Below are 574,458 nucleotides of genomic sequence, written 5' to 3'. Positions count from 1 at the left end.
TGGTATATATATAAGTATTGAATTGCATCAAAAAGTAATTGAATTGTAACAAAAATTGCAACATAGAGTATTGAACAGTAATGAGTACAGTCTGTCACTGAGGCTGTTCCTCAGTGCTGTCAGGTCACTCTGCAGGGTGGTGCTCATTGTCCAGCATGGATGACAGTTTAGACAGGACTCTGCTGTCAGCCACCTCCCTCATTGAGTCCAGAGAGCAGCCCAGGACAGAGCTGGGCTTCCTGATGACTTTCTCCGGCTTCTTCCACTCCCTGTCTGTGATGCTGCTGTTCCAGTAGACCAGGCTGTACAGATGAGGCATAGAAGGTCTTCGGGAGTGACCCTTTCACTCCAAAAGACCAGTCTCCTCAGAAAGTAGGACCCCAGTCACTCAGTTCAGCACTGGACAGCTCCTCTGAACCCCTCTCTATTGTCAGGTTTACCCAAGGTGGGGTAACTTGGCAAATACCAACTCAGATAGACTGAACTCAAAAGATTCCTGTTCCACCTGTCTTAAGGTTAACATCTGTAAAAAGCGCTCTAGTACCCCCTGGCTTCACTCTAGCAGATTCTTAGCTGATCATGCATCCTTTCCAAATGTATTAGATCCAGCATGAGTGGATGAGATCCGATAACATTGCAACAGATAACAACACACTGTTTTTTCACTGGTTTCTTTCTACAACATGTGAGATGTGATTCTGTTTCTGATCAGCTGACTCACAGTGTCACTGACAGCATTAGATCTGGAATGAGCTGTTAAGTCTTTTGACTGGATTATAGTTGATGACCTGAATTATGACGTGCTGATCCTCGTTACTCCTCTTACTTAACACACCGACTGGTCTGGAAGTGTCTGGCAGCAGAGAGAACAAGTCAGTTGGTGGGTTTTCATCCAAATGCAAATGTTAACTGAATTTTTTGATGATCAGCCAAACGAAACTGTGACTGAATGCTTGTGTTCATACAGGAAGAATAAGTTGCCTTCCTGCTACTTATTTTAGGACTCAATAATTCTCATCATAAGGATATTGTTATTTGTGTGGCACCTTTCAACCAAATAACCGACTAAACAAATAAGCAAGACATTTTGTTGAAAACAAACTCCATCATCACATAATGGCCACATAAACAAGCAGATTGGCCAGGGAGATCTTTGCCTGAGCTTAATGGACATTTATCAGGAACAGGTGCAAACAGGTCTTATCAGTCTTATCTCCCTAAACATTATAAATAAAACTGTTTGGGCAAGAAACCATCCAGGTGTTTGGACTGTACTTGAAATTCAAGGAACAAAACTCAGAAGAACAGATGAGAACACTTGTCTATATACACTGTAAAAAACTGAGACCGAATGTTATGACTGCGGGTCATAATCTTTTTTTTTTTTTTCATAAATGTACTGACGGCTCACCCTCTCCTCCTCTCCTTTGCAGGTAATCAGGTGTTTGTGTGAGAGTCAGCCGACGTCCTCTTACTCCCAACTGACAACCTTGTGTGTGTGTGTGTGCGCGCTCATTTCACTAAACTAGATTCTGTTCTTTGATTAAGCTCGAGTTTAAACTGTGCCTTTGACTTATAGTAAGCTTTGATCATTGTAAATAGTTGTATAGATTCCTCCAAGTTGTAGGAGACTTAAGTAGTAGGGAGAAGCCTTTTTGAGTTTTTTTTTTTTTTTTTTTCTCCTGATAATTTCACTTAGGAGTTAGGTCAGTTTGTCTTTTGTTTTCATATTTATTTTTGGCAACCGGTAAGATAGGGATCCTCATTTAGCTGTTACAGAAATCAACTTCAATTCATATCCTTGTCATTGGGTTTAGACCAGGGGTGTGCAACTAAATATTAAAAAGGCCCAGTTGAAGAAAATCTCCTGAAGTAAAGGTCTAGAAGATTATAATATCTAACTATTTAGTGTGATATATGTATTCAAGTAACTAAGCAGTTGTGTTATGACCCATCATTATGGTTAGGGGATGATGGGAGGTAACAATAAAGATAAACCCAGGTGACTCAAGACTGGAAGACTATAAATCTGAGCTACAAGACAGAAAACAAAAAATCAGGAATGAGCAAAAGAAATACAAACTATCCAAAGGAATGGAGACTTTTATTGATAATTTATCAACAAATGACAAACAAAAAAGAGACTTTTTCCTCAAATGGATGAAGCTAAAACTTGATTCTCATTCAAGAAAAGAACTGTCTGATCTGTGAAACAAATTCAAAGAGCAATGCAAAAAGAAAGAGGTGAAACTCATAGCAGAGTTAGATCAAGCTTTGGTGGAGAGCTCTTTAGGTGTAGAACATTACATGAGAGAGATGGGACTGATCTATGAGTTTTTGCCAGAACCTCATCATGAAAGATATCATCTCCCTTCTCTGGCTGCTGAACTGCTGTTGGATGGATATCCTTTAGAGCTCTTGGATGGAGATGCTTCCAACATCCCAGAGAGATGGGTGACAGATGTGCTGATGGAGCTTCACAAGAAGGTTGGAGAGAAGAGCAGACTGTTGGTACTGACTGTATTAGGAGTTAAAAGTTCAGGGAAGTCAACACTCCTCAACACCATGTTTGGTGTACAGTTTCCTGTCAGCAGTGGCAGATGTACTAGAGGAGCTTATATGCTGTTCCTCAAAGTTGGAGAGGATTTGAAAAGTGACTTAAACTCTGACTTCATAGTTCTCATTGACACAGAGGGTCTAAAATCTCCTGATCTGGCACAACTAGAGGAGAGTTATGAGCATGACAACCAGCTGGCAACCTTTGTAATCGGCCTCAGTGATGTCACCATCGTCAACATCTCAATGGAGAACACAACTGAAATGAAAGATGTTCTGCAAATCACAGCCCATGCATTCTTGAGAATGAAGGAGACTGGTAAAAAAAACCCATTTGTCATTTTGTACATCAGAATGTTGCAGCAGTTTCAGCGGATTTCAAGTGTCTGAGAGAAAGAAAACATCTGTTGGATCAACTCAATGAAATGACACAAATTGCTGCTGATATGGAAAAACAACCTTCCATCAAAGCCTTCACTGATGTACTGGACTATGACATAGAAAACAACAACTGGAACATCCCAGGACTCTGGCATGGAACACCTCCAATGGCTCCAGTGAACACAGGTTACAGTGAAGCTGTAGCTGATTTCAAGAAATATCTTCTGGAGACAATGAAAGATGAAAGAAGATCTGAACCCTCACAGATCCCTGAGTTTCTAGAATGGATGAGAAGTCTCTGGAAAGCAGTCAAATACGAGAACTTCATCTTCAGTTTCAGAAACACTCTTGTGGCTCATGCCTATGACAACCTTTGTAAAGAGTTCAATGATTGGGAATGGGAGTTCAGGAAAGAGATTCTCTCCTGGCAGACAGAAGCAGAGGTAGAAATTGTCAATGCTGACAATGAATCTGAACCTCAACATTTAACTGAACTGGTTGAATCAAGAAAACAGCAAGTTTCAGAAAAAATAGAAGTCCAGCAACAATTAATGAAGCAGAAGGTTGTGGACTACTACAAAAGAAAAAACGTACATGCAAATCTCATAGAAAAATACAAAACTGACTTCATCAACAGCGTCAGTTGTCTTACTAAAGAAATCAAACGTTCAGTTCACAGTAAGCTGGACTATGTCCTTGAGTTAAGAAAAAGCTCAAAAGAAATACAGGACATTCAGAGGAAACACAGAGAAATGATTGAAGAGCACGTAAGGAAATTTGTGACTGGAGAGAAGGAGAAGAAGAAGAAAAAGAAGGAGAAGACGCCGTCCGTTGAACAACTCAAATGTGAGTTTGAGAAGATGTGGACTAAAGCCACAGAAAAGGTGTCAGGTCTACCTGAACAAAATATATCTGAACAAATGCTTAACCAGTTGAAAAAACATTTTGGCAACCGTAATGTCAATGAGTATTTTCACAACATTACAGATCTAACAGAGATTGGAATTAATCCATTCAAGGCCAGAACTGAGCATATAAAAAATAAAATTTTTAGCATGTTCATTAGGTAAGATAGAAAGAAAGAATTGCAGACAACAGCTGACAACATCACTGAGTCTTGCAAACAATTTGTGTTTGAAATCACACAGAAAAAGACAGATTATGTTGAGTCTTATACAAAGGATCTTTTGGACAAAATAGATGAAAGCCTAAAACCAACACTCAAGCACTGCAAATCCAAGTTTGAGTTTGATCTGAAACTTCATATTTGTGGCTTTGCCTCAAGAAAATTTTTCGATATGCACAGAAAATTCTTGTCAGATATAAATCCTAAAATTCAGCTGGAGAAATACAAGGACCAGTACTTGTCAGACTTTCTTGATTTATACAAACAGATAGATCATACTCAGTGAGCAGCAAAAAGCAGATTATTTTGTCAATCTGTGTCTGAAACCTGCTGTTGAAGACTACATCAACAGATCTCTGGGAATAGACATCATGGATGAAATTTTGACGAGCTCCCATTCAGCAGAGTTCAGCTCCCGCTCTTATTTCCAGTACAACATTCAGAGAGAGTTGCTGGAAAAGGAAGACTTTCAGAGCTTTGTCAAGTACATTTCTAGCTATGAAATATTTGTCAAAAACTGGATATTTCAACACATCATTCAGAAAATATCTGAGCAGAAGACTCTGTGCAAACTGAAAAAGAAAAATCTTGAGGTTATAGTTAAAAAACTAGAAGCAGCAACAGAACAGGCCTCAAAAGGAGAGGATGGTGTTCTTCTGCCAAATAACACAGAAAGCATCACCAAGTTCATCAGTAACATGAGAAAATGTCTGAATAAAGACATCTCAATCTCAGTGGAGGCTGAAAAAACAACACTGTTTCAAATCCAAAGCACATGTCGTCCATTTATCCAGAGTCTGAAGATCTCAATAGAAGAGATGAAAGCTCAGCTTCAGAAGGAATTCTCCAAATCTGAAAACATCACTGAGACTCTGAACTTCCAATCAAACCACAGGATGAGCTTTTCAAGAGAGTGTTTGGTTGTGGAGAAAAATGTCCATTCTGTAAAGTTCCCTGTGAGGCTGGAGGCAAAGAACACCAACAACATCATGCAGCTGTACATCGACCACAAGGTCTTGGTACGTACAGAAATATAGAAAATCAGAAGCTGGCAGAAACACTGTGTACAACTGATGTGTACAGTGATCGTAAGTTCAGAAACACAGACACTAAATGGGAGTGGCATCCTTACAAAAAGTACCACACATACTATCCAGACTGGAACATTCCTCCAGACCCCACCATAGAGGCACCTGACTACTGGAAGTACATCCTGGTAAGGTTCAATGAAAGATTTGCTGAAGAATATAAGGCCAAACCAGCTGATGTTCCAAAGGCCTGGAAGAGAATCACAAAGGAACAAGCTCTGAAAGGTTTAAAAGATGCCTTCAACATAAATGAATCATGGCCTGACAAACATCTGGAAACATCTGCATAGATCTTTTGGTTGGAAGAACCAAAGGACCCAAAGGAGACATGATGTGAAAAGATGAATCCACTTGTTGATTCTAGACACTAGAGTCTTTAATGTAGGTCAGTGGAATGAAAGTAGTTTTAATATTTTAGAGACTGGGGGTGATGTTTAGCTCAGTGAGAAGAACATCTGCCCCATGTGTTGAGGCTACAGTCCTTGCTGCAGGTGCCCCAGTTTGAATCCAGCACACTGTATTTCTTTTGTGTCATTCACCCCCTCTCTGCAGTTGTATTTCTTTTTTTGCTTCTGTATTTTTCATTTGTATTCTGTACGTTTTTCTTTTGTTTTCTTTTTTTTTTATATATATATATTTTTGTTTTTTAGGTTTTTAGTTTGTTCTTTAGTAACCAGTTACATGATGTTAACATTGAGAATTTACTTCCGACATCATGATATCTGTCTTACGGTTACTAACTTGATTTTGATTTAATATTATTATTATTATTGTTGTTGTTGTTTTATTTTATGAACTATTATTAACAAATGTTGATAAAATTAGTCTTGAATTTATTTTTTTTTGTTTGGTTTTAACAGAGACTACATTGAAAATTTCACAAACAAGTTGTAACAGACCTTTAAATATTTTTATCTTTCATGATTTTTTTTGTTTTATTCATTCAAGGCATTAAGTTTATACAACTATGCATGATTATATGAACAAATATGTTGGTATCATTGGTAGGGCTTTGTGACAATGTTGTGTTTTCAAGAGAACAATAAGTGACAAGAAGATAATAGAAAAAAGAAAACAGAAATTTAATTTCTCAGATTTTTATTTTTTTAATATCTTTAATATATCTTTATCTTTAATATCTTTTACTTTTCAATTTTCATATAATTATGCATTTACTATTTGTATTACAGATATATTTACAGATATATTTCTAATGATGATGAGGATAATGGAAATTTACTGAAGACTCTGAGGGTCTTCAATAATGAAAATTTTATATGATTATATGATCTTCTTTTTGTTTGTCTAATCTGTAAATGACAGAGTATCCGATGTTTTGGAAAAGATGCGTTCGTCACATGATTATATTTTATTTTTTTGTTCCATAAATGTTATGCTAAGATTTTAGTTTTCTCAGGACAGTTAGTACATGATAATCACACTGTATACAATGACAAGTAATAAATTTGATGATGATGCTGAAGATCATATTATCTTTGTGAATAACAAATGAATATGTTGGTGTTCAGGCAGTTTTAATTTGTTCTCAACTAGACAAAGTTGAAAATCTGGTAAATGTGTTTTTAATGTAATGATGGTATATATTCAATCATGTGGGGGGAAAAATCAATAATAAACAGAATATATTAGATATCAATGCTTGTGTTAATGTAACTGATATTTTCATAACATATCAAATCACAATATCAAAGGTTCCTGATGAGAATTTAGGAGATAATGTGAAAAATGAAATCTGTTAAAGATCCAAAATAGAGCTAAAACACTGTTTGAAACGCTAATACTGCATCAGGTGGATGCACCTGTTTACTAAAAAAAATTGTCTTGCCCACTTAAATGTGATCATAAGTAATTGCCAAGAGTTTGTTTCTGCTGCCCCCAACTGATCAAATGAGATATAGTAGGAATATTGAAAAGCCAGTAAAGAGAAAGTAGTTAATTTATTTCCACTGCTCTCTGAATTATGAACTCAGAGTACCTATCACAAATTTCAAACAGTCAGACCAACACTCTTTACAACTATGCCACTGACAAATACAGGTCAGTTGTTTTTTTAAAGGAAATTACACTATGTGGGTTTTTGGATATTCTAAAGAGTCCACTCAGTTTTCATTGAACCAGTTTTCTCTGCATAGTCACATGTTAAAAAAGCTGAAAAGCTTTTCATTCTGGGTAAGAAACTGACAAACTGAACCAGCAAAGGTTTTAGATAGATAGACAGTTTATTCATCTCAATGAGAAATTCACATCTCCAGCAGCTTGACAAGAGTGGGACACAAGGGGCATGCAGATTTGGAGACAACAAAAGTACCAAAGGTACAAAGGTGTGTGTATGTGTGATAAGGTGTGTATGATGAAGTATTTGCTACACCCAACAATACAGTGTCTGTGTATGATATATTCATTTTATCGCTTCCTCCGAGAGGTGTAAAACAGTCGCATGATGTTGGGGAGGAACAGTCTCCTCAGTCTGTCTGTGCAGCAGGACATTGACCGCAGTCTGTCACTGAAGCTGCTCCTGTGCCTGTCAGTGTCACTGTGCAGTGGATGGTCCATAATATAAATATAAAAGTTTATAATATTTTATAATTTTATAATATAAAATAATCATGCATCACTGCTTCTCTGCAAATACATGGAAAGAAGAAGCACATTGATCAAGTTATATACCTAGGTTCATTCATAGTCACAACTCTTTTGGAGGCACAAAGGAGATCTACACAATATTACGAAGATAGTCATAATGTTATGCAGTTCAGTCTTCTACCACTTGAGGCAGCCATTGTATAACTCTGCATTGTGTCTGATCACACAAAGAAAGACTTGTGTTTGTCCTTTTTCAGCCTTCTACATTATAAATAATATCACATGTCTGACCAATGTCAAAATTCTCTGTCAAATATCAGTCAAATACTTCTATCACTATTTATTTATATGCCCTTACTTGTCTTTCAGACATAGAGACATCTCCATGAGGCCATCACCACCATGTTTGTGTATCTTCTTTTGTTTGTTTCCTGCTGTCATTAATCAGGACTGAGGAAAACCAGTTAAACACAGAAACACACATGCAGACAAACTTACATTTATATCTTTCTGAGGAAAATTTACTGTATAAATGTATCTCTACTTTTCCACATTTTTTATAGGTTCATTTGTTTTTTCCTACTCTTACTGTCCTATGTGACTTCTTCACTGAGAGTTTAGAATGGCATCTGTCAATCATCTTGATGTCAATCATCCTGTTTCTATATTCTCAAATAACTAACTAAAACTAAAATGTACATTTTAATACAAATTAGCATTATATAAAATACCGAAATGGCAGGAACCAATGAAAAGTAATTATTTGATGTGTACTTGTGTTGTGTTTTGCCCAGAGCTTATGACTTATACTGCAGCCGGCCACCAGGGGGAGCTTCACATGTTTTGTTTTTGGCTTTTTCTAAATCTGAACTGCCTAACCCTAACCATTACTAACTATTGTAACATTTACCCTAAAACTAGGTCTTAACAGGTTTTAATCTTCAAAATGTTGTAGGGACCAGTTACAATTAAATGACCTCATAGTGTTGGTGTTTCATGAACAATATGCCCCCACAACGTAATAAAAACAAGACTGCATACACAGATAAAGATGAGGGTGGCGGCACGAGTCTGTCCGACACTCCTCTTGGTTTCTGTGTCATACAGTGGGAGGAGCCCAGACTCAGGTAGGAGTAAAAGAAGAAGAATTGAATGTATAGGTCCCACAGAGGGAAGTGGGAGAGTCTCTTGTGTCTCACGTGTCAAAACTTTAGTAAAAGTGTTTGGCAAGAGAACATCAGTAGCAAAAAAAAAAAAAAAAAAAAAAATTTGGGGTAAAATTCAGGTTTTGGTTTGGTTTTTATTAATGAATTGAAGTACATCAATAAAGTACACGTTCTAGTGGTCGTGGCTGTGATTGTCTAGTGGTCAGTATTCTGTGTTGTGGCCGTGGTAACTAAAGGTCACAGCACGTCAAGCTTAATCTTTAAAGAAAGTTATTGCTTTCAACCCTTCGGTGTGGCTATTTGTTTCTTTACTTTGTGTAATACTGAGGCAGTCATCTCGTTATATTAACTGCAAGTGAAGTCATTAATGTTCTTATATCAACATTCAGAATATGGAGTCACATGCAAACACTAGTGCAGATAGTAATATAAACATTAACATAGTGCATAAAATATGTCTCTTCAGTGAGTATTGGTTCAGAAGTTGTAAAAGAAGTTGTCTATATTTGTGAGTTGGTGAACTTTAGGTGCAAAGCTTGCTTAGAATTCTATTGTACAGCAAGCAAAACACAGACAAAAAACATCTGGTAACTTAAAGTTATATTAAGATAAAATGAAATAAAATAGATCATGTTCACAAGTGATTGCGCTGGTTTTTCTATAGCAGCATTTTGTAGAATCAAACACGCTCTGGTTATTATAGACTCAAAAGTTTGACATTTTTCTCAACATTATATTTCAACTTTAGTTTATTATTGATATTGAGTGTTTTAATGGATGAGACAGGTATCGAAGAAGTCGTAGATCGGAGGGAGAGAGGGATCGATTATCTTCTCAGCTGCTCTCACTCTGAACTGAAACACACGTGTCAAACATATGACAGCGGCACCTCAGAGGTTTAAATCTGCCCCACAGCATGAATTTACAAAGTGCAAATTTGTAAAATTACATAGATGACGTCAATCTTTCAATGAAAATAACTTCTATCCCTAATTTATCCACCATTTTTCTCAAGAAATTAAAAATTTTAAGGAATGGTATGTTACAGTTTTTTTCAGTTGCTGGCAAGCATTTGTCCAATCAGTTGTCACATTTTCAAAACTCTAAACACAATTAGCACAGCATCGATATTTTGTGGCCATACCATTCACACATTTCATGTCGTTTCCACACAATATGCAGTTAAACACATTTCCTTAACAGACAAACTGTACCTCCCAACAAAATCTTGGACTGTTTTTGTGTTATTTACGAATGTTAACACACAACATCCCACAATAGCAAAAACAATATTCCAAACCTTAGATACAGTATAAAAAGCTTTGCTTCTGCCATGATATCCTTTCAAAAACAACATATCTCAGCTGATAATAAACAAACAATTGAATAACTGACACACAGCTGATTTATGTTGGGTAAATTCGACCAACCACAGCTGATTTTAGTCTGGCTTAGACGCAGTGGCAGGGGTTATAAAAGGAGGACTTTGAGGAGTGATGTTTTTGGAAACAGAAAAAGACAAACACTGTAATGTCTGGACGAGGAAGAGTAAGAGCAAGGGGCCCAGGGAGAAGAGCAGGCCCAAGGAGAGGGCAAGGTAGAGGTGTAAGAATGCGTGGTGGTGGCATTCCAAGGGCTGCCACTATCATTGACCATGTAATCAACCATGGTCTTTCACTAAGAGAGGCTGGTGAAAGAGGCGGTCAAAGGTTTCCTCCATTATACGCATCTTTCAACAAACCAACAAGTAAGTATTGCATTTTACATGGATTGTTTCTATTCTCACTTGACATGTCAATAAGGCCGTACAGTAATGCATATGTTGATTTTTTTTTTTTTTTTTTTGTCCCTCTAAAGAATGCAACATATTTCTCTCTCTGGGGAAGAGGAAAGCTCCTCCATGATCAAGAGCTTGCAATTGTAGAAATGGTTGTTGCAAATAATGCAATAAAACTGCATGAAATTCAAACTAGAATTGCGGAGGACCATGACATATTTGACAGTATCCATAGCATCACCCTCACAACCATTACCCGGACATTGTCCAAACACAGAGTGCAGATAATGGAGCTCTGCACTGTTTCCTTTGTTAGGAACAGTGAGAGTCAAGGAGCTTCGATGACACTATATCCAGGTATAGTACTGTATATTTAATTCAATGTCCTGTTTTATAAGCTTTGCACTTTGCAAGTAGGTAACCTACACAGTAGTAGGTTACAGTACAGTATGGTATACAGTAATGAGATTTACATAACTTTGTTTCAGAGAGTTATGGAATTGGAGAATTGGTGGAATTTGCTGTTTGTTCAGAATGCCCTTGTGTGTTTCATGGATATTTTGTTCACTGTGAGCAACACTACAACTTTTTCTGTTCTACCATATTGTAAACAGTATTTCTACTGTACCTCCTGTAGTAAACAGTAAAGGAAAAAAAATATTTGCTTTTTACTGGAATGCTTTTGAATGTGAACATTACAATGTGGACAGTTCCCAACCAAGACATTTAGTGTTATAACAGTGGATTGCATGTTTTGCATGCAAATACCTGTAAAACTGAAATATACAAGTCTAAGCAGTCTATGCAGTTTTTGTAATGTCAACAATAGCCAGTATTTTGAAACCTGGTGTACTTTGACTGCATGTACCCTGTGAAGTGAAAACAAGTCTTATTCTTTGACAGAATCATTTCATTTTGAGTCAGATTTCCAGTGTTTTGGTAAAGTTAGTGTGTATGTGTGGAGAAAGATGTGTTCTATTTTGAAATGAAGAGTTAGTATATATTTAACAAAATGTGTTTTTGAGAAGAAAATTATCTTTGTAGGTAGTAGTCTGTTAAGAGTTTGTGTTAAGAGTTTAGAAAAAGTCTCTGAAGTATGGGTAAGCGCTTGTTAGCGCATGAAAAAAACTGTAAATGCTGACATTCTCCTAATTTACTTATTTGCACTAAAATGAACGTGAAACATCTGGAATTATTTATGATACACTTTTGTTACTGGTCTGGCCCACTTGACCTGAAACTGGGCTGAGTGTGGCCCCCAAACTAAGATGAATTTGAAACTCCTGCACTACAGCCAACCACATATGTAAGATAAAATAAATTAAGATAAGATGGTACTTTATTGATTCCCCATTGGGGAAATTCAAATGTTACAGCAGCACAAGAGAAGAAACAGTGACGTGAAAGAAATGAAATTCCTGAACATGACATTAAATAGGACCAACAAAACAGAAATACAATACACAAAGTGTACTGTAAGCAGCTGTGCATAAAGTGACTATGTAAGTAGGCTACATATGGAGTGAGGTCAGAGCTGTGTGCTGTTGTACAGTCTGATATCAGTGGCCACAAAGTTCTGCTCCGGGGTGGGATGATCCTCTGAATGAATGAGCTGAACATCAGCCACAGCTCGTCGTGCAGAGGGTGAGAGGGACTGTCCAGTATTACACAGATTTTGTCCTTCAACCTCCTCTCAGCCCGTTTCCAACCAGTCCAAACTCAATCCCAGCACCGAGCAGCTTTCCTCACCAGTTTATTGAGTCTATTGACCTCACCAGTCTTGGCCCCGCCCCCCCAGCACACCACAGCAAAGAAGAGCATACATGTAGACGTACTGTCCCCCAATAACCCAGCTGATTTCAACTGGAGACCAAATTTAATTGAGGCCACTTGGAGTTAATCTACTGCAAGCCCAAGTGACCCCAACCTAAACACTGCGGCACAGACAGTGACACCTGCAGACCAAACATGGGTCTAATCCAGGTTTTACATTTTACCCATATAGAGGACTTTGTTGTTTTTTTAAAGTGCTATATAAATAAAGCAGAGTTGAGTTGAGTAATCCAGAGGGTCTAATCTGATTGTGCACAATCTACATCCTCAGTAAAACTGGTGTGGCATATCAGGGTGTTCGGTCTGTATTTGGTCTGATATTTACTTTGATGAGGAACAGAACTCACAAGAACTGACGAGAACAATTGTAAATAAACGCGGCAAAAACCAGTAGCTCAGTCTAGCAGCACTGGCCCCAATAACTGACACAACACTATCATCCTTCATTATCAAAGATACTCATGTTATGTCCCAGTGAATCCATGTCAGCACACAGATGGAACCCAAACATCCAGCTGAACCAGTAAGTGCTTCTCTTTTTACTTCAGTATAACTGTCTTTTAGTTTTAGTTCTCTTTCTGGCATATTTCACATGAATACTGGTTGCTTTCATTTCCATTTGCTGTGTCAGCAGAGCATGTTCTATACGCAAAGGTACAGTTTTCTCTTTAATCTCTTCAATGTTTTATTTTATTTGGCAACTAGAAGATGTAATGTGTTGCTTGAATTTTAAAAATACAGTTTGTAACCGTCCAGTATTTGACTGTTTTGTTTCTACTCAGCTACATTTCAGAGGGTGGGGTATTATTCTTTGTATCCAGTTTACCGTAGCTAAAAGGGCAGACATTTCTTTGGGATTTGGGTTAAAGTAAAATTGAAGTAAAAGGTGAATATCTTTCATTTGGCAGATTGTCTGACACAACTCCCAAGAAATAGAAATGTTGTCTCATGTGTGCCACCAGTGTATTTACTCTCTCGGTTTTCTAAGGTTCTTATGAATTATTACACATACAACTGTTATTGGATATTGATTGATGAACTGGTTTGAGTGGGGCTGTTGTTAAAGAGACCTGCTGATACTTTGAATCCCAGAGTTTTGTAAATGCTGCAGACACGAAATAAAAACAAATTCACAGCCCAGTTAATACAGTATGAGTTACACGGAGCAGTAGTCACATACAGCACTCATACTGTGGAGGCATTTGGTGAACTTCAGCACTGTAACTGAGCTGGGAACGTTTAGTTTCACTTGTGAATGCATGTCCAGCATCAATGAGGAAGTGAAATTTAACTATAAGCATTTATTATTATTTATTTGGTTGGTTGGAGTCTTTGTGGTTGTTATAATGAGCTATTTCGCTTCACTTTGTGTCAGTGGTGAGAACAAGTAAGTGGCATTTTATAAATGAGAGTGACTTTGGGATTGTTGGAAAATTAAATTACATTTTCATTTCAGTTTTTATTAACATAGCATCAGTAACTAACTGTCTCAAGACACCTTACAGAACCTCATACATACATATGATTAAAATGAACGTGCTAAACATCCACACATGATACAAATAAGAGTACATGATCCTGGTTGATACATCTTGATAATGGATGTAACTGATCAGTTGAGGCCTATAGAGGGAGATGCTTGGGAGGTTCATATAGCCCCCACATCTGCACAATGCGTACATTTTAGTGTATGTATTTTTTTTTAATTTTTGGATTACATAAATTGAATGAATGAATCCTGTAGCTTGTAAAGATTCTTTTTTGTTCCTACAGGTGACTACAGACAGGACAGACAGACTGAGAAGGTGATTATGAATGTCAGTATTGTTGCTGTAGCGAATCACTGTAGTTCTAATATGATTGTGTCGTGTTTGTGTACAGCTGTTGTATCTGCAATGAATCGGTGTGGGAAGATGATGGAGGGAAACACTCCTCCTCCTGAAATCCTCCACTCTGGGAAACCTGGCAGCAAGATAAGTGCTCAAAGGTGAGAGGAGAGTCTTTATCTGCTCATGAGCCACATTCATCCCATGGCTGTTATTCACTCTGTAAACTCTGTAAACTCTGTTTATGTTGAAGCCCAGAGCAGCAGCAGGAGCAGCAGAGACCAGACTCTCCTGCACCCAGCTGTGTGTCCATGAAGAGTGACTGGTCAATGCCAAAAGATGTGAACTTTAAATCTGAACAAATGGAAGCTGAAATTAAAAGGTTATTGCTTCGTTTCTTTCAAACTAACTTCTAATTTAGCAGTTAGAGAAACATCCAGATCCGTCTATGTCTTGCTTGTGGACACATCAGCATGTTAAAGTCACGCAAGCAGCAACTATCGATCTTTAGAGATTAGAATGATAATAATTACTCACTCTAGAAATGAAGCCAGTGGTTATGTAATACTGTACAAATTCTGTCATGCATTAGATGAAATACATTATAATTTTTCCACAAGTCTTTTCATTTGACAAATGTCCAATGAGGTAAAACAAAAACAAACAAAAAAAGCTCCAAAAATTCTCCAGAGATTAAGTTGTTTAAATTCAAAGCAGTAATATTAGAACTATTACTTTATATATGCTTTATAGAAGGAAGTTCAATAGGTATTTAAAAAATTTAACACAACTTTGAATTGTGTTGAAGCCCAGAGCAGCAGCAGAGACCAGACTCTCCCGATTGTGTTTCCATGAAGAGTGACCACTCGATGGGTCGCATTGAGGAATTTAAAGCTGAAAACTCAGATGGAGGAAAACCAGAAATGAAAAGGTTGTCATTTAATGTACATTTTCTAAACTTTAATTTAGGATCTGTCTTCCTCAGACACACATCAACATGTTGAAGGATTAAAACTGTCAGTCTCAATAAATTATAATCATGGATTACTCACCACGTAACTGGTTAAAGTTTGAAATTAAAAATGTTTACATTTGTGTATTTCTATTAAATTAGAGCATATTACATTGGCATAAGAATCAGAATTGTCAGAATTGTCAAATGACGACTGAAATCCTTTAGAAAACACTCAGCCTTCAGATGCTGTGACCACAGCTGCAGAAAAGTTGACTCTAAAAAGGTGACTCTTTAGTTCGTCCAAGATTAGAAACAGCTGATCCACTGGGACAGACTGGGAGCCAGTCTGCAATAACCATGAACATGTGGCTGTGAATATTGATTACTGTGCTGACTGTTAGAACAACTGTGGAAACATAAATGATATTTATCCAGGTGAAGCAAACATGGTTCACAGACATCTAGAAGTCAGTGGAACATTTCAGAAATCACAGAATTTCTCAAAATTGTCAATGTATACTAAGTAACTGTGTTGGAAAATAATCCATCCATGTGTTACTTCCACAGACATGTGCAGGAGATCTCAGAGGTGTCACATGATTCATCTGCACCACAGTGTCAACCGGACCTGAGCTCGATATTTATGGTGTGCATTTTTAATTTAAGTAAATGTGTCTGGCCCTGAGACCACCAGAATGTTCTGTTTAAACGGAAAACCATATGTTCTATTATTATATTGTTATCTCTTCCAGAGGTTAGAAGAAAATATTATCTCCTTTGTGAAAAATGAGCTGAAGAGTTGTCAGAGAGTAATGAGAGCAGATTACCCAGAATGCTTAGAAAAGAAGTTTGAGGATGAGGAGGTGATGGATAGTGAGACGGAAGAGCAGATGAAGGATAGCAGAGAGGCATTCATGAAGATCGTGCGGCACTTCCTGAGGACAATGAAGGAGGATGACATAGCTGATTGTCTGCAGACCCGTAAGTGTCTTTTAACAGTGTTAGAGGTGTAGACCCTTTAAAATCAATATTAAAAAGTATTATTAGATTTCATGCTGTACATGCTTTACATGACAAGGTACTTGTTATCCCACATGTGAATGGTGTTTGTCTTAGGAGCTCAAGGAGCAGTGTGTCGACGTCAACTCAAGTCTAATCTGAAGAAGAGGTTCCAGTGTGTGTTTGAGGGGATTGCTAAAGCTGGAAATCCAGCGCTTCTGAATCAGATCTACACAGAGCTCTACATCACAGAGGGAGAGACTGCAGAGGTCAATAATGAACATGAAGTCAGGCACATAGAAGTGGCGTCAAGGAAGTCAAACAGACCAGAAACAAGCATCAGACAAGAAGACCTCTTTAAAGCCTCACCTGAAAGACATGGACCAATCAGGAGAGTGATGACAAAGGGAGTGGCTGGCATTGGGAAAACAGTCTTAACACAGAAGTTCACTCTGGACTGGGCTGAAGACAAAGCTAACCAGGACATCCTCTTCATATTTCCATTGACTTTCAGAGAGCTGAATGTGGTGAAAGAGAGAAAGTTCAGCTTGGTGGAACTTGTTCATCACTTCTTCACTGAAACCAAAGAAGCAGGAATCTGCAGCTTTGAAGACTTCCAGGTTGTGTTCATCTTTGACGGTCTGGATGAGTGTCGACTTCCTCTGGACTTCCACAACACTGAGATCCTGACTGATGTTACAGAGTCCACCTCAGTGGATGTGCTGCTGACAAACCTCATCAGGGGGAAACTGCTTCCCTCTGCTCGCCTCTGGATAACCACACGACGTGCAGCAGCCAATCAGATCCCTCCTGAGTGTGTTGACATGGTGACAGAGGTCAGAGGGTTCACTGACCCCCAGAAAGAGGTGTACTTCAGGAAGAGGTTCAGAGATGAGGAGCAGGCCAGCAGGATCATCTCCCACATCAAGACATCACGAAGCCTCCACATCATGTGTCACATCCCAGTCTTCTGCTGGATCACTGCTACAGTTCTGGAGGATGTGTTGGAAACCAGAGAGGGAGGAAAGCTGCCCAAGACCCTGACTGAGATGTACATCCACTTCCTGGTGGTTCAGGCCAAAGTCAAGAAGGTCAGGTATGATGGAGGAGCTGAGACAGATCCACACTGGAGTCCAGAGAACAGGAATATGATTAAGTCTCTGGGAAAACTGGCTTTTGATCAACTGCTGAAAGGAAACCTGATCTTCTATGAATCAGACTTGACTGAGTGTGGCATCGATATCAGAGCAGCCTCGATGTGCTCAGGAGTGTTCACACAGATCTTTAAAGAGGAGAGAGGCCTGTACCAGGACAAGGTGTTCTGCTTCGTCCATCTGAGTGTTCAGGAGTTTCTGGCTGCTCTTTATGTTCATCTGACCTTCATCAACGCTGGTGTCAATCCGCTGTCAGATCAGAAATCTTTTCAGAAGGAATGTACACTGACAGACCTTCATAAATGTGCTGTAGACCAGGCCTTGCAGAGTCCAAATGGACACCTGGACTTATTCGTCCGCTTCCTCCTGGGTCTTTCCCTGCCGACAAATCAGACTCTTCTACGAGGCCTACTGACACAGACAGGAAGTAGGGAAGAACAGAAAAAAACTGCCGACTACATCAAGAAGGTGATAAGGGAGAATTCCAGTCCAGAGAAAAGCATCAATTTGTTCCACTGCTTGAGCGAGCTGAGGAACTCGTCTATAGTAGCAGAGATACAACAACACTTGAGATCAGGAAGTCTCTTCTCAAACAGACTCTCTCCTGATCAGTGGTCGGCTCTGGTCTACATCATACAGTCTTCAGAAGATGATTTGAATGTGTTTGACCTGAAGAAATACTGTGCTTCAGAGAAAGCACTTCTGGGGCTGCTGCCATTGCTCAAAGCCTCCGCTAAAGCACTGTAAGTAGAAACAAACCCACTCAAATGAAAAATCATATTTATTTACATGCAGTCTGTTCTACAAAAACTACATAAATACATTTCTGTTTGCTGATAAGGTTGAATGGCTGTAATCTTTCACCGAGAAGCTGTGACACTCTAGCTTTAGTTCTCAAGTCCCAGGCTGCAAATGTGAAAGAGTTGGACCTGAGTAACAATGACCTGCAGGATTCAGGCGTGGACCATCTCTGTGCTGCGCTGAAAAGTCCACATTGTAAACTGGAGAAACTCAGGTTGGATGCAACTGATTATCTTGCATGGTATTAAATATTCATTTTATTTATTAATTTACTTTTAAGATTGACTGATCCCATCTCTCCTCAGGCTGACATGTTGTAACCTGTCAGAGAGAAGCTGTGAACATTTGGCTTCAGTTCTGAGCTCCCAATCCTCATGTTTGAAAGAGTTGGACCTGAGTAACAATGACCTGCAGGATTCAGGAGTGAAGCTTCTCTGTGGTGGACTGGGGAGTCTGTGCTGTACTCTGGAAACACTCAGGTTAGGATTCACATGTGTGGAGGGCATCAGTAAGTTGACAATGAGGCTGTGAAATTATTTTAATGTAGCTGTTGCAGCTGTATTGTTCTGAAGGGATCAGCTGGGGATTAGCTCCAGGATCCAGGATTAGCATAATTATAGAGTCGTCAATATATTGAGGTTACTGCATTAAGGGCGCCAATCAGGTATAACTACTATATACTATTCACTGATTCAATAGATTGTGACTGATATTGAATTTCAGAGTTAGTCTGCATTGGGAGTTGCCTTTATAGCCTCGTATAGCGCCAAGAACTGGTAGAATCAAAGCATCAGATTTCGACAAATAATAATCTAATTAATGAGTCAAAGCTGACAATATTATTCAAATGAATAAAGACTGCTCCACCTCAACTAAATATTATTTTGTCAAAAATCCAGCCACATTAACCTTGATGTTTGCAGAATGTCTGGCTGTCTGATCACAAAGGATGGCTGTGCTTCTTTGGCCTCAGCCCTCAGTTCCAACCCTGTCCATCTGCGAGAGTTGGACTTGAGCTTCAACCATCCAGAAGACTCAGGAAAGGAGCAGCTTTCTGCTGGACTGAAAGATCAACAGTGGAAACTGGACAAACTCAGGTATAGGACTACCTCAATCTTACAGATCTCTTTGTTAAAAATGTTTATTTAACCAGAGCATGAACAAAAAATAAAGATCTGTCCCTGACAAACAACTAAGAGGACATTAACATGACATTGTGGTCAGTTCATACTCATAGCCTCTCAGCTAAAGTCTCTGGGTTTCAGATTGTCTTAGTTGGGTATTCTCTCTTATTTCTCTCATCAACTGTCCAATGAACTATATTAATGTCTATTCATTTACCAATTGAATATCCTTGTAAACATCCAACCCCAGATTGGTCTACAAGATTGCCACGTCTGCACTACTGTAGATTCCAGTGGTGGTGCTTTCTACCACTGTATCCCATGCTTTGCATTGCACTTGGTGATGTATGGCTTGGATGCAGCTGCTGGGCCATGGAAACCCATTCCATGAAGCTCTCTACACTGTGGAGTCATTGACTCTGCAGAAAGTTGGCAACCTCTGAGCACAAAACACCTTTTGACTGTGCAAAATTTAGTCACAAGAATATTTCACCACTGGACTTATTATTATTGGAATTCACTGAGCTCCTGAGAGCCATCCATTCTTTCATGTTTGTGTAATGAGTTAGGTGGGGACTCAAGGCAGAGAACGTGACAAAGGCAGGTTAAGGTGATTTATTATATTATTAGTCAAAGGTTGAAATATGGGAACCAGGATGGGGAATGGCTGAGTGGAGTGATGGGGAATGGTTGAGTGGAGTGGGTGGCTCGACTTGGGTAACAAGTGGGTGAAGTGCTTCACAAATAAAATGCCGACTGGATGCGGAATTGGTGGTGTGGGCTGGGATCAGGCTGGGTATGTGAAAAATCAGTAAATAAGTATCAAGGCAAAAGATACAAGGCAGAATAAGTAGCGGCTTGAAGGAAACTGACAGTATGAACTGAGTCAGGTGTGGAGGTTTGAAGCTGGTGCTTATACCGGGCAGAATAGCAGGGGACAAACTAGACAGGCTGGAGACCCAACCCCAGCACACCAGGCACCAATCCTGCAATCAAACAGAGTGTGAGAGGAACAGACAGACAATGGGGCAGAGGGCATGACAGGGGCTAGATTTTATACACGTGTGAGTCCAAGAGAAATAAAGTTTCCTAAATCGAGTAGAAAAAGGTGGAGATCAGGAGGAGAAGAGCTGCAGGACCGGTTCATAATGCAAACGAATCAATCTTTAGACTTGAGTATGCGACAGTGTTTGAGAGTAGAGCTGGGTGGTATGACCAAAAATTTGTATCATGGTTTTTTTTTCAAAATTCTGACGGTATCACAGTTTTTTTTTTTCTTCATGCATAATCGGGTTCACAACATATCCTATTGGCTGAGAGAGGAATTGATGCAATAGACTGACATTTGAACACATCATGGCAAAGTAATTGACCCTTGCCTGATGATCATAATATCCAAGTAGAACTTGAATGCGTCATCATTTAATTCATTCTCTGCTCTGCTGCTCCTACTCCTGGCCTTCCTCTCAAGTCTTGTCTAGTGTCCAGATTTGTGTTTTTTAGGGGTCATAATCTTAACTGATCTTCATCTCTGCCTGCAGAAGTTCACTCGCTTGCGCTCACTTAATTCACAGGAGCAAGAACAAACCGTGGACCAAACCATTTTTAAGAAGGGGCCAAAGAGCTTATTGAAGTTATTAAAATATTGCGTGACTGTGTGGCTTTGTTTTAGCTCAGATTCTTTAGTATGAATATATATGAGTTATAGGTTAATGTATAATAATTTAGTCATAGATGCTACTGGGGCTTTGTGTGGGCTCTAATTGGGCTGTGGGCACTTATTTTGTCATCATTTCCCACCCTATAAGATGGCGCTGCATCTGGTTGCCCTAAAAAACAAACAACGGACACAACATCTTTTTTTTGTCTTCTACTTGTTCCACTTCATTTTTTTTGGATCTTTCCATTTTCACCACACCCTGCAGTTATACGATGCATGTTTAAAAGCGCTACATTGAAAACGGTCTGGTCTGAAATAGTGTCTTGCAGGTCAGCGTTCTGATCGCTGTTTAATCAAATACACCGGTATGCTTTCATAGAAAAAAGAAAAAAATTCCGCATGAACCGGTAAACCACCCAGACCTATGTGAAAGTAGAAGAGATGAGGAAATTGAGAAGCAGGAATAGCCTCCATTCACTGAGGAAGGAAAAGAGAACATGAAAATCATAGAATGTGTGGTGTAATGTTTGAAGGGGCATATTAACAGGACTGAGGGATACTGTTTCTAGTGTACAGTGGAGGACTCTTTGACTTTGACTTTCACTGTTTTATTCCAGGATGGACAACTGTGGAGTGCAGAGACTAATACCTGGCATCAGGAAGTGTGAGTATGTTTAAGGTTTACTTCATGAGAACTCCATCCCTCGTGTCTAACTGTCTATAACTCCTTGCAGCACATGGATGACAGAACAATGTTTTTTTCCCCACTCACTTATTGTAATTTTATTTAATAGTGAAAAGTGAGTGGGCAAAAACTATTGTTTAAACGAACCATAACCAAATTACCACAGACTGTTGCTGTATTGCATCTTCTCTACATCAGATGCCTGTGAAGTCTCACTGGACCCAAACACAGCACACAGAAACCTCTATCTGACTGAAGACAACAGGAGGGTGATAAGTAGAGAGCTGCAGCCACATCCTGATCACCCAGAGAGGTTTGACTTTTGGCCTCAGGTGCTGTGTACAGAAGCTTTGAGTGATCGCTCCTACTGGGAAGTGGAGTGTAGAGGTGATGTTCATGTTGCAGTGACTTACAGAGGAATCAGGAGGAAAGGAGATGGGAATGAGTGCAAGCTTGGAGGGAATGATCAGTCCTGGAGTCTGCACTGCTTCGATCGTTTTTACTCCTTTCATCATGATAATGAAAAAATCAATGCTCCACTCTGCTCCTACTCGGTGTCTCACAGAATAGCAGTGTATCTGGACTGTCCTGCTGGCATGCTGTCCTTCTACAAAGTCACCCATGATGACCTCGTCCCCCTCCACACCTTTTACTGCACATTCTCTGAACCTCTCCATCCTGCATTCAGTCTTGGCTTTAGTTGTTCGTCTACGTCTGGGCCTGGTCTGACGTCTCGAACCTTTATCTCTCTGTGCTCTCTGTAGGAGAGAAAATACTGTTAAAAGCAGGGGCAGATCTAGGATTATGAGAGATCCGAGGCTTAGCCCAGAGGGAGGAAAGATGTATGCCCAAAGTTCTGTTTTTTTTTTTTTTTGTTTGTTTGTTTTTCTTTTTTTATTGCTGATACAGAAAATACATAGCAACTTTATCTAGACAAAGGTGTTGTCCTGAAAAAGGTGTGAAAAAAGAAAATGTGAAACAAAAAAGGTGTTAAAACTGATCATAAGCATTATATTCAAATAAAAATGATCTTGCAGTGCATGTAATCCTGAATGACATCTCATAAACTTCAGAACTGAAAAACAACCAAACAAGAAGTTCATTTTATTATCTGACATTCGATGCTGGCTGACACCTCTGCTGTCTTTACTGCTCTGTTCTTCACTCCCCTCTTCTAAACTCCTTTTTATCTCTTGTGTTCAGAAGTAATTTTTGCTTCACTGTCCACTCCTTTCCTTTCCAGCATAAGTTTGATATCTTCAGTACAAGACTCTGAAATGACTCTGAGATGAAAACTCAGTTTCATCTCTTGAAGAGAAACTGAGAACACATAACACAAGAGATAAATGCAGAGATAAACAACGCAGTCAGTAATGTGGTTATATTTATCAATTTTACCTTCACTTCAGATTTTTATCATGTAGCGTTAATGTTATTATTCACTTTCATTGCGTATGCTAACTGTTATTACAACTCACGCTAGAATGAAGCTTTGGCGTCCTCTGGTGGAGTAAAGACAAGCAGCTGTTGCACATGAACTTTAACTCTCTTTGACTTTGAGTGTTTTATTCATGAGGTGTTTCTAAAGTTGAACATGTATGACAGCAGCAGCAGTCAATGAGCTTTTTATTAGAAGTCGGTCGCACTGAGGAGAATGAACGTTACATGGTTGGTTAGTCACTGTTTCACAGCAAGTAAGAGAGAACGAGAAGCCTCCACGGCCAGAATGTCCCTAATTCAATTGCTTAACCAAGGTTAGTAAATTTAGTATAGTTAGTGCTATAAAAATCACAAACCCTCCTTTATTCCTGGTGGACCCCAATTTATGAGCAATGTTGTGTTTCTGACCACTTCTAACAAATTTTATCATGACTATTGTTTTTGTTTTATTTAATTTTACTCTCACTGTCCTATATGACTTATTCCTGGAGAGGTTGGAATGGCAAATGATAAACATGTTGATGTCCTCCTCTTTCTATATTCTCAAACTAACTAAAACTAAACTGAACATTTGGACATAAATTATAATTATATAAACTACCAAAAATGACAGAAAGCACTGAAAAGCAGTTATTTGGTGTGTACTTTAGTGTTTTGTTTTGCCCAGAGCTTTTGACTTATACTGCAGCCGGCCACCAGGGGGAGCTTCACGTGTTTTGTTTTTGGCTTTTTCTAAATCTGAACTGCCTAACCCTAACCATTACTAACTATTGTAACATTTACCCTAAAACTAGGTCTTAACAGGTTTTAATCTTGAAAATGTTGTGGTGATCAGTAACAATTAAATGACCTCATAGTGTTGGTGTTTCATGAACAATATGCCCCCACAACGTAATAAACACAAGACCGCACACACAGATATAGAGAAAGATGAGGTTGGCTGCACGAGTCTCGGTTTCTGTGTCATACAGTGGGAGGAGCCCAGACTCAGACAGGGACAAAACAAAAAGAACTGAATGTATAAGTACCACAGAGTGAAGTGGTTAAATGCATGGGAGAGTTTCTTGTGTCTCACGTGTCAAAACTTTAGTAAAACTGTTTGGCAAGTTTTAGAAGAGAGAATATCAAATCAAAACGACTAATGAAGAAAGGGGTAAAATTCAGTTTTTGTTTTTATTAGTGAATTCTGTTCACTGTTCAGTTCTAGTGGTCGTGGCTGTGATTGTCTAGTGGTCGGTACTCTGCGTTGTGATGGCAGTAACTCTGGGTCTCAGCACGCCCAGTTTACGTTTTAAAGAAAGTCATTGCTTTCAAAGTACAATCAATATCAAAGAAGAATGCAAAGGAGTAAACATTAAATAACTAGAGATGAATGTGGAGGGAAATGCATGTCCCTTAATTGTATTTTAGTGAATGAGGTTAATTACCTCCCAGGGTGACATCATGCAGTATTTCCTGCAGAACAACCAGAAGATCTGCATTCCACAGCTTCACTCCTCCTCCTCCTCCTCCTCCTCCTCCTCCTCCTCCCTGGCTGTAGGTGAGTGTTTAGGTCACAGACACTGAGCCGTCCACTGGCCTGGACTCACAACAGAGAGAATTACAAGGAAGCATCAATGAAACCGAGAGAAGCTTGAACTACGAGGTGAGTGTGTTTAAATTCCCATCAGAGCTCTAACCACCCTTCAGCGTGGTTATTTGTATCATTACTTTTCCTAATACAGAGGCGGCCATCGTATTATATTAACTGTAAGCGAAGTCATTAATGTGAAGTGGTTATGATTCTTTTCTCAACAGTCAGATATAGTGTCACATGCAAACACCGGTGTAGATATTAACAAGCAAAAACAAATTAATTTAAAAATAAACATCAACATTTTGCTTAAAATCCATCTCATCAGTCCCAAAATGAAATGAATGCAAAACTAAACACTGATATTGTGCATAAAATCCATCTCAACAGTGAGTATTGAAGTTTCAGAAGTTGTAAAAGAAATGAGCTCTATATTTGTGAGTACAGAGTTTAGAATATTATTCTATTGTACAGAAAGCAATACATAGACAAAAAAAATCTGGTAGTTTAAGCTTATATTAAGAGAAAATTAAATAAAATAGAGTATGTTCACAGGTCTCTGATCGTATGTATCAGAATCAGAAAAAAACTCTATTTATCCCTGAAGGACAATTAGGAGGGCAAAGACCAGTACATAAAATAAGAGCAGGAGAATAAAATAATAACACATACAGTGGCAGGCCTGCTGCCAGTAACAGGAGAGAGATGAATTGTGTAAAATAATATCACAACCAATATGTAAAAAAACTGTAAAACAGCAGATAAAGTATGACAAATAAATAAATAAAGTGAGGCGTGGTTAAAAATTAAAATTAAAAGTGACATTGCAGTTAAAGTGACATAGTAGTATTACACAACAAAGTAATGAGCATGAGAATGTATGAACTGCAGACGGTATCCATATGAGGAAGTCCTTTCAGTCGCGGTCGTCTCTCAGGCTTTGGGGACTGAAAAGCTTAATTATTTATTTCCTCACTGATGCAGATACTGAAACTGATGTAGAACAGTGGAATCCAGTAAACAGAGAGTGGAGGTATGTGTGGGCGGAGCCTGTGTCTTGCAGGAATGTCAGCGTGTTGTGCCACATTCCTGCCTGAGCAAACCTGAGTGTCTACTCCAGCAAACACACGAAAACACTTCACATGCTTCACACTCAAACACCTGCTATGCTAAGCTAATCTTTGAACGTCCCACAGTCCTGAAAATGCTCAGGTCGAATAGACTGAATATGTGTTTTTGTTTTTGTTTCAAATTTAAAAAAAAAAAAAAAAAACTGCTGGACCGAAGCTACTCTCTATATTAGACGTGACAGCTGACAGCATGTTATGAGTTTATCAAACTGTATTTAGAGGGATAAATCTAAGGTGCACAGGTACAGTGGAGTCCATGAGAACCCATAAGAGCTGAGGATGAGAGGATGTTTTAACTTTTAATGTGTTAACTAGAAGAAATGCAGACCATGGATGGATGGCTGAATGAGTTGGTGAATGGATGGAATAACTGGCCGATAAAGAAAATATTTCCTTGACATTAACTATCATATGTGATTTTTATACAGTACTAGTACTACCACTAAAAATATGTCCAACACTACGTCAGACATCAGTATTCAGGTGATCAACTGCAGAACTATTATCATGCCACGCTCCCAGGCACTGTAAACTATTTTAAGACAGATTACATTTCAGATGAGCCATTTGCTGGGAAGTGTGTAAAACTAACCATGCCTGCAGCTTTGAGGAAACTCAATATCCACTAATCTGAAGGACAGAAAAATAACCTGTTTCTGTATTATTTCACTGAAACTTAAAGATGAACCATCTAGGTGAATTATTAGTTTTACTGAAACAAATCTTTTATTTATTGTGAATAGTCAGAGATCCAGGTCATGATATTTGCAAGAAAAGTTGGAACAAATTGGACTTTTTGGAAGACGTTTCATCCAAGTGATTTTCTCAGTCCTAATGGACACGTGGGAAGTTCAGGTTTTTATTAGGAACATTTGTGGTGGTGCTCACTTGAAACTCACATCACTGGGGTTAATGACCACATACTCACCTACAATTAGAAGGAGATGAGATTCACACCCCAGCTGGGCAGTCTTGAATATTTTTTTTTAATTATTCTTAATATTTATTTGCTTGTTCTGCCAAGGTAGGGTCTCACAAACTTTGCTATAGTCCGTCTTCTCATGCCGAGTAGTGTCTGGAACAGTTGTTTGTAGCTGCCTTTTCCTCCCAGTAAATAACCTCCATCTTCCTTCCAGAGGACTGCGTGATGTCTTTAAATGAATTCATAGGAGCTGTATGTAAGTCTGTTAGTTAGCTATGGTTCAGCTGCATTGTTTCATATGCCAGATTACACTCAAGCAACAAATCTGGATGGTTTTCAGCATTAAACAAAACATCAATGTTATATTTCTGGGTAGTTCTCTGAGCATTTTAGCACAGATTCTGGTCTGGAAATCATCCGCTGTATCTGGCAGCATTGCTCGTATAACTGATGACATGTCTTCAAGAAAACTCAGACAAATCCATCTGCCTTTGTTTAAGGTTTGTTTTCCTTCCACATTTATGATTAGCCAGTAATCATGATCTATAGCCTGGAGGAGGTTTTGAAAATGAAACCGCTCATTCCAAATGTCTAGTCAATGAACTCGGGTACTTCCCGCGTTTTTTCTTTAGGCATCAACACAGTTTCAGGTGAGAACTGGTCTCTCCAGATCACTTCTCTTGCTTCCAAATGTAAATGAGAGGAGGAGGGACAAACACTGAAAGCAAAGACGTGTGAGAGATGTCTCTTCTTGCGTCCCCTCAATTTCAGCCTAGATGACGGATTCTTGTTTGCTGTTGCAAAACCTCCAGAGTATGTGAGGAAGTTCTTCAGTGTGACTGTCGGGTGTTGGTTCATCCATCTAGAAGTGGAAATGTGAGACGAGTTTCCACACGTGTTTCTTTAGCTTTCATGCTTCATCGAAGAGATAGATTAGAGATCAACATTCAGGGTGAGAACGTTAATGTCTTCCAATGAGACAAATAACTTTATATCTAATGTGACCAGATCTGTTTTCTCTAAAGTATAACGTGCGGTGTTTTATTGTTAGATCACCCACAATGTGTCCTACAAATGCTTTTTTATTTAACCAAACATACACCCTCAAAGCCAACGAAGGAATAGCTGTATTACTGGCAGTAAAGTGAATGAGGAATAAATGAGACTCAGTCATAGTAAACAGGTAAGAATTGTCAAGCGATCTATCTGAGTGACATGGAGCCAGTTCATTTTGATAGGACAAGTCTGACTCTGGTCACATGATTCTCAGATTACAACACCTGATATGTTTTTGAAACAGCGACTGAAGCACAGAGGTGACAAAGTTAGAACATGCACACATTGTTTAGAGCATTTCTCTTCTTAAAACCTGTGATTCCAGGCAGTCATGAGTTACGGTGCACTGAGGTAAAGGCAGCCTGGCTACATTCCTCCACTTACTGAAATCAAGTCTCATGAAACGTTATCATTCTAAATCCTCGTGCTGCAAGCCTTTAGTGCACGTGTTCCATTTACATGTGTTTGAAGCTGTAGCTGCTACTCAAATATATCTTCCTTTCACTCAGTTCTGTACATACGGTACTGTTTCTGAAACTGGTGCAATAATTAACCAGTTACATTTGTGCTGACGTATAAAATAACACCTTGAATGGGTTCTTTCCATCATGAATCCCTTGATATTTGAGATTTCAACAACATTTTGCTGATTACATCATGAATGCAGGACTTATTATAACCTCATGTCATTTGTCCAGGATCCACCACATCAACGTATATCACACATGCTACCACATGTTTCCCTATTGGTGAGAAATGAGTGCAGTCTACTGACATGTCCGTCCTCCTCCCTGCAGGTGGGGCAGAGCCGGGCCATGGAGCTGAAGGTGTGGGTGGAGGGCGTGGTCAGAGTGGTGTGCGGCCTGTCACTGAACACGCCCTGTCAGGATGTGGTCATAGCTCTTGCACAATCAATCGGTACGTCTGTTATCCTTCATGTCCATGTGTTTTATTCAGTAATAAACATTTCTGTTATTCTTACTTCATTTTTGAGACACTGGCTTCAACAATTGATAATTTGATAGTCTGAGCTGAATAGAGTTCTTCTTTTATAGCAATGTGTGCATTTTAATTATGATAAGAAGCTGTCAGATACACATGAAGAAAGTATATTTTATAACGGTAATTTTCAGGGTCAGATTAATCCACATTCTGGGCCACCATTTGCTAAATGTAAATGTCAAACAGTTTTTCGTGCACCCCTGTAGAAATGAAAATAACAGTGACTTGTCTCAGCGCTCCCCTGAAGGCCCGTCCTGCTGTTTCCTGTTTCCTGTAAAATATTAATGCGTGTCTATGTCGTGCAGGTCAGACAGGTCGATACATTCTCATCTCCAAGCTTCGAGGGAACGAGAGACACTTGGTTGCAGATGACTGTCCCCTGCAGCATCTGGCTCAGCTGGGACAGCTGGCGGCTGAGGTCCAGTTCATTCTGAGGAGGACAGGCCCCAGCCTCAGTGAGGGACAAGACACACCGAGCAGTAAGAGACGTCTTCCCCTGCTAATACCGTCAGAACCAGAGCCCATCAAGCACAAGTTGCCACAAAAGGCTCTGACCTTCAATCTGGGTCCTTCAACAATAGCCAGGAGGACTAAACCAAACGGGGCCTGGTCTCCTTCACCCAGAGCTTCACCCGAACCACAGACGTCTCCGGTCTCTTTCCTTGAGCTTCCTCCTAGTTCTGTGAAGGCTCTTTCCTCGCACTCCTACAAAGAGGATGTGTTTAATCAGATTCTGCAGCAACAAAGGAGACTAGAGGACCTGGAGATTCAGCTCCAAGCTTTGGAGAGAGAGTCGGACTCATGGGAGCAGAAGATTTCATCTGCTGTGGTTCCAAGTCAGAGTCTAAACCTCCCAGAACTACTGGAAGAACTGGAGCAGCAGCTGAGGCAGAACGAGGAGGAGCTGAGGCTCGGAGAGAGGTTGGAAGAACAGTTCCAGGCTGAGATGGAAAGAGAACGAGGTACGTGAACAAATACATTTACTTTTTCTATCTTTTTGGGTGTTTTAATAATATGGTGTCTCTAAAACAAGAACTCTCAACACTGTCATCAACAGACGTGCACAGACGTCTGCAACAGATACACTCGTCCATGGAGGAGCAAAGTTATGAGATGAGGGAAATCCAAACCCATTCTGCACATCTGGAAAAGGACCTGCAGCTCAGAGCCCACAGACAGAGTCCTCAACTAGGGACTCCGCTACCAGAGGAAGCACTGAGGTCCCTGAACCAGGAGCTTCACAACCGCCTGCAGCTGGGAGAGGAACTGGATGCAACGTTGTCAAAGACAGAGAGGGCGCTACAGTCTGCAGAGAAAAGGGTAAAGGTATAACTCCATTATCCTGTATTCCTTCAAAGGGCTTGGTCACACCAGAATGTAAACCTAACCCTAACCCTAACCCTAACCCTAACCCTAAGCCCTAGCCCCAACCCCAACCCGAACAGACACATTTCAGACTGTGACTTTGCTTAAAGAACAATTCAGCTTCAACAAGTTTATCTCTAAAACTTAGTCTACTACAGACTCTAAAATTCATTTTTTTTCCTGGAAGTATTTTTTATTTACTAATTGAAACTTGTAAAAAAAAAATCCCAGAGAAGCCTTGTTTTTTGGAAATCAAAGTATACATACATTTCATGTCCATATTCACATATAGTTGGTGTATGGTGACAAATGAATTTTAGCATTTAAAACAAATAATCCTCACATTATAATGGTTAAAATGACCAAATAACATTTATTTTAATTATTTGAATCAGATTTTTACCTCAGATCATGACCTGCACAATGTGGCAGACATGATTTCATGGTATCTGATGTCATCAAATATTTGTTTTTTTACAGTAAAAGACTCATCTTATGATTTAATATTTCTATGCCTTGTATTAAAATTGAGATAGAAGAAAGTAAATGATCTAATTTTCTTACAAAACACATTGTTTCCTGTTGAATTTTAGTAATTCTATATACGAACAGAATCTTAACAATCTTAACGATCTAATAATGTAAATAATCTCTGTAAAGTAAAGTCGGTCTCTGAGTAATGTTCAGTCTCCTCAGTGCATCCAACCTCTAATCTCCAGCCTGTACATGTTTAACTTTAGAAACACCTCGTAAATAAAAACATGGTTTGATTATTTGGGTGGGAACTGTATTTTTTCTAGTTGTGTCTGTTTAGGTTTTTCTTGTGAACATATCTCTTGAATTTGAGTCAAACACATCAGGGTTTCCTGGTTGAATTTCAAAGCTCTAAACAAATCATAAGAAGATCTGTAATCAGGACAAACTTTCTCACAGATGTCTAGTAGGATCATTTTTGTAATATAATGACCTAAGAGGTCAAAGGTCAGCCTTACTGTGACATTATAATATTCAGAGTTGTCACTACATACATTATATGAGTGGGTGTAAACTGCAACTTGAGGATACTCTATGTCTAAAGGACATATTACATCTGTTGGCGACTACTTTCAGAGTTTTCAAGTTTTTAGGCAACATTAGAAGAGTAAGAGGTATAAGTCTGGATATAGAGACTGGATATAAAAGACTTTCTGGAATCTGACGTCCTCTGTGTCTTCCAGGACAGACGGGAGACCCTCGAGGATCTGAACAAGGAGCTGAGACAGTGTAACCTGCAGCAGTTCATCCAGCAGACTGGATCTGGAGCTCCATACACAGACCAGATGAACTCTCTGACCATCGGTGAAGTTTACCTCAGCAACGCTGGTATCATGGAGTAATCAGTCGAGATGCTGTTCCTGCACGTGATCCTCCGCTGCAGCGTCCATTTATAAAAGTCAAACATGAAATATGAAGAAGATTTAACTGTCAATGAAAGAAAGTTTCATCCTCACGGATCATATGAAGAAATAAATGCAGCAGAACAGACTGAAACTGTATTTAATGTGAACTTAAAGTAAGAGAGACAATATCCACTTTTGAAGAAGTTCAGATAAAAATAAAATGCAGGAGCACTGTGACTGCAGGACATGGACTAGAAGAATAACATGATGAATAAGTCAGAAACCTTTAACACCGTCCATACTCTGCTGTATATGTGTGTGATGAGCCAGTGAAAACTAAATTAATCTTTAACGTTGTCTACCTGTCACTTTAATTCTGTATTGGAGTTCAATGCAATTCGTATTATATATTTGTTATTTTTTGTATCTAAACACAATGCATGTATTAGTTTTAACACAATTAAAGCTCATGTGAAGCAGCTGCTTGTCTTTGCTCCACCAGAGGACGCCAAAGCTTCATTCTACCCTGTGTGTTTCTTGTAAATAAAGAAATCAGAACTCTGGTCTTTATATGTGATTTATCCAACATCTTCTGATGGGTTCACAGCACAGATGAAGCACCAAACATTTAAAGTCTAGAATGAGTAACAAATACACAGTGTAGATCTGATTCCTACTTGTTATCTATGAGGGGGTCACTGGGGTTCCCTCAATAATACTACAGAACATATGACATTTACCTAAATAGATCATTGTAGTTTAAAGCAGCATCTAAACCATGTGACTCATGTGAACAGTTTCCATGACACTAGAGACTCTTATCATCCCTTGTTTACTGTCCATTTAAACAATTGCCCATCAATAAATATTAGTGTGTATTTAGTAGTTTTCATGGCTAAATACTAAATACAAAGATCAGGCTCAACACTATGACCACTTTTCTAATATTGTGTAGGTGATTCATCACAGAATGGACAAGGGTCTGGTACCATGGCTGAGCCATCAAGGAGTGTGATTGCTATGGGGTGGTGATGTCTGGTCTTATGTATAAATAACATCCACATGAATGAATGCCAGGTCCAAAAGATTGAATTGTCATAGGATGGTGTAAACCATGCAAAGTAAGAGTGCTTTCAAAAATATAAATAATGATAATGTGTGGCTAATTTTTATCAATTCAAAAAAAAAAAAAAAAAAAAAAAAAAAAAGCAAAATGAGCAAACAAAAGAAAAATCAAAGTCACATTAATATCTGGTGTTACTACCCTTTGCCTTCAAACCAGCATCAATCCTTATAGGTAGGTACACTTAGGTATTTAGTAGGATCGTAGACGCAGTGATCGACCAAGGAAATTTAGTGCAACAGGTGAAAAACACATCAACATTATTTGAAATTTGAGGATTTCAAAGGGAAGTGGATCCACAAGTGGTCTTCATGGAAAAATTGCAACCAAAAATCCATCCGTCTGACATGGAAACCAGGCCAAGAGACTCAACTATGCAAAGTATGGAAGGTCTGTTCATGCTGCATTTTATTAACTGATGAAAACAAACTATTAACATTTCCATATTAACACAGCATTTTGTTACACCTGCCTAAAACATTTGCACTGTACCATATATAAGATATATATTAAATAAATATCTTCTACATTTTCACTTGGACATGTTTTATCCATCTACATTTGAGACACTGATGTAAAACATTAACTAACAGCAGCTCGAGTGTTGATTTCTATTACATTCTATTCATTAGACACAATGTTTGAGCAGATCTCATCATCACTAGTCATTGCTCACATTAATGTGCTATATGTAAACATAAATCTTGAAAAACAGTCAAACAGTCAAAAGAACTTTACTGTTTATTTTACAGATTGTTTATTTCATTTACAAAAAGAGACTGATTTTAAAATAACATGAAATCACTGTAACTGTGAAAACACGTGTGAAAACACAATATTTCTATTCTTTTACCAAAAAAATTAGAAATACAGATATTTATTGTTAAAATATGTTCACAAATGTATCATAATTATACAAATATTTGTCTGTTATTTAATGGAATAAACTGTACAATTCAACTTTAAAATTCTAAAAAAAAAAGTTTAAATAATCATTTGAAATTACTGAGAAATTAATAGTAAAATAACTATTGAACACTGTAGGCTACTGTATATATATACACAATCCAATGTAAATCACAACGTCTAAGACTTATTATTATTATTGAAAAGCGCGGGTCCCGTTTGGGTTGGTTGACAGAAATGGTTGAAGAAGTTGCCTTCTGCAAAATACAGCTCTTCACCAACAACAGTACACAAGGCAGCATTATAACACTAAAAGTCTTTAAAATAATCCAAATTATTACACATTTTATAAAAACTGAACTCTAACCTCAGTCTACATCTGGTGTTACAGCACCACACTGAAACTGCCTCCTGACCTGCTTTATCCTCCACTTTATTCCGTCTGGACACAAAAATCGCCAACTTGGCTTCACCGGAAATAAAATTTAGGAGCTGACACTTTTTCTGGTTTGTTCTCTTGTAACGTGCACCATAAATAAAAGTTGTTTTACTTAAAGTTTGACCAAAAAAACTAAAAACAGTCGTTAAAAGAGTGAAGAGCACTGACAGCCTCTTACACTCACTAAAAACATGATAAACTGTCTCATGCCATAGAAGGGACACTGATCAGACACAGCTGGGTTGAAGACAGAAATAAAAGCGTTTGAGGCGATGGCACCGTGCAGAATCCTCCACTGGAGGTCGGCTGTTCTCTTCCTGAGGGGAGGCTTGTAGATCACTCTTCACTGCGGACCCGCTCCATCTTCCTCCAGCCTGCGAGTCCACGCCGTGGGCGCCCTGTTGCACAGTCCCTTCTTGTTGATGACTTTTACACAGTTCTGGTACATGATTTTCCTGTTGACTGTGTACAGATTGAGTACCTGAGGGTCCTGGAGGAGAGGTCCGTCCAGCTCTCCAAACTGAGGACTTATATGAAGCTCTGGAAATGTATCAGTGTTGTCAGGTTCAGTTCCCTGATTGTAGGCCATGAGGCGGCTTCTCTCCTGTCCAGAGAGCCTCTGCCTCCAGAGCTCCAGGACCTTCTGAGCCACCCTGGTGGAGTGGATGCCCAGTAAACGGGCCACAGCCTGGGAATCAGCCAACGCCGGCCCCACAGCGTCTACCAGCTGCTGTGGTCCGGCACAGCGCTGCCATCAGCTCAGGTGTGGCTCCGCCTGGGCTCCAACGGCTCTTTCAGCAACCAGAAAAGAGAGGTAGAGCTTTTCCCTGAATTGCACCCAAACAAGGCCCATGACTTAAAAACACCCTGATAAACGGAGGTAACCCATGTAACCTTAAAAATTTGGAATCAATTAAAAACAGAGCAGCATCCAGTCCCAAGTTACTCACACGCCTGAAAATGCAGCTGGCCACATCTCTCTACACCAAATCTGCCTGCCGTGTCAAAAATCTCTGGATGAACTGTAATCTGAAGGTGGCAGTTCTGCTGGCCAAATGGATGAGGCCCTGCATCCCCCCCCCCCCCCCCCTCCTCTCCGGGTAAAAACAACAGCCCCTGTGGCACCCAATGCATACCATCCCAAAACAAATTAACAAGTTTTGTTTGCAGTTGGAGGATCCATACAGGCCAGACGGTACCAGATTATTGAGGCCACAAGATTATTCAGCACAAGAACTCTACCTCTATACAACATCTGAGGGAGCAGCCACTTCCATTTTTTAGGTTTACCTTCTTTTTTTTCTATAACGCCCTCCCAGTTCCTTCCGGTCACCACCTCACTGCGAGGAAGACACCAAAATACTTGAACTCGTCTGTCCTCCATGACAGATTCTGCGGAAGAACTGGAAGACCATCATGCCATCTGCCAACAGCAAAACAACATCATCCACATAGGCAGATAGAATGACATTTTCTCTAGAACCAGGTAAAACCAGGCCATCAATGCTTGTGCGAATTTTACAGAGGAGGGGTTCCAGGGAGAGTGCATAGAGCATCCCAGACAGAGCACAGCCCTGCTGAATGCCTCTATGCACTCTAAAAGGAGAACACAGACTGCCATTGAACTTCAGTTTACTCTCAATGTCACTATATAACCCCCGGATCCTGGCAATGAAACCAGCGCTGAACCCGAACTTCTCCCTAACTTCTTTAGGGTTTTCCAGAGGAAGTTGTGCTCAACACGGTCAAATGCCTTTTCCTGATCTAACGAAATGAGAGCAGTATTTATACCCAATGAGCTGGAGACCTCCAAAACATCCCGAATTAGGTAGACATTGTCTACCATGGACCTGCCAGGTACGCAGTAGGTTTGATCCCGGTAGATGACTTGTTCCATAGCTTCTCTCAGCCTGTTAGCTAAAGCCTGTGACAGAACTTTATAATCCGTACATAGAAGTGACACAGGGCGCAAGGCAGAAGAGTTACGACAGCCCTTCGGCAGGACAACGGCAGAGAACCACAGGTCAGGCTCTCATTAAGAACATCTAAAAAGTCAGGTGATAAAATCTGCCAGAAGGCTTTATAAAATTCTACAGTCAGGCCATCAATACCAGGAGCCTTCTGTCCCTGCAAACTCTGCAGGGCGGCATGCAGCTCCTCCATCTGCAGTGGCCGGTCCAGCTGTGCATTTGTCTCCTCTGAGACCTGAAGTAGCTCACCACAGAACCCCTCGTACAGTGACTCGTGCACCTCATCATACTCACTGGTATAGAGCGATGAGTAAAAATCCACAGCACGCCTTCGTATCTGACCTGGCTCAATGAGTTCCTGCCCTGTGTCAGAGAGCAAAGAGTGGATCATCTTTGTCTGTCCATGCTTTTTTTCCAGGCCAAAAAAAAAGAAGCTAGAAGGAACATACATCGCACTAATGTTTTGGACCCGGGAACGGACCAGTGCAACCTGTACCTTCATATCCAACAGGTTGGCTAAGGCCATTTTTTTAGACCTGAGGATTTCAATATATCCCTGATTTTCCGTGGAAGCACTCATTGTTTATAGTGCCACAATCTCAGTCTCCAGGTATTTAATAGATCAACAGGTGTCACGTGAGACATTGAGGCTATACTGCTGACACAAGAGCTTTATCTCAGTTTTGCCATGGTCCCACCAATGTCTAAGACATGTGAAATCAGCTTTCCTGTTTCTAAATGCGGTCCAAAAACAACTTAAAACCTCACTAAAACCTCTATCAAAAATTAAAACTGAATTAAAATGGCAGTATGTACTCTTAGGTCGAATATTCTTTATAGTAAGTTGAAATAAAACTAAAGAGTGATTACAAAACTTAAAAACATTAAAATGGTGCTTAAAACAATAAAAACGATCAAGTCTAGCTAAAGAGATCCTGTCCTCTCTTAGATGGGACCATGTGTATTGTCTGCAGTCTGAGTTCATCCTTCTCCACACATCCACAAGGCCATGAGAATAAACCAGCTGCTTCAGAGCGTGTTGGGAGGCTGGACGAGGCTCTGCATGGTTGCGATCTAAAAACTCGCACTCAGTACAATTAATTTATAAAAATTTATAAAAACCAGAGTGTGATGCTCAAATTGTACTTTTGCTAAAAGACACCTCCCCTTTACAACGGGCTCGACCTCCAGAGATAATGGAGTAAAAGCTCTGGAGAACAGGAAGCCCACCCCACCACTGAGGGAGGAGTTATGGCTCAAAGCTACCTGTTCTTCCCACTCTCTGTTCCAGTCCGCCTCTTTGCTTTCATCACTATGCGTTTCCTGTAAAAACAAAACATCAATATTTTTCAACCTTGCTGTGTCAAAAACCAGTGCCCTTTTTTTTCCTTCTCTGGCACCGTTTACATTTAACGTCCCCACTCTAAAGGAAAAGTTAAAAATAAAAACATGACAGTAAAAAAATAAAAATAAATCATTAAAACCTGAGTTGCTTTCTCACTTTCGTCATTATTTTTTTTTAGTCTATGTATTTCCTGGTCAGTGAGATCTGATGAAGCTCTTTTCTTAATCACATGTCTGGCTGAGTTGTAAAATGCTGCTCTACATTCAGGCGTTTTATGCCTTTAGTCATCTGTAGGAACATTTTAAACATTTGACTAGAATACAACTTGTGGTCCTGACTAGCAGCTACCTGTGAAAGAGACAGGTCACTACAGTCAGACAGACAGCCTTCACTGTCTCTGCTGTCTGCAGCGCTCGGCTTCGTCTCTAGTCGACCAGCTTCTGCGCCGACAGCAGCATTCACCACATTCTTACGTTTACGGCACCGCTTCACCACATCGCCAGTCCCAGCAGCTGCACCAACCTCACACAACTCACCTGTCTCCCCACCTGTCCCCTCACCCATCTCCTGAACACTCACATCAACTGCCTTCTGACCAATCACATCACCCAGCTCACCTGTCCCCTCACCCATCTCCTCACCCAATTCACCTGCTTCACACAGTTTAGCTTCTACAACCTCACCCATCACCTCAGTTACCATATCCTCACCTGCTCCACTCTCCCTCACCTAAGCACAATCACCATCCCGGCTTTGTTCTTTGTCTTCTCCCTGCTCAACAACCGCACCGACTGACCCGAGCCGTCTACAGCCCCATCCACCCCCGCAGCACCTTGGCTGCATCGCCGCACCACAGGAACTGGCTGCACAGTGGGCCGGGCCGGCCCGGTAAGGACAGGCCTTAATAATATGTCCTTCTTCACCACAGTCGAAACATCTCATTAGAGAAGATGTAGCAAACAGCGTGTAATCAAATCCACTTGCATGGTAAAGCTGTAATTAAAGTCTTCCAACTTGTTGTTCAATATCATGTAAAGCTGCCGGCGGTGAGACACAACATGTTTAAGCAGCGGTGACTTACAACCCAACAAAACTTTTGTAATCAGGAACATTACCTTCCCACGGCGAGACAGCTCTCTGATCAGAAACTCATCACTGATGAATGGAGGCACGTTAGATAGTGTATTCCTCAACGTGGGCTGTGTCAAGGGTAACACCGGCTCAAACAGCCCATTTCCAGTGATCCCTTTCTCCACCACCACATTCACCTGCTCCACCTTCTCCAAAAACAAAACCACTGCCTTGTTCATACGAGCAGCAGACTTCACAGAACTGTGCCCAATGATCTCCCCCACTGCCAACGCCACCTCCTCCACGCTGCACGGAGAGCCGGCACCAACTTTGATGTCATGCTTCCGTGACAGCTTGGTGAAGCTACTAGAGGCCATGCTGGCCAAGACAAAGCCTGGCCAGCAGAAACACACAAAACAACTATAAACTTAAAGTAAACCAACAAAACACTTAACACATAAAACAACCGCAACTAACAATAAATCAAAAAACAAAGGATAGAAAAAGCAAAGAAAGAAAGAAAAATCTCTCAAACTCTCAGCTCCTCCACTCTCACTCCTCCCACACAGAAGAAGAAGAAGAAGAAGAAGGACAAGAACAAGAATAAGAAGAAGACATGCCATTGGTTGTTGGGACACTGAACATCCGTCTTTGACGTTACGCTTAACAAGGTCAACAACCACCACGCGGCTGTTCCCGTTTGGTCACAGAAACTTGGAGCAAACAGCAGCTAATGTCGAGGCTGGAGGAAGGACGAAGGCAGAAGGCAAGTATCAAACTGAAGCTTAGTAGTATTAGCTTTATTTACCACCATGCCTCTGATTTTACTCAGTCGACATAACCAATCCGCTAGCATGTCGTCAATTGAAATGTTAGCTAACTATGATGACAAAAGTATGGCCGATGGCGGCGGCGTCTTCACGTGGCGTCTGCCAGTGTTAGTCATAGATATATATTGCATCAGCATTTGCGTGGCGAGCTCCAGCCCTGTACTCCACCTGAAACACATACGGAGCCAGTCCTTCCAGCCAGCGTGGAATCTGCCCTTCCGGCTCTTTGAAGGACATTAACCACTGTAGGGCAGAGTGGACAGTTCGTCACCACTTTCTTCCCCTCAGCACCGACTCAGCACCGCCCCCATCCCAACATCACTGGCGTCTGTGTCTAAGACGAATGGCAGGTCAGGGTCTGGGGGGGTGAGGATCAGAGACTCTGTCAAGGCCTTCTTCAAAGAGCTAGAGGCCTGCTCGCACTCAGGAGTCCAAGAAAAATCACTGTCTTTCTGCTGCAGGCACAACAGGGGTGCAGCTATGCAAGAGAAGCTGCGCACAAACGGCCTGTAGTAAGATGCCAGTCCAATGAAGCTCTTCAGCTCACGCAAGTTAGTGGGGACCGGCCAGTCTCTCACTGCTTGCACCTTCTCCTGTAATGTGCTAATGCCCTCTACCCCAACCCTGTGCCCCAGAAACTCCAACTCTCTCCTCATGAAGCAGCACTTGTCTGGGTGAAGCTTTAGGCCAGCCGCAAAAATCCTCTGTAGAACCCATCGCAGGGTCGTCAAGGCTGCATGGAAAGAGTCCCCGTGGACCAGTATGTCGTCCAAGTAGACCAGACACTCAGCACCTTCTCCATCAGCCGTTCAAACGTGGCAGGGGTATTGCACAGGCCAAAGCAGAGGACTCAGAACTGCCACAACCCTCTGCCGGTACAGAAAGCAGTCTTTGGTCTGGCTGAGGGGCACCTGCCAATATCCACTGCGAAGGTCTAAGGAGGAAAACCAAGATGAGCTGGACACCAAGTCCAGAGATTCGTCGATGCGGGGCAGCGGGTACGAGTCTTTCTTGGTCACACTGTTTAGGGGCCTGTAGTCGACACAGAACCTCTTTGGACTCTTCTTCTTATTGACCATCACAACCCCCGAGGCCCATGGGCTGTCAGATGGCTCGATGATGCCAGTCTTCAGCATCTCGTCAATAGCACTGTCTGCAGCAGCTTGGTGCCTTATGGGAAGGCGGCGGGGGCGTGTTTTGATGGGCCGCGCATTGCTGGTATCAATTTCGTGCTGCACCAAGTGTGTCAGGCCCACCTCCTCTTCTGTTAGAGCAAAAATGTCCCTAAAGCCCAGCAATAACTGCCACAACTCCTGCTGCTGCCCTGGGCTCCACGTTATCACAGCTGCACCTCCATATCTCTCGTACTGCTGCCAGTCTGTCCTCCTCACCTGCTGTGGGCTGCTGGTCAGGGGCGGGAGACTGCTCAACAGCTGGGGTACAGGATGTGGGGGAAAGGGGCGTAGGGGAAAAAGCTTGGGGCTGAGGGTCCGGCCCCTGACGTTCCTCTGCTGCTCGTGAGGTTGGTGGGTGTGGCCCAGGGGCCTTGTGGGGGGGGCACAACTGCACTGCTGCAACCCACACTTTAAAGTTCACTGAGAGCCCTCCCACTTGTATAGCGACCACCCCTCTTCCAAGCATAGGGGCTAGCTCACCAGTCACTGAACGCAGCTTCACCACAGTAGGTTCCAGCTGTATCCCCGCTGGAACAAGGTTGGGTCTCATCAGTGTTGCCGTGGAGCCGGTGTCGACGAGAGCTATACATGGGGCCCCCGCCAGGGTGATGGGGACATGGCAGAAATCCCCCATGTGGGTCCAGCCCACCACTCTCGCAGCCTCGGTGATGTCATCTGCTTCTGGGGGAAGTGGAGCCCCACTCCCCCGTCTGTACAGTTGGGCTCCGTCCCGAGGCAACCAAGCATGGTGGGACACAGGGACAGGGGTCTGTGTCGTCCCGTCTACACAGACCCCGGAGTGTTTCCCTGGACACCAGCCTGCTTGGGCACCTCACGCTGATATGGCCGGACTGACCACACACCCAACACACAGGAGGGCCTCGACGAGGATGGTTGTTGCTGCGCGGCGATTGCGGTGATGCAGCACGGATCAATTCAGTCAGCTCATCTGCCCATGCCGGCTTCGCTTGGTCTGGGCCCTCCTGCACCGCAGTTCTCACCACAGGGTCGCCACCGATGCCATTACTTGTGGTGTCTCCGATGAACTCTCTTTCCAAGGCCAGCTCCAGTGCCTCTTGCAGAGGGGGCGCGCTAGTTGTGTCTGTAAGCGCAGCTCCCTGGGAGTTATGGCCCTGATGAACTGGTCCCTGGCCAGTTCACTCTTCACTTCAGGGGACATGTTTGCATACGCTCTGCTTGTCAGGGTTTCAATGTCATTAGCCAATGCCCGGAGCAGCTCCCCGGCCTGCCTCTTCCTGTTTCACAGTTCTGAGAGCAGAGCACCAGGCTGGTTGCATTGTCCAAAACGGTGCTGCAGAGTTCCCACTAAAGCTCCATAGTCCTCTCTTTCAGCTGGGCAAAGCAGCAACAACCATGACAAAGCTTCATCTGTAAGGCACAGGGCCAGCTGGAGCGCATTGATGTCCTCTGACCAGCCTGCAGTCCTTGCTAAGAGTTCAAATTGGGCGTGGAAGCTCTCCCAGTCCGCCTACCGGTGTATTTCGGCATCTTCACTTGAACCTGGTTATAGCGGGCGCCGCCATCTTTGTTTACATTCAGCTCTGCGGCACTCGCCGTGCGCGTTCTCCCGCCGGCGCGCTCTTCCGCGCTTTCCGAGCCGAGACCAGCCTCTCTAGCCAGCCTCCTAGCTGACTGCTTTATGTGAACAATATGCTCTGAAGCACGGTGAAACTCCACCTCATGCCCTGACATACCGGCATTAGCCTTGTCCATCGGCTCCTCTTTGATTTTCGGGCGAGCTCCGGTCATTTTCCGCTGTTCTGCCATGAATTTGCCAGGTCCGGGGTAGCCGCTCTAGCGGAGGTTAGCCAGTCAAACTTCGGCGGTTTTACTTTACCAATGTAGCTTTCGTGACAAAAATGAGGCGTTATTAAACAAACTTGCCTTTATTGCAGAACATCTTGGTTACTGTCGGCCGTAACCACGCCAAAACAACAACACGAACAAGCACAATCTCAAACTTCAACTTCACTCTTCAGTCGGGCTCCATTCACTCACACTCAGGCACTCCCCCTCTCCTTCGCTCCCATGCCCCCTCCCTCTCACACTCATTACAACACGTTCACAGACTGTGGGAAAACAAAGAACTCTAATATGAACATTAAAACATTGGGAACCTTACTGTAAGATCGCTACAATATCTATGAGTGTTAGTAGTCAGCCAGACCACACACTTTTTATTTTATTTACACTAACGTTAGCTTAGCACTTACCAGTGAGTCATTACGTTTACTTTTGTGAACTGACTGACACAGGCGGAGAAAAAGAGGAACAACATTTGTTTAGAGCTGCAACAATGAACAATAATCGATTGTTAACCCTCTTCTACATTTTCACTACTTTTTTGGCCATAACCTTTACTGTGTCACTTGAAATGGCATGATTTCTGGCTAGGATAGGAAGCTGGATTTTATGAAACATGTTAAAATGTCAAAGTCTTCTTTCCACGCAGACTGCTCCTACTCCTCCACATGCAAGTGTCGCTACTGAGACATTTTAAGTGGATTTTCTTCCAAACAAGAGATAACATTTTTTTTATAAATGATACTGAGATTTGGTAAGGGTTTATTTCAACCAGTTACTCTTTCTTAAAACTAATATTTTCATCTTCCTCTTGCCTATAACAAATATAGGAGGAGCGACCTACTCTGCCTTTTTCAAGGTTTTTTCAAAGTAGAATTTTGGTGCAACACTAGTCAGTGGTCAACATGAAATTCAAAACAATACTGAAAAAATGTAAAGGATAAGCTAATCATCTTCTAGTTTATTGAGGGGAGATCTGCTAACACAGTTTAGGTCGACTATTTCACAACCAATAGCATTTATTTTGATTTTGCCAAATTTCATCATTGTTTTTTCTTTCTCCCTACAGATAAGTGGCGAGAGTTGATTTCATGGCATAAACTGGTGGTTAAGAGCTCCCCTCCTTTCCATGCTGAACTGTACAGTGAAGCTGTGTGCTCCGCAGTAGGAGAAACCTTAGTCAAAGAACCCAATGTTGAGCAGCTACCGAGGTGCAGTGGAAAGGCACTCAGTACAAAAAGGGTCTTTCTGTGTTTAAACCAAGGTGAGGCACTTGAATTCAGACAGATTCAGCTCATGCTTGTGATGCAGGACCAGCATGTATACTTTATTGTTACACCTCATGATGTGTCCTATGTGCCAGCATTTGCATTGTATGAAGTGAAACAAGCATGAAATGTTGGAAGCCTAAGCAGAAACTAGATTATTACCATTTGCATGTGTACAAGCTTTGTGGGACAAGAGTAATTTCACTTAAGCATAGCATTGTTGAGTCATCTGGAGTTTGAAACATTAAAATCTGACAGTAACAGTATTTTTCATCCCTTCTAGTCCTCCTAGTCATGGATGCAGAGAGCCCGCTTCTGTCTTTCATCAAATCAGTACCTAAACCGAGAGACCCTGAGCCTTTGCTGGAGCATCTGTAATGTTTAGGAGTTGAGGACCTGAGCTACCTGCAGGAGAGTGACCTCCTTTCTGTCCTCAGACAAGTTGAAGCCAGGAAACGTCTGTCACTGCTCAAAAAGTCAGGTATGTGTTTCAATTTGTACAGAATAAACTTTCACATTAAAAAATCTACGTCAAAATCTACTTATTAGGTCCACCTGTACTAATCAATGTAGTCCAATACAGCAGTTCTACTATCAATTATACTTCAAAGAATCTTCTCTACATTTTTGTTGATGTTTTGAAAAAGTTGATGACTATACACCACACCTTGTTCATCACTGATTTCATAGTGGGTCTTAGTGGTGGTGTACTGCATTATATTGAGAAAGGAACAGTTTAAAACATATCAATGGCTACTGAGTATAGAATTATGTTAGGTAATAATATACCCAGATTGAGCTATGTGATGTCTGTGTTTAAATATTACTACTATCTGTCCTTTAATAAGGCCAACAACATGTCTTGGACAGTCCTCCAAGCAGCCAGAGCAACCAGTTGAGCAGAGCCAGTACCAGTACAAGTCCAGTAACACAGTCTGACCAGATGCCCCTCTCTGGTGAGTACATGCATCTGTTGCACACAATTACTCTTTTGGGTTAGATGGGCTGAAAAATAACATAATCTACCTGTAACTTAGTGTAATATAGTACAATCAGCAGCAGTGAATTGACAGTGTGCTTATAAATCATTATCATCAGTTGGGTCTGTCTTCTCTAGATTCTGATTCGGTAGCAAATGACACACAACTAATGATGGGATGAACACAGGATATTTTATTACAATGTACAGAAAAAATGACTTTTGTATCCAGCAGTAGCAATAGTTCCCCCAACAACAATATGTTGTTCATTTAGTTCCCATGTATAGTCAGCCTGGTGTGTCTTTTGTAGTGTGTTATGTTGAGATCTCACAAGCTTGTCTGTCCCAAAGCAACGGTGTTGTCTATAGTGGGACTCGTGTGACTGCTGTGGTGTTGGAAAAGGCTGGATCTTCTTGCACCATTATCCTGGTCCTGCCTCTTAAACTGTTATTAGAAGTTATTATTTATAATTTAATATATATATATATAACAGGTAATGTTTTCTGTGTTCTCTTCAGGTGGTTACAGCTCAGAAACTGCAACTTCACTACGATCAACAAGTAGTTCAAGTATGGATACCACACCTCGTCAACTGTCTGGATAGAGTATGGATTCATTTCCAGTGAGGTTTGACCAAGTTTCTAATCAGTGTTGTGGATGTATGGTGAGTTGACCAGGTTATGGATGCCTTGTATGTAAATTGGTAACTCAACTATATTTTTCTTTCTTTCTTTCTTTTTTACTTTTTTCTTTCATTACCAGTTCAGTTGAATTTTTTATTTTTTTTCCATTTTAATTAAATTGATTTTTGAATATTTCTGTTGTAAGGGCCAATAAGGGTCAGTTAAAATACACAAGTCATGTGTGTAAGGTTAAAAATGTTTCTATACTCTAAATTCTATGATGTGATGTCACTGCATAGTGGTAACTATGGTAACTGACTGTTTACGTTACGTTTCGAGTCAGAACATGGAAGCGACACAGTCTTTTGACCGTGCGTCAGACGTTGTAATTTACCTTTTGTTTTAAGTGAACATCTTAAAAGACAAAAGAAGTTGTCATGTCTCGTCGCTCGCGTGGAAAAGAGTGTTTTTTCGACTGACTCCAGAAGTGGTAAAGTAAACAAAGAAGAGCGAACGGAGTGCCACTACAGCTGTAATGATGGTTACCTGCTGCAGTTTGGTCTCATTGAAACACAACAATTAATTTCCCACTGGCCAAAAGACTGTTTAAACTATTAAAATTTAAAATAATTCTGGTGTTATTAGGTGAGTATAGTTTTTGTTGAAAGTCCTTTAAATATTCAGGAGATCAATGTAAAAGAAATCAAAAAAGCTACAATAAACAGTAAATTATTGCAGTTGTTCACCCAATATGTAGTTACCTTTTTCTGACGTGTTCTGAAAGATCAAATTATTGTTGTATACTGTTATATTACATCTAATATAGTCATATACAGCCTTTTTAAATAAAATGATGCCATTAAAACCAACTAATAAGAGCACATTTCTGTAACTTTTAGCATTATTATTCATATTACAATGTTCATTTTCCATCTTTATGGGTAATTTCATTATTTTAAAATGTAAAATGTTTGTAATTAAACATTAAAAACAACGTAAAACAATTAAGTATCCATTTGATGTTTTCTAAAATTAACAGTAAATTCTTGCAATCTAACCAAATATCTAGTTTTGCAACAGTGTTTTGACGTGTTTTGAAAGATGAATCTTATTTTGCGTCATAAACTGTTATATTACATCAAATATAAAGTAATATACAATCTCTTCCCATAAAATAATGTCATTAAAACCAACTAATAACAGCACACTTCTGTAAATCTAAGCATTATTATTCATAATACAACATTTATTTACCATATTTCTAGGTAATTTAATTGTTTTAAAAGGTGAAAATGTTTCTATTTAAGTGTTAAAACAACCTGAAAATAAGGCAAAATCTTGTTGAAATTACAAGTACAAACTGTATTTTAATTATGGCAATAGCTGTATTTTTATGAGAAAGTAAGTTTCTGTTATTTCACGTATTTTTTTGGCGCCCCAGCTGACAGAAATTTACTGTTTGTTTAGGATTTTTTTTTAACAGTGTATCTAACATGGCGCCCATGAAACACGTGACCAGCTCAGAACCAATCAGCATAAAGGGATAGCTCAGATGGTGGTTAAACAGACTCTCTATAATATAGAGCTCTGATGTGGGTTGATGACTCCCTCAAGAGGTAGAAGACTGAACTGCATATAATTTTATCACTATCACTAAGCCACAACATTATGACCACTGATAAGTGATTATCTGGTTCTCGTGGCTCCTGTCAGAGGGTGAGATATATGAGGCAGCAGGCTGAACATTTCATTTTGTCTTAGAGTTGATGTAAGTTGAAGTTGAAATAAGAAAGGAGAAGGACTGATTGAGTTTGATGAAGATCAGACTCACTGATGTCTAGTTGACTGGGTCACAGCTTCTCCAGAACTACAGCTCTTGTTCCTGGTCTGCAGTGGTCAGTACTACAGTCTCTCTGACATATACCAACTATCTAAGCATTGTTACAGACCCTGTACACTCTTTAATAGAAACAATATTCCCTGAAGGCAGTGGCCTTTTTCTGTAGGATGATGTGTCCAGACACAAAGAAATGATGGTTCAGAGCAGGTTTTAAACCTTCATGGAAAATTAAAAGAACATTTGCTGGTGTTCAGTTTGCTAAATGAGTTAAAACATTTAACTCATTTAAAATAAACATTTCAGAAAGTATTGGTGGATGTTTTCATCTTGCTAAGATTATGTGAAATGTGGCCATGCTGTCATGATTCTCTGTCATTGAACCATGAACGTATTTTGAGTTCCCTGTTTTATTTTTTAAAGTCCTTTGGTTTCCTGCTTTGTGTTACTTCCTGTTTCCCTCCGTTACTGTCTTGATTGGTTTCACCTGTGTCTCGTCTTCCTTCTGCCAATGTGTGTATATATAGTCCTGCCTTTCCCTTCATTCTCTGTTGTGTTGTTTTTTTGTTTAGGAGATCATGCTATGTTCTTGTTTTCCTGTTTTTCTTGTTATTAAATACATTGTAGATAGCTGTGGTTTCATTGGCCCAGGTTTTTATTTCTTTTTGGCATATTTAATTTATTCTATATAAATCTTCGTGTGTGAGCCAGAAACCAAGAGTTTTTATTTAAACTATGAGAGTGAGTTCTGTAGAATACCTACAGTCTGAGGTCAGTTCTTTTTGATTTCCTAGTTCAGTGTGTGTCATTGTTCTAATAATTAAAGCAACAACAATATTTCAGTTCATTCATTTGGTTTTATTACTATCGGGCCTAGTGTTATATTCCAAGACTAATAAAGACTACTAATCAAAGCGCTGTCAGAGGTTTGATTAATATGTGTATCACTGCAGTTAATTATATATATATATTCCTTTCCTAAACTGTGCTGAATTTAGATTTTTTGCCAATAAATGCTCTTGTGTCTTTTTTTTCTGTGTATGTGCATTTTGTCTAGCATTGGTAGCACACTGTGTAGTCATATTCAAAAATTCCACCTCCAATCCATTGTATACCCCACATTCATGATTAAAAAAAAAAGAAATGAAAAGACAAAAAAAGACACAATTGTTTTCTAGTTCCAATTTTATTTTACATGCACGGTTTCTCAGCTTTGAGTCTGGAGTAGAGGGAGCAAACGTCACACAGATTAACACACAAATACAGTATTAGCACTGGAATACTCACCTCACATTCCAACTTCTGGATTCTCTAGGTCCAGTTCCAGATATCTTTTTTCTCTGAATTTTCAGTTCTGCCAGTTCTCTCTGTTTCTTCATACCGAACTCTTTTGGTTTGCAAATTTCGTAGAAGAAATGTCAATTAGCAGCAGTATTTGTGCATCACATAGATTCAGGTTCACTCCTCCTGCCACATTCATGAATCAACAGAACTCATACTGACATTTGAAAAGACATGGCAAGGACATGTCATTTCAATAAACTGGATCGTCTGCTGGTGGCTCCAAAAGTGCAACTGTTTCTGTTACATTTTCTCTTTCTTCTGCAATTTTAGGAGGGAAAAATCAACACCATCTCTTCTTTTGTTCTTTTATTCACATCCCTTCATCAGCCACAGTCAAGAACTCACATGGCATAAAGGGGGTTTATGATAACAACAAAAAACGTACTCATAACATTTCATTGGCTTAAGAGGGTCACACGACCTCCACTGAACATAGAGCTTCAAAATAAAAGCACAGGATAATAAAAATACATGAGAACACACAACCTAAAAGTTTCTCCAGACACTGTAAGCTAATTCTCAGTCAGAATAATATACACAGTATATCCTTTAGTGTCCAAGTCTGTCCATAAGCAGCATAGTGGAATGGTGTTTAGCTCTGATGTCTGACACCAAGCAGGTCTTGGTTCAATCCTTCCTGTGTGGAGTCCAGCTTCCTCCCACCATCTGAAGACATGCTCGTTAGGTTCATTGCTGATTCTAAATTGTCCGTATGTGAGTGTGAATGGTTGTCTGTCTCTCTGTGTTAGTCCTGTGATAGACTAGAGACATGTTCAGGGTGGACCCACCTCTCGCCCAGTGATTAGAAGTCTAATAATGTTACCTAAGATACAGAAGCTACTTTGATAATTCTTGTTTCATTTTAGTAATGCAGAGTCCCAACTAGAGATTAAAATAGTGAGACAACTCCTTTCCTCTTCTTGATTTGTATTTACTACAGGAGGAAATATTTGGTTTAAAATGTTTTTAGTAATTTTTCAAATATTTTACCTTTTAATTTAACTTTTTTTAAGTGCAGACTATTCACTGTTTTAATCTTTATATCATTGACTGATGCATGAATACATCAATAGGCTGTTTGTCCTGATCATGAAACATAAACAACATCTTATCTGCTTTTTAGTAACAAAACATTTATTATTAATGTAATTCCATTATTCAATTATAAGTTTCATCAGTGTAATTTCAGTTCATTCATAGTTCATCCTATCCTAGTTACCAGTAGCTTCTACATGATCTAGCCCAAGCTGAACAGTTGTTTCTCCTGTGTTGTCTGAAGCCAAGTGATCTCACTGACAAAATGCAGGCAGGTGCCTTCAGTCAGCTCATCACCTGGTGTTAGCTTTGGGTATTTTCCACTCCTCAGCAGGAAAGAGTACACTGCTCATCTCTTCCTACAGGTGTCAGGGTTTCTTTGGCTTTGACCGACTGAAGTTTGACTTTTGACTCAACATTTAACTTGTACTGTAATAACTAAATCTACTCTACAGCTGTGATGATGCACTGAGAAAATATTTGCACCAAAATGTCTGGAGTCTGCTCTGGTCTGACTAATTATCTGCTACATTCTCATCTGGACCTGTTTCATCCATCTTCATTTGAGACACTGATGTAAAACATTAACTACAGCCACTCGAGTGTTGATTTCTATTATATTCTATTTATTAGACACAATGTTGGAACAGATCTTATCATTATTAGTCATTACTCACATTACTGTGCTTTATGAAAACATGAATCTTGAAAAAAAAAGTCAAAGTAGAAACAATATGGCAAGCCTTGTCTAAAAAGAGTTTCAGCGTCACCTGCTGTTGTCTTATTGGGACATTAAAACATGAGGTTATTTCTTCACAATATGAAAATTCTTTACATGTTACAAATAAAACTGTAAAATATGAAAGAACAGAGATGTAGTAGAAAGCATCTGTGTCAAATGGCCTGTCCTCATCATCATGATTACTACATTATTCACTAGTTAATATGTGTAGTGATATTTTTAGCTACTTATCACAAGAAAATAATAATAATGAAAAAAATCTTCTTGACATTTAAATATTCCATTTCGCAAAAGAATAAAATATACTTAAAACTGTAAAAACATTTTATATATTTCAAACATTCATTGTCCTGCATGTGTAGTTCTATAAACATATTATGAATGAAACAAAGTGAAAAATATAGAAAGAATTTAAAAGTATCTCAACTTTTTCTGAGTCCTTTAAGTCTTTGTTTACATGGTGTCTGCTGTGCATTCCCATCATCTTCATCATGTCACTGGTTACTAGAAATCCAAAAATATAAAAAAGTATTAATAACTAAAAAGAAAATGTCTATTTCTATCTTTCATATTTCCTTAGATGATAAGTTCAGTATAATCATTGTATTATAATTAAACATTTTAGTTTGTAGATGTTCATCAGGTTTGAACATTATTCACTTTATGTTGAAGGCATCTTTTAAACCTTTCAGAGCTTGTTCCTCTGTGATTCTCTTCCAGGTCTTTGGAACATCAGCCGGTTTGGCCTTATATTCTTTAGCAAATCTGTCATTGTACTTCACCAGGATGTACTTCCAGTAGTCAGATGCCTCTATGGTGGGGTCTGGAGGAATGTTCCAGTCTGGATAGTATGTGTGATACTCTTTGTAAGGATGCCACTCCCATTTAGTGTCTGTGTTTTTGAATTTACGATCACTGTACACATCAGTTGCACACAGTGTTTCTGCCAGCTTCTTAGAGTCTGTATTTCTGTATTTACCAAGACCTTGTGGCCGATGTACAGCTGCATGATGTTGCTGGTGTTCTTTGCCTCCAGCCTCACAGGGAACTTTACAAAATGGACATTGTTTTCCACAACCAAACACTCTCTTGAAAAGCTCATCCTGTGGTTTGATTGGAAGTTTGTTCAGAGTCTCAGTGATGTTTTCAGATTTGGAGAATTCCTCCTGAAGCTGAGCTTTCATCTCTTCTATTAAGATCTTCAGACTCTGGATAAATGGATGACATGTGCTTTGGATTAGGAACAGTGTTGTTTCTTCAGCCTCCACTGAGATTGAGATGTCTTTAATCAGATATTTTCTCATGTTCCTGATGAACTTGGTGATGCTTTCTGTGTCATCTGGCAGAAGAACACCATCCTCTCCTTTTGAGGCCTGTTCTGTTGCTGCTTCTAGTTTTTGGACTATGACCTCAAGATTTTTGTTCTTCAGTTTGCCCATAGTCTTCTCAGACATCTTTTGCTTAATGTGCTGAAATATCCATTCTTTGACAAATATTTCATATCTAGAAATGTACTTGACAAAGCTCTGAAAGTCTTCCTTCTGCAGCAACTCTCTCTGAATGTTGTACTGGAAATAAGAGCGGGAGCTGAACTCTGTTGAATGGAAGCTTGTCAAAATTTCATCCACGATGTCTATTCCCAGAGATCTGTTGATGTAGTCTTCAACAGCAGGTTTGAGGCAAAACTTGACAAAATAATTTGCTTTTTTCTGAGTTTGATCTCTCTGATTGTATAAATCAACAAAGTCTGAAAAGTACTGATCCTTGTATTTCTCCAGCTGAATTTTAGGATTTACACCTGACAAGAATTTTTGGTGCATTTTAAGAAATTCTCTTGAAGCAAAACCACAAATGTGCAGTTTCAGATCAACCTCAAACTTAAGTTTGCAGTCCTTGGGTATTTGTTCTAGGCTTTCATCTATTTTGTCCAAAAGATCCTTTGTATAAGACTCAACATAATCTGTGTTTGTCTGTGTGATTTCAACCACAAATTGATTACAAGACTCAATGATAGTATCAGCTGTTGTCTGCAACTCTCTTGTAATGTCTTTTTTGATGAACACATTCACAATGTTCTTTATTCCAGTTTTGATGTGCTCAGTTGTGACCTTAAACGGACTCATTCCAATCTGCTGTAGATCTCCAATGTTCTGAAAATACTCACTGACATTACGGTTGCCAAAGTGCTTTTTCAACTGGTCGAGCATTTTTTCAGGTATATTTTGTTCAGGTAGACCTGACACCTTTTCTGTGGCTTTCATCCACATCTTCTCAAACTCACATGTCAGTTGTTCATCGGACTCTGTCCTCTTCTTGGAGTCACTCAAGAATTTTTTTACTTGTTCTTCAATCATTTCTCTGTGTTTCCTCCAAATATCATGAACTTCTTTTGAACTTTTTCTTGATTCCAAGACACAGTCCAGCTTATTGATTGTTGAATATCTGATTTCATTTGCAAGACTACTGACGGTGCTGATAAAGTCAGTTTTGTATTTTTCTATTAGATTTGCATGGACGTTTTGTCTTTTATAGTAGTCATCAAGCTTCTGCTTCATTAATTGTTGCTGGACTTCTATTTTTTCTGAAACTTCCTGTTTTCTTGATTCAACCAGTTCAGTTAAATGTTGGAGTTCAGATTCATTTCCTGTATCGAGGATTTCTACCTCTGCTTCTGTCTGCCAGGAGAGAATCTCTTTCTTAAACTCCCACTCCCAGTCATTAAACTCTTTACAAAGGTTGTCATAGGCATGAGCCACAAGACTGTTTCTGAAACTGAAGATGAAGTTCTCGTATTTGACTGCTTTCCAGAGACTTCTCGTCCATTCTAGAAACTCAGGGATCTGTGAGGGTTCAGATCTTCTGTCTCCTTTCATTGTCTCCAGAAGATGTTTCTTAAAATTAGCTACAGCTTCACTGTAACCTGTGTTCACTGGAGCCATTGGAGGTGTTCCATGCCAGAGTCCTGGGATGTTCCAGTTGTTTTTTTCTATGTCATAGTCCAGTACATCAGTGAAGGCTTTGATAGAAGGCCGCTTTTCCATTTCAGCTGCAATTTGTGTCATTTCATTGAGTTGATCCAACAGATGTTTTCTTTCTGTCAGACACTTGGAATGAGCTGAAACTCCTGCAACGTTCTGATGAACAAAATAACAAATGGGTTTTTTACCAATTAACTTCATTCTCAGGAATGCATGGGCTGTGATTTGCAGGACATCTTTCATTTCAGTTGTGTTCTCCATTGCAATGTTGACGATGGTGACATCACTGAGGCCGATTACAAAGGTTGCCAGCTGGTTGTCATGCTCATAACTCTCCTCTAGTTGTGCCATATCAGGAGATTTTAGACCCTCTGTGTCAATGAGAACTATGAAGTCAGATTTTAAGTCACTTTTCAAATCCTCTCCAACTTTGAGGAACAGCATATAAGCTCCTCTGGTACATCTGCCACTGCTGACAGGAAACTGTACACCAAACATGGTGTTGAGGAGTGTTGACTTCCCTGAACTTTGAACTCCTAATACAGTCAGTACCAACAGTCTGCTCTTCTCTCCAACCTTCTTGTGAAGCTCCATCAGCACATCTGTCACCCATCTCTGTGGGATGTTGGAAGCATCTCCATCCAAGAGCTCTAAAGGAAATCCGTCCAACAGCAGTTCAGCAGCCAGAGAAGGGAGATGATATCTTTCATGATGAGGTTCTGGCAAAAACTCATAGATCAGTCCCATCTCTCTCATGTAATGTTCTACACCTAAAGAGCTCTCCACCAAAGCTTGATCCAACTCTGCTATTTGTTTCACATCTTTCTTCTTACATTGTTCTTTGAATTTGTTTCGCAGATCAGACAGATTCTTCCTTGAATGGGAATCGAGTTTTAGTTTCATCCACTTGAGGAAAAAGTCTCTTTTTACTTTGTCATTCGTTGATAAGTTATTAATAAAAGTCTCCATTCCTTTGGATAGTTTGTATTTCTTTTGCTCCTTCCTAATTTTTTGTTGTTTTTCTTGAAGAGAAGATTTATATTCTTCCAGACCTATGCTACCAGATGTCTTTAGTCTACACTCCTCCTTTTCTAAATTTGATAACTTTTTCCAATTATCTCCTTGTAGAGGAAGTTGCTGACTCTTGTATTGTGGAATCGATCTGACCCCAATGACATCCATGATCTCTTTGGCTGCTTTGTTTTGTTGGTCAGTTTTGTTTTCGTCCACAGACAGACCAAATTCAACAGCTTTGTCAAACATATTTACAATGCTGGTTGTAGCTTTGACATGTGAGAGACATGTCTTGATGGCTTCAGAAAGTTTCTTTGAAAAAAATGCTGCATTATCACCTGTTTTTTTTACTATTACACTGTCCTTTGGAAAATCCAGTGTCTCCAGTGTTTTCTTGACTGACATCATGTCTTCTTTAACATTCATTTCTTTTTGATTAACTACCAGGAAGAGTTTAGATTTCACATCTTTAACAGAAGTCAGAACCTTCAACTCATTTTCTTCAACTTTGTCCAGGAACACAAAGGTGATACTTGATACTTTAAGAAGAAACTGGAACTGTTCAAGTGACTCACAAATGTCTCCTCTCATATTTGCAAAAGTAACAGGATTTGGAAATATGTCTAGATTTTCTTTCCCATATGGAAGATACCAGCAGACCTCCACCAGTCCATTGGATATTTCTCTTTTAACTCCTCCTCCTTCCATATCTCTGTGTATGAAGATATTATGATTCTGTTGGTCCCGACTAAGAATCCGGTCCAGAAGGTGAGACTTTGATAAACTGCAGTTTTTCAGCCTGACAAAGGAATAGAACGGTAGATCTGCTTGGACAATGTTGTCTTCAACAAAACCTCTTGATTCAGACAGATCATGTGGACGCCACTCTTTGACGATGTCTCTCAGAGCCCAAAGCATCAGGCTACACTGACTCTTATTGCCATGAGGCAACAGCAGTGGGACAGAAAACTGGCACATGGACATTTTGAGAGACATTTCCTGTTGCAAGAAACTGTCAGCACAAAGGAAGAGAGCTACTATGAGGTCAAGAGGGTTAATCTTATTGTCAGAATCATCTGTAGTGTAAAGAAGCTGGTCCCAGATATCAGTGTTTTCTTCCTGATTGCTTGTTATTTGTGTACAGCTCCTGCAGATGGCACTGATTTTAAAAAGTTTTCTGAGAAAGAACCATGGTATGTCCTGTAGTGATGAAACAGGTTTTTCATTTAAGCTGTTTGTGTTGATCTCCAAGATAGACTGAAGTGAAAGTCTGTTGGGATAATATTTCTCCAGTCCAAGTTTGGAGAGAAAGCTCATCAGGGCTGTCAAAGAAAAAGAGAAATGAAATTAAACTTATGTATCCATATTGTGTATGAATGTGTTTGATATACCAATATATTTGCTGTAACTCCTTGGTGAATAACAACTCTTACACTATAACTGCCTGGTGTATCTAACCAGACGGAATAGCTACATGATCCTGGTTTCACTACCATCTATGCCAACTCACCTCAATAAACTCTTTTGGGAGACAATCATCTCCATACCATTCATCATCCCTTTCCCTCGAACCACTCATTCCATTCCATCTCCTACCTTTCCCTCCCCTTTAACTTGGTCAAATAAAGCTCTTTATACAATGGAGGCGTGGTCTTGTTAGTGATCGGATCTAAATGTTTGTGGTAATTACTGATCAGTCAGAGGAATTTGATCCCATTCCTCAGAACAGAACCAGTTCTGAGATGTTGGTGGTTTCCTCTCATCAACTGATGCTACAACATTTCTATTGGATTAAAGTCAGGACTTTGACTTGTTCCTAAACATTTATCTTGTTCTTCTTTGTTACTCCAATGGATTACCATGACCTGGATGACTGAAAAGCTTCAGACATAATGCATGCTACATACTCAGCAAGAAGCGAGAAATTTGTTCGTGTTTCAGAGGTTGACAAAAAAAAGAACAAAGTTTGTTTTATGCAGGTCATTTATGTGCAATTTATACTTCTGCACTAAAGTGTCATAGAGGATCCTGCATTAAAGCAGACCACTTTGAAAGAAATTGAAAAAGCTCTGGGCTCATCACAAGCAAACAAAGCACCAGGAGAAGATGGGTTCCCTCCAAAATTTTACAGGGAATTTAAGGATTTACTCCTCCCATTTCTCATGGATGTCATCAACTTGGCGTCTAAGACTCGAACACTTCCTCAGTCATTCTCTAAAGCCATAAGTACTGTAATTCACAAAAAATAGAGATCCTCTAAGATGCTCTTTATATTGGCCAATTTCATTGTTAAATACAGATTATATATACATTTCCAAAGCCCTGGCTAATAGACTTGGTCAATACCTGCCACAACTAATAAATCCAGACCAGTGTGGCTTTATTTCAAAATGTTCCTTAGCTAATAATCTATGTAGGCTTTTTAACATTATTTGTTTAACAAAATCTGAAATGGAACCCAGTATAGCTATGGCTTTAGATGCTGAGAAGGCCTTTGATAGGCTAGAGTGATACATTCTATTTTTATCCACTACTTGTGGCATTCTTTGAACAGATTTAATTTAATAGTAAATCAATCTGAAAGGTTATAAAAATTGAAACTTCCCCTAAAGTTTCAGTCGCCATTGTTGAAAGTGAAGCAGGATGTAGAAATAAAAAATAACCCGATGGTGAAAAAACACAGCACCATCTAGAGTTTGGGTGGAGTTGTTAGAGCGAGTCAGACTGACGAGCTTACAAGTGTAAACGTCTCACACCAGTGGAGGATCCGTGTGCAAGGTCCATGTGTAGCCATGTGCAGTAACTTTGTGTGTTTTATTTTGTTTGGGTTTATAGTATTATTTTTATGAAATGATATTTTTATCATTCAGTATTTGTAGGGGGTGCTTGTTTTCTCATTGTAAGGAACAGTCATGACTTTTCCATCACTATGTCCACCCAGGAGAAATTAGCAGTCACACTATGAATATTGACATCTGGGAGCTCACAGAGTGGCTGCTGCTATTTCCACTTGTCCACATTAACTACAGGGTTAACACTGGGGGGAGCTTTCACCAGAATCTTGTGAAGACACAGTTCTCCTTTTAACTGAATGTGTTTGTTTCTGTGATTTTTGGTCTGACTAAACTTTTTATAAACTTTGCACAACACAGCGGTTTGTTGCAGCATAACATTGCTCACACTGAAAACTGCTGGCGATAACAAGTCTAGTCTAACAACTGAGCATAAAGTGTGGAAAGTGCTATACAAATGTTGATAAAGCACACATTTATTTTACCACTACAAGAACTATTTCTAAACATTCTAAAAATTTCATTGGCTCTTTTTTGAATTGATTCATATTTCTCCAATTTTGGAATCTTTCAATACGTCTATTATAAAAATCTATTCTGCCGTTTCTAATATTATATTAATGAAATGTATTCATACCTGGAGCAGCTTGTCCTTCTGTGTCCATTGTTGTTGTGAACTGGTTTTTCCTTCTGTTCTTTAAAGCCTAGAGGAAACAATAAATATAAATGTCTCAGTAAACAGCAGACTGTTTCAAACATGTTACATTCTTGATGATTTATTGCTAAATTGTTACTTATTATTTTCTTAATCTTTATTGCAACTATTTCAGGCATCCTAATCAAAACACATTATATACAATACTGTTGTCAGCAACTGAAAACAGTTATGTATAATTGCACTGTAAATTGCTTAAATTAGTTACTCTGAAGAGAACAAGAACTTCGTGCTTATTTTAACATTTTTTGTCAAGCAAAAAAAGCTTAACCCATTGGCAGGTTTGTTTTCTTGATACAAGATGATTTGATTGAATATAAGAATATTTTGCTTCTTTCTAGTAATGCTGTTTTTGCAATGTAGACCTTTTTCACAGTTTGAACTTTTCTGACTGGACTCTCACAGAAATGTATTCTGTGAAGTCTTACAACCAGTGAAAATAATGTCATTACAAACTTTTTTCTGAATGAGAAGGAAAAAAAAAGATTTCTGTTTGTGTAATCACCAGAATCTTGTCCAGCAGGCTTACACACCCATCTGCCTCTATGTACACTTCCTTAAAGCTGACAGAGACCCTTTCATGGAGAATGATTTCATTGAGATTCACCCTTTCCATGACTTCAGATCAGTTTGGGAAAAGGAATATTCTACCCCTGTGAAACCCAATGAAATTTCATTCAGTTTAAGCCTGTTTATTCTGATTGAGGTGTTTATATAGAGCATTTTCATTCAATTTGGACTTCTAAACCGACTATAATTGGAATATTGGGCCCCATGTAAACCCAGCTAATGAGTATGTCTGTGACCATTCTTAGTCATGATAATCAACTTCCCACTAGTCTCTCAGAACTGAAGAAGCGACTCGGATGAGTGGCGAAATGTCTTTAAAACTTACCTATCTTTAAACTCCTTTTGGATCGGCTAATGAGTACAAAGAACAGGTAAAATTTTCAAGTGTGAAAGAAAAGGAAAATAAAGAACCTTTCCATTCCAGTTCCATTGAAACTTACCTGACACCAGGTTTCAGGAGACTCTGGAGCTGTTTCTGTCAGCGCTGGTATTTATATCTGGTGTGTATGAAATGGAAAACAAAAGCATTTAAAACATTGGAATAACTGGTTTCTCTACTACTGACCTTTGTACCAGAACAAACAAGTCAGTGTAATGTTTGTTATATAACCTGTCAGGATGTGTATTTTGTTATTAAACATCAATATGCATCTGAACACAGAAGTCTGTCCCAAACCTGTAAAAATAGAGACTGGTTATAGAAAGGTTGTATAATAGTGAAATTATCTTGCATTGTAACAGGAATCATCAATGGATCAATCAATGGATTGAAATACGAATTATGCATTAGATCAAACAGTGCTCAAAGTGAAACCTAAAGACCACCTTTAAGCTGACAGTAACAAACCTGGGGCCAATTTCAGAAAGCCGGTTTTGTTGAAAACTCAGACTCTGAGTTAACCCTGAAATGAGGTTGTAACACTTATGAAAGATTTCACAATACCAGGATTTGTGGATTAGTAGATCAGATAGGTTCCACTACTGAAGCACTGTGGAATGTGAGAATGAGACTCAGGAGGCAAAAGTTTAAATATAAAAGTAATGCCGGCTTTAGTTAGAAAAAAAAATGAATTGAATAGAATAGAAAATAAACAAATAGATAGATAAATACATTAAAACAAAACAAACAAAATTCTCTGACAAAACAAAACAATTAAATAGATATTATATACAATAACATCAGATGATCTAATTTAACTAAATGTTCTACTTTGGGTTCACCCTAATAACCTGAATTCTTTGTTTCCATTTCAAATTTTAGTTTCAAATTTAGTTTTTAGTTTCAAATTTTTTAGTTTTAGTTTAAAATGCATCGCAAACATCATTCACTTTAGGAAAATTATCCTACACAACAGATATGTGATTCCACAAGAAATTCAATGACCAAGAAACAGTCAAAAGGTGAGTGCAAGTCCAGTGTTTCAGGGATGTAAGTCTGGGGAATTGAGGGTAGGGGGAAGTGTGTGACAGGACTGAGTGTGAGGGTGTTCCAGATGTTGGGCCAACCTCACCAGAGAGTGTAGCAGGACCTGTCCAGTAACCACGGGTTATGTAGGGTTCACTTCACTCTAGATCAAGTGGGTAGCTCGCCATCACTTCACTTCACTGGAACAGGCAAAACACAATCCAAAAAAACAAAAAGAAACAACAACAACAACAAAAACTGACCGATCTCTGTGTTCGGCGGGGCACAGGCACAAAACGGCTCTGGTACCCGGTACCACAGCAGGGGTTCTTGCAGCTGAAAGCAGTTACAGATGAGGAGGAATTTGCTTACACACAGAAACACCGACGATAGTTGGGAGCAACAACTAAGTTCTAGCAGACGAGCTAACGGTAGTTAAGAGCCAACAGTAGTAACGGCCACGAACGTTAGCCAGCGAGTTAACGGTAGTTAACGGCAGTTAATTGCTAAAAACAACAGCCTTTATCACATCTACCGTATCATTTACTTTTTTTTTTTTTAGATAACACTCAGTGACAGTTCGTTTTCCTTCAGTAGACTCCGTTTCACTGATTTTATCTTGTTTTTCTTCCTTTCTTTTGGGAAATTGAGGTTTAAATAGGAATAAACTCTGTGGGTAACACCCACCCGAAACTTGCTTGACCAGAAACTGGGGTCACTAATTTCCATAATGGCTGGTGCTTACCTCACCTTGAAAGTCCTCTCTGGCCAGCACTTTGACGTTGGTGTCCTCAAAGGAGTGTCCTTTGTCCTTCAGATGGAGGTGGACTGCTGAGTCGTTTCCTGATGAGCTGGCTCTCCTGTGTTGGGCCATGCGCTTGTGGATGGGTTGTTTTGTTTCCCCAATATACAAGTCTGTACATTCCTCACTACACTGAACCGTGTACACTACATTACTCTGTTTCTGTCTAGGTGTTTTGTCTTTGGGGTGGACCAGTTTCTGTCTTAGTGTGTTTCCAGGTTTGAAATAAACTGGGATGCGGTGTTTACCAAAAACCAGACATATTGATACTGGACTAAACCAAATACAGTTTTCCTATTACATGAAACAATTAATAAAACATTAATTTCCTTTACTTTCCTGTTTCCCGTTCATGATGGGGCGGTGTTATTTTATCATGAATTAAATATACATCAGCAGATCACTATTAGCTACGATTTAGATAATTTCTTCATTTCTAGATGCATTCATCTATCATTTACATCACAACCTCATCTGTGTCACTATCACCAATGTCAGCAACCGTGACCATGCTCTCACATCCCAAAACATACTATACATTGCACCTCGGTTCTTTGCCAATGGTAGTTTTCTATATAATACCTCAACAAGACAAATGTCTGTGAAGAAGGTGGGCCTGGCTTTAAAATATCTCTTTGGCATCTGTATGTCTTTCCCTGGACACAATCCAGTGAGAGTCATTAAGGAGGAGTTCTACAGGATTGTAGGTAAATGATGAATAATTATACTCTTATTGCACTGCGCTGTGTCCTCAGACTAGAATTAATCATCTGATTTTATTGTAGGATTCCTTAATGTGATAGGGTGCATATAGGACTCACATTCCCATCGCTGCTCCATCACAACATGAGGGGATTATGTGAACAGCAGGTCCATTCACAGCATTAATCTGTAGGTACACTGACTCAGACTGTTGAATAATGCATTACAGTAGTTCACCTAACACCTCTGCATTGTCAAGATCATATGTGATGCTGTGTACATCATCATGAATGTGGAGGCCAAGAGGCCGGGATCTATTCACGACTCACAGATATTTCATGAGTGTGACATCAGCTACAGGCCCCCAACAGAACTTTAACAGGGCTCGTTGCAAGTCAAGGGCTCGGGTGGAGATGACCACAGGCCTGCTGAAAGCCCGTTTCCAGTGCCGCGTCACCTAAGGGTTACCCCTGACTGAGCCTGTGACATTATTGTGGCATGTGCTGTTCTTCAGAATACTGGCACTATTAGAGAAGAGCAAAACTCTGCCCCACATATTGAGGAGACAAATGATGACCCCATCCATCCTGCAGGTGGTCCAGATGTCAAAATGGTCATGGACATCATCTGCAACACTAACTTTGCGGTTTAATGTATCACCGTCACCATCCCCCACAATAAGGACAATGTATTCACATTTCATTCAGTCTTCTTTATTTCCAACAGTTACAAAATAGTTATTTACTTTTACATTCAATAAAATACATAATTCATTTGTGACCATACACATTTTTCAGTCCTGCATTTGTGATCTAGCACTCCAAGAACACTGTTACCAAGCTTCTGTATTTTTTGATGAAATGGATTTCATATACTGTAGCTCCTTAACTGGTAACTGGGAATATATGAGGATGATATTGATGACCCAATTACACAATGAAGGATTCATGTTTAACATGTATAACATGAACGAGTCTTCTGACTGAACTATATCTTTATATTTCATCTTGATCTGCCGCCAGGTGCGTTTCATGCCGATGGGATTGCACCTAAATGAAATGCACTTCGGGTTTCATTATTTTTCATCTGTAATATTAGCATTCATATCACATAGGACCACAATTTAACTTACACATTGACCTGAGCAGAGATGTTTTCCCAGGCCTGTTGTCTCTCTCTTGCAGCTGAAGCAGTAGTGTTTGTTTTTTTTCTTCTTAAAATGGGCTCCCGCTCACTGTATGTGGTAGATGAGAGATCAGAGACAGAGTTAAAACATACAAATATTTCATGTGGAAGGAAAAACGCTCATAAAGAACTCACTTTGGTCACACTAAACGTAAATTTAACTCCTGTTTTACAAGGTACGGGTAATAACAGGGTACTTCATGACCTTTTACATCCATCAGTCGGAACATGAAGACCATGACTTTCTGTTTGTGTTATCACCAGAATCCTTTCCTGTTGGTGTTATCACAAGAATCCTGTCCTTTCAAGAGTATCATACTACAAAATCTCTGTAAGCAGGTTTGTCTGGTTCTGTGTGTAGGTTTTGATGTGTGTAAGAATCACCAGGGGCATTTCTAGCTCTTTGGGGACCCAAGGAAAATGTTGTTTGTCAAACTACAATGAAGAGATTCCTAACTCGTAGATAGTCCACTAAGATGCCACGACCTATTACACTGCAACAGGCTACAGTAAAAAATAGAACATCTTAAGTTGATAAGGAAAACAGAAACCCTCTATACATCAATAAAACAGATATTGAATATTTAATAAAAAAGTTTACTTTAAATGCGAAATATTCCCACACACTAGGACTGTGGCATTTGGCTTTGTTTTTGGCTTTAATTTCTGCAAACTTTCGACTAATTGTCCTGCAATGTTTGTTCATTTAATCGGCCTCAATCCGTTTGCCAGCTAGCTCGCTAACTATGGCTTGCCTGCTACGACGAGCATATAGTCACGATATGTTCCGACAGTTTTTTCAAAAGATTAATTAATTTCTGAACCATTTGTGATACAGAGGAGAGGTAAAGTTTAGGTTACGTTAAGACCTCTCTGAGAGAATTAGAATACTCTCTACAATTACATTACTTACAAACTTTAGTAGAAGGGCCCTGTTGTTGAACCGGCACCGTGCACTGTGGAAAAGGGGGTGGGCCGAGTTATCAGCCCACATATCATCTATTTGTCTATTTAACGTTTTGATACTGTCATCGTGAAAATTCCTCAGGGTTGGCTTTCAGAAAGAGGAGAAAAGAGGAGACGCGTAAGAGGTCCCAGTGTTGAGGTATGTCATCTTTTCCTAAACTCATATATGCTAATGCTACTTTAGACACAGAAGCTACTATGAAGCTTTATGAACACATTAAGCTGCAGCTACACAATTAGCTTGTACTGTAATAACTAAATCTACTCTACAGTTGTCATGATGCACTGAGAAAATATTTGCACTACAATGTCTGGAGTCTGCTCTCGTCTGACTTATTATCTGCTACATTCTCACCTGGACCAGGTTCATTCATCTTCATTTGAGACACTGATGTAAAACATTAACTACAGCCACCTGAGTGTTGATTTCCATTACATTTTATTTATTAGAATACATTTTCACCCAATTTTTGAACAGATCCCATCATTGCTAGTCATTTTTCACATTGCAGAGCTATATGTAAGAATTAGAATTGTGATGTGACTGAAGGTGGGTGTGGGTCGCTGAGGCTCAGCGGACTGGGAACAGGTTTGTGTGATTACAGGAGGGAGAGACTTAGGGATTTGGGATGGAAGGGTCACTCTCTCTGTTGCGGCTGGTTGGAACCCACGTCTGGCGGCTTGGCACTCTCGGGAGGGAGCGGGGTGTCGTTCGTGGCTGTTAAGGGCCACCAGCGATGAAGACAGCTAGAGCAGGGGGGGTAACTGTTCCTGCGCCAGAGTTGAGTGATTACTCGTTTAATTAAGTTATATTTGTTACTATATTTTAATGTGTTGGGCTGTGTGGACGGGAGCGTAGTGGGGATACCTTACCTGTGCAGGAACGAAGGAGGGGCTTCCACCTCTTGTCACATGAGTGCACTGCTAAGCAGGTGTGTAGTGCAGTGCCTCCAGTAGAGGGTGATAGCGCGCCATGTGTGTGGTGTGCCATAAGTTTGCTGTGATATCTAGTTGGTAATAGTGGGAGTTTTCCAGACCCCTGCAGTGAAGAATCCCCGTTGGCTGTCGCCGCTCATCAACCCCCTGTTTAATGAACTGTCTTTTGTACCAAAATAAAGATAATTGCATTTTGTATATTCATACTCTATGGGTGATTTTTGAGGCTCTGACCTGGTGACCTTCACCATTCATTTTGGACCCCAATATTTATTACAATAATGACTCAAATGGAATCAAATGGTATCCTTTGTCTAAAAACAATTATGCCTCAATGTCACCTGCTGTTGTCTTGTTCAGATTATTATTAAAACATGAACAAGTCTGAACACCAATTTCTTTATTTTTTACTGACTTCTTCATCATATTCATTACAATATGAGAATTTTTTTTACATGTTACAAATAAAACTGTAAAATATGAAAGAACAGAGATAGAAAACATCATGAAAACACAAAGCCTGTGCACATCATCATGCTTATTGCATTATTCTCTAGTAAATATGTATAGTGATTTTGTTTTTACCTACTAATCATGAGAAAAGAAAAACAACTATTCAGACGAAATTGAAGAAAAAAAAAATATTTCCAAGACACCAATATCTAACAATAAAACTCATAGTATGTTAAGGATCAATTCTTTCAAGAACAGCAGTAACTGCTTGACATTTAAATATTCCATTCAGCCAAAGAATAAAAAACAAAATAAATGCATTGCATATTTCAAGTGGTCATTGTCCTTTATGTGTAGTTTCATGAGCATATTAAGAATGAAACAAAGAAAATATTGTTAGCAATAAATATTTAAGATGTCTCCGAGTTCTTTAAGACTCTGAGCTAATAGCGATATTATTAGATTTGTTTCAGACTGAACAATATATATAAATGAAGAATAAAACCTATAATTTTTTGAGTAACCCTTACAGGCTACTATGGAAATGAATAAATACATAATAAAACACTTCTTTTTCACATGTCTGCTGTACATTCTAATCATCATGTCACTGGTTACTAGAAATCCAGCCATGAGAAAAATATTAAAATAAAAAACATTAAAACATGTATTAATAACGAAAAACAACAGCTATTTCCATGCTTCATATTTTCTTGTATGATTAGGACAGTATGATTGTCAGTACTTAAGATATTCATTCAGGAAAGAGACAGTACTAATTTTACTTTTGTCTGATCTTAAACTTTGTTTAGTTTGTAGATGTTCATCAGGTTTGAACATTATTCACTTTATGTTGAAAGCATCTTTTAAACCTTTCAGAGCTTGTTCCTTTGTGATTCTCTTCCAGGCCTCTGGAATATCAGCTGGTTTGGCCTCATATTCTTCAGCAAATCTGTCATTGTACTTTACCAGGATGTACTTCCAGTAGTCAGATGCCTCTATGGTGGGGTCTGGAGGAATGTTCCAGTCTGGATAGTATGTGTGATACTCTTTGTAAGGATGCAGCTCCCATTTAGTGTCTGTGTTTTTGAATTTACGATCACTGTACACATCAGTTGTACACAGTCTTTCTACCAGCTTATTAGAGTCTTCATATTTGCCTCCACCAAGACCTCTTGGCGGATGTACGGCTGCATGATGTTTCTGGTGTTCTTTGCCTCCAGCCTCACATGGAACTTTACAAAATGGACATTGTTTTCCACAACCAAACACTCTCTTGAAAAGCTCATCCTGTGGTTTGATTGGAAGTTTGTTCAGAGTCTCAGTGATGTTTTCAGATTTGGAGAATTCCTCCTGAAGCTGAGCTTTCATCTCTTCTATTGAGATCTTCAGACTCTGGATAAATGGATGACATGTGCTTTGGATTAGGAACAGTGTTGTTTCTTCAGCCTCCACTGAGATTGAGATGTCTTTAATCAGATATTTTCTCACGTTACTGATGAACTTGGTGATGCTTTCTGTGTTATCTGGTAGAAGAACACCATCCTCTCCTTTTGAGGCCTGTTCTGTTGCTGCTTCTAGTTTTTGAACTATGACCTCAAGATTTTTGTTCTTCAGTTTGCCCATAGTCTTCTCAGACATCTTTTGCTTAATGTGCTGAAATATCCATTCTTTGACAAATATTTCATATCTAGAAATGTACTTGACAAAGCTCTGAAAGTCTTCCTTCTGCAGCAACTCTCTCTGAATGTTGTACTGGAAATAAGAGCGGGAGCTGAACTCCGCTGAATGGGAGCTTGTCAAAATTTCATCCACGATGTCTATTCCCAGAGATCTGTTAATGTAGTCTTTAACAGCAGGTTCGAGGCAAAACTTGACAAAATAATTTGCTTTTTTCTGAGTTTGATCTCCCTGTTTGTATAAATCAACAAAGTCTGAAAAGTACTGACCCCTGAACTTCTCCAGCTGAATTTTAGGATTTACGTCCAACAAGAATTTGTTGTGCATTTTTAGAAATTCTCTTGAAGCAAAACCACAAATATGAAGTTTCAGATCAACCTCAAACTTAAATTTGCAGTCCTTGTGTATTTGTTCTAGGCTTTCATCTATTTTTTCCAGAAGATCCTTTGTATAAGACTCAACATAATCTGTCTTTGTCTGTGTGATTTCATACACAAATTGTTTGCAAGACTCAATGATATTATCAGCTTCTCTCTGCAATTCTCTTTTTAAGTCCGTCTGTGGTTTAATGCAGGCAGTGAAACAGCATATAGGTCTCTGTTTTATACGCTTACTTCTGACCTTAAATGGACTCAATCCAATCTGCTGTAGATCTCCAATGTTCTGAAAATACTCACTGACATTACGGTTGCCAAAATGCTTTATCAGCTGGTCCAGCATTTTTTCAGGTACATTTTGTTCAGGTAGACCTGACACCTTTTCTGTGGCTTTAGCCCACATCTTCTCAAACTCACATGTCAGTTGTTCATCGGACTTTGTCCTCTTCTTGGAGTCACTCAAGAATTTTTTTACTTGTTCTTCAATCATTTCTCTGTGTTTCCTCCAAATATCATGAACTTCTTTTGAACTTTTTCTTGATTCCAAGACACAGTCCAGCTTATTGATTGTTGAATATCTGATTTCTTCTGCAAGATTACTGACACTCAGAAAAAAGTCAGTTTTGTATTTTTGTATTAGATTTACGTGGACATTTTGTCTTTCATAGTACTCATCAAGCTTCTGCTTCATTAATTGTTGCTGGACTTCTATTTTTTCTGAAACTTCCTGTTTTCTTGATTCAACCAGTTCAAGTAAATGTTGGAGTTCAGATTCATTTCCTGCATTGAGGATTTCTACCTCTGCTTCTGTCTGCCACGAGAAGATCTCTTTCTTAAACTCCCATTCCCAGTCATTAAACTCTTTACAAAGGTTGTCATAGGCATGAGCCACAAGAGTGTTTCTGAAACTGAAGATGAAGTTCTCATATTTGACTGCTTTCCAGAGACTTCTCATCCATTCTAGAAACTCAGGGATCTGTGAGGGTTCAGATCTTCTGTCTCCTTTCATTGTCTCCAGAAGATGTTTCTTGAAATCAGCTACAGCTTCACTGTAACCTGTGTTCACTGGAGCCATTGGAGGTGTTCCATGCCAGAGTCCTGGGATGTTCCAGTTGTTGTTTTCTATGTCATAGTCCAGTACATCAGTGAAGGCTTTGATAGAAGGTTGTTTTTCCATTACAGCTGCAATTTGTGTCATTTCATTGAGTTGATCCAACAGATGTTTTCTTTCTGTCAGACACTTTGAATCAGCTGAAACTCCTGCAACATTCTGATGAACAACATAACAAATGGGTTTTTTACCAATCTCCTTCATTCTCAAGAATGCATGGGCCGTGATTTGCAGAACATCTTTCATTTCAGTTGTGTTCTCCATTGCAATGTTGACGATAGTGATATCACTGAGGCCGATTACAAAGGTTGCCAGCTGGTTGTCATGCTCATAACTCTCCTCTAGTTGTGCCAGATCAGGAGATTTTAGACCCTCTGTGTCAATGAGAACTATGAAGTCAGAATTTAAGTCACTTTTCAAATCATCTCCAACTTTGAGGAACAGCATATAAGCTCCTCTGGTACATCTGCCACTGCTGACAGGGAACTGTACACCAAACATGGTGTTGAGGAGTGTTGACTTCCCCGAACTTTGAACTCCTAATACAGTCAGTACCAACAGTCTGCTCTTCTCTCCAACCTTCTTGTGAAGCTCCATCAGCACATCTGTCACCCATCTCTCGGGGATGTTGGAAGCATCTCCATCCAAGAGCTCTAAAGGATATCCATCCAACAGCAGTTCAGCAGCCAGAGAAGGAGATGATATCTTTCATGATGAGGTTCTGGCAAAAACTCATAGATCAGTCCCATCTCTCTCATGTAATGTTCTACACCTAAAGAGCTCTCCACCAAAGCTTGATCCAACTCTGCTATTTGTTTCACATCTTTCTTCTTGCATTGCTCTTTGAATTTGTTTTGCAGATCAGACAGATTCTTCCTTGAACGGGAATCGAGTTTTAGCTTCATCCACTTGAGGAAAAAGTCCCTTTTTTCTTTGTCATTTGTTGATAAGTTAGAAATAAAAGTCTCCATTCCTTTGGATAGTTTGTATTTCTTTTGGTCCTTCCTAATTTTTTGTTGTTTTTCTTGAAGAGAAGATTTATATTCTTCCAGACCTATGTTACCAGATGTCTTTAGTCTACACTCCTCCTTTTCTAAATTTGATAACTTTTTCCAATTATCTCCTTGTAGAGGAAGTTGCTGACTCTTGTATTGTGGAATCGATCTGACCCCAATGACATCAACAATCTCTTTGGCTGCTTTGTGTTGTTGGTCAGTTTTGCTTTTGTCCACAAACAGACCAAGTTCAACAGCTTTGTCAGTCATATTTACAATGCTGGTTGTAGCTTTGACATGTGAGAGACATGTCTTGATCACTTCACAAAGCTTCTTTGAAAACTCTGTGGCATTATCACTTGTCTTCTTAACGATTAAAGCGTTCTTTGGTGAATCCAGTTTCTCCAGCGTTTTCTTGACTGACATCATGTCTTCTCTAAAATTCCCCTCTTTTTGATTAACTACCAGGAAGAGTTTAGTTTTCATATCTTTTAGGGAAGTCAAAATCTCCAGCTCCCTTTCTTCAACTTTGTCCAGAAACACAAAGGTGGCATTTGACACTTGAAAAAGAAACTTGAACTGTTCAAGTGACTCACAGATGTCTCCTCTCATATTTGCAAAAGTAACAGGATCTGGAAATATGTCTAGATTTTTTGTACCACATGGCAGATACCAGCAGACCTCCACCAGTCCATTGGATATTTCTCTTTTAACTCCTCCTCCTTCCATATCTCTGTGTATGAAGATATTGTGATTCTGTTGACCACGACTAAGAACCTGGTTCAGAATGTGAGACTTTGATAAACTGCAGTTTTTCAGTCTCACAAAGGAATAGGACGGTAGATCTGCTTGGACAATGTTGTCTTCAACAAAACCTCTTGATTCAGACAGATCATGTGGACACCACTCTTTGACGATGTCTCTCAGAGCCCAAAGCATCAGGCTACACTGACTCTTATTGCCACGAGGCAACAGCAGTGGGACAGAAAACTGGCACATGGACATTTTGAGAGACATTTCCTGTTGCAAAGAGCTGTCAGCACAAAGGAAGAGAGCTACTATGAGGTCAAGAGGGTTAATCTTATTGTCAGAGTCATCTGCAGTGTAAAAGCCCAGGTCCCAGATATCATTATTTTCCTTTTGATTACTTGTCAACTGTGTACAGCTCCTGCAGTTGGCACTGATTTTAAAAAGTTTTCTGAGAAAGAACCATGGTATGTCCTCTAGTGATGAAACAGGTTTTTCATTTAAGCTGTTTGTGTTGATCTCCAAGAGAGACTGAAGTGAAAGTCTGTTGGGATAATATTTCTCCAGTCCAAGTTTGGAGAGAAAGCTCAACATGGCTGTCAAAGACAAAACAGAAAATAATTTTTAGGAATAAAATTAAATTAAGGCGTCTGTATTGTGTATGGACTTGTTCGATTTACAAATATATTTGCTATAATCCAGTGAATAACAACTCTCACACTTGAACTCCCTCTAATACTGTCATGCAGTATAACATGTCCATGATTCCTTTAAATGTTCTGTATGCACATACAGTGTCACTTGAAAGTTTATGCATTCATTAGAATTTTCTATGTTTATGAATAAAAAATAGTCAAAACAGCCTGAAAGTAAATTATATTTGCACATTTATTTACAGAAGAAAAGTAATCCTGGTTTCACAACCATCTTTGCCAGATCAGGGATACCCCATGAATCTTACTCCAGCCACTCTGCTGCTCTGCTTCCTGTCAGTGAGCTATTTGAATTTGTGCTCCAATGCTTGCCGTTCTTTGATTATGTTCTGGACTACTGATTATCAATTTTGGATCAAGGACATTAAATCAGGAGTTGATCAATGGGCTAGACAGCTGATTAACAGCTGATGTCCGCCAATATGGGTCTGAAGAAGACAAAAGAGTAAATGATCGCACAGAATTGGGATGTAGTATACAATAACAATAATATAAATGGTGCATATGATGAATTCATGTCAATATTCAAAACATTATATAATAAAACGAGTCACGGGTCAAGGCGGCAGCCTTGCACTGATTTTCCGCAACACCTGGAATGTTTTTCCTCTGTTACTGTTCCGGTCCCCAGTTTATTCGAATGCTCTGCAGGTTTAATAAACAGCCCATACCTCCTTATCATTGCCATAGTCTACCGTCCTCCTAAACCTAATAGTGACTTTATTCTACGTTCTACTTGATTTCAATATACACATGGACAACGCCTCGGCTTCAGTCCCACTTGCCCCACAATAAACTCTACAAAGAATTTCAGTCTAGTTTCTGCACCAACCACAGCACCGAAACAGCTCTACTTAAAATTATCAGTGACCTCCTGCTGATTCCGGTTTCCTGTCCATCCTCATCCTCCTCGACCTAAGCACGGCATGTGATACAATTTTCCACCCCATCCTCATCAACAGACTCTCAGCCATTGGCATCACTGACACACCTCTCCTCTGGTTCAAGTCATACCTCTCCGGCCGCATCCACGACATCAAGGTCAACTCCCACTGCTCCCAACCCTTCCCCGTCACATCCGGCATTCCCCTAGACTCTGTCCTAGGACCCCTCCTTTTCCTTATTTAAATCCTTCCCCTTGCCACATCCTCAGAAAATACACCGGGGTCCACTCCTGTCACCTAAGAACAGGACACTAAGACTATAGTTCACACAGTCTCACCAACACTTGAAAAACGTTGCCTGGTTTGACGAGTCTCGATTTCAACTGCAACATTCAGATGGCAGGGGCAGAATTTGATGTAAACAACATGAAAGCATGGATCCATCCTGCCTTGTATCAACAGTTCAGCATCATCCTGCTGGACGTAGCCGTCAGAAGATGGTTCACTGTGGACATGGTCAGCAACAATACTCAGGTAGACTGTGGCATTTAAACCATGCTCAGTTTGTACTAAGGGGCCCAAAGTGTGCCAAGAAAATATCCCCCACACCATTACACCACCAGCAGCAGGCACCATGTCACAAAACTCATATCATCTCAACCTGGTTTCTGGAACATGACAATGAGTTCACTGTACTCCAATGGCCTCCACAGTCACCAGATCTCAATCCAACAGAGCATCTTTGGGATGTGGCGGAACAGGAGTTCTCATCATAGATGTGATCAGATACCAACAGTGTGATGCTATCATGTCCATATGGACCAAAATCTCTGTGGAATGTTTCCAACAACTTGTTAAAGTACGACACCAAGAATTAAAGCAATTCTGAAGGCAAAAGAGGGTCCAACCTTTTATTAGCATGGTGTACATAATAGGGATGTATGTCGTTATGATTTTATTGATACCAATACCGATACTGATATTTGTCGATACTCTTATTAATACGACAATGTAATTTAGAGCAAACAATAATAGATTCAATAGATTCAGACAAGAAGCTGTAGGCACTGGCACGGTGCTGCAGTCAATAGCGTTTAGCGGACGAACTTTTGCAAACTTTAGCAAAGACAGCGACTCCTTCAGTTTTATATCATAAGTACGCTGCAAGTGCTTCATGATGTTGCTGGTGTTACCTCCCTTGGACGAAACTTGTCTCAGACAAATGTTGCATCGAGATGAATCTGTGTCAACCTTGATAAAGTGGGCCCACACTTTGGATCGCTTAGAACAGGGGTATTCAATTAAAATTCAAAGAGGTCCAGTTACTAAAATTTCCTCCCAGCAAAGGTCCGAATCTAATGTCACTCAAAATAGTGTACCCTGATGTAAATAAAATCAACAACATACGTACATTTTTATATCATTTATTGTCGAATTTCAAGTGTTCAAAGTAATAATCTAGACTTTTAACATAGCAATAAGTCTGAACTACATTGATTTGATTGGCTTGGCCACTGACATTAGCGGCGATGCCCAAATTATTTATCTTTCTATTAACCATTTAAAGCCTGAAGGATCCGTCGAAGCACGTGGACTGAACACTGGGAAGTTGTGGTTTTGTCTGGAAGACCTTCATGATATCTCAACGGTAGAATTAACTTGGTTTTTACCAACAAATTCCTCCAAACAACTCTCTCTCTTCCTGCAGCTCCATGATTGCACGTCCCTTCTCAACCTGGAGCTGACAGAAAGCTTTCCAGAAAGCACAACTTCCCATTGTTCAACCACACTTTGAATGCCATCGATGAGTTATGGTAATTAAAATACTGCAACCTAATTTTTGTGTGCACACGGATGTTCAGGTCTTAAAGGGTTAATATTAGAATTTTAATGGGTCCAGGCAGAATCGCCATTGGATCCGCCATTTGGTGATGCCTGGTTTAGACCTTTCTGTGAACAGGATCAGTGACTAGGTGCTGCGTCATCACCTATTGACAGTGGTAGGTAGACAGTCAGACGTTCAAAAAGTACCAATAACAGTATCGTTTGTTGGTACCAAACAATACCAGTACTTGGTATAGATCCCTAGTACCTAATAAAGTGGCCGGTGTATATACAATCCAAAGTACCAAGAAGCAGAGCAGCATACCAAACCGGTCCTGAATTACAAATCACTCTGCTTTCTCTAATGTTCAATAATTCTTCCATAAATTAGTTACTGTAAAGAGGTTTGGGGCAACGACTAAATCAGTACAATAAAACCACTAATCATTCTGCAAAAGAAAGCAGTAAGAATTATTCATAAGGCAGGTTAGAAGGATCACACAAACACGTTATTTTCACAATCAAAGCTGCTAACACTCAGAGGCATCATAGAATTACAGACTACAACAATCATATTCAAAGCCAAAAACAATATACTACCAAGAAATAGACAGAAATTATTCACTGAGAGAAGAGTGGGTTATGATTTGAGGGATAGATTTAATTTCAGTATTCAGGTGGTGCACACTACTAGGAGACGTTTTTGTATATTGCTGTGTGTTATCAAATTATGGAATAGGTTGAGAGAAGAGCTCAAGGAATGTCCAAAGTATACCACTTCAAAAACACATCCAAAAATGGTTTCTCACAAGATATAGGGATGAGGGTTATTTATTTTCACCGGGTATTAATTGTTGTTTACATATTTTTTCTCTCTTTAGCTAATTATTAATTACTTGTGTGTATTTAAATACTCTCATAAATTTGAATATGTATATATGAAGATATATATATGTATATGAATGCATATTTATATATGTATATGTATATGTGGCGGGGGCTCATGCGCAGTGACAGAGTAGATGTGTTTTTCGAGTGCTCCGTGCCATCTCCTTCATTTAATTTGCATAACATTGCACCTTAACATTTTTTTTTACACTGGGTTGTGCTTAAAACTGTGCTGAAGCCTGTTGGAAGTGGTTTTGTGTCAACATGCTGTTGCGTTTTTAGGGGTTAATAAGGCCTTCAGCCTGTGTATAACCTTGGGAAGAATGTTACTTACGCTATCTCACCATATAAGACCATCTCGTCCGGGATACCAGGAAAGGAATGTAGTTACACTGGAAGAGCATCTCTTACAGTCTTACGCAACTAAGTGAAAGGTGAGCAGAAAACCTCTTAACCAAATTTCTGCATGTCTTATGAGACATTTCATGGCTGTGAGAGTATGATTCAACAGTAGTACTGTTTGTAAGAATAAAACAAAGAGAATACGTATGGATTAGTCGTATAAAAGACCAGATAAGGGTTTAGAAGGTCCCCCATCCAGATAGTCAGCCCGGATATTGCCTGATTGCCTGGATGTGAAAGCTGCCCTCTGAATTTAAGGGAAAAGAAGAGATAAGAAGACAAGATGAGAAAAAGGGCCGACTAGCACAGTTTAAAGGCTGGAGGGGTCTGATCAGCCCCCAAAAAGGACCGCAGTCTAGGAGTTTAGGGTTTAGAAGGTCCCCTATGTCTAAATATTTAGGCTTGTAGATCGCCTATGTATTCAGAGAATAGAAGCTGCCACTCCAAACGCCCTGCAGATCAGACTAGGAGTTGGGGTTTAAAACGTCTCCCTTTGTCCGAATATTTAGGCTTGTAGATCGCCTGGGTATTCAGACAATAAAAGCTACCACTCTGAGTGTCTTGAGTAGATGAGTCTAGGAGTTAGGGCAGGGGTCGGCAACCCGCGGCTCCGGAGCCACATGCGGCTCTTTCGTTCCTCTGTTGCAGCTGTCTGTGGCGAGCGGTGCGGAGCAAGGACACTGATCAAAGCCGTTCACTTTTTCACGCTAACTAACTGCCTCAGAATAGCGGCAACTAGTCACTCATCAGTGAACGAGCGACAGCTACACAACAACTGAATGACACTGAATGCCACACCACACTCACGGTTGTAACATCAAACAACCAAAAAACACTGAACTCCCACAGTGCATTGCAGCACATTTACTAGTTGCTATCGAGTATTTAATTAAAATGTATTTTTATTTTAGTGCGTTAGTTTTTGAAATGTAATTCTAATTTTGAATTGATGGTGATCTTTTAACATTAAAATAAAATGTATTTAATTGTTTGTCATTCAAAATATACGTCACAACTGCCGACTTGCGACACCCGCCGGCAGGCCCAGCCCGCTATTTATTGAACTTTTCGACCCCAGGTAAGCCAATCATGGATAAGTCCCTACTATGTTACATAAATGCAGTTTCGTTTTCTCTGTAGCAGTTGTTTCATTCCATAAATGCAACACACTATAGGCCTAGCATAGAGGTGAAAACGATATATGCAGTGTTATCTTCATTTTAGATGTCAAAGGGGTTTTGTGGCTCCCAGTGTTTTCTTTTCTGTAGGAAACGGAGGAAAATGGCTCTTTGAGTGTTGAAGGTTGCCGACCCCTGAGTTAGGGTTTAAAAGGCCCCTTTGTCTGAATATTTAGGCACGTGGATCCCCTGGGTATTCAGAGAATAAAAGCTACCACTCCGAATGTCTGAGTAGATAGATAGATAGATAGATAGATAGATAGATAGATAGATAGATAGATAGATAGATAGATAGATAGATAGATAGATAGATAGATAGATAGATAGATAGATAGATAGATAGATAGATTGATTGATTGATTGATTGATTGATTGATTGATTGATCAATCCCCGAAGGGAAATGAGGTAAGGGAGTAGGAGAAGTACAGGAGAAGAATTTAGAGGTCTCTCATTCAGACAATTCAGGCCCGATTGCCTGATTGTCTGAGTGTAAAAGACACCCTCTGAGGTAATAAAATAAAAATAAGAAATCATTATAAAATAGCAGAAATAAAGAGAGATAAAAAGAGGCTATGAGGTTTATGTAGGTATTAATGAGGCGTTAATAAGGCGTGCCTTATACTCCTGACGAGAACCAATGACCCTGACCTCTTTTCCGGCTGGAAGGCAGAGGAACTGCAACAAGCAGTTAAAATAATTAAATTGTTTAGAGGTATTTTTTATTACAGTGTTTATTATGTTCCATATGCCTTTAATGTTATTCTTGTGTCATCTAATATTTTGTTATAATATTCTTTCCCGGCTACTCTTATAATATTTAACTTGTTTTTATATTTTTTAAGTAGTAGCAGCGGATCCGTGTCCATTGGATCATGCTGGTCATTCAGTATGCAGCCACACAATATGATTTCTACCAGTTGATTGGTATGAAAGGATATTTTTTATCATTCAGTATTTGTAGGGGGTGCTTGTTGAAGGTCGAAGTGTTCCCAGAAAGCTGACCTGGGACGCTTTCTACCAACATCCATTTTGTCACATCGCAGTGTGGTCATGTCTTATTTTGGTGTGCTTGTCTTGTCATTTCCTGCCTTATTTTGGAAAGTAACTCTCCTCTCGTTTTAGGTCACTTGCCCTTCCTCATGTGTCACCAGTCTGATTGTCTTCCCTGATTCCTGATTGTGTCCACCTGGTGCTCTCTTCCCTCCATGTGTTTAAATAGTCTGTGTCTCGCTTGTCTTCCGCCAGTGTGTTTGTCATTTTTGTTGTTTGTACCCGTGCTTGTGATCCAAGCCACAGTCTGCCTTGCTTTGCTGCCTTGAGTTTCCTCGAAAGAGTGATTTTTCTTTGTAACTTCCTAGCTTAGTTCTAGTGATTCAGTTTCTGTTCAAATTTTGCTGTTTTTGTTTCCTCCTTCTGGAGTGATTTTGTGTTTAGGCCTTCTTTACTTTTCCTCCCTTTTTTTGGAGTGATTCTTTGTTTTCCTAGTTTTCCTTACCAGGTTTTGCTTCCTCCCTTTTGGAGCGCCTTTTATTTGTCAGGGTTTTATTTTTCCCCTCCCGTTAGGTCAGGTTAGTTTGGTAGGTAATGTAGTTAGCCTTGTGAGTTCCTTTCTTTCTGAGCGCCCTTTGTTTTTTAACCTTCATAGCTGTGCGTATCTTTGTTTGTTAACCTTCATAGCTGTGCTTATCTTTGTTTTCCTCCTCTGGAGTGATTTTACTATGATAAGATTTCATAGCCACGTCAGGAGCTTGTTTCATAGCACTTTTATTTTACACTCAAGTAGCCTCACCCCTGTTGATTCTGTGAAATAAAGGCACCTTTACTGCCACCCCTCTGCATCTGAGTCCTGCTTTGAGCCCGGCCTGATACATTTCAAGTTAGTCTCAATCCAAAAGCTCACTCAGAGGCAAGACGTTGCAGACAAACTGCACATTACAAGGGCTTTTAAATGTTTTTGGCATATGGGTGACAAATCAGCAGCCAATGAAGGAAAGACACGGGGAATGATTATTTTACATACAAACTTTACATAAGTTACATGTATTAATAGACATATTCTCATTGGTAGTATTTTAATTAGTGTTCCATTTTAGAAACCTGATAACAAAATCATCACTGACTGAAACAAAAACAACTCATGTTTGAAAACTGCTTTTGGCGTAATGAAATGCAACATGGAACAGTCATGTGACACTGCTGTTCTGATACAGACATTGGAACAGCGTTTCGTCTAAATTTCGGGAAAATTCCACAACACTGTTTTTTTACATTACTATCACTATTTAATATTCTATTAATAATAGAAATGTATTCATACCTGGAGCAGCTTGTCCTGTGTCCATTGTTGGTGTGAACTGTTTTTTCCTTCTGTTCTTTAAAGCGTAGAGGAAACAATAAATATAAATGTCTCAGTGAACAGACTGTTTCAAATATGTTACATTCTTGATGATTTATTGCTAAATTATTATTTATTACTTTCTTAATCATTATTGTATTGCAACTATTTCAGGTTCTCTAATCAAAACACAGTATTAATATACAATATTGTTGTCAGCAACTGAAAACAGTTATGTATAATTTTACTTTGAATTGGTTACTCAGGCAAAAAGTCAAACCAGTTACAACAGACAAAAAGTCTATCTGCATGTAAAGTGACATTTGATCGGTGACATGTAATGCTGCATAAAAACTATCTGATCAGTATGTATGTATCAGTACGTGAATGTAAATAAAATAAAAACACAGTGCTTCAATAACTGCCTTGGGACATGATTTTTCAGAAATTATAGTAGCCACTATTCCGAGGTACAGATGATACATCATACTTTATGTTTCTGCTTTATACATTTATTTATATATTGAAAATCATTAGGTGGATGTGTTCCCAGTCTCTTAACTTCCAACTTTTCCACCAAATACATTGAGGAAAATGGATTGAATGTAAAAAACCCTAACCTCCGGAGTATGTGAGTGAATCTTCTTCTATAAGAAAATAAGTTCCACTGAAACTTACCTGACATCAGGTGTCTGGAGACTCTGAGGCTTTGTCTGTCAGCGTTTGGTATTTATATCTGGTGTGTACGACATAGAAAGTAAAACCATTCAAAAACTGGAATTACTGGTTTCTCCTTGACCTCCTGAGTACTGGCCTTTTTACAAGAACTAACAAGTCAGTGTAATGTTTTTGTATAACCTGTCTGGATTTTTAAGTTTAAAAATAAATGAACAACATGCCATTTTTGAAACACACCTTATTTTCCTTTTTCTTTTTTTTGTCAGAGGAGAAGGATAATGGAGGACAGATGTTTGTCCCAAACCAGTACCAAATAGACACTGGTTATAGAAAGGTTGTATAATAGTGAAATTATCTTGCATTGTAACAGGAATTAATTGATTCAAATATGGATAATGCCGCAGTTACCCTGGAACATATTACTTTTGCGGTTTACTGGTTACTCCTTTAAAAAAAAAAAAACTTAGGCAGCAGCATTTCCTCTACATACTGCCCGACCAACTTCAACCTCTACTTCCTGGTTTTGCACCAAAGTCCAGCTTTTGTTGTTTGGGATCTCCTGTGTTAGGTGCAGCTCTCTGCTTCACACCACCTGGTGGGACCTGCTCAGTCTCTTTTTCTCCTCCTGGAGAGTGCGAGTATAGTTTCAGTGGAGTATACATACTTTGATCTGCATGTTTTAATGCACTTCTCTACCTTCTGTACGTGCGCACGGATCGTTTTGGAATTTGATTGTTATTTTTTGTTTAGTGTGGTGCTGCCCGCAGCCTCTTTTCCCATGAGGGAAACAGGATTCCCTCTCCCCGGTGCTTTCCCTGGGCCAGCGAGATGCGCCGGAGGTGCTGGCGGTGCACCTGGAAGGGAAAGCATTCCGGGCAGAGTGCCCTGTGGGTGGCTTGTGCATGCTCAGTGTCCACTGGGAACGCGTGACATGGCCACGCCACCTTCTCAGGGCTGGGAGAAAGATCCTGATGTTCTTTCTGTCACAGCCTCTGACAATTTCGATTTTGAGGATCTGCCTGACCTCCAGTCCAAGGAGGAGTCTCTGTCTGGAGTGGGGGATACCTCTTCACAGAGCTTCCTGTTTTATTTTGTTTAGTTTCTTAGTTTCCACGTCTCGTGTTTTTGCAATTTTGAGTTTTGGATTTACCTGCCTTGTTTGCAGTGCCTTTTGTTGTATTTTTGGTTGTTTTTAAAAGAAAAGACCTTTTCCCTCATTTACCTGCCTCATTGTTTTTTCGTCCTGCATGTGGGTCCTCACCTCTACACTTCCTGACATATGTGGCATCACTACCCAAGACAATGTGAATATTTTTTAGTAAAGAAGATAGTAAAAATATAGTATTTTTAGTATAGTATTATATATTTTGTGTGTATGTATATTTTTATATAGTATTTTTACTCAGGAAAATGGGGTAAATAGTAACGCACAGTGACTTGGATAAATAACTTTAATCCGATTACTGGTTTAGGAATAGTAACTGAGGCATCACAATCTTGGTGCCTCAGTCTGGAGACAACCTTGATCGTGTCACACAGTTGACGGCTCGCTCAAGTGGAAGAAGGCGGAACTGCATATAATTTCAGCACTTCTATTTTCTCCACAGACACTTATGATATAATGACTACTGACAGGTAAACACAGATTATTTGTCTCCTGTCAGTGGGTGGGATATATCAGGTGGCAAATTCAACATTTTTCTTAGCTAAGACTTAAGCTAAGTTAACTTAAACTTAATGGCATTTACTTAATTGAAATTTTTCTGGGGGAAGACCCCCCTACCCCCTGCGGATTTATTCCCTTCATACATCAATGTCGCTGTGTGTTCTTCACAGTCTTACATTGTAATACACACAGTTCTCGTAGATGCTGATCCTAACAGCAAACTAACCTGAGTAGTCTGTCTAGTTAGTATATTTTAAGGCTATATAACGTGCCGTTTGTATAATATATAAAACGTGTCTAAAGTGCCCTCTACAGTGATGAGGACGTGCTATATGTGCCCTTTTTTTCTTTCTAAATGTTCGTGCACGCCACTGAGTTTGATAAAGATCAAAGTTAATGATGGCTGAATTTTAGAGCAATCAGTGGCCCTCACACTGGATTCTATCATAACTGGGGATGAACGCATGTGATACGTCCTTTGCAGTCGTTTCAGTGAGAATTTATGGTTTGTGGAGTATAATGGGGGTGTGGGCATCAAGAGTAAAATCTACAACACAATAAAGTGCGAAGGGTCTGAATACTGTCAAAAGTAACTATTTACTCAATCATATGTTTGTCCACGTGAGACTTTGATCAAGTCATCTAATAATAATTTTAAAAAATCAGACCTTTTGCTGGTGTACTCTATATATGTTCTAAATGGGAATGACCTGGGACATGAAATAATTCTTCTCATAACTTTCCTAATAGGCCTTTTTCACAGCTGACATTTTAACTTGTCTGACTGGACTCTTACAGAAATGTATTCTGTGAAATCTTAGAGCCAGTGAGAATAAGGTCATCGTAAACTACTTTATGAGTAAAGACAAAAATTGAGAAAAATCTGATTCTGTAGTCACCAGAATCCCGTCCAGCAGGTCTACACACCCACCTACCTCCATGTGTTCTTCCTTAAAGCTGACAGGAATCCTTCCAAGATTATTATCATCATATCACAAAATCTCTGTACTTTTAAAGCAGGTTTGTCTGGCTCTCTGTGTGTCTGAGTTCAGATGAGCATGTCTGTTTTCATTTGAGCCATTTCCCATGCTTCCCTTCGTGGTGTGTTCTTCAGTTGTGTTGCTGTGCTTTGCCTGTGATTTGTTTCCTAGTGTATTTGAACCCTGTCTCATTCCCCTTGTCTTTGCCACATCGTCTTTGTCAGCTAGTATTGAAGCGCTCTTGTGTATGATCTGTTCTGCTGTTTTGAATAATAATTATTATTGTGAATAATAATCTGAGTTTGCCTGTGGGATGAATTTGCAAAAAATGACACTAAGTTATCAGCTGAAAATATTTGGAAAAAAAAAAGAAATAAAAATAAGAAATTACACTTGCACTTTCTAAGAAATTTGTTACTTTTAAGAAATATTAAGAATACTGAACAGCCAGACTTATAACTGGGTAGTTTTATGTCCTTGTACTGAATTGTGTGAGAACAATGTTGAATGATGTGAACCCTTTTATCTGCATAGTTTAAGACAATTTAAAGAAGAACAAAACCCAAAAGCTTTCCTGATTGTGGCTGGATGGAGATGTGTTTGACATTTGACACTGCTGTTCTGCAGTGGAACCACTAGATGGCAGCATCTTACTGCTTATACATGTTCAACGCCTTGTGCTGTTCTTCATGTTTTTTTGGGTTGTTCCTAAAGTGTTTTGTGTGTGTCTGTGTCAGGCTGCATCCTGCTGCCGTCAGTGAGTGTCATCACTCTGAGCTCTAAATGGCCTGAGTTTCACTGTGCAGAAATGTACAGATTCAGCAGCTGCAAAGAAAAGGTCCTTCATGCAACCAAGTGCAAACATACACAGAGGAAATAAACTTATGCATAAATTCTGTACAATGATTACATGTTTTTTTTTTAAATTTATTTATTTATTTTTTTAACTTCAAATTAAAATTAAAATTGTAGTTTGCAGGGAGTTGATCTAGACTTAATAAAAACAGATCCAGAAGTTTTCATGACTATTAAATTGGAACCTGGTGTCGGTGCTTCTATTTTCTATGAGTAACAAACTAATCAATGTCACACATGCAGCTCTGGCTCTTTAAATATCTCCCACATCTGATGAACGAGGAGCAGAACAGGCCCGGTCTGACGGATAAACAGGAGAACTAGCTGGAGTGTGAGGCTGCGTATTGTTGAGTGGTTTTAGTAATTACAGTCTTTTGCCAATTTAATTGCAGCGCTGTAATCTAAATGGGTTTACAGAGCAACACTCTAAATTAGCAGTTTTATAATTACCTCTGAAATGCGTTGATATCACTGCATCCACACTTAATTACCAACAATTTGTCTCTGGAAAAGCTATTGTTAAGCAGCAGCCTAGCAAGAAGTAATTAGAACAACAGACTTTGTTTCCCGTTCATTACGGTTGTTCTCGCTGGGAACTCGACTAGAAACACAGAGAGACACATAAAGAGTCGAGACTCCACATTTATTCAGCACAGTCGTGAGGTAACGGATGAATATATGAGGGCACAAAGGGTTTGTGAGGATTTATGATGTTTTCCTCATTCTGCATTTAGATTTTACTGTTATTCCCACAGGTTCTTTTCACCGTTGCACTTTATAGCAGCCTGATTGTCATCCTTTATTCTGCAGTTTCTTTTTGCATCTCTTATATTTTGCGTATTTATATACTGTAGTGAAATTAAATTAGTGGTAAATACGATTTCAAACAAGATGCAATTAGCTGAAAAAGGCCCGTTATCGTTTAATTCATCAGAAACACCTCCGCTCTCAGTCTTTGCCGCTGATGATCGTTTGGGCTGAAATATTGAGCCTCATCAGTTTCCTGCTGATGGAAAATTTATTCATATCACCTGAGAGGCCTCTGTGCACTTCTCTGATTAATGTGCTCGTCCAAGACACGGTGACGTCTCCGATAAGAGGGACGCATCTTTGAAAAGTTTAGGACGAATCTTCTGTCCTGGTCTCGGCTCAGTGATTCACTCTTTATCAGTCTGCTGTCAGAGGACTCGCTCTCTCATTCGACATCTTTGAAATATGTGAGTGAAGCGTAGGACTGTGTGTGTGTAGATGTGTGTGCATTATCCTGCTCTGTTAGCAAGGCGGCCACAATAGAGCTGACTAATGCAGAAATAGACTGCAGGCTAAGCTTCTTTTGCCAGAAATGACTCGAAAAGAAATGCAGGGTGCATTCTTTGGCCCGTTGCTACAATATTTCTATATCTCCGTCATCCTGGTGCAGTAGAAACGTGCGTCACTGGTGTGGATTGAACACAAAAACACACCAAGTTCCCACAGCAAGATGCCTAAATCATAAAAACATTCAATGTGAAGGTTTAAGTGCATGTGTGTGTGTTTGCATGTGTGGATGTTTTGTTTTAGATGCAGCGTTTGTCTCTGACATTAATGGATAAATTGGATACTAGACACAGGAGAAGAAGAACTGACCCCATCAGACCTCATCATCACCAGTCACTTTAATGGAATTCCTGTGATCGTTAGATTCCAAAGGTCTGATAAATTTGGAGATGTTCAATACAGAAAAACCAAACAGACTTTGGTTTTCATCCATCTGCAAGACCCAAAAAGAACACGTCACGTAGTTATATAAGAATTCATTCTGTCCCCATGTTGCTGGTGGAGTTGGTTTCGTCACCTGATGCACCTAATGCACCATGTTCTCTTTAACTTTTTACAACATCCCTTTAAGCAGGAAACACTGGCTCAAGCTGCTGGACCACGGACGAGTGGACGAGAGTAGGAGGGGATTTAACCGGAAATGTAAAAACACTGCAGTCAAACCCCCAAAGACATCTGACAAGAATCGAGCATCAGAGGCTTTATTGTCATTATGAGAACATGAAGAAATTTTGCAGAGTCCCCGGCTTAAAGGCACAACATTAATACACAGACATAGAAAAAAACACCCAAAAATATGTACAAGAAAATGTAAACATTGAAACAATGAGCATGAAGTGCAGCTCAGTGCAGGTTCAGTCTAGGAAATATTGTGAGTGTGTGATTGTCCTGAGGACTGATGGTCTGTTTGACTGTCAGCAGGTGTGTGTGTGTGTGTGTGTGTGTGTGTGTGTGTGTGTGTGTGTGTGTGTGTGTGTGTGTGTTAAAATGTCCACAAACTCTAAAACTGATCTGCTGACAATAAGCTGATTGATTAGAGCGTTTGTTCCCTCTGCTCCTCCGCTGACCTTACAGTGCAGGAGCAGAAGTTTTTGTCTTGTGCTTAAGATCTGAATAAAGGGCGTTGTTGAAGAGTATCACCATCAACTGTTACTAACTGTTAGCATGCTAACACACTGGTGAACATTGTGTTGCAACATTAGCACGTTAACTTTGTAACTGTGAGCGTGTTTGTATGATGAGCCGAGTACAACAGACTTTAAATAATCACAACTTCAGATTATTTTCTTATTTCTACACGTACATTCATTATAAAGGATGTGTGACTTTAAGGTTTTTTAAAGTCTAGACATCTAAAGTACTAGAAAGTTGTGCTTTGCAACAATGACTATTGACTATTCTTAACCTGACTACATAAGGTGAGAACAAGGAGCTAATGTGCTACATAGTGTAGAAAACAGTAGAAAACAGGCTGCACCTCAGCACCATCAGTAGCATTTCCTAGTCCTCCACAGCCTGTTGGTAGATGGGACAGTGTAGCAGCTATTTCTCAGACCTTCTCTGTATATAACAGCTAAAGGTCTAATAACTTCATCAAATAGTTAAAAAAACGAGCATACTTATTATTTAGTTTTGATTTTTTTTTTTAATTTTATTTTTTATTTCTAACATTCGAAAGAAAAGTGATGCATCAAATGACTATACAATTGAAAAAGAAACAAAATACAGAAAAATAAAAGCGCTTCCAATAAGCAACATAAATAACCGGGGATGTTCACTTGGCCCCGCCCCCTGCCACTGTGTGTCATCAAGTGTGTTATTTCCACACACTTGATGAACTGCTGCTGATTTGCTGCATCGAGCCACTGGACTCCTCACCTGTCTCCTAGGAGGCGTCCATGTTGTCAGATGATCACTGACTAGTCCACATGATGCTTAAAGCCTCAAAGCCAGAGGGGTCGACTGTGTGAGCTCTAGTACATCATGAAAACGTTACCTGATCTTTTACAAAACATTTTTATGAACTTGACTTGAATTTCAGTACATTGCTGCCATCTGCTGTTCAGTTCTGGGTCTCAGTGTTACGTTACTGACTGTTTGACATTGTTGCTCTAAACTTTGGCATCATACGTTTGACTCCACGTGTCCAAGTGTCCAAGTGTCCAAGTAAAACGTGTCCAAAACAAAGTTAACACACAACTAGAGATGTGCGTAGATGTTTTTCTTACACACAGGCTGAAGAGCAAAGTTTCTTAATAATAGACGCACACGTTCCGAGTGCAGGATGCTTATCATAAAGAGGCAGGGGACGTTTGACAGGAAGATCTCATCAGAGCGACTGTCACTTTTATCTCAGTGAGCATCCAGCCTCGTCTCGTCTGCGCCGTAATAAACGGTAATAAAAGAGACATTTTGACACTGACATTAGTCTCTCTCCTCAGAGGCCCGGCTGATTACGGCAGATTATTTCACACGGAGGTGATTAGGACGGTGCAGCTTTACGTCTGCAGCTGTCAAACAGCGTTACAGCCACTGGGGGATCAGACGGCAGAGATCAGGCCAGAGACGAGAGGACTCGGGATTGATCCGCAGACTGAGGTCCCGGCCTCCTCCCCGGGCCGCTGATGGATGGAGGGTGGGAGCGGGTGGAGGTTTTACATTAATTAACAGGAAGTCATTTGAGGGAAAGCTGTCCCGTGGCGACGAGGTTCGAACGTGGTAAAATGGAGAACCCCCCCTCCCTCCTCTTTCTTTGTTAGGGACATGGATTTGTGTGTGCTGGGGGAGGTTAGAGGGAGGCAGAAGGAGGAAAGGGGAGGAGGTGGGGGGGCGGCGGAGGGACCCATCTGCCACCGAGCGTGCTGGGTCAAAAGGCTTTTGTTGTGAAGGAGTGATGAGACAGATAGATGCTCGTTGTCACCAACCGCTGGTTTAATCAAGTGAGAGTGTCCCAGCATGCAACATGTTCACCCCCCCCCCCCCAACCTCCCCCCCTCCCACACACACACACACGCACACACACACACACACACACACACACACACACACTACTTTGGAATTATTGCTCTGAAATATACATAAACTGTCTTTTAATATTTTTGTTGAAGTTTTTGTTCTTTAGTAAAATTAAAACTGATTAATGTGCGATGACCTTTTCAAATAAAGAAATGACATTTCTCCTCATATTTGTGTTATTTATAGACAACATTAATACAAAAATTAAAAAACTGAAGGAAGTTCTGAACCGTGCCAGTTTTTCATCTCCCACCGTCACCTCGACCTCAACTCCATCAATAAAGCCTTGCCATGCCAAACGTGTGCGCATGCGTCTTCCATGATTGGAGCAGCTGCGTCAAGTCAGGCTGGTGGAGGAAGTAGTGACGGCCGGCCTTCAAAATTAAAGCCAAGGATTCAGTTAAGAAATGATACTGAAATTTAGTGAGACAAAATGGTCTAAGTGGTGAGAATTCAGAAGCAAAGCTTTGCAAAGCTTTCTCCAATTAAGGACAGACTCAAGCACCAGTTACCAGTGCTGCTAAAAAGTCATTTTCAGTGTGAGCTGAAGTTCCTTTCTGAAATCTTTCCTTCATATTTAGAAATGTGCTGGAGATCTTGTCATGGATTTGAAGTCCAGAACTTGACGTCTTCTCACGTTTAATTTCTTTGTCTTTGGATGAGTATTGTTATAAAGATCAGTTTTGGTCTGAACAAATAAATATGAAGTTTATATGCTAATCTGGTCAAATTTAAAAGGAAGTACAAAATATAAAAGGATATAGCAGCACTGACAGTCAGTATATATGATGTGGGCTGGTATTTTATTTTATTATTTAAAACAATGAAATATAATATAATTGCTGGATAGTGAATGTGGACAGTGAGGTAAGTTGTGTAAGATAGGCAGCGCAAGAAAAGTAGATTATTGTGCAAATAAATCTGTTAAAAGGACAAAAACAGGTCAAAAGACAGTTTCTAATTTCTTCTAATCTGCAATCACGAGTCGATAGATAGATAGATAGATAGATAGATAGATAGATAGATAGATAGATAGATAGATAGATAGATAGATAGATAGATAGATAGATAGATAGATAGATAGATAGACAGGTTGATTTATTCCTAAATGTATTTATTTCTTCAACCAACTAGTTTCTGAGTTGAGGAGCGCAGCTTTATTTTGAAGGGCAGCCCCCGGAGGTTCCCTTCTCCTGGAGCGTGCGCTGACGCAGGCTGCTGGAGCGGCACTAGATGCTGTCCTGTCCCATCCTCAGATCACACCCAACGGGGCTGCAGCGCACCGCTCCTCCGGCACCAACACCATGACACCCAGATTCAAAGCCGCAATCTGAGCCGCACCGAGGACCGGACCGGACCGGCGGAGGACCGTGGAGCACGGACCCGGACACGGACACGGACACATCCGCGCACACACACATATACACACAAACACGCGCGCGCACACACACTGGTTTACACGAATATTGCAGCGATCAGCAGCCACACACACACACACACACACACATACACGGAGACGGGAACGCCATCCGAGGCGAACTCCACTGCGCCGCGGAATTGCGCTTTTCGCTCCAGTGACGCGTCCCGTTCGGACACCAGCAAGAGAAATTACTCTTACCGCGTGTCGCCTCACGCCAAAAAAAAAAAAACAAGACGAACATGTCATCATCGGGCAAGGACGCCAACAGCGGGCATTACGCCAACTATGTGGGACCGTACCGCCTGGAGAAGACGCTGGGCAAAGGACAGACAGGTTAGTGGAAGCCTCCAGATGCGGCGCGGTGCTGGACCGCACCTGCCTCGCTGACATCACGCTGGGTTTGCGTGTTCTGAATGTGCAGATGGGAGGGAATGCAGAAATGATGGTTGTGGAGAATGCGGCTGTGCTGAGAGCAGGGTGGGGGGGTGGGAGACGGCTGCTGCTGCTGCAGCTGCTGGTGGTGATGATGATGATGATGATGATGATGTGGTGGTTGTGGTGCTAGTGCGCCTTTAATCCTTGTTGTCAGGCAGAGAGGCCGCTCATAATGGGCCCTTGTGATTTTTCTTGTCTTTGATTCTGGCATCTGTCACATGGGCCCCGCTCTGAGGCTGCTGCTCTCTGCAGAAGAGGCAGTGATGCTGCACTGTCCGGTCCCTGCACACACACACACACACACACACACACACACACACACACACACACACACACATACTGTACTGCAGCTGTAACCTCTCTCAGTTTTGACTGTGCTGGTGCAGCGTGTTGTCTCTTTCTTTGGTGGTTTATATGTTGTAATCCTGTGCTGCATGTGTGTTACTGTGTGTGTGTGTGTGTGTGTGTGTGTTAATGTCTACAGCTGCATCGTCAAGGTCTTCATGAGTCATTCCGGGGACTGTTTCAGAGCTCTTGCCTATAGGTGTCGGTGTGCGATTCTTGTGCGTTGCTATGTCTTGTCCTCAGTCCGGCTGCAGGTCAGAACGCTGAAATCTACCAGCGTTAGTTTTGTTCGGGGTCAAAATGCAGCCAAAGAATCTCGGGGCCCTCTGTGAACCTCCAGCCTTGTGCCAGTCGTCTGTCTGTAGTCAGTGCAGCTTTACTGTAACGCCAGCTCAGGTCTCAGACGCCCCCCTCCCACCATCTGCGATCATCTGGGTTTCTCCCTCCGGTTCCAGCAGGTAGACTGAATCCCTCGGCAGGTGAATAATTCATAACCAGCAAATTAGCTGGATGCAGGATTAGTAACATTGCAGTTAATCACACGGTTCTTCTACTTCAGCGGATTCAGTGGAGCTGCAGCAGTGTGCATGCAGGTCACTACTCTGATCTGATCTGATCTGACCTGCAGAGACGTTTAAGAGAATTAAACATTGATTTCTAAACTAGTCCCATCGGTGGCATCACTTCTCTTTTCTCTCCTATAAACACCTGCTATCTGGATCATTTCAGTTCAGGCCTTCAGCAGCTCTGATTGTTCCCCTACAGGCCTGAGATACGTGGAAAGAGCTTGTGTGCAGCTCTCAAACTTCTCACTGAATTCTGGCATTTAATTGTCTATATCTCTTCTAAACTGGAGGCTGCAGTAAAGGTTTCAGTCACGGTGGATCTGACTCTTTTCAGGAAAAGCATAAACTATTTCTGCTGTAGTTCACGTTGAGTTTTTTTTCTTAAATGTTGAATCGTATTTGAAATGGGAAACGTGGGCTGTGATCTGTGCATTTATAGCAACTATAAACTAAATATAATATCTAAGAAGTGACATGTTTGAAGTAGGTCTCACTTTTCTGCATTTGAACTCGGCATGGTGTTGGGACTGAGGTTAAGAACATCCGCTGTTGACCCTGTTGACTGGTTTTCAGTGGAGGCAGCTGCACAAATTGTCACGTATCAGTTTGACAACGACAGCTTCTCATTTAAATCTCTCGTCTCCAGCTCTGAGTCGGACACATGCTTGAACTTCCTGTTATCTGACTGGAAGGACGCTGGTTTGCTTCTGCCCGACTGTGCGGGTGTTTGAGGATCTGGAGAAGGTTGCTGAGTGCACATGTTAGAGATGTAGCAGTCGTGTGCGGAGATGAGAGTGTGTTGGTGTGGTGAGGGGTGATAGTCTGTCTGTGATCTAAACGCTCCGGTGCTGAGCTGGCAGACGGGGAAGTCTGTACATCGTTTATCGTCCTACACCAGGGCAGGACAAGCCCACGCTGCTACGTACTTTCAGTGTGTGTGTTCGGTTTGTGTTCGTGGGAAACACAGACGTCTCTGAGGGAGTTCACTGATAGTGTACTTCAAATACCTGACTATGAACTGATCCGTGATTTGATTTTGAAAGCGCAAAGTCCAATAAATAGCCAGGACTCGTTTTAAAGATTTAATTAACCACAAGACTCTAATTTCTTCTTAATCTACTACATTGTTTTCCTATAATTAAGAAACATCATTAGGTCTTTGAGTTGTGAGGGTCCTGACGTTCCACCAGAATTGGCCACGTGCCATCATAGTATTTACAGATCGATTCATTTCTAGTCTGATGAATAACGTTTAAATGGCTGCACCAAGTTTTACCGTCATTTTTATGAGTGTACGATGAACGTACATGTTTCAGTGCCAATACTAAAACAGAGTTTTTTTTCTGGACCTCTCAGTAGAATCAACCTTTTGTAGAAAAGAAACCAAAGTCAAACTGGAAAATATCTGGATTTAGATCAGGATCTGTGAATAAAACAAACTGGATCTGAGATTCAGTTTCGGTTTTTAATACCAGGCAGCCTGATGGTGAACACTGAGGCCTCGCAGCCTAAACAGCTTGATTGTCCCAGCAGATCTTTGTGGTCTGGGGAAGTGGCTCTGGTCTCCAGGCTGGATGGAATTTGCAAAATACCAGAAAGCAATTTTATTCAGCAATAGTTATTTATTGGAAATAATAATAGTTAAATGGATATTTTCTCTCCCATGAAGATCTTTGGATTTTAATGTTCAACAAGAACCGTTTCCTTTTCCAGGAAACTTTACACGTTTCTTTGTTTTACAGATAAAAACAGTCATTCATTAAATAAGTTGTTAACATACAAAATAATGATGTGAGTAGCTTCGTTCGGCGTGTCTTTGTAAAGCAGCTGGAAGTGTGAAAGTGCCGGTTAAACGCTTCGCTGCAGTCAGCTTTTCATCACCAATGTTTTCACACTGATGTTCTACTTGTTCCTGGCGTTTATCTTTATCTCGTGTGAAGCCAAACTCCTTTAAAACTCCCACCCTGATGAATGCTTGTTCTTCTGTGGCCGGTGAAGAGCCTGCAGCTGGAACAATGTGCTCATGGTGTGTGTCTGGTGGTCCGGGCTGAATGGCGAGAGGCTGCGCTGACTCGGAACAATTAGCCGGTCTGTTTTCATGGATGTATGTATGTGTGTGTGTCTGTGAAGTGCTCCTCTTTATAAACTGCTTTCCCAGGCTCCACGTCGCGCTCGTTTTCTAAGTGTTGGCCAACAGTTGGGACGGTTGCCATGGTTTCATCTGTCCTCCTGCGACAATGGCGGCTATTTTCCTTGTTGGTGTTCTCTGCAAGACTTGGGAGACGCCAATCTTTTCCCTCTCTCTGACTTCACTGTAGCCTCACTCACGTTGTTTTTCCACCAGCTTCCTGAAGCTTGATTGTCAACAAGTAGCTGAGAGTCTCTCAATAAAAACACGTGTTAGACTCAATCCACATGAAGATGGACGTCTTCGTCTATATAATGGTAGTTTTGAAACATCTCCCATCTGATTCAAAAATAGATGGAGCTTGGAGGTGGGTGAAGCTGAGGCAGACACTTTGCCACCTGTGAGGACCTCTCATTCAAAATAGTCATAGCCTTAATTCTGCAAGAGCGAGAAGAGGAAGAAGATGTTTTGATGCTACTATGATGTGGTTGTGATTTCCAGATATTTTGAGAATGGTTGGATCGGTACCGATACAGAGCAGCTTGGATGAACGTTCAACTCATATTATAAATCGCTAAAGGGAACATGGTGCGTGCAGTAGCTTGCACAATTACCCCAGCAATGTTCATTACACAAAGAAAAAGATGAAGGCGTCAGAATCCAGAAAAATCCACGAGCGTTCGTGACTCTGAGGGAATCTAACTACACCAGGTAGACGGTGGCAGTGTTCATTTTTAATCGTCTATAACCTGGAACAGGTCTGTGAGCTCGTGTCCCAGTTGTGCTCTAATGAAAGTGTCATGTTATTGACGTGGAACATCCTAAAGACCGTGGTCCCTCGGCCCCAGTAGAAATGCCTGTGTGTGCGTGATTGTGGTGGGGGTTGTGTAGGCAGCCGGCAGAGCCCCGGCACAGATGGCCGCCTTTAGGTGGCTGAAATACAGCTTCATTATCAGCAGGTTGCAGGTGGTAACGCTCCCATCACTCTCGCTGCCTATGTATGCATATGTGTGTGTGTGTGTGTGTGTGTGTGTGTGTGGATGTATCCTGAGGATTTACAGGGTGTGTTTTTTTCCAGGCTTGTCGCTGTGTTTTATTGCTTCATTATGTTGCATTAAATGTAAAACAACGCACAAAAAATTTATGCTGCTTCATTTGCATACAGAAGAAACACCTTTACAGTCTTGTACTGAAATGTCCTGCAGTGTTAAGTTTTAGATTAAAAAAAAAATAAGAATTAGATTTTCTTTTTATTTTCTGTTTGCAGATGATGTGATGATATATATATATATGTATATATTTCAAAGGAGTTTTTATAATTTGCAGCTTTCCCATTGATGTGACATCATCATCACAGTAGTGACAATAAATACACACCAATACACACAAATCAGCCATAACATTCAGACCACCTTCCTAATATTGTGCCTTGTGGTGACTCATCACAAAATGGACATGGTCCTGTGGTGCTTGATGTGAGTTTGGGGAGGGTCTTGGGGATCATCCAGATACTGATCGTTGGACTAGGAATTAAGCCAGGTCAACACTTGTGTGTTTTCATATTTTTGAGTTGTTCCTAAAGCGTTTTTTGTGGCTGCATCCTGATGGGGATGGCTGCTGCCATCAAGGAGTGTCATTACTATGGAGTGGGGGTGTCTGCTCTGGACTAGGTGGGTGCTACATGTCTAAGTAACATCCACATGAATGAATACCAGGTCCAAAAGTTTCCCAGCAGAACATTTAATTGTCAAAAGATGGTTTAAATGTTATTCACTTCTCCTGTCAGTGGTCATAATGTTATGGCTGATCCGTGGATATACCATAACAGATTATTTTTTTCATATCATCCACCTCATGCTGCAGTTTTTTCTCTTAGTTTCTTCTACAAATCCTTGAGCAGATTTGAGCCTCGTCTTATTAAATTCAATCTTAAACACTGAGTAGTCGCTTCGAAGCTGAATGGAGGGTGGGGGTGGTGGGGGTGGTGGGGGCGCTTTAGACAAACAGTCTGCTGGGAGGTGTTCTCTGGAGGGAGGGGAGGGGATAATCAAAATTATAGCTCGTGTCAAACAGCCCCCTCCTCCTTTTCCTCTCCCCCCCTTCTTCCATACAGTACATCCCTTTGGCTCCCGCTCGCCTTCCCAGCTGAGAGCTTGGTTACCGTGGTAACCAGAGGAATGCTCTCCTCTGTTGCTGGTTGGAGGTATCCTCGCTCTACATCTCCGCGGCCCCTCTGCTCAGGCCCTGGAGGCGGGTGGGCGAGTGGGGGGTGGCGGCGTTTCGCCCGAGCCATTAAACAATGACTGAGAACCCCCCCCCCCCCATCTCCCTCCCTCTCTCTACATCTCTGCATCTATATCTGTGTTAGGTTTCCCTTACATCGGCCACCCCTCCCCTCCCCTCTTCCCTCCCCCGCTCCCCCTCCCTCCTCTCGGCTGCTGCCTCTCTCTGAGGTTGTCAGGCTAAAGCTCAGGACTATCTCTGAATTCATGCCGCTTGAATGATTCATTATTGTGAGGCAGCGCGATTTTCATCTTCGCGAGCTCGGCTAATGCCTCTCTGTCGGCCAGATTATCCACAGCTTCTTCTCACAGGACACAGATATGCACCCCCTCCCCATTCAGACAGATGCTGCCATATTCAAAACAGAGACAGGAAAGCTGTAAACAGAGCAGTGTCTAAATGTTGATTTTTTAAAAAAAAAAATTTATTTTCACGTGGTCTCAGAAGTAAAACTGTGATGTGCCTTTAATTTGGATTTCTCTACTTTAGTGTCTGGTGGAAGGTAAAGCTGGTTTCCATGATGCAGCGCAGGGAGAGACGCAGCAGACACGGAGAGGATAAGAGCGGATTTGCATGGACGCTGCTGCTAGAAGTGCTGAGAGAGTTAATGATGCAAGAAAAGAAAGAGGAAACTATTTCTGCAGATCAGATAAAGTCGGATCTTTGATAACGTGGGAAACAGGAAGAACAAAGTCTGTTTGTCGTGTCTGGGGCTCGACGGAGAGATGCTGTTGGTGTGATTCAATTAGCTGGAGTCATGCTCATCACACACAGACACATGCATATTGGGATACAGTCCTCATTTGATCCTAGGCCTTCAGCTTGCAGACTCCTGGTCTGGCCTTATTTTAGATCACCACCATCCCGACTGTTGGCTGTCGGTCATTAACAGGTCGCCCTGTGCAGCTCGGGAAGATGCTGCTGCAGAAATGCTCTGGTGGCTGAAGCTACCAGTGCAGGGATTTGTGTTTGTTTGTTTGTCTTCATAGCGTGACTTGTGTCCTGGTTTTGTGATTAAGTGAAGTCCACCAGATGTTGCAGTGTTGGCTCTATTTCGTGCACGACCCTGAAGATCTTCCAGTGTTTTCCCATCAACACCGTTTATTTTAGGGTGCAGCAGAAACATGAGGTGGTGTGAATTTAACTGCAGACGTTATTGCCTTTAGTGTGTGAGGCCTGCAGCAACATGAAAAGTCATTTGGCGACACCAGTCTGTATTTACTGTGTTTATTATTTAATGCAACTAAACATTACATCTGAACAAAAAGAATTACAATTTGTTTGTGTGACTGATGAAAATATTTGCCCTGCGTTGCTGGAAATGCTGAAAATTGTCAGTGAATTGTCGAAATCTGTCAAAAAGACCAAAATGAGTGGCATTGCTTTACTGAAGATCCTGCCAGAGTGTAAAAGTGTCAGATTTGTAACCTGATCCAGGAATATACTGAAATCTGAAAAGGTTCACTGAAAGGAAAATAATCTGAATGAATTTCTAACACACATTAGTTTAGGGAGTAGTGCACAGTTACAAAAGCAGGAAGAGAAATTAAACTGGGAATAAATTAAAATGTTGAGTAAAAATTCAAGAGCCAAAATAAACTGACCTAAAATGACCCTATTTAAAATGAAGTAGTTGCAGTTATTAAACTCATTAACCTTTCTCCACACAGCCTGTATCTGGTATATGAGCAGTTAGTCGGAATAATAGAATAAGAGATATTAGATTTCCTACAACTTTAATGGAAACCACAAGAAACTGTCACTGAAACACTAATTTCAGCTGCATAAATCTGCAGGTTATTGTCTCAAAAAATCATGATTTCCCAGAAAAAGCACCGTCTTTTAATGCCTTTTGTGTTTGCAGGTTGGCTGCACTGATCTGATTCACTATGTCTGTTTTAAATGAACGGAGATCTGGTCCACGGCGGCTTCACTCAGTCTCCCTGCATCTCGGACCTTGAAGCAAATGTAAATGTTTGTTGGTAGTTTTCGGTCACGAGCGGCTCAGAGCTGCGTCACTGGGACAGATAGATGCAGAATACAGAGTCACCCCCAGTGTCATTCATTAAAGTCACGCTGACAGTCATGACTGAAGTGTTGCTGGATGTCGAGAAAACATGATGCGTTGAGGGAGAAATCTGATCTATGAACACATCAGCTCAGATCACATAACCCGGAATATTTTCATTCATCTGCTGTTTTATCTGTTTTCTCAGTTAGAAAACTTTGGTGAATATGGATAAAATACTGAGACCACACGCTACTGGTTTTTAGTCCTTTATTTAGTGTTGGACTCTGCAGCCTGGTGTAAACATGTCCTGTCTTCCTGCTGTTGGTCTTTATGTCTGTACATAGAGATAGAGGAATGATTCCTCTGGTCTCTGGGGACTCCTCTGCTCCATTACGTCTCCTCCACGTTCATGCTCGTGTCCTGAATTTGTCTCCAGTCAATTATGTTTATTATGCACTAGGTGGAGTTTTAATCAAGTCCTGCAGCGAACGTGTTCAACTAGATAATTGTCATGTAAGTACTGCTGGTTGTTTGGTGGTTAGCCGTAAACATGTAGCGTGTTTGTGCGTCAGCGGCGTCGATATTCGATCGTGCACATGTTGAACGGCGGCGCCGCCCGCTGTTAAAGCTCCTACCTGCCTTCGGTGGCTGACTATCGAGCAGGTGCGATGCGGTTTCTGTGACGTCTGTTTGGATCAGCTGGAGGGAAATGAGGTCTGGGGGATCCTGCTGGGCTGCAGCAGCGCTACCAGGCTATATCAGTCCCAATCATCAACACTTCAGCGTGATTGCAACACCTGTTAAGATGTAGGCGCTGAGGGCACTTAGCCTGCAGCAAGGAGAGAGGGTATGTTAGCACTACGTCGACATCATCAGCACAGGCGTGCACCTAAGGAAGACGCTGTGATTAGTCTTCAGTCATAGAGGGATTCAGGTTGTTTACTTCCACCAGGAGTGATTTCTTAATTGTTTTTTTGTTGAATGACTTTGCTTTGCTTTTAGTTCATTGTCAGGTCAAACCCACCACTTAGATACGCAGCATTAGCTTTAATTAGAGGCTGGTTATGGGGGAAGAATCTACAGATGTCTCTATTTAAAACCCAACTCCCCACCAGGTTTTAATAGCCGAGGAAGACACTTGGATGAGACATAAGAAACTCTGTGATTCCAGTTGTCCTTCTGAAAGACTTTTGAACATGAACATGAACATCTGCCTGTCAGAAACTTGCATAACTAGAGTCTGTTAATGATCAGATCATTCTCAAAGACATTTCACCACTCGTCTTAGTCCAGTTGCCGTTGTTCAGCATGTTTTTTGGAAGTTTTGCCTCTGAATAGTTTAAATGGGACCATATTTGTAACTTTCAAATTGTCTTTGTTTCAGTTTGTTTGGGTGTTTTTTGTACCCAGATGATCCAGAATCTTCCCAAACATCAATATGGGAAATGGAAAAGTGGGAAGGTGAGAATAACTTTGTGAATGAAAGCAGTCGTCCTGCAGTGAAGAGAAGCTGAGAGCAGCAGAGTGGTGAGCGTAGCACGGCTGTTGTGCTACTAATAGACTAAGTGCTGTGAAATGTAAATTATGCTGAATTTACCACTTAAGTTGTCAAAGCAGGAGTCGGCTATAAAAGCCGCTAAGGATATCTGCTTGTTTCAGCGTTGCTAATAAAAAATAATGAGGAGACGTAAAAGTTAATATACCTGGGTCTTTTCCCAACTGGAAACCGCACCCAAAACGGAACAAAACCGTCGGGAGATGATCGAGGTGATCGAGGCCAACGCTCCCTGCACCTTCATGCAGACTGACGGCCACCGAGATCCTGCTTACTATCTCTCTTTAGTCCTGTCCCGCTTCCTGTCGTGTCTGATAGCCCGACTTCACATGCTGCCATATTCAACAGAGACCAATTTAAAGCTTCAATCAATAGCAGGTATTCAAACAGGAATGGCCACGGCTCCAGATAAGCCCCTTCAGGTCCCGCTGTCCTCGTCCCTCAGCCAAAAACTTAATGAAATTGAGCATAAATCCCCCTTCTCTCTCTCTCTAAAACTCTCTTTCATCCTTTTCCAAAAAGCAATCTGGACTTTCCCCCTGAGTCAGCACTTCCATCGTCCAGGAGTGGAGCTGGGGAAATTACCATTTGAAGAGCTTCTTTACCTCCCTCGCCCTCTCTCTCTGATACAGCCTCGTGCCCACGTTAGACCCTCGCTTCATTTCGTGGCAATATGGAGTTTCCAGTATCTCGTATTAGATAAATAAACCCCTGACTAGTGCATGATGGGAGGACCTCTGCTACCGAGTGATTTCACGGCAAAGAGGACACGGTCATGGATGGAAGGTCCAGTTAGCCACAAGAACTTAATGAGGTTTTTGCAATTTGCTCATTAGCATAATTGAGGAACACCAGAGATGGACTGCAGCATGACACTCTTTGCTGGTTGGCTGGTGTGTGTCCTTCCCCCCCCCCCATCTGCTTTCAAGGTGGGCCACGCAGATGGTCCGGTTTTCTGAAAGAACCGCTTCCCAGCCTCGGGAACGCCGTCCAGTCCTTCCTGATGTGTGCAGATGAGTCGCCTGCAGTCGCAGAGAAACATCCAATCATGTGGCATAATCAGATTAAAGGGCGGGAGGACGAGGCGTGAGAAACGCTGTAATACTCACTTTACTGGTAACGCTGCCAGGTATCACTGCTCCCCGGCCTGTGTGAGACGCTCGGGTCATAGAGGACACGGTGCATGTGTACATCAAGAACACTAACACATTAACCACGTCCACATGGTTCAACAGTGCATGAACTTACACTGGGCCCGTGTGTTGTGTTGCAGTCTTTCCTCTCGGCCTCTGAAACCTGCAGAGCGCTGTGAGGCTGTAGTGCTGCATTAGAGCAGAGACTGGCTGCAGCCTCTCTGCAGTAAAAACACACACACACCTATATGTTGCTGGTGTCACCCGTTTTTTTCAGAGGATGCAATGAGGGATTTAGGATTATTTGTGAAACTAATTCTGCTTTACACAGTGTTGCTTTGTTTACCGGTGTACGGGAATGTGTGTGAAGACGGATAATGCAGGTATGAATCATAGACGGTGGAAAAAATGGACGACATGTCTCCACTTCCTCCTCGCTGGTCTGACGCTAGTATCCCAGGGATACGAGCCGTCGCATCGTGGTTAGAACGAGGGTCAGTGACCCCCCCCCCCCCACCGTTCCTCTAGACTCACTGGTGATTGGTGAAGAGAAATGTTGGATTACACACTGCACTACTTTGTTTTTTCCTACTCTCATGCTCCTACATCTTGTTTTAATTGCGTCTTTAATTTTTAATTTAATTAAATTATAAAATCTAAACTTAAGGGACACTTGTACATACATCAGTATTAAATTAACCATTGACTAACAGTATTAGTATGGAGGGGGCAGAGCTTATGGCCTATGCTGCAGCCAACCACCAACCAGGGGGAGCCCCACACGCTTTAGCTCCGCTTTAGAGGAGTGTCCACTTTAATAGAGTCTGTAACACCGTAACCTGACGTTTACCTCCCCTAAAAATTGAACTGTGTGTTGCGCCAAAACCGGCCACGAGGCCGGACAAACACTACATCACGTTTACAGTGACAGTGAACAGCTGATCCACGTTTATTAGCTCCGCCTCCAACGCGAGTCGCTCGGTTCCAGTCGCCATCGCGTGAAGAACAGAGCGAACCTCAACACAGCTGACGAGCGTTTTCAGTGGCATAATTACAGAACAATGCTGACACATCACTGCACAGGTAGAAATGCTTTCACCGGCCTTATCGCCCCCCTCGGGCGTGGGGGGGGGTTTAAAGCAAAGATTTAGATGCACTGATTAATGACTTCATGCTAAATAGTTTTAAAACGATAAGCATTATTTTTAGTTGAGGTCAAAGTGGAACATACGCTGACCTTGTTCTAAGTCAAACTCAATAAAGAGTTTTGTAGAACACAGCGTAGAAAGTTGTGTTGATCCTAAACGTGCGTTTAGTCCAAAATCTCAAGATGAACATTTGCAGCTGATAAAATGTAGATACGCTCAGATTAAATGTTCCAGTTAGAAGCGGTGGAGCTCGGTCTTGTACGTACAGACAAACAGAGTCTGGGTGGTGGGTGGTCGGTGGTGGGTGATGGTCGGGCCCCGGAACCATCACCCACTGTGGAAGTGGCCTTAATCTGCTGCTAATCCATGCGTCCAGTGTAAAGAGAAGAGACGCTGATTTACACCAAACAACACGCGACGCAGAGAGACCTGCTCACGGTGGAGATGAGACCTTTAAGACACAAAGAGTTAACACGATGACACCCTCTTTAATTCTGTCCCTGTTCCAAGTGTTGTCATCTGGAACTCCACTGGAGCAACAACGGACATTTTTATTATTTCTTTGGTTTGTCAGAACTAAACAATAACAGGTCGCTGCCGCTGTGAAAGTGTTACCCTGGTAATGGAGGAGGAGGGGGGGTGACAGGAGGTCATGACCCTCATTACGCCACCTGCCAGATGGCCCAACACAACACTGTGTGTGTGTGTGTGTGTGTGTGTGTGTGTGTGTCTATGAAGGCATTAACATGAGGACAAACTAGGTGATGACACAGTGGAGACTCAGAGAAAGGGAAAGCTCTCAGGAAACTCCAGGGCCGTTCATCGTCATTCATTCGTTCATTTTCATCGATACTAAACATTGATCGCTCAGCGAATATACTTTGGTCCATTTTCATTTATTTGCATTTATTTATTCTCTTGCAATTTTTCATATAAATCAGTTCTTTCCTTTTTCTTTTTTTAATTCTAAAAGAAAAGAAAATGGAAAAAATAGTTATTTTGTTCTGTTTATATATCATGGTTTTAACTTGTTGCCTTTAGCTTGTAGCTCTGAGATCCCTGAATGAAAAGTGCCTCATAAATAAAACGTGTTATTATTATAATTATTATGTAGTCGGTATGTAAAACTGAGAAGAAGAAGTAAATATCAGACTTAATTTACTAATGTCTCCATGGTGAACACTGGTCCATCCTGTCCTCAGGCGACAGAGTCGGGGGGGGTAAGTCGGGGGGTAAACCGAGTCCCCTTACGTGACCTCGCTGATTCAGCCGTCGTCCTATCGAACTGAAAAAAAAACGCCTCCTCAGAGCTGCTGGTGATGCATGTGAACAGGACTCCATAAAATAATGAGAGAAGACAGAAACCAGTGTCTGTCATGTGCCGGTGGTTTCAGATCGGTCGGCAGGAAAAGGAAATCATTTGGAAGCTTAGACTTATTTAAAGACACAGTAAAATGACAGTTAAAGCGTCTTTAGCTTCTGTAATGGGACGTTGCAGAACTGTTGTACCTCTCTGACGTTTTTTAATCTCAATTCGTTTGACGCCCAGATATAAAGTCTGGATGGATGTGGAGAAGAGCTGCAACAAAGCGTGACACCATGTTTCACATATAAAGGAGTCAGGCTTGTTTCAACAGGAAGAAACTGGATGGAATCGTATCCCGGTCGTGTCTGTAGTTGGATGAATGGCTGTGCTGGAGGTGGAGAGGGAGGGAGGGCGGGGGAGGGTTTGCTGGGGAGGTGAGAAGGAGCACATCAGCTCCTGTGGACTCTCTGAGGAGGAAGCTGGAGACGAGGTGAGAGCCTGAGCACCAGCTAAAAATACGAGGCAGCATCTCAGAGTCGTACAGTCTTCATCAGCTCTGGACACAAGCCAGGAGACACACACACACACACACACACACACACACACACACACACACACACACACACACACACACACACACACACACACACGGGACAAAGACAAAGACGAGCCTTCAAGCAAAACTGGAACTAGAGAGGCAGGTGGGCGGGGCAGAGAAGAGGACGTATTGAAAGAGAGAGTCGGGGGGGGGTTATGCAGGGGGGAGGATGAATACGAGCTGTGGGGGAGGGGAGCTGTAAGGGGGGGATGAATATGCTCAGCTTGCAGATGAAATAAGAGTTATGAAGGAATAAAGAGAAGAACGTGAAGGAAGCAGACGTGAATGAGCTGATAATTAACAGAACATATGAACAGGCTGGAAGCAGAGAAGAAGAAAACACCGTGTGGTGATGAGCTGTGATGACACCTCGGCAGCCGTCCAAGCCTGAAAGGCAATCCAGCCCATGATGTAATCATTTGTAATTGGTCCCAACGGCTCATTAGAGCTTGATTGGCACTGTGGCGCAGCCAATTAGACACCGGGATGTGACAAAGTCACGGAGCTGGATGACGTAGGTGGACATAGAAGCTCCCTGTCGATGGAACCTGTTTTTTTTTTTTCCACAGCTGGACATGGAGATCACACACATGTCACATGACCCTGTTTCCCAGCATGCACTTCATGCAGGAGGTGCGACATGAATCCAACATTATGGGAAAAGCAGTTCAGACAAAAAGCAGAATTTTGAGTTTTGTTTTCCTTGATGAATTGTGTGTTTGTGTTGTGTTGAGATTAAATGTGATGCATCTCTGCTGGGAACATTTAGTTCTGTGCATTTTTGCTTCAGCACAAAAATGTGTCATTTGTGTTGCCACATTTTACACGATTATTAAAATTTACCTAGTGCCCCCTAAGCCCCTTTAGATTTAATGGACAAACATTCACAGACACAGATTGGTAGCAGTGTGACGAGCAGAGACAATGAAATCCACAGAGTTATAGCGATGTTAGAGGAAAAAAAAAACATTTGGAGATATGGACAAAGTAGAATTAATCTCAACTTTGAGTTAACAACCAATAGATCCGACTGATCCGGTTGTTACAACACAGATCTGCTAGAAGAGAAGAACCACATTAAACCAGATGTTAATGGTTCTAGTGAAGGTGACCCAGTGCAACACCGGAGCCAATCACAGGCGGCTAACTGCAGAAGGGGGTGTGGCAAAGCTGATTAGTACTAGAGTGATAGCACATGAACATCTGCATATACACCAATCAGCCACAACATTATGACCACTGACAGGAGGCGAAAATAAACCTTGTGACAGTTCAGTGTTCTGCTGGGAAACGTTTGTACCTGGAGTTCATTCATGTGGATGTTACTCAGACATGTAGCACCCACCTAGACTGTGACACGCTTGATCGCAAACTGATGAAGTATCTGTGGGATGATCCACAGAGGCCCCTCCCCTCAAAGGCCCCCACTAACAACATTCAGTACCATTCAATATGTGTAATGCTCGATCAGTGTAGAACACCTGATACAGAGGTTTACCTGAAGGACACACTGTCCACAACATTGGTTCCTATCACCAAAACACATCTAAATCATCTCTTGTTTGCTGCTTGTTTCCCTCGCAAACATTTGGGGTGCAGAGTATATATGGGGGTTACCAAGGCAACCAGGGCCTGCATCATCCACTGTCAGCTAGAAAGAGATGGACAACAACGAGACGACGTCCTCATATTTGGACAGATGAGCGTGCAGACGTAGATGATTCTCACAGTCACTGTTTGGATCACGGTTCTGTACTAAACAGCTCAGGATGAATAAATGTCCCGTTGGCCTGAAGTTCCACATGCCCCGCTGCCCTAGGACCTCCACACCTACAGTTCCCTCTGTTAATGTTCACTGTTGGTTTTTAACTATGAAGCTAATCGTGCTTCGTGACTAATCGCAGCATTTAGTTTAATAGACTTCAGTTGTGCCGCTGTGCAGCGACTGTTTATTGGAGTGGCTGCTGCCCATCTGTCTTCACACTTTCTCTGTCTGTGCCAGCTGCTGCCTGCATTCAGTCCGGCCAGAAGAGGCGGCTTCCTGCTGCCCATTGATGCTCCTCGACGCGAGGTCAGGCCTAATTGGCCGGAGTCCTATCTGTCCCACAATGAGGGCCTTTGAATGTGAAAGCTGCGATTAAGTTGTGGCTGTTTAGCTTTAATCTGCACAAAGGGGGGGACTCTCCAAAGCTCTCAGCGGCTTCGAGTGGCCTTAATGCTTCTTTGTTTACTCTGACGGTCTCCGCTCCAGTTTGACTCGGCACCGGCCATCTGAACAGGGGATGATGTTTCTGTCATCTGTTCGGACAGAAAAAAAACACAATGTCCAAAATAGACGTTCCAGTCAAGTTCCTTTGCCCCCGATGCTTTAATATGTACAGTATCAGCTGATCTAGGTCCCGATCTGATCTTAAAAGTCCTTGAGTTGGTCTCCTTTGGATTCCTAAAGTCTTCCCTTGTCTTCTCCTAGAGTGGATTCGGTCCAGTAATGTTTCAGTCAGAGTTAATGTGGAGAGGGGAGCTCGTACCTTGTGTTCTGAACGTCATATACTCATATTGAAGCACATACGTAGCAGTAAAAAAAAGAAAGGAAAGTCTGTTTGGATCTCAATGGGCAGCGATGCTGTGCAACTTTGTGCCGGAGATGCAGCAGAGGAGATGGATGGAAGCGAGGGAGATTGATAAAGAGAGACAGCGGGTTAAAGATGGGCCAGTGTCTCTGCACTCATATATTTGTCAGGGCAGGATCGAGGCGAGAGCGCGATGGATGCGAGGATGAACCGGCGGCCGCGTGTGAGGGATGAGAGCTGCTGGCCTCGTCGACGGTCCGCCTCGGCCCTCGCTGTCAGGCGTGATGAAACATTCAGTCCAGCTCAGCCTCCAGCAGACTGAAGAGCGCCCTCCCGCAAATACAGACTGTCACAGCCCATAGATTTGTCACTATGTGGGAAACATTAAGTACAGAGGGACATTTGGGAAGTAACTAACCTGCACTTCCTCAGCTGAGGGGCCCCGCGGCTCTTTAAAATAGGATTAGATGTGGAAGGCTGCTTGTTGGAGCTGATTTCCCCGGTTTGATCATTTGTCACAGCTCTCATATCGCCCTCGTCCTCTAATATTTCAGGAAATTGGAAACTTGCAGGCATCATAACAAGAAATGGCTTCTAGGATTCTGCTGCGTTTCTGCATTTCGCTCCGCGGTGTCCGCTCCTGATGAATGGCTTCGTCTGCTGCCATCAGTCAGCTGGAGTCACGGCGACGCTCAGCGCAAAACAAACTGAGAAATGAATGGAACTAACTCAGAGGGGAAACACAACTGTTTGAAATAGTGACCTACCTGGGAAGCACAGGCAGTTATGATGTTCTGTGACTGAACAGTCAAACAGTGACCGTGAATCTGCCGCTGTAAGAGCCTCTCGATGTTGTGTTACTGTGTGACGGCTTTTAGAACTGGAGACCAACCTCATTCGTTGGTGTTTGATGAGTGGTTGATTATTGGTGATGGCTGACGGCCCCGTGGTTAGTGATCTGAGCAGTTTCTATCAGGTTAATATCATTTTGATGTGTTTGGAACACGTGTCCAGTAACAAAGAGCGCCTCTCTTATCTGTCACCAGTTTTGCCTCCGGTTCCAGTTTGAAATATGCGCAACAGGATGTCTTTATTTCAGCAGTTTAATAAGGACGGATCGTTAGGACGTTTTGTTTATTGAAAGAGTTTGGACTCCTGGGTCTGGTGGCACCAGCTCCATGTACATGTCAGACATGTTTAGAGTTCTACATAGAGTTAATACCTTTAGCACCACACAGATACAGTGTCTGAGCATCAGGAGCAAGTGTAAAGTGAAAAGGAAGCTAAGATAAGATAAGAAATCTGCAGAACTTAGCTAAGCTTTGCCTAGTCATCCTTTTAGATGCGGCAACCGGTATAAATGTTTACCACTAGGCTGGATGTAACTACGCCGGTGTGCAGTACGGATTACACCAAACTATTTTACGTCCAGCTGGTGTCTAGATGCTGGCGAATCAGGTCATAATCAGTTTCTAACGGAGAGACTCCAGACAAACTTTCAGCATCAAAACCTTTGCAGTCGAGCTGGCTACCAGAAAAACTCTCTGCATCTACAACATGAAAATCAAGACAGTTGTTTTAGTGTTTGTCTGCAGATTTTCTCTTGTATTTTGTGCAGTTTACCGTGAAGCAGGCAGCAGGAAACTCTTCTTTCTTAGTGGAATATGTTTTAGTTGCTCACAGACGGCTGTTTGTTGGAAATGAAAACTGATTCTGCAATTTTTAAATTTACACCACATCTGATCTGAGTTGGTGGAGAAGTCGGTCGAGCTAAACCCAGGATGAGTCTCTCTCCTGGTCTCGTAGTTGCAGCTTGTTGGGGACGAGATGAATGTAAAGTGTTTTTCCTCGACAGGGTTTTATTTCCTCTCTGACAGATTCTAGTGTTCATGTTGCTGTGGAGTCTGTGTTCATATTGGAACATGACCTGGGAGTCAGTGCAGACAGATATGAGTTTCCCTATGTGATTATGATGTTATGGTGGCTAACACACACACACACACACACACACACACACACACACACACACACACACACACACACACAAACAGCATAATAGGATTTCTATGTCTCTTTCAGCTGTGCTCAGGCCTCCCGCCGTCTGCCACTCACTCTCTGTTGCAGTAAGCGGATATGGGTTTAGCCGCCTGCTTGACACACGAGATGAAAATATGTCGGCTTGTTTACAGTTGCATCGTTTTTTGTGTTTGTTTTTGATATTTTTTAGTGTAACAGATTCATAATCCAGCTCTACAGACAGGGCAGTTTGCAGCTGTCGCATCAGACGGACACAGAGAGATTTCTGAGCGTTGAGCCGACGTGAGCTGCATTTACATTAGATGTTTGACAGTCTAATGACTTCTCGTCCTCAGTGGATTCATATGAAGTGACAACGACGAGCCCAGATGCCAAACCAACATGTCTTCCATATGTTAACTGGTCATTTCTATCGTGTCACTTTGTGCATCGCAGCTTGAAGTTGGAGGAATTCCAGCTCCACTGGTTTTTATTTCTAATAATAGTTGTTTACGGTGAATTTATTTAGTCCCAGGTAAAAAAGCAAAGGTCTAATACGGATCCCTTTTTTACTTGTCATTCCACCTTAAAGGTTTTCACAGCGGCCAGAAGAGATGATTTCTGCTTTGCTGCACAATGAAAACCAGGTCGATATCTGAGCGTCCAGTGTTTCCTGCTGGGAGCTGCCGTCTTAATGAATTTATTTAAGCGTCTAAATGCAATTTGGCCCCAAAATGAAATGCATTAGTGTCAGCAGCAACTGAAAACTAAATCTGCAATTTGTTCTTCCGGGTGACTAATTATCCCCCTTGAATTTTCAAGTTTGTTTCAAGATGCAAAATCCATTTCATCTTTTTGGGACTGTAGATGAGACTCAGAGTTTTACCTGGTGCCGTGCAGAGAACATGGAGTCGTAGTGTTCTTCAACATTCAACATGTTTACGGTCACACGCAGTAAAACCAGCAGCTGAGGTCATGTGACGAATTTCTAACTTTGCAGAGCTCCTTTGCTCACAACAATAAATAAACATGGAAATATAAATTGTGCAAAGAACATAATGCAAAAAACATGGTGCAAGAAGCAAATACGTCAGGTCACAGGTAAACCTGCAAAGTTGTAGTTTTATCTGAATGAAACTTCGTCCCCTAAAATATTTGTTAGTTAAAGCACCGACGTTACAAGTGAGTTTCACATGACTGCATCAAACTCTGTTGCTTTAAAAGATGCAGCATTAATATGGAACGATACTCCCACAGCCAGTGTGTGTGTGTAATGTGTGTGTGTGTGCATGCTGCATGTTGTGTGTGTGGGAACCCTGTCGTCCCCTGTGGCTCCTGCCTCCCCAGCGGCAGTGATTTAGGAGCAGCCATTAGGGGCAAAGCGCCGTTAATCCGTCTGCCAGACCGGAGTGATAAAAGTTTCATTAAACCATCGATCAGCCGCCTCCGTGGCCCGTTAGGCCGAACTGGAAACACCTGCGAAAGCCTTAATATCATCATTTTTACCGAGGCAGCGGGCGAGGAAGGGAACAAAAGAAGCCGTTGCAGGTTCGCAGCCAGGACTCTTTGGAGACGGTGAATTCAGTCGTGTTCTCTTGAAAGAACATCTCAGCGTCTCAGATTGAGATGGTACAAAGTACAAAGCATCTCAGGCTGCACCGTTCTGGAAAAATGTGAATCACGATTTTTTTTTACAAAATGTTTATTCCACTGATGAACTTTAACAGAACAAAACAAAAAACATTCAAATATTCATCCAAGTAGAGAACCAAACATTGAGTTTTCCTTAGAATGTGGAGCATATCTCTTTGGGCACGAGTTTGGTTCAGGTCTGTGTGTGACTCTCGCCACGACCACCAGCGGTTTCTTCTCCATCCATTTAACTCTTTTTACCGCTGACTTCTCTTTGCTTCTCTCCCTCACTGTTTCCACACACTCAGCTGCAGACGCTTCCTCCACTGATGGAATCACGTGTTGTAATGACGCTTCACCACAGGAGGAGGGAGGAGTCAGTAGTGCTGCCTTTAGGGGCGCTTAAAAAAATCCGGGAAGAAGACGCATTTGTTTGTGATGCCGCTCGTAAAATAAAATACTTAAGAATCGTTGTGTTTCGAAATGAGATCACGTGTATGTGTGAATTTAGACTTTTCTTTAATGATTTATCATGTTGCTCTAGTACAAAGATTCATCCTTACTGAATGTTATTATTGGTGCAACTGTTTAATCATGTAACGCGAGAACGTCCTCACTAGCCCACACGTGTGTTGGGTTGATCAGTGGTTTTAGATTTGTCTTGGGTTCTTTGTCTCTATGTTAACCCTGTGATAGACTGGATAGACTCTGTTCTCTCTGAGGGAAGAACGTCTGTAGCTCATGATGTGAGTCTTCATGAAGATGAATAAATTCTCTTCATTGTCGCAAAGTAATTAAACGTTATGTTGCTACATTATATTAGTGTCTAAACAGGACTTATCCCGTACTAATGCAGGAAGTATAATGTCTGTGCAGGAGCACTTCCTGGACTCAAGTCTTTTACTTTTTTGGATGTCCTCTTTAATAGAACAAAATAATAAGTTGAATTTTTTTAGTCGGCTGCATGCCTTCATCAGGGAGACAAACTGTTTTTAAGAACAAAACGACCTCCTTATCCCTTATTCCCACGTTGCCAATCAGGAGCAACCACTTGGCAGAGGCGAAGGTTCTGGTTAAAACCCATCACCTGGTGTCCTTCTTTTTACTGCACGGGAAATATGAAACAACACGTCAAAACAGACATAAACACAAATGTGAAGGCGATGGGTTGAGAGCCAAACAGTAAGAAAACACTAAAATCAAGTTGTTCGTTGAGTCCTGGGTGTTCGGTGGCCTGAAGCTTTCTCTCTGGTTTAACTTTCTTTAAACCATCCGGTCCCACAGGTCTGTGAGGAGGTCACTGTTGTGATGTTCCGTTGCCATTGGATAGCTCATTTTTACTTTAAGGATAAATGAAAGTAAGTTAGTTATTAAATTATCAATCATTAAATGACGAACCTAACGCTGCTTCTGGGGTAAATCCACATGCTCAGAACGTTTTGTTAATCTAAAGCACTGAATACTTGTTGTCTGGTTGTTATCATGGATCTCCTCTCTGTAAACCAGAGCTGTACAGTCTGTGGATATAAAACGGCAAATGTGTGATACTGAAGGTCGGCAGTGTTAGAATCAGCAGGATATTGCTGACGGAGCGAGAAGATGCAGGAGGAACCTAATAGGCAGTTATCTGCCTGTGGGTGTCTGGTGAGATGAGTTTGGCTCCCCGGTGAGTTTCTTCATCTCCTCACAGCTGGACCCTCTCAGGGCAGATACGTCGATAGATGCTGTAAAGCGGCCGGACCGCGTTTCTACGCGCAGCCCGTTGGGTTGTTGGTTACGTGCAGGTGCAGCCGTGCTCCTGAAAAGCTGGTTGGAGGAGTATGAAAGGTCCTGTTGTTGCCTCCGTAAACGTTTGTCTCTACAGAAGCGTTCGTCCAGATTTGTCTCAGCAGTTTGTGTTTGTCCCTCACGTGTTTCAGTTGTGGAAGAGGCTGACTGGCCTGCAGAGAACCGCCTGAGGGTGAACAGGAGTCAGACCTTATCACACAACATCAGTCATGGACCAGTGAGTGAGTGGGAGCAGATTCCTGCAGACGGTTAAACATCTGGAGCGAAGCCGAGTGTGGAAGACGTGTTCAGCTCGTCTCAAGATATCGCAGACCGCTGGACTCGTTTCAGTTTTCCATTTTACGTTTCACTACTCATCCAGGTTTAAATGAGCCGTCGCATAGAGTTTAGTTATTAGAATTTTTATTTTGAAATATTGAATAGTACTTTAAACATATCGCCATCTCTCGCCTCCCACTGATCCCACCCTCACAGCTCAGAGACACATTAACACATTAACACCCACACAAATGAAATAAAGACGTAGCCCTGCCGTTTAGAAGGGGAAACCTCGAAGACCAGACCTGACAGACCAGCATCATAACACTGATGTTCTGGTGTCTATATTCTTTTGGCTTTATTCATGGTTATTTTATGTCTACGTCTATTTCTTGTTGTGCTTTCAGACGCTCTTTTCCTAGTGTTTCATTTTAAAATCCTGTGATCTCATTTCCTTCCACGTCTTATTCTCAGCCCTCATCATTATCACCGTCGCCCTCTGGGCCAAGCAGCCCGTCCTGCAGTCACACATCTGTAATGAATAAATGATAACATATTCTCAGTGAGACCAGTTCCCCCTGGAGCTGCTGCTGCTGCTGCTGCTGCATGTTCTCCACATTCAAAGCTCACGTGCTGGTAATGAAACCGGTTTCTATGGCCGTCCTCTTTACTGTTGTTTTAATCTTTAATCCGCCCACAACACAATTATATGAATTTAACTCCTGGCCCGGATATCTGCAGAGATACTCGTCATGAACCGGTCGCCTCTGGTCTCGTTGGCTGATTTCGGGGCTCGCCGAGGACTCGAGTGCTTCAGGCGGCAATAAAAGAGATTTTCCGCCTGAGATGTTGAATGAAATGATATCATAGCTCTGTGTTAAATGAGAACAATGAAATGAGCCTTTCATTCTGGGTAGAGTGGACCGTGAGTGTGGTTACCGAACGGGGATAAATGTTATTTTAATGATTGTAAAATATGTGGAGACGTCCTGCCTCCCCCCAGGCAGCCCTCAAATCTGTCTGTGGTTTACTTAAATTAAAAAAACCTAATGGGGGACGGTATTTGGAGTGCAAATAATCCTACTTTTATAATCATACTTTATTCACCCAAACCCTATTTGACCCCATGTTAGCCTGCACCACAGCCCCCAGACTCTGTTTTATCCAGTTGTGTTGACGGCTGCCGTTTATTCTTTCGGTGGAAAGCCGAGCTTTACTGCACATCGTAATCTTTTTGCATGAGCACCACCTTGTTTTTATTTTACTCTGATGCACTGAGCACGGTAATTTAAAGCTCAGCTTGTCAGGCAGGATGAGACTTTAACTACAGCAATTTAGAAACAACAAGGATCATCTCTGCAGCGTAATTTCTTGTAGAACAGCTTTTATTGTTGAATGAACATCGAGCTCAGTGGTTTTAAATGTGATGTCTTTCACCTGGAAGTAACCGTTGTCCATCTTTTCCTTAACTTTCTGCCCGTGGTCCCGACTCTTAACAAAGATGAAACGCCGTGAAGTCACAGCCTTGCAGCGTGTCACTGGATGTTTGAGGTGCAGTTGCAGCTCGATAAATGGAGCCGATGGAAGCGCGTGCAGACGTGTGATGTTGGCTTTTGTCTCCAGTTTAAGTCATTTCATTCTGAACACGCTTTATTGATCGCTCTGCTTTTCACGGTCATTTTCTTCATCTTTTTTTCCACCTGCGTCGGGGTCCTCCAGGTGAACGTAGTGGATGAACACGAAGGCTGCATCAAAAACACATCTCGCGTCCATTAACTCTCACTCTAACGCTTTACATGGACAATACTTATTCAGCCTGATCAGATGTTCCAGCTGAACCTTTCAGAGATGTTGTGTTTACATCAAAACATCAATCGCTGAAGGTTCGGCTGCTGTGGAGCATAAAATCTGATGAAAGTAAATGTTTCCCAACTTCATTCAAGGATATTTTGCACCAAATGTTTCTCTGAAGGTTCTAGGAAACGTATAAAAGAAACTCTACCAGTTGCCTTTCGTTAGGCCTTTTGTTGCAGCAGTGTTTCCAGCAGCAGGACAGTGTGTGTGAGTCAAAATCTGCCCCAACTTGCTCCCCCATGTGCCAATACAAGCGGCTGCCCTCTGCTCCGAGTGCACAAAGTGTGTGAACGAATGAATAGACGGGTCAGATGCAGACATTGATCCATGTTTCTGTTCCTCCTGGAAACTCGTCTCCTGGTGTTTTTACCCCACATGGAGCAGACACGCTCAGAGAGAATGGATTTACTCCAACCAGACAGGAACCAGCACATCAGGAGTTTCCATGGTTATTAAAGGTCTACAAAAATTACGGCCCCTCTGCATCTGATCTGACCCGTCTGTTCTGGTTCGGGGGCTTAAATGAGACATTTTTGTTTTGTTCATGCAAACACAGCGACTGAGGCATCATCATCTCCCCAAGTCTCTGCAAAAATGTTTCCCAATGCAAATTAGGCCATGTTTGAGGAGACTGTTCATGGAGTGAAACGTTTGACTCGTTCCCCCTCTGCTGTTTGGCTACACCCCCCCTCACCCCCCTCCCTGTGGGGGTGTGCGTCAGTTGGAGTGCGGTTGCAGGCTGTTGGCTTTCGCGGCAGGAGGGGGACTGCAGCAGTCTGCTGCTGGGTGTGTGGAGGAGGCCTTGTAGCTTGCAGCTAGCGCTCACCCCTTGATCCTCCCCCCCTGGTGAGTTAAAAGGGAGCAAAACAGGAACACCAGCGCTGCTGTATTTTTCCACCTCATACTCCACTTACATCTCTTTCCTCTTTCTGTATTTTTGTCTCGCTGGTGTTGTGCTCTGACGTCAGCGGTGGCTTTTCCTGCATCCTGACGTGGGGAGACGAGTGAGCCAAGACTCTGGAGCATCAGCAGCAGATGAACTCGTTAAAGCTCATCTGATACGACCCAAGAAAGAGCCAGAGCGAATCAGCTACTTTTTCATTTTTAACACAGACTCACACCCTTGTATTATCGTATTAAAATAAGAAGCGTACGAGTCTGACTTAATGGAGACGTATTCTAATCTATCGTGCCTTTGATTCTGTGTGGTGCTGTGTTTTGATGTGTTTGCAACAGTCAGATATCTCATATCAAAATGTTTTGATGCTTTCACTGGTTGATCATTCTAGTTACATCTGCTAACAGTCGTCCCAGAGTTTAATGACTCAGTGACGGTCGTCGTCTGTGTTTGTTCAGGATCACTGACGTGTCACTACAGCTGGATATCGCCTCTGAGCTCTTGAATTATCTTCGATTCAGAAGTTTCAATCCTTTTGGTCGTATTCCACTGCTCTGTCATCTTACTTTTTAAATCCAATCAGCTTTGAGGTGTGACGGTTCTGTGGGAGTTGGAGCTTCTGTCACCAATGTGAGGTTTCTATGGAAAAACCGTCAGAAAATGGTGTGTATTTAAGAAGAGCATCAGTAGATTAGTTCATTCAAATCAAGATAATTTTGAATTGGAACATTGATTTTTTTTTTACACTATATTGCAATTAGAGGACTAACACCCTCAGAGAGAGTGTCACAGTCTATGGTTTGTCTTCTGCAAGATTGCGATGAAATGCACAAAACAAATGGCCAACAACTTATGCCGTGGGCAAAGATGCGAGCTGTTAAAGATTAAGACTGAGCTGTAGACTTTCCTGAATGGGTCTGAAATCTTTGTCTTGGAGTCTACGTTTCTTCACGTTCTGCGTTGGAAGAGAAGCTTCCTTTCCTTTCTCTGTGACACCTGAAGACACAGCACGAGACAGAGCCAGAGTCATTTCTCCTCAGACGGCTTTCCTGGGATTACCGAGTGCAGGATCCCACTCTGAGGGGGTGGGGGGTTGTATTGTGAGGGGGAAGCTGTAGCCGTGTACAGTACAGTATGTGGTGGCGGCGGCCGGGGGGAGCAAACACTGAGGCCAGGGTGGAGGATCTTTTGTTTATGTGTGGATTTGATTTGCTTTCCGCCCGTGCACAGGAAGGATCAGAGCGGGATCACCTTTATTCTCCCCCCACATCCTTCCACTCGTTATTCCAGGGGTGGTGCGATGTAGAGCAATGACAGCTTAACCCCCAAACACACCCACCACTCACACACACACACACACACACGTCTACAGCAGCTCCAAAAACCCCTAAACCCCCTTTCTCATAAACCCCTCCATCAGTCTGCGGATGAACTCGTGCTCCACTTTTCCATCAATTCGCTCGTAGACTTCAGGGAATCCCTTTGTCTGCGGAGAAAATGTGGTTTATTGAAACATGGAGGGGAAAGAAGAGAGATTCATCTTCCAGGACGGGACAAATCTGATGAAGAGACAAAAATAAAAGTGTGTTTTGGAGGCTTGCGGGCAATTTCATTCCCTAAAGGCAAAGCTAAAAGGCTTTTTTCATGAACTTTATTGATGGTAATGGAAGGCACCACTTTTAGCATATGAACATAATGGGGATTAGCAGCGGAAGGGGCTGTGTCCCAGTTTTTTTTTTTACCACTGAACATCCTGCTTGTCAGTAGAAACCCAGTTGTGTCAGTGGAAGGACGGACTGACTGACTGGTGAAATACCTTAAGTGACGCCCAGCTGCATCGGTGCTGGTGTCGTCTGTTTCTGTGTGCGTTGTGTAGCTGGCAGCAGCGTTTCTGGGGGAGGGCTGCAGTCGACGGGCTCCTCGCTGTCAGTCAGCAGCGGCGTGCCGAGGCCTTTGATTGCAGCTCGGAGCCGTGTGGAGGTCTGGCCCCCGCCCACAGAGACTCACAGCTCGGCTCTTCAGCTCGCTCAGCAGCAGCGGCGCATATTACACACCGAGACACAGCGACGGCTCGGATGGATGAACCTCACTTTATAGAGCGTTTAGAAAGATGAGGAAAGAAGAGCTGGGACACCAGAGAGACTTCGCTCTGATTTATTTGTTGACATCCAGCTTTGACTCAACGGATGATCGGCCTCCATTAACTCCACCAGGAGGCTCATATCTGTGGCTTTGATGGAATTAACTGTAGCGACTGATTCTTTTTTAAATCAATAAATTATTGTCTGAGTAGTCAATTAATCCTTTAGTTAATCTACCACAACTTTTACCATCACGCTTTTATTAAAGCGCTGTCCTTGTTTCACTGTTTTATCTCTGAATGAAGAAATCATTTCCAACTTTTACCAAATGAAACTATTGATCCCGAAGATGAAATGTGTTCAGGGTAATTAGGAAAGATGTTGTTGTGCGAGATGCAGCTGGATCATTCATCAGCTTCCACCCACTTAGAGTGTAACGTTAATAGAAATCTATGCTCTGCTGAGATGCTCGTGCATGACTGCTGCTGTAGTCGGTCGTTTCATTTTAACAAAGCTTCTATTTATCATGTCTCTGTTTAAAGAAATGCTTTCAACCATCAGGTTTACATAAAGTCTCATGTCCAGCAGAGCTTGTAACGGGAGCCTCCATAGTTGCAGCTCCATCGTATTTTACACAAACTGACGCATGCATGAACTTAAAATGACTAATGTCTGACTTCTCCTCAGCATCATCCATGTGGAGTGGTTTCAGAAGAGCTTTAGAGGAGTTGCAGCCTTGTCATTGTGAGCATAGAGCACATCCACGTACCACTTAGTCTGACTGTTCATCTGATGTTGAGAAAAGACGTGTTTGTGTTCTGCAGATTTCCTAAAAATATTACAGGACGTGCAGCAAACTTTGAGGTCTGGACCACAAAAAAAAGAATAAACAGAACTGTTTCAAACAGGTGTGATGGTGGAACTTCTTGTTCTTCCCACATCACTTTATCTGAGGAAATAAATAAATAAATAAATAAATAAATAAACAAATAATTTTCTACTTGCCAGCATATCAGTATGACTCTAGTTTCCTTATAACATCGACCATCTTGTGACAATTCACCACAAGGGAGACTTACATAATATTAGAAACATGGTCATAATGTTATGCCAGTTATTTGCAGACTAATTATATTAGCAGCAGCAGCAGTAGAAGTAGTGTAATGAGTTCTACTACGTGTACAGTTCAGTTCAGTTTTATTGAAGGGAATTAATTTTGCATCAGGCATCAGAGACACAGTGGATATGGACGACACCAGATGACGTCGATAAAATCACTATAACCAAAATAAAATACTACTACTAATGAAAGTACTAATAATAAAACATGCACATTAAAGTGCAAGTTAAAAATGCAAACAATGCATAAAGTGCATAGTACTAAGAAATGAGAAGTAAAAACAACGTATTAAATAAGTACGAATAAGTGCAGACGAGCCTAGCCCGTAAAGTTGAGCCTTTAAAGTATTAGTGTAGTATTAGTACGAGCAGTAGTCGGGTAATCAGTACTACTGTGTGTAGTATTAGTACGAGCAGTAGTCGTGTAATCAGTACTACTATGTGTAGTATTAGTGGTATAATACTACGCATAGTACTAATAAGCAGCTTGTTGAGTGGCTGCAGTGCGGCTGGAACTGTCCGTGGTGCTGAACCAGCACACACTGCAGTGAGCACATTCCCTCCTCATCTAACCTTCAGCTCCTGGAAGACAAATGAGCCCCGGGGAGCGGCCGCTTCGTTTCAAAAGGCCGGCAGTGATTGGTGTCAGCGCGCTCTGCGTCTAAATGACGACCCGCAGAACCTTCTGCACGTGAACTGAGCCGGGATTTCTTTGATCTCCTCAGGAACGCAGGACTCCAAATCAGCCTGTCTGCAAGCAAGAAACATACAAACACAAACATGCACATACTCTACTTTAGCCTCCAGGCTGTAATTTGTCTCCTGCCGTCCTGCTCCTTGGAGATTGGGGAGTATTTATGTAGATTATAGCTGGAAAGTAGGTTAAGATGAATGTTGTGGAGCTGCGGCAACACAAGCACCATTAGCTGCCTCCGAGTTGAGTGAACACTTTGAAAGCCAATCAGTGCCGGGATAACACGAGAATAACACCGAACCTGTGTGTGTGTGTGTGGGTCGACTGCTGGTTTTTGGGGTTTTAATTTTTCCCAGTATCCCATCTGGCTTTTTAATACTCTACCTCCTAGTCTAAGCTGTAACTGGCTCTGGATTTGGAACGAGCTGCAAAACAAACTGAAACTTCATCTCCCACATTCCCCATGCACATTTAAATCCCTTGTTTTTTGAGCCAGTATTCGCGCTCACCGGGCCGTCGTGCAGAGCCATTCCTCATGTTACCGACTCGTGTCCAATAAACCGTCCCGAACTCACAGAGGAGCCTCGCACCGTTTAACGTTATTTGTGGTCCTACACGGGCTTTAAATGTCAGCCTCTCTGCACCATCTTGAGATTACATTTGATTGAGACATTTAGCAAGAATGAAAAATAGCTCCCTGACCTTTTAAAAGTCCCCCTCCCCCCTCCTACAGCAATGTTTTTTAGTAGACAAACACACACGTTATATAAAACATATCTTTGGCCAGTCTGTTAATATCATTCCTCTAAATGTCATTTTCAGTGGTAAACTGCAAGTACGCTCATCCATCGTTCTTTTTTTTATTGATGTCAGAGAGAAGACATCAGCTATCACTGCTATCAACATATTTTGAAACGGCACGAGCCGTCCAGGGCGGCACAGAGGTGTGGTGGTTACAATGATGCCTCACAACAACAAGGTTCTGGGCCTTTCTGTGTGGAATCTACATGTTCTCCCTGTGTCTGTGTAGGTTCTCCATCTTCCTCTCCCTGTCCAAAGACATGCTCGTTAGGTTCATTGGTGATTCTAAATTGGCCGTAGATGTGAGTGTGAGGGATTGTTTGTCTCTGCGTTAGCCCTGAAATAGACTAGAGACCAGACCAGGGTGGATCCCACCTCTCACCCAGAGACATCCATTCAGGTTAATTCGACATAAACAAAGAAAAGATTCGTTCTGCTGTTGTTTGCTCGTCTTCCTTTCAGCCTTTACAGAATATTCCCCTTATTTTCCTTCATTTTCCTGCGTGATTTTCCCTGTGAGCTTTGAGTCATGGTCCATCTGCACCGTGATGCTTCATTTGGCTGAATCTGGATTCTCCGGCTGCTCTGTCTTCTGCCACGTCCTCAGTAAACACAAGTGACCCAGTGGTTTTCATGACTGGAAGAACAAAGTTGAATTCTCGTATTGTTTTGACTCCACTATAGCGCAGTGTTCACAATGTGGTGAAGTGTGTTGTAGCCTGTTCATCCTGTCAGCTCAAAAAGTGACGTGAAGTCATTTCAGCTTCTCCTTAAAAAAGGACGAAGCAAAAAGAATATGCTGGAGCTTTGGCAAACAGATCTCTGCTGAGATTTCATCATCTGCCTCCGTACGCTGACTCTCCTGAAAGTAACAGTAATTGAATTCCCCACAGATGTACTTAGCGTTTAATTGCGGTTATTTTATTCCACAAAATCGGCCTGATTCTATGCCGTGAAAGCATCTCTTCTAATTTCCTGTGACAAACACGGCGTGGCGGCGTGGTAGCAGACAATGAAAGCCAGCAGCCAGACCAGAATGTGATCGTTTGTTCCTCTTCAAAGCGGTGAGCCTCCTGTCAGGCTGAATGGCGGCACGCAGCGTCCTGAACGCTGTTAATGGGCATATTTGTCGGGTGGAAGGGGGGGGGGGGGGGCTTCTTTTTTAGGCCTAGCTAATAAAAGTGGAGGCGGGGGAGGAGGTGGGTGGAGGGGGTGAGGAGGGTGGGATGAGCTCATAGCTGCTGCAGACGTCAGGCCGGATGCTTTGTTCCTGCGCTGGTGGCACAGTTGTCACTTTAAAGGAGAAGACTGACGTCAGTTAAAGCTCATGGTTTATACTCTCTTCATGCCGCTGTGCAGTCACCCAGGTTCTGATATTCAGTCTAGTCTATTAATCTGCTGTTTGGACCAAAGCCTCCAGGTATGCAGAAAACTCTAAATGTTGAGCCAAGAGATTCTTCTGATCTTAGATCATTTCATGTGGAAGTGTAATGTCTGACCTGAGAGTTTGTATTTTAGCGAAATGTTGATATTAATACTAACAGCAAATCTCACAGAGTCACTAATACAGCTCTGTGTTTGAAATGTATTTGTGTCTGGCCCAATGCTCCTGGTGGTGGCTTAAAAAGTCTCCGTGATCTCATAAAACAGCTGCTCGCTGTAGTTTTGCCTCTCACACAGGAGGGACGAGGACTAGCATGGGGCTATTTTTAGCCGTGTTAGTCCACATTTGGTCGTTTTTAGGATTATTTTCAAGCAGCAGGACGATGTCTGTGAATGAACATATAAGATGAGGTGCATGAAATCTACAGCTGCAAATAACTGACACATCCCCAGCTTTATACACTGCATGTTGAGAGCAGAAGATGAACCGAGACGTCTCCACGTCTCTATTGTTTCTGTCCACATGGATTCCAGCTCGGTTTGTCTTTTCAAACACTTCTTGTTTCGACAACTGGTTGTTTTTCTACAACCAGAGACTTACTGATCCTGAGCCTTGACACGTGAAACATGCAGGACTGTGCCATTCTGTTTAAATCTCCACAGTTTCAGATCCCTGCATCTTTATAATAATAATCCCTAATATAATAATCTATTACGAAACCCTCCTCTTCACGTCTCTGCTGTCGCCACCGTTTTTGTGTCGGTATCTGTTCGGTCTAGACGGGATGATCCTGTGACTCATCAGGATTTATTTCTACCAACACTTGTAAGCGATTAAGTAAAGAAGAAGACTATCCTCCTCCTCCTCCTCGTCTTTCTTTCAGATTTTATCCCTTTCTATTCTCGCTCTCGTCTTATCCCCCTCTCCTCCTCCGCTGGGAGGAAATGCGAAGGGTGAGGTAATTAAATTTCATTGAGGGGTGAGGGAGAATGAAGTGTGGGGGAGGCTGAGGATACTGAGGAACTTCCCTTTCTTCCCTTCTCTTTTGTCGCCCTGTGTGTGTTTTGTGTGTTTGTCGTGTTTGGCGGAGGCGCGTCTCCTCTCCATCCCGCCACTTTCTCCCCGCAGACAAATGTTTGAATTGATGTTCTGACACCGGCTCATGAGACAAGAGCAACAACAAAAAAAGATTATTCCATAAAATGTGTTTTTCTGTCACAACGATACAAAGAAACAAGTGGAATAAATGAATCTACATCTACAGATCCACAGCATCACATTCACCACACAAACACAACAAAGATATCGCACTTCCTGTTGACATTTCCCAAAGCATTATGGGAAGTGTCAAATGTGTACACACACTGAATCTCGATGAGGAGAAACCGAAAGTCCATCACGTTCACCACTTTTAGACACTTTTAGTTGCACATAAAAGTAACACTCTTAAAAACCACAAGTAAAAAGATAAAGACAAAATAATATCTGGTTAAAGTAAAAAAAAAAAAAAAAAATAAAAAAAAAAAAACATATTATCCAGCAAAATAAATGGTGTAATCAATAAATTTGCAGAATTAGCATTGAACTAATTGCTACTGGTGACTTCTGTGATATAACTTTTTAATTGGGATTTTCTGGATGTTCGATCATTTTCTAAACCAAAGGATAAAGCAGTTGGTTGAGAATGTGATCGGCAGACGGATCAGTCATGATGATATCACCTGCAGCCACAGTGCCTCTAATGTGGCGCTGACACTCTCCTCTATCTGTTCATATTTGTTGTGTGAAGATGATGAAAACGGGACGAGCCGATGAAGGCCTCCAGCTGAAATACGTCGCTCTAATAAAGTGCTGCTCGAGGTTTGACCTTTCTATAATTAGTTTTCCTCCTCCGTGCACCTCGGGAGCAGGTGAAGTCCAGAAAACACAGTTATTTCTAAGAAAACCTGAAGCAGAAGAGTTTTAAACTGCAGACACGTCCTTAACTCCTCTTCTGGAGCCTGTGATGATTCATTTAAAGCTTTGGTTGTATGATCGTTCATACAACCAAAGCTTTAAATGAGTCATTAGTGCTGATTATGGGCCGTATACGTCTCAGTGACTTTGTACATGATCAGACTTTGTTCTCAGGCTGTTTATAGGACAAACTTCCAGTCTGTCCCTCTGGGTCTAATGTTTATGTCGAGGTGCAGTGATAGAATATTAATCATCTCCCAGTTGATCTGATTAGATTTAACTCAGTAAACTAAGTGACATTCATTGTTCTTTTCTACATAAAAATCTGTTCAATTTCAACTGGTTATATTTTCTTTTTTCTTTCCCCGTTTATATCTTTGTTCTTTGGTTCATTTGCCTTTCCTCCTCCTCTTCTTATTTAATCACTTCCTCATCTATTATACACACCTTTTCTTTTCCTTTCCGTTTTATTTATTCCTTCTCTCACTTTTCTTTCTATTCCTGCTCGTCTTTCATTCCATTCATCTGCATCTTTCCACATCAGTCCTCCTACGTATCTCCTCTCCTCTCCTCTGTTCTTTGGACTCATTCTATCAGTCTAGCAGCCCGGCATGACTCATATCTCTGGAGCTCCTCCTCCTCCTCCTCCCCCTCCTCCTCAGTAACCTCCTGTTTTTTATGACTTCTCCAATCAGGCGCACAAATAAACTCACTCACGTGTCCCAGCAGCACCGTCTCTCCTCTAAAGCCTCGGAGTCGGTGCTGCATCTCTGCTTCTCTGTCTCCGTTACGTCGGGTTATTCAGTTAAAGTGACAGAGCCTCTTTCCTCTCCTCTTTCTCCGCTGTGGCGAAGGCTTCGTCGATCAGATTACCATCGATCGGACATTCCCTCAGATGAGCCAGTGAGAAAAGGTCCTCATCTCGACTGTCCTCGTCCTCTCCCCTCGCACATTCGTTCTCTTTGGTCCCTTCTTCCCTCACTAAGTGGAAGTCATATCATACCAGTCATTTCCTGCCTCGTCTTGGCTCTGCCTGCTCGGTTACGTAAAGCTGACCAATTAAGAACATGGCTTCCTGCCCTCTGGTCAGCCGAGCCCGCAGAGTCATAATTAGCAGATCAGACATCCTCTCCACTCAGATTTACAGCGTGTGCATGTGATGAGTGTTCAGGTCTGCAGACGGGGATGTTATTACCTGCTCCCGTGGTGCAGAGAGAGTAAATCTGCTGCTGTGTTTTTAGCTGCTCATTATGAATTTAATGACTTTTCCTCCGTATTTAACTGATATTTAACTTTGGTTCACATCAGACTCTGACCGTTGGATTATACAGTGCACCTATTTTATTTTTTCCCTACTCCGACATTCCTACAGGACTTCAGGGAGCGGTCGGCAATGGCAACTGTCAATCATAATGATGTCACATCCTGTTTTTATAGCGTCAAATACCTAAAACAGAACGTCTCTGACACTGAGACAAACGTCGGAATAATATCAATGACCTTAAATAACGTGAAAAAGAAATTGACGTCTACTTTAGCGTTTTAGTCCCACCCACTAGCATGGAGGGGGCGGGGCTTTTAACCCTCAGCTGCACATGGGGGGAGCTGCACATGCTTTGATGGCATCAGATCAGAAAAAGATGAATTCCTGCTGGGCTTCGACCAATCGCAGCCAGCCGTCTCAACAGAGAATGTAAAAGGAAATGGCAAGAGCTTGTTGAATAAGGTGAGACTGGGGGGGGGCTTTTCTCCTGGAAGTGTCCACTCCAGTTCACTTCTTCATACCAGATTTAAATAGAAGTAGTGCGTGGACTGTTGGTCGGAGGCTCTGGTCGGCTCAAACCATGCTGAGAACAATTTGCTGTTCAGTCTGTGTCCTGCTGACAGTGGTGTCATTGTCAGAGCTGCAGTTTTATCAGGGGCGGCGGTGGCGATGGTGACGCCTACGCGCTCGGTCAAACAGAGCATTCCTCACAACACCAGAGAGAAACCATGGAGACAACAACTACTCAACAAACACTTTTTTTTTTTGTTTCCTCGCAAATTGAAATCTGCCGACCTTGGATGCAGTTCAGTCACTTAGAGCTTCTCTCATTAGTCAGAACTTTCCTTGGATGAGACGAGAAATTCCTCCCGGCTACATCTCTGGCCTCTTAGCTCAGATACTTTGCTGATAATGTCTTGCACACTTCAGAATGTGTTTTTGTCAGAAAGTCAAACCCAAGCAGGAACAAAACAACAGAGTACATCACGTGTATCACCGACTATAGGTATCTATGTGTAGATAAAACTCAAACATGCAGTACAACTCCATCTCTCTGCATGTAAAGATATCAGAGAGGTTCAGAGCGTCGGTGGATCATTTTCAGCCACTGCTGAACCACGATCAGATTGATGGACGTGTTCAGTGAAACCCGAAACTGCAGCTGCATTGGAAATCAAGACCTCGAAGCTTGAGTTGGCCGTCATTCATTTTGAGGGATTCTTGGGATTCTTGTGATTAATAAACAGCTCTGATTGGTCCCATTGCACTAATGTGGGCGGAGCTAACAATCCCTTCTGAGAAAACACACAGAAGGTCAAACCAATGGAAAGACACAGGCGCAAGAATCTTTTCAAAGTAATTCCTATTTACATTCCTTCTTACAAAACCTACATTCAGCACTCGTCACCAAAGATGACCTTGACAATTTTGCTTTAACAGAACGCTCCTGTCTCATTGAACAAATGATGACTGAACTCAAAAAGGCTGCAAAGTCTTGCCTCACAACAGCAAAGAAAGCAAAAGAGGTGGAGAGGAATGTGGTGATGCAGAGGGTATGTATAAAAGCACTGGGCGTTTGAGAGGGTGATCCGTCAAGAGGACGGGGAGTGCGTATGAAAGAGGGAGCTAAAAATAGCCGAGTGTCTCTGAAGACATCATGGAGGGAGTAGAGGAATCACCTCTGCAGCCTCCGGCAGACGTACCGACAGTGAAACAGGAAGATATGTGTGTGTGTGTGCACTGCTGAATGGGAAATAGTGTGCTGCCAAATCAAGCGTATTGTGTGCTTTTACATACAGCCCAGCACTGTGTGTATGAATGTGCAATTAATTCCTTCATGCATTGAGAAATCTGAAAGACTGAGGGAATCTGTTCCGGTGCCTTTTCTCCCCTTGAATTTAAATATTTTCTGCTTGTTTCAGATAAAAATGTCAAGTGTTTCATTCTGGATAAAGCTTTCAAACGTGACACATGCATTTGTCATAGAGCAGTTATTCTTCCACCTGTCAATCAAAAGTCACATCCATGTATCTGCTGTTGGGTGTCGCAGTGTTATCTCTAGTTTTCTCTGTTCCTTCGAAGGTCGGTGTTCAAGTCAGAAAGTCAGAAATTAGATTCTTATATGACTGAAACCATGGTGCTCTGTGGGAACAGGGTGCAAGTTCTTCCTGCCCTAAGCAAAGCAGTTTGCAGTTCAAGCATGTTGTGTCGTTCATGAGTGATGGTAAAATGAAGCAGGTGAAGAACAGGAGTTGGTTCATCGTGTTGGACCGTGATGGCGATATAAAGCAAAGCTTTCTAATCTAATGTTCCAACGTGATGCTCTCAAAATTTTTGGTGGTGACTGAAATCCTCTTCTGTTAGAGAGGTTCCTCTCCCTAGGGGCAGGGATTATGGGTAGACCCGGAAATTACTGGAGGGGTTCTAAATCTGCCATTGGATCCCACTGGACCATAGCTTGTTGCCACCAGGAGGTGGACGGACTGGATGGAGGACGGACTGGATGGAGGGTGCTTTAACCTTGCTGTGTCTTAGTCGCTGTGGAAAGTTTCCGTATTAAAGCAGAGATGATCAATTTTGTCATTGAACATTTTACTTATAACCCCAAACATTTTGACCCCCTGCTCATTTATTTGGTCTTCTGTGCTCAGTCAAACCGGCTCTGGCTCTTCAGGAGCTGGTCACCAGGTCCTGTGGTATCTGGCACCAAGATGTCAAACTGACTTTGTCCATTGTTAGAGTACGTTCAAACATGTCATAGTATGTCCTAAGCCAGGAGTTGTGTCCCATTTGGTGCCACGTTTGATTGGGAAGCTGTGGTGTAGTGGGTAGAGAAGCGGTTTTGGGGCCAAAGGAACGCTGGTCCATGCCTGATGTTCCTTGACCTGACTGGTGGCAGCTTTCCAGTCCAGTTGTACACACTAGTATGTGATCCAGTGGATGCAGAGAAGGAATTTCCCCCTCAAGGGATCAATAAGGGAAATAAAACAACCTGATTAACAACCTGACAGCAACACGATCTGTCTTACATTTCATTCAGAAATGACTTGAGGGTGCAAACCTAATATATAAGCGTCATGGTTGGTTCAACTTTACAAGTGAGTCCTCTGACCTTGGCTGTTCCACTGAAGTGAGAAGAGACCTCAGGGTTCATGCTGATAGTGGTGAAATCACATAAATAAGGAGTGAGTTGACTCTGGGTCAAGTAGTGAGATGCTTCGTGTCTCAGCTTCTTCAGAGCAGGAATGATCCCCTCAGCCGGTGCTGAGCCGAGTCTCAGACTCTGAGTCTCAGAGATCTGACTCCTTTGTGCGTGTGTTTGTGTGTGTGTGTACATGCTTGCTTGAGTGAGTCCTGTTTCATATCGATTGCCTTTGTAAGCTCTGCGGCTCGGATGTTGTTTGGGTTTCGACGGAAATGCTGTCACGCTGCGCTGAGTGTGTGTTTCAGAGAGAGCGAGGACCTCGGTGCTGACGGTCGGTTCATTGTGACCGACACCATGTTGGATGTGGCGACACTCGCACACAAACACACAGAAACACACACACAAACACACACAAACACACACACAGAGGCTGAATGCTGGACTCTGAGCAGCTGTCGGACTCAGCGGGTCTGTGGCCTTGGGGAAGCTGTGGAGTGTCAACACACGGTCCACGTGCAGCGTCGGCCTCTGAGGTGTGTTGCTGTGATGTCGTGCTGTGCAGTCAGAAAGCTCAGCAGCCCTGTAGTCCCTGTAGTGATGTGGACCAGAGCGGTTCAGCCTGACGCTGGTATATCATTTTAGAAACATCTTGCCCTCCATAAATACCCGACGCTGCACATTCCAGCATATGTGGAGGGCAGAATTACCTCAGCATGAACATGTTTCTGGCAACTGGAACATGATCATGAATACAAAATGAGGGCAACTGGATTTTTAGGGTTTCTTGAAGATGTTTTTTTCCACTCTTGCAAGTAGCATCTTCAGTTCTTCAAAGGTCTTCAAAGAAGCCTTTATTTTTAGCTTGTTTTTTTGGATATACCGTGACCTGGAGGGTTATTCTCTTTCCATGCGTCACTTGAACTGACGCCAAAATTTAATTTAAAAAGCTCTTCACAAATTTATCTTCCAGTCACAATCTCAGACTACAAGATACAGCTCTGCTTTCATGCTTTCTGGTGCCACTGCTAGGGACAGCGTGCAAAGGGAAACAATGCACATTGTACCTGGTACATGCGAGGGATTTGGAGGTGGAAATGTGGATCAATTATCATTTTATTTTATTCACAATCAAGGATTTTTGGATGATAGTTTTTTTTCTACATTTCTGCATTTCCATTCGGACAGCCACATTTTCAATCCATCTTTCATGCATGTCTGAGACTCTGAGACAAATGCATAACACAGACACACAGTCATGTGGTCTGCAGGCTGGATCACCTGTTTGAAACCCCGATGTATCTGAAATAAAGTGTGAAAGACTTGGCTGCTTTTATTTAGATTCCAGTCCCAGCAGAGAAGCCTGTATGAGTCTATTGTGTGACACTTTTAAATGGTGTCTGTTCATTATTTCTTTGGACGTCATACGTGTTGGTTATCCCGAATATGAAGCGTCCAGTTGTCGACAGGCTTCATCTGAGCTTGAGGCGGTTTACCAGGAAAAGTGGAACGGGTTTCCGAAGCTTATTGTTGAAGACAGGGATTTGTCTTGTAGGAGCTGCTCCTATTTTTCAAGTTTAATACTTTTGCCTTCTCATGGATTTAGGTCCAGGCAGACATTTTCAAGGCATTTTGTTAATACAGACCAGCAAAATGTAAAAGTATCTCTTAAAAGCTCAGAAATCTCTGTATTTCTCTCTGTTCCTGCTTCCTTGTCTGGTGCATTGAGGGATTATGTGGGAAAACCTGATGTTACACTGTTGCGCTTGTAAAGGTATGTTGAATGTTTTCTGTTCAGCAAACGGTTTCAGATATTTCGGCACTAATGTTCTTTAGGATGGAAGTGAGAGTCCCTCCATCCATCCCCTCCTCCACCTTCTCACTGCTCTCATCTCCCAGCCAATCAGAGAGCAGCAGCTGGCAGACAGGCAGTAGGCCTGTATTTGGGTCACAACAGCAGGATGCCAACTCAGCGAAGTGAGCCGCAGAGCTGCTAGCTGAGATTCTGGCATGAGTCTGCTCATTGAACTCATCCAAACACTGGGAGCAAACTGGGAAGTTGATAGAAAATGTGCAACGATGACGTCTGGTTCATTTGGAATGAAAAATTAGTGCGTGGGAGACACAAGTTGATTTGCTGTTTGATTTTTGTTTATTTTGCATTTTGTTGTCAACAATTTAGAGATCTTTCCAGAGCAAATGTCAAAAATGTAGAAATGAAAATGAAAACAACGGTTTCTAAATATCAGTGAAAGTTCTCAGTCATCCAGGTCTTAGTTTATCCAAAAACAAGATGGATCAAGGACAAGGGACTTGTAGTTTCTTGAAGATATTTCATCCAAGGAGCTTCTGTGGGTGTTGTCTTAAACTCTTATCACACCCAGATACTGGTTAGAGGAAACTGTTCCGGCCTTGTTGTTCTTAGATAAACCATGACCTGGACGACTGAGAATCATCAGAAAATCAGAAAATCATTACTGTCCAAAACATCGGTTACAAGAAGCAGAAGAAGAATTAGAAGAGAAGAAGCTGGATGAGTAAAAACAAAACAAAACGTCCCCTTGTTCATGCTTCAGCTTGTTTTCTGGATGTTCTTCCTCAGACCCGCTCACTTACTTAACAGATTGAGTTCTTGAGTCAAATTTGCCTGTTTCTGTCATTATTCTCTGTGACAAAAACAAGTAGTGGAATAGTGGAGATCAGGCAACAAGTTAATATTCAGCTTTTTGCAAACCTCGACACGAGAGGATCCCTGAAAGTCATATTCTGACATCTGAGAAAACCAAACATGGCTGCCAACTGTCTGAAACACACTCACAATCTATAATGCTTTACTCATGAAATATGAATGACTTAAAGCAAAGTATTTGGGAAACATGATCAGAATTTCTTACATGAAGGGAACATATTAGTGCACAGCCAGATTCTTGTGATCAAAACAAAACAGGCCGAGATGAAAGTGATGATGAAAGTGTTTTCCTGCATATTGCATGTTGTGCGTGGACGTCTCCCTTCAGCCTCCAGCAGGGCCTGAAGCAAAGCTCCCGTCGACTTCAGTGGACCCTCCTGGAGCTGCAGTGTTCAGCGTCATCGTCTTGCTTTTACGCTGCTCAGGGAGGCAGAGGTCGCTCGTGTGCTGCAGCTATATTAGTGATTCCCGTGCTTTTCTGAGAAAGACGTCAGGGCTCATTAACAGCGGCGGCCTGACAGGCGAGTCGAGTCAGGCCGGAGTCGGTTGGAAATTAATTTGCACAGGAAACGTTGAGTTATCAGTGTGTGATAGAGAGAGCCAGAGATAGACGGTGTGAGAGAGGAGACCCAGAGCTGAGGAGGGAGCAGGGCTCTATGAAGAAGGTGACAACACAGTCAGAGACTAATTACAAAGCTCTGACTGGAGACGCAGAGTTTCGCTGCAGGGCTGAATATTTGACTAAACCTCAGTTTATGGGCTCATGTTTAATCACGTCAAATATTCAGGTATCACTTTCCCTGATTAACATTGTCACGAAATGAACATTTCTGCACCTTTGATTCAGCTGATTCCGAGTCTCTTCCCTCCTGCCTGCAGTAGATCGATTCAGCAGCTTCTCAACACGTTGCTGTGACGTTTTGCGGACGGATCGACGCTGGGTCAAAGTACAACTGATTCGATTTTGCCGTTGATATGGAGCTGATCCTTCTTTGGTGTTTTTCGGCCTCTGCAGTGACACTATCAAGAAATACTTGATACTAAATCCTAAGGCGATGTTTGCAGGGTCAAGAACTCAATTTAGTTTGGAATTGAAATGACAGGAGCTGTGTGTTTGGGTGTTTCTGGCATTTGAAGTTGCCCTTATGACTTTTCTTTCTTTCTTTTTTTTTTTAACCATCCTGTATTTTTTTATACATCAGTTGTTGAAACAAGTGTTTGAAAATATGGGTTAAGCTGGAATTTGTGTGAACAGCAACGTTCGAGATGTAGAAACCTTTTTGATCTTCTGCCTTTGAATTTGGTTTAATGGAGAGATGTGGACTAGTGGTTAGAGAAGTGGACTTGGGGCAGTAGAGTCTACGTCCACGGCTGAAGTGCCTCCAAAAGTGCAAATAATTCCTTAACATGTGCTTTGCATGGCTACACTTTGTTGCAAGTTGATGGGAGAATTGAGGCTCTGATTCAGTGAACAACACTGCTCCTGGTTCTGAAATATCAGTAGTGATCCATTAGAGACAGACGCTGTTTAAAATATTCTACTGTTGCCCAAAGGATGTTGGTGTTTATGATCATCTCCTTTGTTTTTGAGGTGTTCAGAATCATCACTTCATTGCAACACTCGGCCAGATGATCCACCTCCATCCTCTGGGGACCTTGATGGTTGTTAGCAATCAAAGCGATTGTGGTGTTGTCACAACTGTGAGATATTTTAAAACCCAAGTTTAACCACCAGAAAGGTTTTTCTCTCACTCGTGATGGACGAAGGCAGAAATGAATTCCATTGTTACAGTGAATGTGGCAGAGGATTAGCATCAAAGATGAATGGAAGTAATTATCTGTCAGAGTCGTGGAGCTGTGGCTGGAAATAAATACAGGACAGACGATGATTCAAATGGAGGCAGATATGAGAATAAGAATACTAATATATGGGGAAAAACAGCTGGAACCTCATCTGCAAATGAACTCCACCAAGGGGAGGCAAGAAAGATTTAAATTGAAAATCTCAGACTTATTAGTCTTGTTGAATTCAAAGTGGCAGCACGCTGAGCAAGTAGGAGGAAACACATCCTCCTACCTGGTTGTGGGAAGGAGGTTTCCTCCCGGGATTAAAACAAGCATGTTTCTCCCCTGTGGGACTTCTTCTTTTTCTTCTTCTTCTTCGTCTTTTAAATAGTCTTGTTTTAGCAGCAGGCTGGTTCTGTTCACCTCAACACTCTGTAGCCTGCAGCTGGGTGGTGGCGGTTCACCAGACTAACTCCTGCCTAGACTGGAGCCCTGGTGGATAACACAGCAGGTTGTGAGAAATAATAATAATGAATTTTTGAATGGATACGAGGATGCCTGATTTTACACCTGGAGTTTAAGCCTTGAACTTCCTTTTAAGTGCCTCACCTGGTCAAAGGTGGTAATTTACTTTTCCACTCATGCTTCTCTGATACATTCAACAGTAAGTATTACACTAGTTACTATAATTCAGTTAACGTCTCGTCACAGTGAGCCAACAGTTGGAGTTTTGCCATTGGTGAGAGTCTGTCAGACCCCATGATGGTAGTTTTTCAGGCGGCTGAATTGACTGTTGAGATTCAGAAACCTTTATTTAAGGCACAAGTGAGCAGCATGTACCAGTACAGGGCATTTTTAAGGAAGAAAAACAAAAAAAGGAAAAGTACACAGTAAATTCAGAAAAATGCCTTAAATGTGTTAACGCTCCAAAATGTCGTAAAGGGATGTAAACATGACTGTAAGAGGAAAGTGTAAATGTAAACAGGCGTTATAGGGATTATGTATTTATATATTTATTGCACAGGCAGCATGAGTGATGAATATAATAAAGAATAAAAAATAAAATATGAGAAAATCAGGGGGTTGTGGGTCAGATGTTGTTTGCAGAATAAGTTGGTCAGAGAAATCTGAGCTTTAAACATTTATTGTCTGGAATAAATAAACTCCAGACCATTTGATCAGCATAATTCACGAGAAACAGCTTGTAGCTCTTCCTAGGGTTAGGGTTCCTTCCTCCTCCCTAGGGTTAGGGTTTCTTTGTTCTCCCTAGGGTCAGGGTTCCTTCCTTCTCCCTAGGGTCAGGGTTCCTTTCTTCTTCCTAGGGTCAGGGTTCCTTTCTTCTTCCTAGGATTAGGGTTCCTTTCTTCTTCCTGGGGTTCCTTTGTTCTCCCTAGGGTTAGAGCTAGGGTTCCTTTGTTCTCCCTAGGGTTCCTTTGTTCTCCCTAGGATTAGAGTTCCTTCCTTCTCCCTAGGGTCAGGGTTAGAGTATTAATACCAAGTACACAAACTTCTCTCAGAACGCCAAAACAAGGAGTGATAGACTGTAAGCAGTGTAAGTGCATTGTTCTTATTTTTTAAATTTGTTTTATTGCTAAAAGTTGGACTCTGGAAATTACCATTAATGTGCTTAGTATTTTATTTTGTACTTGTTTCAAATACAAGCAAGAAAAATTAGCTGAACTGAGAATCTGACTTCTTTTCCACCACTTTTATAAAATCTGTTTCATTTGAATGATTTAAAAGGAGTGTGAAGGAGTGTGTTCAGGGTATTCTACCATTTTAGATTCTTCAGAGCAGCCGGTGGTTTTCTTTCATTCCACAGCTCTTCATTAGAGATGTCGAAATGTCGCAGTGACATGATCTGAATCAATCTCTGCGGCTTCCTCCAGCAGCGAATCAGAGTTTGGCTGTGAGATCGTCAGACCTGATTGCCATCAGCCAAACGCTGGATTGGTTGCAGGTTCAAATCAAACACTCTTTGTCAGCTGTTAAGACTCTGAGGCTCTCGCCCTCTTTTCTTTCTCTTTCTTCGTCCATTTTAACTTTCGGTTGATGAAAGTGTTTCACAGTTTTACAGACTAACTCTTCAGAGTGTCTCTGTGAGATGGAAGTCGACTCGTCCTCAGAGTAAAAGCACAAAAGACGAGTAGGTTTTTCTCTAATCAGTTTGGCGGGCGTTGCGTCATCGGATTGGGAGTTTGGTTGTACCTCTTGGCATCAACACCACTTTTCTGTATTGTCAGAAGTGTCTCTCCTCCTCCTCTCCTTTCTTCTCCTTTCATCATAGGGCTGAATGAGGATGTGAAGCCCCCGTTTTCATCGCTTTTTCTTCCTCTTCTTCTTCTCATCCTACTCAGATGTGGATCCGTCCCTTCCTCTCTCTCTCTTTCTCTCCCTCTCTCTTTCTCTCTCTCTCTCCAGTGGGTTAATTACTGTATGCTGCTGCTTCCCCCTCAATCCTGTGAGTTATATAAAACCAAACTCATTAAAGTGAAGCTGTCTGGAAGTTTTGCCTTTCTCTTGTCAGGACCAGACTTCCTTGTGATAGGGCGCTGGCAGCGAGGCAGACTCGTGGCCATTAAACTGGCCTGAGGTCTGTCAGAGACACTTTATGGAGCTGGACGTCGCTGCAGCGTCCTCTGCTAAGGACTCTGAGTGGAGTTCATCAGGACAAACACACAAACCGATCTGCGTCACCAAAGGGAACTTTTATATTTCTGCGTTGTCAGCAATTAGTCAGATTTAATCGATCAGGAAACCTTCAGTTAATTTGCGGTCTCAGGGGCTGTATCCGACTAAAAGGTTGTCAGATAAATGGAAGGGCTCCGGAGACGAATAACAGGAGAGAAATAAAGAGAGGACGCCTCACACAGACTGAGCTCAGCTCGTAAAGTTTCTTCATTTCAAGCTCAAGAATCAGGAAAGAAAAGAAAGAGCAAAACTAGTTTCACTGAAAAGGTTTTAAAATGCTGCTGTTATAGGTTTTTTTTCTGAACAGAAACTTGTACTTCAACAGTTTCAGTACATGTTCTGGTCGTTGTAGTCCTACTTCAGAATGAAGGACTTTTTCCGTTTGAGGACGGTTTTAAATTCTGTTCTGTCAGATTTGTGATGATTAGTTGGTTTTGTTTGGTGCTAAGTAGGGCAATCTTGATTTGCTCTTTATGTGAAAGAAACGATGTTCGTTCACAAAATCCTCTGATGGATTTATTTAATTATGCATCTTCTCGTTAGAAATCCGGAGATTAGTTGACACGTGAAGGACATCCAGAACATGACAGCAGCTCCGGCTCTGAGAGCAGCATCGGGCCCGAAAGATAATTGGATTTAAAACGTCTGATGACAGAGAGGAGCTGGACTAAAGCAAAGACACATGAAAGATGAGAAACTAGAAGGAGAAAATTGTGGAGATCTGACAAATATCTAGAGCTATAAACTGATATATATCTGCAGATGCACTGAACCAAATCAGATCAGGACGTTGTGAATCAGAATCTAATCTTTCAGGAAATCAAGATAAAATCTGATAAAATAATAAAATCAGGACCGTAAACCCTCCAAGTCAGGTGATGGTTCTCTGTGCAGAACAAACCAAACCATTGTGACATTGTGGCTTCTTTAAGTAAAGAATTGATATCTTCTTTCACCAGTCAATGGGACGCTCCGCTCTAAAAGCAGCATCCGTGCGTCATCACTCGTTTCTCTGCTAATGGACGTGGGCTGCTTCACACCGACAGCAGGTGTCTGCACGGCGTCCCACACAAGAGGCTCACCTGCAGCTTAACCCCGGCCTTCCTGGACACCATACCATTTTATGGAAGCGACTGAGTGGGTTTTGATGACAGGTTACATTACAATCACAGGAGGAAGTGAGGGGACTAATAGATAATAAAGCTAGAAGTCGGAGCTGGGGAGTCTGGAGGAAGCTGACATGGAAGACGCTGCACAATATCTGCAAAATAACTCAAGTGGAAAAGCAGAAAATTAAAACAATATCTTCAATTATTTCAACAAAAAAAGGGCACAAAGCTCATAATCTTCTACTAGAAGAGAGGAACAATAGACAGAAGCTGCTCTTTGTTTCACGCTCTGACGTTTGACTGGAGCTCTTTAGCTTTAGCTGATAATGGCTGCATTCCCACAGGCTCTGGATGTCTGCTAATAATAATCAGAATAAATCAGCCTCATGAAGCCACCTCAGTCAGATCAGACTGGATAGATTGGAAGGAGTTCGTAATCAGATTGAGACAGGTAATGTACGCCTTCGCCCCATGTGCGGTAAATATGCAATGATGCGTCATAACATGTAGGCAGCTGTCAGTGAGGTGATTTGTTTTATTCCATACTTAAATTCCAGCTCACGCTTCCAACACTAAACCGGTGTCTGTGTTTCTGTGTGTTTGGGTTGACCTATACTTGCTAATAGCCCTCTCTGCAGGGAGCTAACTCATCCACAGCAGGCTGCTCAAGCCTCCCACACTGCACTCTGTGATTTCCTCAGCCACTACAGCCCCTGCAGTAAAAATTAAAGCCGGTGGTTTGTGGTCGGCCGATAACGGCGCGGAAGCAGCAGCTCCAGAGTCCAGAGCCGACGGAGCTCAACATGTGATGCTGCATCTAGGTCCCGTAATATCTGGTCACTCTCATTTGAGATTACGTTTTAACAAAGAAGTTCTACTGGTGTGGATCATCAAATCTACTGGAAACTGAACAGAAGAAGAATAAAACTCCCAACTTTATTGACAACCCTGAGTTAATAGAGTATTAGAAGATGAACTGAGACGTCTCCACATCTCTAACATTCCTGTCCACATGGATTCCAGCTTGGTTCATCTTTTCGAACACTTGGTTCAACAGCTGGATGTTTTTCTACCTTCATGTCCCTGCTCCTCCTGGAAACTCCTCAAGATTTATCCAAGTACTTGGATTGAAGTTTGTGCTGGAGAGAAGTGGTTTAAGTCCCTACTCTTGGTTCACACCCAAAAACACTCCATTTCCCATAATGCAATGTGATTAAAACTCCCATTACCTCCTCCCTGCCTGGTTAATTCCACGCGTGACCTCAGAGGACACGATGGAACTGTTTTAGGTCAAAGAATAAACTGATCCAGATGTGTGAATTCAGTCGGAGCGATCAGCAAAAAATTAGTCGGTCTAAAGGTGGAGGTTCTGTGCTTTTCTTTGTCGTAGTCTGACAGTAAACAGAATATTTTGGTTGCAGACATTTTAGGATGTCTCGTCGGGATGTGGGGGAGGTTTGAATGGCTCTGGACGTTGTTTATTGTAACATATTGATCTTTACCTGCTGCAGCTCGTGTTCATCGCTGACTTCTTCCTTCATTGCAGCTCGAATGCTGCACAAAACCTTTTACTCACTCCCACTCTCCCTCTCGAGGCTTGACCTGCTTTCATGGCCTTGCTCGCCTCCCTTTCCTCCCCCCACTTTTCTCTCTTTCCGGGAGGAAACGGAGGGGAGAAAAGGAGGAGCTGGTTTTATTAATTACCTCATTAATGGAGAAAGGGGAGCTGCTTTTGTCAGAGGAGGGGGAGAGGGGAAATCATATTCAGTGGGATTCACACCATCGGGGAGCAGAAAGAGGACGAGTGAAATCATGGAGGAGGGGAGGCTAACCTTGACACAGTTATCCCCCCATTTACTGGATGCACAATGTGTGTTTGTGTGGAGCAGAACAACACTTATTCAAATGCAGACACAGACTGAATTTATTGTAGTTAAAGCAGAAACAGCCCGGACCTGATTGGGTGTCACAGCCGAGCGTCTCCATCATCTGTTGTCTGGTAGATTTCTGCACCGTGTGCTAACTGTTGGTGTCTTTCTCTGCTCTCTCCTCATGCTCTCTGCTGATTGGACGACTGCTTCCTGCTCCCAAAATGCTGATTTGAAAACAGGTAAGCACTTCTCGTGTCACCTCTGTGTGTGTGCATGTGTGTGACTTTTACAGGAAAAGCTGCATCAGTAATTAGCAGGGTTTTCTCCTGAAAGCTGAGGCTTTTTATAATGAGATATCCGACTTAAATGACACTTCTTTAACTCTTTAAATTGGACGAGAGCTATAGTATCTTTAAAAAGTCTTCATGAAGTGGTTCTCTGGCTCCATCATATCTTCACCACCATTTTAATTACCACCACAGAAGCACTTTGCTTGTGGTGTTTTCATGGAGAATGAATTACAAATTAATTATTAATGTGGACAAAGAGCACCTGATGGAACACATCAATCAAACCAAAGAAGAATAGTTTGGTTTAAATGTTTGGGCATCATCATGTTTGGAGATGAACCAACACTGCATTCCAGCATCAGAACCTCATCCCTCCATGAAACATGGGGGCGCTAATGTCCTGGTTTGGGCCTGTTCTGCTGCATCTGCTCATCATTGATGGACCAATGAACTGTGAATTCTACCAGTGAACTTAAAAGAAAATGTCAGGACATGATTCCATGAGCTGAATGTGAAGAGAAACTGGGTCACGGAGGAAGACAAGGAGCCCAAGAACACCAGTGGTTCTCCAGAAGAACCAGATGAATGTTTAGGAACAAGTCAAAGTCCTGACCTTCATCCAGTAGAAACGTTGTAGGAAACCACCAACATCTCAGGACTGAAGTGGTTCTGTTCTGAGGAATGGGATCAAACTCCTCCAACTGATCAGATGTTACCACAAACATTTAGTTAGAAGGAGCTCACAACAGACACTGGAAAAAAGACTTCACTGACTTTTACACATCACAGATGTGAACAAATCACTCATTTTCTTTAATAAATAAATGCACAAATATAACATATACTATTCCTGTTTTGTTGGGGTTTGCTGCAGAAAGTTTCTCCCTCAGTTTGACCAGTGGAAAGGACACTGCAGCAACTTTAATGTAAAACAAGGTGACGAGACTGATTTCCACTCCCTCGTGATGACTCTTTTTGCACTTATGCCAAACATAAGTGATTGCTGTAATAGTGGAGGGACAGTCAGCATTTGGCTGGAGCAACCTAATATCACTAAGAGACTGTCAGGGGTCAGCTGTCTCTTATATATCCTGCTCTACTAATAGACGAGATTGTCGCAGACATTTTTAAGTTTGGGATGGACCCAAAAAACACGAGGGAAGGTCCGATCGCTTGATTTATACTTATCACATGTAGCAGAACCAGAGAGAAAGATCCTGTTCATTTCATTCTTAGTGCAAACGATGGGTCAATTTAAATTGAGTGAGTTGGAGTCTGACATGAATAGAGAATGGTTTGATCTCCTGCTCTGCATCTTTGTTCCAACAACATAATCATACTACGCCAGGTTGGGTCTGTTTAAGGTCCAGAGAAGACTTTTGTCTTAAAAACTGACTAAACTAAAGGGATGAAAGTTTAATTAGCAAAATCAGAATCGTGATCCACATTTCAACATTTTTGACATTTGGCATTTTTTTATTTTGGGGGCTTGACTCTTCTTTCTTCTTTTTTTTAAAACTACACACGGATCTTTCTGCAAATATCCACTAAAGTAACCATGAAGATGTATTTCACAAACCACAGCCATCCAGCCAAAGCTTGATCTGTTCAAATTCAATATTTCTTTACTGATCTGGAACCACAAACTGGACAGCTGAGCAGCGTGCCGTGCGTAATTCATGCTATGAAATCGATGTTCAGGCCCGTTGCTGTATATACGATCTCATTAGCCTCAGCCGACAGCCCACGACAGTGAGGCCGTCTCTCTCTGTTTCTCCGAGGCCTCGGAGCTCGGACGGCCGCTCGCCTCTCAGCCTCGCCGGCAAACCAGAAGCAGCGTTTAATCAATGTTACAGAGCAGCGGGAGCCCCCGATTCAGATGATTGGTCGGAACAAAGGTGGATCATATCAAATGGCTGACAGCTAGGTGGACAATTATAGAGCTGATGTGAGGAGAAATCGATACCTTCTATGTTGATATGAAGGCAGGAGAATGGAGATGTATTGACTGGTGTGCATTCAGGTGTGATCTTTGAAGGGACAAGAAATTCCTGCAAAATAAATATCTGAACAGGCCAAAACGCTCGGTTCTGATTCAACTCGGCCCCGTTGGGCAGATACAGACGACTCAAGAAATCAGGTGCAGATGAGCTCCTCAGATACAGGATGACGTTCTTCTCTTTGCTCTTTGTTTCCTTTCATGGTCAGTTTACATTTAAAACACTTCTCTGTGGCTTCTTTTACATGGACAATATGTCCACGACCTGATCTGTCACAGGAATTCTTTAAACCAGCACGAAATAAAATGATCAGATCAGATATACACCAGTCAGCCACAACATTATGACCACGGACAGGAGAAGTAAATAATATTAACCATATTGTGATAATTTAATGTTCTGCTGGGAAACGTCTGGACCTGGAATTCATTCATGTGGATGTTACTTAGACATGTAGCCCCCACCTAGACCAGACCAGACAATGGTTTGTTGTCTGGCTCATGGTCACATGATTGCTGCTGTGGAGTTTCAAATCTGCAGGAAATACAACAGAAGAAGAAGTTCTTGTCACACTGAATTCATTCAGTAGAAGATGGAGCCATATTTTCTGCATTGCTCAGAAAGAACTGATTCATTGTTTACATGGTTATGTGGAGGTAACTCACCAGTTCTGAGCTTTTTCTGAGTATTAGTGCAACACAGAAACAGAAGAGTCCCTGATTTAGATTCTGGAGGTCTATATCGTTGCCATCAGTCAGAGAAGAGAACATCTGGACGCACTATGTTCCGCTCTCATTGATATCTTCTGTTATGTGAGTTTCTGTGTGTTTATTCAGAATATTTTATTGTAATATGTCCCACAGCTATTGTGCTTTTTCATTCTGTGTGGTCGTCTGTTCCTCTCTGGATTTGAGACGTTGTAGAGGAAGTTGGAGTCGATGCAGACGGTAACAGATGCGTGATTCAGTAGCATTTAAAGCGCTGAAGTCTCCAGTGTGTTTCATCTGGTGTCACCTGGTCGAGAGTCTTCATATCTTAATGGCAGAATAGTTTATTTCTCAATGCTTTTTAAAATGGCTGCCTCACAGATCATAGTCTTTTAGTTGAGCTTTGATTCAGATTACATTTTATTACAACTCTGGTCAGGAATGATTGTTAATAGTGACTCTGTTGGTGGGAGATAAATTGAGGAAGTGTTAAAGAAGGTGTTCGATAGAGGCTCAATCAAAGATGCTTTATGTTGCAACTGTGAATAAAATATCACCTCATAGGAGTTGGATTTCCTCACGCCACAGAGCCAGTTTCTTCTGGAAAGGTCCGTGATGGCAGCGAGCCACCCTGCTGCCTGCTTAAAAAGCGTTGCAACCTCTGAATGCAGAGGAGTCAGTCAAGGTGGTTCAGGAACATGATCATGACTCCCCCCTTGGTGCTTCACTTGGAGGTTCACTGGGCTCCAGAGACTGGAACGAAACCCTGAGTTCAGCCCAGGGCCCTGGGAAGAGATGGTATCTACCCACTGGTCTAGGAGCAGCTTAGGGGCTTCTCTTGTTACTGAAAGATGGATGGACAGGTACGAGAGGTGATGTCCATCGTTGTTTTATGTCCCTGAGCTCCTGATTTAATCAGAGACGTACATTTTCTGACAGAAACAAGAAGTTTAATGTCCATCCTGAACTTTGACCATCTTGGGACATTTCAAGGTTCTACTAGGAAACTTTTTTTTTTTGGCATTCATTCATGTGGATGTTACTCAGACATGTAGCACCCATCTTGACACGACTGCCTAAAGTGGTTCAGAGGACTGAAGTGGTTCAGAGGACCGGCCTGTTGACTCTTGACTTTACTTCTCACCATAGCAGCTGTGTGGGTGGCCGGCTGTGGCCTGAAGGCACAGGAGCCGCGAGCATCGAACCATTGAAAAGATTCTTCTGAGAAAAAAACACTAAACAAGCAAAGAAAAGATCTCCCAGCATTCACTGACTCACAAACTGGTGAAGCTTTGACTCTGCTCAATCTACTCTGAGTACTGAGTTTTATTTCTCCTACAGCAGCTTGGATTTTTGCTCTCGATGCTTTTCTTGCTCTGATGTCTGGATTAAAACCTTGACAATAGTTCTTCTGCCCGATCAGTCTGATTGGAGCATCTAACAGTTTAACTGTTTCCACGGACGCTAAATAAAGTGATCGGATATTTGCATTTACATCAAGACATAAATCCCTCTAAAGCTATGTTGAGGAAGTGGTTCTACTGCTGTGAAGCAAATATTTGACATTTATTACAATTTCTCCTTGGGAATTGATTCACTGATGATCTATCCTCAACATTCTTTAATCATGATCCCACTTATTAATCTGCTAAATGTTTCAGCTCAGTTTAAAAGTAAGAAAAATACAAATGCAATAAATTTAGGTCGAGTGTCAACACGTTTATTTGCTAATGAATGGTGGGAGATCTCACATGTGACAATAAGACATTTTACCATTTTAATTTCATCTCTGAGTGATAAATACTTGCGGATCTGATCTGTTAACACTGATCATGGTCCTCTGTGTTCGTTGTGACAGGAATAGCTCCGATCTGTTCAATGTTTTCTGTCTTTATTTATTGGGTCCTAGTTGGTGTTATTTCTGCATCCACACACTCGAGGAAGAGTCGTCAGCTCTCCTGCTCTGACAGAAAACACTTCCACACACTGACAGTCTGTGTTTTGGGGATTTTCTTGACACATTTCTTGCATCTCTCCAGACACTTGTCACTTCACAGCAGAAAGTTTCTGCCCTTTTTTGGGGGGGTCGCTTTCCTGGAAACTTCCAGCTTGATATTTCCCTCTGCATCGTTGTGTGTGAAAGTAAACAGTGCAAATATGTCATTTCTACGGGAAGCTGGAGGACAGAGAAGTAAAGTAGCTCCAAAATAACGTCACTTATTTTAACTCCTCATGGGCCCAACCAGATCCACCACGTGGAGCCGAAATGGATCCACGAAGAACAAAACGATCAGCAGACACTGGACGTCACATCCTGCCGAGCTGGATGTGTAAACCCAACGAGCCTGTCAGCCGAGCAGAGCCTGCCACCGAATCTGCCTTCAGAGAGACGAGTCTCTGACTGGATTCGGCTGCTTAACTTTTAAAGTCTATTTCTGTGTGAAGCATCTACCTTCACAAGTCTGCGTGGGTTTCCTGCGGCTGCTCCACTTTCCTCCCGCCTTCACAGACATGTAGATTAGCTGAAACAGAAACTCTAAATTAAGCTTGACTTTCCATTTTTGCATATTTGATCCGTGTAACAAAGAAACAGATTCATTCTTTTCCACCGCAAGAATTTAACCTGTAACCTTTTACATAAAATACTTGTAAATGCACATGTATCATTCATCTGTTAAAGGCTGCTGACACCAAACAAGCATTTAGTCTTAGACGTCTGTATGTGCAGACATAAACTGCTGGAAAGCAGAGCTGCCATGCTATGCTAGCCATTAGCACCTGCTCCAGAGAGTCTTTGTTGAGTTCTCGTCAATAGATGAGGAAACAAAAGCTCCCAAGCACTGGCCACCAAGCAACGATCAGATTAATCTCACTGGAATAGTCTAATTGTTGTTGTCTGAAAGCATTAAAATACCAGGACCTGCCTGTTGAGATGCTGGCAGATAAAATCTGCACCGCCGTGTTAAGGCAGAAAAAAAGGCAAAAAAAAAAAAAAAATCACTTCCCACACTTCTGACAAATCAGCTATGAGCTCCTTCTGGTCTCATTTCCAGCACGGTTAATAACAACACTCTTCAAATCGTGCCATTGATTTTGTTGATGCATCACTGCACTCCTATTATTTAGGCATTTATGGTTCGATTCAGAAATATGAGTCCCTTGTTGATCTGGAAGTTTTTTCTTCTTGGCGTAATCCAAAGATGAAGACATCTGTCTTTGCTACAACTCGAGTTTCATAAAACTAACACAGGATCTCGGGTGACGCAGGGTGAGGTGGTTAGCGCTTTGGGTTTGAGTCCATTGGCCGACTCGGACGGATGCTCGTTAGGTTCATCGCTGATTCTAAATTGACTCTAGGTGTGAGTGTTTGTCTATGTCTCTGTGTTAACCCTGTGATAGGCTGGACCCTTGTCCAGTGTGGACCCGCCTCTCACCCAATCACAGCTGAGATCCAGCCCCTGTGACCCTCCAGAGAACAAGCAGTTACAGAAAATGAACCGGATCTCTGTTAGCGTCTCGTAGAAATTACCAACAGTTCTCTAAGTGTTTATTCTCTGAGCCATTTCAGCATTAATTTCATCCAGTGTTTATTTTGCCCTTAATGGTGCCATCCAGCTGCCTCTGCTAATTCATTCAGTCTGCTCAGGGAACTATTGGTCAGTGCTGCAACATAATTATCAGCTGGTGTGTTGGATCCAATTACACTACAAGAGAACCAAACAAGAAAGTCAAATGAGGTCAAGGCAAACCTCTTAAAGATGTTTAGTTGACCTATTTATACACAGAAATCATTCAACAGAGACAGAAGTGAGGCTCCTGAGGACTGTTTACAGCCATAGATTGTTTGAAATTAAACTTTCCACTGGTGAAAACCTCTAAATGCTGCAGTACCCATGAGCCTCTTTGGGTGTTGCTATGGAGACGACTCCATCCCAATCGATGAAGCTGTTTATTATTCAGAATATCTCAATAAATCAGAAACAAAGAAAGCACCAGGGCAGCTTAATTTATTTTGAAACAGCAAAGCCTTATGGGATTTGTAGTTGTCTACACATATGTTCATGTTCAAATTACTTTCATTAAATATTTTCTGAGTTATTCGGACATTCATCCTCAAAGTCCAGAGAAGAGACATGCGAGGTCTGAAGGAGTTTAGAGGCAGAGGCTCCAGAGTCCTGGAGATTATTGATCCGGTGAAACTGGGCTGTTGCATCAGTTGTGGCTTTCACCACCTGCACATTGATGTTTCATTCTTGTCGTATTTTTGCAGCTGCTGTGAGTTCACCTGTCAGTCAAACAGGGCGGCCATTGTTGTTTTGCAGGTCAACGAATGTCTGTCAGAACATTTGAAGGCGTTCATAGAAACACATTTAAATATCCTGACGTTAGTTGTTAATGCTCCACTGATCACGTCCCTCCACTTAATTATATTTGCTTTAATGTAATCAGTGGAAAAGTGCTCTTATTCCTGTTTTATTTTTGTCACAATTTGAAGGCAATGCTCACAATTTATGTGCCAGTTACTTGTCATCATTACTACTGCAATAAATAGACATGCTGCCTCTGTATAAGTCTTCAGTTTATCAGCAAATGTTAGAGCTTTCATGGACCTATCTGTGCTGAATTATATAGTAATGAGACGGAGAGTAGCAAAGTGGATGTTTCTTGATGTGAAAATGTCACATTATTACTGTAGGGCCCAGTTTGGAGCCTGGTAATGATTGTAATAACTGAGAAGCACAATGAAAAATGTCACGCATAAAGTGCTTTTATGGTTTTCAGACCAAAATATATGTCTGTCTTCTGAGACGGATGTAGGTGTCAGAGGAGTAATTATGAGGGAAAGAACAACTGCGCAGAAGATTATGAGCACACAGTGTTTTTTTTAGTGGAGATAAGTCTTTCCCATAGCTCTCACTGGGCCCATGTAGCTGAAACATACACTTTAAATAGCTTTTCTTACATGGGTTTGCGGGAATAGGGCAGCATTATAATGTGTAAATGAGGAACCTTGGTTTCTCCTGGAGATTTATCCACTGTGCGTACAGGTAACCAGCCGCTTTGTGCAGGTGCACACGTCCAACGACAAATTTGAATTCCAGCCAAATGGAAACAAAGAGGCAGACAACGATTCTAGAGCATGCACGCACAAATAAGGAGATTTATTTTTAAGTCTGACAGGTTCCTCTCAGTAATTATGTTAATTAACTGCATGCGATGAGAGAACAAACCCTGCAGCATGTCACTGCGCACTCCTCTACTCCTATGACATTTCCTGTTTCTGCACGAACGAGGAAAACACATTAACTGAAACGTCTCAGTTAAAGGAAATGCTGTGAATGCACCAATCCTATAAAAAAAGAGAGAGAAATTACTGAGTAACGGTAGCTTTTCAGGACACCAAAAACACAAGTGCATCTGCAAAAGAATGATGATGAAGATGAAGACCGAAATCCAAAAGAAATGTTGTAGCATCAGTTCATGAGAAGAAACCACCAACATCTCAGAACTGAACTGGTTCTGTTCTGAGATGTTGGGATCAGATTCCTCCAACTGATCAACTGTTACCACAGACATTTAGTTACAAGGCGCCCACAGCAGATACTGGAAACAAGGCTGTACAAATAATTTTCATGGATGAATAAATGCACAAGCATAAACCTACATTTTTGATTTGTTTGATTTGTCTACATTCAGGAGAAAATCCACTGATGTTTTTAATCGCATTTAAAAGTGAAATGTAGAAATTTGTCAATGTGTAAAACATCGACAAATTGTTTCACTGTAGCTGAAACTATTCAAACTGTCTCTTGTTATTTAGTCTGTATGCAGCTCTGTGAGTAAACTCCTCTCACATGCAGCACAAAGACGACTTTCACATGACGTAGAGAGAAACCGCTGATTCTCTGAAAGTTGAGCTTATTGTTGTATTTATTGTTCATGCTCAGAATATCACTCATTTAATTCTCAATCTCAGAATCATCGTCTATGCTCTACCTTTTGTTTCATGTTCATGGTTGAATGTGGCCGTATAAAGCAGCTTTTTTAAGGCTTTAGTAGTTGAAGCAATTCTCCAGCTTCTCTGACAACACGATCAATAACACGTGGCCAATGTCGCCCCGGATGTTATTTCATTTGTAACAGCTGACATAAAAGAGCCCCCAGACTGTCATATTGATCCAAACGCCCCCCCGCTGCTCACGCCTCCTATGTTTGTGTTCTGGTGAGCCCCCGCAGGGAAATCACCTTTAAAATAGTGGAACACTCATCTCCTGTGAAATATATGTGCAGCGTGAGGTAATGAGGAGGTGCATATGCGCCGTGGCATTTCCACCGCTGTCTGCAGACCTTCAGTACAAAGTGAAATACGCTCCCCAGTGTCACGGCTTTGATAGAGATGAATGGAGCCGTCGTGGCTGTAATAAGATAAAGATATTGCGTGTTGACATTTCTGTTACGATGCGAGAGTCACATCATGCTTGTGCTCGGAAGTACACAATGAAGCAGAGACTCGGGAGTTACATTTTTATCCGTCCATCAACGCGGCTTAGAGTTGACAGTGATGGATGGTGAAACCAGTCGTATACAGTATAGTTTATTCTGCTTCCTCTAACGTCTTCAGGACTAATGTAAAGTCATGTCTAAAAGATATATTTATCACGTCTTCATATATGTGCAGACTTAGACTTCAGTATCATACCGGAAACAGGGCCAGTGTTAATGTCCTGGTTTGGGCCTGTTCTGCTGCATCTGTTCATCATTGATGGACCAATGAACTGTGAATTCTACCAGTGAACTCTGAAAGAAAATGTCAGGACATGAGTCCATGAGCTGAATGTGAAGAGGAACTGGGTCATGGAGGAAGATAATGAGCCCAAGAACACAAAAGAGGAAGTCAAAGTCCTGACCTTAATCCAGTAGAAATGTTGTGGAAGGACCTGAAGCATCAGTTCATGTGAGGAAACCACCGACGTCTCATAACTGAAGTGGTTCTGTTGTGGTCACACCAAGGTAACTCCGCGTATGTTGTATCTTCAGGAGTGTACATGAGAACAGAGCGACTCCTTTCAAACATCCATGGTAACTAGTGGTCACATGGTTCCATTAAGATGTGACTTATTCATCACAAATCTGTGAACATGAGCTCTAACATAATATTTAGTATAGTCTGTCCCCGAGTGTGAGTTCATCTTTCATTGGTGATAAAGTCAGATGCAACTGAAATGACAAAATAAAGTCAAAATATCTTTTAAGAGTTTCCAAGGTCAGGAAAGAACTTTGTGTTCAAATGATCCGTCATTTATCTGGAGCCAGAGGGACTTTCCAGCTTAATTCATGTCGCCTGTTTTACCTTGAAAAGCCTGAATTTGTTTTATCTTCAGTCGTCTGCTCGGTGCGGTCTGTGGGCTGTGTTTAAGTTCTCCAGAGGTGACTGGGTTCTCAGAGGACGGTGACTAGCCTTGAATGTGATTCCATTAATTCAGGTCCTTGGCTCGTCTTTTCTTTCCTCCCTCCTGTCATGATTACTTTGTCTAATTCAGACGTTTTTTTGTGCACGTCAGATAATTTGGATGGGTTTTGACACAGAGAGACTTTGAAGGAGTGACTTGATGTGGATGTTTTCTGACGTTTCTGTTTCAGGTCTTGTGAAGCTGGGGGTCCACTGTGTCACGTGTCAGAAAGTTGCCATAAAGATCGTCAACAGAGAAAAGCTCAGCGAGTCTGTTCTCATGAAGGTAAGACACTTCTTCTCATGATATTTATTGTTCTGCTTTAAAAAAAAAAAGAAAAAAAAGAAAGAGTTTTTATTTTTCAGAATTCAAGGATAAATCCTCTGGAGGTAAATCATTTTATTTTCAAATAAGTTGTTGTTAGACAGAAGTGAAAATGAATCCCATGAAAAGAGCAAACTCAACAGCATGACCTCCACATGCAGTCAGGGACCTTTGTCTGAAATGAAGCTCTCTTCAAATGGAAGGGAACTCCTGAGCTCAAGGTTGGAAGTCTACACACAACGTTTTCTGTAAGTGGTGAGACGCCGCTGCTAGGCAACCACTGGAGTCTAGAAGCCACAGACGCTAATAAGAGCTTAGCAACGAGCAGGTAACTTAATCAGGTAACTTAACGTGAAGGGAAAGGCAACATGACAAGATGAAGCTGTTGATCTGACCAGCCTTTACCTCACACACGTCATAAAATTAAAATTACAGTATATTAACTCACCTCCACCTCAGTCAGTTCTGTAAAAGTCTGCAAACGTGTCACAACTTGTTAACTGAGCTCAGAGAAAACGGGAACTTACAAGGTCACGATCTCACCTGGAGGCAGAATTAGTGTTTGTTTTTTTTAACATGTAATACAAATGATTAAAAAAAGAAACGCACATAAACAGGGACTATTTTCAGCAGCGGATTAATCCACGTTTGTCGCTCTAGTGAGTATTTGGAGCAGCAGGAGGTGAATGTTGGTTTGAACCTAAATAAACTGCAGTGACTGGTTGTAGTTCACCAGCTAGTTTGTTGTTTTGGTCTTTTTAATGGGATTTAATGAGGATAAGATAAAATTTCAGTTTCTGTCCTTGCTCAGAAAAAGATGAACCTAAAGACCAGTTTACGCACCGTACTTCTCTGAATTCACTGAAGTATATTCAGTTGTGTTAGAGAAATGTGAGGTTGACAAAAGGCATAACTACAAAATCCCACCTAAATCTTTCAAATTCAACTAATAGAAAATAAATTAAACTAAACTGTGCAGAAAAAGGAAGACAATTACCATTGTGAAAATAATGCAGACTTTGGTCACTTACAGTCGGTTCCTTACACCTGATCTTTTTTATCTGTTTTTAGTTTCAGTAACATGAAAATGTTTCTGAGTTCATCTCTTGAATGTGAATTGCATAAGAAACGTTTCCATTTGTCGCTGAGCTTCGTGCTCCACTCTCACAAGGAAACAGCCCAGAATGTGGCGCAGGTGCAAGTTTAAAGCTGTAACTGTTTCACCCACGCACATGAAACCCAGTAACTGAAGAGGTGTTTGCTCAGTGGACGGGCTGCTGGTCTTTGTCGCTTTTATTATTACTGTCATCGCTCTACTCTCCTCCTACGCCTTCAGCAAACAGGTGGATGCAGCTAAATCAGGCTGCATGAGTCACACGTACAGTATGATGGAGGTGGAGTGTGGAAGGTTCTGCCTTCCTTTCTTTTTATTTCTAACTTTGAAACCAAATTGCAACATGAGAGCCTTTGTGCAGCCCAAATAAACGTCTGATTTTATTTGTTTGACTTACATTTAAGTTGCAGTGATCAGAGCTCTAAATATTATTGAAGATTTAAATTGCCTGCAGGATAAATACTTAGCAGTCAGAGAGGGAGGCAGAGACGGCTTTGGTTCTGCTGCTGGAGAGAGAAGAGAGAGAGAAACTACAGCGTTAAACTGTGGTTATTAAATAAAAACAATGAGCTGAAAGAGGATCGAGTGTTCAGTCAAACAAGCGTTTGATTCATTGTTAATATAAAAACTATCGATTTGTGCAGCTTTAAACACATGAGTGTTGAAGTTGATTCTTTTATTGCAGACGAGCTCTGAACAGAAACGTCATTTCATAAAGAATCCGACTTCACAGCAAAGCAACACTTGTATTGTGTGGTTTAAGTGATAAGACTCAGATTTTTTTATTTATCCTTTAAGCGCTAATATGACTGATTCCAATTTATTATTCATTGATTATATTTTCACTCTTCCTCACACGCACAAGCTAATGTCTTTGTCTTTATCCACCCCCTCCCTTAACCCTAATGAGCACAACTAAAGCTTAACTCTTCCTCTATTAGGACAAAGGTTGCTAATTGTAACCTTTGTTTGAATTTCTTGTTTTGTCATTATTTTTTTTATAAAGCCAACTCTTAACAGGTTTGAACCCTCAGGAAGTTGTGGCGTCCAGACAGGACAGTGTGACCTCAGGGTGTAAGTGCTGTGCGAGGGTTTAGTCCCCACAACGTAATAAAAAGTAGAACACACACAGCTCGCCATTTTGCGTGGCTGTTAATCAGTTTGTCTTGTCGAGAAAAAACTTTTGATGATAGTAATCCAGTCTAAAACACTGTTAATTACACACACTTAAAGGTCGTGACACTGTGTAACGTCAGTGTGTGTTTGTGTGTGAGAATCCAGGTAGATTTAATCATCGGCAGAAGCTAATTTTCTGATGTGTGCGTCACACCTCTTTGCTGCTTCTTCTCCCACCCAGACTACTTAGCAGTGACAACGTGTGTGTGTGTGTGTGTGTGTGTGTGTGTGTGTGTGTGTGTGTGTGTGTTTTCGTGTGTGTAGGCGGAGGTCATGTGACCAGGCCATTTGCTGCTGCGCTCTTTGCTTTCTGCTGATAATTGTCCTTCTTCCCTAATGAGCAGAGCGAGGGAGGAACACCTCTCTCTTCGGATAATTGGCCGTTAACGCTGATGTTATTTTCTGAGTGCAGTAAAATCAAAATCAAAGAAGTTGGCTTCAAGGCTGGGAAGTTTCACCAGCACGCACAGGTCGGAGTAGGGAGTTTGTTGTTGACTCGCTGCTGCAGTGATTCCTCATATTGTTGGGAGGGTGAATCTGCATCACTGTCGTCTCCGCCTGCATCTGCACTGTGTGATTAGGAAGTCTATGAAGTCAAACTTTCATTTAAGCCATATATCTCTGTTAGTCTCCGTTGTTACAGTTCCTCTTTATTCCCTCCTGGTACCTATTAACCTGTCACATCCAATCATCCAGTATTTCCCACAATAGTGTCCACGAGTGCCAATAACAAAGTGAAAAAGATATATGACGGGAAAATGATGCCGTCACAGGTTGAAAACAAACCAACAAGGTGAACAGTCTGTCTTTGCTGAGCATTTCTTTGCTGTGGTTTTAAATAATAAAAGGTTGTTTTCCATCTTGCCCTGTGAGGAATCGTACATCCCCAAGCTTACGGGAATAAGCCAGATTAATGTCTTTGTGCAACTTTCTGATGTGACTGAGCCTTTTTTAATCACTGTGTGTTTTAAACGTCCGTAGTTTGGGATGGCAGGAAGGTTTATTGAAACAGATATGCATGGATGAATAGAAATAACTAGTAGTTGCAGACTCAGCTTAGCTTGGACAAACAGCAGGAAGGTAAAGGATGAAATACTGTGGACTCAACAGCTGTTATACACCATTTACTTTGGAGAAGAAACATTTGTGGTTGACAAAGGTTAAGTTTCTCTAGACCTGGTTGTAGAGTGACATGTAACATGAGGATATGCCAAAGTAAGCTCTGTAGCTCAGCTGGTGAACGACTATGCATGACACTAATTCTGGTAATTGGAAGGCAATGGAAAAAAAAACATTTTGGTTTTGTTAAAGCTGCAGTTAATACACACATCTGATAAAAAGGAATAATTAAAGATTATGCAACTGTAGAACATTGTGCTGCAGCAAACAGTGGTTCACCTTCTTCTCTGTGACTATATGGGGCTGAGAAATGTTGTGAATATACACATTGACACATGTCGCTGTCAATGGAATTAATTACTTAACAGCTTCAGTTTAAGATGTTATTTAAATAAGTAGCTGCAACATTTTGAAATGTACAGATTGTGACTGTTTTTACCATCTCTGTGATTGGAGTCATGGGTCAAATAATGTGTTTGGTTCCTAATTCTTGGGTCTAAATTTCAACCATTTCTTAAACATGTGTCTGGACTGAGCTCTAGAATAAACCCCTGAGAAAGGCTCTGTGCCAAAATGTGTAACCATGTTTTGTTGGAGTAATTATTGAACCAATGAAACATTACAACCTTCCTAATATTGTGGCTGCTGCCATGGAGGAGTGCTTTGCTATGGGGTGGGGGGGTCTGGTCTAGTCCGGTCTAGGTGGGTAAGTAACATCCACATGAATGAATGTCAGGTCCAAACGTTTCTCAGGAGAACCCTGAATTGTCACAAGATGGTTTAAATGTCATTCACTTCTGCTGTCAGTGGTCATAATGTTACGACTGATCGGTGTGCGTCCACTCTGCTTGTCAAATGAAACTTGTGCAATCACACCATTTAAGAACCAGATGTGTCTGCAGGATCTATTTTTAACTGCAGATGTGGAGGCAGCTAAGACCCAAGTGTGTTTAACAGAGGTACTTTAATGTGGCCACTTGTGATCAGATCGTTACTATCAGATTGTTAATACCAGGTCTGATCAGAGCTCCATGTTATATATTTTTGTGATAAAACCTTCTGAAGAGTGTGAAATGCATATTCCAGACGTCTCCTCCTCTTCCTCCCGGTCTCGTCTTATGTAACCGTAGTGACCAGTGTCCTTTTTGTTGCTCCTCGAGCCTGCATGTCATTTCTTCGCCTCAGTGTTTGTGGTGTTGTGTTGTGGTGTGGTGCGACGATGACCAGCGGGCTCGTCGTGCGTCCAGTTCGATGTGAACGCATCAGACGCTTGAGTTTCCTCCTCCTCTGCTCTTTTTCACTCGTATTCTGAGCCTGTGTTCCCTGCTTCTGTCTGTCTGGGGGTTGCCCCGGCAGCTTTGTCTAATCTTTCCCGCCTCGGTCTTATTTTAGAAGAAGCTGGGGCTCTGTTGTCATGGCAACAGGCAGCTATTGGCTGGAGTTATGCCTGTTGTGTTCTCACACAATGAAGTCTGCCCGGCCGCCCATAAATATATATATAAATTAAAAAAGAAAAAGACGTGAAGGTTTTTGAAGGGGTTTCGCGTTGGAGCCGTCGATGCCACTCCTCCTGCTGCAGCTGGCATTTTGAAGAGACCCCATTTTGTCCCATTTAGTTTGACATTTTCCAGATGAGCTGCTGGTTCGCGTCTTCACATTTCTTTCTCTTTCTTTCGCTGCTTTTATCCCAAAGTTTGTGAAGCGTTGGATGCGTTCTGTTTCCGTTTAGCATATGAATGTCTGTTTTGTTCACAATACAAGACATTTTCCTCGTTCGCTGTCACACGCTGAACCTCTTAAATGAAACCCTCAGATTGTTTCCACATACATTGTTTTTCTGTCACAGACAGTTTACATCCAGTTCTTGAAGATTCTCTTTGTTAAACACTCAGTGTCTGGTTAGAGTTATAACATCGGTGTGATTACAGACCAGGCGATCTGGTTTCAGCTTTAACTACCTGTGTTCACACCTGGCATCTTAAAATGTGTCTCCACATGCGTCCTCAGCCAGCACTGAGATCTGATGGTCTGATTGGTTCATCTTCTCAAACACTTCCACACACCTCCATGTTTCTTTTCCTGAATGGATTTATTCCAATAAACAAAGAGAAACCAGCACATGAACACTTTGAGTAGGAGCTGCTGTAACGAAAAGTGATTCTGATTCTTTGTGATCAGATGTACGGTGTGAGATCAACCTGCTTGTGACGCAACAACAATAAATCAGAGGATATTAGGTCTTTAGGATCTTCCTCTGGGCACCAGGAATATCAGTGCACCGGTGGCAACACTGAGGTAACCAAACTAAACCATGAAGCTGCTGCCGTCTAACGATCATCTGCTCTCACACGTGTTATCAGCTTCTTCCTGTCTCCACCTCCCTGTCCCTGTCATGTGCTAACCTGCACATCGTTATGCAAACACGTTATTGTGCGTCCGGCCTTGAATATCTTCCTACGAGCGTCCTGCAGCGTCTGTGATGCGTGTGTGTTGATGAGATGTGCAGGCTGACATTTATAGCACTTCTTCAGAGATCAGCACCTTACAAGAGCCACGGCGTCACCCTGCCCGGCACCCACATGTCAAAGCCTGGCATTTACAGCCGAGCCTCTCTGCTGCTAATGGAGCATCTCGTTAGAGGAACCACAGCTGGAGGAGCTGCTAGCGCCAGCGGCTAACGGGCGGAGGAGCGAAGCAGCTCGGCCCAGGACTCATTATGACGAGTGAAGCAACTGTAGTTCACATCGATCTCATACAGTGACTCACGCCGACTTTCAGCGTATGTACAGTTGGACTGTTTGCTGTTGCCGTGCAGGTTTAGTTCACCTCACATCTCCTGTGTCGGGATTAAAAAGAAAATTCACTTGAACGGCCAGCTGGTCCTCTCATATGTCGACCAGAAGGGGGAGCTAGTCTGGACTCATCGCTCAGAAAGGAGAAACAGGAAGAGATCCTATAAGAGATCCTATTAGCTGAGAGGTGAGGAAACAAGTAGAGCTCCAAACGTCTCCTGAATCCTGCTGATCACTCGTTCTACGGTTTATTAATTTGAGACGATCACGTTGACTTTGTTGCTTTGTTCACTTCCTGTTTCTCTTCTCAGCTGATTAGCCAATCAGAGCCACCTCTCACCAACTTATACTGAATGAAAAGCTGCACCGTGCAGAATAAAACCAGCTCAGTTTAGAAATAAGAAATAAAACAGATTCACCAGGAAACGTGACTATAGTTCATCTAGAAGTGCTCTTATTGTGAAAAACCTCAACAGGAAGACTTGTCTTTTTCTCTTTATGCACCTAATTTAGTGTTTGTATTTATCATGGGTCCATGTAAAGCCTCTGTGATCTCTGTTTATGCATACAGCAGTCTCATATCACTGTAAAATATTTCCAACAACTCAAAAAGAAAAAAAAACTGCCCAAGATGGCTGCGCCCATTTCAGCCGTAGTTCGGCTTCATGTTTGTTTTTATGCCTGTTAAAATAAGACAAACCAAATAAAAATGAAAAGTGTTCATTTCAGAGCTGATAAGTCTGTGTAGCCTCATGTAATCATCTTTAAAGGTGAGTCTTGACACAGCTTGGCTGAAAAAACATGAATGATGGAAAAGCGAGTATCACCAGGTTCCTGGGATAAAACATAGAAATTAAGATTCTGTTGTGTTTCTGTGAATTGAACTTGTGTGTCGGCTTCTTGTGCTGAATTTAATCCTGAGGGAGCCCTTGTGTGCTAAGCATGAAAATACAGGAGCAGTGTGATTGTGTGTGATTGTGTGTGATTGTGTGTGTGATTAAATCTCCTTGTGTGTTGAAGTGCAGCGGATTGTGTGTCTGAGCTCTTCAGAGGTTGAGCTCGGCCTCCTCATGCTCGACCGCACTCATTTCATCTCCTCAGCGTCTGGCTGCTCGCGTTAATGGTGTCAGTTGTGACTTAATGTGTGTTCATTCTGCTCTTTGCACTCGGACGTGCCAGGTGTCATCTTGTTTTTATGTTGTGAGGTTGAGGGCAGCGGTTTTTAATGGAACAGTAACGTTGTGGGGTCTTGTCGTCCTTGTTGGGCGTCCTTGTTAGGACTTGGTTTTAGGCTAAAAATTACTCTTTTTCTTTGTTCTATGTTTAAATGACAAACTGTAATGACATTTTAAACCCATTATTTTGACTTTTAAATAGTAAATTATAAATAGTTCCTGCTTAAACATTTAACCCAGAGGTTTTACTCTAAGGCAGCGCACTAATAAGATTTCTAATAAATAACTATTAACAGAGCTGCTGATTTCCTCAATCAAAAGGAAATTTTAGTTCTTTTTTGTCACTGATTCCAGAGGTTTGTGGCTTCTCTCTAATCTTTTCCCTCTAGTTTCTTTCTGAATTGGTTTTGTATCTTTCAAATCCAGATTGGATGGAGGGATTTGGAAATCCCTTCTTTGTGCCATGTGCTGTTTTCATGTGTGGTGATAAAAGGTCAGTGAAGGTGACGGGTGCACGACCACGAAGAGCTTTAAAAGTAATCAGTGAGATCTTAACGTGGTTTTTTAGCAGCTACTCGTGGACCTTCAGCGTCTCCTCTGGACGGACGCTGGACTCGTGATTCACTGCTGGCGTTAATCCGCTCACCTTCAGCCGGTCGGCCCCGTGTGTGACTGCTGTGAATGTGTTCGGTCTGAAGTGGGACTGTGAGGTCACCAGACGTCTGGTAGAAAGACTTCACTCTTTTAAACTCACGTATTTTGTTTCCTTCTTTTCATTCCTCTCTCCCCTATCGCATCCTTTCTGTTCCTCTTCCCTTCTGTTTTTCCCTTCTCTCATTTCATTTCATCTCCATTCATTCCTTCCACTTGTGTCAGACAACAGAGCAAACAAACTGGATTTGTGTTTCCTCGTGAAACACCTGGATGTCGCGCCTCCTCTGTCGTCTCCTCTGCCTGTGGGGTGATTGTGATATTCCAGCGGGTCGGTCTCTCAGGCGCCATAGCAACAGATGGCGGGTTGATTACCGAGTGGATGTTCCAATTTATCGGTCCTCGTGCCCCTCAGCCCCGTATCGTGTTTCAATTAAACAGAGATTTGGAAGCGGCGGCGCGGCCCGAGCCGGTCCTTATAATTCATTAAGAGGAGCTATCAGGCATGGAGGCCCCGACTGGAGGAGGCGGCTGGAAGGAGTGGAGAGCTCTGAGCCACTCGATGGAGGGAGGAACACCTTTTCTATCTGCGTCACCTGCTGGAATCAGACCTGAGTAGAAAATAAATAAGCACCACTTCACAGACGTTAATCAACAGAAGCATAATCAGTTCCCAACGGAGAGACGCCAGGACAAATTAGTCTGACTGTAATTTGTTTAGTAGTAATTAGTCTGATAGAAAACTAAATTCATACAAAGAGTTGGTCTGGTTTTGTAGGAGAATAATTCCTGGAGCTGGAACCAAGTATCAGTTTCCATATAAAGTGCACATACTTCGTGTGCCGAGTCTCACATAAAGAAAACTCTGCCACTAAGGCCCCGTCCAGACTTTGGACCTTGATCCGATCTCAAGTGACCAGCTTTAAGTACCGCTCTCAGTTTTCTTGATCTACCTGCAAAGAAGCGCAACATCATCTGGGGTACAGTTCAGTATTTTAACTGTAATGAATCTCTACCGCTGGTTCATGTGACGCACGTTGAGTTATTATTTATTGATCTGCACCCTGACGTTAGTTAAACCTGCGCAACAATTAGATTTATTTCTTATTTAGTTAATTAACAGCTACACGACAGACTTTTAAAAACCTCTCAATACTAATGAACAAACATCACTTCTGGTGTTTTTTCCATTACAGGAGATCTTTTATCATAGTGGCTGTGTGTTTTTTTCTGAACGAATGAGACGAACCTCCGCTCTGTTGAGTAGGAGGTTTTTAATGCAACTCAGGACTCATTGTGTGTTCACACTTCCAAAATAATATGGACAAATGCGACTCAGACCGCCTCTAAATGTGGTCGAGATCCGATCTCTCAAATGCAGCCTCAGTTCGTCCTGGGGCTGTTTGCACCCATCTTTTACTCTGGCCACCTACGCTCTAATTGCCCAGATTGGATCTTAATACGAGGCCTGAAAAGCTCAGAGCCGTTGTGTGTTGCATGTTTTGGCCGGATGCTCCATTAGTGTATGTACTGTAGTGTGAGGCTGTACGTGCAGAAGTGGAGGAGTGCTGCAGATCTGACTCATTGGAAATCATTGGTTGCGGCTTGGTCTGAGTCAGCGTCCATATGGCAGGTCTTAGGTCACCATCAACCCTCCAGCTGTCTGTCTTCACTCTCCACATTCACCGCCGACACGTCACAAACTCTAGAGTGATGGGACTAGAAATCTGGATTCATCGAACCTTTTCATCTGTCTGTCACGTGGTTGATTCCAAGTTCGGCTGTAACTGTTAAAAACATGCAGACGATCAGTTTTCTGTGCACTCCCACGCCCACTGATGTTGTTTGATTATTTTTACACTAACGCTGTGAAACCAGGAGCCAGGACGCATCCAATAGTATCACACTCTCTGTCAGCGTCACATTTCATCTTCTGTCTCCAGCGTCGGTCGGAGGCGTCTCAGTGACGGAGAAAACGAATTCATTCAGATGTCGTCCTCATTTATTCCAGTTTAGTTTAGCTCCAGACTATTGTGGAGATAACGACAAAGCTCGACTCCAGATCAAACTGGGGTCCCGGCGGATTCTTAACACACGGCTTTCGGGTGGAGTTTAACATTTTTTTCTCATTATTTTGCATCAGTAACAAAGTGCAAACCGCCTTGAAAGCTCTGACCTTTCAGGGGATGGATATTTTGGGTTCATACAGTGAAAAGGAAGTGGTGACACATTAATAATGTGAAATAAATGTTAAATACAGACACAGCAGCTCTGACTTTATTTGTCTCAGGTAGAACTGTAACAGTTCAAAGTCAAATCATCAAACCAGTTTAATGTTCTTTAAATGGACATATTATGATATATTTAACATTTCTGTGCTTTTGACTGATGTTCAGACACAACCATAGATTTTTTTAAGACTGCTTTAGAAAGCTTTGAGCATTTTAACAGTTTCCTGATGTTTTATGGACAAGTAGCTGGACTATTAATTAATAAATAACTAATTTGGGTTAAGTGTTAGAGGAAAATAAGGAGCTCACAGTCTGTAGGTCAGTACATGTAGAGGAAATGGATAAAATATATTCGATTAACTGCACCACAAGAAAAGATGCGACTTAGTTTTCAGTCCAGAGAAGGAGAAAGATTGTGGATGGTTTATATTTCTACATCATTGTGTTAACGTTTATACATTTTGTCTTCACGTCGCTGAAACACAAGTCGGTCTCTCTGTGTGTTTGAAACAACGACTAGAACGTGTTTGAAGTTGGAACTAATAAGTGCTGAACAGTTTCCTTTACGTCCTGACACTGAGACCAGATGAGACGTGGTTCAGATGATGTGACTGTAACCTCAGGTGAAAGTGGACTCATCAGTCTCTGCGCTGCAGCTCGTTAGAGAGTCACGTTAACAAACTCAAACTCTTTCTCCTCTGATGAAGTTGTTGGGTGTGTGGGTGGTCTGTTTGGTGGGTGGGGGGGAGAAGAGGTGTAATGAGATTGTTGTAGATGAAAGACTTCCTCTTGGAGCTTCGGTGGAAGAGCTGAACAAAAGTTTAATCGACTCATTTACACCTCTGAGACCCTGATTAACTCACCACAGGAGCCGGACTTTAAAAAACTCCTGCACAGACGATCAGTCTGGGTTCGTTCTGAGTGGTGGAACGAGTCCACAGGATGGGAACACTGACAAGTCTGTTAAATTCTCAGCTTTTACCTCCATTTGCCTTAACAGGACGTTAATCATGGCTGGATTCCATCGTTGACTGCTCAGTAGAGCTCCTGAGTTTGTACGAGCTGGTTCATTGCTGGAGCTGTGGTGCCCTGGGCTAATATTGGCAAAATGAAGCATATCTATCATTGTCTGCGCTCACATGGACACTAGTCGTCCTCTAATCATCAGAATAAAACTGCCTCATTCAGAACACAAGGAGGTTTCAGTCAGATGTTGACGTCTGGTGGCTCTTTTCTAACTGCTGGAATAAATCCGTTCTCTCTGAGCGTGTTTGATCCACGTGAGTTTCCAGGAGGAACAGAAACATGGAGGTAGAAAAACCCACGTGGACAACAACACTGGAGACTCTACTCTGGACATTCAGGACTGGAGATAAAGTTGGAGAAAAATCTTTGATTGATCAGGATCATTGAATCATCGTCATCATCATCACTTTAAACCTCTGTCACACCAATATAAAGTATTTATCACGACGTTGGATTAACACGTGAATATATTCTTTAAACAATAATTGCTTCATGTTAATCAAGAGTCTGCAGGATAATTGAATTTAATGCTCACACCCCTGTCTGCAGCTTATACGTTAATGCCTTTTTAATGACGACGAACAAAGCTGGAAACATTCCCACTAATTCTCCTGAACGTGGAGGATGAGCTGGAGATAATTGAGGTGAGCGGGGGACGGTGCTTCAGACGCGTCTCAGACGAGATCTCAGTAACCCAGACGACAGAATTAAAGAGTGCTTCACCTGTGTTACCAACCCCCCCATCTTCCCTGCATGCCCACGCACTTTATTACAACACATTAAAAAGCCATACGGGTCATGATGGAGCTTAATAAACGTCAGCGTCACAGTCGGTGCAGGGAGGCCCGTGCTCCGTGTCTGTTTACCTTGGACACGAGTTTAATTAGCCTCTGCCGTGCTGCACCGTGTGAGCGCGACTGTGTGAGGAGACAGCGACAAGGGTAATTGGATCTGATAGCAGGTTCACGGGCTGGTGTGTTGCACCTGCATCCATCACAGACACAAGAGTGTGCTCTCCTGAAGGTGGGAAATCCAAATATCTGAAGATGGGATGAGATGAGAGCTCACAGGAAATTATGCTAAAATATCCAAGAGGTGTTTTGCTGCCATCTTGTGCTGTTGACATTCAATTATATATTTACATGTGCAGCGACAGCACAACAGGTATGTGAAGTTCAAGGGCTGTACGTTTAGGACCAGAACAAGATGGCAGCTCCTGTTCTGGAGATATTTTCAGGAGGCGACCTCCAGGTCTGAGCGATCAAGCTCATACCAAAGTGCAGAAAACTACAGTTCATCAAGTGGCCACTAGAGGCTCCAAAAGGGAACAGATCCCCATAGACTTTTGGGTGACTTTGGATTTTGGTCTCAATAGTTTATGTCACTGTTTATTTTTTCCAACTCATCTATTTATTTATTTTTAATTAAAATTCTGTATAATTAAGGGTGGAAGTACCCTGAGCTAACGGGTAGCATGTGCATGTCCATATTTGGAATATCCAAGTGTGGGCGGAGTAAAGCTCATCCAACATGGCAACCGTGAGTTCTGCCCACTATGGGATTCATGTTCAGGGTTCACAATCCACTGGTTGACGTCATGATGTCCATAATATATCCAGTCAATGGATATTTTGCCATCACGTTCAGGATGAGAGGATGTGATGACACATCTTCTGTTTTGCAGAATCCCACTCAGTGTTTACATGCAGAGGTTAGTCGAGTTATGCTCAAAATTCTTCTTTCTCACTATATACATATATATATATATGTATATATATATATATATATATGTATATATATATATATGTATATATATATATATATATGTATAATATATATATATATTATATATATATATATATATATATATATATATATATATATTATATATATATACAGTCCTTGTCCCAGTTTACATGCAGCGCAAGAAAATCTAGTAACTGTTCTCCTCCACCACACTAGGTGGCGATACGTGTCTTTTCAGCGGGACAATACCACGTTAATACGGCCCGATTTCCGGATGTTACTTGATATAATACACAAGAGTCGTTCATGCGGCGGACCGGCATTTAAACAACAACCAGACGGATAATAGTACATTTTTTAATCTCGTACGTAATGTTTACGCTACTTCTGGTGCAGGTAAGATCCGCGCTGTCCTTCAGATGGTTCTTCTAGCGGCTCCGTTTCTCTTCTTTTTCTTCTTCTTCTTCTTCTTCTTCTTTTGCAACTGGCTTTCTTGGACGTGTTTGTTCCGGGGTCACATGCCAGCGCAGCGGTGGTGGAGCATGCGCACACGCATCATCTCATCCGATTCAATCGCATTATCTTGGTGTCTCAATCTGAAAATGAGAACTCTGATTTTAAAAGGAGTAACGTGTTTACATGCACTTAAGTTCTCCTGTTATAGTCCGATTAAGGCAATAATTCGTTTTTTTTTCTGATGACTGATTTTCCCAAGATTTCATTTTAAGACTTCTATTTGTGTGTGTTTTTGGGGCCACTATTTCAGTGATTATTTGTTGAGTTTGATGGATTTAATCTTGGTTCTGCCTCTCTCATTGTCATTAGTGTCCTGAGTAAAATTTCATAGCTTGTTCTAAAATATATGTGACTTCTGTAAGTCATGTGGTCCATGGTTCTGATAAAGTGTAGAGACCTATGAGAGACAGCAGCTGTCTCTGTATGCTAAGTGGTGTTAGTATTCATTTACATACAGAGCACTAATCTGAGATCTGATCTCAAGTGCTGGCCAGGGACGCATATGAAGATGTGTCTAAATGCCAGGTGTGAACACAGGTACTTGTAATTGAATTCCCCAGGACAGATGTTAATACAAGGTCTGAAAAAGGGCTTCAGTCACTTTAAGTTGTTTCCTCTGTGACGTGATCTTTGCTTTCTGGCTCTTGGTCGTCTAAGACTCATCAACTCCAACTAGCGTCACCGTGCACGACTCGCGCTGTGTTTTTCCCACCTGTTGTTGCAGCTACACACTTCTTGAAGAAATCAACTTGACGGCAACATGTCGGTTCTTGTGATGTCCCTGCTCTCATGTTGTCTCAAGAGCTGCTGCAAATGTAAATGTTCTTTAAAACCATCATCTTGCAGAGATTTCTAAAGTAAATTTACCGCAGTGCGCCGACCACTTTGTCTTCTAAAAAGGACTCATTCGCAGAAGCGAGGACATTTAGAAAGAGACTGGATTATGTTTGCCATCCATATTTAAGTAATGGCTTGTATTATCATAGTGAAGCCACTGAATTGTCGGTATTCTGTGAAATGTTTTTTTTATTCATTCTTTTAGTTCATCCAGTGAGGCTTGAAAAATCTTTTGTAAGCTGCTTCTTTCTTCCTCCTGAGCTCTGGGAGAAGAGTTTGGGGATGAGAAGCTGGTGTGACAGCCTGGTCTGGGAAACGACCGGTCCGGAGATTAAAAGGAATTCTTTTATTATCTATCAGCTGCCAGCCGCAGCCACCGCTCACCGTGACACACCTTTGAAGAGCACCAGCTTTGATGGGAGTGAAATTTAATTTTCAGGTGTCTCGTGTCGACCCGTCACATCAGGGGCCCAGACTCAGAGGGTGACTCAGATTTCGTGTTGGTCAGTTGACGCAGGGGCAGGAGACGTGTCATGAGGGCAAAATAAACGATGATTGACAGGTGAGTGATGGCGTTTCATTATCTCGCTTAAAGCGCAGCAGTGATGAGAATCAGAAATCGATGCCTTCGGTATAGTTTCCCCCTGATGCTCCTTTCTTCACTGGTTCAACACGGAAAACCTGATGTGATATTTTCGTTGAGTTCATTTTTATAAATCGACTGCTGGGGTGGAATCATCAGAGGCTGTGCAGCCTCTCGCTGATTGACTTCATATCTTCCAGCTGATGGCAGGATGTCTACGGACATTTAATTGCTCTGTAGCTGCTTTGCTTTCTGGTCCAATTTTGGTCAGTCCTATAACCGAGAAGACCCAACAGAGCATGTTCTTCCTGCAGCAGCTGGAACGGTTGACAGTGACAATGATGGTTCACGTCCACACCTGAATCGTACATCACCACCTGAGACAGGGACAGACTGCAGCGTTTCACTCCCTCTGGTAGAGACGGTGATTGGCTGGAATCTGTCGTCTCTCCAGGACAATGAGTTGGACATAAACTCACCTCAGACACAAACAAACTCTCTGGTTCTCCATCAGAACCACAAGCTCACGCCACAAGAACAATTTATTCCCATCTGCAACTGGACTCATGAATTATCGCCCCCTAACAAACACACTCATGCACAGATATTCATCCACCCTCATAAGTCAGGATCCTGTTAGAGGACTTCAACTCGCCCTTTGACACCATCATCTCAGCCTCGCTGCCGGACCAGTTCCCCCAGTCAGTCAGTCAGTCAGTCAGTCAGTCTGTCAAGCTCCTGAAAGTTGCAGCAGACACCATCTCCATAGAACACTGTACATCTAAATCTGTGAGGCCAGCAGAGATGCTCCTAGACCCACCCACCCCCTTCGTCCTGGGTGACACTGTGGAACCATCCGAACACAGGAAGTGGGAGCTATTAAATCACAACCTGCCTCAACGTGTTCATGCATGTTCTCTGCAGTTCCTTTTCCTTTTAAAACTGTTCTTCCTTTATTTAAAACCAGATCTTTTTAGATCTTCATTCTATATTTATATATATTGTTATTTTCTTTTGCTTAGAGTTAAAGATTGGAGGATTTAAACTCTCAACTTTGTTGAACAAGCACTGTTTTTTCTTCTATGTTTTAAAATGCTTTATAAAAGATCGTCAAACAGAAAGAACTCAGAGAGGCTTAGTAGCCGAACCCGTCCGACTGGTGGAACCTCGTTGTTTCCTGAAGTGGGTCGACCCTCCGGCCTGCTGAGGTGAAATCTCATCCGTAGCAGGTCTGCTTAGTGGTGAAACAGCTCTGGACACATTTGTAAAGATTCTCCATTGGTTCCTGACACACGCCTAAAGATCTCTTATCACATCGGTCTGTTATTTTATAGATTTATCCCTTTAAAAGAACCAAATAATGTCTCGCTGGGTTGTATGACTTCTCATTGGTTTATATAGTCTGCAAATATTGTGGCTATAATCTGCTTGTGCTCCTGTGTGTGTACTCATATCACGCAGTTATTTATTGTGTTTGTTTTATCCGTGTCGACTTGATGCTCATGTGCTGCGAGTGGATTTCACTCTCCTAACATGTTGATGTGTGAACACAAACCGTTTCCATGTGCTGTCACTGAGTGTGGCAGACTTTGTTCTTTGTGATTATCCAGGCGTGATGCGCCGCTCGCTCCAACACATTTGCGTTAAACTAAAAGTGTTTTCCTCAAACGCAGCCGCCTCCCGCTAACAAACCAGCCGAGCTTTACAAGTGAACCGGATCCAGAGGTTAAATGCTTGATTTATTTTTTTATTTTATTTTGTTTCGGCAAGCACCAAAACAACGCGAGTGTGAAAACACTCCGGGGCCACTTGGAGTGATTAATGTGACATAACAAATACATGTGTGTGTTTCCATTAGCCGCCCAGGCTGCGCCAGCCTCATTATCTTCAGCTTAGACCGCTTGCTTTCACATTTCCTGATGGATTGTGTGTTCTTCTTGTGTTTCCCTGCAGGTGGAGCGGGAGATAGCCATTCTGAAGCTCATAGAGCACCCCCACGTTTTAAAGCTGCACGACGTCTACGAAAACAAGAAATACCTGTAAGTGCATTTTTCTGCTGCTTCCATGCTGCCTTTCCAGCACGTGTTTTTTATTCCATTATATTTTAAGGTTCAAGATGCAGCTTTTTGTCTTCTCCGGCTAAAATGTGGACGTTGTCCTTCCGGTGTAGATGCTTCTCCTCTGTGTTTGTGAATGAGTTGTTTAGTTTGACCTGGATGACTTTAAAACTTTCACTGTGTCTTTTTGAAACATATACTGTAATAGTTTGTTGTTCTTCAAACAGAATGTGTGGAGAATTCATTCTGCTGCAGGTCTTTGAAGGCTGACTCACAGCTCAGATAGGATGTGAGGATGAACACCAGAGTGTGCGTCAGCACGAGCCTGAACATGAGCTTCAGTCTGAGCTCAGGGATTCTATCAAAGCAGCTTTGGTGTATGTCCGCGTTTTATTGTATACATTAATCTAACACATGTGGCGGCTGTGCTCCAGTGGCACGGCTTAATGCGCTGTTCAATAATTGATAAAGGCGCCGCCGTCAAATGGAGCAGGAATTTGTTTTCTTAATGTTGCGAGGACAGGGAAGGATGGTCATCAGTGGATGCAAACAGTTTGCCACGGCAGCGCTCGCACTCACAAATCACGGCCGAATGTGTTTCTAATTTAAACGGCTCTGACAGGTGAACGCTCGAGCAGATCCCTTAATCTGTTAATAAATCAGGCCGCGAGGAGGACGGCCTGCCGGAGGAGCCGGCTTCTCCACGCAGAGCGGGATCAGCCACATCTCCCAGACGAATGAAAGGACGAGAGACGGAGATAAAGCATTTGAAACCCCACACAGACCTGCACGGGCTGCGGCTTTCTCAGGGATTTAGATCGTATGTATGTGGTGTGGTGACTTCAGCCAAACGCTCTTTAGTTTATGACTTGGTTGTTTCATTCATGCCTCGGTCATTTTGAGGAAAAAGGAAACGGACGCTTTTCTTTGGTAAATCAGTTTAATTGAAAAGGAATCAAAGATGCAAAGAGCTGTTTTTAACCAAATACTAAATGAGGGCTTTTTTTGTCTCGATGTCCTGGCTCGAGGGCCATAAAGTGTAGACATGACAGCAGAGTTACAAGGATAAAGGGAAATATTTGAGACAGACTATGCCTTTATGGCCCCAACACTTAGTTTATGACGATAATTAATCCCATGAATCATCCAAAGACACTTCCTCTGCAGCTGGAAGGCCACAACAAGAGTTTATCCAAATCTTATGCTGCAGTAGATGTATTTGTTTAGAACTCGCCTGGTGTAGAAAGGTGTTGGTGTTGGTATGTCCATCAACACTTTTTTGTTTTTGTGCGATAACCCCAGGGTGGCCCCTGGCAATCCTGGGAAAACAGACGAGTAGAGGTCTAGCCAGACGGATAATCTCATACTCTGCCGACTGACTCAAGGTTTTGTATTTACTGAGAAACCAAAGAAAATATCACCTTACTGTGGGTATGAATGGTCAAACTATCCCATAACATGACTTATAAACCTACAACAGAGTCAACAAGTCAAACATCTGTCACAGTTTCCTATAAACCTGGAAAAAAAATGAGATATCCTGCTTCTAGACCATCAATCAAACTGAGATCAGATTAGAATTATTGATCAAGCTCAAATTTCCTAGAGTGGCCTTCTTCCGTTAAAGCGGCGTTCGGATGACACTCAGGAGGATTGAACTCATCAGAGCCTTGTTGAAGTAAATCAACCTGCAGCCGCTGATCGCCTGTTAGAAATATGGCCGTGCCTCTGCAGAACAGTCCTGACTCAGCAGTGTTGGGATAGTAGGAAGAGTCAGATGTCAGTCAATGTTACTATGAGCAAAGAGGAACTTTCTCAGCACCAGATCATGGAGACTGGAGGTTTCTAACGGGGCAGAGCATGGAGCTCTAAAACACTTTGTGTTTCCATCAGAATTTCAATGCATCAAACTCTGGTTTCTGTCAGAAACGTCCAGAATAAAGAACAGGAGACGTCCTGACAAATGACGACTGTCTAGGAGAGGCCCAGAGGATGAGTAGTGTCTCTAAAACTCTTCTCAGTAGAGAAAGTGGAACAACCTATTGGACCGGACTAAGACAGAGCAGCATCACAGTGGATGATGGAGACATTTAATCCCAGGAAGAGATCAGTGGTTTGGAGTCGGGAGTTGGAACTGACTCGGTCTGACCACCCTGGTGATTAGAGACATTCTTCATCCTCTGGTTTCATCTGTGTGGAGAATGAGCCTAAACACACACAAGAAGAAGAACTTAAAGACTAAAGAAGACTGAAGAAAGTTTCATCCACAACCAGCCGAGCATCGATGAAGACTTGAAGACAAACAGTCCTCACATGGAGAAGCTCTTTGGTCATGACTGGATCCCATGCAGCATCACTGATGCTGTCATTAAATAAAGTCGTGGACATGTTTCACTCATGTATCTTTTCTTGTCACTGACCTTGCTCCTTGTGTCTTCCTCTTTCAGGTACCTGGTGCTAGAGCATGTATCCGGTGGGGAGCTTTTTGACTACCTGGTGAAGAAGGGCCGGTTAACACCTAAAGAGGCCAGAAAGTTCTTCAGACAGATCATCTCAGCTCTGGACTTCTGCCACAGCCACTCCATATGGTTTGTCTCTCACAATCACAGAAATCTTGTATCATTTTAATAAATCAATTTTCAAATATGCATCATCCATCATCTAGAGCGGTTTATCCACCAGATGATCGAGAGGGGCACAGGGCACATCACAGAGAATGTTCAATGACTCTTTCTTCTGATTTGCTCAGAAAACACATAGATCTCCAATAACGATCTCACGGCTTCCTTCAAGAACCCAACAGTCGAGGTTTTGTGCAGACAAAATAAAAACTAGAAGCTGAAAGTTGCAGGTTCAGTACAGTATTTCTGTTAAGAGCTGCAAAATGTGAGAGAGGGGAAGTAGATTTACACGAGTGGCCGCTGCGCCTGATTTATCGCTGCTGACTGACCTCTGCAGCAAAAGAACCTGCCTCTGCAGCACCACAGTTTAATCAGGCTCAAAGGGAGAAGCTTCACCAGAGAGATGGGAAGAGGAGTATGAAGGACAGTGAACGAACTCCAGCAGCAGCAGCAAAATGTAGAATGTTCTTATAAAGTCAATATGTTTTTCTGCTGTTACCGTGCTGCCGTCGTATTTTCCTGTCTGTCTTGTTCTGTTCCAGCTCTTCCTCGTCTTCACCGCTCTCCCTGTCCTCCTCGTCCTCCATATTTGACAAACATTCCTTAAAACTGTTGATGTTTTGGTCTGAACATGAGCAGAGATTAACTGACAGCCTCCGACAGTTCAGGCTTAGTAAATATCTCCCACGCTGCGCTGATAAAAAGTATTTCATATTCTAGGAATTTTAAATGACGTTTTCATCATCCCTAAAAGCACTGAAGGGTTTGGTTTTCCTTGGACAGATGAACAACAGGTCTCCTCCGGCTCCTCAGCCTCTCCCGTCATCGGCTGTAGCCCGAGGCGACTTTAGAGGCCTCAGCTCCTCTTGATCTCTTTTCATCTCGGAGAGCGCCTTCGCTTCCTCCACTCATCGCTGCAACACCGAGTATCTAAGAGCAATTCCACATCAAAGATGTTCTGCTTCTGGCTCTCAGCAGTAGACCTCAAGTGTTTGGCTTTGAAGGACTGGATTTATTTTACACAACTGGAGTTGAGCTCTTTATTTCCTGGGTTCGTTTCCTTCACTATAAAGTGCTTTTGACTTGGAGCTCCTTCAAACCTGCAGTGTTTCCATTCCTGATGACTGCAATCAAAATCCCACCTGAAACTTTGCTCTGGAGGTTTCAGGCTGGATTTTGTAAAGAGACAATTTGTGTGGTTATTGACGCTATATAAATAAAATTGAAATAAATTGAAGTTGCCTTTACCGTAGGAAAATTACTGCCTTTAGGTTGTTTCCCATTTAGCTCCAACCAGCTGCAGAGGATGAGGCGTAACTTCTCCCAAATGTCAGTAGCTACGGTAGCCAAGGACCATTTTACATGAAACAGCAATGAAATCACGTTTGAACTGATGTAGTGGTGGTTTTACAGGATGAGAGTGGAACCCGGGTGTGTTTGTCATCTAGAAAATAGCTGGGATGTGAAATAGCACAGTCTTAGCTTAGCAAAGCCAGACTCAGTTCTTATCAGAGTCAGAGACTAGTAACAGTTCAGTGGGCGTGTTTTAACCAATATGGAGAAAAAAATAATATGTGTTGGATAAACGTCCAACCGGTCGGAGCTGCTTCCGGACCAACTTTCCACCACAAAACGAAAACTGTGGGCGAGTAAAGAAGATTTTAGATAAACTTCCAGATGACTCACGTAGCTCCTCAGGGTGATTCTGCAGAAATAAAATATATGCAGCAGGTGTTGCTTCAAGAAAACACAAAACCTGAACCTAAGTCAAAAAGAGAAGGTCCCAACAACTTAGACTTTATTGATCCACAAGGGAAAATGTTTGGTCAAAGCAGCTCAGTTGCAAATAAGAAACGCTCCTGAGAAAGTAAAAATAATTACAAAAAATAAATAAATGTAAAATACAAGTAAAATAAAATAAAATTGTAGCAAAACAAATGTATAAAATTTGCTTGTGAACATACAAGAAATAGAGACAGATATATATATATATGAAGGATGAGGAGAGAACCAGAGGTTAAAAATTGAGCTAAAAGCAGATGATAGAGATGGATCAGTCCTCCACCCAAAGATTTCACTGTTGTATCTCACTCTGTCCCCAATCTGTCCTCTCTCTGTCCTTTCCTCTCGTCCTCTCTCCGTCCTCTCCCTGTCCTCACTCTGTCCCCTCTCTGTCCTCTCCTCTCGTCCCTCAGCCACAGAGATTTGAAGCCTGAGAACTTGTTGTTAGACGAGAAGAACAACATCAGGATAGCAGACTTCGGCATGGCGTCTCTGCAGGTCGGGGACAGTCTGCTGGAGACCAGCTGCGGGTGAGTTGGACATGTCCTGAATGGTTTTATTTCTTTATGTGAGTGTTAATTATTTGTAGATGATTTATTCTGATTGTGTCCTTTTTCTTTAAACATCTTCATTTTCTCCTTTTTAAACGATAACCTGCTCCAAACATTTGTGATGAGCTTCCAAAGCTCTGCAGAATCTGTTGAATGTAGGACAATATGTTTTACATATTTTTTAATAGAAGAGCATTTGCTGGATTGAAAACTTGTTGAAAATATACAAGTACCGATACGATAATCCCCTCATTCATCCAACTCTGTCCTAGTCCATGTTCTCTTTCTACCTTTTTCAATCCAGGTCAATGTTATGGAAATTTTCTTCTTCTTCTGTTGTTTCTCATTTGCTCTAAATAGTTGTAAGTCATGGGTTAGAGCCTGGAGTTACACTTATGCAAGAAGAATTTTAGTTTTAGTGACATTACGAATCTCCAGGAGAGGGTCCGTAGGTGAAGTCACTGGTCCAGTCCAGATATGTTTAACACCTGACTCCAAACTGTTCCACGTCTCAGAGACGAGGGAAGGAAATAAGTTAATGAGAAAATGAATGTATGCAGCAGGGTAAATCTTAGAAGTGGACCGTACCAGTACTGATAGTTTGAGAAGTTTCAGTAATAATAATTCATTCATTCATGTGTCACAGGTTTGAGACTTTGCTGCGTGTCTTACCTGAACCGTCCTGCAGAGGCACAAGAGCTGAAACCTTAGACTAAAACTTAATTTAATAAACATTTTAATGAAGGAAAAATGGAAATCAGCAGATTACAGAGCAGTGTGTGTATATATATATACAGTACATACATGTCTTTAGTGTAATATATGTACACAGATAGATGTGTATTTATTAAAATGAACCGTGTCAAAGACCTGTAAACTTATAGATGACTGGAGGACGTTTGGTGGAGCAGTGAAAGGTGAGCGTCTGTGGGACTCGTCATGTTTGTTTGGTCAGTGACACATCGTCTCAGGTTCCTCCTCCACACGGATCCACTGATGGATCCTTTAAATATCTCTGATGAGTAACAAGTCGGACGGTTCTTTCGCTTCGTGTGTGACGTTAATGGAATTCATTAAAGCAACACGTCGCCCCCAGCAGGCTGGCTGGCTGAGGATTCGCTGCCGTGTAATTAGATTGCAGTTAGTGTATTTTGACACGGTTGTGTTTGAGCAGTTCAAATTTTGTGTGTGTGTTTTTTTAACATGCATTAGCATAATTAAGTGTGTCATCGGCGAAGATGGAGTGTGTGTTTGCTCTGAGGTTGCGTGAAGCCGTGGGATGAGAGTGGCGCGCTCTGCTTCATTTGTCGTGATGGATCCACACAGAGGAAGAGACGCAGGGTTAGTTCTGCTGCATGAGAGCGATGACTCCATTATTCAGCAGACGTGTGCAAACATTTTTAATCTGCGCTGCTCTTCTTTCTGTCAGAAACCTACTGCTGTTACACTGGAGTCAGTACACACAGCGCAGGATTATTTAGGTTTTGCCTCTCGATCCAATGATCTGATCTTAAATGATCTCAAAAGTCTTTCCTTGACTTTTCTCAGAGTCGACTGGGTTCAGTCCAATAAATATGGGGAGGTTCAGTGTGGAGAGGGAAGCTCATCCCTAGAAATGTTCTGGTCCTCCAGCGCTGCCATAAACTCTCTAACCCTCTCTGGAAGTGTTTGTTGTTGTTTGGCTGCAGCCTTTGACCTGAGTGGATTCTGTTCATTCTGTTCCACATTCAACCAGCTACTAATTAACATCTGACTCACTTCAGTATCCAGAGTAAAGTTCTTCCATCACAGCAGTCATGTTTGGTCGTGTGATTTTGGGTCTTCTTTGTTTGTTTGACTAAAACAAGAGAGGAGGAAGTTGTTATTACGCTACAGAGACTTGGTTTTTAGTTTATGACTCACCTAAAATACATAATTACAAGAGACTGAGCTTGGCTGAAGCCCAACACCGATACTCCCAATATCAAACTCCCGATACTGGGGATATTGGGATGTTGGTAAGTAACATCTGAGTTTGCAACTCCTCCAGTTCCAGCAGAAAGTGTGAATAAAGCCTAGAAGCCTGCCCAAACTTCCCACACCTATATAATATCTTTACTGGTAGAAAGTCGGTCTGAGATCTCTGGTAACGATCTGACCGGACAATCAAATCATTTGGTCAGTTACAGTCGTCATATAAATTATCCGGTTGCCTTGGGGGTGAATGTGGCTGTAGGATTATCCTGTTGATGCAGTGGTATTTATTTCTCTGTATAGGTGGAAACCAACATAATAATGAAATCCCAATAACAGCTCCTACAGGTTCTTATCCCGACGTGTTACCAGACTTCATTCGTATCAGATCTAATCCTGGTAACGCGCCAGGATAAGATGGTGTTAATGTCTGATCAGATTTCATAAGTGCAGCAGCTTCTGCAGAGAACAGCTTGAAACAACCAACACATTTCAGCTCCAGATCAATAAAGCGACCGGTTCAGTTTACACAGACTTGGCCTGCAGTCTGCTCCGGGAGTAATAGCGTATAAATTTTGTCCAGTCGATGAAACGTCCTCAGTCTCTGGGGGACGATGTGGACGGTGACTACAGCTGCTGGTTCTGTTTGATGATCGTGTTGTAGAATCAACGTCTTTCTGTAAAATATCCTTATTTACATTCATTCTGCTGGCGAGAGCTGTTGGATCAAAGCTACAGTATGAACTGATGCTGGACTCCATCATCACAAGCAGCTATAGCTCGTCTTCAATAAGGCCGACCAATCATATTGTTCCAGTTCTAACACTATTACAGAACTGTGCCACTCACTACTAATCAGATGGGACATCTAGGATGAGACGTTCTCAGATATTTCTTGATTTAGTATTTATATCATGATTTTCTTCCTTCTTGTGAAGCAAGTTGTATTTTCCTGTGTGAAAGCACGACACAATTAGGTGTTGTTTCCTGCAAATCAAAGCTATAACTGTGAATTTATTGCCTCTGTTTCAAGGTAAATTATATCAGCAGCCTTTTGGAGCATCATCTAAAATCTAAGAGACTAAAAACATCAGCAGATTTTCACACAAATCCTTAACCCAGTGTTTATCAATTTCGGTCCTCGGGATATTAGATGTTTCGGGAAACATCGAAACCATGCAGGGCAGTGGGTCCTGAGGACCAGAACTGAGAAACGCTGCCTTAAAGTGAACAATAAAACAATAACACACAACACAGAAATATCATACTTTTGTATTTGTTCATTTGTGGAAACGAGCCAATATTACATATCAGTGAGGTGCTCCTCTAGGATTAGAACTTGATTTCAAGGTCAATGTGATGAGACTCAGTTCCTGGTTTAGTTTCTGTAAATCAGGGATTCGTCTCATGTTTGTGTTGAAGTGTGCGATGACACTGGAGCTTCGTGAGGAGCTCAGATAAAGAGCTGCTGTTGCTAAACCATGGCTGGAAAAGGTTCCACAACACTCATTTCATACAGAAAATAGAAGGAATGGGCTAAAATCCCTCCGAGCTGCTGTGGACACTGATCAGCAGTTACCAGAAACATTTAGCTACGAGGAGCTCACAGCAGATACTGGAAACTTCCATATTCTCAGATAAATGAGAGGAGTTTTATTTTTGTGACTTGTGTGAGGATCCACTTATGTTTTGAGTCATTTTTATGCAGAAACGTCGTAAATTCTGAAGGTCACACAAACATTTATGCGTGCTGTATTTCTTCGTATTGTGCAGACTTGTCAAATGGAACCAATACGTTGAACTGTATAAATAAATAAGCACCCACAATGCAACAGTGACAACAGCGCGTGCAGACTGCAAATATCCAGGGCTCTGCTTAATTCTAACTTACACAACCTGTGGGTTTCTGTGCAAACAATGGCAGCGAGTTTCTCTACCTCGATGTGCAAAAGAATAAAAATAAAACCGACACACGTTCTTAGAAATGTACATAATGTGCAGCAAACAGTGCTCAAACAGCGACAGATGCTGTTCCAGTGCAGGAACATGTGATAAGTAAATGTTAGAGGTAAATATATATATATTTTCTTTCATTTGAAGTGCGTCACGTGCTGCTGTCATCTCATTCAACAGGATGTTCAGTTTGCACCGAGGCCATTTCATGTTATGTAAGAGTCACTTAGCCAGCAAAGAATAATCCATCAGGCAAGAAAAGCTTTCTGTCATTATTTCTCTTCGGGGGCAGAGTGTTTCATGTTTCTTCACAGAGCACATTAATGTCAGGAGGTGGCTTCACCTGTTCCTCAGCCTCTTTTCTCTTTTTTAGAATAACTTTCCCTCTTTCCCTCTGTGACAGATCCCCACACTACGCCTGCCCAGAGGTTATCAGGGTAAGTGCTCGTCTTTTCTTTCTTTCATACAGTAATAACAGCTCAGACCTGAAAGGCTCTTACATCACTGCTCCCTATTCTCCGTCCTCCCCCCTCCTCCCCCGTCCTCCCCCTCCTCCCCCGTCACTGGGCTGGAACACACGTTATTCTCTCAACGCTTGACGTCGTCTTCCAGTTCTTGTTCTGTTTTGTTGCTGCTCTTATACCTGAAGACAAACGGTCGAACCCAACATGCTTTTCTTCTCTCTGACTAATGCACACAACACAGATAAAGGCGATTTTTTTGTTAAGCTAACGCCGTGGGTTTGGTTTTAGTTTACTTCATTTCACGTGTCCTGTAACGTGCATCATTTCTCCACCCGTAGCTACTGAATGAAGCTCTATATAAATTATAAATGAATGAAGAAGTCTGTCCCTTTGCATGTTCTTACTTCTGAAACTAATTCCAGCCAAAACTATAGACTTTTACATATAATCCTGAAATTTAACAGTTTTAAAATTCATATTTTAGTGAGTTTGCAGAAAAATACACAACATAAATTAGTTTATACAGAAAAAAAGTTGGGCAACATATTTCATAATGATAAATAAATGAGGTGATTTCTTCTTCTGTTTCATGGTATAAATGTCTCTTTGAAAGTTACAGGTAAATACAAAGTCTAATTGGAATTTATAGGTAAATTATACCTAAAAGAAATGGATGTAATAGCATATTAATTATAAGGAAAGTTAAAAAAGTATATCCCCTCGTCTAGTTTCTTACTTGTGAAACTAATTCTGACTTCATCACTAAAACAACCTGCATGAAATGTTTCGTACTTTTACATATAAATCTGATATTTAAGTGTCTTAAGTTTAAGTTCAGATGGAAGTTACTTATTCAATGATCCACATTTTCAGATAAAGTGATTAATGGTTCTGTTTAATGGTATAAATGTTTCTTGGAAGTAAATTACACGTAAATAGTCAGTTTAAGGGAAATGTTTCACCAGATATTTCCTGGAAAAATGTATAAAATAAAGAATGAACTAACTGGTGTTTGTGTATAAATTATACCTAAAACAAACCCAGAAAAAGAATGAAGTGTATAGTATTTCTTCATATTTATTAAAATATCTTCCCACCCCTTTTATTTTGCCTGAATAATGAGCGCATCAGTTCATTAGTAGTTCTACACAAACCTGACATTTAATAGCTAGAACAGAATTATTGCAAATAAAATGAGGTATTCAGACCCTGATTTCAACAAAAACAAGTTAGTGAAGTGATTTATGTTTCTGTTTTAATGTTTCCTTCAATCTGAGCCATTAACCACGGTTCTGTGACGTCTTCATGAAACATGCGTTAAACACAGGCAAGTTCAGGTCTAATAAAAATGGAAAACTGAAACTGAAATGATGGCACACGTGATTTTCATGGAAGTATTCACGTAAACACAAGTAATATCCAGGGGACTTTGGGGAAAGTTTGCTGGAAATATGCACAAAATAAAGCATTGTTTTTATTTCTTTAACATTTAACATTTACTGCACATTTATTCAACACATTCCTCATATAGATACAGAGATGATGTTTTATGGATGCACCTGAGGTTTGTGTAGCCTACAGTCTGAGAATTCAGACGCCGTCATAAATAGCTGATAGCTGAGTTATAAAGAAGTTGTTGTGGCTGATTTTTAGTTTTTTGGGGGAAGCTGAGAGTCTCATCTCTGTTTCTCTGGCTGTTTGCTGCAGGGGGAGAAGTACGACGGGAGGAAAGCCGACGCGTGGAGCTGTGGAGTCATCCTGTTTGCACTTTTAGTGGTGAGTGACGGCTGCTGCGGCCGAGCGGCACCGAATGAACTGAATTTGTATCTTGAAGCGGAAAAACAAACTTTCGTAAATGATGTTTGCACAGGAAGTCGAGATCTCCTCCGAGTCTGAGCCAGAAGAATTAAATTTACAGTAAATCCAGACACGTCCTGTCCTCCAGCTGCAAACACGTCAGGAAAAGACACTGATGTTTCAAATGGGACGAGATATTATCAGTTTAAAAGTCTCTGCTCTCACAGGCTGGAATAAATTAAAGATGAAGATGCTGGAAACACACTATGTACCAATAAAACGTTAAAGCCAAACTATAAATCTAACGAGAGAACACGCAGGACTCTGAGACAGTTTCCTAAACAGAGATGAGTGCAGTCGATGCACAAACTGTTCACACTTCACCGGTAAAGATTTGTAAAAGTGGTGGATGTAGGAAGGAGGATCTAAACTAACCCACAGCCACTGGGACCCAGCGTCACATCCACACTAGTGTGTAAAGGTGCACTAGTGCCACATAAGCTCCGGTTCTTGTGATCATATTTATATGAACCATTTGCAGGTATAATTATAGCAGCAGGTGCCATCGATGCTCCTGTCAGAACAAGATCCCAGCGTTCCACCGATTAAAACTGATCACATCCACACAGACCAACGCTGCATCATTTCAAATGTTCCTCTAGACAAGAACCAACGCACATCTGGATATTATCTAGATTATTGCTGTGAGCTGATGACCCCCCCCCAGGTCGACCTCCTCCAGGAGGGTTTGAAGCCCATGTTTTATTGATGGCTGATGTGGTGGAATCCATCTCAGAACTATCAGATTTTTTGCCTCAGTGATCTTGAACCTGAACTCGTCATCTAACAGAAGATGTGCAGGTTCCAGTCGGAGCTTCTTCTCCACCAGCTCAGAAAACCTTGTCCACAACTTTAACCCAGAACCTTTGTACATCTGGACACGAGACATGGATGAGTTTACCCATAACACCCTCACTACAGGATGTAGGACTCATAAACCTGTCAAATGTCTTTTGCATGGTCGGTCGAGAACTGTGACAAATGTTCCAGTCCTTCAACCCTGAAGAAGCTTCTCTGATGATCAGAAACCTCTACATGTCTACATCCATATAATGACCTGGATGACTGAGAACCAGACAAACAGATCAATAAACCAAATGAAGGTGGATCTCTGAACATTAAAACTCAGAGCCTGTGATGCATCGTATCAGAACATCACATGACCCCACGATGTTCAGATATCTCACTGTCAAATTCTGCTCTTATTCTTTATTATATATATAAGTTCTCTTAATCTTTATCAAGAACTGCTATAAAAACTTAACTGATTAATATTTTTTTTCAGTTTTTTTCTACATAAATCTCTTAAACCACTTCAGCACTTTACAAAACTACCAAAGATTCAATCATTTTGAGGAATTTTAACCCCTTAAATGCCAGTTTGATATCTTGAAGTCACTGTTGTTTTTACAAAAACAAGATTATCTAAAATACTGACTTGATTGCATTATTAGTTTTTGTGGAGCATCAGATTTAAAATTTACAAAAATGTCCCATTGACTTCCATTAAAACTACATTTATTAATCTCTCAGCCACGACAACATAAATCCTTTCAAACTGAAATATTAGGGTTTCGCTTATGAGAAAACTGGTCAAATTTGTGTTGTGTTCAACACTAAAATCAGCCATTTCACCGTTATAGGGCCTATGTATGAAATGTTTATGTCATTCCTTGTTTGTGCTTGTGTTACTGAGCTTAGCATCATTTAGCTGCCATAGTTTTGGAAAGTGCTGAAGTGGTTTAAGAGATTTATGCAGAAACAAAAATAAAAATCAGAAACAAACATTTTAATCAGTTAAGTTTTTATAGCAGTTTTTGGACATGAACGTTTTTGTACATTTTTTTTCTGTTGACCTGTTAGAATTATTATTTATTTACCTTCAACTTTTTTTAGGGATAAACTGTGCCATGTGCAGTAACAGCCAAAACGAAGAGTAGAGTTTTGTCCAATTGGACATAAATGTCCCTGTGTTTTTGTCCTGAGGGTTAACGTGGCTGAGCTGTGCTCGTGCTCGTGCTCGTGCTCGTCACCTCCTGAGGCTCCTCCTCTCTCAGCAGCAGCTCCTCGTCTCTAATGTGACAGAGACGAGTGAGGAGTCAGAGCGGCGTGGAAGTGTTTGTCCGTGTGAACGCATGCGTGTTCTCCTCCTGATTAAGACGGAGCACAGGACACAGTCATCATGTGAAGATAAATCTCTCCACTTGTGTCGTTTTCATTACCGCCGTCATGTCAGCGGCCGTCTGCCTGCGTCCAGCTCTTCTTCTTCTTTTTTATTAATGAGGAGGAAACGGTATCAGTCATCACGTCGCTGAGCGCGCTCACAGCCAACTGGAGAGCAGCGTCGGCTCTGATGCTCTGATGCTCTGATGTCTCTCAGAGAGACGCCTCCCGTCCTCCTCCCGTCCTCCCCGGCCTCAGAGTCCAGATTATCTCTGGGTGAACACCTGACGGGATATTTACATGACAACGGGAGGACGTCAGCGCCGGGTCCGCTGAAAGGGCAGCTTCACTGCAGCTAATAAACGTCTTCATCTCCCAGGCTTATTGATTTTTCCTCTGTTTATTTAATGGCAGTAAAAGTGATTCAAACAATAAGACTCCAGAGATCTGCTGCAACATGTTCTACTGTTAATATGTGTCACTGTTATTTATTTATTGACTTTATAAACTCTGGAGAAACAACAGCTCAACGTCAGTTTATCAGAGAAGAGACAGAAATCACTGCAACATGAACTTTCCTCCAGCTTCTAATCAACATATGTAATTCTAACTGTAGATGTAATATCCACATATATGCCACAACATTATGACCACTGACAGGAGAAATGAATAACCTCAACCATGTGAGAATTCAGTGTTTTCTGCAGTGAAACTTTTGGACCTGGTGTTCATTCATGTGGATGTTACTGAGACATGTAGAACCCACCTGGACCAGACCAGACCAGCAGTGGTTCCAAACTCTGTACAGGAAACATTAGGGACCTTCAGTTTCACCAACCACAGTTCTGTTGTGACCTGTAGCTGTCAGTGTGATGACAGTGAAGGCTAACGCCTCTTATCTAAATGCCTGAATGCTAGAAAAAAGCAGAGAACCAGGCTGGATGTTTCTACATGTGAAGGAATTTGTTGCATGATACTGATGATACAAGTATTTGATGTATCACAAGGTTCATGAAAGAAAAACTAAACTAAACTTAGTGCTGAGGCCCAGTCACAGCGTGGCAGAAAAACAAGAGGATAAATAATACATCTAAAAAAAAATGAAATAAAACAACAGCAGCTTCACTGCTCTCTGCAGGTTCTTCCTCTGCATCTCTACTGGAAACAGAAACACAGCCGCGATGAGGAGTAAATTAAGAGCAAACATGCTTTTCTTGAAGTTGATTTGATTTGTTTTTTTTACACATTGAAGCAAAATGTGCAAATATAAAGTAAAATTAAACCGATAATCTAGAAAGAAAAGAAGGAAGTTATGAGAGTAAATAAATAAATAAACTTTATTCGGAGTTGAAAACAGTTTATCCTCAGTCTCAGTGAATCAAATGAAAGTTGTGCATGTAGAAGAAAAGACATATTTAAAGTAAAGCCTCTGCAGTGGACTCTGATTCTGACCCGTGTGTGTGTCTCAGGGCGCTTTGCCGTTCGATGACGACAACCTGAGGAACCTTCTGGAGAAGGTGAAGCTGGGAGTTTTCCACATGCCTCACTTCATCCCTCCGGACTGTCAGAACCTTCTGCGCGGTATGATCGAGGTGGACGCCGGCAAGAGGCTGACGGTAAGCTGGCGCGCACCCCCCCCCCCCTCTCCTCACCCCTCCTCACCCCTCCTCACCCCCCCCCCCCCCCCCCCCCCACCCCCCCCTCACCTCCGCGGACCTGCCCTGCAGCAGAGGGCTGAACCTCCTGCGGTCTGGCCGGTTGCCGTAGGGACCGATGGGGCTAAATTTAGCTCCTCTGCACCGTGACTGGTCTCCAGCTACTGGGCTCTGCAGACTTTTCATCTCAAGCCAAAGACTTGATTCAGCTCAGAATAGAAACAAAAGCAAAAATAACAAAGGTTGTAATTTTACTATTTTCAAAGTGGACCTCGTGTTTCTGAGGCAACATCCCCACAGAGAAACGGCTGTTTTCTTGAACGATGAGATCATTTTAACAGTGTTATATATATATCACAGATGCCTAAAAATAAAGTGAATTAAAAGTGAAACCGTCACGTTTAATCCTCAGACTGTTTCAGTACGTCACAAAAAAAGATTCTGTGGATTCTAGATGCTAAAGTCAAATGTTTCAGGTCGAAGTTCGGTTCATTTTCGGTTCAGTATCGAAACCAAAGCAAAAAAAACATTGCTTGTTGTTTATTTGCACAAAGCAGCTCAGTACGAACGCATGTATCGTTACACAACTATTAATCACAATCAGTTTGTAAATGTCTGATAAAAAACTTTAAAAGTCTGTAAGAAAATCTAGTTTCTTTAAAAGCCTTTTTTCATAATCCAAGCAAACATGTATCTGAAGCTGCTGGTTTTTAGTCTGAGGGAACGAACCCAGCAGGAGGTTTGAGGTTTGAGCCAATGAGCTACTGTTCTGCCAACATCAGCAAGAGCCAACGCACCTACGGCCAATTTAGAACCAACAGTTAACACTCATTAGTCGACCTGGAGAGAAAACACACACAGAGATGACATGTAAACTCAACACAAACGGGTTCCAACCCAGAACCCTGTGGCTGTGAGGCAGCAGTGCTAACCGCTGCTCCACCGCAAACACTAAATAACAAGGAGGAGCTGGAAGCGCTGAGGACGTCCTGCTGCTGCTTTTAGATTCAGATCAGGGAACAGAAAACATGATTATTATGTTCTTCAGGTGATAAAGCTCCGTGAACAGATACAAGCAGCTTCATGTTCTCTCTGCTTGGATTTAATGTGTGAAACAGGATGAAAGTCACTAATGTTGGTTTCCTGCTCTGATCTCTGTTACAGTTAGAGCAGATCCAGAAGCATACGTGGTACCTGTAAGTACACTCACCTCTCTGCTCTTTGTCTTTTCATATTTGAGAGTTGATAACAAGGAAACATGTAGCAGCTAATACGAGAAGTCTCCAAGAAGAAGCTCAGACATCAAGACTTTCCTTTGGTCCTAGTGGCATCTGGTCTGTAGTAGATTAACTTTTCAGTCTGAAATCTGCTGCTGATCAGAAATTACACCATTACCTCAGATATGTTCTTCAGTTAGCAGTGTCGCTGTTAAACGCTGTTTCTCTAAACGTCCCCGTACGTGGTCTTAGTTCGGTGAAATGTTCCGTGTCTTGTGCTGCAGAGCTGGAAAGAACGAGCCGGAGCCGGAGCAGCCGGTCCCCAGGAAAGTGGCCATCAGGATGTTGGCTCTGGCCGAGGAGATCGACCCCGACGTCCTGGAGAGCATGCACTCCCTGGGCTGCTTCAGAGACAAGGACAAGCTGACCAAAGACCTGCTGTCTGAAGAGTGAGTGACGGGGACGCACGGGGGGGAGGGACAGGGGGGATGGAGAGGGGGGAGGAGGGAGGGAGGGGGGAAGACAGAAATTGTCACTTTGATGAATTCTTCTATTAAATGATGAAGCGTCTTTCTGTCCTCGCTCACTGCGTCTGTCTGTCCTCTCTGTCTCCGCAGGGACAACCAGGAGAAGATGATCTACTTCCTGCTGCTGGACCGGAAGGAGAGATACCCCAGCCAGGAGGACCAGAACCTTCCACCACGCAATGAAATCGGTAGGTTCCCCCCAGAAGACCAAGGTCCTGGACACGATGTCGGCTCCACACATTCATGTCAAAGGGGATTTAATTAGATCCATCTTCATCAAACAACACGAACCTCCAGGAGGAAAAAGTGTCCAGTGGTTTGTCCAGGGAGGACTTTAGTTTTTTTATTTCATTCATTGATTAAAACAGAACAATTCAATATATCAATATATAATTTATCATATAAATAAATATATATAAAATAAAATGAAATAGAATAGGTATCAGCTGTTTTCATTTTAGTTCCCAAGAAACAATTTCATCACAAACAAAACAGAAAAAAAGAATGTTTGTCGACCTTTCATGACACAACAATGACACAACAATCAAACTAACATGTGTCATTGTGTTTCCTGAACAAATTGGCTTTTTGATTTGGATTCTTTGGTTTCTTTGTTCACATTCTTCCAGAAGAAGATCTGTGTTCCTTTTAAGTTATTCTTGTTTTCTCTTTTTTCAAATCTTTTCTGAATCTTTTCTCACACACACACACACACACACACACACACACCCGTGTGTTGGCCCGGGCTCTTGGCTCATATTGAGTCCATCTTCACCTCCTCAGTTAGTTCAGCTTGTCCTCTTCCTCTTGTCTGATTTGTCCAATTTGTCTAATTAGTCTCTGTTCTTGTAACGCGTCCTTTTGTGTCTGGAAAGGTTTATTATTATTTATTAGTGTGATAAAGTATCGACTGCACCTTTTAAAGCAAAGTACATGTGGCTCAGCAGCCGGAGAGGGTTTGATCCTGTCGATCACGTCGCTGCTGATGAATGTGTGTAGAACCAGAACCAGAACCAGGCGAGTTCTGTTGAGTCTCGGTGGTCTTGTCTCCTGACTGCTCTCCCTCCCTCGTTGCATGTGACCTGGGACCTGGGATCACCGTGGCCCCGCTCAGTAGACCCCCCCAGGAAGCGCGTGGATTCGCCCATGCTGAGCCGCCACGGGAAGCGGAGGCCGGAGAGGAAGTCCATGGAGGTGCTGAGCGTGACGGAGGGAGGGTCGCCGGTGCCGGTGCGACGGGCCATCGACATGGCCACACACGGACAGAGGTAAGAGGAGGAGGCGGAGGGATGCACGTGTGTTCAGGTGCATGGACCAACGCGCTCCTCTGCGTCCACAGAGGACATTCACTGTCGTCCACTGTGTATTCGATGATTATCGTCTGATTATCAGTTTGATAACTAATGCATTTAATCACAGTTCAGCAGTAAAGACTCAGAGGCTTCAGCTGCACAAACTACAGCCTGATTCTGTGAAATTCATTTCACCGTTTGCCCTCCGTTGACTTCCTCTCCTCTCTGAGCCTTGTAAAGTTCTCTGGGAAGTCGCGTCGCAGCTGTAAGTCTCTCCCCGCTTCATTGAACTGCGGTTAAATACATGACACGTTGCTCTTTGTGTGTCGGCTCAGGACGAACAGTAACACATCACACGCAGCCTGACGTAAACTCCTGTATCAGACTGTGGCCAGAGACTGACTGTGCTCCGTCACCGTGCATGAACAAGGCTCCCAGGCCTGTGTCTGTGTCAAGTGTGCATGGAGCATGTGGTCAAAGAGGACGAGGAGCATCCGCTGGAAGAGGCTGCACGCTTTAAACATATGCATTTATATTTTATCACGTCACGGAGCAGAAAGATTCAAGATCACTTTATCCATCCCTGCAGGGAAATCGTTTTGTCCAAGAGTCTCAACATAAATGTGACCAGACACAGACATAAGGATACGAGTCAAAGATAAGAACAAGATAAAAATAAAAATATCAGTGTAAGAATGAGGTAGAAGTTACAAAAAATATTCTGAAAATATACAAAACCAAGAAGAGGAAAGTTTTAAAGTGACACAGGACTTGTACATTTTGGTGTTTCAAGTTTGGTTTTAGAAAATAAAGAAACAAGTAAATTTATATTTCATCCTTTAATGTATTAAAAAAGAAAGAAAACTAAACAAGGAAACAGTCGTTACCTGATTCATATGGAAGAAGACGTTTCTGTAAGTGAAGAAGTAGAAGAAGAAGAACTCAGTATTTAATATTCAACAATATTCAGATGTGATTTTAGACTTTCTGACACAAGGAATCTGGTCTCGTCTGTTTAAAAGAATCTGGAGAAGAACCAGGTTTATTTAGACCTGGACCAGATAAAATATTTTTATTTTTTCATACTTGGCTCTAAAATATAAATCAGATATTTTTCCAGTTTCTGTTTCTGGTTTTAAAAGCAAACTTGAAATGAAAATATGCACCATAAAAACTAAATGATAAAAGATAAAATGAGGCTAAAAGGTTTAAACAAAGAAATATGAAAATGTTGAATCACGTCACACAAACGTCAATAAAAGGTCAAACAGGAACGATGCTGTATGTATGAAAACTGAAGATCTGGCCAGTAGATCTTTTTTATTTTTTATTTTTTACATTCCATCTCCATCAGGAGCTGCTCTCATCTGCTAAACAGTGACGGATGAAGTTGAGTTTAAAGCCGAGGTTTGTCCTTTAATGTAAATAACGACGCCTGCGTCTGACACTGAACGTACGGATCCAGTCGTGTACAGATCAGCAGCCTGGAAGCAGAGCTGTTCATTCAGTCTGAGGCTCAGATCACAGACGCCAGTTTCCAGCAGTTTGATTGGAGATAAATAATCAGCGTGTGGTGTGTTGTAGTTGGGGAACCCGCTGTTAGACGGGCGGCTCGGTGCAGATAAAGAGCGCTGACTGAAGCCTTGGAGATGAGCTGATTAACACTAATAACACGGAGCTTTTACTTGTTAAACGTCCAAACAGACTCACGATGCTCAGACTCTGGTTACGGGTGGAGGGAAAGAAAACACCTTGTCCCACACTCTGTCTTTTAAATGGACACACAGTTCATACATTTACAGAGTTTTCTAAATTACTGCATAAAGTGTTTGTAGTAAGCAGCATCGACGCACAGCAGAGCAGAGGTTTGATGCTTCAGGTCCTTCCACCACGTCCCATTAGATCCAGCTCAGAGCTGCGTGGATTCACTTTAAGTCATTAACTGTGTTTTAAAATGTTGTGCAGTTAATTATTTGAAGACCACACGTTGTTTTAGTGTTTATCCTGAGAACCAAGTGTGTTTGCGTCATGTTTTTGATGTCGCTGTGTTGAACCTGCAGCAGGAACCTATGAATGTATGAGGGTGGAACAGACGTTTATTCCTGAGCCTGTGGAAAGTCCCTCTGACTCGAGCATGACCCATGAACGTGTTTCTCCTCTTATTCTTTTGTTTCCTTTCATGCATGAGGTTTTTGCATTGCTCTTTGTTTCATGATGATTTATTTTTATTTCTTATTATTTTTCATGTTCTAGTGATGTTTCTTTGGATCGTTTGTTCGTGCTGCATGTTGGACTTTAGGTTTATCCTTATGTGACGACCTTTTCTGTCTGTCTCTTGGTTTTCTGTCTGCCCCCTTTTAGCAAATCTGTTTTCAGTAAAAGCTTGGATATCACAAACGCTAACTGCAGCAAGGAGGAAAGGTATTGGTCTGCTCCGTCACTCTCAGTTCACGTGTCACGTCTCTTCTCATCCTTTCTTCCCATGAGTTGATTCTTTTCCTTTTTAGTTCCTACATATTTTTGTCTTCACCTTTAAATGTTGCACGTCATTCGACCTAAATCATCCGTGTCTTTAACATCGTGAACAACTTTCTGACCAAAAACATGAAAACCTTACGAGACACAATAATATTCACACAGATCCTGTTATGCTACAGTGCAATAGTATGTGTGAGGATATTACACTGTAAAAAATGTCTTTTCCTTTTTTACCACTTCCCAATGTTAATCAGAGCAACCACATTTGCAGGTGCTGTGTTATCTCCAATGTAGGTGTGACCAGGAAAATTAGGGCCACCCATGAGAAAAAAAAAAAAAGTTAGAGAAGGTAGATTTTTTTTCATCATGCACTTTAAGAAAACAATTTTAAATTTTGAGGAAAAAAAGTCAAAATTTTGAGAAAAAAAGTCAAACTTTTAGGAAAAAAATTGTCAGAATTTTGAGAAAAAAAGCCAAAGTACATTTTCAAAGAAAAAAAAAGTCGTAATTTCGAGAAAAACGGTCAAAATTTTAAGAAAAAAGTTGAAATACAATTTTGAGAAAAAAGTCAATTTTGGGAAAAAAAAGTAGAAATTTTGAGAAAAAAGTCGCCAGTTTGAAGGTCGACAATATGACAATTATTTTTCAACTTTTTTCTTGAAGTGCATGATGACAAGAAAAAAGAAATCTACCTCTTCTATTTTTTTTCTTACTGGTCGCCCTAATGCTCTTCTGTAGAATCGTTCAGACGATTATATATATATTTTTTTCTTCAGTTGAAACCTGCCCTGTAAATGTAGACACCACCAGGCTGAACGTGTCTCACACTGTTGACACTAGTGTGAGGAATCGTTCTGATTGGCTGTTCAGTAACAAACTAAACCACCATGTTGAAACACTAAAGCCCCTTTGTCTCACTGTAGTTCGGTTTGACAGTTTGTAGCTCCTCCTACCTTCCAGCTCCTCCTATTTCCTCTTGTGACGATGAACACAGACTACTGCCCCCTGCTGGTATGAAGTGCATTGTCTCGGTCTGGATATTAAGACATGTTACCGCCTCGTGAATGTATATTATACGTGTGAAGTTCATGATTCTGAGGGTAGAGGAGGTAAAACAGACACTGACAACAAACTCCAGCATCAGTGTGTTAACTGAGAGCAGCAGCAGAATATTCTGTGTGAAATCAAAAGAATAGCACATTTTCCTCTATGACGTTACTCCCCCAACCCTCAGGAGGCGAATTTTTAGGTCAGCTTCTCTTCTCCCCCTCCCTCCCCCCCTCCCTCCATCCTTCCTTCCTTCATTCCATCTTCAGTCCTCATCATTTCTGTGGATGTTTACTGTAAATGCATGCAGGTGGTGGGAGGGGGACGTGTTGTATTTGTTTGTGCTCTGCCAGTCTGGGGGGGTAACCAGCATCACTGCTGCAGCCTTCCTGTATGGACGACCTTATGGGGAATTTGTGTATGGATTTGCAGCATGGATGGAGATTAGCATAAATTAATTGCCAGGAATGCAAATGGAGCACAAACAGGAGATGGAAATGAGGCTTCCAGCTCCTCTGAGTAGCCCTTTATCTCGCTTATCATCTAATTGGGGAGATCCTTTAAAACGGGGCTTGTTGCGTTTTTCCTCTCCAACACACATCAAAACCACGAATTCATTTTTTTTTTCTCCAGATTTCAAAGACTGGATGGGTGTCACGTTTAATGAGTTGCATGTTAATGGAAGCTCCTCTGGTGAAGTGTCTGACTGTGTGGAGTCTGGCTGCGTTCGCTGGCAGCTGTTCAGACACGGTGACTCTGATCGGGACCACACATCATGTTCTTATCATTAAGTGAAGCAGTGGTGGTGATGAGGCTCCGCTCAGCTGGTTACTCACTGGAAAAAAAAAACAAAACATTTTATTTTAAACTCATTTATTAAGACTGAAACACTTAAATGAGAAGACCTGAATCGATCTTCAGGCTCCACAATATGCAATAACCCTCATGATAAGGACATTATTTTTTTGTTTGTTTGTTTTTTAATAAATTATGATATTTCAAACTCAGATCCCATAATGTTCCACTGTTACACTGTGTGAACTAAATCGTTACGTTGTTGCCATTAATAGACAAACGTGTCGTCTTAAAAAACGCCCTAAAAGTAACATGTTAACATTTTTTTTCTACTTTGTTTTTACATAAATCTTTTATTCCCCTTCAGATCTAATCACAAACCCCAAAGGTTTGATTCATTTCTGACTTTTAACCCTTTATATGCCAGTATTTCTGATAGCATCAGTTATTAGAGCCTTGGACCTGATTAAAGATTAGTTGCAAGAGTTCGTGAGTTTGATGGGTTTTGATTTTTTTTTTTTTTTTAGTGCCCCATTTACAAAAATTGTTACGTTCTTACCATTAATGCCCTAAAATTAACATATGTTCATATTTTTTTCTAATTCTTGACATGTCCATGAAATATTAGCTTAGCATGAACACTCACAGGGAACAGCTAGCATCTTTCTCATTTATTTATTTGATTTGGATTTAATTTTCAGTCCTTCACCCGATTAAAAATGGTTAAATGATGATAAATATAATAATAAATCTGCGTTATTTTAAATTACCTCCTAAATGCATCTTTTGTTAACTGTAGTTAAGACTCGCTGCAAACAGCTGCCGTGTCTCCAAAGGTCGCCAACGTTTACATGCGTCCCATTTGTGTCGCTCATTTATTTATTTGATTTTTCCTTTTTCCTTTTTTCTTCTTTATTAATTAGTAATGAAGCGGGACGAGCTCAGGAGCAGCTGATGTTTAAACTTCTTGGTTTTGCTACAGTAAAAAGTACAGTGTGTATTTATTATTGAGGCAGCAAGAGATCAAGGACCTGAAAGTAACTGAAGACGCTCGTCTCACTGTGAAGCCGATGAATAATCAGAGCAAGAGACGGATGTAGAAATACTTTTCATGTTTTCTCAGTTTTTACATTCATTTGTATCTTAATGATGCAGAGATCAGACTTTACAACACACATCAGCTAAAAGATGACAGCGATGGAGGAAATAAGATTAGAGCCGTGGTTTTATATGATGACAACGAAACAGGGGAAACTAAAACTAACATTAGTCCAGTGTGTTTGTGTGTGTGTGTGTGTGTGTGTGTGTGTGTGTGTGTGTGTGTGTGTGTGTGTGTGTGTGTGTGTGAGGACATTTGTGCAAAGTGAGGAGGTTCTGGCTGGTTCTCACTTCTTTACGAGGCTGTTTGAGACTCGGTTTTAGGCTAAAAGTTACAATTAGCTTATGGTTAGCGTAAAGTGCTAGTGAATGCATGATGACAATGAATGTCCTCATAAAGATAGCCATACAAACGTGTGTGTGTGTGTGTGTGTCTTCATGCACATTTAATTATGATTTACCGTTTTCATTTTTCACTTCCAAATTGTCTGTGGGCAATTAAATCCCAAAGTCTTGAAAGACATCAGCAGATTTTTGGTGAAACCGTGTGTGTTTGTGCGTGTGCGTTTTGTGTGTGTGTGTGTGTGTGTGTGTTTGAGAGCGTGTACGTGTGACGACATTTGGGCTAAAGCGAGAAGGAGAAGGAGGGAAATATGAAAAGTTAATGACACGTAGATGAAAAATGGAAAAGCTCGTGAAGAGAAGAAAAGAGGAACGGTGCTAATGAATTTTGCAGCGGATGTATGGCTGTGTGTGTGTGTGTGTGTGTGTGTGTGTGTGTGTGTGTGTGTGTGATGCTGACATTTCTGAACTATTTATAGATGTTGACTCTAACGCAGGCTGCTGTTCATATTTGAGCGTTACCCTGAATCACTCATGTTGTCGGCAGATGTTGCAGATTTTTCAAAGTTAGCTCTGACTTTATTAGCCAGGGGTGTTAGCAGCAGACGAGCTAACATCCGCCGTCATTTTAATGAGGAGACATGAAGTGGAGGAGAATCTGTTTACTGCTAAATGGCTCAGACTGACTCCATGTAAGTCCATTTATTAAGAGGTGTAGAAACGGTGCTGGATAATGTCCCGTCAGAATAAAAGAGTCCAACTTCCTGTCTTAGTAGCATTAGTGTTACCATTATAGCATTAGCATGCTAGCCATAATAACTTAGTACTGAGGTAAAGTTATGTATCAGTTAAATGTGTCTGTCTACATGGACATAAATTACATGAACACATGGTTTCACAGTATATTTGACGCTAGCTGCTATTTTTCTAAGCCTTTAGTCCAGATGACTAGCTAGCATAAGGCTAGCACAAGGCTAGGCTAACTTCAAACTTCATTCATTTATAAAGTGGTGTTGGGTCTTTTTGAGATCAATGTTCACATTAATGATGGTGTGACTTTATTTTTCTATATAAAATCTTAACAAACGTCAAACAGAGACATTGACATTTACCTCATCACATAATAGAGAGAAATCAGCTGACATCCAGTTCTTCCTTTTAAATTTCTTCTCCCATAACTTTTTGTTCACTGGGGAAACGGTGGAGTTTCCTCCGTGTTTTCCTGATCCTGTGCTGTAGCCGTAGGCTGAGCACTGTGGCATATTTTACCTTTTAATCCAACTTTATTCTCTGTTATTGCCACTTCTCTATGTGTGAATATTGGTTAGATGTATCTAACATGGCGCCCATGAAACATGTGACCAGCTCAGAACCAATCAGCATAGAGGGACAGAGAGTGTCTGTCAATAAAACCTGTGTAATTTGTGTATTGTTGTGTTTTCCTGCTCACTGTTAACTTTCTGAATATTGATCTTACTCTGTGTGTGTGTGTGTGTGTGTGTGTGTGTGTGTGTTTGTGTGTGTTAGGTCGCGGTCGATCAGCGGAGCGTCCTCTGGTCTGTCCACCAGTCCTCTCAGCAGTCCCAGGGTAAGTCTTCTGTCCTTCCTCTGCTGGTTTCCCACAATGCACCTGGCTGGCTGGCTCTGCTGGCATGCTGTTACACACACACACACACACACACACACACAAAGCACAGATATCCATTCACCTCCGCGTCTCATCAGCCCGTGGACTTCATCAGAAGACGGTTTGACGTACGGGAGAGTCTGAGGTTAATGAGAGTACGTTACTACACACATGTGAGATGACCTGATAGACTTCCCCGTACGTCACACTGAGCTTTAGATGAAGTGAGACCGGATCCATCGGAGGGAAAACTACTAAACTCCAGATGAGATCAGGTGATCAGCGTCCATACAGAACAGATTCTACTGCAGCTGCAGATTAGAGGAGCAATCGATCTGAATGAAACGGCCTGAAAGCTGCTGCTGCACAATCAAATGAGAGGTTAATGTGTAACTCAGCCTCGCTGCTTTCTGTGAAGCTGTGCATTTATTTTAAAAGGTAACGCTCAGCAAGGACGCAGGCGGCATGTCATCAAACGTTTTCTCTCGCAAAGACTTTATAATGGATGTCATTGTTTTACTCTTCAGTGCAGCGCATTAGATGGTGCTTATCGGAGCGGAAACTGAAGAGGAGGCAGATTTTTGTCTGTAGTGTTTCCTGTTCCTATATGAAGCGTGTAAAAGGTGCATGCGAGAACAATTGGCAATTTAAACGAGGTGAAATGTGAAATCAGAAAATGGGAAAAAGCTCCTAGAGTTTGAATGTCTGTAACCCCATCAGCTCATGCTTCTATGTCATAGACGTGTTGCATCGTTATGTGCATCCTGTATGTGCATCGCTGTGCATCTGCTGCATCGCTGTGCGTCGCTGCATCGTGTGACGCTGGCATGCTGTGCATCTACCATGCTTGATGTGCGTCGTCATGTGTTCACGCTTCTCAGCCCACACAAGCACGTGCGCCAGCGCCGACGCATGCACGCCGACTGCCTTCCCCAGGCGGAGGCCGAGCTAAAAGCTCTTAGCTCTCGAGCTGCGTCACTCGTTGGTAATTAGGGATGCACCGAAGTATCAGGCAGTTCGCTGTGAATGCAGCGTGTCGCTCCGCTGGTCGGTTCATGCAACAACAGCAACAGTAAAGAAGCATTGGTAAATTGGCAAAGAATGAAATGAATGTAGTTCACTGCAAAAACTAGAATGTCTTAAATCAAGGAGCTTAAAAGTCTGAGTCTGCTTTTTTATCAGTTCTGCCGTTTGTGCAGCACAAACCCAGGATTATATGAAGAAATCAGGACATTTTAATATAAAAACTAAGGCACATAACAAAATGAAGGGAGTCCAGTGACTGGTGCAAAATAAAATATAAAAGAAATCAATAAAAACAATAACACGTAAAAAATGTCACATGTTGAAATGAGCTGCTGCTGGTTAACGGTTAAAATAAGAACGAACCTCAGTTATAAAGATTTGAGATGAATCGTTACTGTGAATATTTGAATTGAATTAATCAGTTAAATTAATTGAGATGGAATTATACGTGTCACTAACTCTAAACGTTTAAACTTTATTAACTCAAAATAATGGAGGAAATAATTTGGCACAGTTTTTTTTGAGTACTGCTAGTTTATTTGTGAGCATTTATTAGAAATATTTCACTTTAATTTTTGTGTAATTAACCTCATATCTGGAGTTTTACCAAAGCATCAGATGTTATTTAGATTTAAGTGTAGCCGTACTGGTTTAAAGATATTGAACTTTATTAGAAGATGACTTTCTAAACATATACTGCACATTTTCCTACATTATTAGTTAATAATTCTCTCATATCAGTACAAATTGGTTTTAGTAGTAAAGACTGTGGGTACTTTGAGGATAGACAGATTTATTATTTGCGAGTCATATTTGCATATTTACTGACAGATGATTTTGTCTCATTTTTGTAGTAAATAGTTTTTAAACAAATAGATCTTGAAGCTGAATTCGGGGATTGTAACTTATGAATGATCATAGAACTAAACCGTGATACGTGATCTCGTATATTTAAGTTTTGCACAAAAAATATTGGTAAATAAAAGGAAAATCTGCAGAAGTCCCAGTTAAAATGTGGCCTAGTCGGTGCTCGTTGGTTCAGAAATGATTTGTGGAAGCGTGTGGTCTGGATCAGCTGTGGTCAGCGCTCTGATCTCGGTGCATCCCTTCTGTTAATGCGTCATGAATGCTCCACTGCTGCCTCCTGATTGGCTGATCACTGTGCTAATCGCATGTCTTTGTTTTTCTTTCTTTCTTGCACTCTCACCACTTCCTGCCTGCTCCACTTCTCAACCCATCCGCCACGCTCCTTCTTTTTATTTCCTGGTGTGTTTTTTTTCTACTTCTTTTTTTTTTTTTTTTAAATGGGAATGAACCTTTATTGGGCCGTGGTGCTGCTCCCTCCTCTGGCTTTCTCATTGGCTCAACCCGCTGTCATGTGAAACGGTGCATGACCAATCACAGCCCAACCGGCGGTTCTTCATCCCGCCCCAGTCCCCCGACCTGTGTCAGTCCCCCAACTGCAGCCCCACCCGCTCCCCCGAGGTCCGCCTCAACGGGGTGGGGCCGCGCACGCCCAACTCCTACCAGCCAAAGATGGGGTCCCCCCTCATGCACCCCCGCACGCAGACCCTCCCCGCCAAGCCCAAAGTGTCTGACAAGCCCCTGCAGACGACCAGGTCCAACCCGCTCCCCAACATGGCCCAGACCCCCTCCACGCCCAAGTCCGAGCCGTCCACGCCCAGCCAGCCCCTGGCTCCCTGCCTCCCAAACAGCCCGCGGGTGAGGCGCCACCCTCCCCTCACCGTGCCCCCCAAGCTGTCCATCCCCCTGTCCCCGGTGCCCCCTATGACGCCCCTCCGCCGTCACCGCCTGCACCCTGACCACAACGGCAAATCTGTCCCCATCACACAGGTGACCCCTCACCCCTCCCCCAGAGGGAGCCCCCTCCCCACCCCCAAAGGCACCCCGGTGCACACGCCCAAGGACAGCCCGGCCGGCACGCCCAGCCCGACGCCGCCGCCCAGCCCGTCCATCGGCGGCATGCCCTGGAGGACGCGCCTCAACTCCATCAAGAACAGCTTCCTGGGCTCGCCGCGCTTCCACCGCAGGAAAATGCAAGGTGGTTAAATTAAGATTCCTCGTTTAAATCAGGTCACATTTTATTTGATCTCATTCTTTATCCGGGCGACGATCCGTCCAGCAGAGTGTGTTTGTGCGCCGAGCCGGCTTCCTGTAGCTCAGGGGAATAAGCAGAAATCCTCTCTGGCTCTTAATGACTGTGTTTAGCTCCGGTTCACCTGCTGCCAACCTTATCAGGAGGATCTGCCGCCTCTGGCCATGTCATAATGAAGATAACTACCTCATTACAGACAGCGGAAAATTGGCCATTTTCCCCTTTTAGTTTGTGTCGTTTTGCTCACAGCGGCTTTGATAGCGCCTGACTCCCTCCAGATAGACTTAGCCGAGACACCAGGAGTTTCATTTACAGCGAGGATTTATTTTATTTATTTTTTTGTTGAATGTGAAGAAGCTTAGACTCAAATATTTTTATAACCGTCGTTTCCTCTGTTTGCGTCCACAGTTCCCACCCAGGAGGACATGTCCAGCCTCACCCCAGACTCCTCTCCAGAGTGAGTAACGTCTCTTCTTTTCTACCATGAAGGAACACACATGGAGTTATGTTGTAAACAACGAAAGTGTTTGAAAGTGAAAGATTAAATAACAGCTTTGCACAGTCTTGGTTCAGCCACATGCAAAAGTTTTCCAACAGTCTTGAATAAATCTCTCCAGGAAGAATCAGACTGAACCCAGATTTCCACTGGTCTAACGTCCCAAGCCGTCCCCTCCTTCTTCCCCTTCTTCCCCTTCTTCCCCTTCTTCTTCTTCTTCTTCTTCTTCTTCTTCTTCTTCTTCCTCCCCAGTTGTCGCGTCTTTGCAGAGGTTGATGTTGACACGTGTCTACTACCTGAACTCGTTTATACCGTTTATGTGGCTCCACTTTGAGTTGATGTTAATCTTCTGTTTCTAAACTTTAACTCTTGAGCTTCTTCTTTTTGTCACGGAAACAAGTTGATGTTTTTTTTTTCACGGCTGCACTTGAGGAAACATTCAACAAGTTCTTGAAATGTTCCAGACTCACTGAGCTTCATGCCTTTAAGTAACGATGGACTAATGTTTCTCTTTAGACTCCACAAGGCAAATTGATTGGATACAGCAGCTCAGTTGCACTCACTAGAAAAAAAAGAAAAATAGGTGTAAGATAGTTGAAAAAAATAAAAAATAAAAAAATAAAATAAGATTTTAAAAGTAAAAAAATATATAATTGGAAATAATATGATCATATATATTATAATATTAAAATAAAAAAATATATTAAAAAATAATAAAATTGTATAATAATAAAGTACAATAGTTTAAGCAAACATATATATACTATATTTATATATATACAAATTTACTATTTTTACTTCATCTTTACATGCTGAGTAATTCTTGACCTAATATTATTATTAAATTATAAGAGCCGTCTATTAGTGAACTGTGAACCAACCGTTCTACTGCACAACACAACTCAACTCAAACTTGTTCAATATTTGATGGAGACAACGACAGGAGTGTGCAAAGCTTCCATCAGAACTAATGGTGGTGACTTTAAAATCAGGTTTTTGTGTTCATTCATAGTTTAGATGTCAGATGTCTTCAGTTTAAATCTAAAGATAGAAAATAATAAAAATAAAGAAAAAAACACTGGATGAGGTTACTATGTCGAAACTACTGATAATAAATAGTGCATAAATATTCTTAGAATCAATAAGCACATATTTTATTTATTTGTAGCTGATTATAAGTAAATAAATTTGACGTATTTGTGAGTAAACCCGGGTCTTATCTCCGTCGTATTCTCTCCTCTGCAGACTGGCTAAGAAGTCGTGGTTCGGGAACTTCATCAACCTGGAGAAGGAGGAGCAGATCTTCATCGTGATCAGAGACAAACCTCTGAGCTCCATCAAGGCCGACATCGTCCACGCCTTCCTCTCAGTACGTGTCCAGATCCACGGCGCTCATCACACTTACAGATGTCTAAATGTCTGAATCCCAAATTAAAAGCAGACTCTCATCTTCACCTTCACTGATGGACGGAACAAATCTGCAAAACCTTCACTGTGGCCACGACTGTCCTGCAACAAAAGAAAGATGAAGCCCTAAACTTATTGAAATGTGCTGGATAATCTACCAGGGGTCTGAGGCAACATCACAGAAAACATATTGTCCAGTTTATCTTATTTTGTGTCTTTAGTGACGCATAAAACTCACAAAATGTTTTTAAAACTCTACAAATATCTGAGACCATGTGTACCTCAGTGGAGCTCCGCTGGCTCCGTTAACTAATGTTAAAGAAGAAAGAACAAACGAGGTAATGTGATGCTAATGAGACCTGTTTTATTCACTCAGTATCTGCTCCACTGTCTCACTTTCTTCTCTCCTCCGCTGTCAAACCTTAGGGAGGAACCTGTAAACTCCATCACGGTTTAAAGTTTGTGGTGTGAGGTAGAGGCCTCATCACTGACGTCTCCTACTGTCACTTAAACGTTAGCACATGGACGCTGCTGTAGTCACTCAGTCTACAGACATGTGGGAGGTTTATAAAAGGCTTTGGAGGCTGTTATACTCCCATAAAAGTTTAAGAATCCTACAAATCTAAATGGAAAAGTAGAAAATCTGTTAGAAAACTATGACTGGCTTCTACATTAATTAACACAAGTTGTTACTAACATGTCAGAGCATTAAACATTTTTTTTCTTTAAATATAATAAACAACATTAAGAAGATGGATGGATGAATGGAGGATATGCATGTTTAAATTTTATGAATTTATTTTAATAAAGTTACAAAACATAATAGTAATAATGTACATGTGTAACATCAAGACACATTTGGATCAAACCATATAAATCACATTCTTCATCTTTATAATTTGTTGAGTCTCATGTTAATGTGAACTCACTTCATATCAGAGACCAGTCGTGAGTCTGGTTGTAGGTTGATGTTCCTGATGTTCGGTCGGTGCACGGAGCAGCAGACGTCTCGTCTCTTCACGTCTCTTCACGTCTCGTCTCTTCACGTCTCGTCTCTTCATGTCTCTGCGTCTCTGCTCAGACGCTGACGCTGCAGGATGCCACCAACATGTCCAGACACAACACGTCCAACACCCCGTCTCCTTCTGCTCCCGTCTCGTCCTCTTACATCCAGGCCGCCGTCCATGCTGACGCTGAAGGTTTTTTTTTTTTTTTATTCCACTCAGAGAACTAACTCCGTCCTCCCTGCTCTCAGATTCCCAGCCTGAGCCACAGCGTCATCTCTCAGACCAGTTTCCGGGCGGAGTACAAGTCCACGGCCGGCCCCACGGTTTTCCAGAAGCCCGTCAAGTTCCAGGTGGACATCACCTACACCGAGAGCACCAGCGCCACCAAGGAGAACGGCATCTACTCCGTCACCTTCACCCTGCTCTCAGGTGAACTCACACCACCACAGCGATGAAAATGATCATCAGTCACAGTTTAATCATCGTTATCTTTGATAGTTTTAGTCTAGTTTCATGCAGTCTATGATTAATTAATTAGTAGCTCATTAGTTAATTATTAATAACTAGCAGCCTTCATTTTAGCTGTTATTGTTACCGCTATTTTTCATGAAGTTACAAAATTGTCCACTCACATGATTAATTACAAATTTCTCCTGGTATAAAATAAATATCCACACATTTTACCAGTAATATTAATTCTTAGATGTTACTTGGTGCCACCGTTCAGTGGTGCCCTGCTATGAAAGTATTTCCAGAAAATTCCAGAGGTTTCTGTCTCTGTGTCGGCCATCTTGATTTTGAATTAAATTGCACTTCCACTGACGGGTGTATGGAGTGATGCATAAGCGTCCACTGTGTTGGTTGATAAGCACTATGCATGAAAAGGTTAAAGGAATTAAGTTTGTGGAAATAAATACATGTGTATATATATAAATAATGTCTGATCAACCAAAGATTGCAGTACCTGCACGTCACCACTAGGGGTCACGGAGCCCCTCTTAAAGACCTGAGCTTTAGGTGAAGCTCTGTCCTCTTCAGATAAATAAACTACATCTGCATCACGTCGTCAGGTCCCAGTCGGCGTTTTAAACGTGTGGTGGAGACCATCCAGGCCCAGCTGCTCAGCTCCAACGACCAGCCCGGCATCCAGCCGCAGATCTCTGGTGAGTGCAGTCCCCCCGCCACCCGTCCCTCACGCCTACACCCCCAAACCCCCCTCCTCCCCACCCTCCTCCTCCTCCTCCTCCTCCTCCTCCTCCTCCACGTCCTCACAGCCTCCCTCCTGGCATCACAGCACAGCCACACCTCGGCCCGGGCCCCGCTCAGCTCAGCACAGCTCAGCACAGCTCAGCACAGCTCAGCTCAGCACTCTGCTTTAAGCACACAGCATCTCCACGTGCATGTCCCTGCCACATACCATGGCGTGCACTCCGATGCACACGCACACACACACACACACACACACACACACACACACGGTGAGGTTGTTTAATGAGCTCTAGATTACGGCCACTGAGGAGCTGCACACCAAACATATCCTCCACGGAGAGAGGAGAGCAGCCTGCACACATGCAGAGAGAATCCTTTTTTTTTTTTTTTATTTTTTTTAGTGGAACAATTCCCACAAGTCTTTGAACTCGTCTTTGACATGATTGGATGCTTTGGGGCTGCCTATGTGTCGATGGATGAATTTAAAGAAAACACGGAAGAAAAGAAACTGTGACTGTTCTCCCGTTGTCCTCGTCAGGTTTTTTTTTTAGTTCTTGTTTGCTAGTGTGACATCGTGTTTGTCTGTGGTTATTTACTTGATAATGGTCCCCTCTGGTGGCGAAGCAGAGTAACTACAACCCAGTCACACGCGCACACACACACACAAACACACACGGATCCACTAGACCAGACCTTAGACCAGGACTCCTCAAACAGACAGATTTTAGTTTTCCTCACCTCCCAGACAAACATTTACTCTTTTTCTTTTATCATTTATATTTATTCAGTCAGTCACACCAGTCTGCCCAGTCACTGCCACAGATGGGAACTTTTATCAGGCACTGTATGCACCACCTCCGCCCACCAACCTCCACCCGTCGGCTGCGTAGATGTGCCAATAACCCACATCTCTGTCTGTCTGCTCTGTCTCTCTGCCTCTGGTTCCGCCCCTCCATGCCACCCTGCTTCTCTCATCCACAGCTTCTACTCTAGTGCCTCTTGGATGAACTGAATGGCTGCATGCTGAATGAGAAAAGCCCAGAACCATGCACACACACACACACACAGACACACACACACACACACACACACACACACTTTGTCAGGGATCTGTGCTGATGGTTCTGGGTGAGCTGCCATTCACACACACAGTGACGAGCGACAGCATGTTTTAAACTGTCTGCAGCCAAACAAACGGTGTGAAGGTGTTTGTTGATGCATGTCGTTGGATAAAATGTTCTACCTGCCTTTTTGTGTGTTTCTGTGTGTGTGTGCGTGTGTGTGTGTGTGTGCTTTGCGTATGAGGTCGTACATGTGTAAACGTGGAAGATGGATTTTAAAGAGAAATATGAAGTGAATGTTCAGCCTGTTTCTCAGAGTTAAATTATTTTACGACAGTAGAACAGAAACATGAACTCGTCTTGTTAATCTACTGTCGTTAAGTAGCTGCTGCTTAGTTGGAATTAATTTGTGCTGCAGCAGATTTAGTTGCAGTTGAGAACTTTTAAAAGAGAATATTTATTCGGTTTGATCAATGGTTCAGATCAGAGATTCAAACTGAACAGTTTCCACAGAAGCTAAATTAATTATATGTGTTAACAAGCCCCTAAAACATCAACCACCGTGAAACTTTATTAACAAGCATCAATGGATCTGTCAGATATTTTTCCTCAACGTTATTACACATTGAGTCAATAGAACTAGTTTGAACATAAACTTTTTTTGAGGCAGAAAAAGTCTCAGCGTCAGAAACATCTGGGACTCGTTACTTTAAGGCTGATATTTACTCTCTGAGAGACATACAGAGACTTTATTGACTGTGCAGAGACTCAGAGCACAGCAGCAAAACTAAACACAAACATATACAGGCATACGAATAGAAATTTAAAAACTACAGGACACAGGATAAATATTTTGCAACATTTATTTTGATTAGTTGTGTCTGATTAACCCGGTGATTCTCATCCGTAGAGCTCAGTGTTGATCTTTTGAAGTCATTCCACAAGCAAACAACAAATCCTGAGTTTTTTTCATATATATATATTATTCATATGCTTCGCCTTTGTTATGTACGGAAGCCTCAAGATTCAAGATTCAAGATCACTTTATTGAGTCCCAAGATAAGAAAGAACGCATATGAACCAGACATAGACATAAGAATAAAAATAAAATAAAATAAGAATAAGGTAAAAAATTACAAAAAATGTACAGTCAAATCTACAGTCCAATTGTCTCTCTATACATGTTTGTTTATCTCATGTAAACTCGACTTTATCTCAGGAAAACAAAGTTTTGATTTCTCCACATCTTGATATATTTAATTCATGCTGAGTAATGGATGCCTTTAACACTATAATGTAGTAAAATAATAAGCTAATATCAGGTGAGACGTTTGCTCTGTGATTTAATGTTTGATAGATAATAATTAATTTTCTGTAGATCTCGAGGAAACAGAGGAAATAAATATGTATGAATGTAATTATGAGCGTATTTATTAATGCTCTAAAATAAAACTTGGCTGCTGGTCAATAATACATTTAGAAGCAGAGGAACCAAAGAGCCGCTGTAATGAATCCTCTCTGTTAACTTAGTGGATTCACCTTAGACAGTTTGATCCACACCTATGAATAGAGCCACTGCTGTAGCACCTAAAGGAAAGAAAGGAACAAAACCTCCAACTAGAATCCATCTCAGAAAGAATCTGTCAAACGGGCTGAACACTCGTCCTCATGTCTGGAGTCACTGGAGTTTTTCCTGCTGATGTTTGGTGTCAGCTGACGTGTTGATGAAGCGCTGGGTTTCTGACACTGTCCTCTGCTCTCAGATGGTTCTCAGCGCTCAGCTCCTTTGCCCAGTAAATCCTCCAAGCGTGGTAAGACCCAGAGCGGCCCAGGAGCTCCCAGCTGTGAAATAAAAAAATAAGAATAATAAAATAAAATAAATGAAACACTTTAACTCTGGCTTTTAACACTCACACAGCCAACGTCCTGGAGGCCTGTCACCAACACACCCGTCTGCACTAACACGAGTGAGAGTGTGAGCAGCAAATAAAATATGAATTCATCTCAGCAAGTCATTTAAATGTGAGGGTAAGACACCGATTTCAGTGCTGAATAGAAGTTATTCCAGTTCCAGTGGGTTCTGTCCACGCTACAGCACTGACAGCACAACATGCAGAAAAAAGAGAAAGAGAAAACTGAGCAGCATTTTTTGATATTCTTGGTGGAGCAGTTGATGCAAGGCCCGATGAATTCTTACCTTATCATTTTATAATGAAGTAGGGTATCCTCGGTTGGCCTTGTTATGCTTGAACAAAGCTAGTACGTACGCAGTCAAACCATAAATCCATTCAAAGACGTTGTTTCCGTATGTTGATGCTTTACCTAAACTCTACTTCATGAACAAAAAGCCAAATCACAGACACTGTTTCAAGATTGATTATTTCTGAGGGACGTCTCATTTGCTGAAAGTTGACTCAAATCAGGTCCAAACGTCAACGATAAAGGCCCCTTAGAAGTATACGTCATCTGACCACTGGACGTTATTCACTGTAAATGGCTGCGATCAGAGAATCACGCTACAGTCCTGTGGTTATAATGGTGAGTTCCATTTCTACTCAGAAGTCAGAATTTCTAAGTTCTGAGTTGGAATTTCAAACTGGAACAGCAGCTAAAAACATTAACCTGGTAAAACCAAAACAGGAAAATTAACAGTGAAGACTTTTATCTACATTTAAATTAAACAATTAAAACTTTTGGATATTTTTATACATTTCTGCCTCGTGTGGTCTTATAGATTCATCACTGTAAATAATTCTAGTGAAAAACTCATGAGTTGGTTCAAATTATCTGTTCAGTTACAATTTGTGTAGCTTTAATAGCGTAAATTTAGTTTAACATTAAAGCAACAATATATATTTTTGAAAAAAAAAACAAAACAACAACACACTTCAATATCACTCCGCTTTCAAAAACATGTAAATATGGAACACACCAAGTTTCCACCAAGTTCTATTCAGACTAGTCTAGAGCTTTCATGGACATGGCCGACTTGTTTTCACACTTCTGTAATATATATATACCTACAGCATTTGTTGAAAGCCTTGATCACATTCATTTGTGTGACTGGTTGTAGCACTAACCAGTGCAGAGACTGACTGTCTCGTGTTCCATAAGTATCTGAGACCAGGCATCATTACATTAGTTAATACTGTTAATACGTAGATGCTGCTGCTTTCAGGGATTCAGCAGAAACATTAAGTCAAACTCGTGAACCTGGAGGAGTTGATCGTCCTCAGCTGAAGGTTTTTAATCGGTAGATTTGTTGCAGAGACTAAATGACTTGATGAGATGGATGTTTGAGTGCGTGGCTCTTGACTGACCTCAGTAACCCCTCTGCATGATGATGCTTGATAAGAGGTTGTTCACCCTCCTCCTCCTCCAAAACTTAACATATTTAAAATCACTGGAACAAAATATCAGACTAACATGTTGCAGGAGAGGAATGATAGTAAGTGATCACGACGAAGCACATTTATTCCTGTTCATCACCAAAACCAAGATGTTTCCCACTGAAGGGTTGCACCGTGTGAAGACTAACCCCGGCAATGATCAGTGTATTAACGTGTGTTCTGTGCTGTATTGTTGCATGATTTCATGACTGTTTTGAAAGTACTGACCAAAAGAACCTTTGTCTTACTGGACGGATGTTGTTGTGATGGATGTTGACAGGATGGCGAGCTAACCGGAGCTTTGGGAGACGTTCGTACCGAGAGAATGTGCAGAATTCACTTTAAAAAGATGCTAATAGATGCATCAACTTATGTTGACAGACTATCAGCGCCTTCAGATGAACAATAAAAACCAAGACAGAATCCAAAATGCCATGGAAATGCTAATGGAGCAAATGCTAATGGTTAAAATGCTAATGAACATTTTGACCAAGCTAAATAATCATTTTACTTTTACAAAAACAACAAAAAAGCAATTATTTCTAGTGTTGCATTGATTACAGTAGCTAGTAACACAGATATCTAACCACATGACCTGTTATCAATCCCAGTTGCATCCCAGCTCTTTATTTGAGCTTAAATTGCTTCTATGCTAATCCCATGCACCCCATGCACACAGCACTACTGGCATTGGTAGTTAAAATTTAAAATAAAAGTGCAATGAAATAAAGTTCCTCCTGCCTGCTCTAGGTAGTGACGCCTTATTGTTTTACTGGTTACATTCATTCAGTGGCCTGGAAGTCAGACTAACTTTCCACCTGCATTTTGGTTTAGTTTTTTTGTGGCTGGAAGTTGGTTTGAAGTCTCTCCATTGGAAACTGATGCTGCTCCTGCAGAGATCTTCCAGACCAATGAGATTATTTACGGTGGAGTTTTATGTGGTGATAAATTAAAGGGTTATTTTTAGAAGATTCTCTCATCCAGTTGGTTGGAGGATTATCCAGTAGCTATTTGTTTTGTTACCGTTTTTCCTTCAGTGATTTCTTTAACTAACAGGAACATGTTACTCATGTTACTCTGTGACGTGATCTTATCAGCTGAGGTTTGTCTGTATTGACAGGAACACGCCCCATAATGTAATCCAGATGGTGTGTTACCAGAACCATATGCCGATGAGAACTGAATCTGGCTCCACTAGGCCAGACTTTCATTTTAAATTGCTGAAAACCTGCGACAGATTTCCCCAGAAGCTATTTTTAAACCCAGGTTTCCTATATTATGCATCATCTTTCGGTACTGACTAATACCTGAAATGTCTTCCAGTGCTCCTGCTGGTGCTCCATCTTGCAGGAGAAACCGAGACTCTGAAGCCGCCACTGATTTTATAGTTATAACACACGCTGATGATAATAATAATAATAATAATTATAATCTTTTTTGGTCTGAACAAACCTAAACCTTCGCGTCCCACAGAGTCTCCTTTTCTCCAGCTCCACTCCACCTCTCATCACTCCATCACCTCCTCCTCCACTCCTCATGTTAACCCCATTGCTCATCGGTTGTTTGTTCTCTCTCTTTCTCTTTCTCCTTCTCTTCTCTTCTCTCTCTTTGTTTTTTTCTTTTCTTCCCGTCTGTGTAGGCAGCCCATTGAGTAACTTCTTTGACGTAATTAAACAGCTTTTTTCAGACGAGAAGAACATCCAAGCGTCCCACTCCCCCGGCGCCCCCGCCACGCCTAGCTCCCCCACCAAGCATGCTCCCAGCAGCAAGCCCAACCAGCCCCCGCCCAATGACTCTAAATGCCCCCCCGGCAAAGACAAAACAAAGATGGCCGCCAGCAACAGGACACAGGATCAACCTTAAGGAGGCGGTAGCTGTGCATGACTAGACGTGACGAGAGCAGTAATCAGGTCATTAAAGACGAGAGACGGCTGCTAACTTTAGTGACCTTTAGTTAGGAGTGAGAATCAAATCTACTTTTTGCCTATACATTTTGTACTGTATAACGGGAATGGCTATTTCAGTTTAAAAGTCGATCAGTATTTTACAATAAGTAGCAAATGTAGCTTTGTCGTCCCTCCCCCTGTGTCCCCTTCTCTGTGTCCTTGGGGGTCTTTCGGTGGGTGTGTGTCCTCCTCACATGTGTGATGGCTTGACTTGTCTCTGCCACCAGGGATCATCCATAATAACTATTAACCTCGTGGGGTGGGGGCCCCTGCGAGACCGGCCGACAGCGGCCCCGCTCACGGCCCCGACCGACAGAGTCCGAATCTGAAGAAAAGACAGAGGAACCCTTCCCCAAACTCACCCACAAACAAATCAGCCCCCCGACCCCCCCAACCCCGAACCACGACTCCCCTCCTCCTCCTCCTCCTCTTCGAGTCCTTCCTCCCGGCCGCATCAGTAGAGTCCAGCTCGCCCCATCCAGACCAAACGCAGCGTCATCTCAGAAGAGTTGTACAAAAAGAAATAAAAAAGAAAAAGAGAAAAGCCTTAAGACAGTGATGTTTGTCGATCTACACACACATCCCCTCTCCTCCCACCTCTTTCTTCCACTTCTGCCACATGTACATAAAAAAAACAAAAAAAAAAAGAGACACTCATGACTTCTTTGTGGGATGTAAATGACTGGAAACAGCATCAGGATGAAGGAGCTGTGGAAGAGACGGACAGAAGGACGGACGCTGGCTGGATTGTAATTCCTTTTAACGTCGTGTTTCTTTGTGAACGGCAGATTTTTTTCGAGCTCGCTCTGTGGCGTTTCTGTAAATGGTTTCTTGCAGTTAAAGGTCGCCCATAAAAGTATGATAAATGGGGGGGAAGGGGTGGGGGGGGTAATATTGGTAATATTATATAAATGAATGATCTATTCTGTTGTACAGGCTAAATAATGTTGCGTTTGTACAAAAAAGAAAAAAAGAAGAAAAAAAAAAGAAACAGTCGTAGTTGTGACATTATGTTCTAGAGTTGTTGTTGCCATGTTTTAGTTTTGTGTTCCTGTGAAGGCGCGGTCACACCAGCACGTCTAACGGCTCATTTTAAAACCAACAGATTTACGTCGACTTAGAGCTCAAGAATCCAAAGTAGAGGATGCTATCGTAGCTTGTTAGCCGTCCGTCGTTTTGTATTTAAGCTCCAAATAAGCCTGAATGAATTCAACTTGGCCATTAGCAACCGAGCTAACGGGACCATTAGTAAACTAGCTAGCTTCGTATTTTTCCACTTCTATAACGCATCGTGTAATTTAAATATGTGCGACCAAATACCCGAGGAAGTGGAGAGCCTAGTACGGGGAAAAAGTAGGAAGAAGCTCAAAAAGCTAGCTTGGATTTTGTGTTAGCATGTTCTTGCTAGTTAGCATGGTAGCCGTTAACAGTGCGGATGAATTTGGCTGTGCCACTTTCTGGTGTGACCAGGCCTCCGATGATGACATGTTTTCATTTTGCACTTTTAAAAGATCTGGGTTTACTTACAAAATGTTGTTTTTTCATTTTAAATCTTTTTTTTTGTTGTCGTTGTCGTCGTCGCCGTCGTTCAGGTTCCTTTCGAATTTTCTGCAGGTTTCAGACGATATTGAACTGCTGTGTATATTTTTGTACTGTCATTTGTTATGTCGTTAATTTATTATCTGTTATTTATATGAAAGATGTAGAGAATGTTTCTTAATGTCAAATTATTTAAGGATATTTTTGTCATGTTTTAAGTTATTCGATCACTGAGAAATGAAAACGTTTTGTGAGCGTTTGTTCCTTTTTATTTTTCCCGCCTTTTTTGACGAGAGAAACCTTGTAATATACGTTTTGGGGGGAGGGGGGGACAAAAAAAATGATTTACCGTAATTTAAGAATGTAGACTTAGCCTCTTTGAGATGAACAAAACCTTTGTTTTTAAATGTCGGCTCCTTCTCCCCAGCCCCCGCCGCCCCTGTACGTATGGAGACTGAGAACTCAGCAAACACTCATCCTGTAAATAAGCCGAGTTTTACCGACAAGCTTATTTAAAAAACCAAGGGGATTCCTACTCTTAGCTTTGACCTCGTACGGTTGTTTGCATGTTCAGCATTCGTCTTTTCTTTGCATGTTGTCGTTGGAATTGTTCTCTTGTTCCCTTTTACTCTCCACACTTATTTATGTAGTTCTGTTCTTTATGTGCATTTTGCTTTAATTTGCCTTTTTTTTTTATTATTTTACCAACTTCTCCATCCTCTTTTTCCCTCTTCCTCCTTTTTTTATTTTATTTTATTTTTGGATTACTGTAGGCACACAGTAACCGTGCAATGTATCCTCCTTATTCATTCTCTCAAAGAGGGACCTCGCTGGCGATCGGGTCGCTCACTCAGACCAGCTGGGTGCGGCGTTGGGTTATTATCAGAGAGAAAAATTAAAGCAATACCTTTCATTGTTCGCTTTCCTCTTTTTCTACTGTGGGAATCCAGAGCACACAAAATGGACTCGGAGCACGGAGCGCTACTACTGAGCAGGATAACCACTGGCAATGTATTCCCTCGTGATGTTACTGTGAACAACTTCAGTGCTAAAGGAAATAAATCTGTTGACTTTGGAGCCGTTTTGTTTTGATGCACAGTTTGTCTCATTTAAAGGTTTATTCACAAAAAATATGTACATACATATATTACACAGTCAGAGTGGATTATGTGTATTAAGTCTTTACATCACAAATGTCTTTCAGTCTACAAAACTGTACATTACATTAAAAAAAAAACAGTAGCCAAATAAAATGTAGCAAAAAATATATGTAAGATTATTTATTTTCCCTTTTAGTGTCAGATTCAGCAAACAAACAGTTTAAAACCTCCTAACTGTCTAATCACAGCAGGTTTTTCAGATGTTTTGTTGCTGCACGTTGACACAAAAACATATTCAGCAATTTTCAAAATCCCAAAATTGAGCAGCAATAAAACAGAATAAAAGCTAACACATGACGCTAAACACCTCACTATGAAGAGTAGGAACCTACGATTACCTTCAAGGGTTAGCATCGGATTAATTCAATCCCAAATTAGCATATAGCATAGCATATTTCACTAGCAATTCTGAGAGAATGTTGTTCCAGAGTCTCTCTGTTGGGAACTCGTTATTTTCTCTCATCTGATGGTAACTGAGCGCGCTAGGCTTCTGAAAACCTCAGGATTCTGGATTTCATTAAAAGCTAACATATGAAGCTAATTAGCTCACCACTGTACCTGGTCACCGAGTATTACTTGCAAAACTGAGCGTTAGCATAGCACTCACTAAATATTATTCTGGGCCTAAGTTATGTTAGGGAAAAAAAAATTAAACCGTTAGGCACAATGATGTGAGAAGAAATTTAAATTCTTCTTTTTTAAGAAAATGTGTAGCATGATGCTAGCTAGGCTAACTAGCTGTTTACTTCACAGCACCAGAGCAAACCAGCTTTGTTTCCATGTCGTCTAAATGGTTTTTTGATCGGATGGGGACGATGATTTTTAACCATGCAACTATTTTAAGTTTCATTTTACAATAAATTACATACTGTATATATAAATTAGCCAATAAAATCTGCAAGCTGACGTTTTTATTTTAGGTGGAGTGTTTTAAAAGTATTGTGAATCTGACCGTTTCTTTAAGTGCAAACTGGTGTTTCAGTCTAAATACAGTTTAACAACTTTAAATATATTTTTTAAACAAGTGCTCTGAGGTAACGTCAGTTTCTTTTTATTCTTTGTAGTTTGTTCGTTGCAGCTTATTAGAAATAAAGGTTAAGTTACTGGTAAAAAAAATCCCAAAGTCTCAGTCATGGGAAAACTGCAACCACATTTAAATATTACTTTAACAATAATTCATTTTTGGCATCATCTCAGATCGTCTCGTCCTCGTCTTCACTTGTTAATAAATAGGATGAACTATGTGTGTCTGCAGTCTACACTAACCTGTTACACAGTATGGCTACTACTCCCAAACTCTGCAGCGTTTCTACTCTCGACACACGGCGTGGAGGCTGTAAAGTCTCTGGATCAGAGCCGCCTCCAGGTCCCTCAGGAGGACCTGTGGGTCCGGGTCTCTGGGTCCTGGCCCGGACCGGGTGCTGGTCCCCGGACAGAGCAGGTCCTGACTGACGCCTCCCAGCAGCAGGCGGTGGAAGTCCTCCCGGTCCAGGAGCTGGTCCATGTTCTGCAGGAAGAACCCTTCACAGAACCTGCAGAGCTCCGCTGCTCCGTGGTGCTACAGAGAAAATAAAATGATAATCTGCTCATTTACGTTATATAAATATATGAAGAGACCTTTTACAGTCAAAACTCATATTAGTTTAGTGCAAAGTAGAACATTATGAAAGTGTTTGCATTAACTGTGCTTCACCTACAAACAAAACGTTGTGCAATTTCTGTTTAGTTCTAGGTCTCAGTTTTGTGTTATGTCCACAACTTTTACTAAAACTGTGTGAAAACTAAGAAAAGCAGCTCCCTTTATTGGATTCTTTTTCTTTTATACTTGTAAACTCATCCCACCACAGACCAGGTTAGAGCCTCCGGCCTCCTCACACCTGTGTTGTACAGTTTCAAGTAAAACTCCAGACGCCGACACCTCAGCACAAAAAAGCTCTTCTCTCGTGTTCATGTACCTTTGCAGCCTGGTAGATGCTGACCACGTTGTCCAGGGTCAGACTCTGAGACAATGTCCTCTCGCAGCATCTCTGGAGACATCGCAGCTGGAAGAAAGACGCCACTGGCAGCAGCTGGAAGACAGTCACCAAACAGGACAACATTTGTTTGTGTTGTTTTTTTTGGTTTATGGACAATGCAAAACAACATCCAACACAGACCCACAGGACGTACAGAGACTATGACACCACACTGCACAAAAACACACAAACACTACACACAAAACACAATCTAAAACGTGCTCCTAATGTGATGAGAGGCCTAGTAATTTCAGATTACTAGAGCAGTAAATCAGTGGCAAATATTAGCTTTGGTCATTTATATTAACAAAGCTGCTGTTGTTTAGGAGTAAATATCCATTATGACCATTTATAAAAAAGAAAAACGTGACAGCAGCAGCGTATTTAATCAGTGCCGACAGGTTCAATTATTTGTTTTACATCATTTTTGCAGGTTCTTCCAGTCTTTCACTGCCTTCTATGAGAACACTGACTGTGTTCCTGAGTACTACGCTGCCTCCTTGAGGTACGTCCAGGTAGTTTTAAGGTGGAGCTGCTTTTTACCTTCACGGCCTCAGAGTGGGAGACGTTTGGCCCCTCGGTTCCTCCACAGTAGAGAGATTTCATCATCACCTGCAGGAAAACAAACACACACCATCACTTCATGATCACACACTGACACACATTTATTTCAGAGAGCTGAGGGTGGGAGGGCGGTGTCCCACCTGGAAGGTGCTGTAGGTCATGTGGCTGATGTGGATGACGTTGTTGGGGGAGTCGAGGAGCATTCGCCGAAACCTGTCCAGAGGAAAAAGGAGACGAGGTTTATTTAAAGGTTCACTTTAAGCAAGTTGACATGACTGCACAAGTTTATTTAGGATGTTTTAGAATTAAAACAATGTAAATGTTGGATAGAAGTTGGGACGGTCTGGGTTTGTGAAAGTGTGAAAGTCAATACAACACTGAGACCCAGAACTAACCAGCAGGTGGCAGCGATGCATCAATATTACACTTATTTCGGGTTGTTCATAAAATGTTTTGTAAAAGTTTAGTTTATCAAATGTAAACATTTTAATGATGTATCTGTTCTTCTCTGCTCTAAAATAAGTTGCTTTTATTTATAAGTTATTATGTTGTTATCTTACTTATCTGGAACGCTTGAGATAGCATTTCTTTTTTCCTTTATTTTCTTGTTCTATTTTAATTAGTTTTATTTATATGTTTTATTATTAGTTTTATTTATTTTTACATATTTATTACCCATACTACAGAGTCATTTATAAATACGTAAATGAATAAATAAATCACTTAATACCTAAATATATGCCATGAATGCTATTTATTTATTTATTTTTAATTATGGCAGAGTTGTTCCTCCACAGAACCTCTGCAATAACATGTAAGACATTATTAGCACTGACTTTTTTATCAGAATATGAGTCTGAGGCAGGTATTAACCAATACAGAGTGAAATAAATAAATAATAATAAATAAATACTTTTGCATGGAATTGGATCGTCACTAGAACCAATCAGAGTTCAACTCCACCACATAAATCCCATCAAAATGATCTCAGCTGATATTTGGTCGTAAACAGACTCTAGTCACAGATTGTTTTACTAATAAAAACCTAAACTCCTCCCCAGTGGTTTAGAACTGAAGCTACAACAAATGCAGCATCTGTTAAATGAAACAAGAATATTGGACAGAAATAAGGAAAACTTTGACCTGTCGGACGCCGACATCAGCAGGACCCGATGGGCGAAGAAGGGACGTCCGTCCACCACGAACGTCACATCCGACATCTCCTTGTTGTTCAGGAAATGGATATCTGAGGACAGAGAAGAGCGCGTCAACCTTCTGGCTTCAGAAACTCAAAAAGGCGACGCTGGACAGGAGCGATAGTTACCCAGCTGTGTGGACAGAGACGTGTCCATGGGCGGGACGGGAGGAACCGGACAGCAGCCGTAGCAGTGGGAGAAGACGGAGGACAGACGCTTCATCACCACATAGTCCTACAGGGGAAACAGAGACATGGGAGATCGTTACAACATCAACTTCAGCTACAACACAACACACAACACAGCACTGTCCTAAATGTGTCTTCTCATATTTAAAAATGTATAAAAACTCAGCAGCAAAACATCTGTATAGACTGAACTTATACAAAATATGATCCAGAAATGAACTGATGTTTATACAGTTTAAAATCACTCTGTTTTTTTTATACTACTTTTTTTTTATTTCTGTGCAAGTTTGCTTTTAAAAACATACAAACTGAAAGAGCAGCACCCGTCGTTAAAGACTCTGGGACTCGGCCAGCCATAAACGAGCCTTGAAGGAGGTGGTTTCAGATCTTATGTCCCAGTTGAAGCACTTTAAGAGGCTGTAGCTGAATCTGAACTATGTGCAGAAGAAAAGGAAGCCTCAACTTTCTGATTTATGAACTGACATTTCTGGATGATGTGCAGTGTAAGGCTGCAACTGTCTGTAAAACTAGATGATTGGGTAGTTACATTTCTGCTGTTTCATACTTTTGTACATATTTATAAAAGAAGGGGTTTTGCTTATAGACAAAAATAACTAAAAGAGTTACGGAAAGAGGCTTGGCAGTTTTAAAAAGCTGCAGAAAAAAGTTGCTGTGGTGGAAAAGGATGCAATTTTTTGTGCAAAAGAATAATTATTGGCTGAAATATGCAACTTCACCACTAGATGCCACTAAATCCTACACATGGGTCCTTTAATCTGTTTCTCTTTCTGTAGAACATTAATTTGTTTTTGAGCTCAGTAATAAACAGCGGTTGGTTATGAATTAGGCTGTTTTCTGCAGAATTAACTTATTAAAAATCCTAAATATGTTCATGCATTTAAAGTGGCAGTGGGGATATTTCAGCAGTCTAAATTTTTAACTTTTAACCCTCACATGAGCTAACAGAAGTTAGAAAAAACACCAGGGGGCGGCGGTTGGGTCGTACCTTGCTGCTCTCCAACATGCTGAACATGAGCGGTATCCCTGCAGAGAGCAGCTCGGGGCTGTAGTCCTCCCTCCGGATGGAGGGGAACTCTGCCAGGAGAGAGACGATCACTTCGTCCCGGCTCAGCTGCAGGGCTCTGTGGAGAGACTCCAGCCAGATGTGGAGCCTCCAGGGAACACCTGGAACAGAGCAGCATCTACTGCATCAGCCTTTAACTTGTTAAACCCTAGTCCATATACATGACCCTGGTCTCTGTGGACCTGGTCTCTGTGGACCCTGGTCTCTGTGGACCCTGGTCTCTGTGACCCTGGTCTCTGTGAACCCTGGTCTCTGTGAACCCTGGTCTCTGTGGAGAGGTTTAGTCTAACATTGTGTCTGTTCCTATGTCTCATTAATTAGTGTGAAACTAGAATGTTTACTTGATTAGAGAGTAGAAAGCATCCTGATATCAATAATATCATTCTCAACCCCTTGACTAGAACTGGACCAAGAGTTTCTAGAAATACCACAAAGGTTCTAGTAAAATAGAACCAGGCCCACTCTTTATTTGGACCAAAGAACCCAAAGTGTTTCTCCATGTTGGGTTTTTACCTCTTGAAAATACATATAGGTAGTACAAAAATACTACTGATTCCAGGTACAGGAGGCAACGTACACACGATTCAACCTTTGAAGATTTTATTTAGCCTGAACGTCATCAAATGTCATCATTGCGCACATTATAGAATCCATAAGAATATTTAAATGGCGTTCACAAGGCTAAAAAAATGAGTCACAAAGTTGCACTTTGCTGTGATGGTCTCAATGAAAACTAATGACCTGACGGTTTATTATCTGTAGTACCAACATATTCCCACTAGATGGAGGCAACGAACCAGGCCTCAGATTCTGTCGGGCAAGTCACCGTGTGATGCAGAGTTGAGCTACTTGATGCTTGGTATCAATGGATAGAGTAGTTCTGTAGTTTATAAATGACAGAGAGGATTGTGGGTATTGTTAAGTTTCATTTTGACTGTCTCATATTTTGTAAGGGTCTCTTACTTGTAGTAAAAAATAAAATATTGGTCTGTTATCAGGATCATTTCTGATGTATCATTGTGAAGACAGAGCTTCAAATTAAAACTCTTTTCTCTGTGGTGTGTTTATGGTATGTCTATTGTGTGCTTAGATCTTATCATAAAGAACTAGGAGTGAATGTGTGTTTTCTCAGCCTGGATCAGGACTCACCCATGTCTCTGAGCTCCATGGTTACGTCCAGGTGTCCGTGCTCGGCGCTGTAGTAGGCCGCCTGCTGCAGGGCTTTCATCCGGGCCTTACACAGCCTGGGAACGACGCCCGAGGAATCAGCCGCCGGAGACTTCCCCATCTTCTCTCCCTCCTCCACTCCTTCGGCCAGGATCTCCTCCAGAGACAGGATGTCCTCCTTCCTGTGCTGCGGCTGAAGCAGGAGCCTCCTGAGGACGTTTCTGAGGACGGACGAGTGTCGGTGGTCGAGCAGAAACTAGAAAGTGGTGAAACTTCTACGAGGCGGAGTCTCACCTGTGTCCATGTGCTGCTGCGTAACTGAAGCAGTTCATGTCTTCATACAGCGGCGACGTCAGGGAATTCCCAGGATGCACTCTGAGCAGAGAGTCGGCTCCGTGGGCGAGCAGCAGGCTGACCATCTCATAGTAACCTGAGACAGATCAGAGAGGAGACATTTACTCAAGTACAGCATCACAGGAGTCTGTTAAATACTCTACATTTATCTGATTCAGGTAAATAATAAACTAAATGAAATGGTGGAGAAGTTTCTATCGTCAAACATTGTCCAGCAGCAGATACCTGCAGCAGCCGCCAGCTGCAGCGGCGTCTCAGCTGAACTCTCCTGACCGTCCAGCAGCGCTCCACCTTCTACGTCTGCTCCGGCCTCCAGCAGCAGCTGCCATCACCCAGATAAAACCCAGTTAGAAGATCTCACATTCATCTGCTTCGCTTTGCATGGAATTTAGTATTGGTTAGCCCTACAACCAGTCAGATGACGTGTATGACCAAAAAATGTATAAAAAATGATCAACCAAATATTTTGCACCTCGCCTGCAGTACCTCTGCAGACCTCTAGAGGTTTCTGTTAATCTCACTCTAATTCATTCTTTATTTAACTGATTTTCTGTAACTTTAAATCACCTGAGCCACTGACAGGTGACCGTGCAGCACCGCGAACGTCAGCGCCACCCAACGCCGGCTGCCGGGGTGAACAGACGGATGTCTGGCTGAGCAGCCGGGGACCTGAACAAAAAAAAAAAAAAAACTCTCACAGATTTCAGCTCGGTGATAAAAGCAGCTGGATTAAACATCAGACCAGTCTGCTGCTGAGCTCTTTACCTGCAGGTCCAGCTGAGCTCCGGCTTCCACCAGCATCTGCACCAGAGCTTCGTCTCCGGCCGCTGACGCGTACATGAGAGGAGTCATCCCCTGCAGGAACACACGGGAAACAAATACAGTAAGAGGACATTCAGGAGTTCTGGGTTTAAATCATCAGTCTGTGGAAATCTGACTTAATATAAAGATCATCACCACATCCTCCAACTATACAAAACCTAAAGCAACTGTCATCTTTCCCCTGGTTCCCCTGATCAAAGTCCTTCCTCCCGTTGACGTAACTGAGCTGCAGTCGTCTGGACTCTTGCTCTTCACTGTCTGAGAGTATGAAGTTTGATCCAACTCTTCATTAGATCCATATGATCAAGAAATGAAGGAAATACTTTCTCAACAGATTTATGTTTGTCCATTTGAGCCCGACACTCAGTCAGTTTCAGGTTCTCTGTGTGAGTGAGCTTCAGATATTTCACCAGTATTTAGACACATTTGAAAACTTTTGGATTTAAACAAGAACTTTAAGCTACTCTGTTTTCTTTTTTAGTTTGATCGGTGCTGTGATTAATGATGTCTTTAACCAAAAAAATAAATAGAAGGATGAAATCAGGACTTGTTTTAAATAGGGGAAAATAAAGCTCGACAAGACAGAAACCTGACATATTCCAAACCATTCCTAAAGACAGTAGCTGATAATCAGGCCGGCTCACCTGGTCGTCCATGGTGTTCACTCCCTCCGCTCCCAGCAGACGTGCGGCCTGATGGACCAGATCTGCTCGGCCACACGAGAGCATCCTGAAGCCCAAGTCCAGCTGGAACTTGGCCGAAGCAGCTTCCGCGTTCAGGCATTTAAACGACAGGAAGCAGCAGTCGGACCTGCAGAGGAACGGACGGAGAGAAAGAGTCACGACAACCGCTTCTATACGGGCCAGAGTCCAGGAGGCTGCAGCAAACAGAAGCAACGCTGGGCTGAGCCAACAGAATATATCCTCTCAACCTGGGAAATAAAAGGTTCATGCTGCTCTACTGGGATTTTCAGCTCCCAAGTTTGTTATGACAAAGAGATGATGATGTTAGGTTCATGAGGACGAGCTGGTTCATAGTGATCTCTGCATTGACCTGGGTGTGTGTTTGCATGTGTGTGTGTGTAACTGTGTGTGTATCTTTTATCCTGTTACTTGAAAGACAAAGAGAATGAGTCTGAATGTGAAACAAACAAAAATGCAGCAGCAGTTTCAATGGATTTAAACGGGTTTTAATTGGAGCACTACAAAATATAAATAAATAAAAAATAATCAAAACCAGTGTTGCTACTAATTATTGACATGTCCAAGGATCTAATAATCTCCTCAAGAAAAATCCATTTTACATTTAGATTATTGAAACTATTTCAATAGTTTTGTTTTGAAAAAATTGTGATGTCATGACAAACACTGGCATCTAAAGGGTTAAAAGTCAGAAAATAATCAAACTTTTGGTATTTGTGATTAGTATTGAAGTGCATTAAAAGATTTATGTAGAAAAAGTAGAAAAAATATTAACATTTGCTATTTTTAAGGCATTTTTAGGACACTTTAATGGTAACAACGTAAGAATTTTATAATCAGGTTTGAGGGTTAAACTGACATGCTTTGAGTTAAACCTCTGCAGATGTTAACTAGAGGATTTTATGTTGTTTAAGGGAAAAGAAAATATGAGCAGGCAATAAATATCATCCAGACTTTGACGCCTCTTTGGTTTTTGTGGAAGAGATTTCTAATTATTTAAAGTCCTGCAGAAACACTGAGGACTAGACTTACCTCAGCTGCCTGGGTTCACAGTCGAGTCCTGGGAGGAGCAGCCGGGCCGTCTGTCTGACATCATCGCTGTCCACCAATAGGCTGCGGCGATGTTCGGCGTGCACCACGGCGACCCGGATCCACTCCATGAGAGGAGGGAGGAGCAGGAACGGCCTGGACGCGCGTTAAGGATGCGGATGAGGATTTAAAAGGTGACCGGGACACTTCAGAGACACCGGGTCAGAACTCACCTCTCTCTGCTCAGCGTCACGGCCGGAGGCTCCAGGTTGGGGTTCTCCAGCGACTCCATCTGCGGGCTGGACAGGAAGTAGTAGAGGGTGCGCAGAGCGTCCGGGGCCCAGGAGGCCGGCGGCTGATTGGCTGAGGTGGCGGGGTGGATGGAGGGGCTGGAGCTGTGCAGGCGCTGCATGTGGCGCATCGCTCGAGACACCAGGTCGCCTGCAGGAGAACGGGAAGCACCGTTAGCTAGGAGGCTAGGCTAGGACGTTCCATTAAAGATGATTCATTAAGACAAAGCAGCAGCTATAAACATATCTGACATGTCTGATTTAATAGTGAAATATGGTGAATAAACATGTCGTCAGAAGGTTAATAAACTGACGTGAACAAAGACATTTTTCTTTTCTTTCAGCGGTGGGCGGGGGCCGGGGTGCGGGGGGGTCGGAGGACCAGGGTGTGAAGGTGGCCTTGTTTTCTGGACACAAGCCACAGGTTGTAATGTAACCGAGGACTAACGACGTGTCCCAGGAGCTCGACGTCGGTCACAGTTTAAACAAACACACAAAAAAAACACACGGGGTCGAGTGTTTGACGGCAGAAACACACACACACACTCAAACACAAACGTACTGAGCTCCGCGATGCTGCCCACGCAGGTGGCGAGCAGAGCCTGCTCCAGAGTCCTCAGCTCCAGCTGGACGTAAGCGTCCTCCCTGCTCTCCGCCGGGTCCCTGGGAGCCTTGGCGTACGGGCTGACGTGGGCCGGCAGCGACAGCTCACCTACAAACACACACATACAGCTCTGAGTGTTAAATCACTGTTAAATCAGACGTTCATTCATCGCTTTGATCCATGACGGAAGAATCTGAAGAAAACATTCAGTGTGGAGGGAAAAGGAGGACGGAAACACGATACGGTGCACGAGAAGGAAACCAAATTACTTTTGACTTCACCCCTAGATTGTGATGTCTATGTTTTAATACTCAGAGACGTTCATGTTCCTCTGAGGATCAACTGAAACTGCTTTTCTTCTTCTTCTTCTTCTTCTTTTTCTTCTTCTACCGTCATGACCTCCTTCACTACATCCATAGACCTCCTCTTTGCTCTTCCTCTAGACCTCTAGAACTGTTAATTTGCATTTTTCATCATGCTAATCTTAAAGAACACGGCAAAATACGTCTATGTGTTTGCATTGTCAATGTTAGCACGGTGACGTTAGCATTCAGCTCAAAGCATCATGCTCGCTTTATATCTGAATCGTCCTCCTGCTTCAGGCATCTTTCCTCAACTAGTCCCACACTTCTATATTCAGACCTGGTTACACAAGTGATCCCATCGGTTCAGCTTAAAGTTCAGGTGAGAGAATGTTCCAGAGATATGGAAGGATCTGAGAGTACAGGAGAGTTCGTACAGTTCAGAGAGATGATGATGATGATGGAGTTTGGTTGTGAAGGTGAGTAGCAGAGTCTTGTATTAAATACGGGATTTTATTAGAGGCCAGTGGAGCTGCTGCAGAACTTGGGGGATGTGGTCCATGTTCAGGTGATGATACGAGCTGCAGTGTTTTGTGGAGACACTTGAACTCGATCGGATCACGTCAAACATCTGACCGAGACGGAAAGAGATAATAACACGTGACCAGATTCCTGCAGAAAATATTTAGTTTGACTAGAGAGAGAGAGAGATCACAAAACAAGACAAATACTCTGCAGACTGAGTGAGGCTTCCATCATGTGTAGCTTCTTAATCCTTCACACTTAGAGGAGAACTATCCATTTCCCATGTGGTAAGAATCTGACTGTGATATTTATGGGATGTTATTGCAGCACTGTCTTAGTCCTGCTTTGAGGTTGTTAATCCAAGCGGCTGAGCTCTGAGTTTTTCTCCAGAGGAATCTAAAAAAAAAACAACTAAATCTAAAAGAGGTTCATCACCCCGGCGTTCCCTAATCACTGAATAAACCAGAAGCTTTAAACGTCATCACGTGTTTGATGCACGGACCCTGAAAATCAGCCGGCCACGTTTGGACCCCCCCCCCCCCCCCAGCCCCGTCCATTGTGTCCCACTGAATGGAGGATTTGCTGACTCCTGATCTTCAACACAATAGAGCCAGCATCAGTGAGGAGAGTCTGCAAAAAAAAAAAAAAAATACTGCAGCCGAAAAACACCCGTAACCCCTAACATGGGTAAAAGTCCTGCACGGCCTAAGTTTTCTGATTAATCCTACATTTAAAGGCATGAAATCAGAGGGAATCACTGTTTTATCAAAGCATCTTAAAGGTTAACGGAGAAACACCTTCAGGGTGAAGAGGAGGGAAACAAAAGGACGTTTATCGGCCTGAACAGATTCATCACTCTGGACCTGTGCGCCGTCTGAAAGACGCCTCTTGTCCGGTAAACGAGAAGTTTGCGCTGCAGATAATTGGTGGCGATTACTCCGCTGTGTTTACCGACAGGAGAGACGGCGAACAGGCGTCTATTCATGGCCTCACAACAGGAGACCAGTCTGCAGCGGACAAAGCACAAATCACTGTTTTCTAATCCCTACCTGTGTAGTCCGCGCACACTGGCCCGCTCACATCCACAATCATTAAGTCATTTCCCTCGGCTTTCTCCCGGTGTGTAACCTGCAGCCGAATAAAAAGCTTCGCTTAACAACCCCCCAGACCTGAGGCCGCATCCTCGGAGAAAGACTGGACGCACTGTATGTGGGAGTCAGTCAGCGGGGCCTGCAAACAACAGGCCTTTTCTGCTACCTGCAATAATGCTGCAAGTGTCTGGGGGACGACAACAGGAGCACAGAGGAGGTGTGTGTGTGTGTGTGTGTGTGTGTGTGTGTGTGTGTGTGTGTGTGTGCGTGTAAAATAAATAAAAGCCTGGAGATCAAGCAGCAGCTGAGAAGTAGTGAGCACATCTCATTCCTCGTCTTAAACGTATGATTGAGAAAGATTCAAAACTATCAGATGGAGACGGAACCACTGAGTCTCCAGGTGCAGCTTCAAGAAACTTTACAAGTCCAGTTCTTCTTGTTCCAGAGATTTTTTGATAAACCTGCATGACCCAGAACCTTCTGCAAAGGATCTGCACTGAAACTTAACTGTGCAGACTTCACACCACAGGGAGACGGAAATAAAACAGAAAGTCGGTCTGTAGATGTGTTGAAGAGTTATTTCTTATTTCTAGAAAGATCCAAACTTTGTTGTGTGACGCTTTGAGCAAACGTGAGCGTCCTGAAAGAGAGAAGCTCAAAGTCAAAACTCAGTCAGACACTGCAAGTTAACAGCAACATGCATCAAACCAAACGTATTAAAGGATAAATCATCAACATTTCCTGAATATTACAGTTAAACACTAAGATGAACTGTTCCTTCGTCAGGTTTTACATTTAACACCGGAGGCTCCACATGAATAAAGTCCAGGCAGTTTAACAAATAGATCTTTAAACCTTTAATTCTCGCAATAAATCTCTTTAAAGCTCAAAATGCATTTGATGCATCGTTTCCATGGAGATGGAGCCTGAAAACCAGAGCTAAGTCCTACAAATAGAATTTGTTGTAACAGTAATCGTACCTTCTTGTTGTGTTGGTCTGATTAGTCGATTTCTTTTGTCGGTTGCTTTTACTGTTCACATGAAGCATTGATTCTAAACACTAATAAATATTTTACCCTGTGAATGGAGCTTAGATCAGAAACCAGACGCGTGTTTTCTTCTTGTTCTTGATCCACACAAACAAACCAGTAAATGCATAAATATTTGTCCAGTGAACTATCACTGTCGTCTGATCTACATATATGCAACTTATATTTTAAGCTGCATTTAAAATCTCTCAGTGAACTGTGTAGAATATAGCAACATCACAATATTACAATAATGTATTGTATCGTGAAGTTCTTGTCAATACGTCGATAGTAAATAGAATCAATGCTCCTATATATATATATATGCAGAGTGTACAAAACAAAGTCAGTAACATGAGGGTAAAATAAAACCAAACGTGAAGAATTTAAATCAGATTTGAGTCTCGTGCAGCCGTAAAGAACAACAGAGCTGTAACTCAAAGTCAGGCTCACGTCTGGTAAAACGGCAGGAAAACCTTGTTTTTGTGGCTAATCTGGTTAAAACCTGCGGGAGCCGGGGAGGACGGACACTGTTGGCTTTAGAGACGTGGACGCGAGGCCGGGCAGAGACAACAGAAACAAACCAGTCACACGGACAACTTCAAGAGTCATGAAGAGTCATCAGCCATCGATTAATCCGTCACTCTCAGAGGAAGAAATCTGGTCTGAATTCAGTCAAACCTTAAAAACCTTCGTCCTGTTTCTCATGGAGTCAGAAGGAGAGAACATTAAAAAGGTTTATGTTGCTCTCTGCTCCGTCTATGTTCATTACATCCCATCAATAATTCCAGTTCAGTCTGAAGCCGCTTCAATAAAATCCTGATTTACACGAGTGTGGATTCACACTTTATGTTTAAGACAAAATAGAAAGAAAGTAGAACAGCATCCACGTTTAACACTTCAATAAAACAAAAGTTGCTGAGTAGATGGAGATGTTAAAGTACATACAAGTAGAATAGTGGGAGAAGGAGAAACCAACGACTTAAATCAGAATCTTAATCTACTGAGACCTGAGCTGTTGTTTTCTGTGCTTTTCATTTGGGATCAGTACGACCTAGGAACTATAAGATATAAGCATCATGGTTGAGCAGGAAGTAGATTTGGAGCAAATTATGTTAATAATCATAAAAAACTAGTTTCAGCTGTTAAATCTGATGAAGTTTTCAACCTTTTCCACTTTTGTTACATGATCATCTGCAGAATGAATCAGCTGGAATGAACGTTATCATGTTTTTACACCAACTAATATAGTTATGAGGATAAAAGTTTAAATGAGGCAGAATAAGAAGCTGCTACAAACCTAAAGCTAAACGTCCCCATATGAGGACGCAGGGTCTCAGGAGGTTAAAGAAACATCACATGAAAGTTAAAAAGGATTCATGAGTTTCTACTGCGCTGCATTAAATCACGCTGCTTCGTCCAGTCGAGTTAAATATTCGTCTCCACGTCCTCCTCAGTCTCAGATGCTGTGACACCTTCACTCAAACTTTAAGATGCACCTGAGGATGAGCTGCACAGACCAGAGAGGCCGCTCTTCATTAAGCGAATGTTCTCTCACACGTTTGAACCAAGACAAGAAGAAACAGCAGCTTGTTTGTTAGTCTGTTGGTTTTTATTCTGTTTCCACTAAAACGTGGTGATTTCTGCACAGTTAAAGAGACCTGACGAGCACAGAGGCCACATTTGATCGTCCAGTAGAAAAGACAGATGTTTAAAGAAAAGTTTGAACAGAAGACAAGTAGATGTCCAAAAAAATAAAAGTAAACTCTGCGTTTTAGGGAATAATGCCGTGGAAACAGGAGGAGGTGGCGACTAGTTTGACCTCTGACCTCTGTGACGTTAAAAGCTGCAGAAACGTTTTGTGGAAACTGATTCTCAGAACAAACTGATTATTATTATGATGATGATTAAAACCCAGACGATGCAGCGAGTGTTTGCTCCGCTGTGTCGCCTGCTCGGGTCAGAGAGCAACAACACTTCACTTCACCCACTTCTTCTTCCTGTTCACCCCCGAGGGACGAGGGTTAGGAGGGAAGAGGGAGGAGGAGGTTGCACCTCGTATCCCAGCATGCAGCAGCAGCAGCAGCAGCAGCCAGAGGAACATGGTGCCTCTTTGTTACCGTGTTTACGCTCTAAGTCGTCAAAATGAAACGGCGTCTGTGTTTCATTCACTCGCCCCAGACTTTATATCTGAGCTCCCGTCTGGAGGCTCATGTTTGAGGAGTTGTGTCGTGGGAGCAGGAGGAATTTATGTGTTTTCATTTTGCTCAATTTCTACAGAAACGTGTTGATTCCTGCACATTTAAAGGAACCCACCGTCCACAGAGGCCAGAACACTGACATTTAAATGGATTTTCACAATAAAATCACGGTTAAGAAAAGAGACGCGGTTTTAACAAGAGGTTTTAACAAATAAATAAGATGCAAAAAGTTCCTGAACGCAGCTTCATCCATTAATGTTCAAACCAACCAGAATATCTGACCAAGGATCTTCTACTTTCTTCCGTCTGTTATTAACCAAAACGCTCGTTTCCTGTCACAGAGGTTTTCCACAGCGCTGCTAAACTTCTTCTTCTCCTTCCTCTGGTTCCTGTTGTTGCTCTTATCTACAGTGATGTCTGAGCAGATTGTCGCCATCATGAACTCGTCTGCTCTCTGATGCCACCCGCTTTGAAAAGTTCAGCAGCTCGAAGCCTCTGGTCTCAGTTCATCCAAAATACTGAGCTGAAACAAGGAGAACTGGACACAGAGACGCTTCAAAGCTCATCCAAGAAAGAACCGAGTTTAGACCCGAAGAAGCTGCTTTGATAAAACGTCTCCAAGAAAAACAGAAGTTTGGTTTCTTGGTGCAGAACCAAAGAAAAGTTTTGTGTTTCAGAGTTTTGGATCAAGAAACGCTACAGGCGGAGTTTGGTTTTCATCTTTACAGAAGAAGAACCTCAACTTCAGCTCATCCAGAACATGTGTTTCAGAATCCTTAAAGACGATCTTCAATGCCCTGTCTGCTGTGTGTTAAATAAAAGCCTTTTTTCTGTCAGTGGACGTCATCTTTTGTTTTTAAAATCTTAATTTATAATACTGAGGCAGTGGACTCACCACTAAACCACAAACGATCATTTTAGATTTCAGATCATAGAGAAATAAAAGCTCAGCATTGAACCTGAACCTGGTATAAAGTGGCGAACATTGTCTTTTATTCCTGTCATATTATTTGTTCTGTCTTTATCCGACCACATGTATCTTTGTTTAATGGTTTTATAGAGAGGAGTTGTTCCTGTTTGCATTTTAAGTGGATGTGCTTTAAAAACTAGATTTTTCTTAGGTTGTTTCTTGTGAGAAGAATCATTCAAACTGATTCGTGACAAGTTTGAGTCAGTCAGTGCGTTTACATGCACGTGAAAAAAAAACAAAAAAAACCGACATATTGCCTTAATCGGACCATAACAGGAGAATTTAAGTGCATGTAAACACGTTACTCCGATTAAAATCAGAGTTCTCATCCGATTGAGACGCACAGATAATGCGTTGAATCAGCGTTTTCAATCGGATGATGCGTGTGCGCATGCTCCACCACCGCCGCGCTGGCGTGTGGCCCCGGAACAAACACGTCCAAGAAAGACGATCATAGAAGAAGAAGAAGAGAAACGGAGCCGTCTGAGGGACAGCGCGGATCTTACCTGCACCAGAAGTAGCGCGAACATAACGTATAAGATTAAAAAATGTACTATTAAATCAATCAATCAACTATTAAAAAATGTCTGACACATGAACGACTCTTGTTTATTATAGGTAAACCGGAAATCGGGCCATATTAACCATAGGTTTTAACGTGGTATTATCCCGCTGAAAAGTTCTGAAACAGTTCTGAAAAGATCTGATCACTGACTGTTTTCATTCCTAACATGTGACCTTTGACCCTTGTGAAGAGTTTCTATGAGGTCACAATGAAGCTGCTTTTGATGCTTTGATTGGAAAGTTGTTTGACCACAAGTCAAATCTCCAAATCTGTCAAAGTTTAAATCCTGAACCTTCTCTACTCCAGATGTTTTAAAGCAGAGACTCTGGTTTATGGTTTAGTTGGATGTTCTTCTTTACAGCGGCCTCTGATTTATTAAAAAATACTTTGAGAAGTTGCTTAAACTCACCGTTTGCATTTTTGCCACACATCAGATGCTCGTAGACCTGCAGCAGCCCCCACAGCTCCGCGTCCTTGTTCACGGCCCCCTCCAGCAGCTCCGCGCTCACCGGGAGGCTCCAGGTGACTCCTTCGCCCCGTCCCTGCTCCTCCTCGGCGGCCGCGGCCCGCAGCGCCCGTCCGGCCACCTCCTCCGCCAGCCTTTCCACGCACGCCGCCAGGAACACGGCGGCGTACTCGTGGATGCGCACCGACACGCGCGCTTCCACCATCCACCTGAAGAAGCGGCCCACGGAGAGCGTGAGCCCGCAGCGCGCGGACTTGCCGCGCTGAGGCGCCGTGTCCCCGGAGCTCATACAGTGCAGAGACGCCGCCTTCACCGCGGAGGAGACGCACTCCTCGGACAGACCCCAGCTCAGCACCAGCCTCACGGCGCTCTGGACCTCCAGGCGCGTGCACCGCCCGTGGAGCTCGCTCAGCCTCTGCGCCTCCCGGGAGATCCGCACCAGAGCCCTCCGGAGCAGCGCGGACAGCCGGTGCACCGCGTCCAGCGTGAACGACGCGTCTGAGCCGGAGACTTTACGCACGACCTCCCGCAGCTCCGCCTCGGTCCAGGGATACTCCTCCAGCTCCGGCAGGCAGGGACACCTGGCCAGGACGTCCGCCGCGTCCTCCGGCAGCGTGCTCACCGTGTCCCAGCTGCCGTTCCGGCTGTACAGGGAGCCGGCGCGCTGCCCCCAGGAACCCCGGTGAGGAGTGCTCGAGTGCGGCGGAGACCGCCGGGACCTCCCGGAGGAGGACAGGCTGAGGGACGGGCACGGCTCCCCGGCCACATACCCCGAGTCCAGGCTCAGGTCCTCCAGAGTTTTCACCAACAAACTGCTGCACATGATGCGGACAGGTTTGGGTTTTTAATCTTTACGCACAGTGAACGGCAGGGACGATGTTCCATCAAATAAACGCGTGTTAAAGGTGTGAACCCCTGAGAGCTGCAGCAGTCTGACCCACTGCCCCAAAAACTAACCACAGCATCAACCGGGACTCAAGTCTTTTACGCACAAACGGACCAATCACGTGTTTGAGTCCTGCAGCTGCTCTACAGCGCCTCCCTGCGGCCACAGCGCAGACTGGTTCAAACAGTTCACCTGCATGTGTTTAAAGCTACTGAACAACATAATTCACAATGAAACCTTTCAGAGCTGCAGAAAAAGACACCAGAAAAATCTGGGTAAAGTTTTTTTCACCAGATTTAGGCCTAAACACGGGTTCAATTAAACAGTGATGCTTTTAAATCCAACCAGAAGGAAATGTATTGTCAGAGTCCTTCAAGATGTGTTAAATATTCTTGGTGCTGTATTAAAAATAAAAGTTCTTCTCCTGGCTGTTAATTAACGCTGTGAAGGCAGGAAGGAAATCACCACCAAACCACAAACGATCATTTTAGATTTGAGATTATTGATAAAAAAAGCGCTGATGTTCAGTGTCAGTCTCATCTTATATATATAACAGATGCACTTAAGTCTGAGTTTAATTATTGCATTTTATTTGTAAATCTAATTAGTTACGTAGATCAATCAGAGAGCAGCTTTATTCTGATCTTTTCTTTATTTGAAGTCAAAGTCAAAGGTCACATGTTCCCAAATGAAACCAATCAGCAGTGATTAAAGGTTCTGTCTGATCCTCTTCTTACTTTTCTGTGGCTTTTGTCCAGTCGACGCAGTAATAATGTGACTCCAGTTTAAAGATCAGTGCTTTTATTCATCAATAATCTGAAATGTAAAGTGATTATCTGTGGTTTAGAGCTGATTTCCTGCCTCTGATTAAGATGGTGTTTACTGACAGTGAGGGGAAGAGAGTTAACTTTTTATTGTCACACAGCACCCAGAATATTTAAAATAGTCTTTTTTAAGGATTTTAAATCCTTCTAAAAAAATGTGTTCACATTTATCATTTATCTGCTCTTTAAATGCAGGAAGTCACTGAATTTGAACGATACAACCACAACTCTGACACAGTTTGTTGGATATTTGTCATCTTAAAGTTCACTTCAAGAACCCATTTGATATTTGTATCTGCTCCAATGTCGAGGAGTCTGGGTGAAATTTCTCTGCCTGGTTCAGGTTTGACTGAGGAAACTTTACCATCGGCCTCTTCCTCTCACGTTTACCTTGAAAGACAGAAGAAAAAAGACACTGAAAAACAATGAAGATACAAGTTGTATTATTTCAGCTCCACTTCTCTTCATCAATGTCCAAAAAAAAAAAAGAAAAGAAACAGAACTCGTTTCAAAGACAAACCTTTATCTAAAATCATCTCAATTAGTTTCAGCCAACGAGTTAAACATCATAAAACATGTTCACAAAATCCTAAAAATAACGGCAGTAAATTGCATGGTTTGATGTTTAATCTTATTTGGATTAAACAGACAAAAAAAAATCTTAATAAAAAGTTTCTACTTTTCTTGGCGAGTCTACATCTAGAGAAAGAGAGACACTACCTACAGCGGCCACAAGGTGTCAGCGTTTCATGGTTTCTAAGCACAGAGCCTTGTGAACACGTTCGTGTGAACCTACAGCTTCTACAACACTGAACACTTCTAAACTACAAACAATCCCATACATCCACTTCATTTTATGCAAAAAACAAACAAACGAAAAAAAAACTTCACCCTTTAAAGAAAAGAAATGTTCCTGAAAGGACGAGGGTGGCGCCGTTGAGTTGACCTTCGACACGAGGACGAAAAAAACAAAAAAACAAAAACAAACAAAAAAACAATAAATTACTGAGCTAGAAAAAGTTTTCAACGGGTACAATCATGACAGTGAGCCAGCTCACCACTGAAGCCGATTCCAAAATAAGGCATCGAGACGTTGGTACAAAAAAATAAAGGTGTAACTCTGCTAGCAAACACTTTACAAAAAAAACGAAAGGCCGAGCGATGTCTGACACCGAAACATTACAAAACTACAAAAGAGTTTTTTGTGTGGCTGTAAAGGGTCGACGCCTCGGACACGTCCATGTGATTTGAACAGAGGCCGGATAGAAGCAGCAGGCGGACGAGGACTCGAGTCGTTCTGGGGCAAAAAGATCTAAATAAACTGAATTCATGTGAAACCTTCTGATAAATCTGATAAAGGTCGAATCATATTCATTTTTTAGCTGCTCTTTAAATGCACATGTCGGACTTTGACCTAGAAACACTGGATCCTACAGTTCCCATGATGCACCCCGGTGGTTTTCCCTGCAGCCGCTTTATGACAGATCATCAGAACATCTGAATCTGTAAAGAGGACGTCTGCTTCTCAGACCTGTGGCGACTGATTTTGGGGGAAATTTCTCAGAGGGAAGTGAAATAACTTCATCAGCTAAACTAAGAAATGTTTTTTTTTCTTTTTAGGAAAAAGTTTCTGTAGATGGCGCCGGAGTTTTCTTCTGTTTTACAGTAATAAATGTGATAAATTAATTATCTGGACAAACACAGGACGTTTAATATAATTAAACTAACTTTTGGAAACATTCTGTTATGTAATGTTTCAGTTTCATACTTATTTATTCTTATTTATATTTATTTAGTCTTATCTAGTCTTTATTTAAGTGTAAATCAGATTCGACAGTAAATGATTAATTTTTGACTGAACTAAAGTTATTATAAAACATGTTGTTCTCTCTGCAGGAAACATCGGAGCTTTAACACGATTTATCATCTCAAACTTCACATTTAAACCTACAGACGTCTTATGTCGACTAAACTGGGGAAACTTCTTCATCATTTCATCAAATAAACTAAGAATTAACTGAGAGACGTTGGGGATATGTGAATTATCTGAATTATTTAGTTGCTTTTCTAAAATGTTTGTCAATATTTTTTATTTTCTAAGATATTAAGGTTTTAAGCAGGGCTGTATTTAACCATTAAACCTGGTTGGATTTACATTTTTTAGTAGTTTAGTGGATTCCATCGTGACAAACCAACAGGAAACTAAATGAGTATTAATTCCTATTTTCTTATCTATAAAAAGCAAAAAAAAAGCTCTTTGTTAGACGTCATGAGATCAGAAACCTTCTAACTTCAGATTTTGATGCAGAAAGAGGGCGAACTGAGTCTGAAAACCTGGATAAGTCCTGAGCTCTGCTGTTCTCTGACATAAACCTTTGACCTGGATGTCACAGCTGAATATTTTCCACCTACAGAAGCTGCTGAGTCCCAAACCTAAAGGAAGAAACTGCCTCTAAGCGTTAGCAGGACCAATAATAAAGCGTTTTTCTATTTAACCGTGGAACATGATCCAGTCTTCCTCTGAGTTCTCAGGACGCGTGGCCTCGCGTGGCGTCCGGTTCCTGCTCCGTCTTCCTGACGGAGGTCAGAGCCGAGGCCTGATGCAGCAGCTGAGCCAGGTACGTGTCCTCGTCCCTCTCCGCCGCCGTCAGGCTCTCGGACTGAGCCGGAGCCGGCGGCGGCGCCGATAGAGTCCTGGGGACGACGCGGGAGGACGGGTCGTCGGCGGCGGAGGATGGAGAGAGGCGGCCGTTGGTCTCTGGATGGGAGGAGGGAGCTGCTGCAGCCGGACTCTGGTCCCTCTCCTGGAGCGGCGGCGGCAGAGGCGGGGACGGGCTCCCCGGGGGCTGGTAAGGAGGAGGCCCCGTCAGCGGGGAGCCGTCGGGGGTGAGCAGCGCCCCGCTGTGGATGATGACGGGATCGGGGGAAGGCAGCGGCGCCTCCTCCTCCTCTTTGTCCACGGCTTCCAGGTCCCTGGGGTCCTTGGAGGGGCTCTGGTCTGAGGAGATGGAGTCTGGCTGGTGGGAGATGATGCGGAGGCTCAGACCCGCGGCCGAGGACGACCTCCCTCTGGACGACTGGACCGGACTCAGCAGCACCGGCAGCTCCTGACCCAGCGGCTTCCGAGGAAACTCATCAGGCTTTCCTGAAAATAATGAATAAGATTTTATACGTGGGCGTCTCTCAGAGCGTTTTACAAAAAAATGAAACTGCACTGAAAGCCGTTCTTTGATATGTTTGTGTTGGTTCCTCCTGCACATTTTGTTTCTCCTCTTAATGTCCTGTATGCTTTGTTATGGTATCGATCTGCTCAGTATTCTTTTACTTCAGTGCTTATAAATAAGGGTAAGTTCAGACAGACATGACGCCGTGTACCTGGAGGAGGGAGGTCCAGCTTCATCTTCCTCAGCTCCGTCATGGAGGCCTGCAGCTGCTCCACGATCACGTCGTCGCTGTAGAAGAAGGTCTGGGCGATGCGCTCCTGCAGGAACTCCCTCAGCTCCTCCAGAGACATCTTCAAGAGACGCTCTGCACAGAAACCACAGACACGTCAAAACCCACAGAGCAGCTGCACCATCACTCATCTGATCTGACAGAGCGGTCGACAGCGCGGGTGTTAAACATATGGTCCGCCAGCCCCAAAACCAGCCCTGCAGCATCAATTTGAAAAGGGTGAAAATTACACACAAGTACAACAGCATATAGTATTTTCACTGTATGACAGAGTAATGTATTACAGAGAATCTGTCCAACTAGTGAATGGACCTTCTGATCTGTCCCTCTATGCTGATTGGTTCTGAGCTGGTCATATGTTTCATGGGCGCCATGTTGGATCCATCTAACCAATATTCACCCATAGAGAAGTGGGAATAACAGAGAATAAAGTTGGATTAAAAGTTAAAATATACCACAGGATCAGGAAAACACGGAGGAAACTCCACCTCATCCAGCAAAAATTTAAAAGGAAGAACTGGATGTCAGCTGATTTCTCTCTATTATGTGATGAGGTAAATGTCAATGTCTCTGTTTGACGTTTGTTAAGATTTTATATAGAAAAACAAAGTCACACCATCATTAATGTGAATCTTTATCTCAAAAACACCAAACACCACTTTACACATGAATAAAGTTTGAAGTTAGCCTAGCCTTATGCTAACCTTATGCTAGCCTTATGCTAGCTAGTAATCTAGACTAAAGGCTTAGAAAAATAGCAGCTAGCGTCATATATACTGTGAAACCCATGTGTTCATGTAATTTATGTCCATGTAGATAAACACATTTAACTGACACGTAACTTTACCTCAGTTATTACTAAGTTATCATGGCTAGCATGCTAATGCTAGAATGCTAATGCTATAATGATGATACTAAATAACCTTAAGACTAGTCTAATTTTTTCTGAGTTATTGAACACGGAGACTGAGTAGAAGGTAAACACAGCTCCATGACTGATGAGGTGATTGGGCTACAAAGCATTTTACAGCTCATTTAACATATTTTAAGTAAGTAGACGCTGGGATATTTAAGTGAGGGCCTTTTACATATTAATAACATTTATAGGAACGTTAATGGTGAAAATAAGACATTTATTTCAACATAGAGTTACACTGTAGAATCTAACCTCTGATGTAGCAAACATGGCGCCATGATTTGAGTTGAACAGAATCTCTCTAATATATGACTCTGGTGAGAGTTGTGGCTTCTCAGTGAACCAACCACAAGGTGGCACCAATGTGCAGAAATTACACTTTGAAAAAAATAAATAAATAAAAAAATAAAAAATCTGGTTAAATTCAGGTTGATCCTGAAATGTTTTGTAAAAGGAGAGTTCATAATGTACTAAAACAAAGGGTTTATTTATTTAGAGGTTATTATTCTGTTGTTTTACTGGTTGGACTCTTCACTAATTGGGCCTGAATGGTGTTAAACCTGTGTGAACATCAAAATGACTGTATTTCATTGCTTTATGACGGCGTATGAAGCCTCGTCTTACTCTTGTGTATCTTCAGGATGGTGTAAGACATGGCGGTGAGGAGCCGCTCCCCCTCCAGGATGAAAATGTCCCAGAGCCGAAGCGTCAGGGTGAACGGCGTCTGCAGGATCACAGTAAACACAGCGAGTCAGGGGGTTCGTTCGGTTCTTTCCCAGAACGTCGGGAGGCCGCTCTGAGCCCAGCGACCCCGGCGGGGGCCCGAGAAGTGCTGACAGCGGCCCGGACCTGCCAGACCACCGCCGCCACAGGACTGTGGTTCATGCATGGAGGAGGCTAATAACAGCTTAGCTTGTCAGCTCTTAATGTTCTCCTCTAATGCGAAGCCGCAGGGATCGGGTATCGGCAGGATGGAGCGTCATCAGCTTTGCAGAGATTCTGGGGAATGTGTTTTTGCTTTTCCTCAAAGGTAGTTTAAATCAATGAGTATCTATAGGTGGCGCTCTTTTACTTCTTTACACAAGTTATTAACAGTGACTGCAGGCCAAAAATAGCTGGTCCACTCTTACTCTTGATGATTTCTGTGACAGATTCTCAGATTCTTACGTTAAATGTGATGCATGAAGCTGAAGGTGACATAAAGAGCGTGACATGTCTTCTCACCCTGTCAATGAAACACTGCAGGAACCATTTAGTGCTGTAAATCCCAGCTGACATCTGCTCTCTGTCCTGGATGTGAAGAGAGAAGCAGAGAGAATCAGTAAATCCCATTAAATGTCATCGCGTATCTGACGCCGGTGTCGTGCCTTCGCCCTCATGTTCTCTTATGAAACACATGATCTCACCAGATGTTTCTTCAGCTTGGGGAGGAGTTTGGAAATAATCTGATCATGATGCGTCTGGAAACGCTGAAGTTTTGGGAACCCGGGAACAAAAAAGCCTAAAAACAAAAAAAAAATCAAAATGAAAAGAAGAAGAAGAAAGCAAGACAGAAAGAACAGAGAGGCCGTGTTTAATCCTGCTGCAGAGTCCAGGGCACAGAGTAATCAGTCAGGCCGAAGAGTTGCATCTGGAGCTTGATGTTGTAAACATGGCAGTGAAGGGAGGCGGTTCAGATGAGGTCTCACCATGCATGCCGTGCTTCTGGTCGGTCAGCAGCTGCGACAGCGCCCAGAAGGCGTCTTCCTCGTTCATGTACATGAGCAGCAGGGCGGCGATCTGACTCATGCCCTGGCAGTAGCTCACCTCCTGCAGGACGCAGAGCAGGGAATGAAAAGAGATGCAACATATGTGTGTGTGTGTGTGTGTGTGTGTGTGTGTGTGTGTGTGTGTGCATGATGAAACCTCAGCAACATCTGGTCACATGGCACAAACAAAATGCACACGAAAAAAAAAAAAAAAACCTCTTCATGAATCATTCTATGTGATGCAGCAGCACATACGCCACCAGTCAAAAGTTTGGAGACAACGTCTCATTAAAATGAATGAAAAGCTGTCTCCAAACTTTTGATTGGCGGTGTATGTAGCACAGGATGCTAAAGTTAGCTGCAGGACTTGCAGACGGGTTGTTATCAGGGCTGATATCAACGTGATATTAAAAAAATAAATTTTGAACATCGTGTTAAAAATGCACAGGATAATATTGTTACAGTTAATATCGTAGCTAATTTAGATGTTCTGTTTATCATTTTTATTTTATTTGCAGTTGCAGAGAGAAAATAATATAAAGTTAACTGAAACTATGGAACAAACATCACGCTGTAGTAGAAAAAAAAAGTAATTTCTGCTCAGGAATAAATAAATAAATAAAACTGTGAGGTGAAAGCTGATTATTTGAACGTGTTATGTAACAAAAGAGAAGCGGCTACGTACTGTGTTGTAGACTGAATACGCAGAGAGGACGTGGAAGAGAGACTGCTGCCTGTGGAGGAGAGGAGGAGACTTTTATTTTGAAATTGATTAAACTTTTATTGTTGTTCTTTGTAGAGGACGTGAGGTGGGAACCAGAACATGTAGGACAGAGGAGACTCTGTAGAAAGGTTCGTTCTTGCAGATCCGCTGAGTTCCTGTTAAATATTTTAAGTTTTTGGGTTTTTTTTTTTCCACGCCTGCGCTCTATTAAATTGTCAGTGACGTAATTCTGTCCAGTCTACCCACATCTCTCCCACACTGGTCCAGGTTCAGGCCGAGGTCTGAGCTGCTGCACCAAACACTAACAGAATAAACTGAAGCAGGTTTCTTCTCTCAGACTCATTTCAGCCCACACACGACATCACGTCATCATCTCTACTGTGGATGTTGGATGAACCCTCAGTCCCAGCTGGTTCAAAGATGGTCAAGGAGGTGGAGCAGGAGGTGGACGTCCAGCAACATGTCCTTCATATGGTTCAAAGTGTCCATCCAGTACCAGGCTGGAAACATCTTGATGGTGGCTAACCGCTACTGCTAACATTCATAATTGTCCTGTGTTTGCCACTTCTGTCCACCAAGGCTGCTCTTTCTTTTGCTAATAAACACTGTCCCACAATTTGTTGTGAAAATTCATGGCCCATATTTTAACATGGACAAGAGGAACTGCTGTATATTTATCAGTCCTAGATCTTAAATCTTGACGGAGGCTAACCAGCGCTGCTAACTTTACATTCATTACTGTCCGCCATCTTGGAAAAGATCAAAAGATGAAGCCTTTAACCTCCTGAGACCCTGCGTCCTCATATGGGGACGTTAAGTTTTAGGTTTGTGGCCAAACCTGCTCTAGAAGTTGCTGCTTGATCCCAACTCTTGATGGTGGCTGCAAACTTTTCATACATGTTAACATTATTCAAGGGTTTCTACAGCTACGAGGAAACTGTTTCCCTTTTACTTTATTATTTATTTATTCTGTTTTTATTTAAGTGTATTTATTCCTGTTTATTAGCACCTTTATGCTCCTTCAGTTGTAACTGCACGACATCAAAAAAAAATTAACCTACCTCATCGGACGTCATTTAAGTTTGTTATGGACATTCGTAGACTCCTGATTTTTCCTGTTTGCATCGTAAACTTAATAAGCTCCACCCCCTCACCTGTAGTTTCGTTACACAGGTTTGAGGAGATATCGGCTTTAACATCTTTCTACACTTGTCTTGTTGTGAGGAGTCTATGAGCAGTGCAGGATGTTTCAGAGCAGATCAGTAAACTGTCACATCAGCAGATAATCTGATCGGAGCCTTTGTACGAGGACAGATCCAGATCAGGTTTCTTTAAAGTGAGTCCGAGTCTGAAAATCTATTTCTGGCGAACATCCGACCGAACAACGTACTTGACTCCGAAGCGATCCATGAACATGATGTGCTTCCTGAAGGTCCTGTTGATGTCCAGGTCGATCTGTTTGATCTCTGTAGAGCAGAGTCTGGCCTGCTCCTTCATGTTCTGGGTGGAAAACAGACGAAAACAGCTGATTCAATAACGAGCTTTGATTCCAGATACGTCAGATAAGATAAAACTATTTAGATTATCATTAACAGCTTGAATATACACATTTATCTCATTAAGAGAGAGATGCATTTGGTGTCAAATGTAAATACAGGTTGATTTCATCATTTCCAAATCTTCAGCATGTCTCGTCTCGTGCACTTTGGTAAAAAACCTCTCATTGTTAGCTTAGCCGTTAGCTTACATTATTCCTTGTAGCGAATATTTCTAATAGTTTATGTTGATGTTAAAAGAAATTAAACCGTTAAAAACATCATCTTTAGAAGTGTGAAAATGAATGTGTGAATATGATGCTTAGCATTAGCTTAGCTTCAGTATGTTACCTTCCTGCTAATTTTGCCTTGAATTATTCTTTAAAATAAAGCTTCACATGCAAAACATGAGGAACTTATACAATAATAATAAAAACTACAAACTAAAGACTTTAAGGTAAATTATTGACAACTTCAGGTCTTGTAAACAATGTGATGTTTTTTGAGGGGCGGGGCTTAGCTGGAGGCAAAACATCTCAGACACGAGAATATTTCAACAGACTGTTTTGGCGAGAAAGGACGAGGAAAATGCATATTTTAGAGAATATACTAATACACTCACTCTCCGACACCATGAGTGTTAAAAGTTGACTCTGACTGATATTCACCGACTCCTACACTCTCACTCACTGGATGGACAATTTGACTAAAAGACACAGAGGGGACGAGGTCTGGTCTGTCTTTATCAAGTGAAGCCTCTCCAACAAAGATATTACAAGAAGTAAGAGGAACCACTGTGGAGGGGAACGTAGTAAATACAACATCTGCTTGGACACCCCTGAAACATACAACTAACATTAGTTAGCTAGTGGTTAGCATTAGCATTGTAGCATTAGCATGTAGCACGAATCCCCCAAATAATGATTAACTTAACGTTGTTTCAATCACAATTTATTCCACCACATAACGTTATCAAGGCTGACACTTGGGATGTATTAGATATTAATATAATCTTAATCCTGATATCAAATGTGAGCTGCAAAAAGAAAGTTGTTGTTGATTGTCTTACTCCAATCATTTCTTTTAAACGTGTTCAACCAAAGTCATCTACGACGAGCAGTGGCATTTTTGAGTTAGTGTTTTGCTTTTTCGGTTTTGGGACCAAACATACAGCACTGTTCGCCTCCAGCTTCTCTTTGTTTAGCCTCCAGCTAACGTTGTGACGTCACAGTGACATCGGCCATGAAGGGTCTGTTAAACATAATATTTCTGTTTAATGAGAACTGTTGATACCACTTTTTCAAACCTTAACCTTTTTTATTTGTAATTACGTAACTAAACTTATAATTAGAAATTAGTCTGTATTGACGGCGTGTTACTGAACACAAGCCCTGATTCTTTTTTTCTTTTTTTAAAAAAGTGCTTTACATTGTACATGAGGGCGCGACTCCTTCACTAAATCCTATAAAAACAGTTCCTGTGTTTGCATTTAATTCAAACTCATTCTCCATTATTTGGAGTATGTGGTTGCCTAAAGTCAAACAATGGAAACCATAAAACAAACAGGCACACGTCGATGGAGGAACAGTCTATGTTAGCAGTTTCACCCAGTTTCTTTGTAAGAAACTGGCCTAAAGACGCTAAGTATGGATGCAGCTTCTACTCTGACTCTTAGAATAATGAGAAAATCTTGTATGAAGTTGATATTTTTATTTAATCTCTAACAAATGTGCTCAAAAAGTTACTGCTTTCATCTCCTCTATGTAATCTAATCTTTTTCTGCTGGGAATTTGCTTTTCTTACACTTTTATTTATCTTTGGCCAAGAGCGTGTGTGTGTCCAGTCCAGTCATTTCCGAGCGTTTACCTCATATTTGCCCTCGTTCTCCTTCTTGGCCCTCTCCACGTCCAGCATCAGAGCCCAGGCTCGGCCTCGGAGCTGCAGGGGAATGCCCTTGTAAACCCGTTTCACCATCTGACAGCGAGGAGCAGCAGAGGGAAACATAATCACCGAGAGAACAAGGCTTTTTTGGAGAGCGAACGCTGTGAAGAGTGAGTCACTGGAAAGTTTTAACCGCCTCCGACAACATTCACAGGAACAAAGCTAAAAAGGTTTTCACATTTTATTTATTCACTGAGCAGCGGCGCAGTGAAGCAGGTTTGGATCAAGGAGCTGCTGGGAAAAAATAAAAAATAAAAAAATAAGTGGAGTTTCTGTTTATTTGAGGAGGTGTAAAAGTTCCCAGTTGAACTCCAGTGATTTGTGGCTCCACATGGCAGCGAGCCCTGAGAACGTAACGCTTCTCTTTATCACTGCTGTGTAGGAGAAGTAGAAAATGTCTCAATGTCAGAATTTGTCACTAATTATAGGATAAATAATCAGAGATGATCATTGCAGCATTCAGCACATAAACTACGATAGCGAAGACAGATGAAGAAATACACTAATCCAGATGATTATGCTATCAGAATATGAAAAGAAAACACTTATTTTAAAAACAAACAAAAAAAAAAAGACGGATGGAAGAAATGAGACAGATCCACTGACTCCATAACATAAAGGTGGAAGAACCTTTTTGTGAAGTCACTCATATGTTTCCTGAAGAGCAGTTTGGAGAGTTTGGGCGTCTCCATCTCGGTCAGACTCAAAGATGCTAAAGAAATGGAACTGATTTTATATCAGGCTGTAAACATGTTTATTTCTGGACATTTTTAACATGAGGGTCAATGGGGACAGAAGCATAGACTGTATATAAATATGGATAACGCAACTCATCGTCCAAACTGAACTGAAGCTATTTCTTCCAGGTGCCATGTTGCGACTTTGGAGCCAGAGTCTGATCAGTACGAGCCAAGACATCGATGCCGCGCCCTCACTTTCTCCAGACTCACCCACCTTTTCGTTTAATTAACACTAATCTCTGCTCTACCTGCACCAGCTACAAGGAAATGTGGGATTATTCACTGTATTTGTCACATCCTGTTTCTAAAGCATCAAATAATGAACCAAAATGGACACCTGAACATGCATCTATGTTATATTAACTACATAAAATGAAAGAAACCAAATTGTTTGAGGTGTATTTTAGTGTTTTACGTTGGCCCAAGTCCCGCCCACTAACATGGAGGGGGTGGAGCTTATGACATATACTGCAGTCAGTCACCAGGAGGAGCTCTACTTGCTTTGGCTTCACTTCAGAGGAGCAGCTCCATATTTCTACTGTCTATGGAGACAGCCAGTGCTGCTAACTTTAGATATATACTGAAATTACTGATAAGTTCCCTCGATTCTATTTTATGCATCAGCTTTATCCTGTGCTCTCATAGAGTCGCGTACGCTTCAATGAGATGTACGTTTTAAAACGTCTCATTCGTTCTGCTGCTCTTTTTTCTGGGTTCTTCTCAAACGGTCTTCCTGTTAAAAGTAGGGGTGGGTATTGGCAAAGACTTCACGATAACATTATGATATTCCGATATATTCCAATATTCATTAAATAAACTTTAAATACAGCTTATAGATATTTTTTCCACCCCTAGTTTAAAGGGAGTTTTTCTTTCCACCATCACCTCAGTGCTTGTTCTGGACGTTCAGGATGTTGTCGTTTCGCTGGGCGGATGTTTTGGCATCATCTCATTTGAGTCATATCGATTCCAAATTATTCAGTGAGTGAGCACGAAGGAATTTGTCTTCTCACTGTGGCTGTGACTTGATCGTGTGCTACGTAGAAATGAGCAGACATTTGACATATTTCTCAGCCTCCAGCAGTCAAGTCATTTTAAACAGAGGCTTTTTACTCACCCTGTCACTGTTCTTGTATTTATCCCACTTCTTCACCATCTTCAGCCACTTCTCCGCTCTCTCTATCTCCAGCTGCTTCCGCTGTCAAAGTGAAAAGAAGCCGATGAATAATAATAATAAAAAAACTCCTCTACTGTCTCCACCTGTTTCCTTTCTTTACCTTCTCCTCGTGGGCGGTCGGCGCCGGCAGCTCGTCCTCGCTGAGGGACAAAAAAGAAGACATCCAGGCACAAAATTGAAAGCGACCGCTGAACTGAACAGCGCCACCGTCTGGCGGGAAAATATACTGAGACGCAACGAATGAGAGGAGACTCACTGCATGAAGCCGAACCGGTCGATGACTTTGTAGATGCTGTAGTCAGCATCTTCCCAGGGGTCGATCTCCACCCCGCCCTGCCTGCCCTGGAAAACAGAAAAACAGCCTCACACTTAGATAGATAGACAGACAGACAGACAGACAGACAGACAGACAGACAGATAGATAGATAGATAGATAGATAGATAGATAGATAGATAGATAGATAGATAGATAGATAGATAGATAGATAGATAGATAGATAGATAGATTCTTAACATTATTAACATTTTGCATATTAAGCTTCTCTTCTGCTAACAATATTGCACCTTGCGTGCAGTCGGTGTGTAACATGCAGCCTCGTGATTGGCTCAGCAGTGAAAGGGGCGGGGCCTGCTGTGTACAGGGAGGCTTAGATTGACAGGTCTCGGCTAGAGTGGCGCTATGTGTGAAACGGAGGATGTTGAGACGGCTCCTGTATCTCTGAATGTGTGAAGTGTTGACTGAAAGATAACCTCCATTTATCCCTTTACTAAAATATGATGGATTCGTGTTAATGTCTATTTAAACAAATTTAAATTTTTTGGGGGGGAGTGTCTAATTAACCAATTTACAGCCTCCCTTCAGTACCTCTGCAGACCCCTTATGGGTCATGGACCCCCTGTTGATCTATGTCCTACTGAATTTGGAGGCCAAGTAAACACCTTGTTCTTTTCTTTGTGTTTTTTTGAGTTGTTCTTAAAGTGTTTTTGTGGCTGCATCCTGCTGAGCATGTCTGATGCCATTAAGGAGTGTCATTCCTATGGGGTGGGGGGGTCGGGTCTGGTCTGGTCTGGTCTGGTCTGGTCTGGTCTAGGTGGGTGCTACAAGTCTAAGTAACATCCACATGAATGAATGTCAGGTCCAGACGTTTCCCAGCAGAACACTGAAGTGTCACAAGATGGTTTAAATGTTATTTTCTTCTCCTGTCAGTGGTCATAATGTTGTGGCTGATCGGTGTATATATATAACTATTGTGTACAGTATATATGATAGAAACATAAACGGGGCAAAGTGGGTATGTGTAAATCTACAGTCTGTGACATGTGCTATACTGTGCCGTGTATATAATGGTTCGTGTCTCTTTGCAGTGAGACGACTCCAGGAAGCTTCCACTTAACTTAAAAGAGCTGCTTTACTTTTTACTTCCTCATATGGTTTCACTTCTTCACACACCTTGAGAATAGGTGAAGCTGTGGCTCAGCCTTTAAGGGTCACACATGCACACATAAACTTAAACACTGCAGTTAACACTAAAAGCACTAAAAGCTTCAAACACAAACATTTAAACGAATGTAATCGGGCTGAGGTGAAGCAGCCAAGTCAAACATGCGCTCAGAGTCTAGAAGTAATGTTTAAATCATGGAAAATCCATTTAGGCAACAATCTGGTCCCGGTGTTGACATAACAGAGAGGGAACTAATCCTCAGACGGGCCGGCTGAGAGGCTTCTCACTCTGAATAACAACAGCGCTGTGTGGCTGGTTGGCTGCCTCCTGTCTGGAGAGCAGCCAATGGGCACGGTGGGGGGGTCGGCATGAGCGCACAGGAAGAGCAGAGCAGAGCTTCATCGCGACTGAGGCACTCGGAGTGATGTCAGCATCATGCGAGTGAGAGGAGCTAAAAATACTTTCTCATCGAGGCTGTGTGGCATCGCAGAGACAAGACTCTTTAATTAAAAAATAAAAAATAACAGAATGAACGACTGAGTTTTTATGAGCACAAAGAGTCTGTGTATGTCTTGGTCTTTGGATTTTCTTTCAGAGTCTAAGACTGGGTGTGGCTCATTTTTCTTTTTTTTAATAAAAATAAAATAATACATGCATATGTCTCAAAGTAAATTAATTAAAGGATCGTTTTTGGCTCCATAGAGAAGTTGCAAAGAGCGGATCTTATCACCTATAGTGCAGCCTCCAGCCACCAGGGGGAGCTCTACTTGCTTTGGCTTCACTTTAGAGGAGCAGTTCCCTATTTCTACTGTCTATGGGGACAGCCAGTGCTGTTAACTTTAGATATATACTGAAATTACTGAAAAGTTCCATCCATTCTATTTTATTTGTTATCTCTCACACGCATCAGCTTTATCCTGTAATAGAGGCACGAATGCTTTAGTGAGATGTTTTTTTTTTTTGTGACGCCAATTTCAACACCTTGGTTTCGATACCGGTTCCAGAACGATTTTGGATACCAGAAGTTTTAAAACCAGTTTAAACAACAACAGAAACACATTGGCATTTCAGCACAAAACATTATTTTTTTTTCAGTTTTACTGGTGATTCAAAAATCTAAATTAACATGAATATCGTTACATCTTTTGTCACAACATGCCAACGTGTGACACTATGTTAGTAGCGTCTGTGGCTAAGTTTCCCTCTGATTCCACGTTACACCAGAGACTTTAGATCTTGACCCACGTATAAAAAATGATGACTGACTCACAATGGTTAATATTTGCTTTCTATGATACTGGAATTCCGGTGCTGAAGGATAATTTATTTTTTGATCTTCGATAAACTAGAAACGTATCGAAGTTCGGTCCCCAGCCCTAGAGACTGAACGATGAGTGTCAAACCTAAACGTTTCTCTTGTGTTAAAAATAACTGTCGACAACAGGATGAGATTAAAGACGACACAGTGGGTGAAGAGCAGCTTTCAGAGAAATCCAGCGACCCGAGGTGCAGCTATAGTTACGAGACTCAAAGTTCTTCCGGTTGCATGAAGCTAAAGTTGCTAAACTGCTTGTGTCTAGTCCTATTTACAAAAAAATAAATGCATATTTCTCAAAGTAAATTAATTAAAGGATCGTGTTTTAGCTCCATAGAGAAGCTGCAAAGAAAATCAATTTCACAGATTTGTCTGCAAATGTTTGCAGGAGCACAGTCTGTTTCCAGCAAAACTTTGTGTCTGTTCATTCCTCTTCCAGCGTAGACTTCAAGTTAAAGATGCTGCAGCCTGCGTTTCTCCATCATCACCATCATCATCATCATCATCATCATCATATGCAGATTTTAAGGGATGTTGCATTGGGATTCAGAAATAAATCTTTCTTTTAATGGGAAAACGTAACATTTACGTCTATTTTCTGGCCTCTGCTTTAGACACAACAACCCGACATCAAAAACACTGACAACAAAAGAGGCCGACTGGGACACCGCCTCACGTCTCCAACCAAAACTACAAAGTTGTACCAAGACAAGATAACACTCCGTACCAGCAGGAGGCAGGAATGTGTAGTCGTCAATCAAAAGGGGAAACAGGAAGAGCTTCTGTTAGCTTCCAGGATGGGAAGCAAGGACAAGCTAATATCTGGTGTGAGGCTAGGAAGCTAAGAGGAGCTACTTATAGCTCTGAGGCTAGGAAGCTAAGAGGAGCTACTTTTAGCTCTGAGGCTAGGAAGCTAAGAGGAGCTACTTTTAGCTCTGAGGCTAGGAAGCTAGGTCCTCATGCCATCTGAAATACTACATTATATTTATATTGTAGTATCTCATAGACACTTACAGAGATTGAATATATTTTATATTCATATATATATTTTTTAATATATTTATACCTTTATAAACACCTGACCTCAAGCTGCTACTAAAGATCACTGACAAACAAAAATTGTGTTGTAACTTGTGTGCAGTGACAATAAAGTTCTTCTATCTATCAAGATGCAAACCACCATTAACTGTCTGACAACGGACCAATCAGCCTGGTGCATCACGACCTTTAAGAGGCTGAAGTTTAACTTCACAAATCGTTCATTTTCACGAGAAACGGGTCTGTTCTCTTAGAGTTTAACAAAGATATCAGCTCCTACATATTTTAGACGGACATTCTTTTCCATTATCAGTTCTGCATTTTGTTTGCCAGATATTCAAATGAACAACTGTCTTCATGGACAAAAAAAAAAAAAACTCCATTTCCAGCTGTGTGAAGCAACACAATTCCAATAAAACCAGACCAAAGTAGCAACTTGCTGCTACCAACACCAGCTTTAGCACTGGAGCAAAGCTCCAACACCACCTGGAGTTGTCGTAGAGTTGTCGTAGATTTGTCGTAGAGTTGTCGTAGAGTTGTAAACACTGTGCTGTAACAGTGAGAAGGAGCCAGGGAGCAGCTTGTTCAGGAGAAGGGAGGTGAGGCCGGGCTGTCGTACGGACATAAACCTCCTGTATCTGGGACAGACGTTCACCCGGAGTCCTCCTGAGAGTACACAGCTGTGGTTTGGGGTCAGTCTCTGCACAGTGATGTTTCATGTAACCCGGAAACCAGCGTCCACACGCACAAAACACCACGGCCGGGAGCTCAGCCAGTCAAGTGTCAAGTCAATTGCTGCACAGTGTGTCACAGTTGTTGCTATGGCCAGATGGCGCAAACCCCTCCAATGTCACCCCCCGTCGCCCCGCTGCTCCGGGCTGCCGAGCTAAATTTAACCCCCGTACGCTGCCGTGCCGTACGACACACACACACACACACACACACACACACACACACACACACACACACACACACACACACACACACCAGCTCAGCTCCACATCAGCACATTCACCACGCGTCCTGCAGCCCGGAGCAGCATTCATAATCATTGCAGGTTATATTTTGACACGCAATCAAACAGAGTCAGCAGATGCCGTCCCATGCAGGAGAGGAGTTTGTTTCATCGCTTTAAATATCACGACTAAAAATACTACAACACACCGTGCTATTAATGGTACTTCAAGTCACATCCAACAACCCACAAACACCTTCACTGCCCTCCTCACATGCACAAACGCACATTTGTCCGTCTCAGAGTGTCCATTGGTGTTTTTTAACCAGCAAATCAACCACGTGTGAACTCTTCCTCCTACACACAAATAATACACAACACAATGACATGATGAAGACGTGCTGAAAGCCTACGTGACACATTTAAAGTGAAGATAAAAGCTCAGGATCCTAAAAACCCTGGGATTGTTGCGGAAGGTGGAAACTCACCGTAGCATATTTCAAGATGATGTCGGCCCGTTCCTCTGCTATTAGAGTCTCAACGTCTTTCTTCATGTCAATATCTGCAGGAGGACAGAGAGACTTGTATGAGCTGGAGAACAACAACTGAACATGACTCATGAAAAAAAAGAAAAAAGAAGAGACAGAGAGAACCCAGCTGATAGATGTGGGCGACTTCTGGCCCTCGAACCGACAGCGCTAGGTGGTAAATAATGACTTCATCAGAGGGAATAAAGTACAGGAGCTTGTGGGCAGCGCAGCAGTGTCATAGACGGTGTGTGTAGAACAGCAGCCGTAAGAAATAAATTAGAAACAAACCAGCTGGGGAGCAGGGAGCAGCTAGTATGGTCTGTTGGGTTTTTAATTTTGGGTGGATGGGTACCGGGATGGTTTTAGTGATAAATAGTTGAATATAAGTTCTTAAATTCTTTATTTGTAAAGCTGAATGTTCAGGTGATATCTGTTGTGTTAGTAGATCCATTAAAGCCAGTGTGTACTGTTAGTTGAGTAGTATTGTTTTCTTGGCGATGGTTAGGTAGTAGTAGGGCTGTTATGATTTGTCTGTGTTGAGTGTGTCCAGATTTCCAAGTATAGATACAGACAGTGGATGTTGCAGCCAGTAAACTGAGATAGTGTGATGGTTACTGTTGGTGGGCAAGTCCAGAATACATGGAGGTAATCATCTGTACAGTGAGTGCATGTGTCTGTGGTAGTTTATCCCATTAAGTGCATTTTGTGCTGTGTAATGTTTGTTCTATGGATGATTTTATTATGTTGTATTAGTCTTACGTTGGTGTTCCTGGACACATTGAAGACTGTTTAGCTCTAACTGTGGGCGGCGCTAGCATCTGCACCAAACTAAGACCAAGACTAAACAAAGACGACCAAAAATGGCAGAACCAAAGAAAACCAAAAGACAGGTCGCCACTCATCCCTGTAGCTTCTTCAGGTCTGAGAGACTAGGGGGAAGTTGAGGTTTAAATGGGAAACCTTTGTGGATAAAACCATTAGAAACTTGTTTGACTTGACCTCAACTTCCCTCCAGTCTCTCAGACCTGAAGAAGCTACTCGGATGAAACATCTTCAAGATATTCTAAGGTTCATTAGCTTTTCTCTAAGCGTCCTCTGGATATAAACCATGACCTGGATGACTGAGAACCTTCACAGACAGTGAGTGCACACAACGACACTATGAAACCAAACGTCAGACTTATTACTAACAGCAGAAAGTACAGGAAATGGCAGCTGGTCTAAAAGCTCTGCTGTATTTTTTTCCCATGCTAACAAAACACAGGAGAATGCAACAACAGAAAGTGCTGAGGTCCTAAAGTCATTCCCTGACACGGGAAACCATCCTCAGATGGCGACTTCAAAGAAAAGCACCTTGATAAAATAAGAAAAGGAATTCGTTCAACACTGTTGTGCAATGATTTGATCGACTGCATGTGATGAGAGATTCCAGAGACACCGAACAGCTGTTCACTTTTTTTTTATTGTGAAAAGAGCTTGAACCCTCCCACCCCCTCAGTGAACCATCAACCTGCACCTCCACCTCCACAAACCAGCGTCCTACATGATGACAGCTGCCTCCAACGTCTCATCTGACTGTACAGTTAGCGATTAGCATGTGACGGCTAACAGTATGTAAAAAAAAAAAAAAAAAGACTATTAGTGGTGTAATATCATCAGCATGTATCCGAGCTGCTTTTGTGTCTAATCAAACAATGAACCCGGAGCCAGCTGGAGGATTCCTGTCACATCATCCCCAAACAAAGCAGTGAGGGTTTTAATCCTCGCTTAAGCTACACCCTCCGAACGCAACTACACCACTGACAGGACCCCGGGGAGGGGGGCAATCTGCACACGCAAAGCATCTGGATTAGAAATATCTCCAGAGAAGGATTATGCAGAGGAAGTCTGTTATTCCTAAAGCTGGAAGAAAGACAAACAAACAAAAAAAAAAAGCTGGAGGATCTTCAACCAGACCAGCAGACAGCAGGAGGCCCCATAAAGACACGGGTGAATCCTTCGCTGGTTTTAGTGGTTCGTTAACGCCACGATGAGCATGTGGCTGCTCTGAAGGTGTAGATATGAAATGATATGAACCAGCTGTGCACCAGTGATTAATAATAATGGAAGTTGTGTCATTAATTTTATCAGCTAACCTCCAAAAACGGATCAAACTACGACCACTGAGGTGACAGAGTCATCCTAGTCTGAGCTTCCTCCACCCACTGTTTGTTTGTGACAGAAAGTTGTTCTGGACTCTGCTCCTGCAAAGATCTGTCGGGCCAATCAGATCGCTTGGGGGCGGAGCCTCTACACCTCATCTACATGCCTTGAAGAAAGGTAAATGTCCCGTCCATAATGGCTTCAAACATCCAGCACTGGGTCAGTCAGATATGATGTCCTCATGTTAAGTATCAGCTGATATTTAATGTCCTAGAGTTGGTCTCCTGTAGCTTCCTAAAGTCCGTCCTCGTCTTCTCCTACAGTCGTCTGGATTCAGTCCGATGAATCTTTCTTCCAGTCAGAGTTAACGTGGAGAGAGGAACTCGTACCTCGTGTTCTCTGCTCCACAAATGTTCTTCCACACGTCAGACGTGTTTATTCACGTGATTTTACTTCTTCTTCATTTTTTGGGGGGAGTTTTGACGCTAGCCAGCTCCCATTAAACCAGAAGAGGAAGAAGAGGTTTTGAGGGTAGGGGGATGTGGTTTTGGTTTATGGCAGACCTAAAAGAAATAACTACAAAAGCCCGACACCGACCTGATCATTTTAAAAACGCCTGAGTCGGAGCCAATACAAGAATGCAGACGAAAGCCGTGACGTCGTTAACGTCGTCAATAATATCTAGAGAGTGAATTCACCACGTTCCTCTCAGGAGGTTGGGGGGCTTTTCATCAAAACTGGGCTCAGTCTGAGCATCATCCACCCAGTTTGTGGGTTTCTTTTCCCCAGACATGGTGTCTGAATGTGGGTTAACCAGGTTGAATAATTCAGGCCTCCTGTCTGGCTGATGGTCAGTGACACAGTTAAAGGAGACAGAAGAAGCTTCTCTACACCAGCTCTTCAGTCGCCTGGTCCACATCTATTCATCAATGGTTAATATCTTCATTTATTTTGTGATTAAGCCCAAAACTGTTTAGTTCTCAAACAGAGAAACTACTAGCGCTGGGTATCACCACTGGTTTCCTGAATCAGTTCAATTCAGATTTAATATCAATCCATTAGAGATATTTCAGTTGTTACATTTTCATTTAAAACTGAGATTTGTGGCGTCTCTGGCTTCTCATAGTTCACGTGTCTTTGCTCTTGTCCTGCTCTTCTCTGTCCTCATACGTTTTAATTGCAGCTTTTGTCATGTGTTGGATCTTCCTTCCAACATCATCTAATGATCTCGATGTCAGATCTTGCAAGATTTGTCCTGTGAAACCAGGAACGCTGCAAGATCTCTAATGACAGGATGCAGAAGACGACGTATACGTATTAATAATGAGAAGAAGAAGAAGAAGAATTGCTGCAGATTTTGGGGAATTGATCAATTTCAAACTCAGCCCTTGAAATCTTTGGTTGATTAGACATTCAGACAGATTTAAATTTCTTTAAATACACATAAACATGAATCCAACATATTTTAGTAAAGAGATAAATGGAGGCAGAAGGTGTCAACAGTCACCGTTAACATTAGCACAAGAGAAGCTAACAGTGTAGCTCCCATCAGTCAACTACTGAGGCCAAAATGGATCATTTTATCACTAGAGCAAAAAACAGAAATAAACAAATTAATATTTTTTGAATAACTTAATTTTGATGCAGAATGTATATTTAGTTGAATATAGAAGACGTATAGTATGTAGGAGGGTCCCTACTGTTTTCAGCGCAGACATTAAACCCACAGCTTCTCTTTTTCCCCGCGTCCCTTTTCCACTCTGCTTTTTGCATATTGCATAAAGTCTGAAACATCAGACGTCTGAAAACCATAACGCGCTCGGATATTGACATTCTAGATGTTTCACAGAGATTCCTCAGATACTGAAACGCTCTGGCGCTGGTCGCGCTGATCTAACACAGACTGGATTTCAGTCCCGTCAGCAAAGATTTACTGCATTATAAATTCTGTGGAAAGTGTTTAAAAAGTGCAATATATATCAGGCCTGGCCCCCGCGGAGGTTCACGTAGGAAGGCTGATAGCTTACAGAAGCTTTAAATATGAGCCGTCATCTGAAGCATATGGCAGCGGCTGCATGTGGTCAGCGCACTAAATCACAGACGAGCTCTGGCTGGAGTCCCAGGACGGAGGGAGGAGGCCCAAAGTGGGGGGAGAGCGCGGAGGCCGGGCGGCTCCCCTTTACTCTACCTGACTGGAGGACACGCTTCCCTCGGTGCCGAGGACTCAAACTAAACGTCCTTAAGTCTGGACTTCATTAAACAAACTACATCACAGAGTGGAGACATGGGATTTGGACCTGACTGGGATTTTGGCAGACGTGCGTTCTGCTCAGAGGTCGGATTGTTTAAAGTGGGGGAATCGCGTTTTCGTAAAACTACTGGAGCTTTGGTTGCTGCAGACACTTCTCATTTCCTGATTTTGCTTTCATACGTAGAACCCGCTCTGCCAGGATGCAGATTTAAAACACGCTAAACAGAAAAACTTGCAGCCTTGTTATTAAGCAGGATGAAATTCAGAGCGAACACGCGCTCGTCAGTTTAATATCACGTTAGGAGCTTTGGAAAGAATCTTTTAAGAAGGGATGCAGATTTTCTACGACTGAAACCTAAGAAATCCCAAATTCTGACTCTCATCCCAACAAAGTCTCGGCTCAGACTCAGACACAGACTTAAAAACACTTGAAAATGTAAGACTCGTCTGGAAAGAAGGAAAAGAACTGATCCCAACAAAGAGTTTCTGCATTCTGTTGGGTTTGTGTGAAGCATCTAAACGCCTTTAACAATGATTCTCTGTGTATATTTTGTATTCATCAGTTCTCTTTCAGCTTCTGTGTTTGTGTTTTTGCCCTTTGATTAATACAAAGATGTCCGCATGAGGATGTGGAAGAAATTTTCACAATTAATTAACAAACTAAGTCACTTTTAGTCTAATTTTTCCATTTTACTTGAGGAACTCCTCGTATTTTCATTCTACTGATAATCCACCACATTTCAGACAGAAAATCTATAAATTAAAGTTCCCACTAGTTTCTAAAACGATGAACACACATAAATGTGAAGGTTTTCCTCTTCTCTTGGTCCAAACGTTATGACCAGTCAAACAGTATTTTTGTGTGTTGGCTGGTTGATAAAATAACTGGTGGATTGATCAGTTATGACGATAATCTGCAATAACAGCCTCGAAATAACTGCTGCACTTTGTCCAGATAAAAGATTCTGATGATATTTAGATACTAAAACATGAGCAAACAGCTGTAACTGGAGGCATCGTTTCCTTCTTAATCAGGCGAATGCTGTCACATGAGGTCAGCGCCATCGGAGCATCAGCCATCGGAGCATCATGCCTTTAGTCTGCAGCATGTTTTAACTGAGTGGCTTCAGTTATTGTGCAATTAATTTAATTACTATGGATCGATACAGACCCAGAGGGACTCCCTCTGCGATTTGAAACCTGCTCTGCACAGCAGGCTCTCATTGATTTTTTCCCCCTTAACAAATAAAAGAATTAATCAACTAAGAAACAGTAACAAAAAACCTTAAAACATATTTTTTTAAAAATCAGCTCCACATTAATGCATGAGTTATTATAATGTAATAATAGAACATTTCCTGCAGAATTAGTCCTCTGCAGTTTCCTTTTAGTTAATATCTGTAATATTAATAAAGCAGAATCTGACTGTTCTGTTCAGTAGAACTTCATTGTGTTTTTAAAGCAGCAGCAGCTCCTCTCAGGCCTGCTGGGACATCTGAGCTCCATCTGAGGGACATGTCCATGTCCAGGAGGACGCCTCCAGACATGTCCATGTCTACGTGATAATAAACCACACAGAAGGTCGTTTTCTGAAGCTTAACAAACCCACAGCGCGATTACAGAGATGATGATGATGACAATGATGATGATGATGATGATGATGATGGGCCGCTGGCGATGCTACAACCTCACGCGAGATCTCTTTATTCTAATGAGAATAACAAAGAAAAGCAGGAGAAATAGCCCGTAAAGCAGAGCGTGATTACCGTGTTTCTCCGGTGTATTTCTGCGCTATCCGTGCAGGAACACAGCTCCGCGTCCTCTGGGCATTCTCCGGGGGAAAGTGAAGCTCCAGCGGCGGCGGCGGCAGCGGGACAGGACCGGACGAAGCACCGGGGGCTGGCGAACAATAGCCTCCTCACCGTCAGTCCATAGGTTAACATCAGACACGCACACACGCACAGTACAGGAGAGGGACAGAGCAGCTCCGGGTTCGGGGTCCCAGTCTCAGAGGCGGAGGAGGAGGAGGCGGAGGAGGAGGAGGAGGAGGAGGAGGAGGCGCACTGAGCAGGCGCCGCAGCGTGGCACCCGTCAGCCGTGTGGGTGCCGTAAAGATGCGGCCTTAAAGACACAGAAACCTCCAGGTCCGGAGCGCACGATCAGCGCTCAGTCACAGTCTGGCCTTTCCTCTGGCGACACCTGCTGGAAGAAACGCGGCGGTGCAGGGACGGAGGAGTTTAGAGTCAAACACTTGGAATTCAATGAATGTTTATTTATTTTGAACTAAAATAAAAAGTAAAAAAGGAGCATGAAGAAGTAACTCATTAACTTATTAACTCCCACCACATCATCACCCTATGATTTACTGCAATATCACATGTCCCTCTATATAAAGAATGGATTTAATATGAGATGCATTCAATATACAGCAGATAATTATCCAATAACTAATCAATAATAAGTATAGAAATGTATATTACTGCTATAAATATATTATACATGTACATATATCAATAATGAATTGATCTAATAAACAATAGCATGTATGACACTAATTACTGTAATAATTATGGTTTTGTTCTTATTATTTTGCTTTGTTTTCACCTCTGTTTGACTTTGTTTCCGGTTATTACTTCATCTCTTATTCAGGTTTTTCTCATTTAAGATAACTGTTGTTTTTTGTTTTTGTATGAAAATGTTATTTGTCATTTGATATGAATTTTATCTGCATACTTGTATTTTAATGTGACCCCAGGAAGAACAGTCGCTGCTGAGTCAGTGACTAATTTGGACCAGAAATAAAGAAGCAGAGGAACAAACAGCGGCCGACCACAGTGTCTAATCTGGACCACAACATGTGCAAAGTGTGAAAATTAAGATAAGATAAATGTCTTCGGGTAGTGACAGTGACAATGTGAGAGAATACTGTTGTAAATAAGCTGAATTATAGCAGAGACGCTACGTAGCGTCCACAATCTCTAATAAATACATAGAACTACACAGTCAGGACAAGACAACACAATAATAAAGTACAGATCGGACAATGATCAAGGTATAAATGATACAGGAAGAATATGTGGGACATTCGCTTATTGTGGAGAGAAGACTGAACGTTACCTCTGTCTGTGTGTCTGCTGAGACCAGGGACTAAACAAGAGACAGACACGAGTCCTGATTACAAAGGTTTTTCTTAAGATATTTCATTTATTTTTAAAGGATAGTTTATTAAATGTAAACATTGTTCCAACTTATTTATTCATCTTTGCACTAAAACCAATAGAAAATAGAAAAAACTCTGGAGTTGTCGTTGCTTATTATTCTGTTATGTTACTGTTTATTTACGTTGAAGTTTTTGCCATTAATTAAATGAATGATTAAATATATCACATTATTCATCATCTGTCTTAAACATTGATCTTTTTGTAAATGAATCTTTCTTTCTACACCAACTAAATACATTTATTTCAGCACAAATCTGTAATATGTAATGAAATAAATACATCATGACATTTAATTAAATTAAGGCATCATCAATTATAATGTTTTCATTGAATGACCTCATTCTGTGAAAGTACTTCTACTTTGGATACATTATGGTATTTATGTGTATTTTAAGGCTTTTATCTTGCAAAACCATTTCTACTTGTGAGACTAAAATACTTCTTACACCAGTGTCTAATTATAATATTTACATGAAACTAAAGTTTACCTGGAAACCACCGGGTCCATGGACCATCTAGGTTTGAAATAAAGGGCAGGTAAAATAATTCACATCACGTCGATTTATTAAGAAGCCTTCAACTCACAGCAAAACATGGTGTACGAGTACAGCTTAAAAAAATATAAAGTATAATAATGCTAAGCTAACGAGTGGTAAGAAACAACCAGGCAGCAGCAGAGACACGTTACTTCATTTAAGTTGTGTGTAAATGAATAAAATCTGTCACTGATCTGATTCACACAAACGATGGAATGACTCGAGATCAAAAGGGTCAAAAGCTTGTTCAGATAATTACGATTTCAAATCAAATATATATATATAATATGTGTGCAAACAATTAGTGGCCAAGCGCTGAGGTTATAAAATCAGTGCAAACAGAATAATTTGACAAAAATTCACAACACACCACTGTGATCAGCACGTCCACAGGTTCAAAACACAAAAATAAAACCTTCCCTTCGTATCTCAAGATTTTCCCTGATTCAAAATACAAAAACCAAACTGTGGAAAGTTAAATGAATGAGTTGTTTTGATCTAATGTGTTTTACAGATGCAGCTTATTTGTGTGACTTCTCAAAGGTCTGTGCACGGAGACCAACGTCACGGATTCTGTTCGCATTAAGAAATTCATTAAAAAAAGAAAAGGAATAAAAAAAAGGCCTCAAAGTAACAATTTACTCTAGAAGAGCTTCAAACTATGTCTTCAATGTGCTTCTGAAACACAAAAAATGTCTCACAACAACAACAACAACAACAAGCAAACGACAAAAGTGGTGAAACAGAAAAATCCAAAGTCAAGGACTGAAGCAAAAAATAATAAATGTCAGCAATAAAACACTTTTAAATGTTAGAAATGTGTGTCAGCTGGAGAACTCTGATTCTTTTAGTGGACATCTTGGATTGGGTCCTTTTTTTCCCTAGTATAATAAACCCCTTCACAGTTTGTAAACAGTGTGATGGTTTTTGAGGGGCGGGGCTTAACTGGAGGCAAAACATCTCAAAGACTATAGATTATAAACGCCAATTAGCATATTTCATGTTTTGCCAATAATGGATGAGAGAATATACTAATATACTCACTCCCTGAGAACATGAGTGTTATTTAAAAAAAAAAATAAATAAAATAAAAATTGACCAGAGGGGACGAAGTCTGGTCTGTCTTTATCAAGTGAAGCTTCTCCAACAAAGATATTACAAGAAGTAAGTGGAACCACTGTGGAGTGTAACGTAGTAAATGCAACTTCTGCTTGGACGCCCCTGAAACATACAGCTAACGATGTGTTAGCTAGTGGTTAGCATTAGCATGTATTAAGAATCCTCCAAATAATGATTAACTTAATGTGATTTCAGTCACAGTTTTGATCCATAACGTTATCCAGGTTGAAACTGATTAAGTATAAGATATTAATCTGACCTGATATTAAATGTGTGTGTTTCACTTCGATCTTTCCTTTTAATCACCTTCAAGCAAAGTCGACTTTTTTTTTTGAAAGTGACAGTGTTTGATTCCAGCTTCCCTCTGTTTTGCCTCCAGCTAACGCCAGACGTCACAGTGACGGAGGCCGTGAAGGGTCTATTCTTAGTGCGCATCCAAAACATGAGTCAGCGAGGCTGGATTTTCTAATGGGTGAAGTGGGAAACATAAAGGTTCAGGATAGATTATAATTATATTAGAATTGTTGGGCATTTACTAGCTAATGTTGACCTCTTGTTGTCTTGTGGAACGGCCCAATATCAAAATTTAGTTTGGAAATCTGTATCATTTTGTAGTTTTATAAATAAAGTTACCAAATTCTAATAAATTAACTCCTATTAATCACTAACTTAAAAGAAGAACCGCTGGCTGGTATTAACTGTGAATTAAGGACATTTTTAAGGAAGCAGTGTCTAAATAAAAGTAGATTCAAGCTGTTTTAACCTATAAACTGAATATCAAGACTTTTTCTCAGTAACTCGCTTGAAAAAGATGAAACGTCACACACACACACACCGAGCTGCATCAACCCCCAAAATTTAATTTAAGAGGAAGAACTTCAGTTTGCAGTCACTGCGACCGTCCATCAGTTCTAACATTTGGACGGAAGAGTAACAGCGAAGTGGTTATAAACATGTCGTCTGTCAGAGCAGAGCGATGACTGACAGTGATGGAGGCGTCTGCTGAGAAACGTCATTTGTTGGAGGACGGTTCAGTTGATTTAGAGATATTTGTTCTCTGGATTATTTACAATCAGGACGACAGGCTGAAGGAATATGAGCCTTGACATTTCATCAGGGCTGCGATTGTTTTGGAATGTCATGTGCAAAAAGGAGTTATTTTTGCACAGTAAGCCAATTAAAGTGCGCTTTTTGTAGGACGGAATACTTTCTAAACGTTTACATGTTTAAAATAGCTTTTTGTCTTTAAAGAATAAAAAATAAAAGCAGCTTTTCTTTTTTCTGGAGCATTTCATGAGATCAGGGAAATGCATCTTCCTATGCATCTCATATATTCTGGACAATAGAGCTTCCTGCATGGTCACTTTCCTCATATTTCATACGACTCCTAAATCCCATGATGCATTTCACTTTGGTCATTTACTCTGGTCGACATGCTTCCTTCAAGCTTATTCTCCCACTTTGAGCTAAATTCACCCAAGTTAAAACACTAAAGCTCTCCCCTAGTGGTTTGCAGCTACGCAGGAAGTCAAGCTTTCCGTTTACAAAACCAAAATGATCTGCATGAAGAGACACCACTGGGGATCAAGAGATTCAAACACGAACATGGCTGCCGTTAACGCTTCAGAATGTAAAATTAAGACATGAAGGCTGAACTTCAAACCCATAAAAACGCTGCATTTCCGGTGAGGTTTTCAAACTGCAGTCAGTCTGAGGCGGATGAAGCAGAAGTCATCAGCGTGACGCTGTGTGCGCTCAGTTCATCCAGGCGTAGTCGTACAGGCCGTTCTCCTTCCACAGCTCGCAGCGAGCGGCCGAGTAGTTCTGGGACGGCTTCAGGCCGTCCGACAGCAGAGCAATGGCTGCTGGGTACTCGGGCCACTCCTTCTCCATCCTTCCTGGAAGACGAAAGATGAAAGAGTTGCATTTTCAAATCTTCCCCTAAGTGTCTTCTCTGACGCACAGAGACAAAGCTTCATGTTCATTGTGACTGATTAACGGTGCAGATTGTTACTGGCTGAGCTGTTTTCACCTCTTCTCTTTGTTGCCAGTTACAACAATCAGCTGGAGTTGGTCGAATTTACAGCGTCTCCAGATTCCTGTAATATTATACTGTGCTGCTCCCTCCATCATGGAGTCAGACAGTTTTTAATATCATCCAGACTCAGCTGTTTCATGTAGAACTGCTTTTAAATCCTGACAAAACTAAGGTGATGTTGTTTTCTAACAGGCCAGATCCTGACAACACCTTAGATGTTACAACTCAAGGAAGGAAACTAGAGATCGTCTCCTGCTATAAATATCAAGACGACCGTCTGTCTTTTAAACTTCAAGCGAAAAATCTTATCAAAAAGCCGAGTTTAAGGTTAGTGTTTTATTTTAGAAACAGGAGTCGATTCTCCGTTAACAGAGAGAAACTAAACTCCAAACTACGACTGATGAACCAAGTACGAGGGAGCTTCCTAGCCTTCCAGCCAATAGTAGCTACTCCTAGCTTCTCAGCTAATAGTAGCTACTCCTAGCTTCTCAGCTAATAGTAGCTACTCCTAGCCTTCCAGCTAATAGTAGCTACTCCTAGCTTCTTAGCCCCCCAGCTAATAGCAGCTACTCCTAGCTTCTTAGCCCCCCAGCTAATAGTAGCTACTCCTAGCTTCTCAGCTAATAGTAGGTTCTCCTAGCTACCTAGCCCCCCAGCTAATAGTAGCTCATCTGAGCTACGTAGCCCCCCAGCTAATAGTAGCTCATCTGAGTTACCTAGCCCCCCAGCTATTAGCAGCTACTCATAGCTTCTTAGCCCCCCAGCTAATATCAGCTACTCCTAGCTTCTTAGCCCCCCAGCTAATAGTAGCTACTCCTAGCTTCTCAGCTAATAGTAGGTCCTCCTAGCTACCTAGCCCCCCAGCTAATAGTAGCTCATCTGTGCTACGTAGCCCCCCAGCTAATAGTAGTAGCTCATCTGAGCGTCCTAGCCTCCCAGCTTTTTTTTTTTTTTTTGGAAAAGAACAATTATATGTGGTTCATTGTATTTCTGTTTATCATACTTAAAAAGAAAACTTGAAGTTAAATTTGATTGATATAATTTGTGAAGAAGCATTTTTGCTTCTTCTTGTCTCGTTTCGAACAAACAATTTATTTTTGTAAAAAGATGAGAGTGTGTTTGACATGATATTGTTCCGTTTTTGTTTTTTATTCTTATGTTTGTTTTGTTTTATTATGTTCAAGGTGAAGTTAGATCATTGTTCTGAATGGAACTAACCTGGTACAGTAAAGTTTAAAAATGACCACTTTTGACCACAGAAAAACAAATGCTAAAAGAAGTTAGACAGGGGGGAAAGTTGGCACCTGTTTTGGCGAAGTTGACGAGGTGCCGTGTGATGAGCTCCTGGAAGCTCTTGTCTTTATCGGAGAGAGGTTTTCCCAGCGCGGCCTCCAGCCCTCCGAAGAAAGCCACGGCGTCCAGGCAGTGGAAGGAGAAGCGGCTGGGGAACGCCAGCAGGTCTCCGGACGCGTTGATCGGCCCTGACGGCACATACGTCACCACGTAGCGATACACGGGGCTGCTGAGGGCGTCTGGGAACCAAGAAGGAACAGAGTGTGTACAAACCCTGTTCACTCATCATGTGCTGCTTTGCTCTATTCACTTATTTAATTCGAAAGGAATCAGTACTTTGCTGAAAACAACATTAGCATCATGAGCCTCCAAAGCCTCTGATTTATCCTTCAGCTTCAGCCCAGATTGGCCGGGATTCAAAGAAAACACGCTGAACAACATAAAAAAGTCAAGCGACGCAAACGGAAAAGAAAAAAATAATCAGCCAGGATGCCCTGCAGCCACCTCTAACAACATCTAAATGTCATTTTAGTCAGAGCTTCACCACTGAGTGAGTTTAACAAGCCCCGGAGGCACAGAAACTACACGAAGCCCCATTCTGCTGCAGCAAAAAAAAAAAGAAAGAAAGAAATATATATATACAAAAACTCACTCAAGAGCTGCAGCAGCTAAACCAAGAGAACGGTGTAATGTACACTAATGCTCTAATATACTAATGTACTACAGGGAGGCAGAACATTTAACTTCTGGTGTCAGCAGGGGAAAACACTCACAGCTTTTCAGAGACTAATGAACTCTCCAGGGACTAATACTTTCAGGGTGAAGAATGTAATAAGAAATTATAAGAGAAAGAGTCACTGTAGTTAATTTACTCATGTTGAGCATTTACATTTTATTTTACTTCGCTTGAATTCAGAACGAGGAATTATTCAATTACCAATTTAACCATTTAATTAAACTTCAATTTAAACAAAAACTATTTTTACAGTAAACAGTACATTATACTCTACTCTTTCTGACAACAGTGAAAAACAAACGAGGGCTTGGATGATGCCTTCACGAAAACTCAGAAATTCCTTATTCCAACTCAGAAAATTCAGACTTTCGATATCATAGTTTTCACGTTACAGGTTAACTCAGAGGAGAACAATACGTTTGGCATGTTGTCACGTTTGCAGAACATTAAAATATGTGCAGCAGATATTTATTTTTATTTTGGAAGCAGTAATTTCCAAGTTTGACGACTCAGAGCTTATTTTTTTCCCCAAGTTGTCCGCCCTACTTCTAGCCTCCCAGCTAATAGGAGCTCCTCTTAGCTTCCTAGCTAACAGTAACTCCTACTAGCTTCCCAGCAAATAGTAGCTCCTCCTAGCTTACTAGCTAATAATAGCTCCTCTTAGCTTCCTAGCTAATAGTAGCTCCTATTAGCTTCCTATCCTCCCAGCTAATAGTAGCTTATCTGAGTTTCCTGGCCTCCTAGCTAACAGTAGCTCATCCTAGCTTCCTAGCTAATAGCAACTCCTCCTAGCTTCACAGCTAATAGTAGCTCCTCCTAGCTTGCTATCCTCCCAGCTGATAGTAGCTCATCTGCGCTTCCTATCCTCCCAGCTAATAGTAGCTCATCTGAGCTTCTTGGCCTCCTAGCTAAATGTAGCTCCCCCTAGCTTCCTATCCTTCCAGCCAACAGTAGCTCATCCAAGCTTCCTAGCTTATAGTAGCTCCTACTAGCTTCCTATCCTACCAGCTAATAGTAGCTCATCTGAGCTTTCTAGCCTCCCAGCTAATAGTAGCTAGTAGCTGATTTAAAGGACTTGGCGTTAGGAGTTTACCTGCGGCCCTCCTGGCCAGGTCGTTGTTGGGGCATGTGACCCTGATGTCCGACACCATGGTGGTGTAGGACCTCTCTGGACAGCGGTCTGTGGTGGGACAGTGCTCCGAGCTGGGATACTGGAGCAAAGCATCATGGGAGAGATTCTTACTGAAAGACTGAAGCTTCTCTGAAGGGACAGAAGAAGAAGAAGAAGAGAACAGGTGATATGAACAAATATACTGTACAGAGCATGTGTAGAATATGATATGATGTCAACAAGAGATATAAAACTAAAAGTGTTTATTAAAACTACATTTAACACCAACTCTTCTTAATGTTCACTGTGTTTTGTTTTTCTTTTATGTGACTGTGTAGAAAGTCAGGACAGGAAGGGTCGATATGTGACGTGCACCTTTTAATAAACTTGTTAATCCTCTTTCTATTTTTGGCAACACTGCTGTTACCTCCACATACAACAGGCCAGAAAACATTTGATGGAAAACCTTTAAAAGCTTTTCCAGTGACCTCAGGGAAACAAGCCGTCTCCTTTATTTTGTATTTGTACTTTTTAGTCACAGCGCATCGTACAAACCCTTTTAAAAAAGGCTCTCCAGCCCCCGAACGAGGACGACCTTTTAATGACGGCGCTGTCGAGATGCTCATGTGATCATGTGTGAGTTAAATTTAAATTTAAAGACCTTTTCATTAAAAGGAAAAAAAAAAATGTTCCCATGGCGACAGAAAACGTCTAGTCTGCCGCCCAGAGCGGCCATTAAATATTCACAGGCCTTCTGTGCACATCAGCTAGCACTAAAAGCTAAGCATGAACACACATTCACAGTGTTAACATGCACTCATTAATGTCCACACGGCAGCTGTTACCTGTGACAAACCACTTGTAGTCGCCCCAGGTCCACATGGAGATGTTTCCAGCCGGAGGACTGAGGAGGAAACACAGGAGGACTGAGTGGAGGCGGAGCTCACAAATCAGCGAAGAGACCTGAACCAGGCGAGTCCTCACCTGAAGTCAACCTCCTGCGCCGTCGTCCCGATGAGGAACGGGACGTCGCTGTGGTTCATTTTCTTCTCCCACACCTCGAACGGTGGAGCTTCCAGGACGTACCCGTCCACCACTGCGACCGGCCCGACGAGGCGCCCTCTAGTGGGGAGATCCAACATGTCATCTGCCGCCCAGAAGGGGTACTCCTGCCACGGGACGGCCTGAGACAATCAACGATATTACTGGGTTAAAGACATCTCTGGTATTTGGACCCAAAAGTCGCACCACAAAGACGACAACCAACAACCAACCAGGACATCCAAACTACGACCCACAAGCCAAGCGCTGGGAAGCTTCCTAGCCTCCCAGCTAATAATAGCTCCTCCTAACTTCATAGCCTCCCAGCCAATAGTAGCTCCTCTGAGCTTCCTAGCCTCCCAGCTAATAGTAGCTCCTACTAGCCTCCCAGTTAATAGTAGCTCTTCCTAGCTTCCCAACTAATAGTAGCTCTTCCTAGTCTCCTAGCTAATATTAGCTTCTCCTAGCTTTCCAGCTAATAGTAGCTCCTCCTAGCTTCCTAGCCTCCCAGCTAATAATAGCTCCTCCTAACTTCCAAGCCCCCCAACTAATAGTAGCTCCTCCTATCTTCATAGCCTCCGAGCCAATAGTAGCTCCTCTGAGCTTCCTAGCCTCCCAGCTAATAGTAGCTCTTCCTAGCTTCCCAACTAATAGTAGCTCTTCCTAGTCTTCCAGCTAATATTAGCTTCTCCTAGCTTTCTAGCTAATAGTAGCTCCTCCTAGCTTCCTAGCCTTCCAGCTAATAGTAGCGCTTCCTAGCTTCCTAGCCTCCTAGCCTCACAGCTAATAGTAGCTCCACCTAGCTTCCTTGCCTCCCAGCTAATAGTAGCTATTCTTAATGGTCTAATGGACCACAGGTTTACTTGTGTTTCACTGTATTGTACCATTTTGTTTTAACAGCAGAAGTTTAACAGTCTACAGTCTTGAACAAGGCAGTTCAGTACTCACAAAACAAGATTAATTAATTAATTAATTAATTAATTAATTAAAATACCATTTAAAAGTCCGTGCTTCATCTAACTTTTAAAATCCTCCAGCTTCTCGTCTTAATCTGCTGCTACAATAAATTACGACTCTTCTATTTAATTGTGATTTATGCATCTAAACAGGACTAAAGAAGTCGTCAGTAAAACAAGAATCAAACATGTGAATAAGAAGAAAAGAGAAAGTTCAGAAATAAGATGGAAGACATGCTCTTTTCTGTCTTCTTGAGTGGCAGCTTTAGACATTTACTGTGACATTTTAAAACCTAATAAGAGTCACGTGCAGCTGCACTTATGAAAGTTCAGCAGCACGTCGTCACTTCATAACGTACATTATTCATCATTCAGACACACGGGCAGAATTGATGCTCTCCTTAAATTAACTAGTTTTTCTTCTCCGTGGAGAATCTTCTCTTTCATATATCCTGACGAGGCTTCAGAGGGATTTAGGGGGAAATACCTGTTCTGTCATTTATTCTTTAATTTTGATGGTGAAATTAGAGACCTTCCTAGGTCCCAATATGCGGATGTGACACTAAAATGACACCATTAAAATGAAAAAGCAATTTGAAATGTTATCAAAACGTCTTTCCTGATCATTAAGATGAGCTACGGTTTATATATCTGAACAGTCAAATATTAAAGAGGACGTTAAAGCCAATGACTTCCCTGCTGTCGCTTCCTGTTATTAAGATTCTGGCTGGTACCTGCAGGACTTGTTTGATGGAGAGACGTCGGAGACAGGCCGCGTCTCTGCAGCCCGTCTTCTTCAGGAACGCCAGGTTGTCGGACTCGGCTTGTTGCAGCGTCGCGTTGTAGACGTACGAGCCGCTCATGTCCACCGCCGCGTGGAAGAGTCCTGTGGCCAGCGGGGACGTCATCATGGTCCACACCGAGGTCCCGCCTTCACCACACCACACAACACAAACAGATGACTTTCCTCCATATTTTACACCCCCAGATGTTTTACAGCAGACGTCTTCAATGTTTTTCAGGCCAAGGACCCTCAAACTGTTGGGCTGCACCTTTACCAATCAGCCACTTTGTAACAACACATTTGGATCAGTTTGAAACTGCCAAACCTGAAACATTATACAAGTTTCTGTGAGATGGAGCAAAATGGAAAGAAATGCAGCATCATTTGTATGAGATTTATTGTAAAATGTGGAATGCATGAAGACAAGCTGGGAAACAGAACTGGGTTCTGAATAGCAGAAGACATCTGGGAGGGAAGCCTGAAATGTGTCAACATTTGCTCTCTGAATGCCAGAGACCGATAGAGCCCGTTTAAATCTCTGCATAGGTTACATCACTCAAGGCTTAAACTACACAGACATTCTTCCAGAAATATCAGCCATCTGCTAAAAACGTGATCACACGGAGGCAGAATTACTTCACAGCTACACGCTATGTCCCAAACTACTGTCTACTACTGTCCCAAACTAGAAATATTCTTGGTTCTTAGGTTTACAATAAAACCAGATCCACTCCTGATGGTCCTGGGGGCATCAGGGAACTCTGTAAGTCTGCAAAATACTTTTTCTTTTTTCTTTTAGGGCCTGGGTAACTGCACTGATACTTCACATCGTGAAAGGATTCGATGTAACTCTGAAGACCTGGAATCCAATGACCTCATATTTAGGACAGAATGTAACACAACCCTGAGTAGCACCTGGTGGACAGATACTATATTTTGATACTACTTTAAAATATTTGAAACATGAAATGCACCTTTACCACATGTGTTGCCTAGATACGCCAGCAGACGGCGCCATGTTTTTCTTATTTTAGTTGTGCATGTTTAGGAGCTCTTGTTTACCCTTTACTGTTTCTGTCCCAACACACCGTGACCTCCAGGTTTCGTGTGGTCTGTTTTGCTCATGTGTGAGTAATTAGCGGCCGTATAACAGCGCACGGTGAAGCTCATGTACGTAGCCACTCTGTTAGTTAACTCAATCCACCAGCACAGACCTGGAAGCGTTACACATTTATAAATATTCATTATGATTATATAATTTCATTCAATATTAAGCTATCCCTAATCCCTTTACTAAAGCATGTTGGACTCGTGTTAACGTTGTTGTGACTGTAAGGTCCACGAGTCTGTTTTGCCGCTTTGTTTTAATTTGTATTTGAGGTAAGTGTTTGGCTTCGTTAGGTTATTGGATTAATTTCAAGGTAGGATTGTTCTGTTTGTTATTTTGGCCTCGGTCCACCCCGAAGCAATCATTTACTCACTTTTAATTAGTTTCACTTTTGTAAATAAATAACTTTCTTTATATTGTGTCCCTTTGTGTCCTGGTGGCTGCCTGGGACCAGGGGAAGACGGGGGCCTCATCATGTTGAGTCCTAGACATGTTGTGCCCCCAGACGGGACGTAACAACATGTATTTAAAGAAATTTAAATTTGTGTAGGGAAAATTTAAAAAATATATATAAAAAATGTCTAATCAAGCAAAGGTTTTGCGACCCCCTGTTGAAGAACTATGTTTTAGTCCTAATTACTATGTTTTAGTCCTAATTACTGTGTTTTAGTCCTAATTTCTGTGTTTTAGTCCTAATTTCTATGTTTTAGTCCTAATTACTGTGTTTTAGTCCTAATTTCTATGTTTTAGTCCTAATTACTACGTTTTAGTCCTAATTACTATGTTTTAGTCCTAATTACTATGTTTTAGTCCTAATTACTGTGTTTTAGTCCTAATTTCTGTGTTTTAGTCCTAATTGCCCTTCGGGGATAAATAAAGTTTTTGATTAGAGTGAAACCAGGACGGAGCTTCTTCTGTTGGACTTGTTATCCACATGCTGGATTTGGTCCTGGACAGTGTTTCTTCCAGGTAAATGTTTGATTTCTGTTTGGTTTCTGCTTATAAACCTATAAACTGTGTAAGTTTCCATGAACTTCCAGCTCTGAGAGGGTGTTAGTAACCTTTAGTTTCCATGTTCTCACTGAGTCTGCTGTGCTTCCTCTCACGTAGACGTGACTCTTAGGTTCATGGTGACTCTCCACATGATCATTCAGATCCAGTTACAATCAGGACAAGTCACTGAAGCTAATTAACGCAGAATATGGTAAAAACATCCTCAAACTTAATACAACAACTATTTTCAGGGCAAAGACCTCAAACTGATGGAGAGACTAAGTAGAGACTCCTACCTACTATATGTGTCCTATATTAAACTCAGCCTAGTGCTATTTATAAATATACATTATTATTATCATTTTACATTCAGTATTAAGCTATTTAAATAATACACAGGTTCAAATGTGCAGCAGTAGGGCGGCTGTGCAACTACTGTAAACATACACATACAGACAAACATGGGATTTCACTTGGTGACTGAACAGATTCTCTGTAAATTTGTGGGGCAAAAATTTAAAAAATGTCCCATCAACCAAAGGTCTGCGACCCCCTATGGGCCACGGACCCGCGTTGAAGACCCACGTAATAGAATATTATAATAGAATATTTGAATCAGTGTCTCCAATGTGTGATAGAAGCAATAGAGCTGGAGGTTCACTTTCACATATTTAATTGGTTTTCTAAGCAATATAAAATAAAAAATACTGGACTGTAAACTGGCTATTTTTAGTTCCTCCATAAGGACATTGACCTTCCATCCCACTGTAAACACACTCTCAATACAGGCACGGCAGCAGCCGAGACATTCTCCATCATCCCTCTGTTTTTACTTTTTATTCATATCCTTTACAGTATCATGAGACAGAAGGCACATGGCTGCTCTGACTGTAGTTTATATCCTCATATAACCTCTGTCTCTCCTCATATTAGTTCATTTACTTCATTTATCAGATGCCGTTAAGCTTTTTTGGATGTAGTTTTTTGTGTGTATTTCAGTAAGAAGAGAAATGCTCCGACATAGAAACACAAGGAACAAAGTTTAGATCTGGACTGGCCAGAAGAGTACAGATGTGAGATTTGCATCTTTTTCAGATGGATGACATGTATATGTACGACATGTATATGTACGACATGTATATGTACGACATGTATATGTCTGCTACCAGTCAAAAGTTTTATTGAATCTATTTTTATTGAAATGTTTGCAGTATAATGTCTCATTTTACTCTGAAATGAAAACACAGACCAAATTAACAACTGAAATTAAAAAAGAAATGATGGAATCGATATATAACCCAAAATATATTCTAAACTTTGGTCTTCAGAGAACTGTGTGTCTCTTGTAGGGAGCTTTGCTTTCACTCTTCTGTCCAGTTCATCACCAACCAGCTCCATGGGGTTAAAGTCTAGAGACTGTGTTCAACGTTTTCAAGCTTTCCATCTTGTTTTTACCCTGAGGTAAATTCTGGTAGAGCTTGGACTAGAGATCCTGTGCTGCTGGAGACACTGTGGACCGTGCAGCCCATACATAGCCCCACTAGCAGAGTACTGCACCTGGAAAATGCTTTTTTTTTGTTCTTTTTTTTAAAACTCTATTTACTTTATCACTCAGCACCAGCACATTACAGTAATTATCAACTGTCCTAAACTTCACTGTTGTTGCTAAGTAGCTAATAGTGCAGGTTCTCAATCAAACACAACAAATGTTCTCGGTTAAACTGAGACTTGTAACATTTGTTGTCATTGCGTCATGTTTATTATGTACATGAAGGGATAAAAAATAGTATCGGCTCCAAATATCGGCTCGGAAAAATGGGCAGCACGTATCAGCCTATGAAATCTGTATCAGCCCAAAAAAAATCCATATCGGCCGATCTCGAGCTTGGGCTAAAGTTTCGGGTCATTATCTTCCTGTAGGATGAAGCTCTGACCAACTGAGCTCATTCATGAGGACAGTGACTCTTGCTTCTTTTTTCCACACTTTATAATATCTTTTACATATTTTTATGGACTTAATGTACATTTATTTTACTGTTTTCATACCTGAGCTTTGCCCAAATATGGTGACTCTTCCCGGATCTCCTCCAAACGCATGGATGTTCCTCTGGACCCACTTCAGAGCTGCGATCTGGTCCAGGAAGCCATAGTTCCCTGCAGAGCAAGGGATCGATTAGCAACAAGAACCCGCTTTGATGTGGCCGTCTTTCTTTTTCTTTCTTTCTTTCTTTCTCTCTTTCTTTCCGGCGTCCCATTTTCAGAGGCCAAACCAGCTTAGACTAAATTTAACTCATTTCGAGCAGAGGGAGCGAGGAAACGGGGCAGGGAATTAGTGAGTGTTCAAAATTAGAGATGTGAGAGAAGAAGAAGAAGAAGCTCCTGGAAGATAAAACGTGGCCTCGTGCGAACCGTCATCACGCCATCGTGTCGTGTCTTTCACGCTCGCTCATTTACCGGGTCGGTTCCCATCAAGGTCACAGCGAGCTTGTTTGGATTATGTAACAGAAATTGCCCGACTTGACTCACAACACGACAATTTGTGTCCCACGGAGACGAGGCCGCCTCAGAACGGAGCTGCTCCATTTATCCAGATCACATTAACTCTCATTAAGTATTCACGTCTTAATGGAAGCGTATGGACTTTTCAGCATTCAATAGAACTGGGAGCACAACGTAAACACCATAAATATTAAAAGGCTCTCCTTAAGTGGTAAATGGCTTGTCATTACAACTTCTAACACACAACACAGTGTAACTCAAGCTGTTAAAAGCTCCCACCAACTAATTCTTGAACTTCATGATCCTAATTTGTGCTTTTAATGGAGTATTGTACTTTACTCCAGTGAATCTGTCCAGTAGTCGTCCTGATATTTCTCCTCTGGTGGAACAATAACACACCTGAAAACAAGTTTTTAGTTAAGGTTTGTAGTTTGTAGCTCCTTCTATCTTTCTAGCCTCCCAGCTAATAGTAGTTCCTCCTAGCTTCATAGCCTCTCAGATAAAAGTAGCTCCTTCTAGCTCCTTAGCCTCACAGCTAATATTAGCCCATCCTTGCTCCTTAGCCTCACAGCTAATAATAATTCCTCATAGTTTCATAGCCTTCCAGATACAAGCAGTTCCTCCTAGCTTCCTAGCCTTCCAGCTAATAGTAGCCCCTCCTAGCCTCCTAACTAATAGTAGCTCCTCAGAGCTTCCTAGCCATTCAACTAACAGTAGCTCCTCCTAGCTTTGTAGCCTTCCAGCTAACAGTAGCTCTTCCTAGCTTCCTAGCCTCCCAGCTAATAATAGCTCCTCCTAGCTTCCTAGCCTTCCAGTTAATAGTAGCTCCTCTTGCTTCCTAGCTAATAGTAGCTCCTCCTAGCTACCTAGCCTCCCAGCTAATAATAGCTCCTCCTACGTTCTTTCCTAGTCTTCCAGGTAATAATAGCTCCTTCCTAGTTTCCTAGCCTCCCATTTAATAGCAGCTTCTCCTGCTTCCTACCCTCCTAGCTACTAGTACCTCCTCCTAGCTTCCTAGCCTCCCAGCTAATAGTAGCCCCTCCTAGCCTTCTAGTTAATAGTAGCTCCTCCTAGCTACTCAGCCTCCCAGCTAATAATAGCTCCTCCTACCTTCTTTCCCAGTCTTCCAGGTAATAGTAGCTCCTTTGTAGCTTCCTAGCCTCCCATTTAATAGTAGCTCCTTCTACCTTCCTAGCCTCCCAGCCACTAGTAGCTCCTCTTAGCTTCCTAGCCTCCCAGCTAACAGTAGCTCCTCCTTGCTTCCAAAGTCTAATGGACCTTCAGACATCGATCAAAAACACTGCAACATGGAGTCACATTCAGGGAGGAAATAATGAGTGAAGATATTCTCTAGTGTTTATTACGCTCAGTTCACCCGAGGCATCACAGTGCTGTCTGTTATGGAAAAAGATCAAAGGGATTTTGAATCCGGTGTAAATTCATTATTTTAGTTAAAACGCTGTGTGTGTCCTCGACTGACCTGATGTGTTTTTTGGAGAACCTGCTCTCAGCATCTCCAGAGCCAGGAAGCCGAAGGCGTTGAGCCTGTAGTTAAAGCTGACGTAAACCATGCCCGTGTCGGCGGCGAGCTTCTCCGTGGGCGAGTATCCCTGATAGTCTCCACTAAGCATTTGCAGGTATCCTCCGTGGATCCAGACCATGACGGGGAGCTTGGCGCTGGGCTGCAGCGTGGGCGTCCACACGTTGACGAAGAGGCAGTCCTCCTGGCCCATCACCTTACCCGTGCTCCTCAAGGGTCGGACCTGGGGGCACATGCTGCGGAAGCGGCTGGCGTCGCCCACCCCGCCCCTGCACACGGGCTCAGCTGGAGGAGCCCAGCGTAGACCTCCAACGGGCGGAGCAGCGTAGGGCATGCCTCGAAAAGAGTACGCTCCATTTTTCTGCAAAACAGAGATAAATACACTGGTTGCAACCTGCTTTTAAGATATTTATTTACGTTATATTTGCAATGTTTGTCTACTTTATGTTTGCTGTACAGGCTTTTATGCACTTTCTGCAGCCACAGTTTCCACATTTGATTTCATATGCCTGTATTTAATGCTTAATCATTTTCCACAGAGCCATGTTTAGCGTAAATTTAGCCTAAACTGAGGAACATACTTGTGGTAATACATGTATTAGCAGAAATGACTTTCATTCTACTATATCAGATCAAGTGTTGGTGTATAAATACCCAAAGGACCATTGACTTTCAAAGCTTTTTGGAGAACGAGAAACTTACAATTAAACAGCAAACATTCAAATAGAGACTATAGTCAATAGTAGTGTATTCATTTGAATGAACTGTTGTATTTCAGATCAACTGCTGCTGCAAAGTGAAAAGTCAAAAGTAAAATGTCAACAGGCTTGTGTGTTTGCTAAACTCTGCGTCCAGTTGTTGAGCTTTTGTATAAACTGTGTATTTGTGTTGTGTAAACTGTAGTCGTTGCAGAAGGGAAAGATGTTCAAATGACACCTAAAGCTTAATAGTTAACAAACTTCTTTGTGCTGAAAAGTTCAAATTATAAGAAAAATTAAACGTGAAGAGAAGCACGAGTCTGATATTAATTCATTAATAATTAAAATATGAACACATGTTTGTCCTGACGCTGCAGCTGCAACTAGTCAAAGAGACACAAGTCTGAGTTGTGACATCTTGTTAGAGTCTGGTCGACATAAGGAATTTAGGATTACGTAACGTAAGAACTGTGCAGTACATATTCTTTACTGTGCACTTGTTCTATCGTGTATAATTTACTGTGTTGAAGTATGAGGTAACAACTATAAACATCCACTAATCATCTTACAAAAAAAAGCAATAAGAATCATTCACAAGGTTGGATATCTAGAACAAATTCACTATTTATAAACTGGTAAAACTTATAGGTGTTATTGAACTGCAAACAGCACAAATAATACACGGGGCCAAAAATAATTCACCACCACCTTCAATCGAAAAAACTTTTTAGAAATCGACATTGGGGGTTATTATTTGAGAGGAAATTTTAATTTTTAAATTCACAGGTCACGCACAAGACTGAAAAGGTTTCATGGTGTGGTGTTTAATTATTGAATGGGTTACAGATGGATGTGAAGTAATGCTCAGACCTGATGAAACTTTAAGAAATGTATAAAAATATAATACTGAGCAGATATGTGGATGAAACAGGAAGTATCAAACTAAATAAAAATTACTAAGAATTATTAATTTTTGTTAGATCGTTAAAGTTTTGGCATATAAACTGTTTCCTTTTGTAAAATATGGAAACATTCATATTGATGGAGAACAAGCAGTAGATATGTTTTACTTCCTCCCACTCCTTTTTGAATATATTGCACAATAAATAAACATTTATGGTCTGAACTCACGTGTCTCCCTCTGAAGTCTCCACAGTCCGTGGTCACCTGGGCGAGTCCCGGCGGCAGCGTCTGGGCCACGTAGCCCAGGTAGGTGGCGAGGACCAGCAGGGCGAACACCGCCAGGCAGATGAGGAGGATGCAGCGGCGGGACAGCACCAGCAGGGGGCTGACGTACTGTCTGTGACGGACGTACTGCACCTCCTCCTCCTCCTCATCCTGCACCAGGTAGCGGTACTCGTTCCTCTCATGGACCTCGAACGCATCCTCATTCATCTTCACTCTGGAGGGGGAAAGAAAAGTAAAGTGTGTTGTTGGCTGTTTGCTTTTAGTCGAGGTGCTGAAAGCTGAATCGCTGCCTGGTTCTTTGGAGTCTTTTAGCATGATGCTACCACAGCCGTGCTTCACAGAACGGTTCCTATTGCAGGTGATGAGCATTTAAACAGACTCGGTGCTTGAAGTTCTGCACAAATAGGTCGTACACTCTCTTAAAATGCAAACTTAATTTATCAGACAGGTCTCCAAAGGGGACTAATTTGAATTTAATCAAATAATTAAATGACATGATGAAGACAGGTTCTGAAGCTCAATTTAGTGTCTCCTGGTGACTACTGGTCAAAACTGGTCAAAGAAGAAGAGTGTGAGTCTGCTCCCCGATATTATTATTCATATTTATATTTAAAAACAGACTTTTTGTGTTTTTTATACCCAGAAAATGATCAGCACGGTTTGAGAGTGAAGATATCGATGACCCAACCACACTTCCTCCCGACTCACCCACGTTTTCATTTGATTAATACTACGCTCTGCTCTACCTCCACCAGCTACAAGTAAATGTTGGATTATACACAGCATTTATTTTTTAAAATAGTTTTTACGACTCTCACGTTCCCACGGGACCCCTTTACAGAGTGGTTGGCATGGCAACTGGAGATCACCATTATCCTCCTGAGACCCGAGCTTTTATTTTCTATGTATTTTTAATTTCTCCAAGGTATCTGGGATTAGTAGCATCCAAGAAGAATAAAAAACAAACAAAAAAAAATGTCCTCATGTGTGGACACAGGGATGATTTCACTGTATATTACAATAACGTGGCCAATGTGTAACAAAATATAAAACTATATATTTCAGAACTTTGCTGTGCAAAAACAAGATTGCAGCCAATAATATCCCAACGTCCTCAAACGAGTACTTGCTAACTGGTGACATTGTAGCTCGTTACTACTGACAGAATTTGTTAAATCACATCAAACTAGAGAAGTTAATAAGTATAAATAAACAAGTTACAAATCTGATGAGCTTGTGTACTTTGTTCACTTTCATCACTTTCATTATCCGCTGCACAACGGATCCGCTGAAATCATGTTCTTACACCGACTAGTGTAGTGACCCTTTTCTACCACTAGATGGCAGACTAAAACGTCCACTTATGAGGACAAGAGGTCTAACTGAAGCAGAATAAGCTGCCACAGACATAAAACCCAATGTCCCCATATGAGGACGCAGGGCATCGGGAGGTTAAGCCACATCCTGTTTCTAAAGTGTCAAATAACTCGACACTTGAATGTGCATTAACGTTATATTTTGTCTTCACTTTAGAGGAGCTGCTCCATCTTTATGTACAGTCTATGGCTGTGAGCACTGCTCGATCTTTACACCTCCACGCTTCTGTGGGGATCCTGTGCTGGAAGTTCTGCACAAATAGGTCAGTTTTTGACTAATATCTAAACAGACACCTTTTATTCCCCTCCACTCAGGCTCTTAAACTCCTTTAAACGTAAACTTAATTCATCAGACAGCTCTCCAAAGAGGACTAACTGATGCAGAGCTGCCGAGACAGTCGTCCTTTCGGGAAGTTGCCCCATATCTGAAAGAGCTCCATTTAAAAAGTCGATGCTCCTGGGAACGCTCAGGAGCTTTAGAAAGAAACAATTTTGGTTCTATTCCCTGATCTATGGCTCACACATTTTTATCCCAGACGTCTGTGGAGACTTGTCGAACCTCACGGTTCAGCTGCAATATTGTATGGTGTCTTTAAAAACAAAGCCAAATCATGTCTGGTTCTAAACATATATCTATGATATTTATTAGTGTGTACTATCAAATCATTTCCGATATTTTTAAGACTCTTTAAATTATTATTACTTAGAAAAACGAGAAGTCCTAGACGCAGCTGCTTCTTTCTCACATGCGTTGGAGTTGAAATAAAGTTTGGCATGAAATCAAAATTACGTTCAGGTAAAGTATAAGTACTTGAGTTATTGTCCTAAAAGGAAAAGGGAAAAGGAAAAAAGGAATGTGAGGAACAATAAGCGGATACACAGGGAACACAAAACAAGTGTCAACAGATTCCAACCAGTCCAACCAGTACAACACAGATTTGGGTCAGTGCTCAGCCAAACAAAAAAGACGCAGAAAAAAATTAGTTATCTAAAGTTTCAGGACTGAAAACAAAAAATAAATTGCAGTTTCACCTTTTGACATGACTTTTGTGAAACCATGTTTTTTTTTTTTTAATCTGCTCAGATTCACAGTTTTCCAAACCGTAAACTTTCCTTTTCTGGCTCAACAACTTTAAATGTCACATTTCACACGAGTGCAGAAGAAATGACAAGTGCACTTTCATTACTCACCATGTCCTATAAACTCCCAAAACAAAACGGGAACACGCTCCAAACAAGAGGAAAACAAAAAGTTGACGCATTTAGTTCAGCGCTGCCTGGGCAGAGTGCGCATGCGCTTAACGGACGCTTGGCTTCTTAAAGGGACAGTACCCTAAAACTGGTTTCACCAACAGGTTAAGAAAACAAACTGACTTTAGACGCATCGTTGAGGTTAAAAATATCATAAACGGCCAATAAAACAACAATTTTAAATAAAATTAAAAGAAAAGCTTCCGTTTAAGTAATTAAATTGTTATTGGTGTGGACTGCATGATCCAGAGAGCATGGTGAAGAGAGGTTTTGAGGCTCTGTTTGGTGTCTTTGGTAGTGGCCATCTTGGTAGTTCAAGCTAGCAGCTAATCAAATAAGTAGAGCATGAGTTTTCCCTGATGTTACTTTTTAGCTTTTTTATTGCACCAATCAAATTTCTTGTATGTGTGAGCATATAAATCTGATTGTATGTGGTGGGTGATGCAGTTAATTTATTAATAATTCAAAAGAAGAGATCTAAAGAAATGCTCCTTATGCAGTTGTCATGAACAGAGAAATTAGCTATAGAGACCAAAACAAACTCACTTTTCGTATATTTTGTCACTTTTCATTTTCATGTTTGCTTCTTCTTGTGCAAGTTTAAAGACTGAACTGTGACCTCATTGAAAATTCCCACTTATAAGTTATGAATTATTTGTTTCCTTGTGAACGTGACAAACACAACACCATTTTAAGGGCACGTAAGTCAACATTTTTATATAAAAATGGCCAATATAGAAAAAACCTCTTGATCTCCCCCTGATGGCTGGTTGCAGTATAACCTCTGGCTTCTATATGTTGGCGGAACCAGACTAAAACACTTTTTCCAAATATGACTTATGTTAAAGAGCCGGATAAATCCACCTACTGTTCAAAGTATTGGAATTATTTTATAACTTTGTGTTGTGGATGTTATCTTTTTGTATATTTTTGTAAAATACAGTAGTTCAAAGGGGAAAATACTCTAGAAATACTCTTGTTTTTTCTTTGTGGCTTGTCACATGACTGGAAACCACAGTTTTAATCTTGTTTTACATTATTACATCTAGAGTCCATGCGGGTCAGCTGTTTTCTTGCAGTGATTTCACGTCTCATTTAACCACAGGGCAGGAACGGCCTCACCTGGCTCATTGCTCAGTTATCTACCTCTGAGTCGGTTATTTACCACAGTCGATGGATGCGGGGCCACAATGAGCCGAGAGTCCATTGAAGTGGCTCTGTAACAACCAAGGTAACAGAAACCACATTAGTAGAATCAATATGGATCGAAGCTGAGGACTGCCTGCTTGGACCCAGTTAAATGTTTTCACTAATAGTTTGATCAGGGGCATTGACTGAGAGTCCGGGATGGTTGGGTTCCTGCCCAGTCAGCCATTTTAATCATCGATACGCATCGACTTAGAAGAGACGCAGTGATGTCTTTAAATGTCTCATCCATGGAGGCAATAATTAGTTTGGTTTCAGTCTTTCGCTGTCAGTTTAACCCCTGAGACCACAGCTCATCATTCGGTTGCTGTATATGAATAGTCTGCAAAGAAAGATATTAAATGGTGATGAATCATTTGTACGTATCTGCTAGTTGCAAAGAGTATGTAAAGCTTTGTTTCCAGTGTCTGCTGTGAGCTCCTTGTAGCTGAATGTTTGTGGTAACAGCTGATCAGTTGGAGGAATTTGATCCCATTCCTCAGAACAGAACCAGTTCAGTTGTGAGATGTTGGTGGTTTCCTCTCATCAGCTGATGCTACAACATTTCTATTGGATTAAGGTCAGGACTTTGACCCAGTTTCTCTTCACATTCACCTCATGGACACATGTCGTTTGTTTTTGTTTTGTTTTTCATAAAAACTACAGTTACTTCAAGGAATCAAATTGGCATTTAAAGGGTTAAAATTCCTCAGAAAAATTGAATTTGTGGTAGTTTTGTAAAGTGCTGAAGTGGTTTAAGAGATTTATACAGAAAAAAATCAGAAAAAAGTATTAATCAATTAAGTTTTTGGACATATTTTTGTCCGGTAAAGTTACAAGAGGGCGATAAATTAAATAGATGCTTCAGGGTTTAAGACTCATTATTAACACAGACGTGAGAGGCTTCACATAGTCAAACGTTTCTTTTGACTTTCACTTCACTGGCAATGACAGTTTGTTTTTTTTCTGCGTAATGAACACATTTGCTTTTGCCCCCGATGAAGCAGCTATTTCATCTTGTTTTCAAATTTCCGCTCATTCAGCAGCAGTAATGTTTCCCTCTACACTGCTACAGCTCAGGAATGGGGCAGAAAAGAGGAAAAAGGGACTGATTGGTTTCACTTTCACCCAGCTGGATAATATTAGCACGCTTTCAGAATCTTGTTTACTCTCTGTGTTGAAGCATTCGTCTGCAGCAGCGAGCCAGGAGGCCCTGAATTACACTGTGACTTATGAATGGCATCGAACCATTTTTGTGTGTGTGATTGCAGGTTGCCTCGCTGGCAGGAATTTTAAAAGCTCACTTCAAATGAAGCAGAACCAAATTACTTTTTTTTTTTTTGTTACCCATTATTGTGGATTAATCTTAGATGTTACAGCCCCTTTCCTTTGCCAACCGTTTGTCCTACAGTGCATGACGTTACAATCAGGCAATGTAAAGGAAAAAGTACCTTGAATGCCAGAACCGTGTCCTACATTTATATTTTTCTGCTTAAAGGATGGTGTTTTTCAGAGCAGTGTAGGAGGTAATAAAAATAACCTGAAATTCAGCTTTCATTTTAACATATAGCAAATGTGGCAAAACAAAACAAAAAAAATTGCTGATATTCCCAACAGTCTCTCACTAAGCCTTTACATTGCCTCTATTATGTTGTGTGGTTCTCTCAACTTGTCATGAGGCTGAACAACCAGATTAGTTCACATTTGAGGGAGATCCAGAAGATTACAGAAGCTGATTGGGTTTAAAAGTATGATGACAAAGAAGAAAAGACACTAGAGGGAAAATATTGTGGATATATGACAAATATCTGGAATCCAAAACAACATTAACTTCAATTCCAAGTAAAATTGTTGTGAAATTGATTTTTTTTTATTTTTTTTGGAATGATTTGAAATCAGGGAATCAGTAGTGATGCCCAGTCCTGCTTATAGCTGATGTTATCTCTTTTTTTATGTTCTATGTGTATCAACAGAACACTGGGGGAAGAGTATTGGGGCCACCCATGAGAGTTTTTCTTTTTTTTCATCATGTACTTTGAGGAAAAGGGAAAAAAGCTGAAATACAATTTTGAGAAAAAAGTCAAAATAAAGTGGACCTTTAAACCAGCGGTACCGTATGTCTATGGTACGGCCCATACTCAGAGTATTTGGGCTATTAGACTAAGTATTTAAACTTTTTTCTCAAAATTGTGACTTTTTTTCTCAAAATTTCTCAAATGTTTTTCTCAAAGTACATGATGACAAGAAAATTTGTCTCCTCTAATTTTTAAAACAGAAACATCTCTGCACGCAACTGAAGAGTCTTCCAACCAATCAGAGCAAAAGAGGAAGTAACATTAATTGATTCTCGACAAATAACCATCCTTTAGCCTCCTGAGACCCTGAGAAACTACTTCCTGTTCAAAGACGATGATTCGTTTTTATAGGTCTTTGGTCCTATTAAACTCAAATACAGAGAAATGGAGAAATTAAAAATACACAATGAACAAAAGCTCAGGTCTCAGGAGGTTAAAGTAACTTCATGTCACTTACCTTTTTTTGTATTGTTTGTGATCATTTTCTGTCTTTCTTTCTTGTGTGTCTTTGTCTTTGTGGTTGATTTGCATCTTTTTGTTGCCATTTTGCGTCACAGTGTGATTGTTTTGTGTCACTTTGTGTTTCTTTATTGGTATTTTGTCTATTTCTGGATCAGTGTGGGTTACACTGTGAGCACTTCGTGTCTTTGTGTTGCTCTGTTGTTGTTCCTTCTTGTTGTTATTGCCATTTTGCATTTTATTCTGTCAGTTTCTGCAGTAGGAGCCATTAAACTGTTGCTCAAGAAGAAGGAGACAAAACAAACTCAAGACGCTGAGAAAGCTTTAGTATCAACTTAAAGCATGCAGGAAATGAAAGTTACCGTTTCCTCCAAATAAAGAGGAAATGCTTTGAGTCGCAGTAATCACTCACAAGACGACAGATTTATAAGGTCGATCTGTGAGTGCAGAAAAAAACAAATCACATGTGTGAAACACCAGAGATCAGACCTCAATAATAATTTTTACTTTTTTTAAAGAAAAGCAACTTTCTGAATCAGAACCCTGAAACCACTGATGCAAACTGCTGCAATCACTCATCAGACACACAAAAAAAAAACCCCACACCAGGGCCTGACACAGAGCTGACAACAAAGTCTTTCTATTTCTGTCTTGTGATCTGTGTGGGATTTCATGTAAAACCACAACGGCACTGTCAGATTCACTGCGTTGATTTTAGAACCAGAACTCTCCCCACAGCTGATTCAGAGAATATGAGAATATGAGGATAACAAGGAGAAGACTCACTACTAATGAGGAGGGCTTTGCACGATGTAAAGAATGATTATATCAATGGTTAATGCATTTTTACCTTCTTAAATAAACTATTGTTAAGATGCACATGCAGCAGCAAAACAAGTAAATAAAAAACAGAGAAAACAAAAGGAGAACAAATTATTAAAGAATCAGTTTTCAGGTGTAAATAAAGTAAACTTTCGTACTTAAATAAATAATCAAAAATTATTTTATAAAAGGCTCTACTCTGCATCAGTTGTTAAAAAGTAGCTTGTATGTGGCTAACAGTCTGACTAGCATTCTTTCTGCCATTTCTAGACTTTGCGATAAGCTAAGCTAACAATTTCTGTTCACCTCTAATGTTTTTGCTAAGCCAGGCTAACAGTTTTGCCCCATTTCTAGTCTTTGCAATAGGCTAAAGTAACAATTCTTCCCCTCCATTCTTTTCATTAAGCTGGACTAACAGTTTTTCTCAGTTTCTAGTCTTTGCGTTGGGCCATGCTAACAATATCTGTTTAACTCCAATTTTTTCCCTAAGCCAGACTAAAAGTTTTGCCCCGTCTCTAGTCTCTGGTCTAACAAGCTAACAATTTCTATCTACCTGCAATCTTTTCACTAAACTGGGCTAATAGCGTAGCGATAGGCTAATCTAATCGTTTCTATTTACCTCCAACCTTTTGGCAAAGTCAGGCTAACAGTTTTCCTGTTTCCAGTCTTTGCGATAGGCTGAGCTAACAATTTCTGTTTACCTCCAATCTTTTCGCTAAGTCGGGCTAAAAGATTTGCCCCATTTCTAGTCTCTGTGTGAGACTGAGCTAACAATTGTCCTCCTCCTTTCGTTCTTTGCAATAAGCCAGGTTTACAGTTTTGCTGTGCTTCCAGTTTTTGTGCTAAGGTAAGCTAACATTGACTCCTCTGCATTCTCTCAGTTCGCTAAGCCTGGCTAACAGATTTTGCTCCATTTCTGGTCTTTGTGCAAGGCCAAGCTAACAATTTCCCCTCCATGAATTGAATTTAATAAGGTCCCTTTGTGATCACTTGAAGGGTCATGATACTTTTTAATAAAGACCTTTTGATGGAAATGAAAAACTTGGATTTTTCAGGCTGACTGATCATAGCATGCACACTGCAGCAAAAAATGTTAAGGTAGATTATAAAATTATCTTTTGTGTGCCTCTGCCCGGTTGCTGTGCCCCTGTCACCAGGATAAACAATGAGGCTGCATTTGTTCTCCCGGCTGAAGAAAAGAAGCTTTTTATCATTTATCATTTTAACAGGACAGGGAGGGTTTGTTCCGAAAGTTGAAAGACAGGAAGCGAGCATTAAAACCAGATATCGCAGCACCAAGGTCATTGATACAATCCAGCAACACTCTCAAATAAATAATACAGTACGATTGTGCACCGGGATCATAAATATTCTTATCTTTACTGGCTTCATCCAGTGGCGAGATACTATCAGAGTTGTGCTCCTGCATGAGGGCTCGGTTTGGGCTGGGGTGGGGTTGTGCGGCGAGTACAAGAGGAACACAGCTGCTGCCTTGTTTGTCGGCAGCAGCTGATTGCTAAAAGATACAAAACTACAAAAGTGCATCTTCAGGCGCCCAAGGGTGCACAGCAGTGGTTTTGCACCATGCAGAAGTCAGGCTCGGTGAAACAGGATCAGAACAGACTGTTGGCAGGGTGTGAGGGGGGGGGATGACGACAACAACATCAGCCCCTCAACCCACAACACTTCAGACATTTTTTGTTTTGACTATTCTTTTCTCAAAAGAACATATGTGCACAGCTTGAGCCCTTGCTACTTTATGCTGCGTTCACACTGGCGGCGAAATAGCAACAAGATCCAATGCATTTTTAATGGAAGCCGACGATGTGCGGCGACAAGCTGACGTTGCTCAGTGCACTCTGAATGCGCAATTAACCCGCCATGGAAATAGAACTGAAACAATAAGCTACTTCAGAAATGGTCCAAAACTCTAAATGCTCACAACTAACAAGATAGTAAATCATATTTTAGGAGCTGGAAATGTATCATTTCATTGCCTGTGTGGTTTAACTGTTCCTCCACGCTTCCAATCTTTAACCAAAGCCAAGCTGACAGCGCCCTCTACTTTCAGGCTTGTGCTAAGTTATCTTCTTCTAATCTTTGGACTGAGCTAGGCTCAGAGAGAGCTTACAGAACAATCTGCATCCCAGACTTTGTTCTGAGTTTTTTTCTTTCCTGCTTCTATTCTATCTGCAGAAATAATCTGTCATCCTAGTTCCAATCTTTCTGCTAAGCTAGGCTATGTAGCTAAGCTAAACAGTACACTGCAAAAACAGCATTACTAGAAAGAAGCAAGATATTCTTATATTCAATCAAATCATCTTGTATTAAAAAAAAAGATAAAAAATCTGCCAATAGGTTAAGCACAAAGTTGTTGTCTCTGAACAAAATATTAGATGTATTTCTTTGATATACTCTTGAAATTCCTTGTTTGCAGTGTAAGGTAGTTTCTGAGCAGAGCTAGGCTAACAGCGCCCCCTGAGTGCTTCCAGTCTTTTTTGTATTAAACTGCGACTAATGGATATTTTCCTCATGGATCAATCTGCGTCTTGCATTCTTAATTAAATGGCCTGTTTGGTCTGATGCATTGAAAAAGTGACTCCTGTCAGCAGTCACAAACCACAAAGTGTCGTACTTCGGGAAAACAACAACATACAACATAATATAGACTTGTCTTTGAAACAGCTCTGATTCCACGATAGTAGCTGCGCGTTCATGTCCTGCTGTTTGAAGGATAAGGGTTATGTATTTGACTGCCATTGTTCAGTTTTCATAGTGCATGTTTCTTATAGATTAGGGGGTTTTGTATGATGCCTCTCTGTGGCCTCTCTCCCTGACTTTATTACCAAAGATAAAAAAAAAAAAAGACATCAGAGCTTCTAAAGGGGTTTTAAGCGAGGAGGAGGAGGAGGAGACAGATTTATCCCTCATAAGAAAACAATAAAGGCCTATCTTTCAGCTGCAGCAGACAGCTAGTGGCAGATCCGGTCAATTTGAGGAGAAGAAGAAGAAGAGGGGAGCGAGGAGGGCTGTTCAGCACAAAAACATAAACATGTTTGTCTGCACTCAGTCCTCCCATACAGTCCACACAGGATGGAAATAAGGCAAGGGCGTCAGAGATACAGAACAGACACGAGCTCCCCGGAGTCTCTCCTGTCTGTTTCTGGGTTTCCAGGCTCAGCTCGAGCGGAAGGATGAAGTTTGGGTTCATGCTGCATCTTTTCAGGTCTGATAAACAGACTGTGACCGTGTCGGAGCTGCAGGCTTTCCTTCAAATCCCCCTAGTGTGGAGACAGACGGGGGGTGATGGTGCAACGCTTCACTGGCGTCTTTCATTTAGTCTGTTAGGCCGGTACAGTACGCCACCTGGGACCAAAACTTTCATAAAAAAAAAAAAAGAAAAAAAAAATACTCATCCAATGGGAGCGAGAGGTTTCTGGAGGCGGGTGTCGTAAGAGGATTTAATGTTGAAGACGGCGGCGGCTGTAATCCCAGTGTTAACTGTAAAGAGAAACCGTTTATAGGAAACAATTTCCCCTTTAATCTTTTCTAAATCTTTTTTATTCAGATTGAGTTACAAGCTGGATTTAGGGGTCAGTGAAGACTACACGTCTGGACTGAAGCTTCAACTCTGCAGTTAAATGGAGTTCGACCAACTCATTAACAGTGATTTGGATAATTGTTGCTTGATATTTCGGTCATACTGGTTTGTTAGGTATTAATCTGTAACCTGACAGTTATGTCAGTGCACATTCAGGTAAGACTATAGTTTGCTTCTACATTAAATAACATAAAATAAATAATAAAATAAGTCATAAAAATGCCCCATTTCTTGTGTCAAGTTTACAGTAAGGACAGAAACATGTAGGTAGCATGTTTAACTCATCCCGTAAACTATATATAAATATAAACTAACGCTATTTTCCTGGATACCAGAGTCTGCGCAATACGGTCCAAGGGCGGAGCCACAGTATTGATGCCCCGCCCACACTTCCTCCGGCCTCACGTAAGTTTTAGTTTTAGTTTAATTAATACGACACTCTGCTACAAGGAAATGATGGATTATACACTGAACTTATTTTTAAAAATATTTTCTACAACTCTCATGGACTTGATGTAGGTAAATTAAGCTAACATTCTAAGCTAGGCATTTGTTTTAGCTAACACAAGCTGTTCCTAACTAGTGTTTATGTGTAACGTTAGCTAACTATTTAGTATCAGCATTAGGCTGTTAGCAGAATGTAGCCTATATGCTATCAGAAACTGGGGCTAATGTAGTGAAGCTAACTGGAGCAGTCGTGAGTGTTCGCTTTTTTTGTGTGTGATATATTTCATGATTTTTAGGATATTCATGTTTTAAAATGGTCCTAGGTAAATTAAACATACAAACTAGGCAAATATTTTAATGTGTATAAGTGTTTACGTGTATCTGCTATTTTATTTTTTCAAGTAAATTAACAGTATCGATATCAGGCTGTACAAGTTTTTATTAATGTGGGCTACAATTCAATTAGGTAGCTATGTTAGCTCTGCTAGCTACGACTTATTATTGTGGTTATTGTTGTTTTCTGTTAGCTTTTTTGTGTTTTAGGTTATTCACTTTAAACATTTTAAACCAGGCAAATATGTATAATAGCTACAGCTACTGTTAACCTTTTATTTTCTGGTGATATGTTTTATGTTTCTTAGATAATTAATGTTCAAAATAATCCTAATTAAGCTAATATTCTAAGATAGGCAAACGTGTTAGCTAACTCAAATTGTTGTCAGGTGGTGCTACATTACAAAGAGCAATAAATCGTAATAATTAGTACGTTTGCTAAATACATTTTCCGCCTTATTGTATTTTGAACGTGTTTAGGTGATTTTATTCTTATTGTTTATGTTTTATTTTGAAAGTAAAACTGTTTGGTATGATTTCCGTTCGCAGTTTTATTTTGAAAGTTTGAAACGGAAGCGTCCTGGTGTTTCCTGTCCGCCTTGACCACCGCGGGGAGGCTCCGGCGGCTCGTTGAACTCTCCCACGCCGCGGTCAGCGCTCCTCCTCCGGCTGAGTCCACACGTGGTGACCGGGGAGAGTCGGAGACGGTGAGTCGATCGAAACGCTGCTCAGACTCAGACGTGAAAACAATCAGGGACATTTAGATTTTTTTAATTTTTTTTTATTTTTAACATTATTACTTTCTCTTGCCTTCCATTACTTTAGTGCGGCTGTAAATCCTGCAAATATATTTTAGAGTTTTAATACTTAGCAATAACCTCCAAACCCCATTCTTCTATCAAATTGTATATTTTCCCCCTTTCTGTTATTTCCATAGTTTTGCAAAGTTTCTAGAAGACACATTTTGAACTGGACAAGTTTGGCCCCTGTGTTTTGTGATGTGGTCAGCACTGTGTTTACACTGTCCCATTATAATGATGTGTTGGCTGTTTGGTCCTTTGTTCCACCCTGACTTGAGGTTCCCAGGAAATGAAATAGCCCTGTTCTTCGCTCACTCATAATCCCCATAATGGACTTTAGACAGGTTACACATCAGAAGTTACATTAATATTTTGCACGCCGATCCTTTTTGTGCTGTTCAGGGATGCAAACAACTGAACTTCACTTGTGTAAACTGTCCGTGTTCTGTGTGTATGGCTGACGGATAAAGTGTGAATGTGGTGCTGTGTTTCTTCTTTGTTGGTTAGCAGCAACAGACTAGAATCATAGCAAACGTGGAAATCACTAAAACACCTGTAAAGCCTTAAATATTTGTAGTGGGTTTAGACTCTTACATCTCCTGTGTCTGGACTAAGAAGTATAACACAAAGACTGCAGCCAATGACCAGCTGGTGAAACTGCATGAAAGGAAATAACTCTCCATGCCAGCAGGTGGCAGTAGTCTGCATTCAGTACTGAAAAAGGGGAAACAGGAGGAGCTATAAACTTGAATCATGCTGATAAGTTGGTTTGATAAGTTTATTCACTCTTGTGTTGTTGTGAAAATATTTGTGAATTTGAGGAGCCTTCGTTGTTGTTTCATCACTTCCTGTTTCTTCCTGTTTCTCTAAACTGAGCGAATATTCCTGAAAGAACCTTGTTCATTTTTTTTTTTTTTATTTCTCCCAAGATGAAAGTGCACCTGTCTGTGCCTTATCAAAAATGTTGGAGAAATTGTGGGCATTATGAATTAAATTGAACTATTTTGGGAAAATGTTGGGACAAGTATTCAGCACGTTCTTAGATGTCGGATCCCACCAACGTGTGTGTCGCTCTATCTGGGAGATTCACTACTAGACTTGACAGTAAATGATCTTTTAGTATCATTTGAAAATTACGACTTTGGCTGCAAAGAAAGTGATCACACGAAATTGGTTGAAATCTGATAAACCTACAGTAGATAATTGGCTGATGTTCCTTCTTAGACATAAAAAAAAAAACCTTTACATGGCCAGATGGGAAATGTGGTTTCTAGGTGTATAGAGTGAAATGTACAGAGACTTTCTGCATAGTCTTGATCGGGCAGTTTATGTCTTTTCTTTCATGTATTTTGTATGTTTTTGGCTGCAGGAGTGGACCACGGGTTGGTCATGTGGTTTTTCAGACCCCTTTAGTGGTCTCCATAGCAACTGTTTATTCATCTGGACATCGGGAGTTTGATGTGTACTGGTGACGATGTTCATGCACCGTGCTTGTCATTGTTATTTTTATTTATTTATTTTGTTTGGTTAATTTCTCTGTTTGAAATTGAACAAAAACACGTGTCAACTTATATTAATTACATTTGAACAATATATGTTTGACGTGTACTTTTAGTGTTTTAGTTTGGCTCAAGTCCCATTCACTAAAGGCTCTTTTAGTGCATTGTGGGTCATAGACGGTGTAACCTGTGCACGTAGCTAGCACCGGTGCAGTCTGTCTCTCTCTGTAACAACACCACCCAAACACTAGTCGGCGCCGTGTCTTTTTTTGCCGATCGGGTTCATTTATGTTTCCGTTTCCTGCTTCCTGTTTGCATCTGCGAACCTCCTCAGTTAACCTTTCCTCAATGTGTAGCTTTGGCGTAACTGTGAAGGAGTCTAAACACGCCCATAACACGGAGGGGGTGGAGCCTATGACCTGTTCTGCAGCCAGCCACCAGGGGGAGCTCCACATCCCTTAACTTCACTTTTAAAGGGGGCTGTCATGGCTTCCTCTTGTTAATTTTGTTTCAAAGTCAGTGGAGCCAAAATGTCCGACCTTTAGCTTTGTTTGACCCTCGTCTATCTCAGCGTCCCAGCTTATACGGTTAGTTATGAAAACAGCTGAAGTAGAAACGTATCCACACGATGTAGCTGGACTTTCTAAACCGCTCTGTTTTCTCTGAACCAGCCTTCTACCTCATTGTGAGTTTTTTTCCTGTGTGTGTTTGTGGATCAGTGCCCAGACGACACAGCGCCTTTTATCTCTGCGATGTATTTCTCACCCTATTACACAGCAGAAACAGTTTGAACCTGCAGCCTCTTGAGTAACTCGTGCATGTGTGCGTCCGCATATCAAACAGCAGCTTTTAACTAATTAAAGAGACGCGCCGTGAATGTCGGATATTCAATGAGGGCTCTCTGCAGAGTTTTGAACCTGCACACTTAGGCCCATTATGTGGACACGACTTTTCATCATTCTTTAATTATGTTTGTGGGGAGCAGTGAAGTGGTGATCTGCTCTGAATCAGCCCACGGTGAATACAGGTTTGCCACAACATCGCAGCTAATTCAGTTTACACAACAATTAGGATTCAGCTGAAGTGATGGAACCGTCACATGAGGAATATTAGGACGAAATAAAGAAAGAAAAGTGTGAAAGACGAACAATGTAACGCAATCAGCAGCTTGAAGGACGAACGTTTCTCACTGGAAACTAAATTACTTTTTTTTTTGGTATTTTCCCACATCCAGTCATCACTGACTCACATTAAAGTTGTTTTCCTACAAAAGAAATGTGAAAGCAGCAGATTAATTCATTAACAGGAGCCGGGGCCGCCTGGCTTCATTCCAGAATATTAAGTGATGCTTTTGTTCCAGCGACTGCAGGTAATGAAAGTAATAATCACCTGCAGCCGGCTGATAAAAGTCTCCCCGGACAAACAGCCCCACGCTGCACTTTCTTCTTCTTCCTCCTCTGTTCTGTCCCCTCCAGTTTCTCTTTTGCTGCTTCTCCCCCTTTTTTTTTCCCATTTAGTCTTCCACCACTTCATCTTACTCAGTGCTCCCAGAGGGGTTGACGGGGCAGATTTTCTCATCTCGTGGAGGCGGACGGGCTGGAAACAGACAAATCGTTTTTTTTTTGTTTTGTTTTGTTTTTGTTTTAAGAGCAAAGACTTGAAAAGATAGTCCTGTACATCAGTCAGATGATGCCCTGCAAAACATTTTATTCTACATCGCAAATACGACTTATGACTTGTCCTCGTACAGCAATCAGCCACAACATTATGACCACTAACAGTAGGAGTAAATAACATTCATTCATGTGGATGTTATGTAGACATGCAGCCTGACTAATGACATTGCCCATGTCCATCCTCTGATGAGTCACCACGAGGGAGACCTACACAGTATTACTAAGGTGGTCATAATGATGTGCCTGATCAGTGTGGGATGTCTGGCACCGACCAGTGTATTTCATGCTTCATTCTGAACGTCACAGACTAAAAAGAAACATCCCTTATTTGGTCTGAGCTGGTGTTTCAGCGCGTCCCCAGACTCACACTGATCTATTTCTGCAGTCTTTGCTCACAGATAGTTGTGCGTGCGTTCACGTTTTCCTTCTCAACTCTGCGACTGCAGTAAACCTGGAGGTTTGAAACCTGCATGCAGGGGACGGTCTCCTCTTCATTTTTTTTTTTGTTGATGCATTAACAGGACGGGCAGATGCGTTAATGTCTCCCGTCCTCTCGGATCCTTTCCTCAAATCTTCCTTCCCTGCCGCCCGCCGGCGAATTCTGGGCGACGCCGGGGTCCCAGGCGAGGCCGCTGATTGGCAGGGCCCTTAATTGCGACCACCTCTCGGTGAATAATAGATGCTCGTCGAGCTAAGTGGAGTGATGAAATATTAAAAACGCAGAGAACACGCCACGCTGGTCTATTTCGGAGGAGAACGAGTCGAATGGAGGAAATCAAAGAACTTTTCTTCGGGGGCGTCGTGTTGTTTGTGCTCAGCTCCGGGCTTAACCCCCCCCCCCCAAACTCTCTGTCTCTCACTGACAAATCTAAACTCACTGCAATTCATACACATCAAAAAAATAAAAGTTTAAATCTAATTTACAGAAAATAACAGCTGTGGTTTCTGAATCTTAGTTGCACTAACCCAGCAGACACAGGACAACATGACATGGCTTAGAGCAAGTAGCTCAGGTCATTTAATAAGTGAAATACTTTCCCTTTTTCTTTTTCCAGCACTAGAACAGCTTGTACTCAGGTATTTTCACATGAAGCTTGGGGACAATAGTTTACATGGATTTCCTCAACCTGATCAATCAGACTGATCAGATTCCAACTGAGCCGTCTCCATGGAGACCAAATCAAATGATAAAGAGCGAGGGATAAAGAGGATGACGACGAGAGGAAGAGGAGGAGGAAAAGAAGGTGAATAAAAGGATCAATATAAGATAAGGAAAAGAAGAAGGAGGAGGAGAAGAAGCAGGTGAGGAATAAGGAGGATTAAGGTGAAACAAAGAGAAGAAGAAATAAAAGAGAAGAGGAGGAGATGAAAAGGAAAAAAGCAGGATGAAGATGAGATGAGGAAACGAAGAATAAGAAAAGAACATGATGCAGAACGAGGAGGAGGAGGAGGAGATGAATAAGAATAATGAAGATGAGAAAAAGAGGAGGAGGAGGGGCAGGCAGAAAAGATGGGGAGAAGAAGCAGATGTAGAGGAAAAGATTAGTTTTTCGGGGTGGGGGGTTCTGCTGGTGTGGAGAATCAAATCTGCTGGAAATAGAAAAGAAGAAGAGGAAGGAGATGAAGATGAGGAGGTTGAGGAAGAAGAAGATTCAGAGAGAACGTCTCGAGGTCCAGAAGACATTTTAAAAGGCAAACACACGAATAGAGGATGAGAAGATGAACCGAGATGTTTCCGTCTCAGTTCATCTTCTGGTGACTGTTTATACTATGGACAAACCCATCATGACGTCACCCACTGGATTCTGAACCTCGAAAAGGAAGCCTGAAGTGGGCGGAGCCTGCGGTCGCCATATTGGATGAGTTTTGCTCCGCCCACACTCGGATCCTCCAAATATGGACATGGACGTTAATGACGTTAATGTTGAAACCTAAACCTCATATGGGGACAGTAAGTTGTAGGTTTTAATGCAGCTTATTCTGCTTCATTTAAACCCGTTGTCCTCATCAGTGGACGCTTTAGTCTGCCATCTAGTGGTAGTAAAGGGTCAATGCACTAGTTGGTGTAAAAACGTGATGTGGATTCATTCTACAGACGATTTTTACATCTGAAACTTTTTTATTTATTCTTATTAATGTTTCTAGTTTGATATGATGCGCAAATTTAACAAATTTTATCAACAGCAACGAGATACAACATCGCTAATTAGCACGTACTCGTTTGAGGACGTTGGGACTTCATTGTTCTGTCATTGCTCAGCCATGTTCAGGTATTAAAATAAACAGTTTTATATTTTGTCACACATTGGTGACTTTATTATGATATAAGTGATCCCAGTGTCCACGTTGAGGACATCATTTTTTCCTCCCGTTGAAAGATGATGCTTTGTTTTTAAACATCTACTGATCCAAAATACCTTGGAGAAATTAAAGATGCAGACCAAATAAAAGCTTTGGGTCTCAGCAGGTTAATAAAAAATAAACTAATGAGTTAGAAAAGAATAACCCCCTCGTACAGTTGTCATGAATAGTGAAATTAACTATTGAGACCAAAATCGTTTTTTGTACCAGGCTGTAAACACATTTAATAATGCTGTAAAGTTGGTCTTTTTAACATATAACTCTATGGGGGATTTGCTCCCTTTTGGAGCCTCTAGTGGCCACTCGATGAACTGCAGCTTTTTGCACTTCCACATGGACCTGGAGCTTAGTGCCTGGTCTGATCAGAACCATTTCAGTCACGATCATCATGAAACACTGCAGTCAATGAGTCACAGAAGCTAGCGGGACAGTAGCCGCACAGGAAGCTACGTCAAAGGCTTCGCTGACTTTCTCCTTCACGTCTCGTCACCTGACGTTTCCCGAACCTGCTCAGAGAGAATGGATTCAGATCGAGGTGGTCTCCTTCTGATTGTTATTGGAGTAATGAAAACCAATGCTGGCGACGGTCTGCTGACCCCACCACATGAACAGGTTATTAAAAAGCGCTGCTGGTGCGCAGTGAAAGCATTGATTAATTATTAAACACGGGAAATGTGAATGACCTCGGGTTATTCCGGGGTTTTGAAATGAAAGAATATGTTCTGAAAGCACGTGCATGCATGGATGAATCTATGTGTGTGTGTGTGTGTGTGTGTGATTAAGCCATTTCAGAGTAATAAAAGCAAGGAGATTGTTGTTAACTCTCGCACACCTGGTACAGGACGGAAATAGACGCCACGGCGGCGGCGACACTGAACACATGTGACAGCCGCGCTGGGACGAGTCCACTGAGTCGCTGTATGTACGTATGTAGGCCACTGTAGCTCTGCCTCATTCACCACACACTGAAGTACCTGTGGGAGCAGATGTGATTGTATTAGCTGGACTTTAAGAAAAAAATGTGTAATTAAATTAGTCCTCTCACTGGTATTTTTCTTTTACACAAACACAACACAACCAGACCTTGTGTTGTAGCAGGTGGTGTTCATTTCAATGTGAGCTGTGCCGCTGTGTTTTACATCCACAGCGAATGCAGTTAAATAAAAAAAAGAAAGAAAACATCGATATCTGAGAGGAGAATAACCCATTTACATGTTCTCCTGTGACAGGCAGAAAGGGGAACGCTGTCATTCCTCGTAGGAGGGCGATTTGACAAAAATAACCGTCGGCGCGTCCGGGAGCCAAATCCGAGCATCAGTATTCTCCGGATGATGTCGGAGACCTTTTTGTGGTTTTCACGCACACGTCCCATTAAAGCGAAACCTGCACTCACCGGAGCAGGAGGTGTCTCTAAACGACTCCAGTCCAGCGGCTCTTTTTCTTCAGTGTCGTATCGGTGGAGATGAAAGGAGAAGCCACGGTGTCGGCCCATTACCTGAGGGCACCAGAGCACCCGTGTGCACACGCTGGGATTCTCCTGCTTCGCCTTTAGAGCAGAAAATTGCAGATTTCTGCAGAAGTCAAAATATTAATCTTGTGTCTGTGTCCCGCAGCGAGTGTCATGCGCCGGAGCTGCTAAAGTAGAACAAAAATGTGGCTGTAAACGCCTTTTAAATAGACACCGGACCGAGGCCGGCGTTGAAAGCCCTAAAACAAGTCATCTACAGTAACAGCACAGCAGACGGCGTGAGAGCTGGGAGCTCTGGTAAACTCTGACAAATGAACAATGCAGGATATGTGAACAGAAGGCCTGTCGACAGCTCCTCGGGGTCTTGTCCTCGCCGTCTCTGCCGTGAGATTGTAATCTGCTGCAGCTGTGAAGGTTTCCATGCTGCGTTTCTGAGCCGCTCTGTCTCCCAGCTGCAGGAATAATGGGCTGATAAGTGATAAACCGGGCGATTCAACCCTGACACGTCCTGTTATTGGTGCGTGGGTGAGGTCTGAACCAGAGCGTCGCAGCATAAAGGAGGAGGCTGACAAGAAAAGTGGGGAATTAATGTTCAGATAACATTTTTACTTCTTCTTTTTTTTTCCAACACGATGGTGAAACTTTCCTTCAACTTTCACGTCACTTTCTATCGGTTCACTGATATAACGTGTAGAACTACAGCACAGTCTGTCATACAAAGAATGAATCCATGCATCTAATCCATGAGCACAAGCCTCTTTGTTCATGTGAATGTCTAAATACGTTGAATGAAGGACAGGGACTGTGCATTGCTGGGCGTTATCGTTTCTGCTTATCAATCCGATTCTTCATCGATTTCTCCTGTGAATTTTTGATCTTTGGTGAATTGAACAAGAGATAAGAGCTTGTGTAAGTAAACAAATGGGAAATTGGATCCTCTCTGGCTCCGCTCTGCTGAGACTTAGCAGCAGCTGAACTCGTTTACCAAAGATTGTCAAACACTTGGCTCTCTCTGTGTTTAACATGTGCATCGTTGCATCATCATGTTGGTGGTGTTGTCGTCCTTGCTTGAAACTACGGTGCAACGTGAGCTGCATGTCGGGCTGTTAAAGTGATGTGAACGACGTGCTTTGAGATTCTTCTTCTTCTTTCTTGTTATGGCGGTTGACACACCTGAAACATCCCAGAAAGCCGGTCTGTAGAAGAAGAAGAAGGTAAACAGAGCTGGTAGAAGAACCATCTGAGGGATAGCGCCATCTATCTGCACCAGAAGTAGCTCACACATTATGTCCGCCGCATGAGCGACTCTTGTTTATTATAGGTCACCTGGAAAGTGGGCTGTATTAACCCACTGAACAGACACATATCGCCACCTAGTGTGAAGGAGGACGACCTGTTCCTGTCAGTTATTTGATTTTCTCCGCTGCATGTAAACTGGGGCAAAGACTGTAGTCAGAAAGTCGAATTTCGAGCATAGCTCCATTGAGCTCTGCATGTAAACGCACTCACTGACCACATTTGGACATGGTCTGGGTCACATGTGTCTGGATGTGTCCTAGGTTACATTAGAGGCCTACAGGTGAGGATGGAGAAGCTCCTGCAGACTTGGAGAGAAGCTGCATAATCTCTGAGGATTAATTTACTGGACGTAAAGAACAGAAACAGGAACAAAAGTATCGATCCGTTACCAATACTGGTCTTGGTCTCACAAATGAAAGCATTTAATGTGAGTACATTAGTGTGATTCTGTGTTAATTATTGATGCAGCTGCTGATGTATGAGGAGCCGTAGTTAATTTACCTATTTCCTCAGTCACTGATGTCTTCATGGAATTATAATCTGAGTTTTGTGCAGGTCAAGAAACAACAGCTTAACACGTGAAGCCAGAGTCATGACGCCAGCACATAAACCAGCTCCGTTCTCAGGTCTGCAGCAGCGGTAGAGATCCATTAGTCATCAGCTGTTAAAATATTCTTCTGTGCCCCAGATGATGTCAAGGTTTATTTGCATACAGAGCGTGAAACTGAGATGGTTTGGGAGATGCATGTTAATGCAAAGTCTGAAGCTGGCCACTTATAATCTGGTGTGAATGCCAATCCTCTTCTCCTTTCCCCAAAGGTTTCACCCCCGTTCACACCTTAAAACTGGAGTCTGTGGTCATTTGAGAAACATTCACTGGAGAAAGAAGTTGGTAGCGGGTCAGTAGTAGACCTTAGTCATGGGAGTTTCTGATGGACAACACTCACAGATGTTCCTATCTAAACCCCAAATGTCCACCAGGCCTGCAGAACTGAGGACTGGGATGAAACGTCTTCAAGAAAGTCCACAAGTCCAGTTTTTCAGCTGGCTTTTTTGGATAAACCGTGTGCATTCTTCGTATAAAGCCATCAGCGGGTCATTAAGTCAAAATGTAATTTAGGTGATGAAGTAGAAACACAAACGGCCGAGAAAAACAGAGCTCCAGATTGGATTTAAATTACAGGAGGACACAGAAACACTGCAGGTAATTACCGCAGTTATTTATGGGAGAGAAATGACCCACATACTCCACACACACAAAACCACTGACTAGTGCAGGTCACGTTAAATCCTCCCTGTCCAGTCCCAGCGGAGATTTATTAAACCACACAATGTGCACCAGAGCAGGGCTTTTGGAAATTAGCAAAGCGTAAGCAGATATTTAATATTTCCTCATGCTTTATAGATCAGTTAAAAGACCCCAGACAACAAGGCTGCACCAGTAACTCTGTTAAATCCATTAACGCCGTTTTAAACGTGGCTGCACACTCGTTTTCTGCCACTGGATTCATCCATTAATTGTTCTTGCGCAGGAAGCATCGTTTGGCATGACGGCCACCTGCAAACTTTATCGAGCGAAAACCCAGACAATGAAAATGTCACAGGCTGTTTGAGTGGCAGCTGATCTCTGGGAAGTGAAGTCCAGGAACGTCACAGCAAAACAAAGGCAGGGTCAGAATGACAAAGCAAACTAATTAGGACGTCACAGATTAGTATCTCGGAGCGCGTGGTGATGTTTTTAAGCAGGGTGAATAATGGAGGTGACGCAGCATGAAGATTCTCAGCTCTCACTCGTCTCTACTCGCTCTCTAATGAAGTAGTTATGATGGGAGATTACAGCACTGATTCATAATAAATACTCCACAGTGGAAAGACTGCACACATGCAAAATGAGAGATAAAAAAAAAATGTCCGCTCCCCTTCTATTATTTTCTAAAGACATGTCATCATTAGCTCCCTATGCACGGCTCCGTTTTCCCAGAAAAAGAAAAAACAAAGGAAAGTTTTTACTCAGTGAAAGTAAAAGTTCTGAGTCGCTGACTAAAACATACAAGATAGAACATTGAAATAATTAGTTAAAGAATAAAATTTGAATTCATCTTTTTGTCTCGACATAGTTTCCATACAATCCACTTTGAATAACAGTGTAAAGTATCTGGTCGACTCATCAGTTCTTAATGACCCCGTTTAGACGCTGTGTTAACATCCAACCTGTCCAGCTTTAAGTGCACCTGCTATTTACACCTGGAATGAATTAAAATGTGTCTCCACATGCCATCAGATAGGAGATCACACACACATCGTCTGGGACTGGCCACAGTTTGACTGGGAGGGAATTCAGAACGAATTATGTTTGATACTGAACATTGATTTACCTTTGAACCCATTGTTTTATATTATTGGACCAGTGGACAAACAGTGGCATGAGAGAGAGTGAAGAAGGTTTATGTAATAAAGATAACAGCAAACCTTCATCTTAACATGGACATTTAACGGATAAGATGGACTCCAACAACTGAACACTTAAATTTACTGGTATGAGTCACTGTCAAACTGGGCTGTCTCAGGATAACTGTCCAAATATCAGATACAATGAGATGTTTATAACCGTGGTTTTCGACATATCAAAGGAAAATCTGATGTAAATGAAATTGTGTGTTCATGTGTCCTCAGCCAGCACTTTAGATCTGATCTCAGCTGCTGGATCTCTACCCTGAACTGGATCAGAACCAGGAACACATGGTTGGTGACTTGGAGACATGATCCAGATTTTGGAACAAGCTGGTTTCTTTTTTTAGTTCGTTAACAGCTCCAAGGCCAGAATCTTTACGAAGGCTCGTTAATAATGAAGAGACTTCTTCTGCTGGTGGGTGAATGAAGGAGTTCAGCTCCTCTTCTGTAGAGTAGCTGGTCTTTAATGGGACCCAGGACTCACTGTGTGTTCACACTAACCAAAGGAATGAGGTCAGAAGTGTCCCAGACCAAATCCACATGTGGACTGAGACCAGATCACAGTTTCCATCTCACGATGCAGCTGTTACAGAAAAGTTCTTAGAAAGTCTGAGTCTGACTCTACTCTGACTTTAATGTGGTCTTAAACCATAATTTCTGACACAGTCTTCTACAGTAACCTGTTTTCATCTTCTGTTAGAGACAAAAACATTAATGTAACTGGTTGATTGTGAACCCTTCCACTGTGGCTTGACGTCAGATGCTTGTATTTATTTATCTATTTGTGCTGCTGCAGAGGAAAAGGATCAATGAGGAGTCTGGATTTGATTGGGTGATTTACTTTGTTCCCAGGGGACTCTAACCATGAATCAATGAAATGGCAAAGGCGATAACATTTGCGGGGAGTCATCAATCATAAGTCAAGAGTCGCAAAGCAAGGACATCTTGGAAAGAGCGAAAGGTGGAGAAGCGAGTGATGAAGTGTGGGTGTGCGTTGAAGGATAATTATGGGTTCAACGGGGCCGTTCATTCAGTGCTATTGTCCATCATTTCTATGAGTAATGACAATACTTTACATCCGTGTTTACTGGCCGGGAGTCTTATTGTCTATGTTGGTGCATTGCAGCCATTACACCATTGCACAAGATGATCAGGAAGGAGTTTGATTGGTCCAAAGTGCATGACAACAAACCCAAACACACCCAGAGTCACAGAGAAGAGATCTGAGAAGAACAAGGTCTGCAGGTTGTTCCTAGTTATAGCTTTATGTGATTAAAGTGATAGAATTAGATCCCAACACCGACAGAGAAAAGTGAGCTACTTGTCAGATGACTTCATGTATAGAGCTCATGTGTAAAACCTCAGTGTGAAGCAGAACTGAAGCTTCAGGAGTCTGGAATCATTCGGTTCATGGCATCAAGGTCCTTCCTGATTAAGAGCAGCCATGTTTGATATTTAGGATGACGTCAGTAGTTTCTCAAACTCCTGCAGCAGAATATTGGTCATATAACACATCATCAGGATTTCGTTATGGGTTTCAACTGATACATTGAAAAAAAAGGTTATTCTTTGTTGATCCCCATAAGAGAAATTCAAAGAAGCTGTTTAATTGTGATGCATTGGTTGGGAATAAGCAACAAAGTGTGTGACGTTAAGTTGAATCCATGCGTCTAAGAGTTACTTTTCTGCCTCATAAAGCCCCGCCCCAACGATCTGATTGGTCCCTGCTGCACGTCTTTGTGCGGGAGCATGATCAGTTCCCAACGGACAAACTCCAGACCAAATTCTGGAGGTGAGGAAGATGATCTGGCTACTTGAAGCTAGTATTTATAGGAAGCTATGCTAAGAATTTCGCCAACAAAGCAAAGCTAGCAATAAAACATTTTGTGGACAGTTTAACAGAAGGGGAAGACTTGGAGCCATTCGATCAAGATTAGTCCATCTTCCATCCTGTGAACTCTCCCCACTCCCACTCAGGACAATTGATCATTTCAAAGTGTTGATGAGCTTGTGTTTTGACATTACTCCAGTAATCCTGCAGCATCATGTGTCCAGACATGATCATCGTTTCTCTGTATTCATGCAACAACTTACTTAATCTGTGTAATATTTTATATATTTTTAACATTCTTTAGTATCAGTATTTTAACTTTAGCTGTATATCTTATAAATAGTACCTTCTTTGCACTATTGTGTACATACTTAGACACTGTCCAATCTCGTTGTGCACTGTGTAATAACTTTCTATTCTGTTCTGTCATACTTCTCTTCCTTTATCACCCAACCTGCACTGCTGAGGCGGTGCATGTCGGCCTGTTGCAACAGCAGCATTATTAACCCCACTTCACCCAGCATGCATTTCACTGAGCCCGAGGCCATGTGGACTAGTGTCACCCCTGCTAGGACATGTGTGACTTTGGTACCAAAGTACAGATGGCGCAGATGGCTCATTAGGCTGAAGCAGTGCGCCACTGGCAACACGGTATTAAAAAAAAAGAAAGAAAATTCCTCTACCTGAAATACAGAGATACTGCAGCTCAGAGATGATAAAACTGACAAGAAGCCGGCGCGATGAAAGACTGTCAAAATAAATAAGAAATCTCCCCGTTTAACCTTCACAGGACGGGCTGAATGCTTATCTCTGCCTCCTGAAGGGAACAAAACCTTGGCTCACAAGTATCTCACTCTTTACTCGTGTAACCTTAGACGCCCACAGCAGCTCACACTTTTTCTGCAGAGTGACAAGACTAAGAGGGAGATAAAACCAGAGAAAGACATAGAGGAGACGGAGGAGAAGTCCTCCGAGTGTCAAGTGCTCATGAAATAATTAGCTGCTCCCGTTACCTCCGTGTCGCACCGGGTCCCGACGCCGTCACTCAAACCTTCTGTGGGTTCCACTCGTGATAATTAACCCGGTGCCCGTTCACCACCAGAAGCCACATTTTGGATGTCAAGACAAATCAGTGAGGATCAGGAAGGAAACGCTGAGAGGCCTTCAGGTCGACTGTGGTTAATACCTGGCTCTTCCTTTAAAAGGATCCTTCTGGTTCATTGACCGTCACCCAAACTTAAGTTCCTGGATCAGGACTTTTTCGCTTTTGAGTAACTCCCTTCCTCCACCTGTGTTTCCACAAGAAGAACCTGTTGGTTTGATGAGAACGCTGGTGTTTTTCCAGCATTTCACAGTCACCAGTTGAAAATAAAACCTGCAGCTGCAAACATGATTTAACAACATGGAGATAAATAAGAAATCTGAGTGAGCACAAAGAAGAGGCAGCGCTTCCTTTCTGCTGCAAATCGAGACTGGCTCCACAATCACGATGCTGAGGTCAGGACTCCTCGTTATTTTGTGTTTCATTTAATTTATTTTATTAAGATACGTTAAAGCACAACAACAATAATGGAAGTACATAACAATAAAAGTTTTTTTAAAATGCATGCTAGGGAACCCTCCAAAAAGGGAGCTGGTCAGGTTGGATAATTATGGAAGTGGTTATTGGTTATAAAGAAGTTATTTAAAAAATGGAGGAAGTGTTTTATTTAATGAACCAAACACAAACTGAGCAATTGAGTTTGTTGGTGTGATAAATATTAAGTTTGTGAAACAAGGTTAATGAATGACTTCTTGGAGCAGATGAGGAAATAATTCTCACTACTCTTCTTTGCAGGAGAAGATTGGTTCTAGTTTAGTTGGTTGGTGAGAACTGGCCCAGAAAATATTGGAATAACTAATAAATGGATAAATCACAGAATAATAAAGATTTAGCGACACTTTAGTATTTGTAAGATTTTTACAATTATTCCAATATTTTTGGAATCTTTGATGTAGTAAATGAAATGGGAGGTTTCCAGGACAAGTTTTCATCTATAATTACACCAAGAAAACAAAAAATTAGCTACTGAACATCATCAGTCAACACAGTTAAATTTGCAGGATTCTTTTTAAATAAAATTAATTTGTTTGCAGTTTTTTATCCTCTTGTATGTCCTGCTGCAGTTCACTTCGAGTGTTTCTGATGTGTTAGAAAGCAGAAGAATTTACAGAAATATGAGTTTATTTGTTATTTTCTCTGCGCAGCGACTTTTATTTTCTGCGCTGAGTTATTATGTTTACGGGGCCTGAATTAGACGCCTCATTTGAAGAGGCTAATTTAACGCCTTAAACGAGGCTGTTCAGATCCGCAGCAGTCAAACGTACAGAGGTTAAATATATCACGTTGCTTTTATTTATAGCATCGTCACAGTTCTGGATTACTTTATGGAAATAGATGCAATTACTCCTTCTCTGACTTTTATCTCTTTGTTTTGACTCCTCGCGTGTTCCATCACATCACCATATTTTTTTGTTGTTGTTGGGCATAAAAAGGCTCTTGAAGACCGTTTTCTGTAATTGCTCCGTTGGAAGGTATAAATCTGTGTGTTGTTTCAGGCCACTGTAAACACTGACACACTCCCAGGTTATTGTTCTTTCTCCAGCGACGTGCTTGACTCGTGCTCTCCTTCCACAAATAAGCATCACGCTATCTCTGTCTGTGTGTGTGTGTGTTTGTTCAGCGAAGCGACGCATCACACCGGTTCATCCATGCAAATAACACGACCCTGCTCCGGTTTGTAGCCTGATCATTTACATAGTAATTTGAGAGGAAGTTGTTCAGAGCTGATATCTGGTGGGCGGAAGCGGAATAAGTCGTTCCCCACACACGAGCATTTTTCTACCTGCTTTGTATGTAGATGTATGCTCCCGGCTGCAGCTCTCCGCTTAATGTGCTCTCGCAGTTTGCCTCCATTCACTGTTTATGAGCTGATTTACTGCTCGTGTCCGGCAGGATGAGATGTATAAAAAGATATACAGGATCTCATCACGCTGCTGCTGCTGCACACGCTCGGGGAAAATACCAGCAGAGCCATGATGGGGCCGGCACGAATAAATAATTGGTTAATGTTCTCAGATGTTTCTCAAATAGAAACTGGTTAAAAAAAAAAGAAGTATTGCAGATTTTAGGAACTTAAAGGAGAAAATTTGCTGCTTTTCTGTTAAATCAACTGAAGCTAAAGTAATCAGATTTCTTGTAATTGTTGAACCACATTTTATTTTAACATTTACTGCATAAACAAACATTAAAACTGTTGATAACATTATTAAAATATACCAAACAGCTGCTGCAACATCACATCCTTTGCATCTCGACCAAAAAGTTGCACTTGAACACACCACAAAGTCAGCTGGTACATGTGTTCTGCACCTGAGAAGAGATAACGCCTGCATACCAGCAGGTGGCGTTAGTCTGTATTCAGTGTTCAAAAGGGGAAGCAGGAAGAGATGCTATTAGCTGGCAGGCTAAGAAGCGCTAATCTGGTAACACACAGTGTAGGTTTTATTATAGGGCGTCTATCTACAGATACAGAGACAAAAAGAAACCTACATGTAGCTGGACACAGACATTAAGGTGTTTGGATGTTAATGTTACTCTTCTGTGCATCACCACATAAAGACCCACCCAATACATTTAACTGGCCTGACAGATCTTTGCTGGAGCAGAATCAGTTCCCGATGGAGAGACTCCAGACTAGATCGTGGGTGGGGAAATTTGTCTTGCTTCCAGACTAAAGAAGAGCTACAAGCTGCTGCCTAGAGCTGTTCCCTCCTGAATCACGCTGATCAGCTGATCTACAGTTTATTTATTCTGGATTCTCGTGTTGTTGTGGAGATGTTTGTCGATTATTTGTCAAGATGAAGAAAAAAAAAGAGCCTTCAGTGTGACCTTTGTTGATTTGCTGATTTCGTTTATGCTCTGGTTCTCTAAGCTGATCAGCTGATCAGAGCGATGTCTCGGCCAAGTGTTTGTACACAGCTCTACACACAACCTCTTCCAACCCGAATCCATTTACAAATAAACGAGTTCACCGTCCTCAGTAACCGAACAGGTCAACCAACCCTGTGACGTAGACACTGATTTCATTCCACAGTGGCAGCTCGATGTTTAGCCAGCTAGCTAGCTAACCTGAAGTTACACAAAAATAAACTTTTTAAACTCATGGTTCCAGATTATCATGTTGTAGTTATTCATCTGCACCAGGACCAAACCATGCCCTTTAAAACCGAACAGATCGCTGATGATTTGTTAAACCTTGTGGTTTTTGAATCACCGTAACTCACAGTGGTTTGCTCTGTCGACAACATTCAAAGTGTGGCTGAACACTGGGACGTTGTGCTTCTGTCTGGAAAGTCAAGGGTATAACTAACTTCATTTTTACCAACAAATTCCTCCAAACAACTCTCTCCTCCTGGGTCTCCCCAGGCTTGTGTTGCTCCCCAACCATCGGTGAGTTACACTAATTCAAATACCATAAGCTTTTATTATTATTTAATCTGTGGGCAGATGTTTAGGTCTTAGAGGGTTAAACCAAAAATGACCAGTCTGTACTTTGTTGTAAAAACCTTCCTGGAAAGTTTTTATCAAGTTTCTTTCCTGGCTCAGAGAAGCACTTTGTTCTTATCTTACAGTGTTTACTTACTTGTGTTTCTAACATTTGGTGCGTGACTTGATGTAAAGTTGTTCCACTATTTAAAAACAAACCACCCACATCGCTCTAATCTGCAGAAGAAGATTCAAAATGATCCCGACTCACATTGGAAGTCCACCTCTGAGCCTCTGTTTGAAATCACCTTGGTCCCAGCGCCTTTAAATTTGATCTGCATGAACACACAAACAGAGTCCAAAACAAACCCTGCAAGACATTTCTTTTTTTGTTCCTCTGACACCAATTAAAAGCGTCACCCTTCAAGCGTACGCGCTGTCTGTCTGAGGAAAGAGATACCGGGTCGTGTTCCTGACAGCAGACTCCAGCCCACCCTGCTGGGCCGCAGACAGGGCCGTTTTAATAAAGCCCCGTCACTGCAGGACGCGGGGCCAGGGGTCGTCTCATGGCCGCGAGGAGGAGCCGCTTTCATTTGAACTGCGCCACGACGACACAACTCCAGGGTCCCGAATCACACTGCAGCGCTGAACAGAACATTAAAGTAAAAAATAAAATCAGAGGCAACTTTAAAGGCTGACATTCAGCTGCAGCAGATCCACATGTGTCCTTGGCGAAACACAACAGGCCTCGATGGATCCGTGTTCCTATCAGTCACCGCATGGATAATGCAACAGCTTCCACCTCCAGCTCATCTGATTTCTTCTTCTCAAACAGTAAATCAATATGTAACAGCGGTTATAGGCGGCATGCATAAATATGATTTTTAAGGCCGGCCGCTGTAGAGAAACATTGCGTGACAGATCAGTGCAACGACTTAATGTGACTAGAATTTAAAAACATGCAAAAAAAAAAAAATAGATAAAAAAAAGCCATTTCCTGTTAGAGTGGAGTAACAGTGGCGTTATTTATTCAGCTGCTTGCTTTCAAAAGGCGCCGTCCCTGTTCGTGAGAATTGAACATATGAATGTCGCGCCCCATTGTGGCGTTCATGACCTTGGAAGATTTTGCAGAAATGCATTCAACAGCTGTGACATGTTTGCCGACGTCTGCTGAAGTAATCGATGAATAGAAGTTAGAACATAAAGCAATTTGCTCGTCGTCTTTGCAGCTGACCGCTGGTCTCTGCTTGATGCTCCAGACTCAGGTTTCCTAGGTAACACGTGTGCATTTCCCACTACAGCTCGGTTTAACGATTAACCTCACTTCCTGTGTCGTAACATTCCAAACGAAGGCAGACCAACGAAAAGAAGGGTTGAACACCTCCTAAATCTCTCTGGAATTTCAAGTAGCAAAGAAACCAGAACATAAACATGCAATATGTGACTTAAAGACCCCTGGTATCTAGTCTGAATGTAGTTCTTCATGTCTGTCAGACAAAAGGTAAATACCATTGACACCATGACGCCCATTATCAGCGCGGTGAACTTGGTGTTGGACGGGTTTCTTTCAGGTAGAGGTTTGTCTCCCTTTGGTCATAATTCAACTTGGAATTATTATGGAATTATATAAGTAATTATTATAACTTCAACTACCCATCGACTTCACAAACTGTTTTTAGTCTCTAATTGTCACATTGCTACTAGTCTCCTCTAATAAGTTTAAAGTTTAAAATATCATCTGGAAGAAGATATCTCCAACGTTTGCTTTTCCTAAATTCATTTACCAATTGTTGGCTTGTTAAACTGCTAGAACTGGTGGCTTCTAGTTGCCAGAACTTGCCCTCCAGTGATGGTGATGTTTAGAACAAGCTTGGAGATTCCAAGAGTGAATGAAGTTCTTGAAGTCTTTCGTCGCCATTGCTGTCATCCGTTTATCCGGGTTCGTGTCGTGGGCGCAGCAGCTTCAGCAGGGAGGTCCAGACGGTCCTCTCCCCAGCCACTTCCACCAGCTCCTCTGGAGGAACTCCCAGGCGCTCCCAGGGAGATATAATCCCTCCATCACGTCCTGGGCCGAACCTGAGGCCTCCTTCAGGGGTCCAAAACCCCTCTAACGGGAGGCGCCTGAAAGGCATCCTTTCTAGATGCCCTCGACGTGGAGGAGCAGTGGTTCTACTCTGAGCTCCGCCCGTGTGACCAAGCTCCTTAGCCTCTCTAAGGCTGAGCCCAACCACCCTGTGAAGGAAACTCATTTCAGCCGCTTCTTTCAGTAACTACCCAAAGTTCATGACCGTACGTGAAGTTTGGAACATAGATCGACCGGTAAATTGAGAGCTTCGCCGTTTGGCTTAGCTCTCTCTTCACCACCCCAGACGCCGCTCCATGCTACCTTCACTTGTGAACAAGATCCCGAGATACTCGAACTCCTACCAGCGCTGTGAATACGTCAGTCGTTACTTTGCCAAACTGCTCCCGTCAGTGGCGTCTAGATTTCAAATGTTGCCCAGCAGTGATGTTCTCATGACTGTTCTCCACTGGTAAATACAAGCTTGTAAAGTCCAGAGAGGCTACAAATAGCATAAATGTTTCTGCAGAATGGTTGAACATCTCCCAGATCTCTGTGGACATTCATGTATATGTCTCTCTGACACTTGACCCTTTCACAGTTCCCTGTGCAGGGTTTTGCTTCTCATATTAACTCCCACAGTCCTCCCTGGCACAAGAGTTTGTTCACCGCGAGTAAATACCTGGAGGAAAAACTCACACAGTTGATGGAGGCTCCGGGTCGCGTGGGACCGGCCCCGTGTTAAACCCCAGTCAGTCCATCTCACGGCCAGACGATCCGTCCTCGGGCGGATGGATCCCCCTTCACGAGGCCCGGCCGGCTGATGAAGCTGCTGGCTGGACGAGCGTGATGGAATGAGAAGAGACAGGGAGGAGATTGGTTTGTCCGGCGCTGCCACGGTGATGGATGCTGAGGAAACCTGGAGGACCACACACACAAACACACAACCTGCACAGCATCTATTTTTAAACCATAATAAAACAGGATGAGGTGATACATTTCAATTCACTCGGAGCCAAAATCGCATCATGGCCTCATCTCGTGTTTGCAGGACGTTCGTGGCAGTGGAGGAAGAAAGTCACTTTTCCAATCCCTGATAGCATTTTCTGGAAGCATTCTTGTGAGGCCGGAAACTCACATTAATGGTATTTTTAGCAATAAAACCTAATCACACAAATGGAGGGAGACGTTTATTGTCTTTGGCTCTGGTGGTGGGAGAACGTTTGAGCCTCTTTCGGTCTGATTCAAACCTTTAATGGGACGAATGATGGAAATACAAATGATTTTACTGAGAGGCATGAAAATAAATAGCAAGTTTTATTTCATATTGTCTCTGTGACGTATGAGCACGACTTCAGTGGTTGTTCTCGTTGCTGCAGAGAAACTTATTTGACCTCTTTTTACTGAATGCTAATGTTTTTATCAGAATAATAATAGTTCAGTAGAAGAAGAGGAGATGGGGGAGTAGAAGGAAGATGAGGTTGAGGAGAAGGAGGACTGGAACAAGGAAGAGAAGAGAGAAAGAGAAAGAAAGGTTAAAGACGAGGGGAATGGTAGAAGAAGGGTGGAGGAGGAGGAGGAAAATATGGAAAAGGAGAAGAGGAAAGAGGAGTAGGAGGAGGATAGAGGTGGAGTAGAAGGGTGAGGAGAAGGACAACAAGTAGGAGAAGAAGATGGAGTAGACGGAGGAGGAGGAATTGGAAGAACAGAAGGAGGAGAAGAAAGGAAATGGCCTATTTTAAGGGGCCTGAAGCCTCCGTACAATATCCTACATTATTTGTTTTCTTTTTACAAAAAAAGTGCCGACAGATTCCACATAAAATGACCAGAATATGAGTTTAAATAGATAATTATATATGGTCACCATATACCATGTACCTGTCCACTGCTCCACCCATTAATGTTAAACTCCACTCATTAATATTAATTTAATTCAAGTAATTAAGTCATATTTTGCAGTCTACGTGGGATTTATTGGTGAAAACTGAACCAAAACTTGTGATTAATCAAATTATTTTTGGCACAAATATGTGAATACAGAGGGAGGACGTTGAAAATGTCCCTTCAGTTTGCACCATGGGGACATTTTGACCCAAAGTTCAGCTTTGTCCTCCTGCTTTTAGTTAAAGGTTGATGCAGTGAAAACAGCGACAGGACAAAAACAATCCTTTACATTATGTGTATGTGGATAATATGAGAATAAATGCACAGCGTATAAAAGTTATTTTCTGCAGCCTCATTACATTGTGACCTTTCCCGGGACAGATTTATTATCGTCTGGTTGGCCGTGCTCCGTGTCACCTGTTTGATTCGTCGGGATTAACGCAGGCTGATGATTACATTTCCTTCTGAGAGTCAACCTGCTGATCAGAGCTTTTTATGTGGAGACATGTTGTTAGTGCAGCTGCCAGCACTGGACCCCGGAGGTCACACACACTCACACACACACAGACACACACACAGACACACACACACACACACACACACACACACACACAGACACACACACACACACACACACATTTCTGATAACAGATAGACACAACAATTATAGCTCAATAACATGGGCGATAAAAACATGCGTGAGCAAATAGAGCAAATACAAAAGGCTGCTTCACGCGTGATGACATTCACAAAGAGACGCACACACACACACACACACACACACACTCTCTCTCACACTTCCTGTTGGTTCAGCGGGTGCATGTTTGTGCTTTAATAATCTGTCATTTGTGCTAATACCTCCTATTATTGGCTCTGTCAGCTCCGTGGCTCAGCATCATTGAGTATAATTAAAGTCAACACTTGTCAAAATGATAATTTTCAGCTTCCACGTTAGCGTCGACATGTGTGTGTGTGTGTGTGTGTGTGTGTGTGTGTGTGTGTGTGTGTGTTACTCATGAACATTCAGTCACATTACGGGCGCAACAACAAGTCCCTATCATGTAAATCGTCACATTTTAGCATAAAGTTTTAATTCTCACAGACCCCTCACACCTCACATGACCTAAGACTGAGCAGCTCATAATATTACCCCCTCCCCACCCACACACACCCACACACACCCACACACACCTACACACACCTACACACACCCACACACACCCACACACACCTACACACATCTACACACTGCTCCACCAAGGACCTCTGGGTCTTATTTCCCTGTAATATCACCCTGTAATTAGACTGTATAAAATATACGTATATACTGTATATCGCAGCATAAACATTTATATTTTTTCTATTTTTTTGACAAATAAAGTTTTAAGAAGGAAACTAACACTCACAGTCCTGGAACCAAACTGTACCAAACTTCCCCCACCTACAAATATTTTGTGTCATAAAGTTCTGGAGTCTCTTCATTCAGAACCGATTCTGCTCCTGTAATGATCCAATCAGATTGTTTGGGGGCGGGGCTTTATGCGTTGATGGACGGACGAGTCACAGTAGTTGTAGACGTCACCTATAAAGTGAAAAGACAGATGAGGTTCTACAAATTCAAACAGATCTGATAAGAGGAAAACATGTAACAGCTGAACTTTGCTGCCAACATCATGTTCTGTGGCGAAAAGTTGGTTTGGTCTCTGTGTTGGGAACTTATTATAATCAAATCGCTTGGAGGCGGGGCTTTATGTGGTGATGGAGTGAAATTAGTTTAGAACTTTTTAAGTTTTTTAAGTTTAATGATCAGCTGCAGCTTTAATCGGTCACAAACTTTGTTGCTCTGTTTGGTTGGAGAACTATCCGATTGAGGTATTTATTTTTCTCTATATCAGTTGAAGTGTAGTCAGACTTATACTCTGATAAATATTTAATCATCACTAGCTGTGTTTCCATTACAGTTTCTCACAAAATAAAAACCATATTTTGGAAATTCTGATAAACTTTCTTTTGAAAGGTGTTTTGTGAATGAGCTGTAACTCTCGTAAAGTCTCGTCTCTTGATATCCCACAATTCTCTTAAGTTCTTGTTGCTTTGAGGAAGATGTACTGGTCACATGACCTCCTTCTTCATCTCCAGTAACAGTAAATACGAAAACAGTGTTTCCATTGCACTTTTGTGATAAACTTTTATATTGATACATCTGAAAAACACAAAATGAGAGTGGAAAAATGCTTCAGAGACATAGGTGTTTCCATCACCAGTTTTTACTACGATATTTAAGTTAAGCAACCATCCCCTTATTTCTGCATATATTTAAGCCTGGATATAATCTAAACAAGTGAGTTCTGTACAGATTTTCTCCATTTATTCGTCTCAAATTGACAAATAAGCTCTAGAAGGCTGTGAATATGTTTATCTCTGCTGTAAAGTTTTAACTTTTTAATATGAGGTCTGAGGACATCGACTCTTTTGGAGCCGGCCTCTAGTGGCCGTGAGAGGAACTGCATTCATTTTCTGATTTCAGTTTGCAGTAGTATTGTCTCTGACTGATCTGTTTTCCGTGCACTCATCTATTATGAACAACACGCGTCATATATAAATCATACAAATGATCTGATTAAGATAAAATCTGTTCTCCCTCCCGCACGATTCATGTAACTGCTCCAGAGGAAGAGGAAAAACATGTAGAGTTGTCATGGAGGAACACGAAGACATAAAAAGCTTCCCATTATAAATGCATGAGGTTATTATCAGCTCTACTTGTTGGCTTGCTTATGCAGGGAAATGTGCATTCTGACATTTTTCCTACCAGAACTGTCCGAACCCGGGGCGAGTCTGCAAGAAATAATTGCATGTCAATGTGAGGTCCTCTGAAGGGACGGAAACGCCACAGTGTGTGTGTGTGTGTGTGTGTGTGTGTGTGTGTGTGTGTGTGTGTGTGTGTGTGTGTGTGTGTGTGTGTGTGTGTGTTCATGGGAATGAGCATAAAGGTCAAACAGTCGACTGGAATCTTCCATTAAAGCCTTCAGGTGATCTGCCTGCTGACCGCGATGACACTCTCATTAAATTAAACACCCTTTGGCTTTGACTCGACTTTGTGTGTGTGTGTGTGTGTGTGTGTGTGTGTGTACTTGTATACTTGTACGTCTGTGTTTGTAGAGAACCAGTGTGAGTTCTAGGATTGAGGAGATCATGTCCTTCACAGGTTTGTTTGGGGTTCAGACGACTTGGCCCCAAGGTTCAAGTTAGAATCAGGCTCCTCTGCCGCTCTAGTGTTTGGTGTTTGGATTGTCCGTGATGTCCATGAACGTCTCCAACTCCCGATCACAGTCTTCCGGATCAGTTTGTTGGTCGTACTGACGTCTTTTTGCTGGTACTACTCCCCCAACAAACCACAGCGAAGTACAGGACACTCACTACAACAGACTGGTAGAAAGACTCTAGTAACTCACTGAAACACAGCGAAAGACCAAAGTTTCTTGAGAAAGTAGAGTCTCCTCAGGTCCTTCTAGTCCACAGCATCACTGTTGTCCCTCCAGTCCAGTCTGTTGTCCATGTGGACTCCCAGGTACTTGTAGTGGTCCACTACTTCCACCTCCAGGCCCTGGATGGTGGTGATGGGCTCCACTGATGTCCTCTTCCTCCTGAGGTCAATGACCAGCTCCTTGGTCTAGTCCATGTTCAGGAGTAGGTGGTTTACCTGGGACCACTCCACAAAGTGGATCAGTGTCCTGTCCTCCACCTCCTGTCCATCTCTGATACTCCCTACCACTGCAGAGTCATCAGAGGACTTCTGCAGGTGAATCACTGGACTGGACTTATTTTTAATTTTATTTTTTACAGCTCATACAGTGGAACCACTTTACAGAGTGGTTGGCATGGCAACTCGTCGCCATTAAGTCACATCCTTAAAAAAAGCAAGAAAGGCATTAAAAGGTGATGCAAGTAAGTTGTGTTGGTGAAGCATTTATAAGCATTTTTTGCTTCTGCCTGAGCCCGTTCAGTCTGTACTTTACATGTTTATACTGATCTGTATTATTTGTACAGTGGCTGAATAAAAAATACTACAACACATACATCAACATTATATTAACTACTTATGTGTGTTTTAGTGTTTTAGTTTGAGCCAGTTTGGGAGGAGAGCGGATCTTATGACCTGTACTGCAGCCTCCAGCTACCAGGGGGAGCTCTACATGCTTTGATTTCACTTTAGAGGAGCTGTTCTGCTGTCCATCTTTATACTGTCGGCCAGTCTTGGTTTTTACACTGCACTAATTTATTTATTTTTTTTATTTACTCTTACATTTGTACAGGAGCGAGTCAGAGTGGTTGTCAATGGCAACTGTCAGTCATCATAATGTCACATGTAGTGTCACAAAACTAAAACTTTAACATATTATTAACTACATGAAATGACAGAAACCATCCCTGAATACAACTTTGGTTGGTTGTAGTTTCATTCTCTTGACGCAGAATTTATTTTTCTGTATTAGTTGAAACACGACCAATGAAATGATAATGAAATCCAGGTGTTACTAGAAACATATTCTTATGAAAGTTAATTTTAGCCATTTTTAGTATATTAAATTTGCTTTTGAAACCAGAAACAAATTAGATTTTTATTTTGAAATTCAAGAAAATATAAAAAAAAGAAAAAAGAAACCTTTCTTTTATTCTGTAGTCTAAAACTGGTCCAGGTCATGGATCATTGTGTTCAGCTCTAGATAAAACTGGTGCTTCTCTAGATTCAAATGAAATTCAGATAACCAGATACTTTGTGTCAGAAAGTCTAAAATCAGATCTGAATATTGTTCCAGAGTCATGTCCGTGCCCCGTTTAGTCCGACAGAAAACATTTGAAATCACAGACTAATGGAAACTCTCTTACCACTGGTTTCTACTTTAGTTTTTTTTTACTTTTTTACAAAAAAAAAGAAATAATAATTTATTTTAGAGTCTAAAACCAAACTTGAAATACCAAAAAGTACACGTAGAGCTAAACTAAGCTTCAGCACTACCTCAGTCTCTCCAACAGATGTCTTCAGTTTAACGTCTTTCACCAGCAGACACTTACGCACAAACTCTGGCCCGTCTCCTCTGTTTGTGTTTCCAGCTTGTCGTATCCAAGGGTTAACGGTTGAATTTGGAGCCGGCTGCTTCATCCGGCTGCTCATCTGTCTGTAATGGGGAGCTTTAGCAGGTGAAGCCTGTTATTAAAGGGTCAGCTCAGCCTCGGTCCGAGCCTCCCGGCGCTCGGAGGGAACAGCAGATGATGAGAAGCACCAAAATATGGTGTTCGGTTTAGAGGTTCTTCTGTGCTCGCTCTTAGAAAGTGTGATGAATTACCCCTTTTTTTATGGGTTGGCTCATGTTGCTGATCTGATTCCTCATCAGATCTTAAGTCGACTGAATTCAGTCCAATAAATCTTTGTTTCTAAGTTAATGCAGAAATATTTTGGTCCTCCAGCGCTGCCATAAACTCCCTAAACCTCTCTGGAAGATTTGTCTCCAGGAAACTTTTCTTTTAAATGCAGAGTCTTTGTGAAGGTACAGTACAAACTTGTAAAATAGACAGTAGGACAGTTTATTTGAATGCGTTTGTTCTGTGGCTCCATCCATCCATTCATCCATCCATCCATCCGTCCATCCATCCGTCCATCCATCCATCCATCCATCCATCCATCCATCCATCCATCCATCCATCCATCCATCCATCCATCCCTCCATCCTTCCATCAGCCACTGCTCCGTCATCCTCGGCTCATTAACCAGCATCTGTTTGTCGTTGAGCTCAGACCAGGCAGGTACACAGTGCACCAGGGCTGTGATTAGCGCCTCAGTGCTGCTCAGGGACATCGAATTCAGCACCAAATTACAGGGAAATTCACTAAATGTGCTCTGCAAGCATAAGGCGTCTCTGGAGGAGCTAGAAGAAGAAGAAGAAGAAGAAGAAGACTTTGAAGTCAGATGCACGTTAAATGAAAGTCAAAAGTTGAGGCTTTAGGAAAAACTTTTTTATTGATTCAGGCTTTTAGACGTTAAGGTGCAAGTTCACCAAAATCACAAAAGGCGATTTTATACTAAAATATAGAGCAACATTTATATGCATATTTCTAAACATTGTTTTTATAACTTTATATCAAAAGACGAGTCATTTATTGGCTGTATTGTTATAGCTGGTTGCTCAGTTCTTCCTTTAAAGGGATACGACACTTCTATGTGAAGTTTAGTCGCTCACCATATTCCCCATAGTTGGATGTTCTAATCCGGCAGCACAGCTGTTAGCTTTAGCTTAGCATCGGCATTGGAATGTAGCGTTGGCAATTAGCCAGTTGTTCACAGAATTTTTTTAATTACTTCTTGTGACCTGAAAACCAGTCACATCGGTGCGTTGATGGATGTTGGTGTCTTGTGGATATAGCTCCAAGTCCAAGGTCGTGGGTTTCTTTCGTTCTTGGGTTGTTTCTGACTGTTGTTGTGTCAGTGCCTGTGTGATTGTTTTAAAATGTTAGGCTTTATTATTTTTATTAGTAATATTCTAAACTATCTGGAGGATATTTTATGTTCTGAGCTGCTACATTTAGATGAAACACGTCCACGTCAACATGCTGTTTACAGGATGATGAGAGTTTTCATTTGAACAACGAGGCAGTCGTTTTTCTACTCTGAGAATCTGGTCCCTTCATTCATTCATTCATTCATTCATTCATTGATACTACAACAATATTGTGTGTAAGGTAAGCCAAGTATCCCAGAATGCATTTGAGAAGAAGAAGTTTTTATGTGTCTGCTCTACAAAATACGATTTAGCAGCAACACACAAGAAAATCTACAATATATACAAGTAAAAGCACACAGCAGTACACAGATGGGTGTCAGTAGTAACACTTGTGAAATGAAGTGACAATGACATGGAACAGTAAACTGGTATTTCATGCTGCTGGTAGGATTATAACGGCAAAACAAAGGCAGGAAGTGAAACATGAAACACCAGAGATGTAACGTTCAAAATAAATCAAAAATCAACAGTCAATCAGATCTAGAAGTGGAGATGTTGCTTAACACCACACAGATCAGAGTCAGTTCTCAACAGAGAGAATCTAGAACAACTTTACGCAACAAATACATTTTGGTCTGGATTTCCAATTTGTATTTGTGTCTTCCTCTTAAGTCACCTGTTAAATGTTTGCCTCCTTTTTTTAAGATTAGTACGATCTCAGTGGGAAAGTAAATGAGTGCATCGTGGATCTGGATCAAAGTGTGACGACGTATTTTTGTTTCGTTTGTCGTCTCACTCTATTTTCTCCTTGTTCTGATGCAGCCACGTCACCTTTTGTTGGATTCTCTAATTAAAAGCATCTGCTTCAGCTTTTAAAAAGGCCACGTCTGCTGAAAGTTGGATGGATTACGAGTCATTTTCCACCTTCTGCTGCGTACGCGTCCTCGACAGGAAACACATCTATTACAGCTGGAATGATTAGTCAAAGCTGCAGAGACCATGTTAATGATTGGTCCCCAGCTCCAGTTATATGTGCAGGGTTTGTTCGGCATTGACTTTATTTTGAAACGGATAATAATTCAGTGTTATCACCACTGATGTCTGTTTAGTAGTTTTTCTGACATTTCTCTGCACAGATGTGAAACACTGAACTCTTAGCACTTGTGCACTTGTGTTTTTGGCCACCCAAGTGTTGACTAATAAAGTCTTTCCTCGTCTTCTCCAAGAGTCGACTGGATCCAGTCCAATAAATCTTTGTGTCTAACGCTGCCATCAACTCCCTAACTCTCTCTGGGAGATTTGTCTCCAGGAAACTTTTCTTTTAAACGTTGCAGCGTTCAGTGTTTGTTATTTGCTGCCTTTGCCTGAGTGAACTCCGTGGATTCTGTTTAGTCATTTTGTTGGAGCTGGTGAATCAATGTGGTCGTACTGAATGATCTGTTACTACCACGTCACCACACATCCATATTACCAGTTCTTCCAAGCAGCAGACATGTTTTATCACATGATTTCCCTTCTTCTTCTTGGATTTTGGCAGCTTTGACATTAGGCAAAGAAGAGGAATGAGACCTTTTAATGCTTCAAGGACATTTTTTTTTGGAACTTAAATAAATAACTACAAAAGAGCAGGCTATCCTGAAGCCTAATCAGTATCTATCCATGTGTCCGTCTTCTACCACTTATCCGGATCCGAGTTGGTGGTGCAGCACCTTCAGCAGGTAAGACCCTCCCCAGCCACATCCACCAGCGCCTCCAGAGGAATCCTCAGGCATTCCCAGGCCAGACGAGAGGTATAATCCCTCCATCATGTCCTGGTGGCCTCGGGGTCGCCCCCGGTTCTACAGCGGTTCTTATCTCTAAGGATGAGCTCGGCCACTCTGCACAGGAAACTCATTTCAGCCGCTTTGTGTTCTTTCAGTCCTTACTCAAAGTTCATGACCACAGCATCCTGAACTGATGCCTGAATCATCTTTGATGCAGATGTACATGTCCCTCTCCAGAGTTGTTTCACAGCCTGCTGGTCTGTCCTTTATCAGTTCTATGGTCAGATCATACATGGAAGACAGATGAGGTAGCAGAGGTCAGGTAAAAATGACTTTGGCTGTTGTGGATTAACAGCATTTCATTTCCGAAGCTCAAATTAAAGTGCAACAAACTCAGATGTTCAGAAGCAGTGCAATTACTGTGCACATATTCATATACAGGGCAATAACTCCGTGTAGTGCAAAAGGGCAACTTGAAGAATTTGCTCGTAAACCCATTGCTTTAACACACACATATACTCCCACTCCTACTGTAACCTCCAGTGTGTGATGAACTGTAAGATTTAAAGGTTAATGGATTTCTACAGCTGTGAGAGTTAGCCCTAATCGTGTCCTAATTAGAGTCCTTTCAGCTTTGCTCTCTCGACAATTAGCCTCTCACTCCCACTCCCACTGCAGTCCCACTGCAGAGCGACCAGAAAGTAGGGCGGCCCGGCGTCACACCGCGGTCAAACCCCGGGGAGGAGAGTATCCCTTCTCCCTGCCAGCGTCCGAGCATCCCCGAACAGTCTGATTTATTAATGCACTCAGTGACCGAGGGGATCAAAGGAAACCTGAGCAGAAATCGAAACGTGGGGATAACAAGCGGGGTTAGCTTGGGTTACTGTGACAGGACTGAAAGAGCCTGTTCACGCTAACTTGGTTAAAGGCAGCTTGTCTCTTGGTCCCGTCTGTCAGGCTAAAAGGGAGTTGTCCTTGTCTAAAAAATGTCCTCCAGAGAGTTAAAAGCTGTGCACCATCACAGGAACTTGCAGGAACAGTTTTGCAAATATAGACGACTGCAGAAACAAATGGTAGAGTTTCTTTTTCTCTGGGGCAGTGGTCACCTAATCTAGAAGGTTCGTCAACCATCATTGGATGCAACTGATCCGAACATGGTCCAACCTTCTAACAACACAAAAAAGTGACCTCCAGAAAGAGGAAATGGTCGTCTTTGTAAACTTCCTGTAAGTGCACTTGTTCTCCTCCCCCCAGCCCTCCAGCCTCTGCTTGTTTTAACTGGTGGGGAACAAAACCAGCACCATGTAACAGCTCCACAAATCTAATGAATCTTGCAGTAATACAAGAACACTCAGGGCTGGTTGCGGTGGAGAGTGTGTAATGAATGAGTGAGTTTCAGCGGGTGAAAGTTTTTCATTTCTCGACACGTCTCTCTCTGAATTTATGATCTGCCGGCGTTTTCCACTCTCTTCAATCCCGGATTTAACTCGGCGCTGCAGCGTCATAGCAGCGGCCTCTTAAATAATTGCTTTCACTTTAAATTCTAATAAAACCTGAACTGAACATAACAGAAGAAAATGAGAACTTAAAATTTGGATATTTGTTACAGTTCCCTTCTTTTTAAGTGTTATCTGCACTTTCAGATGATGATTTTGTGTGTGCAGAAACAAAGGTAAGTAGGGCTGCCGTGCTATCTGTTAGCATCGAGTCTATGTTGGCTTCTTGTGTGGATACACAACAGATGAGGCCACAGTGACGACTTCCAGGAGCTGATCCACAAACCGACATTCAGGGATAATCCAAACACTTGTTGTTGGGTCTTTTCTGTTGAGATGCTGACTTTCATGCACTTAGAGCTTTTTCAGATGAAGTCACATTTCCAGGACTTGTCAGCTGGAGCCGCCATGACAAGGAATGAATTTATGTGCTGCAACACGTCGGTGGCTTCTTGGTAAATCGAGGTATTTATTGTGACTACGCTGGTGCTTTGTTTGCAGCCCTACTTGGAAGGGTTTCTTGACTCCTTGTCTCTAAATACATTTATAGAATTTACCTGCAACCAGTGTTTACATAATATTCTTCAAGAGGATGGTTTACCTCTGTCTTCAACTGCAAGTTGACGTGCATCTGGTGTTTGAATGACAGTCAAATGGAAAAACCTGAGAGTCCAGCAGCCACTGCAGAGTTTGGACTTTCAGTTTCTTCCACACTGGCCTCAGTCTGAAGCCGTGGTCGTTACTACTTGATCTGGTTTGTGATCTGAGACGTATTTTTCTGCATTGAAGCCAACAAACTTGCCTCTGTCAGAACTTTCTCCTTCAGTTCTTCTTCTCCTTCTGTTTCTGGTTTGGGTATTTGGGGAATAAAGTGGCCGATGACGACGTTTGATAAACCGCTGTGGCTACAGTTGCTCCATGACAGATGGAGCTTGTAGCACCGGGACGCATTGGAAAATAGAAATAGAAATTGGTTGTTCTCTGGCTCTGCTGGACTGTGAGAGGTTGCTGCTTCTGGCTGTAAGAATGAATAAAAAGATAACAAGCAACACAACATAGTTTTCTCAGAGTCTGCGGGAACAGACAAAATGTCAATAAAGTCTAAGTTTAGTGTAGGTTAATGTGAACTCAACACAGTTTATTACATTTTTTTAGATTTTAAGAGTTTAAAACTCTTTTAAAGCATTCTTTTAATAAACAAACACTTAAATATTATGATTAACTCATTACTTTGGGAACAATAAACATTGTAACGTCATCCATCCATCATTAATTTAAATTAATTTAACATCCATCATCCTTCCATTCATTACCCATTCATCCATTCAGCATACATAGATAGAACCAGTATCGATTCATCCATCATCCATTCGTCCAACCATTGGTTTATCCATCATCATCATCATCATCCATCCATCCGTTCATTGTTTCACCCATTATCCATTAATCCACCCATCATCCACCATCCATCTGTCCTTTCATCATCCATCCGTTATCATCAGTTGATTCATCCATCACATATCATCCATCCATTCACCCACTGATATGTCAGTCAGCTCTCATCCATCCATCCATCCATCCATCCATCCATCCATCCATCCATCCATCCATCATACTTGTACCATAGATATCCATCCCTCCATTGTCCTATTGTCTCATCCGTCCATTTGCTCCTCTCTGGTTTTCGTTCTGATATAATTGATTGATTATTGATATTGTTGAAGAGTTGGACCAGAATTCATATCAACAGGCTCAAACCAGGTTTATAATCTTCTACTGATCATGTGACTATAATAAATCTAGTAAGGATATTATTCTGGAGTAGAGCGCCACTTAACCCACTGTTTTTACCACTGATCAGTATGTAGATTAGTTTATGTTTCATAATCGTGATGCAGCTTCAACAGTGTCTTCTTATGTCCAACATTTTCCTCCTTCATCAACAAAATCACTGAGCTGTTGATTAACTGTTAATGTTCCAGCTCTGTGACGTTTCCTAATCGTCCGTCTCTGACCGGAAACCTCCTCACATACATTTGATCTCTGTCTTTTGATGTATACGCCGCTCATGAATATGCGCCGTCGTTTTGTCGCTCAGGATCAAAGCGTCCGCCGTCCCCGTCTCCGTCCTCCAGATGATGTCTCTCAGACCGTTTCATCCCTGTGATGCTGGTCCATTACAGCTCCTAGTGCTCCTTCTCCCTTTGTGTTACGCCTCCTCATTGACACCTGATTGACACAGATTAGTTCAGGACAACGCTCTCTGATTCTCTTCTTGTTCAGACAGGAGTGTATGTTCCTCCTCTCCTCCATCTTCATTCTACCTTCTACCTTTTCTCCTTCTCTACTCTCTTTCTCCTATTTCTTCCTGTTTCTTCTCCTCCTGCTCCCCACCCTCCTCCTCCTTCTTCTTTAACCCCTCATTATGCTTCTCCTCCTCCTTTTCATTCAACATCTTCCACTGCACAACCTCCACCTCCTCGTCTTTCTCCTCGTCTCTACCTTCTACTTAATTTCCTCCTTGTCTTCCATCTTCATCGTATCCTCATTTCCCCCTTATTCTTCACCTCCCTTCCCCCTTCTTCTTCTTCTATTTCTAGGTTTGAATATAATTATGTTTTACTGGTGCACTGGTCGTCATGTGGATGGTGAAGCTTGGAGCTGACAGTAACTCTGAGTTAATATTTATCTCCATGTTTTATGCTCCAATCACAGTTTTCCTTCACATACATGAGAAGTGAACATTTTCTTTGCTGAGCCGTTAGAAACTCTGCCACGCTGCACTTTACTGTTAATTCTGCTCCAGTGGATGGAGTGGATTTTTTACCTTTTTTTTTTTTTTAATTTTTCATTTTATGCCACATCAGTGACTCGCTCTGCATCAAGTTATATGATCTGTTACATTATTAACATAAAAGCAGCATTAGGGGAAGTCAGAGCAGGAGAGGAGAAAGGTTTGACTGAGGCTGACTCTGTCTAACAACACTCAAAGTCCAACATCTCAGAGGAGAGCAAAGTAAAAAGCCTTAAATGCCCCCGCTGGCTTCAGGAATTACACTCAAATCTGTTGTGAGCTCTTTGTAGTTAAATGTTTGTGGTAAGTGCTGATCAGCTGGAGGAATTTAATCCCGTTCCTCAGAACAGGACCACTTCACTTCTGAGTTGTCGTGGTTTTCCTCTCATCAACTGATGCTTCAGGTCCTTCCACAACATTTCTACTGGATGAAGGTCAGGACTTTGACTTGTTCCTAAACATTCATCTGGTTCTTCTGGAGAACCACTGGTGTTCTTGGGCTCCTTGTCTTCCTCCATGACCCAGTTTCTCTCCACATTCAGCTCATGGACTCATGTCCTGACATTTTCTTTCAGAGTTCACTGGTAGAATTCACAGTTCATTGGTCCATCAATGATGAGCAGATGCAACAGAACAGGCCCAAACCAGGACATTAGCGATGAGGTTCTGATGCTGGAATGCAGTGTTGGTTCATCTCCAAACATGACGATGCCCAAACATTTAAACCAAACTATTCTACTCTGGTCTCATCTGTCCACTAAACATTGTCCCACATGTTCTTTGTGGACAGAGAGCAGTGTCTTTGGTTGTTGAGTGGATTGAGAATGAGACAAATCCCTGATTTATTTCAGACAAACCAGGAACTAAATGATGCATTAGCAGGTACTTAAAGCAGCATTTTTTAGAATATAATATGCTATAAATATTACTGTACTTCCATCATTGAGCTGTGCCTCAGTCGGTGGGACGTTACTCACAGATACTGAACAGCTGCTGCTCTGAGTCATAGTATTTCCTAGAAAAATCTTCGAGAATATGACTTGACTTTATGTAAATTCTCGTTTGGACAAACAGCAGCAGTCACAGATGTTCTGCTGCTTTTATTGTGCCATAGTTTGTCTCTTGTTACTTTGTTTTTGTGTGTTTTGTTGTTGCGTGGGCGCCTCAAGTGTCTGCAGTGAAACATACTGTATATTTTGTTATCTGTATTTTACAGAACTGGATTGAATAAATTATGTTAAAAGTTTAAATCGTGCCTTCTGTGTCACTGTGTCTTCTACACAGGCCTGAACCAGTGAATCTGGAGCCGGTCATTTATCCATCTATCTGTCAGTCTCTCTGCGCTGAGGTCCAACAGTAACAGGCTCTCAGGCCGGTAGGTGGACTTTATTCCTCCAGGGCTGTTTTCGATTGTTTTGCCAGGAAAGATAAATGACAACACTGTGTCGGTAGCAAACAAACTTCTGAAACACTCAGGGAAGGAAACAGAACAAGATGTGCTCGGGGAAAGAAGGCTTATGTCACTCCGCTGAACCGACTGGACTGCAGCTCGTTCTCCTGCTGACACTAAACTTTGTTCGGCCTCAGCTCGTCCTCCTTTATCTGTGCCTCGCTCGTTTCTGCTTTTATTTGGAAGTGCAGCTGCTTCCTTGTCAGAGACGTTTACTTGCATTGCATGATTGCGATCGATTAACATGCTGCTGACATGTCAGATTATTGTGGTAAAGTAGTTAAACTACTTGAAGGTGTATTTGGTGGATCGATTTCTCCAACAGAAATATTTTAGACTCATGTCATTCCAGTCTCGATCTGCTCTGAGAGTTAAGAAAAGCTTTCTCTGGTGTAATAATAATATGATCATATGAAAGCTATTTACACACTTCTGGATCAAGTGCAGTATCATTTCTTATCGGATTAACATCTAATACGTCCCAAAATACTGAAACCAATATATTAAATAGATTTTTGGACCAAGGAGATGGAATATGAGCTCCATGCATCGACCTGGTGCTGCAGTTTCTCCAGGAATGTCTCCGGTGGCTGTAGAAGTAGCTTTGAGGTCACTTGTCCGGTCCTCACTATGTCCATGGGTGAGGTGCATTGAGCTAAGCTAGCTAAGTACTTTAATACCCCCAAACTATTCCCATAGGCGTCTTGTGTGGCTGCCCACTCCTCCAAGTGGACTTACTAAGATGGGTTAAACACAGTGAAAAAAATCCTTATATGTTTACATACATGCAGCAAATAAAACTGATTTAATTTCCTTTCATTTAAATGTATAGCATCAAAATATCTTCTGAAGTTTAAATGATGGTCTGTATTAGGGTTTGTACCGATTGGTCGACTTTACTGCTGCACAATGACGCTTTAAGCATCGACTAGTCACCGATCACATGACAATAAAAACATGGACACCTCCTAGAAGACAAGTGAGGAGTCCGGTTCATCAAGTGTGTGGAAATATGTCACTAAAGATGAAGTCCATACTATTATCTCACTCCTGGAATGAAACTAAAGTCCTACTGCAGTGCATCTCAAAACACATCCACTAACGCTAGCAGAGGAATGGTCCAAATCCTCTGGACAGCAGTCAGTAACAACTTCACCAAACGTCCTGTGGTAACAGAGAGACAGAGGCTCCACATCAACTATTTGATGAAGTTTTTGGACCTTTAGCTGCAGAGAAAGACTTGCACACTGTGGAGTACTATTAAATGTTATAGATGGTGACGATTTATATAGGATGTGCATATCTGCAGCACTCAGAATTAATAAGCTCATGTGTTTACATTCAGTTCTATTAGTTGACATTGTCTGTGGTTGTAGAGCACGTTTTTTGTCCTTGATGTCAGTGAATGCACCATGAGAGAGACAGATGTTGCGCTTAGAGTAGAGCATATAGAATATTTTAAATTCCCTCATGTCGTAGGGATTTTCTGTTCTTTAATATCATTGACGAATATTTGGGGTGGGTGGAGGACCAGCATTCAGAGAGTTGATGATCCTTTGGAGACGTGAAGACGTCTTGACCAATGGGAGCGACTGATACCCAAACGTCTACCTGGAGGACACACACCATCCACCACATTGGTTCCTACCACTAAGGTGAACACACTGATAAGAGGTGAACCCAGATGGAGCGGCTTTGACTGTATTTTCTTTTCAAATAGAAGAGGAGCTAGCTCCGTCCATGCCCTAGAAATATTATTATGTTCTGTGTCACTGGAAAATATACGAGAGCCACTAGAGACCAACTGTCAGCTACAAAGAGATGGACGAAGAGCAAATTGCTTCATGAAGCAAGAATATTTAGTTATTAGCGCAGCTGTCAAGGGGGATTTTACATTTCTGGAATCTCTGTACCTGCAAATTCATCTCCTGTTCTCATTTACATTTCTTTTACATTTCAGGTCAGTTGTAGTTGTTCGTTCCTTGTCAGCGTGACAAATCACTCAGCTGATTTCAGTCCGACTCTCCTCCAGCAGCACCCGAGTCATTTCAGTAACAAATTGGCCTGATTACTTTACAGATTGCTGCCGAAGTCACTCTCAGTCATGTTGCATGTGAGGCGACACTGAGGAGAATTGTAATAACTACACCTGAGCTTTGGAAACCGTCCTGTTCTCATTCATCACCAGGCTCCACCTCTTCTCAGCGGCCGGATCTATCACGTTCTTATCCTTCCATCGGATCCTTGTGTAATGTCCTCCATGCTGCTTTCAAGCCTCACCCACACTCTGTGGAAGTACGAGAGCTTATTCATTCACAGCATTTTGTCACTGCATACGAGTGCATGTTTTCTTTTTTAAGATGTGGCACTCTAGCAAATATTATTGGCCCAATAAAGTTGGAAAATAAATGGGGGTAGGATTTCCGATGAGTGGTTTTGAAGCTCCTCCGTCTGTTTCCATGATTGCCGAACTCCACTTAACTCCCAGTTCATTAATCAAAGAGGTCGAACATGACTGGATTTGTGGCTAAAAACACCTAGCAACCTGTGAGGATACCCACTTTTCATTCATCCCGGTCAGCCTGATTAGAAGTGTCCATTTTAAGTACCCGTGTTCACACCAGGGCTCTCCACATGTGTCCCCAGTCAGCACTTGAGATCTGATCTCATTTTTTAAACTCTGTTTGCAATAACTGGTCAGTAAAATATTGTATCAGCTATTGTCTCTAATGGATCTGTACCAGGAACACATGGTTGGTGAGAGGCTCATTACTAATGTCGTCACATATTCAGGCGATCATTTCTACAAGTAGTTGAATGAATGAGTTAAACTCCTCTTCTGTTGAGTGGGTGGTCTTTAATGGGACCCAGCACTCATTGTGTGTTCACACTAACCAAACGAATGAAGTCACATGTGTCCCACACCACTTCCACATGTGAACTGACACCAGATCAGTGTTCACACTTGGACTTTAAAGTGGATTCTCCAGGAATAACAGCTTTAGAAACCAAATCTGTTTATAAAATGTGTTTATTTCTTCTGTAAGGTTGGACATTGTAACATGGAGTTGTATGGGGGATTGACTCACTGTTGTAGCCAGCCCCTGGTGGTGATAAGAGGAACTGAAATTTTCTTTTCGTTGGCTTGAATGTTGCCTCTTGGATAAAATCAGATAAAAACTGTAAAAATCAACCCAACTAAACCACATTTTACAGATATTTATACTATAGCTTTTATTTGAACTACCTCTGTTTATGAACCTAAAAAGACAGTGAAAGCTTTCATTGTTTTACAAAAAGCATGTGCGCTCACAAAATGTTCTCATAAAACCTATGTGTTACACTTTGACACCTGGACCTACAAATACGAACAAAGATGCACCGTGACATTTCCTCAGATGATTCTGGTTTCCGTGCTTCCTGTTTTATAACGTTTCCTTGTAAGGGGATTGACGTTCACCGCGATGGAACAGGTCAGAGGTCACTGTTGCTCAGAAGTGATTTTCAGCCCACGCCGGCCTGTTCATTTGTCTCGGCGTACCTTGTTGTGTGGGAATGTCCTCAGAAACACAAAGAAACAACAGCTGCTGCCGCTCTGAGTCATATCGTCTGTGTGTGATGTATTCACACTGTTTCTCTCACTCATTTTAAAGGGAATCTCAGGTTTTATGGGAATTCATTTGGCCGTCTAATTGGCTGTTTCTCTGGCTGCTCGTCTGACTCTTCGTGTCTGTCAGCTGAACTGGAGACTAATTCATCATTAACCCGCGGCGCTGCGTCTGCCTTGTCTGCGCTGCTCGGGACAATATAGAACATCTCGTTACCTGATGTGTTAATGCATCACGTTAATTGGCCGTAAACATGCTCTGGGTGTTTGTCCATGATTGTCAGCCCAGTGTGAAGTATCTTAGAAACAGTTGCATCTGTTGCCTTGACGCTTCCTACAGATAATCACTCCAGCAGAAAATTAAAGTTTCTTTTCTGTAAAATAATTTCAGTATTTACGCTTGTTCTTGTTGTGTCTCTCTACCGCATAGCTAAGGAATACTTTTAGTAAATTTTGTCAAATTTGGAACAAACGACTTTGACTCAAGGTTGAACCGATTAGAATAGAGGGTTTTCACAGCGCGTCGTCAGTCTAGAAGTAACCATGTTGGAGGCATTTGGTAAGGCAACCAAAGTGCATGGCCTGAAGTAGATCGTGGACAAATTATTGGCGTGTTTTTGGCTCGACCAACCGGGGAACTGAAATGTTGATGCAGCGGCTCATAACTAATTTTCTAGTGTAATGATAATAATGTAATTCATCAAGCTACCACATGTGGCATTATTGACTTATAACTTATTCTGATCACATTTAATGACCTGGTACAACATCAAACCTGTTCTTAAAATGTAGAGAATATAAAATCTGCTGTAGTTCTCATTGTATTCCAGAAAAATATGACCCAGATTGGGTAAAATCTGTTGGAATGATCACCTGAAGAAACAAGTTAACATTTCATATGCCTGACAAGAAATGGGCCAAACAAATTCAGATGTTGTCCAGATTTCTGCCTCATAGATCCTGGTTTATCTTCGCTAACCACAAGCACCTGATTTGTAGTAATGTTTGTCAGTCTATAAAATTCCAAATGTTTTTCACGGTCTGCCCTGTTGGTCCAGCCAACAATACAATAATAACAGAAACCATTTTTCATGTACTTTGTACTTTTGGTGTTTACTAATAGAGTGCCTCCAACAATCGAATAGGTTGTGGCGGGGCTTAATAGGGTGATGGACAGAAGAGTAACAGTGGTCATACATGTCACCTGATTATGGTGGAGTCAAATTAGTTCACGAGGACGATCCAGTTATTATTTTCGCTGTTATCTGTAACTAGACTCATATTCTGGTCCTGGCAATTTCATTTCATATATGGACACAGTGATCAATTACAACTTGGTGTTTTAATTGTTAAAGTATTGTGAGATAAATTTAAACCCGTAGACCTGCAGGAACATTCTGGACATGGACTCTTGTACTCCTCTTATAACCCAACCTGAATCATCAGTTTGCAGTCAGATGTAGAGGTGGTGGTGTAACCCTTTAATAACCATGTAAACTCTTGATGTGCTGGTTTCTCTCTGGTTATTGGAATAAATCCATTCTCTCCAAGCATGTCTGCTCCATGTGGGTCAAACATCAGGAGAGGGGTCTCCAGGAGGAGCAGAAGGCCAGTGACCAGGGAACAACCAGGAAATCACAACTAGAAAATAAGTAAATACTGAGAGGACGAGACAGGGCTAAATGCAGACACACATGGGCTGATGGAAAAAGACACAAGACAGGAAGTAAAAACTGAATTACAAAGAAAAAACGACTTCAAAATAAAACACAAGGTACCAAAACACAATATTATGACACTTGGAGCCAGAAAAACAAGATGAACCAAGCTGGAATCTGTGTGGACAGCAACGAAGGAGACGTGGAGGCATCTTGGCTCATCTACTAAGACTCTAGACATTCAGGACCGGAGAGAAAGATGGAGGACAATCTTCTTCTTCTTCTGTTACATTAAAAGTAGATTTCATGCTCCACTTCAACACATACATTTAGACAATAAAGTTTTCCACCTATTGATGTTTGGATACAAACACATGAATCTAATCAGATTATTTTATTTAGCGTCCATGGAAACAGTTTTAATCTCTGATCACATTTTTGTGTCAATAATAAATCTAAAGTTGTGTTTTTGTGTCTGCAGCCTTTAAACAAACAACCATTCATTGTCTGCAAAGCTCTTGTGTTTGGCCGGTCGTGTTTATGGAGAGCTGTTGAAGCTTTCTAATCATCCACAGTTTATCCAGGGTGAAATTTAGCCACTTATGTGTCTGCATTAATTAGATCTGTCCTGCTCGGCGGTATCTGTGTCAGGCTGTTTACTGACCCCGCCCCCTGCTCTCCATCATCAGCCGGCGCACCTAAAGCTCAATTTGTTCCCGTGATAATCAGCAGAAAAACGCTGTCAAAGCCCATTTTCTGCGGCGAGCGTATTCAGCCAGGCCCTCTCTGCTGACCCTGGTGTTTTCGGAGCCGTGGGTGGCGAGCCGTGATTAAATATGCATCTTAAAATGTGAGGAGGAAACAGCAGATACTGTATTCTGCCGCCTCAGGCTGGAGGAGCAGCCAAGATTCCTTTCAGCCACAAATCCACATTCTGGTCTGTTTTTATCCGACTTTTCTTTATGTGTGCACTGTTGATCTGCAGCCAAACTCCAGCCCAGTTAGCTGTCGCTGGACAGCCTGACTCATGCATGTCTCTGATTTATTTAGGTTGGGTTGCGTCCCACAGTGTCAGCCGCCCTGCAGCTTTGTTTTTCTGCCTCTGCTCGGGAAGGTAATTGAAGACCGTGACGGGATGTCGACCTCTTTGTAAATGTGGGACCACAGCACGTCAGGACTGTTTGTCTCGTTGTCTGTCTTCACTACAGACATTCGGCTGATGTTTGGTGTTATTCTTAAAGGAGGCATTTCATTCAAATTCTTGTTACCTTTAAATTTTAACATACAAGATAAATGAGAGTATGCTTTATGAGGAAACAAGGTTGTGTTTCCTCTCATTTGCACAAGCAAAACACATGAAATCTCCTACACAATTAGAACTGTACAATGACAATAATAATAAGTCTACAGACAGGTCATGAGATAAATGTCCATGATAAGTAGTGACTGGAGACACAATGTATCACACTAATACAGGAAACCCAGGAGCTGATGGAGTGTGCACCAGATCTAAACATGTTCTTGAAGACTTTTCTGGCTTTTATCAGTTTTTCCAGGGTCTCAAAATAATTCTGACATTCTAACAGAAGATGGTACTTGTGTTTTTATACTTAAAAGAAATGAGTCTGGGGTCAGAGGAATCGTGGAGCCACGGCAAGCTTTATCGAGCCGTTGGCTTAGACTTGACCTTTGGGTACATGGATATACCACTAAAGACACAATTAATAAAATATCATTATACGCAGACGATATGCTTCTCTATACAACACATCCACATCCAGGGAACTATTTCAGCACTTGTAGAAAGAATTAGGCTATTGAATAATGCCAGTTTACATGGATGATTACCACTTTAAATTGTACATTTAAAATCTCCTTAGAAACGTTCACTATTTGAGGATAGAAGTTTCTCTATTTCAAGAAACCTAATTGTGGTAGTTGTACTTCCTGTCGTCGTCTGTGATTGTTTGCTCCTCTCTAACTGGTCTCACCCGTATCTTGTTCCTTCATTAGCTCTCAGTGTATTTATATAGTCCTTTATATAGTCCTGTCTCTCCCTTTGTCAGTTTGTCTGTTTGCTTACCCCTCATGTTTCTCTTCTGTTTATTCACCACATAAACCTGAGTTCCTTCCTGCAAGTTTTTTTTTCCTTTGCCCATGTTCCCTTGTTTTCTGAGTTTTGACTCAGTAATATTTCTCTTATATTTGTACCTCTGCAGGACATAGACGCTGTAGTCTACCTATGTAGTCTACACCAGTGTGAGCCTTTTTTTACTTGTAGCTTGTCAGTCTGGTTCACTCTGCAACAGTCTTTTTTGCTACTCGGGTTCATATTTGTTTCAACTTCCTGCTTCGCTTTCAACAACAGGGACTGAAACATTTGGGAAAATTAAGGCGAATTATACAAATGTTCTGAACCTCCTCAGCTAACCTCAGTGTGTTCCATCTTTATTAATCCAAAACAATCAATTTGAAAATGATGGAGGTGGAGAAGCAGCCAGAAATACTAAAGAAGAAACACACTACTACCAAGAGAGTGTTTTCTCAGACACGTGCAGATGTTGGTTTGTGATCACACCTCCCCAGGTGTCAGTCATCACTCGGTATGTTAACATGCACAGCTTAATGGAGCTATGGATAATAGTTCAGCTTTTTTAATCTCCTATGCTACGCTGCGCTACTTCTGGTGCAGATAGATGGCACTATCCCTCAGGTAGTTTTTCTACCGACTGTTTACCTTCTTCTTCTTCTGTGACTGGCTTTCTTGGATGTTTTTCTTCCAGGGTCATACACTAGAGCAGCGGTTGTGGAGCATATGCACACGCGTTGTCCAGTTAAAAGACCGATTGAGTGTAAACATGTTGGAGAAAATCAATTTCCAATCACATTATCCGGGCGTCTTAACCGGATAAAGAGAAGTCAGATTTTAGTCGCAGTAACATGTTCACATGCACTTACTGTAAGTGTACTCATGTACTGACTAATAATGAGCCACACCCTCAACACCAACACAGTTGCTATTGTTGACCAGTGGAAACCGTCAAAAGACTCCAGAGCTGTCCTGTCTTTATTTGAAATCATTGTCTGGTGTCAGCTCTGTCTTCTACCGCCGGTCTAATCACTAAAATACCTCAACAAAGGTTGTATTCTGCCCTCCAACTTGATCCCCTTTCTTCCTTATTAAACCTTGTGTTGATTTGTCCCAAATGATGGATGTTAAACCCATTTGATTGTCAGCTTTTCTTGGAGGACTCTACGCTGTCAGACTGAAATGTGAAAGAGTTTCCCCTGAACTAAGACAAAACATCAGCAGCGCCGGTTTATATTTTGTCAGTTGTCGATTACCTGAAGCTGCCACTCACCTGTCAGAGAGCAACAAATCCACCAGAAGTTTATTCACCGCATCACACGGTGCAGAGAAGCCTGTCGTCTGAAAGCAACAAGCCCTCCGTCTACCAACAGCGTTCAGAGAAATGCAGCGATCAATAATTTAACGCGTCTGGCTGAGAGAAAGTTCTTCTTCTTCAGAGAAATCTCTAAATTGCATCCCTTCATCTGGCAGCGACTCAGACGTCTTAAAAGGACGCCGTACTGTGTCGTGCATGTTGTCCTGGGGGGGTGCGGCTCAGCTTTCATCACTGATGCTGCGACCGTCTCTGCCGGGAGTCGGACTCGGCCTCTCCCTCAGTTTGGATTTCAGAAAAGTCTTTTTCAGCCCTCAGCCTCCTCAGATTAAACTCTTAAAGAGAAGCAGAGCTCGGATTAAAAATGAATGACGCTCCCGTGTCGGATGTCAGAGCTGGAATATTGATGAATGTGAACAATTCTCCCAGAGACAGAAGCCGTATCGGACCTGGATGGAGCTACGGGAAGTTTATTACCAGTAGGAGCTGCAGGAGGCAGGTCATGAATACACAAATGATTCCAGTCTACTTCGCTTTTATATCGAACAGATTCTAAATACTTTTATTGTCTCCAGCGTCTTCTTACCGAGCAGACTGACTCTCTGTTTAATAAAACAATCAAACCATATTGTAGTGCATGGATTAAATTCTGATCAAGATCAGAAACAAACACGTGTTTATTGTTTTACAGATGATTCTTTTCCAGTGATCCCTTCGCAGTTTGATCACAAGACTGAAACCACAGCACATCACTGAGGGACGTGTTTATTTTACGAGTGCGAATGAATGAAATGCAAAACCTTTAGATGAGACTGGATCGAGTTTAGCAAATAAAGACTCTGCGCTGATCTGGAGAAATGACTGGAGCAGTGAATAAATCAGACATCCACCACCAAGAAACCTGAATCATACACCTCCTACTGTGATGCTGCTCCACTACCTGTTACTACTACTACTACTACTACTACTACTACTAGTGAGAATAATAATCTTCTATTGGACTTTCAAATCAACATTACAGACATAAAAGACAAAAATCTACAGGCCCATAAAACAAAGAAAACAATAAAATACAATCAAAAACACGCTCTCATCTTTCCCTGTTGCCATAGAAACACAAACAAGCAATGACACCAGCAATTTGAGAAAGCTGAATGTCTTCTGATGTCAAACATGAGGCCTGCGGGCCAGAAGCGGCCCCTAATTTGAGACCTACTATAGGACTAAACTGTAGACAGTAACATGCCTCAAATGCACTTATTTTTCTTAAGAACGTTTTTCTTTAGAGGATAGTTTATTAAATGTAAACTTTCTCCTGATTTTCTTGTTTTCTTTTGCACTAAAACAATTGGAAACAGTCTGGAGCTGTTGTTACTCATAGATTATTATTCTGTTCCACTTGAGATCAGATTGAGTTTATCCCCCCTGCTCTAGACTCATTATATGCACTTATATAAAGAAAACCCAAGGTACAGACTTTGGTGGTTTGGTTCTTCATCAGCTGAAGTAATTAAACGTTCCGATAGGTGTAAAAAAAGCACTGCACAAATTCATAAATGCAGAATGTCACCTTTACCCAGCGAACATATGTCGCCCCTGGATCAATGCGTTAATTGGATCAGGGAGAAGTCTCATTAGTAAACTTTTATAAGTCTTGATGTCGTTGTACCTCTCTAAATGAGCTCTCTAAATGACAGTTACCATGTCTTCACACGTCTGCTGCCTCCAGGCTTTCAATGTATGTTTGATGATCCCCAATAAGAACTGTCTTTCTTCTTCCATCTTCTGTAAACCTGACGCATGAACCAAGCTGCACGGCGACACCTGTATTATCATTCACTCTCACCTGGGGTTCATCTTTGACCAACAGTGAAGCAGGAATCCCCTGCGAACCATTCATTTGTGTCATCAGATGATATTTTAATGGATGTCGGTGGGATTCACGCTGCTGATTAAAAAGTAAAAACCCCATAAATGACCAAATACGCGGAGCTTCTGGGTTCTGTTTTCTGTTTGGTTGGTGGGATAATGATGCCAGTCACTGTCAGAGCAGCACAGATTAGAAAACGTCTCCGTTCAGAGGCTGCTGACGAAGATGTGTTTGGTTCCAGTAAACTGACATTCTGGTTGGCAGACACAGACGGTTTTATCTCTCCTGTGAGAAGCCGTTTGGTATTTAGTGACTGGGATGACTCACTGTGAAGTGGACAGAGGCGCAGCGTCATCAAACAGGGTTAGACCTGCTCAGAACAGGCTATTTTTTGTAATCTCTTTATTGTCTCCCTCTGCCTCAGTGTTCAGAACAACACAAAATCTTTCTGTGGGTCATGAAGTCAGACTCCTGGAAAAATGCACTGTTTGTTCCCGCCGTGCTTTGAGTAGTAGACCTGGAGTAAAAGAACTGCTTCTCGACGGAGACGTTTGACTGAACCCAGCGTTCTGTTCACACTCATTCTCCTTCTGACTCTTTATCTAGAACCACTGAAAATTCTTTAATATTCTAGAGTTGGGTGCCAAACTATTTTTCAATTCAGATCCATCTTGATTTGAAAGCTCTGATTATGATTTAGAAAATCTTATTTGGTTTTGCATGAACCAAATCTCGCCACATTGTTCACTGAAATGAGTCCACGTGTGAGTTCCAGCATAGGATAGAAGCTACTGTCAGGATCTGACTGGATTAACACAAACACACATGAAAGATGAGAAACTTGACGTAGAAGATGGAGGAACCACCAGAAACCTCATGAACATTAGTTTGGCACTTTCAGAATGAAGCAGTGTTTGCATTGTTTCGTATCGTCTGCCTCAGTTTGCACATGTGCACTTTATGCTCAGTCCCTTGTGTTGTACTTAGTCTTGTGTCTTCATGGAGCTCCATGGTCCTCACAAGTTCTGCTTTATATGGTTGAAACAACAATAAAAAAAAATTATACGCAATTAAATCGACTACATATTATAAATATAGTTATTCTTAATCTTCTTTCTTCTAAGATGAGTTCTTGCCTTTGGAAAAAACAAAAAGTAGCCATCAACGTCTCTCTGGTCCAGGGATTAATCTCCACCGTGTTGAACACTGGTTCTTCTTCTGATTCACAGACAAACGCTCAGAGATAAATTCAAATGACCAGATACGTTACGTCAGAAAGTCTAAAATTACATCTAAATATTGTTCATGTCCGTGCTCCATTTAGACCAAAAGGAAAGATCTGAAATCACTGACTGACGGAAACAACTTCTTCTTCTTCACCTATGAATCAAATAAGCACTGGTTTCTCTTTTACTTCTATTTGTCTTATTTTCATACAGATTAAAGGACCAAAGGTGAATTTACTTGTGGGACATTTTATATTTTTGCTTTTAAAATTGAAAAACAAACTACATTTTTATTATTTTCTAGTCTAAACCAAACTTGAAATACCAAAGAGGACATGAAACCTAATTTAGATCTTGCTTTAATGTCATTTGAGTCGGGTTTTATTTCCTGGAGGCCAAACTGTGCATCAGACCTGAGATGAATCCCCACCACCCTGATGGATTTCCAGTCTGAGAACGAGTTTTTGGGACATGTTTCCCAGCAGCAGTTTAAACTGAAACATACCAGAGCCGTGTAACGAACAGCTCACTGTTTATTTGTCAGCAGCAGCAGCAGCAGCGACATGAGAAAATGATCTTCTTTCAGACCAATGTAAGATCATCTGCTCTGGTTTATTTCAGGTGCTGCACATTCTCTGGTCCTGACTGAGAGAGGTCACTTTTAGATCTCTGTAATTGTTTTAAAACCAGTCTGTCATCCTTTATTTACTCTGCAGCCAGTTTTGTCTGACCTCTGTCTTTTTTTTTCTTTTTTGTTTTGGGACAAGTGATTTCCCATCGGCAGGTCATGAGGGTCCCTGCTGGGCACCAAAGCTCATTCTGCCTGACACAGTTGTTGTAAAGGGGGGCAACGCTGGGGCTAATTGGAGCTGATCTATTTTCAGCTGTTGCAGGCAACTAATGCTACTTTTAGCCTTCCATCATAAGCAGGATCTAGTGTCGGCTGATGAAAGAGTCTGTCAGCGTTGAAGGGGGATCTCTCAGAAACCACCAGATGAGTGGGTGAAGCCTTTTTATAGACGCTCTGGATCCCATCTGCCACCACGCACAAGTGAAATGGATCCAGACGACGTTGGACGAGTGTGACCATCATACTTGTTGTTGGATTATGTTTAGCAGCGTGGGGCTCAGTCTGTTGATGGAGACCATAGACTGTATAGAGATGGATGCTGGAATAAATCCTCAATGTGAAGCCAAAGCAAGTAGAGCAATAGGTAATAAGCTCCAAATAATAAATACATACATTTCTTCCAAGGATGGTTTCAGTCTTTTTAGGTAGTTAATATAATACTGATGCATACTCAAGAATGAAGTTTGGCTTTAGTTATTTGACACAATGGGAACAGGATGTGGCGTCACAATCACTGCAGGTTGCCAGGGCAACCGAAAATGGGAGCTGGAAAAGATGAATGAAAAACAAGCACAGTGTACCCACTTTTTTCCTGAATTCTGAATGTTACCCATGATTCATAGCGGAAGCCGGCAGCGCTTGGTTTCCATGGTTTCAGTCGATGCACGATATGGATGTTTTAAAAAGTCTTTAAAAAGGGGATAGTTCGAGATAGACAGTGCCTCATCCGTCGTTTCTCACAGAAGAATGATGTTGGCTATTATTAAATACAACATTTACCTCGAGATGTAGTGGATCAGAAGAGTAGAAAGTATAAAAAAAATAGAAAAGAATAGACAGACATAAAAATAAATAAATTGAGTTTTTTAAATCAAACTAGTAGCTATAGTCGATGGCTAATGGCTGTCTCTACAAATGACTTGATTAAGCTCACAATTCATCAGTTACAAATACAGTTGCACCACTTCAGAAAATCACCTTCATACTCCGGCTGCTGTCATGGCCGAGGTACTGAGGTCGAGCTTCTGCAGTTCTTTTTCTGCCTGGAATCTTTTTTTCCCCTCTTGTGTCTGACATTTTTTTTTCTTTTTTATTGCCTGAATTTTTTATTTTATCTTTTTACCTGGCTTTTTTTTTGCCAGATTTTTTCCTATAGTTGTTTTTCTTTTTTCCTGAATTTCTTTTTTTTTTAAATTTATTTATTTTGCCTGGCACTAATACTACTTCGTATAGTTTTGATGAGCTGTGTGGACAGTAGCGGGACACTGGAAACATGAAACCGGTAAGAAGAAGCAGAATTCTGTCATGGGCTTCTGAGGATAATCCAACATTTCCTTGTAGCTGCTGGAGTTAAAGCAGAGCGTAGTATTAGTTATCGTGACTCCACTCTCAGATCAGACGGCACCACCTGTAACCCCAAGAAAATAGCGTCAGTTTGACCAATGCAAAGAAGCGGGGACACGTTGTTCATGTTTATATACAGTCTATGCCAGAGACACTGAGTCCTGATGTAAAGATGCACCATTCACAAAATCTACACATTCTCTCCACTGAGAGTTTATCTGGAGAGGAGATACGATATGTGTAGGTATCATTGTGCAGACAGTCCTCTAGTGAACGCTTTTGATTCTGAATTATTACTTTATTTATGAGCGTTAAAGTCACATTATACCTTTTTATTAATTTAAACACTCATTTAAACTTAAAACATTAGTTAATTGAGTTTCGGTCTCTAACGAGCGCCACCGTCCCGCTGTGAGTCGAGCACGTCCTCTGTGTTCACACTTTCTTGATCTGTGCTGTTGATCTGACTCTGCGTACGGCGGTGGCACATTTCCCAGAATGCCGCGCTCTTCCTAAATGTTATCGGTGTTTTCTTTTTTGTTGCAGAGTCACTGTGAAGTCGAGGCTCCTCCGGCTGCTCCGTCTCTTCTGCGTTTACTCTGACAGCTGTTGTCAGATCAGACTGTGAATGATCGATGCCTGGGACGCTGTGATTCAGCTCCCTGTATCACCGCGCTCTCCTATATAACGTCCTCTGTGGACGCAGTAATAAGTGAAAGGGCATATAAAGCAGGCTGGAGAGGAAATTGGATGAATGAGAGGCCCTTCATCTCTCTCCACTATCTTTGTCATTGCAGTCACTCTCTGAAACAGACTAATTAAATTACTGGGAGTCTGTGGTTGACTCGCGCTGACCCCTTAACCAGAGCTGAGGGTAAATAAAAATCCAGAGTTTCACTTTTTTTTTCCAAATTAAGCCCCGAAACATTAATCTTGCCTTCTAAGATATGATCGAACAGACCGTGCTGAAGGATTACACGGCATGCTTTCACACTGATTTGTTTGGGATTTCTTATCTGGAGCAGGAGTAATGCAGTAACGAAAAACCTAAACGCATCCAAATCAGAGTGATGGATGACACCTGCACGGCTTGAAAACAGCAACAATAAAAAGTAAGAGGTGTGCATGAGCGGCAGAATCGGACTGAAAGAGTTCAGAGTGACAGAACGTGACATCTGCAGAGTCCCGTGCAGTCAGATCACGACTGACGACTGAGGACGGGATTAAAAGTCAGATTTATAAAGTCTCACGTTGATATTTCTTTAAATTATTGTTTTTAATTTTAACTAATGCCCAGTTTTCTCCTCCTATCTTAAGTTTGAGGTTTTGAAAGTCTTCAGAAAGTGGCTCCAGTTTCACCAACTCAGTGTCCAGCGCCAAAAAACCTGCAGTTCCTTTAATGTCCACTAGAGGCTGGCTCCAGAAAAGAGAGTCAATAGACCTCCATGTTAAAATGTTAAAACTTAAATAATAAATAATAAATAATCATGTTTACAACTTGGTACAAAAAAACAAAAACCAAACAGTTTTGGTCTCTCAGGCTAATTTCTCCATTCAGGACGCGTGAACAGGGAAAAACTTTTTATAGAACTCACCTGATTAAATTATATCCAGGCTTGAAGTTTTGCATTATTAAGATTTAGATTTTAGAATTAGCTTGGAGTCCAGCTGAGCTTCAAAACCTCTCAACCAAATTTTGACTTTGGTTTTGTTTGTTCAAACTTTTGAGCTTTTACTCAGTTTGGGTTTTCATTGGATTAACCAGCGTAACAGTGTAATTGCGTCATATTTAAACGTTTATTAAAACAAGAAAAAAACATAATATTTAGCAAACACATTAACAGTAAGTCAAAATGACAATAATGGCAATTATGCTATTAACGATTCATGTCTTTTGTATGTGTCTATTTAGGCTTCCTGGTTTTTCATTTTAGTCAGACGATAACTTTTATTGGACTCTTAGCGTGTTCATCACCGTAGAACAAAATTGTGACTTTTCAGGCTCAATGTGTAAATTCAAGTTGACTGACTGTTTGTTTGGCTTCACAGAGAACCTGAATGTGCATGAGCTAAGCTAAGCTAAGATAAGATTACCAAAAGTGCTGATGGTCTGTTCATTGGTTGAAACCACTGACTGTAAAGGAAAACATGTCACCATTTCCTCGTATTGGCCGGATATGGAAGATATGGCCACGATATCGATGCCCCGCCCTCTTGTTTAATTAATTCAAAGCTCTGCTCTACGTCCACCAGTTACAAAGAAATTTTGGGTTATACACTGTACTTATTTATATTTTTTTTAAGCTTTATGGAGCGGTTGGCATGGCAACGAGTGGTTATTCTACAGTGTCAATTAACTAAAACGAAGCTCATCCAAAAACATTAACACTTTATATTAACTACCTGAAATGACAGAAACCATCCTTGTATAAAAATTGAATTTGACGTATATTTTAGTGTTTTAATTTGTCTCATCCACTAACATGGAGGAGGCGGAGCTTATGACCCATACTGCAGCCAGCCACCAGGGGGAGCTCTACTTGCTTTGGCTTCACTTTAGAGGAGCAGCTCCGCTGTCCATCTTTATACAGTGTATGCTTTAAACCTGCACCATGATGACCTCCATGACTGGAGTCTGCAAATAAGTAAAACGAATGTATGGGGACGTTTCGTTTTGTTTCTTCATCATATGAACGGAACTAACTTGAACTGACGGAAGTGCAGTCGTGTCTCTTAGGCCTTTGGTATTTCAGCTGACTGTTTGAACCCGAACATGCCGCCTCCTCCTCCGCCTCCTCCTCCTCCTCCTCCTCCTCCTCCATCAGCACTGTTTTATTTTTGTACCAGTTTTTCTTTGAATCAGTCACATCCCTCGCTCTCTTTCCATTCGTCTGCTGTGCTGAAGCACTCCTCCCCTCTGGGAGCTGAGGCCCTTTAGAAAGAGGGAGAGAGCCAGGGATGCTTCCCCACAGCTGAGCTAATAGGACATGCCTTCATAATGATACCACTGTGTGTGTGTGTGTGTACTCTGTTAAAGCTCCATGTGACCTTACAGAGTGCTGCTTTTATATCTCATCCCCGTGTCTCCGGTCTCCTGGCTTCGCCTCCTCATCTCCGAGGCCTTATTTCATCTGATTAGATTTTTTTCAGGCTTATTCGACGCTCTAATGAGTGAAATGTGCTTTATCCTCCTCTGAAGCAGCGTTTAAGATAAATCGCCTCCCGCTCTGGAGTGATGTGTTTGCTCGGCGGCCTGAAGATGGAAGTCTGCGAGGGGCTGCACCAGCGAGGCCCAATTTGACACAAATCCACAGAGCTTTGCATCAAAGCCGGAGCCATTTCCAGGCAGTCTCCCCTTCAAAGTCGCCCTAAATGGGGAGGCAGCTCCAGGGCTTTTACAGCCTGAGTTAGGTTTCTATCCCTCCCTCTTCTCGCCTCTTCTCTTTTCTCCTCGATGACAGTGATGAGCAGCATCGGGGAGTTGAATCATCTCCCGACCTTCTCGTGGCCCAAACCGATGTGATCATCAACACCTAATTGCTGCTGGTTATTTCCAGAGAGAGATGGAAAGGACGTCTGAGAGCAGCTGGTGTTAACGTTGTGTGATTGTGTCCACGCCGTCCCCCCGTCCCCCCGTCCTCCGGTGGCTTGTAGGAAGAAGTTGAAAATGCACACGTGTTTTCTGTGCTGCGGTAACGTCTTCACGGCGAAGCTGGAAACACGACCCGATGGAGATTAATGACGCGGCTGCTCTGGTCCTTCTGCATCCAGTCTCCATTTAGTCATTATCGAGCAAAAACAGGTGTTAATCAAATAGCGTCTGTTCATAATGAAACGACAGCTACCGCTAATAATCCGAGGAGTGTTTGCAGAAGGCTTATTTTTTTGGGGGGGTTAATTAACGGGGACTATAGATAGAAATACAGTCACTTCTAATTTTTAGTCTAAACTCTGAGGCTGATGTTCGACATTTATAGCATCATGACCTGCTCTGCTGTTTTTAATAAGCACAGGTGCATCATTAAAGGACGGCTGCTAATTATTTTGGTGACTCTTTCGGATGTTTCTTGTCTGCAGATGATCCTTTCACCGACCAAAATGTGTTTTATGTTTATTGAACTTACCATAAATACCATAATCTGAGTGAGTTATAAATGGCCACAACCATAGACTGTATAGAAATATGGACACTGCATCTCCACTTCCTTTCATTGGCCAAACTGCTGCTATTTTCCCGGGGATACTGGCAGCGTCATCTGGTGAGTTTGGAGCCAGAGACTCATCAGAACGGTTCCAGGGCGAAGCTCCAGTATTGAAGTCACATCCTGTTTCTATAGCGTCAAATAACTTAGACAAAACTTTGCAAAACAGAAAATTGGCACTACAATCATCAACATTATATTAACTACCTGACTAACTACCTTCATCTGTATGTATGTTCGTGTTAGTCTCATTTTCTAACAAGGACGGGGTGGAGCTTATGACCTATACTGCAGCCAGCCTCCAGGGGGAGCTCTACTTGCTTTAGTTTCACTTTAGAGGAGCAGGTTGCTGTTAGTTGTTATACAGTCTATGGTCATCCATAGACTGGTCATCCAGTAACCGAAAGGACTGGATTGGCAGCCATGTTTCTGTCAGTGTGCTACCAAGGTGGTTTACCACCACCAGGGTGTGACTGTGTGAGGAGATGAATAATATATTCAGTGTAAAGCGTCTTTGGGTGTTTAGAAAAGCGCTATATAAAACATATGCATTATTATTATTATTGGTATCAGAGAAGATTCTGCATTAATGCAGAATTCACACAAAGCTCAGTCGTCCCTCAGTGATGACGATGATGCAGACAGCGCTTTAACTAAATCACTTCTCTGTTTATTCACCCATTGACTTCCATTATAACCACGTTTTTTAATCTTACAGCCAAGTACTTTTTTTTTTATTTCAAACTTTGTGCAGAAAGAGGCTTTGTTACAAAAAGTGCACCACATGCACTAACACAGCCAAAGGGATGGAAATAAAGGAAAAATCTGCGCAAATAGACAAAAAAGTCCTTAATGATGCATGAGGGTGCAAGAAGAAAAAAAAAAGTCAAAACTTCCTGTTCTGTTTGGGCAGATCGTTTTAAGTCACATATCCCTCTTTTTTTTTTTTTTCTTCAAGCTGAGTTTCTGCAGTGTCGTCTATGTCTCACAATCCTGTAGTACAGTCTGAGAAAGACCTTCTGCCTTTCCAGCTCCGTCTGCCTCTCTCAAATTTATATGGACGAGCTTCACTGCCAGAGCCAGACAGATGGTCGAGCCATGTGCAAGGACCTGCCATAGACATGAATCAAACATTATGAAATCCAAATATTAAAAGAGGGGAAACTTTACAACAGCGACTCTCATATCTGCTTATTCAGACAATTAAAGAATTCTTAAAATACCTCCAGAAAAATTTATTCGACAGTGGTTTAATCTCTCGCTGGCTTTCTCTTCTCCCCTCATCCTTCACTCTGACTCAGTAACCTTGATTCTCTAGCTCACATCCTTTTAATTAACAGCTGTGTGTCCTTGCACAACAATTGGATTTTGCTCACGCTGCTCTCAGGCCCCGGACTGATTTACAGGTGCTCAGACATGCATTGTAATCAGCATAGTGGCATCAGGAGGTAATTCATTAAAAGGGAAAAAAAAACGAAGCTGAAAACACCTCCGCTGAGAGGAAGAGCCAGGAAACCAGAAGGAAAGAAACAAGAGTCGAATAAATACAGCAGTGACTCATGGAGGAGGAGGAGGAGGAGGAGGAGGAGGACTTATATTTCTTGAGGACTGTTTCCATTTTTAAAGTGTGGACACTTCCACTAACAGCAAACATCGTACGCAGAGATTTGAAAGCTCTTGTCCAAATGACAACTCTAATGAGACTCGCTCTCCGCCTCGTCCTCCGGATTGTGAGGTCATCGTGGCTCCATGGCAACCGTCCTTCGAAAATTAGTGTTTCTGAGCAGATGCAATTTAGCAATCAACAGTTTCCACTCAGAAAGAGGTGGACGATGAGCTGAGACAAAACAAAGGAACAAAAGACATGAGGTGGAAAAAGTCGCCAGCTTGATCTTTTTAAGGACAGATGTTGTTTTTTCAGATAGTTGGACTGATTCAAGGTGTTGGGGTTGAGATAAATAAGACTCACTTTGATCTTCAGCTGCTTGATTAAGGTCCTTCTACAACATTTCTACTGGATGAAGGTCAGGACTTTGACTTGTTCCTAAACATTCATCTGGTTCTTCTGGAGAACCACTGGTGTTCTTGGGCTCCTTGTCTTCCTCCATGACCCAGTTTCTCTTCACATTCAGCTCATGGACTCATGTCCTGACATTTTCTTTCAGAGTTCACTGGTAGAATTCACAGTTCATTGGTCCATCAATGATGAGCAGATGCAGCAGAACAGGCCCAAACCAGGACATTAGCGCCCCCATGTGTCATGGAGGGATGAGGTTCTGATGCTGGAATGCAGTGTTGGTTCATCTCCAAACATTTAAACCAAACTATTCTACCCTGGTCTCATCTGTCCACTAAACATTGTCCCAGTAGTTTTCTAGAAATGTTCTTGGAGTGGATTCATCAACGTTAACCTCCTGAGACCCTGCATCCTCATCAGGGAACAGGTTTTAGGTTTGTGGCAGCTTATTCTGCTTCATTTAGACCCGTTGTCCTCATAAGTGGACGCCTTTATCTACCATTTAGTGGTAAAGGATCAATACACTAGTCGGTGTAAAAACATGATCTCATGTTAGCGGGCATTTCAGAGAAATCTTTCTTTTATTTTTATGATTGAAACTTGTCTATTTATGCTGATTAACTTCTCTAGATTGACATAACATGCACATTTAACAAATTTTATCAATAGTAAAAAGCTGTGGCTAATTAGCAAGTACCCATTTGAGGTTAGTTTTTATAATTATTGGGACCTTGAAGGAATTAACAATACATAACAAATAAAAGCTCGGGTCTCAGGAAGTTAACATCAGCCAATGTGAGAGAGGCCTTTAGCTGCTTAGAAGTTCCCCTGGGTTCCTCTGGTTCCTCTGGTTCCTCTCCCACTATGATGGAGTGATGTTTGTTGGTGGACCACTCCTGTGGAGGGGAACAGTCGTCTTGTTGTGTTGTGGAACATTTTCCAGCCTGATGAGCAGCAATAAGTCTTTTTCTGAGCTCCTCACAAAGCTCCTTTGTCTGTGCCATCATACACTTCAACACAAACATGTGTTGTAAACTAAACGAGGAAATGAACGACACCAGAGTCTCATTACATTGAGTGGAAACACTTCTGGACAGATGGAATCTAATTTGTGCATTTAGGTTTGCGGCTCACAGATATGTAATACAGACTTCATTTTACTGAAGAAGTTTAATTTGTTTGATTGGCTTCTCTTCGTATGTTTTGAGCTGAGAAAAATCCTCCGAGTGCATAAACTTGCAGTTTATAGTCATATTTATTTTTATGTTGTATTCCATTTAGTGTGTACATCTGCAAGTAAAGCACGAGAAAACCTTCAGCGTGTGTCTTCTTGTGTTCTTACCGAATCACAACAGTGGCTACAATCTCTACAACAGAAGCTCACAAAAGTCATCACGGTTTGATCAGGTTACATTCTGTCTGAATTTATTTGCTCCTCCATTGTTCTCAGGCTCGTGATTTTCTCCTCACGTTTGATCATACTCGCAGCCTTCGTGAAAACTGCGTGAACAGAAGAAGCAGACTGCAGACGAGCTCAGCTTATGATCTTTGATACATCAAACAAATGTTTTCAGGGTTTAAACAAGATCCCGGGCAGAGCTCGCCACGGCGCCGCCAGCGTTCTGCCACGCTTGATACCTTCTTTTCTTTCTTTCCTCTGTTCAAGGTGAAGCAGTCGGCCCTCGCTCCTTTCTAATATTTTGAAGGTCGCTGCTTTGGAAATATAACAAACGGGCTCAGTTTAATATTTGTTAAAATGAAAAGATATAAATCTGTAGCAGTTCCTCTAAACCGAACAAGTGTCTCCAGGATTACGTCGTTTTAAATGAAACAATGAAGAAGTGATCTCACAGCGGATTAGCCGTGACAGCGTTTGCATGTAAAGGAATCCGTGTGGAGTATTTGAAGAGTGTGGAGATTGTTTGGATTTGAAATGCTCTGTTGAATGAAGAAAAGGAGAATGAGAGACCTGGTAAATGTTAAAGGCATCTGCTGACTTACATTCAATGTAACTTGTGGGTAAATGTGGATTTCTAGTGAGAAAAGGGTCCCAAAGGAAAGGTTGCATTCAGGATCGTCCACATGTTGTGCACTGGAGTTATAACCTCACACACGTATTTGCTCTTGGAGCGTCGGGTGAATCCATTGAGTTTATTTTCTTTCCAAATAGAAGAAGAGTTGCTCCGTCCGTAGAACAATACTGTTCTAAAACATTTGGAGTTATCTTGGCAGCCAGAGCCTGGAACATCCTTTTAAGACCAACCATCGGCCACAAAGAGATGGACAACAAGAGAATCACTTTATTATGTTTGGATGGAGGTCAACAGATTCACCACTTGGCTGACTTTATTTCAGCCTTCTTTTCATTTTTGCTTGCTACCAAAGCCAACACTGATTTGTTGATGGATGATGAGTGAATCACTTTATATTTGTACATTACAGGTCTGAGAAGGCTCAGTCATCCACATCACTGTATAACGTTAAAACGTTAAAGAAAGACGAGTGCACTGATAGAGTTTCTTGAAGACGTTTCATCTGAGAAACTTATTCAGTCCCTGGTGGGGAGTTGTGGTTTAAATAGGAACATCTGTGGATGGACCACATCAGGAACTTGCTAGACTAGTATTTTAACTCCCTACTGGTCCTTTAGAACTGAAGAAGCTGCCCAAAAGTCCACGTAGAATGACGTTTGTTTTCCCCATAGAAGGTGGTGGAGATGTTTCACTGGACGGGAGTTGTCCTCTGGGCACCATGAATGTCCAAGAAACACTTTTATTCTGCAGGTAGTTCTATAATGAACCACACAGGTGAACACACACGTTTGAGAATTTTAAAATCACAGTATTAGAGTATTCATTATTACATTAATTCTTTTGTCACATGGATATTTTTGGCTAATGCACTGTGTTCCTCTTCTTAGAAAATGGAGCGCTTTTAAGTCAAAAAAAAAAAAAACTGTTGGACACATTTGCTGTTTCAACTTCCCAGAATCCCATTTGGTGCTGAATTATTGAAGCAACCAGTACTTAGGGTGAGAAACAGAGTGAATTTTGCTTACTTTTTGGAAAACCTTTTTTTTTTTTCTTTCTTTAAGTCTACAAGTACACACAGATGAAATCACCACCTGAGAGTTTCCAAATGTGTTGTGTAGCAGAGCGCTCAAGCAGAAGGCTGCACCGGTCGACCTCGCCCTCCTCCCGTTTGCTAAGCCGAGTCCAGCAGCGGCCGCCGGTACACTTACATAAGCACTCAGTTCCCATTTTAAGCCCCCACCTTGCTGCCCTCTCCCTTTTAGTTTTACCACTGCCTGGGTGTATCTCAGTGTAACTTCCGACTCTGTCCATCAGAGCGTTTTATACAAACTGAACTGTGCTCGGGTCCTGGAGGCGCTGTAAACGGCGACATGGCTCCACATTAAGATCACAGTCGGCCTCGTGGGAAAGACGAACAAGAAGAGATGTAGCCCCGTGATTCAGACTTCCCAGGTTTTACTAGCTAAAGCCCTCGGATCACCATGGAGACAGATGTGTCTCTGGAAGCCTTTCAAGTTGGCATAAATGGGGTCTCTGCCTGTTAAACACTCGGGTCTCGGTTGAAATGAGGCTTTAAAAGCAGTTCTCGTCAGGGTATTTGTGTTCGTTGACACGGCCTTCATCGATCGGTGCAGAAGCAAAGAGGAGGAGGTGGATCAGGGACGTATTCAGCTGTTTGACCCAACGTATTTAAAGGCCTCTTCCAGGTGGAAACAGTGGCGGTTCACTGAGCGACTGTGCAGGAAGCAGTGAACAGGTTGACTGTGTTGTGTCCAGGTTGGCTCATGAAGAAGAACAAAGGAATCAGACTTTCAGAGACACAATTTATCTATGTTTTATTTGCAAAAAATTAACATTTGAACTCTGAGCACTGGGCCTATGGATGTACTCCTTCAGTAAATTTAGTTATGGGCAATAAACACAAACAAAAATAAAAGCTCTTAAATGTTGTACATTTATTTTTACCAAAACTGGAGACCAGAAACTGCTGATTTATTTTAGCGGAGAGTGTCCCTATGTGTCTTTAGAGTTTGGTTTCAGGCCCAACACGTAACAAAGGCGGGGGATGCTTCCTGGGACATGTGGATCTTCTGGCAAGTAAAGCAGCTCATTAGAGTCTGATTAAAGCCTGACACGCCACTGTGGAGATCCCCCTTTCTCCTTAAGGCAGGAAGTTTTAAACAAAAATGTCCCCAACTGAGGAGCCAGTTTAGGACACTGAGGAACAGCTAAGTTATAAGAAAGTACTAAATAAGTAAGAGAGAAGCTCAGTCCCCATAAAAGAAAAGATAAAAACTTTTTTTGTCAACCAGACTACAACGGAAATGTGCTGCAGTCAGAGCTTTAACTGGTGCCAACGGCGTGGGACACCACCCAAAAACCAGGATCACAGACGGTCCAACGCTGGCAGGTGGCTCGGTGCATCGCAGCCTTTAAACAAAACTGAACTGTAACCAGACGGTCACGGGTATACTGGAGGAATAAGGCAGAAGGAAATAAATTAATCAAACTCTCTGGGTTTACAACAGCGGTACAATAAAGCAGGGTAATCCATACGGAATCCCAACAGTGATCCAATCCAAGGGTAGAATCCAACAAACAATTGTCCAAACAATTAAAAAAAAACACTGATACAGAAGGAGAATACAACTTAGCACTTTGTTTCTGCTGTGGTTGTTTTTAAAGAGCTCTATAAATAAAGTTGAGTTGAGATAGCATGAAGACAACAGAACAGAAGTACACTGGTACATGTACAACTGACAAAGACCCACATAGGACTGTAGCTACACAAAGACGAGGAGAAACTGATGGTATATGGAGTTTCGTTTTGCCTTTAATCAATCTGTGACACGTCACCAGTACTGTTCCAACTCAACGTACCATTAGACTACAATACAGCTGGGTGTTTATTTGTCCCGTCCTTTTTATTGAGGATGCATCAGGAGTTAATTTGTGATCAGGCAGATATCCCAGAATGCATTTCACGGGCTTTTCTGATTCCACAATGGCCTGCATCCCGCTGTCCTCCAGAATCTGTACATCAGAATCGAGCTTGTGAAGTCCAAAATTACAGAGTTCGCAAATTTGACATTTGTGGACATAGTAATAAAGGATGGGAAATTGCAAACAGGAACTTATGTGGGACACAAAACATCAGAATGGAAACTTTAAAAATAAAAATATGAAACTTGAGGAAAACCAAACAGGATTACAGAAAAGGTTCAAAACACAACATCGTGACGCCGTCACAGGGTTTTTATCTGAACCTGAAGATGCAGAACTTCCATCATCACTATATATTACAAAGAAGTGGTTCAGCCTTCACTGCTGGACTTGGCTTAACTTTGATTGGATGATTCTGGACTTTATAGGGCGCAGGTGGCCTTGGGGTTGAGGTTGGGGTTGGGGTTAGAGTTGGGGTTGAGTTTGCGGTTAGAGTTGGGGTTGGGGTTGCTTGTCTTTCCAGAAGTGACACTGGCTTCCAGCTGTGTGGAGGTGAGGTGAATATGCAGCGTTTGGACTTTGATCATGTCATTTTTCATGGACACTACCACCAACGCCTTTGAGGAGCTACTGTGCATCGTGTTATTTTGTGGGATTCACTGCACAACAAAACTTAGAGCGAGATCAGGCAGCCAGAAGAAGGACCTGGCTGCCGGTATGTTTCTTCAGAAAGGGTGGAGGTGAGAGCAGACTACAACAGGGTGTCAGGCTGTGAATGTCACCAGAAAGAGACCTAAAAGTCTGAAAATGTTCATGGTCATCTGCAAGACTCGACCGATTATCACTTCTCAGGCTTTGCCGTGACGCCGAGCTTCTCATGCTGCTACGTTTGACTCGATTCAGTTCTGTTGAATTCAATTGTCCCAATTTGATTCTATCTCCTCAAAACGAATGTTTTCATTGATTTCAGACCCAATTTTATAAAACGCCTTGAGTCAATTTGTATTGTTGTTGACTGGATTGAATTAGTTCCAGAGATTTGCAGTATCTCCTTAATCTCCTCCCTCTAGTTTCTCATCTTTCATGAGTCTTTGCTTTTATGTCCAGCTCTTCTCTGTCCAATCATCTTTCAGTTCTGACGTTGCTCTCGGAGTGAAGCCTCTGTCATGTTTTGAATCTCCCGTCCAGTCGTCTCATAGTCTTGCGAGATTTATCATCTGAAGATTTGTAGCAAGACGATTTTATGAACTGACCCATTTTGTGACTTGGACCCTGAGAACCTGCACAAACATTTAAACTAATGTACTGTTGAACTGGATGCACTGGTTCCAGCTTCTATCTTCTTCTACCAGCTTTGTCTATAGTAGGAAACTCAACCCGGGATTCACTGTCACACTCACTAACCTCATGAGATTTGTAGGGAGACGATACAGGAAGTTGTGTTATTTTATATATTTTATGATTTGATATCAGATCTTTCAAATGGAGATTGATTTGAATAAAAAAAAAAAATATAAAAATATAAACATTCTGGTTTAGACCATGAGACGTGGCCTCATGGTTTTTCGTGGTGTTTGTACCTGACCTTGTACTCGGCCGGAGTCCTGTCGTACGCTAACCAGCAGCAGCTCACGTCAGCTTTTTCCTCAACTCCTCCGTGTCACTTAAAAGTCAATAGAAGCCTGATGACAAATTCATCTGGAAGAATTAGTTTTGGCAGCGACTCTCATGGGAAACAACTGGCAGAACCTGAACCTGACAAGAGTGCACTTCACACTCCTCCACGTGAAGCGTTTTGCATGTCGCCACACGAGAACAAGAAAGGATGAATCATTCTGAAGCAATTAAACAATCGACACAGTTCTAAGAGTTTATTTTTTATTCTCTGGCTGTGATGTGCTGCTGAGTGTGATTCTTGTTTTTTTTTTTCTTCTTTTGACTGCATGCACTTCCTGTCACTGTGGATTAGTGCTGGGCTGCTGCACCGGCCCGATGACGAACCGTGGTAATTCAAGCTTCACTCCGTCTTCTGATTGGTGGGAGGCAGGAGGACTGAGGCATGAGTTCAGGAGCTTGTATGTTGCCACCGGACATGACGCTGTGTTTCATATTCAGGCCGGGAGTAAAAGGGGACAGATCCAGGCCAGGACGGGGGGCTGGTTGAGTGTTCCTGAAGTCGCACGGCTCCAGACTGATCTCACTTTCTAATTAGGTTTTAATTTCATTTCACTCTGAATTACTTTTTGCTGATTAATCCTCATTAAGCCACATTAAGCTCATCTTTTTTTCCCGTTGAGTGTGTCGTTTCATTACCAATTTTATTATATATGCTGCCGTTACTCTGTAAGCAGGCTGTTGTCCTCGCAGCACGGCCTCATCAGAGGGGGTCATTGGTTTCAATTTCATCTTAATTCACCGTGAGGTACATTAAGCTCAATCAGCCACCTTCATTTTGAACTCGTCTTGTTGCATTAATTAAAAAAAGATTAAACAACACTTTGATGCTTACTAATCCAAACTGTAGGCGGGAGGAAAGGTGGGATGATAACTCTGCAGTTTTTAGTTCTATATGAAGCAAAACTGTAAAGTTGGTCCTGAGAGGTGACGGAGGAAAGTCCGTGTTGTTGCCTCAATAAACTTGAAGGTCTCGTCCTCTGTATTGCAGCCATTTTAGGATATTTTGGACTGGAAAGGCCTCTCTGCAATAACCATGCTCCTCATTACCAGTACTGCAGCCAGTGTTTTTTATCATTTCATGCCACATTTTGATTGGTTGGCTGTAACAGAGGTCATACTTTAAAGCTTAGCCCAAACTTTTTAATGCTGGCGGTTTTCCAGCCCAGTCTTTTATGCACCACATACTCCACCTTAGGTGGTTCAGGCTGAGGATGCACCAGAACCTTTTTACAAGGTTTGCATATGGGAAGAACTAAAGCTGGACCTACTCACCTGGTTTAGAAGCTCATCTCTGGGATCTTTTATCTTGGGGTCTACTCCACCTCACTGGTTTTCAATAGAACCTTCCTCTGCCTTTAAGGAAACCCAATGGACACCAAGGTTTTCAGTCTACATCAACCAGTTTTTAGAGGGTGTTTTTACCTGCATTTCATTCTGATTCAGGGATTAACCCTGGTTCAATTAGAATTTGCAGCAGTTGGTGCCAAGATGAGATATTAGTCACCTCTGGCCTTGGAGGGCAAGTTCTAAAGCTCCAATATGACTCTATTAATAATAATCAGATAAATAAAAGGATGATCCAAAGTCATAGTTTTTGGTAAGCGTAAGCTCCCTTTTCTACTGTCTTAATAAAAGCTATAATTATGATGGCATCCCACCTAACAAGAAGAATTTATAGAGAACATGAAATGTCAGCACATAGAATGAGATCACATATTTTTATCTGTCTTTGTCTTTTTGGGGAGAAGAGGTGCTTTCAACTGGAAAAACTCAACGCAAGCAGAACGTTGTTTGAAACATTTGAACATATTTCCTCATTCTTTATGACACGTTGTTGGACTAGATTTGACCCTGGTGGGCCGCCATAGTATTAACATGGAATGGGAAACCCTGAGGTCCAGAACCAGTCCACGCTAGATGCATCTACACCGGTCACAAGTTTTAGACCAGCATCAGTTTCCTCTGGTATAATTGGTCAGAGCTTCATCCTACAGCAACATAATGACCCAAAACTTTAGTCCAAGCTCTACCAGAACTACCTCAGGATAAAAACCAAATGGAAAGCTTGAAAACATGGAGTGGACCATGGCCCAGTCTCTAGACTTTAACCCCATGGAGCTGGTTTGGGATGAACTGGACAGAAGAGTGGAAGCAAAGCTCCCTACAAGAGACAAACATTTCTGCGACAAAACCAGGAAGAACTCAAAAGAAGAACCTCAAAAGACATCAAAAATGTTTGATTTCCATTTTAGGAAGAAAGAATATCTCAAGTGTGTTCACATTTAAATCAGATAAAGACGCTGCTGAGATGAGTCCAGAGTTTAGGATAGATTTTGGGTGATCTTTAATCTTTAACTAACTGTCTTTAGTTGTTTACTTGGTCTATGCTTTAATTTCAGAGTAACATGAGACATTAAACTGCACAAATTTCAATAAAACAAAGAAATAAATATTGGAGTGTTCTAAATCTTTTGTCGAGTAGTGTACATATAAACTAATACCTCATTAATGAACACATTGAACTACATTTACATTTAGTTCTGTTTAAACCCACCTGATGAAAGTTAAGTCCAGTTTTAATCTCAGATCTCAGTGTGTCCGCTGTTTGTCTGGGATTCCCCCAGGACGGATGTTAATGTTGAAGGCCTGTGTTTAGTTTTATATAAATAAGAACACATTACCAGCTGAATGAATGCGTACAGCGTGTATGTATTTGTTCCTGTGAGCTCGGGTCGTCCCTACGTTCCACTCTGAAACCCCGGGGCGTCTTCTGGAGCCACATGAAAGGCCACGTGTTCAGACCTCCGACGGGCTGAGGAGACTCTCGCTGCGAGTTAACAGCCGGCCTCCGGGCGGCTCGGAAGGACGGCGAAGTAAACACGACGCGTGGAGCGACATGAAAGCGCGCGGTCGCTGCATTATTAGAGGAGTCAGCGAGAGGACAGGAGGAGTCCAGGGAGGGCGTTAATGAAGGAGCCATGAGAGGCGCTGAGGAGACGACGAGGAGCTACTTCACACTGAGACACGAGATTAAAGTGGGCAGACGAGCTTCTGGTGATGGAGAAGGGGACTCGTATGAAAAGGAAATTAATGAATGTGATGCTTAACAAAGACTTCATTGGAATTACACCGAGGACTAGTACAAGTTGATATTCAGACTTATGAGGGCGTCTGAGGTCTTTTAAATTCAAGCACTGCATAACAATTACACTTTAGAGGTTATGGTGCCTCGGCTTCTTTAAGCGCTAGTTCACAGAAAGTCTTTTCCCTCAATCAGCTTCCTGGGTTAGACGGTTAGAGGCAGGATCTCTGACCCTCTGGAGTCGATAGACGCAACGGTGCATCCAAAGCACATGACCAATTTAAGACGACGTAGCAACAAGACACAGCATCACTGAATCTCCATTCCAAGTTTTGTAGAATAATAGATCAGGTTTTAAATTGTGTTGATAAGTAAAAATAGACTTATTATAAGTAATTTACGACACACTTGTTCCTAAATATTGCCGTCATGTTGGTGTGCGTCTGGTGCACGGGAGGTGAAGCAAGTGGAGATACATAGCCAGCTTGAAATGACAGAAAGCTCCTTTCCTATTGGTGGAAAAATGCATCCATTAACCAATCAGGAAATGATGTGTCACTGGTTGATAAGGAAGAGGGAAACGTTGTATTCAGTCTGAGGAGTGACTGCAGCCAAACACACAGAAGACAGAGATATTATAACTTATGGTTGGAAATAGTTATAAATAACTTTGTTGTTTGCTAAATTTATTCATAGAATTAGGAAAATTACACTTTACACTAGATTTGCATCCCAAGTTATAAAAATGGTTCATTAAACATGTTTGTTGTTTTCAAATTGACAAATCCAACTTTTTCCTGCTCGGATTTTATGGTTTTAGTCCAATGTGTTAATACAGTTTGTCAGAATGAAACAATAACTGTAAAATGACAAAGGCCTTTTTCAGACACAGATCAGTGCAGTCAAGGTACGAGTAACGTGCTCCTATTATCTGTTATAAAAAACAAAAACGATAACAGATTAATCACAACATCTCTTTTTCCTTTACAGACTAAAGCCACTGACTTCAAACATATTTTTATAGAAGTAGATTCAGATCCTTCTGGACGTAACGTTACTTTGCATGGACACAGTAGCTTCTTTGCACCTGTTAGATCTGATTGAACCTCAGACTTTCCACACCTGTGATTAAAAACAGCACAGATGGCGGTCGATCGTCCTCTGCAGCCTGCTTCATTTTTGTGTCTTTCCTTCATTCGTTCATTCGTTGACGAGGAACAAATCATATCATTTACCTCATTTTAGTGTCACTCTTCCAAACAGCCCCAGACCGGCTACTGTTCTTCTGTTTTCCATCCTTTGAATCCACATTGAAGCTGAAGACGCTCATTACCTTTAATAATAATAATACTAATAAAAACGATAATAAGCCTGCAAACAGAACAACACGCAGCGCTAATTAGAGAGCAGCACGATCCAATCAGTCGCTCGCTGCCTTGGTTAGGGCAGCTCCTCCAGCTGTGTCTTCCTCCAGGCTCCATGTTTGTGTGGGAGTCAGTCGTGCAGCAAACAAACGGAACCGTTCATACATTTCTATCTATTCACGGCGCCTCCACAAGACACAAGGGACACCTGATATCAGGAGGCAGGTGGTCATAATGTTACGGCTGATCGGTATAGAAGTCTCTGAAGGACTGAATAGTGAACTATATAGAATATTGCAACTTGTCAATATCTCAATAATGTATCGTATCATGAACAGTGTTGCCACAAGATTACGGATTACAGATTACTCCTTTAATGAGTAATTTAGTTACTTTACTGATTTCTTGGTTTTAAAAGTTATAAAGTTACTAAGTAATGGATTATCAGTATCGCCCCCTAGTTTGAATCAGGATCTAACAGGACATTCGGGTTTTCAATGTTTAATGGACCCAGATTATTACAAGAAGAACAGGAACTAAATGAAGTTCCTGTTACATGTGTTCTAGGTTCAATACTCGGTACCATAATGCTAACGGTGCTGATGCTAATGGTGCTGATGCTAATGGTAGTAACTAGACTAATCTGGCTGCTTCATTTGGTGCCAGTGAGTTTTTAATTAGCTTAGCCTCCTTAGCTCTATTGCTGCATAGATGGAAATGAACCTTCAATATGTCTAAGACCAAACATTTTTCTGGACTTCACCTCTAAAGATGCAACAAGGAAGAAACACCTGGAATTAGATTCAACATCTGACCACACATAGCATTAGCATTAGCATTAGCGTAGCATTTTATTAAAAGACCAGAGATGTAGCATCTCTGATAACCTGACAGTTTCCACGACACTGTTTCATTATTATTATTACTACTATTATTATTATTATTATATTGGGTCATTTATTTCTTAGTCTGAGGTGTATTTATATTATTTAAATTAAATAAAACATTGAACTTAAAACTAAAAAGGCACCATTTTTGGATCATTCTTTAAGCACTGGCATCGTATCAGTGGAATGTGTCACAGATGGATTTAAGGCAACGCTCAGACCTGAGGAAAATATATAAAAAGATAATACTCATTACACTAAACTGACTAGACACTCAGTTAAGAATTATGACCTCACCTGGTTGGTTGTTCTGTTATTATTTGTGTTTTTTGTGTGTTTTTTTGTGAGATCACTAAAGTTTTTTTTTCATTAGTTTCTTTTTTCTGCTTGTTTTGACCCCGTTCAGTGACGTACACATTACTTTAACTGCTGAATAATAGGAATTCATTGATTTGATAATTCTTTGACAGATTAATATTTAACTATATTAAATAACTGAAATAATAATAATATATAATTTGTTATAATAATTAAAATATTTAAAATGTATGTTTTTTTGAAAATATTTTCTATACTTTATACATACCATGATTTATAGGACATCTAATTATAAATTATTAACGGGGCGTTGTCATTTTCTTTGTTTAGATTCATCACAGTGAATAATTTGCGGTTTAATTGATATAGTGCGGCTGTAAATACGTGTGAGGCCTTAAATGAAATGAAGATTAAGATGACTGGTTGCACAAAGAGGAAGCTGCATCACTGAGGTCTGAGGCAGCTGATTGGAGCTCATCACGGTGGGACTCGCTGTGTGCCCGTCTCATTAATTCCCTTTTTATTCTGCCCCTCAGATAAGACTCGGCCCTCGGGGAGCCCAGTAAATTGTGTTTCTCCACTCACGGCGAGGACCCGGGGGGGGGAGCTGTGAATGGAGCTCGGAGCCTCGGAGAACGCGCCTCCCGCCATCATTATTGTTTCCTTCCTCTCGGCCGCTAGGTGAGGTTGAAAGGTTCGGGAGGAGATTTCATTTTCTGTGCAGATATTCATGGAAAAATAATGAGACGTCCTCTGAGCTTCCATTAATAAAACAGCGGTTGCATCTCAGCGGGAAACGCGGTTTGATCTTTTAAGTTATTATTGAACTGGCACCGTATTCGTTCCACGAGGCCACGTCGTCGAGGTTAACGTGGAGTTGTAAAACAGACGAGTCGCTTGACATTAACCTTCATTATACATGCGGCATTTAAAAAAAAAAAAAGGTTTATTACGTGTTACCTGACACCCGCCGCTCAGAAATACAGCTCAAATCATAACACTCTTATATATTACAGGAGGATTAAAGCCATTGTTTCCTCAAGTGGCTTTAGGTTTGAACTGCGAATGAATAATCCATCCGAGTGGAAACATTATAGTATGCAAAGTCTTATATCGGGCACTTGAGCCCTTCTGTTTTCCATTATTTAAATTCTCCTTTCAGTAGTGTCACAGTCAGATTACACGTTTTCCGTCCTCACTCTTCGTATGTGACACATTTTGTTCCAGGGCTCGACTGAGGCGGCATCACATTTAAATGAGGTGAAATATTGGGCGAGTTATTCTCCGGCTGTTGAGCCTGTAACTGGCCGAGTAGATGGGATTTAAATAAGGATCTAACAGCTGCTTCTTTTTCCTGCAGGACATCCAGAGATTCAACGTTTAGATTTTTACCACAAAACCCAGGAAGTGAACCGTTAAATTCCTCCTCCGTAGGTTCTGGGTTCTGGTAGAAGGTGTTGACCTGGAGATATTGGGGTTAAATTGGAGGCGTTGGACGTCAGCAGCTTCCTCAGCTTCAGTCAATAAATATAAAAGGTAACAGCATCAATATTAAATGAAAAACTAACCAGTCAACCAGAAACAACAAACAAACCAGCGGCACATGGCAGCTTCCTAGCATCCTAGCTAACGGTAGCTATTTTTTTAGCTTCCTAGCCTCCCAGCTAATGGTAGCTCTTTTTTAGCTTCCTAGCCTCCCAGCTAACAGTAGCTCTTTCTAGCTTCCTAGCCTCCCAGCTAACGATGGCTCTTTTTTAGCTTCCTAGCCTCCCAGCTAACGATGGCTCTTTTTAGCTTCTTAGCCTCCCAGCTAACGATGGCTCTTTTTAGCTTCTTAGCCTCCCAGCTAACGGTAGCTCTTTTTTAGTTTCCTAGCCTCCCAGCTAACAGTAGCTCTTTCTAGCTTCCTAGCCTCCCAGCTAACGATAGCTCTTTTTTAGCTTCCTAGCCTCCCAGCTAACAGTAGCTCTTTCTAGCCTCCTATCCTTTAAGCTAATAGTAGTTCTTTTTAGCTTTCTAGCCTCTCAGCTTACAGTAGCTCTTTCTTGCTTTGTATCTTTCTAGCCTCCCATCTTCCTAGCCTTCCAGCTAACATTAATACTTTTTGCCTTCCAATCTTCTCAGCTAAGAGTAGCTCTTTTTATCTTCCTATACTTTCAGCTAACAGTAACTCTTGGTAGCTTTGTAGCCTCAGCCAGTTTGTATTTTGTCTTTTTAGGGTATCTTGTGCTATCTTATTGTTATATTGTGTTTCTTTTTGGGCATTATTTCATTTTTATTTATTTTTTTAATCTCTTTGTAGTTTCTTTTTGTGTTGTTGTGTATGACCACAGTTTCTTTATTATGAGTCTCAGCTGCCGTCAAGGCCGGGGTATGGGTTACTCTTTGTGTTTGCTTTTCCTTTAGTTTTTTGGGGCGATTATTGAACAAGGTATTCTTCATTTTCATTCTGGTAAAAACGGACAGTCTGGTTTCTCTCCAAGGTTGTCAGCAACTGTACAGGTTAAATACAAAAACAGAGGAGGAAGCAAAGAAATTCGGTACAGCAGTGAAATAAGAGTCACTGAATACATTGCTTTCAAATAAGTTTGTGTATAAAGTGGGTTTAAAAGCAGCGGCAAAAACAACTAACTTCAGCTGCAGAGAAGTCCAAGGTCACGAGGTTTGGTCCAGATCTCCACTGATGAGATTAGCAATGAATCCACGGTCTCCACTTCCTTCCTCCAAAACAATACCGTCCTCGTCTCACAAATCCTTCTAACCTCCGGCTCCGAGAGGAAATGTTTCCTTCACATCAAAAGCAAAACTGGACTAATGAGCCCATGTGAACGTTTCTGCTGGATTACAGTCTGTTTGAAATGGACGACAAAAGCTGTGGAGTCTGATCCCCTCAACTAGTGGGAAACTTTTAGAAACACCGGTTTGCTTTAATGAATATGCAGAAATGAAAGTTCTCCTCAACGGAAATCATCCGTTCTTTGAGACATTGTCTGACATGTAACAGATTTCACAAGCCTGTTTGCACAATATGTGTTTTAGAAAATATCTTTGTAAAACTGTATTTGTAGTTTTGGCCTCAAAACATCAGGCACAGTTTCCCCACAGACTGCTCTTACTTCTTACATACAGGTGACTCAAGAAATATGTAAGTTTGTGTTTTAAATAAAAAATAATCTAATATCTTTCCAGATTGAGCAGTCAGATCAAGACAGAGGACGGGATTTAAACTAGGCTGAAATTATATAGGAATTTATTTATTTAAAACAAGGGCAACGGTAAAAGATATTTATCCTCTAAGACAAGAAAATATGTCCTGAGTCAGGTTATAGCAAGGTTTGCTAAGTTCCACCTGTTGTCCGCTGGACATGCTGCTCTCCTTCTAGTCAGGTTTAACTAGTCAGAATTTCATGTTCTAATTTTCTAATGCGATGTTTTATAAAATGAATGAAGATAAAAATGAAATACCTTCTTTAAATACAGTCACTGGTTACATCTTATACCAAAACGATTATTTACTTCTCCCATCCGTGGTCATAATGTTGTGGCTGATTGCTGTGCCACCAGTGAGTTAGCTTAGCTTCCCCACAGGCTCTGACTGTCTTCTTTTAACATGGCAGCAGTGCAGTACTTCCAGTAAAATCACCACACGCACGAGTTGATGCTCCGAGTCTGATGGATCTTCACCACAACGGCTCCACAAAAGGTTCATTAACTCACACTGAACGACACAATAAATCAGGTCTGTTTAAAGTGAGGACCTGTAGCTGCCCTGTTAGTCGAACCACACCAGGGGCCACGTCAGTGCTCAACAAACCCTGCACAGTGGCACGCTGAGACCGGATCTCACCGCTCCAAACAAATCCCAGCAGCGCTCATCTTTGTGTTCAGTCGCACTGACCTGGAGGTAAACACTCGACATATTGGAAATCCATTGGAATGTATTTGAATGGGCAGCACCTCGCCAGATGATAACACGCTGTGTTTCAACAGAGTGAGCCGTTCAGACAAATGAAAGGGATAAAGTCCTGTTTCCTACTGACAGGAAACGTATTTTCTTTCCCTGAAATGAACTTACAGCATTGGCAGAAGACACGACCATGTGTGAACCGGAGCTCTTTACCAAGGTGTGGTGGTTCTCTAGTGGCCACCGTGGACTAATTAGTCACTTTAAAGCCTCGCAGACAAAAATTTGAATAACTGATCAAAAGGAAGTTTGGAAATTAGTGTATCCCTGAGCAGCGGTGAAGGTCTGTAGCACAACACAAATAAAAAGTGACTGGTAGGAGGAATCCAGGCAAAATACGCGCTGTTAGCACATTTACTTAGATCTTTTTGTGCCAAAAGGTCAGTGTGAGGGTGAAACATGCAACTGTTGCAACTTCTACAACCGTGCAGAGAATTTTACTAATTTTACAGGATAATCAGGATTCTCTTGTAACTCGTCTACAGTGTGTGATTCACAGACGTAGAGACGTCCTGGTCGTCTTCTTCTAGTAGGAGTAGTGATGTTTCATACCACTGATTTCCTTCACGATCCGATACCGAGTAAAATTCAGGCTGGTATCGGCGATACCGATCTGATACCGATACTTTGTGTAAATACGCCCTAATGTGTCTGGTAAACCCTAAAAAAGTAGTTTATTTCAAATCATAGCTTCATAAATAATACAACACATCAGAGTAATTTATTTATTCATTTTAAACTCTGAGGTATATTGAGGTAATGGCCATATTTACTGTATAGCCGAGTTAATACAACAACAGAAAAAACAACAAAATATGTGAAAATGTTGTTTCAAACACAGAAAAAAATAGAAATAAGTAAAATAATAAGAGCATTAAAATTAATTACTCTTTAACTATTAAAAACTACTATAAAATTAACATTTTATTTGACAATCGATTTTAGAGCATAAAAATGTGGTATCGATATTTCAGTATCGGATCCACACATCAATCAACAGTTGAGTTAGAAATAAACTTCTTCTCCAATGAGAATAAGAAAACATAACTATTACTCTAATGCATTTGTGTATTACAAAAATGGATAATTTGACCTCTGTTTCCAGTGTCTGTAATTCACATCACAGATATAAGCACATACACAGAACAAATGTAGTCCAGTAGCATCCTGTTTCATTTGTTCTGCTGGGTTCTCTTTGTGAACCTGGATATTTTGAATCATTTCTTATGCAGAAAGTTTGAAAGTTCTGTTGCAAATACTTTCAAGCAGCGTTTTCTATCTGCTCAGAGTGATTTCCATCGACTGTCAGACTGAGTGAGGACCTGGAGGACGGGCGTGTATTCCACCGACAGAACACGAGCGTCAGACTGAATGAATCAAGCTCGATGTAACAAGCTCATGAACGGATAAAAGAAGAAAGAAACGTTGCCTTCGGGGATGTTTACCTCAAATCTACACAGAAAGCCTCCGTTCCACAAAGAGTTCTTCAAAAGCGAAGAACAACTGAGCAGCTGAGTGCTGCTGGAAACACGCGGCGTTCTTATAAACGATCCAGCTGATTACACACTAAAGCTTGTGTTACATTAACTCACCAGTAGAACAATCAATCGGCTCTGACTCGGCTTCACCTACACAGCAGAAAGACACTTTCTGCATTTGCTGATCCTAAAACCGGCCCAATAAGAGGATCAATGGAGGTGGATGAATTAAAAGTAAAGAGTAATTTCACACTCCGCTTCCACTCCGTCTTCATGTGGCATGTGGAGGAGGAGAAAGAGAGCGGCAGTAAACTCTTACATATGAAGACATAAAACACTTCCCGTCAGTGAGGGAGGATTCCCCTTCTGTATGTCGTGTTTTCTTTGTTTCCATCAAAAGTTTTAGTTTGATGTTGTGCAAGAACTTGGAACATGTATTAGGTCTCGTCTGGTTATGGTGTTGTCTGACTGGATTCACTCGGCTTTAGACATACACTCATCTACATTTAGGGTTTGAGCATCTTCTCTGGATTTAGTCTGGCTCAGTGCCTCCTGTATCTCCATGTAATCCAGACTGACTCCAAGGTGTTCACATCAGTTAGAGTTTTTAGACTGATTTTGAACATTGTTCTGTCTCCTCATGTAATCCAGGTTGACTACATGATGCTCAGATCAGGACTGTGGGTCCAGACTTGCATGGACCTGGTTTAGAAGAGTTTTTAGAAGATTAGAGACTTGGTTTTAGACTTTTTTTGGACGGTCTTGGACTTGGTTTGAGACTTAACTCATCTACACTTTGGTAAGAACAGTTTAACAGTTTTGTGCGTCTCTGAGAACATGTCACAGTTCCTTCATGTGATCCAGACTCACATGATGTTCAGATCAGGACCTGCTTGGATCTGGTCTAAAGGAGTTTTTAGAGAAAGGGGTTAGACTGATGCGTCGGTTGATTTCATCGGCTGCTGAACTCCTCGTTCTTCTTGTTGATGTAGATTTCTTTGGAGGTTTCAGTCCCTCTGATCCTTCCTGATGGCCTAAGTTTTTGTTTTTCCGGCAGGGCTCAGGTGTAGCCTATAGTTGGCTGTCACAGCACATTGAACACATCACAACCATTACTTCCAGTGGAGCGTGTCAGCGTTCCTTTAGGCAGCCGTAAGTTCATCCAGCAGAAGTGAAGCTAGACTTTGACCAATGCCGTTCGGATGGAATGGAAAACAGAAATGGAGGAAACTTTGTTTTTGTGTTTGAATTCACCAGTTTCTAAAAATAATATTGATGATTGGTTTTATATCGTGCTTTTACATTTTAGATGCTCAAAGCGCTTTACAATTAAATGCATTATTCATTAGCTCACACAGTCGCCCCCTGGTGGTGTTAAACTGCCAGTTTGCACCTACGGCTTCTCCGACCACCACCAACATCACCAGGGAGCACACACCTGGGGACAAGGTGGGTTAAGTGTCTTGCCCAAGGACACAGTGGACAGACCAGGGATCCTTAAATGTGGTGCAGAGATCGTGTAGTACATCGAGTCCCAGGGTCATTTGAGTCAACTTGATAAGAAGCCTGGGTACAAAATAAGATTAAGACCTACTTAGGATTAATACCTGTTGGGCTGGTGCACCTGAGCCCTGCTTTATTCCAGAAACAAGTGTTGTTGGTCTTAATCAGCTGCAGGTCTCCATCAGAACGTCATATTGCTGCGTCTGCGTCGTAGTGTTAAGCCCCGTCCACATATGAGGCCGTTCACTCGTTGTTTGTCTCTTTCTAACCGACAGTTGATCTCCACTGGACGTTTCAGGCTCCGGTTGCCAAGGAAACCCTCTTATACGCTTCCCACCTTAAACATTTGGGTAAAAAAATAAAAATATTACTAGTCTGTGGATGGAGCTAGCTCTTCGTATATTTGAAAAGAAAAATGGCGTCAATGAGGCCGATGTTCGACCCGATGCTGGTGATGTTCGATACCATTGATTTCATTTATGATCCGATACCAAGTAAAAATCAGGCTGGTATCAGTTTGTTTATATGATTGTTTAACTATCAAGAACTAGAGCATAAAGATCAGTATCACCCATCACTAACCGGTGCTCCATGTTTGCTGTCAGCTTTGGTGAATCTGGTGGTAGGAACCAAAGTCGATCTCAGAATATCAGCAACATTCGTGTTTCTTGTCACCACATCACTTCTGGTCTCTTCCCCTGTGCCGTCTTATCTACGGGACACTCTTTCCATCACATCACAGCCGATACAGCTTGCATGAAATTTGCATTGTGAGCACTTGAAGGACGTGATTTCCTGCTTAGGACTGACACAGATAGAACAGACCTCAATAACAGGCTGTGACTACGTCCCTGCATGTGTCAGCCCAGAAATGAAAAGCTGTGTGAGAGAGAGGCTGACGTCCAGTGCTACAACAAGGCCTGATATTTAAACCCATCCACCCCGTCCTCTCCACTGCGTTTGAAATCCTCTGTGACGGCTACCTCAGTGTTCGGTCAGCAGCAGCAGCAGCAGCTTTGATGGAGCTTTAGGTGGATTTCCTCTGTAATAGTCTGTTGAATGCATGAAGTCCTCGGACAAAGTGTATATTTGCGTGGCAGAGGCTCCTCCAGCCATCGCATCAGCCTCCGTCCTCTCCCATTATATCCGACAGTGTTTCTGTGACTGCCGTGAGCGAAGGGGTGAGGAGACGAGACTTTGATGTTCAATGAACCGCTCCAACTTCAAAGTTCTGCGCTGCAGGATTAGCCGAGGAAGGAGATTACTGTAATTGGGGACCGTAGAGGTGGAACAAAAGGTTCTTCTCTTTGTCACTGAGGTGGAAGCTGCACGGCGAAGACACACACAGTCGCACACAGAGCAACAAAATGCAGTCGTTTTTTATTTTTATTGTTTTTTTAGATTACTGTTCTTCACGAGGCTTTAAAGAGTTTTAGGAGAAACGCTGCAGCGACAAACGGTCGCCATGTGTTTCCTGAAGAGCGGTTGGGAAGCTCAGCACGTTCTCTTCAGCCGCCTCCATCCTGGCAGAGTCTGACATGATTCTAGAGATGCCCACCTGTCGCCCAAAGCTGCCACACATTTAGTTTTCCACAACGTCTTTGTAGAGTTCTCATGATGAATGGGGAAGTAAATTAAGCAGAGACAGCACAGCTGTTTACTTGGAACTGTTTGGGATGACTAGTGGTTCCAGACGCTGCTGCTTTGGGATCAGGAGATCACATGGGTTCAGTCTCCTTTAGCTCTGTGGCCGAGGCACCTGAAGACTTTCCACAGACTCTGCTCTGTGGTCGCTCACTCAATTTCATGGGTTGAATGCAAACAAACTGGATGTTTATACAAAATACACTGCAAATCATTCTTAATTTGAAATGATTTTAGAGCCTCCAGCACCCAGTTTAATCTCACTAAGGAATATCACATTACTATTTATGGTATAGGAGGCGAGTTTGCATGTTCTCCCTGTGTCTGTGTGGGTTCTCTCCAGCTTCTTCCCACCGTCCAAAAACATGCTAGTTAGGTTCATTAGTGGATCTGAATTATTGGACGTAGGTGTCGGTGTGAACAAGTGGTTACAGGAAATTAATGAATGAATAGTGGAGGGGTTTCTGATGAGGCTATGTTTGAGGCTATATATTTCTACTTACTTTGTCTTTATTCTCATCTCTACTGTTTACTCAGTGTCTATATATTATAGTTACTATGGGAAATAATCTGGGTGCATAGTTTTGTTCCATCTCATGCTTCTGTTTTGTTGAAAATGACAAATAAAAATCGTTGAATCCTTGATATCATGGATTTAAGTTTAATTCATAAATAATAAGTTTTTATCATGCATCACGTTTAGCTCTTCTCTTGTTTGTGGGAGGTCAGAGTTACCGTATGTCTGTGACCCTTGAGAAACCTACTGACCTTAGAATAACCTGATGAGAGGAGTGCAGTGTGTGTGGGGGTGTGAGGCCACTTAAACATCCCCATAACTTGAGTTCATCCACGGGGGAATAGCTGTTGTCAGAGCTTTTCCTGTAATCTGTTTCTCCTGTGTTGACACCAGGTGAACACTCAGTGTGGCATTCATTAACCCGACTTAATCACTGCTGCTGGGAAAGATGAGAAGTAAAGGGGGGGGCACTGAAAACCTCTAGGTAGCATCATGATTCAGTACATGGGAGCGTCGCTGGGAATAAGTGAATTATCTCCTCATTACCGCGTCCTTTTGGAGAAGCCTCTCGCCGCCGCTCTGTGTTTGTGCAGCGAGCCGCTGAGGTGGCAAATGGGTAACGATTTCTAATTGTTGGACTCGCTGAGTTATTGGATGAGTTCCTAAGTGATTTTGTGCTGCTCGGTTCCCCCCCCCCCCCCCCCCCCCCCTCGATGGACTGGACTGCTCATCTGTGAAACGCGTGATGACACAGAGAAACCCAGGTAACCTCGCGTTCATCCCTCACTGCCGCCGTCGGCATCAGGACACACAGGAAGAGATGATTCAATAAAAACCCAGCGTTGGAGATGACACGCTTTACTGGAACGCTCCGGAGTATCGATCTTTTACTGAATTTAAAGGAAAGGATGCTGTTTGGGAAAATTATGAGGATCAAGTTCTTCAGAGCTGGAGCTATTTCTGTCAGAGTACTTCCTGTAGTGTTGCTTTCTCATTTGAAGGCTGTGGAATAATCTGGAGGCTTAAATATATTTGAATGACGACTTTTCACTGAGTTCTGTTTAGGTCCTGTAGGTAGAGGGGAGGGGCCTCTGTGGATCATCCCACAGATACTTGATCAGTTTGGGATCTAGTTCGAAGGAAAATGGAAAAATCATGCAGAAAAAAAACTTTTTAGGGTGTGGAGACACAGTAGCTTGGTTTACATGGAGCCAAATATTCCGAATCCCAAACCGAATAAAAATGCTCCATATAAACACCTCGAACGGAGTAGACAGGCCCAAACCATTTCACTGGGTGAGAGTTTCACAGGAGAACAGTAGAATATTCCTTCTCCCTGACCGGTCGGGCTCCGTTCTGTCTGAACACGTTCATGCATCTTCAACCAGAGACAACTTAGTTTAATAACAACTCTGAAAGAACCGGCCATTATCACACACTTAGACGGCAGCAAAAATAGAAATATCGAACTGTTTAAAAAGGTTCATCAAATATTCATTGAAGCCTGGAGAGACGATGGACTGAAGAGTGGAACAAATTTGGAACCTCTGGTGAACCTTGAAGACTAAACAACACTACAGCAAAAGTGGATATGAACCCACGACCTTTCTGAATCAAGCTGCTTTAAGAACAATAGCAGCTACTGTACTGATTGGATGAGAGATCAGTCACATGATGTTTTCATTGATTAAATGTATGTGATTTAAATGTAGTGGAACATGTCAGATGAGAGCAGAAAACCTCACATGGAAACATTTGACCTGAAAAACCTGAGAAATGAGAAATAAGTCTCCATGTATAGAGCCGACTGGAGAAACAGACTAACTGTCCACAATTCACTTTTTCAAAACCATTTCAGTGCCTGTACCTGGATTTTTTTTTTAAATCAATTTTTCAGCATGATTTTTTCCATGTTCCTTTAGTCATTAATTCCATTTCCTGTCACCATTGGTTTGAGGAACACCAGTAACTCTCCAGAAATGGTTCTTTTTCCATCTGGTGCTGCTCTTCCTGTTTTTTCTAGTTGCTCCTGAAGCTTTTTTGTGTTTCTGTGTCAGGCTGCATCCTGCTGCCATCAAGGTGGCATATTATATTTAGTTGTTTTTATAATCCATTATAAATAATAATAATAAAAAAGATGTTCTATTAGACTTGAATGTGATAGTTTATCTGTTGTACTGTGGAGGTTCTGTTTTGCGCGATAAGACATTTTGAATTATTCTTCAGTGTCGGTAAATTCCTCCTGTTATCAGACCATCAGCAGAGCAGATAAGGTTTAAACAAAGTTTCCTCTATTAAAGTCTTTATTCAGTAAATTCTTGATGAACGAACAAAAAGCTCATCCACATGTGAAACACCAAAGAATTACTTCTGAGCCATTAGGCTGTAAACTCCTTAAAGTCCTCTCTCCTGTCACAGACGACTGGTTAAACTTATTCCAGTGGAATGACGGAGGTGAATCCTGGAGGCCGGTGGGTGGTGGGTGGGGGTGTCACTGAGGTGTGACAGTAGCGTGAACATCCCACAGCTCCAGTGGAATCACTTAGTGGAGCTGTTCTGATCCTGACATGTGTGTCTGTATCTTCCGCGTAGTGAAGAGTGAGATTTTGCCTCCGAGCCTGTTTGAGATTCATAGCTTTAGAATTGGACTCTAAAGTGGAGGGCGGACACTTTTTTTTTTTTCTTCCCTTTAAAGCAGACACAAATTCTGCCGCCTGTCTGGCCCCTTATCCTCCGGAGACCAACTTAAAAGTTTGTGCTTTTTTTCCTGCGAGTTTGGCATCTAAAATTACCCACAACAAGTGTAGAAAGAGGCAGAGCCGGTGTCTTCATTAGAGATGCACCGTTACCTGAGAAGCATCCGAAGCAGAGAGGCAGCTAAATATTCCTGCAGTGTCTCTGGCCTTGATGAACATTATATCTACAGCTAATTAAAAAACAAAAGAACAGCTCTCAACTAGCTCTCTACCAAGCTGCTATTTTCATTTGCTTTTTATTTAGTTTTTGCAGTGTGCATACTTGGCAAAACTTTCACATCGAGCGAAAAAAACCTGTTAATGGTGCAGATGGAGGAAGGTGATGATCTGTCTCTGCATGCAGACACTCGCTGGATTAACCATTCAGTCAACACTTTATTGGACATTTAATTAAAGCTGTTATGTTTTGTTGCAGGGTGGGCTGTGATTGGGTAGCTGCATCCCTGCAATGCAGCACACGAGAATGAAAACTGGACGTGTTCCTGCGCCAGAGTCGGATCATCGTGAGGTAGGACTGCATCACGTTTACTGCTTTTAAATAGAGAGTCTATTGAGTGGACATGATTTCACCAAAACATCTCAAACTGCACAAGTTGTCATTAAAGCGACAAAACCGTCTGGTGACCAAAGGAATAAGGACTCAGGTCGGTCTGAAGCAAAGCAGGAGGTCAAATACATTTTTTTATTTTGGTTATTTCTGGAACCACAGCAGCAGATCCAGTATTAGACCATGGACATACTACACTTTTCCAGCATCTCTGGCCAGGTGCTGTTGTGGTTCAAGTCCTACTTGTCAGACAGATCTCAGTGCATTTTGTTTAAAAATGTTCAGCCTGAGTCTTGTGCGGTTAGACATGGGGTTCCACAGGGATCTGTCCTGGCTCCTCTGCTCTTCTGCCTATATTTCACACCACTTTTGGAATGAATGCGGATGATTTACAGTTATATATGCCAGTAACTCTTGGAAATGGGTCCATGTCCAAACTTGTAGCCTGTCTGGTGGTTGTTAGGAGCTGATTGTCGAATAACTTCCTGTTCCTGAATTCTGCCAAAACAGAGACGATGATTACTAGACCCCAGAAACTGCACCATCTTTTCGATGATGTTACTTTATCTGTGAATGACTGTGATTTTCATTGCAGAGACAGAGTGAAAAATCTTGGTGTTATTTCTGATCAGACCCTTGCATTTGATTTGCACATCAATGAGGTGGCGAAGGTGCCCTTTTTTCATCTTAATGCAAAGAACCGATCGATCCTGTCGTCGAAGGATGCCGAGGTCCTTATTCACTCCTTCGTGACCTCTCCACTCAATTACAGCCATGCCCTTTTGTCAGGATTGCCAAATTGTGAATTCCATATTTTAACACCAACATCTTTCTGCTTGAGCACACATTCGCATTAAGTGACAGGGTTTTTTTCCTTCTGGGGCCTCGTACACAGGCACATATTACTGTTAGAAAACAGTATGGGACCTTTAAATAAATGATGCGACTGAAGGGTTGGTGTTGTGTCCTGCGTTGTGATGGGTTAGCGGTTGTGTTGTGTTATGGAAGTAAAGTTGTTACACAGCGAGCTGTCCTGTTCAACTACTGTTAGAAAACCTTTATAAAGGCGTGCACCCATCCACCACCACCACACTACGCTTCCTGAGAGTCTCAGCCTCTCACCACAAGGCTATTATTGCAAACGTAAAGTGACATCAGCCCATAGAATTTGTAATCCAAGCCTCTATGTGTCCTTAAAACAGACAAACACAATTCAAGAATAAATCTGATGTGACAAGAATCCTTTGCAAAATGAAGATGAGACGAACAGCAATAACACACTGTGTTCAGTCTCGTCTTTGCTGAAGGAAGCTGAGCTGAGAAAGAACCTCCAAACATATCTAACAGTAGTTTAAGAGTTGGATGTTTATGGAGTAAAACCTGAAGTCCAGTGGATTTATTTTTATCTGTTACACGTTCTTATAAAAAGCATCAAATCAATGCAGGCGTCACCGCTTCTCTGCAGCCTGAATGAAACACGACAAGAAACACTGAGCTGAAATCAATGTGAGAGCTCTCCAGCCTTCAGTGAAATATTATTTGTTAGTGCGTTAGCTAGAACGCGGCTGTTATTTTAGGCTTTCGTTGGATTAATACGACTCCCGTCCTGGCCTCTGTGTGTGGGAAGATGTCGGAGGATTTTGTTACAAGTGAAGCATGTAACGCGTTAAGACCCAGAGATCCACGATTCTCCTCAGCTCCAGTCTCTTTTCTTTTGTTTTTGCTCACATCACTGCGTCTCTGACTCGTCGAGTGTAAATGTTGCCTGGTAATGGCGCGTAACGTCTGCAGCCCGAGTCTAATTAGTAGAAAGCAGACTGTACATTATCAACAGCTGATGGAGAAATGAGTTGTTGGTTTAATCTGTGAAGTGATGAGTGTTTAGATGAGCCGTAACATCTGAAACATCTTATTAATAGACCTTTATTATATGTGCGCCGTTAAACGAAGCCACGATATGAAAATAGAGAGTATAGAGACGAGCAGGAAGTCAACGAAGCAAGTTACTCTATTTAAATGCGTCTCCTCCATCGTATTATCTTCTAACTTTCTTGCTTTTGTTTTCTCCTCTTCCTCTTTCTTTCATTTCGACTATTGACCCTTTTCAGACGCGTCACAGTTATCACATGACGAGGGACACATGATGGACGCAGAAAGTCATAGATAGACCAGGAAATTCTAAAGCCAACAACGAAAACAAACAAAATACTGCAGCGGATGAGTAGCTGTTCTATTTTAAATTGAACCGGTGGCGACTGATAGTCAGAATAATGACGTGTGGAGTGAGTCACCTTGTAGGACGACACAAAGAGCGATATTTGGAGAAGGTAGCGATAGCAGGGTTAGCTACCGATGCATACCCACTTCCTGTTCTCAGACCTGACTAATCATCCAGTCTGTCTGAGCTCAGTCCTCACGATCTGTCCCACTATGTCACAAACAGAGAGTCTCCATAGAAAACATGTAAAAGTCTGGATGCTGATCAGATAAGTTGTTTGTAGCTGGTTGTGTTACCGAATGCTAACGGCAGGGGATGCACCTCATAACGTAGAGTGACCAGACGCCCCCGATTTCTGGGACAGTCCCCAAAAATGTCCCCGATATTAGGAACGAGTAAAAAAGAAACTGTGCCTCATCATAATGACAAAGGTAAGACCTTATTTACGGTATAATACCTATAATGTTAGCATTAAAGCTACACATTAGCTAGCTAGATAATGTTTACCCAGTCCTGTGAAGGGCTAGCTAGCTGCATGCGTTAACATGTTTCCCCTGGGATGCCATCAAACTCAGATCGACTACAGAGTCTTGGCGTCTAACTAGCATGTGTTCGTGCTACAGCTATCGAGTAAAACAGTGTCTCAGGCTCTGAACAGAAACCATGGGTGTTTGTGAAGAAGGATGGAGCTGTTCATGTAAAGCCTTGGAGACGTCTGCTCCCACACTAAATGTTCTCAACTCTAACGCGTCTGCTCGTTTTAAATTTGACGTCCGTCCATCATGGCGTCCATATATGTCTAGAGTGGAACGGGAATTCACATGCAAAGGGTCAATGAGAGGGGAACTGAGTGTGAAGAGTTTCCAGGTGCCCAGGGCCCATTAAAACTTAGCACATTGCCACTGCTATCGTTCATAGTCGTCTGGCCAGCGGGGGCCGAGCGTTAGGATGAAATATTTTAAATTTGCAGCAAACAGTTTAAAGACACACAGAAGGTACATGACTGTAATAAAATGTTAAATAAGAACCAAAGAGATTATTAATCTTATTTGTTGCCTCACCTGTTGATAAGCTGTGCCTCTGGTTATTTAACTGAGAGACGGTTTATTCCAGCTGTACAGTGTGAAGGCAACAGTTGGTGGTTTGAGATAAATAATAGAATATGACAAACATTTCCCCCTAAACTGAACCGAAGAGCAACCAGCACCTGAACGCTGCAGTTTGAGAATGATGTTGTCAGTAATTATGTCGCCGCACATTCGTTACCAGTGTATCTGCAGCTCATTAATTAACGTCGCCTCATTACTTTAACATTAAGCATTAATCCGACTGATCGTCTGTTTTTCCCGTCCAGCTGTTTTAGAATTAGACGCTTGTTTCCTAAAGTAAAACAGCTTTTATAAATGTGTTTCTTTTTAACAGTACAGTGAACACGTGTGCAACATTTAAAGCACCAGTTTATTTGTTAACTGTTCCTGGTGAAAAGTAGTCGAGTCGATAGTCGAGCTGTCGTCAGCCTCAATGTGAACATGTCTAGAACCTGTTGTTGCGTCTGGGATAAAAGAGGGTTCAAATTATGAGACCAGAAGCTTAAAATGATTGTATAAAACTCTGGTACCTGATTCAGGATCATCTGCTGCAGTAGAACATCACCACAGACCATATAGATATAATATAACTTATAAAGACAAGCTCAACACTGACCTTTTTATTTATTTACTCATTTACTAAGTTCTACTGTCTCAGTAATTAGCATTTTTTATGACCTTTAGTTTGATTTTATTTATTCGTTTTTCTCATTTTATTATTTTAGGTCTATAAAACTATTTTTAGGGTTTTTAGGGTGTTGATTTCTCCAGCCTCTGGTGCTTTCTCACCTGCGATAGCTTTTCTTTTCTCTAATGAATATCGTTTTATTTGTTCGACTGAATGAATTTTTAAGTTGTGTGTCTGTGTTGGAGGACGGGGCTGAGAGGGGGTTGAGGGGATAATTGTATACAGCTACTTTTTGTATGAAAAGTGCTTTACAGGTGAATCCGCTGATTGATGGATTGATTATAATGCAGCTTTACCTTTAAATAAACTAACAGCACTGTTTGTGTCTGCCAGTAGTCATGTATGTAAGGGGTCAAGTTATCGTCCATTATGGGATTTTTGGAGTTATTGATTGTTCAGAGGGTGATATTATCGTACAAATACGATAATTAGCGTACGTCTGCACCATGCTGACAATCCAGCCCATGTCCAAAGTGACTATTAAACAAAAAAATCAGAGAAATGTCCTGCTTTTGCACATTCTTATCTGGAATTTTCAATATTTAGCAGTTATTTATAATCTACTGCATTTTATAAGAGGATCATAAAATCACTGTGATGACACCACATGGGATGTAAAGCTCAACGTCTCAGCTTTCAGAACCAGTTGAAATTTTTCTGGTAGCTCAAACTTTCACATACTTACTTTAATCTAAGCGACGTATTCTGTTATAGAAATACATAATAATGAGAATTAAAACATTTATAACTTGGCTTCTACTGTCAGTGTATTATGTATATAATTAATAATGCTTCATAAAAAAGCTTTAGTTTAACATACAGATGTGTATTTTGATGACTCAGGTGAGTGATGCTTCACGCTTCACTTTCTTTAAAAAGTTCTGTTTATTTCCTAATTTCTTTGCTGCATTTTTCCAAAACACTTGGCGATGACAACTTAGTGACTCACGTGTCCCCTGAGCCGTCCCCCAGACCGACAAGCTGCTTTTAGACTTAAAATGTTTCTCGAGTTACTCGTGGATTTAGAGGCTACGCAGACCTTATTTATGGCTGTTTGTCAGGAGCTACTTTTAGCCTCGTGTTGTTTTTGTGAACGGGATTTATTTAGGGAATTCATAATCTAGAGAAAAGATACAGGTCAGTTTAGAGTCATGGTTACCGAGAGCAGCTTTAGTTTCTTGCATGATTCAATCCGAAGGAACCGGTTGATCCCAAAAAAGGAAGAGCAATGATCTCTGGGGGAGAACTGAACAACAACAGGAACAGGAGAACCAGCTCAGATTGTCCAACTACACCTGAAATACAAAGGCCACTCAGTTTGGTCAAAGAAGACAAGAAGCTTTGAAAGTAAAGGAAGACGTCTTCTAATCAGAAAGCCCCTCTCTGAGTTAGATGTAAAAACATTTACGAGACAGTCTGAACATTTGTTCCCAAGAAGTTTCAGACTTTAATCTATTTGCAACATATGGAACAATTTTATCAGATGTTTCAGCTGGAGCCTTCAACAGGGTCACATCTTCAGAGTCTCTAATGGTTCCTCCAACTACACCTAGGTTTAACAGACTCTATAGACCCTTTCAAAGTTTGTAAACAATGTGGTGTTGTTTGAGGGGCGGGGCTTAGCTGGAGGCAAAACACTGGTAACTCAAACACTGTAGCTTGTAAACGGTGGTTTTGGCACGAATGGACAAGGAAAACGCATATTTTATAGAATATACTAATACACTCAAACCCGAAGGCCGAGTGTTGACTCTGTCTGATGGGACTGTGTTCACCGACCCCTACACTCTCACTCACTGGATGGACGATTTGACCAAAGGACACAGAGGGGACGAAGTCTGGTCTGTCTTTATCAAGTGAAGCCTCTCCAACAAAGATATTAGAAGACGTAAGTGGAACCACTGTGGAGGGGAACGTAGTAAATACAACTTCTGCTTGAACACCCCAAAACAGGTAATAATTAACTCCAGGTAATAATTAATTTAATCAGTCACAATTTAGTCTAACCTATAACATTATCCAGCCTGAAAATTATGATGTATTAGATGTTAATCTGACCTGATATCAAATATCCACTGCAAACAGAGAGTTGTTTCCTTTCTTTTAATCCTTAATTTAAACGTGTTCAACCAAGTTAGTGTTTTTGCTTTTTTGGTTTTGGCTCCAGAAATATAACAAGATGACATTTTCCTGGTTGACCGTGACAGTGTTCGCCTCCAGCTTCCCTCTGTTTTGCCTCCAGATAACGTCGTGACGTCACAGTGACGTCGGCCGTGAAGGGTCTATAGACATGTGAGTTTCTGATGGGAAACACTCACAGATGATCCCGTTTAAACCTTAACCCACCACCGGTCCTTTAAAGCTGAATGAAACGTCTTCAAGAAACTCTACGAGTCCAGTTTCCCTTAATAGTTTCAACCTTCCAAAACAATACATCCTACTTTTTCTAGCGTCTTTTCATCACTGCACAACTTTCTGATGCAGAGACACATTAACATATTTGCTGCTTTTATTACAGATTCAGCTTTGAAACCTTTCTTTGTCCGCCGCTCCGTTCACCAGATGGAGTTTTATTTTATCCCTCCTGCAGCACTCACAACCTGAGCACCATTTAATCTCCCAAATCTCTCCCAAACGTCTTCCACGGCTACATCTCCCTCCACTTAAACGCACGCTGGTGTGTTTTTTCTTATCTTGTGTGCGTGTGTTTTGAGGTTTTGTGTGTCCGACGTGGTGATGTGTGTGAGGCTGGTGGAGAGCAGGCCATGCGTTAAAAGCCTGCCTGATTACAGCCCCCCCTCCCAGCCTTTCTCTTGCTGTGGTGGCAGAGGGATCTTCAGGCTCCATTAGACTCACAGATGCGCTCAAACACCCGAGTCTTCACCTCAGAGCCCCTTTTAAAACAACGCTTCCTGGCAAAACAGTTCAACTCGGCGGCGTCACAACTGAACCGAGGCGCAGGCGTTTTAAAGGAACACGGCTCCTGACAACTTAACCAAATGCATCACTTACATGCACCTCTTGCCTCTGAAACACCAGAGTCACTGGATGTGATTGATGCACCTTAAACCAGCGGAGCTGCAGTAAATCCTCCGCTTCACGGAGGCATCGCTTTATCTCAGTGAGTGGAGGAGGCTGAAGCTGGAAAGTCTGTCCAGTCAGAGGAGTTTCACCTGGTAGTATATATATATATATATATATATACATACATATATATAGTATATACTAGGTGGTTATATACCCAGTAGTATCGCTGATACCGATACTTTTCACTTTAAATGTCATGATCATTGAATAACTTCCTAACTTTGCCTTTAATTAGTTCATTATGATAAAACACAAGACAAATATTTGAGTCAAATAAACCTATTTCCATTAACAATATAAAACAATTTAACAGTATAAAAATGAAACAGTTCTCCTGTTAATATACACAGAAGAAAAGTCATTAGTGCAAAATAAGAAAAGGGAAAAATGTAACAAAAATATACCAATGTTAACAACACAGCAACCATGAAAAATAAAGTCAGTAACAAAGTCAGTTGAGCAAATAAGTAAACAAAAGAAACAATGTAATAATAATACAGAATTTGCTCAGAGAGGGAAACGTCGGCTCATTAATTTTCCACCGGAGAAGTGAGTCTGTGTAATTATCTTCTCTTCTACTGACTTCATTTCACTAACAGCATCAGTTCCAGTCGTGTGATGCTGATGTGATTCTAGGATCTGAGATTCAAACCTTTTACTGCAGGTGAGGATGGAGAAGCTCCACAGACTTGGTATCGATAGTATTGATATTTAGGCTGATGGAGTCTGTTCACTGCAAGTGTCCAGCTCCATGTTTTACTGTGGTTTTCATCCATTTCCTCTCATGTCGTGTCCTTTTAAACACCTTCCTTACTTTTTCTCTTCATCTCTATCGTAAGAGTCTGTCCTAGTTGCTTTAGAGACTCATCCTCTGAGACTAGACGTTCTTCTTCTGTCTGGATCTGAATCTGTCGATGTATCGACCTCCTCATGGACGTCTAGAAACCTGATGCTGAAAAAGTCCCTCTCTGATCCAAGTATCACTCCTGACTTCTGACTCTTTGACCGAGAACCCGTTCAGACGTCGTTTTAACGTCCATCACATGTACCTGTGTTCACAGCTGATATTAAAGTGTGTCTCCACGTGTGTCACCAGCCACCACGTGAGATCTGATCTCAGTTATCACATTATTCGTTGCCAGCCTTATTTATCTAAAGCTGGATCAGAACCATGACGTGGGGAAATGATCCTTATTTTGGAACAAGCTGTTCCAAGTTTTGCACAAAACCCAGAATATTGGAAAAATGAAAAAATCCAAACGAACCACATAAACCTACACTAACTTATACGTCCACATGTTTACTTTGATAGGACGTGTAAGAAGTGCACAGACTCTACTTGGTTCTAGGTTAGATTTGTCTCTTCTTTAGTTTGGTTCTCAGCTCCAGGGCCAGAATTTTACTGCTACTACTTATTAATGAACAGACGTCACTTATTCATTTCTGTTGCTGGTTGAATGAATGAGTTAAACTCTTTTTGAAACCTAAAATGTGTCAAACTCAAGCTTTGAAACAATTTCGCAGGCCAACCTGGTGCCAACCTTTGTGGACTCATTGTGTGTTCATGCAACCAAAGGTATGAGGTCATACGTGTCCCAGACCACGTCCATATGTGGACTGACACCAGATCAGGGTTCACACCTGATCTCTAACCTGGACTCTGGAGACCAGATCTGGTCTCTAATCTGGTTTCTAATCTGGTTTCTAATCTGGACTGGTTCTGTTGGACAGATGTTACTGTGAGGTCGTTGCTGCTGAGTCAGAATTGTTCTGGATCCTGAGGCAGGTTTTTTAAAGCGGGTCGATGGCTGCAGGTTGATTAACTTCAACGAGCCTCTGATGAGTCGATCAATTCCATCCGAGACGTCGTCCGGGTCCTGGTTTAATGGAAGGAGACAAGTCCAGGAAATCTGAGCTTTAACATGATCGATAGCTCTAATCTGATCAGTTTCACCTGAGAGCAGAGCGTCCTGTGGTTTTTTTTTTTCTTTCTTTCAGATTATTTCAGGTTCGGACTCAGACGTCAGGACTTTTTTTTTTTCCATCCGTCAGATTTTAATTGAGTGAATCGAATGCACACTCGTCACCTGACAGCGGATCTAGAAAGACTTCATTACAGACGGAGGAGAGCACAAGCTCAAGCTCATCAAATAAAAATAAAAAATAAAATATAAGAAAAATGTTTCAGCAGGGCCGTAACCATGGCAACTGTGGCTAGTTTCCCTGAGTCGTAACCATGAAATCCTCTCTGCTCATCCTCCAAGAATAAATCTAAAGTTTCTCTCTCTGTGTCTCAGTGAAATGAAGACATGTGCTTCAGCGTTAAGAAAGAAAAACACGAGTGGCACTTAATTATTTTACTCTTGCTCCTCCTCCTCCTCCTCCTCCTTTCTAAAAGCCGCCTTTTTGTTTCCTCTCTCCTCCTCCGTCCTGCTGTGTGATAACACCATTGATTTATTGCTCTTTGCTAACTCTGGCCTCTAATGGATCGTTCATGTCTCCAGGCTATAAATGCTGCAAGCGCCGCGCTGCCTATTGATCAGTTGTGTTTACCAGCTACCTGCAGATTAGCATGAGCTGAAAAACGGTTCAACACAAACACACACAGAGGCTGCTCCAGTAATTATAGAAATAAACCCGATGAGGTGACTATTAACAGGAATTAACACCACGAGGAACATCATCCTGGTCTGGAAGCAACATGAGTTCATTCAGAAAGTTGGTCTGGAGTCTGTTCCTGCAAAGCCAAGCAGAAAATGAGGGGGCGGGGCTTAGTATGGTGATGGACAGAGGAGTTAAATTAGTTTAGAGCTAAATGGCTCTGATTGGTTGGAGGATCGTCTGTTTGTTCAGGAGGATTTTCTCTGTTGAAGTTGGAACTCGACACATGATGAAATCCAAACGATGTGTTGGGTAAGAATTTAGTTTGGATATTCTAGGATTGAAATCTTCAAGTTGCTTTAAAATCATAAACAAAAACTGGGAAAAAACAACTGCTGTTTGATTTTTATTTATAAATCCTTAAACAAAACCTTGACAAAACAAAACCTCTATTTTATTCTGTAGTAAAACGAAAAAGAAAAAAAAATTGTTTATTAGAGTTTTATTTCTACTACAATGACTTAAAAAATAAAAGTCTTGTCCTCGAATGTGGCAGAAGTCGTCTCCTCCATGGTGAACACCAGTCCAGGTCTTTCTCTGGACCAGGAAGTAGTTTCCCCCCATGGTGAACACCAGTCCAGGTCTTTCTCTGGACCAGGAAGTAGTCTCCCCCCAGGTGAACACCAGTCCAGGTCTCTGGACCAGGAAGTAGTCTCCTCCATGGTCTCTCTGGTTTTCTATGAATCAAATAGTCACCGGTTTCTGTTTTACTTCATTTCTGCTTTAGTTTTTCTTCTTGTATTAAAGGACAAATGGAAAATTTACTTGTTCAGCATATGTTACGTTTTTACTGAGTCCTTAATAAATTGCTTTCTGGATCGTTCTCTGACGTCTAACAGGTTTAAGTCTTTTCCACGTTTGGACCGGCTGCATCTTTACCACATTCAGTGTCTGGATCTAGACGTCCAGATCTAAACCGACTCTTCTTTTTATTCATTTTATTCTGTGACATCTTAAACGTTTGCTACAGGTGTTGATTGATGAAGTGACTCTGTTCAGTGAGTTGTTTCTCAGTTGTTTTCTGACTTCCTCTACTTTTATTTGCAAACCTGCAGACGAGAGACGCTGAGAGCTCTGATGTCGTCCTTGTGTCTGAATTGTCTCGTGTTGACGATGAACCTGCAGCCGCCTGTTCTCTGTGGAGCTCGGCCACAGGTGCTGCTGTCGTATGTGAGCAGAGTGAGAATGTGTCCGAGGCTTAAAGGTGAACTGGGATTTGGTTGAAGACGAAGCAGATGGTTTGATGCTGCTGGATGAATCCACGTCTTCCTGGTGGACGTGGACGTGGATCCAGCTGCCTCGTCTCTGTCCTACCAGGCTGTTAGCAGCGTCCTATCTAAGTCTTTCTTCCTCGTATTTAAGTGTAAGTGACACTTAGTTTGCAGGATGCACGTGATGAATACTGAATTCCACCTTCTCCAGTCTGAGCGGAGAAGGAACCGATGGCTGTTCTTGGCGAATTGGGCCGAGTTTCAATTAGCTTCTCCCTCAGGAGCGAAGAGGCTGCTCATCCACCGCTGAAACCTGCCAACACAACTTTCATCTCTCCCGGTCCGACACCCGCCACAGAAACAACAAGTCCCACTCTCTTCTCTGTTTCACTCCCCATTAACTCATTTTAAGACACACTTACTGGTTTCGGAGCCAAAAAGGAAAATAAAAAAAATTGCACAGATGCCCTTCAAGGTTTTGGTCCGTTTCCCGAAACCATCTTAAAGCGTCAGTGTTCGGAGCTAATGAAGAATGGAGCGGCCGACTTTGTCCTGGCAGCTGAGTTTAGTGTCAGCGCTGTAATGGAGCGAGAGAAGAAGAAACGTTCAGAGGACACTTACTTCTGTCCACTGGTTAATAGTTAAAGAACATGACAAATATCCGCCTCTTTCTCCCATTGTTTCCTTCGTCAGCTTTTCAGCACAAAAGGGAACATTTCCAACATTTTCTGGCCTGTGTCGGAAATATTTCTTTATTAGACAACAGCTTCTTTACTGTCAGACAAAAAAACAGCACATCTGTGAGTGTTCTTCTTTTCAGCATCATTTCAACTCTCATGTCTCAGATTCGGTTTCTCCAAAACACCTTAAACAAGCCGACTTTAAACGCCCTCAACGTTCGGTCTGTTTAACTGTGCAAAGCCTGTTTTCAGTCTGACATTTATTCATCTAAAGAAGCAGCTTTGCAAATGGCACTGTTAGTTTAGTCGGTCCCATCAGAAAATATGTGTCATAGACGTCATCTGAGAGATGTAGAGTTAAATGAGTTTAAAGCTAAATGGCTCTGATTGGTTGGAGGACCATCTGTTATTTGTAGAAGTTGAAACATGACACATGATGAAATCCAAACGATGTGTTGGTCTGACTTTTAAAATCAGAAACAAAAACTGGTCCAGGTTCTTCTTCACCTACAAAAACGAGTTTTCTATGAATCAAATAACCACCGGTTTCTGTTTTACTTCATTTCTGGTTTATTTATTCATAAATGGTAAATTTACTACAGAGCTGTGAAGGTTCTCAGTCATCAAAAAGAAAAAATGTTCCTCGCGTTCATGGATAAAATAAAACTCCATAAAGAGAATGAAGCACAGACATCGGAAGATTTTCAAACCTGCACCTGTGTTAAAAAAAAAGACATTATTAATGAAATGTGTTGTGTTTATTGCAGGTTGTCTGCAAAGCTGAAGTAAGTGCAGCTGGACTCGTAGAGTTTCTTGAAGATGTTTCATCCGAGCAGCTTGTTCAGATCTAAATGACTGATGGAGAGTTGAGGTTTAAATAGAAACTGGAATGAGACTCACAGATATTCATCAGACTTTAAGGACTGAAAACTTGGATGAAACATTTTCAAGAACCTTTACGAGCCTTGTCTTATTACTATTATTATTATTATCATTATTATTATTATTATTATTATTATACCACTGTATATTATATCCACTGTAGAGATCAAACCATTGGTGGAACAAATCATTTCCTATCAGCGTAAAGCTGGTCCTGTAATGATGGTGAATCTGCTTAATTAAGGAAGTAATGAAGAGTCAGGCCTCACCTTTAACCACATTATATCATTGCATTCATAGGCCACGCCCACTTAGGCCAAATAATACTTGCACTGGGAATGAAAGTATCGATCTAAATGTCGATAGTATCGATAGATGCTAGTATTGGCATAGGATCCATACTAGCGTGATAGGATCGATATTTTTGTTAGTTTCTCTCCATCACTTGTAGTAAAAGGTGGATGTGGACAAAGTTTGAAACTGAAAACCTAGAATCACAGCAGCATCACACAACTGGAACTGATGCTGTTGTTGAGTCAGTAGAAGAGAAGATAATCACACTGGATACAGACTCACTTCTCTGGTGGAAAATTAATGAGCCAACGTTTCCTTCTCTGAGCAGTTTTCATATTTATTATTACATTATTGCTTTTGTTTATTTTTTTATTTAATTTTTTTGCTCAACTGACTCTGTTACTGACTTTATTTTCCATGTTGCTGAGTTGTTAACTTTATTATTGTTATTTTGCTCTAATGACTTTTTTGTTGTAAAACGATTGTGTGTAGTAAAAAGATAATTGTTTCATTTTTACACTGTGAACATGTTGTAATTAGTTAAAAGGTTTATTTTCTGGTATCGGCGATACTAGCCCTGTATTTACCTGGTATTCGGAATCCACACCTGATATCTCAAAATGTGCAGCAGCTGGTTCCATCTTGATTTAGTTGTTTTCATCGTCCGTAGTTGTGAGGACTGTCAGGACATTTTGTGCAGAAATAAACTTACTTCAGATACGTCTAAACAGCTGTGGGCTGGATTAACTTCACACGTTCCGTGTTCCCCCCAGGATGGATTATTTTAACACCCCGACCCTCTGGCGTTTCATCTAGCGCCGCAATCAGGTCAAGTTTCATACGTGCCCAAGAGTCAAGTATTATACGTTTTTCCTGAGGGGGGGCTTCACAATCTGCACAACGTACAGATTTGGATAAGGAAAAACTTCAGAAGAAGAAGTGGAGAGAAATGAAAGAAGCTGCAGAAGTGGAGAATCCTTCACATGCAAACAGCCGACTACAATAAACCTGCTAAACGTCCGCGTGTGAACGTTAGCAGCGTGATGAATGTGGAGCTCAAAGTCTCTTCAGGCGTGTTCACGGACGCTCTCTGTATTTTTAAATCCTGCCACGGCTCCGGCTGCTGTTAGCGGAGCGGTGAGTAACACCGAGTGGCTTTTTTACTGATATTACTTCAACCTCAAAGTGGAGAAATGATCATAAAGCTCATAACCTCCTTTAACAGCGGCAGCAGGGAAATGGAGCTCAGGTTTAAATGAAGCCGTCTGCAGGACGGAGCAGAGGAGCCGGAGGCGTGTAACCGATATTTTTTTGTGTCTTGTTTTCCTGCCTCTCGCCGTCGCTCTCAGTCTGCCGCCATCGCAGCGTCTGGTCGGAGGAACCACCTGCAGATCGGATTAGAGACGAGGCCTCCGTCGAATCTGCTGGACGCTGCAGGCTTTGAGCTGCAGCTCCGGCGCCGCCGTGCACTGTGCGCGGTGCGTGTCTGCGTGCGCGCATGCCGGTCGCTGTATGTCCGAGCCGCTGCTTTGTGTGTCGGCGAGAGTGTGCGTCCCTGTGGGTGTTGTGGAATGAGAGAGCAGATGGAGGCAGATGGCGACTCCTACTGCTGCAGCGAAATGGCATCTCATTACAGCCCTGCCAGTTTAATCCGCCACCAATAAAAAATATATTCAAAAATAAAATAAGAGAAATAAAACTCACCAGCGGAGGGGAGGCGGAGGCGGAGGCGGAGGAGAGGAACAGGTGGCGGAGGGGGCACAATGACAAGATAACAAGACTGAACAGCGAGAGGAGCCTCCGGAAAATGTTCACGTCCAAACCGAGAGGAGTTCGACTTCATTTTTACTCTAATAAACTCGCATTTGGGAACCTGGGTTTCAACAAGCGGCCACGAGCAGAAGACTAAATGAGAAGCTCCACAGCCATAAATCTGCTGCTTTTAAGGGATAATTTGATTTTAACCGGCTGTGTTTCACATCACTGGGTCCATGTGTCTCCATGTGTCATGTGTAACGTCGCACTGAGGCTTGTACAGATTATTGGACTTCACTGCTTCGAGCATCATGTCGACTCGTCCCTGAAAATAACAGCGTGGACGCGTCTGAGAAGAAGAAACCAATCACAGAATCACAGGATGACGAGAGGGAAAAAACACAGACAGGACGTAAAGCAGGACACTGAACTCCAAGGAAAACTAGGACGGAAAATATTCAAATCAAATCATGAACAAACAAAAAAAGCTTTTAAAGTGAATAAAATCAGTGAGTGAACAATACAACTCTGTGGATTCTGCTTCAAGGTGATAATGGTGCATTAAATTTATACTCAGAAGTCGGAATTTCCTAGTTCCTAGTTGGAATTTCCAACTGTAACGAACTCCGACTCAGAACGAATCCTCACTTCCCCTGAGCAGAGTTTCCAAGATGGCCGCCCTGTGTGTAAACAGTAACTAGAAGCTCCTGTAATATTCTGATTATTAGCTCTTCTGGTTAGTTTTTGTTGCATTAAATCAGTCGTCACAGGATTTATCCACATACATATGTTGAAATTTAAGTTATTCATGTGTTATATGGGAACTATAAGCTCATGTTGTGCTAACAGCGGCTAAAAACATTAGCCTGGTAAAACCAAAACACAGACAAACACCATCGTGTTAAACTGGGATTAATAGTGTATTTTTTCTTTCGACATTTAAATTAAACAATTAAAAGATTTGAATATTTTTATAAATTTCTGCCTCGTGTGATCTTGTAGATTTAATCAATGTAAAGAATTCTGGTTGGGTTGGTTCAAGTTATCTGTTAATTTACAGTTTGTGGAACTTAAATAACCTAAATGTAGTTTAATAACATTATAGTAAGATTTTTTAAAAACTTTAATTTGAGTCTGCACTCAAAAAAATGCAATTACTGAATTCATCAAGTTCTATTCAGACAAGGCCGGAGCTTTCATGGAGGCGATCGTCTAGTTTTCAGACTTCTGTAACTGGAACTCAGGTGATAACTCAGGTGTGACGTCATTCCCAGTGCTGAGGTTAAATAATTATAATTCAGGTTTACACTGAGACGTCCTTCTCATTCTGACTGAAGGTTTCAGGTCGACTGTTTCCATGTGAGATGGTTTATTCTGATCTGATTCCTTGAGCCTTTATGGTGTTTGTGCGTCGTTGAGTGTATTTTTGTACTTTAAACTGTGACGTCTGGACGTGGAGCTGATTAATGTTCAGCAGTTACTTTGACTCTAATCACCACAGCACAGAGAAGAGACGACGTCTGAGTGGATGGTGAGGAGGAGGCTGAGGGATGGGACAGTTTCTTCTGCTCGTCTGGTCGCTGAGCGACGTGGGAACACATGTTGGACCAATCGTTGGTCATTTCTGAAGAGTTGGACGTCAGGTTTAGGAGGAGAGTCAACGCAAAAGTACGAGTCTGGCTTTAGAGTTTAGGTTGAGGAGCATAAAGAGAGTAAAGCTGCTGCTAAGTCAGAATGACTCCTGGGAAAAACCAGGTGTTTTACCACAGTGGTCTTCAGTGTTCGTCAGGCCAAGGACCCCAAACTGAATATCGATAGTATCGATACCAAGGCGAATATCAGTATTGGATTGATACTAGCGTAGTGACATTGATGCTTTTGTTACTGTTTCTCTTTTATACTTGATAAAAACAGGTTTGTTAATAATCGACCAACTAAAGTAAAATCACAAAGTTATTCAATGATTACGACATTTCAAGTAAAAAATATCAGAATCAGTATCGGTATCAGCGATACTAGCCTTCTATTTACTTGGTATCGGATCGATACCAAAGTTCCCAGTATCGCCCAGCCCTCGTTGAGGCAGCTCCTGTATCGCTGAGTGAGTGAAGTGCTGCCTGAAAGATAATTAATTTATCCCTCAACTGAAATATGTTGGATTCATGTTAATGTGTATTTAAAGAATTTAAATTTGTGGGGAAAATTAAAAAAAAATATATAAAAATATTTAATCAACCAAAGATTTATTGACCCACCTGCTGCTGAAGACGCTGCTTTACCAGAACTGATAGATGGAAATCTTGACTTTCTCTGAAACTTCCCTCGTGAGGAACTAAATTTGGCTTTGGGACGTCTCAAATGACCAGATCAGCCTCCTGCTACAAGCCGTTGAAATCTGACCAGTCTGGTAGATTTCTGCCCAATTACCGTCTCAGATATTTCTCTTTCCAACATTTTGTAGACGACTGAACTAAGTAACAACAAACCTTAGCCGAAGACTTTTCCATATCAGTATTTCTTCTTCGATTTTTCTGTCCAACTTTCTGGAAGGTTTTTAAAGTTTGTTACAACTTTTTTTTTTCCAAACGGGTGGTGGTAACTCTGCTGGAGCGGCGCCCCGACCCAACACACCTCCCTTCCTCACAATCACACACTAATGGAGGTCGGAGCAGAACTGACGCCCTCCTCCTCCGCCTCCTCCTCCTCCTCCCCCTTCTCCTCCTCCTCCTCCTCCTCCTCCTCCTCCTCCTCCTCCTCCTCCTCCTCCCAGCTCTTTATTACAGCTACACTCCGCCGAGTCACACCTGAGTAAGCGTTCACCTCTGCTGGTCCGTCGACTCAGGAAATGTCACCGCGCCACAGCCGAGACCAACAATGCGTAGACCTCAACACACATCCAGTACAAACACACACACACACACTCTGACTTTTCTGTGGAATGGAACAAGGGGCACGAAGCCAGCGACCAGAAAAGAGCCACTGAAAATGGAATAAAACGGGAATATTGGAGATCTGTCATCAGGGTGGAAAGCCATCCTTAATAGAGCGGCTCTTTTTCCTCCTGTAAGTTCTTGAGCTCGGCTTCAGATGTTCTCATAACTAAACCGAGATAAGAGCCAGACGACTGTGAACATAACTGTGCAGGAGCAGAATGGCATTTTATTTATTCATTTATTTTCACGTTGAGCGGCGGGAGTCTCCACTAGCGACCGTGATATCAGAGAGCACGATGTACGACGAATGTACCGTGTAAAAGATGCATGTGGACGCCCACGTGACGTCAGCAGCAGAGCAGCCAAACACAGCTCAGGTCGAACTGAACACGGGTGAGAAACCACATCTGTACTGTGGTGTGTCGTTCCCTAACACAGCTGCAGATTAAATGAATACGTATTGACTCATAAGACGTCTGTTCAACGTGGAATCAGATTAGTTGAATCTGGTCGCGTGTCTCTAATCAGTGAAAAGTAATTTAAGTGGAATGTCGTCCGTCTGCTGTTTGGCTGTTTCTGATGATTTGTCCGTTTTTCCTTCTGCAAACACCACAAAGCTCATTAAACATGTTACATAGAAACCGTGGATCAGTGTTAGAGAACCAGATAAGACTTTATTCCAAGAGGGAGAAACCAGGAGGGAAGATGCAGAGATGTTTCCATTCCTCCTAGAAACACATAAAACCTAAATACTGCAATAAACAACTGGTAATGGAAACACCTACATTTCTAAAAACCTCTCAAATATATAAAACTAAAACATGTTTACGCTCTCATGAGGTGGTTTTTCAGACGTATCGATATAAAAGTTCATCACAAAAAAGCAACGGCAACACTTTTTTCACATTTCCCTGTCACCAGAGATGATGCAGACGGTCACATGACCTGTTCTTCTGTACGTGTTTCCATTGAAAGGTGTTTTGAAAATGAGCTGTAACTCTTGTGAAGTCTCGTCTTTATGTGATTTCCCATAATTCTCTTAAATTCTTATCACTTTGAAGAAGATGGACTTCAAATGAACTGGTCACATGACTCCCTGCATCATCTCTGGTGACGGGGAAATGAGAACAAAAGTGTTTCCATTGCACTTTTACAATAAACGTTTATATCGATATGTCTGAGAGCGTAAACATGTTTTAGCTTAAGATATTTCTTTCTATCTATCTATCTATCTATCTATCTATCTATCTATCTATCTATCTATCTATCTATCTATCTATCTATCCCAATAGAGATATAATCTATAAAACGTTTTACATCTCAGTGACCAAATTCCACTTGTGCACAATCACCTTTAACCTCCTGAGACCTGAGCTTTTATTTCCTCTGCATTTTAATTTCTCCAAAGTATCTGGGTTCAGTAGGACCTAAGACGTATAAAAACTAAGCATCATCTTTCAGCAGGAACTAGTAGTTTTTGTCCTCATATGTGGACACTGGGATTATGTCAATATTTACATTATAATAAAGTCACCAACGTGTGACAAAATATAAAACTGTTTATTTTAATACCTGAACATGACTGAGTAAAATAGTTGTGAACAATGAAGTCCCAACGTCCTCAAACGAGTACTTGCTAAAAAGCAACATTGTAGCTCGTTGCTGTTGACAGAATTTGTTGATTGTTCAGATCATATCAAACTAAAACCGTTAATAAGCATAAATAAATGAGTTTTAACCACAGAATTCGATGAGGGCTGGGGTATCGATCTAAATATGGATAGTATCGATACCAAGGCATGTATCGGTATTGGATCAATACTAGTGCGATAAGATTGATACTTTTGTTACTGTACGTCCAGCAAATTACTTTAAAAATGTTTTCTAGTGTTTTGTTTTTGTTGCATTGTTCCATTTTCTTATTTTTCACAAAATGAAAATTCATACAGTTAAATAGTTTTGCCTGAAATACTTGAACTTAAGGCAAACTTACAAAGTTATTCAATGATCATGACATTTCAAGTAAAAGGTATCGGCGATACCAGTAGCATTGCATTTACTTGGTATTGGATTGATACCAGAAGTCCCAGTATCGCCCACCCTACCACTAGATGGCAGACTAACATGTCCACTAATGAGGACAACGGGTCTAAATGAAGCAGAATAAGCTGCAGTTAAATCTAAATCTTAATGTCCCTAAATGAGGACGCAGGGTCTTTAATTAGCGAGTGTTTCCTGCTCCGATCAATAAGCGTCGTCTTCATGTGTCCGAGGAGCCGTTATCACTGAAACGCGTCCTCTGGGCGTCTCATTAAACGTGTTGACTTCCTGTCTCGCGGTGCAGTGATGGAGGCGGCGTTGCAGAAAGAGCGGTTGCAGGTCACACATTAAGATTCAGATAAATTCCTTTCGTATCCGTGTTTGCGAGAGCGAACAACACAGATGCAAAAACAGCAAAAACCGAGTGTCGACGTCAGGCCCCGAGTGTCGAGAGGAACCAGAGCGTCGACCAGAGCGTCGACCACAGCGTGACGTCAGGGCTCAGAAAAACAAAAAGACAGCGACGATAAAAGAGGAAACAGGCTGAGAGTTAACAAACTAGACTCAGGATGGAAAAGAAGAAGAAGGTGAAGCAGCACGAGGAGCTAAGAAGAAAAAAAAAACTCCCCGCAGGTTATAAATTATTCAGAGACGAGATGTTTTTTATGAGAGCGTGAAAAAAAAAATAAAAAATCCGACAACGTTCACTGAGCTGCAGCTCAACTCTGAGACGAACACTTTTCTCTACACACACACACAGATTGAAGGTGAGATCCAGGAGGAGGCTTCATATGCAAATGGCCCATATGTCCTGAGGTTCCCTGGACACATGGAGGTGACGGGATGTTTGTGTGTTTGTGTCAGTGGACAGCGAAGTTGTCTAAAGGACGGTTGGACGTCGGCTCTGGGAAGGTCTTTACTGTACAAACACACACAGACACACACAGAAACACACAACTATACAATATAATTAACCTGCTGTGACCCACCAGCTGCTTCCTGCCCCTCTGCTCTCACATTTAAAACTATGACACGTACGTTCGGTTAAATCAGCCTCTGAATTGTGTAGGATACAAAGAACGTGGTGATGAGTGATGAGTTACACAACTTTTAGAAAAAAAAACTTTCGTTGACCCCAGACCAAGGGAAACTGGACTCAGAGCGATTCATCCAGGAGGATTCTTCATGTTTAAATTACTTCTGATGTTATTGTCTGTTAACAACTACACATATTCACTTGTGGATGTTTTTGAGTCTCATTTTCTTCCCCAATGAACGATACTTCAACTAGAAACTTTTGGAGGTTAAACAGATGTTGACAATGTTCCTCAGCCCGTCTCCTTTGTCCAGGGACAATATTTCATTCCTTCCTTGCTTCCCTCTTTCCTTCACCCATCCTTCCTTCCTCTCCATATTTCCTTCCTTCTTTCCTTCCTTCATTCATGACTCGGTTTCTCTTCACATTCAGCTCATGGACTCATGTCCTGACATTGTTTTTTTTAGAGTTCACTGGTAGAATTCACAGTTCATTGGTCCATCAGTCAGTCCAGAATAACGACTTATTGCCTTCATCTGACTTTAACTGGACAGTAAACGCGTTACTCTGACTATAATCAGAGACACCCAGATAATGAGATTGGAATTAGTTTTTCCATGTATGCACCTAATCGGATTACAGTAGGATAATGCGTGTGTTCGTCCTCCACAAACGTTGTGCTGGCGTTTGGCCCCGGAACAAAAAGATGCAAGAAAGTCGGTCGCAGAAGAAGAAGAAGAAGATAAACAGAACCTGCACCAAAAGTAGCGTAAATCATGTAGGAGATTAAAAGAGCTGAACTATTATCCATCTGGTTGTTGTTTGAAATGTCGGTCTGCAGCATGAACGACTCTTGTTTATTATATGACGTAAAAGGTCAATTATTATTGTCTGTGAAGGTTCTCAGTCATCCAGGTCATGGTAATCCAAAAAAGCGTTGAATAAGGTCAGCTGGACTTGTAGAATTTCTTGAAGACGTTTCACCACTCATCCGAGTAGCTTCTTCAGTTCTGATGAACTAGTGGGAAATTGAGGTTTAAATAGGAAAAACTCTGTGGGTAGCACCCACCAGAAACTTGCTTGACCGTAAACTGGGGTCACTAATTACCATAATGGCTGATACTTACCTGTCCTTGAATGGGGGGGAACTGTGTGCCTAGGCTAACTTACCCTATGAATAGAGCTCTAACGAGGCTATTGTCCATGGGAACCTGGAGGCTCAATGTGTGAATGTTGTTGAAACTTCTTGGGGACAGAAGTCAAAACTGAATTATAAATAGTTGGTAAATTAAATCTCAGTCCACCTCCTCTGTTTAGAGAAGGTTTTTCCACTTTGACATAGATGGCTTCCTTAACTCCTCTCTCAAACCATCTGTCCTCTCTGGCCAGGACTTTGACGTTGTTATCCTCAAAGGAGTGTCCTTTGTCCTTCAGGTGGAGGTGGACTGCTGAGTCGTTTCCTGATGAGCTGGCTCTCCTGTGTTGGGCCATGCGCTTGTGTATGGGTTGTTTGGTTTCCCCAATGTACAGGTCTGTATATTCCTCACTACACTGAACCGCGTACACTACATTGCTCTGTTTCTGTTTAGGTGTTTTGTCTTTGGGGTGGACCAGTTTCTGTCTTAGGGTGTTTCCAGGTTTGAAATAAACTGGGATGCGATGTTTACCAAAAATTCTCCTTAGTTTCTCTGATACCCCAGCTATGTAGGGGATGGTGATGTTCTTCCTTTTGTTTTGTTCCTCTTCTCTGTCCTTCCTGGGATATCTTTTTTGAGCCTTTGACAAAGGCCCAGTTGGGATATCCGCATGTCTTGAGGGTTTGTTTAATGTGTGTTCAATTATTATTATCCCGCTGAAAAGACACATATCGCCCCCTAGTGTGGAGGAGGAGGACATGTTCCCATCAGTGTCTCCGCTGCATGTAAAGTGGGACCAGGACTGTAGTCAGAAAGTCCAATTATGAACATGGGTCCATTAAGCTCTGCGTGTAAAGGCCCAAACCAGGACATCAGCGCCCCCATGTGTCCTGGAGGGATGAGGTTCTGATGCTGGGATGCAGAGTTGGTTCATGTAGTTTTTAACCTGCTCTTGAGCACAACATGTAGAGTGTGTTGTTTAGACTCTGCAGCAGCACGAATTGTTGTTTTTATTTATTTATTTTTTTTTACAACTCCAAGGACGAGGTGCAGCGTGAACACACGTCACATGTTCACACAGTGTGTGTTTGTATGTGCAGCGTTGTCAGTTTGGCCTCGACAGACATGCAGACCTTTAATATTTGATAAGCTGCCAGATGGCACAGCAGAGCCTCTAATAACCATCTTTAATAAAGGTAGGCAGCCATGTGTGTGTTGGTGTGTGTTGGTGTGTGTTGGTGTGTGTTAGAGTGTGTATATGTGTGTGCGTACATGTGCACTGAGATGTTGGGTGGGGCGGTTTGGGGGGATTGGGTTCCTGCGATCAAAGAGTCTAACTCCAATGGCAGACACACGTCAAGAGCCAGACGCACACATCAATAATTCATCACACACACACACACACACACACACACACACTCAGCAGAAAGTTCTTCTGTAACAAAGACTAGAACAGACACAGATCATGTTCATATTCAGTTAAAATCAGATCATCTCCTCATGTTCCTCCATTAATTAAAACCATTTAGTGATTTATTGTTTGGAAGAATTTGTGCAGTTTAACCAAGAAGACGAATAAAAACCATCAGAGTTTCTCCTCCTCCTGTGTTTATTTTTATCTTCTTTTCTCAGATAAACTCTGAGTTTAATTCTTGTTGTTTTCTAACAAACGTCAGAAACTCCTGGAGCTTTTCTCACTTCAACTTTTAGTGAATGTTTTTACATTTTTTATTGTTCTCAGACCAAAAACTAAAAACTGAAATCTGAAACGAGGCAAATTAGATTTGTTGTTTATTGAAAATGTTTTATCCGAGTGGCCATGAAAGTTCTTGTTTTTGCTTAATTTCACTACATTTCTTATATTTTATTTATTTAGATTTTTTTTTTTATTTTCTTCACCTTCTTCAATCTTCACCTATTTTTCTTTTTTACTTACGGTTCTGAACAGCATTCTTTTAATGTGTCACCCAGACATTGAACTTATTGTTAAAATTCATCTCGAACATAAAGAAAATAAACCGGAGGAATAAAGAAACAGAACAATATCACGTTGAACTCAAACAGTCTCATCTTGTTCCGAAGGTTAAATAGTTTGTTAGAACTGATGAGCCAACGAGCTTAAATCGAGCAGAATGAACATGAGATTATATGTGATGAACAAAAACATAATGAACCAGGTAAAACTGTTCATTTATTGTTTAACGTAAGAAAGAAACTTTTTCTGTTCCTGAACATCTGGGAGCTCTTCGTTAAAACTCTTCCCTGATAGTTTGACCTGGATCAGTTGTTGCTCTTCCCTTCATGGCAGATTGTTCCTCTTGCTCTGCAGATGAGTTGTGTTTGAATAAAAGCTGCACGTCGCTGGAAAGAACATTTTCTTCTGATTTCATTGATAAAAGTCATTAACAACAGCGTCTTAGGAGACTAAGTAGTTTGCACTTTGTTTTCTAACTCCAGTGTTTTATCTTTAAATAAAGGCACCGCAGCTTTAATATTCTTTAGTTAATGTTCAGACTCAGTTAATGTTCATGAAAGATACATATGAAATATGTGTCACACTCACAACTAAACGTGTTGTTGTGCAGATGAGCCCTGATGGAAATCTTCAGTTCGTGTCTTATTCAGGAGCTGAGCTTTTCTTTTTTTTTTTTTTTTGAGGGGGGGGGTCTCTCTGTGAACTCTGTGGATCGGTCACGCGTGGACGGGAGTGGGGGGACCCACTGAGAGGTGTCTCCTGGTGTTAGAGGCTGAATAGTGTGGCAGAGAGAGGGAGACAGAGGGGGCGGGGTTTACACCAGAAGGCCGCTGCTATTGGCTGAGGCTGTGTGGAGGGGGCGGGGCTTGTCCCGGTTGTGGGGGGGCTCCGCTGCTGCTGCAGATCGTTTCATTTCTCAGGAGGAGCTGGACGCAGACCCAGAGCGGCTCCTGAACGCACCACAGACCCGATTCAACCCGGACCTGACAGCTCCGCCGACCCCCCCTCCCCCTCCCTCCCCGGCGCAGGACGCACGGAGCCGGGGCTGAACTGTGCGCGGACCCAGCCTCCCCTCCCCGCTCCTCTCCGGGGCTCCGGAGCTCTGCGTCCTCTCCCCGAGTGTCTCCGTGTGGATGAGGGACAGTTCTCACAAACACACGCTCACCTCCTGGATTTGGGACAATGCCACCTCCTCCACCTCCTCCTCCTCCTCCTGCTCCTGCTCCGTGTTCTCGCCGTGCAGAGCTCCCCCTCTGATTGTGCATGGATTTGTGGATGGTTTATAAACGCCCTGGATTAGGAGATGGACTGATTCTCGGCTCAGAGCAGGAGTGAAGTCAGAGCCCTGAGAGGAGCCGCGGACTCAGGTGAGGGACGAGGAATTCACTTTGCGTTTTAACGGAGAGTGTGATTGTGTCTCTGAAGGATTATTGTGGCTTTCAGCAGAAGTGTGTGTGCGCGTGTGCGCGCGCGTGTGTGTGCGTGTGTGTGTGTGTGTGTGTGTGTGTGCGTGTGTGTGTGTTGAAGTCAGGTCCATCATGTGACCTGTTTGATGAATAAGATCAAATTGAGCCACATTCTTATCCTGTGAGCCATGTTCACCCCCCACCCCCCCCCCCACCCACACACACACACACAGACACACACACAGACACACACACACACACACAGACACACACACACTAACGTTTCCCACTTTTAATCTGCAGAGAGAATAATTCAGTCTCTGCAGTGATTCCTGACACTTTCACCTATTTTTATTTTTCATTTCAATTCACAAACTAAATCCGTGTGTGAAACTCATTTCATTTAATCTTAAGGTCACGACTGGTGACCCAGTTCCTGCTGGATGCATGTCTGATAATAATAATGATAATAATAGTAATAATAATAGTGACTGCTTCTGTGGAGCCATGAAGATGCTGCGCGTTCATTTCTCCGACGTTAAGTTGTGGAATAAAACGAGAAGCGAAGGAGGAAACACAGAATTATCTGAGATTTACTGGATGCTCTTTATTGAATTTTGCTTTTATGACGACGGCAGAACTTCGACCTCCAGCTCTGGACCGTCCCAGCGAAGAGCCTCACTCAAATTTATGGCTCACATTACCAACTAGCACTTAGTTTTTACCGTCTCCTCCCTTTTATCCGTCGACTCTGTTCACTCAGTGTGAATGTGCTTCTGCATGAAATGACACGGACGATATTAAAATAGCTGCTGGTGTCAAACACACGGCCCCCGGGGCCAGAACGGTCCCACCACAGGGTCTGATCCGGCCAACAGCGTGAACGTGCACAGTGATTTTCTGTTCCTAATCTGTGCAGCATCTTTAGTGACACAGGAATGTGCTGAAATTGCATTAAATTGTTCCTAAAACGTTTTGCACAATATGAAACAACTACTTGTTGTTGTGCTGTTGCTGCAGCATAAAGAGAAACCTTGTGCTTATTTACGCCTGCAGAGGTTATTTATAGGTGTGTGTGCTGTGTGTGTGGCCCCTCAGCTGAAATGAGTTTGACACCTCCTGTGTGTGTGTGTGTGTGTGTGTGTGTGTGTGGGGGGGGGGGGGGGAAGGCTGCAGAGTCGGGAAAGCCCCCCCCTCCAAAAAAAAAATAAAAAGTGAAAGGGGAGCAAAGCATCACCCGTGCATGGATGGAGACCTTCTGCAGTATTATTTAGCAATGACGAGCAGGAGCCTCCTTAAACATTAAATGACCCTACAGTGCATGGAGAGTCCCCCCCCGTTATACATGCAGACCCATGCGCCCCCCCCCCCCCCCGAAAGGCGGGGCCATATGTCTGAACGTGTTAATAAGTGATTACTCGGTTCCACGGTGTGATATCAGCGTTGATGAAATCGAGGCTCGCAGCAAAAACCACATTCCTGTCGATTCGCAGCTCGACTCTGAAGACAACATGAGATGCTCTTTTTATTCTGCTGAAGGTGTTTTTTTTTTGGTTAATTTTTTATCTTAAACAAGCGTAGTAACGTTCTGCAGCCCACATGTATTTTTAACAGCACAGCTTTTGAACTGATCCCGGGGCCTCGCTGGTTCTGGTCGTCCGCTGATAACAGGGTTGGTGGTTCCTCCTATCTCACGTCCTCAGTGGCTGTGATTTATTTATTTATTTATTTATTTTTTTACTCTCCGATCCGATACAGATCTTTTAATATTCAGCATCTTAACCTCATGGGACTCGAGCATTTCTTTGGAATGCATCTTAATTTCTCTAAGATTAGATTAAGATCTTTAGGTATTTGGGATTAGTAGAACCCAGGACGTATGAAAAATAATCTTTGGAAGTGGGTTTTGGAAAAAGATTGTGTGGACACAGGGATTATTTCGCTGTATATTACAATTTAATTCACCAATGTGTAAAAAATTTTAAATTGGAAACGATGAAATTAAATCGTCCTCAAACGAGGACTTGGGAATTTGTGAAATTTTCATGTCATATCAAACTAAAAAAAAAAGTGAATAAATACCCTTCGCTAACAGAGCTTATGAGCTGCAACAAACATAAAATGTGATGTCCCCATATGAGGACGCCACGTCTCAGGAGGTTAAATGTCCTCATGTTGGTCCCTGTAGCTTCATGAAGTCTTTCCTTGTTTTCTCCTGGAGTCGACTGGATTCAGTCCAATAAATCTTTCTTTCAGTCGAAGTTAACGTGGAGAGAGGAGCTCGTTCCTTGTGTTCTCTACTCCAGGAATGTTCTCTAACCTTCTCTGGAAGATTTGTCTCCAGGAAACGTTCCTCTTCTTTTAAACACAGCCTTCAGTGTTGGTTGTTGTTTGGGTGCATCCTTTGGCCGAGTGTTGAACTCCATGAATCAAAAGGTGGAAGCACTGAATCCATCTCACCAAACATCCTCGTTCAACTAGTTACTGGCTGATTCACGTTTAGAGGTTGTTCTTCTTTTGGCGTCTCTGATGGTAGGAGACAAAGAGGAAGAAGAAGTGATGCTACAGGGATGTGGTTTTGGTTTGATCTGATGATTTTACGTGGCCCTAGTACTAATCTCCTAATATCCCTGGTTATGATTGTTTTATACTTTGCGTCGTGGTCTATTTTCATCTCCGGTTTGGTCTCCTCCTTCTGCTGAGAAGAACTCGCTCCCTGAACAACTGCGACAGAGTCAAGACAAGTTCCTCAAAGAGGCTAAAAGCTGCATTAAAAAAAACAAGCCCTGATCTGTATATTTTATTATCTACGGCTCATCCGTTGTGGAGTCATCGTGGCAGCGAGATAAGCGGCGGGATCCAGATGAGTCCTGTGGGGGGAGATCCTGAGGCGTTCCCGGGCCTGATGAGATATTTAATCCCTGCAGATGTCTGGGAACTCATTCTGGCCACATCCATTATTGATCTCCTTCTTTCAGTCGCTTCCCAAAGCTCATGCCCACAGGTGAGGGTTTAAAACCAGCTGGTAAATCTGAAGCTTTTCCTGACAGCTCAGCTCCTGGGGAGCTCGTGGAACTCCATCCTCCATCTCCTGCCTGTCGCTCTCACGCTCCGTTTGACTTTCACTTAGGAACCAGGGTACGGGATGATTGAACTCCTTAGGGGCATCAGCTCGCCCCCAATCTGGAGGCAGCAGTCCACGGATTTCAAGTACGGACGGGGTCTGGCTGGTTTTTGGTATTTCACGTTTGAATTAAAGGAACATTTCTTTTATTCTGTGGTCTAAAACAAAAAAAGAGGAAGTTAATTTTCTTTCTAGTAGCTTGATTTAAAAAAATAAAAGTGCAAAGAGTCAAAAACTAAAAAACAGGAAGTGGCCTTCAACATCTGGACTTTCCAGGGTCCAGGAAGTAGTTTCCATGGTGAACACTGGTTCAGATCCAAGTAAACATAGTTCTACTTCAGATTCACAGACAAAACTTCAGAGAGAAAATAAACAGACGACCAGATACGTTGTGTCAGAAAGTCTAAAATCACATCTGAATATTATTCCAGTCATTAGACCAACAGAAAAGGTTTAAAATCCCTGACTGGTGGAAACAACTTCTTCTTCTTCTTCTTTTTTTAAATTTTAGAACCAAAACAACCTGTAAACATCCAAACGTCCACAGAACCGACCTCATCATCACCAGTAGAGCTGCCCCAGATTATTTAGTCACGTCCAACCTATAGAAAGCAGCGTTAACCTCTGGGGTCCTGTTGTTAACAGCTGCTACTTCTTTCCTTTCACTCTTCCTGCCTGGAGAGATGCTGCGCAGTGGATTTCACAGCTGAAACGCGTCACGGCTTCCACGTCCTTTCCTGACTCTGTTTGTTACAGACGAGCGCCACCAGACAAAAGTGCAGCGAATCATTTTTGTTTCTGTCTCTCTCTGCCTCCACCTCCTCTGTCTGGACCTTAGACTCTATATAAACATGGACAACGTGTCCCCACTTCCTTGTATCGGCCAAACTGACGCTCTCAGGACGGTCCGAGGGCGGAGCCACGATATCGATGCCCCGCCTACACTTCTTCTTCTTCTTCTTCTTCTTCTTCTTCTTCTTCTTCTTCCAGACTCACCTGTGTTTCGATTAATTAATTAATCCTGCGCTCTGCTCTACCTTAACCAGTTACAAAGAAATGTTGGATTATACACTGAACTTATTTTTAAAAATAGTTTTTACGACTCTCACAGAGTGGTTGGCATGGCAACTGATTGTCGCCATTATGTCACATCCTTTCTACATTATATTAACAACCTAAAATAACTGAAAGCATCCTGTATTTTAGTGTTTTAGTTTGGCCCAAGTCCCGCCCACTAACATGGAGGAGGTGGAGCTTATGAGCTTTACAGCAGCCTCCAGCCACCAGGGGGAGCTCCACTAGCTTTGACTTTGTACAGTTTGTACAGTGACGCAGGTTAACTCCTCCCTTGCGTGTCCTCGAGAGCAGCATTTTAAAAAGGCAGCGGTTGTTGGAAGGCGCCGTCCCGTGGCCGTCGGCCGCAGCGACGCCACGTTCGACCCAACACCCAGGACGTGTGAAATCTGATTCACCAAACGAGGCAGAAACGTCATTTACATTTCCCTCCGTAATCCCTCCAGGCTGCTCGGCCGGAATTCCTGATGACCCGGCCGACACCCACAGAACCATTTCACACTTCACCTCCAGCCACGTCCTGTTAATACCACGCTCACTGGAGCGAAACCGCCATGCCCCCCCCTTCCTGTCCGCCGCCGTCCCTGATGCTGGAACTTCACCTGAATGTAAACTCTACATATTAACATCAGATTTATTTGTGATGTGTACTTGTAGGGAGAGCAGCTGAATAATACATGTGAGCACTAGCTTTTACACAGACCCTGAAGGTGTGGACTTTAAACCAGGCAGCGAGGGTCTAATTAAAGATTTAACGCACCGTTGCATTATGGGGAACGTAGGGTTTTTGCAGTTTGATCCGAGCTCGGAGCTAAAAGTCAGGACATCCCCATCCCCTCGACTAAATGGGTCAGGCATCACCTGATCGTTGTAGAAGTGTCAGACAGAACGAACCCGCTGAAAATAAACCCGTGACTCATTCTGCGCAGTAACACACGTAATGAAGAATTACACAAATTACTGCCACATGTACGCGGGTGAATGTGCTGCACACTTCATGGTCATCACGGTCGGCGCTCCGTGTGGCGTCGTGACCTGTTGCCGTGGTGACAGATGGCTCATGAAGCAGGAAAAGATAATAATTGTAATAAAAATAATTCTAATTCTAATGATGATGAAACGACGGAGAAAAAACAGCACATGTGCCCCGTTTATTTTATGGAAACATCTGAGGACGTTCAGGTTCGTGCGTAATTGAGGAGCTTTTTCGTTTTTGTTCCACATATTTTCATTCAGCAAAAAAAATTTGAATGAAATTGTTTGGTTTCATTTAGATAATAGATAATAGCTTGTGGGATTTTCTGTTTGAATTCACTCTGACACCAGGTCAAATGACTTGCTGCTCAGACGTTTGATATTAAATGAATGAAAGTTCCTTGTGACTGTTATTTTTAGTGTAAATCTGTCAGTTCTTTGAATTATGTGATGCATGTAGCAGCGTCTGAGTCTGCAGAGCTGCCGTCGTTGTATGATTCCTTTAGTGCATGTACAGTAGAAGATGAACAATGTGACGCTGTAAAAACTAAATGCAGCCTTTACATTGAACCTTGTGGATTTGTGTGCAGACGTAAACCGTAGGAAATGCAAAGACTTAATGAGAGGACGGAGCAATTGTCCTGACACTCAACCAATACGTAAATACCGTCCACCTCCATCGTTTCTGAAAAACATTTGCAAAACAACTCCTGAATTCGGACGTTATTGAAAAAGAAGAAGAGGGTGAGGTTCATGTGGACTCTTCTCATGAAGGAAGTTGCCTTATTTGCAAACATTATAAATGTTATAATGAAGCGACAGAAACGGGCGCCGCCGTGTGACCAGATCTGTGTGAAATGGTTCACGATCGTAGACGAGCGTTAAATGTGAGAACTTTTGAGTTTTTCTATCTTAGGTTTGGAGTTAAATTAGAAAAAAATACTCAGAGATTGATTATATTGATTCTTATTTGTCGTCTGGATTTCACTACGAGTCGTACCTCAACTGAAACTGGTAGAAAACACCCCTGTATCACTGGACCGTCCTGCAGCCAATCAGAGCCATTTAGGGGGAAGCTGCTTTTCTGTCACATTAAGCTCCGCCCCCAAAGTGATTTGATTGGCCCTGCAGATCTTTGCAGGAGCAGAATCACTTCCCAACAAGGTTCCAGGTTATTCGGATCCATTTTGTCAGAGAACGTTTAATAGTTTGAAACAGACCATAACTCACAGAGTTAACAGCACCGACGACGTTCTGACGAACAGAGCTGCTGTCAATCACAGCTGTCAATCATGATAACATGCAGCCTTTTTATCGCGTCAAATAATGAACTCTGCAGGGACGTGTCATCTTTAAATCATCTTTAAATCATTTTTAAATCTCCGGTTTTATAGTTGATTTACAGTTTGTTCTAATTAACAACCTTTATTCATGTTCTGTATGAATATCTGCTGTTTTCATCAGAAAGGAAGTAAAATACTGTGTGACTTTGTGGCTTCTGTCTGACTGAAGCATGTTATTGAGTCAGAACATCTTCTGAAGCCTTTACACCTTTTAAAGAATCACATCGGCTGCTTTAACGCTCTGACCTTTACCAAGACGCTTTCAGGTTCGGCACATTTTACACTTATAGCGAGAATAAGAAGCAGTTTGGCCTTTTTGAAAATGTAATGTTTTAGCAGGAAACGGCAGAAGGACCAATCCCAGGACACACAGGACACAACCAGCAAAGGCAAGGTGAAGTAGTAAAGTTCACTTTAATGCAGCGCACGGTGATGAACAAAAAGTGCTGCGGTCCAGGCAAATAATACAGAGTTCAGCAAAAGGCCAGAAATCATGAGCAAACAACACAAGTAAAATATCTGGGGAAGAACAAGAGCAACAGGAACTGAGAAAAGAAGGAGGGAAAAGGACAAACTGGGAAACGAGACACAGGTAAAACTAATGAGGGCGGAGCTAATAAAGACAGAAAAAAACAGCACCAAGCGGATGAACGTCTGATTTACCACAATGAAGTAAAGACACAGAGGACACAGGGCGGTAAAATACTTTCTGGAACACCTGGCAAGACAACTCCATAAAATGGGCGGGGCAAGAGTCTCCAATTTAGATTTAAAGCCAACGACACATGAACACGTTGAGAAAGACCCTCTGGTATAAGGATTATTCCTATTAATCCAGGAAATAAGCAAACACGAAAGAAGAGACACTTTAAAAGCAAAACAGGAAAGAAAAACTTAGAAAAAAGGATATTTTTGGTACATGTGAACGTGGCCTAAAAAACAACATTTTCTCATTTCTTTACCACAGTGCAGGGCCTATGCTGTAGCCGACAGGATGAGCTACACAGTTTTTAACGTTTATACTTGTACGCTGGCGCGTCGGCATCGTTCTGTAATCACGCCGCTAAAACGCCACACAGCTGTTTCGTTTCTCTTGAGTGCACTTGAAACTATTGTGACTGGAACCGAGTGTCTCGTGTTGGAGTTGGAGCTAATGAATGTTGAACAGTTGCTTTTACTGAGACGACTGCAGCAAAGAAAACAGAGGAGACGTCTGAGCAGATGCTGTGTTGGAAGCAGAAGGAGGCTGAGAGATGTAGAAATACGTTTGAGACCAGGCTCAGCTGTAGTTGTTTGTAGTTTGCGTTGTTGGGTGAACATCAGGCCCATAGGCTCCATCTGAAAAGACACATATCGCCACCTAGTGTGGAGGAGGAGGACATGTCCCCGTCAGTTATTCCATTATCTCCGTTGCATGTAAACTGGGACAAGGACCACATTCAGAAAGTCTAATTCTGTGAATAGCTCCATTTCTGTATTAACCACACCCACTTTCATTTTCTGACCAATCACAGAATAGTAACCAAACATCACACGGGAAAAACGTTCTGCCGGGTTCATGTGTCAAGAGCAAGATGCGAGAACAAAGTTGTCACATCCTTCAGAGGCAGCAGCGATAATATTCTGCTGCACCACAAATAACGTAGCTTTTTTATTTGCATACAGAGAGAAACTGAGATCAGACCTCAAGTGTTGGCTGGGGACGCGTACGGAGACACATTTTAATGGCACCAGCCAGGTGTGAACACAGGTACTTAAAGCTTGTCACACTTGTTATCAGATTTCCCAGGACGGGTGTTAACGCGAGGCCTGAACGGGGCCGGAGAGAAGAATAAAAACAGGTCTGGATGTTGGATGTAGATCCTGCGTTAACTTCTGGAGGAAGCCAGACTTCATGTTTCCTTCTGTTTCCTCGCTAACGTCCTCGCAGGTCACAGACACAGGAGCGAAACCTTTGTACTTTTATTGCCTGAATCAATAATTTAATTCTTCCAGTTCTTTGTTCTTGTTTCTCCGCCGGTTATTTGATTCTCCTCCATCACGCCGACATCCTGCAGCAGCATTTTAACTCACGTTTGACTCCGGCTCCGCTCCTTAATGAGCTCTTTCCTGCTCCATTGTGCGCTGAACTGAAAAGTGGACCTAACCATTAAAATGGGCCTGATCAATATTTCAAAGGTATATCCAGTATAGCATTAAACCTTACAAGCCCTGCTGAGTGAGCCTTAATGCATCCGCGACTCGAGTCATTAAATGTTTTATTCCTCCTGTATCAACCATAAACTTTTGTATTTCACAGCACTTTTTTTTAAAAACATTTGAGGATTACGCTTCATCTTCTAATGACACACATGAAAGGTTTGAGAGAATAAAAGTCGTCTTCCATTAAAGGATACAGCTGGTCCTCTTCTGTAATTTGTCTTATAGTTAAATCAGATTCCATGAAAAGACCAGAGTCAGAGTCAGAGTCAGGGATTGTAACGTCCAGTCACAGTGAGTTTGTGGACTAACTAAACCAGACAGATAACTTGGGAGAGAAAACACATTATTAGGCTCTTTATTCGAGCAAAAATGTCCAATGATGGGTCTGAGCAGCAGATTTGTTAATGAGTGAGGTCAGAGGAGACAGGAAGGCCCACAGTGAGGCTCCATCTAAGGCTTCATGAGTCAGGATCTCACACTGGAGAGGCTTTTCCCTCGCGCTGTCAACAAATGTAGCTCATCCTATGAACAAAGAAACAGATTACGCAACTCCATTCCTCTTTAATTACACAGCAGGAACTTTCCCAGGGACAAGGAACCTTTGGAGGATCTCAGCGGGGATCAGGGTCTTAACTAAAGCCCCATCTCAGGGGGTAGAGCTTTTCAAAAGAACGGGAACTTTTGAGCTTTGGCTGAGGGTTCGCAGCGTGTCCTTCCCCGGTAACTCACAAAATGCATTTGCTTTCCTTCACCCTCTAATGACAGATGTATTTTAAACGTGTTTCCGAGTCCCGTGCACCGACCACATGAGCCACACTTCCCTGACAAAACTAGTTGCATACAATTTGATATTGGTCATTCGCCCCCTGCTGGATTTACCCATGCTTTGCAGCCAGTAACCGGAGTTTGGCGGCCATTTCCAAAATGGCTGCTGTCACGGACTAATTTTCCATTTACTTTGAAAATCTTATGTCATTATTAGGTGACGAAAATTAAATATCATTACCCATTATTTCTGTATGAGGATTTACTTGAAACAACCTAAAAGTACTTCATACTTTATACATCATGTTATGGTAAAATGATGTTGAAAGGTGTGGACCATGTATCGACAGGTGACTGATGATGATGATGATTGATCAGGCTGAAGAAGTTCTGTCCTGGGAAACGTTGTTAAGTCACTAGTAGCCTGGAAGCGAGTGATCGATACTGAAATATCGATACCAGGTCTAACATCGATTCTCGATATCAAAATATCGATAGTTTGGATACTTCAGTCATTGGAGGTGATGTAGAAACACAGTGGAAAGTAACTAAACTACTGAGTTGTGGCCACACAACAAACCTTGTGAAACACCTCAGGTTAAACACAGAATACGAGACGTTTATGATGAGGAGGACAGAAGAGGAGAGAACTGGGTCACAATTAAGATATTTTCACATATTTTGTGTGATTGTGTCTCTGTTTGGTTTTGTGTTGTTGTATTAGCTCGGCTATATACTAAATGAGGCCACTACCTCAATATACCTCAGAGTTTAAAATAAATAACTAGATTACTCTGATGTCTTGTATTATTTATGAAGCTATAATCTGAAATATTTATATATAATTGTATTTATATATAATTTAGGTTTTGACACAAAGTATCGTCGATACCAGCCTGAATTTTACTCAGCATTGGATCGTAAAGGAAATCAGTGGTATCAAACATCACTATTGGAAGGTAGCTCAAATATTCGTAGATGAAAGTTGCTCTGGAGTTTCTCCTTTAGGACGTGGTTTTGGTCCAGAAACAATGTGGGCGGGGCTTAATGGCTTAATGTGGCGATGGACACAAAAGTAGAAGAGAAATGTTGAACCTCGACTTAGAAGGAAAATGCTGCAAAGACAAGAAGCTAATATTAAATTACACCAGCTAAAGGTTGTAAAACAGCTGTAACACCACGGAGGCTCCTGTTGATTCATGGGTGACAGGTTCCTGCAGCGTTCGTTATTTGATGCTATGAAAAGCCTGTATGTTATCATGATTGACAGCTGTGATTGATAGCGGCTCTGTTCAGACATCAGGACGTTGGCAGTGCTATTAACTTGATTTATTTCCAACCAAAAAACATTCTGTAGTAAATTCACTTGGGAGTGTGCCCAAACTAAAACAGATTTGTGGTTAAAAGTTGGTCTGGAGTCTCTCAGTTGGGAACTGATTCTGCATCAGAATCTTATTATGTTTTTCATTAATACTTTTTTGTGTTGTGAACTTCCTTCCCTTTGTTAGAGAATCTTTCTCCATTAAAATCTGTCTGTCTCAAATGTTTTGCGGTCCCCACACCAACGAAAAGCAGATATCACCATGACGACAGGGTTGTTTTTCTCCAGAAGGTCTTATACAACTATTTTAATTTACTGAACATGTCACGCAAACTGACATTTTTAAAGCCAACTTCATGTTTACAGCTTTGAGAAACCAAAACAACGTTGTAAAGTCAAAATGAAATGAGCTGAAGCGTTTCCACATTCATGGCGTCTCTCCAAAGCTCCCATCAGTCTCCATAACGTCCGCCGCTCTTAAAAATCACAGAAATGCTCTTAACGCGACTTCACGATCCAATAAACGGCAATAAAACTTCCATCAACAAACATTTTTCACGATGCACCGTTAAGCCAAATGTAGGAAAGTGAAAGCGGCGATAAACCAGCGTCCTGACGGCACAGACGCACTCGCGCTTGTTTAAATCCTCAGTATTGGCAAAAATAAACCTGACAAACAGTCGATCAGCTGAAACACAAACGCAGCAAACAGATAATGAGCTAAAATCAATCAGAGCTTCACATGTGATGTTCTCACAGGGACCAGCTTCGGCCGGACAGGCAGGTCTGCAGGAGACGGCGAAGCTCGGATCTGGTTCTGGAGATGTTCTGAAAGGATGTTTGTGTCTCCTCAGACACAGACGGAGGATTTATGAACGTCTGCTCGGTTTCTCCCAAACAACAGCTGAAGAGTCCAAAATGTTTAGATAATGTTCATGTTTATAAGAAAACCCATTTGATTTAGTGGCTGCAGCTGCATTCACTTTATTTTAATTAAAGTTTTGAAGTAAACTGGAATCATTTGTGCAAATTGTTAAATTAATTATTTACATTCTACACCGATCAGATTGTGTAGTTCTCCCTCATGGTGACTCACCAGAGAATGGACATAGACCTGCTGAGGAAGGTTGTTATTGGAGGGGTCGTCTTTAAGGGGAGGGGCCTCTGGATACTTGATCAGTTTGGGATCTAGTGAATTTAGAGGCCAGGTCAACACCATGCGCTGTTCTTCATGTTTTTTAAAATTGTTCCTAAACTTTTTTTGTGGCTGCATCCTGCTGTCATCAAGGAGTGTCATTGCTATGAGGGGTGGGGGTGGTCTAGTCTAGGTGGGTGCTACACGTCTAAGTAACATCCACATCAATGAATACCAGGTCCAAAAGTTTCCCAGCAGAACAGTGTAGTGTCACAAGATGGTTTAAATGTTATTCACTTCTCCTGTCAGTGGTCATAATGTTGTGGCTGATTGGTGCATAGGTTTTTATATGGTCAGTTTTGGAAAAATCCATGTTCGTGCCCCCCCTCGGTCCTAATGTACATTTCTTTAGTTTTTGAAGTGTCTGCAGAGTGTTTGAGTGGTGGCTGTGCAGGTATCTGCAGGTCTCTGCAGGTATCCGCAAGTATCTGAAGGTATCCGCAGGTATCTGCAGGTATCTGAAGGTATCTGAAGGTATCTGAAGGTATCTGCAGGTATCTGAAGGTATCTGAAGGTATCTGCAGGTATCTGAAGGTATCTGTGTGCGCAGCTAAATTTAAATATGAATTAAAGGACATAAACAAACCTGACGACTGTTTGAAAGACGACAGCGAGAACATTTTCTGGCGAGGGATAAAAGCGAGGGATGAATCTCTGCTCCACCTCCATCAGAGTCGGCGCTGGTTTTATTTTTAGACGTCCTGTTGTGCAACAGAGCAGAAGAGGCGGGAGAAAAAAGGAAAAATAAAAGTGGAGATACTGTGAGGACATGTGGAGAAAGTACGGCACGGGAGTCACGGGTCCACCTTCTGGCAACGGCTTCCATTGAAGTGAGTCTGAGTGCAGCGTGTCGGGGTAAATCTGTGAAAGCAGAGAGCTGAGGCCGCCTAATGTGTCCTTCTGCTCGGTCAAACGCGTTATTTATTTCTCATTGTGTGTGGCCACGGGCCGTAAATATATCTGTAATTACCCACCCTGCCATCAGGTGGGGTTAATGGAGAAACCATTAGCACGGAGGGACGGTGGAGGCTCAGAGCGAAACAATGAGAGGAAGAAAAGGAGGCAACACGAGCACATTCAGCAGATACCAGTCGATAATTCAGCTGCTCTTAAATCTGTTTACTGCTGAGATCAGGTCAGCATCTGGTTCACAGGAGGCTGAGGTTCTGGATTTATTCACGGAGTCACGTGAAAACACCTCACACACACATGAAAATGGCTCTAAGAAGCAGAGCAGACGGGAGGAATTATTTTGTGGACTACTTTCGATGGCGGATGTGTACATATTTGGAATGAGCTGTGACTTAAATCTAGTCTGTGGGTTTCTAAGGAGAGGATGCATGAAATGGCACGAAGAGGATTTAACCGTGGATGTTGAGAATCCATTTGTGATCTCCCGAATGAAGATCGGTTTAAATAAATAAGTTAAGCTTTTTTTTTTCCAATCCATGCGTTAGTTTATATGTAGAGCGGCTTCAAACTGAACCGTTTCCATGGACGCTAAAATAAAATGATCTGATCAGATTCAGGTGTTTACATCAAACTTTAGGACTGTACTGATAAAAAAAAGAAGGTTCCTCTGCTGAGGAGCATGAAATAAAACAGGAGAAGAAGAACTTTCTCTCTGGTCCTGAATGTCTGGAGTAGAAGAAGATGAGCCGAGATATTTCCACGTCTCCACATGGGTCCCAGCTTGGTTCATCTTCTCAAATATTGGTTGTTTGCAAAGATGAACCAAAAAGATGAACTAAGCTGCTTCGTCTGTTTTTCTACCTCCATGTTTCGGCCGGATGATATATCGGGCCGATATTTGCGTTTTTTATTGATACGGCATAAATACGTGGGTTTGTTCACCAGTACATTTATATATATATGTTTTTCCTCAGCTAGTTTTACAGACAGGCACATCCACAGGCAGCTCTGTGCTGATGGAGGTGCAGGTGCAGCCCATACATTGCCCCTCCCCCATTAGAGTACCATAAATGTTTATGCTTTTGGTTAAATTGAGACTTGTAACATTTTTTATCATTGTGTAATTTTTATCATATAAAACTCCCCGTCCTCCTCCTCCTCCTCCTCCTCCTCCTCCTCCTCCCTCTCCTCCTCCTCCTCCTCCTCCTCCTCCCCTCCTCCCCGTCCTCCTCCTCCTCCTCCCCCCCCCCCTCCTCCTCCTCCTCCTCTTCATCTGGCTTTGTGAAGTGAAGCAGAGCGATGCTGCCGCTGAGCTGAACGCCTTCAGCTGCTCCACGCAGGAGGACGACTCTGATTTCATGGCTTTCATAGAGACCCCCGCTGCTTCCCTCCCTCTGTTCCTCCCTCTGTGCTGTATGAAAGTGAGTGTAGATCCGGGGAAATGAAACCTTTCGCTGTCTGTCTGACTCTGACTTTACATTCACTGCGACTCTGCTGGTGACGTGTCCCGGTTCAGTTTTTTAATCTGTTTGAGGAAATGTTGATGATTGTATGTAAATGTTCCTGGAAGCTTCTACAGTCAGACGTTCGGTGACGTTCGGGGCAAAGATCTGCTCTGAGATGTGGTTTGAGGTGTGAGAGGAGGAGCTGGGAGTTAATGGTTAAATGGACGGAGCCTTTTCTCTGTTCTGAGAAGCTGATGCACATTATTCTGGATTCCTGGTAATGAGGCGTCACGTAAAAAAACAGCAGGTGTTTATCGGGACATGAGTTCCCGGCCTCCGCCTCCGCCTCCATCCTCCATCCTCCGTCCTCTGAGTCTTAGTCTGAGTCTGAGTCTGGTGCAGTTTTAGTCTCGTATTAGTTGATGACAAGACTTTCTGCATTTTATTATTGTATTTATTCAAAATGCAACTAACAACATTACTTTCACACGTCATCTCTGACGTTTATTTTCAGATACTTCAAGTTAGAGTGCGATAAACACAGTTATTCTAAAGCACAGTGACGGCTGAACACATCTTCCTGGGATAACTTGTCAACAGGGCATCAGATCTATTTTCAGATTTTACACAATCTTCCAACAGTTTTTATTATATTATTTATATTTTTATTATTTTATTTTATTATTTATTTATAATTTTACCTTTTATACACAGGAAGGACAGTTTTATTTAAATTAAAAATTAAAATAAATTCAAATTTTAATTATTTTAATTATTTGTATATTTTTATTTTATTTTTTATTATTTATTTGTTTATTTAAATTTAAATGCTCATCCGTTATCCACTCTGCTGTCCAAATATTTGTCAGTAAAAAGTCAGAAGGAAATAACGTCATGTAGTTTGTGAAGTTCTTCTTTAACTTCATAGTTCACTGACCGACCTGATGGAGGCTGAATAAATAATACAAATAATCGCCTCATGCTTCTTATTCATTCCAGTGACGGGGACATTTTGAAAGAGAGTCAGCCGATAAAAACAAGTCCTGTACTTTAAATGTTCCATATTCAGATAATATTACAGTTTTTATCATCAGATATTAGTTTTAACTTGTCGACGTCTCGTCTCCAGTTACAGAAAACTGTTTTTTTGATAAATGAGTTTTCGAGCGGTGACGAACCTTTGTGACTGGAGTCACGCTGGATTTGATTAAGACAGTTTTATTCTTCTCACCTTTTATCCGTCCTCTGAAATAAAACACAAGCCAGGACTCGTTTTTCATTCGCTGTGTTTTGTGTTTCTTTCTCGGCTGAATATTTCTGCTTTCACTCACAGTCTTTACACCTTAAAAGGATTTCTCAGTCAGTCCGGGTCTGCAGCCAAAGACTGGATCTGGAGTAGCTTTGTTCCATCTGTGATCCACCTTTGGTTAATGGTGGATTAAATACGCTACAGGCTAAAAGTTTCTATTCACATGCTTTAAATACCAGCCTGAGTTCTGTGTGTGTTGGGATGTATTTACCGCTTTGATCAGACTTCGCTTTTATTGACATGAGTTTTAGGGTGGAGAAGATTTGTCGAGTTGAGTCACAACTTCAGTGCAAAAGTTAAAAAAATCGAATCACAGTTTGCATTATTCACTTTAACTGATGCCTGATAAGTTTCTCTTTATATAATAATCATCATTCATTCATTTGATGCAAAGTAAACAAATTAAACTATGATCTGTTTTATACTAATTTGCTCTTGCTTCCAAGATCCTATAAATGTTTATATCTTAAAAATGGTTCTGTCCTGAGTCCAGGTCAGACTCTGAGGGTCTGATCGGGCCCTGAAGGCTGACGTCCTGAGTGGGGGGTGTTGGCCCCACGGTCGGGGCGAGTGCAGGGACTCCTGCAGGGACTCCTGCAGGGCGTCATGAATAAAGGGGGTGGGGTGACGGAGGTGTTCTGGCCCTGGGAAGGTGTCTTTTGTCCGAGCTGCCGTGAGGAGACGCGGTAACTCTCAGAAGGATTCCTGGTTCTCAGAGAGACGAGCTGCTTCAGACTGTAACAGACGGGATGAGGCTTCCCTCCCGAGGCTTCGCTCCTCGCGGTAAGACGTTAAGCCTGAACTACGCTTCTGTCATAGAGCCTGATTTCTACTCATCTCATTTGTGTTGTGACGGATTCCGCTCGGAGACAGGCGGCGGTGGAGCGAGAGGCTTCAGCGAGAGGCTTCAGCCAGGTATCAGAGCTAAGTCTGAATCACATTAAGAAGTCAGGGTGAGGGGATATATTTTTTGTGAGTTATATTCTTGTAAATCTTCAAGCTGTGGGAAGAGAACGTGGTTCAGACGTGTTCTGACTTGATTAGAGGGCTGATTTAGTTGGAGTAATGACGGGGTTTTTGGTGTCTTTGCTTCATGCAGATGTTTGATCTTGAGCACAGAGACACACATTGATCCTCTGAGGTATGGAAGAGGTTATTTGTGAAGACTTTCAGGAAGCATCCAGATGATTTTAAAGCTCCATGCAGCTCATAAACAGCTACTCACACAGAGCCGACTGCAAATACAACACAAGGCACAGCTATTGTGTGGATTAAAGACGGAGACAAAGACGAGAAGGTGGCGCCTGGTTGTGTGTGACGGCTCCACGGTCGTGTTAATGGACGTGTTAATGAGCTCTGAATCACTATGTCAGGCTGCATAATGTCCTCGTTCACCTGATAGTTGTTCGTTCTGTCCACTGAGGACTTTTGTTTTTGGGTTTGATGGGAAACGTGGTGAGTTGTTCTTCTGTTTGCTCATGAAGTGACTGAGTGGTGACTCCTCTTTGAGTTTTCTTTGCAGAAAATGAGTTCACTGAGTAAATGCTGTATTGACACAGGTGCTCGTTGACTGTTTATGCAAAAAGGACTTTAGATGAGCTTCTGTTCATGGTGGAAAATGGACAAATTTCAGAGTCCTAGAACAGCTCAGTTCTTCTACGTTGGTTTCCAACAGAGGAACCAACTCCATCATATTTAGTGCACAGAGAAAAAAATTATAAAGTGAATGAAAGCGAATGGAAGCAGCCATTTAATGTCGGCTTCCATTCACTTTCTGAAATCTTTTGCTAATCTGGAAGAGTTTACACGAAGACCATCTTTTACGTTGTCATTGATATTTCAATATGGCTGTTAACTTTCTCTGAGTATTCTAGTAAAATCATGTTGAAAAGTTGTGTATCAGATATGATACAGCAGATATGCACAGTGGTGTAGTGAAATAGATAGACAGACAGATGTTTTATTCATCCCAGACTGGGAAATGTCACAGAAATGGCCTCTTCTCTGAGCTGTAGATGAGGTGGAAACCAGATAAACTACTGAAGGAAGCTTTTAGTTCTTGGACGTCAGAAGAAGTTAATGTTTTCAACCTTTTTAATCTTGGCATCAGGATGTAAAACCAGTCTGAGTCCCGCAGGCGACTGGAACCAACGTCTTCAGCTGTTTAAGTGGAATTATTTGACTTTCTTGACTTAGATCTTCAGTGGTCTCCTCCTCGCTGGGTCTTTAACTCTGTGACATTTGTAAACCAGTCGAGGGTCTAAAGAGTCGAGGCTGAATCCCTGGAGACGACTCGTCATCCTCCCTGTCTGTGTCCATGTCGTCAGTCTCATCCTGGAGCTGAACTTTGCTCCCAGCTTGTCTTTACTGTCCTTTTGATTGAGAGCTCCTCCTCCTCCTCCTTCCTCATCCAGCTCTTCCTCCTCCTCCTCCTCCTCTTCTTGCTACAATTCCTCCTCATTCTCATTTCTCCTTCTTCCTTATCGTCCTTCTACTTCTTTTTCTTTGTCGTATTGTTTCGTCCTCACAGACAAAAAGCCTTTCAGCTCAATCCCTTTTAAAAAGTCTGCATAAAGAACCCATCACAGCTTCTCTCGTGTGTCTGTAGATGTTTCTGTTTCTCAGAAGTCGTCGGGCGAAGCTCAGATCTGACTTTTGAAAAGGTTTTCTCTTTAGGAACTTGTTTAAAATGAACCTTTTTTTCCATGGTTGTCCTGCAAGTGTTCCACCAGTTTCCAGCTTCCTTTAGACGTGTGATCTGAATCCCAATGAGCAGAAATGTCTTCACCTCATCTTTGTCAGCTGCATCTGTCCTCTGGATTAGATTAGCAAACTAAAAAGCTGGTCTGAATCCAATTATCAGATGTGAGACGTCCGGCTGTGATAAAAAACGCCACCAAGCAGAGATTTTCAGCATCGTCTGAACTCGCCACAACGTGACCCCGTTATGAAAATGTAATTTAGGAAAATGAAATTATTGCTGCTGTCTGGGACGGAGGGCGGAAATCATTCTGAAGACTTTAGAAACGTGCTCATCAAGGATCCGTATGTGCAGCTCATTGGTTGTTAATGGTAAAACACATAAAAGGAATCGTGTGTAAAACTTGTGTCGGTTCAAAAAATGAGAAACATAGAAGAAACAAACGTCATTCTCATTGTGGCTTTATCTTAATTTTTCTAATTTAAAAATGATCACGCGTGAGTGGAGCTCACCTGTCACTCAAAGCAGCCACGCCCTAAATTCTGCACAACTCTAAGCCTTGATATCACTGAAACAGTTGAAGTGATTAGCAGCTAATGTTGCTCATCTTGGATTCCTCTGCAAAAAGTCTTTGTGAATTCCCTGATCGCTTTCTGAAAGTTCGGTGCCTCACGCTTCAGAGCTCTAACATTTATTTAGTTGCATTCAGCAGGAATTTGAGCTGCTGCTCTGCAAGAATCTACTTCAGAGTTTTGTTCAAGCCGTTACTGTTTTGTATCAGTGTTTTCAGTGTCGTTTGTGATGCAGCAGGATGGAAACAAAAAAACTAATTATTGCCTTAATCGGACTATAACAGGAGAACTTAAGTGCATGTACTTAAGTCGCTAGAAGAACCATCTGAGGGACAGCGCGGATCTTACCTGCACCAGAAGTAGCGCGAACATGATGTACGAGATTAAAAAATGTACTATTATCCATCTGGTTGTTGTTTGAAATGCCAAGACAACTACTCTTGTTTGTTATGTCGCGTAATAGGTCAACCCGTAATTCGGGCCGTATTAACGTGGTATTAACCTGCTGAAAGACACGTATCGCCACCTAGTGTAGAGGAAGAGAACAGTTATTCGATTTTCTTGTGCTACATGTAAACTGGGACAAGGACTGTAGTGAGAAAGTCAGATTTTGAGCATAGCTCCATTAAGCTCTGCATGTAAACGCACTGACTGATGACAAAGGACTGAGAGAACATTTAGTTTTCAATATCCAGTTTCAAGTTGTCAGACGTCCCAGGTAGCAAAAAGTTGCTGCTTTGTCGCTATAATCGTGAGTCGCCCTTTGTAACGACAGCTTGTTCTGCTGTGAATCTTAACTGGAGCAGCTCTGCATCGCATCAGTTTCTCGGGGGCACCTTGGTGCTTGCGAAGATGAAGTTTGAACGTGGGCATTGATTCGGCCTTTAAGGAGACAAATGAGCTCAAATAAGGAGACGGATCAATAGCTGAGATTAAGGCATGAACGCCGTCTCACCTACACGCCTGTTGTCTTTTGTAGCTCTCACACGTATTCATTATTTTAACGCCGTTCCTCCTGAAGCCGCGGGGTGTGTTTGTGATGAACGGCAGCGCAAAGAGCAGCAGCAGCAGCAGCAGCAGCAGCAAACGCTTGCTCCTCGACGGATGCAGAGAATCCGATGCTGAGTCAGGATGAAGACGTGACAGAAGGGACTGAGGGGGAAGAGAGAGACTGTTAAATGTTTCAGGAAGGTTGTGGCAGCAGATCGCTGTGGGTGTTCCTCTCTCCACGAGGTGGAGGGAAAACTAAGAATGTTTGCATGCAAACAACGAGCCGGGGCTTAATGTGGAAAGAGGATCGTCTTGGCCTAAAAGCTGCCTGACGTTCCTCAGAGAAACCAGGTCACACACATTCATGCAAATGGGAATCTTTCCTCAGAGATACGAGCTTCTTCTTCCTGTTTATTGCAGTTTGTGTGCGTGTTGGCATTTGAGCAGTGAGAACTTGGCGTGCAGATGATGGACGAGTTGCTACACTGACGCGCAAACAACATATAAATCTCATATTCATGAACCCGTTGTGTTTGTTGAATTGCTCTCAGATGTGCTCTGATATATTAACGCTACTGATCCTTTGACATTTATGATGTTATACGAGCGTCTGTGGCGTCATATCGCCCTCCATTAAAAGGGGGTTGGTCACGTCACAGCGGATTCTTCACTTGGCTGAAGGACTGTGGGAACAGACTCCACAGTGTGATCTGGACTTTACACTCAATTATTTTTAAAGCACGAAGATATATTTACTCGACAGCTGAGGCTGGATCACAAACGGAACAAATCTTCTCTAGAGCCTAATTTTTAACAGAAGAAGGAAGAGGAGAAGAGGAAGAGTTGGCGAGAAGAAAAAGGAAGAATAAGAAGAAGAAGACCTTTTTCCTTCCCACTTTATTTCTCTAAGTAGACGAGTAGAAGAAGATGACCACGATGTCTTCCTCTGGACCGTCTGGTTGTTTCATTCTGATTATAAGTGGAGCACTAGTAAACTCATGATCATGTGAGTGTAATTAGCTCCTGAAACGTTGGAAAGGAAAATGACAAATAACGCGTCATTAACATCATGGAAGCTGGAAACCAGGGAACGACTTTGAATCCTTAACTTTCTGCCAGTTATGTGCCCAGTTATGAACAGGGGCAGATGTGGTTCAGGTTTTACCCAATATCAGCACCAAGCCAGTGCTTTTTAGAAAGAATGAAAACATACAAACTTTGTCCAAAGTCTTTTTATTTTTCAGACGTTTTGTGAGTCAAAATAAAATAATTCACAACCTAAAAGAAAAACTTTAAACTCCAGACTGGGGCTCTCCTCTCTGGGATGCAGCTAACTCCGCTTCAAAGACGCTACATCTCTGGTCTTTTGATAAAAAGCTGTGTGGTCAGATGTTGAATCTAATTCCAGGTGTTGCAGGTTGACCAGTCTGCATCTTCAGAGCTGAAGTCCAGACAAACTTTCAACAAATGTTTGGCCTTAAACATTTTGAAGGTTCACTTCCATCCATGCAGGTGAAAAACTGACATGACACAGCAATTGAGCTAACTAGGCTAAGCTAATGGCACCAAATGAAGCACCCAAATCAGTGTGGTATCTGAACTCATCTCTACATATGAAACCAGCGAGCTTTCCTCCCACCCCGTCTTCTATGTACAGCTGAACCTGGAATAAAGTCTTTGTAGCTCTGAGTGGGATGTAAGTCAGGTTTTCAGTGCGTGAACACATCTTTCTGCGTCTGCTCTTTGCCACGATGAAGGCCTGTCTACAGCCAGAGAGCGCTCGGTGACTGTTCTCTCTCATCACTCGGTGCGTGCCATCAGAAGGAAGCGATGTGCAGCTAATGAACCCGATGAGACGAGATGAGACGGGGCGTCGGGACGGACCGCCGCTCGACTCGGTTAAAGCTCTGCCTTCAAGAGGAAATGTGGATAACGGCAGGATATGGAGTGGAGATGAAGAGATAGTAGTAATGGTCGCGACTTACTTGCGGAAAAGCGGAAACATGAGCTGTTAATCTTGTTCATAAATAATTTGGCGTCCATTTAGCCGAAACGCTGAACCGAGAGAACTGGGTGTGGACTTCTGGAGGAGAAGTTTGTGGAGTGCTTCTCTTTAGGGACGTTATCTGAGTCTATAGGATTAATGGAATATGTCACACTGCTGCTTCAACAAGCTGGTAAAGTGACACTGACTTATAAGAGACATTGGATTCAGACTAGACAGACATAACGGAAAGTAAAATTGTAGTAGAATGAAACAAAAGAAAAACATCACATCAATAAAATGTCACATTACAACGCTCTGCACCTCATCTTTAAGAATTTTATGAAGAGATTTTGACGATGCTACAGAGTCAGTCGGCCTCATTTCCTCGAGTGGCCTCTGGGCTGTAGATGTGCAAACACTGCTTTCATTTGAGGCCTGAATCTGGCACAGAAAAACATGGAGAACAGCTTTATAGGCTTTATAGGTCACTCATTTCTGATTATATAGAGCTTAGCGCTGTCATAGCACTATTAACTAATCCTGTGCAGCCAACTCTTATTTTAGCCTCCTGAGCTTTTATTTGAGATGCATTTTTTAATTTCTCTAAAGTATTTGGGACTGGTAGTATAAAAAATATTTATCCTCATATGTGGACACGGGGATTATTTCACTATATGTTACAGTGAAGTCACAAATGTGTAATAAAATATAAAACTGTTTATTTTAATGTAGAACACGACTGTGCAAAGACAGAATTGCAAACAATGAAATCCCAATGTCCTCAAATGAGTACCTGCTAGTTAGTTATGAGGATAACAGGTCTAAAGAAACGAGAATAAGCCTAAAACTTAATGTCCCCATATGAGAACGCCGGGTCTCAAGAGGTTAAAAAGCATTTATGACCACTGACATGATGTTGACCATCTTGTAACAGTTTAATGTTCTGCAGCTAAACTTTTGGATCTGGACTTCACCTGGTGTGGATGTTACTTAGACATGTAGTACCCACCTAGACCAGACCAGACCAGACCCCCACCCCCAGCCTCACCCCATAGCAATGACACAAGGCCTCCAACTTCACTAGATCCTGAACTATCTGTGGGATGTGATCTGTGAATCTATGAACAGTGATGGATCTTTTGATGTAAACATATCAGATCATTTTATTTAGGGTCAATGGAAACATTTACGTTTGAATTTCCACTGAGAGCCTCTTAATGCTGGAAAGAACAGAAATGATCCAGCGATCAGTCTTTAACTGCTGCTTCTTGAACGCTGGTGAAATAATAAACGCCGTCTTTAAAGGAGGAAATGGATCATACATCCCATAGTGTTATCATCCTTTCCATTTTATGAAACCAATACTGATGTTGTGGTGTCAGTCTGAAAGCTGTTTAATCACGTGGTGTATTACGGGTGTTTCCAGTGAGTTGTCCATAAAGATCTTAAATAAGCCACTAATTCACACAATGCAGACGTCCTTAAATGTTGTCCACTTACTGGAACCAAGAGCAAAATACACATCAACAAGAGATGCTGTTGTCATGACGACTGCAGACTCCAGTGCTCACAGAGCACAGAGAGTTTAAATGCAGCAGCAGCTGAACCCGACAGCGGATGGTGGCCTCAGATACTTGGCCTGATTGGAATTGGATCAATTTTCAGAATCAGAACCGTCTGAGAACAGTGTGTTTTCTGCCTCCAGAATAAAAAAAGCAGAGCCAGACGATCCGCCACGAGCAGCTCTGATGTCAGCGTGTTTGTGTATCAGCGGCTGCATCACATTACGCCGCGTTTCCTGTCACTCACTTCAAACCTTATCAGTGATGAAGAACGTGTTTCAGGGTTTACAAACATAATTAGATGAAACATGAGGGTTTTCCTTCGGTAGCCTTTATGTAGCTGCAGCAGACGTTAAACTTCATTCCATAGTAATTTAGCCGAGCTTCCACTGATCAGGCATAACATTATGACTGGGTAGGCCTCCCTTGTGATGACTCAGGTGGGCCTTCTGAGGTGGTGTCAGTGGGGTGGGGTGGAGGGGCCTCTGTGGATCATCCCACAGATACTTGATCAGTTTGGGATCTAGTGAATTTGGAGGCCAGGTCAACGCCTTGTTCTGTTCTTCATGTTTTTTTGGGTTCCGAAAGCAGTTTTATGTGTCTGCTGGCATCAAGCAGTGTCATTGCTATGGGGTGGGGGATCGGGGGGGTCTGGTCTGGTCTAGGTGGGGGCTACGTGTCTAAATAACATCCACATGAATGATGAGTGAATATCAGATCCAACAGTTTCCCAGCAGAACACTGAATTGTCACAGGATGGTTTAAATTTTATTTACTTCTTCTGTCAGTGGTCATAATGTTGTGGCTGATCGGTGTGTAGCTACAAAGTTTTAATGATTTCTCTGTTACTGTCAGCAGATTTTTTTTTTGTCCTAGACAAGTTATAGACATTAAAGACCAGGTTACAAAACGACGTGTCAGCGGTTTCCAACTGAACCGTTTCCATGGACGATTAATAAATAAAACGTTTATACCAAAACATCGATGTAGACCTTAAATGACATTGTGGTTCTGCTGCTGTGGAACATTAAATCTGGAACATCAAAGATTTTTTGCAATATTTACTGTCAAGACTGAATAGATAGAGTCAAAGAAACAGTCTCCAAACAGGCCTTCAGATTATTAGTGAAATTCTAGTGTCCATGTAAATGCAACACTCGCATTAATACAAGCTGCAAACAACCAGCAGGAAAAAGACGACTTCCATGATTAGAAATCATTTCTTTGGGCAGCTGGCCCCTGATTGCCTCAGCTCTAGTGCGTCTGTCAGAACATTGTGTTGTGTGTGTTCTCTTTGTGTACATACAGCTGTCAGTTTGGACTCTGCCCTGTGGGATGTCAGCTCTTGTGTGTGTGTGTGTGAGCTTCGTGCCGTTTTGTGGAGGTTAATCTGAGTGTAAATGTCAGAGCAGGTTGTTAACGTGAGGTTTGTGTGCTCAGTCTGTGCACACATTCAGGCCACGTGTCAGGTTTCACCTCCACGCCGACGCGTGAGTGTTCACGCCGCTGTGTGACAGACGGACGACGCTTGTTGCAGTAAACAGGTCAGGTCACCTCTGCACTTTTACAGCGTCGCTGGGTTATTTGTTTTCGGAGGAAGTGCCAGTTTCCACAGACGTAGGAATTTAAAAGGATTACTGCTGCAGACTCCATCAGCTCTCTGTGAAGTGTTATTTTAAGTTTTAACAGTAAAAGAAAATAATATTTCTTAACCCAAAAGGTAAGAATATTCATTCATTGTCTTCTAATATTCAGTATTGATTGTTTCCTTGTTTCGTCCTGGAGAGAGGAGCTCGTACCTTGTGTTCTCCACTCTTGCTATGTGTGAAATAATTATTCAGTGAAAACCTTAACTAAAAGCGCTGGCCGTAAACCAGACCAGAACCAATGACCACAAACAAGCTCAAAGCGCCGCCGCTCTGGGGGGAAACAAACCACAGGAATCTCCCAGGGAATAAATGAACTGAAGATGCCACCACACCTGTGAGAACAAAGACACCGAGTTATCAGACAACAAAATTAACCAAAAACGCCTCCACACCTGGAGGAAAAACAAGACATTTACAGAAATGTTGCACCTCTGCAGATCTGTTTCATTTATTTTAAGGGATGAACATGAATGTCCTTTTGTTTTCTGAGTCTGAATTCTATCACTATGTGCTCTGAACTCACACTGCGGCTAAAGAAAGACTCGTTCCTCCTCAGTCGAGGAGAAGCAGATGAGATGAATGATGGAGGGATGGAGAACAGGAAGTGGTTTCTCCGTTCCGACGTGATGAAAATGGATGAGACGTGATCTTATTGTTTGTTAAGACTCTTCAACCTGAAGGTAGATGTGTTCACATTTAAGATGTTTTACCCTCTGATCTGATACTGATCTTTGAATATCTAGTCCTGATCTGTTCTTCAGTAGATTCCTGAAGTCTTTCCTTGTCTTCTCTCGTAGAGTGGACTCCAGTAAATCATGTAGTCTAGAGATGAGCTTGTACCTTGTGTTCTCTGCTCCAGAAATGTTCTGGTCCTCCCACGCTGCCATAAACTCCCCGACCCTCTCTGGAAGATTAGTCTCCAGGAAACTTTTCTCTCCTTGTAAGCGTTGCAGCATTCAGTGTTTGTTGTTGTTGTTGTTGTTTGTTTGCAGCCTTTGACCTGAGTGACTCCATAGATTCTGTTTAGTCATTTAATTGGAGCTGTTGAATCTCGTTGGTTCTATTTGAATGATCATATCCTACCACCACCTCAGCAGACATCCACATTGCATAATTTACTAACTGATCACTTCATTTTACTCAGCTGATATGGTTTGGTTACATTTATATTTTTGGTTTAAAGTTATACATATATAAGACCAGGCTGGGCTGAAGCCCTGCTGATATTGATCCGATCATGGCCTGCATCAGCCCCGATACAAATCAGGACGTCCCAGGTCGACTTTAAAACAAATTGCTCAGGCACCACCACCCTCACAGCTGAGAGGGAGCTATCCGTTAATCCTTCTGTGTCCGGGCCTGGTGAGGTTTCCTGTGTTGTGTTAAATTTCAGTTGCAGGAACATCCACACGTACCAAAACAATATTTTTTTCCTCCAGTTTTCCTTGGTGTCGTTTGGAGAATTTCTTTATAAATGTTGATGCACTGAAAACCTAGCAGTAGAAAGACTGTAGTACATATCCCAGGCCTATGGCACTGTTTCGTCTACAGAACTCATCCAAGAAATGAAGAAGATGCAAACATACAGCCCAGATTAGAGTCTAGTAATCCTTTTCATCTCATAGTAGTGGTAAAACAACCATATATATAGGACCTAGCCACCCAACAAGGGTCAGTATCTGACACTGCCCCGTCACAAGCCTGTAGTCCACCGTCAGGGGCTGGAGAGGCGAGGAATGAGGAGCAGTGACATCATCGTGTTTGTGTTCAGGCGTCCACACAAATGAAAAAAGGAAACCTGGATTCAAACCCACCCAGAGATCGTTTTCTTGTAAACGTGGCCAAAGACTTTGGTTTTGTGGAAGACGCCAGGCAGGTCCTGGGATTATCGTCCATGATTGATTTCCAGATGCCATCGTTTATGGTCAGAACTGAGACGGTGTTTGGTCATTTTAGAACCTCTGACCTTCGTTCTTCATTGATGAGCTTTTGCTTTTGTCCGTCTTGAGTCAGTCCAAGAATTTCACCTTTTGCAGCATCTGAATGTTCCTGGGGCCAGACGCCAGTTATCCTGGTCACGGTTTCAGTTCAAAGACAAAACAAAATGGAACCAAAGTCTTATTCTATTAGTCTTAGCTGCAGTATTCAGGCCAGTAGACCTGCTTTCAGGTCTCTCAGGTGTGGGTTTGACGCTTTAAGACAATCTTGAGGTTTGAAACTGTCCATGTGGATCTGTGCAGAGTTTTCATGTTCTCCCTGTGTCTGCATAGAGCTCCTCCAGATGCCAACTTCCACCGTCCAAAGACAAACTTGTTGAGTTAAAGGGCGATTCAGAATGGGCCTTGGGAGTTTATGTAAGCGTAAACGTGGTTTGTCTTTCTGTGATGGACTAACAGCCTTACAGGCTCAAGATAATGAATGACTTTAAACCAGATTAAATCATTCATTCTGGTTAATTAATGAGTTTGCATGTTGTAAAGTAGCTGTTTCAGTTAAATAGATGAATATACGGAACAACTGCTGAGAGGACTTTTAAATGAGGACGAGTGAGGACGTTCGGCTTTGGACGGAAGAATGTTTTGACCTTTGAGTTTCAGTTATTGATTGGAGAAAGAAGAGCCCTGACGCCTCCTAACAGTTTGGAGCTTTTATAACCGAAGCTGTTCTGGATGTGGTGATCACCTCGGGGCCTCGGGCTTCACTCATGCAGGCGGCGCCATTCCAACTTAAAAACCGAGCGATGCCTCTGTTTTTCCTGGTATGTGTGGGGGTCTGGGGGGGAGTAATGGCGCGTGGAGCGATGCAGTGATAACCTCATTATTCTCCAGCGCTCGCTCCGACTTTCTCCGGCAGCTACAGCAGCAGCGGAGAGAGCAGTCGATCGGGTTAATCGTGCATGCAGAGTGAATATCGGAGTGTTTGTTGACCACATCGTAGCTGCCGGTTGCTTCCTGGTATTTATTCTGCACTAAAGTATTCCAGGTAAATGATACTGTTTTTACGTGGAAATGCTCTGAGTTATTTACTCCACATTCAGCAGTGGTTTGTCTTGTCCTGTTCCTCACCGCCTCTGCTCTGTTCTCAGAGAGCTATTTACTGTGGTGGAAATCAGGATAAATATATATTTTTTAATTTTAGAATATTTTCAAAGAACAAGAGGAGCCATGGAGAGCTGCTGCCCTCCCCACCTTCCACAGCTCTGTGCCAAGAAGAAGGAGAAGGAGTCGAATCTTTTAACCGCCCCTCCTCATTCACCCAAAGCCTGAATCCCTCCCAAAGTCCCCAAACTCATCTGGAAATCTTTCTTATCTCAGCTCCTCCTCCCTCTCAGAGTTTTCCATCCAGCATCCTCGACTCAGAATTCAAGGATTTGAAAACCCAAATTCACTCCAGCGTCTAACCTGAGTGATTGTAGGTGCTCTCACACCGAGAATATTAGAGAAGCCCTGCAGCATTTTGCTGCTTTAGCTTTAGCCTGGCGTGTGAAAGAGAGAGGCGCCATTTGAACTCTGGATTAAAAGGGAGCACAGATGTATTAAAAACAAAAAGGAGCACAGAACAGAGAGGTGTTGCTCTGGAGACACATTTGAAATTCTGAATATGACTCTGGAGAGGTGGAGCAGAGCTGTGACATGTATGTTTGCTGGTGTAGAGGACGTTCTGTTTGTGTCAGTGTGGTTATACAAAGAGTCTGCACCTGGTTTTAACTAAACAAATAGGTACAAGACTCCTGTTGGATAATTAATTCATGGCGATTATCTTTCAGCTGGTATTCAACAAGTTATTTAAGACCAACTGATGCAATGAGGAGCTTCTCATTTCAGAGGATGTTAGTCTGTTGGAGAAGGGTCAAATCATCGTCTGCATCAAGCAGAGGAAACATCTAGAAACTACTAAAACTGGGTTAAGAACTGTCCAACACTGCATTATTAAAAACTGGAAGGATGGAGGGGAACCATCGTCTTCCAAGAAGAAATAAATCCTGACTGATGGTGAAACGTTAGGTGAAATCAGATGGATGAAAAGCAGCAGTAGAAAGGAAAGGAAGAGCATTCCCACACAGACAGTGTGAAGGGAACTCAAAGGACTGGGACTGAAAAGCTGTGGAGCCTCAAGAAAACCACTAATCAGTGAGGACAACTGGGAAAAAAGGCTTCAATCTGCCAGGGAGCAGAAAGATCCGACTCTGGTGCAATGGAGACCTGAACCCCATGAAGAATGTTTGAGATGAGCTGGAGAAGGATTTGATCAGTGGTCAGACTCTAACATCATCAATACAAGATCTGAACTAAAAACACTGGATGAAATAAATGTGGCGACACTGAAGAAGTTTCTTATCCTGCTGGAATCAAAGCTAAAGGAGATCCAGCGAAATATTAGAGTCAGGGTCAGCTGAGCTAGGTTGATATCATTTTGTTGGTTTTTCTTATTTCATTTTTGAACCAAAGCCAGAAAACATTTATTCGTTCCAAGACTGAATGTCCATCAGTCAGCCAGGTGTTTGGGCTGCTCCACCTGTCTCCACCTGTCTCCACCTGGCATCATATTTGAGTAGTTGTGGTGATTGTCTGCTGTGGTTTTAATGCTGGATGATTTCTTTTCTCTGTAACTGATCTCCTGTTAGAGTCCGCGAGTAATAGCCATAGTTTTCCTGTAGGTTCACAAAGAAAACAGCTTCTTTCTCACTGATTAAGATCTTCTAAAGGAGCTTTAATGTTCTCGTATTACTATAGATACCGTTTGCCATGTGTTTGTATGTTCAGTACAGATACTTGAAGCTTTGCCTTTGCTTAAAACTTTCGGTCTCACACGTAGCTGATCAATACATTCGTCTCTTCTTCCTCTTCTGGGCTTTGGATTCTGAAGAGTCAGGTCAGGTTTGGAGACGTGAAGGTCAGATAGTCCTTGACCAGCTCTGCTTTCTGTCTTCCATCCTCACTCGTTTCCCTGTGATTCTCCTCTTTCTTGGTTTCAAAAGTTCTTTTGCATTTCCATTCCCCCCCTTTTTTTTCTGAATTTAGCATTAGACATCAATTTTCTGGGCCTCTTTGACAACTGGAAGCGTGGAGAAGACGCAGCAGGTTGAGCTGGTGTGGCTTTCGCAGCAGTTTGATAAAACGGAAGCGTATCTCTGAGAGGCAGCCGAGAGAAGACGTGGGTAAAGTGTTCATCACTCGGCTGAAGGCAGGCTGCTGGCTTTGAGGAGATTCTTCAAGCGACTCAAAATGTCATTTTGTTGATTTCTGCAACAGAAACTTTTTCATTTTTATTTCCACTTACTTACGTCAGTTATTTTTTTGATTTTTCTGCAAACACTGCACTGGATGCAGGAGGCACAGTCCAACTCCACGGGCGCGTTGTTTTTGACTTTTAGGGGGAAGAGGAGGCAGAATGTGATACACATGAATAAACGACAGTGAAATATTTACTGCAGTCTCTCAAACTGAGACATCTAGCTCAGCCTGGGTCCTTCATGTCTTCTGTCTGGAGGGTGTTCTGCTCTCATAAGAAGGTTTGTCTGGAAAAAGCCGAGTAGAAGACTGAAGACCATGTTCACATCCACTAAGTCGATATATTGACGTTCAGGCTAAAAGCAGCTGGTGCACAACAGCTCAAAGTAGTTTGTGTGAATTAAAAGCGCCTCAAAACCAACTTTATTTATAAATAATTCACTTTGTCATAAGCATCGTGATGTTGTTGACTCCATTCCCTTACATCAGGAACTATTAGCGCTAGCTTAACTAGCAACTAACTACAATCCACAGGCTCTGTCTTTAAGTTATTATGTCTGTAAAGATTTATTTTCTCCGCAGGACTGATACTTAGGGATGTCCCGATCAAGATTATTTGCCTCCAATCTAATCCCGATCTTTAAATATCGACTACTGGCTGATTCGAGTCCCGATCTTATGGTAGTGTGCACTGTGCAACTGAATGGAGTCAAATAAACGAGAGGAAACGTTTCTCTTCTTTTAAACGTTTGGTGTTTGTTGGTGCAGCCTTTGACCTGAGTGGACTCCATGGATTCTGTTTAGTGATTTTATTGGAGCTGTTGAATCTAGTTGGTAGCTTTGAATGAGGATCAATTACTACCACCTCAACGAACATCCCCATTGAACTACGACATGTTTGGTAACGTTTTGCAGAAGAATAAGAAGATGTTTTGATGCCACGGGGGCATAGTTTTATTGACTACATTAGAATGGGCCAATCCAGTCTTATTTAACATGGTTTGATCGTGGCCAGACTTCCCTAATGATCCTATTACTCTTCCCAAAGCCCAGACTTCCCATTTTCCTGGTGACACTATTGTTACGTTCCATGTACCTCAGAGGGCGGAAGTCGGCTACTGGGAATGACGTCACACCGGCATTACAGAAAACAAGATGGCCGCCTCCATGAAAGCTCTGGCCTTGTCTGAATATAAGTTGGTGGGTTCAATATTTACATTTCTTGAGCACAGAGTGAAGTTTTTTAAAATTTCTTGATATTTTTACTAGGAATTATTTACAATGATGAAATCTACAAGGCAGAAATTGCTTGGTTTTACCAGGCTCTTGTTTTTAGCCGTTGTTAGCGCGACATGGGGCTTGTAGTTCCCATATAACACATGAAAAACTTAAACAGCATTTCAATATACATATGTGGAAAAATTCTGTCTGTACAAGTGATTTAAAGCAACAAAAACTAACCTGAAGAGCTAATAAACAGAATATCACAGGAGCTTGTAATTACTGTTTATACACGGGGCGGCCATCTTGGAAAAACTCTTCTCGGGGGCAGTGACGATTCTGCAACTTTCATAGTAGAAGATCCGACTTCGGAAGCGTTGAAATTTCCAATCTATCCATATCATGAATGTCAGCATCCGTAAACACAGGAGGCCTTGGAGAAGCTGAATGATCCGATGTGGGCGTAAAATAACACGATTTATTCAGACAAATTGTATTTGTGGATCTTGTGGATCTTGAGACAGACGCCTGTGACCGTTGTGAGACTAACTTCTGTCCAGGTGGATGAGTGTGACCCGCTGCATGTAACTACTCGTGTCGTTTTGTGTTATTTTGTCGTCTGATTGCTGGTGACGTATCCTCTCTGGATGAATCAAAGTGATTTCCAGACGTCCTCCTCCTCCTCTGTAGCTCTATAATCGCTGCTAACTGGCTCCAGTCCAGCGTGACTCACGTTCGTCTCCGTGATGCTGATTACAATCAGTTAAAAGTCTCTCTGTGTTGGTTGAGTTCAAGAAACGAGATCAGATCAAGCTGAGATCAGGAGTCGTGTCGACATAACCTCAGTGATGGATGATATTAGGAGAAAAGTCTGGCTGTTTGAGGCGTATTTCTGCTTTGATCGCTGTCGTCTCGTACATGTGGAGCCTTTGATTATCTGATCTCCTACTAACCACGAACACTCTGCATCTGCTGCTGTTGTTCTCATTTGTTGCTCGCTGTTATTATTTTTTCTAAATAGTTTTTCTGGGTTAAAGTCGGTTTAATATCTTTTTTTTTTTTTTTTGATCTCGTCACAGTTTTACTGGGTCAAATGAACATTAATCCCATCAGCTGCTGTCATCTGTGATCTGAACTGTTTTAGAGCGACTTCATGAAACAACAGGTCCAGACTCTATGTGACCTGTACGACCTGTGTCTCCACTAATACTGTGATATAATGTCATTCACCAGGACGTTTTAATAATACACATAGATACAAACCACGTCACTACCTGGACACACGGTCTCTGATTAATGACTGTTTAGTTTATTTGTTCTTCTTCAAACTAATTGAAAATGGTAAAAAAAAAATATAGGTTCATATTTAATTTTATATCTATTGGTTTCCTGAATTACACAAAAAATATATAATTATTAATGTTATTTATTTCACTATTTGAAAATGAATAAACTGAATTGATTTAATATAATAATTTGTTCAAATTCTTCTCTTGAATTTTATTTCCTGTCACATTTTGTGAGTTTATTTGTTGTATTATGTAGGCTTGTGTTATATATTTAATTTATTTGTTTACTGAATTAGACTGAATGTTTTCTAAAACTTTATTTACTGACTATTACAGGTTTTCTAAGTGTATTAATTGTTAGTAGTATTATTCATACTATTATTATGTTTTTCTTTTTTCTTTCTCTTCCTCCAGATTCTTTCTTTTCTCTCTCTGTAATGACTTTCTGAGGTATTTTTTACGTGGGTTTTAAAACCCATTAAAATTCATTTTAAATGAACGTGTAGAGAAGAATCATCAGATTCTGACAAACTTCCAAACTAAATCCACTGATTCAGTTTCACTGCCAACGACAAGTTCAAAAAACGAAGAAATTAAACCCCTCACGCTGTCTCCTCCTCCTCCTCCTCCTCCTCTTCCTCCTCTTCCTCCTCCTCTTCCTCCTCCTCCTCCTCCTCCTCCTCCCCCTCCTCCTCTTTCTTCTCCCCCTCCTCTCCTCCCCTCCCCTCCTCTTCCTCCCCTCTCCTCCTCCTCCTCCCCTCCCTCTTCTCTCCCCTCCTCCCTCCTCCTCCCTCCTCCTCCTCCTCCTCCCCCTCCCCCTCCTCCTCCTCCTCCTCCTCCGCCTCCTCCTCCTCCTCCTCCTCCTCCCCCTCCTCCTCGTATCAAGCTGCTGTTCTTCCTCCCTATGAACTAATGTGGCTGTGCTCCTGGAGCCATCAGAGGCCTGTTAGCACACAAACAGCAGCCGCTCTCCCATCGCTATCAGCTGCAGTAAAATCATGCCGGGACCTCCTGCAGCTCGGGATGATTTCACCCCCCTCCTCCTCCCCCACCTCCCCCACCTCCCCCCTCCTTCGTGTGGATGCAGATTAGGCTGTCGGCATGCGAGGCGGCGTTTGTCACGGGCTCTGGCTCAGATCGGGCTCCGGGGCAGAATTTCTCGGGGGTTTGTGACAGGCGTCGTGTCGCCTCCCTCTGTTCTGTCCGGCTGCAGAGAGGAGCCGCCATCTGGACGCAGCGCCAGGGAGGACGAGATGAAGACAAGACCGTCTCTTTGTCAGCTTCATGTCCCCCCTTTATTCCTCCTCTCCTCCCATCTGCCTCGCTGCCCTTCCACCCAAAAGTCGGACAGTAATGAGCTCCGCCTACAGACACAGGATCATCCTCATCATCCTCATCCTCATCCTCATCATCGGTCAGAAACCTGATCCACTTATAGCAAGAGTTTCTTTTATTCTCTCTGTGTATGATCCACCAGTAATTTACTCCTCAGCTCTACCACCTCTGAACCAGAAGAGTTAGGCCCCGTTCAGGCCTCACGTTAGCATCTCGTTGAACTTGAACCAGTGTCCAGCTTTGAGTTCCTGCGTTTACACCTGGTTTTAAAAAGCACGTCCATATTGTTTCCAAAAACAGCACTTTGTATATATTTATATATTTGTATATTTGTATGTGTGCAAATACACCATGACATCATCTGTGGCTCAGTAGATTATATTTAACAGCTGCTGTTTCTGATGGACTTCTGTCCACCGCTGTTTCAGAACCAAGGACAGCTCTGTTTGTTTGTGTGTGTGTGTGTGTGTGTGTGTGTGTGTGTGTGATAACTTGTTTATTCATTATTTATTGAATCAGTTCTGGAAGTAAGAGGTGGTTACTTTAAACCTTTCTCTTTTCTTACCTTATTCTACTTTTGTATGTTGTACACTTGTCTCCTGGAGCTGTAACAACTAAACATCCCCACGGGCATAAATAAAGTCCTAACTTATGCAAAAAAAAACCTCAGACACCAGTAGTTTATTAGTTTATAGGTATTCAAAGGTAAATTAAGGGATGAAATATGTTATATATATATATATACACACACACACACTACCAGTCAACACTCCAGTATAAATTTTATTTAATTTATTTTTTTATTTAAATATTTACAGTTTCATAACTGAATGACATCATAGACCAAATAAACAACTGAACGGTCCACTCCATGTTTTCAAGCTTCCCATCATGTTTTCATCCTGAGGTAGTTCTGGTAGAGCTTGGACTAAAGTTTTGGGTCATTATCTTGTTGTAGGATGAAGCTCTGACCAACTTTACCAGAGGAAACTGATTGCTGGTGTAAAACTTGTGACGGTGTAGATGCAGCTAGTGTGGACTGGTTCTGGACCTCAGGGTTTCCCATACCATGTTAATACTATGGCGGCCCACCAGGGTCAAATCTAGTCCAACAAGGTCAGGATGCTGTTCTACTGACTTCTTCTTAATTCTTGTCTCATTTAATCTCTTCTTTAGTCTGTTTCTCAGCTCCAGGTCCAGATTCTGTTAAAAGTCTCGTCACTAATGAACAGACGTCTCTTATTCAGGTTCATTTCTACCAGTGGTTGAATGAATGAGTTAATGTAGCTGGTCTTTAATGGGACCAGGACTCATTGTGGGTTCACATTAACCTAAGGAATGAGGTCACATGGTCCCAGACCAGCTCCACATGTGGACTGACACCAGATCAGTTCAGATTGCTCAGGATGGATTTGAATTGACCATTAGTCTTTTCATCGTGTTTGAGTTCAACTCTTTACGTTTACATCAGTTCAGTTTGTCCTGGGTCTTAATGAGAACCCGGTCCAGTCATTTCCGCGTGTTCTTCACGGATCATTACCGTCACAGTCGTTTCTGTGGGTTGAGGAACATCAGACAGAAGAAGTGATGTTAGGACGAGCTGCAGAAACACTTCGTATTCCCCCCGCGTGCCGTTTGATTGACAGGTGGAGGCGTGCCGCAGGAACACGGTGGCGACTGAGACGAGAGAAGTTAAAGCATAAGATCTCGTGAATTCCAACTTTAATAACGGCAGTAATGAGGAGCTGCAGTTCCACGCCTCTGTGGCTTTTTGTGGAAATCTTTCCACTTGATTTGCTCTTTGAATCGATTTCTGTTGTTCTCTGCCGTCGTCTCATTCCTCTTTGTGTTTTTATTTTTTCCTGCAGACTGGATTTGCTCCCGGAGGTTTCCTGTCGGAGTCGTCGCCTGCATCTGAGCAGCTTCTTCGTCGCTTCCCTTCAGTTTTCCCGCTCTGGGATTTACATTAACAGATCTGGTGAGGAACGCGCTGCTGTATTTCTTTTCTTTTTTTCGCTTGCATCAGTGAGTGCGTGTGGAGGTTTTATTGCTGCAGAGAGAAAATGAGTGCATGTGAAGCGTAAAATCAGCTGTGTGGAGACAATAATAGGTTTCAGTTTGTGTCTTGAGACGCGGTGAAATCTACGGAGGAGGATGAGATTGAGATGGATGTGACACGGAGGCGCGCTGTTGTTTGGAACTCCTGGTTGGATTGTTTTCAGCTCTTTGTTGTTGTGTTGCGTTTTTAGGCGACTGACTTTCTGAGAATCCTATTGTCTAGTTTATGTGACATGACAAGGAGGAGAAAAAGCTGCAGGTCCTTCACCAAACATCCTCCCACAGCACAAAGGCCGTCACATGACTGCAGCTCCATGTACGTTTAAGGTGTTCTCCCCCAGTGGTCGTCTCTTTTGTTTTTTTTGTTCTTTTTCTTTCTCCGTGCTGTTCTGCTCCAGGAGCTCTGGTTAATTCTGGCAATTATTTATGTGCGCTCGAAGCATTTCGGATACAGATTTAGCTCTGCGGCTCTGAGCCTCATTGAGAGGAGCCGGCTCTCTAAAGGAGCATCAGAAAATAGTTTTTGATGTGAAGGATTTCGGGCTGATTCAGAAGCTTTACAGTGTTTTAGATTCTCTGTCGGTCGCTGCAGACTTTAAACCGCCGGCCTCGTATTTTTAGTGAGTATTTGTGTCGGGAGGGATTAAGACTGTGAGCGTTGTCTTTCTGTGCTTTCTGTGAGTGTGGAAGATGTTTGCATCCGTACAGTTGGCTGGTCTCTGAGACATAACGGCCTTTAGATGTGAAAGGCCACATTAGATCTGCTTCATGTGTGAAAGATGGTCGAGTGTTTCACATCGTCTGCAGCAGATCTGAGCTACACTGACCTGGTCTGAGCTCACTGTGTTAATATACTTGTATCTGGAGAGAGGATGTCATTTATTATAATCAACGTATTTAGCAAAGTGATCCAAAAAATAAACTCACCACACAATGTCCGACTGGATTAAACTACACGTTGTTTTCTCTGTGGATCATTTTTATCAGAAAATGGGAGGAAAGTGTCTGTTATTATGTCTCCTGGTTCCATAATATATATTTCTGTACTTGACTCAGATTTTTATCAAAGATCAGATGGAGACATTCGAGAAGGTTTAACTACACACCGAGCTGATGGGCCGGTTCAGCTTGTTGAATTGGGAAACGGTTCATCACATGCGTTTACATGCACATCTTAATGGAGCTCAAAATTCAACTTTCTGAATGAGGTCCTTGTCCCAGTTTACATGCAACAGAGAAAATCAAATAACTGACGGGAACATGTGTCTCCTCCTCCACACTAGGTGGTGATATGTGTCTTTTCAGCGGGTTAATACAGCCCCCTTCCTGGAGTCTAATGAGACCGACTTTACAAACAACAACCAGATGGATAATAGTACAACTTTTTTTAATCTCGTACATAATGTTCGCGCTACTTCTAGTGCAGATAGATGGCGCTGTCCCTCAGGTGGTTCTTCTACCAGCTCTGTTTACATTCTTTTTCTTCTGTGACCGACTTTCTTGGATGTTTTTGTTCCGGGGTCATAGACTAGAGCACCGGTTGTGGAGCATCTGCACACTTGTCGTCCAGTTAAAGTCTGATTAAGGCGTATGCATGCAGGAGAAAATTGATTTCCAATCACATTATGTGGGTGTTTTAATTGGATAAGAATTGGATAAGCTGATAATTTATTCTTCTGGGTTCACCCTGAGTGCTGCCACCTGCTGGTGAGAAGAGTCATTTCCTTTCATGCTGCTACAAACGTAGGGTTAGTGTTTGTATTGTGCATTAAACTGCAGCTCAATTTGAATTAATTTATAGAAGTTTGGATTTTGGAGATTTATTGTATCTCCTCCATCTTCTCCCTCTAGTTTCTCATCTTTCATACTTAAACTAGTCTAATCTAAATCGATGGTCTTGTCGTCTTGTCGTCTTGTCTTTGTCGTGTCAAACCAAAAGACGCAGAAAGAAAAATGTATTCGAAAAAACAGTCATTGTCAGATTATCGGATGTTATGAATCACTGTGGGATCTTTGAGACCAATACTGGTTTGAAGTTTTTTAAAACCCAGCTCTAATGTAAAGGTTGGAGGACGAGGAGGAGGAGGAGGAGGAGGATGAGTTTTCATCCTGATGAATTTAAAGAGACGGCTCCATGCGATCCGTTCTCCTCCGGCTGCTGCAGGATATTTAGAGTTTGGGAATAAACGGCCTCTGAAGTCTGAGCAGCACGAGACGATCTGGCTGTCAGCTCCATCGCAGCACACGAAGCACCTGGTGGAATTATCTGGGGGGGGGTTTACCTGTCTCTCTGTGTGTGTGTGGGGGCGGCGGCTTCCAGAAACACTCGCTTCCCAATTTAACCAAACGTCTCTGACAATAATGTTCCACTTAATAAACCAAATGACGTGTTTTACCTTTATAACCTGCAGATCCTCTCGTGTAGAACATGAACACGACCTCCACGTTAACGCGGCACAATAATAGTCCAGTAACATATTAGATATTAGATCAGTTTCCACAGGGTCCATTATTCTGTGTTTATGTTTGATAGATAAATAAAATACATTCTGAAGGACTGTTGCTGCATTAAACATCCAGTCACTGTAGAACTTAATGGATAAAGTGGTTGTGCTGCTGTAAATGAAATAGAAGAAGAAGATTTTCCTAAACTTAATTGACATTTTATTGATTTAGTATAAAAAGATGAACCAAGATGAGGGTTTTTTATTGTGATTATTAATGGAATACTAGTGACCATGTTAACACATCACTTGCATCAAGATAAGATGCAGAACTTCACTCATAAGAACATTTTTGTGGATTCCAAAGGTCAACACCAACTACATGGAGCACACGCCAGCGTGTCATTATAAAGTCCTTTATCAGGAGTTAAACCACCTCTTCAATCTGATTAAAGAACTCCCTCTGATCTGGTGGAGGAGGATACATGGGGCTGTTCTGATTGTCAGTGGACTGGTGACTGTGTGTGTAGGACTAAGGTTGTGTTGGGATGCTGCTCTTTATTACATTAATTATAAATGAACTGTTCCGCGTGTTAGAAACTTTATTAACATTGTAGAAGCTGCTGTCTCCTAAAGCGACTAACAAACAAAGACTCTTTCTCTGTGGGTGTGTGTCTCTCTGCTGTCACTGTCACTCTACAAATCTGAATAGAATTAAATGATCCGCTCTGTGTGCGGTCGAGGGTCCTGTGGTTAAGTCACGACGTAGCTCCACCTGCTGCCACCACAAATACCGACGCCTCTGACTGATTGATGTGCTCTGCTTGTGGCTACAGACGACCTCCACCACTAGTAATGAGCTTTCACTCCGTGTGACACTCACACAGTCGTCTGTCTGTGTGAGGACCTTCTATTGACACCGTAAATTCCCTATCCCCTAACCCCTAAACATCTCTAACCCTTAACCCCTAACCCTTAACCCCTAAAAACCTAACCATCTCTATCCACTAACCATCTCTATCCACGAAGCATCTCTAACCACTAACCATCTCTATCCTCTAACCATCTCTATCCACTAACCATCTCTATCCACTAACCATCTCTATTCACTAACCATCTCTATCCTCTAACCATCTCTATTCACTAACCATCTCTATCCTCTAACCATCTCTATTCACTAACCATCTCTATCCTCTAACCATCTCTATCCTCTAACCATCTCTATCTCCTAACCTAAAATACTCATTAAGAAAAAATACTTGTAAAGATGTTCCACTGAGACACTACATTACAACTCAAGTTACTAAACCTCAACCTGAATTGCAACATTTACCCCTTAACCAATTCTAAACAACTGTAAACCCTCAAAAAACAACAACAATATTTGTATTGGGTAAGAAATTGCGACTCACAAACACAGACTTGGTTTAAGAGTAAATGTCCCGGTCAGGGTTAGAACTAGGGTTAGGGTTGGGGTTAGGGTTAGGGTTGGGTTGGGTTGGGGTTGGGGTTAGGGTTAGAACTAGGGTTAGGGTTGGGGTTAGGGTTGGGTTGGGTTGGGGTTAGGACCTTGAGACACTACAGGTCAAAACTTTGGAAGCAACTTCAAGTTTCTGTTCACAATGCTTTTCTTAAAAACAGCTGTGAGTTCTATGTATTTACTTTATGACCAGACTTTGCTTTTATTGATATGCACCATTTTCTTCAGTTTACCTTTAGATGTACATTAATGTCACCAGAACGTTGCTGAATATGCATCATTCATTTTAACTCTTTGGCTTTTCAGAGTCTGCATATAAATATCCCCTGTGGGACGAATATATATGTGTCAGACTGTTGTTAAAGCATGAGGAGGTTACTTTAAAGAACACAAAGTCTAAACAAGACAAACTACCTGATAATTATAGTAGAAATGTCTCCAGATAAGTTACTCTTTATATAATAATCACATTTATTTCGATGCAAATATACCAATGAAACTATGATCTTTTATGTACAAATGATATCACTTCCAGACTTTCAGCCTGTAGAGAACATCTTCAGAAATACGGAAACATTGTTATTGTTTTTATTAAGTTGTGGAGGCCGACGCTTTGCACAACAATAAAGCTTTTAGTTTAGTTGGTCTTTCAGTTATTTGAAGGTTAAAACCTGTTAAGATCAGTTTTTACTGTTAACGTTGTAATTAATTTAAGGTTAGGACGTGAGATGCAACAACTTAATAAAAGCAACACATTCACACCCCCCCAAACTCCCCTCTGCATTTCCCAAACAGAGATGACCTGACACAGCCACAGGGCCCTCACCCACGGTCCACCCCCCCTCTCTCCCACCTAATCCCTCTCACCTCTGACCCTTCCCCTGCACCGTGGAGATGACTGGACAGATAACGAAGTCCCGGGGGGGGGGGGGGGGGGTTGACATGATGTAGTGTTGGTGTAGTCTGGGCCAATGGGAGGTTGGAGGCTTCTCGTTTAATTAGGTTGTGTTCCCTGGAGGAGGGGCTGTTTTCTGCCCCCCCCCCAGCGTCTCTGTCAGGGCTCAGAGGTGAAATATGAGCATAAATATTTATACACGTATGTAAATGGTCATTAGGACTTTTACAGAGAGGTCGAACTGGTCAAACACGGTCATTATGTGGAGAGTTTACACCAGAACAGTCGGATCGTCCATCAACCAGTCAGCTGTTGCTCTTTTGTCCGTCACCACAGAAAAACTGGGCAGATTTATGCGGGAGCATGACAGGTTCCCAGGACTCCAGGTCAACTTCACCAGCACAAACACATTCTGTGGTTCAGGTCAGATATCGTGCTGATGTAAGAAAAGTGATACATCAGATATAACAGTGTTAATGCTGCTTTTTTTATACAGCGTCACCAACATTAATCAGCAGCTTAGTTCCACAGGAAAATAATTTCTAGGAGACATGAATCTATTATTGACACGATGTTTAAAAGCCTTTATGTCATATAAACAGCTCCATTTAGTTGAATTGAGATAAATAAATAGAGATTTATCGTCCAAGTTTCACAGCTGTTAATAAAGCCAAGAAAAAATATATTATTTTATTTTTTATTTTTATTTATAATGCCCTTTTCTATCAAAGGGCTACAGGATAAAAAATCACATTAAAGAAAAAAAAAATAATCCGTCAACAGGAAACTAATCACTATGATTTGTGTTTTTGAAGTAAAATCCAGTCACTGAAACCTTCAAAAAGACATTTGAGGCGTAGTTTTAATGGATATTTGACATTTTTTAATCAGCTGATGGTTGTTGGTTCCATTCGTTTATAAAATGTGAAGAGTGACAGTGATTTTTTTTAACACCTTCATTTACCAAACAGACTAAAACAAAAACCCATTCATAGAACAACATCGGGCGTTTTTCATTATCTTTCAATAAGTAGCTTGAATGATTAACGAGTGAAGTAGTTTTCCCGTTCGTTAACTTCGTGGTGTGAGTTTGAAAAACTTTCGTGATGGATTAATCCGCTGTGGAAGCCTCGTCTGTGTGATCGCATCAGACGTGTTCACAGAGTCGGACCGAGAAGAGGATTCCTTCGGCGACGCCGGCGTTCACGTCCAAACAGAACTCCCCCTCCTCTTCCTCCCCCTCCTCCCTCTCCTCCCCCTCCCTCTTCTCCCCCCTCCTCCTCCTCCCCCTCCTCCTCCTCCCCCTCCTCTCCCTCCCTCTCCCATGGTGCCTCGCTGTCCTCTCCTTGGTAGGGAGTAAATGATGAGACCCTCCCGTGAAGTCGTCCACAACATTTGTTGTGACTGACGCAGAAATGAGGAGAAAAGATTGAAGGAGGGAAGAGTGACGGACGGAGATGGAGAAAGAGGACGTGTGATGCGTACAGTGGAAAGCTCTTATTAATGGATGTCTGCCACTCCTTCGCCTCACAGCGTCTACTATCAGCATCCTCCTCCTCCTCCTCCTCCCTGTCAGGAAGATGAATCTCTGTTGGCGGAAGGAAAGAAATGGAGCCGGGGCTCCGCTGGGGAAATGAACTCACAACTATACTTAATCATTTACCTCCACCTCCACCTCCACCTCTACCTCCACCTCCACCTCCACCGCATCTTTCCTCCGCGCCTCCTCTCGCCCTCTGGCGTCTTTGACATTTGATCCGAGGCTTCGCCACAATCTCACAATCGAATCCTGAAGCAGGCTCCTCTCACCGCTTTGTGAGTCCCGTAGATCAGCACCTGAAGGAGGAGAAATTTCATTTCGTCTGATTGATGCTGAAATTAACAGAAAAACAGGTTGAACGTGAAGACGAGTCAGTGCAGAGAATCTTTAGGAGAGAGCTCGTTGTGTTCCTCAGCGCTCTGGGCTCTGGGTGTAACCGGCCGTTCGTTTTAGACGACTTCTGATTCTGTCTTAACTATACAAACTCATTGTCACACACTGGACCTAAAATACCTTTTTATTTTTGTGATTCGTGGCCACACAGACGCATGAGATGGAACGAAATGATGCGTTCAGGTCCCGGGTTATTTCCCATAGTAACTATAACATAAGTGGAAATATAAATGAAAATGGTAACAGAGCATTAACAGCATTAATGTTTGGTCGGCCTCAGCTACTTGTCACATTAACGCTCAACGGTTACAGGAACGTTTTTAAAACGTCGACGTTGTGTTTGTGAACGTCACTGATGGATTTTTGGAGTTTTGTTTGATACAGACCTTTTAATAGTGAACGTTGGAACATCTTGTTCCTTATTCTTCTATCCTCTAAGATGGAACTGGATTCAGTCCAGTCAATGTTTGACCACTGGAAGATTTAAAAGATGTTGGAGAAACTGTCTTTGAAAAGAGCTGCATCTGTGAAGAAGGAACATAATTAGAAATTTATAATAATAATTAGAAAAGTTTCCATCTATTACAATTTATTAAAATTAGAGTTCAGTCTCATGAAAACATTTTTTATTTTATTTAAATTCTTACTTTCAACCTTTAATTTTTATTCTGCAGGTTTGTTTTGTCTTTCATCTTTAAAATGATCAACACAACAGACAATTCTTAAAACCTCAGATCTTATTCAGCGTTTGTTAGTTTCATCAGTCAGGAGGAAATAATTTAATAATATAATTGTTATAGTTTGTCAGTTATTTTTTGAGTTGAACGTCTGTTACGACAGAACATTTGTGATATAAAGTAAATTCTTCATTAAATTCATTTCGTTTATATCCTGGTTGTGTTTTATTTATAAGTGTTTCTAGGAATAAAAAAGCTGACTCTTTGTTTTAATCCCAGAAATAATGAATGAAGTTCTGCTGTCAAGTAAAACGCGATTAAATATTAATTATAAACCATCTGACAGATCTATAAATCACGCGTCCTCCTTTTGTTCTGGGAGGAGCATTGATCTCGGCGCTCGTTCCTCGACGTGATCTCGTTAATCAGAGGAATCCCAGGAACATGGGCGTCCTGAGCAGACCTCGGTCCAGCTGAAGGCTTAAAGCACGAGCTCCTTCCAGGCTGCGTTGATGCGTCCTGGACGGAAATAGCAGCATGTGACTCACCACATTAACAGAACGCCGCCGAGGTCTCGCAGCATCAGAGAGGAGCGAGCGCCTGCTCCCTGATGAATAACGAAGCATCGGGAGGAGCTGAGGTCTAGTCTCATCTTTAATCCAACAGAAGACACTTGGCTGTAAAATTTAGTGTCTCTTCCAAAGCTTCCAAATTCAGCTCATAAAGGATTTAAAAAAAATATCTAAAATAATAAAATAACAAAGATGATGGTCTTATTTGAGCCCTGACCATTCCTGGAGTTTTTACCTTTAATGCCCAAAGAAAGTACTTCATTCTTATTCTGTTTTTAAGATCATTTTATTTTATTTTATTTGACTCTTATTCTTATGTCTGTGTCTGGTTCATATATGTTCTTTATGATCTTGAGACTCTTGGACAAAATAATTTGCCTGTGAGCATCAATGAAGTGATCTTGAATCTTGAATCTTGAATCGTGAGGAGTAAAGGTCAGAGAGTTAGTGAACGATTTCAGACACAGTCAATGTGACACCCAACAATCCAAATATTTCTGCAGAAGCACATGGAAGTTTCCATGACAGAAGTTCCTTCTGGTGTCCCACTACTGCTCACACAGATAATCTAAAGTAGACGGGGGGGAAATACCAGGCAAACACAGTCATTTAATTAACAAAAACAAAACAAACAGGTTGAACTTGTGCCATTGTTGGTTGCCACAACAATTAAAAGCACCAACAACTACAACTACAATGGGAATGCCCGTTCCCTGCATCTTAATGCCCTGAACTCCAACAGCACCAAGCAACCACGAATGAAAGCTGGCTCGGCTTATGGCTTTAAAACTAAAATATCTTCCAAACACAGCGTTTGTTTGCTCCCACCACTTCATCAATAAACATCTGACAGAACTCGACCCCGATCTGGAGAATTCAAATTCAAATTATTCGTTACAGCTCTCAAATAAACTCAGGTGTAAAATTCACCGAAATGGATGAACATTAATATCATAAATGACAGTTAGTTTTTGTGTTTTTGTTGTTTTTTTTAAAGCTTCTGCTTCTGATCCACTACATCTCAGAGGTAAATATTCTACTGTAGTTAACAATGTCAGTGTAGGTGGTAATGTCTGAGAAATGAAACGGTCTCTATAAAAGATCCGTATTATGGATCCACCTCAGATTTTGCCCATTTCTTTTCTCTCCGCGGCTAAAAGCCAACGTTCACCGGGATGCTGACACCTAATGAAACCATGGAAACGTAGCGCTAACATTCAGAACTCAGGTGAATGGGAGTTTCAATGTGTCCACCTAATTTGTTTCCAGTAACAACTGCCTTCAAAATGACTGTGACGGTGACGGTGATGTGAACTGGAAAACCTGACGTCTCATCTAGTCCCACTTCAAATTTGACAATAATCCGACAGAAAATCAGTATTTTACACAGATTTTTTTTCCTGCAGCAGCAGGCGTGCCAAAAGTGTGCCATTTGGAGGCCGCTGGTAACCAGTCAGTCATGATGTTGGGCTCTGATGAAAGGTTACACCTTCATGCTCAGTGTTTCCGTGGCAACTGTTTAACTGCGCGGACACACCAGTGCACAGGCATGAATGCTTTTTGAGCCGTAGCTACGCACGATGCTGCCACATGACAATGGAGAATATGTGGAAACGAAACTGCTTCTAACGTAAAATGTAAAAGTCTGCTGCAGCGTACGTTGTGTCTTAGTGGACGAAATGCTCGGTGTGAACTAACTATTTCACTTTGTTGAAGTTTTATCTGCTGTGAGGCTCAACAGACGAGTCGCACACATTTTCATGTTCGCGACTTGTTGGACACACGTGTTTCCTGCACCTGCAGTTATGGTAATGTCCTGAAATGGAACTCATCATTCTAATCCCAAGAAATGAAGCTTTCCAACGATGTGTTGGCACAAAGACGGGGGGACTAAGTTGATCCCTCCCTCCTGGTCTTTTAGAAGCTACGTGGACGAAACTCTACACGTCCAGTTTCTCTTGTTTCATCTTGTTTTTATTGGATCCACCATCACCTGGATGACTGAGCAGCTTCATGCACATGTTCCAGTTAACGTTGTTGCCAGTTTTCTGAAACAAGGCGGCGTAAGGTAGATGAAATTTCAGACTACGGGCTGATTGTGTTTTTTTTTTTTACTGCGGGGATTTTGAGAAAGGAAGGAGGAGGAGGAGGAGGAGGTAATATCTGTGACCTGTGGAGCTTTCACATCAATTGGCTGCAGCCTTGGCTGTGCTGGACGCGGTCCTGCTGGTGGAGGCTGGTGCTGTGCCGAGTGTGTGTTTCCTATGCAGAGCGTGTCATGCTGCTGTCTGGTCGTGTTATCGCTGACGACTGACAGCCGTGACAGCAGAGAGCAGCTTATTAAGACGAGCGACAGGAAGAGGCTGCACGCGGGGTTAGCAGGGCAGCGGCAGCATGTGTGTGTGTGTGTGTGTGTGTGTTTGCATCCTGGGAAACAGTCAGATTTCTTATCGCTTCTTCATCTTATCAAGGCTCCACCTGATTAAAATGACACTGAAATTCATTCAACGTCTGTCTGCGGGTGCACGGATCAAATAGTGCAACAAAAGTCCAATTTCGGCTTTTGTTGAATTATTTCAGTGTCTGAATTAAACAACGAATTAAACCAGTCATTCAGTCATTTCTGCACACGGTCAGACGTTAGAGTCTGGGGTGTGATCCTTGTAACGTTTCTATCGACACGTTCCCTCCTCTAATGAGGACACCGGGAGTCTGGTCAAGACTCGATCTCCTCAAATCGGATCCATGTCAGGGTTGATAGTGGAGCAAACGTGATCCAGACAAACTGCAGCCACTCATGCGTCCTCCATAGAGGGACTATTGAAATGTGCAGACATGGCTCGGGCTCGGGGCCAAAAGCAAGGTGGTCGGCTAGGAGACACAAACCAGCCACAGAGACGCCCGAGACAGAACAAAGAGACGCAGTATGTTCACAGAGATGCAAAGGTATCGCGAAGAGACACCAAATAACTACACAAAGACACGAAGCTGCTGCAAAGAGACTTAAAATCAACACAAATGACACTTGTCACACCAGAGATGATAGAGCAACAAGCTGTGATTCATTTTCAAAAGGAGCCTGATATGAAGTGACACCCAGGACCTGACAGGCATGACGGAGCATCAACCAGTGTGACGCCGGATATGTGGTTAATGTTTAAAGAGAAAACACCAACGACAACGTAAAGTCACACACAGTGTAGCATGTAGCCACGCTTAGCCCGGCTCGAATGTTGCATGAATCTTGAAGTCAGGTGCCACTTCTGTGTGTCGTAGGTAGGACGGATACCGCTCTGTTAATATTCTGCACTGTTTTTAAACTCATGTTGTTGTTGTTGTTGTTAGGTGTGGGTATTGGCGAGGATTTCACGATGCAATACTATAAATCACTGTAAAATTTAAATGCGGCTTAAAGTACAAGTTGTGTGTGTGTACATCAGATGACATCAGTGATAATTCATTGGACAATTGAGTCAAAAAACAATGTTAGTAATGATCCATTTCCAATTAAGTACAGAAGTCATTCACGATCTTAAGGTATTCAAAATGGATATTCCATCAGAAGAAACATATTATTAATCATTTTTCCCATCTTGTTGTCTAGATTCCATAGATTCTGTTTGTAGTAGCTCCACCAATACAGAGGAGGAAGTAGAAATGTTCACAGAGGTGGTTTTAGTTTACAGCAGAGCGAAAATAAATAACTGCTCCAGATCAGTCTTAGCTGAAGTCCGATCTGGCCCTGATACCGACTGGGACATCCCAGGGTGTAGGTACGCCGTCTTCTTCTTGCAGCTACTACGAATCAACACAGAGTTGTTGTCACTTACGGTTTTAGTGGTGAACTTACAGAGCAATGCCAGGACAGCACAGGCTGGTTGCAGGAGTATGAACCAAGCTTTATTCCAGTGAGTGCGTTTCTGAATGTGGTCCTTGTTCCAGTTTACATGCAACAGAGAAAACTGAATAACTGACAGGAACATGTCCTCCTCCTCCACACTAGGTGGCGATATGCCCCTTTCTGGTTGACCTATTGCATCATATAATAAAGGAGTTGTTCATGTGGCAGAGCTTTCACAACAACCAGATGCATAATAGTTCAGCTTTGATCGTAACATCTGGTGCAGATAAGATGGCGCTATCCCTCAGGTGGTTCTTCCGTTGTCCAGTTAAAGTCTGATTAAGGCGTCGGAGAAAATCAGTTTCCAATCTCATTATCTGGGCGTCTTAATCAGATAAGGAGAGTAACGTGTTTACATGCACTTCAGTTGTCGATGCAGTTTTCATGTGCATGTAAACGTACTGAATGAGTGTTGTGGTGTGGATCCACTTTACGCCCTGATTCTCTTCCATTCTTGATATTTGTTTGTATCCTGAACATATTATACCATATGTTCCTAAAGTAATTCCTGATAGAAGCGTGTGGGTTAAATGGTTTGTTCTGTTTTGTGTGACCGTGCATCAGTCTCAGCTCAGTGCTAAAGCCAGCAGTGCACTGAGGAATTCCCGGGGTGTGAGCAGGATGTGCACAGATAGCTGCTCAAACAGGACGAGGCTAAACGAGAGCCTGGACCAGATCCCGTACGCTGCTGCTGCTGCTGCTGCTGCAACACCGGCAGACCTTTTTACGAGTTCATGTTATCTTTCCGGAGGGAGCGCAGTTATTCCAAGAACAAGTTTTGTGCAAGAAAGTAAGTTTTAAAAGTCAAGGGTCTCAGCCATCCGGCCAAGGAACGGTTGAGTCATCGGTATTGATTGACCGGCCCGTAAACCCCCGCGGTTCTGCAGGTACGTTTACTCTGAAGGACATTATAAATTTACTCAAACATCAGGTGGAAATACAGCAGCTGATTTCTTAGAATAGCTTCTCAACAGAACCTCTGACCCTCTCTGCTGTCCATAAGCGGACTCTGTGTATATGAATCCGCTCTGTGTAGGCAGACACAAGAGCTCTTGTGTGAGAATGTGCGTTGTATGAAGTGTGATTGTCGTATTATTTATACGCTACATGTGGGTGGGCAGAGCAGAGCCAGAGGGCAGCACATGTTTACACTGAGAGTGATGGAGAGATACTCTGCAGCGCTATCGAACACCGATCCTGTGCTGAGTGAATCTAAAGTAGCTCGGCTGCAGTTGTCCTTTAACTCCTGCTCTGGGTTTTGTGCTTTCCATCCAAAAAGTGGAGTGCACATTTTAGCTGAATTAGGATGAGATAAATAATGAGCTGGTTGTGTAGGTCGGCAGCTACTGCAGAGACACTGTGCGTTTACATGCAGAGCTTAATCGAGCTATGCTCAAAATTCGACTTTCTGACTACAGTCCTTGTCCCAGTTTACATGCAGCGCAAGGAAATCGAATAACTGTTCTCCTCCTCCACACTAGGTGGCGATACGTGTCTTTTCAGCAGGTTAATATCACGTTAATACGGCCCGATTTCCTGGTGACCTATTACATCTTATAATAAATTAGAATCGTTGATGCAGCAGACCAGCATTTCAAACAACAACCAGACGGATAATAGCACATTTTTTAATCTCGTACGTAATTCTGGTGCAGGTAAGATCCGCGCTGTCCCTCAGACGGTTCTTCTTCTACTGCAACCAGCTTTCTTGGATGTTGTTGTTCCGGGATCACACACCAGTGCAGCAGTTGTGGAACATGCGCACACACTTTATTATTAAAAATGTGATTCACTGTATACATGTGGGAGAAAACCGAATTCCAATCGCATTATCTGGGCGTCACAATGGGATAATGAGAACTCTGATTTTAATCGGAGTAACGTGTTTACCTGCACTTAAGTTCTCCTGTTATAGTCTGATTAAGGCAATAATTAGTTTTTTTTTTTCACATGCATTTAAACGCACTGAATGAGATGACGTCGAAGTCAAAGCATAGACCCTAAAAAAGAATGGAAATGTGACGGAACCAAATTTATGTTTGGTGCATGTGTTACCGTGATGAAGGTCACAGTTTCCTTCTCCTGTAATTGTCGTCTCTTGGGTGGATGCATCTTTATTTATTCTCCAGACCAGGCTGTTTGTGTAGGTTGGTCTGAATAAGAGCTCAGGTCAGGACTCTTCCTCTTCCTCTTCGTCCTCTCAGGATTCCTTCCTTCTGTCTTTTTGACTCTGATTTTTTAAGTTCATGCCGGTGCTAGAGAATGCCTTATGTCATTTGGGATATCAAAATGTCTGGAAGCACAAATACAGTGGCTATGTGCACTAGATATGCAGAGACTTGCCGCTAGCAGGGAACAAAACTTTGCTTCCTGAGAGTTAAACAAATAATTTGACAGTTTGAAAAATGCACATCTTTTATTATTATATATTTTTTTGCAGGTGTAACGGAACAGACACCGTTCTCAGGCCAAGCGTGATTAGCTTAGCTTTGCATTAACAGGAAAAAAAAATGATTTTTTGTTTTGCAGGAAAACTTTAAAATTTTTTTTTGGTTTCCTTATCAAACTATTTTATTTTTTTTTACTATATCATAGCATTAGTATTAAAACTAGATAGGTAGTCGACATTTCATAGGTTCATAAGTCTATTTAAGAGTTTTTGAGCCTTTATCCCAAATGTATTCACTAGGTCTGTGCAAAGATTAAAAATATTTAATCGTGATTAATCGCATAATTTTCATAGTTAATGCAAATTAATCTGTTTTGAATCCAGCTGGAAGTTTTTATTACTCTTCGATCTGAGCTGCTAAGAAAGCTCCCTGCTCCCTTCATAACTTCATTCACATCGACAGTAAACAGATAATTTAGTTCTTCTCTAAAGAAGCATCAGGAACTTTAAAGTTTAACTTTTAATTCAAAAGATCAATTTCTTCATCTTACTTCTTCTCAAGTGTTTCAGCTTAATTCTTCTTCTTCATAATTCTTCTGAATATTGTTTTATATGTGTTTCACGGTCATGCAGTAGGTGATGTATGTGAGTGCACTTCGCTGTCTGCTTGCTTTCCACAGCGTTAACGCTGCTTTGATCAGGTCCTGTTTTCCCAAACTGAGGTCGTAATACAGAATGCGTGTGTTAAAAACAGCGTTAAAGATTTGACAGCTCGAATGTTGCTCGTCGTTGTTACATAACTTGCTCCTGTGGATTAGCTTCAGATTGTAGGAGTTAATATTTGCAGTAGTTCACTGAAAGCTTTCAGGTAAACATCATAATCCTGCACCTGTGGTTTAGTTTTCCTTTGGCCGTTGGTGAAAATGTCATCGGGTTCCACGATTTCAGAATCACAACATCTGAGATTTTTGTAATTATTTCTTTTTTTAAAAAAAAAACAATCCCAGTGATGACAGTGCTCTTCGGTTTGTTGGCTGGTTGGTCTGCACAGTTCAAACTTCCCTGGAGTTCTGGAGGGGGGGGGGGCGGGAGGCAGCAGGTGCAAGGAGGAAATCAAACCCTTCACCCCTGCCCTCGCCCGTCCACTGACGCCCTCCACACCACCACCAGCCTGTCCCAGCGTCCACGAAGGAAACACAAGCTTCCACCTCGTCACCTCTTGTTTATGTGCTACCAGCCTGGAGGAACTTCCCCCCCACCCCCCCACCGGGCCAGTAAACCTGACCTCTGACCCCATAACAAGGAGCCAAGTGTTGGTGTTAAGTTGTCAAGTCGTCTGGAGGAACGTTACCTGATCCTCTCGCACCAACACAACTCCAGTCAGAGTACACAAGGCTATAAAAAAATGTGATGCTGACTTAAAACCTGGTTTTATCTCCGGAGGGGGGATAATATCTCTCACTGCTCTGCTCCTTCAGTTTTTCTCACTTTCCTTCTTTCTTTCTTGGATGGAAAAGAAAAGTTAAAGATACACAAGAGGTTACAGTGTTGACCTCAAACTGCAGAGGCTGAGAAAGACTCAAAACTACTGTTTATCATACGCAGTGTAATTTAGTTTGGTCTGATGGATTCAGTGCATTTTTAGTTTTTAATGGAAACCGATATCTGCCTGAAACATGAGCTCATTCAGATCTGTTGTGGCTAAGTTTTCCTCTCTTTGTCTTGTTGTCAATGAACCCATGTGCAGTATTAATCGGTACCATCGGTCAGTCCATAGGTTTCTATAGAGAATATTAGTCTTAGAAAAACTCCTCCCAAATTAAAACCAATCCAGTGACTGATCTGTGTTTTTCACCATCTGGTGTCCATGATGAGGCTCAGTATCTAGTGAAGGTACAAGCACGTCAGGCTAATTATTATTATTATTATTATTATTATTATTATTATTATTTTTGCAGTGATTTTGCCCACAAACAGCTTTCATCTATTTTAATTTTATTCTTTTTTTGTTGTCTTACATGAAGGTGATGCGTTGTGTTGATACAGTTAATTAAATCTATTGTTATAATGACTTTTATTATTAATAGATGATGGTGGTGATGAGACTGGGTCATGATCCCCATTGAAATACCCAAGGATTCTCTTCTTCTGAGCAACATTTCATTAACCTGGACTGTGTGCAGTATCATGTGGGAATACATATACAGACCCATCAGCCACAACTTTATGACCACCTACTGGAGACGTAAATAACATTTAAATCATGTTGTGACAATTCAGTACTCTGCTGGGAAATTTTAGGACCTGACATTCAATTCTTGTGGATGTTACTTAGACATGTAAGCCCCCACCTAAACCAGACCAGACCAGGACCCCCCCACCCCATAGCAACGACAGCCCTTGATGGACACACATACAATAATGCTTTAAGAATCTAACAGATATTTCAGATTTTGGGCGTAGAAGAACAGAGCGGTGTCATATTTCCGCTCTTTTGAAAACAACAATCAAAGAAACAGACCATTGCAGAGATTGTGTTGGTGATAGATGTTTGTAATAACAGCTGTAGTGACAGTGACTTCTAATCACCTTCTGAATCACAGAGGATCCAGGTGGAGCCACGCTCACAGTTTTCATTAGAAGCCGTGTTTGTAGTGGTGTTTGTGTGCAGCGTTCAGTTTCTCTGAAGACATCAGTTGGTGCGTTTAGCTGTTTCCAGAGACAAGATAAGAACTGCAGCCGGTTCCCAGCCTCCCCACTGATCCACTCCACTGATCTCTGTCCGTAATGAAGCATCCGTCAGCGGAGCTTCGTTAGCTCAGGCATGCGGCGTGCTCAGACTGGTTGTCGGCACGCTGCTGCCAAACACTGCAGGTCTGTCTGCTCTGTAATTACGGAGCGCCCACTCCCTCACGGTGTATTTGATAAAACAGGGCTTACTTCCATGCCTCCGGGCGCAGGAAAAAACTGAGGGATGGATGCATTCACTCCGAGTGAAATCACGTTTGGCAAACACGGAGCTGTGAGCGAATACTTGCAGGTCCTCAGGTTTGTTTGGTTAAAGGTTTTCTATGACAGGTGAGGAAACAGTCACAGGAACTCGTCCAAGGCCAGTTTCCTGGACCAGTTATACATTAAACTGGGAGTTACGCTAGGAACTAATGTAGGTCGTTAGATTAGATAACTGTTGACCAAGTCAGTGAAACAGAAAGTTCATGAACCCAACACAAACCGAAACAGATCTGAAAGGATCAACCTTTGGTCAGGAAGTAAATACAGCAGCGGATATTTAGACGTTTTAATAGTGCTGCTGTTTCTGTAGCTTTTGCAAATTTAAAATCAAACCATGACTGTGTAGAATAAGATTCCAGTTGCAGTCAGTAACCCAGGAGTCAGGTCTGGTTTAAGGTTTTAAATGAACCTTGGTGGTATCTTGTTTTTGTGGTTAATGGTTCTCTAACATTGTCTAATAAACCAGATGAAACAAGAACAACTGGACTTGATTTTCCATCTGAGAAGCATCTGTTCATAATACTGAGTATCAGCCTCAGATCTCAGATGTTCCTGAAAAGTTCCTGTTCCGTAGCTCAGATCAAAGATCAGTCTTTCCTTGTCTAACAGTTTCCATGGATGCTAAATAAAATGCTGGGATCAGATAGATGTGTTCATATTAAGGATGTCCTGATCGAGATGTTCTACCTCCTGGTACGATACTGATCTTTTAATACTGAGTCCTGATCTGATCTTTAATAGAATCCTAAACTCTTTCCTTGTCTTCTCCTGGAGTCGACTGGATTCAGTCCAGTAAATCGTTCTAAGTTAATGTGGAGAGGGCAGCTCGTACCTCGTGTTCTCTACTCCAGAAATGTTCTGGTCCTCCAACGCTGCCATGAACTCCCCAACCCTCTCTGGAAGATTAGTCTCCAGGAAACGTTTCTCTTCTTTTAAACGCTGCAGCGTTCAGTGTTGGTTGTTGTTGTTTGGCTGCAGCCTTTGACCCGGCGGCTTTCATGCTTATAGCCAACCGTCAATAAACCAGAAGAGGAAGAAGCATTTTGACGCTGCCAAAGGACGTGGATTTGGTTCCCGGCAGAGTCAAAATAAATAGCTTGGCTGAAATGCAGTAATATTAAAAATGCCTTGATTGGCACCGAACATCCCTATTTTTTGGATGCACCCTGATGTGGATGATTGAGAACCTCGGAACAATCCTTTTACCTCATCCACACCTTAAGATGCTACTCTACAAAAGAAGATTCCTGGATGAGAACGCAACAAACACATTATAGGCATCTAATCATGGACCCTGTCAGTCCTCGACACTGTCACCTATGTCACGATGGCATCTCCTCCTTCAAGTTGAAGCTGCTGCAGATCAGACTTGATCCAGAACATCCCTCAACATCCTTTGTTCAGTTCTTGCTTTGTAGTTCATCAGTAGTGACCAGAAGCCCTCCAGACTTTCCACGACCCATTTCCCCCCTCCTAAGGTCGACATGGCATCTGCGCTCATTTTCTCTTGATGTTACCTGAATTCACAACAGCAGAAACATGTGCATCAACAACAGTACTAACATCAACACTGTTAACCAGCGGCAGGTGGATTCGTTGTCCGGCAAATAACGTCCGTGCAGAAAGAATCTGGTAAAAAAAACTTTTGTGAGCCTCCACGAGCAAACTGTTCACAAAGACGTTCGCATTCCACAGCTTAGAAAAAGTCCCACAAAGCTCCTCTGTTGTGCTCCTGACAGCGTGTAAGGTGACACCGCTTCATTCTCCCTGTTATTTCTCCTCTTTCCACCTTTCTCCTCCCATCTGTCTGACGGCGCTGAACTCGCTTCTTTAAAAGCCAGAGGACAAGAGGAGGGAGAGGAGAGGGGGGCTGAAACCAGAGCCGTTCCCTCCGAGGAGGTGGAGGCGATTTATGGCATGCTTGGAGGAGGAGGAGGAGGAGGAGGAGGAGAGAAGGAAAGGAGGGCATGAAGCAGCGGCAGAGGTTGAAGAACTGGGACAAAAGTCTGCAGAGAGATAAAAGGACTGTGGAGTTTATTGTCTGAGTCGCAGAGATCGAACGGGAGGATTAGGAGGAGGAAGAGCCCTTGGTTTGTTCTGTGGAGCTGAACTTGGACTTGTAGCCACATGCTGAGATCGTAGCGAGAGCGTGGGACAGGAAGTATCCAGGTAAGACGACGGGGCAAAGGTCTCCGCCGCCGCTCGCTGGGACCAGCTTCTGCATGTGTGTGTGTGAGCGTTTTAAATTTTTTCCTTTGCTCGTTTCTGCGTCGTGAGCTTTATTCTTGAAACCGCAGAACTGGAAATAAAGCGCGATGTAAAACCTGAGGAACGGTGTCAGGAGTGGAAGAGATATTATCAGAATATATATAAGTGTGTGTACAGAAGGAGGAGGTGGAGGAGGAGTGCGGCTTGCTCCATTCAGAGCTGAGTCAATGCAACACAGATTAAATCCACCTCCGTTCCACTGTGTTGTTCTTTCAGATTCAGGTTCCCTGTCTGTTGATCCATCAGATAATATTCTCGTGTCTCATGCGGCAGCTGACTCTTATTTATCTGCTTGACTTTGAGATGTTATTACAAGGCGTCTTCACACACGTCTGCCTCAGTGTGTCTGTGTGTCTCCATGTCTTACCACATGTTGGATTTTCAGCTCCACCTTCACGTGTTTGGCTTTGATTTAATTCATCCAGGTTTCAGTATTCTGTGACATTTCCAACCTGCAGTAATGGAATATAGTTCGTAGCGCTTTCAAAGACTCAACATTTCTCTTGAGTCCAACCTGATCAGTTTTTCTACGTGTTTACAAAAAAATCAATACGGAACATATTTCTTTACAAAGTGGCTTCAGATCTGCTGGAAATTGAAATCTTTTCCCAGCTGCACCACCAATAAGGTTCTTACCAATAAGGTTCTTCTCCATACATTGATCAGCCATAACATTCTGCTGTGAAACTGTTGGTCCTGGTATTCATTCCTGTGCATGTTACTTAGACATGTAGCCTCCACCCAGACCAGTGCCTCCAGTATTGGAGACCATAACTATGCTATTGGCACCAGTATCAGGACGTCCTGAGGAATATACCATCTATGGTCCGGTGTGGTTTCATGGTGATTCGCTAGGACACAAATAGACAGAATTTATATAAACTCAAAGACGTGCAGCTCATTAGCTCTGATCAGATTTGTACTCAAACTTTAATCTACTGTGCACAAACAACCAAAAGACTTTTACATTTCCTGGTCTGGGTTTATGCTTTCATAAGCTTCATAGCCGCAGAATAAATGGGACATAGTCATCGTTAACTTAAAGGACAAACATACATTATAAAAAGGATTCTAGGTCCAATTTAGGAGCTGATGGTTCAAAAGAACATGTAGAGATTAAAGAAGTGAGACGGAGACACAGAGAGAGGACGGTGCGTCGCTGTGAATCCTGCGTCTGTGGGACTCGAGCGGGGAAATGAAATGAAAAGGTCGCCCCAGTTCAGAAAGCGACTAATCCTACCTCAGCTTTCTCTGGTAAATCACAAAGAAATACCCTCGACCTCGCAGAGCAGTGGTGTGCTGACAACACAGCAGATTAAGTCGAGCACAGCCCTGTGACCTAAAGGAGTCAAATAAAAATCAGATCAGGGGACGAACCCGACAGTGGAATTACTACGGAAAACTACCAAACAAAACGAAAACACGGCAGAAATGAAATGTAAAGAGAAGGAATGTCAGCTGATAAAATACAAATGTTCTGTCTGTGATTCGGTGAAAATAGTAGGCTACAGCCATGCTAGCATGCTAGCATGCATCCATTTTTACTCAGAAGTCGGAATTTCCGAATTCTGAGTTGGAATATTCAACTGGAAGTCAGGTTTGGGTTTTGGGTCTGGTCTGGTCTAAGTAACATCCACATGAATGAATCCCAGGTTTCTCCTCCCGGCACCTTGGAGCTGAAGACGTTACGTTTCTTAAGTCTTTTGTCGCGGCCGATGTTTTTTTCCAAGACATTCAACACACCTCGTTCCGTCAGCACCAAGAGTTCCTGAAGAAAACACCTCATCTGGCTCACACTCAGGCTCCTGCCTTCACTTTTGTTGGATTAAATTGCGCCTCATCTTTTCTTTTGTCACAAACCACTTCACAGAGAATTACACGATCATTATGTGACAATTTATCTTGAGTGTCTCTTGTTGTCTAGACAATTTTCTAAATTTGTATTGACCTTTGCATCACTGGCGCATTTCCAAGGCAGTCGATGGAGGAAGCGTCAGGTGCTCGTAAGGGTTTTAAGAAAAACGACGCATTGTGCTCGTGAATGATAGTTTGTAAACTGACGTCGACATCCGTCTTAGCTGCCTAAATATGCTCATAGGAAATTCTTGAAGTGCCGCACGTTATGGATCCACTGACAGATCAATACATATTGATTTAAAACGTCAATGTTTACGCAGTGTTGGTTAAATATATTGACATCCAATTCTCACTACAGGCTGTAAAATGTACCTAATTTCCACAGACAATAGAGTCGGTGAAGCACATTTTCAGTTCTTTGTGTTTGTGACTTGGATAAAATACTGATTTATGAACCACCATTCACTCACCTAACACACAGTTTCCTTTTTTTTAACGTGAAACGTACCAACAAGCTCTAATAACCACAGTAACGTCCTGATTATATCGTTAGAGCTCGATACCAGCAAATCATCTGGAAATTTAAAGAAAACTACCCAGAAAATAAAGCTTTGCTCAAATATGAATTTAAACGGCCAAACATTGTTCTGATTCTTCGTAGTAAAGTTTAAAATATATAGTAGTAGTAGTAGTATTATATAGTAGTATATAAATTTAGATTTTTAAGGTTGATTCAGTCCTCAAGGCTTTTTGGCAGCTTTTTATTTATGATCCCGAGGAATTAACCAGGGGATGAAGGGAGGAAAACAAAAGAAAATAGCTGCCAGGAGAGGAAAACCACTCAGAGACTGGATGCTATGTGTGAAATAATTATTCAGTGAAAACCTTAACTAAAAGCGCTGACCGTAAACCAGACCAGAGCCAATGACCACAAACAAGCTCAAAGCGCCGCCGCTCTGGGGGCAAAACAAACCACAGGAATCTCCCAGGGAATAAATGAACTGAAGATGCCACCACACCTGTGAGAACAAAGACACCGAGTTATCAGACAACAAAATTAACCAAAAACGCCTCCACACCTGGAGGAAAAACAAGACATTTACAGAAATGTTGCACCTCTGCAGATCTGTTTTATTTATTTTAAGGGATGAGCATGAATGTCCTTTTGTTTTCTGAGTCTGAATTCTATCACTATCTGCTCTGAACTCTGCGGCTAAAGAAAGACTCGTTCCTCCTCAGTTGAGGAGAAGCAGATGAGATGAATGATGGAGGGATGGAGAACAGGAAGTGGTTTCTCCGTTCTGACGTGATGAAAATGGATGAGACGTGATCTTATTGTTTGTTAAGACTCTTCAACCTGAAGGTAGATGTGTTCACATTTAAGATGTTTTACCCTCTGATCTGATACTGATCTTTAAATACTGATTGTGATCTGTTCTTCAGTAGATTCCTGAAGTCTTTCCTTGTCTTCTCCTAGAGTGGACTCCAGTAAATCATGTAGTCTAGAGAGAGCAGCTCGTACCTTGTGTTCTCTGCTCCAGAAATGTTCTGGTCCTCCCACGCTGCCATAAACTCCCCAACCCTCTCTGGAAGATTAGTCTCCAGGAAACTTTTCTCTCCTTGTGTTGTAGTTGGTGGTATTGAACGATGGATCTCCAAACATCCACATTCAGACTGTTGAGTAGTCGACCTCCTCCTCGTCTGATGTTTATCCCGCATGCTCACATAGACTCATTTATTCGAACCGGAGAGAAAGAGCTGCAGACTTATCCTCAGCAGAAGGTCACAGCTCTGCTTTGGATTCATGGAGAACATTAAGAAGCCTTGGGGGGGTTCTCCAGACTCCATTAAATAGGCGTAAAAACTAATATGGCGCCCTCCTGCTGGCCATGAAATCAGCTTAATTTAAATGATCTGGAGCTGGGAGGGATAATTGGATTACTGTATATAAAAACTCCATTTTCCGCTCATTTATTTCTTTTTTTTTATTATTTATTTCTGATGACTTCTGCACAAAAGACGATGAGTGTGATGAAAAGTTTCCATCTAGATGGACAAACAAACACTCGCTTCTCTCCCAGGACGAGTGTTTGATGTGGAGGCGCGTGTTTGAATGGAGAGAACGGAGAAAGAAAGAACGAACGAAAGTGTTGATCACACGTCTCCGCTCTTATCTGTCTCCTCTAATGCAGGAAGCACCCGCTGATTATTCCCTTAATCAGGACTATCCCCTCTGTGATTAGCTCGCTGCTAAAAAAGCCCTTGAGTCGGGACGGGGACACGGCCGCTGGACCTTAGCGCTGCTTTCAGCTCTTAATTGCATTATCATGGAGTGAGTTCACGCTGCGGCTGCAGCCCTGACTGACAGGATTCACTGTGAAGAGACATGGTCTGCCAGCCAGACCCACGTCTTATCAGAAGATGAGTCTGGAAACGCAGCGTTTAGATTCAGATTAGTTTCAGCTGATACGGAGAAAAAATAACTCTGCACCCAAATGGATGTTTCTGCAGCCAATCAGAGACAATTAGTTGTTCGGGGTTCAGACGACTCTTTGGTTTAAGCCAAACAACTGAGCTGAATGACAACTGGAACAACCCCACGTCCCTGTGACCCTCGATCAAACATGCGGCCCACGGGCCAAACCTGGCCTCCCAGGGCGTCCGATCTGGAATTTACAAAATGCAAAACTTACACAGAAGGCATTTATCTGCAGTGACAGCTATTATTAATTTTTCCTTCAGGGATTGTGCTGTTTTAGTCAGAGCCGAGGACACAAATGTGCTGAAACACCACTTTTTTTTGTGTGTGTGTCTTGTTCTTCTTTGCACTTTGCACAAAGGGGGAAACATCTGTAGTTGTCGTGGTTAATAGGTTTATTATTCTAGTGTGCTACCTGTCCGGCTCGCTTCAGATCAAACTGGGCTGCATGTGGCCCCGGAGGATAAGCAGTAATAGAAAATTATCTGTTTACCTCCCACAGACGAGTGACAGAATATTGTTATTGGATTGTTCTCTCAGTGTTGCTGCTTGTAAAGAGATATACATAGACTGTATAAAAATGAACACCATGACAGCAACGTGAAGCCAAAGCCAGTGTGGTGCTCCCCCCGGTGGTTGGCTGCAGTACAGGTCCTATAAGCTCCGCCTCCTCCATGTTAGTGGGTGACATTAACATTGAAATGCAGAAATTGTTTTTCAAGCATTTTGAAGAGTTAATACAATGTTACTGCATGTTCAAGCATCACAGGAGTTTTATTTGATGCTTTAAAAACAGGATCATGATGATTGACAGTTGCCTTTGACATCCACTAATTTCTTTGTAACCGGTGGAGGTCGAGCAGAGCGCAGTGTTAATTCATCACCAGAGAGTCTAGAGGAAGTTCTAGTTCTAGTGTCAGTTTAACCAGTGCAAGAAAGCATTTTTTTTTTTTTGTAGCCTGTGGTTTAACCCAGGGGTCCAGACAGTTTTCTGTTTGTCAGCAGGTTTTTTTCCCATTTTTTCTCCCTGCACAGAATCATTTTTACTGTAAACTCTAAGCAGCAAGGAAGCACTTTGATATAGAGAAATAAAATGTTTTAGTTGTGTGTGACAGTAGATTGATTGGTTAGTTAGTTAGTTGGTTGATTGGTTGATTGGTTTGTTGGTTGATTGGTTGGTTGATTGATTGTTTGGTTGGTTAGATGGTTGGTTGGTTGATAATTATACAGTACCATCAAAAGTGTATATCTCATCTCATCTCATCTTCTACTATCCCTCATCCTCACTAGGGTCAAAAATGTATATAAATATGGATAATAATTATAGTTATAGGAAAATATGAATAATTGTATATAAATATTATAAATACAGATATACCATGTATGTCACAAATCTATATAATATTTCTTTAAGTACAACATTGTTCATAAATATAGATACAAATTCAGTTGGTTGCGTCAGTGTCCCATCAAGCAGCTGGTATTGTAGTAAAGATAAAATAATATCTTTGTTATTTTCTGTACAGGGAGGTTTTTCCACGTGTGATTGAAGTGATGAGTTATTTAAAGGCCCAGTCTGTGCAGCTTCAATAATTCAGTAAATATCAGGTCAGGTTGACGTGGCCGCTCCGTGCAGACGTTTTGCAGATGATGCTGTTGTGTTTGTGTTGCGTGGAGTGAAAGTGAAGCCGTGGCTTTGGGCCGGTGTTCAGAAAGTGCTCCTCTCTGCGGCCGGTGGTTTATCCTTTAATTTACAGCCGCTGAACCGAGTTATTTGTCGAGCCGCCCACGCTGCCTCGTCCCTCCAGTGCTGCTCTCAGCTCTGCTTACGTGACAGAGGAGCGCCGCGGTCCTCCGACGCCTCCGCCCGCATCGCCCACTCTTTCTTTCTTTCTTTCTTTTTTTTTACAGCTACAATTAGAGCCCACGGGCGTTTACGTTCAGCTCCTGCAGAATCAACAAAAAGACGCCTATTAAAGGCCCCTTTAGTGGCGCTGTCCCTCACTTTTCTATCCTCCCTGGGTTCAGAGGCCGCCACACCTCCACTTTATCCACCGTCCTTTCTTTTCTCTCTCCTTTGTGTTCTTTGTGTTTTCTCCTGTTTCGTTTTCTGGTCTTTTCTGTTCCTTTCTTTGCTTTTGTCCTTCTGTGTCTTGTCTTTTCTTGCCTTCACTTGTCTTTTTTGTTCTCGTCTTTCCTTTCCTGTTCTTCTGTTTCATTTCTCGTCTTTTTTGTACAGAGTTTTCGTTACAGCATCTCTGACTCCAAGTGTCCAGGACAAAGAACAATGTAGGAAATGAGAATATGTAGAATAAGTAGGTAATTAGAATAACAATACACAAGTCAGTGTAAGTTTTGTGTCCTTTCTTTTTCTGGTTCTTTTTTTATTTTTCTCTTTCTTTTATCATTGTTATCGTACTTTGTCTCATTTTGCTGTCTTTTCTGTTCTGTCTGTTCTTTTATTTCCTTTGGTCTTTCTGGTCATTTTCTTGTCATGTTTTATTTTCACGTCTTTTTTTATTTAGTTGTCTTTTCTCATCCTTCTTTCTTTTTTCTTTTCTTTTGTCTTTTCACATCTTGTTACTTTCCTTTTTTTGTTTTGTCTTTCATTTCTTTTCTGTTCTCATTCTTTATCTTGTCATTATTCTCCTCTGTCAGGTCCTTCCCTACCTCCTCTCCTCTCCGTCTGACCTTTCACCATCTCTGCATCCTCCCTACCTCCTCCCCTCTCGTCCTTTTCTTCCTGTCTCAGCACCTTTCACTGCTCTTAACGACTTACATCGCCTACATCATCCTCACTAATGAACTCATAAATCATCTGTGTGTACTTTAACTTTAACAGTCTGCCGGAGCGTTGGAGACTTTTCTTCCTGCAGCTTGATCCACGTTGACAGAGTTTTTATTAATGTGTCCTTCTGAGGTTCCACGTATTCAGTTTTCATTTCATTGAACTCTTTGAAAATCGTTGCGTTTTGAATGAAAGAGTTGAAGCTTCCTTGACTGATCCGCATTATTCAGCATTAACTTCATGATCTCTGATTGGTTTGCAAGGAACCGTTGACATTGATATAAACCTATAGACCAGTTAACATGAGAGCAGTTTGCTGTTCTGTGTTTTCTGTGCTGGGTCTGTGGTCGGTCGTCACAGGAACAGGAATGTGCAGCTGATTAGATAAGTTTGAGTTTCTTCTTCTCCCATTAATGCCCAGAGACACCAAAACCTCGTGTCATATGTGAACCATAGAGCAGAAAGATAAATGGAGCTTTCTACCTCCATTTAGCTCTTTATTAAAAGATGTTGGACTCATGTTAATGTGGACTTAAAGAAATTTACATTTGTGGGGCAAAATTTGAAAAGTATATTTAAAAAAATGTCTGATCAACCAAAGATTTTATGCATGATTTATTTCACGCATGTTTCTTTTAGATGATTGAACAGATTAGTTGTGTTTCCCTGTGGGGCGACACATCTCTGCTGATGTGTCTCTTTGCATATAACTTGTTCTTGTTTCATGTCACTCGCCCTAAATCCAAACCAAGTCCGGAAAATGGACACGGATCCTTTGGAGGTGCTGACTTCTCTCCACGGTGCTCGTCTCTCGACATGATGACTTGCTCTCATCAGGAGTAACTTCAGGCTAATGGTGCAATGTGCACTCGCTTGTTATTTAGGCAGCTTAATGAAGCCTGAGCCATGCGTTCGCCCCCTGGTGGTGGGCTGACTAGTGGCGGAGAATGTTGAATGTTAATATCGCCGATGATCAGATTCATTTAATCGATTCTGAATAAAAGTCGATCCATTGCAAAACTGCATCTAGTTGTAGAAACATATCTCATGCCTGTGGGTGGCGCTGTCTGTGCTACAGAACTCAGCCGAAAAAAAGAAAAAGAAGAGGCGGAGCAAGCACATCAAGGCCTGAAGACAGAGCAAGTAGAGCTCCCCCTGGTGGCTGGTTGCAGTTAAGGTCATAAGCTCCGCCCCCTCTATGTTAGTGTGTGGGATTTGGGTCAAATTAAAAGTAATGTTTTATTTTTCCTGTCATTTTAGGCAGTTCATATAATACTGATGTATGTTCTATTCTCTGAGAATAGGCTCGTCTCATTCGTTAGAGATGTTTCATTTAACCTTAAAGGTCGACTGTGTTTTGTCTCTTTGTCGTCTCTGTTTTCCGGCAGCAGCTCCGTGTCCTCCAAGCTACTTTTATAAATAATTCACACCACCTAAAGTTCATGGAATATCTCTCAGTTAGACAAGGAACTGGAAAATAGTCTCCTTCTATAGCTAAATGTCCAGCTCCATTGTTTCAGGGTTGGGACGTTGAACATTCACCAAACTTTTTCTATCATTTCCTACTTTGCTGTGGGAGGGATTTTCAAGCTGCCCTTTACTCTATAGTTCCAGTTCTATATTGTTGTAATTTAAAACTTTTAGTTCTTATACTAAAATGCATTTAGCTTTCTTTTGTTTCCCTTTTCTCTTTGAAGCCGTCTCCAGGAAACGTTTCTCGTCTTTTAAATGTTGCACTGTTCAGGGTTTGTTGTTGTTGTTTAGGTGCAGCCTTTATGGAAGTGTTGATCGTACTGAATGATGATCAACAAACATCCACTTAATTTTCAGTTCTTCCACAAAGCTGACGTGTTTAGTCATGTGTTTCTTCTTCTCATATTTTTGGCAGCTTTGACGCTAGCTAACCACCATTTAAAAAACAGAAGACGGTGAAGACGTTTGGACACTACAGAGACGTGGTTTTGGTTTTTGAGCTGAAGAGGCTTGGCTGGAGGAAGCACCAGAGCTGATGTGTAGGTCATGTGATGCAGCGAGGCTGAGAATGATGGAGTCTCGGCGTAGTCCTGGAGGTTATCTCTGAGGTTATCTCTGAGGTTATCTCTGGAGGTTCAGGGGTCACCTTCGGGTGCTGCAGACAAAGCCTCAGTGTCAAACAGAAAGTTTTTCTGCATTTCAACATGAAGCTGATTCAGCTGCTGAGGATTGAAAACCACCACAATGGCAAAAACCTCCCGACAGAAACAGATGGAGCAGGAGAGGGTCCTCAGAGTAAACACCAGACTGTGGATCATTATTTAGCTGTAAGTTCTTAGTTTATGAGGAAGGACTCCTCGGTTTTCCTTCTTTTGTTTTAAACGAGAGAGACACAGAGAGAAGCCTCCGTTCTCTGTCTTGTTCGTTGGAGATGTTTCATTTAATCCTGAAGGTCGACTGTGTTTTGTCTCTTTGTCGTCTCTGTTTTCCGTCAGCAGCTCCGTGTCCTCCAAGCTGCTCTTAGAAATAATTCACACCACCTAAAGTTCACGGAATATCTCTCAGTTAAACAAGGACTGTTGATCAGAGTGTTTATTTTAGTCTTACAAAAGTTGGTATTTTTTAAAGGGGCAGAGTTTGGTGAAATAGACTCATTTCTCCCACTGTTAGTATTAGAGGGGTGTCCCACCCACCCGTCCACACTGCACGCCCCCCTTGACTGTCAATGTCTTTGGGCAAACCCATCGCGATGTCACCCATTAGATTCTGAGCCTCGAAAATGAAGCCCAAAGTGGGCGGAGCCTGCGGTCGCCATGTTGGATGGACTTTACTCCGCCCACACTCGGATACTCCAAATATGGACATGTGGGCGGAGCCAAAGCAGCTTGGTTATTGAGACCCGCCCACCCAATTCTCCGCTACCTGTTAGCTCATGCTAACACCTGTCACTGCCACTCCATGAGCTGCAATTTTGAGTCACATGTCACAAACAAAAGAAGGGAAATATACATTTTCCATTATCTCCAGACGTCTCTTTTTTTCACATATGCCACCAGATGCCAACAGTGATTTAAGGTCACATTTCCTATAGTTAGTTATAGTTGTTCTTTTATCAAACTAAATGTCGTTCATCTTATTTACACGACGGCGTGTCGTTCCTGTCTCTACACGGTCACACATTTACAATTCTCTACACTCTCTACGTGTCAAGGACGCTGGAGTTCGTAAACCAAGCAGCCGCAGTCAACACCATGTTTAATTCAGATCTGAGCTTGAGCCTTGATGCTGGTGAATAACACTGAACACTTTATGATAATTTCTTCACATGTACCAGACGTACGAAGGAATCGGCAAAAAAAAAACGTTTATCAAGTGTTGAGGAGGTAAAGTGCACAGACGCAACAGATGAAGACACAACACTAAAGTAAACAATAACACGGTTAATAAAGAGTTCCCAGTGTTTATGTGGACACAGCAGCAGCAGGTTTCTCTGTATGACGCTCTGATACCTCCTCCCAGAGGACAGGAGGCCTCGTCCATTTGTGTTTAATATTTGTTTCTATTAATGTGTGGACAAGAACAAAGGCACTTACATGTGCTTGGGCGCATTGGTGTCAGCGTTACACATGTCTGTATGCACCATTAAATTAAGATTTGCATATTTTTATGAGCAAAATAGTGAAACACATAAATAACGAAAAAATTAATTAATTAATAAACGGTTGCCATGTATTGTAGAACTTGTTCATGTTTTCTCTAATTTTCTCTACGTTTAATTGAATTCTTTAGCACGGTATCGGGTATATTCTTCTGGAAGACCAAAAATACCAATGTGTGGTGAAGTGTCAATATTTTCTGAGAGTACCTTGGACATTGTGTTGAAATAAATTAGCCAACAATTTGCCAGGGCTGGACGAAAGAATCCACATGATATATGTGATACAGGGACAGCTTTAAGTTTTACAGCTCTTGTCTCATCAAGGATATTTGACTCCACGTTCACTGGAGCTGGTTCTGTTACAGTGAGTGTCCTGTACTTAACTGTGGTTTGTTGGGGAGAGTAGCACCAGCAGAAAAGTAGCATCAGCAGATAGATCTGAAAGGCTGGACATGTGAGTGGTAGTTGGAGACGTTCATGGACATCATGGACAATCATTACAGGGTTGGAGGAGAATGACTCAGCTCCACTCCCACAGTGAACACTACAGATCTTCTTTTATACCAAACTCTATCCAGCTGGAGAACAGCTCATCTTTTTGTAGTTTCTATCACCCCTGTGGATCATTAAAGTCTAATTGTTGTGATGATCTTCTCACCGTCCCATTCTTCTTCCCCCCTCAGATGCCAGGATGCTGCTGGGACCCAACGAGGGACTGAGCCCCACCTGAGCCCCTGACCCCTCCCTCCCTACCTACCTGGTCCTCCTTCTCCTCCCGACCCCCGGCCCCCCTCCCTCCCTGGTCCTCAGCGTCCTCAGCCGTCGTCCCACCATGAACCTGTTGTGCCGCGGGCGCCTGAAGCTGCTGGTGGCGTCTCTCACGGCCATCGTCCTGCTCACCTGGCTCTACCTGCTGGCTGGAAACCTGGAGAGTGAGTAGCAGCGCTTTCTCCCAAACTCACTTTTTGATTATTCAGTAGAATCTGAGAATCTGTGCTGTGTAATTTTCTTGAATATTGGCTTGAAACCTGATGTCTAATAAAAGGCTGGAGCTGTGGTTTAGGTCGGATGGAGTCACAAGAATCCGACCGAGCAGAACAGAAAACATCAATTATCAAATAGCCCTTTTTGTGCAGATCAGCTCGTTTCCCTTGAACCTGACAATTAGGCCGGATTTCTAAACACATGGATGCAGTTTTTCTGTTCAGTTCGATTTTTATTCTCCCGACATCCCAGAGAGCCGCGAGGCTACAGCAGCCTTTGTGCTTTGTTTGGATCCGAGAGAGCCAGGGTCAGAGCAATTCAAGAGCCGTGATGCTGTTTCCTGGAAAAGCTTCGATAGGCAGCCGGGAAATGAGACGTTACTGCAGCCTGAGCTCAGCCAGGAGCTGCTTCGCCTTAAACGACCTTAACATATTCTTATTTCATTTTATTAGTGATTTATTTCTAATCAGTTAGTCAGGAAACTGCCACAGATTTCTTTTTTTTTTTAATCAAAATAATTCTGATAATTTTCTGTCAGTGAACTAGTTAACTTGTTTCTCGAGCTCCAGATTGATGCTGAGCAGATTCAGGAACATTAAAGTTCCCAGATTATTTCAATAATTAATGAATAGAAAATCTAATTACCTACTTTAGGAGAAAGGAAAGCTCCTGGATGCATTTTAGCATCATAGCGTAGCACTGAGCAGCTTTAACGTGAAGTCCAGAGACTTATGTCCAGAACCAAGAACTCAGGGCCAAAGAAGACTGTAGTTTTAGAAGAATTTCGTCTCCATGGTAACGTAGCACCAGGAGTTAAAGATTGTCACGTTATTTGTAATCTGGAGATCCACCGTAGCGCTGAAGCTTGGCTCTGCTCTGTGAGCGCTTCAGGTCGATGCTATAAGTCCTGCTATCACATTTACAGCCACAACATTATGACCACTCTCAGGAGAAGTAAATAATATTTAAACCATCATGTGACAGTTCAATGTTCTGCTGGGGAACTTTTGGACCTGGTATTAATTCATGTGGATGTTACTTAGACATGTAGCCCCCACCTAGACCAGACCAGACCAGACCAGACTCACTATTGGATTCGGCCTCTAGTGGACGTTAGAGGACCTGCAGTTTCTGACACTTAGACGTCAGCCTTTAACCTTACGTCTTACATAACCTTTGAGAGTTTCACAGAAAAGTGACCACGTTGCTCTTTGAGCCACTGGAGTGAGACGTCAGATTATTGGAAAGATAAAACCCATTAAAGTCGTAATGTTTCCAGTACAGCGCTGAGTTTCTTCCATTACTTCAGGCTGTTTTTTTTTTTCTTGGATATCACACGCAGACACGCTCACTGGGTTCCTGGTGAACCAGTTAATATTTCTGTACATGTTGAGGAACTGATCCTCGAGTTGGAAACTCAGATTCCATTTTGTTGCGGGAACCCTGGAACGTGGATGACTGACAAGTCGACCAGGAGCCACTTCAGTCTAAGCTGTTAAAAGTGATGGAGTGAGCTTTTCCTCCGGTTTCTCTTTTTGACCGTGTGCACATCAGATCTCTGGTCACTTAATCTGTGGCTTGAGTTTCCTGTGTCTCAGTTCAGCTGAAACACAGTACTGTCAAGGCATGTTTTTATTAGATTTATGAAGTGGGTGCAGTAATTCAGAATGCTTCCCCACCCATGTAAAAATAGAGATTGAAAGCTTATCTGGTCGACAGGTTTGTTGGGACACTGCATCTAAATGGATTCTCCTTTCCTGGAAGTCAGACCAAGTAACACATCTTTGCTGGTCTTCTGTCATTTTCTGGTACCCACTGAAAAATGCTACTCTCTGGTTCTCGTTAGGGTTAGATGTCCAGGGTTAGGGTTAGATGTCCAGGGTAAGATGTCTAACGTTAGGGTTAGATGTCTAGGTTTAGGGTTAGATCTTTAGGGTTAGAAGTCCAGGGTCAGATGTCCAGGTTTAGGGTTAGATGTCCAGGTTTAGGGTTAGATCTTTAGGGTTAGAAGTCCAGGGTCAGATGTCCAGGTTTAGGGTTAGATGTCCAGGTTTAGGGTTAGATGTCCAGGTTTAGGGTTAGATGTCCAGGGTTAGGATTAGACACCTATTGGAAAAAAACACAGTTGCAAAATTTGACAGAACACCAGGAAAATTGTTCTGGAGTCTCTCTGTTTATGAACTGATTCTGCTCTTGCAAAGATCTGCTCGGCCAATCACATTGTTTGGGGGCGTGGCTTCCTGTGGTCATGGACAGAAGAGTCTCATCTCATCTCAAGTGGAATTTATTAAAAGCAGAAATGGCTCTGATTGGTTGGGGGACTGTCCAACGCCTGCGGGATTTCCGTATCATTTAAAACACACCTCATGATGAAATCCAGACGCTTTCAGAGTCTTTACACTGGTTCAGGTGTAAACTACATTTACCCCGGTGCTGCTGAGTATTTTAGTTCATTTCTGAGCTGAATGACATTAGTTTAAGCATCACATCATATGATCAATAATAATGTGACCAATAAACTTTTAGTTCTGCAAATAATATTTCAGCAGTCGAAGTCCACCACCGACTTTATAACATTATAAACAGTTTACGACCTTTAAATGAGTGTTAGTTAGGCCACGCAAAGAAATACATTCTCATATTTCAGTAAACACAAGAAGGTTTATGACCAGAGAACGATCAGTAGGACGAGCAGAGGAAGTTAGATTCCTTCCTTTCTGTTTCCTGCTTTCACTTCCCTCAGATGAGGGTGTCCACATTCCCATCATGCCTGTCTTCAGCTGTGGGACAGCTGCTGCTGGGAGAGAAAGAATGATGGCGAGGGGGTGAGGGAATGAGGGAGGGGGGACAAAGACAGATACAGAAATAGGAAGTAGAGAAAGAGAAATGGAGCGAGAGAAGGAGACTGAGAAGAAGTAGAAAAAGAATAAAAATTTAAAACAGAAACGTTGGAAAAGCAGAGATGTAGAAAGATAAAGTTAAAAAAAGGTGATTAAAAAATGAGAAATGAGAAGAAAACGGAGTCTGAATATATGAGAAACAAAAAGAGTAGACGAAGAAAAGCAGAGACCACGGCTGTTTTTATGAAACATTATCTAATGTAAACTGGAGCAAATAAAGCATTTGCTGCGGGACTATTTTTAGCGGCGGATTAGTCCACACTCGGTTCTCTGGTGCGTATTTGGGGCAACGGGACAGTTTGTGTGTGGGACAAAAACGAGTCTAAATAAACTGCACCCGCTCTGATTTGATCAGTTTGGAGCTGAACCATTCACACCTTGTTTTTCACAAAGAAAAATAAAAGATGGAGGGAGGTGGAGGAAGAGAGAGGACGACGTGTGATGAGCCGGTTTAAGAGTGTGAGACTCTGGAGAACTCGTGAGGCTCATACGTCCTCGGAGAAAACAAGAAAAACACTAACGTCACAACCTCGTGTTTGAAAAGTGATGATTTCAAGTCACTCGGAAGTTCGAGCATGAATCATTTTACTGGAAATATTCACATAGTCTTGGTGGAAAATAGTTCAATATATTACATGATGTTTCAGGATCAGGATTATTAGACACTGTGTTGTCACCAGATGGTTTAAATGTTATTTACTTCTCCCGTCAGTGGTCATAATGTTGTGGCTGGCCGGTGTTGTACCATCTGACCATTAGCTGTGATTCTTTGTGGTGAGTTGAAGGGAATGTGTTTGGTCCAGAGACAAAGGGAGGAGGCGGCAGTCGGCCATTGTTGCCAGTGCTTCTTTGATGTCGGTTTGGTTTGTTCAAACCAAAGATGAAATAAACCTTTTCTTCAAACTTTTCTTCAAACTGTATCTGTGATACCAGACGCACCGACAGCCACGTTAGCAGGATGCAAACATGATGCTGTGTGTGTGTTAACTCTCTCCTGAGGCTGAAGTTCAGTCGGTGTTGGGTCATTATTGAGCAGACGTTCCTTCAGATGTTCATAGATTTCAGACTTTTAATAAAAGCGTCAGACTGTCAATAGATTGAGATATTTAATAACAGTTAATTGTTAATCAGTTTCTAACTCCATTCACACTGATAGTAGATAAACAGACTTCAGGAGACAGAACATACATACAAACATTAACACACATACATAAAGACTTTAAATGTCACATGTTTGTGTCTTTTCATTAATCGTGTATCACACTGGAGCCTGAAAGCTGCTTTTCTTCATGTGGCCTCAGAGAATATTTGTGCGTCTGCCTGTTTTGAGTGACATTCAGGAGTCACGGTGAAAAGTCTGGACTCTGTAACAGAGGAGGTTCTGACTGGACCAAACACCACGTAACTGCATCATTATTTTTCTAGAAATATATATTTGATTTAACTTAACTGGGTCGTGGAGGCAGCAAATAACTGTTGGGAAGCAGAGTTTGACCTGGGGATTATTCCAGTAAAATCCATTAGTATTGAGACGTCTCTCATGTTAGCATTCGTCTGTTAGCATTCGTCTGTTAGCATTAGTTAGTTCGGTAATTCAAACTATTGTCTACTGGTTTTACAGTCACAGAGGTTCAGTGTGTTGCTCAAGGACACTTGATGTGTCACATTCCAGGGATTGAACCTGTGACCTCTCTACCTACTGAGACACAGTCGTTCCTATTGTCACATACAAGAACCAAATCACCATCACAGTCGTGTTCTGCTGCTTCAAGTCAGAATAAATCACCTCTATTAGCTGCATTTAATGAAAACATCAACCAATACTGCACATACATCCACAGTTATTATTATAGGTAATTAAAGAATACTTATTTTTATACTTGCATATCCTAAATTAGAAGTGTAACTCAAAAAAAAAAGGATTTTTACATTCAAATACAGATACAAATACTGGATGGTTTGCACAGTCGTATATTGCACCAGTTTTAATTTAACCAACTTCTGCTGCATATATAAAAATAAAAACACGAGCAGGTCCCTGGTGTCCAGACACTTGATGTCAATCACGTACGTCCACAGAAACAGTGTGAGCCTTCATGTGTCTGACTCCCCCTCTCCCTCCCTCCTCCCCCCCTCAGACGGGCGCTCCCTCCTCCTGGCTCCCTGTCTGGCCGACACCCCGGCCGCCCAGGTCCTGGAGCGGGCCGTCCTGGAGTCCCGGGTCCGGGAGGTGGAGGAGGAGAACCGACAGATCCGGCTGCAGCTCAGCCAATCGCAGGGCACGGCCGCCCAGCCGGCGGAGGGTAACTACGGCAACCAGCAGTGGGGCGCGTCGGCGGACACGGGGCCGGAGGACGGAGACAACACGGCGGAGGAGAAGAACAACCACACTGAGTGCCCCCGTTTACCCGCCGTCCAGAAATGCGAGGTCAGTCTGACTGTGTTAAACCTGCTCCTCCACGCTCACTCTCATTAGCATCAAGGTGTCCTTACTGCAGCTACCTGAACTCTGAGTCACCTTGTGCACTGACGGCCAATCAGAGACAAGTATTCGTGATGCATGGCTCCCTGTAAACAAACCCAACACACGGGCGGGAGCAGCACAGGTGAAGCTGACTGCGACTAAACTCTGCCTCTTTGAAGTCGTCTTCGTCCTTTGAGCTCCGACGCTTCAAAGACTTGAAAAGCAGCAGACGTGAAATCATACATATTTGAGGAACTAAAGGTGAAATTTCACATCAGAGTCCCGGGTTCACCCGCTCTCTATGTGGCGCAGTTTGGGAACAGTCACCGTTCTGTGGATGCCAACAGGAACCCAGCGCTGGATTTTATTTCCTGGGATGAAGCTGAAAACGTGCATAAGTTGCCAGCTGAGGCGTGTAGTCTGACGGCTGTGGGCTCATGTGGAGGAGGTATGCAGAGATGGCTATAAGAATTTCTTTTTTTTTTGTGTCTCTGCAGCTGATCCATGTGGCGTGCGTTTGTGCCGGTCACAACGCCAGCAGAGACGTGGTCACGCTGGTCAAGTCGGTCCTTTTTCACAGGTGAGTCCGTTCATTCCCCGTCTCTTCTTCTTCTTCTCTGGCTGTTTTATGTCAGATCTGTACAGGCCATAGACTGGATAAGGGTGGACAAACGAAGTGAAACCAAAGAAGGTAGTGCTCCCCCTGGTGGCTGGAGGCTGCAGTATAGGCCATATAAACTCCTCCCCTCCATGTTAGTGGGCGGGACTTGTTGCTAAAGAAAAAAACACTAAAATACACATCAAATATATTTATTTCCAAGGAAGGTTTCTGTCATTTTAGGTAGTTAATATGATGCTGATTCATGGTCAACTGTCAATTTTTCTGATTAGTTTTGTTTTGACGCTTTAGAAACAGGATGTGACATCATGGCGACCACCAGTCGTACAGTTGTAAAACTGTATTACAGTTTACGCTGCCTCAGAGAAATGAAAAAAGGATTTTTTTAATTTGTAAAAGAGAAAATACAGTTTCTGTATATCTAAATATTATTTAAAAAAATGCATTCATTGCATTGTATCTAAACATGATGTAACATGTTTAGAAGTTACATCGTACATCAGAAATGTGTTTTGTCTGAGAAATAATGAATTTAGGAATCTTTTTCAGTCATAGTTTGTCTGTTAAAAAAATCTGACAAATCGAACCGAAACGTGCGCTGAATGTATCGTTACATCCGTACAGTCTATGGTTCTGTCCTCGAACGTTTTTGAACATTCATGCAGCAACATTTTAAAATAAATGGACGACCTTTTAACAGAGGCCAAAAAACAACAGGAAATTTGTCCTTCAGGTTTTGGATTAAAAGCTAAAATGACATATTCCTGTTGATGTGTGTCGGGGTGTAGCGTTTAAAAGCTTAAAGCGTTCATGATTCCGTTCAACACGTCTGACTGGTCGTTTTTTTGTGGTGTAATTGCAGAACGGTGCAGAAAGTTAGAAACATTTAAAGCCCCTGGGGCGAGAGGATCTGACACTATAAAGATCTGCAGGGTCGATCAGATCTTACGGAGGATTGTTTGCAGGACTAATGAAAGGCTAACGAATGCTCCTCAAAGCTGATTAACAAGAAAAATGCTGCAGGCATCAAAAGGCTTAACTCTGGGCGTCCAAACAGGCCGTGCTGTTTAGTTTGCATGCAAACATCTGAGCACAGTCAGCAAAGGCCACGCAGCCCCTTCCCTCCGGACGGGAAACCCCTGACCCTGTCGCCTCTCGTCTCTGTTCCAGGAGAAACCCTCTCCACTTTCATTTCATCACCGACACCGTAGCCAATCGCATCCTGAGCTCGCTCTTCCAGTCCTGGATGGTCCCGTCCGTGCAAGTCAGCTTCTACGACGCAGACGAACTGAAGGTAAGAGCGGCGTCCTGCTGCTGCTCAAACGCATTCATGAAACCTCCCCCGAGGCTGAATCATCGCAGCAGAGACAGACGTGAAGCGCGAGGTCACGGCTCACGTCTTCATCTGCGCTGTCACGGCGCTTTGCTCATTATCAGATCAGAGCTTTGTCGACGGCGTCTGATGAGACTTCAAGGTGAGGCGGAGGGTCAAGCTTCAACTTAACCTCGATACAGACTCGACATCAACCTCATTTAAGAAGGGAGGCGAGTCAATTCAACACAACAAAGAAAAGGGAAAATAACTGACACATGCACACGACGCTGCACAATAAGCAGGAAAGCGTTTAATGGGTCTGGATGAAAGCTGTCAAAACACGTCATAATACTCAGAAAAATACCTTTTTTTAGCCACTAACTGGCTGGATGGGGATTCAGTTCTAATTCCATAACATGTACCGATCAGGCATAACATTATGACCACCTTCATAATACTGTGGTGTAAGTCTCCCTTGTGGTGCCTCATCAGAGAGTGGACGTGGGTCTGGAAACAGGATGTTGTTAGTGGGGGGGGGTCTCTGGGTCTGCAGAAACAGAAATATTGTAGCTGTGCATTTGTTTATTCAGGAAAATTAGCCAATACTCAGATCAGAGAAGAGCCGGGTTCCTGGTTTAGTTTCTATAAATCAGGGATTTGTCTCAGTCTGATCTTCACAACACATGTTTATGAACAAAGGAGCTTTGTGAGGAGCTCAGATATAAAGAGTTGTTGTTGCTCATCAGGCTGGAAAAAGAATAATCCACAGAGAGTCAGACAGATTGAAGACGACTGTTCCCCTCCACAGGAGTGGTCCACCAACAAACATCACTCCATCATAGTGGGAGAGGAACCAGAGGAACCCAGGGGAACTTCTAAGCAGCTAAAGGCCTCTCTCACATTGGCTGATGTTCATGTTGATGAATCCACTCAACAACCAAAGACACTGCTCTCTGTCCACAAAGAACATGTGGGACAATGTTTAGTGGACAGATGAGACCAGAGTAGAATAGTTTGGTTTAAATGTTTGGAGATGAACCAACTCTGCATTCCAGCATCAGAACCTCATCCCTCCATGAAACATGGGGGCGCTAATGTCCTGGTTTGGGCCTGTTCTGCTGCATCTGCTCATCATTGATGGACCAATGAACTGTGAATTCTACCAGTGAACTCTGAAAGAAAATGTCAGGACATGAGTCCATGAGCTGAATGTGAAGAGAAACTGGGTCATGGAGGAAGGAAGGAAGGAAGGAAGGAAGGAAGGAAGGAAGGAAAAGAAGAGAAGGAAGGAGAAGATAGCAGGAAGAAAGAAAGGAACGAACGAACAAATGAGAGAAGTACAGAAGAAAGGAAGGAAGGACAGAAGGAAGGACGGAAGGAAAAGAAGAGAGGGAAGGACGGGAGAAGATAGCAGGAAGGAAGAAAGGAACAAACAAACAAATGAGAAGAAGTATAGAAGGAAGGAGAAGGAAGGAAGGAAGGAAAAGAAGAGAAGGAAGGAGATAGAAGATAGCAGGAAGGAAGAAAGGAGCGAATGAACAAATGAGAAAGAAGTACAGAAGGAAAGAGAAGGAAGAAAGAAAGAAAGAAAGAAAGAAAGAAAGGAAAATCAGGAGAAGGAACAAACGAAGGAAAAGAAGACAAAGGAGGGAAGGAAGGGAGAAGATAGCAGGAAGGAAGAAAGGAAGGAACGATTGAATGAGAAAGAAGTACAGAAGGAAAGAGAAGGAAGGAAGGAAGCAAGGAAGGAAGGACAGAAGGAAGGAAATATGGAAAGGGAGGAAGGACAGAAAGAGAAGGAAGGGAGGAAGAAAGAAGGGAAAGGAAGGGGAAGGACAAAACGAAAAGGAAGTATTTAAAGGAAAGAAAGAAAAATCAAGAGAAGGAAGGAAAAGGAAATATGTAAAGGAAGGCAAAGGACAAAAGGAAGGAAGGAAGGAAGGATGGAGGAAGGAAGGAAGAAGGACAAATCAAGAGAAGGAAGAATCAAGAGAAGGAAGGACATAAATTTAAATGTGAAAGTTGTGCCTAAGAGCAGGTTTGACCTTTTACAGATTTGTTAACATTTCCTGCTCGTGTCTTGTAACATCTGAGGGATGAAGTCTTCATCTCATTAATCCGGAGCCGAACGTCTGGCTCCTCAGAACCGAGCGCTTTCAGCGGGTAACAGCCGCTAATTGAGTCGGACGAGTCAAGTGACAGTTCAGCACAACGGCAGCATCTCGTTTACGGTGACGTCCGGCTGATCAATGTGCTCTCAGAGCGGCGCTGACGCGGAGAAGGAGCCTGAATTAGTGTTTTTGTTTCCGACCTGCGCCTCTCACTCCGCCTCACTTCATCATCGCATTCTCCTCCCGCTCGGGCTTTGTGCCGAACAATGAGTCCTTTGTGCCGCCGGATGCTCCGACCTGCAGCCTCGCTCCCTCTGCTTTCACTGGCATTAAAAGTGAAGAAAAACAGCCGAGACCCTAAGCCGATTATATTTGCAGATGATGCACTTATGCAGATCCAATTACCCCCGAATCAGAATTAATTAAAAGACACTATTTGCAGATCCAGGAAAAAAAAAAACACATTGAGCTTTTGCCAAAATATGCTGAATGTGTCTTTGTGTCGGCCCACGAACGGTGTCTCCTCGCACATAATGAGGCAGTCAGTCAGAGCTGTGCTGGTTTGCTGCTTCTAAAACGGCTCGAATGAAACGCGTGACGTTTTTTTCTTCTTCTCTTTCTCGTTTCAGTCCGAGGTGTCGTGGATACCCAACAAGCACTACTCAGGTATTTACGGCTTGATGAAGCTGACGCTAACCAAAGCTTTACCCTCCGACCTGACGAAGGTCATCGTCCTGGACACGGACATCACCTTCGCCACCGACATCGCCGAGCTCTGGGGGATTTTCAGAAAGTTCACCGGTGAGATTCTTGTTCCTGATCTGTGTGTGTTTCTAAAAGCTCTGAATGTTAAACCGGTTCAAACAGAATCAATCTGAACAACAATGATGCAGAGGAACATGTTACTTTCCCACTCGGTTATAAATCCAACGATGAAAAAGCTCAAATAAAAAACGAAAAGGTTACTGACTTGATTATGTTACAGCAGTGATGCATTTGTGAAATATTGCGTTAAGAATCACTTGTAGGTCTTCAAGTGTAATTTCTTTTAGTAAAATACTAAACAAAAACCAAACCAGCCACTGAAAACTAAAAATTGATTGGTTCCATAAAAATACATAAGAACTTTTGAGTATTGGGTCATTTTGGTACCAATGATCCACTAATGAAGGCTGTGGTTTTTATTAAAAGACACATTAGCTAGCTAGCTACAGGCTAAAGTTATGGTGCGTTCAATTTGTACTCATAAGTCAGATTTTCCGAGTTTCAAGTTGTAATTTTTAACTGTAGCGCCCCCTGGTGACGCCCCTGCTCATAGCATTCAGATTTATTTCACATTTTGTTGAGGAAGCTGAATGAATCTATTAACAGCTGAGTATTATGAGACAATATGCAACAGATTAATGTACCACAGAAACATGGGCTTGTTTTGTGTCAACAACAAAAAATAATGGATGTTTTTGTTGATCGTGTCTTTCTTTGCTCGCAGACAAGCAGGTGATCGGTCTGGTGGAGAACCAGAGTGACTGGTACCTGGGGAACCTGTGGAAGAACCACAAACCATGGCCAGCACTGGGAAGAGGCTTCAACACAGGTACACAAGCCGGTGCTTTGTTCTAGACCAGTGGACCCCCACCATGATAATAACCTTTTTGATTATTATTTCTTTTTTAAAATATATTTTATTGTCACTGACGCTGTGCAATTACGCCACAAACCACTAGGGGAGAGAATCAGTGTTCTAGACGACACAGAATTTGATTGCGTTGCATCCCTGAGGATGTGAAGAATGAACATGAATGAGGAAACATGAGTTTTGGTGGTTAGACTCCAACAGCAACGGTGTCATAGAGCCGAGTCTGAAACTATTAAGCCAGACAGGAGCAGGAAGTAGACAAGGTGATGACTTTAAAGCAGACGGACGAGGGAATGATTCACTGTTACAAGACAGGAGATGAAATAAATGAAGAGCAACAGATTGTGAGGGGACAGATCTTCCTTCATGATGTGCACTAACCTGTTGCTTCTGCAGATTAAACAGATGTCTCGTTATAGATTTTCTTTTCTTTGCTGCAGGCGTCATCCTCCTGTACCTGGAGCGTCTGAGGAGAATCGGCTGGGAGCAGATGTGGAGGCTGACGGCGGAGAGGGAGCTGATGAGCATGCTCAGTACGTCTCTGGCCGACCAGGTGAGAGGAGAACTCGTAAAATCTGGAGAAGGATGGAGGTCAGAGCAGACACAGACGTTAGAAGGCTCAGGCTTTATTGTTGTTGTAGAAGAAGAACACGTGGCAGAATTAAGAATTCAGTCCAGTCAAATATAATGAGAAAACAGAATTGAATTGTCAGCCCACGGGTAGAAACTGTTTGAGTTTGTTTGTGCCTTCAAGCTCCTGTACTTTCTGCCAGAGAACAGGAAAAAGAAGTGTTCAGGTCCTGGATTGGAGCAGGGCTTTAGAAAGTTCTTGGCTCTGCGGAGACGCTGGGAGCTGGAGATGTCCTCTGGTGAAGGCAGAGGGTTTTTATCACCATCTACAGCCAAACAACCAGCGTACCACACTTAGATTCAGTAAAACAACACACTCTCTCTGGTGACGGCAGTAGAAACACACCTGAAGCTTGTTACATACTCAAGAAGTGAGCAATTTGTTCTTGCTCCTAGGGCTGTGGGAACAGGAAAAAAGTTTGCTTTGGCCAATTTATACTTCCTGAGAAACTCCTCATAGGCCCCTCCCACTGCAGCACACCTCACAGTCCACGATTATTTATTTTTATTTATTTATTTATTTATTTTATGACCGTGTCATTCAGCATGCACCCACACACAGTATGATCTCTACCCAGGAGAGATTAGTGGTCGCTACGCTAACATTAGCATCTGAGAGCTCACAGTCTGGCCGCTAGCGTTTCCGCATTGTTCCTCAAACCCCGCCCCCAAACAGTCATTGTCCAGTCATACGTCCTAGCAACCGCTACTATGGAAACAAGGTCCGTCAAACTGCCGACGGGGATTTGGCTAAATGTAGTCGGACACTCGGTGTTCTTCTAAATGTATATCAAAGTTGTGGTTACTATTGGTGGATATTCGGAATATTAGTGCCTAACTAACGCGAGTTAACTTAACGTTAGCTAGCTAGCGAGTGCACATTAGCTAGCTAACGCTAGCTGTTTCGTTGGGTCTCAATGTTGAGGAGCTCTCGCTAACGTTATGAAAGTTGAACTTAGCGTCCCAACAGGCAATTTACACTTATGTTGTTTTTTTATCTTTCATGTAGCATTTTGTGAATGGTCAGTCTACTCCTGCGGCTAGTGACTGTACAAGTACTCTGTCTTAAACATTCTTGTGTGTGGGTGTGAAATAAACGATTGGTCCGCACTTTAAATTCACTTGTTGGCTTCACTGAAGGCTCGCAGCGATCACACAGAACATGCGCACAACTCGGGGAGCTGGCACAGGAGGTTGTGTATTGCGCATGCGCATTGAATGTGGTTACGGTGCCCGATGAGGTTCATACAGAACACCAGAATGAGCTACACTGTCCTTGTACTGCTGAGGCTTAACATTTGAAATATTATAAAGAATGATATTCAAGCTTTTGACCACTTTATGAAAAACTACATTACACAATATTCACACTTTTACTTTCAGTACTTGAGTAGTAAATATTAAATAAACTACTTGTAATACTTAAGTGGTTGTACTAAAGTATTAAACGTTTTTGTACCTAAGTGTGGTGCCTAAAGAACACTTCAACTTCTACTCATGTCACTTTTTTTGATAGAGTACTTGTACTTTTACTCAAGTCTTGGTCTTTAGACTTTATACATGTCTGGTCCTTAGCAGATTCACACCCTTCTTTAACTGTTGTTGTCCATTATACAGATCAGACAGGTTGGAAACATCAGTATCATCTTAGAAGTTCTGTATAAAACTACGATCTCTCTTTGATCCATGCTGATTTCTTACACTTAGTCCTACAGCTTATATCAGCAGCTGTGATGGTATTTTAAAAGACTCAGAGCAGCAGGTGTGGTTCTTCTGATCGATGCCTTCAGGAGCAGAGCTGCAGGACTCGACCTCAAGGCCGCGCTCCTTCAATTTCAGAGACAACGATGAACCGGGGCGATGATGGAGGAGATCGTTAAAGCTGTGTGTTGCGTGTCTGTGTCTGTGTCTGTGTCTGTGTGCAGGACATCTTTAACGCCTTCATCAAGCAGAACCCGGTCCTGGTGCACCAGCTGCCGTGCTTCTGGAACGTTCAGCTGTCCGATCACACTCGCTCCGAGCAGTGCTACACCGAGGTGTCCGACCTCAAGGTACGAACGCACCAGCACCAACACTTCCACCTACACCTCCGTTCCCATCATTTGATGCCATGCGTCCTCACAGCGTTTTCTCCACACCTGAGCACCTACCCTGAGGCTCTTACAGGTGCTGCTGACAGAGTTCACTGATTACAATTGATCCAAGACAATACAAGGTGTCCAAAATATGACGCTTAAAGTCAAAGGCGGCATAGAAAGGGCTCTACCATTTATTATTTTTAAATAACACTATGTGTACTATAGAATCAGATCAATAATAAATGAGACAAGAAAAAAAAAGATTAGATTCACATCATCAACACTCTCTAAATATATTTGTCTTTTTTTGTAATTCAGGAAATGCCATCGTAGGTGATGAAACACCAGAGAGTGGAGAGAAACAAAATAAATAAAATCAAACTTAAGGTCATAAAAACATTATAAAAATGCTAACTAAAAAATAATTAAAACAAAAAAGGTAAGTCTTGGTTGGTTAACCAAGACCAATTGGTTAATTTCCTCTGTTTTCTAGAGATCGTAAGTGATTTATCTATTTATCTGAGGAAAATGTATTTAATTCAAGAGAGTTCTGTCATACATGACCTGCCATGCGGACTGATGGATGTCCCTTAACACTAATAATGTAAAAATAACAATAATAATACCATAATGTAATAAGGTGAGCTGTATATTTTGTGCTTTGATGTTTGCTAGATAACAATTAAGTTTCTGAAGATCTCAAGAAAATAAAACTTTGTTTCCCTGAGATAATGAGATAAATAACCCGGGTTCTTAGGAAAACAGAGGAAATGATATGTATGAATCCATATATATATATGTCCATATATTAGTAGATTTAAACCTTTTTGACATTGTAGATGTGGTCATAAGACACGTAAAAAAAAAACTGTCGCATATTTAAATGCAGCAAGAACATTTAATGAAAGGTAAAAAGGTTATTCTAATATTTTAGCTGCATACAGTCAGATAACAAGAATTTAAAGTAAACCAGGACGAGTAGATGGATGGAAAACGGCTACAAAAAAGACAACTCACAAAAACACACCTTTAGATACTATATATACATTTATGTTATTGAAGAAAATCCTGTGGAAGGACCCAAAGCAAACACCTAAACTACTTAAATTAATGCCGAATCCTAAACCTGTCCACACTGAATCAATCAATACAACAATGATGCAGAGGAAAATGTTATTGTCTCACTTGGTTATAAACAACGATGAAAAGCTTCAGGTTTGATGCTCAAATAAAAAATAAACAGGGTACTGACTTGATTATGTTACAGCAGGTAGAAAATACATTTAAATTTTGAAATACTATTGCTGTGCTCTGTAATATGCTGAAGCATTGAAAACGATCCCTGAATCACTTTCACTAAAGAAATCTGCAGATTCCTTGATGTACACAGAGATGAGACAGTTATACTGTGTAAACTGAGCCTCATAGCATTTGGATTAATCTCATTAATCTTCTCAGCATTTACCAGAACCGTTTAGTCACAGCAGATAATGGAAACCTGAGTTCACTTACTTTTACACCTCACAGATATGAACAAATTATTTGTTTTCTTGAATATTTTCCCGATGTTTTAAGTCATTTTTACAGAGAAATGTTTTTTAAAAAAAAATCCTCTTCTGCCACAATAGTGAAAGTCTCTGTGTTTTCAGGTGATCCACTGGAACTCTCCAAAGAAGCTCCGTGTGAAGAACAAACATGTGGAGTTCTTCAGGAACCTGTACCTGACCTTCCTGGAGTACGACGGGAACCTGCTGAGACGGGAGCTGTTCGGCTGCCCCAGTCCAGCCAGCCCAGAGAGCGTCCAGGTTAGAGACACATTCACTGTTTGGGACAGACGTAGAGACGGCAGCAGGTCATTATTTTACTAATCTTTAGGCCTATTTTTCTGCCTCTTGTGTAAAAATGACATACCCAAAATAAATGTGTTACATCTTCATAACTCTAAAACCTATATGAATAATTTTTGACACAAAGACCTGTGAGATTGCTACAAAAGTGTCAGAATAAAGGTATATGTTACTGTTAATCTGGAGCAAAACATACCGCATATTGTGAGAAGACCCTACACTTCAATCTAGAAACGTCTTCCTCTTCATGTACAGGTGCTGGCCAGTAAATTAGAATATCATCAAAAAGTTGAATTATTTCAGTAATTCCATTCAAAAGGTGAAACTTGTATACTGTATACTTTCCTTCCACACATAGTGATATATTTCAAGTGTTTATTCATTTTCATTTTTATTATTACAACTGACAGCTAATGAAAACACCAAATTCAGTATCTCAGAAAATTAGAATATTCTGAAAAGGCTCAATATAGAAGACACCTGGTGCCACACTAATCAGCTGATTAACTCAAAACGCCTGCAAAGGCCTTTAAAAGGTTCCTCAGTCTTGTTCTGAAGGCTCCACAATCATGGGGAAGACTTCTGACTTAACAGTTGTCCAAAAGACGACCATTGACACCTTGTACAAGGAGGGCAAGACACAAAAGTTGATTGCTAAAGAAGCTGGCTGTTCGCAGAGCTCTGTGTCCAAGCACATTAACAGACAGGCGAAGGGACGGAAAAAATGTGGTAGAAAAAAGTGTACAAGCTCTAGGGATAACCGCACCCTGCAGAGAATTGTGACGACAAACCCATTCAAAAATGTGGGGGAGATCCACAAAGAGTGGACTGCAGCTGGAGTCAGCGCTTCAAGAACCACCACGAAGAGACGCATGAAAGACATGGGATTCAGCTGTCGCATTCCGTGTGTCAAGCCACTCTTGAACAAGAAACAGCGTAAGAAGCGTCTCGCCTGGGCCAAGGACTGGACTGCTGCTGAGTGGTCCAAAGTTATGTTTTCTGATGAAAGCAAATTTTGCATTTCCTTTGGAAATCAAGGACCCAGAGTCTGGAGGAAGAGCGGAGAAGCACAGAATCCACGTTGCATGAGGTCCAGTGTAAAGTTTCCACCGTCAGTGATGGTGTGGGGTGCCATGTCATCTGCCGGTGTTGGCCCACTCTGTTTCCTGAGGTCCAAGGTCAATGCAGCTGTCTACCAGGAAGTTTTAGAGCACTTCATGCTTCCTGCTGCTGACCAACTTTATGGAGATGCAGATTTCACTTTTCAACAGGACTTGGCACCTGCACACAGTGCCAAAACCACCAGTACCTGGTTCAAGGACCATGGTATCCCTGTCCTTGATTGGCCAGCAAACTCGCCTGACCTTAACCCCATAGAAAATCTATGGGGTATTGTGAAGCGGAAGATGCAATGCGCTAGACCCAACAATGCAGAGGAGCTGAAGACGACTATCAGAGCAACCTGGGCTCTCATAACACCTGAGCAGTGCCACAGACTGATCGAGTCCATGCCAAGCCGCATTAATGCAGTGATTGAGGCAAAAGGAGCCCCGACTAAGTATTGAGTGCTATACATGCGCATGCTTTTCATGTTCATTCTTTTCAGTTGGCCAACATTTCTAAAAAAAACATTTTTTTCATTGGCCTTTTCAGAATATTCTAATTTTCTGAGATACTGAATTTGGTGTTTTCATTAGCTGTCAGTTGTAATAATAAAAATGAAAATGAATAAACACTTGAAATATATCACTATGTGTGGAAGGAAAGTATACAGTATACAAGTTTCACCTTTTGAATGGAATTACTGAAATAATTCAACTTTTTGATGATATTCTAATTTACTGGCCAGCACCTGTAAACCAACGGGAGCGTCATGATTCATTTCAAACTGACCGACTAGTAATAGGAGAAGCCATAAGCAGCGTTTTTTTGGAGCTAGAATATAACTTTTAATCACAAAACAGCAAAGGAATGACATATTTTATGTTTTTCCAAATGTTATTTTTGCGACTCTTTGGCTTCTAGCTCTCTGAGTTTTTTCATCTTTGTAATCAGCCGCATCTCTGCTTTCATGTGACACCTTGTTTGTGTGGTTATCGTGAAGTGGTGACATTAGTAGAAGCAATAAATGAGATGTTCGCTGTTTTCGTTACATACCCATACATTTGCTTGGGGTCTGATTTGTGTTTCGTTTAGGTGGCAATGCCTGATAGAGGCTTTTAGATGATTTTGCTATATCACGTGTTTGAAGTGCTGCATGCTATCATGCAACTTTATTACCAAAGTGCAAAAAAGACTTCATGCTTCCAGCTAATTTCCTAAAAACTTTCCTCAAACATGTTGTTAGAAAACTGCTGGATATTAAGATGTTCATGGAGAAATATCTTTATAAATTCTAAGACGGACTTAAATTCAGAGGAACTAACTGGAAGATGAAACCTTCTCGTGTCTCGTGTAAGAAATTTAGTGTTTATGAATGTAATTCCTGAGAGGTCTGGTGGTAATTTTGGGTTCCAGTCGCACATATTTCTCTGCAGGGAAACGGTTGCCAAGGTAACAAACCTGCTGTTCTCATTTGCAATCATTTAATCATTTCTGGATGTGGAGGAAAAAAATAAAGAAAATTAAAACTAGAAACTGTCTATAAATGGTGGGAGGAGGATGGAAAGGATGAACTCTCACAGGTTTTGTGGCCCTCTGTGCATCCTGTAGCTGCAGGCGGCGCTGGAGGAGCTGGATGAGGACGACCAGTGTTACGACTTCAGACGGGAGCGACTCACGGTGCATCGGGTTCACCTCTACTTCCTGCAGTACGACTACACGCCCACCGACGACGACACCGACGTCACACTGGTGGCCCAGCTCTCCATGGACAGGTGACGTCTGTTACTAATCTGTGAAGTAGGACACCTACAGGTCAAGGCTGGAAGCCTTCATCCCCCTCATCCCCTTCTTCCCCCTTCACATCCTTCGTCTTGTTCATCTTCTTTACTCAGTAGTATCTAATTCCATTATTTTCTGCCAGTTTTGGTCCAATCAAATAAATACTATAAATAAATAGTGTTCATTAAGTTACATCTCTTGTATTGTAACAGATACAGGGGTTTCACTTGGAAAATGTCAGCGTCATTTTGGTCCGTCCAGCTTAGTTTGACAAGTTTGGCAAATTAGAAAATGAGAAATTATTCGGGGTTGAAGACAATGATCCCACTGATCCTCATTCTTGTTCTCCATCAACGTTACCTGCAGGCTGCAGATGCTGGAGGCCATCTGCAAGCACTGGGAAGGCCCCATCAGCCTGGCGCTCTACATGTCTGACGCCGAGGCCCAGCAGTTCCTGCGCTACGCCCAGGCCTCCGAGGTCCTCAAGAACCGCAAGAACGTCGGCTACCACATCGTCTACAAGGAGGGCCAGTTCTACCCCGTCAACCTGGTGAGGAACGTGGCCCTGAAGAACGCCAACACGCCCTACGTGTTCCTGACCGACGTGGACTTCCTGCCGATGTACGGACTCTATGATTACCTCAGGTAAGACCCTTTTTTTGTGAATCACAGTTACTCCTGGTCAAACTGTTCCACAATAACTACTACACACCAATCAGCCACAACATTATGGCCACAGACGGGAGACGTGAATTGACCATCTTGTGACAATTCAGTGTTCTACTGGGAAACATCTGGACCTGGTATTCATTCATTTGGATGTTACTTACACATGTAGCACCCACTTAGACCAGACCAGACACCCCCACCCCATAGCAATGATCCCAGCAGGATGTAGCTACAAAAACTATTTAGGAACAACTCAAAATAAACACGAAGACCAGAACAAGGTGTTGACCTTGCCTCCAAATTCTCTAGATCCCAAACTGATTCGGTATCTCTTAGATTATAATGTTGTGCCCAATCAGTTTAAAAACTGTATAGTTGTGCAATATTTCTTGTGCAAGTGTCCATCTCTGCTGAAAGTGGCTTGTTTATGTTTAGAAGTTGTGTGTTGTGCATGTTCTGTTCAACTAAACTGGATGTAAACTACTTCTACATAGACTCCAGGTGTTAAGTATATGACCTATGTTGAGTCTACTGCTGCAGAAGTGTTGATTGTTGCGTGTCACCTCCTGCAGAAAGTCTGTGGTGCAGCTGGACATGGCTCACACCAAGAAGGCTCTGGTGGTTCCAGCCTTTGAGACTCTTCGTTACCGCCTCTCCTTCCCCAAATCCAAAGCCGAGCTGCTCTCCATGCTGGACATGGGGACTCTCTACACCTTCAGGTACCTGAGCACAATATAAACTCAACGGTCGACGGCCAATTCAACCAGATCGTAAACGCCAATGTTGTCTTGTCCTCTCCAGGTATCACGTGTGGCCAAAGGGTCACGCTCCTACCAACTATGCCAAATGGCGAACGGCCACCACACCGTATAAGGTGGAGTGGGAGCCGGACTTCGAGCCGTACGTTGTGGTGAGACGAGACTGTCCAGAGTACGACCAGCGCTTCGTGGGCTTTGGCTGGAACAAGGTGTCCCATATCATGGAGCTGGATGCACAGGTACGACTTCCTTGATGTTACTGCCCTAAAGCAACAACCGCAACTCATTTAAAGAAATAAAGTGTCCTAGAATAAAACAAGACATTTCCACTTAAAGCTGTGACCATGTGAAAACCACTAACTCTCAGTAGATCTCAAGGTCCTCCAGGAAACATCTCAACCAGTTTTTCTTCTTCTTCTCCCTGCAGGAGTATGACATGATGGTCCTCCCCAACGCGTTCATGATCCACATGCCCCACGCTCCCAGCTTTGACATCTCCAAGTTCCGCTCCAGCTCCAGCTACCGCAACTGTCTGAACACCCTGAAGGACGAGTTCCACCAGGATCTGTCCAGGAAGTACGGCTCGGCGGCTCTCAAGTACCTCACGGCCCAGAGGAACATCTAAAAAAAAAAAAAAAAAAGGAAAAAATAAGTAAAGCAGGACTGCTGACAGCCAGCAGGATCCGTTGGACTCGAGCGCTCGGACACCGTGCTCGGGTGCCGCGTTGCCGCCGAGCGGGAATATGACGGTAAAGCTTTACAGCCCCTTCGATCGCCCTCGGGATCCTGTGCATTAATTCTCCAGTCGACTCCACCTCGAGGTGACAGAGGACGAGATGCAAAGACAAAAAAACACAAACAGATTTCCTGAACGTGGGATTCTGAGGCGGCCGAACGAGTGTGGATACTGTTGGGACCAGCTTTAAGGCTGCAAAAAAAAAAACAAACACATTTTACAATTTGTTCTGACAATCAGGGCTGTTTCCAGACGTACTATGAACCAGTCGGTCTGCATGGATCTCAGAACACGACGGAAACCCTGTCACAAAATTTCAGACTACATTTGAATCATATGGGACGCCGGTCGAACTGGAGGAAGATTTACGCCTTATCACTTTTATGGTATTTACTAAGATATTTAATGATATTTTCTTTTCTTTTAGTTTTTATTTTCCAGTGTATATCTGAACCAATGAGTGAACATTTGCATTTACAATGTTTTGATTATGGCTTTACATACGAATCAGTTTATTTTTCCTTTCTATATTTTCTGACCTCTTTCAAAAACAAACCCATGCGTAGAGTCCCAGTTGAATTATTTTTAGGTTTTCTGTTCGCTTCAGGGATGTGCTTCATTTCTTTGTGTGTGTGTGTGTGTGTGTGTGTGAGATCCAGCTGCATCATACGCCACATTTACATCATCTCTGCTGCTTGTCGTTTGCGCCATGCATCCGTCTTGCATGTTAACAGTCGCACTACATGCTCTCGTCACGTATGAAGAAAAGATTTTTCATCCATGTTTCATCGTTGCCGATCGGGACCAACTCACGCGACCAACACGGACACATGACACCTGAGTTGTTGTTGAACGAAGTTCTGAAATGACACCGTGATGAAGGGCAGGAGCTTTAACGTTTGTGCGTTTGTGTCACAATGTGTCTGAACCACTGGATATGTGCATCTACTGTACCACTTCACCCATAAACCTTTTTATTTTTTTTTTAAAGTCCAGCTGAAATTCAAAAGTCTAATTTATTATTGGTTCTATACATGAAAAATATAAGAAATGCCTCCAGAGCCAAGGTCTCCATGGATCCTTGAAAACTAGGATGTGGTTCAAATGTAATGGAGTCTAATCAGATGCAGGACTGATCTTTTCTAGCTGATCTGTCCTGGTATCAAACCGCCGTCCTGAGTGATCTGATCATAAACGAGCAGTTTAATGGAAGCGTCAACATGCGTCCTGAGCCACCACTTCAGATCAGATCTCAGATTTGCACCCAATTCAAATGTTTAAAGGAGCAGTAGAATAAAGTAACAGCTGGTGACTCGAATGGATCACTGAGAACCATGTTTACAGAATTCAGTGACAGACAAATAAAAGAAAATAAATAAAGACACTGCCTAGGGATTACAGATCCAGATATAAATCCACGTGGCTATTTTGCATAATGTGGCCTTCGTAAATTAAACAAGAATCTAAAGAAATTCTAGTTGTTTGTTCAACACGCTAACGTGCTAACATGCTAACACACAGGACATGAAAACCAGTCTGTTGCGCTCTGATCTAATCTTTATGCAAAGAACACTTTGACCGTCTGTGTGTGAGGTAGTTTGTGATGGGTTCGGACTGGGACCTTCACACAGGCTGTTTGGACTCTATGGAGATGGTAGAACCTGTTTATGCAACAGTTTGTTATCTAGTGACGGAACCAACAGAACACAAACTGGAATCTGGGCGGATTAAGAAAAGTGTGGAATTGGAATGTTTGTTTTTTTTCTCCAGACCTGAAAACACGGCGTTTAATTTCAGTTGGACTTTAAACTTGTTGATTTAATTGTATTTAATTGTTGTGTAATCTGTTCTGTGCCATGTATCCAATCACCACAGATTATCATTTAAATGAGCTATCGATCGTGAACGGCAGCGTTGGTCCGAGGAGGCGCTCGTTGGACATTTAGGCTCATTAACTATTGACAAACTGTTTAAAAACCTGTTGGTTAAATTGACCTGAGCTCCGTAGACGTAGATTCAGATGTTTTTTAAATCCCAGAGACAAGATGCGGTTTGGATGAACTGCAGCGCGTCGGAGCATCAGAGTTCAGTTTCTCATTATTTCATCTTCTCACGTCTGATTTTGTTGTCGATTTATTTCAACTGTTTGAAGGCGAAGGAGGGGGGGGGGATTTTCACAGAGAAGACAAGTGTGTGTGTGTGTGTGTGTGTGTGTGTGTGTGTGTCGGCTGTTTGGTGGACGTGAAGAGCCCCACCCCCCCTCGCCATCCACGCCGCCATCCACGCCGCCTCCATTGACTGTTGTTGATTGTGGTAAATGCTAGTGCCTTTGCTGTATTGTGAAACTGGATATTGATTGTACTGTTGTACCGACAGGGCCTGGGGACAGTCAGGCGTCTATTTATTATTGTTGACTCAAATCAATCATATTTTTCTATGTAAGTGCTTTAAATAAATTTGCCCTTTTTTTAATCACCTGGTGTTTTTTTGTCTTTGTGCATCGACTTGACGCACAGCGAGCGCCGGGTTCAGGCTTTGTTCCGGATTCAGTGAAGCCGCGAGGAAACGGTTTGTGTGCGATTCTCTGCAGGACAAAAACAACATCGAGGGAAATCCAAGATTTTCTGAAAAAACTGACTGAGGTCAGTGGTTTTAAGCCGGGAATCGTCCATGTGTATAATTGTTTCAGTGAAATTGTTGGGTTGTTTTTGGATGAACGGGCCCCTTGATACCTCTCATCCTGTTTAAATGCAAATTACATTCAGAGTAATTGTAAAAAACAGTGGCCTGGCAGCGTGTTCACAAGTTAACTGTTAACAAAAGACACGGCGACTATGAAGCATTAATAAAATACTTCTTTCATAAAGCATCACTCCCACAGTGTTTACTTTAATTAAGAGATTTTTAATGTAATTACAAATGCTTTATTCATAAGGAATAAATCCATAATGTAATTAATATTTTCATTTTATTTCATATATTTTCATATATTCAAGTATTTACAAACTAGTTTTAAGATCATTTAGAAAGTAAATGATTAATAAACTGTTTTTATACCATTTTTAATTCATACATTGTATTATTTTCACATGTACCAGTGATTATTGAGTGTGTTAATAAATGGTTCATAAAGGTTTATTCTTACTGAAATTCATGATTAATTCAGGTAATTATAAAACATAAAACCTTAACAAGGAAGATTTAAAGACTCGTTTAAGCTTCAACTGAAAAAAAAGCTTAAAGAACGTTTTATTTATAAGATTAAGTAAAATTACATGTATTTGTCGTCTTTTTTATACGTTATAAATGAACAATAAAGCATTTACCATGGTCCAGACTACTTCCTGGACCAGAGACATGGGACAATTGTCTGATTTTTTGCAATTTTATTTATTTTTAATCACATTAGTAGTTGATTTCTCTTTTTCCATTTTCGACTACAGAATAAAAGAAAGTTTATTTAATAATTTATTTTATTTAAAACAAATACCAGTTGTTTCCCTGTTTTTTTTTTCGTGTCTGTTTTAAAAGCAAACTTCACTTTAAATACCAAACAAACACAGGAAGCGCTGAGAGGGTTCATGAGTCTGGAGGGAAGTAAATAATGTGAGTCGGATGGTTTTTAACAAAAGAAATAAGCAGCTTACAAACTGTCACTGTCACAACAAATACTAACGCACACATCTGCTTAGACCAGTATTTAAAACTACACAACAAAAAAAAACACAAAGACTGATCTGACGTCTCTAGTGAACACGAAGAATGAGAAACTAGAGCGAACAAGACAGAAACAATCTAATAAACTATTTAAGAGTTAGTGGTTGTTCGAGTGTAACAGTGTTAAAGGGAAACAGTGTTAAAGGGACGTGTGTAGTGTAGCTTTGTGTGATGTAGGTCGGGATGTGTGTAACAGTGACAATGGGAAACGTGTGATAGAATCATTTTTAATACTGTGGAATCTTCTTAAATAGCAACAAAAGGATATTTGAATTTGAATGAATGAATGTTTGGTAACGTTCCCCAGACTGTTTGTTTTAATGCTTGTTTTTCTTTTTTGTGTGTTTTTGTCCAGTTGTTGTAATAGTTTTATTTGTCACCTTTCGAATGACACTCAATAATCTTCCATTAATACAAACTGTCCCATTTTAAGGATAAATAAATAAATGTGATTTGTGTAATTATTTGTAGACTCAGAGCGACTCATTAATCCGTGACTCTGTTGAGAGTCTGTAGAAACGTTTGTGCTGTGACTCGATGAAAGGCTGTTTCCTGTGTCTCTGGGTCCTGGTATTGAGGCGGTAATAGTTTCCTGTGTTTCTGGGTCCTGGTATTGAGGCTGTAATAGTTTCCTGTGTCTCTGGGTCCTGGTATTGAGGCTGTAATAGTTTCCTGTGTCTCTGGGTCCTGGTATTGAGAGAAGGTTGTAATAGTTTCCTGTGTCTCTGGGTCCTGGTATTGAGGCTGTAATAGTTTCCTGTGTCTCTGGGTCCTGGTATTGAGGCTGTAATAGTTTCCTGTGTCTCTGGGTCCTGGTATTGAGGCTGTAATAGTTTCCTGTGTCTCTGGGTCCTGGTATTGAGGCTGTAATAGTTTCCTGTGTCTCTGGGTCCTGGTATTGAGGCTGTAATAGTTTCCTGTGTCTCTGGGTCCTGGTATTGAGGTTGTAATAGTTTCCTGTGTCTCTGGGTCCTGGTATCGAGGCTGTAATAGTTTCCTGTGTCTCTGGGTCCTGGTATTGAGAGTTTCCTGGTTCTCTGGGTCCTGGTATTGAGGCTGTAATAGTTTCCTGTGTCTCTGGGTCCTGGTATTGAGGCTGTAATAGTTTCCTGTGTCTCTGGGTCCTGGTATTGAGGCTGTAATAGTTTCCTGTGTCTCTGGGTCCTGGTATTGAGAGTTTCCTGTGTTTCTGGGTCCTGGTATTGAGGCTGTAATAGTTTCCTGTGTCTCCGGGTCCTGGTATTGAGGTTGTAATAGTTTCCTGTGTCTCTGGGTCCTGGTATTGAGGCTGTAATAGTTTCCTGTGTCTCTGGGTCCTGGTATTGAGAGTTTCCTGTGTCTCTGGGTCCTGGTATTGAGGCTGTAATAGTTTCCTGTGTCTCTGGGTCCTGGTATTGAGGCTGTAATAGTTTCCTGTGTCTCTGGGTCCTGGTATTGAGAGTTTCCTGTGTCTCTGGGTCCTGGTATGAGGCTGTAATAGTTTCCTGTGTCTCTGGGTCCTGGTATTGAGGCTGTAATAGTTTCCTGTGTCTCTGGGTCCTGGTATTGAGGTTGTAATAGTTTCCTGTGTCTCTGGGTCCTGGTATCGAGGCTGTAATAGTTTCCTGTGTCTCTGGGTCCTGGTACTGAGAGGAGGCTGTAATAGTTTCCTGTGTCTCTGGGTCCTGGTATTGAGGCTGTAATAGTTTCCTGGTTCTCTGGGTCCTGGCATTGAGGCTGTAATAGTTTCCTGTGTCTCTGGGTCCTGGTATTGAGGCTGTAATAGTTTCCTGTGTCTCTGGGTCCTGGTATTGAGGCTGTAATAGTTTCCTGTGTCTCTGGGTCCTGGTATTGAGGTTGTAATAGTTTCCTGTGTCTCTGGGTCCTGGTATTGAGGCTGTAATAGTTTCCTGTGTCTCTGGGTCCTGGTATTGAGGCTGTAATAGTTTCCTGTGTCTCTGGGTCCTGGTATTGAGGCTGTAATAGTTTCCTGTGTCTCTGGGTCCTGGTATTGAGGCTGTAATAGTTCCCTGTGTCTCTGGGTCCTGGTATTGAGGCTGTAATAGTTTCCTGTGTCTCTGGGTCCTGGTATTGAGAGTTTCCTGTGTCTCTGGGTCCTGGTATTGAGGCTGTAATAGTTTCCTGTGTCTCTGGGTCCTGGTATTGAGGCTGTAATAGTTTCCTGTGTCTCTGGGTCCTGGTATTGAGGCTGTAATAGTTTCCTGTGTCTCTGGGTCCTGGTATTGAGAGCAGCCCTGCGGCTCTGCAGACTCTCCTCCAACATGAACATGTTACAAGGACGCAGCGTGAGCCGCCCTCCAGCCGTCACTTCATCCACTTCTCGTTCATCCACCGCTCCTTCTCGGAGCAACAAACTATTAATTATTAGTCGGCCTCTGTGCATGTAGGCCAACGAGCCCCACGTGGACCAGGACCAGGACTCACTCAGACCTTTAAACGGCTTCTCTAACACAGGATCCCAGCATGGAAACACATCACAACACATGAACACAAAGTGATAACCACAATCACGGCTGTGTGTTTTTAATTTGAATTATATATTTTATAATGTTTATACCTTACAAATTATAAATATTTCATGTATCTAGATAGTTTCATGTATAAATTCAGAGTTAGCTCCATGTATTTATATATAACTCCTTATATTAAACACATTGTATATTTTACTCTTATATCCTATTTTGTAGTACACAACATAATATTTCAATATACAATATTCACATACACAAAGCAATTAAAATATGGGGTAATATTTACTTCAATTCCCATTTTATGTTTGGATGATTCATATGTGGATTTTCTTTTTTTTTCTTTTTTTTCCTTTATTTTGCAAGATTTTTTCTTATATTTCCTTTTAATTTAATTTATTTTAAATTATTATTTGATTTAAAATAAATTATATGATAATATTAATAAAAATACAAATACCAACAGTACACATAAATATTATTATGAGTAATAATAAAACTATGTTTTGGGTTTTTTCTTTTTTTTTTTTTCTTTTTTTACTACGTTTCAAAGAGAATTACTGTGAAAATAAAATAAAGTCTAAGGGACGTCCCAGAGAGTCACTGCCAAGAGTCTGGCAGTGACTCAATACCAAAGTCAAAAATAGATTTAGAAGTCAACTTTACAGCAAATGAATGAAAACATCTCAAACTGAGCAGATTCTCACAAAACTAAAAAACCCTAAAAAAAGACCACAGACTTTGAGGGCAGCACAACAAAGTTGTTTTAATAAAAACCTTTTTCTCTTGTTTCTGCTGCACAGAGTCTGAAGCACAGGGAACAAGGAAAGAAGCTGGTTACCTGGAGGAGGTGGAGGTGCAGCTCCTCATCTAACAGCTCACTGTGGCTGCTCCCTCTTATTCTGTTACCACCTAAGGAAGAGAAAGAGTTATTACCACAACAGTAAATCAAAGTTCACTGACGCACAGTTTCCTTTTACTCCTAATAAAAGTTAACTCGTATTTGTGCAGTTATACATTACTGAGCTGAAAAAATACTGTAAACTAAGAATGTTTTCAAACATACAACAATGATTGTTTAGTTTGTTTTTATCAATTTACAAAAAGTAAAGTGAGCACAAAAAAGAAAAATCTCTCTATATATACATATATTTGGTGTTACTACCCTTTGCCTTCAAATCAGCATCAATCCTTATAGGTTCACTATATCAGGGATTCTCTAAGATCATAGACAGTCGACCAAGGAAACTTAGAGCAGCAGAAGAAAAACACATCAAGATTATTTCCCTTTGAAATCTGAAGATGTCCAGCAGAGACATCAGCTCAGAACTGTCAGAAACCAGTGGGACTCAGTTTCACCATCTACTGTCTGAAGAAGTCTGGACACAAGTGGTCTTCATGGGAGAGTTGCAGCCAAAAATCCATCCCTCTGACATGGAAACAAGGCCAAGAGACTCAACTATGAACCAAAACATAGGAACTGGGCTCAGAAAAATGGCAGCAGGTGATCTGGACTGGTGAGTCAGAGTTAAAATGTAGCAGAAGGCAGTTTTTTCACTGAAAGGCTGGAGAGAGCTACAATAATGAGCTACAATAATGAGTTACAATAATGAGTGTCTGCAGGCAGCAGTGAAGCACGGTGGAGGCTCCTTGAAAGTTTGGGGCTGGAGTTTAGGTCAGGATCAATGGTCTTCAATGATGAGAAACACAGGCAGGAAAGGTTCAGTCTGATTCAGCAGTAAAGTAAGAACCAATCGGCCGGAGCCTGGTTACATGTCTGATAGCAACCAAATACACAACTGCACCCAGAATAAGTCACTTTCTGTCTCACATGTGCTGCACAATCCTGGGACTTACTTGTCTTTTGTCGCTGTGTTGGAATAAAGAAAGAAGTGAAGTATTTCCATCATAATTAGCAGCTTTTATTAAGGCGGTAGAACCACTGGTGGCTTAGATTCACTATGTGCAAAAAAAAACAGTGAAGTCAAGGAAAGTAGAGCTCCCCCTGATGGCTGGAGGCTGCATATTGTGTAAAACTGCTTTAATTTTAATGACTGCTGCTACTCATTACAATTCAATCAGTATTCTTTTTTTTTTTCTTAAAAGCCCTAAAAATATCTCAAAATCTAAGTTTGACAAATAGACTGAAAATTGATTTAACACCAACTCATCTCTCTGCCTCTCCAGAGGTCATACATCTAAATCAAACCTGGCAACTTGTATAATTCTGTGGACACAGATCCAGTCTTAACAACTTAAATGTGAAACTAAATAATCAACTCTCTCTTCCGCACAAAACCAGAATAAGTTACTTTCTTTCTTAAATTTGCTGCAAAACCCTAGACTGACTCGTCTTTTGTGGATGTGTTGTTTGAATAATGGGAACTTTTTTTTCGCAGAAGATGGAGGAGAAAAAAAAAAGAAAGTGAAGTGAAGCATTTCCTCTTGTTCGATATCTGCAAAAGCGCCGGACGTACGGCGCTAATCATCTGCACAGCAATGCTCCGTAAAGCAGAAAGCAGCTGATGTGATCTCATCGTGGAAAACAAGGCTTCTCAAACAACACATTAGTGACAGCAGTAACACATCTGTCCCGTCCATCAACACATCAAACGCTGTGATATCCAACAGCACAGCTCATCAGGGTGGAGCGATGTCACCTCTCAGCTCAGTTCTCCGGCCTCGGAGAACACGCTCTGTTATTGTGGCATCAAAGATGAACGCGTCCTCATCTGCAGGAATTACACATTAATTACTGGAGCGCCTGCTCGGCCTTCTGAGCGGCTCCTCCGCCGTCTATTAAACACACGGCTGCAGGGAAATCTCCAGAAACCTTGAGGCGAGCCCTGCGGCTGGAGCACCATGAGCAAATGCATGAATTCAGCCAGGAACTTTTGAGTTGGTTGAAAAGTTGGTAGTTTTGCTCATTAAACCGTTTTGCTCTGCGCTGTAATCGATGGACGGATTATGGCGCGTTTTAAAGAACGAACGAAGCAGCAGATTTATGAACATCTACCAAACCAGTGGGAGGTGGTCTGGGTGGATGACGGGCGCTCAAAGCTCCAGACTCTCAAACCAGAGCAATAAAAAATTAAAAATTGATTAAGGACAGAGATGGATCATGTGGACCCACCAGGGTCGTATGTTCCATCTTCCGTTATGAGTCATGTTGTTCGGTCACTTGTATTTTTAGTGGTGAATGAAAGTTCACCAACGCACAGTTAATTAAACTCCTAATAAAAGTTATCCCGTGTTTTTGCAGTTATATGCTTTTAATTTGGACGTCAAGCAGATGTTTCAAAACTTCAAACTGCACAGAACAGAGCAGCTCCATTAGTTCTCCACTGTTCTCTCTGAGCCAATGTAAGTGAGATACATAAATAACTATCATGGCTAAATGTAGAGGATAAATCTAAATATTGTCTTTTGATGTTTCTTATGCATGAACATCTAAAGATGATGTTAAAGTGACGCGTTAAGTCTTGGTTCACAGTCAACGTGAGTGATGAACGTCCATTTGGACACAAGGCAGACGAGACATAAGTGAACTCTGATACATCGTTCACACACCAGGGGGCAGCAACAGAGCCGATTACTGAGACATTATCACTGTAATGTCAAAAAAAAACAAAAAACACAAGTTTTACTTCCACCTACTCATTTTCAGACACTTAACTTTGGTTCTTTTCTTTCAGATTTCAAATATATTTTGTTATATTCAAAATAAATAAATTCTCAGTCGGCGTCGGCAAAAACACGAGAATATTTTTTCCATGTGCAATAAGACGCGATAAGAGACGGTGGAGAGCAGGGATGTGAAGTGTTTCTCTGCCTTTCCACTTATGTTTCCAACACTCTTCTTCTGTTGCACAACAAAGTGGTTAATAGGTTCATTGTATACATTAGCGCCTCCCATGGTGACAGATTGCATTACATGTGTACTGAAAAATCTGCCTGAACCGGGCTATGACCTATGAACTGGGCCGAACACAGAGCCTGTACAGAGCTGCACCTCAACACAAATATGTAACTACATGCAGAAGTGACGCAAACCGCAAGAGCTGTGATTGGTCCGTTCGGTAGTAGCATGTTTCCTCTTTAGCATTTCCTGCTGTTTCTCCATCTCTGTGATTTTTAAATAGATCATTTTTGGATCAATGAAGAATTAGTAGCTGAGGACGTTTGGAGATACAAACATTTGAACGACTCGTCTGGAAAGTTTCAGTCTCTGTTGTTCAAAGAAACAAATGAACCCGACTGGCAAAAAAGACACAGCGCCGACTAGTGTTTGGGTGGAGCTGTTACAGAGCGAACCAGAATGATGAGGTACAAGTAGAAATGTCTGACACCAGTGGAGGGTCCATGTGTAGCACATTACTAGGAAGCATTACTAGGATGCCTCTTCCCATACATGATGATGCTTTACCTGGACTTTTCAAAGCTCCCAGTCACATCAGAACGGACATTTTTCCATTTGTATTATTTTTATGGAGATACACTATTGTGCACCCAAAGTTCTTCTTCTCTAAAGTGAATCAAATGTAAACTTGTGGCCGGACGGCGAACAAGGAGCTAAAAGAAGTCACCATAAAAGCTCCATGGATTCACAGGGAACCTCTCACAATGTTCCCTCAGTGTCGTCTCTCCGGCTTTAATGAGGATCCAGTTAGATTTTTGTCAATCTTTAATTAACTAATCAGATGATGCTCAGGGCAGGAAGATAAATCGTTATCTAGAAAGAAAAAAAAATCATTTTCCAGGAGCAGCTCTGATCTTGTACCGTTATATTTCTGCACCTCATCCCTGTGATTCTTTACCCGGGTCTCCTCTTAGTCCTGGTCCTGGTCCTGGTCCTGGACCTGGACCTGGTCCTGGTCCTGGTCCTGGTCCAGCTGAAGGCCTGTTCTCAGAAGGACTTGATGGAGTCATCGGAGGTCCGAGGTGGGCAGCACGGGGCAATTATTAGTGTCAGAGTTGAGGCAGGATCGATGCAGATCCAACGAAAAACGACTCCCACCGTCGGCCCAGAGGAGTCGTCTCCGTCCTCGGATCAATGACGATACGCCCCCATGCCCCCCCCCCCTCCTCCCTCCCCCTCCACGGGCTCAATAAAGAGCAGGTTAACACTTTGTTCTCTCCTCTGTGATTAGAGCCACAGAAGAAGAACCGTGACTTATCCATCATATTTACTCTGGGGTGGTTATTGTTCCGTTGCTGCTTCATCGACTCTGCACCGTCTCTGGAGACGCTGATGTTTTCTCAAAGAACGCATCAACTTTATTGATAATTCTGACGTGTGAAATTAGATTCTTCAGACGCCGACGACGCAGCAAATACACAAAAAAATGTAAAGAAATGAAAGCGATTTAAAGAAATATAGTCTGCATATACAAAGTAGAATAAAAAGTGGATTATTTGTGGCTTCCAGACTCTTTAGAGATGGTTGTGGAACCTTTTCCAGCCTGATGAGCAACAACTCTTTTTTTTTTTTAACTCCTCACGAAGCTCCTTTGTCCGTTGTCATCACACACTTCAACACAAACATGAGACAAATCCCTGATTTATAGAAACTAAACCAGGAACTGAACCAGGAACTGAACCAGGAACTGAACCAGGACCTGAGTCACATCACGTTGATGGAAACACTAATGAACACATGGACACATGGACATTAACTTACTTCTGCACCAGATACATCAAACATTGGTTCATTATAATAAATAATAGGTTTCACTTGAGTCAGCCAATACATTATGACCACTGACAGGTGAAGTAAATAGCATTTAATCTTGTGACTTTTCAGTGTTCTCCTGGGAAACGTTTGGACCTGGTATTCATTCATGTGGATGTTACTTAGACATGAAGCCCCCACCTAGACCAGACCAGACCCCCCCACCCCATAGCAATGACACTCATCGATAACAGCAGCAGCCCCCAGTAGGATGCAGCCACAAAAACACTTTAGAAACAACTAAAAACAAATCACGAAGAGCAGCACAAGGTGTCGACCTGGCCTCTAAATTCACTAGATCCCAAACTGATCAAGTATCTGTGGGATGATCCACAGAGGCCCCTCCCCTCAAAGACCCCCCCACTAACAACAGTCAACGCCCTCAGACGGCCCATGTCCATCCTCTGATGAGTCACCACAACGGAGACTTGCTTCACAATATTAGGAAGGCGGTCATAATGTTATGCCTGATCAGTGTAACTCCGTGTTGTACATTCTTTTTTCATAAATGTTTTGTATTGTTTTTAAAATATTTCCACCTCCTGAGATGTTGTTTTTATCGTTATAAAGGAAACTGTCCAGCTTTTATGATCCTCTCTCCTCATCAGTACTTTTTAAAGTTTACTTTTTTATCTCCTCCTTCTCTTCTCTCCTCAAACCGTCCCCGCTGTCAGATAAATAAAGGCTTCTCTTATCTTAAAGGCTCTCCTGTGCACCCTTAGTTGTCATCTTCATCTTTTATTTGTACCCGGATCATTATTTGGCTCCGCGCTCCATTAAAATATCACCAACAGAAATGATGATGCGCTAGATAATAAACGAGGATGAGGACGTCTGACAAGTGTCTTTAAATAAAGATGGAAAAACTACCGAGACAGAGCGGAATTATTAGGATGAAACACTAAATGTTTTCTGCTCCGTTCAACAATCCAACCGAGACATTTGATTATTTATCCGAAGTTTAAATCACTGCTTTATAATTCCTAAATAAAAGAGGAGCAGCTCGTGGTTGTGGTGGATCCGTCATTTAGAAACACAGAGCTCATTAGTTTAGAACCGGAGGGTAAAGTCTGGGCTGTCAGAGGAAGGACAGGTTTGATCTACACAGCTGAACACATGTGATCCAGTCATTATTTATCACACGCTTTGTTATTTTGGCAGCAGGGTGGAATAAGGTAAAAGGTTTTCTGCGTTTTCAGCTCTGAACAAACATCATCTCCCTCAGTGAACGAGTCAAAGAGCTTTTTCCTGTTCCTGGTTCCTACGGCAGCGTCATGACTTCGCACCTCGTCTCAAGAAATAAGGTCCAGCATGAAACTAGAAACCGTTCATAATAGTCGTTCACTTAGTGATTCATTCACTGAGCTGTTGGTTTGAAGCAGAATCAGCTTCAGATGCATTTAGCAAAATAAAAATGGCCGTCGCAGGAGATTCACTTCTGTGTTAAGGTTCAGTCCGACTTAAAAAGCTGATGTTTCAATTAAAAACATTTAAAAACTATTTTATATATTTATAGAAAGTAGCTGGAAATATTCTGTTTTTCTAATCGTATACATCTTATTATATGTTGAAGAAAAGTTAAGTTGACTGAGTTGGAAAGTTGAGTTGTTCTTGTGTCGTTTGGAGTTGAACAAAGAGGAGACCTTGACATTATATATAATATATATGTTCAACTGTTTCTTCTTCTACTGTCATGAACCTACCGGACGCTGAATTTTCCATGGGATAAACATATAAGTATGTGCCTGTTGATAAGAAACACAGGTTGAAATAAAGTGGAATTATCCTTTAACTAAAACACAAAGATGAAACCAGGTCAACGGGACTTATTATTTGGTTCAATGTGTAATTGAGGGACATATCTTGGATACATTTGTATTAAAAGTAAAAAAAAGAAAAAAAAAGAAGTTTTTTTATGTTCATTATGATCATGTCTTTACAAAATCCATAATTATTTATTATGGAAACAATCACTTATTAATAATAAAAAAAGACTAGATATCATTTAATAACGACCACCTTCTAATTCACTAAACAATAATAAAATGAGCTCATTTAAAATTATTTTTGGTTGTGTTCTTTTCGTTAAGTTGAGATAATCATGACGAGTTTTCCTTTTATGGCAATATATCAAATTTTTATATGGAGAAGAGCAGATTGTATCTGTGTCCTAGAAACTTTCAGCTAAGTTTCTCATTACAAACACATTCCACTTCTCCAGGAAGTGAGTTAAATCCAAATCACATGAGCTGCTCTGAGGCCTTGTTCTTACAATAGCAGTAGTTTTATATTTGACTTGTTTCACTTTATAATATCTGGGCTGGGAAACAGACAAGACGGGAGTGAACCACTTCACATGTGGACAAACCTGAGTCCATCAGAACAACACGAGGCGACGTGTTTAATACGGCTTCACTTTGTTATTTTTATTAACCTCCTGAGACCCTGCGTCCTCATATGTGGACATTACATTTTAGGTTTGTACCAGCTTCATTTGGACCCGTCGTCCTCATAAGGAGACACTTTAATCCGTCCTGTACTGGTAGTGAAGGGTCCTTACACTTGTTTATTCTTATTAACTTTCCTAGTTTGATGTGACACGAAAATTTAACAAATTCACAAGTACTCGTTTGAGGACGTTGGGATTTCATCGTTTCTAGTTCTGCTTTTGCCTTAAAATAAACAGTTTTATATTTTAATTATATTTAATATTTAATATTATGTTTATTTTTTCTACTTGTTAGGTCCTATTAATCTAATCCTAAATACCTAAAGTTCTTCATCTTATCTAAATTAAATTAAGATTCCAAACAAATGCTTGAGTCTCAGGAGGTTAAAGCTTTTTCTTATTAATTATTTATTTAATTTCGTGTCCTGCTTCAATCCTGCAAAGAGCTCTGCTGGGAACGTGCACTATGACATAAACAAGACTCGTTTCTTCATTTTATTTTGATGCAGTGGGTTTGTTTCACAGGTTTTTGTCTCATACAAAGTACATATTATATAAATACTATATACATATACGAGTATCAGCCGAGGTTCTGGAAGCACGACAACAACAACATACAACAACAAACAGTGAATTAAAGATAATGTGTTGTTGTCATTTTCCATTAACTGTTCTCCCTACGTCTGCAGCCGGCAGCGAGATGTTTATCTCATGTCACACGTCCACACATCATTTAATATTTAATGTATCTGAAGGGGCCTCACATCAGTCAATTTAGATTTCTACATTAAACTTAAACGGAACGTTTTCCACTTCATTAAACGTGTATTTTTCCAGAGAGCCCTGGTCCTCCCAGCGTCACGCGTCTCGATGAGGAGAGAGCAGCGTTTAATGAGGGCGAAGGGGGCGAACACGCGTTTACACGACGGATTCATTAGCCAGACATATTGCAGCATTTGGTAAATGAAGCCCGACCGGAGCCGCGTCGACGCTCTGCTAAATGTGTGTGTGCGTCCAACGTGGCCCCAGGTCTCCAATTACAGACCGAACTCCTCATCTGGAACAGAGGCCGAAACACCTGCTCACAACATCTGCTGAGCTCGCTGCTAAAAGGCTTTTAAACGCGACCTAATGTTACATATAGAGTCTCCAGAACAACCACAGATGTCGGAACAGCCGACGACTTCCACGCAAAAACAAAGAAAAGCCACGTCAGGCCAAGTCTGGAGCCACGTCAGGTAATGAAGAGAGTTGTTAAATGTTGTAAACTTTAAGCAAACAACAGTGAAGCACATTAAACCAGGAGCTCTTCAGTCAAATGAACCCGTCTACAGTTGCAGTAAATGATTTCTGTCAGTTGCTGCGTTTTCATTCCCTCTAGAAATAAGCAAATATCTCAATAAAAAACTGGTAATAGAAACATCTACATCTCTAAAAACCTCTGAAATGTCTAAATCTAAAACACTTTTACGCTTTCTCTTGAGGTTTTTCAGACGCATCGATATAAAAGTTTATCACAAAACTGCAACAGAAACAGGTTTTTTCACATTTTCCGTCACTGGGCGTCATGTGACCAGTTTATTTGAAGTCCATCTCCACACTCACCACCTTCATGTGAGCTCTAACTTTTTTGGTTTTGTTAAGGACTCGAGAAAATAAAGATTTTTCTAACTCCTTAATGTTGATAATCCATGCAAAAAAAAAAAAAACTATCCTGGAAGTCAGTCTGACCAGAGTGTTAGAATCAGTCATATTTTATTATCGTTATTTGTTTGTGTGAAAGGAACCAGTTTATGAAAGAATCTGAACAAAGAAACCAGAGAATCCAAATCAAAATTTATATTTAAAAGAACAATTAAAGCCAGAATGTTCAGGAAACATAATGAAACATGTTAGTTTGATTGTGTGGTGATGAAAGGTCGACAAATATTTCATATTTTGTTTTGTTTGTGTGATGGAATTGTATCTTGGCCAATACCTACTTTATTTTTTTATTCTCATTGTTTTGCTGCTTATTGTGTTGTTATTTTTTAATTTTAGTTCTTTGTGAACTGATTCTTGGGGTGAAGGGTCAGATTATAGCAGATTATTCTTCTTTCTGATCCCTTTCATTCTGATTTGGGAACGTTTCTGATTATATTGAATCATTTTGTTTCAGTCAATGAGTGAAATAAAAAAACTAAATCAAATTTTATTTGTATAGTCCTTCACAATAACCAAAATGTAGTTCACTTTGGCCAAGAGACGGAACTGAAAAAGGTTCTAACAACAGAACGAATCTGTAAGGATGTCCGATAATATCATCCAACCGATAATATCAGGTGATATTAGCCTATTTTTGTAATATCTGTTCATATGGTTATTGGTTTTACCACCGATAATGAAAACAGAACATGATGCCCGGGTTGTGCTGCTGCTGCTTGTGGGGTCCTGAGACATTCACCGGCGCGCGATTGATGACCTCATCAAAGACAGACTCCGGAGGACGGGAGGACGCAGGACGGACATTCTTAGAAGAACAGGCTAGAACGTACTCGATGAAGACCATGAAAATACTTAAACTACTCTACTTAAACTGGTAGACGGACGACGACTGATTTCACGAGAACAGAAAAGAAGCTGGATTTATGTGGTGATGGACAGAAACCCAGATGGTTTTTCTACCAGATGTTTGACAGACAGAATTTAAAATGACATATTCAAATATGTAACTGGTTGTGTAGAATAGTTTATTTCTGTTGGAGTTTATTTAGTCAGAGCAGAGACGATGGCGTTAGGATTAGTGCTGAGGTTAAACCCTGAGACATCACATGACAACACTGCAGATAAAACGTTTGTGGACAGATGAAGACTTTGCCTCGTCTCTCAGCACAAACCAGACTCTTTCCTAAAAATACAACCAGTCTTTCACAACAAGCAGAAGAGTAAAGGACGTTTTACTAAACTGGTTTAGATGTTTTCATCCCATGAGGCAATGACCAAAATTATTTATAGAATAAAGAATTCAGTCACCAGTCACAGGCGTTTCTTTCTGCAGCAGCTCATCTGAACACGACTGTGCACAGTTTGACTTCTGGTTAAATTATGCATCTTCACAACCTTCCACACTGTAACTGTATTTTTATTTTACTTTGGACATAACACCGACTAACAGCCTGAGAAACAACACGGACCCTTTAAAAGGAGCAGCTTTCTGTCCCCAGACTCGGACACACAGCTGCCGTCGCACCTCGTCTTCCTGAAAAGAGCCTCCGAACGTTGGGAGGAACCGCGGCTAACGTTGCTTTTAAGAGCAGACGGCGGCCGGGAATGAATAATGTTCACATGAGCCGCTTTAAAAGCCCAACAGCTGCTACGATTAGTGAGAACATCTGATCATTTCCAGCTCATGTTCTACTCCGCCATGTACCAGGGCTGAAGGAAAGCTCCAAGATAAAGACATTCATTATTTAAATGTTTAACTAACACTAGCTTCATTTGGAAATTCTTGTCTTTAGGTTTTAAGTGTGACTCAGAATGTGCAGATTGTTCTTTACACCTTTACGTTTTCGAACTTTCAGTTGGTGCCAAAGAAATTTTTAAAAACAAGGTCACATCCCTATTGTTCCCTGAAGATCTGTAATTCCTCCTTTAAAATGAGGAGAAACTGAACTGAAATCATGTCCACATGACCACAAATCATTATTCCAGATCATTTATCCTCTCTGCTGTTAGACTTTTAAATCTAGATCAGTCCACGTGGGAATAAAACCCTGATTTCTCACGTAAGTACATTTTAAAAGTGCTGTTTTTTCTTTACATTATTGTTCACTTTCTTTGAGGCACTTATCAGTTTACTTATGCATCATTGGGAGACATGTCATTGAATTGAATGACAATACCCCCAAAAGAAGATTATAGATATATAAGTTCCTTGAACAGAATAGTGTCCAGTCAGCTGTTCATCCAGTCAGCTGTTCATCCAGTCAGCTGTTTGCCCAGTCAGCTGTTTGCCCAGTCAGCTGTTCATCCAGTCAGCTGTTCATCCAGTCAGCTGTTCATCCAGTCAGCTGTTTGCTCAGTCAGCTGTTTGCTCAGTCAGCTGTTTGCCCAGTCAGCTGATGGTCCAGCCTCCTGCTCCCACAGCCTCATCTGGACCCCAGGTTTCCAGGCCAACAGCGTGGGAGGGAGCCACGACCGACTGTGTCGCTTGAAACTGATGAACTCATTTCTATTCACGCCCACCGCTTCTCTGAGCCCAGACAAATAGGAAGTCCTTTCAGCTAAACAAGGTCAGCAGACAAATAAATCATTGACTTATTCTAATGCGCCATCGTGTGCAGGATGAACTGAATCAATCCTTTTCTTTTTTTCTCTCTGCTGGTCTGAATCGTTCTGCAGGGCTCAGTTAAAGGTGACGTCAAAGATGGAGAGACGAGAGCAGGTTCGGGTGATTGACAGAGGATCACGGTGATTCTTAAACTTTCAGAGGCTGTTATTAAAAGCCGTGTTGAATCGGCGTCTCTGGACCTCGTTAGACTAATTGAGCAGCAGAGCGCCACCAGGCCCAAGGCCCCTCCGATCAGACTTAATGCCCTCAGCTTAGCGAGCAGCGTGGAGCATCTGCATCCACCCACCAGCCCATCGATAACACACACACACACCGACTACATCCTAGTCCTTCACAACACTTTCTTCTATTAAACTGAGGTCCCACTGGGTGTTTTCTTAAAGTTCTGCTGACTGAATGTGTGGCGAGATTTCAGTCGATCATTAATGAGAACTTTCATGTTCCGTGTGGAGGAGTGAGTTTACTTTTCTGGTATTTCAAGTTTGGTTTTAGACTTTAAAAATAAATGAATATCATTTTCATTTTAATTAAAAAGCAAAAACAAGTAAATTTACCTTCCATCCTTTAATTTGTGAAAAAACTAAATCAAAGGACTAAAAAAAGAGTGGTTATCTGAGTCCTATGAAGCCAGAAGTTTTTGTAGGTCGATATGTTTTTGCAGATCTTCATGAAAAACGTATTAGCTGCTGCAAAACTCCAGTGAGCTAAGTAGTTCCAGATTTTATCGACTGAGGAAGACAACAACGTAAAAAAGAGTGGGAGTACTGACCAGCAGCTACCGTCCAAAAGGGTTCAAGCAGTTATGCATTTTACTGTGGTAAAATTACTCTGCAAGCCACAAAAGTGTGAGAGACAAAAGTTCTGAGCAGTGTCCTGCTCCACCCTGGATGTGGATCCTGCTGCTGTCAATCACATCTGCTTTGTCTCGGGGCCGTTGATGTGAAGGTGAATGGGTTCACACCAGTCGACAAAGTCCTTGACAAAACAAAAAAACAGAGGAAGTCCAACAGAGACAGGATACACACCTACACATATACATAATATATGCATACAAGTGCAGACTGCTGAAAGGAATTAAGGGAAAGGATTGAACCAACCAGCGTATCCTGATACCGCTGCAAAAACCACTCCTTCATCGTTAGATCTCCTTTCGTTTTCCAGTGTCGCAAAGTGTTGTTATGTACCGTGAGATCTGGTGGACATTTAGCCCACTTGCCTTCGGTATTAATACAGGAGATAATCTTAGACCATAGTAAATCTATCAAGGGCCATGAACACAACATATGTAAGGAAAGTGCCACATGAATCATTACATCTCCAAAATAAGTTTCTAAGTCCTGACCATGCCATTTTGCATGGGGTCCAATAAGTTTTAATAACTTTACAACTGATCAAACGTGTCTACACTTCCCTTAAAACTTTGATCCAATAATTTGTATCACGTTGCTCATATCTCCCATCTTCCCTGAAATAATCTTGCCGAATTTTTTGCATTTACTAGTACCAGCAGGTGTGTAGTACAGCCGTACTGTTGAGCGTTTTGGTGGCATTTAAGAACGTTCGACAGCCAAATCCACCACAGATGCAGCACAAAAAGCTGCTTTACCGCCCAACAAACTGATGTCGTTGTGCTGGTGGACCAATCACACGGTGCACTGAATTGAAGAATGCTCGCGGTGATTGGCTGTAAGAAAAACATTTTTTTTCCAAATCTAGGTACAAAAAGAACCCATGGGTCCAACTAGTGCAGTATTTGCCAAACTTGGAATTGTAGGTGAAATCTGAAGAAAAAAAAAAACATCTTGCAGCCAGACACCGTTGGTTGGTAGTTCAATGATTACTGGGACAATTCATCAAAATTCACATTACAAGTCAAAACTATTTATCATTGGTTTGTGTCTTTCTGTGCATCAGTGCCATATGTTGGATTGAGGGCATTTTACTTTTAAATTAAATGGTAGAAGATTAACATCAGTAATTGATTTGTCAATTCAAGTCTCAAGAGGCATGATGAATGCTGGGCCTTTTGAGAATCACACTTGTTTTATACATCCAGGGGTCTTCTGCTGTGCATCTGAAATCCTCTGAAGACCTTCCAGGAACAACAGATAGCCTCTAAACGCATCTGACAAAGTCTCCTCTACTCCCACGTACGGTGTTAACACACTATCTGTGTAGTCCAGCCGCGCTACCCTTCCTGTTCCCACAACAACTAAATCAGATTATGAGAGTCTGAACTCCCCACAAAGACACCACTTTACTTCTGAAGCATCAGCAGAGCTACCTGTGTTCCTCCTGCATCACCGGCCTCTCTGCAGCCTGACTCAGAGGGAAAACATGTGTCAACCGGAGCCCGGCTCGTTCTCCGTTCATCCTCCGAATGCTCTGAGCAAACATGACAGTGCCAATATCGGAGGAAACAAATGTCGCCGCCTCTTTCTTTCTCCAGTCGAGTCGCACCCCCCACCATCATGTCAGCTCAGATTAATGGCCCGTGGAGAGGTGCAGGGGAGGGATGTTTTCACAGGCGTTTTACAGAGTTAATCTCAACGGTAGTGGCGTAGTGGCGCCCAATGCGGGGCCATTTCCCCCTGGGGCGCTATGTTCTGATCAGAGATGGGTTTACATCAAACAAAAAAACTAAATAAATAAAATCTGTCACGCAGAAACCATAGCTTTAAAAGTGAGAAAGTTTAACCTCAGAAAGGACGACTCTTCTAGAAACCACAGGGATTCTGAAAAAGGCACAGCAGCTGCGGAGATAATTACCTACAATTAATTCATTTGTGACGTTTCTGGTGGAAGCGACCAGACCTCCGGCTGGGAAATATTTCTCCTCGTGTCAGCAACTGCCTGCAAGACGGAGGAGCTGGAGGCACTCAAACACCTGAGTGGCTGTTATGAGATCCATTTCAATGCTGATTGCTGTGAAGTTAGGACTCCTGTTCTGTGTGAGGGACTCGTTCGGAGAATCACAGGCTTGTCCGTGAGAACAGAGCTCACAGTGAATAGAGGAGGCTTCCCTTCACCGCTGTGGTGATGAGTGTGAACAGTCACTCACTGGCCCGATCAGATGATGATGTTTTGGGTTTGAAAAGAGGACGTTTGTGTGAATATGTTGTTTTGGTAAAGCCTGTAAAGAAAGACTTTCCTTTAAGGCTGCAACAAAGTATTTGCATAAATTAGCTGATTTATGGCGGCTTTGGCTGATATGGCTGCAGGACGTGAGGTCAAAACGTGGGAATTCTTAAAGAGAGGCAGAACAAAATGGATGCTATGCCAAAATAACCCATCACAACAGCACAAAAGAGAAGCTCTGTCAGATTTCTGACCTCAAACTGAGGCAGCAGGGTCAGTGTTTGGACTATTGCAGTGAGTTTAGTCTGATTGTTGGGTGGTGGTCAGACTCTGGGAGCCGTCCTTGTTTCAAGAAATCAGCAAAAACTCTCTGGCGCGAATGCAAACAGCGATTCTAATGGAAAGCAGTTTCTTCCTGCACATATACACCTATAAAACTTTTTTTCCATTCATGTTACAACCTTAAGTAGTTACCATACAGCTGACTGCCACATTACAGTCAGCAGGGGACACTAAAGTTTGATGCGTTAGCAGTCAGGGCCCCACGGCTCTGGAATGATCTACCCAAGTAATTAAATCTCTACTGAAAATGTACATTAATCTGATAGTCTTTGAGTTTTTAATTGTTGCTTGTAATCATAAAATGTGTATTTGACTCATTTTAATTGACTTTATTATCTTTGCTTGATGTGGCTTTTTCTAAAACTGTAACTACTTAATTCAGACTGAATGAAACTCAACCTTAAATGATAAGAAAAGTTTAATAGTAGAATTAGTTGGGGCCATGCGTAGCGCCCGGTAGAGCAGTTTGGGGCTTTAGGGAATTGATAAAGGAACCTTCACCAAAGAACATAGCAGGGATCAAACAAGTGAACTCACAGTCACCACCCACCTCACCAGATAAAGAACAGGTTTGACCAAAGGATCACTCAGTCACTCGATATGTTACCAAACCTTTCCTGTGCTGGGAGCATAGAGACCTCTATATGAACTATATGAAACACAGATAAGACAAGTGTCTGCTACGACCTCCCATCAAAGCTACTGTCCTGTTAATAACCACGCTGCACATATCAAAGTCGTCTATGTGGCCTCGGTTTGCCTCCGGGGCCACAACATAACAGTGGAGACCAGAGATCTGAGTGACCACAATAACACAGCTTCATCGTTAGGACTGGTGACTTACTGCCAGGCCTTTACAAAACGTATGCGCACTAGTTGAGACTGTTCCATGAAAGAGTGATCGCTGGACTTGAGAGTGTCTTCAAGAGAAATAATGCATCCAGGACACATCTCATCTATGTTTCTTTTTTCTGGTGAAGAGAGAAGCTTTATGGATTTCCTCTGTTAAAGTGTAAATCCAGGAAGCACAAACGAGGAATTAATGTTAATTCATTGTTAATTCTAGCATCTCTTGGGCGGTGTTGCCATGTTTTGGATTATGCTTTCTTATGTTATTTTGATGTTTTACTCCGTTGTTCTTATTTTAAATCTTTTCTTTCGCAGAACATTTCCTTTCTTCTCTAGCCTGGTTCAGTTAAAGGCCTGATCGGATATTTTTTGAAAACTTTTTAAAATATATTATACAAACACTATTTAACAAGTTTCTTGAGATTTTTCTTGATAGGTCAGCAGAAAGGAGTGGGTCTAATACTGTTATTCCATATGTTGTTACTTATATGTAACAAAGCTGACATTTATATTTTTTTATCCTTTACCTTATTTAATTCAGTTTCATTTCACTGCTGCTGCCCCTGTACAGCATGCATGTGACAAATGATAAACCTCCAACCACATCTTCTCAGGTGTTTCTTATTAGGACCACCAAGCCCATGTACCACCTAAACACACTACTGCATCCCTATGAGAGCAGAGCATCTTCAAACATCTTAACAACACAACTATTTCCAAAATGAACACTGATTTCTACGTCTTTTTGCAGCATTTGCACTAATTAAACCTGACCAGTCGCAACCTGCTGCTCATGTTCTGCGTAGCCTCCTGCTCTCAGGACAAAGGCTGTAGATCATGGTCCTTGTGCATTATCTGTATATTTACTCACATTTTTATGAACACTCACTGTATTTTAAATGCATTGTTTTTGTTTTTCCATGCGGTTTGATTTATTATCCTGTGACTGGACCTCAGTCCTTGGTGTAACCCTGGTTTCTTGGCGTACTGTTCTCCAGACTCTCTGGACTGTGGGTGTTACACCGGTTATAGTTTTGAGCCTTCATCAATCACCACCAGGAAGGCGGGACAGCGTAAGCACAACTTTTCATTTTCCGTCGCGCTCCTAATTGTCATACACAACTACAGGGTTATAATCGGCTCAGTAGCTTCACACAAGAATTTAGGAAAGAATCATTTTAGTTCCCACACAAGAGGGAAAAACCCAGAAAAACCCAGACTTCCAGGGGACCGTAAGCAAAATGTGATAGCTTAAGGGTGTAACAGTACACAAGTCACGTTTGTAACATATAGCTAGCAAATGTCACTGCACTTGCTAGCACAAGGTTTAATGTTTGCTATTAAATGTTAACCAAAAAAAGTGGAAATATACTGTATAGAGCCAACCCCGACAATCAACTCAATCACAGGTAAATCTTAGTATCATGCAAATACAAACACATCAGCATTAACATTAAGCTTTTTAACTGGCCAGTTAAATGATACATTTCTCTAGTTTTGAACTAGCTAGCTAATTGCTAATATGTCCTTTTTTGCGACATTGTTTTGCCTTCAACTACCTGCGCTTTGGATGCGCAGTGCACGTAAGGAGCTTTGACATTTAAAGAATGGCTCGGCCTACACCAGCAGCAGCACTATGTTGACATAAAATTGTGTTTTGTACAAAAATAAAGCTGTGGTCATATAGAAATCATCACTCATACATGCAAAGATAAATTAATTATTTAATTAAATTAAATTCTTTGTTAATTTGCTCTTGGGGAGCCCCCTAGTGGCCATGAGGCCCTAAGCAGGCAGGTTTATGCCTTGGGCCAGGTCTGGAAAAAACCTCAAAATGAGATAACCTGAAATAATCCATTTAGTCCATTCCTAAAGCATTAGAGTTCCTCCTGTTAAACTGTCATCTATGTTCTCTCCTCTCTTTAATTAGTTTGTTGTGTGACACTGGTCAAACATGATAATTGATTTTAGCCTCTCTGCAGATTGTTTGATTCATACGTAGACTCAGACCATCTGCACAAACACATAAAAAAAATAAATAAAATCGAATTACATCCAGACAGAATAAAAAAAAAAAGGAAAGCATCTGTGTAATAACAAAGGAGAGACAATGATTGTCGGCTGGAAAATGGAATCCATTTGTGTCGGAGGCACATTTCATTGTAGCTCAGACAAAGAGTGACACGGTTCATGCTACCGAATTCAACAATGAATCTGCATCCACCTCCATCTATCCTCCCTCCTTTGCTCCTTTCTCCCTCTTTTCAAATCTCTTCTTCTTCTTCTTCTATTGTATTCAAGGCGTGTCTCATTTTTCTTCATCTCACCGCTGAGTGGCACCTCTCCATTTTTAATCAACGACTTCGGGACTAAAGATAGCGCCGCGCTTCACTCCAGTGAAAGGGCCGTGTCTATGTTATCGAATTATTCTATCAGCGTGCTGTCTCCATCATAAAGAGTACATCCTATTGTTGGGAAATAGATTCTCATCGGGGAGATCTAAATGGGAGTGTTGGAGAAGAATGGCGCCGTCATGTTACCGCCGCCCTCATCTCCGGTGTTCGCCGAGGATAACATCAGTGTCAGAGCCCAGGCGATTCAATTTGAGGGCTCTGTCAGGTGGAAATATGACGAACTGCGTTTATCCCCTGCATTAAAACAAAATGAGCTGCCGTTAGAACAAATTCTGAGGCAACAAGAGAAGTGGAGCAGAGGGCGAGGTCGCATCAATCAACTTTTTAGATTGGACACACTGAACCAGCAGCAAACAAACTGGGTCTGGAATAAAAAAGTTGCACTTCAGCATCTCACCAAGACTAAAACCAACAACCTGCTGGTAAACACAATCTGCACCAACGTTACTAGAAATAACTCTACAAACCAGTAGGTGGCAGTAGTCTGTCATTGTTTAAAATGAGAAGCATGAAGAGCTAGGGTTAGCTGAGAGGCTACTACTAGTTGGGAGGCTAGGAAGCTAGAAAGAGTCACTATTAGCTGGGAAGCTAGGAAGAGCTACTACTAGTTGGGAGGCTAGCAAGACCTATTGCCAGTTGGTAAATTTGGAAGCTAGAAAGAGCTACTATTAGTCGAAAGGCTAGGAAGAACTACTGCCAGTTGGAAGGCTAGGAAGCTAGAAAGAGCTACTATTAGATGAGAAGCTAGAAAGAGCTACTGCTAGTCGGTAGGCTAGGAAGCTAGAAAGAGTCACTATGAGCTGGGAAGCTAGGAAGAGCTACTACTAGTTGGGAGGCTAGCAAGAGCTACTGCCAGTTGGAAGGCTAGAAAGCTAGAAAGAGCTACTATTAGCTGAGAAGCTAGGAAGAGCTACTACTAGTCGGTAGGCTAGGAAGCTAGAAAGAGCTACTATTAGCTGAGAAGCTAGGAAGAGCTACTACTAGTCGGTAGGCTAGGAAGCTAGAAAGAGCTACTATTAGCTGAGAAGCTAGGAAGAGCAACTACTAGTCGGTAGGCTAGGAAGCTAGAAAGAGCTACTATTAGCTGAGAAGCTAGGAAGAGCTACTACTAGTCGGTAGGCTAGGAAGCTAGAAAGAGCTACTATTAGCTGAGAAGCTAGGAAGAGCTACTACTAGTCGGTAGGCTAGGAAGCTAGAAAGAGCTACTATTAGCTGAAAAGTTAGGAAGAGCTACTACTAGTCGGTAGGCTAGGAAGCTAGAAAGAGCTACTATTAGTTGAGAAGCTAGAAAGAGCTACTACTAGTCGGTAGGCTAGGAAGCTAGAAAGAGCTACTATTAGCTGAGAGGCTAGGAAAAGCTAAGACGAGCTAGCATTAGCTGCCGACAGGAGTTCATCCAGTGACAGTCATGATGTTGTGTTTTACTACCTCAGTTGTCGTCCTGTGTTTTCTGTTTTTGTTCTGAAAGTTTCTTCCTTGGTCGTTTGTTTCTTGAGTTTGGTCTCTTTGATTGTTTGATTGGTTTCTCTTTGTTTGCTCCGCCTTCATTCGTTTCACCTGTGTTTGCCTCCTCTCACCTCGTCGGCTGATCTCTGTTCTTTAATCTGTGCTCTTAGTCGATGTTTCCTCGTATTTGCTCGTGTTTGGGTTCAGCTCATCTTGCTCTCCTCTGTTCTTGACTTTTTGTCTTTGGTTTTGCCTTCCCTGCAGCGCCTTTTGTTGCTGATTGGTAATTTTAATTAAACGTCTTTTGTTTCCTTCTCCTGCCTCCCGCCCCTCGTGTTGTGTTCAGGTCCGACCCCGTCACTCAGCATTTAACACACAAAACTAGAGCAGCTTGGTGTCTGAAGATATTTAAGCCAGTGCAGAAGTTGCTTTAAGTGCAGTGTCACAGATGGCTGAAACCCCGGCTCCTTTTCACAAAGCATCATTTTCCCTCTCTATAGAAACTAAGCCAATATTCTTTTTGTCTTCATGGTTTTCCCTTTGATAAATATACTCACAATTTTAAAGAAAAAATTAAGACTTTGTTCCGGAAATAAAGTTTTTATGATTCACAAGATACACTGACAAGACTCTGTCATGTAATATCGTGACTACAGCAATCAGCCACAACATTATGACCACAGACAGGAGACGTAAATAACATTTAAACCACCTTGTGTCAATTTATTGTTCTGCTGGGAAACCTTAGGTGGTCATAATGTTATGCCTGATCGGTGTCTCTGTTAGCCCTAATACAGCTAAAGTCTAAGCTGATCTTTGCGTCGTCTTCAGTCTTAAAGTTCAGTCAGGGTTAGCTGGGTCTTATCTATATTACATATTTATGAATCTTTAAAGTCAAACACCCAAATCCAGCCAGATGTTGGCAGCTCCTTTTCGTCCCTTCTCACCTTGGAGAGTTTTTAAAAATCTTGGAACAGGGACAAGGACGTTTCACTCCACCTTTTGGCTCGACTCGTCACTTTTCTCTCCAGAAACACGTCTTCCTCTCGGTGACGAATCTGCTTCTTTTTTTTTTTCTCTCTCTTTGGATTTCTTCCCTAGGAAAACAGCCGTCAGGCAGCATGTGGTACATATTTCATGAAGTGAGGATCACTGATGTGTTACCTTCACAGAGATTGGTCCAAAAGTTTGAGTCTACATTCATAATTGAACCGAATCAAGCTGCAGCCATTGATCTCCTGTTGGAAATATAGAAGAAGTTTGTAGCGGAACATTTCTGACTCAGCAGTGTTGTGATGGCAGGAAGTCAGGAGTTTTATTTTGAGCAAAGAGGAATAAACTTCCTCAGCACCAGATCACGGAGACTGAAGGTTTCTATCAGGGCAGAGCATGAAGCTCTAAAACACATGGTGGAAACAAAAGCTCCATCAGAGGATCAATGCATCAATGACAGAATAAAGAACATCACAAACTTCACGGGAAGCGACAAGGACAAACTCTTGGACTGTACTAAGACTGAGCAGCATTTCCTAGAGCGTGATGGAGAAGATGAATCCCAGGTAGAGATTAGTGGCAGTAACAGATGTGTTTATGGATGGAGACCAACAGGAGAGACACATGGAGTCTAGACTGAATGGACTCCACCTTCAGAGACATGCTCCACCCTCTGGTTCCATGAATTCTGAGAGAAGATGGAGTTGATGAATCCTTCTTCATCTTTTTGGAGAAGGATTATAGTCTAAGACAATAAAAAATAAATGAATAAATAAATAAAATTAAAATGGACTGAAAACAAAACTCAAAGAAAATTAAGTGAAAAATAAACCTTTAATTCTGTAGTCTGAACAAAAAAAGACAAAGTTCATGTTAGACTTTGATTTTAAAAGTAAGAATCTAACAAGTTAAGAATAAACAAAAAACTGCTCTATTGTCCTTCATGGTCACCTTTATTCTCTTGCTCTTATTTTAATGTACTGCTCTTCGTCCTTCTAATTGCCCTTCGGGGATAAATTAATTTTTTTTTTATTCTGATTGTGATGGTGAACACTGGTCCAATAAACCTGCTTCTTCTCCATATTCACAGACCAACACTCAGAGACAAGAAATGAACAGACGACCAGATACGTTGTATCAGAAAGTCTAAAATTACACCTGAATATTGTTCCAGAGTCACGTCCATTCTCTGTTTAGAAAAGGTTTGAAATCATTGACCAATCGAAACAACTTTTTCTTCACCTACAAAAACTTCTGGTTTTAAATAAACTTGGGTTTCAAACTTGAAATTCCAACAGACTAATAATAATGAGCCCAAACACACCAAACAAAGAAGATCCTGAGGACCGTAGAAGACAGTCGGCTGAACCCATCGTGACGTGGAGAAGCTGTTTGGACCGAGGTCACATGGTGCTGGGATGATGCGACTGGAACAACTATTGCTGAGTCTGTGCAGCCTGAGGACTGAAGCCACGAAGAAGCAGAATCATGGATGTTTGTTGCATGTGGCTTCTGTTCTAAGTAGAACGTTCATGATGTTTTCTGACGGTTCAGACAAAACAAGGCTTTCACGACATTACGCGGGTCTGGATGATGCGGTGGCAAAATAAAATGATGGTGAGGTGCAACGCGAATGAGGAGACATGTGTTATCTCTATGCTGCTTTGTGTGTCTGTGTGTGTGTGTGTAGTTCTGTGTAAAACTGCGCACCTGGTGAAAATTGTTAGGTTGATGAGCCCACTGTGACCCCCATCTCCTCACTATGTCACCTGCTGACAAGCGCAGGAAAACTAGATGGGATTGTGAGTGCGTGCATGTGTGTGTACGTGTGTGTGTGTGTGTGTGTGTGTGTTCATCTTGTTGTGATTTCCTGGACGTTATGGCCTGATTTTGATGATAACAGCTCTCTGTCAGCAGTCTGCAGAAAAACCCTCCTATAAGCATTTCTGCCCCCCCCCCCATCCCAACAGAACTCAGTGCTCCCACACACACACACACACACACACACACACACACACACACACACACACACACACACACACACACACTTATACGCTGCCATATATCAGACGTCCTACAGCTCTTCATTAGTTTCTTGATCTTTGCTGCTGGTTCTTCTCTGCGGTTAAGCTTCCTTTAATGAAACTCAATTAAAAACTTAAAAACACCAGAGTCATTGCCCGTCTGGATGGAACAACAATACTCGACCATTAGAAGATTTTGTTTTATAAAAAAAAAAAAAAAAATATCATGTTCCCTCTGCTCCACTTAAGGTGGTTGTTTGAAAGCCGGGGCCGTTTATCCCCTCAGCTCGGTTGGTTAGTTCTGGTCTGAACACAGCAATCACACAACCCTCTGGAACAAATGGACCGAGTTCAGGCCACTTACAGAGGATGGTCTCGTCCAAATTACAGTCTCTTTGTGCAGCAGTTTGATATAAAAATATAACCAAGTAATTCATCTGATGAGTGTTTGGAAGGTTGAGGGCTGTGTATAATTTTAACCGTCTGGATGCACCGGTGCGTCCAAATCACATGACCGATTTAAGACGACGTAGCAGCAAGATGCAGCGTCACTGACTCGGTTTCAACTTTTGTAGAAAGTCCTAACTTCAACCTATAGACCAGTTTTTAAATCATATTGATAGGCCAAGTAACTAGACTTATTATAAATAATTTACTCCAAACTTTTTCCTGAATTTTGCTGTCACGTTGGTGCAAAGGAGAAACGGTGAAAAGGAAAACGCTAGCAAGTAGAGATAGAGAGACATCCCCTTTTATTGGTGGAAAGATGCATCCCATAGTTTTGTAAATGGTTGCACAAAAATGTATGATGCATTTCCTGCATTTTAATGGAAATTAAAAAATAAAAATGGAAGTTGTTGTTTTGGTAAATTTGGTCACAAGGTTTTGAAATTTACACTTTAGATTTGCATTCTAAGTTTTATTTTTAGTACCGGTGCAACATGTTTTTCCTACTTGGATTTTATGGTTTTAGTGTTAATACAGTTTGTCAAACTGAAAAAATAATTGTAAAATGACACAGGTGAGGTGGTCCTGAAAAGAACAAAACCAAACAAGGCAACAAGGTGTTTTTAAGGTAAAACCGAAAGGAGTCAAAAATGTCCCGTTACAATCTGGACTCCAGCGGGTTAACAGTGTTTTCTGTGTGTTTATACATTTCCCACCGTTCTGTTCTTCCAGTCCTGAGCAGCGCCGAGCGAGAAAAGCCTCCACATCTCTTCTGAATATTCATCCGTCTGTGCGGCCTCCTGCTGCGATGCCACGCTGTTATTAATGAATCAGTCAGATCAGCGGCAGTGAGTGGAAGGTAAATGAGCTCAAGGCCCAGTGGAGGACTTGTTATCCAGACTGGATGTATGGAGATTCAGTCACAGTTCGGACCAAGGTTTAATGGAAAGTAAAGGAGACGTGGAGACTTTTCATTCAGTTTGAGCTTCTAAACCAATAGTAATCAGAATATTAAAAAGGTCCGTCATAAATTCACTGATGCCGGGACAGACTGAAGCCTGAAACAAATTCAGAACCACTGGAAAACCTTAAAGACCAGCTGCTATAAGACTAAACAACACAATAGTATCAAGTCAAGCTGTTGCTTTAATAATAAAAGTGTAAAAACAGCAGCAACTAATATGTTGATTAGACGAGAGACCTGCTTCTTTGATCACTCACCTTCAATCTGAATGAGAAAAAAGTCTCCATGTAAACGCGGCTAATGTCTGTCATCAGGTTTAAAGAAGTCACTACCGTATTTCTTATTAGATGCATCAGTTGTGTATATTAAGGATAATTCAGGTTTATTTTAATTCACTGTTTCCCATGAATGTGTCTGTTGTGGTTCTGTAGGTCGTGTTAACCTGTGACTGTCGCTGACATTTATTACCAATCGATACCCATTTAGGGAAACCTGCTGGAGGCGTCTCATTGTTCATCATCAATGTCATGGTCCCACTAAGGACGAATCAGATGTAGCTGTGGAAATACCTCGATCAGGCATAACATTATGACCACGTTTCAATGACACTTCTGGTTGAGCCTTATTGGGGAGCTGTGACAGGACCTTAAATGAGGTTAATATACATCAGCTGGGCCAAGAAAACTGTCACCAGAGTGAAATTAAAGAATGATCTTCAGGTATCAGAGGTGTTAGGTTGATGTTTTCTACTGAAATTGACACAAGTAGCTTTTAAGTTCAGTGGGGAACGCATCTTTTGGTTTGTGTTGTCTTTGTTTCATGTTTAATTTAGTCAGAAGGCCTGAAATTATTTTGGAAATGCCTAATATTGTGTAGGTCTCTTTGTGGTGACTCAACAGAGAATGGACGTGGGTCTTTGAGGGGAGGGGCCTCTGTGGATCATCCTAGTGTCATTAATAGTGTTACTGCTATGGGTTGTGGTGGGGGGGTGGTCTGGTCTGGTCTAGGTGGGTGCTACATATCTAAATAACATCCACATGAATGAATGCCAGGTCTAAAAGTTTCCCAGCAGATCATTAAATAGCCACAAGATGGTTTAAATATTACTAATTTTTCCAGTCAGTGGTCATAATGTTGTGGCTGATCGGTGTACACCAGAGAAGCTTGTTTATTTCAGCTTGTGGCAGTATCATCCAAGATGAACCATGAGGCATTTTTTGGTTTCACGGTCACTTTGACCCATTCCACTGAAAACACAAAGTGTGTCCACATCATCCACCTGTTTCCATGCGCGATTAATAAGATGATCTGATATATGTGTTTACATCTAAACATCAGTTACAACAGAAATGTATTGACAAAGTGGTTCTGCTGCAGTGCAGCAAATCTGCTAGAAATAGAACAGAAGAAGAAGAAGGAGGAGGGTTCTCCATCTTTGCCTCCAGTCCTGAATGTCTAGAGTAGAAAAAGAACCGAGACGTCTCCACGTCTCCAACACTCCACATGGAGCAAACATGCTCAGAGAGAATGGATTTATTCCATCAATTGGAGAAAAACCAGAAACATCATGGGTCCTCATGGCCATTAAAGGTCTACACCACCACATCTACATCTGAATGAAAACTCCTTCCTACATGACAAATTTTACTCTGATACACTCTATTTCTGTCATTGGCAGCAGGGAGAGATGTTTGGTTGGAGTGTAGTTGCATGTCCCATCATCTCTATCACCTACTGCTGCTGGCTAGGTTAGTTAGTAGCTGACCGAGTTGGACTGGGCTTCTAAAGGAGTTTTGCCTCAGATTATGGCACAAGGAATCACAACAACTCGTCCTGTGTATTAATGAATATTATTATTAGTGATTATTGAAACTATATCATGTCTTACTGACCCTCCTTGACATCACCCATAAGTTTACTAAGTTTTGAAGCCCAGCATGGCGCCTCCAGTCGTCTCCATCTTGGAAATGATCACTGTCTTTAATCCTTGATATAATATAAAGGGAGTTCTATAAATTATAATACCAAAACTGTTTTTGTACCAAGCTGTAAACATTTTTATTTCTGCTGTAAAGTTGGACATTCAAACATGGACTCAGTTCTTGGAGAAAGCCTCTAGTGGCCACCAGAGGAACTGCTGCTTTCATATGTCTGACCTGACGGTTGATGTTTGGTGTCACTCTGGTCCAGTTGTTGGGAAGCAGAGCTTCACCTCTACTGCTAGTCTCGTTTCAGACTGACTCTTTCATCAATGTTAATTAGCCACAGCTAATACGAGCTTCTGCACACGTGGCCAACCCAGACAGAGTAAGAAGAGCCACAGATGACACCAAATAACTGTTCTGACACTGTAATTTTCCCTCATATTCAGTGGAACGCTGCATGACGAGCTGCCTCACTGCATCAACGCCAGCAGGTTGAGTTCAGTAAAGACAGAATCCACTTCATGTGCCACCAACCCATGAAAAAGATGTGTCTACACGGACTCAAAATATTCATGAAATTGCTTCGAAACTGCAACCGTTCCCTGAAACACAGTTGACCGCTCCCCTGGATGAGTCACAGCGACCAGAAGAAAAGAAGAAAATAAAAAAATAGAGCCTCATTTATCTGACGACGCTGTTTGTTTGTTGCAGCTGTTGGACGCGTGGCTTCGTGCGGCGTCACATCAGCCGAGCAGCGAGCGTGTGGACCGGTCGTATTTATAGATCAGCCTGTCAGAGGACGGAGCCAGGAGGCAGTGAGTAGCCTAATGATGCGCTGCAAATGGGACTCATCCAAAACTCATTCACACACACACACGAAGCCCTATTAACCTTCACACACAAACATGCGCAGGCGGCACATGGACGCGGTTACGGCACATTCCTCATAGATTAAAAGCTCCGAGGAGCCGGAGGGAATAAAGTCTGGGAAGATTCTCAGTCATCCAGGTCACGGTTTATCCAAGAGACAAGCTGAGACAAGGACAGCTGGACTTAGAGTAGTTTCATGAAGACATTTCATCCAAAAAGATTCTTTAGTTTTCTTTTAAAAGATTGATTGTGATAAACCTGGACATATTTTAAACCATCCAATGCAAGTTGGTTTAGTTTGAGGGGATTTATTTGCTTTCAACCATTCATTGCAATAAGCAGCTTTCAGTTTGTTTGTTTTTTTACTTCCTGGTCCTGAGAAAAGGGGCGTGGCTGAGGGTGGAGTCTGACGTGGCTGACATGGCAAAGAGTTGGGTTTACTTTGTGTTCAGTTGTAATTCCTGACCAATTCTCTGCCCGTTTGTGTTTCATTTGGTTTGATCAGACACTTTTTAAGTCCCAGTGGTTTTACATTTAATTGTTTTGCTATAAAAGATGAGTATAGTTATACTTTTTATACTTTGACTTCTTTTACAGAACGATTTCAGTTTGGAATCTGCTTGTTTCTTGGTCAGTTTCTTCAGCCTGTTTCCTAAAAGCTGCTTTTTCCCTAAAAGGTCTTTAAGAACCAATGAAGCTTCTTACATGAAACATCTTGAAGAAACGTTACGACTCCAGTTGTTCTTGTTTAAGCTTTTTTTTTTTTTTGGATAAACTATGAACCTGTATGACCGAGAACCTTCACAGACTGGATTAATACAGGACTACACAGAGTATATGCAGATAAAATATACAGATATTTGATCTATTTTTATTTATTAATTTTTATGTGACAGAAGACTGTAAATTACACTTTTTTTTGCATATAGTTCTTTATTTCGTTTGTCTAATTTCATTCCTTCATTGTGTTTCACTGCAATTTCATTGTTAACATCTAATCATTTCATTATTTTTCGAAATGTTCTGCATATATCTCTCTTTTTTATATACAATCTATCTATTTTAAATTATTTTAACAGGAAATGCACAAACTCTGCTATTTTGATGGTAAAAATGATTGAAATCATAGAGAAATAACCTTCATAGCGGTCGTTGAATGTTTGTTTTCAGGCCTGTAGACACAAACCCAGGTTAAATGACGGTAAACGCTTCTGCACCAGGATTGTTTCTATCGACGGAGGCTGCTCGGTTCTTTTCCTGCCTGCAGCGAAACCACGACGTTCGCCGTGATGCTGAGTGCCTTGATTGACCATTTGAGATATAAATAGAGTTCACAACAAATGGACAGCGGGGGATGTAAAAGCCCCCTCAAGAGACGAACATTTCAGCAGCACAGCGAAGGAAGGAGGAAAAAATAAAAAGATGTCTGGTTCACAGACACAGAGGACGAGGGAGAAAGTTTCAAATATGGAAAAGGAAAAGAGTGATCTGAGGGATGGACGGGATGATTCTGGGTTCCCTAATTTACTAATAGATGGACATAATTTACTGATGAGAAAATAAAAACAGAATAACATTTGGAATTTATTTAAAGGAAATACTGAAAATGGTTTTATTGTAAATGCTTCACACTGTTAATTAGAAAAACCTCTGAGCTGTTGACTGTCACGGTGCGAAACAGAGGAGCTGCAGGTTCAGGCTTCAAGAAGATGGAGTGTGTTAACCTCAGACAGTGTTAATATAAATCACGGTAGCTGCGTCTCTAGTCTGACATGCCTTTTGCTCTTGACATTTCCAACTCTCATGTTTGAATTCCTTCGCCTCAGGACTGAAAAGTGTCCCGGGGGGGAGGGGGGAGGTGAGGTTTGTCCTCACGCATCATTTTATTTAGCTCCTCTGTCCTAATTGCCTCCAACACCAGGGTCATGTTCAGTTCAGAGGACGAGGAGGAGGAGGAGGTGGAGGAGGAGGAGGAGGAGGAGGAGGAGGAGGAGGTGGAGGAGGAGGAGGCGCTGGTCAGAGAATGACGTTGAGCTCATTGAGTTAATTGGAAAAGACATGAGGTTGTAGACAGAAAGAGCCACTTGGCAGAATCCTGGAAAAATAAGATAAACTGAGGAGCAGCAGAGTCATGTGACCATTTCAATCAAAGAGCAGGAATAAGTCACCCTGTGGCTCTTTCTTGTCTTGTTGAAATAATAAAAAAACTTTCTAAGACGTGTGAGTATGTGATGAATTAATCACTAACAGCAGAAAACAGAGAGAATTTATCCCAACAGGAGGATGAAGGATGAGCATAGAAACACAGTGAAACAAGCCACAACATTATGACCAAAGTAAATATCATTAAAACCATCTTGGACCTTTTGGACCTGGCATTCATTCATGTGGGACCACCTGGACTGGACCAGACCAGACCAGACCAGACCAATGTCAGTAACGTGTTACAATGGGTTTTAAACCCGAAATGAATTAAATTGTGTGATTTTATACAAATTCGAGATCAGTAGAGGAGAAAACAAATCTGATGAAATGTTAACTTCCTGTTAGTGGTAGAGAACAGCTGATTGGGGAGAAGATGAGTCAGACTCTACATTCACCAGATGGACATAAGCTCATTATTTTCAGTTGTTTCAGAGAAAAGGAGACGAAGAAGAACATTGTAGATAAGTTCACTTTGTTTGTGAACCCAAAACATCTCTGCACCTCGTGAAATAGAACAAGTCATTTAAGGAAACATGAAGCGTGGTGCAGCTTTTTTTAGGTGTTCACTTCTAATATACAGTAGTAGCTTCGAGCAATATTGATTGAAACAAGAAACCAAAAAGTGAGTTTAAATCAACCCCATGTATGAGATTTAAGGCTCAACTCAGGACTTTTACCAGAACAGTCCATTTGAGCCATTAAACCTTTGTGTTAAGCATTGACTGGTCACCATCAAACACACACAGCTTCATGGTGCAAAGCCTAAAACAAAAAGAGGAACTCCCTGAGCTCCTTCAGCCACGTCACAATAAAACACTTGTGTCAACATTTCACAATTCCTCCCTGGAGTCCTGCAGCTTCGCATTTCACCGACTAAAAAAATCCGCCCACACACAGGCTGCGTTAGAGTACGAGCACATCTTCATCTACAGGCGCCCTCTCACAAAAAAAATACAAACAGGGAAGCGTGCGGGAGCTCGGAGGCTGAAGGATTAGCAGAGTTATTTCCTGCTCCTCGGGGGAGAGGAAGGAACGAGCAGCCGAGTTACAAACACACCTTCGGTATCTGCCAGATATTAACACGACGGCGTCTGAAACCAACCCTCGTTTTTTTTATCCCAAGTCTCCGAGCACATCGCAGTCCCTCCGAGCCTTAATGACGCCGTTTATTTCCCATTTTAAACAGCAGCTGGTGGAGGAGCTCATCACGGCGATGAGGCGTCAGACGGTTGAGGGATGTTGGTCTGTGGAGTGTTTACACTGAGGACAGGGGGGGGGGACGCCGCCTCCGTAGAAAGGACACGACGCGACTTATTGACCTGGTCTAGAGGTTGTCATGGGGACGCGGAGGCCAAGGACCAGCGAAGGTCGGCGTCCGAACACACGTGACCGTTAGCATGACGCAGCCGCGTGATAAATGAAGGACCTCGTTGTCCGTGATGGGATCATTTCCACCGTGTCCTCCCGGGGTTTAATCAGCCATCGTTCATGTGCGACGCTGCAGTTCAGAAAATACAGTTTAACTCTGAGCGGCGTCGCTTGGTGTTCGGTCGCAGAGCTGCAAAATTAAAACGGAGGGATGAGGCTGTTAGCTGTCAGCGGCTGAAGGTTAATTGCGTCACTTTCCCCCTGATGGTTTGGTTTATTCAGAATCAATGCTTGAAACATCAGAGCTTGACCTCGCCTTGGCTTTGCAGCAATGACAGGACGTCCTGATAAACAAGCGGAACCTGGAAGACGGACAAACCCGAACGCATCGTTCGTGTGGTGTAAAGTCGCTCTGGAGTTTCTCTGTCGGGACGTGATTCTGCTCCTGCAAAGATCTGCTTAATCGGATTAATGTGGAGATGCACAGAAGAGTAACAGCAGTCTGAGAATCACTGCTAAATTATTAGAGCTAAATGGCTCTGATTGGTTTCAGGATTATAACGAGAAACATAAGAGAAGGAGAAGATGATTTTCTGGCTTCGTTCATCTTAGATAAAAGAGATAGAAGGAGGAGAAAGAGAACAGATCATCTTCATGGAGCTATGCCTGAAAATCAACTGACAGGAACATGTCCTCCTCCTCAACACTAGGTGTCGATATTTGTCTTTTCAGAGGGTTAATACTGCCCTTTCTGGTTGACCTATTACATCATATATTAAGGCAGTTCAGCTTTTTAATTTCATACGTAATGTGGGTGCAGATAGATGGCGCTATCCCTCAGGTGCTTCTTCTACTGGCTCTGTTTAGCTTCTTCTTCTTCTGCGACCGGTTTCCTTGTTTTTGTTCCGGGGTCATGTGCACACGGGTTTGTCTAGTTAAACTCTGATTAAGGCGTATGCATCAATCTCCAATCACATTAATCCCGGTGTCTTAATCAGATAATTCAATTCAATTCTACTTATATAGCATCGATAACAATACAAACTGTCTCAACACGCTTTACAAAGTATGTCCTGAATCCTCCAGAGCAGCCTGAGGGAAAAACCTTTAACAGGAAGAAACCTTGAGCGGAACCAGCTCACGTGGAGGAACCATCTGCTGAAGACCAGCCGGGTAGAAACAGAGAAGAAGAGCAGGAGAAACAAGATAAACTAACTTCTGTCATGTGACAGTTTGAGAGTATAAGAGGAATCATGGGCAGGTTGGAGAATTGTTCATCCAGGCAGGAGGACATGAAGACTGGGGCAGGTTAATGAGACCTGTTTAAGATGAACTCTGATATTAGTCAGAGTAACGCGTTTAAACGCGTTTACGTTATTAATATTAAGGCGATATTCATTTTTTTCACGTGCATCAAATCAAATCAAACTTTATTTATAGAGCAGTTTTCATGCATGGACATGCAACACAAAGTGCTTTACACACAAAAAAAACAAACAAAAAACAATTACAAGTACATAAATAAAAAACTATTTTTGTAAATGTACTATCTGATGGCAAAAAGGAAGAAAAAGGAGAAACTTTTTCCTCAACTTTCTCTGAGTGTCTACAGTAGAAGGAGATGAACCAGGACGTCTCCATATCTCCGTTGTCTCTGTCCACGTTGATTCCAGCTTTGGTTCGTCTTCTCAAACTCTTGGTTTTTTTTTACCTCCGTGTTTCTGTCCCTCCTGGAAACTCTTCATCCTGATGTTTATCCCGTGTGGAGCCAACATGCTCAGAGAAAATGGATTTCTAACAATAACCATGGTAACATTTACACCACCAAAAAAAAAAAAAACCTCCCTCTGACCTGGTTGAGGCTGTTTTTATTTTCATTATTAGCACAATAAAAGGGACGGAGAATCAGGAGACTTTCTGTTTCTGAACCTGTTAGAAGGTTAAACCGTCACACTAGATATTTTCTCTTATCGTCTTCACCAAACAGTCGGAGGAAGGTCCCAGAGACGGGACATGGAGTCATCCAACCTGCAGCTCCGCTTGTTATGACTGGTTGAATTCCAGTGTTTCTGACAGTCTGACTCTCTAACAACGTTGTCTCCATTCTAGGACAAGATCTACTGTATAAAAGTGAAAGTAAGGTCACTATCGTCAGTTCAGTATCGACTCGTTGCTCCAAGTAAAACTTTGAAACGAAAACTCCAGTGACTCTGACACTCGTGATAAAAGAATTTCTGCATCAAAATCTGAAACCAGAAGTCGTTATTAGCTCCTCTAAATGTGAGATTTGATGTTAAATACCTCACAGACTCTCGGACTGAGATCAGCTCCTTTCTGTGATGCAGTTAAATGGCACAGACTGAGGCTGGCTGATATTTTTAATTTTACGAACACTGGGAAACCTTTTTGTTTGTGCCAGCGTTCTTTCATTTGGAAGGTTAACATCGATTTTATCCGGAGTTCAGTTCTGGCTCCGGCTCCACGAGACCTTTTGTGCTCCATTGTTTAGTTCTCCTTAACTTGAGATCTGCTGGAGGAGGCGGAGGCCAAGCGGCGGGGAAAAATGCACCATCAGACTTTCAGTGCGAACCCTCGGAGTTTCGGGGCCGACTGAGAAGAAACTCTGCTGCTTATTATCTGCTCCGGCAGCGCCGCAGTTCAGCTGCTGCGACAAGAGGATAATGTAGAGACTTCGCTGCGTGTGCTACAGTTCATTTACTGCATTTAAAATAAGAGAAAGAAACAGAGAAGAGTTTAGCATTTTAGATTTGTTCGCTCAAGCGTCCTTTCAGCCCTGAGATGGAAACTCTCCATTCATCCTTCACCTGAACACACTCAACTTCCTCTCAGCGTCTCTTTTCTTCTCGTCATTTATGTTGAAACGTTTTGAGTTTTTGATCTTTCCACTGGTTTTGCTAGTGTCCTTAACCTTTAGTGAAAATCTAATCGCTAATTTGCATATTGCATATGTCACAAGCTGAACTGTGTAAAATACCTGGACTGGAAAATAGTTTTTTGTGAAGCCCTGGTCTTCTGTAAAGTCAGACCTAGTCCATATAAATGTGAAAGCTAACAGCTTGTAGAGTTCTGCAGCAAGCGGACAGACAAACTAGGCAATAACCTAGAGCCCCGAGCTGGAAGGAGGGCGGCTGATATTGGTCCATATCAATGACAGTGATGGAACCACCACAGATACTGCAACAACATCATGTTGAGAGTCTCCCTAATGGGGCCCGCTACTCGCTTCAGGCTGCCGGGCAAAATGAAGTGAACCTACCAGGACACGCGAAAAGAAAAAACACAAGAGGAGTATGAAAAAAATGATTGTGTGTTACATTAAATATAGTTATTGTCACTTTGTCCTCCTTGTTGCACAATGCACAACAACAGCTAATGCTAACTAGTGGCTAGCTTGAAGCTTTTAGAAGGACAAGTCTCGCAAGCAGCAGTTTTAAAAGAAAAATGCACGATGGCGACAGTTTTGTAAACAAATGTGTAAATAAGAACAAATTGTAAAAACTTGAGATATTGATTTTATTGCTATATTTTTGTATTTTATTGTTATTGTTACATGTGTTTGCTCGTTTCTTAAAATAAAATATTTGTCCCAAACGCTTCATGTTTTCTTGGGGGTCTTGGGGGGGGGGGGAGTATTGGGGGTCTTGGGGGTGGGGGGGTCTGTTGCTTGTGGCCCCCAGAGAGTCTTGACACAGCCCTGTAACCGCCCATCAACCCTTTTATTGTGTTGGTGTGGATAGACGACAGATCCACGACAAAATCTCCGTCGTGATCGTTGTTTTGGGAACCTCTGCCTCACACCAAGAACTAATTGTAACTTTAAGAGTCGCACATTTAATCTTTAAATCATCAGCGGTATTTGAAGACAACAAGCCGAGCTCTGAGTGAGACACGCTGTGGAGAAATCGTCGGCACCAGGGAGCCTTTAATGCGATTCCACTCACAGGGAACCGAGGAACCAGGAACACCTGACACCTGCCTACCACTGCAATTATCCAATCAGCCAGTCGCTAGCGAGCAGGAGAGAAGCATGACATCCTGCAGGCTGCAGCTTCAGACGACGCTCCAGATGAGCTGGGTTAAGAAACATCCAGCAGAAGACCAGTAACACAACTCTGAGGGTGAACGCACACTAGGCCCAGGTGTCCTAGAGGCAGAGGCAGGAACCATGAACCCTTTGCTGAGCGATAAATTACCATACATACACTTATCATCCACCAGAGGTAATCGCAATAAGAATTTGACATCTCATGATAAATGTGATAAACACAAGTTAATGATGTTCTCGCAGCTGTAGCTCACCTGTGGCTAACGGCTAACGAGGCTCCTCATCAATAATATGGAACTGGGTCAGATATTAAAAGGTGGATGTGGAACAAACTTATCCCGTATGCAAGGTTTGCAAAAAAAAAAACACACAACTACAAACAACTACAGTCGCGCTGCTATTCACATCACAGACGTAGCAGTTTTAAAAATGTTTAAATATGATTAAATGTCCACGTTTCTTCACTTCATGATGACATTTAATTACTTATCCGACGCTTTTGTAACCACTTTCACCACCGGCTCGTGTAAGAAACTAACCTGATGCACTAACATTAAGCCTTAACCCTTGCTCTATATCCTACGGTAAAGGAGACATTTCACATAATATATGTAATATATGACTCTCATTTCCATCATTATCTATGTAGAGGCTACAGGGAACAACCTGTGACCTACAAATGCTTGAGACACGACTCTATAATGCAAACATAGAATGTCAATTTTGAGAACTGTATTAAAGATATACGCAAGGAAACACAGTGCGTTTACATGCACGTGAAAAAAAAAACGAATTATGGTCTTAATCGGACTATAACAGGAGAACTTAAGTGCATGTAAACACGTTACTCGGATTAAAATCGGATTTCTCATCCGATTGAGACGCCCAGATAATGCGATTGGAATCGGGAGTTTTCATCGGATGATGCGTGTGCGCATGCTCCACGACCCCTGCCCTGGGGTGTGACCCCGGAACAAACACGTCCAAGAAAGACGATCGTAGAAGAAGAAGAAGGAGAGAAACGGAGCCGTTTGAGGGACAGCGCGGATCTTACCTGCACCAGAAGTAGCTCGAACATTACGAATAAGATTAAAAAATGTACTATTATCCGTCTGGTTGTTGTTTAAAACGCCGGTCCGCCGCATGAACGACTCTTGTGTATTATATTACGTAATAGGTCACACGGAAATCGGGCCGTATTAATGCGGTATTAACCCGCTGAAAAGACACGTATCGCCACCTAGTGTGGAGGAGGCGAACAGTTATTAGATTTTCTCGCGCTGCATGTAAACTGGGACAAGGACTGTAGTCAGAAAGTCGGATTTTGAGCATAGCTCGATTAAGCTCTGCATGTAAACGCACTGACCCATTTTTTACGGAAAAGAAACGAATAAACTAAAGACCCGGATAGTGGTCGTTCTTTCAAACTGTCTAATTTTTAAGAGTGCACTCTTTGTTTAACTTAGCGCTCATAGAAGAAACCTTTTACACAATAAGTTACCTCTGGTATCGGCGAACACAGCAAACAGTCGGTGACGAGTCGCTCCCTCGTTGCAATCACCTCTCAGCAGCTCGTAGTGACGATGCTCCGTCTATCCACGAATACGTCCTCTTTTCCTGCAGGATGTCCGCACCTCCTAACCGGCTCCTGCTAACTACAAAGTCCGTGGGCTCGCCCAGCTCCTGCTATCCAATACTGTCCACTCGCTTCGTGAAAAAAAAGTCTGACTTATGCACCCCCAACCAATTGTCCCATACACAGTTCAAGGCCATCCGCTCAGCGCCATTATCCACATTCTTCTTCTTCGCTCCCCCTTTTTTAAATTTCCCGGAAATGCGTCAACTCATGGAACTACGGTGGCCGACACGGGCCAAACGGACGGCAACGACCAAATACGTCTCAATTCGAGAAAACTGTACTTCAAGTACAGTAAACGATGAAAAATCACAAACTCGAACACAAGTCTAAACGAAGTACAAAAAGAGGAACGTGGTGCAAACAAACAAGGACAGATGCAAACCATGAAACGATCTGCAAACGAAAAACGCTGCATTACCAAGAACCACGTACTTCAAACACACATTCATTATACTTAATAATACATTTTAACTTAGTACCCTCAACTTGAGACAAAAATAAAATACTACTGATATTTATCATGGTATTACACTTTAAATTAATTAATTTAATTAATAAAGAAATCGACGCATTCAGTCAGTTCATTCCGTACAATAAGCAAAGCAAGTGATGGAAAGATAGAACTGAAGTGACTGCGTTTTGCCGGAAGGAAAAATGTTTTCACATTTCAAACTGGTTTGATTAGTCTCTACAGTTTTCTCCACAATGTAATACTTAAACCTGTTGTTAATTAGCTTATTAAACTATAACTGGTCAGTATCATCCCAGTCAAAAACATGGATTAGAATTACAGAATTTCTATTGTGATTTTTATTGTTATCATCAGACATTTATTGTGATAAATGTGTGTCCACAGATGAAAACAGGAACCTGGTCTGATGAATCTGTGCTGAGGCAGCAGCCCTCACCACCTAAAAGAATGAATTGTCATTAAGAGAAATTATATACCCAGTTCTGTTTTTCTGCCTCCATGTTTCTGCTCCTCCTGGAACCTCCTCACCTGATGTTTACCTCCCCTCGCTCCTCGAGCAGCTGTGCCGCTCACAGCTCTCCACAAATTGGGGCATCCAATCAAATCGACGTGGAGGAAGTTCGATCTTGGACAAAACGAAATCTCACCTGAGTCCAGGTCTTATTCCTCAGACTCCAACCTGCCGTCACTCCTACACAGTCTGCTGATGTGAAACCTTTAAGCTTTGAGCTCCATCTTGCTTTTAACTAAAACAGAGTCATTTCTTCTTCCAGCTATTTCATGTTTACTCTGTTCAGCTGGTGGAGCTTATCGACGATACTAACAGGATTACACACACACACACGCGTCTCTTTTTGACTTGGCCTCTGAGGGAGGGTGAACAAACCGGCCATTGATTGCTGAGAGCGGTAACTAGGCCCTTTTCACTTGGATGAGGTAACGGTGCGACGGTAAATGTCAGAGAAATGTCAAAGCCTTCTGGGCTCAGATTAAAAGTGAGGCTCAGGGGTCAGGCAGGAGTCAACCGTTACTGTGGCACGTCGTCCACGGCGCAGGAAAAGGCCAGCGCTCCGATATGCAGCACCACCACCGCTCCTCAGCATTCTCCAGAGGCAGCGCGATAACATCTCCACCGCGGATTCAGGTTCATACTGTATCACAAAGGCAAATATGAAGCACAGACAGGGAATGAATGGGCAATAATTACAGGATGTGGCTTAATTGGCCTCAGGACGATGCAGAAAAGGAGATGCATTAAAGTAAAACTGATCCCAGGTGTTAATCTCATCAATTAAAACGTGATGGAAACAGAAGAAAAAAGAGTTAAAGTGAAAACAAATTCCAGTCATTTTATCCATAAATTCCTCAAAACTCTGAACCAACTAAACACAAAACACTAAATATTAAGATTTTACTCATTCATTTTGTTTTACCTTATTTGTTATTTTAATTTTAATTTGTCAGTAAACATCACTTCAGCTAGACTTTTCTTTTTGATCAAACTTTTAGTTAAAACTGGTCTGAACCGTCCCTTAGTTATGCTGCTTTAGGCTTAGGCTCCTCAACTCAACTAAAACTTTATTTATAGAGCACATTTAAAACAACAAAATTGACTCATAAAACACAATAAATAATATAAAATACTGAAAAACATAAACAGAGTGCAATAACATATCACAAAATCTATTAAAATTGATTCAAATTTTGCGAGACATCTATTTAAACTCGATTAAAAGGCAGAGAGAAGACGCCATTTCATTTCCAATACTGATACTTTGAGTAAATACACACTAATGTATCTGGTAAACCTTAAAAAACAAACAGTGTATCACCAGATACCAGCTCTACCTTCATGTGTAAAAGGAAAATCTCAGGTTGTGTGAACTCGACGCCATTTAACGTCTTGTCAAGTCAAGGAAAACACGCCTGAAGCTCTTCTAGGGCCGGTGCAGAGCTTCATGTTGCAGAGCTTCGTGGTGCAGAGATTCATGGTGCAGAGCTTCTCGGTGCAGAGCTTCGTGGTGCAGAGCTTTGCGGTGCAGAGCTTCATGGTGCAGAGCTTCTCGGTGCAGAGCTTCGTGGTGCAGAGCTTCGTGGTGCAGAGCTTCTTGGTGCAGAGCTTCTTGGTGCAGAGCTTCTCGGTGCAGAGCTTCATGGTGCAGAGCTTCGCGGTACAGAGCTTCGTGGTGCAGAGCTTCGTGGTACAGAGCTTCGTGGTGCAGAGCTTCATGGTGCAGAGCTTCGTGGTACAGAGCTTCGTGGTGCAGAGCTTCGTGGTACAGAGCTTTGCGGTGCAGAGCTTCTTGGTGCAGAGCTTCTTGGTGCAGAGCTTCTCGGTGCAGATTCTCATGGTGCAGAGCTTCGTGGTACAGAGCTTCGTGGTGCAGAGCTTCGTGTTGCAGAGCTTCTCGGTGCAGAGCTTCTCGGTGCAGAGCTTTGTGTTGCAGAGCTTCGTGGTGCAGACCTGAGCGGTGACGGCCGCCGACTCATGGACGTGGTCACATCCAGCGGGCGTCTACATTAAACATGAGGCTGCTCAGCTGTTCTCTCCGGGGCCAGAGGTGACGCAGGGTCCAGGTGCTTCTGAGTAAACAGAGCTGAAGGAGAGTCGGGTTTAAACTGTGGCGCCTGGGTGTGGAAATTAGACAAATTATTATTATAAATTCAACCAAAGCTAAGTAAATATATAAAAAGATTAAAAGATCATATATTAAGAGAATGTAAAAAATCTTTCTTTACTTTGAATAATGTCCCCTTTGTCCAAACCTTGAGCCAGAGTATTATATTATATTATATTATATTATATTATATTATATTATATTATATTATATTATATTATATTATATTATTTTTTGACCTGGGGAATTGAATAATCAGCCACAACATTATGACCACTGCATGAGGAGTGAATACTATTAAAACCATCTAGTGACAATTCATGTTCTGCTGGAAAACTTTTCAACCTAGAATTCATTGGTCTGATCAGGGTGGATGCATCCACACCAGACACCCCCAGACTCCCCCAGACTCCCCCACCCCATAGCAATGACACTCACTGATGGCAGCAGATACACAAAAACGCTTTAGAAACAACACAAAATAAACAACGGTGTTGACCTAGCCTTTAATTCACTAGATCCCAAACTGATCAAGTATCTGTGGGAAGATCCACAGAGGCCCCTCCCCTCAAAGACCCCCCCATTAACAACAGTCAGCCCCCTCAAACAGCCCGTGTCCATCCTCTGGTGAGCCAGCATGACAGAAACCTACGCAATATTAGGAAGGTGGTCATAATGTTATGCCTGATCGGTGTGATTGATAACACACATTCCATTTGTAAAAGACAGAATTTCTTTCCTCTGCAGCTACTTAATGTCTTCTTTTCTAAAAGGGAGCAGAGGGTCCTGGTAATGAGCCTGAAGAGTGAGTCAAGCCTTCCATCGCTCTCCTGTGGGTTTTTAATTAGGGCTACAAACTGAAAATCCTGTAGTGGCTGAAAGAACGGAGAACATTTTCCAGCCAGTCTAGTTTTATCTGAATAAAGTGATAATAAAGAAATGAAGAATAAAGGACTCTACAGACATCTGAAGGTGTCCCGAGGATTCATTTCTGGAAGATGCAGCGGGTTGGCTCGTTCCAACACATTCAGAATCACTGACGCCCTGTCGCTGAGAAATGGTTCATTCCTCCCCACAGACCTTTGTGTCAAAACGTCCAACTTTACAACATGTTTACGACTTGGTAGCCTGATATCTTAAGCTAATTTCTCCTTATACAACAACAGAAGGGGTAGAACGGGGGATGCCTGGTATAGATGGGCTAACAAGCTAACACAAAAAAAGATGAGAAAATAATTTTTGATTTATTACAGCCCCAGCGCCTCCCCAGCCCGCTTCCATTTATTTATTTCTTGTAAGTGATTGACAGGTATCAAGCCACGCCCCCAGTCGGCCCTCAGGCCGCTGCTCATTGGTTAATAGTGCTACTGGTGCCAGAGTGGGAGGAGGGAGAAGAAGTTCAGCTATGGCGGCGTTAGCATGAATGAGGTGGATTACTTTCTACTGTCTAGTCCATTTTCCTCCATGTCTTTGTTAAGAGAGTTAAGAGACTTGGGATCACATCGGCCAAATGATGCTCAAATAACTCAAAGGTGGTTTTGAAAGAATTGAAAGAATTCACTTTTCTGTTTTCCGTGCTTGCTATGTTGAGGTATCGACCGATGCACTGGGTCGCACGTCGCACCTGAGTTATCGGCGTTCCAGGTACAGAAGCCTGAAAACAAGATGGCCGCCTCCATGAACGCTCTGGCCTTGTCTAAATAGAACTTGGTGTTTTCAGTATTTACATTTTTTTGAGTGAAATTAAAGTTTCTGTTTTTTTTTTAAACAAAAAAGCATCTTGATATTGTTGCTTTAATGTTAAACTAAATTTGGTTTATTTAAATTACACAAATTATAAGTGGAACAAGTAACTTGAACCAACTCATGAGTTTTTTACTAGAATTATTTACAGTGGTGAAATCTACAAGACCACTCGAGGTAAAAATTTATAAAAAACATGCAAAAGTTTTAATTGTCTAATTTTAATTTGCCAGATGTTGTTTGTCTGTGCTTTGGTTTAACCGGGTTATTGGTTTTAGCCGCTGTTAGCGCGACATGGGGCTTGTAGTTCCCACATAACACATTAAATTACACTGTAACAGCATTTCAACATGCGTATGTGGATAAACACTGTCTGTACGACTGATTTAATGCAACAAAAACTAATCAGAAGATCTAATAAACAGAATATTACTGGACTAATGTTGTCCTGTAATATTAGGTACTGTTTACACACGGGGCGGCCATCTTGGTGTAGTGAGGACTCTACGACTTCCTGAGTATAAGATCTGACCTCGGGGGGCGTTCCAGTTGAAAACTCCAACTCAGAGCTGGGAAATTTCTCCGTATAAATGGAACGCATCATTAGAGAGGCAGAGGAGGTGGCGGGAAGTAGGTGAAAAGCGGAGGCCATAAATCAGCCCAGTGGTGAGACCAGAACCCAGCTGTGACTGCATATCTGAGCAGGAACCGGCCTGACCCGCTCGCTGCTCGGCGTCATCGTTAGTTTAACACCGGGAGCTTTTACTGTTGGGTACAATGAAGGAATCAGACATGGGCGTCGGGTGATTAATGACGGTGGAGGCGAGTGAAATAAATTGAAAGTGAAACCTTTGGAAAGAGGAGGCTGCAGCCTGTAATCAGATACAGAACGCTTTATGTGCGTTTGAAGTCCTGGAGTTTTACTGGAAGCCTTCGGGACGAAGAAGAGTTTCACGATCCATGAAAGTACGCGGTGATTCAGAGAACTCTGCCGAGGCCGCTCTCTGCCTCCGGAGGTTGCGCTTCTCGTCTGGCCTTTTACTGACCCGTGGACTCGGGACGCCTCTGCACTCTCCGGCTTTAGTCGTTTCCGTTCTGTTTTTAATTGATGCCTGGAGGCTGTTTGGATGCACAGCTCAGGAGAGCACAAAGCTGCCAGAACAGACATTTTTAAAGATGTTTCCCGTCAGGTCCGCAGTGACTGTTCACCCTCGTTTCAACTCCAAACACCAAACAATGGATGTGAGACCCATATTCTGATAAGTCTGTGTTCGCCAGGTACGATGGTTTAGCAGCAGTGGAGAGTAGTGCACCAGGTGTTCCACTACATATGAGCCAGTTACAGTGATACTGCAGACTGATACTACACATGGTGTTAAAACAATATTGTAAATGGTGTTGATCCAAGTTTCAGCTCTAATCCCCCCAGAAAGCTGAAAGATAAAACTGTCCCCAAAAATGTCCCCAATTATAACATTTTATCAATGAGAAAAAAAGATTTAAAAAAATGTTGCACACAACCTCCAACAACAGTTATTACGGTAGCTGGTCAACACTGCTGATGACATCACAGACATATCAGTTTAAATATGTTTAAACATGAATAAATATGTCAAAATAAATGAAAACATAATTGTCCTTATTTCCTCATTTCATCTTCTAATCTTGTCTTGTTCACGCTGAAGGGCTGAGTATCAATACCAGGACCGATATCACCTTAAAATGATACCGATACCAACTGAGCACTTCATTAAATTCTTTTTCTACTTCCATATTAAGCAATTAATAATCTAATAAGCAATCAGTTGTTTAAATGTCATTTTATCAATAGCAACGAGCTAGAACGTGGCTAATTAGCGAGTACTTGTACGAGGACGTTTGGACTTAATTGTTCACGACTCTGGTTTTACTCAGCTATTAAAATAAGTAGTTTTATTTTTTGTCACACGTTGGTGACTTTAGTATAATATAAATAATGAAATGATCCCAGTGTCCACATATGAGGACATTGATGAAGCTTAGCTTTTGTACGTCTTACTGATCACAAGAAAATCATGGAGAAATTAAAATGCATAGCAAACAAAAGCTGTAAATATCCCTAAGATGACATTTGGTCACCGTAGAGTCGTGGTCCTCGTCCATGTCCGTCTCAGTCTATAGCTGATGTGCTCCAGTAGGACTCTGGTGTGGCGTTCAGGGGTGCATTGTTCAGAATACTGTTTAGTCTCCTCAGCATCCTCCTCTCCAACAAGTCCAGCTCAGTCCCAGAGGAGGATGCTACAACCAAGTGTCTGCAGACACTGAAGGACCTGAGTATTTTCAGGAAGTGGAGGTGGTTTCTGAGCTTTCTAATACTATAATAATAATAATAATAATAATAATAATAATAATAATAATAAGAATAATAATATGTTTCTAGTCCAGTAAAGATTCTATTTGGACTCCCAGATATTTGTCCACCATGACTGTGACCTGTAACTGGCAGTATGTTATTGAAAAGTGTTTATTTTAAAAGCCAATTCTTTCATTCTTAGTTGGCTGCAGCCGGGAGAGACCAGCCTTCTTCTGCAGGGACGCAGTCACGTTTAAACTCAAGTCACAGAACAGATCCTGCAGATGCCGTCTGGGAATCCCACGTTCACGCTGCAGGAGATTCGGGATGATTTATCACCGACTCCCTTAAAGCCAAAGGAGACATCTGCCTTGTAAATATTCTATTTGTTTTACTTGGTGATGGTAGAAAATGTGACAGGATTCTGAAAGAAAGTGATGCCCATGTGCTTTATCTGTTGTTACTCTTCCCTGCGCGCTTTCATAAATTCTTCATATACATTTGTCCTAATGTGTCTTTTAAAATCAGTGTTTTACAGAACGGACCAATCGTCCACTCCTGAATATTTAATGCCCAATCAGTTATTCGTTTTTTATCGGCCTCAGCTCGGTTGACTTATGGCCCGCTTGCTTCCATAAATCCTGCAGTCGGACGTCTTTAACAGCCTCTGAGCGTCTGCCAGAGACGCTGCCGCCGTGAAATCCAGAGCGTTTCACACAAATTATCACCGCGGTGATTAGGAAGTAACCGGGGACTCAAATGTGACACGATAAATAATTAAATAAATTAATAAATCCAACATTAATACTTTACAAAGGAGAAAACGTGAAGGTAACAGAGGACACGAAGCTTTAACTAATGAATAAGAGATTTAAATATAGTAAATTATATTTAAAACAACAAAACCAATTCTGTACATTTTTACCAAATAATTATTTTTATGACTTTTTTAATTTTGCCTTTTGGAAGGAAAAAAGTTTCACTGTTCATTGTTCAGGTAAATATTGAGTGGATTATTTATTTATTTTATATTGTTGTGCTTGATCTTTATTTTTATATTTTTCATTTCTATTCTATATTTTCATCCTGCTTTTTACTCAATTCTGCTTTTAACATTCTTATATCTTACTACATTTTCATATTTTATCTATTTTATATTTTTATTTGTTTATTCTAATTTATGTATTTTTGTTTATATTGATCTTTTATTATTTTACTTTTTACATTATATTGTGCATTAGTCTCCATGTCCTTTTTTGTCGTTGTGTTATATGTGTGTATATATGTATATGTGTGTGTGTGTGTATATATATAAATTGTATGAAATGACCATAAATAGCTGCTGCACCTTATTTCACACAACTCATCAAAACTAAATATTCATAAAGAAACGATATTAGTAACAATGAAAAAATAATCTATTCTCATTTAAAAATGAAAAAGATTTCCACGTAAATAAATAAGTGAAAATTTCACTGAAATTGTCTTTGCTCCAAGAAAAAGAAATAATTGACATGAAGGAGTTTAATTTCTTTATTCTATGCATTGTTCGGTTTGATTCGCTCCTTAATGTTTTTCTTAGTCACCGTTCAGCTCATAAATCTGTGGACATGAAACTCAAGGACTCCTGAACCGACGACAGAGAAATAACTTTGACTATTTACAGCTTCATTTAATAACCTGGACGTGCTGTTGGGAAAAAGAAACCATGAAGCCAGCTTAATAAAAAAATAATTAATAAAAGCCATGTGATTTAAACCGGCCTCTGTCCTCTTGTCTTGCATATTAAAGAGTAATTTCAGGTGAACTCATTTGTCTTTGTGCGTCCCCGGGGTTCAGTGCCGGGACGAGGGACGAGGGACGAGGCCGATAATAACGATGCAGGCGCAGGTGAAGCCGCCGCCGCCGACCTTGATTCTGGTCTTTTCAGGCCGAACACCGGGGGCAGTCGCCGGGGGAGCGGTTACTAAGCAACAAGGCGACGTCGCCGCTAACCACATCCATATGGAAAGCTTCATGACACGTATGAGCAATGGAAACGGTGCTTACAGTCCAAGGCCAGAGTTTATCAAACTCCTAAAAGGGCGGCTTTAGTTCAAATCCCTCTGATGCACCTAAGAATAAAAACTATTTATCCACGTTAGACTTGAAAAGGGTCATAAATCTCCAAGTGTCCAAGAGTTGCACATGTAAAAAATGCAAAGTATTAAGAATAAAATGCTACAAGTCAGACAGAAGGAAGAAAGGAATTCTACTCATTTATTTATTTATTTATTCTTAAGACTTCATCCAGTCAAACTGGATCCGTGTCAGGACTCGTAGCTTTGACTGACTGTCTCCAAGTGCCTCCGCTTGCAAACTCTGAAAGACATTGGCAGTTTCGTCACTTGACAGTTTGACTCAATAATTAGTGATTCTGTAACATCTTCGTCTCAGAAATCCCACAAAATACACACATACGCTGGTACAAGCTGGCTAACAAGCTGCCAAAGCTCCGAAAAAAGATGAAAACAGATCATTCAAGAAAAGCAGCAGAAGCAAGAAGGTAATGTGGGAAAATAACCAGGCAATCAAAAGTTAAACTGAGCTGTGCTGTCAGGGCTCGAGCTGGCAGCGCCGCACCAAGATGTAGAAACGTGGACCAGTGGCAGGAGATAACATAAGATTACAGTCAATTATCATTTTATTGTGTAACGTAGCTATAGTGAGTGTTTTGTCGACCTCTCCATACACCCCCACATCCTCTATTGCTCCTGCTATAACTACTACAGTCAACAGAGGGCGCTGCACACTATGTTTTATATATGTTATATTTTTTACTTTATTAGAGAGAATCTGTCCGACTAGAGAACGGAGCGTCTGATCTGTCCCTCTATGCTGATTGGTCCTGAGCTGGTCACATGTTTCATGGGCGCCATGTTGGATCCATCTAACCAATATTCACCCATAGAGAAGTGGGAATAACAGAGAATAAAGTTGGATTAAAAGTTAAAATATGCCACAGGATCAGGAAAACACGGAGGAAACTCCACCATTTCCCCAGTGAACAAAAACAGAGAAAGTTATGGAGCAGAAGATTAAAAGGAAGAACTGGACGTCAGCTGGTTTCTCTCTATTTATGTGATGAGGTAAATGTCAATGTCTCTCTTTGACGTTTGTTAAGATTTTATATAGAAAAATAAAGTCACACCATCATTAATGTGAACATTGATCTCAAAAAGACCCAACACCACTTTATAAATGAATGAAGTTTGAAGTTAGCCTAGCCTTATGCTAACCTTATGCTAGCTCTATGTTAGCTAGTTATCTAGACTAAAGGCTTAGAAAAATAGCAGCTAGCGTCATATATACTGTGAAACCCATGTGTTCATGTAATTTATGTCCATGTAGATAAACACATTTAACTGAAACGTAACTTTACCTCAGTTACTACTAAGTTATTAAGGCTAGCGTGCTAATGCTATAATGATAACACTAAATAACCTTAAGACTTAGTTTAATTTTCACTATTTCTGAGTATTTCTAATTTTTCTGAGTAATTTCAACCTTTTAACGGTGATGGATGAACACGGAGACTGAGGAGAAGGTAAACACAGCTCCATGACAGATGAGGTGATTGGGCTACAAAGCATTTTACAGGCTCATTTAAAATATTTAAAATAAGTAGACGCTGGGATATTTAAGTAAGTATTCAATATATTCACCACTGAAGGTGACGTTTGAACCCCTCTAATACACTCTGGTTTATTAAATCCCCCAGGAACAAACAGAAATGCTTCTCCGAGGGATTAATGCTTTAATGGGCGTCAAAAGAACAGATGGAGGGATTCTAACACCACTCTTCAGTCTGTTAAATGCATCTATTTGTGTGATTGATAAATAAAACTATAAAAAGCTCCTTTTTTAAAAAAAAAAAAATGGTAACAATGGTTCATCAAACAGCAGGAGCAGCCTCTTTACTGTACAGCACGGACCCTCATGTACATTTCATCTGAGTTCTGTTAGCAAGTAAAAGAAAATGTCAGGTCATGTCAGGACGAACTTTTTGCAGCGCGGTGACAGGTCATTACATTTTTCTTGACATTACTTTGCTTTAAGTGGAGAATGTGTTTTGCTTTAATTCTTCTGCATGATTTAAAGTGTAATGTCATGTTTGCTTTAATGGCCTCTCTGCCCGTTCTATCTGTCATCATGAGAGGTCGTGTTCAGTAAAACAGTGACAAGTATAGAAGGAGTAAAAACCTGAAATATTCACCTGTGAACTGGAGTGAAGCAGAAAGTGGCTGCGATGGTCATTATTATTTTTTCTTAATTTCTTTTATAAAACGGATGTTTTACCTTTTTATTGTATTATCAGGATTTCCCCTTCAGTGTTGATGTCAATTGGTTGTTACTGCAACTGTGAAATGTCCCAGTTTGAGATGAATAAAGCGTAAAGTTCAGATATATTCCCTTGTTTCTTGAGTCTGTTTGCTCATGCAAAATGAAACACGATAAAATAGATTAAAAAAATAATGATATTTAATCGCGATTAATTGAAATTAATCCATCCTGTGATTAATCAGATTAAAAACTTTCAACAGCACTAACTTGCAGATAAAAACTCGGGGAAATAGTTCGGAATAATTTTAGCTGTTTGGCTAATAACTGTTTATTGCAAAACCAAAGTTAGCATGCATGTGTGCGTGAATGAACACACTTATTGTGGACTACTTGAGCCTCTTTCTCAGTATATACGTGACTGTAAATGTCACCAGTGGATAAATGTGAGTAGAAGTGATAATCATCTTATGCAGTTCGTTGCTGGATGTCTTCCACTCTTACTGAATACATTCACAATTCCACTTTATTCTAATATTTCTGTCTCATTTTTCCACATACTTTTTAATTTAATTTAATTTATTGTACTTTTGCTCCACGCACCAAGAATGTCATTTAAATTGGATCAACAAATCGGTGCTGTGGTAAAGTCCAGCTTTTTCCACCTAAGGCGACTGGCAAAGGTGCAGCCTTTTCTTACACATCAGCACTTTGAGACAGTAATCCATGCCTTCATCACGCCTCGGCTGGATTACTGTAGCCCGTTTTACTTTGGGGTCAGCCAGTCCTCCCTCGCACGTCTCCGGATGGTCCAGACTCGTCTATTAAACTGGAACATGTAAGAGAGAGCACGTAAACTCCCGTTCTGGCCTCTCTCCTCTGGCTGCCTGCACATTTTAGGTTGAGTTTATTTTTATTAGCTTTTGATTCTTTAAATGGTCTCACCCTGCCTCACCTCTCCGGGCTTCTCCATCCCTACGCTGGATGTGCTGAGGTCTGTTTCTGCTCCTAAACTATGGAACAATCTACCAGTGCTCATCAGACGAGCCCCCTCACTGTCTGTTTTTAGACAGACCCAAAACCCATTTTTAGTCCTTGGCGTCCAACCCAGCATGAGAGTCTGTCCTTGTCTGGTGCTTTTAGGGTCTTTTTTTATTATTATCTATTGTTTTTATTGTTTTATTGCTTTTTAATTGTTTGGTTTATGTCTTATGCTCTTATTTTACCCAGAACTTTGTTTCGACTGTAGCTGTTTTTTAAAGTGCTACATTAATAAAAACACCAACGAAAACTGAAGTTGCACTTTTCAAAACACAATATTTGTGCTCTTGTTTTTTTGGACCATGGAGATTAATAATTATTTAAAGAGAGTTGATCAAAACCAACGAAGAGGAGGAAAAATACTCCAGACGTAACCTGAGCTAGCTTCACTTTATAAGCGCTAGCTAGCAACTGTTTGCTATACGTTAGATTGAGTCTCTGATCCTCATTGATTGAACAAACATTTGTCCATAGAAGTCTCAACAGCTTTGTTTAATATCCATGTACATGAATCACATACACATACCGGATATTGTTTCATTAAAGACAATGATTCAATATGCATGATTGAATTTCATGTGCAGACATTTCATGAACTGATTTCAATATTTGGGATTATATCACAGTTAGACCCGAAAAAAAAGCCAGAATCTCAGGAAACACTGTTATTATCATATAAACCTGGACTTGTTCAGATCTTGGAGATTTCCTGCATGACTCCAACCCACCGCTGTTTAAATATGGTGCATAATAATAAAAAATACACATGTTGTTAGAGTCTAAATGAGCCTGTAAGGCACCGTGGGGGACGTGTGGGAGGATCCAGGGTGGATGCTGCTTCTTTGGTTTCTTTTCTCCTGCCTTTTATTTCTGTGTGCAGCATCTTAAAGAAACATGAGAGTCCAGGATCACGTCTTTTTTCACGGTATAAATCTTCTTCCTTCCTTTGAACCGTTTGACCTCTGTCAAAATCTCTCTGACTCCAAAGTCTCCAGCAAAGAAGACGGGAACAATCCCGGAGAAGAAGAGGTCCGGTGCAGAAGCTGAGCGTGTGCACGGTGGTGAATGGAGCTTGATAAAAGATGACATGGACGGGGGGGTTGGTGGAGGCTCCGTATCAGTCACACGAGACAGTGCATGAAGCCGACCTTTCCCTGACCTTTGGATGGTAGATGGCTTTTGCTCTGCCTCCGTCAGGTTAATGACCTGCCAGGCTGACTGATCCCTGAGAGCGCTGGTCTGTGACAGGCATCACATTCAACACAAACGCACCTGAGAGGCCGAGGCAGGTCCAGACGGCTGCACTCACACACAGGAGACGTGTTCACTTTTAAGACTGGCCACCTTCAGATGTTAGTTTGCAGTAGAGCCGTCAAGATTAATCCATCATCATGAGAAATCTGATTAAAAATTTCAACACCATGCACCTATCTGCAGCTTAGTCTCTCAGTTTGTCCGAGTAGAGTTACCGTCACCGTGAACAAATGTGCAGCTGATCCGGTAGTGACAGGGAGCAGAACCAACAAACAGCACGTTGGTCCTCTCTATGGGACATTTGAGGACAAAATAAAAAAAGAAGAGGGACCAGTGGAGCACCATGAAGTATTATCACACTCTGAAGGAAGGAGTTTTCTTTCCAGCTTCAAATAGCACAACATTAACCAAGCCAAGCATACGTTAGTTGGTCATTCTGCTAGCACTTGGGCTAATGCTAACAGGCTAACAGCTGGAGACAAACCAAGACAAAGACAAGCTGCCAATGCTGACTGCAAATATCTGGCAACTCTTTCAACCACTGGCCTTGTTTCCATTAAAGTTCTTTGCAAAATAAAAGTGCTTTTTTCTGAAAAAGTGCAATTTCTCTTTGGACATGTTTCCATAGAAAAGGGTTTTTGTGAATGAGATGTAACTTTAGTAAAGTCTCACCTCACGATATCCCATAATTCTCCTAAATTCTTGTCACGAAAGTCTTCACTTCGAGGAAGATGGACTTCAAATGAGTGATGGGGAAATTAAGAAATAGTGTTTACAATGCACTTTGTGATAAACATTTATATCAAGATCTTTTGTTGAAGGTGTTTAAAAACATGTTAAGTTCAGATATATTCCCTTCTTTCTTGATTCTGTTTGCTCATTCAAAATGAAACACGATTAATACACGATTAATCGCGATTAATCGAAATTAATTCACCCTGTGATTAATCATTTGACAGCACTAAGTTGCAAATAAAAACTGCGTTGAGTCGGGGAAATAGTTTGGGATAATTTTTGCAGTTATAACTGTTTATTACAAACTCTTTTTCTCAGTATATCAGTGACTATAAAGTGTTATCAGTGGTTAGATGTGAGTGGTTCGTTGCTGGATGACTTCCACTCTTCACATTACTTTTCATGCAGGTTCATGGACAGTTTTTATGTGCAAGCCATCAGGCTACTTAACATCTACAATTCCACTTTACTTTATACTATTTCTTATATATATATATATATATATATATATATATATCCTATATTTCTTATCTTATTTTTCCACATACGTTTTATTACTTTTGTTTCCGTGAAGTCGAGTGGGCTCCATGCACCAACAATGTCATGGCTGGTAATTCTGCAGCACTGACACTGAGTTTTTGACAATAAAGAATCTTGAATCTTGAATCCCACTGGTGTCAGTAATCTGTGAAATTAAATAAAACTTTCTGTTGCATTTTATTTATTTATTTATTTCACCAGTCTTGTAATAGAAACCTTCAGCTGTATCTTGCAACTTTGCCCTTCAAAGTTCCACATTTCCAGTAAAGGCTCCAACAAATGTATTTTACTATCCTTCAAACATTGCTATCTTTTATGGAAACCCTTTCGCTTTGAACCTTTTCTTCTTTTCTTTTCAGTTTTTATCCTAAATTGGTTTATTTTTATTGTTTGAGTGCAGATTATTGAGAAGATATTTCACGTTTCTACCATTAAACCTCACAGTTGTTGCAGCCTGGTTGTTGCACAAAGCCTCTTTGCTCCATTGTCCTGTAGCTGAGAGTGGATGGACTCGTGAGGAGCTTTTCACCTGACGTTACTAAATGTGAACAAACTGAAGACCCCTTTTTGTAATTGTGGCCCTCTTTTACTTTTCTTTCCTGGGTTCGCTCTCAACTACTCGATCCTTTTTAGCAGCAGCTGAGGGAACTATATGAGCTCCACTGTATCGGGACATACTGCAGCCACAGCTCCACTCAGGGCAGAACGCTGTGTCATCTTCCTGCTCTGCTTCTGCTTTTAAATGACATGACCTGATGGATGAATGTCAGGTACATCTTCACCTGGGGAGCTGTCAACAAAAACATCCAGCATCGAGAGGAAACCAGAACGTCCAGGTACGTAACTGATGAGTCACTGTGACAAATATAACGAGTTAATTTCCTCTGTTTTCTTGAGATTTATTCCAGTTTTTTAATTTGAGAGAATTTCATCATACGTCATACGACCTGTCAATCTAAGCTTCCTGTACACATTAGGCCCAGCCCCTATTGCTGCTGAGCCAATCAGGAATCTGCATATTACACGCTGACTGTGTCAGATTCCCTACGATTGGCTGAGAGTCTATTCAGTCGCCAGAGGAAATTAAAACTTGAATCTGTCAGTTATTTTCTTTATCTGTAAATTGTGTTTAAGGCAGTTGCACGTCCACTCAATAGCTGCACACGTTTGAAATAAAATGAGAATATTTGAGTCTTAATATTGAATGTAAATTGTATATTTATAAATAGCACTAGGTTGAGTTTAATATAGAACACATATAGCAGGTAGGGGTTCCTACTTAATCTCTCCATCAGTTTGAACCTCTGCATTAGGAGATGTTCAACTTTCTAAACAATTTTACTTTTAACTAATGTTGACATCTGTTCCCGAGGTTTGTTGTATCTCCTCCATCTTCTCCCTCTGGTTTCTCATCTTTCATGTGTCTTTGCTCTTCTCTGTCATCATACTTTTCACATCCAATCATCTTTCAGTCCTGACGCTGCTCTCAGAGCTGAAACGTCTGTCAGAGCTCCTTCGCCCGTGAGCTAATCCGGTTGCGTGGTCTTGCATGAGTTGCGTTTTAATTTGTGACGACTGCAACATTTCTAAGAAGATGCATGAAATAGCGTTCTTTAAAATACTGATCCAGTGACGTTATGAGTTGACGTCAGATGTTCAAGCTCAAGACCAAATTGATTTCTCACAGGTTTACTCTGGGAAACTTTATTCCTGGAAGACGACCTCAGCTTTGGGACACGGCCACAGTCGTCGCTACGCAAACACGGGTGAGAAAAACCATCAAACAAAAGAAGGACGGTGACTCCTCGGCTGAGTCAGCAGCCTCCTCTCCCAGCAGAGGAGGAGGAGGAGGAGGAGGAGGAAGAGCAGGGGGGAAGCGACAGACAGACAGAAAGAGAGGAAACTGCTGTGTCTTGGTTTTGATAACCAGCCAACAAAACCGCTGAACCTTTCATCTGGGGACCTTGGCAGGGTGGAGTAATGTGTTTCCACTCCTCCGTCCCGTTTCTGCTTCCCTAAGACTGTCACACGGAGACGCTAATCCATCTTCATCTGTTACAGCCACGGCGCCGCGTAGAAACCGCCGCCTCTGTCGGGAAACTCACGGACACACACACACAGACACACACACACACACACACTGCAGAGCGCTGCTGATCCAGTGCAGTTTTGTTAACAATAACCCCCCCACGCCCCCCTAACCGGGATGCAGAGTTGACCCCCTGCTACCGTTCCCTCCCTGCGATAAAGCAGCGATAACTCAGCGCGGCGCCGCCATCAAACTTCAGGATCAGCTGTGATTGCTGATGAAGCTGCAGGGGAATGAATATGATTCAAGCACAAGATGATTCGGGGGTTTGGAGACATGATGCATTACAGGCATTAGAGAATCTGAAATTAAGCACTTAGACGTTGAACGGGAGTCTGATTGTAGAGGGCCCTCGTACCCCGTGTGTTTACTTAATTAGCCAAAGTTTTGCAATTTATTATTTTTCAAAGAATCTGAGCTTTAAATGATTGAAATGAGGAAAATGTTTTGTGGTTCATTAAAGGCACTTTAACACTTTAAGTTAATGAAGAACTTTGTTGTTCTTTGCACTAAAACAAAGGAAATGACGTGTTGTTATTTATAGGTTGTCATGCTCTGATGTTCCTGGTTGGACCTGAAAGTTTGACACCTCTGATATGAAGATTATTCTATTCTTCATCATGGCATGTTTGCGTGACCAAGTGTACCAGGCTGAACTTCATCTCTTCCAACTGTCCTCAAGCAACGGACACGTTACCACTCCAGGCATCATGGCAGCAGGTAGAGAGGCAGGTTCATTCAGAGCCGTATATTACAGAGAGTCTGTCCAACTAATGAATGGAGCATCTGATCTGTCCCTCTATGCTGATTGGTTCTGAGCTGGTCACATGTTTCATGGCCGCCATGTTGGATACATCTAACCAATATTCACTCATAGAGAAGTGGCGGGAAAAAAACAAAACGGAGAAAGTTATGTGAGCAGAAGATTAAAAGGAAGAACTGGATGTCAAATGATCCAGTTTATTATATGATGGAAAAGAGCTGTATTAACCTGCTGAAAAGACACATATCGCCACCTAGTGAGGAGGAGGAGGAGGACACGTTCCCGTCAGTTATTGGATTTTCTGGACAGTAGTCAGACTGTAGTCAGAAAGTCAAATTATGAGCTGTGCATGTAAACACACTCAGTGTGACACAGCCGCAAATTAGTGCAGCTAAAGGATTGTAGAGCTCATGGATGAGCTGCTGCCACAGGTGAGTGTTCTGATTCATTTAATTTCAAAATATCCACATCAACGGACAAAAAGTGCAATAGCAACGTAGTCGTACATGGTACAGATTAATTTTCAAGTAAATGGCTGCAGTGTGAGAAACAAGGCGTTTAGACGTTGGTGGACTATCCAGTTGCATGTTGACGTATTCTTTACTCTGCATCACTAGAAATGTTGTGTTACCAGAGTCAAACTGTGACACTGGGACACTTCACAGACTACAGATAGTTTGAGAAGAGTTCTTGCACCAATTTTGTCTTTGCAATAGAAGAGGATGAGCTAAAAAATAGAAAAAAAATAGTGTCAAAGAAAATGACGCAAGAGACATTAAACAAGGACTTTGCATATTACAATATTTCATGTTTAACTTCACACTGAGGATTCAGAGATGACGAATAATCTCCTCGGATTAACAAGATCTGAGGGAAACTTTTCAAACAGGATGAGCGTTAAAGTGTTTCTCATCTTCCTCCCAAAAACAGAAGCTGTCGTGTGAAGGTTCAGACTCGTCCTGAGCTGCCGTTTGGCTTCTCCACCTCGAAATTATAACTCGTTGTTGTGTTTGTCCGGTTTTACAACAACAGAAGAGACAAAAAAAAGGAAAGTGCACGGTTCTGTGTGAGCTTCCGCTTTCCTTCATCAGAGCCGATCACTGAACAACACTCGGAGTAATTAGAGAGATGTTTTCTTCTGATTTTCAGCTCCTCTCCGCTCTCCCTGATTTCACCAAATTAAGACAATTATTCATAATTTTCCTCATCTTCTGTCTGCACAGATGGAAAAACGCTCAAATTGCACAGAGCCGAGTGCAGTGATTAGTTTTACACGGAAAACATAAAACACTGGAAGAAGACGACAGCTTTCTGTGCTCTCATTAGAGGAATGTTTTTCCTTCTTACACACACATATATATTCATATATCTTAGATATATTTGCTTTAGCAGACGCAGCGAAGCTGTGCGATGAGGTTAACAGCACAGATTTATGTTGGCGCAGCGCGGCATCGAAAGAAGGAGCCTTAAAGGATTAAATGTCAGAAGTTTGAACGTTACGTTGGATTGAATTTCTAGATAAATCACTTTGAGTTGTTCAGAGTTTTGAACTTCAAGGGCGCTGGATGTAATATTGTAACTCTTCATATCTCTATACGCTCTTTAAAAGGTCATAAATAAAGCAGACGGATGGAGAAAGGAGACGGGAAATCCAAAAAGACGTCCGTCTTCTTTTGTGACGGCGCATCTGACCTCGACACTTCATCCCAATTAGACGAGTCCCCGACCGGTGGGTGGGACGTGACCTCGGCGCATCAGTCTGAGGGTGGGAGGGCGGATTCAAAGAGGATTAAAGAGAAATATGAAAGAAAGACACGAATCTACAAACAGACGCTTCTGAAAACTGATTTATTCTTTAAGAATCTTCTGAGAATAAAGGAGAAGAGAAGACGAACCTGATTTAATTCACGGCCGGTGTTAATGTTCGGTTTATCTTCATACGGTAACAGACTTATCTGTTAAAGTTACTGCTCTGAACCATTTTCCATTAGACTTAGAGAGACTTTATTGATCCACAAGGTAAATAAACTGCCTGGTCACAGCAGCTCAGTTACACATAAAAAACTCTTAAAAACCAGCACTAGTAAAAAAGAAAAATAGGTGTAAGGTAAAAAATAAATAAATGCATTTAATTAATCCAAATAAAATAAAATAAAATAAAGAAGATTTGTCCCTGGCAACTTAGTTTAACCTCCAACTTCCATTTCCTTTAGCTTTTATCTTTATCATGGAATTATTTTAAGGGTAAAATCATAACTTTTAGTGAATAATATGAGAATATGTCACGTTTAGATAACGATTTAATACATTCACAAATATTAGCCTGTTAATTTTAGCTAATTAATTACTTTTATTTGTAGGTAACCATTTATCATTTGCTTTAAGCTAATTATAAATTACTTATAGCCACTAATTTATTATCTAGTTAGGGTAATAATGAGCTTTTCATTTATTTATTTATTATACACCATTTTAATTGAAATAATTCAACTAATCTTTCCAAGTATTTATCCATTGTGGTGTCAGTTTTTATCGCTGTTGCATCCTCCTCCTCTCCAAACAATGAAAAATAAATTAAAAAAGACCCGTTTAGAAACCACTGCAACGATATCTTTAAGAGCTGATCCAAGAAAATGTTGGATTGTATGTCTGTAATAAGCTTTACAAAGCAATTTATTCCTCCTCCTCCTCTTCCTCCTCTTCCTCTTTTAAAGACGAATACTTTGGAAAACTGTTCATTAGCCGACGTCTGCAATCTGCAGCTTTATCAGTTCCAATTTGCTTCCTGGTCCCCGGGACATTTGTTCCGAGCTGCCTCGGCCCCTCTGGTCTGGTTCTATCTCTTCACTTTATAACTTTGTTTTTCTCTGGATTCACACGCACACACACACACACACACACACACACACACACACACACACACACACCCCTACTGTTTCTAACACTATCTCTGCTGGTTTGACACGTTGAGATGTCTGTTAACTTCCCTCCTCCAGGCTTTGTCTGGAAATAGGAATCTGGAGTTTGCTGTTAGAAAATACAAAGCGAGGTTAAATAAGTGGGAGCACGATGCAGATGGCAGAAATTAGCGCCAGGCTGGTGCAGAGCTGTTCGTGACTACACACAATATTTGCATCGGGAGCTGTTATTTGTTGGGATATGAGAAGTAAAGCCTGAAACATTCAGTGTTTTTCTTCTACAGTTTATCCAGTGAACGTTCAGATTTCATTTAAACAAACCGAAGGGATTAAAAAAACGAGCGGATAAACTGAGAGCGGAGACAAAGGGAAAGACGGGACTGTACGTCCACACCCAGGGAGACGGGGTCATCTGGGACAAAATAATCCACATTAAAGCAAGAAGAGAAGAAGATTTCCTCTGTGCCTCAGGAAAGAGACGAGGATCAGCTCATTACAGAGAATCAGGAGAGGCCACATCGATGCTCAGCACGAAGACCTCACGATGCTGGATGAGAGGATGAAAAGTCCAAAAAAATACAGATTCAAAAGTATTTTTCACTGGGACGTCATGTGATCAGAAGGTTTTAAGGCCAGACACTAAAGGTGACACTAATAGATATCACCATGAAACGTCTCCAGCTGATTACTTACATAGATACAATATACGTATTTTTATATTACAAGTTTTTTGTGAACATTCAAATAAAGAGTTATCTACTAAAATAGAACAGAAATCTGAAAAATGGATGAAGCGATTTCCAAAATTCTTGTTTCATTTCATTAACATATTAAATTTTCAGGTATTTGCAGAGAGAATTTCAGATTTCTCTTTTTATCGCTCAATAAATCACAAAATACTGTCAATAGTTCTTCAAAAAAACTAGTTTTTAGGAGTAAAATGCTCTATAAATCAGGCTCTGAATGATATATTTAATGATTAACTTTAATGATTGGTCACCAATACGAAGGATATGACCATATCTGGACCTGACTGACTTCTGCAGGAGATAAAAAGCTTCACAACAGTTCCTCATGTACCAGATAGAGACGAGACTACAGTAGAAAGACGACTTTTAGAGAATTTAGGAGGAAATCAGAGAATTCTTTCTTAAAACTAGTTTGATAAAAGACATGAAGCAAAACACCTTTTACACATCTGCACTGATCCACAGTTTTAGTTACTTTGCAGATTTAAGTTATTAGCAAACAGAGAATTTATGAGCCGCCTGCCAGAATTTAAATCAGCTCCATCTTTTACTGACGTGGCAACGATTTAATGCATCACTAAATAAAACCCGACTCATCTGAATCTGCTGCTGCTGCCGACTCATCCATCTCATCGTCCTCCGCCGGTTTATTCTTCTGATGGTTTAGAGACAACATCTCCCAAACATCTGTCTGAACTTTGATTTATCGCACAGCCTTCGTACGTCTGGAGTGAAAGGAAGTAGAAAAAAAAAACAGGATTCAAACAAAACACTTAAAAGAAATAAAAGCTCACAACACCTAATAACAGAGAATTCGTGGTAATTTGCAGTTTGATTTTTACTTTGCAAAGCAGGAACGTTCATGATTAGCACAGGATTAAGATCAAAGACGAGTTATTCTTACCAATGTTTTAGATTTGTAAGAATATGTCAGACTAGATAAAAGTCGTCGTCCTATGCACAGTAGTGCCAAACATATTATCCAATTCTCTGCTTTCTTTACAGTTTCCTCCAACTTTTCTGCATCGTGTCGAAAATATGAGAAAATTCCTTGAATGAGTGAATGAACCCAAACGTTTGACTGGTGCTGTGTAGTGTGGGGTTCAAGGGTCTCAGGTGGGAGTGAGTTATCGAATTGTTAGCACACATTTCTGGGGAGAATTGCACCTCCTGAGTCGTGCTGGAGGAGGAGGAGGAGGAGGAGGAGGAGGAGGAAGAGGAGGAGGAGGAGGAACCAGACACTTATCATCCTGAGGAGCCGTAACCTCTCCATCCACAACTACTCTCTGCTTCCACATGAGTCGTCTTCCTGCTGCTTCCGCCCAATTAAAGTCTCAGATAAGTGTGTGTGTGTGTGTGTGTGTGTCTGTGTGTGTGTGTGTGTGTGTGTGTTGAAGCCGTTGAGTGTTTCCACCTCGACTTCATTAGATCTCTAATTTGCAGCGAACACCGTCCAAACCGACGTTATCCAGTTAAGACCATCATGGTCATTTAAAGTCCTATAAATGGTTTCATTTATATGCATCCCATAGTACAACAGGATAATTGCAACTGTGCGTATATGCGTGTGTGTGTGTGTGTGTGTGTGTGTGTGTGTGTGTGGTGCCGTCATGACTGGCGCATCCCAGTAATGACTCTGTGACAAAACAGATTCATGAGGGCGCTGAACTCGGGGCTAATGAAGCCGGTGGCGTAACAAGGAGCCGAGTAACGATGTCAAAGTCTCACAGCGACCGACCTTGACAACTTTGTTCTTCCTGCTGCAGCACAGTGCTTCTTTTTGGTGCATCCACCTCACGATATCTCACGTATATTTATCATTGCACATGCTTTTTATTTTACACGGAGATGACACCAAACGACCAGCATCCAGTTCTCAGAGATAAAGCGTGAGTTTCCATCTGAAGCACCAGACCTTCGACTCATCCGCCCGAGGCTGAAAGCGTTGGCACTTCTTCACCAGCGAACACGCCAAAGATCTCAGGAACAAGATGCTGCTGAGCCGCTCGGCCACAGAGGACGACCAGTTCCTTCTAGTTAGCCATGTAGCAGACTGGCTACACTGGACAGGATTGATTCATTTCTTTTCTGTAACCATGTGTCCTCTGGTGGTGGTGGTTTGATCAGTTTGGGATCTAGTGAATTTGGAGGCCAAGTGTTATTCTTCATGTTTTTCTGAGTTGTTCCTAAAGTGTTCTTGTGTGTGTCTGTGGAGGAGGTGGGGTGTCTGGTCTGGTCTGGTCTAGGTGGGTGCTACATGTCAAAGTAACATCCACGTAAATGAACACCAGGTCCAGAAGTTTCCCAGCAGAAGATGTTATTTACTGCTCCTGTCAGTGGTCATAATGTTATGGCTGATCGGTGGTTTCAGGTCTGTCTTGGCATCAAACTTCCCAAAGAGAGGAATGTTAGTCAGGATGTAGCAAGAGAAGATATTTGTGATACTTGCAGACGTGGGCAGGACTCTCTGCAGGTCGTCTGATCTTTTTCCTTTTCTTTTCCAGCCGATACCGATCCACTGATTCACCCCCAACTACTTCAACCGTCTCCTGGGGTGTGGATTCATATACACGGGGGCTCTGTGCCCCAAATGTCAAAGCATTTCTGGAGGCTTCCAGGGCGTGAACGTAGCATTTCATACACATTTAATATCTCTCTGACAGGATTCTGCAACAGCTGTGAAGCGGTGCAATAAAAAGAGGAGACGGGCTTTTCACAAGCCGCTCGTCGCTCTTTACAAAGTTTGCGAGCTCTCTGGGGAAATGCCTTCAGACTTCCAGCAGACGGCGGCTGCACCAGCCAGAGGTGTACAGTTCGCTCGGTTCTGATGAGAAAATTGTTGCCATCAGACTCTTATTACATGTGCAGCCACCAGCAGGTCGGATTGAGAATAATGAGAAAATTATTGGTAAGTGCGTCTGTATTACAGCCTCTCTGCCGTCTCCTTTTGATCTCGGCTTCTCTTTCTCCTCATTCTCCCACGTTCCTTTTGAGTCTTATTTCCCCGGTTCAGGTGGATTTGTTCAGCCTTGTCTATGAAACCCGGTGAAGTTATATAAAGCCTTTCATCTGTGAAAGAAGTTACTGTGTGATGACCTTTCACTTCAAAAGGTTCCCGTGCTTTGGCCTGGACTGTGGCAGAACTTGCCATGTGTAAATATAATAAGGCACATTTATAGAGTGCAAGTCATTCATGAGAGGTTTCACACGCCACCATAATAGCGTCTGCAGACACTAAAGCCTGGTTCCACAGTTTCTGCAGTTAGAAAATAGTGTTGAATGAGTAGAAAAGAACATTAAATAAATCACAAGCAACAGTTAAAACCAAAACTAGACGTTTAATCTTGTTTTAATCTCTGTTAAACCTGGGTTTAAGACTTTAAGACTCCTAAATTTTGGAAACCGGCAACGCTCTACAAGACTGGAAAGTAATAACGAAACACACACTACGCAACATTTAGCTCGAGGACCTTCAGGCCAACGACCCCCAAACTTTACGTAGGAGCCTCCTGCCTACTATATATGAGTCTATATGAAACTATTTATTAAAATACATTATTATTAGCATTTTCATTCAATATTAAGCCGGAAAATTGTGGGAATTTTTTAAAAAATGTATAAAAAATGTCTAGTCAACTAAAGATTTTGCGACAGTGCAACAGTATCTGGGCAACGAGTGATGATGTTTCATGAGAACGTTCAAGAAGAAGGATTCACTTCATAAAGCATAAAAAAAAAAACACACAAAGCAGAATAATAAACACGTGTAAACACACAAGCAGAACCTGGAACCTGCTGGATACGTTAGATTCAAGTTCAAGTTTGTGAGGTTTGAAGTTTAAACTTCATTTTACAGTAGGAAACAACTTCAACTTCAGAATAATAGTCTCCGAATGATAAAAATGTAATAATTAAGTAAAACAGAGAGGGAACTGTTCCATTTTACACTCAATTAGCTGCATTTTAATTAAAACCAGAACTCAGTAACTTCAGTCTTTCATGAACAAACACCAAATAAAAAAGTCCAACTACTGAGAAGTAGCTTCACAAAGACTCCAAATGTGGAGCTTTGTCTGAGGACACACTTATGAAAAATACATGAAATTAAAAAAGTGCAACTACTGAGAAAAATATTTTAAAAAAATTAATACAGACTCACATTGTGTAGCTCTGAGAATCCGCACTTAGTGAGTCTATGACAATCAGCACTGCACCGTGGAAAACATCCAGTTTTTATCCACAAACACAAAATAAATTAAACAAAAAGTCCAATTCAAATAGATTCAAGTTTATAAAACTTTTCTTCTGAATCAGGAGGTAAATATTGGAAATGAAGAGTTTGAAGAGTCAACACCTTGATGTTTTTTGTCCAAATCCAGATCTCATATAACCCGCATTGCACCTGCGCTTCGTTGCTAATTAGCATTAGCAAAACAAACGTTGTGAATCTTCTTCTGTGGTGTGAAATGGCTGGTGTCACCTACTGTTAAGGACTATGAACAAATGATACTGTTGTTTTCTTGGTCCAACATTTACTCACTGTCTACAGTCGTAGTTGAATAAAGAATGAACGTTCATTAAGGAAACATGGCGGCGGCTGGAGGATGAGACCTCGTCCTGATGAAGACTTTGAGGATGACGAGGTTGGAGCGGAGGAGATGGAGTGACAGCATGACAGTGATTTTAAAGCTGGAGGAAGGCGAATAGATCAATGGACGGACTGAATGGAACATGAGGGACAGAACGTCCTCGTTGAACTTTCGCCTCCTTCGTCTTTATTTGGACGGACAAAATGCTGAAAGATGCAAGTAAACTTCTTTAGTTTCCCTCCGACCTACAGCACATTCAGTGCAAACAACCAACACAAAGTCAAAGACAGTTTGACGGTTCTGTACAAACCTCTGTCTCTGGGAGGAGTAAACCTCCCACACACTGTAAATAAAGAGCTGCTGACTTCAGTCCTGTGCTGTCACTCACTGCTCAGACCTTTAGATGCTAACGTCTCGTGGACGTCCGCAGACCGTCCATTACTTCCCGTCCAGACAGTGGAGGAAGAGCTAACAGGTTTGTTCAGACACAAACTGGCCTCGTGGCTTTTTTTCCTTCCAGCGTTTTCCTGCAGGTTAATCTGTCTCAAGGTGAAAAGCTGCTGCGTTCAGAGAGCGTTCTGCAGACCTTTCATCCATTGATGTAAAAGTGTATTAATCAGCGCGAGCCGGGGCCTTTGTGTTGCCTTCAGAGCCGACTCCAGATGATCTTGAGTGATTGACCTTGCGCCGCCGTCAGTTTTCGCATTCATTCAGAGAACAAAGTTTGGTCGGAGCTACTGTAAATTTTTCTCCCGGAGGTAATTATGATTGATTTGCCTCTTTTATTAGCAGCACGCACAGCTGGAGTCTAATGTGTTCAGGTTGTTGGTGACGAAACACGTGAAACACACACACACACACACACACTCTGAGTGCATGTTTAATATTCAGTGAGCCTTCGATTACCACGGCTGCTTTATGGAGTCACAACATTAATTAAAACTGACCTTTTGGAGGCAGCAGTTTTGTAGGATGTCTTTACTTCTTTTAACCAAAATGCTGTGAGACATCGGCCCCGTTCTCATGGAGACTTTTCTCTCATTGTGATTTTAGATCTTTTGGGTCGACTGTTTCCGTGTGAGGTGATTTATTCTGATCTGATTTTTATATGAAAAAACACATTTAATCTGAACAGTTTTACAGACGCGAGACAGATCGATGAAAACATCACATGACTGATCAAAGATGGACGTCTCTCATTTAATCAGTTGTTTTTACACTTTTATTCTTAAAGCGACAGCTTCAGGAAGGTTGTGGGGTCAAATCTACGTTGTGTTGTTTATCCTTATAGTTGCTGAAGAATCTGTTCCACAATTCAGTCTCAATTAATTAAGTTCAATTAATTCTTAATGGACCTTTTTAAACAGTTCAATATTCCCTTTTTCTGCCGTCTAAGTGTGAGATAATGTCTAGTTGTTTCAGAGTTGTTATTAAAAACAAGGTCTCTCCAGAGCGTTTACGTCCAGATAGAACATGTTCAGACAGAACGGAGCCCGACTTCATTCAGATTCATCGTTTACATGACTTCAGATCGGTTTGGGAAAAGGAAAATTCTGTGAAACCCAGTGAAATTAAGGTGTTTCTATATGTGTGTGTTTCCATTCAAAGATAACCAGTCCAGGGTTTTCTTCTTTTCCTCTGATCTCCGGCTCTTTCAGTGTTTAAACGACCGGTTATGAGCTGGTTTATTTGTCCACGGATCCAGGAAGGATCAAACTTTTCAACTGTGCAAGTTTGTCTGAGAGAATGTGTAAACGTTACATCAAATACTGATCTTATTCAGTTTCTTCTCCCTGCTGCACTGCATCTAAAATCTTTCCAAAAGAACATCGTCCACATCGGTTTTTATGATACGTTGGACAAAACGAGCGCGTCTTTAAACAAAAGTTGAGCTGCTGCTGCTTTAGGTCTGACTCAGCTCTGAACCACAGAAGGAACTTAATAGTTTTTGTCAGGCCCTTGTAATGGAAGTTGACGCAGTCGGGGGACAAATAACACTCCAGGTAAAGAGAAGGTGATTGCTTCTCCTTCTCAAGAGTTCTCATTGCCCTTGTCTGATTTGCACAAAAATAATTCCAATCTCAGCGAAAGTGAGAAAACAAAAGAGCTAATGAGAGAATAAATAGAAGAAAAACATCAACAACAACAAGAGACCACATGCGTCAGCGACTTGTGTTCTTTTAAGATTTCCCTGGAAATGACGGATTTAAAGGGGACTGATTAAAATAATAATAATAATAATAATAATAATAATAATAAAAACATTAAAAACTAGAAATTGAAATTTAAAAGAGGAGAGCAGCAGAGGAAAACGAGGAGGAGGAGGAGGAGGAGGAGGAGGAGGAGGAGGAGGAGGAGGAGGGTTGGTGGTGATGATTGGCGGCGCTCCCCGCTGATGTCGAGGTTGAGTTGAGCTCGTCTTTATGTTTGTGTCTCCCTCCTTCATTAAAAATCCATTACACTCCTGCTAATGGAGACTTAATGAGGACAAGCCTGGTGGATCGTCCTTCATGTGCGGCTCAGGGGAGACTAATCACTGCCGGATTCCCTGATCGGACCGTTTGGCAGGACGGGCTGGAGGAGGCAGTCTGAGCAGATCCACACAAGCTTTGTCTTTTTCTTTCTGTGTGTGTGTGTGTGTGTGTGTGTGTGCGTGTGTGTGTGTGTGTGTGTGTGTGTGTGTGTGTCTGTGAATGGCGGCGCCCTCGCCCACGGCGCTTCGTCTGAAGACTTGAGGTTGTAAAGGTTGAGGAAGCATCGCTCGCTTCGGGGGAAAATACACCGACCTTGGCACCTGACTTTATTGTTTTTTATATTTTGAGAAAGTTTACCTGTATTAAATGCTCCAAATATCTAAAAAACCCCGGGTGCTTCGACCTCCTCGGCGTCATCCTGCTCCCTGCGAGCAAAACCAAACCACCTCGCTGAAAGTCTTTATGACGCTCATGAGTTCCCGCTGCTGATTTATCGACCGGGTCCCTGTGAAATTGGCAGAAATGACGACCATTTCTGGAAATGCAAATAGCTCCTTGTGCAAAAAGTGAGTAAAAATCCATTTTGCCTCAGCAGGAAGGTGCAGTTGGAGGAGACGCAGCAGGAAGAAGGAAGAACCTCAACACACATAAAGAGGAAATTAAGCACGTGGAGGAGCAAGACAACACAGTGAGTCAGAGTCTGCTGCTAAAAGAACGTCATTAAACACAGCACAGACTCAGCACCGTGACGGGTTTTAAACCAGGTCTGAAACATCTCAAGAATTCAACGTTCATCTAAGAAAAACTTCAGCTGACGGTGAGTCATTTCCTGCAGAATCTCAGAGTCATCACAGTTAATAAGCTGCCATTTGTTATATTATTATATGGTATTATTATGTTAAAAAGAGGAGGTGGGGTCGGATCAGTGGGAGATCCAGTTCTCTCTGTCAGACAGGACAGACTGACGAGATCTAACCGGTCACAAACAGCAGAGCTGTAGCAGATATGAGGACTCATTTAAACTCAATGGAAATAATGACACACACTGTTGCGTGTTGACGCGCTGAAGAAAGAAGTGAACTAAAAAAGGTTTATTGTGCAAAAGAACAAAATCAAAAACTCTTTCAGAATCTGAGGAAGCTTCAGGTACCAACTCTAGAATCCTTTTATACCTTTACACTGTCCTTATATATGAATCTTATCTCAAAAAAATCCACATTAATGAACAACAAGACCCTAAACTCTTAGGGCTGGTATTTTACAGAGTAGTTAACCTTTTCACCCTTAAATAATGAACACGAATACAGCGAAGGGACAGGGATAGGCAGAGGACCACATACTCCAACACAGAGAGGCCTCAAACGTTCTCCTGAAGTAAGACACAAACACGGAACTGATGCTGACGTTTAGGCAACTAGATGCAAATAAACCATCGTCATCATCTCAGAACTGAAGTGGTTCTGTTACGAGCTGAACTTCCTCCAAGCTGCTGTAGACTCTGATCAGCTGGTAACACAAACGCTGCCAGTCTATTATTATTACTATTCTCACTCAGTTTAAAAAGGATTAAACCTCCCGGACACAGACAGTAAAACTTCACCGAAACCCTTATTGACATCAACAAGCTAAAAGCAACAAAAAGGGTTTGATCATATTAGTGTGATAGAAAAATTATTCTTTTTGAAACTGTTTTTTTTTTTTTTATCCTTGTTATAAGTGCAATAAACCTTTGTTTCCTTTTGTTTATAATATAAAATACAACAGTTTCATTTCATAATTTACAGCAGGATATGGTTTTGTAAAAAAGGATCCATCCGCAGCTTAACATTGGTCCAGAAACATCAGGACAACAATACAGTAAATAATGAATCAGTCCTACAGGTTCTTCCCAGAAGCTGAACTCTGGTGGAGCTGTGTCACTGCACAGCTCAAGTGTTTTAAAGTTTTAAAGTTTTGAATAATCCAAGCTGCTCTACCACCATCATTCATGCCGCTTGTTGCTGTTTTATATTTTTATTCTTATGTATATATTTGTTTCTACCATCGTTAGCTTTATTTTATTTATCTTGTTAGACACAACTATTACTATTACATACTGTTTACTTGTGTCTCTATTATAGTGACTCAGTATATTATAGTTCTAACAACCCGGGACCTGAGAGCAAACACTCAGAGAAATAACTGACCTGGTGGGTCAGCAGGACCCGAGACTCCACATTAAAATGAATAAAAATGGACTGAATGAATAAATCAGTGTCTTAGACACACACACACACACACACACACACACACACACAAATGCACATTGTCGATATCTTCTTTGTTGTTCATATCTGTATTGTATGTACTGTAAAAAAAAAAAAAAAAAAGAAAGAAAATAAAGAAATAACTGACCCAAAAAACCTTGACTTTAAGTATTTTAATTACATGAAGTTTTTCCATGTAATTTTATTATTTATTAAAACAATGTGTTCCTACCACGCTGAATCAGTGTGATGAATTAAATAAAGTTAATGCAAACGTATTTACTCAGTTAAAGGTGAAGTGAACTTTCACATAGACCCTATGTGTGTTAAAGGATACAATAGTAATGCATTTCTAATATCTTATCCTACCACCTGTTACAATCACGAAGCTACAAACAGTTTATCTCTGACAACTTTATTGGCAGTAACTTTTACATGTGTCTGCGCCACATGGATGCCGCACAGTGTAACACACACTATAACACACTTCTTTACAAGCTAGATACATACAATAATTGTCATTGTCAATTGTCACAAAATAGTTACGTAATGTGAATGAAAGAAATGGAAGATAGGGAACATTTGTTAAAGGAACCTGCTTTTGGACCATTTGGTCAACAGCACATTATGAACAAGCCACAAATTCAAACCAAGTCAAGGCAGCAGTAGATCACAACAGCAATGTCCAACAAGCAAAATGTGGTTCAATTATCCAGCACCTCAACTCTGATTTCACTGAAGCATCTTAATTTTAAGTGCTTGGACCTTTGGGGACCTTCCAGGTTCATCAACACTTTCTGGAGGAACTCAAATGTGAATCTAAGTTCTTGGGGATAGCTCAGGTTGAATATGTAGATGGCAGATCCAAAGGAAATACTTCCCAGATTGCACAGAAGTGTGACGCCTTCAATCACCGCTCCAACATCCTCATCATCAGCGCCCTCTTTCCTGATCACATAAAGCCCCGTGGTCTGTCTGATGGCTCTCAGCTTCCTCAAAGTTCATGTCCTAATGGTGATAAACAACCTGAGCATTTTGAAATAAACTGATAAAACATTGGAAGACTGAAAGCTCACAGTAATGCTGACCAAGTACTCCTTGATAAGAGTGCCGCTCTCCTCACTGAGACAAGCACAAAGACCTCGGAGTACACAGACCCTTCTAACTTCAATGGCCTCACTATGCAAAAGAACATACATGAAATATCAAAGTTATTAGTTTTTCAAGACATTTGCTGGAGAGGAAGGTTGTAGAGGTTAACAAAGAGCCATGAGGAGCCTGATCTTCCTCTACTGCTGAAAACCTTCATCAAGTTAGGTGTGAATTTGTCAAGTGCTGCTGTTTTAACTTCTTTTTAAACTGTTTTTCAACTGTTGCTATCACAATTGTGTTCTTCAGGTGGTTGCAAGGACAATAAATGATCTTATTAACTTGCTGTAGCTGAGGCTTATGGGAGTGACATCAGTTTGGCAGCTTTTAGTCTGTAAACGATGCAAAGACGTATTGGACCTTTATTTTTTGGACGTTACGATGATGCTAATGATGCTAATGATCTAGAAGTTTACAGTCCTCACTTTAAGCAGCGTCTGCAGCGGCTTTAAAAAGAAACTCCGGCCGGTAGAAGTTAATCAGCACCGTGCTCCTCAGCGCGTTCTCCTAAACGCTCATTGGCGCTTTGATGGATTATTTGGCTAACGAGCAGATTGTGGTTAATTAGAGGTGGATTAGGAGAGGCAGCGAGGAAAAGCAGCCGGCTGAGGCTGAAGGTGACCTCTCCTTCGACACCTGGAGCCTTCATCGCTGTCGACAGGCGAAGCCACATGAAGGGATTCAGACTGAGTTTATTCTGTCCACTGTTCAGGTGAGTCAGTAACTTCTAACGTCAAACAACAGAGGAAAGAAAACAGATCTACAGAGTCTCTGTTACAGTCCATGTGAGCGGCTTGCGCCACTGGAAGAGCTCACAACAAAGTTACTTCAAAAATGTAATGCTGTAGGGATCTAGGGTCCGAGGGTCAACTTAGAGTCACCGATCAGCCTAACGAGCATGTGTTTGGAGGCGGGAGGAGACCCAGACACGGGGAGAACATGCAAGTAAAATACTAAGTAAAATGTAACATTTATTGTTTGTAATGCCTTACATTACCACGTCACAGCAAAATGCATCACACTAATTGCATTACTTTTACAACACGTTACTCCCAGCACTGCTTATAACTTTGTTCTGGTGCATTTATCTCAATCTTTCGCTGCAGAACAACAGTCTGCAGAGTGATAATGTGTTAATTTTCTTCATCTTCTTGCTAATGAATTGAAATCACTTTACTGCAGAGAGGAGAGAAGACATTTGAGTAGATGATGCACAGGAGCAGAATTTTATTTGCTCGCGTGGTCTCTGGATGAGGACATCCGGTGTGGAAATTTGCAACGTGAGTTTTGTTTCTTGATAGGTGCACATATGAAGCAGAGGCATGAGGTAAAGCTGGTTTTAATCCCTGCACAGGTCTAAAAGCCGGGACAGAACCAGATGAGATGCACTGGACTCTTCACCTAATGTCTCTAAATCAGGGTCAAACTCGTTTTAGTTCAGGGGCCACGTACAGTTCAGATTCAAGCGAACCAGACCGGTAACATAAAAGCTTAATAACCTATAAATAATGAATGTTTCCCTTTGTTTTCCTGCAAAGAAGAACAACTACATTGTGAAAACACAAAACATTTTATGAACAACCTGAAATTTCTTCATCACATTTCTGTGTGCCGTTTAGTTCTGGGTGTTGTCTCTGTCACTAAGTGGACAAATTAGAAATAGCTGTTCATTTTATTAAAATATTGTGTTTGCATATTCGCGCCGTGGGCCAGATTAGACCCTGTGTAAAATATCAGGCTTTAAGGTGAATGGAATAAAATATTTAACTAACAGATATCACCATGAAACTTCTCCAGTTGATTACTTACATAAATACTATATTTTTTTGTATTACAAGTTTTCTGTGAATTTATACTTAAATAAGCAAATGAGAGGTTATCTACTTAAACATGCGCTAATTTGCATACACCTCCAGAACAGAAATGTGAATAATGGATAAAGTGAGGTTCAAAATTCTTGTTTCATTTTGTTAACATATCAGATTTCCAGATATTTACAGAGGAGATTTTGGATATCTCTTTTTATTATTCCATAAATCACAAAATACTGCCAAGAGTCCAAAGAAAATCACATTTTGTCAGGTTTTTAGGAGTAAAATGTTCTATAAATCAGGCTCTGATTTCTGATATATGAAAAATATCCTCTGAAAATACATGCAGATTGTAGTTTGGAATAAATCTGGAAGGTCTGGTTTGTGTAAGAGCTACTGAAGTAGAGATTTCTGGCTCAAAATAACAGAAAAACTTTAAAGTTTTACATCATGCAAAATCATGCATATTTTTTACTGGAAGCCACCATGTACCAAAACCAAATCCAAAGTGTTTGTTTTTAATTTGAAATATTTTAGTAAAAGAAATGAGATATGAGGGACAATGTAAATGGAACATTACCCACAATCCACTCTTCCAGGCGTCACATAGCTGGAGCTAACAGCTAGCCTCAGCTATCAGAAAAAAAACATGCACTTCATATTATTTCCTTTCCCTTTGATGAAATGGGTCATGGGATATGGCTTTTTCTCCTCAACATGAGTAATACAAGGGAAAAAACCTGCAGACTTTTTCCCGGTTCATCATTTTGTTCCTCTCTTCTCTACAGCGTTCGTTCAGCCCCTCCCAGCTGATCCCATCCTCCGTGGGCTCCTTCACGGATTCGTTCCTACTCACGTTTCAAACGCACAAATCCACAAGCGGATCCCGGCCACCGCTTCCTCCTCCCAATTTAGCTCCCCTCCCCCGTGCTCCTTCCTCCGTCTCCCTGCAGTGTAAATCACATTAAGCTCTAATAGGCGGCAAAGACGAGCACCCAAAGCACCACGGGCCATTACCTGCTCCATTTTAAGAGGAAGAAGATCTGCTCAGTAATAACCGCCCGTTACTGGAAATTAAGGCACCTGCCTTCCGGCCAGAGGTGCTAATGTCCTCAGAGATTGTCAGATTATTGAGCTTTCCTCTGCCACTTCAGCAGGTGTTGGGGAGATGAAGGAGAACTGAAGGCTGTGACAGATTAAGACAGAGTCTGGATGCAGCTCAAACAAACCGGTCCTGTAATCACTGTGGAAGGTCCACATCGGGCCTCGGGTGAAGAAGAAGATGATGTAATATAAGAGTCTAACCAGAGACTGTGTAAATGTAGATGGCCCCTCTTTAAAGGTGAAGCAAAAGCAAGTAGAGTGCCCCCTGGTGATGGGATGCAGTATAATAAATTGTAAGATTTCCATGTTAGTGGATGGGATTTGGGCCAAACTTTTCTTTTTTTTCCAAGATTCATTTTAATTTTAGGGAGTTAATATAATGTTTATGAATATTCAGGTCTCAATTCTTTGGATAAGTTTTGTTTTAGTTTAGTTAATTGACGCTATAGAAACAGGACCATGAGAATTGCAAAAATAAATAAATGAATGTATTAATAGATAAAATAAGTACAGCGTATAATCATCAATCAACATTTCTTTGTAAGTGGTGGAGGTCGAGCACAGTGTGGTATAGAGGAAGTCACAGCTAGCTGAATGAAGTCTCCATGGTTACGGCCACTGAGTGGTAAAAAGTGAGAGATGCTAATGGAGATTAGCAGCATTAGTTTGAATAATAGGCTTTAATAGCATCTAAATGGTAAAATTAGTTTAAAAAGGTGAAGAGCTGTTGTGTGATTGACTGAACCAACAGATTTAAAAAGCAGTCAGAGATATATTTTTACAAATATCTGCCAAAGAAAAGAGAAGTAAATGGATCACTGCATTTTTCCTGGTTTTTATTGATATATTTCAGTATTTTTTGCACTCAGGGGGCATGGTCCCAGGAGGAAGTGACGTCAGTGCATACCCTCTATTAATTAAACGAAAATGCAAGTCTGCAGAAAGTGTGGGCGGGGCATCAATATTGTGGCTCCACCCTCTTACTGTACTGATCAGACTCTGGCTCTTAACTTGCAAGATGAACATATCCCGGCGAAAAAAACGTCAGTTTAACCAATGTAAGGAAGTGGAGACATGTTGTCCATATTTATATACAGTCTATGGGTTTAACATGTCTGTTTCTCCTTTGGTGAAAGTCCTATCCACTGATGTATGAAAGCAAAATAAGTGTCTGCATTTATATAGACAATATTTCTACAATCCAACTTCAAGAAACTTTGAGTGCTGAGTGGTTCTGCTGCTGTGGAGCATCATTTCTCCAGGGAACAGAGCAGACTACTTTTTAAACGCGGTCCGTTCATCTTCTGGCGTCTCAGGTGTCTGTGGTCGCTCAGGTGCGTTCAACAGCCTCATTAGTGCAGGTACGGCACCGTTTCGGCTCCGTCTCCGAGCTTTTGATCATTGGAGTCTGTAGCCACATGTCAACATGAGGAAACTGAGTTGTGCAATTGAAATTCAAAGAAGCTATTGTGAGGCTGAAAAATAAGAAAAGAAAAAAAAAAAGATTATCACCTAAATCCACCATTTGGAACATCATTAGGAAGAAAGAGTGAGCTGCTGGGCTCAATAATATCTGGGGGGAATAGTAGGGTGAAGAAGATCTCCACTTAGACAGAGGAGCATCACAATGAAGGGAAAACCTCAAACGCTGAAACATACAGAGCCCCAGTTACACACTGAGTCAGGATGTTCAGATCATTTTGAAATAGTACTGATGAAAAAAAACAGTTTGGAGGAATAAAAGTACAGCCTAACAATCCAACAATCCAATCCAAACCACACAACCTCTTCAGTGAAACATGGTGCTGGCTGGATGTGTCTGGCTGCCACATTCATCAGTCATTGCCGAGGACACTGCTGATGGCAGAAATTTGATTTATTCTGAGGTTTATAGAGACATCTGCTCGGGTTGAAAAATACCTGTGAACTCTCTGGATGTTGATTTATCCAACAGCTGCACAGTGACTCTTAACGTACTATTAAATCAGCAAAGGTCTGTTAAAAAAAAAACTAACAAAAAAAATGAACAACAACAAATAAAATGACAGAAAAATATGCTCAGACTGTAGAGGTTGTACCAACTAGACACCATAGATGACGGCCCTTTGACTTTTTAACATTAAATTTGAATTTTCAACATTATAACTAACATCTGTGACACCTGACATTAGCTAATGTTAGCATCATAATTTAAAGTGATTAAGGGTTTGCCACAGATATATCGACTATCAGGGTCCCACGACTTTCCATCATTGTCCACTCGTTTTATGGCCTGACGCCGTACATTTATTCAGGTTTTGTGAAAAATCTCAGAGTTTTATCTTTTAAATCGTTTGAAGAACGATACACAATGCAACAACTTCTCCTTTGTTTTCACCTTTAAGGGGGCGTGGCCTTATCAGTGGCGTAAAGTTATTGTTTTCCATGACGCTGAAAGCAGGAAGTCGACTACAACAACACGGACACATTGATAAACTCATGTGTTTCTGTTCTGTTCTATTAGTTGACCTTGTTGCTGTGATTATAGAGCATGTTTTTTGTCCTTGATGTCAGTGAATGCACCATTCATAGACAGTAGTTATGACAGAGACTGTGTTTTCACGGTGTTTGTGACAGTAGTTTGTGTTCAAGCTTCAATAAACTTCAGTATGAATTTCACCACCATATTAGACACATGTCAGTGATGAGATTTTACCCTTTTCCAAGTCAGACCAACATCTTTTTTATCTAGCGTGTGGACCTACACCCTTTGCTTTGCGTTCAGATTCTGATGCCGTGTTTAATTCAACTAAGATTTAACAACTTGACCTTAAATGAAGCCGTGTTGATTTTCCAGGAGAGACTGAAACATGGAAGTAGAAACACAACCAGTTGTTTAAATCAAGTGTTTGAAAAGATGAACCAGAGCTTGAATCCATGTGGACAGAAACTTCTTGGTTCATCTTCTTCATTTTATTTCCAGTAGATTTTATGCTCCATAGCAGCAGAAGTCAGTGAAGTTCTACAGCTTGTAAACACATGAATATGATCAGATCATTTTTATTTTCCATCCTCTGGTCACAATGATTTCAGTCAGCTCAAAGAAATGTTGTAGATATTGTAGCCGCTGTCTGAAAAAGTGAAGCAGAACTAGAGCTGCTTTAGCCTCAGCAACAAAACTGTCTGTGTTTCACTCTGAGCCAGAAAATTGCATTTTCTCTGCCAACACTGAATGTACTTCAGAGATAATCACTCAGTAGAAATACAGAGAACAGTCAACAGCAGCAAAGCCTTCACTATAATTAAATTTGCTTTTGTTTAATTAAAACCAGATTCCAAGTGAATTCATTCCTGATCTGTGATGAGCTCTAGGAACACCATGAACTAACACTAATTCTTGTCAGAGTCTCTTTGAATCAAACTGAGAGAGAAATATTAAGTAAATGAATTATGCAGCAGAGGACACGGAGGGAATGAACTCTAGTCCTGAGATCTGAATAATTCAGATGTGATCGCTTGGTTGGTGTTGTTCACTTTACTCTTCAGTAAATCTTGTGAAGTTTGTCCTTCAGTCCGCTGCTCCGGTCTGAAACATTTGTGTATAAGCCAGTGAATATCAGTGCAACGTTATAGACTTCCTAAACTCCTCAAAGCCTCTAAAAACACAACAGAAAATTGGTTGCAGTTGTAAAAGGGAGCAAGCTGATGGTTACCGAGCAGGCACAGTCTTTACAGATATAGATACCAAAGCACATCTAACTCACAGTTCCCACAGTTTGATATCACATCAAGGCACAGGTTGATTAGATTTGGGCACAAAAACTGGATAGGTTCAAGGGAATATCATGGTTTTGCTTCAAATATACAGTAGGGCCGCAACAGCTCGTCGACATCATCACTAGAGGCGATATTTCTGAAATTTTGTGCTTTTGAGCTCTCGTAATGTCTCATCTAGCGCTATCCCATAATTCTCTTAAATTCTCGTCACATATCGAGACTTCACTTCGAGGAAGACGGACTTCAAATGCTTCATCTCCGTTGACGGGAAAATGAAATTCCATTGCACTTTTGAAGAAGAAGAAGGAGACTGTAGCTGAGTAATTGGACTCCTACAGGGACATAGTCTGATGGTTGGTTGGTGGTCAGAGCCTGAGAGTAGTTGTCGTCGTCTCCTCATCAGTTAATTTTGAAAATAAACTGAACACATCCTTTAAGGTAGGCTACATGCAAACTGAGATGCTAATGGCTAGCACTGCTTTCCTGTGTATTTACAGTTTGTAAAGAGTTGGTTTTGTTGTAGGGTGATTGATTTTATTAAAAAGCTGATAATGAAAATCAGTTCATGAGGCAGTTATTAAAATAAACATGATGAATGAAATCAATAATTAATAGAACAGTGAAAGAGGAATGAATTGATGAGAAGATGTTCGTATGGTAGTTCTTTACTAACTGATGATTTAAAATTCATGTGAACAAGACTAAAATTGTGAGATGGTTAGTTTTCACAAGAAAATGCAGCTAGTGTTCTTGTTTTTATTAAGTTGTAGGGAGGAGTACTCACGCTGTGGGGCTCCTTTATTTTTTTATGAGGGTTAAATTTATAAACTGTATAAAAAATGCACAAGCCGGAGTCTGAGAGTGGAGCCACGGTATCAATGACCTGCCCATCATACTTCCTCCAGACTCACTCACTGGTTAAAACTGCACCAGGTATAAAGAAATGTTGAATTTTACACTCCTACTAGTTTTTATTTTTAATTGCTTTGCTGATGGTCGTGTCCTCTGCATCAAAAACGTGCAGTTGCACCAGTAGAATTCAAAATAACCGCAGAATAACAGTGAAGCAAGGACGGGTTTTTGACATTTGACAGAAAATGTCAAAACAACTCCAGGTACTCGGTTGGCCAAACCTTTGCACATGCCATGATGTTAAATTTAAACTTCTTTGAAAGTCAGTGGAATATATCTCCTGTACGGGGTCTCCACTTTAAAGCTTTTACAGCCTGTGAATGTCAGTTCTGTGTGGGAGACTCGGAGCAGCACATTTTTTTTGCTGTTAACTTAATGTCTTTACGTCAGTGCGACCTTTCCTCTGAGCTGCTGTACTCAGCGCTGGGGTCACAGGTCCATCTGGATGCTGCTGTACCTAACGTGGGATGTTGCGGTGGACAGCTGAGGACAGAGGACACCTGCAGGGGGTGGAGGGAGGGAGGAGACAGACAGAGTTGATGGGAAAAGTGACTCAGCAGCAGCAAGTGTTCAGATCCACTGAAAATGGACTGTATTTGCATAAATCATTGAGCAGCAGGTCAGGGTCTAAGTTGTGCAGAAGCAGCGAGTGAGTTTAAAAAGTCTGATAACAGACGACTGTAGGACGAGGAGAGCAAACCAAACTGTTCTTTAGATGCTGCGAACACAGTGACATTGAAAACCAGCCACTAGTGGAATCTATTAGTGATGAAAGAAGCGGTCGTTTCTCAGGAAACAGACGATCTGGCAAAAGTAGCCAACAATCCAGAGAAGAAAACAAATGTATGCAACAGTGACCATGCACTGGCCTTTAGCCAAAAACACACAAATGTTCAGCCTGTGAGACAGAAGATCTCCCAAACTCCTCTGGGCTTCAGCTGCAGAAAAGTCTCTAGTTTGTCCAGAATCAGAAACGTCAACCTTCAGATCTCCATCCACACAGATTTGTACAATATCCAGGCTGCATGTGACTGATTAGTGGCGACCGTGAGGACAGGTTTGGGTTTGGTTGGTGTCACTTTATCACAGCAGCAACATTTAAGGTGATTCCTAAACCAGGAGAGTTTATCTTTCAGGTTGGTTCATTTGTTCTGGTGTGAACATGGTAGTCATGCTCTGACCGACTGCAGGTCCTTTGCAGTGTGAAAACATGTAACCACGGCAAGTCATGACTAAACTGACACAGTGCATTTAGACCCAAAGGTGATAATGGACCCAAGTCCAGGACTCGGAAGAAGAGAAGATGCCTAAGTTCAAAAAAAAAGTTTTTAATGGTCAACTAAAATCGCTACAGAGGTGGCAGGTGACTCAAAACAAGATCAGGAAAACCCACAAAGAACAAAACTGGAGGGGCAAAAAAAAAAAAACACGGTAAGCCAACAAAATGACAGGAAGACGAAACTGATGCATCGAGGAACAAGTGGAAAGTCAGGGCTTTATATACACACATGGGCAGGCGGCTGACGAGACACAGGTAAAAGTAATCAGGGTGAAGCGCACCAGGAGAAACCAATAAAGCAGTGGGGAAAACTCAAGGGGCAACACAAAACAGGAAACAGGACTCTACCAAAATAAAACAGGAAACAGACACAGACATGTGACTACACTGGTGCAGAGATCTGATTATTTCCTGATTCAATTTTTCCCCCAAAACTGTGATCAATAATAAAACTATTCGCAGGAACATTTGTTGAAGGTTTGTCACCAAACCAGTGGTAAACTCCATACGACAACAGACACACAACATGTATGGGTCAAACATAGTTTTTGTTTTTATTAGTAGTGTGATTTAAGGAAGTCACAGAAAAGAAACAGCTGCAAAACTATGAGGACATGAGCTGATGCAGATGAATTCCAACATCACCGTGAACACATGCTGCAAGTTGTTCTCTTTCTAATCAAACAGAACCTCCTTAACTGGCAGCAGATGGATTTAATCCGAGCTGATGCTCTTTGAAGTTAATGATAAAGTGTCCGTCCACCGTCGTCCGACCCTGTGGTGTCGTCTGCACCGCGGTCCAATTAGAAGAGGAACCTTCGGCCGTTTGATCGACAGTTTTCACACCAGCTCAAAGTTCATTTGAGCCAAAACTAACAGGTCGGGTGTGAAACGCAGACATCAGCTGTGATTAAGTTTGACGAGACGCCGCGTCTCTGAACTTTACAAACACACATGAACTCACATTAAATACACACACCTGGCGCTGTTTATAGGGGGGTTTATTTTTACTCTCAGTCCTGTTGAGCAGATTAAAGCATGTGACTGTACTTCAGTGGTGGCTGGTCACTTTCTCTGCTGCTCTATCTGAACCACAGAGTTATGTTTTAATATTTTCCCACTAATCTTGTTAAATTATTCCCCATCGCCCGTTCTTTTCATTTTATGTCTTGTCTGTCTCTCAGCGGCGATGCTTCTGGCAGTTTAACTTCACATCACAGTTTTTATCCATCGTATTTTAGCCGCAGTCAGACGACTCTGTCTGGGCCTCCACAATTAAAACTGCAGACGTCTGAAGCCTGAAACACATCATAATGACACTGTTCCTTTGACCAATCACATTTCAGTTCAGTACCTTCAGGTCTTCTCTGCGGCCCACGGACGGTCAGAGTCAATAGTTCCTGTTAACGTTTTTATAGCTATTTGTTGAACTCACAATGGAGGGAAGAGGAGAATCGATTTGGTGTTAGAAACACGTTTTTATGGAGGAAAAGCTGGATATTGCGAGGAAAGGACGTCAAACCCCAGAGTCGGCTTCTTTGGCTGACAGGCTCTGAAAAAACTCCAGTTCTAGTGAGTGAAATGAATTATATTTACATATTTTATGTATATTTTTGCCACTTTCTTGATGCTTCTGCTGGATCTGATGTATGTGGAGCTGGCTGCAGTGCTTTAGTAATGACATTCATCTCTCTATATGAGATCTGGGATGTAACGTCCTGTTTTATTGTGTATCCGTGTGATGTTGATGGTTTCTATATCAGTGGCGTCATATCGACCGTATAAAGAGGCGGTTTGAATTAGATTGGAGGGCATCGAAGGCCTAAGTGGAAAATACGCCAGGACTTATTGCACATGCTATAGTGTATTTGCACCTTTAGGTAGAAAGATGCACATGACCTTTGGTCTGAGGTTGGATATTGTGCACACATGAATACGTTATGAAGTGCAGCAAGGAGCTGACAACTCAGCAGAGGGAAGGAAAGACAGGACTGTACGGTGTATACATACTTAAGCTGAGGGGTTAACTCAGTGTTTCTCAATTCTGACCCACTGACCTGCATGTTTATGATGTTTCCCTCCTCCACCTGATTCAAATGATCAGCTCGTCATCGGGCTCTGCTGTGGCCTGAGAAGGAGCCGCTCATTTGAATCAGGTGTGTTGGAACTGATAAACACTGGGTTAACAAGACACGCAGGTGAAACTAATGGGGGCGGAGCTTATAAAGAGAAACCAATCAAATAATCAAAGAGGCGAAAAACACAGGAAGTAAAGCAGGAAACAAAACAGCAAGAAACGTTTCAAATCTGAAACAGGAAAATATTCAGAACGGTCATGATTTTTTAAAATATATAGATATAGATATGTTTACATCTTATCTTAATACTATGACCGAATAAAAGCACATAATGGTAGAGTTTAATATCCAGCAACCAAACTCATTTCTAAACGAGCTGGGGAGGAATCTGTGTCTCTGCAGATGATTTTCCATGAGGTTAATGGTTCGATTGTTGGTGTATGGACTTTATAAGATGAGGACAAGGATGTTCTGGTAAAGAAAGTCCACAACAAATGTCTTATTTGTCCACTTCTCACATGTTAATTCTCATGTGCTGGTTCTGGGAGGTAAAGGGAGGAAAAATCATGGCGTCTCGTGTGAAACTGATGTTATTTTCGTTGGTTTTGTAATTGTTGGGAAAAGACATCTAGTGAACATGACTTCTACAAATTCATCTGTAAGTCAACATGTTATAACCCACACAGACATATTTGACCTTTTGTTTTTCTTTCCATAGTTTCTGTAAAGGTTTTAATCTTGGACCCATGTTTCATTTACACACAAATGACAATGACATTTTTATTTTTTTTTTCATGCCTATTTCAGTAGAAATACATTCAACAGTTCAATATATCATCCACAGCCTTGTAAGAAAGTCCTTTGTCAGTAAATATCAGTATGAATATAAATATCACTCCTCCAGCTTATAATTACTTCACATCCCTTCAAGACAAAGTCAGAGTCTTTCTCCTCATTAATCCATGTTTCTGAAGCTTGTGTTTAATGGCTTTTTGAATTCTATTAGCTATTCTTTTATACTTTCAAAGTTAGCATATAAACTTCTGTTGACATGAGTTATACACAGACCATGATCAACAGTGATGTTATTACTGCTTTTCAGATTATCTTCCATATCGTTAAAGTCGCCTGAGGTGGATCTGGGCTCGGGGACGATCAGCTTCTTGCTATGACTGGACTGATTTAGCTTTAGCTGGGGAAGCGCCTGATGAATTGTGACAGTGTTTGTTGCCGTTGAGGCCTGGTGGCAAGTAGAAAGGTGGAGGACTTTCCCTCTCGTCTGTTTCTTGATCCTCTGCAGCAGAACCTGTGGCTGATCAGGGTTTTAGTTTTGATGCTGGAGGTCAGAGGTGAGACATGAAGTCATCAGAAGCTAAAGACTAAACCACGGTCCACATGTGAGGACAGTCTGTCTCTAGTGGACGTCTCGGGCTGTGGTTGCCTAGGTAACCCTCTTGTATATTTCCCAGCACATATAAAAAATATTCCTAATGTGTGGACTGAACTCAAAGCATCGTCACATCTGGCTGCTGCCCAAACACAACCGAGTGGGCCAACATTTCCATTAGCCCCCTGATTTTTGAGAAGTACTGGAAGCAAAGGACTGAGCTATATTTATTTTTATTTAAATAATGTGTCTATTGCCCCAGTGACGGTTTTATAGATAAATATAATCCAGTGCTTTAAACCGCGGGAGGTGAAAGAGGACAAGTGCTCCTGGGCGTTAAAGGAGAAATGATGTGTGTGACTATTTGTAATTAAAGAAGCTGAAACAACCTTTGTTAGAGCTAAGACAGAGAAGCCTTGATGTGTTCACGCATCACTGAATAACCGTCACAACGGGATCTTCCCTCGAGTCAATATCAAAAACTCACAGTCATGACCCACGTTCAAGCTTCTGCACACACATCGTTGCATCTTTACACACTGTGCTGCAAAACTGCTGCTAATGTTTACATCACGTTAGCCTCTGAGGGGGTTTAATGTTGTTAGTAGGGGGGTCTTTGAGGGGAGGAGCCTCTGTGATACTTGATCAGTTTGGGATCTAGTGAATTTGGCTTCTAGCTTCTTCCTGCTGGGGACGTCTGTGGTGGTCGGTGGTCATAATGTAGTGGCTGATCTGTGAGTATAATCTACTAAAATGATTTGTGAGGTTCAAAATAACATGGAAATCCAAAAAACTAGCTGAAATAAAGGAAAACTGTAGAGTTTCTTGAAGACGTTTCAGAACCAGAACATCTGTGTCTGTTAACAGTGAAATGAACCTGAAGTGATCGTTCAGGTTTTAACCGATACCAGCTCCAAACCGGTAGTGCTGAAATAGTGTCAGTGCTTAAAAGGTGCCTGAAGTGATGCTTAAGGAATGGAAAACATACAAAAACAGTATCAATTAAAAGAACATAAATACAACTAAGATTAAGACATAAATGAACCAATATAAAATAAAAGTGCTGCTGACTCTGGTGGCGTGGAGTCTGTCAGGAATCAGAGACGCTACGTCTCTGGTCTTTTAATAAAATGCTGTGTGTGGTCAGATGTTGAATCTTTTTCCAGGTGTTTCCTCCCTTGTTGCATCTTTAGAGGTGAAGTCCAGACAAACTTTAGACAAACGTTTGGTCTCAGACATTTTAAAGGTTCACTTCCATCCATGCAGGAGAAAAACTGATGTCATGTGATGAGTGTGGTTACTACTGTTAGAGTCAGCACCGTTACCATTACGGTACCAAGTATCTGTACTTATCCCTATCTGTTGATACTCACCTGTGATTGGAGAGAACTGTTCAGATCCTGTTTCCCTTTCTCCAGTGAACGGTACCACAACAACACATTTAGGTCCAGAGACTGCAGGACGACGTGGGGAGGTTGCATGTGTCGGGTTTCTCCACGTGCAGGTTTTCCACCGTGGACGTGAATGTTACCAGGGAGAGTGAAGCGTAACTGTGGCGTCTACCTGCACCACCCACCATCATTCTGCAGAACCCCGGCCCTTAGTCACCGTGGTCCACTGCTCTGATCCTGAAAGCTGAGGAGACAGAACTCAAACAGCGACTTGTGCATACGTTAGGGAAGTTATGCAGCAGGAAATGCAGGGTAGGAAGAGAAGAACGTGTTTAATTATGAAATATAAAAAGAGAGAGAATACGTGCAGTGACTGGATGTAAAAAAAAAAAAAAAAAGAGAGAAAACAAAACAGGAGAAAAGAGCAGATGGTACTTTATCTCTCTTCACAGAACGGCGTCACATTACCACCAAATTTAATCTAATCTCCACAAAACTGCGACAGATCCATTTGGATGCAGCCTGTGAGAAGAGCCGTGGGGCACGTTTTTTTTTTTTTATTATCGCTGCGAAGGAGGAAGGAGGACGGCGCTCCATTAAGATCGCAGGGAGGAGGAAGAAAGGAGGAGGAAGATGAGATGAAGAAAACTCGGACCGTCTGATGTATCAGAACCGCGTCACGGCTCAGAATCACTGCGCATCACTAAGAACTTTGACTTACACACAACTTCTGGGATCTGTGAAGAAACTCTGCAGCAATAAAACAAGCAGCATCAGACGTCAGCCAAGGAGAAATCTCAACACTCTGAAGCACTTGAATGCATCGTCTCTGTCGTCCCAACCCTGAAGCACATACATACCTCAGCTCTTCAGGGACCGTGGTTCACTCGAGCCTTTGTTCAGTTTTAATAACCCACAACCTCAGGTGGAATTTAGTCCTCAAACTATGTGTTTTTAATAAATTTCCGATGTCAAAATGTCAAAACACTTGAGTAATTATGTTTCTGCAAAACGTTTAAGGGGTCATTAGAGAAATCTACGAGTGTTGTTCTTGCTGAGGAGGCAGGGGACGGTGGATTTATTTAGTTTTTCTTTCTGGCTCCGTTTTCTGTCACTGATTAAAGTCGTTTTATTTTTATTTTAGAGTCAAACTTTCTTTGACTTTCTTTGTTGTGAGATTTGGAGGAACAAAACACAAAATTAAGTGATTTTCCTGCACGATCTTCAACTGAATCACACGTGGGCTTTCTAATTAGCCGTTAACCATATACATCCATATAAACGGATTGAGATTGTTACTCTTCAAACTTTAATCCCCACAGTCACTGGATGAATCAATAACTTTTAAGAGTGGAGCTCTTGAAAGCACTTTTGTCAGTAGTTCTGTACAAAGTTTGGGCTGAAGAAAGCCAGAGAAGACAGTAAGAGATAAGCTCAACACTTCAACCATCAAAACCCTAATTAACAATATCCATGATAGGCACAAAAATCCCTTTAACGTTGTACTTAAAGCGCTGAAAAATAAGGAAGCAGATAAAGTTGTTGTTGCTGCAGAGAGCTCCTACTCTGCAGGAGTAAATTACACGCCTTCGACTGAGGCTCTGGACGGAGCAGTTTGTTGTTTGAAGTACAGCAGAGATAATTAAAGCGCCGCGCTGGAAGGAAGGCGCTGATGGAGACGAGCAGATGAAGTTGGAATTACAAGCAATCAAATTCATTAGTTGTATTCGCAGCTTAATATCCGAGTCTGTGTGTCCCCAACAAACAGGGACAGCTTCATGTTCAAATCCAGCGTTCTGCCGGCTTTCTCAGCAAAGACGCAATATTTATGGGTGTTAGTGTGGAATCGTTAAACACAGGCTTGTTTTACTTGGTGGGAAATTACAGTTTAAAGCCGTCGGACTCTCTGTCCTTTAACGCTGAGATCTGTGTCTGATTCATTAAGGTGCAGAGACACCAGCGTCCTGGGTGGACGCACTGACTGCAGGGTTTCTTCAGTTAAACAGTGACTTCCCAGAGTTCCAGCCTCATCGCCAGCTACAGTAGCTGAGTTTCCATTACAGCTTTTTACAAAATAAAAGGGATATTTCTGAAATTTTGATAGTGTCTCCATTGAAAGGTGCTTAGCAAATGAGCTGTAACTCTCGTAAAGTCTTGTCTTGAGATGACGCATAATTCTGGAAATGGGAAAAAAGTGTTTCCATTGCACTTTTGTGATAAACTTTTATATATCGATATGTCTGAAAAACCTCCTCATGAGAGCGTAGAAATGTTTCAGCTTTAGATATTTAAGAGGTTTTGTGAAATGTAGGTGTTTCCATTACCACTGTGATATTTAGGTTTTGCGCATTTTTATGGGGAATGGGAACGCAACAACTAAGTATTTGCCAGCCTCCAGTTGTAGATTGTGGAGTTTTAGCTCCGAGTTGGAGGAATCTGGGTTTCAATCTGCAGGTTTTCCCTGTGTCTACATGGGTTCTCTCCACTTTCCAAGGACATGCATGTTAGGTTAGGTTAGGTTAGGTTAGGTTAATTAGTTATTCTGAATTAGTTGAAAGTGTTGCATGTGCTTCAGTGTGTCTCTGTGATTGACTGGCAACCTGTCCAGGGTGCACTAAGCATTCAGTCCCAAATTTGCCCATCATTTTTTCAAACACATGCCATTTCCTGCATCGTCTCATCAGAAAACTCCTCGTAGTCTCACAAGACTGGGTTTGCACCACAAATCTTACAAGACCATGCAACAAGATGCATGTGATGGAGAACCAAAAGCCAAACGCCCTGACTCTGAGAGCACCGTCCGATCTAAAAGACAACAAGATGAAGAGCTGCACTAAAGTAAAGATGCATGGGAGACAAAAAACTAGAAGGAAAATACTGTGGAAATAGAACCAATCCATTAGTTTGATGAAAATCTCTTTTATAACCAAGTGAAGATGGTTCGAAACTGAAATAGTGTCAGGAATAGACGGTCAGCCCTGATCTTCAACACGTCCCGAGGCTCACACACATCTGTGTTACTAACGTTGTGTTAAAGGTGTTAACATTAAACTCATGGAAGCATAAATGACTTGTTTCACACTCAGGGAGCACAGCTGCCAACACATGGTCGAGAAGACGTCTCATTAGAGCGATCTTCTCGGCTTCAGCGTCAATGATTCCAGCTCAGCTGCGTCCAAAGGTTCTTCTTACACGAGTGACCAGGCAACAATGATGCGTGAGCTTCCTCAGATTCATACATGTGTTGTGATATTTAGTTTTTCTGCATCCACTGTGCTCCTGTCCATGTGTCTTTCCAGCTGGGAATCGTAACACCTCCGTAAACTTTCAGCAAAAGAAAAAGAAAGAAGAAGCAACTGCCAAGACGTTTACCGTCAGCCAAGTCAGGTCACTGCAGTGAAACTTTAATAACTTTTCTCTTCCCGTCCTCTCTCCGTTGTTTCCCACTGCTTTAGCATTAAGCCAAACTGCAACTCCCATAAAAGCAGGTGTGTGAAAACAAAACCTCCCGCCGAGACCCCTGCTGGGCTTTCAACGCTCTCAATCACTCTTATCTTTTCACTGGGCTCATGAAACACTCAAGAAGAAGAAGAAGAAGAAGAGTGGACTTCTTCAAAAGCTCCAGCTGCCTGTGCGAGTTAAGAGTTGTGTGGTTTGTATGAGCCTGAGACGTCCCTTCAGTTTATTCCTAAAGGATGTACACACACACACAAACACACATACTAATCCTTCTCAATGTTTTTTTTTAATTTTTTTTATATATATATATATATATATATATATATATATATATATATATATATATAAAAGGACAATACTACATATAGTCTGCAGAGTTCCACTGGCTGTGAGACGACCACATGCAACTCTACATTCTGTATTCTTGTACCTGTGTTCAGTAACACCAGGCAACATGGTTGTTTATCTCAGAACCTCCTCCTCCCGCTGGATGAAACATCAGACAACACTTTCCTTTCTCACCTCCAGGGCGTTCAGCAGCATGTGGGTGCTTTTCATGCTCAGCAGACTTTGTGCTGAGCCTAGAAGGGTCAGAATGTACGAAAAACACCAACAGGTTTTCTTCAGGACCATGAACTCAGAGTGTATCTGCTAATATTATATTATATATTATAAAATGCTCACTGGAAAACCAAATTGGGATTTATTCATGAGGAAACAATCTGCAAAGTTTCATCTCAAACCTGACATGTTCTACCTGGGATCTGGTGGAGCTGCACATCCTTTGATGCTCCAAAGTGGCCTTCGTCTTCCTCATCTGTTCCAGCTGTTGGTACTTCTCAGTCTTCTCGTGCTTATTGTTGCTGATGTTACCAAAAGATGGAATTAGCAGTTAGCGGTTAGCTTTGGGCAAGAAACCTGCAGTAAGCCAAAAACTGCAGCTCCTCCAGTGGCCACTTGAGGCTTTCTCCCAAAGATAGAGTCAAACCAATAAACAGCACACAACATGCTCATATTCAGATATTTCACTAGTTAATTCTTGCTCAACTTAACAACTACTAGGACAAAATACTTTAACAGCCTCTCATTACTATTCATCAGACAGCACTTATGGTGCATCTGTGTGTTTGTGTTTTCTTTTTCTGAACGATTGAGGCAAAAATCTGCTTGTGGAAGATGTGAAAGATCACCCTTATAGAGTATGTGGTGTTCAGTGTGAACAGGGACTCACTGTGTTCACACTATTAAAATAAACTGTGGCCATCTCATAATCTGGTCTGAGATGCATCTGACCGGCCTGTTTATCGGACTACTCACATAACCAGGTTCAGACCTTGCTGTGACATCCATCCATGTTACACAGTTCATTGTGTAACATTAGCCTCTGGTTTGCTTTAGAGTCAAATAAACCCCAGAGGTTCAGTTTCAGTTTTTATCAGCCTGAAAAACAGACCAACTCCTTACTTGAATTAATGCTTCAGCGTAATGAGCCACATCTGAACACTGCAAAGATAAAACAACATAAAACATACACATTCACAAAACCACTGATATCCACAATCATTAAAATAACAGCAATAAAGAGTATGTGTTTTTAAAAAAAACAATAATCCAATATGGGCAAACAATTTGTGTCCGGGATGTGCACTATGTTGTAAATGTCCCTGGTTCTGCTGAGACATCTGGAGCTGGCAATGTTCTCCAGCGAAGACAAAGGACGTCTGACGGTTTTCTCAGCAATTCTTATTATTCTCTGAAGTGCCTTCTTGCCTTCTGCCGCACAGCAGCCAGCAAACCACACAGTGATGCAACATGCCAGCATATTCAAGCAGAATGTCACCCAGCAAATTTCCCCCGCAGGTTGCTGTTGTGGAGCAGTCTTAAAAAAGTGTAATCTCTGCTGGGACTTCTTCACTGCCGCCCCGGAGTCCTCTGCCCAGCAGCAGTCCTGGAAGATGGTAGTCCCCAGGAATTTAAAGGTTGAATTTCCCAAGCAGCAAACCTCAGAAAATAATACAGAAGTGCCAAACCTGCAGTTCATTTAAAGGTCAGTTGAGACTGACTGCAAAGGACAGAAATTAAAGAATTACAGCCAATGAAGACCTCGTCTTCGTCTAGGACAAAAAACAACTGGTCCAACTGGTCCATGGACTCTATGTGTTGACCAGCAGGTGGCAGCAGTTTGTATTCATCAATCAAAAGAGGAAAGAAGAAGAGATGGTAGGCTAGGAAGAACTGCGTTTAGCTGGAAGGAAACTAGAAACTACTATTAGCTGGAAGGAAAAGAGGAACTACTATTAGCTGGAAGGCTAGGAAGCACTACTGTTAGCTGCGAGGCTAGGAAGAGCTACTATTAGCTGGGAGGATAGGATAAGCTATTATTAGCTGGGAGGCTAGGAAGAGCTACTATTAGCTGGGAGGAAACGAGAAACTACTATTAGCTGCAAGGCTAGGAAGCAGTACTGTTAGCTGTGAGGCTAGGAAGAGCTAGTATTAGCTGGGAGGATAGGATGAGCTACTATTAGCTGGAGGGCTAGGAAGAGCTACTATTAGCTGGAGGGCTAGGAAGAGCTGCTATTAGCTGGGGGGCTAGGAAGAGCTGCTATTAGCTGGGGGGCTAGGAAAAACTGCTATTAGCTGGAAGGAAACTAGAAACTACTATTAGCTGGAAGGCTAGGAAGCAGTACTGTTAGCTGCGAGGCTAGGAAGAGCTACTATTAGCTGGGAGGCTAGGATAAGGTACTATTAGCTGGTACTATTAATTCAAGCTTCTATGCATTAGCTGAGATATAATAACACAATGTAACTTATTTTATTTCAAGTTCCTCAGCAGTGATGCGTAATTTTTTTTGTCCAGTTTTCATCCAACTCTCAATTTACATCCGTGTTCAAATGAACTTTTCATTTCAGTCATGTGTGACAGCTGTACCTTTTTACAAAATGTTTTTGGGGGGGAACCAGTTGACACCTGGATGAAGCTGCAACGTGAACGTGTCCCTCGGCAGTGGAAAATGTTCCAGGCTGATGTTTGTGAATGGAGCAGGTGGTTTTTTCTGAACAGGTAAATAGCTTCTGTTTTATTTATTTTCCTTAAACGGTGGAGTCGCATGTGCAGCCTGTGTCTGGTGATTCAGCTGCAGCAGACGTCCAGACTCAGGCCAGCAGCTTGTTGCTTTTGTTTAATGGACTGTCGGCCTAATGGAGCGTGATGGGATAATTTCAGACAAATGCTTCCTGTCCGGCCATAACCAGCTGCAATAAAAAGAGGTACTTCAGAAAAAAAAAAAAAAAAGGAAAGAGAAAAAAATCACTTCTTTGACGGTAAAAAGGGAAATGACATAGTGGAGATAAATATCTATTGAATTGCACTGTTTTTTTATTATTATATTCACCAAAGAGCTCTTTCAGACGCACAATTCAAATTGAAAAAGCCTAAAAAAGTGGCGTGGGCGACATTTAGTCCAGCACAAGTCGAAGAAAGCAAAAAAATAAACATGTTTAAGATGCAAATTACTCTGTGGTGTTTGTTTGCAGACCCAGCTGTCACAGTTTGTGTTCACGCTGCCGTCTGTCTGAGGTTTCAACGAGGATGAGCAGAGGAGAGCAGACACGTGTTACTGACTCATCTTATATCAGACGCTCTTTGTTTAGATGCGATTTACATCAAAATGTAACAGTATCCACATCCCAGACAGTTTTATTAACTGTGACACACACACACATGCAGCTCTGATCAGACTATTTAAACATGTGATCCACTCACAAGTTTGTGCACATTTGTTCATATGGAAATTTTGTAGATTTCTGCTTATATTTTATTTTTTATTTTACTAGATGTTTGCTTATATTTAATTTTTACTAGATTTTTATTATTATTCTCATTATTTTTTAATTATTATTATTATTTTACCCCTTGTTGAGACTGTTTTATGTGAAACGGAGCCACTGTGACCAAGTAATTTCCCTTGTGGATGAATAAAGTTTGTCTGTATCAACTGGCTGAAGACACGTTGTTAATTAACTCCACAAACAACACTGTCTGTTTGGGCGCCATGACTGGGAAAAGATGGAGAGGAATTACACTTTGTGGAACACGTTGTTCTTTCACTGGAAGCATAAACATGTTTAAATCCACTGTGTCCAATGTATCAACTGGAACTGAAAATGTTCTAGAAGTTCGTCTGTCATTATTCCTCATTACGCTGTTTGACACTTTGCTGATGACAACACAACAGCATTACCAACACCTGTTTCTGTAATGACAACTCAAAATGACATGACATACACACCGATCAGCCACAACATTATGACCACTGACGGGAGAAATAAATAACATCTTGTGACTTTTCAGTGTTCTGCTGGGAAACTCTTGGACCTGATATTCATTCATGTGGATGTTACTTAAACATGTAGCCCCCACCTAGACCAGACCAGACCCCTCCTCCCCATAGAAATGACACTCCTTGATGGCAGCAGCCATCTCCAGCAGGATGCAACCACAAACGGTTTAGTGACAACTCACAAACATGAAGAACATCACCAGGTGTTGATCTGGCCTCCAAATCCACTAGAGCCGAAACTGATCAAGTATCTGTGGGATGATCCACAGAGACCCCTCCCCTCAAAGACCCCCACTAACAACAGACCTACACAATATTAGGAGGGTGGTCGTAATGTTATGGATGCTTGTTGTAAGGTCACACATTATTAGTTGAACGGTTGAAGCTTCCTCCTCAGAGTGGAGTCGGTGCTGAGCTGTGGAGCAGAGGAAGGAAAATGTTTCTGGTGATGAATCATATGCAGCGTTCGTTCTCGTCTCTGTTCAGACTGAAGCGTCTCTTCACTTCACTCTGTGAACGTCGAAGCAAAGAAATCAAACCTGCCGTGAATCACTGCGTTCACATCCAGCCTGACTTTCCCTCCATTGTTCATCCTGAGCTGATTTACGTCCTCCGAGCTGTTCGTCCGTCTCCGTCTCTGTCTCCGTCTGTCTTCCTGCTGAGTGCGACTCTTTTATTCCACCCTCAGTTTCTCGTCTGTTTTTTTTTTTGCCACTTCTAGAGCAGATTAATGTGATGACAGCATCTCATTTATCAGACGACGGAAAATTATTCACGGTGGGAAGAAAACTGCATTCTTGCTTGAATGCTGTATAAAAAAAAAAAAGGTTGCTGACAGAAACAACCTGCTGTTGGTTGATTAACATCGCTGCACCGCGGTGCATCACTGATAATATTCACTACCTTCAAGTCCAAAACCAGACTGATAGATGGTGGGAACAGGAGCAGAACTCATTTAGATATTTACATTAAGCAGTTAAAACATGCACATTCACTCTAACATCATTTATTTTAAAGCAACTCTCACAGAATAGTAGAGGATGGGATTATTTCACGAGCACTGAAACGTACATTCCTGTATTTGTTCCTCTGCAGATTGATGAGAAAAGTCCTGGGATGAAGCTGAGTCATTTCCCTGAGATACAGATTCACCACTTCACTGCTTCATTCACTGTCACAGACGTTTCTTCAGGAGTTAAATAAAATGATCTAATCAGAATCACGTGTTTACAACATGTCACTCGAAACGTCCTCGTCCTCCAGCCCTGAATGTCTCATGTCCCCACGTCTCCGTCCACGTTGATTCCAGCTTCGGTTCATTTTCACCTCAGACACTCGTCGTTTCTCTGCCTCCATGTTTCTGTTCCTGCTGGAAACTGAAACATCAACCGGATGTTTTCACTCCACGTGGAACAAAGACACTCAGAGAGAACGGATTTATTCCAACAACCAGAGAGAAAGCAGCAGTTTAGCTTTAGGCTTTAGTGGGTAGAAGAAATAATGTAATATAGTTTTATAGTTTTCTTTGTGTAATATTTTATGATATTTTCTATGTCTGAGGAAAATATTAGTCGGCCTCATCTTTTCATTAGGACTTTGCAAGGAACCAACTGGACCTTAGAACATATATATATATGATTATATAACTTAAATATCTTTCATATCTGTTTCTATGCAATAAATAAATAAATCTAAATTTCCCGTCTAAATTATCTATTTGTCTTTGCCTTGTTTTAAGTTTTGTCTTCCTCTGTTTTATTATTTCTAAAGCCTAAAACTAAACGTACCGTCTAATTCTGTGTTTCATATTTTTATCCAACTCCTTCTCAACTAATCACTATAAATGACATTAATCTGCACGTGGAAGCTTCCAGGGTTCAGTTAAATAACTTCAAATAACCGACACTGTAATAACCTGTAAATAAATAATAAGATAAAATGAAACTTTATTGATCCTCGGTGGGAAACACAGGCTTTAACAGCGACAGGCTAAGTTGAAAAGACTGAATATGGGAGGATTTCTCGCATCAGTGTCGGACTTAACATTTTCATTGTGGTACGACAACAGTGTTACACAGTTCAGATATTTAAATGTCTGTATGTTTACTACACGGTGCTCTCTAATTTAATTATATAGTATATATAGTGTTTTTTTTTCTCTTTTGTTATTTTTAGGTTATTTTAGTTTTTTTGTGACTGTTTACATATTCACTGAAAAAGAGGAAGGAAAAGAAGGAAAAGGAAACATGTATTTCTGTGATTTCGATGTATTTTCTTGTATTTTCCAAATAAAAATATTATGAAAAAATAAACAAACAAGTGCTTCACTGAAAATATCAAATCGATACTAGAATAGAATATTATTATTGGTCATGTGGTGCAGCCAGATTTAGTTTCAACCTAAATTAAGATGACAACTGAATAAAGATCATAACCCACTGAATATAAGGAAAGTGTGTAACTGTCTGGAAACAGTTTGAAACAAAATACCTGAGAAAAAATAATTAAAGTACCTTTGAGGAAGAGAAAGAGAATCTTCCACTTTTTCTAAAACGTGTCGTCTCTCCAACTCTTTCGAGCCGTGACGCACAACAAAAACTTTTCTTTCCACACGTCTTCAGGCACATTCACTTAAAATGAACAAAGTTTCAGTAACTAACAGTTTGTTAAAGTACATTTGGACGTCATTTATCATGCGCAGGCTAAATTCAGACAAAATAAACTTAAGTGGGAGTTATTGAAAATGTTTCCACTGAAATTCTCCCAAAAGGAATCAGGTTTCATTTTCTTTTGTTCCAAAGTAACGCTGCAGGACTTCATGAAAGTGTTTAACATTGATTTGTTTTATTATTATTTGTTCCTCATTCTCTTCTACAGATGAAAAATAAATGTTATTAAATATATTAACGTTCTCTTTCTGTGACTCTTAGTTCGACTCATTTTACCTGATTTCCTGTGACTTTGTCATTTTTAACTCGTTCATCTACCTCCTGTCGCCTGCTTCTAATCATCCACCCGGATCCATTCCTCTCCCTTCGTGCTCACGCTGCGTCGTTTGCATGTGAACACACCGGCTCGTTTCACCGCGTTTCATCAGACCTGGCTGCTTTTATTGGAGCGGCCTCGGATAAAAAGTAACGAGCCTTAAAAACACACACAGGTACACGAGCGCTGCCTCCTCTGTTCTGCTTCCGGGCTCAGCTAATCTGGCACAGATGCGTTTTCATACATTTCATTATTAATGCCGTAATTAAGGACACAGTTAATGCTTATCACACTTGTCACGCAGACCATTAGCGGCTCATGCCTCCCAGCTTCCTGTCGTCATCCCTCTGCAGAGAACAGACAGCGGGAAACGATAAGAGGAAACTGAACATGAGAGCAGGGAGGGAAATATTTGAACAAAGACGTCAGGACGACGTTCTTCGCTGTGAAGCTGCTGCAGAATGAAGCTGTTAAAGTCACGCGTGTTTCTTCCAGGATAAGAATTAACTGGTGAGAAATCCCAGTGGAGGATTTGTGTGAGCAGCACGGAAGGATAATTAAAGTTATGCTTAAAGTGTGAGCAAACGAGAAAGCAAGTGTCGTAACTGATCCATATGCATGAGCAACTATTTTATTATCGGCTTTTTAACTCCAGCTTTGGTCTCCATAGTTTTATATATAGTACTGGTATCGTTTGTTTTCCAGCCGCGATGGCTAAAGACAAAGTATTTCTTAAGCTTCGCTTCCTTAAGCATGTTAGGAGGCAGTCACATTTATATAAAAACATACAGTAAATAAAACATTTAGCTAAAGTGTCGCGTGTGCAAATGCAAATGTGCGACTGACAGAGAATCATCCAGACCTTCAGTTTAACCAGAGTTAGAGTTTGTGTATTGTGTTGTTTGTCTGCTGTGGGGTGAATGAGTGTTGCTCAGTCAGGATGGGGAGAAGGAGGAGACTGTTTCCATTTGTTTTACTGCAAATCCTTTAAAAAAAAAAGTGAAATTTCTTAAGAAAATTTTCTGTCTCTGTTTAACGCTGCATCTCAGTCTTGTGTTGTGTCAACTTCTCTTTCTAAAACAGTGGACACATTAGGAATAGAAGTTTTTTACACTAAAAAAATGCAATTTTTCCGTGCTTTTGGACCACAGGCCATATGTTTGATACATGTTTTATACAGCCCATGTTTCACCACTACAGTTTCCATTAACAATCTCATTTAATTTTCAACCTTTCACTCAACAGTATAGATGCTTGGCCTTCTTGTAATGTCTCTCGACCTCTAATTTTCTATTTTCAGTCAATAGCTGTGGCTTCGTGTTGAGGTACATTAAAGTGCATCGTCTTTGGCTTCAGTCTCACTCTGAAAAATCCCTAGACCTTGACCCCCATTCAAAATGCATCTACCAGTCTCTGAATTTATGCCCGTTCATGTCCACTGGTGGTCATTTTGTAAATGGTTGCACCATTAAAATACATCTTAAGGCTCATAAAAGGTTTGGGTGTCTGCCATGTGGTCCTTAACTGACAGCTGGGATTAAAATTGACTCCTGAACTCATTCTGTGTCCAACTGTTGGAGCTTCAGATTTCTCTCCCGAAAGGACATTTTACTGTGTTTGTGGTTGAGAAGTTACTCGAGAGCAGAGTTTATGGCTCTGAGGGACCAGATGCTGAATCAGTGGACAAGGCAACCGTGTGTGACCATGTCCACGCCTCTGCAACAGTTCAATATAATATATCAGGAAAAAACCTGGAAAAAATCACAATACAATTTTAAATTCTTAATATTAATTATTAATTAAGCCCCAATGCTCTTCCACAGGGTATCAGCTGTACCATACGCACATGGTACTGACAGTATTTATCTTAAAACTTTGTTTTGTTTTCCTCAAAATTTTGAGTTTTTTGTCACAATTGTGACTTTTTTCTCAACATTCATGTTTTTTCTTGAAATTTATTCTCAAAAATTTGAAAGTTTTCTTAAAATTTTGACTTTATTCTCAAACATTTTGACTTTTTCCTCAGAATTTCATTTTGTTTTCTCAAAATTTCTACTGTTTTCTTGAAATTTAGATTTTTCTCAAAATTTTGATTTTTTTGGCGAAATTTCAACTTTTTTCTCAAAATGCATGATGAAAAAAAATCTACCTCCTCTTATTTATTTTTCTCATGAGTGGCCCTAACACTCTTCTGCAGTAAGAAGCCCATCACTGGAGGTGGATTTCATGAGGATTTCATTATGGAGCTTGTTTCAACCGAACAGAATCATTTAGGTTTAAATAAAAATAAAAAAATCACTGGACTGGTATCGGGCTTCAGCGAAGCAGTGTCTTCTTCCTCTTCTGTTTCCAGGTAGTGTAGAGCTGACAAAAATCACATGACTGCTGTGCGGTATTTTTCTATTCTAAGTATTTTACCGTTAAGTCAGTCAGGATTCGGCTAAATATTTAACGACCGGTATCAGATCGGGGACAAAAATCATCCATAATGATGTGTATGACTAAATACTAGTGGTACATATTACACCACGTATAGTTCAATCAGAAACTTTATTCTGATGAAGATTTTATATAATATGCACAACAGAAACATGTAAATAGATGTGTCCAACTCTGAAGGTGGGAATAAAGAGAATGCTTGAAAGCTGGTCACTTGTCATTGATCGTCCAGGACACATGGTGAATCCTGGGAACATGAACTCTCTTCTCTCCTCTTCATTCATATTCAAACTCAGGCGACATTCCCAGACTAGCTCACTGTAACCGTGTGACTGTCTCCCGTTAGCCCGAGCCTGTTGCCTCTGTCTGATGTGGCGTAATGAGACAGGTAAACTTCACAACGCTGCCTATCTATACCACACATTTCAAAGGGACAAGGAGGAGCAGAAAGGAAGCAGAAGATCCAATTTTGAAGCAGCCAGGTTGCTGCCACTCCGCCGCCTCTCTGCTCCCTCAGATCTGAGGAGTGGA

At 41.7% G+C, this 574,458-nt stretch overlaps 8 protein-coding genes, 1 long non-coding RNA gene and 2 pseudogenes across 28 annotated transcripts in view; 6 read left to right on the top strand and 5 right to left on the bottom strand.

Annotated features, from left to right (window-relative positions):
- LOC125005220 (NACHT, LRR and PYD domains-containing protein 3-like) overlaps window positions 1–22,826 on the top strand; it is a 203,968-nt gene extending 181,142 nt beyond the window's left edge. The window contains exons 1-11 of one of the 2 annotated variants that reach the window (XM_047580387.1): window positions 14,348–14,518; window positions 14,611–14,739; window positions 15,166–15,288; window positions 15,880–15,958; window positions 16,065–16,293; window positions 16,429–18,208; window positions 18,307–18,480; window positions 18,572–18,745; window positions 19,190–19,363; window positions 21,668–21,714; window positions 21,934–22,826. In XM_047580387.1, the coding sequence (XP_047436343.1) occupies window positions 14,388–14,518; window positions 14,611–14,739; window positions 15,166–15,288; window positions 15,880–15,958; window positions 16,065–16,293; window positions 16,429–18,208; window positions 18,307–18,480; window positions 18,572–18,745; window positions 19,190–19,363; window positions 21,668–21,714; window positions 21,934–22,499 (3,606 nt within the window). In that variant the 5' untranslated portion in view covers window positions 14,348–14,387 and the 3' untranslated portion in view covers window positions 22,500–22,826. Of the gene's footprint in view, window positions 1–14,347; window positions 14,519–14,610; window positions 14,740–15,165; window positions 15,289–15,879; window positions 15,959–16,064; window positions 16,294–16,428; window positions 18,209–18,306; window positions 18,481–18,571; window positions 18,746–19,189; window positions 19,364–21,667; window positions 21,715–21,933 lie in introns of those variants that run through there. The other variant, XM_047580388.1, reaches the window with a different exon arrangement.
- A 1,391-nt stretch (window positions 22,827–24,217) lies between these two features.
- LOC125004994 (ras association domain-containing protein 7-like) lies at window positions 24,218–32,165 on the top strand. 6 transcript variants are annotated; one of them, XM_047579885.1, is made up of 6 exons: window positions 24,218–24,328; window positions 24,610–24,820; window positions 28,654–28,774; window positions 29,164–29,820; window positions 29,916–30,178; window positions 31,446–32,165. In XM_047579885.1, exons 3-6 carry the CDS (start codon window positions 28,672–28,674, stop codon window positions 31,488–31,490), a joined length of 1,068 nt encoding a protein of 355 aa, XP_047435841.1. In that variant the 5' UTR covers window positions 24,218–24,328; window positions 24,610–24,820; window positions 28,654–28,671; the 3' UTR covers window positions 31,491–32,165. The 6 variants fall into 6 exon arrangements, with proteins under 6 accessions (XP_047435841.1, XP_047435839.1, XP_047435840.1 ...); XM_047579883.1 differs by having other exon boundaries at window positions 31,441–32,165; XM_047579884.1 differs by having other exon boundaries at window positions 29,916–30,184.
- Window positions 32,166–49,977: 17,812 nt separating this feature from the next.
- Window positions 49,978–57,598, bottom strand: LOC125005013 (up-regulator of cell proliferation-like). Of its 2 annotated transcripts, XM_047579902.1 has the most exons (3): window positions 57,536–57,598; window positions 50,800–55,428; window positions 49,978–50,618 (listed from the first exon to the last, which is right to left on the bottom strand). In XM_047579902.1, exons 1-3 carry the CDS (start codon window positions 57,561–57,563, stop codon window positions 50,479–50,481), a joined length of 4,797 nt encoding a protein of 1,598 aa, XP_047435858.1. In that variant the 5' UTR covers window positions 57,564–57,598; the 3' UTR covers window positions 49,978–50,478. The 2 variants fall into 2 exon arrangements, with proteins under 2 accessions (XP_047435858.1, XP_047435859.1); XM_047579903.1 differs by having other exon boundaries at window positions 50,471–55,428.
- Window positions 57,599–64,564: 6,966 nt separating this feature from the next.
- LOC125005012 lies at window positions 64,565–70,136 on the bottom strand (annotated as a pseudogene).
- Window positions 70,137–87,494: 17,358 nt separating this feature from the next.
- LOC125005037 (serine/threonine-protein kinase BRSK2-like) lies at window positions 87,495–204,298 on the top strand. Of its 9 annotated transcripts, none has more exons than XM_047579971.1 (21): window positions 87,495–88,031; window positions 145,447–145,541; window positions 162,500–162,585; window positions 165,051–165,191; window positions 167,420–167,536; window positions 171,867–171,900; window positions 173,635–173,703; window positions 177,417–177,563; window positions 178,767–178,798; window positions 179,104–179,268; window positions 179,437–179,534; window positions 180,464–180,614; window positions 183,000–183,059; window positions 187,926–187,986; window positions 190,906–191,113; window positions 191,576–191,624; window positions 192,909–193,032; window positions 194,326–194,506; window positions 195,148–195,240; window positions 198,111–198,158; window positions 201,376–204,298. In XM_047579971.1, exons 1-21 carry the CDS (start codon window positions 87,938–87,940, stop codon window positions 201,597–201,599), a joined length of 2,277 nt encoding a protein of 758 aa, XP_047435927.1. In that variant the 5' UTR covers window positions 87,495–87,937; the 3' UTR covers window positions 201,600–204,298. The 9 variants fall into 9 exon arrangements, with proteins under 9 accessions (XP_047435927.1, XP_047435922.1, XP_047435926.1 ...); XM_047579966.1 differs by having other exon boundaries at window positions 190,456–191,113; XM_047579970.1 differs by having other exon boundaries at window positions 180,461–180,614.
- Window positions 204,299–204,302: 4 nt separating this feature from the next.
- Window positions 204,303–223,546, bottom strand: LOC125005036 (ankyrin repeat and BTB/POZ domain-containing protein 2-like). Its single transcript, XM_047579964.1, has 17 exons — window positions 221,487–223,546; window positions 214,354–214,503; window positions 213,735–213,942; window positions 213,505–213,657; window positions 212,416–212,581; window positions 211,715–211,804; window positions 211,517–211,618; window positions 211,175–211,271; window positions 210,890–211,025; window positions 210,578–210,816; window positions 209,351–209,529; window positions 208,285–208,390; window positions 208,104–208,206; window positions 207,101–207,173; window positions 206,940–207,008; window positions 206,337–206,450; window positions 204,303–205,939 (listed from the first exon to the last, which is right to left on the bottom strand). Exons 1-17 carry the CDS (start codon window positions 222,364–222,366, stop codon window positions 205,691–205,693), a joined length of 3,114 nt encoding a protein of 1,037 aa, XP_047435920.1. The 5' UTR covers window positions 222,367–223,546; the 3' UTR covers window positions 204,303–205,690.
- A 210-nt stretch (window positions 223,547–223,756) lies between these two features.
- Window positions 223,757–250,066, bottom strand: LOC125005038 (USP6 N-terminal-like protein). Of its 2 annotated transcripts, XM_047579976.1 has the most exons (15): window positions 246,927–250,066; window positions 240,726–240,799; window positions 240,526–240,594; window positions 235,744–235,829; window positions 235,588–235,627; window positions 235,428–235,508; window positions 233,496–233,603; window positions 231,485–231,594; window positions 230,056–230,104; window positions 229,311–229,431; window positions 229,029–229,123; window positions 228,847–228,912; window positions 228,247–228,346; window positions 226,629–226,781; window positions 223,757–226,398 (listed from the first exon to the last, which is right to left on the bottom strand). In XM_047579976.1, exons 3-15 carry the CDS (start codon window positions 240,547–240,549, stop codon window positions 225,782–225,784), a joined length of 1,650 nt encoding a protein of 549 aa, XP_047435932.1. In that variant the 5' UTR covers window positions 240,550–240,594; window positions 240,726–240,799; window positions 246,927–250,066; the 3' UTR covers window positions 223,757–225,781. The 2 variants fall into 2 exon arrangements, with proteins under 2 accessions (XP_047435932.1, XP_047435931.1); XM_047579975.1 differs by lacking the exon at window positions 240,526–240,594.
- Window positions 250,067–251,306: 1,240 nt separating this feature from the next.
- On the bottom strand, window positions 251,307–268,686 carry si:ch211-71n6.4 (para-nitrobenzyl esterase). The gene is made up of 10 exons (XM_047581543.1): window positions 268,589–268,686; window positions 265,965–266,235; window positions 264,076–264,496; window positions 262,143–262,250; window positions 257,946–258,142; window positions 256,199–256,398; window positions 256,060–256,118; window positions 255,197–255,364; window positions 253,379–253,606; window positions 251,307–251,934 (listed from the first exon to the last, which is right to left on the bottom strand). The coding sequence occupies exons 2-10, from the start codon at window positions 266,226–266,228 to the stop codon at window positions 251,792–251,794; spliced, it is 1,788 nt and encodes a 595-aa protein (XP_047437499.1). The 5' UTR covers window positions 266,229–266,235; window positions 268,589–268,686; the 3' UTR covers window positions 251,307–251,791.
- A 9,439-nt stretch (window positions 268,687–278,125) lies between these two features.
- LOC125005724 lies at window positions 278,126–315,666 on the top strand. Its single transcript, XR_007112479.1, has 3 exons — window positions 278,126–278,277; window positions 313,267–313,357; window positions 315,512–315,666. It is a non-coding gene; the product is annotated as an uncharacterized LOC125005724 (long non-coding RNA).
- On the top strand, window positions 313,858–314,029 carry LOC125006022 (annotated as a pseudogene).
- Window positions 315,667–382,951: 67,285 nt separating the features above from the next.
- large2 (LARGE xylosyl- and glucuronyltransferase 2) lies at window positions 382,952–474,104 on the top strand. Of its 4 annotated transcripts, none has more exons than XM_047581102.1 (16): window positions 382,952–383,374; window positions 419,484–419,593; window positions 450,683–450,931; window positions 456,022–456,311; window positions 456,845–456,927; window positions 458,137–458,260; window positions 461,022–461,193; window positions 461,882–461,986; window positions 462,469–462,581; window positions 464,584–464,709; window positions 466,386–466,541; window positions 469,296–469,459; window positions 469,833–470,111; window positions 470,708–470,854; window positions 470,937–471,132; window positions 471,321–474,104. In XM_047581102.1, exons 3-16 carry the CDS (start codon window positions 450,832–450,834, stop codon window positions 471,516–471,518), a joined length of 2,253 nt encoding a protein of 750 aa, XP_047437058.1. In that variant the 5' UTR covers window positions 382,952–383,374; window positions 419,484–419,593; window positions 450,683–450,831; the 3' UTR covers window positions 471,519–474,104. The 4 variants fall into 4 exon arrangements, with proteins under 4 accessions (XP_047437058.1, XP_047437060.1, XP_047437061.1 ...); XM_047581104.1 differs by lacking the exon at window positions 382,952–383,374 and adding an exon at window positions 408,342–408,610; XM_047581105.1 differs by lacking the exon at window positions 382,952–383,374 and adding an exon at window positions 411,501–411,521.
- The last annotated feature ends 100,354 nt before the right edge of the window (window positions 474,105–574,458 follow it).

Source organism: Mugil cephalus, chromosome 3 (genome assembly GCF_022458985.1).
Source record: "Mugil cephalus isolate CIBA_MC_2020 chromosome 3, CIBA_Mcephalus_1.1, whole genome shotgun sequence".
In the NCBI taxonomy this organism is placed as follows: Eukaryota; Metazoa; Chordata; class Actinopteri; order Mugiliformes; family Mugilidae; genus Mugil; species Mugil cephalus.
This window is presented reverse-complemented; position numbering and strand designations above follow the sequence as displayed.

Excerpts from the sequence above, each read along its gene's own strand:
- LOC125005037 (XM_047579965.1), top strand. The coding sequence starts at position 87,938 with ATGTCATCATCGGGCAAGGACGCCAACAGCGGGCATTACGCCAACTAT. Across the intron at positions 187,987-190,455 it reads GTCCTCTCAGCAGTCCCAGG|CCCAACCGGCGGTTCTTCAT; the intron begins GTAAGTCTTCTG and ends GACCAATCACAG. Across the intron at positions 198,159-201,375 it reads CAGTAAATCCTCCAAGCGTG|GCAGCCCATTGAGTAACTTC; the intron begins GTAAGACCCAGA and ends CCGTCTGTGTAG.
- large2 (XM_047581102.1), top strand. The coding sequence starts at position 450,832 with ATGAACCTGTTGTGCCGCGGGCGCCTGAAGCTGCTGGTGGCGTCTCTC. Across the intron at positions 450,932-456,021 it reads GCTGGCTGGAAACCTGGAGA|ACGGGCGCTCCCTCCTCCTG; the intron begins GTGAGTAGCAGC and ends TCCCCCCCTCAG. Across the intron at positions 456,312-456,844 it reads CCGCCGTCCAGAAATGCGAG|CTGATCCATGTGGCGTGCGT; the intron begins GTCAGTCTGACT and ends GTGTCTCTGCAG.
- LOC125005036 (XM_047579964.1), bottom strand. The coding sequence starts at position 222,366 with ATGTGCAGCAGTTTGTTGGTGAAAACTCTGGAGGACCTGAGCCTGGAC. Across the intron at positions 211,619-211,714 it reads GAGCTCAGCTGGACCTGCAG|GTCCCCGGCTGCTCAGCCAG; the intron begins GTAAAGAGCTCA and ends TTTTTTGTTCAG. Across the intron at positions 207,174-208,103 it reads CTGATGTCGGCGTCCGACAG|GTTTCGGCGAATGCTCCTCG; the intron begins GTCAAAGTTTTC and ends TCCTCTGGACAG.
- LOC125005038 (XM_047579975.1), bottom strand. The coding sequence starts at position 240,791 with ATGAAGAAAGACGTTGAGACTCTAATAGCAGAGGAACGGGCCGACATC. Across the intron at positions 230,105-231,484 it reads ATGGATCGCTTCGGAGTCAA|GCAGCAGTCTCTCTTCCACG; the intron begins GTACGTTGTTCG and ends TCTCCTCCACAG. Across the intron at positions 229,124-229,310 it reads CCAGAAGCACGGCATGCATG|GCTTTTTTGTTCCCGGGTTC; the intron begins GTGAGACCTCAT and ends TTTTGTTTTTAG.
- si:ch211-71n6.4 (XM_047581543.1), bottom strand. The coding sequence starts at position 266,228 with ATGAATGAGGATGCGTTCGAGGTCCATGAGAGGAACGAGTACCGCTAC. Across the intron at positions 256,399-257,945 it reads CCATCAAACAAGTCCTGCAG|GCCGTCCCGTGGCAGGAGTA; the intron begins GTACCAGCCAGA and ends TGATTGTCTCAG. Across the intron at positions 256,119-256,198 it reads GCGCAGGAGGTTGACTTCAG|TCCTCCGGCTGGAAACATCT; the intron begins GTGAGGACTCGC and ends TTTCCTCCTCAG.
- LOC125005013 (XM_047579902.1), bottom strand. The coding sequence starts at position 57,563 with ATGGACACAGAAGGACAAGCTGCTCCAG. Across the intron at positions 55,429-57,535 it reads AGAAGGACAAGCTGCTCCAG|CCCTGATGAGCTTTCTCTCC; the intron begins GTATGAATACAT and ends TTTCTTTGACAG. Across the intron at positions 50,619-50,799 it reads AGAGGAACAAGCTCTGAAAG|TAACCAGTGACATGATGAAG; the intron begins GTTTAAAAGATG and ends TTGGATTTCTAG.
- LOC125004994 (XM_047579879.1), top strand. The coding sequence starts at position 28,672 with ATGGAGCTGAAGGTGTGGGTGGAGGGCGTGGTCAGAGTGGTGTGCGGC. Across the intron at positions 28,775-29,163 it reads AGCTCTTGCACAATCAATCG|GTCAGACAGGTCGATACATT; the intron begins GTACGTCTGTTA and ends TATGTCGTGCAG. Across the intron at positions 30,185-31,440 it reads CTGCAGAGAAAAGGGTAAAG|GACAGACGGGAGACCCTCGA; the intron begins GTATAACTCCAT and ends TGTGTCTTCCAG.